Consider the following 563,090-nt stretch of genomic DNA (forward strand, 5'->3'; position numbering starts at 1 on the left):
CGTGATTACAGGCATACCTCATTTTATTGCTCTTTGCTTTATTGAGCTTTGCAGATATTGTGTTTTTACAAATTGAAGGTTTGTGGCAATACTACGTCTATCAGCACCATTTTTTTCCAACAGCATTTGCTCTCTTTTTGTCTCTATGTCACATTTTGGTAATTCTCACAGTATTTCAACCTTTCTCATTATTATTATATTTGTTATGATGATCTGTGATCAGTGATCTTTGATGTTACGATTGCAAAAAGGCTAGAACTTTGAAGGCTCAGATAATGGTTAGCATTTTTTAGCAATAAAGTATTTTTGAATTATGTATGTACATTGTTTTTTAGACATAATGCTTTGCACACTTAATAGACTACACTGTAGTATAAACATAACTTTTTATGTGCATTGGGAAAGCAATAAATTCGTGCTACTTGCTTTATTGCAGTATTTGCTTTATTGCAGTGATCCAGGACTACAGTGTCTCTGAGGTATGCTTGTATGCAGATTCACAGCAGAATTTATTACTTTGATTGGACTCAGGGAAAATGAAATAGAACCCCATATCTTTAAATACAGGCCACTTGAAAGTGAATATTCATCAAAGCTAGGAGATTTCTTTTTTTTTTTTCTTACCATCTTAGCTTTTTCTGGGCATATTCACTTGTCAATTTTTTTGTAACCCATATCATCTTCTTTCCTAAGGTCCCTTATTATTCTGCTTGAATAGATCTTTTCTTGCTTTACTTTTTCCTATAGGGTAAATAAGTGAAGAGTATTTTTTAGTCCTTGAATATAGACAAAAGGCCTTTATTTTGCATTAACCAATAATTGGCAGTTTGGTTGGAAATGTAAAAGCAGACTCTCAATAATTTTCCATCACAGTTTTGAAGACATCATTTCTTTGTCTTCTAGCAGAAAGGATTGCTGATGAGAAGTCCGATGTTAATTTAGTTCACATTGGCTTATTGGCTTCATTTCTCTGAAATATTTTATTATAGCATCTCTGCATCCTCTAACCTCCGTCCATCATCCCTCAGAGTTATGGATGGGGGACTGACTGAGAGCTGAACCTAGGGGCAGGACAGTAATAAAGATGCAGACGTGGAGAATAGACTTGAGGACCCGGGGAGGGGGAAGGGTAAGCTGGGACGAAGTGAGAGAGTAGCATTGACATATATACGCTACCAAATGTACAATAGATAACTAGTGGGAAGCAGCTGCATAGCACAGGGAGATCCGCTCAGTGCTTTGTGACCACCTAGAGGGGTGGGTTAGAGAGGGTGGGAGGCAGATGCAAGAGGGAAGAGATATGAGGTATATGTATATGTATAGCTGATTCACTTTGTTATACAGCAGAAACTAACACACCATTGTAAAGCAATTATACTCCAATAAAGATGTTAAAAAAAAGAGAGATGACATATGTCAAAAATCAAGACATGCTTAAGGATATGTGGGCAGGGAGGAGGCAGACTGGCTAGTTATCCCTACAGTATTCTATATAAGGAGGGCTTTATGTGGGCAGTGGAGGGTTTAATGTATTTTATGCCTGGGTTTCTTGGTGTATTTTTCTTCCCTTCTCCCTTGTATCTCTTGCAGCAGCTCTGAGATACCTTCAAGTTCCCCTTTGCATCTCTCTCAGATCCAAAGTCTGGGAGCTGTAATCCTACTTTATTTAGAGAGACGTTCTTGAAGTTTTAGCCTAAGCCAAAAGAAATCAGTGCCAGCTACGCTGAATACACAGGCAGTGGAAGAGGGTAAGGGACACAATTCCCCCAGGTGATCTGAAAGCAGCTGCTAAATTAATTTCTATGGTCTACTTCTCTTTGCATTTGTTGATTCTGGGATGGGAGCGCCTTCAGGGCTCCCAAGTGACTATTTGCTCTTGCTCCAAATGTTTGAACTGTTTTGTTTTTTTCTTTTCTGACATCTCTGTCCAGGAGACCTCATATGCTTTGCCTTTTCACATTTCTTTGTCAGTCTGCGGCCATTTGTCTTCTGCCTTTAGAATTCATCATCATTTCTGGGCTGCCAATGGGATTTTTTCTTGTCCTTTATACTCAACTTGAGAAATCTGAAGTCAGGTTAGTTCAGCTCTGCCTGCTATTGGACCAAAATGGACCAGTCCCATTTTATAAGAAACTCCTAAATTCTTAACAGTGGCCTCCAAGCCTCTCTCTAGTCTGGCTCCTGGACACCTCAGTGAGTGTCTGCCTTGGTTTTCCTGCTCTCTTACTCACTTATGTCACACTGGCCTTCCTGCTTGTTCCTGTTTCCGATACACTCCATACACTTGCCCAGATGTCCTTAGGCATCAGCCCTTTAATCCATCCAGCTCTATTGCATGTCGCCTCTCCAAAGGGACCTGCTCGGACCATCCTATCAAAAGTAGTTTCTCTATCCCCTCAGTCCTATTTTATCTTTCCTGATGGTTGTTACTTCCCGAGAGTACACTCTATATTTATTTATCTAAATATCATTCTATATCGGGCACATGGAACAGTCCTTGGCATTGGCAGGAAAGGGATAAACACCTGTTGAGTGAATGCATGAAACAGTAATGTCCATGACAAAAGCTGACATGTGAATATTAAATGTTTGTGTTAAGTCTCCTTTTGTCATCTATTTCAAGTGAGACAACAACAAAAGTAAAAAATAAAATTACTACTGCAGGCAGAGTTTATTTCTTTAGTCAAATAAATAGTACAGCTGTAGTTAATACAATAAATTCAATAATCTTAAAATCTGAAAGCACCTACTGATAAATGACGGTGAAATGGCTTCTGTCATTGTTTCTGTCTCCACAGGACGCACAGCTTAATCACTAAACACTAGGAGATGAAGAGACCATTGCTCTCCTCCCTTCTGTCTGGTTTATTTTCTGTTCCATTTATTATTTATATAGTGCTATCACCATAGCAATCTATGCTTCCTTAGTAAAAAGCAAGCAGGAAAGGGAGGGGTTGAAAAAGTATGTCCTCTGGACTACTTATTTGAAAGCATCCTGCTCAAGAGAAAGAACCTCAAACTGGCATGAGAACTAACATTTTAAGTGACCACAGACTGTCACTTGACCTGTCAGAGCCTCAGTTGCTCATTTGTAAAATGACGAATTTGAAAATGAGTGACATTTAAGGTCTTCTTTAGTTCTCTCTGCAATTTAGTAACTCTAACCATGGCTAGTTTTAAACACATTTCTGAAATATATTTCCATATTCATTTTCTATTATAGCAGTCACTGATAATGAAAAGACATTCTTTAATCAATGATAAACATGAATACAGCATAAATGTAAAACATATATAAGGAAACAGTACAGTTCCTATCCAGTGCTCTCAGCCTTAGCTATGTAACATGTAAGATAAAAATGGAAAGGCAGTAGTTATCAGCATGGAAACTAGAGCCACGCTGGCTAGGTCAAAATCCAGGTTCAACCACTCTGGATGAATGACTTTGAGCAAGTCATTTAACTTCTTGGTGCCTCCATTGCCTTATCTGTGAAATGGGGGTACTTTATAGGTTCTATAAGAATGAAATTAATGTTATTCGAGTGAAGTCCTGAGAATACTGCCTAGCATCTAGAAAGCATTACTTAAGTATTTTCTACTATAATTATCTATTTTTAAAAATTTATTTTTATTTTTGTTATTTTTTAAGTTATTTATTTATTTTTGGCTGCGTGGCTGCGTGTGGGCTTTCTCTAGTTGCGGCGAGCGGGGGCTACTCTTTGTTGCGGTGTGCAGGCTTCTCACTGCGGTGGCTTCTCTTGTTGCAGAGGCTCTAGGTGCACGGGCTTCAGTTGTTGTGGCATGCGGGCTTCAGTAGTTGTGGCTCGCAGGCTCTAGAGCGCAGGCTGAGTAGCTGTGGTGCACAGGCTTAGTTGCTCTGTGGCATGTGGGATCTTCCCGGACCAGGGCTTGAACCCGTGTCTCCTGGATTGGCAGGCGGATTCTTAACCACTGTGCCACTAGGGGAGCCCTTTATTTTATTCTTGGCTGCTTTGGGTCTTCGTTGCTGCATGCGGGCTTTCTCTAGGTGCAGCGAGCAGGGGCTGCTCTCCGTTGCGGTGCGCAGGCTTCTCATTGCAGTGGCTTGTTGCGGAGCAGGGGCTCTAGGCATGCAGGCTTCAGTAGTTGTGGCATAAGGGCTCAGTAGTTGTGGCTCGCAGGCTCTAGAGCACAGGCTGAGTAGCTGTGGCGCACGGGCTTAGTTGCTCCACGGCATATGGGATCTTCCCGGAGCAGGGCTTGAACCCGTGTCTCCTGCATTGGCAGGCGGATTCTTAACCACTGCACCACCAGGTAAGTCCTTAAAGGGTTAATACATGAATTAAATGTGAAAACACGTTAAAATAACACAATATCTAGCAGAAAGAAATTCATTTATCCAACAAATATCTATTGAGGGCTTCCTCTGTGCTGGTCACTGGTCAAGATACTGGGTACACAGTATTGAATGAAAGTCTCTGCTCTCCTGGGGTTTGCACGCTCCTGGAGAGAGACAGAAAATGTACAAATAAACAATTAAATATAATGATTAAGGTAGTGAAAATTGCTAATAAAAATAACTTTGGAAGAGAATGTTGCCATCTATTTTATTTAAGGTGGCCAAGAAAGTCTTGTCTGCCTAGATTCATTTTTTTTCCCAAGGTAATTCATCTGATAAACAGAACTTCATAAGTAGAGTGTCAATGCCATTATCATCATATTTCATTAAAATTTATTATGTTAAGAAGTAAGAGTTTGCTTTTGGTATGTCATTCTATTATGCTGATTAAAAATTAGAGTAGTGACATGTATTTTTGATAGTTCACTAATGCAGTTAGAAAACATGCTCTCATTTTAATCATTTTCAGCAAAAAAACATTAACATAAAGTCATCCAATGAAGAGTAATTAAAAATTACTGGTATACTTACTGTATGATATACATCGTACTAATTATCAGTGTTCATAATAATAATGCTAACTTTAAAATGCATATTTAAAGTGTGAAAAATACAAAAATGCCATAGGACATTGATTGGGAATTGAGGATTACAGAGGTGTGCAAAGTCACACGAGCAACACAGTAGCGTGCAAACCTAGGTCCTTGATTCTAAATTCAGAATTCTTAATAACAATATATTTAATTGGCTAGGCTCTGCAGTTGCTTAATTCTGAAATACATCTTACTAGCCTTTTCTTCTGTTCACTTTCATTCCTGAGGGCCAGGTTGCGCAAGATCATTTCATTTGCTGCATTAGTGGACTTTCATTACCTTTGCCTTCAGATGAGGAAAAGGTGGAATTCATTCTTTTTTGTATTCAGTATTTTGCATTCTTTTCTGTTGAATCATTGATAATTCAACCGTTTTTTCTACTATAGAGCTTCTCATTCCATGGTAAACAGTTTACCCAATATACCAGGTTAACTCCAATGAGTAGTTTATCAGGATAATGTGAAACTCAGCAATTCTAGAACACTATGTTCTCCTTAAGCACTGAAAGCTACTTATCCTATGGTATAGACTGAAAAACATAAAGAACTGCAAATGTGAACTGGTGAAATGATGAATATTCATGCTATGCAAAGATGCTGATTTTTGTAGAAGCACAACATCTGGAGTAGCTGCTTGTAATCGGGCTGCTCTCTGTCAACTGTGTATCAGTGAAAAGAGATTCGCACTTAGGAGAAATAAACAAAAGTAAGAGGTAGTAATTTAACATTTCTATTCAAATATTTTACCTATTGAATTGATGAAAAATTTTTAAATAACACATTTTCAATTCCTGAGACTGACTATAGAGGAAGACATTATTTTAGAAGCATTTAAACATACAGTCCCATTAAGTCATTTTTCTAAAAAAGAGTAATAGATGACACTTTGTTGATTTATTATCTTTTCCAGTATAATTTTCTTGGTCTAGAGAAAAGAAGAGAAAAAGGGGAAAAAAATCCTAGTCCCTTACTCTCCTAAATATAGTAAAAATAGAAAAGAGGATATAAATACTAATCCACACAATAATGTTGTACTTTACGCTTTCCCAAAAAATGTTTATACACATCATCTCATTTGAAGTTCACGATTACATGTAAAACACTAAGAAGAGAGCCCGGCACAGAGCTAGCAGTTAGTAATGCTGTTTGTTGTTATCTTCAGCAGGTCCGCTAGCTCAATATAGCTGAGCAATACTCCTTACTCACTCACTCACTCATGTCTTCAAGCTCCTTCTGCTTTCTCACCTGACTTAGTGAATGGCATCACCTAGATCCTCTAGTCTGAAACCTGGGAGACATCAGTGACTCTGTCTAACCTTTCACTTTAACAACCATCCTCTCCTCTAAGATCTCCATGGAAGTACATTGACTTGGGTGCTCATGATTTCTTTCGTCAAAACTGTTGCAATTACCTCTCTCTTGATCTAAAAGAATCTCCATCCCTGACCCCCTTACAATTCAGTTGCTACACAGCTGGGGGAAGTGATCCAGTTATGTTGGCTGCCTAATGAACCTTAAATATTCCCCCAGTGATTTTAGCCTAAGACTCAAACTCTTTCAGCCTCAGCATCTTCCTTGTCACTTCTCCCCAGTCCAACCACATCCTCCTACTATTTATCCCCTCCATACAAAATCACATGTAGTTCTCAGAATACACTCAAGCCTTCCCTCCCTTGCACAGCCTACATCATCTGAGAAGAACACTCTTTCTTCTTTCTTAGCTTGGGAACCCTCTCTTTATCTTTTAAGACTTGGGCCAAGCATAATTCTCTGGGATGATTAGCCTGGTGAGCTCCACTGGATAGCTGCTCCTCACATCTTCTGTACCCATCTTGCCCGGTTTATTTCCACCATGGCCTTCATCCATTTTCATCATGTTAAATTTAACAAATTAACATTTGTTGAATGTTTATTAAATGCTGAATTTCCAAGATAAAAGACACAAGCCATGCTCTTTATTTGCCTACCGTTCAATGGGGGGGGAAAACTAAACAATTACCATCCTGTTACATCAAATGTAGGCCTTTTTAATGAAGATTCAACGCTGTTCTCCCATCCTGCCCAACTTCCCCACACTGCCTTTTTTATCCCAATGCTTTCTTTCAAAAACTTATTTTCTCTTTTCCTTTGAGGCCCGCAAAATGCGTTATGAAGTCATCCCCACTCAGAACAGGATGACCCAGGCTCCACACAGGGAGTTAAATCAGTGGATGTTTGCCTTCTCAACCTTGCCTGCTGTGTAGCTGGCTTATGGCTCTAATCTTGGGAGGTATCCTGACTACTTTTGTCTCATTTTTAGTTTTCATGTGCGCCTATGCATCACTATTTCTTATCGGGGCCCAAACTAGTGACTGGACCTTCTTTTTTTTTCTTTCTTCCTTCTTCCCGCCCTTACTTCTTTCTTCCTTTCTTTCCATCTATCAATAAATACTGAGTACATAGGCACCATACATGCTATTAGTTGCTCTGGTGGAGTGATGAATAAGACAGATATTGTTCTGGTTTTTATGGGGCTTTAAGATCTACCAAGAGAAGAAATCAGAGTTGTGGTTACCAGAGGCAGGGTGTGAGAGAAGGGAAATTAGATGAAGGCAGTCAAAATGTACAAATTTCCAGTTATTAAGATAAATAAGTACTAGCAATACAACGTACAATATGATAAATATAAGTAACATTGCTATATGTTATATATGAAAGTTGTTAAGAGAATAAATCCTAAGAGTTCTCATCACAAGGAAAAATTTTTTTCTATGTATTTAACTTTGTGTCTCTATGAGATGATTGATGTTCACTGAACTTACTGTGGTCATCATTTCATGATATATGTAAGTCAAATCATTATGCTGTACACCTTAAACATATACAGTGTTATGTGTCAGTTACATCTCAATAAAACTGGGAGAGAAAAAATGAATCTACCAAAGGATAAATATGAAATTTAAAATATTTATTTATTTATTTAAATTATTAATTATATACTGGCAAAAGGAAAAAAGGAAGAAACGATTTTTGCTAATGAGGTTCTTAGGAATTTAAAACTTGTAGGCAGTGTTTGGTTGAGAAGCGGCTTACGGTCTTTTCTCTAAGAGTGCTGCTGCCCTCAGGTGCCTCCTGGTAAAGGGAAGTTTTCTCATCTTTACTACCCCCAAAATGCTTTACTCAACTTGTAGTGTTGGGGAAAAAAAAAGGCAATTTGATTAACTGATATTCAGGTATTGAAATCCTACCAAACCACCCCTGCACACACATGAATAAATGCAAAAGTGGCTTCAAGAGTCTTCACTTTTCATAGATTAATCCTCTATTTAAGCTGCAGAGAGTTGATTTAATACCATTAACATCTGATATGCTCTCTCAGTTACAAACAGACATCATCAGCCTTCTAAGGAGGGGTCTCACCTTAACTCCAGTAACTAGTTTAAATGTGGCCACATCTTAGTCGATACAGTTTAATGTATTGTATGCATACTTTTAATTTGCACATGAGAATCATGTAAATTGTTTGGTAATTTCTTGAGAGAGCTAGAAAAAAAGTTGGGGTTAGGAGGAGAAGCTCTGCAGTCATCCTGACCCTGTCACTTGCTAGATTTAAAATCTTGAACAAGTAACTGAACTTCTGTGTTACAATCTCTTCATGTGTACAGTGAGCTAAAATTAATAGTATAGGTTTGTTGTAAGGATTAAATATGTAGATACACTCAAAGCACTTGGCATATTACCTGGTAGATAAAATGTGTTCGATAACTGCTCGGGGAACATTCTTATAGACTAATTTTAATTCCAAAGGTGAGAATTAAATCACTCATTTTGTTTGTGCATTGAAAAGGAGAAGCAGAGTAACAAATCTGATACTAATATCCTAAAATGTGCTTCTAACACAGTGTTGTAGAGAAAATAATGTCCCCCCCCAACCAAAAAAAAAAAAAAGATGCCCAGGTCTTAATTCCCAGAACTGTTAATATAATATATTACCTTCCATGGCAAAAAGAACTTTGCAGATGTGATTAAGAACCTTGAAATGGGAAGATTACTCTGGATTATACAGGGGGACCCATTGTAATCACAGGGGTCACTATAAGAATGGCCAGAGTGAAGAGAAGGAGATGTGGTGATAGAAGAAGCTGAGGTTGGAGAGAAGTACTTGCTTGGAAGGAGGCCATGAGCCAAGAAATGCAGGCAGCCTTTAGCAGTTGGAAAAGGGTAGGAAAGGGATTCTCTCCTAGAGACTTCAGAGGGAACCAGCCCTGCTGACTTCTTGACTTTAGCCCAGTGCAAATGATTTTGGACTTCTGACCTCCGGAACTGTAAGATAATACGTTGGTGTTGCTTTATGCCACTGAATTTGTGGTAATTTGTTAGAGCAGCAATAGGTAACTAATATACACAGCTGGGCCTGAATTTTTTTTTTTTCTTTATCAGGCCAAGCAAATTTTTAAAATGGAAAATAGAAAAATTATAATTCAGCATACAAATATGTGTTGCAAACACTTTTTTTAAAATGTAGAGTTAATTTTTGTCTTCATCACATGAGCAGTGTAGAAAATTTTCTGCTTTAACTCTCTGGTTATAGGTAAACATACTATACCCTCTTCCTTGCTTATCTTTCAACTCAGCATAATTACAACTGATAAGAATTGGATATTCCGCTAAGAATTCCAAATTTTAAATTAGACATTCTTGAATGGAAGGATGGGTCAGTTAAAAAAAAAATGTATATATATATAGACATACACATATATTATATATAATATATATCTCCTTGGGTCAGTGAAGAAAAAATTTGTATTTCTTTGAATAAAGAGTAAAAATAATTACAACGTGCTAACATTATTACACCGTGCTAATATTATTGAGTGCAATTTTTCTTTAAAAAAAAATAGCTAAAACTTCTTTCTCTTTTCAAAGTCCTGTTTCTTAAATTTGATTTTGCCTCTCTCTACTGATTTAATACTTATTATATGCCAGGCACAGTACTTTCAAAAGAGATAATTTCTGGGCATGATTATTTGTGTTATAAAATGAATCAATACACCGTTTCTTGAACTAGAGCCCTCCCAGGGCATTTCTAAATGTTTCACTTTTATAAATGTGTGATTTATATACACAGCTTTTCTTGAGCACCGTCGCTGCAAAAAGTGAGGAGCATCTGTGTATATAGTGTCTGTAACTGGGCATGTTTCCATACATCAACCATAGTGCATGCATGGCATTTAAAAACATGCCATTTAAAAAGTAAAGCAATTCCCTAGGTTAATTTTGTTTCAAAAGGCTAAAACTGCTGTGTTGAGGCACCAAATACTTACTCATAATTATTAATATTTCTATCTCATGCACCTTGCTTTATAGTCATAGAAGAAGTTGAAAGTGATGTCTCCAGACCTTAATAAAAGAAGAAGAAGAAGAAAAGACAGGAGAAGAGAAACTTTAATCAGTTAGTAAAATGAGTTTTACCTTTATTTAAAATTCCATTTGTCTAAAAGGAAAATAAACAGGTAATCCTCTTTCAAAGAGGCTGCATAATGGTTCTGACATATTGCAATATGATAACAAAGATTTAGAGATGAACTTAACTATCCACCTGATTTTTAAAAACATGTATTATGTCATAGCTTCAGGAGTCAAATCAGAATGAGACACCTTGATTTTTAAGAATGTGTATATATGTATTTGTAAATTTTTAATCTTTTTTCTATTCTTTAATATTCCCTATGCACACAGCATACTTATTTGGCCTGTGGTAATATCTGCAGACAAACTGCACAACTTCTGCTGGTTTCCAACAGCAGGGACTCGTCAGTGCTGGATAAAGGTTGCATGGCACATGCCAGCTCAAACATGGACATTTCCTCTTTCTGTTTTCCTGCTCCCAAAGGCCAGCCAATCCAGGTTGAAAGCCCTCAAACCTGGCACATGTGATTCAGAATCTCAATACAAATGATTATGCTTTCATTCCAATGCCTCTGCAGGTGATAGAAAGTAAGCTGCCTTCTTTCCAGGAGAGGACTGCAGTCAATATGTTCACAAGTGCTTTTCTTTTAGAAAGAAAGGTATTTATCAGTGCAGGACAGTGTTTAGAAAAACTGGTAGTCAGCTACTTTTAAAAGCAGTGTTTATTAAGTTTTAAACCATGGCCAGAGAGAAAAGAAAAAATGTGGATTCTGGGTATGGCTCCCTTTGTGGATTCCATATACAGTACATCTAATAAAATTAGAGGTTCTTCCACTTTCAACTTATCTCTCAAATATGACCTTGTGTCTCCAAATCTTTGAAGCTTTCTGATAGAAAAAAATACCAATTTTAAGGGGAAAATCTGCAAGGCATGGATAGTTGTCTTTTTATACACTTAACAATACAAAAATACCAGTTTTAAGGGGAAAATCTGCAAGGCATGGATAGTTATCTTCTTTTTATACATTTAACAATATTATCGTTACTATTGTGGTTAGTATTTGTGAAACAGGCAAAGAGGATTCGTGTGTATATTAGTTTTCTTTGGCTACCTAATAAATTACCACACACTTAACAGCTTAATATAGCATTCATTTATTATCTCACAGTTCTGTAGATTAAGTCCAGCACGATGTGACTGGATTCTCTGCTTAGGGCTAAAATCACAAGGCTAAAATCAGTGTGCCAATTGGGCTGAGTATTCATCTGAAAGCTCTGGGGAAAAATTCTCTTCCAAGCTCATTCAGGTTGTTGGCAGAATATAGTTCCTTGCAGTTGCTTGGCTGAGGTTCCCATTTTCTTTCTGGCTATTGGCTGGAGATCACTTTCAGCAGCTAGAGGACACACTCAAATCATTTCCACATGGCCCCATCCATCTTCAAGTCAGCAATGGCATATCACATCCTTCTTATATGTCAAATCTCTGACTTCCCCTTCTGCTACCAGCTGGAGAAAAACTTCTCTTAAAGGGCTCATGTAATTAGTTAGGCCCATCTAGATAATCTTCCTATCTTAAAGTCAACTGATTAGTAACCTTAATTACATCAGCAAAAACCATATTGCCAGGTAACATAAGATAATCATAGGAATAACACCAGGGGGTAGCAATTATGAGGACCATCGTAGAATTCTGCCTACCACAGTGTGTGTCTATTTACCCTTCCTGGTTATTCCCACATTTCATTGTTTTTGAACTATTTCAGAACTCTGTACATTCTAGAACACTGATAACAGCACAAGTGATTCTTATCCATAGAAATACAAGTGAAATGTGCCTGGTAGAATGCAACTGATTGTTGCCCTATGGGTAGGCTACTTTTGCATCTATTTGTAACTTCATTTTAGCATTCCCTATTGCTGAACATATGGTTCTTTAAACTCTCCTTTGACTTTGTTGTAACATCTTCCTGGTTCCCTCATTAAATATTGAATTAAATAACATATTTGACCTGTATTCATTTTATATTTATATGAGTTATACTTTTACTTAAAAAAATGGCCCTTTAAGAATATTTGTTGTGTTAGTTCACAAGTGGTTCATTAATACACAGACACTTTCTTAGATAAGGCCATGAGAAGCTTATCTTCAGAAAATTGAAAAGTGTCCTAGAAATGAAGGGTATAGTTGAGTGGAAAAGGCATTACTTTTTCAAGTGAAGTTTTCTACTGATACCTTAGAGAAGTTATAAAAAAAATTGTCTCAATTTCAAGAACTTCATATGTACTTTTTTTTATAAGGGGAGAATATAGAGTACATATATTTAGTAACAGAAACACAAGAATGAGCTCCTTGAGCATTCCGTAAATGAAGGAAAGCCACAAACAAACAAACAAAAACTGAACTCATAGATACAGTGAACAGACTGGTGGTTATCAGAGGTAGGGTGTGAGGGGGTAGGCAGAATGGGTGAAGGTAGTCAAAAAAGTACAAACTTACGGTTATAAAATAAATAAGTCCTGGGGATATAACGTACAGCATGGTGACTATAGTTAATAATACTTTATTGTATATTTGAAAGTTGCTAAGAGAATAAACCTAAAAGTTCTCATCACAAGAAAAGGATTGTAACTCTGTGTGGTGATGGATGTTAGTTAAACTTAACTGTGGTGATCATTTCACAATATATACAAATATTAAATCGTTATGTTGTACACCTGAAATTAATGTTATATGTCAATTATATCTCAATTTAAAAAAAGAAATTTTACAAATAATGGGTCCATCAATTAGCTTGACTGGCATATTTTTATGTATCCCCAAAAGATATTCCTAAAAGACCTGTTGCACAATTGATTATACTTACCAAGGATGATAGGCCCAGCATCCTGAACTTAATAAGTTTTACACAAACATTTTGCTCCATTAGTTTTCGAATGTCAGATTACAATGAACTACAATGATAAAACATAGAAAAGATTTTATGTTTGAATGCTAATCAGTACCCAAAACCAGTATTTCAGCTTGCTAAAAATTATCTCTAACTAGGTAGATAATATTCTTAGAAATTCTCTTTGTACATAAGAGTGATGCTTTAACTGTGGAAGGACAAGAAAGAAAGACAGTTAAATTTGCTTTACCTTGTTTCTAACTTTATATTCTACCAGTAGATGCAGGCAGTAATATACCAGATGTTTTCTGGAAAGTATGTTTTAAAAAAAACAAATGTCTTAAATTAGAGTAAATGAAAAGTAACTTATTCAGCAAGAGGATCTTAGTTAAAAGCCTTGTAAACTTTAGAAAGAAAGCATAAGGCTATCCTTGGCCTTCCTTCTTACTGAGAAAAAAATAATTCTCATAGGAAGCATCCTTTCATGACTCATTTACAGTTTTGCATCCGTGAGAAAGAAGGAGGAGGCCGACGCTGAAATCAGCACTAAATGGGTAAAATAAACTTATACTATAGACTTGTGGGAGATTACCTTCAGCATGATGAATTAGTCATTTCTAGAATCAGTGAGTAGCAAGCTCACCTTTAACCCCTCTCACCATGCTGGGTTTTTTTTTCATCAAGGCATTGGACCGAGTAAAATCAGGCTGTTGTGTTAAAATCATGAAGTAGAAAGTACTACTTTTAGACTTTACAAGTAGAATACTTCTATTTAAGTAAATTGTATAAATTGTGCTTGTTTTATTGCACTACTATATAAAACAAACCCTTGAGATAGTCTCACTTTTAAAAGTGACCTAGTATGATGCAGAAAATATTTGTAAATAAGTTCAAGGAACAAATAAAATGAATGAGCACATTCTAAAAAATCAATGGCAAATGGCTGGGATTTTTTTTTTTTTCCAAATATGATCTAAAGCTGTGGGCAGATAGACTTGACATAGGAATATTACACCTTTCCAGGATCATTTTCCAGTGCCTTTGAACGGTGTTCTCTCACAGGCACACTGAGTTGCACTTTGAATTTCTCGCTTTGATGCATTCCTGGTTTTATTGGTGCTAAAAGGCAAAGTTTGGATTTTGTTTATTTTAAATGCATTAGAGAAATATTTGCAGAATGACTGGATTTATAATAAAGGCTTCTAACCAACAGATCAGTTAATAAACCAAGAAAACTGCACCCGTATGGATTCACTTAGAAAACTGATAGAGTTGCTTAGTTGATGATGCTTAAACATGAAATATTTTTTGAAACTTTTGAAGAGCTTTAGTGGTTTTTCACACAAGGACAATCATGTTTAAAATACAGACCACTGTCCTGTTAGATTTCAACAAACACAACCTTAGAAACTTCTAAAAATATACATCACCAGATGAAAGCCAAAAGATATAGGCTGGATTTTTACAGGGCCAAAATAAGGCATTTCAAGGAGAAGAATTTGGTGTATACACATGTGGCCTACATCATGACAAGCGATTGTGAGGCCAGGTGTTTTAACTAGATCGTTAGTAGTTCTCAGCTTACGTAGAGAATCCCGCCTTTGGCCAGTCCAGACTTCACATAAAGTCTCAAGTCCTCCCTGGCGCCCAAAGCACAATTCAAGTTTGGCTTTCTCCGTGAAGTCTTTCTGACTAATTAAAATTACCTTGATTTCTTCTCACCAATAAGCAGTCAGCATCATAATCTTGTAAGCTGTGTTATATTCGTTGCAAGGTGCGTGGACGTGTGTGTGTGTGTGTGTGTGTGTGTGCACTCACACGCATGTGTGTTTCTGTGTACGTACAAACCTTGTCTCCCATGCTGGAGTTTGCACTTCTCCACTCAGGAAGCATGACCTCCTGCCTTTGTTTTTCCCACGGTGCCTAGTGCAGAACATATTATTAAGCATGAAATGGTTCCACTGTGAAACTCCACGTTGCTGCGGCCAAAGGGGTTTTTAACGGGGTACACAGGAAGTATCCTAGAGGCCATGTTTTTGCCGAGTGGGAGGTTCATTTTCAACTTGGACTTAAGCCGGAATTTATTCTTCCAGCCAGAAGCAGTAGAATATACACCCCGTCCTTGCAACGGCTTCGGCGCTGGCAGAACACAGAGGCAGCAGACAAAGAGCACTCAGAGAAGACAGAAAGTTGCCGGGCTGCTCAAATAGAGACAGAAGCCAGTCCCTGTATAATAAATACTAGCAGTAGCCAGTTAGCTGACAGCAAGGAGCGAAACTGCTTTCATAATGAACTATATACAGTTTAGGAAGACTCTATATTAAAATCTGAAAAGCAATCAAAGATAGAAACAAAGAGTTTTCTGCTATAAATTATAAGGAATTTGATACAAAGAAGTGATTATCTCAGTATAGCAGAGCCAGGGGTGTAAAGAGGATATGGATGACAAATTGACAACAGTTGAAGAAAACTCCTCTCAGCGGGACCTGAATAGAGACACTTCACTAGTTTTACTGAGCTCATAATACAGAACTGGAGAAGAATTTCCAGACTCTACTCAATTTTATTGCTAGTTTGTTACATATACTTATCCTTAAGTGTAAGTAAACTCTAATGCCACTTTTATAATACTTTTCTTCGTAGAGCCTTGAGATAAAGACACCCTCTAGGTATCATTAATGATAGAATCTGAACCCAGTAACTTGCAGGCATGTTTCTGGCCCCTATGTTGGACATACCAGGGCAGCATTCTTTTTTTTTTAATTTATTATTTATTTATTTATTTTTGGCCGTGTTGGGTCTTCGTTTCTGTGCGAGGGCTTTCTCTAGTTGTGGCGAGCGGGGGCCACTCTTCATCGCCGTGCGCGGGCCTCTCACTATCGCGGCCTCTCCTGCTGCGGAGCACAGGCTCCAGACGTGCAGGCTCAGTAGTTGTGGCTCACGGGCCCAGCTGCTCCGCGGCATGTGGGATCTTCCCAGACCAGGGCTCGAACCCGTGTCCCCTGCATTGGCAGGCAGATTTTCAACCACTGCGCCACCAGGGAAGCCCCAGGGCAGCATTCTTTATTGAAAAGTTACACAATGCACTATCACCTGGCTGGGCAAATGTAGCTGTTCACTAAGAACCTGTTGGTTTAACCCCAAATATCATGAATATAAGAATTTCTTCCTTCGAGTTTATCTCTAAAATAAAGTAGGATAAAGCTACCCAATAATCTGTACACAGTGAAAAGAAAAAAAGCAAGATGAGATTGGATGTTTGATAACCTTGAAAGAGAAAAACAGTTGGCTGTCAGTAAGCCTTAGAAGTGACATTTACCTTGCTCACTTTACCTGGTCTCAGAGTTTGACATCCCAGCCAAAATAATCTTGTCAGTCACCCAGAGTGTGTGAATGTCAAGGAGGCTGACTTGCATTTTCCAAACTCATAAGAGGCTGAAAAATGCCAACTTTGTTAATATACTACGTTAGAACTCTTGAGCTTGAGTGACAAAACTCCCAATGTCAAGCTGGCTTGAGCACAAAGGGAATTTATCAGTTTGAATAACCAAAAAGGTCTGGAGGTTTGAGGTTTGGTTGGCTTGATGTTGAGGCTCAAACAATATCACAGTTACCTGGTTCTCTGTCTTGGATTGATTTCCCTCCACATGTTGGATTCATTTGCAGACATGATCACTATTCTTTATTAAAAACTTACCACTGCAGCTCCAGACTTCACATGCAGTGTGGAAGGGAGAGCCTCTCTTCCCCAGCTACCCTGGATCTTATTGTCATGGCCCCCACAGAGTCACATACCCATCCATGAACCAATCACCAGACCAGGAAGATAGGATGTACTGATTCATGTTAGCTGGTCCTGTGACTGAAGATGAGGTCAACCCCACCTTGATTGTGTGGCCTAAGGGGAAGGATTCATTACTTTTCAAAGGAAATGCTATGTATTATTGTTAGAAAGTAAGAAAGATGCTGGGCAAAAAGAGGCAATTCCATTATACAATGAAAAATACAACTGAACTAACTATTCACCTCAGCCTGACCAGCATATATTTCCCCTGAGCAAGCTAAAAATGGAGATAGAAATATCAGACATTTTTGGGGGGGGAGACAAGGAATTAGATCGAAGAAAGTTTGTTATATAATTCAAATATTTCCTGGCAGCAACCTGTTGTATTCAGCTTCACACTGATTGTACATCTATGAAGTGATCTGGGCATTGGTTGCTGGGGGCCTCACTGCAGACCTATGTATTGTCTTCCACATTTGTCATATAATGAAAATTCTAGCTGGTTTAGCAAACTCAGTTTTAAATTTGAGTCAACCAGTTTCCAACAGAAATTAATTTTAGAACTCTAATATAGAACTCTAATGTCTGTCTGTCAGACTTCACTGGACTCTACAGATGGGCCCATTGCCTCCACCCTGGCACTCACTTATTGTTATTTCTCTTCCTTTTTCTTGAAAATAATAGTGGTCCGTTTACTTAGGTGTGTAACCTTAGGCAAATCATTTGACGTCTCTAAATCTCAGATTTATCAATTTCAAATGAGACTACGTAAATTCCATCCATCCTTTCCGTATTCTCCATGACCACTTTCTCAGTAAAGGAGGTCATTTAAGTGTCTCTCTTATTTTACATGTTGTATGTGTTCATGTTGTACTTTTGCTGTTACATGTCCGGTCAAATAAACTCCAAATCTCAGTGGCTTGGAAAAATAGAGGTTTATTTCTCACTTGTGATACATGTCAGCTGGGGCTCTGCTCCACATTATTTTCATTCAAGAACAAGGCTGGAAGAACAGTCTCTACCCAGCAAATGTCAGTTTGATGGCAGAGGGAAGGATACTGGTAGAACACATGGCTTTGTACCACTTGTGTTCCATTGGCCAAAGCAAGTCACATGACCAAGGCAAGTATCAGTCTGGTAGAAAGTGAGTTGGTCTCACTGAGAAGGGCAAGCGCAAGGCAAAGGCCTGGAATATGTAATCCTCTTACAGGGAAGGGTAGGGCGGAGTTGGAAAAAACAATACAGTCTACCACGGTACTCACTGCCCAAGTACATCAAAAACTTATCTTATGTTGCCTCTTTCTTATGTGAAAAAATAAGACATTTAAAAAATACATTCTAGCATCTCTTAGTGCGACATTTATAGTAAACCCAATGGAATAGCTAAGAATATGAGACCACTCTGAGAAAAAAGAATGTCAACTAGAACCAAATCTTTCCAGTGCAGGCTAGTGATTTGTTGTGGTTCTTTGCAATTCAGTACATTTGGGAGTGGTAATAAAACCCGTAGGGAGAGAAAACAGTAAGTAGGAACTCTGGGTCTGTGATTTACTCTTTACTCTGACTTCTCCCAATTACCTTTCAAATTCTGAACTTGGGTGGCACACATGATTATCCATCAACAAACTGAATATCAGCTATTCACCAAGTAAGTGACTGCTACAAGATTTGAGTGGATTTAGCACAAGTAAACATGACATGAAGTTGCAGTATCGATGGGGCATTGAAGTTCCTTTTCCTTTGAAGGGTTGCTGTGATATCCCTGTCAGCCTAATGCAAGAGTTCTCAAAGTGTGGTCCAGGAGCTGGCAGAATCAGCAGGGCAAGGGAATTTGCTAGAAATAGAAATTTAGGGGCCCACCTTTTGACCAAATGAATCAGAAACTGTGGGACTAAGACCCAGCCAAGTCTTCCAGTTGATTCTGAAATGCACTGAAGTTTGGAAACCACTGGTCATAGTCTGTTCTTAAGTCTCTGGGACTTCAAGCCTGACAAGGTAGGAGCTGGGTTTCTGAGTGGCTCAGGGCACATCGGCACCTTTTCCTTCCATCCAACAGAATCTAGTGCAGTTTATAATCCCCACCTGAAACAACGTATCCTATACAGCCTAGTGTTTGAAACCTTCAACTAAGATCACTGACATGGATTAGTGTGAGAAATATTTCTATATCACCGCATATTTGCTTTAAAAATATGTTGTAGCTATTTGCCTCACTATGCCACTTTGACCAATGTTATGTGATCTTGAAATAAAAAACCTTGTCTTGTTTTAGGGTCTGCTTTGCCAGAAATATTTATGGCTTGCCCAGCTCTGCCAGGATAGGAGAGCTGCAGGGGTTTGGTTTATAGCAAGCTGACTTGTGTAGGTCAAGAAGGCCTGTGGAAAAATCTGAACTGTGCCTCTTTCCCAAACCAAATTCAGGCCCCGGTCCAAGAAGAGAGAAATAAACACTCAGGTAAAGAATTGTTCATTTCTTCTGGAATATTTAAAAGATCTTTCCTAAGAAGGCTTGATATGGGATCAGAGAAATAGGATGAAAAAGAAAGATTTGTGGGAATTGGTGAGTTCAATGTTGGGGATTGGATCATTGTATAATGCTTCCTTTTCAGCTGGTTTGAAAACTTCAGATCATTAAGGGAGTAATCCTCTTTAATAATCTATAGTTCTTTACTTTAGCACAGATATCTACTGACTGAATCTACTGTTGTTGTTCTTTTGATGAATGTTTCTTAATATATTTTGGGTATTTTTGTCGATTCTTAAGGGAAACATTTGTCTATTTTAAGCCATGTTATTTTTCCAAGTAAAAGGATGACTTCTGTAACTGAAAATTTTATGCTAAGTTTTATGCTTACTTCTTTGAAGCATTTTCAATTTATGAGTTTAGATGTTTGCCTGTGGCTTTTGTTTAGCCGCTGGAATATTATACACAATTTCTTTCTTTAGAAGAAGGTACTAACGGGGCAGTACGTAAAGATATGATGATCCATCGATAGTTAACATGAAAGTAAAAAAGGAACAAAGGATACCTTTTAAAATGTATATTTATCATCTAATTTTTCCAGGCTATATCAGTCTGGGGGCATAGATAGACAGGATGTTACAATGAAAGAATACGGGGCAAAATAATGATAAAAACAAAAATGTATTTCCTAGAAACTATCATAGCTGCTGCAGCATCTCTTGGCATTTCTTTCTGTCTCCCTCCGTTATCCCCTGTGCTCATCACGTGGCTCTCGGTTCACATCTCTAATGATGACATTCCCCTTGTGACACCACCCACATTATGACGTAGCCTCGATTTCACTTCCATTTCAATGGTATTTATGGTGAAATAGAGAAATACCTTCCACGATTAGATTAAGCTGTACAGACTTGTTCCTTCTCTTCCCACAGTAACACATTCTTTTCTTTCCTATTTGATTTATGGATTTAGTCTCTGACAGCCTCCTTTTCCCAAAGAATCTGGCATAAGTTTCCTAAGGGCTTTTCTAGAAGACAATTTGTGTGACATATTATTTTGCTTCTTTCTTCCCCTCTGATTCCCAATGTGTCCCAACCAAGTTCAAAAACAATTCTACCAAGTATGAATGTCTTTTAAAACTTCCATAGTGCCTGAGAGGAAAAGAGGCCACCATTTTTGCCTAAATGCTTTAAAAAATTGGGAACCCCGTGTATTCTGCTACTGCCATTCTCATGAGGATGATTATGACTTTCAAAAATATAATCCTAGCCAACCTTCTTAAAGGTAGCTAGAGATGGCCAAATTTGTAGTAAATCAAGGCCCTTCCACTGTGACTCTGAGAACATATAGAAATAAAGTTTTTTATTTAGAAGATCTCTTTTCAATAGTTATCTAGGTCAGCCTTTCTGGGATCTGGAAAAGTTGAGTTAGCTTTGGGAGTAAAAGAGTCCTAAGGCTGTGCCATGGTGACCTCTTACTTAATTATTGGGGTCTATTATGGACTAAATGTTTGTGTTCCCCCAAAATTCATATGTTGAAACCTAACTCCAAGGTGATAGTATCAGGAGGTGAGACCTAATTATTTAGGTCTTGAGGGTGGAACTCTCATGAATAAGACCACAGAGAGCTCTCTCCAGCCCGTGGCCATGTGAGGACACAGCAAGAAGTTGGTCATCTGCAACCAGAAAGTGGGCTCTCACCAGATAATGAATCAGCTGGTCCTTGATCTTAGACTTCAAGCCTCCAGAACTGTGAGAAATAAATGTTGTGTAAGCCATCCAGTCTATGATATTTTTGTTATAGCAGCCCAAAGTGACTAAGACGGCACCCAAAAATGCTGTGCCAGGGAGGAACAAAGTGACCAAAGGGCAGGACTTAAATAAAAAAGTCAGGATCCAAGATATTTTATTGAATGGAGCACTGCAGTGGGGAAGGAGCCAAAATATTGGTTGGAGAATGGGCTCAGTAGACATTAAAGAGTCCAATGGGTCAGAGGGAGGTTCAGAAGCAAACAGAGGACCACAGGCTCACAGCCTGTCTGCGACACTGGTCTTCTTATGCACAAGATGAGGAACACCGTCTTTACAGTAAAAGCTATTCCAGACCCACATAAGTAGCGTTTTGCTTTCTTTTCCATTATTTGGAGATTGGGAACTTCCTTAGACTTTACTTTGGGTGTTAGGTTTCTATGTCCATTGAATTCAGCTTTGATCAACATGAATGGTCCCTTCATTCCTTTATTTTAATCTTCTTTCTTTCACTTACCGGATGCTTCTCTCTGGGTTGCGTTTGATCTCAAACTTCACCCCCAATCTCCACGTTTCCTACGCTTGGTGGTTGATTCTGGTAAATCTTACTAAATGATTGTCTATCCTCAGCTAAAACACCCTTGGTGAAGGAACATCACCAACTCCCAAAGTTGCTGATCTTCTCATTTTCAAATGGCTTTCATTGTTAGCAAGTTCTTTCTTCTATGGCCAGATCACAAAAACATTTACAGTAGGGTTGTGCAAGCAAAATGCACCTCCTTTACTGGATCAACGACTGCATTAATCTTTTTATACCTGCCCACTCCACACACGAGCATACTGGGGAGTATGGACATCGAAAACTTACCAATGGACAATATTTGTCTCTTTCAATTCAAAGCAGAACATTTATTCTTTCCAAATTTCAACTCCCTTTGATGGCTAGTTTCAGTAAGACATTTGTGATGACTGTATTTCCTTAGGTAATTGCTCAGTCTTTCAGATTTTACCCCTGTCTTTGTTCCCCTAAGATGGTGACTAGGTGTATGAGACCTGCTTGCTATATTTTCTTGTCATTGGGGAAGAAGCTTCCTCAGATCCACACGGTGACCTTCAACTCATCTGTTCTCTCAGACCATTGGGAAGTGCCACCCAATCTGCCTCTTAGACTTGAGAATTCTGAGGGGTGAGTGGTTTCATGTACTATTTCAGGCAAATAAGAAAGCACTCAACACTGCAGCCCGGGGGCCTCGCAGTTTTACCCGCAGAATGGAAGAGCCCACTCTCAATTTGCTATCAAGTCTCGTCATCTACTGGTGTTCTCATCACATCTGTAGCCCTTCACTGGGGTATATGGAAACTCCTGGGGCCCCTAAACACCAGACACAGGCTAGGGGAAACCAAAAACGTGGCCTCAGCTTGATAGATAAACCCAACATCCACAAGCGCCTCTGAGACATCTGTCCTTAGCAATGTCGGGCATGGCTCTGACTGAAGCCTGTCACTCTCCTTGGGGCTTCAAGGCTTCCATTGCTACAAGGGGAGAAAACTGTCCCTGTTGCTAACTTCCACCTTCATTCTCAGTCGCTCCACTTAAAGCTCAGCAACAAATTGAGAAGAGAAACAGAACCTGGTGTCTTACCCACTCTCTCTATTTTGTCTCCCTTCTTCCCACGACCCCTGAGAATGAGATGTTTTTTCTCTGCCTAATATCTGTCCCCTACACCAGGTTAGCAAGCCTAATGGCCACTGCTGTGCTGATAAATGTTTAACAACTGGCACTTTGGGGGAGGAAGACTGATTTGTAGTGTTTGCAGATTTCTACAGGGTAAGTACTGCTAACACAGCTGATTTCAGGCTACCAACATGACGCCTTTCAAGGAGTTGAGGGGAGATGAGTGTAATTGTCCAGGACTGCCGTAGACTAGAAATCATTCTTTTTTTTTTCATTGTCAAGCATATTTAAAAAAATTTTTAATGGAGTATAGTTGATTTACAATGTTGTGTTAGTTTCACATGTACAGCAAAGTGAATCAGTTATACATATACATATCTCCACTGAGCAGTAGATTTGCTGTAGTGTTGTCTGTGATCTGAACCCTCTAGGTTTCCTTAATTTATATACTAAAGAGATTAAAATTTCCTTTCCAACGTTTTATTCCAGTTTAACATCAACTACAGTGCGTATTCAGTGAGGATCATATTTTGTTTTGTTTATTTACCAAATTGTCTGCCATTTTATGAAACCATTTCATGGATATTTAGGCAGCCAATAAATCACACCCATGTCAGTCTGCTTTTGTCTCTCTTGGGGTCATGTTAACTGATACTATAGGTAAAATTTCATTGTCTTCTTTAGTAATGCCTGACAATTTACATATTGAAGTGCATATTAATTTATCATAAATTTTTCTCCTTTATATTTTTTCACTTTATTGAGGTATAATTGACAAATAAACTTGCAATATATTTAAAGTGTACAACCTGATGATTTGCCATATGTGTATGTTGAGGATTCCCCCCGTGGAGTTAATTAACACATCCATCACCTCACATATTTATGACCCCCCTTTTTGGTGAGAACATTTAAGTTCCACCCCCTTAGCAAATTCCAAGTATACTATAACACAATACAGTGCTATCAACAATAGTCACTGTGTTATACATTAGATCCTCAGACATTATTCGTCTTATAACTGAAAGTTTGTACCCTTTGACCAGCCTCTCCCTCTTTCTACCACCCCTAGCCTCTGGCAACTACGATTCTACTCTCTGTTTCCATGAGTTCAACTTTTTTTTTTTTTTTTTTTTTTTTAATTCCACAGGTAAGTGATACCATGCAGTATTTATCTTTCTTTGTCTGGCTTATTTCATTTAGCATAATGTCCTCCAGGTTCATCCATATCGCAAATAATAGAATTAGCTTCTTTTCAAGGCTGAATAATATTCCATGGTATGTATTACCACATTTTCTTTATCCACTTCTCCATTGATAGACATTTAGGTTGTTTTCATACCTTGGTTACTGTGAATAATGTTGCAACAAGCATGGAAGTACGATAACTCTTTGAGATAATGGTTTCAAATCTTAGCTATATAACCAGAAGTGGAATTGCTGCATCATATGGTAGTTCTATTTTTAATTTCTTGAGGAACCTCCATGCTGTTTTCCATGGTGGCTGTACCAGTTTACATTCCCACCAAGAGTGCATAAGTGTCCCCTTTTCTCCACATCCTCACCACATTTGTTATCTCCTGTCTTTTTGATAATAACCATCATAACTGGTATGAGGTGTCTCCTTTATATTAAAACTGGGAGATTATATAGATTTTTGAAGTTATCTAGGTGGGTATCTGTGAATTTTATTTTAGTAAGGTAAAGATGATTGTTTTAGGTTAGGATCCCCAAGAAGCAGACCCTGAGACAAGGATGTGAATGCAAGTAGTTTGTTTGGGAAGTAATTCCCAGGACACACTGGTAGGGGAATGTGGAAATGAGACAAGAAAGGAAATCAGTTGCATTAAAAAGCAGGTAACCATCTCACTGAAAGCAACTGAAGCACAATCTCACTGGAAGCTGCTGAGAGACAGCATAGAGCACTATCCCTCAACTCTTTCACCTGAGGTGAAAGGAAGATTAGAGTGTAATTTATCAATTACAGGGACATTTACTCCTAAACACTTCTCACCTGTCTCACGTGTGGCTCAAGCATGAACCTATGGCTAAAGAAAGACCCCAGGCAGGGAGGCACAGTGCTTGCAAAAAGAGGCTGTAGGCATTTTCAAGGAAAGGGAGTGCTGATGAGTGGGACACTAAAAACATCTGTTACAGTCCACCCCTTGCACCACCCAGATCCACTCATGCCCTCCTTGAAATGAATCAGCTCTGCTACAGATTCTATAATGGGGTAGCCAGACTCTTTTTCTTTCTCTTTCACTCTCTGCACATACACACAAATACACACATACACACAATTTCTAAAACAAATCTCCCTTTTCTACCACCCTTTCTAGAGTCTTCTCACCCTCAGCCAGCTCTTCCACTGGCCTTAGTTTCCTGCCTGATGAATCATAGGCTACCTCTGGAGGGCTCTCAGCCCTAAATTGCCTTGATCTTGTCAGATTATTATCCCCTGCAATGGAAAGTACCAAGAGGCTCCTCAATAAATTCCTTGAGTTCCAATTGTATTCCTCTCTGCCCCCATTATGCAGTAGCAACCCTCTCTTCTCATGATAATCAGTAGAGTAACTCCTTTCTTTGCCTGCTGGTCTACTCGCCTGAGACACCCAATGTGTCTAGGCAGCAGCCCAAGTTTTAGGTGTAATGAAACCCCAGTTGTGCCCCAGCCACCCTCTGCTCCCCAGTTGTCTGCACCTTATGAGGTCATTCTATCAGGCTAGCATCTTCCGGCCTGCCACGTCGTCTATGAGACAGTGCTCTCTGCGACCAGAAAACTTCTCCAGTTAGAGATCAACAATAAGAAGTCACTGGTGTGTACAACCATGGGGTGTGGGAGGGGAACCGACAGCATCTGCTGCATTGATATTCCTGGAGGCTGTGATATTGTGATTTATAATAAGAAATATGTATTTGGATTTCATCCCTGTTTCGGGCACAGGGTTCCTAAAACTCTTGGAATTTCTTAAGTGATGAGATCTATAAAGGTGTCTTTTGTCAGGTTAATGGGTTGACTTTTGGACCTCACCTAAGGATGGGGGCAGGTTGCCAGGAGAATCAACCACGTGATTAGAAGATTGGCACTTTCAGTCCCACCCTTGACTTCCAGAAAAGGGATTGGGGTTGGAGGTTGAATCACTGAATGGATCACGTGTATGTAATGAAGCCTCCATTAAAAACCCCAAAGCAGAGGATTTGGAGAGCTTCCAGGTGGGTGAACACATGGCAATTTGGGGAGAGTGGTGGCTCGGTGAGAGCCTGGGACCTCTGAGACATTTCCCCATGCCTTGCATTATGCATCTATCCACCTGGCTGCTCCTTTTATAACAGTGGTAATCTAGTAAGTAAAATGTTTCTCTGAGTTCTCTGAGCTACTCTAGCAAATGAGCTGAACCTGTGGAGGAGGTCATTGGAGCCTCTGATCTACAGCAGGTTGGTCATAAGCACAGTGATGACCTGGGCTTTTGACTGGTTCTGAAGTGGTGGTGAGGTGGGCTGTGGGGCAGGGGACATGGGAGGGAGGGCAATCTTACAAGACTGAGCCATTAACCTTGGGATCTGATGCTATCACCGGGTAGTGTCAGAATTGAGTTGAACTGTAGGGCACCCAGTTGGTGTCCAAGAATTGCTTGCTGGAGAGTGTGGGGAAAACCCACACACTGGAGGGGCAATAGATATAAGGCAGAGAACCACTGTGCTGTACTATGAACTGTACATCATGTCACATGATTTTATCTTGATACTTGGACTTTATTGCTTTTATCACTCAAAGTATCCCTTCTTTTATTTTAGCCTTTATTTTACGCTATCGTTCGGACACACAAAAATATTGCGTGAGGTAAACCTAGGACAGAGGAAAGGAAATAAATCAGATCAAATATGACCCATGTCAGGACCTCGTCAATGAGGACAGAGAAGCACAGCTGTAACCGTGAGCAGGACTTGAAGTCCTCAGTCACTGAGCATAACGTGTGAGTTTTCCACAATCAAGTGGTAACGGAGAATTGTCTCTTCAGATCCCACTTAGTTCTACTGCTTGGGTGCAAGAGGAAACTGATTTTAGCCTTCAGCCCAAATATATTGGTTAAATGATTACCATTTTAATTTAGAGGCAGCTGAGAAATTATATGCCAATTACTCCCAGTGACCACTGGATTCAAGATGTCTTTTCATTCATTCATTATTGAGGATTGGGCTTTTGTAAGAGGAGGTGATGGTGACCCCTCTCTCTTTCTCTTTCTCATCTAACACCTCCTTCTTAGAGATGTTGTGAGGATTTCTGCCTGTGTGGTAATGAAGCTCAGTAGCTTGCTTTGAATTTCTCAGTGGAAAAAGGTGTTATAAAATTTTAAAGCAAAAAATATACTTCTACTAATAAGGATGTTGATCTTGAAATGCAATATGAAAACCAGAGACTGGAAATTTAAAACTTGTAATGAAATGCTCTAAAGCTGGGATCTCTTCTGACCTTGGGAGTTCGGCAGGGGTGGGCCCAGAGGAGACTTGGATGGAAGATGCTGCAGGATGTGGTGGCGGTGATTCAGTAGGTGGCCTTCTTCCATCCCAAGGTGGTCCAGAGCCAACTCCCGGCCCTGAGTTATAGAGCACTGCGCTGTAGGAGAACCATCTATTGGATGGGATGTAAGACTGAGGTTCTGACCACTTCTGCTCATTAAAAATTCCAGGGTATTTTTATAAGGTTAAGGATGTATCCTTGTGTTCTACAATCTGGTTCCAGTTGGGTAGCAATATTGGCTTCTTAGTAAGTTCTAGAAAAAAAAATATGCATGGAAATTTCAGGAGGATGATTAACATTTCTATGGGAGAATATTCAGATGGATTGATTCAAAATTGTATCCCGAACTCTTCTTTTAGGAAGTAGCAAAATAAAATACCTGAGTGACTTTCTTATTGAGGCATAAATGTATTTGTAGAGGAGAGATAAATCCCCTTTCTTAATAAGTTCTTATAATAAGGGTTAATTTAAGGACCCTCACCAGGATTTATATATGGTGATGAAATGACTTGTATTTTGAGGGTTTTTTTCTAGGCTTTTCTTCAGTCCCTAGAATAATTGATATTTAGGATAGGAAATGGAATAAGTTACATAGTGAATGATAATAATTGTTTAATTTAGAATAATCTGAAAGCTTTTCCTGACTCCATTTAGCTATGTGTCACCCATAATTTTACGTTATAATTACAAAAATCACAGCAAGACTGTACAATTTGTTCCTAATAGTAAGTGGACTAAGATCCTTAGAAAAGAAAAAAAGAAGAGAAAAAATAAAATCAATATAAAGATTAGGTCAAGGAGAGGAGAGTGATTATCAGAGAAAAGTTACACATTCCTAGATTTATCTAGAGTCACCCTTTTCTGGGATGGAAGAAGAATCACATTGCTTTCTTCCACTATCACTATTCTTACAGAGCTCAAAATGCCCCATATCTAGATTTTGGTTAAAGGAAATCATTGAGCCTAAGGTAAGGTCTGTAGGTAATTTGCAATTTCTGTGGAAATTTACCGTAGCTCTGTGGTTCCAGTAGGATGAAAAAAGTGCCTCACAGTTTCAGGCAGAGAATAACTCAGATTAATTAACATGGTACTTCCCTCTCAGTACCTGAATGTGAGATATTGATTATATCGAGAAGCCCAGATGATGCCTTCTTTTGTGAACCCCATATCAGTAGGAGAAATAATAGACTTGAGCATTTTCCTTTCTGTATTTGCATTTAAGTCTAAATTTAAGTCTATTATTTAAGAGTAAATAATAATTTGTAGACACTGATTACTTCTTTTCTACAGTTTCTACAGGTGATTGTTGTTTAAATGCTGCATTTTGACACTTTTGCTATATTCTTACAACATAGCTACTGTGTTCAAGGCACGCCACACCAGAGTCATAAATGAGATTGCCCTTTTGGAGCTAATGCTTTCGAGGAGGCAAGAATTTAAGAGGCAGTGTAACAAATAGCCCCAGATTCTGTAAGATCCAATACATCTACCAGTTAAAAGAACATTGTAAATGTAGGGAGTGTAGGATAAATGGTCAAGTTCCAGTGTTCTTTAGCTACATTGACTTCAAGATGAAAAATACATAATTGCTGGATCATGGCATCACCAGACCTGGAATCCAGAGTGAATTGTGGAGTGTCTTAAGTGAGGCATCTATGCTTGTTTCTATATTTATTTAATTAAGATGCTATTATCTGCTCCATCCATTTTGTGTATTTCATAGTGAACAATGTTAATCATCTTTGAAAGCAAAGAATAAAACTATACTTAAATACTTGTATTTCTTTTTAGGACAAACTGTTTCATAAAAATTAAAAGAGTAAACTACTGTATTTTCTATTTTTTAGTTATACTTTTACTTTATATGATATATAACAATTATTTCAAAACAAATTAACCAAACACCAAAAGAATTTCAGTGTCTGAACAGTACAGAGAAAACCAGTATGGTAAGTTTTTTTAAATGACATACCTAAGCACACAAAAGATAGTAGCGATTCCCTTTCAAGTAGTGTCAGAGAAAATGCAAAATACACATTTTTCTTTTTTAAAAATTTATTTTATTTATTTTTGGCTATGTTTGGTCTTTGTTGCTGTGCGTGGGCTTTCTCTGGTTGTGGTGATGAGCGGGGGCTACTCTTCATTGTGGTGCGCGGGCTTTTCGTTGCAGTGGCTTCTCTTATTCCGGAGCATGGGCTCTAGGCGTGCGTGCTTCAGTAGTTGTGGTTCGAGGGCTCTAGAGCGCAGGCTCAGTAGTTGTGGCTCATGGGCTTAGTTGCTCCGCGGCGTGTGGGATCTTCCTGGACCAGGGATCGAACCCGTGTCCCCTGCGTTGGCAGGTGGATTCTTAACCACCGCGCCACCAGGGAAGCCCACGTTTTTCTTGTTATATAGTAGATTCATATGCAGTTGTAAGAAATAATTTGGAGAGATTTATGTATTCTTTACCCAGTTTCCCCCAATGGTAATATCTTGAAAAACTGTAGGACAAATTCAGAAGCAGGATATTGGCATTGATATAGTTAAGATATAGAACAGATTCAGCACAAGGATCCCTCCAGCTGCCTTCTGTAGCCACACATATTTTTTCCTCTCAACCCCCTCCCTGACCTCTGCCAACCACTCATCTGTTCTCCATTTTGATAATTTCTTTTTCATCTCAAGAATGTTATGTAAGAGTGATCATATAATATGTGATTTGGGGGGATTTATTTTTTTCACTCAGCATAATTCCCTGGGGATTTATCCAAGTTATTGTGTGTATCAATAATTTGTTTTCATTGCTGAGTAACATTCCACAAAATATACTAAACACCCCTTACTGGGAATGCTGTTTTACCTAGGGGCCCCTTGTTTTTGACTAAAGTACACAATGAAAGAATCATTACACAGAATGAGAGAGCTGCCTCTTGTTGCAATCTATGTTTTTAAATTCTGGGGGTTTAAGGGACTGGTATCTAGAATATAAAAGAACACTTGCAACAGTATGTCCATCAATGGAATATTATTCAGCCATCAAAAAGAGCACTGATACCTGCTACAACATGGATTAACCTTGAAAACATGCTAAGTGAAAGAAGTCAGACACAAAAGGCCACAGATTATATAATTTCATTTATATGAAATGTTCAGAACAGGCAAATCCATAGAGATGGAAAGTAGATTAGCAGGTGTGGGGATTGTGGTGGGGAGTGGAGACTGAGGAGTGGCTACAAATGGGAATAGAGTTTCTTTTGGGGGTTCTGAAAATATTCTGGAATTAGATGGCATTGATGATTGCACAACTTTGTGAATGCACTGAAAACATCTGAACTGTGCACTTTAAAGAGGTAAATTTTATGATATGTGAATTATACTCCAATTAAAAAGTACTGGGACTTCCCATCTTTGGAAATTTTCAAGCTGTTAGAATTTTGATTAGGTGAGAGACAGATGGTGACCTCTAAATTTTCTTAGATTCAGATTATATTAGAGAATACGTTATGACAATTAATAACAAGCCCTGGAATCAAGAATCAGGAGATTTGGGTTCTGTTGTCATTGATGTTTCATTAGCTCGAGAAGATCTCAGCCTCTCTGGGTCTCGGTTCCCTTTTGTGTAAAATAGGGATAATAATATAAGCTTCACAAACAACACATACATTGTGAAGATTAATATGGATTACTTTAAAAGCTGCAGAGCACAATATAGATGTTGTATTAGGATATTTCCAGAATTACATAATTTAATCTTTTTATGAATGAGTTTTGGTTCCAATTTATAGTTTCATTCTATTTTTAAATATGCTTTCTGCTTAGGTTGGTTGTAAAGGAAAAGAGCAGTGGGTGATGCATTATTCAGTGAAGATTTTCAATTAGTAAATTATCTCTATTCTTTCTTTTTATCTCTTCTTCCATCAATTGCCTAATTCTAGACATTTGGCTGATTATAACTTTCCTCCGAAACAATAAGGAAGCTCAAAATGCTTTATTAACCTTTAAAAACACTGGTAGATTTCATGTAAAATAGGATTAATTTTATAGACCAAAGATGTTTCTGGGCTGTGTATAAATTTTGTCCTGGCATCCTACTATCACATGTACAAAAAGTAATAGTTTGGGTGCTATTATAACTTCTGAGGGTAAAGTAAAAACTAACTTTAAAATTCAGTGGTATTGGAATATCAAAAGAAATAGCCTATACTTACATTTTCCTTTCTATCAAGCAACCCTCAGATTTTTCTCTATAAATATTCTCTAACTGAAAACACAAATCATCCTGAAGTTCTAAATTTTAGAATAGTCTGCACATCAGTGGCAGCTGTAGAACTGAGGTATTTGCTCACGAAGTCAGAAAGAGCTCAGTCTTGGACCATTTATCAGTAATTGACTTGGCAGGCACTGTATTTTCTGCCTTCTAACTCTCCCCCCAAAAGAAGATTTTTTTTTTGTCATACTGTTACATATTCCTTTTACATTTTAGTAAAATTCATTCCTCTTCATAAAATAGGATTTGAGGTGTTCCTTTAACAGAAAAGCTCATTTTTGTAGATTATAGTAAATATGGGCTGTAATTCACTCGTGAAGATGATGTTACTGAAAATTCCTGCCACCTCTTCCCCTATTACATGCTCTCTGCCCACCCTTTGCCCCAACAAAAAAATTTTTAATTTCTTTGACTTTTTACACTGTTATTGTATGGCTCTATTCAGAGTCCAGTGGAAGAGAATTTTTATTTCGTTTTTAAATTAAAGTGAATGATCTTAAAGAATAAGACAAGAGTAAATCTTTATTACTCTCAGGCTTTTGCCAACATATTGCTTATATTTTGAGATTTGGATTATTATTATTATTATTAATTTATTTATTTTTGGCTGTGTTGGGTCTTAGTTGCTGCACGTGGGCTTTCTCTAGTTGCGGCGAGCGGGGGCCACCCCTTGCTGTGGCACGCGGGCTTCTCACTGCAGTGGCCTCTCTGCGGAGCATGGGCTGTAGGTGCGTGGGCTTCAGTAGCTGTGGCACGCAGGCTCAGTAGTTGTGGCTCGTGGGCTCCAGAGCGCAGGCTCAGTAGTTGTGGTGCACTGGCTTAGTTGCTCCGCGGCATGCGGGATCTTCCTGGACCAGGGCTCGAACCCGTGTTCCCTGCATTGGCAGGCGGATTCTTAACCACTGCACCACCAGGGAAGCCCGAGATTAGGATTATTTTAAAAGTAATTATTACTGAACAGAAAGCAGTTCACATTCAGTCCTTTCCTTCCTCCACCACTTACCTGCACAAATACAACTGAAAATTACTACTTACAAAGATAGCTCTGAGATATCACAAGATTTTGAATCACCACAGAAAGATTCAAGTAAATGTGTTTTGCTGACGGTGCTAAAGCAGAGAAGTGGAATAATCCATTTTAATAAAACTCTTTAAAATAATAATATAAGCAATCTTAAAGCTCTTATTACTCATAATATCCATAATATTTTGCTCTCTGTAAAAAAAACAGATATACAGTAAATGCATTCACACTCTTTTGTTTGACTCATGTGCTCTGTACCCTGTGAGTTCCTTCTTCCTTAGTAACCTTGTAATCCACTGGGATTGAGACTCGGAGGGTGCAAAGAATTCTGTAAAGCAAAGCATGTCTTCACTTTTGAATAGAACATCGCCTTTTGATATATACGTATATGAGACTATTAAGTGAAAAGTATGCTGATTTCACACACACACAATTTATCATTATTTGTAAGACTTTAACAGAATATATATTTGTATTTTTACAGAACAGTTCACTTTTCAAAGAGTAACAACACTTGCAAGTCCAGAGGAGAGAGTTACTGATGTTACTGATGTTATCAATCGGAGTAACGGATGTGGATGCGACGGAGAACACATCAATGTATGGTAGGAAATATTTGGATTCTAGGCCCGATCATGATCACATCTACTTTATAAATCAGACTTAGTGTGTATCATTTCCAAATTTTTAAACTAGACAAAGATCATGCATTTGTGTTGCAGACCAACTGAGGGAATTTATGGGGAAGTGATAAAGAACTGTGACTTGTAGTTGGCAAGCTACTAAGGTCTTGGGATTTACACTATGTTTATTTTAACAGCCTTCATAAAGAATACGGTTGAATTACACATTTTATTAGTGAGTCAAATACTAGATGTCTAAAAAATTCCCATTTAAAGTGCCAAAGGTTAGAGGTGTACCTGAGATTATAAGCTCTCAGGCTCCAGGCCTGAAGACTTTATCTGCAAAAAGCTTTGTCCCTTTAATCCAACGTGACAACAAAATGTTATCGTTTTCTGCATAACAAAATGTTCTTGTTTTCTGCATGTGCTACCAAGTGAACAGGTTTCGAATCCCTGTACCTAAAGCACTCTGATTTCCTTAACGATTTGTTTAGATAAGGTAGAGCCAGCCTTTAACACCCAAAATGTGATGTCAGGAAGGCCAACTCTCAGACAATGGGGAAGCAGAGGACACATAAGCCGAAGTGAAGCTTCCTGGTGGTTTACTGCTATAGACAATCTGACTCTGTGAATAACAGCTTTGTGGATGCAACCTGTTCTTGCATCTTGCTTTTACTCTTTAGGGTTTTTATACTAGTTCACAACTGTATATTCAAAGCTGTTACTTAAATTCTTTGGGAATTGAAAAGAGGGGCAGCATTCCACAGAGGGGGAGGGAGACAATGCATCCCCAAATGCAAGTTTTCTACATTTTTTCCCTGACTAGATGTGGAATAGTTAGTGTTAATAAGATCTATCTTACCAAAATGTGTAATGTTCTTTAACTTAAATTCAACCCCTCAAGTAGTGTTAATTGGAATAGTTAGAGGCTATCTCATAGATGATGATGTGAGCTATGACTTTTTGGCAGTAATTTATATTCAGACATCTCCTAATTCTGGATTTCTCAGCTGACTTGCTAACCAAATGCATATATTTAAATGGCTTTTCCCCTGTGCCTGCCAGAAAACTGTTGTAGATGATGCACATTTCATCTGAGAAGCAATACAAAGTTTTCAGAACATTGACTATTACCTATTTCTCTTATAAATGAGTAACTTATCTAGCAATTTTTTAAAAAGCAACTTTCTGTGAAAAGCGCTGCTTGCATGATTTTGCCTGTGGGTTCAATCTGGGCAACCACCTCTTCAATTGCAGATTTTGAGGCAACTGCCCACTTGAGCAATTATACGTAAAAATATACACAGATTGTCTTTAACAGTAACAATGAACAAGAAAACAAATAAATGAACAAGACCATTTTGTGTAGGGATAAGTGCTACAGATATAATGAGACAGGGCTGTGTGAGAGTGAATGAAAAACGTGTGCGTGCAAATGGAGTCCCAAGGCTTTTTGATAAGACTGTTGGGGAAAAGCCTCTGTAAACAGGTAATATTTGGGGCGAGAACTGATGGAGCAGAAAGACCCAGCTATGCGAAAATCTGTAGATTCTAAGGTCCTGATTTGACATGATAAAGAACAGAAAGATGGCTTGAGGGTAAGGGAGGCACTTTCCATCAGAAGCCACTAGCCACGTGAGGCTATTAAAATTTAAATTAAAATAAAATAAAATACCCAAACTCAGTTCCTCAGTGGCACTAGCCATTGTTTCAAGGGCTCAACAGCCACCCATGGCTAGAGGCTACCATATCTGAAGTGCAGAGTACGTTTCCATTGTAGAAGAACTTTCTAATAGACAGTGTTGCATAGTGAAGTAGAATTGGAATAGGACGAGAAGTCACAGAGAGTGGCTTGGAAAGATCCTTGCAGGCTGTTGGGGGACTTTAGGTCATGCAGGTGTGACGGGAAGCCTTTGGACAGTTTTAAGGAGGGAGCGACATCATAGGATTCACATTTGAAAACCATCACTCTGGCTGTCGTGTAGAAAATGAGTGGTAGGAGGGCAACACCCTCCTCCAGGAAAGTTATTGCAACTGTCCAGACCAGGGATGATGATGGGTCCTGGGTTGGTCATTATAAGAGGAATGGTGAAAAGTGGATAGATTCAGGTTGTATTTTAGAGAAAGAATCAAGTGGACTTGCTAATAGACTGGAGCTAGAGCAAGGCAAACAGAGGAAGGAATGGAGGGCAATACCCTCCTTGGGGGGCTGAGCAACTAGATAGGTGGTTATGTTTTCTTCCTGGGGTGGGAGAGGACCAAGGAGAAATAGGTTGAGTGTGTGGGGATTGGTGGTGGAAGGGCAGGGAGGGAGCTGGAAGTTAAGAATTGTGTATTGGATAAATTATATTTTAGATACCCATTGGATTACATGCACGGAGGCCAGGTGTGTAGTGGAGAATGAGTGAACCTATACTATGGGGTATAAACTTTTGAATTTAACAGAATTCCCTTAATGATAACTATATTTGGCCAAATGCAAGTGATATGCAATGGGGTTAATTTCTAGATCCTCTTCACAAAGTACTAATAAAACACAATCCCTGGCTTTGGCTAAGTGGAGGGCTTTAGCAAGTCAAATTTGAATTTTTCTTTCCATTTTCCCTATTCTCTTTTTCTGTGTGTACCACATTTTCCTGATCTTTTGGCTGTGTTGTCACTTTCTTGAATTAGAACTCATCAGTCACTGTCTGCAGAAAATGGGAAGTTTCTATTTCTATGTGGTTGCTCAATGTCCGCTTTACGAGTTGGGTCTGATTTCATTTAATATGCTGCGCACAACGCTAGACACTTCTTTCAGGTAGTAGAGCACTGAAGCTTTCTGCATCTACCTAAGACGAGTATTTTGTTGTTTTCATTTCTCTGCCTCCAGATTCTGGATGGTAATGCCGGTGAGGGGTGGAATCTACCTTCTTTCCTTTCGGTGGGGCAAATAACTTTCTGGTTGTGATGTTTGTTGAGAATTGGGAGAAATCAGGATATTGCCTCTCTAATACTATTGAACACCTCAAGAATGTCATTGTTTAACATACAGATCTAGTGTTTTTGTTTTGCGGCCATTAACAAATGCCATTCTTATGTTTTTTCCGTCGCAATGTTGCTCTAATATCTACATTCCATCTCCTACATGTTCAGTTTTTATGGTGATTTATTGATTTTTTCTAAAGAACTGAGATAACTGTGGGGGGTAGACTGCAGTGAAAATGGAAGTATTCTAAAATTCTCACTATTCCTTTCTTTCTAACCTTGATATATGCCCAGATTTTAAGTTTCTCATTTTAATATGGTATTTTTGATGCCAGTGGATATTAGCATGATATTCCAATCAAGGCTTTTCACTCTGAAATGTTTCAGGTAGGCGCTGGCATATGAATCATACGTCTAAAAAGGAAACTCAAAAAAGTATGTGTGCAGGCTAGGGGGCTCATTTGTCTTTGGCAAAGACATCGCTGCTCCTGTTTCTTTAATTATTAAACAGATGGTGCCCACTGCCATTGACTAGCTGCCCAACTTGTTTTGCATGTGGAAACACGGTTCTGGACATCTGATGGAGAAAATCTGTATCATCATAGCTCCTCATATCCATTTATGCCCTAATACTAATCCCTGTCCCAAACTAGAGCAGGCTGTTTCCCATGAAGCTAAGCTTAAGACTTAAGCCAACTTCTCCCCTATCCCATGATTTAATTTTATCTCAAGTATCTCCTTTGCCTTTTCTTTATATTGCTTCATCTCTACACATAAAATACAGTGGCATATTGAGCCAATTATCCAAATACTCCAGGCTCTAAACACACTTTAACCTGGAATGTCCAGATAATTAAGACACAATGGGATTATTATTATTATTGAGGGCAAATGGCATCTAAGGTAGCCATATTAAAAATGAACAAGAGTGGACCTATTCTTGTGTTAAGTGGAGAAAGAAACCAGCTCCCCACATTGATGGACTTTAAAAAAGTCCATTGAACAGATATTGAATTATTTCTCATAATCTGCCCAAAAAAGTTAGCTTTAAATTTTTTTCCTTCAGTTTCACAAATACTACATTCCTACAGTACATGAAATGTGTAGCCTGTAAACTTCAATAACTAGGGTCATGATTTTTTTCTCATAAGCTTTATTCATGGTAGACATAGTATTTCACAACCAGACGGTCTTCTAAGATCTTTTCTAGTGTTAACCTACCTGTTCTCACCACCCATCTCTTGAGATTTCTTTATATTACTTTCATGATTGACTGTTTGGGCTTCCTAACTTTGTACACCTTTTTGAGGCCAGGGTCACTTAATCTCAATGTAGTTTTACCATCCACCATCAACAACAACTGTTGACTATTATTCGCATGCATTTTTTTTTAAAGTAACAAGTTTTTAAAAATGCTCTGCCCTCCCCCTTCTTTTTAAATAATGCTATTACGGTCTAGGTAGCTTGTTGAGATTTTCCATTATTTGGCCCAACAGAAAAGCTTGGCTTTTCTGTTGAAAACAGACCTTCCAGCAGGAGCAGTCAAGGCCTTACAATGCCACCTGAAATTGGTTTGCTGTTGTACCTGATATAAGCATCTTTGAATCACTCAGACAGTAGATGTGGCTGTCATTTTTCACGACAGTGGGAAGTCTGTTGACTCCCATCGCCTGCTAAGTATCCAAGCACAGTCCTTTTTTCCCCCAACGTCCTGGCCAGCTTGGCGTGAGGGCCAGCCGCAGACCCCCGCGCCCCCCGGATGCAACGAGCTGGGCGGTGGACGGGTCTGAGCAACCCCTTCGCCAAGGTGCTGGCTGCGCGGCCCGGCTCCGGGGAAAGGAGCGCCGGAGCTGAGAGCAGCGCCTCCTCCGGGGGAGGGGCGGGAGCTGAGCTGGGAAAGCTTTCCTAGGGAGTTGCCTTAAAGAAAGCAAGCGGGATTGCAGATCACTCCAGCTGCCTGCTTTTTATACAATTGTAACTAGTCGTCTCCACTCGCTTCCCTTCTGCAACATTGCAAATCACCACCAACCTCGCACCAAAAAGAAGGAAAAAAAAAAAAAAAAAGAGAGAGCAAATCTCCTTCTCCCTTCTCACCCTCCCGTTCCTCTCACCCTCCCTTCCTCTCCAGCTCGCTCGCCCTCCCTCCTTTCCCTTGCGGCAGCCGCTCGTCTCTCGGACTGGGTCTCTCTCCGACGGGACTTAGCAACTTCTTGGTTATTTCTCAGCCCCTTTTCCATTTTCTCCACCCTTTGCCATGAACTGGACCTACGGACGCTGGGGAGGCTGTGCTTTCTGCCCCAGGCAATGGCGGTTCGCTTCCTGGGGCCGGGCCGGGGAGGACCGGCCGAGGAGAAAGAAAGAGTGATAGAGAAAGAGCTGCAGGAAGGAAGAGAAGGGGGACCTCCATCTGCCGCGGGCCCCGCGCGCAGCAGCGCCCGGGATGGCCCCGAGCTCGCCCTGCGCCCCCGGCTCCAGCAGCGGCCGCGGACCCCGCGCGCAGGACGCCTCGGGCAATCTTTAAAATCCTGAAGTCCGAAGAGACCCCGGAGGACAGAAGTCGGGGGGTGGGGGTGGAGCGGAGAATTTTGCAAAGCTTTCCCAAGAGAGAAAAAGAGGAAGTCTGATCGTTTCTGCCTGTGCTAGCTTTTCACTTGAAGGCTCCTCTCTCTGGAGCATCTAGCCTTCTCCAGGAGTTATTCGAAAGCTGAAACTTTCAGTGCTCGCGGGCCTGGGAGAAGAAGGAGGGATTCCGAGGGTGGGATTGGGAGGAGAGCAAGCGAGCGTGCGTGCGTGTCTGTGTGTGTGTGTGTGTGGCGGGGTGGGGGCGTCGGGGGGACCTCGGGGACTCCGCGAAGAGGGCGCACCATGGCCGTGCCGGGCGAGGCCGCCCGAGTCGGGGCCAAGCCCGGCCACGCAGAGGCGAGGCCGGCCACCGCCGCGGGCCCGGACTGCCACCGTCGCGCGGGCCCCTCATCGCCCCGGGACCCGGGCTGCCGCGGCTGCTGGGGCGCCCTGGTGCTGCGGCCGCTCCGGCGCTCGCAGAAACTTTCCTCGGCGCTGTGCGCGGGCTCCCTGTCCCTTCTGCTGGCGTTGCTGGTGAGGCTGGTCCGCGGGGAGATTGGCTGTGACCTGGAGCGGAGTGAGGAGGCGGCGGCGGCGGCGGAGGAGGAGGAGGAGGAAGCGGCCCCGGGAGCAGAAGGGGGCGTCTTCCCGGGGCCTCGGGGAGGTGCTCCCGGGGGCGGCGCGCCGCTCGGCCCCTGGCTGCAGCCCTCGGCGCTGCTCTTCAGTCTCCTGTGTGCCTTCTTCTGGATGGGCTTGTACCTCCAGCGCGCCGGGGTGCGCCTGCCTCTGGCCGTCGCGCTGCTGGCCGCCTGCTGCGGGGGGGAAGCGCTCGTCCAGATTGGGCTGGGCGTCGGGGAGGATCACTTACTCTCGCTCCCCGCCGCGGGGGTGGTGCTCAGCTGCTTGGCCGCCGCGACATGGCTGGTACTGAGGCTGAGGCTGGGCGTCCTCATGATCGCCTTGACTAGCGCGGTCAGGACCGTGGCCCTCATTTCCCTAGAGAGGTTCAAGGTCGCCTGGAGACCTTACCTGGCGTACTTGGCCGGAGTGCTGGGGATCCTCCTGGCCAGGTACGTGGAGCAACTCTTGCCACAGTCCACGGGGGCGGCTCCGAGGGAGCATTTCGGGTCCCAGCTGATTGCTGGGACCAAGGAAGAGATCCCGGTGTTTAAGAGGAGGAGGCGGTCCAGCTCCGTGGTGTCCGCCGAGATGTCGGGCTGCAGCAGCAAGTCCCATCGGAGGACCTCCCTGCCCTGCATCCCGAGGGAACAGGTAAGCGCTGGCAGCCCCTCTCACTCACCTCTCGGGAAAACTTGAAACCCTTGGGATCCGCCACAAAGTGGAGGGAATTCGAGCGCTGGGAACAGAAAGAAAGATAGCCCAGAAAACTGCTCTAACTTCAGACTTAGTTGGAAACTAGCGGGTTTTTCTCCCCCTCTCACACAGTATTTTATAACCTGAACAACAGGAACCCGAATAAGTAATAAAACTAGATGAGCTTTGCGGGGTCTTCCACAGCTGGGCCAACTTTTTAGATCTGCTACACCTGCGTATGGCTTGCCTCAGGCTTTCCTCCTTTAGCAGAAATGTTCGAATTAAGTTTAATTTTTTTTTTTTAAGCGATGGGTGATTTTTAAAACGAGGATTTTACTAGATTTCTTTCTGTTTCTTTTTATAAAATTTTTTTCTTCTAAAGGGACAGGTAAACTTTTATGGACGTCAGTAAAAATATTTTACAGTTAAAGCAAGGCATGCTTGAAGGTGAGGTGCTGATACGCTCTCTGGTCTTGCAGTACGTTTTACTTGAAGAGACTGCGTTTGGTGGTGCCCAGTTTGTTTTTAAGTGTGATTTGGGGACATACATTATTACATGCTCATGTGTTTTGTATTATCGTCATAAACTTCAATTTGGGGAACAATATGTCTGAACTTAAGAATTTGCCAGAATCATGGACTGCGCTGTTAGTATCAACTTAAGAAAACATATCTCTTGAGTATCTACATACTTAAGTGAATATTTAGAAATTCAAATGGATTTATACAGGAAACATTAATTCAGGAGAGTATTTCTAAATTGCTGGGAATATCAATCTTTCAGGGAGGAGGAGGAGGAATCTAGAATTATGAGTGAAGTTATCCCAAATAAAAGTTCAGTGAATTATGGGGACCAATTTCCTTATTATCATGAAGTGTTTTGAGACCATGGAGTATAGTTGCTATAAAGGGCATAAAAGAACAAATCCCAATTTTAAAAGCAGATTGTATCTGAGAAGGAGTACCTCAGCATTTGCCTCTCTACTCCAAGCTGATTTGACACTTGGGGGTAGGGGTGGTAGAGAGCTGCTTATGTACAGCAAGTGGAAATTTACACTTTTCCCATTTAAATTTATGCCTACCTGTGGTACTATTAGGACAACTTCAGGGAGTGAGAGAGTATCCTAAGACATACTAAGCTTTTTCTTTTTAGGTTATTCTGTGGATAATCATTTGGGTATTTCTAAGAAATAGCAGTCACCATATGGTGTGGTGGCCAGTTTGTTTCTGAAATGGAGTTGAACCCACAGAATGTGGTTGTTTGACATTATTTAGCAGAATGGATGACAGCATCATAGTCTCTGTGTTTATTTTAAAACAAATGTACTTATTTAGCTTTTCGTTTAGATAAAGCAAATATTTCTTGGGTTTAGCTTACTCTAAGAGTGAAGTTAAAAACAGGCCACTGACTGATACTCAGTTTTGGTAGAAATCTGGAAATCACCAGAATAAAGTAAGCTGTCTACTTAAGGGTAAACCAATGAGGGGGAAAAACATTTTAATTTCTTTTTAAAGTCACCTAGAGAATGTCTTTTAAATGAAAACACTGCTAGTTTAAATATTTTGTGAACACACTTTTCTTTAACTTATAAGGAAATGTGATCTGATCATTGCAAAATTTAACCTAAATTTCTAAGTCAAATCTGTGATTTAAGCATAAATAACTTGACTCCAAATTAATGTCGTTTAGCCTCTGAAATTAAAATTTCTGAAATTTCATATTAACATTTAGAAGGTAAGGAGTTAAGGGTGGATTTAAGATAAGAAGTTGTTTAGGGGAATTAACCAGCGGTGTTAATTAGCCTGTAGATTTTTATTGGTTTTCTCTGGTTTGAATTGATAAAAGGAGGATTTGAATAATCTGCAAACTTATAAGGAATTAACTGAGCTTTGCATTTTTACGTGTTTTGCTGATGACTTCTGTTGAAAATGTATATTTGTAATCTATTTTGGTCAGTTTTCTTGGCTGCTATTTTTTTAAAGGCTGTGTTTATGAAGACTCTTCTAAAGTGAGAGACTATCTCTTATGGTTGATGGAAAAACAAGGTTACATTTAGCAGAAATTTATTCACTGGAAGTTTTAATGAGGGCATGGGTGAGTGTGAACGTGTTACTTAAGGCTAGTTTTTATATATGACTCATTTAGGTTGTTGCTGAGCATAATTGTTGGGGGTGGGTGGGAACTAACACGCACTAGGATCTTATAAGACAGGGCAATATCTCATACGTTAGCCTGTGTGAAAAGTTCAGGAGCTATATAGTAAATGGCTTATCTGTTTTACCACAAGGAAACAAACTTCTCATTAAGGGTGCAAAGTGTACCACTGTCATCCGCATGCTTTATGAAGTCAAGAATCAAAATAATTATAAAACACATATATAACACTGGCCTGAATGCTACCTGATTAGGAGTTCTTTTCTGAAAGAACGTCTACTCTTAAGACAATCGCAGGCAACAAGTGAATTTTAAGTAGAGGTGTGAGTACATAAAACACAGAGAGGCTGGCAGAGTCCTCTTGAGAATTTATTTGGACCTTGCTCATTACGAGGTTTAAAGGTGAGAGAATTCCAGCCTTTTCTTTTCCAGATGAATGATAGTGGCCACTTTCTTGGGACCTCTCTCTCTGCAATGACTCAATTCTAAAAGGTCAAGGAGAGTAGATGATAAAATTTTCATAAGGCAAACCAAATGACAGATGGATTTCTGTCCCTCCCTTCCTCCCTCCCTCACTCCCTTTCTCCCTTCCCCAACCATACTGAAGACAGTAGATCAGCTATTACATATAGAATTGAGTTTTGCAGCATTGATCATAAAGATGGCTTCAACCAAAGAGAAGAGACATAGATCTAGTCTTCAGTCCCAGAATTAATGGGACGTGGGGTGTGTCTGTGAGATGCAAGTGAAGGTATCTGCTTCAGGAAAGAACAAAGTTGGTAACATTTGCATGGCTTTTAGTTCAATCCTACCAGCCCAGTATCCTCAAGATTTTGTAGATCAGTGAGTCAAACTGTACTTTTTTGGTTAAGAAGGCAGATGGTTCCATTAAGGTGTATGTATCTTTCCTGAGCAGATGTTCACGTCCCTGAGCAGGTATCACCGTGCCCTCTGAACTCTAAGGTCCTTAGAATTTCTTGGATTATTAGATATTATGCATGATTAATAAATATGTTAGTTTTAAACATAAAATTTTAATTTAACAATTTTTAACACTTGGAAATTGTATTTGAAGGGATGTCTCTCTATTCTCCTCATACATCAGAGAAGGCAATTGGCCAGACATTCCCCTCTAATTACTGGGACCACCATGCACATTGATTTAAGAAAGATTCCAAACCAATGCCATTTTATTATAGTTACATATTAAGAAGAATTTAATATCTTTGCCTATGGTTTCACATAAAATAAACACAAGCCGTATGCCTCTCACTGTTAATGCAGTTTTACCACTTCATGACAAAATTCTTTGTGATGGGTACAGTATCAGTCAGAAATGTACAGCTATATACTTCACATTGTGTAATTAAACATCAAAATAGTTTCCCAGACATAAGTCCTTACAGCTCTCAATTAAACATCTTTAGCAAAAAACATCTTTAGCAGATTTTTGTAGGAATGTAGTAGTTTTTGCAAGAGTCTAGTGGTTGGTTATCAAAAGTAGAATCACGTTTTTCATCAGTGATGTAAGAAAGGTATTTTCAAGCAAAAAAGCCAACAACAAAACAAAAATAGTGGAATATAGTAGTAGGTGTAGTTTTCAATGGTAGGCATATGGTAGGCGTTCTTACATGATTGGTAAAAAGTATAACTTACTTGCATTTACAGTATAGATTGCTTCTGAAAATACAGAATGTATTGTCCTTTAAACTCCTAAATACATTTCAGGATAATATAACACTTCTCAAATTGAATAAGTTTCTGAAACAACCATGGGTTTTTAATTCAATTGTAGCTTCTATCACATTTCAGTAGTATAACTCTGCTCATGGTTATACAAAGAACAATATTGATTATTTATGACCTGCTGACAGAATTAAAATTAATTAATGCCAACTTTTGAAAACCCTAAAAAGGAAAAAACAAGATTTTCTCATCCCTTGGGAAAGGTGAGGGAAAAGAATTTTTTGGTGTGTAGGGACAAAATTGTGATTTTACTTGGTGAATATAGACATTTAAAGCATACTGAAAAACTGTTTTGACAGAAAGAGTCAGTGAATCTATATAAATTTACAGAGGTTGGAAGGAGGCAAACAGTAATTTTACTCTTTCTGTATTGAGCCTAAAGTGTAAAAAAGTTAAAACTGTAGAACTGAAAGAAATGCTGTGTATGCTGGGCTGTCATGTTAATTAAATAAACAACCAGAACAGTGACTCTGTGTATGAAATACATTTTGAAAAGCCTGGAGGGGAGGGGCGCAGGCAGGCAAGGGTGAGTGACACTGGCATGAAAAAACATTCATTATATCTGTAGTGACATTTGTGTGAATTTGTTGTAGTCTGTTAGGAAATACAGCTCTGAGAAGAATCTCTTCAGGACTCTACGTGAATAAAGGCCTCACCAAATTTAATTTCACTTCCCTTTTCAATAAATTCTCATTTATTATGTTGAAGTAGGATGTTTATGAGCCTCAAAATTAGAAACATGCCTATATATTACATTTTAAGATTTTCAATTAATATGGTTTGTGCCAGTAACAGCCCAGTAGAGTCTATGTAGACTTCCTTGAAAACTTGGCATATTTAATCTAGCAAAAGAATGAGTTTATTTGGGGTTTAGGGGTGGGAATTGGATTTTTCAGAAAACCTGTTTTGCATAGGGCAAGTTTCTTGAGCTTTGCGAAATTAGACATAATCCTACGTGTTTCTGGTGAATTGTTTTCATTGGCCATGTGTCTCCTATTCCATGGAGTCTCCGCCTCCCTTTTCTCTTCTGAGTGTGATATTTATAATTGTGTCTTAAAAAAAAAACCTCAAATATATTAGATTGAAAACTCAATTTGCGTTTATTTTCTACATTCACGTTTTCAGCGAAGCTCTATCAAATAATTCAGAATGAGCCAGAAGAGTCAGACACCTCCATATTCTTGCACCTAAATCTGTGCTCTGTTAATATTCAAATGACCGTTAGATCCTTTACATAGAAATTTAAATCCTTGTAGGAATTAGCTATCAGTATATACTTTTACTATTGGTAGTATTTTTTAAAGGAGTATTTTTTGTTTGTTTTTGTTTTCCGTAAGGCTTTCCTGGGGAATGGTCTTTTAACTTTGCACTTGAGAATGTACGTTTGCACTGTTGTCAACGTAAGATACACAGGTTTGATCTCTGGGGGGAGAAATCTTAAAGATGTGCAGAAGTTATAGTTCAGAGAAAGATCTGTCAGATAGCAGTTGTTGAAAATATTAGTCGTACGTGTTCACCCAAAATGTACACTATTTTAAAAGATGCTATCCTTAGCTAATGTTATTCATAAAAGTTTTTGGTCGGTGAACCTATAAAAAGTCATATCAACATATTTTTGTCTATGTGTTAAGCCTTGTGCTAGAAAGCATACAGATTGCACACAGGTATGATGTAGCACCTTAGCTCTGCAGAGCTTAGAACCTAGTTAGGGTAATGAGACATCAACCTAAGAAAAGGGGAAATCACAGTAAAATATCTAAATGACCTCTTAGATAATTGTTGAAGGAATGCATACAATAGCTTAGAGCAGGTTTTAAATCTAGATCCAGATCTGTTCATCGCTTCTCTGAAATTTTATGTAAAACTTCATCTGTTCATTTTTCTGGGGAAAAAGTTGATATTTTCACAGATTTTCAGAAGGTCCTCTATACATAATGGTTAAATATAAATGTTTTATTTAGATTTTGAGCAGGTTTAGGTTTTGAAGACAAGGGAAAATTGTTTCTTTGAAGTGGAAATTATTTAGTATACACTAATAGGACTTCTGAAATACAGGTAAAACTGTTATAGGATTTAGGACATGTTATACCTCAAGGTACCACAACGATGGTTCTCCTATCCTGAGGTAGTCTATGGCTGTAAGGAACTTGTAATGCGATCTTAAAATGCTTAATTCTGTGCAGGCTGTAGTTAGGAGACTAGAATTAGTCTGATTTTAGAGAAAAGGAAACTGAGGGAGAGTCCGTTAAAAGTTGTAGCAGCCTGCAGCAAAATGTTGGCTTTTATCCAATTCTCTCTTGGACTTGAATCTGCCGCTGGGGGAACAGAGTAGGAAAGGAGTAAGGCAGATCATTTTAAGCCTACGTTTCATTTGTAATTTTCAACTCTAAATTCTCATTCAGAATTAGAAGATTGAGTAAAACCCATTGACAGGACACATATCACAAAACTCTTTGGAGCCCTTACAATGAATTTTCTGGTCACCTACCAGGCAGCCTTTAGAATGTATTATTCAGGACTTTGTCCCAGAAATGAATGCCAATTGCATTGCAAAGTCCTACTTTGTACACTCTTTATCTCATCAAAGAAGAGTGTGTGATGGTGGTGTAAATATTGATTTTGGTTTTCATTTTAGTTTTTCAATAAATTGATTTAAAAATGTTCAGGATTTCAGACTTCTGTTTGAAAAGTCATCTGCACATGGGTAAAGCATTTCTTTGTTAGCAAAAACAGCTGGTAGTTTTTGTTCACCTAAATTATTTTGCATGGTTTCTGTAGGAATCTGTTAAAATGTAAATAAATAGGATGTAATATTAGAGGAAGTCATGAAGAACATTACCATTTAGAAGATGGAAAGCTATTTGGGAAAAGTCACAAACGAAACAGCTTCTGTCTGTTTGATTTGATTAGAGCTGTCATTTATTATTGAGGAATCTGAATGATTATTACAGATTTTAAGTACTGCCAGTCCTGCTAAGATAGTGATGAAGTTACTTATATGTATTCATGTTTTTTCATCCTAAGAATATGAATAGTTATAAGGAGCACACGATGTCCGTTGGTGTGTGTGTACGTGTATGTGCAAGACTTTTTCCTCTGCCAGGAAATTGCTTTGGTTGCATCAATTTAGTGGAGAAACAGTGTCACCCAGTGGCTTTGATGAAAACAGTCCTGTAAACATTATAGATAAGCGCTGTCCAATAGAAATATAACAAAGTACTGAATTTTCTATTTTCTAGTAGCCTTATAAAAGAGTAAAAAAAAAAAAAAAAAAACCAAACAGGTGAAATCCATGATAATACTGTTTAATTTAATCCATTATACCCTGTCAACAGAAAATCAACATAAAAAAGCGAGGTATTTTGCTTTCTGCTTTTTGTGCTAAAGTCTAAATACGTGGTGTGTGTTTTCCACTTACAGCACATCTCAATCTTGTGCAGCCACATTTCAAGTACTTGGTAGACGCATGTGGCTAATGGCTACCTTTTGGGACATTTTTAAAGAGGTGAAGTACTTGAATACTAATGTCACCTCTTCTGTTATAATGGAAAATCCATGTAGATTTAATGATATCACTTAATATACAACTGTTCACATTTGTATGTAGTCTTGATAGCTCATTTTTGTACCACTTACCACTAATAGTTGGCACGTCAGTCTGTTTTCCCTCTTTTCTTCATTTCTCATTATTGCACATATTTTAAAATATGTTGATTTTAATTGGAGCGGGAGTTTAACAGAGCCCTTAAATAAGGAAGCTTTTTGTTAACTTGATTTGTAACACAGAATCAGGATTTCCAGCTAATTATGAATTTGCCTTTGGAAGTGTGGTTAGTTAACAGGGATGGCTTATATATACACGGTGTGAACACGTGATCAGCCGTGTTCATGGTGATTAGTCTGTAATTGGGTTATCTAATGTCTCTTTAGAAATGAAAGTGCTTATGTTTGTAATGCAGGTCGTTATCTTGGTAACTTAGGAAACTAAAGCCGCAAACCGGCTAGTAGCTTTAATGGATGAAAATTCTAACAGTGTCTGTAAAGCGCTGATGATTCTTCACTGTTGCTTATGTAAACACCACTCTCATGGATATACAAAAGGAAAATGCTTCCATTTTGTGTACAGAGAGGACTGGAGATTTTGATAGTGTGGAATTTCTAAACTAGGAATTGAGATTAGGTGGCTTTTGAAGCTCTGTGTGATTTCAAACTGCCGGGTAAACTCAAAAAAATGTACAGATGGAAAGGAAGAACTTTTAAATGTCACCTTCCTTCCATCTCCTTTCCCCAAGCTCTATGAACTCATAACTGTAGTCATAGTTCCAATATTGCATCGAGAAGTGATCAGAAAACAACTTTAAATATAGCATGTTACTTTATATACACAGATGTATAGAATTATTTTTTAAAGTATGCATTCATTTTGCGTATATTGGTTTATATCTGTGTGATGTTTATCATGACTTTTGATTTATAAATCAAAACTTATAAATGACTTTATGATGACTTTTGACTCATAAATTTCTCCCTTTTAAAGCAAGATCTATTATTTATCTTTGCACTAGAGAATAAAAATAGTGAGATACATAGGTTTTTACATATCACTTAGGAAATAATCTAGAAAGAGCAAAGGTAATAGAATCTAGATATACAAAGAAGCACATTTGTCTAAAATGAAATAATGTGGACTCAATCTCACTCCTGGTGAAGCTGGATTAATTTAGACTTCTTGAAGTAGCTAGCTGGAGAATAAAATGCCATAGTAATCATAACTGTTACTTGAAAGAGTTTGTATTTGAATGTAACTAGTCACTTGCCCTGGCTAATTTTGAAATTGCTTTAAATTAATGTAGAGGTTGGTCTTGTAATTTTTTTTGGGCCAGTCTTCTCTTCTGACAATGTACTGTATGTGTGTGTATGTATATATTTTTTTCCAAGAAATGCATTTTATTTCATGTTTTTTTTTTTAACATAATAGATTCTTCTCAGTCAGAGTGTGTTTAAGAATTTAAGGAATGCCTTCCTATCCCCTACACCCCGCAGTACCTTGTCAGAATATTGAAATAATTTTATGCAAGAAGCTTGTGGTTTTGATTTAATAGGATTTTTTAAAAAAATTATTTAATTTATTTTTTTATTTTTGACTGCGTTGGGTCTTCGTTGTGGTGAGCGGGCTTCTCATTGCAGTGGCTTCTCCTATTGCGGAGCACGGCGCGGGGGCTTCGGTAGTTGTGGCGCACGGGCCTAGTTGCTCCGCGGCATGCGGGACCTGCCCGGGCCAGGGCTCGAACCCGTGTCCCCTGCATTGGCAGGCGGATTCCTAACCACTGCGCCACCAGGGAAGCCCCTTAATTGGATTTTAATAGAAATTTTCCACCTTCTGAAGTAAGTTGAAATAACTGAATATTTATGCTATGTCTGTGGCAGGTGTTTCCTCCTCTTCAGGTGTAATCCACTTAAATAAACCTAATGGAAGTTGGAAGTCATAGCAGTATTATTTGGGGGGGAATGTTTTATTTTGTGGTGAGTCCTGTGAAGTCAGCCTCCTTTGGACGTTGTTAAACTCGCTTGAGCACAGAGAAAGGAAAGCGTTCTTATTTTTAAACCAAGTATTTCAGAGGATGGAATTAACAGGTCCACTTAGGAAATGGTCTTCAGGAGGCAGTGCTTGTCCTTGTGATATGAAACATCCCCTTGTTTGGGAGTTAGTATTTTGGGGTCCCGACTCAGCAACAGTCTCCCAGGAAGTTGGGAGAGGCACCCTGAGTTGCCTAGGCTTCCTTGAACATTTGCTTTCTAGGCTCAAGAACTGAAGAAGTCAGATTCACATCACAACGGTTCTCATTATAAAAGGAATCAACCTTTTTGGCCTCCTTGTGTCAGCCGTTAAGTATTTGCTTTAGAAAATTTCAGCCCAGTGCCTTGCTTGTGGTAGGCGCTAACTGGCGGAATAAATGGATAGAAAAGAAAGAAATGATTTTAATCTGAAATATTTATCCCCCTAATCTCCTGAGATTGAGCTAGTGATTAAACCCATTGAAATAAACTTCTATAGAGAGAAGAAAAGAAATAGCCTATTCACTTGTCTGTGAACTTACATTTTTAATGTTTGTACTTTTATTACTTTGAAAATATTCTCTGCCATGTGTCAGATAAGGGGCTGAATTTGCCTGTGCCTTTCATGGTAGGAAATCCCACGTTCAGCATGAGTCCTAGATATTTATTTTTAGCTCACTTCCAACTGAAAATAACCAAAGCCACCACCAAGATCACTGGGGTGTGAACTTTAGAAAGGTCTCTGAAATTAGGGCACATTTTTCAGAAAAATAAAAATTCAAGTCTTTTTCATGTGCAACTAATACATTAATTGAGAAAAAATCAACTTTGACGTTATTTGTTCCCGTCTGTCACTTTCTACAAAGTGTTGGCAGGTGTTCAGCTACATCTTTTTACCGTCAGTCTGTGTCCTTATTAGAGGTTCTTACTGAATTGCTGCGTTTTCTGAAAAGTCTAATGTAAAGTAAATACTATCTCTTTTTTTAATCTTTTAATTTGCTGTTACAAAATATAATTTGAGCCTGTTGCTTCCAGAGATGACTTTGTGAAATTAGCTTATTTCACATGTCATCCAACTGTAGCACTAGTCCAATTGTGCTGAATAATCTAGAAGTTTGGTAGCATAATTTCAGAGTCCAGAGGAATTTAAAAGTCAACAGTTCACAAGGTTTTATTGAAGTGACAGGTTTTAGTTTATACAGTCAATTTTTTTTTAGGGGGGTCCATCTAGTTTTTAATAGAACTTGACTTGTTAAAATAGAAAGTTTTAAGTCAAGTAAGAATATCTTGTTGCTGTAGTTATAATTCTTAATAGAGATATTGTCATCTCCTCTCACTGAAATCAGACATCTCTCTTCTGAGTATGTTAGGCAGATTATCATGCCTTTAAATAAACTAGGAGTACAGTTTAGAAATAAAAGTTATTTCCAACTTTGTTTTCTGGGAATAAGTTTCTTTTAGTTTGTGGATGTCAAATGATCTCATAGATAGATCTTTTAGAAAGGCTGCCATTACTGAATACTTTGAGAGTTTGAGATAGCTTTGAATATATTATTTTTTAAAAATCTGAATGTTGTTTCTCTTTGAAAACATAAATTACAAACTGAGAATTTAGTTATAAATTAATTCACCTTTTGAAATAAGCAAGGTATATTCTTTGGTAAAGGAGCCATTACTAAATTTATTTGATATTTTTGTCAAATGTAAAATTAAAAAATTTAGGAGCAAAACCTTCCACTCTATTCTCATTTTGAGACAGGAAGCTAACTGTATGTCTTTACCATTTGAAGAGTGTCTGTTTTTCCTCTTAATGACTTGTTTTGGCTACATTGAAATTGTTTTTGCTAGATAAACAGGACCTAAATTATAGCACAGTTATTAAGGCAGTAGCCTCATTTTGTCCACTTCTCATTCCTTTTTACTTGAATAATAATGGGATTAGCTCTTCTTCACCCCTTCAGAGAATGACAACGAGAGCTTTTAAATCTTTTCAGTGGAACTTCTGTAAGCCATTAACTAGTCCTCAATGAAAAGTGTGAGAATTCGGTTGGGAATGTTGGATCCAGATATAACTGAACACTGATAAAGTAAATTATCTAAAAAATAAAGTGGCATTCAGAAATGGAAACTGCCCACAATAAATAAGTGAAAGAAATGAATGCTAGTATTTTGCTTGTGCAGAAAGAAGACTAGATCAAAATCAAAAGAATTCTTCAGTTTAAAAAACATATACTTATTGTATGGTCTTTTGGGGACATAATGTTGGTGCCCTTAAAATCTAGAACTCCTTATGATTTGGAAAGAGGAGACCCTGCGGGCGTCACTCCTGGATGCCGGGCAGGAAGTCCAGCCATGCGTTGGCTTAGGATCTGTGCTTAGACCAAACACACTTCGATCATTTTTCAGAGGTCATAATGCTATTCCTGAACTTTCCTGACATTCATTACTTTCCAAGTCGTCGATTCTTACTTTTTAGTTCTTTAGTGCATTTATCACTTTGACTTATAAATGTACCATTAGGGCAGTCTTGTGTGAACTTTTACCTCTTATGTGACCTGGTTGATGAAAAATGCCAGCAAGTAAATATATCTTATTTAAGATCGACTCTCTCTATTTCACATTGATTCTTTGTTACCTTCTAAGTTTTTCAACATGCCTGGATTCTTATCTTCTTTTTCCCTGGGGCTAATTAATCTTATGTAATTATTATAATGCCATATTAATCAAACTCTTGTTTATGAATTCTAACAGTAAATGCCTCTGATTAGTAGATTAATAGACTTCCTTCAGATGCTTTCAGAATTTGTAGATGGCCTGACCTCACCTACTTATCATTACACATTATCTGGCACTTTCTAAATAGAGCTGCTATATGTCTTCAATGCTATAGTTCTCGAATTTTTGTGTGAACAAAAGTGATCTGGGAAGCCTATTAAAATGCAAATTCCTAGGTCCTAAGGTCAGATACTCTGATTTAGTTATGAGCAGGGTCCAGAAATCGAGTTTTAGAGCGTTTTGGTTGCCTCAGAGAAGAAACACAGGACTATAAACTTCTGTCTACTAAAACTAGACAGAAAGTTGGGACTTTTGCAATCTGATTAAGCAAATAGTTAAAAAGTACTTGGCTTGGTATCATGGTGAAAACTTGTTTATTTATGTAAACACACACGTATATGTACATACGTAGACACACAGATTATTGTTAATCAACCTATGACATTCATAAAATTTTCACTTTGATTTCCCCATTGAGGATACCTCAGAGAAGTTATTTGACACTCTGCAGATCAACTTCTTCTTCTGTGAGAAAGGAGTAACAATTTCTTCACTTATCTCATGCTGTTACAAAGCTTAAACAAAAATATATTGCCCTACAAATGTTAAGTAGAAAGCGTATGTGCAATGGACAGACAGGCTGAGGCTTTATAATGTAAAGTTCCTTCAACTTTCTGAACTTGAATAATCCTATCTGTAACATAGGAATACTACAGCCTATTTCTTAAAGTGTGAAGATTAAATTAATAGAAATAATGGACATTGGTTCTTGTCAAACATTCTGCCCACCCCCGCCCCGCCCCGCCCCGTGACTGAACAAGAATATTCCTACCCATTAGGGCCATGTCATTGAAGGCTGTTGGTAAATGTCAGAAAGTATAATGCAAAACAATGCAAACAATTTTGCATTTGACAAAAAAAATAGACTTGCAGGTCTACAAAAGATGCAGGTTTTCTTAAATGATATTAGACGGTTGCTTAAATTACAGTTAAATTACAGAAGAGCCTGGAGATTCGGACAAGCTAACAGTGGAAAAAGATTTGACAAAGATGGTGACAGGTGCTTCAGAAGAAAAAGATGTGAGTGACAAAGGATGAAGGGGGATATTTAGGAAAATTGATGGATTTGAACGTGTTTGTAAAAATAGCTGATGACTCCTTTGAGTCAGTTGTGCAATCATGTATCGTATAACCCCATTGGCAACTTGCTTTGTGCTCTTGCTGCCATTATACGCCATATTTTGTTTTGAGAAACAAAGTTATTTCTCAAAATGTTTAGCTTAAATTTTTGTGGTGACATTCTAGTCATACCCTTCTTTTTTGCTCGTTACTTGCCAATGAGACCATTATTCTCAAATAACAGGGACTTCCTGCTTATAATCTATGGAAAGCAGCTAGTTCAGTGCTATTTCAGCAGTGGCCCTCAGTGAGTGTTGATTTCACCACATTAGAATATTCCTGTAGCTACTCCCTCTTTTTACCAGCTTCCACAGGGCCTCAACACTCAGACCACTTTTCTTCCAGATTTTCCCACCCATTGAATGATTTTTGAGTCTTGAGTGAGGTGGTTGTTTTGGATTGACCTCCACAGGAGCAGGAATCCTGTATCATCTCACTCTACCACCATTGGTTTCAATTTAGAAATTCTGCTTGGGGTAATCATGGTATTCTCCAACTTGATCAAAGGAAGTTTTTTGGTTTTCACTTCTGTGATACAGGAGGAGATGTCAGAAAGGTGATGAGGAGGGCCAGTAGATCAATAGGCTGTGGGGGTAATTGCAAGACTGGTGCTCCAAGCAGAATGGGAAGCCATTCATTGAAGGGTTAAGTGAAGAAAGGATGTGATCAAACTTACATTCAGTAGGATCTCTCAAGCAATCTGTGCTGAGTGAAAATAGGTGGTAGGATGGAAGAAGGGAGATCAGTTAGAAGACTACTGCAGTAATCCAGGGAGGATTGGGAATGATACCAGGAGGAAGTGTTAGAGAGAAGATTGTAAATATCTATTGAAGGCAATGCCACCAAGATTGGTATTGACTGGCTGATCTCTTGGAAGGTAGGGAGAGAGTTCCTTTAATGTTTTCTCTTTTATTTAGGGGCCTAATATTAAGCATTTCTTGCTTTAAAAAAAATCTGATTGGGTTGACCTTTTTTTTTTTTCTTCTTCTTTTCAATTTTACCTTCTGTCTTTGCCTTTCAGGGGATGTTCAAATGGTGAGCGTTTCCAGAAAACCATCAGATCTCCTTATGTTGAAACTCTAATCAAGTATCTTAAACTCTTCATAAAGTATTAGTTTGCTAGGTTTTATAACATTCGGTCTGATAAAAGTTAGTTTTGAAATTTTATTCTCATATAAATATCTTTTAAATTTTAAAATAAATTTGTATAAAATATAATTTTAACACATTTAAGTGTCATCCTCACGCTCTCTCTTTTAAACAGATACCTTTATAACTCATGCTATAATATCCTAAGGTTTAATATGGCAAACAATTAGACCTTTCAAAGAAAATGCAAGGCTTTCTCTTTTTATTAGTCTTTCAACAGTCTGACAAATCCCATTTTTATCTAGCCATGTTGACAGTATTTCCCAGACCTTCCTATAGAGGAAATGCTTCTATTTTGTTTTCATATTAACTCAGACCATTTGTCAACCTACAGAGCACTTCAGTGATAGGTGCTATATAAATATTTAAATTACGATAGCTTGATTGCACCGTAACTTTTCAGACTTTGCTTAACTCTACACTGTGGCTAGTATCTGATTATGAAATATTTTCCATGCTGCTTGGAAGCCACAAAAGATAAGGAATTTTCAAGCCTGTGGAATGAAGAGTTTTTAATCACATGGGAAAATATTTTGATGAATTGAGAGGGAAATCGGGAAATAAAATGGAGTATATGGCATGCTTTCACTTCAACAATCAAATGCATAGCAGAAAGGAAAGCAGTCAAAATGTTTGTTGTTGTTTGGTTGAGGGTATCGTGGGTGAGTTTTGTTTATTTTTCTATTCTGTGGAGTCTACGTTTTCAACCCTGCATACTTCTTTTATAATCAGAAAAACAAAACTTTATAAAGAAATGTAGTCATTTGACATTGTTCCCCTGCGTATGTTCACAGAGTGCTTTGAGGGCCACTTACCCAGTACTAGTTGTTGGACTTGCAGACATGGAAATAGGAACTCCAGGTGGTTTTATGATTATGACTGGTAATGTGATGTTCAGTACTGGGTAAAACATGTTCAGAAGTATAGTCCATGTGCATTCCCAATTCTTCACCCAGGTGGCTGGAAAGGTGTAAGTTTCTTATAAGATTGGAGGTTCAATTGGTATGTGATCCTGCAAAATGGGTCCCTGTAATTATAGGTGGGCATACACACAATTTTTGCAACTTTACCTGAAAGTAAGGTTTTATGAAAAAATACACACACGTGTGTGCTGAAATATGTACACATGTACTGAAACATGCTTCTATTTTTACAAAGGATTTTGGGCCTATTTTTGTCTAAAAGGTGGAAACAAAACTAATCATGACTGTGATATGTTGAGATGAACATGAAAATGAATTGGGTTCTATAAGGAGGGAAAATTCTTTTTTTTTTTTTTTAATTAATTTATTTATTTATTTATTTTTGGCTGCCTTGGGTCTTTGTTGCTGTGCGCGGGCTTTTCTCTAGTTGCGGCGAGCGGGGGCTACACTTCGTTGCGGTGCGCAGGCTTCTCATTATGGTGGCTTCTCTTGTTGTCCCCTGCATTGGCAGGCGGATTCTTAACCACTGCGCCACCAGGGAAGCCCAAGGAGGGGAAATTCTTTATAAAACATATATAAGCAGAGTATTGAGCCTACCTTGCTGATTATTAGACCAGTAAAGTTGCAAATAAAAACCAACTTCATAATGATTGTTTTTCAAAGTAATAAATATTAAAAAGTTTTTTTTTTTTGGCTTGAAAGAAGTCTGTGTGCCAAAATACTTGTTAATATATAGTATGATTTTTCTAATAGTTTATGCATAGTCTATAAATAAAGTATAAGCATTTTAATTTTAGGATAGTTTAAAATTTTATCCATAACTCATATGCAGACATATAATGAGTTGCTTCTGTATTTTGCTTTTTCTGCATCTGAGCTACTCTGTGTATAATATTGATTAATTTCAGTCTTGCTTGTCAGGATTTGTTGATTATTCTTTGCATTTCCTGTCTAAGACTGAGGAACTTTGTGTGTTTCCATTTGTTTTTGCTTGTTTAAATAAATGAGTAGGAAAAGAAAGCAGTGTGTAACAAATCACAAATCACTTCCACATCTAGGATTATTAACATGTCTTCTCGTTTGAAGAACTATACATTTCTGTGGAAATAAATTTGAGAATATCAAACAGTTTCTATAATTACCTAAAAAAATAAAGAGACTGTGGGTCTCACTTAACCCCTCCAAAAAAAAAGTTTCCAGGAATAAATATGATAGAATCAGAGAAAGTAGTTAAACAGAACGAAATAACCTTTACTCAAGCATTGTACCCTGTCTTTACTGTTCAAAGAGAGTTGGCAGATTAGCACTAGCAGATTCTGTTTGAGATGGTTGAGTTAAGGCGACAGACTGGTACGCATTTCTCTGCTGAGTGTCTGTGGGTTGGTGGATGCTGGCGGGGCAGGGAGTGAGGTGGGACTGTGGAGAGGGCGTTTGGCACTGAAGTTTGCATTTGGCTGCAGTTCATCTCTCAGCCCTGCAGGTCAGAGATGCACTTTTTCCATAGAACCAGGGGTTATCCATTGCTGAGAAACACTAATAATAAAACTATAACTCATCAGTCAGAATGTCAGGTTATTAATTTACACTGGGGAACTTAGCTCTAAGGGAGACCAGCGTGCCAATAGTTACTGGTAAATGCTTCTTGTTCCTAGTGGGAAAGTCACCTTTAGCATGGTTATTTCCTAGGACGGGACTGTGGATCTCTGGTTTATGAGAATTCCCCTTGGAAACATTACACAGTTCATGTTTTTTATTCTAGAATGTTTGAAGAGTGCCCATAACATGCTGAAGAGGGTGGGGTTATTGGGGGAGGGTTCAAAAGGGACTGCACTTGCATCCCCTCCCTGAGCTTATAATAACGATACCACATTAACAAATGATTCCAGTGGCAAGTGATAAATGCTTTAAAATACAGAAGGTCCTGAGAACTTTGCCCTCCAGAAAGGTCATAGCTAAATTTATTGCTCAAATACCATCACCCTCTTCACATGGATTTCTGGTAATATTCTGTCTTCCTTTTCTTCCTGACTTCCCTTTTTGATTTATGTTTAACTTTTTTCGTGTGTTTATGTTGATAGTAAGCTAACTATAATGAACTTTAGTACAATATAAAAAATATATCTAGAAAAGAAAATAAGAACGGATCTTTAAAAGAATGTTTTGCTATCTTTCTCCTGTGGGCGTGACTTCCAGAGGGAAGGAGGGAGGGAGGGATAGGATAAAGCCTGTTTTGGAGCTGGATGCCAGGTGTGGAGCAATGTTGTGTTCTGGAAACAACACGTGGAACAGATAGCCTAGCCTTTGTGGTGGGAAGAGGGAAGGGGGTGGTGGGACGTTTTTAAGAGATAAGACAGACAAGGTTGGGCGTGGGGAATGAAAAACGGAAATGTCTTCAGAATTAGGCTGGGGAAGATGAACATTATTTGTCGGCACCGAAAGTTATTAAAAGGGTTTTAGCCAGAGACTACTGTGAACAGATTAAACATGATTTTGATAACAGTGGATCAGATGGGGGCAAACTGGACACAGGAGACATTTAAGAGGCTGTTGGAAAAGTCCTGGTTACAGACGTTGAAGATTTCTTAGGACAGTGGTGGTGGAAAGGAAAGGTGATTGAAGAGAAAATGAAGAGCTGTAATCGGCAGGGTTAGTCAGTGACTGGTGGTGGCAGGTGTGAACAAAGGGCATGAATAGTCCTTAATGTTATGAATCCGGGAAACTGGAGAGATTGTGAATGCTGTTCTTTTTTGTTTTTTTTTAAATTTTTTTGGAGTATAGTTGATTTACGGTGTTAGGTTAGTTTCAGGTGTACAGCAAAGTGAATCAGTTATATATATATATATATATATATGTCTCCACTCTTTTTCAGATTCTTTTCCCATATAGGTTATTAACAGAATATTGAGTAGAGTTCCCTGTGCTATACAGTAGGTCCTTATTATCTATTTTATATATAGTGTGTATATGTTAATCCCAATCTCCTAATTTATCACTTCCCCCCCCACGTTTCCCCTTTGGTAACCATAAATTTGATTTCGAGATATGTGAGTCTGTTTCTGTTTTGTAAATAAGTTCATTTGTATCATTCTTTTAATTAGATTCCACATATAAGTGATATCATATGATATTTGTCTTTCTCTGATTTACTTCACTTACTGTGATAATCTCTAGGTCCATCATGTTGCTGCAAATGGCATTATTTTGTTCTTTTTTTGTGGCTGAGTAATATTCCATTGTTTATGTGTACCACATCTTCTTTATCCATTCCTCTGTTGATGGACACTTAGGTTGCTTCCATGTCTTGGCTATTGTAAATAGTGCTGCAATGAACGTTGGGGTGCATGTATCTTTTTGAATTATGGTTTTCTCTGGATATATGCCCAGGGGTGGGATTGCTGGATCACATGGTCATTCTATATTTAGTTTTTTAAGGAACCTCCATACTGTTCTCCATAATGGCTGTACCAATTTACATTCCCACCAACAGTGTAGGAGGGTTCCCTTTTCTCCACACTCTCAATAGCATTTATGGTTTGTAGATTTTTTTGATGATGGCCATTCTGACCGGTGTGAGGTGATACCTCATGGTAGTTTTGATTTGCATTTCTCTAATAATTAGTGATGTTGAGCATCTTTTCATATGCTTTTTGGCCATCTATGTCTTCTTTGGAGAAATGTCTATTTAGATCTTCCGCCCGTTTTTTGATTAGGTTGTTTGTTTTTTTGATATTAAGCTGCATGAGTTGTTTGTATATTTTGGAGGTTAATCCCTTGTCGGTTCTTCGAGAGAAAAAGCATCAGAAGAGCAGTTTTTGTTTGTTTTAGGTTCTGAGTGAGGAAGGGAGGATGAAGTGTGGGTTTGATTTGGACACATTTATGTGTGTTACTTTCACAACCTCATGTGATTTTTGTTTGCTTGAAGGCACCCAATTTCATTCGTTCACAAAAATATTAGTATCAGAGTTAGATTTGCTCTCCATGTTCCCTTGCTCTGTATGTACGTGGCTTTTTAGAATCAGAAGCCTCCTGTGTTCAGTCTACAACTGCAAACACAGAAAGGTTGTAACCTTGGCCATTTTAATAAGCACAAAGGCTGTCACCCTATTTCAGATTAGACTTTAAATAGGGTCCTCAGTCTTACAGGGCAGACAACTGTGCACTCCTGGTGCTGATCTTACCAAGGAAATAGACCGGTTAGAGTCAGTACAGACCGCAGCTTCTGGGTGACCCTCTGAGAATCCCTGCCATGATAGACTGTCATCACCCCATCACATTTTAAAACTACAAGGGCAAGATTCTTTTCCTTGAAACAAGTGAACGCTGGATCATTATGACTAGTTAAAAATTATTTTATCAGTTGAGACAATCTAGATAGTCTAGAGCAGTTAATCTTGTGAAATTATCAGGTTGGGTTCCACTTTGATGTTTTTCTTGGGTTATTCCAGATGCTTATAATGATTTTATATATATATAAATGGTTTGTCTGTATATAATATATAACATATATAATTTATACATTATATTTATATAATATATAATTACATGTAATTTATATATATAAGCATATATTTCTATATAATATAATTTATAGATAATTACACATACATAAATTAGGCTACACACTCTAGGTCAAGTTTCTATAACTGCAATGTGATTTCTAGTCTTTGCCCACTTGGTGGAGATTCCCACCTGGTAAAATCTTCATCACTCTCAGTATTCTTCTAAACTTGTCCTTATATATCATAGTGGGTTTTTGGAGGAATTCTTTTGTTTCTGTATGTGTTCCTTTTCCTAGAAAGCATTGCTGCTGTTACGGGGTTGGAGAGAAATTGAAGGTAGAGCCAAATTTATGAAATCCCTAACAAATGGTCCTCATTATGCTTTTGCTTAGTCACTACCCTGATGGGGAGCTAAGTTCCCTTCCATGCCATTTCACCTCTCCCTCCCTCCCCTCTGCTCCTCTCTTTTTGGAGAAGTCCAGAACCTTGTACAGTAGTTTAGATGTGGTCTAACTGGAACAAAGCAGAGTGTGACTGTCACCTTTTTTGTACCAAAATAATTTATGCATCTTTTTTTTTTTTTTTGCAGCATATACTTGCCCAAACACCAGTCCTAAACCTAAACCTTATCAAAATGTGGGTGATCAGGAGGAAGCTGTGTGATTCTGTCACAGACCTACCTACACACCACTCATCTTGATAGGAAGAGCCTTAACACATACTAAGACTGAACTTGTTTTTCTTTGTCAGTAAAATAATCTATATATTTAATTTTTGGTCAGCTAAAACTTTGAAGACCATCACGTGAGTTAACATGAACCTCTATCTGTATTGTATGTTTGATACTTTGAACCCTCTCCTCTTGTTCGATTCAGATGAAAACAAGGAAAAAAGCCAACATTTTTGCTGTATTAAATATCTTCTGGTGACTTATGTATGGCTAGAATAGTGGAAAGTGGGAGGAAGAAACACTGTATATAAAACTTGGTCAGTTTTTAGGGAATTAAGTAGTTCCATTTACCTACATGGTCTTCATTCAAAATAGATCTTTAACACAATAGAAATCTGAAGCAAGTTTAATAATGCCGAAGGTTCTCCTTAGTACAAAACCATAGCTAGAATCACTTTTGTTGTATACCTGAAACTAACACAACATTGTAAATCAGTTATACTCCAATATAAAATAAAAATTAAAAAAAACTAACTTGTGTAGCTAAAAAAGGAAAAAAAACACATAGGTAGGAAAAGAACCAGTACGGCAATATGACATGATTTTGTACATAATACTTAATACAAATATTAAAACAATTTGACAGATTTATAACTATCACCCCATATAGGTCTAAAATATAGCTGGCAGAGGAAGGCTGGAGATTTGATGCACCAAATTATGGGTGCTTTTGGAAATATTATCCACATAAGATGGTCAATGGTGAAATGAGCTTTTCATCCTAAGGGGGCTCTTTGGGATGGCAGAAACAATGGCCCTTTGTCTTCTACATAGGTGATTATCACAGGGTAGGTTTTTTCAAACTCTAACCTGCCCTTGATTCTGATACGTTCTCTCTAGGGAGACCTCCCCACATCCTGAATCAATGCTGTAGTGAGCCACAGTTACTGATGTGTGTGTCACATCCATCAGGTATGTTGAAGTGAGAAAAAAAAAGGTTTGCAAATCACAGCTCTATAGACTTAATCCAAGAAGGGCATGAACCTAATTTGTGGACCAAGTGAGCATTTACTTTCCTGTACAAAGTTCCTGTTAGGAGAGATTTAATAAATACAGTTTAGAGGAAGGGCCTTTTTCAGGAGTTTCATTTGACATCAGTGAAATATTCTTGCAAGAGGCAATGTTTGCCTTGATTTTTACAGGTCATTTGGTTTTACTTTTGACTTTAATTACTGGTTTTCTAACCTTGAACGGCAGACTATTTTCATAATTTTTTTCCCATAAAGTTATGCTTCATTATTTATTTTCTATAGTTTACGAGTTCATGCTTGTAACTTACAGGGAAATCATAAAAAATGGGGCAGAGAGTAGCTAGAACATTGAATGTTCTAAAAGGATATCTCTTCATTAGAGATGGTATGAATTACTTTTTCATGAGTTGGAATAAATAATAAACCTCTTTGTGCCACTTTGGGCAATAAATGAAGGTTTACTTTATTTACCATTGGAATGAAATGGACCGCTAAAGAGTTGCACCTGAAATATTTTTACCTAATTTAGTTAAATATTGATTTGTGTAATATATGAGCTCTCAGAAAAGCACTTTGATTGTGTAGAACTCTACATATTCCTCCAGAAGTGCCGAATTCTATAATTATAATCTTCGTGGAAGAAATACTTTAAAATGTAAATGTATCAGAACTTGAGTCAGTTATTCTGCTTACTCTGGGTTTCCAAAGTTTTAAATAGAGTATTGCATTGGTTATCAAAGGGGGCTAATTTTGCCCCCAGGGGACATTTGGCCAAATCTGAAGGTATTTTTAGTTTTCAGGACTTTGAGAAGAGGGTGGTGCTACCAAGGTGCACGTAGTAGGCAGAGTCCAAGAATGTTGTTAAACATCCTGCAATACACAGGACAGTCCCCCAAACAAAGAATTATCTAACCCAAACTGTCAATAGTGCCCAGATTGAGAAAAACTTTAGAGTATTATGCATTTATTTTTATTAATACTCCATATGGACAGGTGGAAGAAATAAATGGAAGTTGAATTTTAATTTTTTTTATTCTAAGCGTGAAAATAGCCAGATAGCAAGATCTGTTGATGGAGGGATTCAAGTACAGTACAGTGATTAAGATGCAGGATTTGTGGTCATATTTGTGTTCCACTATTTACTTCAGCCACTTATTAGCTGTCTGACCTTAAATATTTATAAGCAATCATAAGATGATTAATCCCTCTGAGACTGAATATATTCATTTGTAAAATATGGATAATAAGATCTACCTTACAGGCTTGATCTGGTAAATGAAATGCTATTTGTAACCTGCAAGATATGACACATTTAATAAATGGTAGCCACTGTTATGTTTAGAAAGTAATTTGGGATTGGTAGTGTAGTATTTATATGGTTTTATAGGGAATGAGATAGTAGAGATATTATCAATAGAGATGATTTTTTGGGAATGAATCATAAGGATTTCTCTTCAATTTAATGAAGCAATGTAGTCTTTAAATATATGAATCCCTGTCTGTATATCTCTATCTCTGTGTTTCTGAAGAACTAGAAAAGAATATTTGACAACCTGAAAGATCTATAATAATGCAATCTTCAAGACAAGAAACAAACATTTAAAAATGCCAAATTAATAACACAAATTACCAGTGGGATTTATTAAAAAGAAAAAAGGATCTTTTCTCTTTTTTTAAAAAAATTTACATTCTTCTATTAAATAGTTTTTTCAAAAAACCTATACTCTTTTTGTAATTAAGAAAGCAAGCATTGCAAACATTACAACAGAACCCTCAGAGTTTCCCAATATAAACGTTGAAAAATATACTTGTTAAAACATACCTCTTCTAATTTACAGAGTTTCCCATTTTGCTAATTTATCTCTGTTAGTTGGTTTTCCCCTGTAGTCACCTTTCTAAAAGTGGTGAAGCTGTAGGACCCATTAAAATTTTACTGGCGTGATAAAGCTGGTCATATTGATGCCTTTATCTTCTGTTTTGGCATGTGGTGCTGTCAGTGAAGCCAGTGAAACTTGGTCTGGGTGGTGAGTAAAAAAGAGGACAGGAGAATTTATAACTTGAATCTCTAAAGCCAGGATGCTTTCCTTTCCTGATCTTCTTCAGCAGTTTATTAAGGTCTTGAATAAAAAACATAGGAAGCGTATTTATTAAATTTCTAGTTGTCCGAAACTGGAAGGTATAGATCATAGTTGGGGTGATTGGATATAAATTTCAAACTGTGCTAGATTTAGACAGTGGGAAAAAAAATAAGAATATTAAATTTAACAGGAGAAATTATAAGTTCCTATAAATTTGGTTTAGAAATAATTATGTAATTTTGTGATGAGGGAGTTTAGACCATTATCTAATTCCTGTTTAAATAAAGAATAAATACTAAGGGTTGAGTGGCTCTAAGTTCAGTGAGTTGTCTGCCTCTTATGAACTGTCTTGTGAGATGTGGTTTTGGTAGCATAATTTCCAGAATTCTCCTCCTGCATTTGTAGCATTTTGACCAGTTCTCCTTGCTGTAGTTTAAAAGGAATATTGACTACTATAAAGTGGTCAGAAAGCCTAGAATTATTCAAATCCCTGCTCTGCCATGTATTAACTGTCTGGCTTTGGGTAAATTATAATGCTTAATCTCTAAAATTTAGGTTTTGTTATATAAAAATAATGTAAAAAGAAACCACCCTGTAGAGGTGTTTTAGGAATTGACTGAGAGATAATTGCGTACTGGGTATTTATTTTAAAGATGGCCTGTAAACTGTACTCATTAATTCAAAATGATTAAAATAGGCAATTCACTGAAAAGGAGAATCAGCCCATCTTCTTAAATGCCAACAAAGCTAATTTTAATAGTTCTGGAAAAGGTGAGGTTTCAGATGAATGCCAGTGAAGGAATGTTGTTCACAAGCGTATTGATTAAATATGGGGAGGTCTAGAACAAGTAGAGGATTTGGTGAATACTTATTGAACTTTAATTAAATCTTTAATTCATTCTATAGAAACTTACTGATATCCATTTGTCTGTGAGAATGCCCATTTTTTCAGGAGTGCCGGCCATCTCTATCCAATTCTAACAACTTTTTTTTTTATTTTTTTTGACCAGAGCAGAAACTCTGACTTCTCTTTCTAAATGAGTAATTACTAAGGCTAAACCAACTTAGAAGGAAGTAGGAAAATACCTGGTAGCCTATGGGTAAAGAAGGAGGAGGGGGAACCTGGGAGGAGGAACTTACTATTATTCTGGAGGAGCCCACTTGCAAAACCTTTACTGTTATTTCAGTTTTTTTTTTTTTTTATCGTTAGTGATACTATGGTAATAAAAATACCTTATTTTATTTTCTTAATTTAGACATCTCAGGTGCCTGACTCTGTGTCATCAGTTGATTAGTTTATGTCTACCTCCAAAATTTTTATTCTGATAATCCTGCCAATACTGTTTTGAAAATCTGCACTGAGTCTCTGAGTTCTAAAAAGCCTAATGTTTTTGTAAAAGAAGAAAGAGGGCCATCTAAAGAACTGTACTTACTTTGTACTCTAGGTTTCTCTGCATTCCCTAAAATGATGTAGGCTGCTAAAAGCCTTTTCTTTTAGTGGTCTTCATTCCAAGTCTATGAGAGAACAATGATTCTTACATGCATACATTAAGGGAATGAAAGTAGACACGTGGACAAGTTTGTTTCACATCAATGATTGGACATACTATTCTGGAACCCAAACTTTTCTTTACTCATTCATTCCTAGAGCTCCAATATCTCTAAGAAGTTTCAGTGCTAGCTAGAGGAAGATTTTATTGTATTTTCAAAAATTTTGGTGACATAGACATCACATAAATTTACCATTTTAAACATATTTAATTGAACAGTCAGTGGCATTAAGTATATTCACGTTGTTGTGCAACCATCACCGCCATCCATCTCCAGACTTTTTTTATCTTCCCAAACTGAAACTCTCTATGCATTAAATAATAACTCTTCCCCATTCCCATCTCTCCCTAGCCCCCGTGGTAACCGCCATTTTTCTTTCTGTGTCTACGAATTTGACTACTCTAGGTACCTCATATAAGTGGAATCATAGAGTATTTATGTGTGTGTGTGTGTTTTTTGTTTTTTTTGGATTGGCCTATCCCACTGAGCCTATAGTCTTCAATATTCATGTAGTGTTGTAGCATGTGTCAGAATTTCATTCTTTTTTAAGGCTAAATAATATTTCATTTCATGTGTAGATAGCATTTTGTTTATCCATTGCTAGATAGGTGGACTGCTTCCACTTTTTGGCTATTATGAATAATGCTGCTATGAACATGGGGGTACAAATAAGAAGATTTTTATGTTACTTAAAAAATGGTAGTAACATAAACCTTTTATGTAAAACCATCAAGCTGACAAAGGAGCTACAGCAAATGTGGGTGACCTAACTGCATTTATTTAATGAGGACACTTTTCCCAAACTGATCCTAACCAGTCATCTCCTCATGGAAAGATGAAACATTACAGGAAGAGAATAAAATGCATACATGAGACAGTTTTAGCACAGTAATTAGAACCTGTAAACTTGGGGTTAAAATTGAAATTTTATTGCTTGGCTGGTCATTACATACAGGATTCAGACTATTTTAATAGTTGATTCAAAAAGCTGCAAAATACTATGATTTTAGTTGTTTTCTACTAGAGAAGCAAAGAAACCTCTCTGTTAATAAAGAAAACTATGGACAGAAATAGCACATTTGTTTCAAGAGCATTCAATGCTTCGCTTTTCTCTATTTTTTTTCCAACAGGAGGAGATAAATTAAATTTTTCATCTATAAAACCAGTATACCAGTATTCTGAGTTCATAACTGTTGTAAAGATGGCTTCACCATATTTGGCAGACCGTTTACAAATATTCTTTGAAGGCTGCTTTAAACACTCAATGGTGTATTCATCTTAATTTTCAGTCTTGTCATTCCAAATGAGGCACAATTTTTGTTTAAGAATGATTGAATTGGACAAAGGGAAGAGCACATTCATTGTCTAGTTTAAAAGCTTTGTCAGAATTCCACTTGCATTGTCTGCAGAGTTCTCCCTGAGTCCCATCATGTTCACTTCTGCTTTGAGACGTTCATCAGTAGATACTTTGAACACTGATCCTTTCTCTGTCCCAAACACAAGTGAAATCAAGAGCTGGCTTGTAGGTATCATTTTACCTTCTGGAGAACTGTTTCTGTGTTCTGTCGTGTGTCTGCCTGAACTCTGTTTTTAAAATAAGGAGTTGGTACCTGGAACCAGGGAGATACTGGAGAATGTCTCCTGCTATCTGAAGGAGAGGGACAGCCAGATGCTAATGAATGTAGAGGATGGTAGCTAAGTTCTGGTATGAAAGCTCATTGACTCCTTAAAATTGTTAATATCTTAATCCACATTTTTGTTTCTTTTACTGGTTTGCTGTCTTCCCTATTGTTAATTTTCCCCCAATATGCTAATCATTTTTCAGATATCACAACTCATTCTCATTACAGCATTAGAGATACGTATTATTGTTCCTGTCTGAAGCTCATGGAGGTTAAGTAACTTACCCAAGATTTTACCGTTTATCAGATGCAGAGCCTGGATTTGAGTCCAGTTCTGTCTGGCTCTGAAGGCTTCCTGTTTCCATTGCACTAGACAGCAAAGGCATCACCGGAATTTCCAGGGTATAACTTTCTTCAAAGTGATAATCAGTCTGTCAAGCCCTTCCCTTCCTTTTCTACTCTTGCTGTCCTAGTTTATGGGCACAACATACTTGAATGGACTATTGCGGGAGCTTCTGAACTGATCTTCCCGCCCCCTTGCTTTCTGAATATTAATTCATCCCTTGCACTGTTGCACTGTATCTTCCCCATGGTCAACTCTACTCACGACAGTAGTTTTGTCGCATGCTAGTGTAAAAATCACATCAATCCTTTGAGAAAAAGCAGTTTGTAATTCTTAGTTGCCTTTCAAATAAAGTGAACACCTCTAAATTTGGCATTCATGACCCTCCTTCATCTGCCCTTCCTACCCTTCAGCCTTTTCAAACTGCTTGCTTCCTTTGTCACATCAATTTTCTAGCTTATTTGAATTGCCTACAGTGTGATCTTGCATGCTCTCACTCCCTCTCCGGCCCTGCCACCTTCTCTCTCCCTCTCTCTCCTTCTCTTCCCATAGGTATATAGATCTCTATTCTTTCTTTTTTCTTTAGAGACATCAATGGTTCAATGGATAGGGGGAATCTCTATTTTTTGATTCTATTCCTGTTATCACATTATGCCCATCTCTCTAACCTGATCTTCAACCAATGTAAATAAAAAATTTACCCATCTTCTACCTGCTTCCTGATGCATTTTCTGATAATCCCAGTTGAAAGTTCTTTCTCCTTCCTGAGTCTCCATAGCACTGTACCAATTACTTCCTAATGGCACTTATATTTTCCACCTTGGATTGTAAATATTTTTATAAGTGAGATTGAGGTCCTTGGCATGGGGGGGATGTCGGTGTATAATTGAGCCCGCTTGTCCTGTGCGCCACAGTGTTTATTGTAGAGCCATGGAGAGGGTCAACAAATGAGGTAGTATCATATGTTACATGTAGGCAGTGCTTGGAAATTTAGAGAAGTGTACATTTTCCTTATTAAATTTGACAACAGTAGGGTGGAATTTGGTGGTTATCTGCATTTTATGGATGGCATTTGGAAGTTTACAGAGATAGGCTCAGGAAGTGTCTATGGAGCTTTGTGTCAGTTCTACTCTTGGGAGAGTGGCAAGATTGGATTCTGAGTTAAGCAGTTTGGAGCTAAAAGGACCTCCAGGGCAACTGAATTCAGGGTTTCTGGACCCTGTTTGTGCCTTGAACTTACCTTCAGGAAATTAAAGATAAGTCATTTACCAAGCAAGCCCCATCCCCAAAGATTCTGATCTGATGGTCTGAGTTGGTACCCAGACATTGGTATTTTTATTTTTAAATGTGATGATTTTGAAAAATATTTCATCATTCCAAATTTATGGAAGAAATTTATGATAGAGATTAATAATTTCTATTATAAACACATTAAAAATTTTTGACCCAATCATTCATAGTTGGCCTGTTTTTCTTTTTATAAAATGGACATTCCATTTTCCCTTTATTTCTACAGTATTATCAAAAATTAAGTATTTTCTTTTTTTATTGAAGTATAGTTGATTTACAATATTGTGTTAGTTTCAGGTGTACAGCAAAAAGTGATTCAGTTATGTATATGTATATATATTTTTTCTGATTATATTCTATTGTAGGTTATTATAAGATATAGAATATAGTTCCCTGTGCTATACGGTAAATCCTTGTTGCTTATCTGTTTTATGTATAGTAGTTTGTATCTGTTAATCCCACATTCCTAATTTGTCTCTCCCTTCCTTTCCCCTTTGATAACCGTAAGTTTGTTTTCTATGTCTGAGTCTATTTGTTTTGTATATAGATTCATTTGTATTATTTTTTAGATTCCACATGTAAATGGTATCATATAGTATTTGTCTTTGTCTGACTTACTTCACTAAGTATAATATTCTCTAGGTCCATCCATGTTGCTGCAAATGGCATTATTTCTTCTTTTTATGGTTGAGTAATATTCCACGGTATTTCTATAACACATCTTCTTAAACCAGTTGTCTGTCTGTGATGGGCCCTTGGGTTATTTCCATGTCTTGGCTATTGTAAATAGTGCTGCTGTGAACATTGGGGTGCATGTATCTTTTTGAATTAGAGATTTTGTTTTTTCTGCATATAAAAATTAAGTATTTTCTGATGCTGACTTGAAAAATAGGTCTATGTCCTAGTTGTAAGAATAACTCTTCAGAGGCACAGATTTACGTTGATATGATCCTAACTGAGCTATCAGAGTTAATTAAGCACTTTATAATGTGACACTCTGGGTCAGCACATTTTTGGGGAAATACAAGCTTTAAATATTATATTTAAAACTCCAAAAAGGAAAAAAGTTTTATATATTAATGCAAATTATTTGTTGAAAGAAAGTTATATAGGAATAGAGAGATAACATGTAACTCCTACTCATTGTAGAGTAATGGCTTATTTTTCTCTCTTCTTAAGGAATGCCGTCACATGGATTTTTATTGTTGTAAATTGGGAACCACATTTATTTATTTCATTTTCTTAGTGTGTGGTGTGTACATAGCACGCACTGACTTTAATTAAAATTTTTCTTGCAAGCTCAAGGTCTTCATTATCAACTTGAATTATTTTAAAATGCAGCAGTACAATAACATCCTCAGAGACCATTAAAATGTTTATAGAGATATTTTCTTGATGGTGAATGGCTTAACCTGCCATGCTTCCATATTGTTATGGGTGCCTCTTTAAACTTTTATTCCCTCCCTGATAGTTAGCTATCCTAAGTGTTTAGCAGATATCTTTGATTCTGCTGCAAGGAAGAATTGTAAGTTTGCAGGGAGAGCACTTAACCACGCTTGTTAATTGATGGCCTTATTTATTCACAATTGTAGTCAGTGAGCTCTAGATGGAGGCCTGAGGGTGACCATACATCTTTCCCATGTAGGACAGAGTTTAGGATCTGTGACCACAGTTGTACTTACCATTCAGAGGCCTTTTCTCCATTACAGCTGGATTTACAACTGTGTTATGAGTGGAAGAGTTTGTTGGAGTTGCTTCCTTAAGGAAATGAAGACACAACATCAGAATGCTCAAAATGATAATTCTGTGATAAGGAAGGAAATTAGAAGTATGACAACCTAAATTTTGTCTTTTTTTTATAAGACAGAAAAATATCACTTGTCATTTTTATTTCAGGGCTATTACAAATCTGAGCTTTAAATAACAAAAAAAGTGAGGACTATCAATTCTAATAATTTTTTATTTACATTTTTTGGGATAATCAGAAATTTAATCTCAATTATATAAATATATAAACTGTTTTTAGATATATCTATTTCAAGAGAGAGACCAGATACATGGTAGGCACTCTAATTTTTATTTTCATTTTCTAACTCTGAAATTTAATAATTTAGTCAAAGTTCAATATTTAGCTTTCTACTTGAACTCCCTAATGAATTATTTCCTTTCAAAGGCTTTTCCTGGAATTTCTCCCTTTTTGGCAGGTACGTTTGCATATCTAACATGACATCATTTGGCTGGATTCCTGCAAAAGAATAATTTAAGAGACAGAAAAATGTAAGGTGGCTGAGCGTTCTAGTGGTAGAATTTTGGGAGAAACTAAAATAGAGAAATCGTTTGCCATATTAATAGGAATACGTGTTATTTTCTTAAACTCCAGTGATAATTTATAACATTTTTTGTTTCTTTTAATAAGTTCATTAGGTTTATTACTTTGTTTCAGAGGGGAAGTATTTTCTCCCCCTCTTTTACTGAGTTAACTTTTGGCAAAAGTGACTTAATTATAATTTTGGAGCTTCATCCTGCTTAACACTAATTGGGTCCTGGACTTAATCAAATCACACTTATGTAGGAAGCCATATAATTGTACGTATAGAACAGGAATGAGACAACTTGGGTGATTTCCAAGTTAAAAATATAATACTGTAGGTTCCTTGAGGTAGGAACCACATCTCTTAATTTTTTCTTTATCCTGAATTGAACCTAATAAAGTACTACATACATGATAGACACTCATTACATAGTTTTTATTGATTTATTGGTTACAAGATAAATGTATTGAAATGTACTGTTTGCCTTATGGAGAAATACTAATTTGGCTTGACTAGTATTTCTTTAATGGAAATCGCCATGCTTAAAGGTTTAACTCTCTGACCTGTCAACCTCAGATCACCTTATTTGTGTATATCTAAATTATTTTCCTTAAGAGGCATGGTTCATATTCCTTGAGCTGTTGACTACCTGCCAAACACCATGGCTCATCCACATCCGTGCAGCCTATACATTTTTTTGCAGGGGAGGGTGGGTGTTGGGAACTAGCACATACATCCTTTCTGAAGAATATGTATTTGTCTACTGTCAGGTTAATGCCTGACAAAGAATTGCTAATGGTCTCCTACTGCTTGCTGATTCACAGACAAAGTTTGCTGCTGGCTTCCTTCATCTCTTTCCCCAACACTTCTTCTTATTCTGATAAACTTGTATTCAGAGGATGAATATACAATTAGGTTTTCAGTGTAAAGCTTTGAATTTGGAGCGAAGGAGAGAGAAGTGATAGAGGAAATGGGAGAGGAGAAATAAGAAGTATGATCCGGGCTCCTTAAACCACGACTTCTTATTAATCCTTCCTTGTTTCTGCAGGAATTTTCTCTCCATCTTTGTTACCTCATTTTTTTGTCGATTCTCTCACGGGAGGGTCTACTTCTGGGGCTGTTCAGGCGTCGCTCGTTCTCTTTGTGTGCACTGTGGTCTGTGTCCACGCCGTTTCCTGGGAGCCCGCCAGCTTCCTTCCCACCTTTATCCTCTGCCAGCCCTCAGGATGACCTAATTTCTAGCCTGCACTTCCTAAAAGGCTGTTCATCCTTCATGCCCTATTTCCAGACCCACCTCTTTCCCAAAACCTCCTGAACCTATGCAGCTCGTTCTCACTTACTGGAACTCGCCTTCCTAGCCCCTCACACTTTAGCATTTCCTTGCTCTGTTGTGTGGTCTTATTTCCCTGACCACGTCATAGACGTCCTGTCTTAAGCATCTTCTCTGCCTTACTGGTGTCAGGAGTTACGCTGTTATAACACAACGTTTGGGGTCAAGGCAGTTGCTGAACGCCGTCTTTGTGACTTAGGGGAAGTGGATTAGCAACTCTGAACCTTTTTCTTCATCTGTGGAGTGGGGATAGCAGGTCCTACTTCATAAGGTTATTATTTAGTTTTAAGATAATTTGCTTACAGTATCTACCAAAGTGCCAAGTGTCTAGCAGACACTTAATCTTGTTTCCTTTTTTTTTATTCATACATGGCTGGGCTCAGAATATGTATTCACTGACAGCTTTTTTTGGGCAACTAAGTAATTATACTCCAATTAAGTGGCTGAATTTTTAGAAAGGCAATAGAGGCAGGAGATAGGATTAGTTTGTATTCTTAATCTGCAAAGGTAGTAGGTATTCTTAGTCTATAAATGTAGTAGCTCTAAATCTAGCACGATGAGGTCTGTTGTTATGTCCTGTACCTGGTTACCAAGGTTCCCAGATAAAGAAAGGGGTTGGCAGTGTTATTGGGCCTAATTTGTTAGATTGGATACATGCAGGAAGATATTCCTGCACTCCCCCGTTCCTTACAACTCAAAGACTCTGTTGCTCGGAATTAAATTTTTAATTGCTTTTGGAGTACTTAAGTTTAGAGTTTTGGTTTTTGTAAAATTACAGTTGTTTAAAAATTGCTTCCACGTGATTTCCATGTGTCTAGCATTATATCTATATTCTTAGTAACTGTTCAATACATGAAGAAAAGCAAATAGTAAATATAAAAAATATTTTAATTTTTTGTGGAATTTCAGTATGTTTCTGACTCCTCTGGTACTGAAGTACAGTAAAATGTATTTTCTTATGAGTAAAACTTGATTAGAAAAATCACATGTATAACTTAATGCTTTAGAAATCTATAAAACAGTAGGGATGATATTTAAAAAATTAAACATGTGTATCTGTCTCCCTTTATAAAATACTGGTATAGCACCTATATACCTTAAGTGAAAACTGATATTATAGTTAAAAAATTGATATTCTTAATGATGTTGTATTACTGTGGTATTTACACTGTTGTTTGGCTTTATAGATGTGAGAAAACTCTCATTATTAATAATAATTATTAATTATTTCCACATTTTTCTTTGTGGAAAATTGGCTCAAGCTGATTTTAATTTGCAGATAGCTTTTGTTAAAGGGTTGCTTTTCATGAGGGTCATTTTTCTTATTTCAAAGATTAAATGGATTTATAAATAACTATTTTAAAGTAGCATCTGTTCTTATTTTTCCCCTATTTAGAATTTTCTTCTGAAATATGCCATGTTTTTATTCTGTAAGCTATACAAATAAGTTTAAAGGAAAATACATAATCCTGAATGACTATATAATTTATTAGCATTCTTTTTCTTATCACAGTATTAATTTCATTAAATACATTTCTCATTGTACATTTAGAAAAGAATTTTCTAAATGTCACAAAAAATTTAAAATCTGTGATAATGTTAATTATGTGTACATATCTAATTTCTGCTGCATAATTTCTCAAAGTGGAGTGATGAATCCATTGAGAGTGAGGACTCTGGAAAGTTCTAAAAATGTGACATATATTTTCCTTCTTCCTTTCTCCCTTCCCTCTCTCCCTTCTTCCTTGTCCCCTCTCCCTCCCCCACCCCCCGCTTCCTCCCTCCCTTTCTCCTTCTGGAAATGGAACATTTGTTTCCTATGAAATCCTATGTAAATCCAATGAGTGATAGATTAAAACAAACCAACCAGATCCAACCACTGAAGGATGCGGGGACCCAGAGCACCAGCCTTTTTCTCATCATTTGAAGTCTAAATGGTGGTTACGTTTATAAGTCAATTACCCAGCTTGAAGCCACAAGCAACATTCTACCTTGAATAATTTGTACTTTTTAAAAATTGATTTACAGTGTTGTGTTAAGTTCTGCTTAACAGCAAAGTGATTCAGTTATACATATAAATATATATACATTTAAAAAAATATTCTTTTCCATTATGGTTTATCGCAGGATACTGAATATAGTTCCCTGTAGGACCTTGTTGCTTATCCATTCTATATGTAATAGTTTGCATCTGCTAACTGCAAACTCCCAGTCCATCCCTGCCTCCGGCAATCACAAGTCTATGTCTGTGAGTCTGTTTCTATTTCGTAGATAGGTTCATTTGTGTCATATTTTAGATTCTACTTAAAAGTGATATCATGTGGTATTTGTCTTTCTCTTTCTGACTTACTTCACTTAATATTGATAATCTCTAGGTCCATCCATGTTGCTGCAAATGGCAATATTCTATATATACAATGGAATATTACTCAGTAATATTCCATTGTGTATATGTGCCATATCATCTTTATCCATTCATCTGTCATAGACATTTAGGTTGTTTCCATGTCTTGGCTATTGTGAATACTGCTGCAGTGAGCACTGGGGAGCATGTATCTTTTCGAATTATTGCTTTGTCCAGATATATGCCCAGGAGTGGGATTGCTGGATTATGTGGTAAATCTATTTTTAGTTTTTTGAGGAGCCTCCATACTGTTTTCCATAGTGGCTGTACCAATGTACATTCCCACCAACAGTGTAGGAGGGCTCCCTTTTCTCTACACCCGCTCCAGTATGTTATTTGTAGGCTTTTTGATGATGGCCATTCTGACTGGTGTGAGGTGGTACTTCATTGTAGTTTTGATTTTCATTTCTCTAATAATTAGTAATGTTAAGCATCTTTTCATGTGCCTATTGGCCATCTCTATGTTGTCTTTTCAGAAATGTCTATTTAGGTCTTCTGCCCATCTTTCCAATTGGGTTGTTTGTTTTTTATTGTTGAGTTGTATGAGCTGTTTGTATATTTGGGAAATTAAGCCCTCGTCAGTCACTTCGTTTGCAAATATTTTCTCCCATTCTGTAGGTTGTCTTTTCTTTTCTTTCTTTTTTTTTTTTTTTTTGTGATTTCCTTTACTGTGTAAAAGCTTGTAAGTTTGATTAGGTCCCATTTGTTTATTTTTAATTTTATTTCTATTGCCTTGAGAGACTGACCTAAGAAAACATTGGTACCATTTATGTCAGAGAATGTTTTGCCTATGATCTCTTCTAGGAGTTTTATGGTGTCATATCTTATATTTAAGTCTTTAAGCCACTTTGAGTTTATTTTTGTGTATGGTGTGAGGATGTCTTCTAACTTCATTGATTTACATGCGGCTGTCCAGTTTTCCCAGCACCACTTGCTGAAGACTGTCCTGTTTCCATTGTATTTTCTTACCTATTGTCAAAGGTTAATTGACCATAGGTGTGGGGGTTTATTTCTGGGCTCTCTATTCTGTTCCATTGATCCATATGTCTGTTTTTCTGCCAGTACAACACTGTTTTGATTACTGTAGCTTTGTATTATTGTCTGAAGTCTGGGAGGGTTATGCCTCCTGTTTTATTCTTTTTCCTCAGGATTGCTTTGGCAGTTTTGGGTCTTTTATGGTTCCATGTATATGTGAGGATTATTTGTTCTAGTTCTGTGAAAAATAGTTGATAATTTAAAAAAATTCTCTATTTCACCACCTGTGGTCACTTCTACAGCTCTTCCTAGAAAATGTTGTTTGTCAGATTTGAATATATTTACTATTACTAGCTTTCTTACTTAAAGATGAACCAGATCTCTTTTCCTTAAAAAATGCTTACCAACAGTTTTAATGCAATAGATGGAATATGTTTTCTTTTGGAAATTATCAAGATTGTAAAACCTTTAATAGATGGGAAAAGTGTTCATATTTGCTTATAATGAATGCTTTCAAAATGAGGTCACTGAATCCAAAATAGTAAACTTATGAATTATTATAGTTGGAAATCATCAGAGAGGCCAGATAAATTTCTTACCCAAAACAATGATTATTCCTATAGTAGTTTTGTGACAAATGTTTATTTAGCCACTACTTGAATACCTTGAATGAAAGAAAGCACACCACATTCAAATCAATACAAAGAGATGGGTGTAATAGAAAGAGAAGGGAAAAAAAATGGTAGGTGATAGATATTTAATTAGTTTGGTTATGGTAGTCATTTCACAATGTATATATATACCAAGACATCGTGTTGTGTACCTTAAATATATACAATTTATATTACTCAATCATACGTTCGTAAAGCTGGGGAAGAAAAAAAAGAAAGAGAAGGGCTTTGAATGCAAAGGAACATTGGTGCAAATTGTGGGCAAATTAGTGAATTTCTTAGTTTTGGTTTTCCATCTATTAAATGAACAATTAAATCCCAGCTCTGCAGGTTTGTTGAGTGATAATGTAAATTGATTATGTCTAATACAAAACATTTAATAAAACATTGCTATAGGATGGTTATTTTGAGTCAAAAACTGCCTTGTTGTAACTTTGACCCCTTTTTCTTAATATTTATTTACTATTTTATGTGATAAAGTTAAATAGTGAAAGACCATTGTCATTTGCCTCTTAGGACTCTCAAGTCTTCTCCCCTGACTAAAGATGTCCATATAATTCAATTGTCCTGTTACCATCTTTCCTCTTCCCTGAGATGCAGTGGTACTTGATGCCTTCTGGGGTATCAGGCTACACTTACAGTAGCCATCCTCTGGAAGCCACACTTGTTTGGCATGACCCTGTTATCTTGACTGTACTCGATTGGCCTCAAGCTGGGCAATGAAATTCTGATCCAGTAATTTGGTATTGGGACCAAGTGTAAGTTAAGTCAGTCTTTTCCAAAATGCAAAAGCCCCTTTCCAAAACCCCTATGGGCTAAGGAGCAGAGAAAAATCAGTTTGCGGAAAGAATGAAGCAGATACATAGAGTACGGGAAAGGGAGAGAGATCTGAATCTCCTCGGGTCTTTCTTGACTCTGATTCTCCTTCTTCCCTGAGGCTGCACTATGTTCCTGCCCCCCATTCTGTGAATAACCCTGCCCTAAGCTATATCGAGTTAGCTTCTGTTACTGCATCCATGGTTTCTCATCAAAAGACACTGTTCTCTATGTCTGAGTCTTTATTCCTGTCCTGCACCTAGGTTCTTCAGAACCATTTTTTTTTTTTAGATTCCATATATATGTGTTAGCATACGGTATTTGTTTTTCTCTTTCTGACTTACTTCACTCTGTATGACAGACTCTGGGTCCATCCACCTCATTATAAATAACTCAATTTCAAGAATAGACTGGAGGACACAGGGAGGGGGAAGGGTAAGCTGGGACGAAGTGAGAGAGTGGCATGGACGTATATACACTACCAAATGTAAAATAGATAGCTAGTGGGAAGCAGCCACATAGCACAGGGAGATCAGCTCGGTCCTTTGTGACCATGTAGATGGGTGGGATAAGGAGGGTGGGAGGGAGGGAGACGCAAGAGGGAGGAGATATGGGGATATATGTATATGTATAGCTGATTCACTTTGCTATAAAGCAGAAACTAACACACCACTGTAAAGCAATTATATTCCAATAAAGATGTTAAAAAAAGAAAAAGACACTGTTCATTGTAAGACCACCCTAATTCAAAGGTATCAAAATGTGAAAAAATATAATGTAACAGTATATTTTAAAAACATCTCTGTTAAATTCTAGGGCTCCGAATTGAACCTGATGATTGATTCCAAGCCCTTCCTCCCCTCTCCCAGCAACATGGTGACACGAAAATAAAAACCAGCATATTTCCTGTTCCATCCACAGAGCCTTATCTATTGTCTCCAGCTGCCTGTGTAGCATTTCCATTTAGATGGTCCTATCAAACATATTTGACAATTATGACTCTCTTCCCCTCTGTCAGCCTGGATCCCCTTATTTTATTTCAATTTTCCTCCTCTTCTAAGTTAGTGATCTAAGAGTAATTTGGAATTCTTTGCTCCTTCTTCCCTTAATCTCAATCTGACACAAAATTTTGGAATTTCTTTTTCTTTTAATTATTACTTTAAATTGTGGTATGATACACATAATATAAAATTTACCATCTTGACCATTTTTAAACGTGCAGTTTAATGACATTAAGTGTATTCACATTGTTGGGCAACCATCACCACTATCCAGTCTCCAGAACTGTTTTCATTTGAAAAACTGAAACAGTACCCATTAAACAATAACTCCTCGTTTTCTCCTCCACCAACCCTTGATAACCACCATCTACTAGCTGTGTCTATGAATCTGACTACTCTAGGTTACCTCATATAAATGGAACCATACAGTATTTGTATTTGCCTTTTTTGTGATTGGCTTATTTCATTTAGCATAATGTCCTCAATGTTCATCAATGTTGTAGCATGTGTCAGAAATTGGCATTTGTCATGCCGATGTTATTCTTTGACTTAACCTTTGTCTTCTTTCCTCTTTGACAAGCGGGGGTCTAAGCCTTTATCACTTTGCCCCTGAGTTCCTGAAACAATGTCTTAACAAGTCTCTGGTATCCTCCCCCTGCTGACAGCCATAAGCTATGATGTCTGAGTCATAGCTTTGAAAGCGTGGTTTTCATCTGGTCGTTGACCACAGGGTCACCATGAATGGAGCCCCATGGATGGGTTGGTGCGACACAGAGGCTCTGAATAGCCCCTTCTTGCTAAAAGCACTACAGTTTCTCTCCTGCTATTCCCCGTCTAGTGTAGCCCCTTCTACTTAATTTCTGAGTCCTTCATAATCTAGCCAGATTCTGTTCTTTTAATGATCTCTTTACCCTGTGTTTTAATTTATGTATCACTGTTATTCGCCAAGGATCTTCATTTCTGTCAGGTCGTCATTTAACTTCCTCTACAGAATTCAGTGCTTATACTTGTCTCTTCCTCTTTTTGCCTTTTATTCCTTTCATATGAAAATTTCAACTTACTTTCATGACCTATCCAAATACCATATACTCTGTGTAGCTCACATTCTTCATGAAAACTTCACAACTGCTACAGCCCTATTTATAGTTCACTTAGTTACATTCTTACCCTTAAATACATTACTATAGATTGTGCTGTACCGGTTAGTAGTTTCCTAAGTAGATTTCAGTTTCTTGAAGCCTGATGCTTGTTTTTCCTAGCTCCACTTTAGCAAGCAGAGTGCAAATATGCATTAAGTGGGCAATAAGTATTTGTTGTGTTAGTGGCATTTTCATGGTAATAGTACAATAATAGAATACATTATAGGTGTGCTATAAAAGCTTTCACTTTCTATTTCACTCTTGTTTCTAAACCACCCATGCATAATTTACTTGCAAGCGCTTTTAAGTTTGAAAACATTTAAGACAATTATTAGTGTTCCTTTTTTCCACAGGTGACTTATTTGATTTAATTGATGTTTAGCCCAGCATCGTTCCAAAATGAGAAGTATTTGATATATCTGTAGGTGATTATCATTGGATACATATCCAAGAGAGGGAAAGAACAAACAAAAACCCACCTGAACAATAATGTTGGCACTAGGAAATGGACTGCTATTAGAGCATTTAATGCTGGACCGCCTATGTAGGTGGAAAATGGGGTATTGTATAAAGAATCTTGTTTAGTCCTTTTGTGTTTTGTTTCTTTTGACTCTTCTGTCTTCCTTAACTCTCATATTCCTTTTCTGAAGCTTAAACTCAAGATCATTGTTGAGTGAGAAGGAGTATTACCCATCCTTTTCCTCCAACTCAGGTAAATGGGATTTATCATTTTGGCCTTGATTTCCCTTCTTTCTGTTAATATTAAACAACATCATAATAGCTGTAAAGATCAAATACTGTAATTTGAGGGAATACCTGTTTAAAGTCTATAAATATATTAACTCATACTACCTATGTGGCATCAAGCAGATATGACACAATTCAGTTCAGTAATAATGCATTGAATCACCAGTTGCATCTCACGCTAGGAATACAATGATGAGCAAAATAACACCATGTTGCCCTGGTGGATTTTATAGTTTAGTAGGAATATCGTAAGTAATTACAAGTATGTGAATGCGATTAAAGGTATGTAGAATACTGATTGCTGTGGGAGAGAATAGCAAGGGATTTATACCTTGTTTATGGGGTTGGTGCAGGCCTTTGAGAACGTGATTTTTATTTTATAAATATATATATTTATCTTTTACAAATATAGGGGTCCTTTATTTCATTTCAGTTTGGTTCACATTAAACACTTACTACAAGCTTTTTTAATGTCTTATCCATAAAATAATAATCAGGGAAATAATCAGAAAATAATACTAGGTCATCTGGGTTGCGTGGCCAAGTGTTACAGTGAGAGGAAGACACCATGGCTGTGTAGAGAATGTGGGTCTGAAAGTCACAAAGCAAACCAAGCTGAACCCTTGGGCAGTTTCTTAAATTCTCTTGACCTTGGTTTCCTGATCTGTCTAGTGGGGACAGTAATTCCTGCCTTGCCCAGCGTAGTATGTAAGATACTCTGCCGTGTGTAAAAATGACAATGGAACCAGAGCATTGAAAATCCACTTTATTCCAGATGAACATGCATTTCCTGTACCTCTTGCCCAAAGGGAATATATTTCAGAATTCATGGTCCAAGGCATTGGTCTCATTCCTGATGTGAAGAAAACAAGACATAAAATAAGGCCCAGAAGTGCAGTCCAGGAGTATGGAGTAGGTCAGAAATCGTAAGCCCAATATACTGCTTCTGTTTTGAATTTGGTTTCGTTTTCACACCTGCCCCAGGCTTCCTCATTTGTAGAAGCTTTATTAACAGGAAAGCAGGAGGAGTCAATGACAGCTGATTTGTTCCTCTTGTAGAACAAACTACAGTCCAACTCCAGCACGGTTGTTACGGTAACTGTATCTTGTGCAAGTAGCCTTCTGACCTGATGGAGCTACCAGTTTCAAAGTGATGGGTGGGGAAACCTGGGCTGATAGCAGAAATCCCAAAGTCAGAATAATGAGCGCTGCTTGAGCACCTGCTAAACTACTGAAAGTACTGAAGGTATATACAGTTGACCCTTGAACAACACGGGTTTGAACTGTGCAGGTCCACTTATACTTGGATTTAAAAAATAAATAAATACAGTACCTGTGTTTTTGGTTTACAGATCTCTAAGTTAATTAAGTGTGGGGAAAAGTTTGTGTTTTATTAGAGATCACACTATGTAGAATCAAAAGAAATAATGCTATCCAAACTGAGCTTCCTGCCTTTGGGTGGTGAGTCATTTATCAATTCCTTTGTTTTTCGAGGTAGGGATAGCCCATTTTCGACTGCATGGGGACAATACCCCTAGCCCCCCACATTGTTCAGTGGTCAACTATATACATGGAACTATATGCCTATCATACTGAGTAAGGGTTCAGAAAATAACTGGGATATGGGCTGTAGATGAGACATCAAACTGAAGCTAGAGTACAGATTTTGGAATCATCCTTCTACAGATGGCCATGGAGCTGGACACAATTTCCTGGGAATTTGTAGGAAAGAAGTACTCTTGAAAACACAAATATCTAGAAAGAGGGTAGAGGTATGTTTGGGGGGATAAGTATAGATTTAAAATCACATAACTGGAAATATCTTGTACATCTTCTGATCTGATGTAGTCAAAATAAAGATGAATTGGGACTTCCCTGGTGGTCCAGTGGTTAAGACCCTGTGCTTCCGCTGCAGGGGGCTTGGGTTCGATCCCTGGTCCAGGAACTAAGATCCTGCCTGCCACGCAACACGCCAAAATAAAATAAATAAATAAATAAAATAAATAAGTAAAGATGAGTCAAAGAGGTCGTGTTAGCCTCAGTGATACAGCTTCTGTAAGTCATGGCATAAAAGTCTCAAGTTTGCCTTTCTAGTGTAGGTTTTTAAAATCCACCTCAGCCTCATACTGGCATTTTGTCTGCGTTGAATTATAAATTGTGAGAGTGTATCAATTTCTTCCGTATGTTTATACTTGACACCCTTTAGTGGTAGCAGAATTTAAGATCTCTCTCAATCAAATTTAAATATATACATTGTCCCTGCTTATAAAAAAATTATCAAATAAAATAATTCCCTGGACATCTTTTCTAGATTGTTTTCCCTGGTTGCTCAGCCCGGTTCTTCTGTGAGCTTAGAAGTGTATCAGGTACTTGCATTCATAAGCCTTATTTGTTTGGACTCTAGGTGGACCTTCTCATTTATTCACTGAATACAGAGAAACACAGTGCCTGGCAAAATATAGGTAATATTTGCTGAATGAATGAGCCATGCAGATTTCAGAGACTATACATTTTTAAAAGATAGAGATTCACTTATTAATCATTTTTCTTTTGGATCAAGTATAGATGTTTGTAGGTAGTAGAGACACAATTAAGCTAATGTTCTTTTTTTCCAGTAGCTATCTTTTCTCATGGTTTGAATTGAGGGCAGCAGGTGTTCTTTTTAAGAGCAAAAGGTTGGCTTAAAAAAAAATGAGTCTCGTAAGCAAATATAAACCATATATAAAAGTATGTCAAACATAATAAAATTCTGATTATAAAATACTCATTACTCTTTAATCCTGAAGATCAAACATTACAGGATTGTCGATAAGGTTAATAGCATATTTTTTTAACCCTCCAAAATATCTTTTCTTTAAAGACCTTCTCTTTAAACCACAGAATGTAGAGATAGTTATGTTCTATTTATTGCTAATTTCCCTCTTGCTATTTTTCCCTTTTTTTTTTTGTATCATGCCCATAGCAGCTGTTTCCTTAACCCTTAACCCAACCCACAGGCCTTCCCACGCTCCTTTTTTGGCTCTTGTTTGGCATTGATCCTTAGTTTGACAAGTAAAAAACGTGTTTGAATAGTAGTTACGGCCAAGCTACAATCCATCAGGTTTCCCATAGGGGTGATTATGCTTATTTTACCCCCAAACCAAGTGATTCTTTTATGATAAAGTATTGAGTTCACTCTGAATAAGCCTTCAGCTTCCTCACTGAATTCCTCATTCCTTGGTGACATGGTGACAGATGACTCTGAGATTCTGTAAACTCAGTGTGAGTGAAGCTCGTGAGATGGGAAGAGAGTTGGGGACACAGAGAGGCAACATGGGCTTCAGCGTTAGACAAAGTGAGGTTTAGTTCAAACTCGGACACATACTAGCTTGTGGATATGATATTCAATATCTGTGGGTTTTAACCTCCTCATGGATTACTCCTCAAGGAACTAATAACTACCTGCCTTTGGAAACTCTGATCCAGAAGGAGTCATTTGGGTAGATTTCAAACCAATATGCAATGGGCCCCATCACTATTTCGTTTATAAATGTAAAATCACTGTTGCTCATCTAAGGTATACATCCATGGCTCAACCATACCCATAGCACAGTCTGAATTTTAGTTGCAGAAACATTTCCCAAGGTGACGTGTGAATGTATGTGAAATCGTGGGTGGACACAGAAGGAATGAGGGACTTAAAAAATGAGGGATTGAAAGTCTTGTGAACATCAGCCCCTTTGAATTTCAGGATCTGATAGTAAGTGGTCTAAATTATATTAAAAAAACAACAACAACCCTCTCATTAAGTTTGTTTTCCTTTGCAGAATAATTGATAACTAGATTGAATTGCTTTCTTGTGAGCTGTCTTTATTGTCCTTATTCCCAAGAGCTACTTAATACATTTTAAGTGTTCAGGGAAGAATCAACAGTGGTTCAATCAATAAATGAAATAATAAATGAATTTAAGACAAATTCAGAAATTTAAGAATAAATGCATACACCCCCTTTTGAGTGTGTTGAGCGTGTGGGTGTGTGTATGATTAAATGGTTATGATTTAAAATAAGGCCAGAATTAAACATTCAAAAAGCATTTATTAAGCAGCCATTATGTACCAGGAATAGTAGACTAAATAACATTTTCTAAAGTTACAGGTTTTCCTCCAAATTTAGGGGTATTCTTGTACATGCTGTTTAAAACAACTTAATTCTTTATCGGTGTGTGTTTCAGGTGCATCTGAAACTGAAAATTGATTCTAAAATGTTCATTACTATTTGATCCTAAAGATCAAGCCTTGCAGGATTGCTGATAAGGTTAATAGCGTATTTTTTTTAACCCTTCAAAATATCTCCTTCTGCACAGTGGGGTTGATAATAATGCCAATTAGAGAGGTACTGGGAGAATTAACTGAGATAATGCATGTAAATTGCTGAGCACAAAGCTTGTCACATAATAGGCACCCACTAAGGGTTAAGTGTTCTTGATGCTTTGAGGAGTGGGCATCGTGTAACTGATTGCATTGGCTGTTAGTGCTCAGCTGTGGTCTCCCTGGGTCCTGGGCACCAAACTTGAGCGGTACACTTTTGTGAACTAACTTCACCCCTGGCAGCACTTTGGCGTTCCTCTGCTTGTTTTCTGGTCATCCGCTTTCCTGATACATTTTGTCTACGTTTTATTTAATGCAGTTACATTTGAAAAAGATTCATTAGCTTAAATCCTTTCTGAAATAGACAACCACAAAATGAAAATGACCATCACTAATATTTATCAGTTCTGCCGATTCCTTTTTTCAGTGTTTTCGTAGTTTATATAATTAGGATTGTATGTTTTTTTTGGCTGCGTCGAGTCTTAGTTGGGGCACTTGGGTTCTTCGTTGAGGCATGTGGGATCTTTTGTTGTGGTGCACGGGCTCTTCGTTGTAGTACGCAGGCTTCTTTCTAGTTGCGGCACGTGGGCTCCAGGGCGCGTGGGCTCTGTAGTTTGTGGCATGCGGGCTGTCTCATTGAGGTGCGTGAGCTCAGTAGTTGTGGTGCGCTGGCTTAGTTGCCCCACAGGCATGTGGGATCTTAGTTCCCGGACCAGGGATTGAATCAGCATCCCCTGCAGTGGAAGGCAGATTCTTAACCACTGGACCACCAGGAAGTCCCTGTAATGTTTTTATTGATTGGTTTTCTATATGTTTAAATTAATGGTATTTTCTGACCATCTTCTACAACGTTAAAAGTATGAAAACTTTATCACTTTTATACTTGTATCAATTTGCATCACTTTTATCACTTGTTCACTTCTTAATAGTCACTGTGTGAATGTGTCATTTTATTTAAGGATTTCTCTCTTGTTGGACTGGTCGATTATCTCTAGATTTTGTCAGGGTAAATAATACTGAAGTAAATATTTTTATAAACCCTGGTTTGCTTTTCTGATTATTTCTTCCAGATACATTTCTGTATATGGGATTATGGATTAAAGAAACTAAGTATTCTGTATTTTAAAGTAATGGTTTACAGTATATAATTAAAATTGGAAGAAATTTTCTTTCAAAAATCCGAGATCAGTGGTTTTTAAAGTACTCTGTGACATCTCCTTTGTGGTTGCTATTGAGAGGGAAGAGCTATACCCTGAAGGTAACTTTTTTCATGTCTCTTTCTTTCTTTTTTTTTTTTTTAATTAATTAATTAATTAATTAATTAATTTGGCTGCGCCGGGTCTTAGTTGCATCACACGGGATCTTTTAGTTGCGGCATGCGGGATCTTTAGTTGTGGCATGTGGGATCTTAGTTGTGGCATGTGAGATCTAGTACCCTGACCAGGGATTGAACCCGGGCCCGCTGCATTGGGAGCGTGGAGTCTTAACCACTGGACCAGCAGGGAAATCCCTCATGTCTCTTTCTTATAACAAGTGAAGCGGATGCACTTTCAAATTGTCAGAGTTGACAAAAATTAAAGTCACGTGTTTTTCATTTTTATGATGAAATATGAAAGGTTTATTTATTTTGAACACTATTATATCCTAAATACCATATTTAATAAATAATTTCTTTGAAATTAAATTTCAGCCATCTGGTTAATATTAATGAAGAAAGATAGTGGCATGAGGGTAGTTTTAGGAACTTTTTAAAATCAGGTGAAGAATATTTTACCAACTTGACAACTGTCACCAAAATTTCTCTTACAAAAAAGTATGGAAAAATATTTAGATACTGTTGCAAGTATGGAGAAAATATCACTCTATTCTCATTCCACCCGTCGCCAAAGGGCTTGGATGTCAGAGGGAGCTAGGGCTTCAGAGAAGAGAGAAAAAACTGTGTGATAGAGAGAGAATATTTTGGAGTCTTCTTGGCAACTTGCAAAAGAGAAAGAGAAGGAGAAAGGACAGGATCAGAAGTTGGCAGTAAACTGCAATGTGTAAATCCCTCAGAGCTCCATTCTCTAAGCTCAATCAAGTCTCATAAATTCATGCATGCTTGCTTGCAAGTCTTACATTATTTTTAACACGCAAGCATGGTCTGAGCTTCATGCTGAGGTTGACATGATGTGGGATAGAGGCCACCCTGGAATAAACTAATGTCCAAGAAGATTGAAAACTCAACTGATAATTATAAGTAACTGGAATCTTAGTCAAGCGTAAAGGTCTGACTCGAATTTGGGGGCATCCCAGGCAATTTTTCTTGTATCCCAGGGCCCTGGGGGATGCCAGGTGAAGGCTCAGTTACAGGAGTTTTCATAAGCACTGCTGAGGTCAGAGCACAAGCTCTGCTTTTCACTGTTATGTGGAGCAGAGTCCCTGAAGATTGGCTGCCCTGGTGCTAAAGCAAATCCCCATGCTGGATGCGCTTCAGGTTTATCTTTAGGAATATAAGCTTCTGGATACTTCTGGGTTAAGGTTTAGTCATTCCACTTTGCTATCAGATTCCAGATATGTTATCAGGTAATAGAAGCATGACTGTCTCACCCTTCATTCATATGTCCTAAATCTGACAGGCATTTGGACTCTCCTTTAATAGGAACAGGGGAAGGGCAGGTATATGAGTGATAGACTTGTTTAATATTGTCGCAAGCTAGGGACAAAAATAAATGCTCTTCTGATCATGGGAGGTGTTTAAGCATAAGTGGAAACTGGGTTTGGTCAGGATAAAATAGAGGATGTTGAAATGGTAAAACCATAATAGTAATGATATGTTCAGTAGAATAGTTATATTAGATGAACTTATGTGCTCCACTGGTTGAGAAATTGTCAAAGTGTTAAATTACCCACCTTAAAATATTATGGTGTTGATTTTTAGACACATATATTCGTATTTTTTTTTTCAAAAGTTGACCTTTCCACCATTTATTTTGCCTTTGTGTAAATATAATTTTCATGTTTCGTTGTTCAGGAAACATTTTCTACTAACAGTAGCTCTAATGTTGGTGATCAAATTAGTTAATGTTTTTATACATGTCACTATCAGATGTAAATCTGTGTTCACACCAGGTATAACAACTGAAGACTGAGAATATTCTATTGGCTGTGAGGTTTGTTGCTTTAATTGCAGCCAGGTTACTCTGTAGAATTTAACAATTATACTGCCATCTGTCTTAAGGGTTTATAACTCTGGTAGAGAATAAGCAAATAGCATAAAACACTTGTACCTGTGTGCGCTGCTCAGTTTTATTGGTAATAAAAAAAAAAAAAAGACATGCTGACTTTTGTGCTTGGGAACAGAATCTGTTTCTAACCTTTGCTATTAACAGGAAGTGGGAGAGGTGAAATGAGGCTTGGTTTTGTGGCTGGGCCAGAGCACTCTGTGTTCCTAAGCGTGGCATCCAAGTTTCATGTCTGTCTAGCTTCTTGCTCCTTGGAATAGTTGGCCTTTGAAGTCCTAAAAACATAGATTGGTAATGAGCAACATAAAATCAAGAGTGGGCAAATATTTGGAAAATCCAAGCTCTGAGAATAGCCAGTCTAGGATAATTTGGCTCAGATTGTGTCATAGCTGGGTTTTCCTTTCCCACCTAAATTATAAAGTTTTACTAATATAATAGCATATGTTTCCCAAGTAACAATCATTGAAAACTCTCGACTTCACTTGTATTTTTAGATAGAGCTATTGCTGTATTTATTTTTAGATTTTAGGGCAGCAATAATTTTTTGGCCAGTGTATTAAAATGACAGTCCAGCCCCTGAGTGCCTTTTTTGGTAATTAGACATAGTATTAGAAGAAAGAATTCTAATGTACATTTTAGGTTAAATACTGAACTAATACATTTAATAAAGATAAACCTTTTGTCCTACTGCATATTATCGATGAGGGTACCCATTGTAATATGTACTATGTCCTGTTTTAGAAAATATTTTCTGTCAGGAAAAACCCCACATAATTTAATAAAGACTATTTTCACCAAGGTCATGTTGTAAAACATATATGTGTATAGAAGGACATGACAGTAGCTCCAGCTAGACTTTTGTGAATACTTAGAGAATATCCCATTTACCAATGCTATTATCTCCTCCTCCCTCTAAGAAAAACAGGCCCATTTTGCTAAGTTGTCCCAAAGGGAAGACATATATGAATATTTTTATATGTCTAGGAGTATATGAATTTTAAACGCCAGTCTGAGTTACTAGCATATTTATCTCCTGCCTTGGAGACAATTCTTAAAACTGTAAAGATGATTAAGTTTAAATTACTATAGACTTTTGAAATCTGATTTAATAGTCTAGTGTTTACCTTTTAAAAATTTCCTGTCTTTTACGGTTATGACTGTCAGAATATAACACACATTTTTTAGAGATCGTAATTTTGCAATACCGATACCTTTATCTAATTTGTTATATAATTAACAGTAATAGTTTAAAATTTTTGTTGCATGATAATTAGTCTTGGAATGCTAGAAATCACTGGAATATATAGCCAGTGAAGCCTGGGTTGATTTTAGTTATGTTTGGTTTCATACAGTACCAAATTATAATGCCACTCTCTATATTCAGGTTTCTAAAAAAAAAAAAGTGGCCTTTTTATTTACCAAAATGTATTTATACATATTTATCAAATTTTTAGTAAAGTATACATACATATGAAATATACACATATTTAAAATAGAGCCCTGAGACTCCCCTGCCCTTCCGGTTAGGGCTCGGAGCTTCCACTGCAGGGGGCAAGGGTTCGATCCCTGACTGGGGAACTCAGATTCTGCATGCTGCGTGGTGCAGACAGAAAAAAAGATAGAGCCCTATAAATTTTTGTATTATCATAGATATGAAAGTTACAGAAAATAATGATGATTAGATGTTACACCTCTGTCAGGAACTCCATTCCCCCCCACCCCAAATACCCCTCCTTCCCTCCCTCCCATAGACACAGTGTACACGCTCATATGCCCATATCTTCCTTGATTGACTTCTTTCTTGAGACTTTAATCCTGAAATGTTTCCTAGCACACAGACAGCTGAGATGAAAGTGTTCTTTTCAAGTGCACACTTTTCATAATGCCTTGAACTTGTTTTTCTGTGGCAGAGGGAAACAACCTCATGCACCTGGACAAACAAAGGTGTTCCTTCCAAAACAGACTTTCGGAATCATTAATTCTGGTTTAGAAATAATTATAAAGGTTAAGTGGACTCTCATGCGTAAGGTTTTAGTGCCGGTGAGTGGTTGATCTGTGTTTTGCCTCGCCCTTGCTTTCATATTCCCTGTGACACCTGCAGGCATGTGTCTTCTGTTACAAATCTGATTCCATTTGTAGCAAGTGGGCCAAAGACAGCCCTCCAGCTTTTCGTAACCTCCTGGAGATATGCTGGGCCCACTGGCTGAGATAATAAGCACTTCTGCCCGAACACAGGCTGAGGTAAGGCTAGTGCTGGTAAAGGTGGGGGAAGAAGGTGGGTTTTTGGTTCCTTTGGGTGCTAACCATGTAGAAAGAGCAGACAGTACCTAACATGATAACCTAGTAAGAAATAACTAAGATGTGAGTGGAGACATTGTGTTCGTTTTAAGGGTGAAGTGGCAGTGTCTTTCAGTGAGGGGGAAGCTGGTGAGAGATGAAACAAACTAGCAGTAGAAAATGTTGGATTCTTGCATTTTTTAGCGTAATTGTAAACACAGAATTCAGAGACAATAGGTATTACCAAAGTAAAACTTTGAAAGGATAATTTTTTTTTTCTTGAAGTTCTTTTTTTTTTAAGTTTTGAATTTTATTTTATTTTTTTATACAGCAGGTTCTTATTAGTTATCTATTTTATACATATTAGTGTATACATGTCAATCCCAATCTCCCAATTCATCCCACCACCACCCCCGCCGCTTTCCCCCCTTGGTGTCCATACGTTTGTTCTCTACAGCTGTGTCTCTATTTCTGCCCTGCAAACTGGTTCATCTGTACCACTTTTCTAGGTTCCACATACATGCGTTAATATGCGATGTTTGTTTTTCTCTTTCTGACTGACTTCACTCTGTACCCTTGAAATTCTTAAGAGTGTTACAGTAACCGTATTAGTTCTTGCTGTATTACAGAATGACTGTAAAACAAGGTGGTCCATTCTTAGTTATTAGGAAGGGCAAGGGCGGAGATGAGAAAGGAACAGGTAGGTAGTGATCAGTGGACAGGAGTGGAGCAAAGCATCTTGTCCCTTTTGTATTTGGGGGGATAATTTACATAAGTAGACCTCTCGCTTTTTCTGTCTCTTTTTCTCCCTCTTTTCCCCTTTTAATTGATTTGCCTGATCACAAGTTTCTATCTCCCTAGGAAAATAATTCGATAAGTACAAATAGATGTGGAGGAGCATATGTAAATTGCTGACTTTCTAAGCTAAGAATTTGAACATATGCTTAGGAGTTTGTTTTATTAAAAAATCCTACCGTTGTCAATTACTAACATAAACTCGCGGATGAATCAACAATGACGTTCTCCTACCTATGCCAAAATAAAAATTGCTTGTGGGGTGATGTGGAATAATGTTTACAGCTGCTTTATGGATGATTTACATTGAAACTGCTATGCATAGACTATCTATTAATTGGAAAATCATAGAAAAAATAAGCAGGCTTTCATCTACCAAACAGCCAGCAACAAACTTTGATAAATATTAACAATGATTATAACTAAAAAAAACCCCAGAATACCAACAGCAGAATAGCCGTATCAAGACAGTGGATAATGGTGTGATGACGGTAGAATTCCATCCTGAATCCTGTCCATCGTGGCCTGCATGTTCTGCTCCGACTCCTTACACAGTACAGCAACCACACTTCAAAGCCAAATGAGGACTAGTCTGCTCAGGAAATTCTAGTGATGAGATACTTCAAGTTTTACTGATATGTAGCCCTTAGTCCTAACCAAAAATGACAGTCTATAGGGGATCCTGTGTCCATCATTCGAAAGCACTAGCAAAAGATCATGTTTTAGGGACTTCCCTGGTGGCCCAGTGGTAAATGCCTTCCAATGCCTTCCAATGCAGGGGATGAGGGTTTGATCTCTGGTCCAGGAACTAGGATCCTGCATGCGTGCCACGGGGCAACTAGGCCTAAGTGCCACAGCTACTGAGCTCGCGTGCCTCAATGAGAGAGCCTATGTGCTGCAAACTACAGAGCCCACGCACCCTAGAGCCCGCAGGCCACAACTAGAGAGAAGCTGGCACACCGCAACAAAGGACCCACGCCACAACAAAAGATCCTGCATGCCTCAACGAAGATCCCGCATGCTGCAACTAAGACTCGATGCAGCCAAAAGAAAGAAAGAAAGAAAATAAATTTTTAAAAAACCACATGTTTTAGATAACCTTGGATTAGCAGGAACGTACATGAGTTGCCAAAAAATATCAATTTAGAATACTTAAAGAGGTAAGCTCCTAGATTGGTTTAGGTGACCCATAATGTCTGGTGGTAATGCATGTTTTTAGAGTAGTTTTATCTTTAAACCTCAAACAAGTTGGTGACATACATAATGCTAGTGGAGTTCTTTCCACCAGAGGATGGGTGCTAAAGAAATTGATTTTTTTTTTTTAATCAGTGTTTCTGATAGCCTGCCTGCTTTAATTTTCACCATACTTCTCTTCCTTATTTAAGAGAATATTTCACTTTTTAAAATAAAGTCTCATTATGATTTAATTAAAAATTTGTTTTTTCCTTGCCCTAAGGAAGTTTGTAATTTATAAATATGAGTTTATATATGTATATTTGTATTAAAATACATTTATAAAATTGACATTTATTAATAAAACAATATAAATATAATATAATTGCTAGCAATCAGGTTGGGCCAGATATTACTCTAAATGCTTTATAGATATTAATTTATGTAAACCTTTCAACAGCCCTAAAAGAGACCTTTATATTTTGGATTCATTGGAAAGTTATGCTCAGAATGTCTATGACCTATTTCTATGTTGCTTATTGTAGTTCTATCTGTCTATTTATCTATCTATTATCTATTTAATGGAGATAAAGACACACATAGAAATATGATGATATATTATTTTGTTTGCTTCCCAAGTGTCTGACGCAGTGCCTGCTTTTCTAAGCATGTATGGAGGGTCAAGAGGCAGCATAATATAATGATTATGAGCCCCAGTCTGGTTCTAGACTACCTGGTTTTGAATCCCAGCTCTGCTTCTTACTGGCTTTGTGATTTGGGGCAAGTTACTTCAATTGTCTGCCCTTCAGTTTCTTCCTTTGTTAAATGTGTATAATAATGGTACCAACTTGAGAGAGTTGTTATCCAGATGAAATGAGTTAAAATTTTTAAAGCACTTAGAACAGTGACCAGCACATATTAAATACGACATAAGTAATAATATACATAAATATGTATTTGAATACTCAAGACATTCCCAAAGGGAAGATACTTAATTCAGTTGATAAAAACTTAAGCAATGAGAATGGCAACTGGAAGAGGTTTTATAACAAAATATAGTGGATTATCCAGCTATTGATCCCTCTGTCAGACAGCTATACCTATGAATTCTCTGCTTGTTACTGGAGTAAGTGGTTGCTGGCTGCAAGTGAGAACTGAACATGAAAATTTCCAGCTTGTGAAAAACATCTGGAGCTTTTACTTGACTACAAATTTAATATGAGCCAACTGTATGATGCAGTTGTTTAAAAGAAAAAAAGAAGGAAAAGAAAAAAACCCTTAAGCCTTCCTTAGGCAGTATAAATAGAAGTGCCTACATCATGGGAAGTCATATCTTTGATGTACTTAACACTGGCCAGATCACAGTTGGAATACTGTTTTCTGTCCAAGACACCATAATTTTACGAAAGGCATTGACAAACTGGAGAGACAGAAGTCTGGAAATCATATAGAAAACAGAGGAAGTGGGACTGTGTAGCCTAGAAAAGAGAAGACTAAGGGAACTAAAACACCTGTCTTCAATTATTTACAAGGTTGCCATTAAAAAAAAGGACACATTTGTATATTGCTCTAGAATGCAAAAATGGAACCAATAGAATGAAAGTCGCATGCATATTTTAACTCTATGTTAAGGGAGAAAACTTTATAACAACTAGAGAGTCCAATAATGGGAGTACAGTTGACCCTTGAACAACACAGGTTTGAAGTGCTTGTGTCCACTTATACGCAGATTTTTAAAACAGTAAATACTGCAGTATCACATGATCAGCGGTTGGTTGAATCTGCAGAGGGCTGGCTCTAAGTTATACACAGACTTCCAGCTGTGCGGAGCGTCTGTACCCCTAACCCCTGTGTTCAAGGGTCTACGGTAGTTTGCTCCCCTTAATGATGGGTACTGGTGCTGGGTCTTGCAGGAGTGCTGTACGAAGAATTACTGTATGTGGTCAAAGATTAGATTCCATTACTCACATTCACTAAAATCAAATTTATGCATTCATATCCTCACAGGGATTGGGCAGTGACAATCCCTGGAAATTTCATTAAGATTTTTAAGGCTGTTATTTGACTGCATGGTGTAAAAAAAATCTATATAATTGGTTTACTTTTATTCAGGCTGGTTTCGAAATCTTATTTTAAGTAAGGGATCAAGGAACGCTGGGTGATATGGTATTTTCCCAAATTTGACAAATTCCTTTAACTTAGGTTTAGTAACTTATTAAGAATTCTTTATATGTAGGCCAACAAAAATAGTTGATAAAGACTGGTTGAGTATTGTATGGTTTTGGGATCTGATCAGAGAAAACCTATAGTTCTTTCTGATCAGAGAAAACCTATAGAAAACCTATAGAGAGAATCTGTAGAGTTCCCTGATCTCTAGATGGGTGGAAATATTAAGAAGGGTGGAAATGTTGTGTACCTTTGAATTTCATATACGAACAGTATTTGAGGTTCATATCAGTACACTAAAGGTTCTCTTTAAGGATGAGTGAAGTGAATATTACTGGAAAATATAATAGAAGATAGCTATGGTGTAGCCTTGGGAACTTACTTTATATTTTACAGGCATATTTCTCTTGTGATATCTCATTCTTGTGACTTCAGATATATGCTTTTCTTCTGGTTAGGTATGTCCTAGATGTTAGCCTTCCTTTCAACTCGTTTTGTCACAATGTTTGCCTTTGTTGTATTTATACTACCAAGTTTCAGACATTAGATTGTTCGGTTTCAGCAATTTTGTTATAATTTTTTTGAAAAAACAATAAAATAGTTGTAGTAATTTTACATTTTTCTCATAGAAGACAGGTATTTAAAAATTTCATTTAATAAATTTAACCATCTAATGTATATATTTCCACATTGGGTAGAATAACTAAAAAGTAAAGAAAGATTATCTAAATAGAAAATTAAAAGGTCCTGTTCTTATGTTTTTCTTTTGCCGTATTAGATAACATGAGTTTTTTATAATCTAGAATATTCTGTAATCCTCCCAAACTCTTCAGAGAAAGAATTTCTTCATCTTCTTGAAACAGAAATGGATACATCTGAGGAACTGTTTCCACATCCTATCAGTGGTCTCGGTCTCATCTACTTATATCCTTAACTCTGAATTACTAAGCACTTGGTGAGGGACTGTGTCCTCCCCATAGAATTTTGGCTTCTGGTTGTAATCTGTTCAATTGTGAAGAAACATCACAAATCAAACCATCTTGTTTGAATGTTTATTATTAAAATTTTGATGCATATTCTGCTTTTCAATACAGACGAGAAGATGAAAGGTGGATATAATTGATGTGTATATTAATTACAATCCGTACATTTTTGGAGGTTTTTTTTTTTTTTTTTAAATGTTCCAAAGCATGGGACCAGATATGTGCAAAAGGAGTGAGGTCATTGTGCATTTAAGAGTTCAGATTGCAAATTGATTCCTCTGTTCCTCTGCTTCAAAAGTAGTTGAATGAGCATCATCAAAAGGGGTTTAATTACTGGAATATTAAAAACAAAACTTTAAAAAAATGTAATCTCATCTATAAAATGAAAAGATTAATAGGCAAATGTTGTAACTGGGATTTGTGGTATTGGTTGACTCTAAATAACATTGATGCTAGAACCCTTTTCTTTCTTCTCCTCTGGTTATAATTCTGCCAGTTGAATCCTCCATTAGGACCTTTGAGAAAAATGACCTTGGTTGATAGTACAAATAAGCATTTCATGAAGTAATGGTTTTGAGTATAATTAAGTTCTATTTCTTAATATTGCCTTCGACGAATATAGGTCAGAAAAATAGCATACGGGAGTTTGACTTCCGATTTCTTTCTTTTTTCTTTAAATGGTTACTTTTTGGGCTGTTCTATCTTACTTTTAACCATTGTCTCAAATTATTCCTTGGCAGAGTGCCGCAACGTAACAGCCCTTTTTAAAAATCGGTTAAAAATTTGAGAGAATAGAAGTATGGGCCTTCTGAGATGAAGAGCATTTTGAGTGTAAGACGGTTTAGTTGTAAATATTGTATTGGTCATGTCTGTGTTTGAGAAGCGCTCTTCTAAGCCACCTAACTGTGTGGGGTGGGAAGACTATCCTGAGTAATGTAATAGGCTCACTTTAAATGAGAAAATAGAGAACACTTTGCTGAGCACCTACTATGTGCAAGATGCTTTGGTAGGGAGGGATTGTAAAAGAGGAAGTTGATATATTTGGCCAGTAGAGTTTGAGAAGGATCAGTGTGAGTTCTACTTTGTACATTTGGTAGGATTCCCCAGTGAAGCTATCGGGTCCTGAACTTTTCTCTGCAGGGAGTTTTTTAAATTACAGACTCTATTTCACTTCCAGCGATTGGTCTATTCATATTCTCATTTCTTCTTGATTCAGTTTTGGCAGGTTATATGTTTCTAAAAACATATAGGTTGTCCATTTTGTTGGCATATAACTGTTCATAATATTTTCTTATGGTATCTGTACTTCTATGGTATAGGTTGTTATTTCTCTTGTGTTTACTTTTTTTGTGAGTGTCATTGTTGATGTTTTGTTTTTTGATTTTTATCTCTATCACTTCAATTTCTCATTTTGTTTCAAATACTGAAGCATCCAATCCGTGTTCCATATTTCCTAGACGCTGATTCTCTTATGTTAGTCCGGCAACCACTCAGCATCCAAATGCCAGCTCTGCTGCATCTTGGCTTATGGTTATAGGCTTGAACTCCAAAATGCCCCCACATGTTTTAAAAATTTATTTGTGTACATTTTCAAAATAACCTTCCTTTGAGGTCTCAGTTTTATGTGAACTATAGTTAAACTCTTTTTTTCCATGACTTGTAGCATATGGTATTTAACTGTTTGCTAGGGTGGCTTTCCTCAAGTAAACATATTTGTACAAAAGCATTTCAAGAGGGCATTACAGTTAAAAAGAGGAACTCCTCTAAGGTGACTTGACTGCTTAAACATGGGTTTGAAAATCAGAATATTTATGGCTTAGCATGCTGTTTCATTGTCTTTCAAGATTCATTAAAATATCTGACCTTTGGGAAGGAATAAGCATTTACAATTTTTGCAACCAAAATAACCTTTCTGACATTTCATCCTGAAGTATTTGCCTCTAACAGAAGAGAAGCAAATCAGTTGACATTGCAGCCAACCAGTATTGACCCTGCACTTTAAAAAACATCTATTGCATGCAATTTGAAAATATAATCAAACATAAATCTAGGATTGGAATTTTCTGACCTAATAGGCTATGATTGCTTTCCATAAATTGTGCCCCTGGTGTCATTTTTCCTTGTTTTTAAATAACCCACTGAATTCTCACATCTTTTACCTGTCGCATTATCACAAAGAAAGGGCCTCTAGCATTTTTCTATACTGTTAGCCCTGCAACAACAAATCATACTAATATTGGAATGCATATTCGCTATTCTAAGTGCGGCTTCTAGGAGGGCTTTTGTGTGAAGTGTTAGGCTTGCTATCTGAATCATAAACACAGCTGCAAACATCTAGAGGGTGATTATGGATGTCACTTGTAAATCAGAGATACTCGTCACAGGGTAATTTGGAGACTTGCTCCAAAACATACACATAATCAATGGGCAGGTCATGATTATGGCCCGGCTTTTCTAGGACAGTGGTCTTAGTGCTTTTCCCAGGAAATCAGGTGATCGTACCCCATGTGCAATAATCAAACAGGTGGGCAAACTCTGATCTTTTCAGCCATAAAAAAATCTATACAACGAAAATTTCAAAACTTGATGAAGGATGTATCATTGTTAGTAGTATCTGTGACTCCAGTTTAGCGGTTAAAATGATCAAGGGTAATGTGCATGTTTGTGCTTATGTGACGAGTAGCAAAATGGTAGTATGGCTAGAGTGTGGGTTCTCATGTGGTCTTGGATTGAGACGGACTTAATCTTGGCTCTGCGAGTTACTAGAATTGTGGCCTTGGGACAAATCATTTAAACTCCCAAAGCCCTGATTTCTTCATCTATAAGATGCAAAATGGTTATAGTGTCTTTAATGTTTTGGGAAGAGTTTGAGATGCTGTATGTAAAGTATCTAGCACCGGGCTTGGTGCCGCATCAATTTTTTTAAAAAGTGTTATCAACCACAACTTCTCCTGAAAGGGGAAAGGAAGTGATGATTTAAATCATCTTAATATGTTAAGTCATTTGTTAAAATTCTGCTAGAATCATGAGGTAGTTTTAGCATATGCGATAATGACAACTCCATAGACAATTTATTAACCTTACAGTGACTTATCTTTAAATGGGGCAACTTTCACCATCAAGAAAATCAAAGAAACAGAAAACTAAAGCGTACTAAAACATTTGGAGAAGTGATAGTGTGATTCACTTTGAAATTTTTTTTTTTAACATCTTTATTGGAGTATAATTGCTTTACAATGGTGTGTTAGTTTCTGCTTCATAACAAAGTGAATCAGTTATACATATACATATGTTCCCATATCTCTTCCCTCTTGCATCTCCCTCCCTCCCACCCTCCCTATCCCACCCCTCTAGGTGGTCACAAAGCACCGAGCTGATCTCCCTGTGCTATGCGGCTGCTTCCCACTAGCTATCTATTTTACATTTGGTAGTGTATATATGTCCATGCCACTCTCTCACTTTGTCACAGCTTTGAAATTTTTAATACAATTCCTTGGCTATTATCAAGAATGGATTTTTTTTCCCCTAAATGGAAAAGTTTATGTAATGTTCAGGAAGATGTTATTTTGCTTCAACATCAGTTAACTGTCTTCAGTAAAAGGCAGAATCTGATTTCTCTGCAAGACGATGTGAGCATTTGTTTAATCTTTAACACAAGGTCTGATTTCAAGGTTTGGAAAGAGAACGTGATTAAACCATTTCAAATATGGAAACTAAAAAAAAAAAGCTACTAGTTTAAGAAATTGGTTTTCTAGATGTTTAAGCATTTCACACAGGATGAAGTACTTACTAATATAGGAGAAAATAACAATTCTTGTATGTCAAGATTTCGGTTAGTGATGCCACCCATTCCCACATCGTTCTGGATTTCTTCTGTGTACACTTGGTGGCATAGTTTGAAAGGCAGCAAAAGCTGTCAGGAAACTGTCAGGGAATATCCAGGTGTTCCAAATCCTGGTAAGCAATTTACATCGCTGCTTTCAGAAGAAGAGATGCCCCAATAGTCTCCCATGTTTAAGCTCTACCACAAATGGGCACAGATGAGCACAAATGGGTCTTGGCCATGCAGAGATATGGTGATCTATGGGTGTTTTGGAGTCAAGATCCCAGAGGCTTGAGGCTTTCCATACCCTATGTTAGTATTCTTGGGGCACTTGCATTTTCTGTTAATGGTTCATCTGAATACCAAGTCCTGAAACTAATGTTCCTTGTAGCTCCCTCTAATGGGCCTGGCTGATGTTACAGTCTTGGAAATTTCCATGTCTGACTCGGAGATAACAGTAACAGGGCCTGTTAATTGAATGTGTGGTTAACTGCCAAGCTACTCTTCATGCCTGCTTTTATTCCTTCTTTATGAAAAGAGCAAATTATCTGAAAAGGAACAGAAAACACGTATGTATTTTCGTTTAAGGGACTGTAAAAAATACAGTGAGGAGTTTTGGACCCCTTACTGTCCTGATGCTGGGGAAAAATGGGCTGAAGGTAAACCTTACACTGATACAATTTAGTTACTCGATTACCTTTGGGCAAAGGTTCTAACGAAAACCTTTTTTTTAAAAAAATTAATTGATTAATTACTTAATCTTTGGCTGTGTTGGGTCTTCGTTTCTGTGCGAGGGCTTTCTTTACTTGCGGCGAGCGGGGGCCACTCTTCATTGCGGTGCGCTGGCCTCTCACTATCGCGGCCTCTCTTGTTGCGGAGCACAGGCTCCAGACGCGCAGGCTCAGTAGTTGTGGCTCACGGGCCTAGTTGCTCCGCGGCACGTGGGATCCTCGCAGACCAGGGCTCGAACCCGTGTCCCCTGCATTGGCAGGCAGATTCTCAACCACTGTGCCACCAGGGAAGCCCCTGAAAACCTTCTTTAAAAGATAGAAGAGGGCGATCTTGCTGAAAATTTAGGAGATAGTATTCATACCAATGATGAGTGAATAAAGAGAATACAATTGGGAACTTTTACTGCTAACATTTAAATGTTATACTAGGAAGATCCTTTTATGGTTTGTGTTTTTACTGCCTCTCCTAATGCATCAGAGTTTATGCCCACATACACTGAGACACCAGCAAAGATGTCTTTATTCAAGAACACTTTGAATGTATCAAATGAATGCTCATCTTGTTCTCTTCTGTGCCATGGAGGTACCTTTTCTAGGAGGAAGGAAGCGCTCATGGTTCCTTTGTGTAGCAGATTCACAAACTAGATCATTTAGGCAGATATTTTTTGAATCAAGGGACTTTTTGGTAATAATCACTTGATGTAATCCCCTAGTTCTTGATACACACCATGCCTTAAATGAGTTTCTGCCTTTTTACAGGATTTTCTTTTGTTTGAAAGAAAATTGTCCATTTTGTTTTGGAGAAATATCACTCCAATGTTTCATCCTTTGTTTTGGGGTCAGGGTGTGTTACTTTACTACATGAGAGCAAAAGTCAAAAAGCACTGTGCTGCCAGACCATGGAAGTGAACACAGTTGAAATGGGCTACTCATAGAAACTCAACATTTTATTCTAAAATATGGTATTTTGAAAAAAAATAGGTCCCTGTTGTATATATATAAGCATTGGCTGCTGCTGAGCCCCTAGGCACCTCTGTTCCCCACTTTTAATATGTATATAAGCACAATTATTGAAAGAATTGTGTTGTAGCAGAGTTAATATTTATGGCTTTTTTCTATTGTTGCTCTGTGGGCGGGGATAATTATAGTGGGAAAACTACCTTATATCTGTGTTCTTGTCCAGGACTGAAGCAGATTTACTCCTTGAAGCTAGGCAAGTCATGCTTTCTGTGCTGTCCTTGTTGCCACAATACTTAAAATATTCTGGATTCATCGGAAGTTTTTATTTACCTCTCTATTCTATCCTTTTAATTCTCAGTGATAATATCTCCCTCAGATTGTCTCATTTGTGGAAGGAAACATCATCTACCCGTCCACATTACCACCCTAATATAAAAGTTGGCATAAGGGTTTGCTTGCCATTCTGTAATTCTGTCTAAACCGGGTAGATTGATTTTACGTTTTGAAAACAGAGGATACAGAAGGAAATGAGGCTGCACGGAGATTCTCTCTATAGCTAAGCCTGGCCCTTCACACATAATATAAGGCACTAGGCTCACAGAAGCAAAATCAGTGAACCAAAAAAAAAAAGTTTTGTTTACTTTATTTTCCGAAAATAGTTTCTCCATAAAAGTTTTTAAGATGATATTTTTGTGGTTGTTCACTGAAATCTTGTTCTGCCGGGTAGGTTCGTGTGGGGTTAGAAAAAAGTTCTTAGCATTTGAGAGGATGAGGATGCCCTATATAATGGTGGAGATGAAAGATTTTTCTATATCCATGACTGTAAAGTAATTTACTTAGTCTTTCTGAGACTATTTCTTTTTGTTTAAGATGGGGACACTTGAGTTGTGAGGATTAATTAATTAATTAATTAATTGTTTTTAAAGAGCATTCTACTAACTTTTTTAAAAAAGATTTTATTTACTTGTCTGTGCCAGGTCTTAGTTGCAGCAGGCGGGATCTTTTAGTTGCGGCATGAGGGATCTAGTTCCCAGACCAGGGATCGAACCCCGGGCCCCCTGCATTCGGAGCGTGGAGTCTTAACCACTGGACCACCAGGGAAGTCCCGAGGATTAATTTAAATCAGATAAACTCAGTGTTAGGACACTGTGCCTGTCAGATAGTGACTGGGCAGGGAAAAACAAAACAAAACACCACCACTATTTGGACATATAAGTAGCTATAATAGGTCTAAATTTTCCATGATATTAGATTATATTTTCAGGTCTTTGAAATTCACTTGAAGAGCATAAAGTAAACGAAGAGAAATCATGAAATCAAAGATCATCTATGTGCCTTACCTTTTCAGTTGTAGAGAAACCTTTTGAAAGAAAGTGTTTCCATTTTATACATTAGTTTAATAACACATTATGCGACTGCTATAAGGTTCATAAGTTGCTGTTTGCTGAGAAGTAAAGCAAACTTTTAAGACACATGAAATTATGTGGCCTGGTGATCTGACTTCAAGTATTAATCTGCAAGCACTTTTAACATGCAGTCACTTATGAGCTCAGTGTCTTTTTTCTTGGCAATTTTTTTCCCCCAAAAGCAGTGATAGTGTGCCAATGTTGATGAAACATGTGAACTTAGAAAAGATGTTTTTATTTACAGATGAACAAGCTAAGGCCTAGGTGGTTGAATGATTTGCCCAAAGTCACACAGAGGCGGATCTGTCCAATTTCCCAGCTCACCAGATACTTAGGTACTCTTTTCTGTGACAAAAATCTAAGAATTTACTCTCCAAACAGCTGTCGAAGTCTCACTATAGTTTTGGAATTATATGAGATGCTGGGAAATTTCTTAAAGAAAAGAAAAAGGAAGAGCTTCAATTATTTTTCTCTTCTTCCCCTTTTCCATGTTATCATAAAAATTCAGACGGCTAATTCCTTGGTTTATTTAACCTACTTTCTAAACCACACTTCTTATAAAAAAAAAAACAACCCACATTATATTCCAAAAGCCATATTCAATTTGGTACTCTGCCATTTGCTAGTTAAAATTGTTTTTGAAATTTAGTTGAATGGTTATTAAATAATTAAAATGTATCTTTTAGTATGCTTTTGTGTACAGGAAGTAGAAAACCCCAAAATGATACATGTGATAATAACAAAAGTATATTGTCTCACAAATGGAAGTCTAGAAGGTGTCAGGGTTGACTTCATCAACGAGTTCTGGTTCCATTTTCCCTGGGATTCTCTAACTTTGCCCACCTCTGGTGGGCAGCAATGGAGCTGATGTGTTTCTGGGGCCTCATATCCAAGCACAAGGAGGATGAGGTGTGGATGAGGCAGAACTTTCCCAGCTACCCCCGAAAAGCATCCTCTTAGCATATTAGTTGAAATAACCTCTTTTGAACCATTCCCTCCTGCAAAGGGCAATGGAATCACTCGCTGACCAACCTGACCTTTGGTGGGACAGAGCAGACTTGGGACACTTGGGTTACGTGAGAAAGTGGTAGATGCCTCAACCAATTGGGACTCTATGAAGGAGGAGGAAGTGGGTGGGGGCCGTGATGGACAGACAAGAAACCTTGCACCTTAGAAACATTGGAGATTTTGCATTCCTAATATTAAAAGAGGCAAGTGTGCAAGTCTGAGCATCCATTATAAAGCAGGAAAAAGAAGGTTGGAATATATAGGGTACATCAGTGGAATACAGTCTTAGAAACTATATCAGTTGTGGTGATATGTTATTACCTTCTGGTTCTACTTGAAGAGGGTCTCTATATGCAGGATGACTTTAGAAAAATAGTATTATGAAACCTTTGGTAAACAACACTGCTTTCTCAGGATAACTTTATTTCCAATGTATTTAGCCTGGAATTCGGTTTTTAATAAATCTAAAACCCAATTAAGTAAACTTTTAATAAATATTGTACCATATTTCAATGTCAGAATTCTAAGAACAGCATAAAAAGTTTTAAAAAATAAGTACACAAAATGTAATTTTAGTAAGGTTGAGGAAAGTATGGGCTACTGGAAAGACAGATTTAGGTGAATGGCTGCTGGAAAGAAAGATTTCTGTATCTACCTAGATAAAATATATGTCTTCTCTGTTACAGTTTTGCCTTCAAATTCATTGTTCATGAAAACAATGTTTTCTATTTAATGACTTAACAGATAATGGAATTTTTCATAGATGGGTTGTGTACAGATGAAATTCCTAGACAGTCACAGTGCTTTAAGTATGGTTGTCTCCTCCACTCTGACCTCCACTCTATAAGCAATTCTTGCATAAGAATTGCTTATAGAAAAATTGGGTGATCAATTATTTTTTTCACCCTGAGCTCTGTTCTCATTTAACTTGAATTTGATTTGTTCTTCCTTAAACTCAGTATGTCTCACGTAGGAAGTTCGAGATTCCTACATTGTTAAAAGAATGTAGAGCATTGATGTTCTTGTGAAATGTCAATAAAGTACCTAATCTCTGTTGATTTGTTAACTCAGCAAAGGAATATTGAATATTGACGTGACCTTTTCCTTTTCTGCATTTCAGCTGAGTTTCTGTCTCATACTCCAGCCTTCACTATCTGTTACCCATTCTTGTTCATGACTAGGGCATGTGCCCCAAATCGTCCATGGACCAGGTGGGGAACATGCATTTGTGATGTTGTAAGTTTATAATGTGTTTCCATCAAACTTCCCTAGAGGCTTTGAATTTGTGTGGTCCTATTGAAACTATTGAAGAAACCTCTATACTCATCTTTATGTGAGGGAAGGGCCAGAGAGGCTGTTGAGAATTGTTTATAGAGGATATTTGCTAGTTTTTAGTCTGGTAAGGCTCACGAGCAGGCAGAGGCGATGGATACAGTTGTGAGCAAAGCCAGACACAATCCCTGTCCTCAGGGAGAGGGTAGCCCAGTGGCAAACACAGGTAAAGTAAATACATGTAAAATGTGATGTTTAAGAAAGGGAGGTACATCATGCTCTGAAGAGCCTATGATAGATTTCTTTCATGAAATGCTGATTGAGCCAAGATCTAAAGGAAAATCAGAAATTAAATTCCCACCATAACCTGAAGAGTAGGCTTGAAATAAATATAAGTCATTTGCTATCTTTCTCTTACTTGATTAGATATAGTATTTATGTGGTGCGGGATATATTGCATTGAGATTACATCTTTTAGATATTAAAGAGTACTTTTTCATCAGGTGATGAAGAACAGAGTGTCTCTAGTTGTCCAAAGGCTTAAAATATTTAAAACAACTTTTAGTTCACATTAATATGAAAGAAAGAAACAAGTAGCATTTTGAAACACGTTTTAATATTTATTACATTGTGTATTGTTATCATAAGACTTCAGTTCTTCATTTGATTTAAAGAATGTTTATGGAGCATCTTCTATATACCAGGCGCTGTTCTGGGTGCTGGGGTCCAGCAGCTAACAAAGCAGAAACGGCCCGGGCTATTCAACTTACACTCCGGAGGGAACGTCCCTCTGAGAGTTGCCTGGGCCGGCAGGCGGTACTGTTCATTTCTCATTCTTTCAGAGCGAATCCCAGTTGCATTCTCTATTACTGGGGAGTCACTGTGAGATTCTTGATTGTGGAGCATTTACACTCAGTTACTAACACTGATGATCTGTGACTGGCATTTGTATTCAGCTTGATCAAAAATATCACTCTGCTGTTAAATCAAATCTTGAGAATCCTAATTCTTTTTGTCTCTTCAGCTGTATTGTCCAGCAGAATCCAGGCTTCTTTTCCAGATTAAAAAAAAAGTCATTTAGGCTGCAGATTGTTCTGAAATAGTGAACCCCAAACAACCCCATACAACACTGATACAAGTTTTTTGTTTGTTCTACAACTAGGGGAACAATAGTGTAATAAACATCAAAGAAAACTTGGCTGGGACGTAGGGAGGACTGGCGATGTGAAAGGCAATGTTAAATTGGTTAGACTCTAGACTTGGGGGAGGGTCACAAAATCTGAGTATGATTCCGGGATCTGACTCATACTAGTTATGAGTTGTCATGAGTCAGTTGCTCAACTTGACCAATCTATTTTCTCCTTTTCTGAAATAGTAATTACATATATCTTCTCTGCTCAGCTTGTAGCTGTTGAAAGGATCCCGTGAGAACTGCACGGATGCTTTTCTATTGTAGTGTAGGTGCAAAGCTAGAAAGGGTCAGATTTCAGGACACAAGTATGGTGTAACCACTTTTTTTTTTTGAACTTTTTATTTTATATCGGAGTATAGTTGGTTAACAATGTTGTGTTAGTTTCAGGTGTACAACAAAGTGATTCAGTTATGCATATACAGGTATCTATTCTTTTTCAAATTCTTTTGCCAATTAGGTTGTTACAGAATTTTGAGCAGAGTTCCCTGTGCTATACAGTAGGTCCTTGTTGGTTATTCGTTTTAAACATAGCCGTGTGTACATGTCAATCCCAAACTCCCTGTGACCACTCTTGATATAATGCGGTGTTGGATCTGGACCAATAACTTAAATAAGGGAAACTGGAATTTGTTTTCTCTCACCTTGTGTGTGTGTGTGTGTGTGTGTGTGTTTGTGTGTGTGTGTTTATTTCTGGTATTGGGCAAGATTGAGATTTTTTGGCACGGAGGGATTTTTGTGGTGTCCCTCAAATTCCATGATGTGGGTAAAGGTGGGATAGATCCTGGCTCCTCAAAGGTAGGTTCCTGGGTCAGCAGCATCAACGTTACCTGGGAGCTGCTAAAAATGCGGACTCCCAGTCCCTGCCCTCCATCACTGAATCAAACTCTGTATTTTAAACAAATCTCCAGGTGATTATATGCAAATTTTCTCAAGCACTGGGGTGGACAGATTTCTCTCTTAGTCTATCCTGATCATTCAAAAGACTCTTCAGGACGATGGAGCGACACTGACAGCCAGCAGCTGCTGGATGCTTAGCACCACCTGGGAGAATGGGGGGCACAGGGAGGGTTATTACAGAAAAAATATGCTGCTTTCTGTTCCCAAGAAACCATTTTAGGGGTGAAAGGTTCATATTCCATTATCAGTCCCTTGAGCCCACCAGTGTTCAAAAATGTTTTTTTCCCAAGACTTTTATGGTGCTTAAGTCAGATTTTTCATATTGGAATAACAGACCCAAAATGACTGGCAGTTATAGTGGCTGGGATTAAGGAGGGAAATATTTAGTCAGAGGAACTGGGCATTTATCAGCAGAGCCGTATGATTTCATCACTAGGATTTGGTTTCTAGTCACCTTTGCTCCCTGAGGACGGTGAGTAAGTGCTGCTTTACTCTGCCTGGTCTAAGTTCCATGAGGCACACATTCTCAGCGACTCGGCATTTTGCAGAAAAAAAATATATCTTATTCTATTATAAAGGGAAGAATGAAATTGATTGAGACCAAGAGTGGCTTAAATTCTCGATAAAGATCACATGCATGTTTGTAAACAGGAACTAGTTCTTCAGAGTCTATATGTAACATTCGGACTTTTTCTATATAATTGCAAATTAATCTTCACTTGCAGTCTTACCAAGGTTTAGGATTAAATAGAATTGAATAAGTTCTTCCCTTAGAACAGCACTTTTCTTTGCAGGATAGATGAAATAACTTTTAATCTTTCCCCTTCTGTAATTACAGTGTTGCAACTTTGCTCTTTTCTTCCCCTTTTTCTTTCTTTTCTGCCTGGGGCCCCGGGTGAAATTTATGACATTTTTTTGAGCTAGATGCTGTGTGATTCCTTTGTGTGTTGATTCCAGGTCTGGACTTTGAAAACAAAAATTGAGAGTGTTGGGTGAGGCGAGGTAAATCAGCTTTAATATTGGAGATGGATAGATGCCTGATGACAAAATTTCAGGCCTTATTTTTCCAATTTTGCTACACGTGAGTGAAATTTTGTCATGGCCAGCATTTGGGAACCAGTCCTGTACCTCACTCAGCCTTCACTCATTTATTCAGCATATACTGATTGTGTCCTTACTCTATGCTAGTAAGATTACAGGCGGTAGGCTTAGTGTAGAAACTGGAGATTTACACTCAGTCCCACAGCTTACATTTTATCATGGTGGATACCCTTTTGAAAGAGCCCACAACTCAAAAGTTTGAAGTGAACTAAATTAAGGGTTAGCACTGTGTTTCTTATATTAAAGCTTTTTGTTTCAGTTTTAGCTAACCCTCCTTTATATAAAGAAGAAGGATTGTTTTCCCCAATAAGACTACCAGTCAAATGGGTAATTATTTTACTATACTTGTCTTCCAAAGCAGACCCATGCAAGAGTATTGCTCCCGTGAAGACTTTTCTTAAGTTCTCCTATAGCTGATTCCACGTAGTAATGAAGGCGTCCTATTATTGGATGTAGAGAACGTTGCTAGAAAGAATTAGTTTCATTTTTTCCAGAGTTCACCAAGTTACTCCTGTTTCTCTTTTAAGGGAGCGCCTAACTCTCCACAGGTGTTGAGCCTTCCTAAAATTTCAGTTTATCTTTAGCACAACCTGGTCTTGAGTGTTTACTATAAAGGTTTTAACCATGTAATAATTCTCCCTTAAAGAAGTCTGCTGTATATATTGTTAAGGCGGAGTTGTCATGGCTGTTGTGCTGTGTTTGAAGCCAAATACATTTCTCAACATTCCAAGGTTATGTGAAGACACAGAAATAATTATCTTCAGATGTTGACATTGCACTTAGTGTGTTAGTAATAGAAGAAAATACGGTTCCAAAGTCATTCATCTCAAAGGCAATGCAGAATTCAGTACGGATAAATATGGTGTGCATTCAGACACGTACTATGGTGTAGAAATGGTAGAGTGATTTAGCTTTCTGTCATATCTTCTTAACATAGGATATGAACTGAGTTAGCATGTTTCCTGTTAACGCAACTACAGTCCAGACATGATGTGCTTTGCTTGCAGCTGAGTTACTGCTTTTAATCACTGAGCCAGATCCCGATTCTTGTATTCTCTCTTGTCACTTAATATGTTTTGCCTTTAAGTCAGCTTCAAAAGTTAAAAAATTAAAATCTCCCCTTAGTTTGAAAATGTAATTTTTCTATAATCGTCCATAAAATGACGATATGACTTTAAAAGCTTTATCCGTCTCGGGTAGTTTTGGAAGGAAAGGGTTAAGAGCAGTAAGATTTAATTGTTGGAGAGACTAAGATCAAATTGGAAAAATACTCGGAACTTATTTTTGTCCTAACATTCATATATGACATCCAATATGAATTTCATCTATTTATGTCAGCTTATCTTCTGGTCAATAGCAAGAGGTGAAGCATGAATGAACTTTTATTATACCCACAGTAGTGAGTCCTTACATTAATGAAAAGGCAAATTCTTTTCATCTCTTAATAATCATTAATTTCTTACAGTAACATTGGGAGAAAACCAAAGAAGAACTCTATTGGATGTATAAAGTATTACACTTAAAAAATATTCAGATCACTGAGTATTGTTGATTGCTTATCTTGCAAAGCAAAATATTTTGATATTACAGTATTGTAAATGCTGTGGGCAAAAAGGAGCATCTGCTGAGTTTTTACTTTCAAATGCATATTACTGTCTTTACCTTGTAGTCTTTTTTAAAATTTTTTGTTTTATACTGGAGTTTAGTTGATTAAAAATGTTGTGTTAGTTTCAGGTCTACAGCAAAGTGATTCAGTTATACATGTGTGTAGATGTATCTATTCTTTTTCAAATTCTTTTCCCATTTAGGTTATTACGGAATATTGAGCAGAGTTCCCTGTGCTATACAGTAGGACCTTGTTGGTTATCTATTTTAAATAACTGCAGTATGTATTGCAATGCATAATTTAAAGTGTTTGCAAAGTACAAGAAGTTTATTATATCGTTTAACTATCTGTTTCGAATTATAACTTTAAAAAGAAAATGGGACTCCCTTCCTCTCTGCCCCGCACCCCTGAGACAGATTTTCCATGACAGGATAGTTTTAAACATCAGGATGTTGCATAAGTCAGCCTGGAAAAAATCGGGACAGACAGCTAGCACTATCTAATAGAACTCTGCTTCGTGACAACATTTTTTTTGCTAAATTAACTATACATAAAATATAATTTTCCTAGTTATTTGGATATGCTTTCAAAATCAATTTTTTCTGGCTTAGTTGTTTTTGATTATTTTTATTTGGGCATTCTATAAAAATAACAAAAATTTACAAATCATAGTATAGTGTAAGACCCAAAGAAATCTAATTAAGCTTTGACTCTCATGAATATGAGAGTACCTACACAAGGGACATTTGAAAGAGTTAACATGTGTGGTGAGGTATGAAAAGTTAAAGTGATGTATGTGTCTATGATACTGCCCGGTTTTTATGTTTTACAAGGAGTATTTAGGACTTCATTTTTAAGCTTTACTTTCCAAAAGACTTAAATTCCAAAGTCATTTGTAATGGAAAAGAAATTGGTGAGATGGCTCTATAATCCCACAGGTTACTCGGCTGGCTCTAAAAAAAGTTCATGGGATGGAGATTAAAGGTCAAAGTCTATTTTAGAAAATTTGCAATCAGGATGGTAAGCAGGAACTGTTCCCTAAATCCCTTTGGATTTTATTTGATCACTTAACCAAAGAGGCCTGGGCCAGGCCGTATATTTTTCAGGATGCAATGATCAAACTATTGGACTGGTTGCTTTTCAAGTGCAAATCTATTTCTCAATAAGTCCCATCACTTACACAACACCTCTTGAATGCTTGTTTATCACAGCAGACACAAAGGGTATCAAGGGTTTATTTGTTGGTGGAATCTGGGGGAAAAACAAACTGTTTTTCAATGGCTAGCTGTTTATGAAGATCCCTCTCTGCCAGATGACATCTTGAGGGCTATGGGAGTGAAGAATGCTATTTGTACAGTTGTGGAAGATTAGCTTTCTTCCTTTTCTGCTCCTGGAATATAGGAATTAGGGGTTTTCCATCAGAGATTGTGAATTTTCCTTTAGGATTTATCATCAACATGGCACAGGATTTTAGAACAGTCACCCTATCTAATCTTTGATTATTTATAGATAAAAGGAAGGAGAAAATTACCAGTTTTGTGAAATAGTTGTTGTTTCTGAACTTTGTGAATAAAAATATTATATATTGTTCTATTAAACTTAATCGGGTTATGTTAGAATTGGATCTAATTCCTTAAATTATTCAACAGTGAAGATCAGTACATTCAAGGCATTACAACTAAGTACCTTTGGAAATATACCTGGATAGATAAAAAGTAATACTAGCTAAAGAAAAATATAATATACCTGAGAAAAATAAGTTTTATTTTATGTATCTTTTATCCAGCAGATAGGTTACAATTAAGTGCCATGAAGAAGTTAGAAAATATGTTCTAGTTCAGAATTGGAAACTTTTATTTCCTAGAGGTGGGGAGCATTCATTCAGAAAAATCTTTGTGGAGCAGATGGTATTTGAGTTGGATCCTGAAGGGTGAGTGGAATTTGGCAGGTGGAGACTGGGGAAAGACACAGTCAAAGGCAAGATCATTAGTAGAGGAAGAATGAAAAAATATGGTATCAGGCAATAATGGCTTACTTATGTTATGGTCATAAAACGGACTAGATTAACCTGTTAATCCTTACTAAGAACAAGGTACTTTGCTAAAATAAGTATTTACATATATTATTATTTTATTTAAATCTTCAAGATAAGCCCAAGAAGTAGAATTTTATGGGGAGAGAAACTACGACACCGTACAGCTGATATTTGGCAGAAGTTGAACTTGAAGCTGGAGACTGGGGCCTTGACCACTGCCCTCTGTTTCCTGATGTTGGAGGATGTTTGGTACCACATGAGGAGTGTGGTCACTCATGGGATATTTTTGAGCAGGTTGAATAATGTGTTCTTCTCAATTATTCTTTTTGCCTCTTCTCATCCTCCTATTGCCACCCACTCCTCTCTTCAAACCCTGCTTTCAAACTACAGAGAGAAACCTTTGAGAATTATAGATCTGATCATCTAGTGCATTTTCTTACAAGCTTACAGTGTTTGCAGGTCTACAGCATATGTTTTCCTGCTCCTTCCCGTGGTGTGCAAGGCCCTGCCAATCTGCATAGCTTCATTTGGAACTATTTTCCATTCTCTGAAATCTCCTTGTCTTCTCATTTCTTTACTTTTCCTAGGTTAGCACCTCCATCTGGATGCTCTTCTCACCTCTGGATCCTCCATCCCCTTCCACTCTTCTCATTTATTATTAAATATTGAACCACTTGTTAACTTTCTAGTTGATATAACATTTGAAAATTTCTAGACATGCATTTCTACATCAAAATGGAATTTAACTGTCGACACTCCATATTCCATATTAAAATGGCTTTTACAGTTGTTTAATGTAGATTGTTTTTCTTTTTAATTTTTTTTCGAACTTCCAGTGTGTGCGATATCATCACAACAAGGTATGTGTAGTAGTCAGGATAGGCTACGTTAGGTTGTGGTAACAACAATCACCAAAATTGTAATGACTTATAACAAAAGAGACTTTCCTCTTTATTTTCATGTGTCTTGGCAGGAAGACTGTGCTTATTACAGTTACTTCCAAAGGAGGCTCCCCCTGACATGTGCTTCCCCAATCACAGGGCAAGAGAACATGGTAAATCACATAATGGCTGTTAGCACTTCATCCTGGGAGTGATTCATGCCACTTGCGAATACATTTCCCTGACCTCACAGGGCCTCACTGAACACCAAGCAGATAGGGAAGTACAATCCTGCCATATGGTGGAAAAGTTGGAGGACAAATGGAAATATTTAGTCAACAGCACTGCAAAGTGTTAACAATTAGAAATTGTAGGCCAATTCTATGTTAATTAGCAGTTATGTTATGTTAATTAGCAGTTTGAAAACATGTAGTCAAACCTAGCACTTTGGAAATTAAAACTAAAAAATCCTAAGATGTGTGATTATGCATCTTTCGAAATCATTATTTCAGTTGGAAACATTGAATTTGACGTATATGCTTATACTTAATAAATGTAAGCACTTAATATCTGGGAAACAAAAACACATGCTAAAACCATCTTGGCCACTGATAATGTCAAAGAAAAAGGCAGTGTCACAACAAATAGGTTGAGTTATCCTCGGTTATATATCATGCTTGAAGGATCCTCTTTTCCGTGATCATCATTTAGAATTCATCAAAGACAATGAGCCGAGTTTGAATGAGTCAAAATTCCACATTGAAGTACTCCTGTAGAGATTTGTTGAATTTACAAAAACATAATGTTTTTCTTAATATTCATTCTCCTTTGGTTTGTTTTCAGTTGTCAGCACTAATTGACGACCAGCAATTGTCAACATTAATTGCTGTTTATTTCCTTTTGCAAGAAGAAGTTATATAGAAATTGATTTGAGGGGCGTTTAACATGGAGAGAAATCTTACTCTATCCTATGTACGGATATTGTTAAAGTATATCACTGAAGTCCTCACCCCTACCTTGACTATCTTCATATGTATGTGAGAGGACTTGGGTGAAAAGAGAAATTAAGAACATAGTTATACCAGAATTATTTGTGAATATTAGCTTCTTAGGAAATACCTCATTATTTTCTGGGATGAATAATGACTGTCAGTGTGATCAAGGATACAAACATAAAATGAGGAAATCCAAAAGCAGTATCTGTGTGATCCACAAAATTTGGCCAGTAATTGCTTTTTCCTGTGTTTTGTTTTTATTGTGCAACAAGAATATCTCCTTCCATTTCTTGTGTGTAAGTTAAATATGTCTGAGTAGATCCCTTAGCTTTCTTTTTCTCACAGTAATTGGTCACCATTATCAAGAGATACTTTAGCATAAATTAAGGATTCATGTGGAAATCATAAAATACACTATTCTGTGAAAACAAAATTTTTTTTTTTTAAAGGAGAAGTGGGCATTAATTGTTGGTCTGCTTTTCTCACCTAGCACATTTCCTTATGGAACATTCTTCTGCCTCACAGAAAATTTGCCAAATTATTCAGTGCTCCCCCGAAGGTCTGCATTTCCATAACCTCCCAAAAGAAGAACTGATCTTGGATGTACCATGTTCATCTCCATTTAAAGGCAGGATCTTGGTGGCAGTGTGAGAGAAGAAAAAGATGGAGGGGAGAACCTGGCAGTATTGGTTTATGCGGTGGAAAGTTAAAGGACAAGAAAACTTGAAAATTATTGAGTGCATGAAAATTAAGTTCTTATTCTTGGTAGTGGGATGCAAGTAGAGGAGATTTCAAAGATGATACATCCCGTAATTCCTTTCGTCTCTATTGTGTAATTGACCAGCAAATATTTATCAAGTACCTCTTTGTTTAAGGTCCCTATGGCTGGGTTTTCATTTCTGCCCAGCTTTCCCTGTTCTCTTCTCCCCCAGCAGCTCCCAACCTCTGCGTCATAAATATCAGTTTTCCATGTGCATTGAATATGTTTCTCTAATAGGCCTCACACCAGTCACTTTTCTGGCACCAGATACATGTGAACAATAAGTAAGCAATACCTCTTAAACTTGCAAGCTCATGCAAACAGCAAAAGAAACACACACAAAAAACAAAACCAGTTGGTTGTATTGGTTTTTATCAGCCCACTTACATTCTGAGGAATCTAGTCAGTCAGGGAAGTTTATTATTCTAGCTAAATTCACTGACTTTATCCATCAGTCGCTGCATTTCCCGTATGTAGCAGCGGGTGTAAGAATATCATTGACTCGGCAACAAATGATTGACATTTACCAGCTCAAAAGTCGCCTCGTGAGTTTTTGAAATTACAGAATGAAAGCATTAATTCTCTTTGATCTGAACAATTCAAGCCTCACCCCCTTTACTGGTCAGGCTGTGGAAGACATGATTGTAATGAAATGACAGCGTGCCCTCAGTGAATTAAAAACCAAACGTGATTTCAGCAAATGAAGGGAAAGGGTGAAGCCTGCCTTAAATTGTCTGCCTCAGAGATGGTGAGAAGACTTGGATAGTAAAAGAAACAGGAAGTGTTTTATTATGAACCTTGAGTGTATTCAAAGTAAATCAGTTCATGTTCTACGAAGCAATTTAGGCTCCAGGTTTGAGCCCATGTGGATCAATAAATTTCACACTAAGAAGTACCTAATCTCCAGCCTTAGAAAACATCTCATGCTCTCACCAGTTGTCAGCAAACCCATCACCACAGCTAGTAAAATAACTCCCAAAGCAAATCCAGGTGGCAGAAATTGCACGATTAAATGGGTGACAAAAGAGCAAAATGGGTAAGTTATACAACGTCGTTTCCATTGGACCCCACAGTACACTGCTTCCTTTAGAAACAACTAGAAATCTAGAGGTAAAGCCTGGCATTAAATTCTCCAGTTGTTGCAGGAGTAAAGTGTTAACAGCTGTGCCTGGGTGCTTTTCCCCTGCTTTGTCCTGGAAATACTTAACCATTTCAGAGGAACTGATGACATACCTTGGGAAAAAAATTTCTCTACCATATTGTGCAAATCCGTGTAAATCTTTCCATTTTTTCCCCCTTTTCACAGTTAAGTCACACAAGTATCTGTACGGCTTTTCCAAATACTTTGTTAAGCCTGAAAAACATTTCCCCCAAACTGACAGCATCTCCAAGTGGCTGCTGATTATAGCCAAATGTGAGCATGTATGCACATATGGAGTGAAGCCAGTTTTTAAAACGTGGGTGGTAGTGTCTTTCCCTAAGACTCAGGACGCTTTCCACAGTAGTGGGGAACGTCAGGGATCAACTTGAAATTCTTTAGACGCAACAAGTTTTGGAAAGACCAAGGAAGATGTGAATATGGCCACACCTTTTATTTCTCACTGACGGCATAAATGCCTTCCTTGCTGCGTTGTTTATTGTTTCTTCCAGATGATCTTTGCCTACTCAGTCCATGGAGTATAGAGTCATTGGCCTGTACTCATTTTTTCCTTCCTGGAGGTATAAATAGACTGATGACGCCCAATGCTCTCTGCAGTCTGTGCATCATTCATACCGTCCATCTCCTTTCTAGGTCACAAAGCTTTTAAAAAAAATCAGCAGCAGTAGCAGCATGTGAGAAGATGAGCATATGACCCCTTCCTCTCACTCAAAGCAGTGCCTCTGATAGCATCCAGACAGCGGTGCGTGGAAACATGCCATATGGGTGGCTCAAGAGTATCAGAGGGAAAAACAGCCATTCTTACCAAAGAGCTTAAAAATAGCACTTTCCTCTCCACCCCTTCTCCCCGACATGCCTGAAATGAAGCCCTTCCCATCCAAAGCATAACAAGGGATTTGTACTTTGTGAGAATTTGAAGAGCCTGCCCTTCCCCCTACTACAATACATATCTGCTTTCTGCCTTTGTCCAATCACATAAGCTCACATCATGAGAAAACGTCCCTTATTCCTCTTTCCTCTCCAGTAACATAAAAATGGTCATCCATCCAGACAGTCATTTATAATGGAGTGCCTCCCAAGTGGGGAATAGTGTATTGACTGTTTTAAGATGGGGCGTGGGAGGAACATTATTCTGTGCTCTCCTTCAACTTCTTTGCTTTGCTTATAAACTGTGATCTCGAATCCAGCCCTTCCCAGGAGGGTTAATTGCTGGAGATCATCTCATTTTTGGGGTAAGTCTGGGAACAGGATTGGCAAGTAGCTGGGGCAGTGCCCTTAAGTTTGTGTCCCAGACTCCAATTATTTATCCCTTGATTCTCGATCTGTCAAAACTTTTTAGTGACCATTAATTCTCTCTTTGAGTAAATATTTATTGAGTGCCTACTATGTGCCAGACTATTCTAAGCATTTCAAAAACCAGTTAACAAATAGGTAAATCCTCTGTTCACTTTCAGTTTCATTCTAGTAGATCATGTCTCGGGGAATCAGTGCTGTGAGGGAAAATCAAACAGGCTGAGTTGTTTTTTGCTAGGTAGGGATGGAGCACGTGTACTGTTTTTTATAGGATGTTCAAGAAAGATCGAACTGATATGGCGACCGCTGCTTCTCTCAGGGGGACAAGCCATGTGCACATCTGGGGGTGGGTAATGCGTTCCAGGCAGAGAAAATGGCAAGTGTAAATGTCACAGGTGAGGGTGCAGCCTAGGAGCAAAGGCAAGAATGGTGTGACAAGTGGTCATAGACGAAGCAGTGGGACATCCGTGGAGGCCCTTGAAGGCCATGTTGAGGCCTTTGGATTTTATTCTGATCTCAGAGGAGTGGCATGATCTGACTTGCTTTTCAGAAGAGTAACGTGAAACATAGACTGTAGCTGGGCAAGGGTGGGCATGTGCTCATAGTTTGGTGAATACATCAAATGTATTTCTATTTCAAAGGGAGATGCATGTCAAAATTTTGAGCTGATCAGGTCTTGCTAGGGGGTAAGAAGTATAGCATAACAGCAAAGTGGTGCCTAGAAAAAGATTGAATGTTTACTTGGGTACATGAGTATCCGCCTTGGACTTTGAGAACATGTTTAAGGCAGGATACAGTTTTTAATTCAAGCTGAGTCAGAGTATGAAGGTGGAGAGCCCAATTACCTGCAGAGAGGTGTGTCATTTTTACAAAGCTCGCCGTTTAAATCTAGAGTTTAAATCGAACCTTTTTATCCCTTCCAATATGTCAGCAAAAATTCTAGTATTAGGAAGTATGCCTTGATCACTTGAAAAAGGCTGTAGAGGGCAGAAGTAATTGTAAAATATCAGGTATTTAAGAACATGGTTCAAACTTCCAGTCTGCAGGAAGTTTGCAGACCTCAGTGTATTCACAGCTTTCCTAGGCATTCTTCAGGGGTCTATAATTCACCTATGGCTGGCTTTTAATTTCTTTTCTAGAAGAAAGGGCCAGTGACCTTTCTGAATGTCAGTAGTACCCAAAGCAAAAGGGGATTCATTTCTTTCTCTTTAATTTCACCACTTACATGGCCCCCTGGTGTCTAGAAGACTTTTCTCACATACAAAACTAGAGTGTTGAAGAATATATATATATAAATATACATACATATATATACATACATATATATATATATATATATATATATATATATATATATAAAACTGAATCACTTTGCCGTACATCTGAAACTAACACAGCATTTAAGTCAATTATACTTCGATAAAAAAAGAAAAAAAACCCTAGAGTGTTGGACTTCATTTGGAAATGTTCATATTTTATATTTTTTGGGAAAATTTGTGCCTATAATACATTAGGAGTTGAACATAATACAGAGACTACTTAATTCTGTGTTTCTTCCCTTCCTCTTGTGTGCTACACTCACGTGTATTCGATTTCTTGTTACCTTGCTCTGACCTGCCTGACAGGGCCCTTCCCCTGCTGAATCTGCCTTGTCCTTCCCTGTGTGTGAACAAACTTCTCTCTTATTACCTGTGAACAATGCTCCTTCAAGGCTCAGCTGAGATATTACTTCCTCTTGGAGTGCTTCCCACATTCCCAGCCTCAAGTTGAATGTTATTGCTCCTGAATCATGGGCGTCCTCCTTACTTATCAGATGAGTTCTCATATGGAGCTGGAATGGTTCACATGGCCTAAGTTGTGCAAAGGCAAGAACGGTCTCTATCTTGTTCATCATTCTTATTCTTGGTGCGTGCTTTCATGTATGGAACGCAGCAATCCATAAATGCCTGTGTATAATTGAATCAAAATAATTTTTTAAAATTTGGAAGTCAATTGTTTTACTATATACGTCCCTCCCTTACCTGGTCATCAATTTGATGGTATTAGAATTGAAGTCAACTTTGATATCTGCCTCTCCCGTCACCCATTCATTAAATCGTTCACCAAGTTTTGACAGTTTTCCTGTGCAGTATGTTTCTGAATGGCCATCCTCTTCTCACTGTCCTAATTAAGGTCCTTGTTTTCTTTGCCCATGGGTAAAATAAGTTGGGCAAATGCTGGTTAAGAAGTTCATGGTTTGATTACCATGGGACTTGACAATACCTTTAATGAAGGAGCATTGTGAATATCTACAGGAGGACTATGGGACAGAGCATTTCCTACATATATTTGATCAGAGAATCATTTTTAGTCTCAGAGCATCTGATGTGGTAATGATCTGCAGAGCTTACCTGGGGAAATGCTGGCAGAGATTGGGAAGAAGCAAACTACTCATCAAGGGCTCAGGGTCGTTTGGCTTTAACTTAATGACGGTCATCAGCTATCGACAGCAAACACGTGGAAAGGAAGCACGCCTGACCTCTGCCACTGATGACCTCTGACCTTACACTCCCTCGGTATCTCATACCAGTTTACCTTGTTTAGGTGATGAGCTCCAAACAGGGAACCACGCACCTTATTCACCAGCTAAAGACACTGTTGTTTCTTCTCACAGTGCTGTGGACTGCCTGCTTTCCTTGGTGCTGTCTTGGTAAGATTTTAAAGGGTTGACAGCCTCTGTCTTCAGGCGCCTTTAGATAAAATACTGTGGTCCTTTTATTCGGTGCCGGCCCGCATCATTGGTTTGAATCAGCAGATGAAAGGGATTTAAAAGCCAACCTGAAGAAAGTTGGGTGGAAGGCTTATGGACTTTTGTTTCCCAAATTTGTAACTATAGATAGATCTCTCTCTATGTCTGTCTGTCTGTCTGTCTATCTCTCCATCCCTCCATCCATCCATCCTTTCACTTAGAGTAAAGATATATAGGGAACAGAAGCTATGGAAAGAGGGAATCATGAATTGTCAGAGTATCTAAGAACTAAGTAAATTAGAAAATTCAACTTTTTTGGTTAAAGAGGCCAGAGAGGAAAGCCTGTAAAATGTTACTTTTTGCTCTTGTTTGGAATTTAAATCGGGATCATATTCAGGAAACGCTGTTGCTGATACGTTGATTATCCAGTTGCACTTGTCCAGTTGCTCCGGGTACCTGTTTTGGCATCATCCTTCCCACCTCTGTTACTCTTAACATCCCGCATGTGACCTATCTGCAAATCCTATTCCACCCAACTTCAAAGTAGAGCTAGAATCTCAGCACTTCTTACCACTTACACAGTTACCATCCTGGTCTCAATCACTATCATCTGTTACCTGTGTTATTGCAATAGCCTTCTGAAAGGTTTCTGCTTCCACCCTTGCCTCCTTATAGTTTATTCATCACACGGCACCAGAACTAATCCTTTGAAAGGTGAGTCAGATCATGTCATTTCTGTGCAATCTTGTGATTGCCTCACCTCTCATTCAGAATAAAATTCAGTGTTCTTCACGCAGCCAATGAGCTCAGCTGTGACCTGCCTACCTGCTGTGTGCTTGACCTCCTCTCCAGCACTTTCCTCATTTCTCCTCTCCTCACATCAGCTCTTTGCCCTTGTTGGAACTTGCTGAGCCTGTCCTTGCCTCAGGGTTTTTGCACTTAACCGTTTCTTCCACCTGGACTGTTCTTCCTTTCAGTATTCACATGGTTTATTCTTTTATTTCCTTGAGGTCTCTGCTCCAGTTTTCCTCATCAGTGGGGTCTGCCCCAGATTGTCTTATTTAAAGCCATTAATACACACCGACCCTCATTACTCTGTCTTTACCTGACTCTGTTTTCTGAATTGTTCATATTACCACTTGTCGTATGTTATTTTCTTATTGTCTGTCCGCTCCAACTCCTCCACCCTCAATAAGAGGAAGACTTGGTTTATCTTCTTCGTGCCTAAGAACAGTGCTTAACAGGGTTCCCAGCACATAGTAGGCAAGTGGCAGATGCTTGCCAGATAAATGAAGATGAAAGAATGCATGGGTGAGCCATCCTGCGTGTTCTGGCACTCAACATTCACTAAGAAGTGGTAAGCTGCTTTTAAATAAACCCCTGTCATTGCTGTATGTTTATGCTAAAACTGGTAAGCTTTCTAATTATAAACATAGGTAAACATCTTATGACTTGTTGCTCTCCTGTTTCTTCTGTGGCATAAGGGGTGAGCAAGTGTTTTAAAATGCTGAAAATGTTGGAAGAAAGAAATAGAAAGTAGAATAATCCATTCAGATGTTACCTCTTGAATCTGCCTGACCACATTTTAGAAACCCTTACTGTGTGATTTATCTAAAGCTTTCCTCAGTCAAAGCATCATAGATCCCTGTAACATTTCTATCAGTGTAACGTTTTCAATGATAAAGAAATTGGCAGTTGACCACAAAAGATGATTTTTGTTTTCCTGTGATGAAAAACACTTGGAGGAAAATATGAAAAATTATGGGTTAACTAAAATTTAACTGCCGCTTTAAACAGTATGTTCAGGACACCTTGACAAACTCTTTGTAGGTGATTATCTTCTCCAACAGGCAGAGAGAGAGAGTCTACACTTCTGAACAGACAGAAGTGGAGACATTTACTATGTTCCGCCCCATATAAATTTGCTAAGTGACAAGAGTAAGTCATGTAAGTAAAATACAGAAGCAGGTAGAATTTTAAAACACTGAATTTAGTAGTGTTTTTTCTAAATTTGGTAGTCTGTTCTCTGGGAGTTTGTTTGCTTATGTAATATATCACATCATCAAAGAAGAGATATTTTGCAAACAAATTTGGGGAGGATTTAATACAATATGCATATTTAACATTTGAACCATGATGTCTATACCTTAAAGTTAATTTCTTAGGAAATTATATTTCCAAATTTTTTTTGAAAACATGCATTTCTCTGTGCTGTAAGGTGAAACAAACCTTACATAACCTCAGTTGAAAGCTGTAAAGCTAAGCCAATTTATAAGTAACAGGTCAGAGTTGGAGCAATTAAAAACATGACAAGTTTAGGACCATACTGTTGATATATTGGTAATAAAGAATCCTTACCAAAAATTTAACTGGAAATTCAATTAGCCATATGTGTATCCATGGGTAGAGTTGGTAAGCATTGCATGGTAGTTGAACAACTAGTGTATTGGTTATTTCAGTTTATTAATATAAAATTTTAATGGTCCTTTATAATTCCCTTCTTTACGGAGTCACACTTAGTCACAGGTATGGATTTGCCAGCTAGAATCAAACAAAGGATTTATACTTTTGGATGAGATGTCCAGCTGAAGACCATTCTGGAAATGTTCTCCCTCCCTGACTGGGCATGGAGATGCTTTTGTCAATTAAACTTAGTTTTTGCTTTGTCCTCCCTTGGCCTGAGTTATGGATGCCATAGTCTGCTTCCCAGGACATCCTTTTAATCCCTTTTATAAAAGCTACTCAGTCACTTCATTCCTAGAGAGGCATCTACTTTCAACAAAAAAACAAACAACAAAAGAAAAGCAAAAAACAAACCAGAAATTCACATAGGGGTAAAATCTCAAGTAAATTCTGATAAAGGACTTGAGTGAAGAAGGAATCCTCCTCCTAATATGGAGAGCACTACAAGGAAAGGATTCTGTTTTCTAATTCTGAGGAGGGAATGTTTTTATATCTTTTCTTTTGTTTTTAATAATAATAATTCTATATTTAGACCTTAGATTTATATTGGCAGCCTAGATTTCTTTAGGACTCCCAATAGTATTATACTTACAGTATTTCACTTATGAATTGAAATAAAGTGTACATGAACTAAGGGAATGTATGTATATATGTATGAGTTTGTGTGTGTTTGTACATGCATACATATAACACACATGTTACATATATATATACACACCTTAATTCATATATGTTTTGTTTTATGCATTTAGGAGATACTATAATTTTCTATACATATGCTTTATATATAAATTATTATATAATTATATATAAGTTATAATATTGTCCTCTATAATACCTAAGTGCTAGGTCCAGAATGGAATACTGGTTTCATAAACTCTCAACACACCTGGAAGAAAAGGGTGTAATGTCTCTATTCCAAGGTATTCTAAGGGTTAATCTACTTTTGGCAGGTTAAAGGTGAGGACATTTTATTATCTGAGTTCTTATATCTGTTAAAAAATAACTTACAATGTCATTAAATTTGTCATAGTTGGTTTATGGCAATGCTGTAAAATTTTTTAAAAAAGAACTTCTAAACTATGCCCTGACTAAATGAGTAAACATGTCAGATAAATTACCATTTAGAAGAGCTATTCTCATTTTCCTAAAATTGCTGCTTCCTGACCCCATCTTCTCCACAAGTTTTCACAGTGTTCTTCATCTATACAGTTGGGTATTATGATTATTCTGGTGATTCCGTTGGAGATTAACTTTACTAACTCACAGATGTGATCTTTGACATCTTTTTCTTCAAAAATATTTCCAGATATTTTTTTCCTTCTGGATTTCAGGAACTTGGATATTTTAATCTGTTAGTGAATTTTCGTCTTCCTGTATGTGCTCATCTTCACATGGATGGATTTATGATTTATAAACCAGTTAGCTGTGCTGTTGCAGAATTCCGAAGGGCAATGCCTGCTGATTTTGTAGCTTTGTTTGAAGGTTGTTAATATTTCCTGAAGCCCTTCTGTGGGTGGCCTTTTATATAGAGATCCCACCTGGTATTTCCATTTCTGTTCAATGTAATACTGAATTTGTTGCCACTGTTTTAATTTTTTTCAAAAATAGTCCTTTGATTTATCTGGAATTTCATCAATTGTTATAAACATTAACTTCAAAGCATATTTGGGGATGAATATGTGATGTTGGGAAAATCTGTTTATATAGACATGAGTGAACTGAGTTATAGTTTAGAAATGGCATCTGGCCCGTATCTTTCTCCCACTTTCCTACTAATGCCCCCTGAGAAGCAAAGGAAAATATATACGCAGAAAACTGTGATTGACATTCAACCTATTGCCTGAATCTGGGAGGATTTTTCACTAGCTATAAGGAAGACAGAACTGGAATGAAACTCATAGTACTTCCCCCAATTTTGCTATACTTGTCTGAAAGTAAATAAGGAAACAATCTGTCTTTACTAAGATTCAGAAACATACAGCTCTTTTTTTTCCTTTAAATTTTTTTTGTATTATTTATTTTTAATTTAATTTTTATTTTATATTGGAGTATAGTTGATTTACAGTGAAGTTTTAGTTTCAGGTGTACAACAAAGTGATTCAATTATACATATATCTATTATATTTCAGATTCTTTTCCCATGTAGGTTATTACAGAGTATTGCATAGTTCCCTGTGCTCTACAGTAGGTCCTTGTTGATTATCTATTTTACATATAGTAGTGTGTATTTGTTAATCCCAAACTCCCAATCTATCCCTCCCCCACAACCTTTCCCCTTTAGTAACCATTAGTTTGTCTTCTGAGTCTATTTCTGTTTTGTAAATAAGTTCATTTCTATCATTTTTTTAGATTCCACATTTAAGTGAGATCATATGATACTTGTCTTTCTCTGACTTCACTTAGTGTGATAATTTCTAGGTCCATCCATGTTGCTGCAAATGGCATTATTTCATTCTTTTTTATGGCTGAGTAGTACTCTGTTGTGTATCTGTACCACATCTTCTTTATCCATTCCTCTGTGGATGGACACTTAGGTTGTTTCTATGTCCTGGCTATTGTAAATACTGCTGCTATGAACATTGGGGTACATGTATCTTTTCGAATTATAGTTTTGTCTGGATGTATGCCCAGGAGTGGGATTGCTGGATCATATAGCAATTCTCCCTTTAATGTTTTCTTATTAGTGAAATAATATATAAAGAAAAGATCATGTATCAATATAATTTGACCATAAATAGATTGTTTTACATTTTAGAGTTTGTTCTTCATATTTGTGTTAAATGTGGTTTGTGTGTATATTCATATATAAATATATACTGTTTCCAAGATTTGGTAGCATTAACCAAAATATATACATCACAACTTTCCAATTTAATGCCAGTCATGATAGGAAGAGAATATCTCTTTGAATTACATTGGTTTGATTGTGTATTAGTAGTGCCCACTCAGAAAGTCAGAACCCACTTTAATATAAGTAGCAAGAGACTGAATGAAAGGAATCAATTACCTTGATGCCAAAGGGAGAAAAGGGTTGCTGCCCCCAAATCAGAAAGCTGTTACCACTCAGGGCTAGAGGCCAGGAAAGTGCATTTGATACTGAGTTGCTGGAGGGAGGGGCCGCTGCTTTTGCTGCCACTGTTGGAACAGTACTAATGCCACCTAGTAGACTCTAAGGATCCAAAAATCTGCTAAAATTTCTGCCACAAGGAGGTTGGATGCCAATCACTTGCAGTGGTTCTCAGGAGCGCTCTGCCGCTGTTTCCTCACTTAGAAATAGAAAAAAAAAAAATAACTTTTCCTTCCTTCCACCTTCAAATTCCTAACCAGTGCCTCGTTTGGCAGAATCATTTATTAAAGCAGAATATTGCGAGGAAATGAATGGTTGGAGAAATAGGATGCTAGCAAGAAAGATAAATGTACTTCTCTGAAGCACCTCATGCATAGTTTATAAGAAGAATGCGATACAGAAAAATTTAAATCCTGGTAATGAGAGAGATCTTCAAGCTTTTGGAGGAACGCGAACATTTTTACTGTTAGGGTAGAAGTCACGTAACAATGCTATTTTCATATTTCGATATGGAAAATAATTTTAGTAGTTTTCTCAGGATTGTTACCGACACCCCTTTAAAATATCTGCTACTTGAAAAGATGACTTCGGCCGAATTAACTTCGAGACTGTATCATTCATCAGTTTAAGTAGGGTCGTGGGAGTTGACCTCAGAGGTGTTCTTTAGTTTCCATACCTTTTTTTGACTCACTGCTCCCATTCACATCTAGCACTGTCCTTTCTCAGACACTCAGATCGCAGATGAATGCCAGTGTGTTATTAGTTTAACCATCATCATTCTTGATAAACTATAACTTTAACTTTTATCTCAGTAATTCGTGTCTCGTGTAATATACTATGGTATTTCTTGAAATGTAGAGTCCATATCAGCGGTCATATAAAAGATTGTTTTAGATGCAACTAGAAATCCTTATAGATACTATGTGTTTAATAAGTTATTTGCTTTTCAGTTCTTTTCAAATACTTCTGATTAAAGAAGGGGAGCAGATCTCAATTTGGTGCTAGTATGCCTCAGTACCCCTCCAACACTTAGCTGATCTCCCTTTGTAAACAGGCCTTGAGAGTGTTTTTCAGGAAATAGCATCTTGCTGGAATGTAATGGCCTGGCATTGTTTCTCATTGAATTTAGTTTTATGGCACCTTTCTACTTACATAAAATGAGTCTCCATTTAAGTAGTGATATAAAGTTTTAAAAAATAAATTCAATTGAAGAAAATTCCAACTTAAGTGTATTATATTATGGGTGGTTGGTCCATAATATGGTAGAATCAGGAAGGTGATTACTATGTGAATAACTTAAATTTTGCAAACAGTGATACATAGTACATTTACTTCCATCTTTTCCTTCTTTCTAGTTACTTTTATGTAAAGATACAAAGCATAAGAGGGTAGACTTATCTTGAAAAGTAAGATTACTACAGCACACTAAAACCTTATAACTGGTAGGCTTCTCTTTTAGACATCCACATACTTTTTCAGTTCCCACTAGTTGAACTGTATATTTACCAAGCATTAAATGTATTTGTTCCCAAACTTGCTTTAAAAAAAAAGATTGCAGCTTTGAATGTTAAACCATCATTTTTACCTAATTTCTTCCATAAGTAATCTATTTAAAGGGTTTAACCCAGTAATTAAAAGGGATGACAATGATTATTGATTAATGATTTTTTAAAACCACAATTCCTATTCAGATAACCGTGTAGCAAATTTAAACTAACTTTGACCAGTTGGTCTACCAAATGAACAAAAGGCAGGTATGTGTCAAAATGTCAGTTTACAAGTTTTTAATACTCTGCCTTATTCCAAAAATGATTTATTATTATTTATCTACAGTATAATATATCAAAATACATATAGTATCAGAAGATTTTTAAAATAGCAATTAGAGTAGGAATAAAAGGAATTAAAGGCAGGAAAAGAGATGAAGTACTTTTGCCTTCTCACTGCTGCATTTCTCTGCTTTGGGTGGTATGTATATAATATAAGATATAGTCTGTATCACCACTAAACAAGAGTTATCACCAGTCCTGGATCTAACCTATGACTTGTAATTTTGGGTAGAAAATATATTAAAAGTATTACTTGACAAGTACTTAACTCCAGAATTTCCAAATCAATTTTGAACATCGGAAAGATTGAAAACTAAACTACTCTTTGGTTGGTTGTGAAGATTAGAGTTAGGATCAGTTCTCTTATCAGAAGTGTATCCTTCCCCTCAAGGTTGCCCTACACAACATTCTGCTTTCTTTGGTTTATTATTAATTTTAGTTTGGGTTAAAATTTTTTTAGTTTTCAAAAATTATTGGAAAAATTTTCAATATTCAACATTTCCTCTTATTCTCAATTTACATTAGTTAAACATTTATGTCAGGCTTTCTTACAATTCGGTATTCATTTAGTTAAAAAGCTCTGGTAAAATATCAGCACATTGTAGGAGAGTAAAATTTGTATTCTTATTATACTCAAGATAAATTTTCTCGGCTATAGTACATTATCTATGTCCATCTGAAAATAAGAATGAGAAGAGCTGCTGTTGCCTCCAATCAGACCTTTCAAGAAGAAATATGTAAGAAGTTTACAGGTAGTGTAAGTTCCAGGCATCAAAATTGTTATAGTATACAGAGCAATAGAATAGGAGTCAGAAGACTTTTAGCTTATTGATGGCAGAGCTGGAGAGGAATAATGTCATCTTTCTCAATCTCCATTCCTGCATCTGTGAAATGAAAAAAATTATCTTTTCCTTTTCTACCTCAGTGTGCTATTTGCAGTATTAAGTATGTTGGTAAGTAATTTATATATGTTTTTAAAACTCCACATAAATATTTTAAATTTTTATCTGTTGCTCAAATTTTGGCTCAAAGCTCTATGCCTTATATCTAAGCCTATTGTAATTTATTCCCAGATGAAGAATCAGCTACGCCTGTGATAAATAAATCAAGAGGTAGCAGTTCATGTATATCAGTGAACAATCTCTAGAGCTACAAATATGTAGAATTAGGAAATGGGAAACGTCAAATATTCTCAAAGATTAATGGCTTTACTCTTGTTTTTAATTTTTACATTTGTTTCAGTACTTGCCCAGAGTATTTTGAAATATTATATTTTCTAATTATAAAAGTAGTGTTTATTCACTGAGGAAAATGCAGAAAGGCATCAGGAAGGGGACAAAACATCACACTTATTCCCACTACCCCGGGCCTAGACACTGTTAATATCCTACCTTAATTCCTTCCATTGTGTGTGTGTCTGTGTGTATTGTTTGTGCGTGAACATGTGTATGTAGTTCTTGTTTTAGTCTCTTTAATTTTACAAATAAGGACCTTACTAAATAAAGAGTATATACAATTTTGTAGCTGGGTTTTTCACTTAATTTTCTTTTCTGAAAAGCAGAACGATTTTCTATTTATTTCTGCCTAGTTTAGGTTGTTACTGATAATATTTACTCATGCTTTTATGTTCATTGGTAATTTGATGGAATCATGGTTCTGCACTTGCCACTAGATGGCTCTGTTCTTGGAGTGACTGTTTCTAAAAGTGTGCCCTGTATTAATTACTTTGAAATGATGAGAACTTTCATTGGTCTTAGCATTATATTAGACATACACAAATTTAATTGCATTGATGTAGGCCTGTGTTATTTTAAATGGTATTTCAGTAGACCCACAAATTTAATATACCCCCTTCAAAATAGGAATTTATGTACTTAGAAAACAATGTATTCACCTAACAAAGTCCCCTGCCAGTTAGTAAACCGATACCTGAAATATTTTTTCAGGGCTCGCTTTTTAAATCTATAAGTGTAGTATTGAGTTTATTGAGTATAATGAAATATTTGTCCATTAATCAGCTAATTTTCATCATAATTTTCCCTTCTGTACTTCATTATAGTGACAGTGTAATTTGGTAGGCCCATGAGATACATATATGTAAGATTTTATTCTGGATGTTTATAATTGTAAGATGTTTACTATGGGTTAAATCATAATTACTTGCAAAACCTATTTGTTTTTGTATAGGCCCTAAGCTCATACCAGAATAGTGTGCAATGCAGAGTTTCTTTGTTCTTCAAGACTGGACTGTAGGACTATAAATGGCTGACCTGCCATTGAATGAAATGAAACATAAGGGCACAGACCTTAGTATCTCATGTGTGAATAAGTTCTGGTCTTTAAAATGGGTTATTCAAAAGTCTCCAGACATGCTTGACTAATTACCATCAAACCTTGTCTCATAGGGAGTAAATCAAATATTTTCAGACAAGTCCTCTCACCACATTATGAACCTATTAAGTATCATACTCCAATTTATACCATTAAGCAAATATCAGTATTATTAAGAAGCGGTTAATAACATATGATAATATAAAAGAACCTTAAAAGAAATTAAAAGCTTAGCCATGACATATAGGTTCTTTGTGTGTTACTGTTTACTTCTGTGTTTTTAGGTTCATGATGCCCTCTTTAATTTTTTTTAGAAATTTGAAACAACATATAGCTTATAAAAATTCTGGGTGTTTTTCTTAGTTCATCAAACCTTCCTTTATGGACATAGAAGTGAATAAAATTGGAGGCTGCTCTCCCGTTTCTTCTCTTCATTAATATTTCATTTTCCATTTCTACAGTGTATGTATTGATATTTCAAGCATAGAGGAGCCTTTACACTAGTTCATATTAAGTTGTAACATTACACATGCCTACAACTCTGATATGATTCCCTTTCTACTAACCCCCCAAACTAAGTCCTTACATGTTCTAGAATGTTAAATATCTTTACTACTTTTATTTATAATTTGAAAAATGGCCGCATGTCCTGAATAAAATAGTCAATAAAGTTGAAAGTCCTGGAGATGGATAAAATGAGAAAGCAGATAGGACAAGTGGTTCCTACTTCTTAGAACTTGAGAGACTATATTGAAAGGAATGTTCCAGAAGAAGAAAGCATGATAAATAATACAGATATTTGCCAAAAATATTACTCATCTGAGATCTCCCTTTTTGAGATTTTAAATCATTAAGAAACCATGATTAAATGGAAGTTGTATAGAGGCCATTGCTGTGTGTAAAGAGCCAATGAACTAAGTCAGCAGGTTAAAACCTGACCTTCTGGCCCATTTATTTTTCTCTCTTCTGCCTCTTGAAAGCATGTTCCCTAGAGATCCATCCAAATAGTCACTAGGAGTCCTGAGGCCCCACCCTCTGTCCAGGACACTGAACTGTGTTACGCAATAGGGAAATTGCTCCCAGTTCAATCTTTGACAGCCAAACTCTTGGAAGTCAAGCAAAGCAACAGGATGTTTCTGTGAAGCCCAAACACTTTACCCTGACAGTTATGATCTGTGAATGAAACTCCTTTTGTAAATGAACAAATAAGCGAGGTTTTAAATTTTTTTTATTTTATAAAGCGTACCAGCCAAAATAAAAAGCTCTGTAATTAAGAATTCTTGTTTAGTAGGAAGTAATAATTCTCACATGATCCAATAAGAGGAAGAGGTACTGTTTGGTGAACCATCTAATAAAGGGTGCTGAGTTGTGTTTAGGTGACTATAATGTGATATAATGATTGGCCATGATTAATGCTTTGAATCTGAATGCTTTTTTTTTTTACTTTAAGTGTCACTTTAAAGAAATTATTATAAGACTAAATTATGACTAGTACATTATTTTAAAATGTCTCATAGTAAGAGGCCGTTTTGTTTATTTTTGTATTTCTGGCTCCATTTTTGTGTAATAGATACTCTAGACAAATCCAATCTGAATATAGAAATCAGTCTATTAACGATTACCTGATTGTGGCTTTGTGTGTGAGAGATAAAGTTTGAATTTTAGGATAAAATGTTTCTTCCTCTTTCTCCTCCTTAATGGTCACCACCTGCTCTAGTTACTAACGGGATCTGTCTTTCTCCATCAGTCATTTTAGTTTGAATGGTGGAATGAGAACTTCAGTGTGTGCTTCTCATCCTGTGGTTATGAGGGTAAAAAAATAAATGGTCATTTGAACTCCAGAGTTGAGTTCAAAATTTGCTGAAATAGGCACACATTTCATTCGCTTTTTGGAGGCTTCTTTGTTGTTCTCGTTATTGAGTGGACAGCTTTTGTTAAATGTGCCTTCCAAAGTTTTTTCTTCATTGTTGAACTACTTGACCTGTGTGTTATTTTAATAAGTATACTCAATTTTTATCTAATTGGGAGTAAAAGAAGACAGCTGGTAAACATAAATTCTAAGTAGTTGGTTGTGTTCATCTTTCAGAAAATTCTGATTGGAGAAATAGCAGATAGACTTGGCTAAAATGATTATGTGAGATCTCTGGAAGAGATTCTTTAAGGAAGCAGATAAAAGAGATCGGTCGTCCTTTCACTCTTGTTTGTGTATCTAGGAATCTTTAATTCTGAAATGAATTATAAAGATAGTTTAGCCCAACCACTTTTTATTTTATTTTTTGAAGTATAGTTGATGTACAATATTATATAGCCCACCCACTCATTACCACAAAGCTTTGTATAATGATTTCCTATGCCTGGCACTTTTCCCGGTACCCTATAGTCCTAGATATTTCCACCGATATTTCCTAGATATTTTTTTTCTAAAAATGGATTATTACTCTTGATTATATAAAAGAGAATTTTTGAAAATCTCTTTTTCAATTTACTTTTTCTAAGTGTGTGATTGTCTCTTAAGAGCATTGAAAATATATCTTCTGACATCTTTTACTAGGTTTTAAACTTTTCTTATGCACTGTTGGGACATCCACTTTAATCTGAATATTTGAGCTAATTAAACAGTGGAATGTTGGTCAACAGATAAGAACTTTTCTTGAAACACTCATTTAACTTAATAGCAAGTCTGCCTTTTGTAGCCAGCTTTGTGATTTTGTCCTTTAAGCTCAAGCAAAGTAATTTGTGTTATTTAGGTTTTAAAATAGCAACATTGTTCTACTAGGATCTACTCATAAATTCATTATGGTACTTATTTTTCATTTACAACTGATTTCTGAGTATTCCCTTTTATACTCAGAGCTGTCTCAGAATCTTGTCTTCTTGAATTTTAATTACATTTTGCATTTACGTATATATTTTGCATTTGTATCTGTTGCTTATTCTCATTAGCCTTTTGTCTGGAAATTAAAAAGGCAGGTGATCAAGTTCAGTACTAGCATGTGGTCTGGGGCAAGTTATTTAATTTCTCTGGATCGTATTTTGTCATCTGTAAAATTGCCTCGATCATATGGATCTATAAGATTGATTGTAAAGATTAAATGAAGTGATAAAGATAAATTACCTGGCGTGGAATCAGAAACCTAGTAAGTTCCGGCTAATTGTTGTTAGGTAAAGATGTGAGAGGTAAGTCACCTGACACTGACATGAGGCAAAGGTCTGCCTAACATCTCAGGTTGCACTGATAGTCTTGCCCTGTACTTCCCGTTTCACTATTAGACAGCTTCCAGCATGCCAGATTTATGAGAATTATTTCACTGTTGTTGTTTTTATGACTTTTAACCTAGCTACTGTTGAGAGGAGTTAGAAACCAGTACTTAAGAAGTGTTTGTTCGCCGCATGTTAGTGGTGGATTGACAAGCACTGTAATTGGATTTTGTAGGATTTCTCTACACAAAGGATGGAAGGACCACTAAATACCCTTTCAAAGTTTCAAACATCTTTTCTGGCAGGAGTTATTTTGTTAAATGACCCTAGAGGAGAGGTTACTAAATAGCTTATTTTGCACACCTTGAGGCTGCCGCTTTGTCACTAAGTGTGTCATTAATGTGGTCTAATGATCTGAGCCCTCACTTCCACACTGAACTGGGAAGTCAGTCCAAACCCTTGGTGCTCAGGGGCTGTAAACCTCAGAACCCAGTGACGGTGTGCTTAAAAGCTGTTAATCATAAAGTATGAGACAGCAGCGATCACTCCACACCATTCTCATGGTTATTGTTCATTTTTATCTGTTGGGCAGATTTTGAGACATATGTCCGTGTTTAACCCTAAACGACTTCTAAGTCGTTCTTTAAGCCTGGGAGTGACTGAAGTGTTCAGATTTTCCTAGTAGCCAGGAGGTCAGTAATCTAACAGTTAGTGCCCTGCTACTTACCTGGGTGTGACGTCCAAGATCCATTTTTGCCTGTCCTCTGAACTACACTCCTCACTTTTCGTATGTTGTAACATCTTGTCCGTTTTATATCTGTCATCTCTGCTCTATTCCCTCAGCCTTAGCCCATCTTAGTCACCTCCCACCTAGCTGGTGGTCACGGGCTTCTGTTTGTAGCTTCTGACTCCCCCCCCCACCACCCCGTTCAGCCTTTGACATTGCCTCCATGGTCACCTGCCTAAAATACAAATCTGCAGGGTACTTATTCAGCATAGACACTGACTGACTCTTTCTGAACTTGATAAACTAATTCAAACACTGTGTTGTTGATAATAATGATTTAGGAACTATTAGAGTTTAAAAACAACTAAAATTCCTTTCCAATAAAAACAGGTGCTTTTATATATTTTTAAAAGACATTACATACTGGATAATGTCTAGAGAAGCATAATATTTTTCGGCACAGTATATATTTTTGATGACATCTGAAAGGAAATATTTTGTGGGAGAAGTAGGGAATTAGTAAGTTATTTAGGAAGTCAAAACAGAGGAAATTATTTAAAACCACTTAGCAGTGCTGTGATTGTAAATATTGCCCCAAATTTGAAGTTGAAGCTCAGTTTGAAGAATGAAGGCAGACAAAATAGATATTCCCATGGCAGAACTGTTCTTTTATGGGCTTTCAGGGAGCTCTAAATGACATTTCCTGCCAAAAATGACTCTGGAAAGTTGTGTCTTCTTCTTTTCTAAATATGCTTCCATCTCCACCTCTTCTTGGAAATCATATCTTAAATTTAATCTCTTGTCTTGGCAACGTTTTTTTTTGGATATGGTCCTAAAAGCACAAGCAACAAAAGCAAAAATAAAAAAGTGGGACTGCATTAAATTAAAAAGCTTCTGCACAGCAAAATAAACCATCAACAAAATGAAAAGGCATCCTATGAAATGGGAGAAAATATTTACAAGTCATATATCTGATAAAGGGTTATATCCAAAATACATGAACTCATACAGCTCAATAGCAAAGCAAACAAACAATACAATTAAAAAATGAACAGAGGGACTGAACAAACATTTTTTCCAAAGAAGACATGCAAATCGTGGACAGATAGATGAAAAGATGCTCCGCATCACTAATCGTGAGGGAAATGCAAATTAAAACCACAATGAGCTATCAACTCACACCTGTCAGAATGGCTGTCATCAAAAAGGAAAAGAGATAACAAATGTTAGCAAGGATGTGGAGAAAGGGGAATTCCCAGGCACTGTTGGTGGGAATGTAAATTGGTGTAGCCACTATGGAAAACAGTATTGGTGGTTCCTCAAGAAATTAAACATAGAACTACCATATGATCTAGCAATCTCATTTCTGGGTATATATCCAAAGGAGATAAAGTCAGGATCTTGAAGAGATATCTGCACTCTCATGTTTATTGCAGCATTATTCACAATATTCCAGATATGGAAACAACCTAAATGTCTGTGAATGAATATATAAAGAAGACGTGGTGTATATACAATGGAATATTATTCAGCCATGAGAAAGAAGGAAATTCTACCATTACCAACAACATGGATGGACCTTGAGGGCATTATGCGAAGTGAAATAAGTCAGGCAGAGAAAGACAAATACTGTATGATCTTACTTACATGTGGGATCTAAAAAAGTCAAACTCAGAGAGAGTAGAATGAATGGCGGTTGCCAAGTAGTAGTGGGGGAAGTAGGAGATGTTGGTCAAAGGGTACAAAGTTACAAGATGAATAGGTTCTGGAGATCTAATGTACAGCCTGATGATTCTAATTAATTATACTGTGTCATATACTTGAAAATTGCCAAGAGAGTAAATCTTAAATGTTCTCACTACAAAAAAGAATGGTAATTTTCTGAGGTGATGGAGGTGTTAACCAATGCTACTATGGTAGACAGTTCACAATATACAAATGTATCAAATCAACGTGTTGTACACCTTACACTTACACAATGTTATGTGTCAATTGTATCTCAATAAAGCTAGAAAAAATTAATCTCTTTCCTGGTTTATTCTATCCCCGCTGCATGTGTTAACAAAACTCAGGTTGTTTTTTCCGACTTGCATAACAGCAATCATTCAGTATCATCCATTATTTTTCTTAACTTTTAGGTAGTATTTAAAAAAAAAAAATATATATATATATATATATATACACCAAAGGATTATCTAATGAATGAAATAGATTTCTTGATGGACTTCATGGCATAAAACAGGAGTTTTTAGAGTAGGCATGGAAAATAGGTTTCATCTTGAGCGTTGTTTCTACTTGAGTTGGAATGCTGTGTTAAGAAGGGCTCTGAGGCTCAGTGGGAAAGACGGAGGTAAGAATCAAAATGATGTCTGAGCTGGCAGACATTAAGGAAGAGGATGGTGTCCCAGGGGCCTTCCTGCTTTCAAGTATGATCACTGTTATTAGGAGATGAACCTGGAACCATCTGATTACAAAGCTCAAATTATTAAATAGCTAATCTGTATTGTCTCATAACAATATATAAATGGGCAGGGAAGCATGTCATAGTTTACAATATTTTTTTTCACTTAAAAGCATTTTAGACAGTAGTGGGGGACAATTTAGGGATGTGAGTGTGGAAGTGGTAGAAAGGTTCTTCTTCTTTCTCCTTAAATCAAATGATAATCTCTGATTTCTGAATCTGCAAATTCAACCTAGGCTAGATATCACAGTAATTCTGATAACTAAGAATGCAGTGCTATAGACTGAATTGCGTCCCCCCTCCTCAATTAGTATGTTGAAGCCATAACCCCCAATGTGATGGTGTTTGGAGATGGGGACTTCAGGAGGTAATTAGAGTTAGATGAGGGTAGAGTCCTTATGATGGGATTAGTACCCTTATAAGAAGAGACACCAGAGAGCTCTCTCCCGACCAGCCATGTGAGGTCACAGCCATGTGGCCGTCTGCAGCCCAAGGAAAGAGCTCTTACCAGAAACTGACCATGCTAACACCTTGATCTTGGATTTCTAGTCTCCAGAACTGTGAAGCAATGAATATCTGTTGTTTTGGCCACCAGTGTATGGTATTTTGTTATGGCAGCCTGAGCAGACTAATATGTGCAGATTCCCAGGCTTTATCCTGGAGATTGAGTCAACAGGTCTGGAGAGCAGTGTAGCATTTGAACTCTTTAAAATCTCCGTAGAATTTTGTAGTGTGCATTTCGGGTAGAGAACAATCTATTTTTTAATTTGCCTACAAGTGGTTTTCAACCATTCAGCCTAAAGATTAAAATCTCCTTTGGAGCTTTTAAAATATGACTGATGCAAGCTTCCCTCCCAGATCAGTTAGCGCCAAGGTAGGGCCAGGGGTTGGTGCTTCTAAAGAGCTTCCCAGATGGGTCTACCATGCAGCCAGACAGAACCACTGGGTTAAATTAACCCCCTTTCCTCTGTGCTTCTGCTCTACAAATCCCAGTTTCTGGAGGTCATGTCCGATCATACCCCGTCTTCTCTCCGAGTACCCCTTTCTACATCTCAGAGCCAACATTGCTGTTATTTTCTGAGCAGCAAATCCACAGTTTCAGAAACCATCATTTTTTTATTGCCTCAAGTTCTTCGGTACTTAAAATCCCAGAGTCAGGACTAAAAGTAAAAACATGTGCATTTTCTACATTTTTGGATTCTATGTAAATTGGTATTATTTACTTAAAGCTGCACAGTTCAAAGAAGTAATGCACTTTAGATTTTATATTGAAATAATATTTAACATGTGATATGTGTCCTCTTAAGACTATTTTTCTTCTCTTCTCATTCAAAAAATATTTATTGAATATCTTTTATATGTCTCCTAGCTACTATGTTTGGCACTCAGTAAGTGAGAAGGTAACATTTAGAATGTATATATTTTTTACCAGTATGACACTGACATGGTTAGTCAGAAAGCACACAGACCATAAACAGCCCTTATGTTCCTCCTGGTGAATATTGGCCCCAAATTTAACACCAAAAGAGACAGAAACGTCTAACTCCCCCTTTTTTTTCCCAGAAAGATGTTAAAGTTTATTAATATCTTAAAAAAAAGAACAGTAAACAGTTACTGGATGTAGTATGGTTCCATATTTACCAGTTTTACTGCAGGAGGCATGTTTTAATCAGCATTTCAAATAATCAAAGGAGTATAATTTTTTTTTAAGAAAGATCGGTATCTCACTCTCTAGGTAGATTATTGAAAACATTAAGTGACTGCCTCAATTAGAAACAGATAAAGGAATACCTTGGAAACATACCAAAAAAGGGTAACTGCTGCTTAAACGTGAATTTTCACAAAATTATTCTTGTGCCTAATTGACACAAATGTGCTTAAAAGAGCTGGCATAAATAAATAAATAAGTAAGTAAATAGAAAAGCCACACATGAATACGTCTTCATTTAAATACATGTTCTCAAACTACTTTAAAAAGAAAAGACCCTTGCAGAGTCTTACCTTTTAATATGTGTCAGCATAATTTAGGCAATTCTTGGGGAAAACTTCAAAGATTCTGATTCAGGAGATCAGAATTGGGGTTTAGGAATCTGATTTTTTTAAAACATATTTCCTGGAAGAGTGGATGACAACTAGAAAGGAATTCCTTCCTAGTTGCATAAGGCAATTCAAAGTGTCTTTACCAAACTCTAGTCAATGTCATGTATTTTTCATCTATTTCAGGGTCTTTAGTGTAAAATCTTTGCTGCCTGATCGTTGGCATCTTTGATGTCAGTTTTATGGAGGGTTAGCTTTTGTACATTCCAGCAACTTCAGCTCGTCCCTTCACTCCTAATGCAAACCCTGATCAGTAGGAAATCTGGAAACTTGAAGAAAGATATCGCTTTTTTTCTTCTTTCTCCTAAAGGTAAAACTATTCAGTTACATATGAAATCCTCCTCTCTGCAGCTGTTAAATCTCTCTGAATCTAGTCATCCTTCAGGGGTTTTATTAATCTAAATGACCACGTTATCACAGCTGCAACTCATCTTAAGAACTATATCTCAGAAAAACAGTAAGTAGCTAGTGACTCTCTGTACCCTGAACAAAAAATAAAGAACGGTTTAAAGCCTAATTCTTATCAGGGCTTCCTCTGAAATTTTTAAGATGTTGGAATGTTAGCTTTTAATCTTGTTTGGGGGAATTGGCTTGGATTTCGGGGCAAAGTATTTGGGCACATAAGCTGCTTACTATTCAGAGATACTAAAGACTGTATACTTTCGGATTCACAGTTCACATTTTAAATAAATGATTATTTACCAACATGTGTTTGTTAACATAGTTTAAGTGATACTAAGTGCAAGCTTGTTGTATATGAGCTTACATGTAGTTGTAAAACCTATAGCTTTTTCAACAGTCTATAATGTACAATTCAAATAGGGAGGCAGATCTTAGAAATGGTATCTAATTGGCTGTTATAACAGTTCTGGTGAGTTGTATCCTTGACTTCTTGTAGATAAAAACTTTTAATACCACACACCTGAAAGAGTATACGTGTTCAGTTTGAAGACTAGCACTCGTATTCCACTGTTCAACTTAAGAAATTCAACGTTACCAGTGGTTTTATAGCTCCCTGGGGGTTCTACCCTGAGCCCTTCCTCCTCTCCCCCTTGCACAGTTAATCCATATCCTGAGCCTTGTAAAGATAGTTATCTTGCTTTTCTTTATGGTATAAATTCCTTAAAAACGTTTAGTTCTGCTTTTGAATATTATAATATTGAAATACTGTGTGTGTGTTCCTATGACTTTTTTTCTCCCAGTGTTGTTGCTGAGATTCAGGTACATTGATATCTATCACTATAATTCACTCATTTTCCCACTATATATTAATTCATTGTGTGAAGGTAATTAGCAGAGCATATTTATCCATTGTCGTATTGATGGGCTTTTCTTTTTTCTTTTTTCTTTTGGGCTGCACCTTGAGGCATGCGGGATCTTAGTTCCCCAACCAGGGATCGAACCCATGCCCCCTACAGTGGAAGCACGGAATCCTAACCACTGGACAGCCAGGGAATTCCCTTGATCGGCTTTTAGATTGTTCCCAATGTGCTTAGAATATTACTCTCTATCAATAAGAGTAAAATGTATGTGGCTTCTGGTGTGTATGTACAAGTATTTCTTCTAGGTGTACACCTTGGAGTGAATTGCCAGTTGTGTTGTATGTGCTTGCTCAACTTTCCATGATAGAACCAAACCACACTCCGAAGTGGGTGTAACGATGTACATTTTCCCTAGCAGATTGTATGAATTCTAGTTGTTCTGAATACCGACAAACATGATGGGTGTAAAATGAAATTTACTTTGGTTTTAATTATAATGTTATGGTCATGATTTTTAGTGAGTTTGAACCTCTTTTCATATATTTAGAGGTATTCCTGAAATGCCTCTGTTTTTTTTTTTTGCCTACTTTATTATGTGGTTTGTCTTATTATTTCATAAGATTTAAAAAATATATTTTAGATGCATATCTTGTGTTAATTATACATATTGAGAGCACTTTTTCTTAGTATTTTCTTGAATTTTCATTCTCTTTAAGTTGATTTTGATGACAAATATGATTTTTGTATTTTACTGTAGTTGTGTTAGTTTCCTATGGCTTCTAGAACAAATGATCACAAACCCAGTGGCTTAAAACAATACATACATTTATTCTCTTACAATTCTGGAGGTCAGAAGTATGACATTGGTTTCACTGGTGCAAAATCAAGGGTTCAGCAGGCCTTGCTCCCTCCGGAGATTCTAGGGGAAAATTGCTTTCTCTTCCTCTTCCAGCCTCTAGAGTTGCATTTCTTGGCTCCTGGCCTCTTCCTCCATGTGCAAAGCCGGCAGCTTAGCATCTTGTTTCTGCCCTCGCGTTGCCTTCTGCTTCTGTTCTTAGATTTCCCTCTGCCTCCCTCTTATAAGGAAACTTGTGATGACATTTAGGGCCACCCAGATAATCCAGGATAATCTCACCATCTGAAGATCCTTAATTTAATCACATCTGCAAAGTCCCTTTTGCCATATAAGATAACATTCACAGGTTCCAGGGATTAGGATGTAATATCTTTGGGGCCCTTATTCAGCTTACTACAGCAGATAAACTTATGTTTTGCTTTGTGTGTGTGTGTGTGTGTGTGTGTGTGTGTAGATGGGAGTGTGCTATGATGGTTGGATCTTCACAGGCCAGATTAGCTGAATGATTTGTTAATTAAGCTCTTTGGATCACTATTGATCAGAAATGAGTGACAAAACAGTTCTGTCCTTTAATGATGTGGGAAGGTTCCCCTTTTCCTATCATCTACTTTTGTGCTAAATGTAGGGAAATATATGTGTATATTATATATCTTTTACAATTTCTGGGCTCCTCTCCTTTCTCCTACATTGAAATCAGTGAAGTGTCCAAATTCTTGGGCTTAGTGTCCTCAGTGAGCTCACACTTAGTTTTCCATGTGAGTTTTGTTCTATGGCAAAATCTAAGTAAAGAGTGAGAAAAGTGATGCAAAGATGTTTTGCAACCCCTTTGCCTAATGATTCATTAATTTTAAACATGCTTGGTATATAGTGGACAAAAGAAATGCTTTTGGTTTTGTGTGTCTGAAGATAAATTAGGATTTAAATGAGCTAAAGCACAGGCTACACAGGCTCTACTGCTAATAAAGGAAGAAACTGAAAAGCAGACGTTCTTTGAACCATTGGTGGGGAATGCAAGAGACCGGTGCTAGATAAGCATGGAAATAGAAACAGGAGTGGAGTGAGTCGGAGACAAGAAACCATAAGCACAAGAATTGTTTAACTGCTTCAGTTTGCATTTTGGTTCAGGCTAGGAGTTATAGAGTTTCAAAAAATCAGGTGGTTTTCTTAACTTAAATCTCTTTGCTTTAATCACTTGCATTTTATATAACTTATTCTTTCTTTCGAGATATAAAAGAAAGATTTTGTTCTTCTGGCTTTTATTCTTATTTTGAAGATTGTGAGAATACTTAGAAAAATACCAGCACAGCATTGCTGTAATTGACAAGCAAAATATTAATGTCACAAACTTCTAATTGATCTCTAATGTCCTTAGATAGGGCAAAATCTGTGTCTTGATAATAGCTGTGCAAGGTGGTAAAGGGGACACAAGTACGATACGTACTCTGTGCTATTTAATATTTGATTTTATGATATTTGAGTTTTGTGGAATGAATTTTATGGGTGTTGTGATCCTAATAAGTGGAGATTGTCAACTCTTCTGTGATTGGAATATAAAAATAATACAAGGGTGGAAGGATGGTTCAACATCCACAAATCAGTCAGTGTGATACACCACATTAACAAAATGAAGGGTAAAAATCATCATCATATCAATAGATATGGAAAGAGCATTTGAAAAAATTCAACATCCATTTATGATAAAAACTCTCAAAGAGGGTATTGAGGGAACATATCTCAATGTAATAAAGGCCAAATATGACAAGCCCATGTCATATTCAGTGGTGGAAAGCTGAAAGTCTTTCCTCTAAGATCAGGAACAAGACAAGAATACCCACTCTCACAACTTTTATTGAACATGGTATTAAAAGTTCTAGCCAGATAAATTAAGCAAGAAAAATAAAAGGCATCCAGATTGAAAAGGAAGAAGTAAAACTGGCACTATTTGCAGATACCATGATATTTTACATAGAAAATCCTAAAGACCTCATCAAAAAACTGTTAGAACTAATACATGAGTTCAGTAAAGTTGCAGGACAGAAAATCAGTGTGAAGAAATCTGTTACATTTCTATACACTAATAATGAACTATCAGAAAGAGAAATAAAGAAAGCAATCCCATTTATAGGGGCATCAAAAAGAATAAAATACCTAGGAATAAATTTAACCAAGGAGGTAGAATACCTATATACTGAAAATTACAAGATAGTAATAAAAGAAATTGAGGACACAAAGAAATGGAAAGATGTTTTGTGCTCACAGATTGGACAAATCAATATTGTTAAAATGTCTGTACTACCCAGAGTGATATACAGATTCAATGCAATCCCTATCAAAATACCAAAGATATTTTTCAAAGAAATAGGACAAATAATCCTAAAACTTGTATGGAATCACAGAAGACTCCAAATAGCCAATGAAATCTTGAGAAAGAAGAGCAAAGCTTGAGGCATCACCCTCCCTGATTTCAAACTATATGACAAAGCTCTAGTAATCAAAACAGTATGGTATTAGCATACAAAAACAAAACAAAACAAAACCAGACACATAGATCAATAGAACAGAATACAGAGCTCAGAAATAAACCCATGCCACATATGATCAATTAATTTATGAAAAAATAGCCAAGAGTATACAATGATGAAAGGGCAGTCTCTTCAACAAATGGTGTTGGGGAAAACTAGGCAGCCAAGAATAAAATATGTAAATGAATGAAACTCGACTACTATCTTACACCATACACAAAAATTAGCTCAAAATGGATTAAAGATGTAAACATAAGACCTGAAATCATTGAACTCCTAAAAGAAAACATAGGTGGTAAGCTCCTTGACATAGGTCTTTGCAATGATTTTTTAAAATCTGACACCAAAAGAAAAAGCAACAAAAGTAAAAATAAACAAGTGGGGCTACATTAAACTATCAATAAAAAGCTTCTGCACAGCAAAAAAAAAAAAACCATCAACAATTGAAACACAACCTACTGAATGAGAGAAAATATTGGCAAATCATATATCTGATAAAGGGCTAATATCCAAAATATATAAAAAACTCATACAATTCAATAGACAAAAAACTTCTGATTAAAAAATGGGCAGATCTGAATAGACATTTTTTTCAAAGACATACAGATGGCCAACAGGTACATGAAAAGATTCTCAACATCATTAATCACCAGGGAAATACAAATCAAAACCACAATGAGATATCACCTCACACCTGTTAGAATGACTACTCTCAGAAAAGATAGGAAATAATAAGTGTTGGTGAGGATGTAGAGAAAAGGGAAACTCTGTGCACTATCGGTGGGAATATAAATCAGTTCAGACACAACAGAAAACAGTAGGGGGTTTCCTCAAAAAATTAAAAACAGAACTATGTAATTCAGCAATTCTACTTCTGGGTATATATCTTAAGGAAACAAAATCACTTTCTTGAAGAGATATCGGCACCCCTATGTTCATTTCAGCATTATTTGCAATAGCCAAGATATAGGTGCAACCTAAGTGTCCATCTATGGATGAATAGATAAAGAAGATGTGGCATATATATACACAGTGGAATATTACTCAGCCATGAAAAGGAAAGAAATCTTACCATTTATGACAACCTGGGTGGACCTTCAGGGCATTATACTAAGTGAAAGAACTCAGAGCAAGACAAATACTACATAATCTCTCTTACATACAGAATCTTAAAAAAAAACACAAAAAACAAAACATTCAAACATACAGAGAACAGACTGGTGATTATCAGAGGCAGGGGATGGGGCATGGGAGAAGTAAAAAAATTTTTAATCCAGCATATATATGTGTATATGTGTATCTATAACTATATAAATCCTGGATTCAGTCTTTTACTTATTCATTATAATTTTTGAAGATCTGCCTCAGAGTTTCCAACAGTGAGCTAAGTAAGTACCATACAGTACTGAAAGAGAATGAACATGGCTGTATCTTACAGTATTGAACTAGGGAAGATGCACGCTAATAAAAAATTAAATTTAAAAAGAAAAGGACAAATGCAACCGTAGGTGGCTAAGGATACAGAGGTTAGGAAAAAATTAACAAAACTATTCTCTGAGAATCAAGTGACTATATGAAATCTACAATAAAAAGTATGGTATACATATTATTACTTATAAAATATGTGCTATCACACATCCTTATATCAGTGTTATACTACACACACACACACCTTCCTTCTGGAGAATCCATTGTTAAAACATTTACAACTGGACTTTCTTGGTGGCACAGTGGTTAAGAATCCGCCTGCCAGTGCAGGGGACATGGGTTCGAGCCCTGGTCCGGGAAAATCCCACATGCCTCAGAGCAACTAAGCCCGTGCACCACAACTGCTGAGCCTGCACTCTAGAGCCCACGAGCCACAACTACTGAGCCCGCATGCCACAACTACTGAAGCCCGTGCGCCTAGAGCTCGTGCTCCACAACAAGAGAAGCCACCGCAATGAGAAGCCTGGGCACAGCAACGAAGAGTAGCCCCTGCTTGCCGCAATTAGAGGAAGCCAGCGTGCAGCATCGAAGACCCAACGCAGCCAAAAATAAAATAAATTAATTAAAAAAAGTTTCTTTAAAAAAAATTTACAACCATTTCATTGTTTATATGAACATATAAAATAAAACAAGGAAGTATATAAATTAAAAGTATGTGCTAAAGTAAAACAAAAGAACAGGCATAAAAATGGAGCCAGAAGTGAGATTTGTAACAAGAACAAGAACTTAAAAATTATCAGAGCCTACTTAGTTTCTGTGGGTAGCCTAAATTTGCTCTAAACTTCTTAGTAGCAACTGTGAAAAACACCCAATCAATTAGTAATTCATAATTGTTTATTAGATGAAAGCATGTCAGTTACTTAGTAGAAATTATTTTTGATCCTACCTGTGTTTGTCGGGGCTTGGGTAAAAATAATTAAAATTTCAAGAGGCATTCAAAGAAACTTGACTAAGTATAATGAGTAATTCAATGATATGTCTGCCCTAAAGATGGGAACTTAAAGGCAAGTTTCATATCACTAGTCTGTTTTGATCATTGCCTATCCTGTTCCATCTTGTGGCATCATATATCTTGTGAACCTAATGCAGGAGAATAAAGTTGACATGAAGGGGAATTCATTTCATATGATTATCTAAATTATCCAGGAAGGATAGACTATGAGTCTCTTGAACATATGCTTGCGTCCACCGGGATTCAAACCACTACCTTGGGGTTTGGATGAAAAGTTCTTCCCCAAAGAGCAAAAAGGTATGTCAACAAGATTATGACCCCTGGCAAATTCCATCAAATTGTTTTGAATCTGCGAGCTGAAAATGTTAGTACTTATTAAATTATACATTGAAATTTATTAAGAATATAATTGCTGAATGTCCTGTATTCTTTTCTGCCATTAGCAGTGGCGTGGCAGCTGAGCATTCCTTTCTTTGGTGTAACAGGGTCATTGTTGGCTATGAGGTAAACAAACAAACAAACAAACAAACAGAACATGGAGAAATTGCCGTGTCTCCTAGTACTACTGTCCAGGAGTTTAGTGCAGGTGGGTCAGCCCTTCAACCCTTCATTCCATCCATAGCCTCTCTGCTGAGTTACATTTTGAGAATATTCCTTTCTCCAGGAAACACTTAGCACTTCCTCATCAGTAGCGTACAAAAAAGGAAAAATATCTTCCTGACATTTGCAAGAATTTCAAACTCCATTGGATACTTTTTTGGAGCAAAAAAAGTACTATACATCTGATTAGGGATTGCCTGGGAAATTTGGAGCTGCCACAAGAAAAGCATGAGTTAAATATCTCACCATAAATATCTCTTTTCCATAATTTTAAAAATACCACAGCAAAAAAATACTATGTGCCAGCAGATTTATACCCCTAATTGTCATGATAATTATCATGCAGTTTGCAAGTGAGGGATTCCAGCCTTCCAATTTCTGATCAGAAATAACACACTCTTTGTTAAACACGTAATTTATTTTTACCAAGTCATAAAGAACAGCACTTCTAGCTGATAGGCGAACCATTAAGGCCACAAGTCAAAAGAAATAATCCAACATCTAGCTAGATATACAGAAGGTGAAAAAAAGGAACCCTGAGTTTCTGCTAGAATCTTCTCTTTGTTTTATCTTTATTTTTTTTTTTTTATTGAAGTGTAGTTTATTTACAGTGTTGTACCAATCTCTGCTGTACAGCAAAGTGACTCTCTTTTAAACATAAAACAAGTGATGGTGTCCACCTGCTGATCTGGGCTTAGAGGGAGGGAAGTGGGGCAGGAGGCAGTGGAGACATGATTTTGAGAGTTACAGACCCGTAACCTGGTTCCTAAAAGTTAATTTAGAAAATGCAAAGACTCACTTTTCTGCAACACATGCTCTCTAGTGCCATCAAGTATTTGTATGTTCTTCAACAGTATCAGTTTAAGATAGAGGAGATCTCATGACCAGCTGACATGATATTTTACATCATGAGAAAAAGGAAAATAATCATTGATTTCATGCATATGGTTCATACATCAGCCAGACAACTCAGGCTTCCTGTGTTTTGTGTAAAATTCTAAATATATTAATAACAACTTCTAAGTATTATTTATGACTTGAAAGAAGAAGGCAGTAAATTACTCCCCACCATTCCTTTACGTGGAATGGAACCTTGGAATTTCTCAAGATTCAAAGGTTTCAGTGAGATGCGATGGGTAATTATTTTTCCCCCCAACTTTGTGTATGGAAAATGTCTAACATACTGAAAAGCTGTAAGAACTTTATGTTGAACGCCTGTGTACATATCAGCTAGATTCTGCCATTAACATTTTATAATGTTTGCTTAATCACGTACCCATCCGTCTCTCTTTATCAGTACACTAATGCATCTGCATTTTTGGATGCATTTCAAAGTAAGTTGCAGATATGGGTACACTTCCATGAAATCTATCAGCATGCATATTATTAAGTAGAATTCAGTATGTATTTACAACTAGTTATGTTTTAAACAACCAGTCTAGAGGTGCTTGGCTGACTAAAGTACTCGTGGGGAGAAAAAGGTGCCAAAAATACGAGTGGTTGAGATTTGACCAGAAAAGAACAGTTTTATTGAATTAATAATAGCTTTCAATTATTCTTACCATGCAAAGAACTTTATGGATACTATTTGATTTGATCCTTACAACAACTCTATAAATTTGTCTTATTACCTTCACGTTCTTCATAAGAAAATGGAAGTTTATAGAGGTTAATCACTTGTCCATGGTATAGAGCAAGGCTGGAATTTAGTACATCCACATGTGTTGGCCTTTACTTGTGTTTCTTTTTTCTAAACCAGCATCTTGATAATGAAAAAAAAAATTGAGGTATTTCCCCTGTTTGTTTAAAAAATACTTAAAATAGATATCATACTTTCAAAATTACCCAAGGAGAACATCTATTTATTTCCAGTTGTGGATATGACACTTAGAAAAGGGTTTCTACAAGCTCCTCCTTCCTCTTGCAGTAGATAGAAATAATACCACTCTCAGTTAATTTGTGCATCCTATTTTTTCCTGTTGTTTATTGACTGATACCAAAGTATTTGATACTAAATATTTAAAAACTAGTTTCTTTTTTTTATTGGAGTATAGTTGATATTCAATGTTGTGTTAATTTCTGGTGTACAGCAAAGTGATTTGTTTATACATATATACATATTCTTTTCCATTATGGTTTATTACCGGATATTGAATATAGTTCCATGTGCTATACAGTAGGACCTTGTTGTTTTAAGAAAAGCTAGTTTCTACTATTAGTGTTGAAATCTGACAATTATATCTTAAAGGGGTTATTTCTAGTATAAACTTCATTGTTCAGAATTATGCTCATTTCTATCTTAATTTTTCCCTCTTGATTATACACAGACACACACACACACACACAGTAGTTACACCTGTTTATAAAAGCTGTTCAAAACCTGTTGTTAGGATTGATGAGTTAAATTATTATTAAAACATTAATATTCGTTTTTTAGCTGTAAGTATTCCTAAGAGAAACACTGCTTATATTAAATTGGGAAAAAATGCTTTTTATTTTAAGGTCATTAAATTTTGGTACTAGCATTTCCTTTACTTGACTCTGAGGTTCAAGACGAGGAGAAACAATGTCATTTCCACTGAGGGAATTCATTTCAGATGTAAGCTTCCATTCATTGAATTCTAGCAAAGAGGCTTCTAACACAGCTTGAAGCCTTTTTTTTTTTTTTTTTTTTTGCCAGGGGTTGGGGGCGGAGGATGGCTAGTTCTTAACACATTAATATATAATTATGGTTATTGAGCTAATGTCTTTGAACATGTTTTGAATTAAGGTGCCACGTAGAGTTATGTCACTGAATCCTACCTGAAGAGATGCCATATCCGATTGAGTAATCCAGGAACCTCACTTTTTAATATTTTGCCAAGAATAAATGAGCATGTGTTTTTGCTGCATATTTAGAGAATGCATATTCCTTCATTTTCAAGTCTGCCCTACCTTATAGCTTATACACACATGATTTACAATCCTGTGCAGATTTATGTATCATTCCATATGTAATTCAATATGCTAGGGAGTTTTTGTTTTTTTAAATTTATGTATTTATTATTTATTTGGCTGCATTGGGTCTTCGTTGCTGCGCACGGGCTTTCTCTAGCTGCGGCGAGCGGGGGCTACTCTTCGTTGCGGTGCACGAGCTTCTCATTGTGGTTGCTTCTCTTGTTGTGGAGCACGGGCTCTAGGTGTGCGGGCTCAGTAGTTGTGGCGTGCGGGCTTAGTTGCTCCGTGGCATGTGGGATCTTCCCGGACCAGGGATTGAACCCCTGTCCCTGCACTGGCAGGCGGATTCTTAACCACTGCGCCACCAGGGAAGTCCAATACGCTAGGGAGTTTTAAAGGGAGTGAGAGTTGTATAGTTTATTATTATTTTTTTGTATATTTTAAAGTAATTAAAACATTTTTGATTTAAAGAAACACTCTTAAGTCTAAGGGGACGAAACCTAGAAAGATTTCCTTTCCTCTGTCATTGAGTATGTTAGCCTTGGGAAGGAGACCATTAAACAGCAATCAAATCCTTTCTGAGAAACTTCTTAGTCCCCCCCTACCCCCGCCCTTCCTTTATAACAACCAAAAATGGAGCTTGAAAAGGCTTCTCATGATTCATCTCTCCAACAGCTTGCCTTTCTCCTTTGTCACCAGAGTAAGCAGTTCTTTCCAGATCTAATCTTCCACCAGAAGCCACAAAGTTGGCTTCTTGAAATCTCTCAAGTGCTTGTTTCTCAAATAATTAATTAAAAACAAATAAATAAAATGTGTAAGCCTTTAAGGTTCTGCAGATGACTCATATTCTTCCAAAACAGTCTGTCCACAGTTGCAATGTCCATAATGCTAATTGTGAGAGAGGGATAATTACCTTTAGGAATTATGCGTCATGTAAATTTTTATTTTAAAGTGCTCTTAGGAATAAGGATGGTTTATTGCTTTTGACAGCTTGGTCTGCGTGAATAAACAGGGGAGCTATGTTTAGAGGCAGCCTGCTAAGTTGGAAGGAGCAGTGATTCCGAAGAAGATACTAAGAAGATATAGTGATAGTTATAATCAGACCTAAACACCCTAGGTAGCTATTTGCATTTTATACACCTCCATCAGATCAAGCTTCTGGAAACACTTAGGTTATGTCACATAATTAATAAATATTGGGTCTAGAGCCCATACCTCTACCCACTACACATACTGCCTCCTGTGAGCCCGTGATGACTTTTTCCTCCCTTCCCTTCTTCCTTCCTTCCTTCCTTCCTTCCTTCTTTCCTTCCTTCCTTCCTTCTTTCCTTCCTTCCTTCCTTCCTTCCTTCCTTCCTTCCTTCCTTCCTTCCTTCCTTCCTTCCTCCCCTCCCTTCCCTTCCCTTCCCTTCCCTTCCTTTTCCTTCCTTTCCTTTTCCTTCCCTTTCTTTCTTTCTTGCTTTTTTTTTTGTATTTTTAGTACGTATCACAGTGCTTGACAGTCAAGAGCTCAGTAAATATTGGATGTAGTCCACAAAATTAAAAATTGCCTGTAAATGTATTACATAAGTGTTTATTGTAACTGTAAAAATTTACAGGAAAGAATACTTTTAATCTAAATATACTACCTATTTTGAAATATAATTTGAATGACATTTCTTCTTCTTGGTAATCAGAACAAAATTTAATGGAATAATTATATGTTACAATATCCTTATAAACACCAGGGAAATGCCAATATTTTATGGGGCTGTATTTCAATATTATTAATACTAGTGTAAAAAGTTTCTCTTTTTATGAATCTCAAATCATTTCCAGGTCAAAATTTTGGCAGATGCATTTTTGCCTAGGTTTTTGGTTAGTTGAAAAGTCAGCCTTCTGAGTTTCTCATGCATTTTTCCTCATTATCTTAAGAAAAGAGCTGAAAGTAATTACACTCATTTAAGAATGTTTACTTGTGAATTTTCAACATTTACTAACACTGTCAGTTTCTTACGGCCAGGTTTCTTACCTGTACTTTTGTTGTACAAATGGCATTAGCTGAGGTTGACCTATGACTTTTCAGGTGGTGATGCCATACTTCTTAGGAAAAACCGTTGAGGTATGGTTTCTCTTCCAAGTATTCTTCCCTCTTAAAAAGTTTTTAGTCATTCTCTTAAGATAGCTGACACAGTTAATAGAAGTTGAAAAACATTGAAGACACATTTTTCCTTTATGAGAAGTGTATCGAATGCAGTGTGCTCTAAAAGGTTCATTGCGAGGGATACTGATGGACTCCTCTCTTTTCCTGGATATAATGTGATCATACTGCCACCATCCTCCTCCTTGATCAGTGCCAAAGTTCATATATCTTTCTACTTAAATTCCTCTGTTTGTTCTCCTGAGATATACCATGACACAGCTCATGTCTCTGGTGTTGAGAGCCAGAATTGAAAAATTACCCTGGGTTGGGAGTTAAAAAGAAGTTAAGGAAAAGGAGTCTCATTGCAGAAAAATATTTTGGTTCCTCATCATATTATCCAAATCTTGGTCTTTTGATATGATCAAACATGAGCACATGTATAAAATGCTTTCCTGGGGCCAGCATGGCAAAAAACTGTGGTTGGAAAGTGATTCAAATTACACTGAGGACACTTGGATCAGTGATTTCTGCAGCTGGGATTGCTTAGAAGATTTTCGCCATTACTTGAAACCTTTTTCCGTGTTAATAGTTGGATCTTGTATAATAAGTCTTCAAATGATTTTAAGTTGACTAGTGTTAGTGCAGCAAAGAGGTTGGGAGTTTACAAGAGTGCAAAATCAAGAAGGTAGACTCTCTAAACCTGAAGTCCCTGGATGATTAAAGGGCTTGGTTTCTCAAGATTTCATCATCATTTTCTGAGTCCTTTTCATTAATGTTGACAAAAGCAAGTATCTGAGGAAAGTTTTACTTTTGGCAACAGGGCTGGCAATAGAGATGAGTTCATCTGTCCATGAAGTGCTTGCTCTTGCTTTCTGGCCTCATTTATTTTAATAGCTGTGGGGCCAAATCCCCTACTATCTTTGAAGACAACGTGCAGTTTGGGTCTTCTTGGAGATGTGTCAGTGGCCAAACAATAAGATGGATTTGACAATTAGTGTCACTGCTATAAAATGACACAGTTAGTTGTAGAAAACCACAGAGTAGAATGCCAAGTCAAAGTACTAGAACATCTCCTTGCTTGAATGATATTCATTAGCTATGTAACAGGGGCCCTCTGACTTCAAGTCTTTTATAATTATTTCCTTAACTTCTTTATCAGTCACATACCAGAGCATCCAGGATTGAAAAGTATTCTGCTTATAAATGAGCTGCTGTTTGTACTAGGCATTGTATAATTTAATACAATCAAGTATGTCTTCTAAAAGTGTTATTTCTCAAAGAAATAAAGCATTTGCAAATTTAACAGTTTATTAAAGAAATGCCTTGATTAATTGCAGGTCTATTAGGAATTAATTTCTGTAACTTGGTCTATTGACCATTTTTGTCTCATGGAAAGATGTTTTCCTCTAATATTCACTTTGGATTGCATAACTTCCTTTTTTTTTTTAAAGCAATGATTTGCCCAGAAGCTATTCCATTCAGCTTAAAAACCATAGGAGAACAGTAAAGAGAGGACTATTTGTGAATGACATTTCCCACCATCTTCTTACAAAGATAAATTCTGGGGGAAGAAGCTAACCAAGCAAAACTAGCACTGTCAGTGAAGACAGAATACAATTCGAGTTACTAAATGAAACCATAGGAGAAATTCTCTTCACTGACCTTCCCCCTGACCGGCTTACCTAACTAGCCTAACTAGCTAGCCTAACTAGCCTAACTAGCTAGCCTAACTAGCACTAGCCAGTGCTCTCCAGTCTCTGTTGAAAATAAAAACTGATGCCCATCAACTGTGTTTGTTCCCAAACTTAAACTTACTGCTCCAGCAACTGTGTTTGTTCCCACTTATACTTACTACTGTAATTACATAATTTAATTAAAATTATATTAACTATTGAAGTATAAGCAGAAGAAATATTGTTGCTGTTTTTATGAAAACTTGGTTAAATGGTTTCTTTGAAAGACTTGATGGAGGCCAAGTGGATATAACATACATGTTAAATTAGGTGTAGGTGATGTAATTGTGAAATATCTGGGGAGCTGTAAAGATCAAATAACCTTGTTGCATTACAGATGTTTAGGTTCTCTTCTTTTTAAAGGTGACATGCGATACCAAATAGGAAACCTATATCTTGTAGAGTCTTGTCCTTTATAAAAGATTGGTGAATGAATGTATGAATAATGAATATTTCAAGTTAAAACCGAATATTTATTATATGTACATTGAGTTTGGTTAAATGATTTTCTGCTCTACATGACTCAACTGCATGGCTGATTTTTCTTTGTTAACCAATTACCAGTCCTGGTCACCTGGATAAGAAGACTTTTGCCATATTAAATCTAAGCCTGACCAAATCTAACCCTGGGACCAGTCTTTGCAAGTTACATATAAAGTAACACAATGAAACAGCTTGAAAAAATAGATACATGAAGTATTTTAATCTTTATTTGTATCATTTTAAAACATTATATTAAGATGAATCCCATTTATTGCACACAGCATCTCTTCTCAAATCCCCCAAACTCTACCCAAATTCTTGGCTTAAACGATTGATTCAGAAACTCCAGGGAAGTGACCTGGTAAATATATATTTTTAACAAGCTCCCAAAAGGACTTCTTTTCTGGCAAGTGTGGAAAGCACTACATTACTTCTCCTTGTTGCTCTGACTCTTATGACTACATAATTGATCACTTAGCTGGAAACTGAAAAATATTTTGTTATTTTAATGACAAAAATCATGCATTGCACATGTGTTCTTTTTCCTGTGCTCTAAAAAACCTGATATAGAAGAATATTTCTAACCCATACAGAAACACAAATATTTTCGTTCCAAAATAACTGGCAAGACAGACATGGCATAGAGAAATTCCCTCTATTCCTATAGGTGTGTATTTCCCGAAATGAACAGATAATGCTTTATTTTGGAGAATGTGGGAAAGAAAAAAATCAAGTACAAGTTGAGGATGAGAAAACTGAGTTTTAGATGAAGAGAAGCAGATTCTGGCACACAGAGTTGAAAAATGGAAAACCTTAGAGCCCAGTTATACATACTCAAGCTGGCCTGGATAGAATACACATTAAAATAAAATAATTGTTTCTCAAAGGACAAAATTGGAGCTAAGTAGGTCTGTTTCAGAGGTAAGCAGTTCTCAACTTCCAATGTAAAAGGAGAAGCTGGTGTTTACGTAGAAGAAACTATGTAAAAGCCATATGGAGCTGTCTCTAATAAATATCCATTTAATCAAATGCCACTATTTTTTTTTTAAATGTTTTGTAGTTTGATGCAGAGAATGTACTTTTATTTTCTTCAACAGCTGCTCTTTTTAAATGGGTGCAGCTGTACTACAGATTTAATTGGCAACAATTGCTTAATTTTTAGTTGGTTGCTTCCAGTCTTTCAAAAGCAATGTTTCTGTGGAAGGCAAAGGCTTGATTTCTTTTTCCTAGAAAGTGCAAAGTATGATATGAAGTAGGAATTAGGCAAATAAAAGTTTCTGGCTGACTTTTTTAAAACGTGAAAGCGGTACTTCCTATGTTTCTGGCACTACTTTTCTTAGCCATCCTTTTCATATCACATTGATATAGAGGTTTGATGCCCGGATATCAGTCTTTATCTCAGAACTCCTAAAACACTGTAAGCTAGAGCAGATTCTGAAAAATGACCTGAAAATGAGAAAAAAATGATACCCATTAATTTTTAAATATTATCTGCTTGAGAATTAACCAGCATCATATATTTATTGCTTGAATTAGAACTTTGACTTTTCAGTACATAGAGATACTTGTATCTTGATGTGTTTGATTAAATTAAAATGTAAAAATATATGTCGTCCTCTTGTATCTCCCTATATTACTCTGTTTCTCCTATAACATTTAAAAATCTACTTTCTGGCTTAGTTGCTATGGAGAATTCATCCTTTTGCATGCCTTAAAATTCAGTCTCTTTTAAACTGAAAAAAAAAATTGGGGGAAAGGTAAGCATTAATGTTATAGTATGTAAAATTTATCTCAGTTTCAACATCTTTTATTTCTCATAGCCTTTCATCCTCCAAATAGAACTACGAGTGCAGATGTATAGAATAATCTTGATTTCTTAAACCTTGATTTAAAAAGTATGTAACACTCTTAATCTTTCATGTAAGTCTTGTCTAGAGAGCGCTGAATGTTTAGGTTTGCTGAATAAAACCTCCTAGACTATCTGTTTCTTTACTGTTCACATACCCACTTGACTCATGGTTTAGCTATGAGGGTTTTTTTGTTAAAGTTATGCCTTCCTTATGAAGTATTTTCAAAGATCTCCTTCTGTGTATTAGAGTCTTGTTAAATGTTACCTAGGGATTTCTTAATTTCTTTATTTAGTAGGTAATGCAGACAGAATTGTATAATGGATGTGAATTTGTATTTCCCCATTCCAAATCCTAGTCCCTTTTAGTTACCTAGTAGTTACCCAGATTTAAAACTAACAAGGAACTAGTTACTGTGATTACCTTGAAGCTTTCCACTTCTCAGAAGTATTTTATGCTTAATGGTAGTTGTGTAGTATATAACTCAGTAGCAAAGTCTGTTCTTATTTTTAAATGATATTTTACTTAACATTTTAATTTTTGCTTATTAAACAGTAAGCCATTCATAGGAAACTGAGGTAGATATAGCTCTATATATTCTCCCAAATCAATGACACTTTTATTTATAGTTTCCAGTCTTTGGGGGTAAGGGAAAATGTGATTTTTAGCTTACCTTTGATCTCTGCGAGAAAGGGGTTTCTCTATAGAACTCAGTGTGCTCGTTCTTTCTCAGTTTAATATTGGTATCTATTAATGAGCTCCATTAAGTTTAATAAACATTTCAGAAAACTTTTGATTTACTTTTAACTCTCTGCCTTGTCTTTAACCTTTTGTGCTTTATTCCACTGTCCCAATTGTATTTTTTATGATGTCTAAGCTAAAACATAAATTTTGAAATGTTCTTGATATTTAAAAGTATGGCAATAAAATGAGAAACAACTGGTGTTAATGGAACATCATTAATAATAATAATTGATGTTACAATGACCAGTGAGTTGTAAGTTGTGTTTAAAAAAGTACTGTTCTTTCAAAGATTTCTTTATTTTTGCTCTTTTTTCCTGGTCTGTGTGTGTGTGTGTGTGTGTGTGTGTGTGTGTTTGTTGATGGAGGGTGATTTGGGAAGAAGGAATGAGTCTTCAGAAAATCTATTGGTCAATCATTATTAATGTGCCTAAGCAATAGCAAAGATTCAGCACATTCTATTGAGATCATAAGTAGCAGGTGAAATTAGACAATGAAATGTCAATTCTTGTATTAGTTTCCTGGGGCTGTTGTAACAAAGCACCACAGACTGAATGGCTTAAACAACAGAAATATATTGTCTCACAGTTTTGGAGGATAGAATTTTGAGATCGAAGTGTCGGCAGGGTTGGTCCCTTCAGAGAGGGCAGGGTCTGTTCTGTGTCTGTCTCCTAGGTTTTGATGGTCTTAGGTGTTCCTTGGCTTGTAGGCAGTGTTCTCCCTGTGTCTTCACATTGTCTTCACTCTGTGTGTGTCTTTCCCTGAGTCCAATTTTTTTCTATTTATAAGGATGCAGTCATATTGGATGAGGGCCCACCCTAACGATCGCATCTTGACTAGATCATCTGCAAAGACCCTATTTCCAAAGAAGGCCCCATTCACAGGCACTGGGGTTAGGACTTCAATGTCGTATTTTTGTGACAGGGTGCAGGAGGGACACAACCTGTAACAGTACTTGAACCATCGCTTTGCTCCTTTGTGATTAATTTTTAATTAGTTTTCAGAATGCATTCTATTTTTATTCTGAGTGCTCAGAATAAGACAAAAAGTCCATTTGAGTATATTGATTTATTTAGTGGGAAAATGGGTTGAAGTTTCATAATGATACAAAATGAAGTTACCGATTTTCTGTCATCTCTGTGCTGATATTGGTATTTTATGAAAATTAATAAACTATAAGCATTTACCTATCTACCTTTGCTATGGAATCAGTGTCCTCAGAACCTGTGATATTTATTTTCCTTTGTACACTTACTTATTAACTTTACCTTTAAGTGTTATTACTATACTAATTTCAGTACATTTGTATTCTTTTATAATATGGCAGGCTATGGAGTGCAAAGATTCATTTTTTCTAGGTTAACAAAAAGTAAATAACCTGAGAAATTTCGATGAGTACTTTGAAACAACTGAGGGGACTGTGTCCTGAACACCTACATTAAGGACTTTATCCCACTAATGCCTGAATACTGCTGCTTCTGCTTCTATTGGTATTTCATTGTTTATCCAAATAAAATCCAAGGTATAGTTGTTCTTTTTTAAATACCACAGTCTAAATTCTTATTGTAGCCTATTTCTGACAGACCTTTAAAAATACAGTGCCTTGACATTTATATTGATATAGTGATACTCAGTCACTGCTATTAGCAGTTCTTAGTTCCTGGTACATATGTATCTCATGTTTTTAAAAATGAAAATGATCGGTTCAGTGTTTTAGAACCTGGCTGCTTTTGAGTGGGTCACCTAATCACAGATATTAAAAACATACGTTTGTTTGAGAGCTAGCTCTAAGTGTAGAAACTGTCAGAGGATTACTTTAGGTTTTTGGGGGTTTTTTCTAAACAATATTTTTTCTAATTATTGAAGTAATCCATGCTTATTAAACAAATTTTGGAAAATGCAGAAAGGTATACTGGGAAAAGTACTTGCAATTCACCCATAATGTAGATACTCCTAAATCTTACTGGTGTACATGTCTATGAATGTGAGCGCACATGCCTATGTGTAGAGCTAAAGGATAATTTTTTTTAAAAAGTGAATCATGACTAACACAAATATAAAATGAATACATGCCAAATATTTCACTTAACTGATTAATGAGGGAACAGATAAGATATGAGAGCTGATTCAGAGGAGAAGTCAAAGTATCCCACATTTATAGTCAGATAAAGAATGATGGAATCAATTTTTTTTAAATGCAAAACTGATCAGTATCTGTAGGGCAAGAATCAACTGTGTTCCAATGGGCAGAGCATGCATTTCTACTCGGATCAGTGTTTGGACAGTAATTTGCGTTGCTATCATTTCCTGTTACTTAGGAATTGTAAAATGGCTCAAAGACAGTGAAAGCCAGAGCTATCCAGATCACCAATTGGAATTATTGTTTTTACATTTTTTCCACCTAAAACTAATTGAAAATCAACCATGTGTATTTCTTCCCGCGGAAATCACGACTGTCCACATAGTTACCAATGAGCATTATGAAATGCACAGACTAACACAAAAACAAGGAAACAAAAGTAAAACAAAGACAGTCCTACCTTTCCCTCCCTTTCTTTACTCTGGGACAGGCAGTATCACACCCCTTCACTGTCCTGTCTCCCAGTCACCCTTGTGCTTTTTTATGCACTTTTCCCCCACTCCCCAAACACACAGCCAACCTGATCAGTCCAATCCTGATTCTGAAGTTTTGAGTTTTTCTTGCTTCAGTTGATGAAACCAGCCACAGCATCTGAGCCATATATGCAAGAGTGTTGTTTGTTGTCTGCGAATAAGAATTCTTAACATTTACCTTTAAAGCTTCTATTGCACTGCAGTTACAGAGCTTTGCCAAAGTAGCCTAATCTTTACTCATCTTTTCAAAAATTCATCTTTGTTGTTATTCCCATGAGGCAAATATCTCTTTTAAAGGAACAAGCTTTTAAGACAATTAGCTTCTTTAGCATTGAATGCAAGCAATGTCATTCTCAGTGTTTAATCACGTTATTTTGTCTGAAATATCCAGGGTCAAGGAGATATTTTATATTTTAGTAGCTATTTTTTAACTAATAATTCTTCAGGAGCTAATAAATTCTTTGGGAACTTCTTACAAATATAGTGTTCCAAATTCACTTATACAATCTGAATTTGAATATGGCTATCTAAAAATAAACTCATTTTTAGGAGGGAGAACTCATTTAGAAGAGGGAGAGGGATGAACTGGAAGTTTGGGGTTAGTAGATGCAAACTATTACATTTAGAATAGATAAGCCACAAGGTCCTACTCTATAGTGCAGTGAACTATATCCAGTCTCCTGAGATAAATGGAAGAGAATATATAAAAAGAATGTATATATGTGTATAACTGAGTCACTTTGCTGTACAGCAGAAATTAGCACAACCTTATAAATCAACTGTAGTTCAATTAAAAATGAACTTATTTTCTGTTTCCTTTCAAGTATAGATTTTTATTAACAATTATTTCTCTTGGTCATTTTTTTCCTTCATTAATGACTTGTGTATTTCATTTTCATTTTATTGCATGGGCAAGAGAAGAGAAAAATGCATTCATTTTTGTCTTTTCTAGCAATTAATACTAAATTATTAATAGGAAACTTCTACTGAAGATTTCATCTGGCTGTAATCTATAGTCAGAGTAACATAGCTAGCGAGCTTGGCAGTCAGCTCCTAACAATATGAGCAAACCTTGAGGTGGGCATGAAGAATGATGGCCATCCTTGTGCCAGGGCCTTATTACCATTTTAATTCAAAAATGTTGTTTTGGGTATAAGTAAACTACGGTAGCCATGAAAATAAGCGAGACTAACCATTTGTTTTAACTTATATGTTGATATATTCCATATAATTCAAAGAATGGAAAGTTAATGTGTAGCTTTCCACCAGTCTCTGTAGAGGAAGGGAAATAATTCATGCCTAAATATGTTAATGTTTAACTGAACTATTTTATGTACAGTTGTATTTGATCGCAAGATACAGTATTTACTTAAGATTTATCGTTTTAATTCTAAGTCTTGCCTCACCTATAACCTACATAGCTTTTATTCTAGTAAAAACAAGTCTGAAAGTAATGTTCACTGATTTAGATGTTGATGACAGATGCGTCTTATGGCAGGATAGCGTCTATGGCTTGGAGACATGGCCAACATTTACTCTCTAATAATGAATGACCTGGATTTTTCCCACATGTTTGAGGTCTTGACGTCACAGAGACTAAAGGATTTGGGGCTCTGGTATATTCCCTGCTGGCAGTCATTCATAAGTAAATTCCTGGTAGGAGAGTTGGACTTGAGTGACATCTGGAGGCTTTCTGTACCTAGATGTGGGGGAATTCTGGGTTTGCATTTTTTCTGGTAAGCTAGATTTGGCTTTTAGGAAATGTCACAAGTGCAATTGACGGATTTCACATTTCACATTGAGAGGGACTGAAAGATTGGAAGAATTGAAGGAGAAATATTGGTCTTTTATGATGTCTTCCATTGAATAGAATGTTAATTTGATGTTAGGTGCTCATATAAAGCATTGCTTGAGCTCCGTAGACGTCAGGAAGATATATCTGTTATTAATTATGATTTAAAAGTGAAGATTGAATTTTTTAACTTATCACAAAATTACAGCAGTTATCCTTGAATGTTCAGAAAGGAAGCATTCCGAAGTATCTAGCTATGGGGCAAAATTGTTAGTAATTGAATTCCATTTTCTCCCTAAAGCCCTCTGCACTGTGGGAAACTCTCCATGAGTGTTGAAGAAGTGGTGTGAGAGTGTTGTATTTGCAGCATGGAAGAGGGAAATAGAAGGCTCCTTTGCATTGTGTCTAAGCAGAGCAGTGCTTGCAGAATGAGCTTGGAATGTGACTTAGTCTCCAGTTCCCTATAAAATATTGCTTATATAGTCTGATCATGCAGATGTGATGAAATCTGAGGCAAACTCTATTGTACATTAATAATGCCCCACAGGAAGCTATAGGATTCCATCATTATTAAATTCTGGAGTATAATGTTAAAAGTATAATATTAAATGTTTCTCTCCTTTGGTTCTCATCTTATCAGAAGAGCCAGTATCCAGTGTCTCTTTGGCACATTATCAACAGGAGAAATAGCAAGGTACTATTTTCCTATTCACGGATTTTTTTGCAACCCAAGAGTATCAATATATAGCACATTGTCTAGATTTCTATGCTAGAGAATTATTTTCCATACTTTATTAAAAAAACCCTGTAGTCAAAATCGTAAAAAAAAAATTTAACTACAAAGTGGGTATCTGTCCTAAAAGGGCTACTGTACAAGTATACCAAATTTCTTTAAAGGAGAAGTCAGTAGTGGTAAGTGGTATCAAATCCCATTGTTGTAATTTCATTAATGGTTAGTATGTAACACTTTATTGCATTTTTATTGGAAAAATATAAAATCAAATTTAAATGTTGTAGAACTATAAAATATAGAAGTATATGTTCTCTTGTAATCCTGCTTCCCAGATGAAGTTCCTATCGATAATTTAATGTGTAGTCTTTTAATACTACAGAAGGCATAATGAGGAAGCAGTAGTGGGTAGAGATGGAGCACAGATTCTGGAACCACACTGCCTGAATTTGAATCCTGTCTCTGCTACTGTATGAGCCAGGGTGCTGGCAGGAAATCAAAGGGTCTGGAGACTTTGAGGAAGGGACAAGTTATGGAGATATTAAGGGAAACACCAAGGAATGGTGAGACAACCTGGGTTAGCGAGAGGGGAATGCTCTTCCCACCCCAATGAGAGTGGTAGCTGTAAGAAAGGGGTTACTGAGCAGAAGCTATGGTCAGGAGGAGAGGAAAACAGCCCCTGTTGGATGTGAGCAGGGGAGGGGAGGGCAGTGGGGATGGGTATAAAGCCCCCACTTCTACCACCTTGCCCTACCCTCACCTTTGAGGGTCACTCCCGTCGGCTAAATCCAAACAGAATCTGTGGACTCGGGAATCCCTGTGTTGTCATGCATAGAAATCAGCCTCTTTAGGGCAGAGGAGGAAGGTTAGATGTGGTGAGGGGCAAATGGAGAATTACAAGCAAAAATACTAGCTGTATGACTTAAGAAACAGTACTGACAGTTTACTCTGTGCTTCAGTTTCCTCATCAGTTTAATGGGTAGAATAATAGAACCAATAATACAGGGTTATTGTGAGGCTTAAATGAGTTACTATGTACAGAGTGTGTGAGTGCCACCTGGATAGACATGGGTCAGCAAGTATTATTAAGTTATTACTTTAATAACTTTATTAATTAATTATTACTTTATGAATTAATTTTACATGAAATTCAGAAAAATGTGTGATTTTTACTTTAACAATGTATCTTGATCATCTCTCTCTCTCGGTATATGTATATAAATATATATATATATATACACAAACACAATATATATACATTATACATACATATACATACATGAATATACACAAATATACACCCACTTCTTTCTCTCCACACACACACACACACACACACACACACACACACTCTTTCTCTCTCTCTCTCTCACTGTCTCACATCCTGAACTCTATCTACTTTTTATTGGCTTCAGAGTATTCCACTGTATGGCTGTACCATGATATGTTTAACCTTTGCTGTTTAGATGGATATTTGGACAATATCATTATTTCACTCTTATGCACAATGCTGTAGGAACATTTCACCTTTTAACTGCTCATTTCGGATTTGAGAGAAGCAAGTATGTTTTGTGCACTTGAGCCATCTAGATTAAATCATCTTCAGGCTACTCTCTGATGAGAAGGAATGTAAATGAGTGACATTAGTACAGCTGCTCTGGAAGTGGCTGAAGCCTTTTATTTTTCTCAGTCCTCACCCCATTCAAATTTATAGGGAAAGAAAAGCTTTATAGATTTTTGTCATGACCTTTAACTTTATTGAAGGACAACTTTTTAAATATTATTTTCTTGATACTATAATACTCTGTACACTCAAGTTGCATGTATTTTATGAAAATGTTGATAATCATGTAAACAGATTCACAGCCAAATTTTTGATCTAGTTGATTTCACTGTAATGAGGTCATAGAAGCACAATTATGGGTGATTGACTGAAATCTCATGCTGTGTATGTAAACTTTTTAATGTGATAATATATCTTATGACTGTGTCTATCTTATGACTGACTATATATACATATATATATATAGTTTGGGTCTAGAACTTTTTTATCCTTACACGACAAATAAACTTTCCCTTTACTGTGGAGTACATTTTCTAAAATACAGTTGACCAAGTATGAAAAAAAGTGACATTTATTTACTTCTCTCCTTCAGGTGTATAGCACTACATATCATTCTGCATTGAAATAGTTAAGAATATTTTGTCCTATTGTGGAGAATTTAGACTGAGAAAAAAAAACTGTCCACTTAGTGTTTATGAAGGATGAACTGAAGAGAATTGGAACAAATGAGATTTTAAACAATACTGCAGAAAAACTCTGTTTTGGTGGCACTGGTGACAAGCTGTCCTCAATACAGTGCCACTCAGTTTCATCACCTAAGTGATTTAGCACGCATGAGATTGTTGTAAAGAAACAAATTCCGCAATATTTATTTATTTAAATATACATTCTGTCTAAAATCATTCAATTTGAGAATTCTTTTAAATGGACAGCAGGAAAGAGACCGTTTCATGAATTTCCATGTGGTGTCTTTTGCCCTAACTTGGCCTGTCAAAAATGTGTTTACTCCGTGCCTGCTTGGGATTCTGCTGTCTTCTCCCTGCCTTTCCTCCCCATTTTGCTGCTCTTCTGTGGTCTTTAACACATGCTCTGATAATCTATATCTCTGGGCTCAGGCTTGAACCTTTATCCCTAGAACCTAGCATAACATGCAACCAAACTTGAAATGCTTTCAGATTTTGGATTTCTTTGTAACCACAGCTCAATGTTTAGAAAGTTAGGATAATAGAAAGAAGAAAAGGAAAAAAATCATTATAATCGTATGACTCTGAGATAAACAGTTAATGTTTTATGTATCTTCATCATTTTGTGTATTTTACATAGGTGCAACAATTCAGTATGTTTAATTTTGAGTATTCCTTTTAAACTTAAGTCTATTTCACAAGCATTTTTTTTCTGGTATTAAGTGTTCAGAAACATCTTTGATGGTTATGTGCCAATTTACTCTATGGCTATGATATAACTTACTCTCTTATTAGACATTTTGTGTTACCTAATTTTGTGTTACCTAATTTTCCCTATTACAAATAATAATGAGATTTTTAAAACTGTTAAAAAAATCTCAAGTTGTAGATCTTTTTACAAATATTCCTGGAAGTGGAATTACTAGGCCAAGTGGTAGGAATACTTTAAAACTTCCCGTACATATTGCCAAATTGCTTTCCAAGAAGGTTGTACCAATTTATACTCCCACCCGCAGTGTAGGAGAGTGCCTGTTAAATTTTTAATTGGACTTCTTTGCTAAGAAACCAAATGGTCAACATTTAACTGATCATTAAAACAAAGATGAGAGCATAACTCTTCAGGCATTTTGCTATCAAGATGAAAATTTGAGTCTGTTGGATTTCTGTAATGCACTGAAGAAATTCTGCATGTTAAAATAAATTATATCATTTTTAGCCTCATTAGATCATTGGACTACAAGAATACCTTGAATTTGATTCATACGTCTCCAGCAGAGGTTAAAAAATACTGTGCCAGGGTTCTGACCCCTTTCCTTCGGACTGGAGTCGGTGGTGAGAGGTGGAGACTGATTCTGAGTTAATGAAGACAGCTTTGCTGGGCTGGTCCACATGCCTGCCTTGTCTGAAGGAGGGAAGCAGGAGCTGAATGTCTGACACTGGCTACTCGATACACTTAATAGGTGGATGGATGCATAATGGAGGAATAAATGAAGTGATGAAGTGATAAACTCATACACCTGCTGAAGTTCAAAGCCCAAAGCCATCCTTTGTCATTTGTGGTATAGATGGGCAACCCTCTTTACCATGGATGAAGGCGTGTTTGACTAATCAGAATTCTGCTTATTAGAATGTCTTGGCCTTCCAGGTCACTATAATATATAATTTTTCTTTATCTTTTGGACTTAGAACCAATAGAACTAAACTTTGTATATTTGTATATCTGATATAGAATATCACGGTGGAAAACAATGTTTCTTTTCCTCTGTCTCTCCTTGTCTCTCTGTCTCTGTCTCTCCCTCTTTCTCTCTCCATTCCCTTTTCCCTCTCTTCCTTTTAAATATAGACACAAAAAAGCAACAGCAGTAAAACACAGGAATCTAAAGTAACTGGTTGCCCCCTTGTGCTGACACGCGCAAGAGATGGACCAAAGATCACACTTGTGTTAGATGTATAGGTAGAAAATTGGCACATGGTGTGTTTTTTGCACTTCCGGCCCTGTGGAAAGTAGTGATCAAAATCCCAGCCTGTGGAGTTGGACATAGGTTATAATCCATGCTCTGACACCAGAAGACCTGGGACATTCTACTTAGCCTAACTGTTCCACAGTTTCATATTTGTTGGTAGCTTGCAGAATCTACTTCTGTAGAGTTTTTGGTAAGATTATATGAGAAAATGCATGTCAAATGCCAGCACTGTGCTTGATGTGCAGTAGCTTCTCATTGGCTGCCATGCACTTGTTTGAGATTATTAATTCTTAGTGATCTTTGCTAATATATCATTCAACGGACCCTTACAAAATGGTTGGTGGTAAGCAATAAAGACAGAGACTTTGATAGGCAATTACCAATTGACTGTGGAATATTCCTGAAATTGTTCCTATGTCTGTTTCAGAATTTATAATGATGAAAAATGAGATTAACAAACTGATTGTTTTGTATATATAAAACAGATTTAAGACTCAATGCTAGTATTTGTATAACTAGATTAATAATGCAAAGACAAACATTTTCATACAAATCATTCTAGTTAGACTTGTTCAGTTTAATAGAATCAAAGTAGTCTATATCTTTTCTCTCTCCCTGTTTTCCTACCTTTATGTGTGTTCTTTTTTTCTTTAGTCATTTTACTGAGATACAATTTATGTGCAGTAAGATGTGCAGATCCTAATTGTACATTTCAGTGAGTGTGACAAATGCATACAGCCTGCATATATTCTTTCTGTTCATACCATCATTCCCTTTACCATCATTAATAACATGCAACACTTACTGAGTGATAACCATTGTCAAGTATCTATGCGACTTTTTATCCATGTGTTTATCAGTCCTCCCAATAATCCTCCCTATTTCAAACTACTGTTATTCCCATTTTACAGATGAGAACTGAGCTTGGAAAGATGAAGTGACTTGCCTAAGTCACTTGCTGTGCCTGTCACAGAGCCTGCCTTAGAACCTAAGCTAGTGGCCCTGACCACCATCTCTCCATCACTACTATGGAAGCCAGACCACAATTTCTTTTCACTCTAATGAAACTGACACACATTCTCATAATCAAACGATTCTTAGTCATTCTGTTTTGTGAATATATTTTAATCAAAATGGGATCCAATATATAGAGAGAAATTGAAAAGTTTTCCTGTAAGTGAAGGGACCTCTTTAAAACAGAAACCGTATTTTTTGTATATATATTATATAGCAGAATGCATCATGAGCAAAATATTCTAGTTAACATTTAGTTCAATTCACTTCATTTGGCATATGTGTTGTCTGTTATTTTTGACTGATGGCAAGCTACCATTGACTGGTGGCAATATGTTTTGATACTCAAATAATAAAAAGCAATCTTTAATACATTGTTTAAAAGAAGAAAATGATTAATCTTTATACTCTGAAGACAGTGCTTGCCTGTATAGCTAAAAAAAAAAAAAGGAAATGGTCCATAATCTAAACTTGGTCCCCTAACCATTTTTCATTCCGACCCTGAATATTTTTCTGTTTGGTATGGTCTAAAATTCTTTTTTCCTTTCTTCTTTCAGGATTTTCTTTTTCTATATTTGTTATTTGGACTGTTCTTCAGCCAGTTTGCTAAGCAGAAGAGTATAACAAGTTATTTGTTCATATGGGTTTCTTCAAAGTCTTTAAAAAACATGCATATTGTATCTTACTTGCAGGGCTATACTTCTCTAATTTTTTTTTTTTAAGTCCGATTAAAGTGAAAAAGGCTTTAATTCTTTCACTGTAGAGAATGTACAAGTGTTACAGGTACAAGAGAAAAATAATATTAGCATGGGATTATGATCAAGCTTAGGCATTTTCTCCTTAAATTCTCTGAGCACGGAGTTAACAATACTTTTCTCTGCCTTGGGGTATACGAACATCCTGAAACAGTAAGGTAGATTAATTAAATCAGAAATGAGAAAATATTCATTAAGCCAAAAGTAATATTTTCTTTATCTATTTCAAGATAAGTGTCTATAGTACTATACTACTGAACACTACTCAGTGCCAAGCCAGTGGTTTATTGCCTGAAAAGTGCTAAGTAAATATCTGTGAAATTAAATTAATGAAGGAAAAAGTGATTCAGTATTTTAACCAGCTGTGAACAGTATTACTGCTCTAAACAGATAAAAAAAAATTATTACCACAACCTTTTCATATCAACTTTGGGGTTTTAAAATGCAGTAAGATTTTCTGTTTAGTTCAGTGGAAGTGGTTTGAACTTATTCATAGAATGAAGTTGTTAAATTTTATTATTCTTATTTTCCTAGAAAAGTACAACAAAGGAGCACTTACAAAAATGAAACTATTTTGTAGTGATCTTAAGTATTCTAAATGATCATTCCAGACTATTTTACAATATCCACATTAGTTTGATGCCATGGTAATAGAATTGAAAAAGAATGTTAGATTTTTGAGAACATAATGGTAATGGAAATGACGGCATTGTTGCTTTTGACGTATCAAATTTAGCGCATTAAGCTGTCATCATTCCAGTCTTATGCTAAATAATTCGCCTAACTTTAAGCGGCTTATCCTCTTATAGTATTATAGCCTCTATTCTGACTTCAGTAACCTCTGTATTTGTTAAACTTTGCAATTGTATGGAATGGACTTTTAAAAATTAGGGAATATGAATAATTGTTCATCTATTTGTACATGAAACTTTACAAAACAATATTAATCTAAGATTATCCTCACGTAAGTATATACATATATATACATATCTCATATTTTTTGTAGGAATTATTATTAGGAGTTTGGTACTTTCTACTGAATCACATGACTTGCTCTATTCCCAAGTGTTTTCAGTTTATAGATGAAAGGGTCTAGGAAACAGTAAGGATCAGCTGAATTCTACTAATCGCTTTTATCTTTTTTTAAAAAATCATTTTAAATTTGTCACTTGAGGTGAAAGTCGAGCGATCATATAGAAAATATATCTAGTTGAAAGGATGCTCAACCTGGTCAGGCTTTGAAGGGGCCATTGGAATGAGTCCTCCTGCCTAGAAAGCCCCTTCCCTAGGATATGCCTAGGGCTTAATCTCTCATTTTATTCGGGTCTCTGTTCAAATATCCCTTACCAAAAGTATCTTCTCTGAGGCAACACACCCAAAAAGTGTTTGTCTGTTGTCTGCCTTCCTCAACTGAGTGAGATCAGTTAGGGCCTTTTTCTGCTGTGTTCACTGTGGTGTCCTTAATACCTAGAGGAGGTCTGGCCAACAGAAGGCATTTAGGATGTATCTATGGAATGAATTAATGAATTATAGAACTATAAAAGGAATTTTGACATCATCTTGTCTAATCTTTCTAATTTCTATAAAGAAAACTAAGCCTAAGATTGATTGGTTAATTGATTTTCTCCATATTGTTTAGCTAGGGATTCAGGAAATACCAGAATCCCAATCCAGTACTTCATTCTGTGACATTCCCTTCTGCCTATAAGAGGCAGTATAGGAAAGGGTTAAGAACTGATGTTTGCGAGGCAGCAGACCTGGCTTTCGTCAGAATTTGAGCCCTAGCTCTACCACTTACCAGCTGTGTGACTTTGTGAAAGATACTTAATCCTTCTAAGTCGTTTTCCTCAACTGGCTTGAAGCAAACTGCTATGGCTGTCCCCATCGACATCATCATCACCATCATTTAGTCATTATCATATACATCATATATGTGTTTAGTCTATTACTTCCTAGAATATTACTACCCCTGAATTTACTATGCTTAGGGCTCCTTAGTTCCTCAGAGATGATAGATGAAGTTTACTAGATTGATATATTGGTTTGGAATACTAAGTGATATTAATATAACCTTTAGTTACTATACTAGCTTACAGTACTAATTAATATTAAATAGTCATCAATCCAGTGTTTCTGATTCCTGGGGTTTCCACAGGCATTCCACAGAAAGATTGTTCTCTTAGTGCCAATGGATTTTAGAAATAAGCAGGATGTAAGTTCAGGTACAGAAGTTGAAACTGTGAAATGCTTTTATCTTCTCCGTATCAATTTCCTATCTAAATAGAAAAATTTCCATCAGTCAGGAACCAATTAAGAGAAGGCATGGGTAATGTTCTAGACATAGTTAAGTTATATAGATACATGTTGATCATTCTCTATCTTGAAGTATCATCTAGTTTGAATTTCTATTTTTTGAGCCTAGAGTCATGTGGAATAATTGATATTATTAAGAAACCAAGTTTTTCAGATGCATATTTTTAAAGTGTCATAATTTTTATATCAATACATTTCCATGTGTGGTAGCTTTGCTTATTTTGGATTCTAATTTTAAAATAGACAGAATTTTTTATGTTCATTAGAATTTATAGACCATTCTGAGGTCCATTATCTTTAAACTGCAGTTTTTTCAAATGTAATGGAATCTGTAATAATTTATAGTTACCATTAGAAAAAATAAAACAGTTCCTTAGCTTGAAAATGTTTGTTTAAGAGGAAAATGCTAAGACAGCTGATCATCTTCAGAAGGGTCTTTGGCTGATTGATTCACAATTGAAACTTAGAGACTGTTCATATCAGAATCTTAGGAGAAAGTCTTCAAGTTGCTTCTACATTATTAACTAAGCAAAAGAAGTGCTAGTTGGATCTGAGAAAGTAGATGCCACACTTTATGAATGCCCAACTGGACTACAGTTTCCTCTTTGGCTTATATAATTGGCTTAAGGTGATTTCTAAAATCTCTTCTTTTTCTTAGTTACTCTGTTGCCATACTACGTGCAGGCAAATGTTTGTGTGCCCACAGTAACATGTACATACCAGCCAATTCATGTATGTGGAAAAACTATTCACTTCCATCTGAAAAGAGTATGTCTTAGTCTTCCTTCAATCCCAGGTTCCTCAGCCTGACACATCATAGACTTTCAGTAAATACTCCTAGAATGAATTTTAAAATATCTCTTTACTTATAAAGAAAACAGATCCTTTAAGCTAAGTGTATAAATTTTCTATTGCTGCAAATTACTACAGACTCGACAGCATTAACACACATTTATTATGTTACAGTTCTGTAGGTCAAAAATCTGACACGGATCACACTGGGCTAAAACCATGGTGTTGGCAGGACTGCATTCCTTTCTCTCGGCTCTGGGTAGAATCCATTTCCTTGCTTTTCTAGCTTCTGGAATCTGCCCCGTTTCCTTGGCTTGTGACCCTCTTTCTCCACTTTCAAAACCAATGAAGATAAATAGAGTCCTTCTTCCATCACATTGCTCTGACCTCTTCCATCTTCATATCTCCTCTTATTAACTGATCCTTCTGTCTCCCTTTTATAAGGACACTTGTGATGACATTGGGTCTGCCAGATAATCTAGGATAATCTCCCTACCTCAAGGTCCTTCATCACATCTGCAAAGTTGCTTTTGTAAAAGGTAACACCTTCAGATCCTCTGGAGATTAGGGTGTGAACATCTTTGGGGGTCATTATTCTGTTCTGCCTAGTACACTGAGTGTATGCCAGTAGCGGAAGCACCAGAGTTCTTTTCCTTGTAACTACACAGGGAAATTGCTTCTTGGTTAACAAATGCAAGAGCTTTGGCCAAGTCTGTCTGAGGTTTTAGCTCAAAAGGAAGAGCTCCATTCTTCAGGTTTAGATTTCATTTCAAGTATATAATCACCAATTATGTTCTATAGCCCTATGTTTATGGACTATCACTTGAGTTCAAAATACAGTAAATTTGTAACACATTAATTAGTTCCTCATAGTGACAGGGTTCTATGTGGTATGTGGCCAGTTTTGTGGATCTGGACCTAGGAGGTGCTAGGAGATAGGAGACTCCTACTGCTAACTTTGCAATCCTTTGTGGATAATTTTTTGTCACTGAACTTCATTTGCTCATGTATAAACTACATATGATAACCAAATCTCTCTTACTCAGCTTCCAGAACCCATGAGATCTTAATGAAGAATGTCCTATAAACTACAGAGCTCTCTTTCTATATATAGTATTTCTCTAAGGCCTTATTAAAGGGCCCTTTTGTACTCAAGTGTTTTATTTATACTGATGTAAACAAACACAATGGTGAATCTTAGCACATTACTGAAAATAACTCAGCATTTTGTAAAATCAATACTTAGTACCGCTTCAAATGGTAAACTTTCTTGTCAAATTATACAAAGCAGGTTTATTTTGCCCTGTTCTTTTGGAAGAGTAATGTGAATCTGTTGATGGTCCCACTTTTCTTTCTGTAGTTCTGTTACATAAATATGAAACGTTAATGCCTCAATAGTTCTAAATATACTTTAATTAAGGCGTCTCTAGGACAGTGGTTTTCCAAGTTGTAAGTAACAGAAGCCTTTTTGCAACAAAATATTACATGGAGTGGCCATATGCAAAAGAAAGGTATGTGGAGCTGCTCTGGTTGAATGGGAACATGGGAGGCATCAAGTCCATGGGTTGGTGCCCTCACAAATACACATTCCAGTGTCTGCTAAGGCACCCCCAGTGGGTTTCAGTGACCCACGGTTGTTTATTTGTAAAGTGTTTAGTATGTTCTGAACTGTACAAGATAATATATAGTAGGTACAGGTCAAGAAGCTATGGGGACTATAAATGTGTGTGTGTGTGTGTGTGTGTATGGAGCAGGTTAAATAAATATGAGTTCTCCACAAGTTTATTTTGTAAATGCTAATGCTAAGTCAATGTTTGTTCTCCGAGTTCACCTCTCCTATAAAACCATAACCCATGTGAGTATTTATATTTAAAATTATTTTCTTGAAAGTTATATTGTAAGTTCATAAACTATGCATTTATATGTAGTTTATGTTATAGTATGCCTACTATGTATGCATATATATATATATATATATATATATATATAATTTTTTAAAATATCTGTATGTAAATTTGAAAATTCTGTTTGTGCATCTGGCCACCATGAACAGAAGGAATAGAGGTTATGATGTTACAGCCCTTGGTCTTGGATAGTTAATGTATACATGAGTACATGAAACATCTTTACTAATCATCTCATCAGTGGAAAATTTGGAAACAGTTTTTGTCAGAGTACCATATCTAGTTTGTAATAAAGAATCTCGTAGTTCCGTTTTTCTCAAATTTTGTTTTCTGTGGTCATAATTTTACAGTAGAATTTATAATTTGGCTCCTAATCATTTTCAGAAATGACATTTGATACTCTTACCTGGTTCATTGGTCTAAGAGGCTCTATAGCTTGGGTAACTGAATATACTTAAAAAGTACAAGAGAAATAACATACGAAAATTTTAAAGCCAAGTGATTTGGAAGAGAGAGAATTTTACAATTAAAAAAATATGGTATCAAATGAATAAGCCATTTTTATATTCTGTTTTGAAGAAATAGGTTGCTTATTGTTCCATATATGTGTACACAGTGTGGACTTACGTTGGCATATCAAAATAGAGTGACTTGTGAGAAACAGGTGATTTTTCAAGAAGACAGTTTACTTATTTAAGAAACAAAACTGTAAAATGTTTTAAACATTTTGATTCAAATCCTGAAAGACTTTGTGTATTTTTAGTCTTTCTTTATAAAGGATTTTTAAACTTAATTTTAAACTTAATTCACATTATTAAGGGCATTTATATTATGACACTAGGGTGTATCTGTACACAGTTCTGCATTTGCTTTTTGGATTCCTTTTTTCCTTTATCACAGCTAGAATGTAAGATATGTTTCTATTCGTATTGGGCCTTTAAGAGGTTATATAGCTAATGGAAACGCGTATATATGAGTCCAAGTTCTGCCTCTTCCAAGATTCATTGCCGTAAGGAAAGTTGGTTAGTCTCAGAGAGTTACTTAGACTTTCTCAATTTAACTTACTAGCCTGTAAAATGGTCTAGTCTGAAAACCAGGGGAGTTACAAGAATTCAATGACATAAGGAATGTGAAAGTTTATGGTGTAGTGCCTGGCATACGTTAAGTGACCAATGAGTACTTTGCTTTTCTTCTTCTGTTAACTAGAAATTAAGTTTCAGATTTACAACTTCTAAATTTATATCTCCAGCTTGGACGCCTCTCTTGAATTCCAGACTCATACATTCAGCAGCAATAAATGACCTCTTGCTTAGATATCTAAACACATCTCAAATTCCATGTATCCCAAATAAAACTTCCAATAGTCCCCTGTAGACCTGCTCCATCTGCAGCCTTCCTAATCTCAGTTGGTGGCAACTCCAGCCTTCCAGGTGCTCTGTTAAAGATCCGGGGGGCGGGGGGCCTCCTTGACTCGTCTTATTCTCTTACACATCAGTCCCAGTCTACTAGCAAGTCCAGTTCAGTTCTACTTGCCGAATAATCCAGAATCTGACTACATCTCACCACCTTTACTGCTACAATGATAGTCAAGCTAATATCATTCCTAGCCCTAATTACTACAGAAACCTCTCCGCACTGCTCTCTGCTTCCTTACTTATCATGGATTCACAGTAAAGTAGCCATCAGTCAATGTCACGCCTCTGCTTGAAGCCCTCTAATGACTCCTCATGTCCGAGTAAACGCTTAAGACCTTACAACCACCGGCAGAGTCCTATGCAGTTGGTCTTCTTTATCTTTGTCATTACCTCATCTCTTATTACCTTTCTCCCCACTTACTCTGCTTCAGCTACACTTGTTCGTACTATTGTTTATGCATCCCCACTGAGGGTATTTGCACAGGCTCTTCTGTCAGCCTGGAGCACTTGCTTTTTAGATATCCTCAAAGCTCATTTCCTCCATGCCTGTGTCTTCAAGTCTTTAATCCAGTGTTGCCTTTCCAGTATGGTTTAGCCTGGTCAGTCCCTCCCTTTCAGACTGAAGCCCCTACCACCTATACTACCAATCCTCTTTATCCTGCTCTCTCTTCCTCCAAGGGCACTTAATCACCTTCTAATTCATGGTAGAATTTCGTTATTACATTCATTCTCTACTTTTTGTCTCTTTCACTAGAAAGCACCATTGTGGAGTTACTTTTTTTTTTTTTTTTTGGTTTTGTTCACTATTTCCCAAGCATCTAGAACAGTGTCTGGCACATAATAGATGCTCAATAAATATTGGTGGAATGAATTGGGGAAACAATAATTAGATCAGAAAAAATGCATGCCTAGAGTTCTTTACATTTTATCCCATACTATTTATTTGAAAGGAACCCATTTAGACAGAACAGCAATGAGAGTAGCCAATTCGCAATTTGGAAAACACCTGGAAAGCAACATAGATTAAGTATTTAAGATGTGGTAGCTTTGGAATTGGACTACCTTGGATTGATTGCTGTTTCTGCCACATAAAAACTCATTGTGATCATTAGCTTTCTGATTCTTTCATCAACCTGAATACCTTAAAATAATTAGCCATGTAGTTGATACCCCCCCCCAAAATCTTGATTTTAAAAATATTTTTACCCTGTACTTGTTTTTTGTAAGCATCCAAAATCCATAAATGTGGACATTCATTTTATTCTTTGAAGATGCCATCCTCTCAAGATAAGGAAGTATTGATATAGCTCCAAATCAAAACATAAAATTCCATCATGATTTATCTACATATGTCTTTCTCACAGAGACCCAGCATTTTTTTTATTCATTTCATGTTAGTACACATGCATTCTGTCACCAGATCTTAAATTGCCATTCTTATGCTGGATTTGTGACATCGTGCGTCATCAAGAGCTGTTCTCAAAAACGCAGATTCAATTACGTCTTAACAAACGGGCCAAATATCTAATCTGCCACCATTAAAGCTATATTAACCTGCTTTTATCCAGTGGGGGCTTGAATAACAGAGTAAGACCACATCTGTGTCCACAGCTGCTTCCTTTTAGGCAAGAACCATAGCATAATATTCAGGACAAGGGCCTTTGAAAGAGTCTGTGCATAAAGCATAATTTTAGGTATTGGGCAAAGCCTGTGTTTAGTGTTCTGGGCCTCTAGTTAACCATCTGTTTCCCCCCCCCCCCCGCAACAGAGAGTCCACTTTATCTGTCATTTTTGGGTTCCTACTGCATTCCCTTCTGTTTCTGTCATTAAAAACCTCTTTTCCAGAGGTTTTCATTTATGTCTTAGTGTGAACTATTTATCCTGGAAGTATTTGCTTTTATAGCTCAATTTTCAAGTAAATAGTCTTTTTTCCGTTAAAAAGTTGGATATGAATAAGTTGGTAGGAGAACTATTTTGAGAGGGCTGTGTTGGCTCTATGACAATTCCAATAGGTATTTCAGCCCACTGCATTGTTTTATAATGTCTGATCCTGATGATTTTGTATCTTCTGGTTATTTTGTTACTAGATGGCATTTAATGTTTTCCTTTTGATTGTTAAATGTCCTTTCTTTCCTTTTTTTTTTAGTGCAGCTTCAACAATCTAGAAATGAATAGAGCAAGTAAAAATTATATATACTAATGGCTTTTCTAGAAGCCATTAGTATAATGCTGATCTTAAGCAACAGTTACCAGAATTGGGAGCTGTATTTGAATTACAACTTTGATAGGTGAAGAAAGAATAGTTCATTTGTTGAATTCATACTTATTATATAGCTGAACATTTTATGTTTATTAGCCATTTGTGTTTTCTTGTGAATTGTCTTCTCATTAACATTTTAAATATTGATATTTACTTATTCTATGGGATAATAGAGCGGTGCTTGCCTTATAATTTACTTAATATATTTTTGAAATGCAATTTTTTTACCATATATTTATTTATCTATATTTATTTATTTTTGGCTGCGTTGGGTCTCCGTTGCTGCGCGCACGGGCTTTCTCTAGTTGCGGTGAGCGGGGGCTACTCTTCGTTGCGGTGCCCGGGCTTTTCGTTGCGGTGGCTTCTCTTATTGCGGAGCACGGGCTCTAGGTGTGCATGCTTCAGGTGTTGTGGCTTGAGGGCTCTAGAGCGCAGGCTCAGTAGTTGTGGCGCACGGGCTTAGTTGCTCCGCAGCATGTGGGATCTTCCTGGATCAGGGCTCGAACCCGTGTCCCCTGCATTGGCAGGTGGATTCTTAAGCACTGTGCCACCAGGAAAGCCCTACCATATTCTATTTAGACATTATTCTTCTATTTTAAAAATTCTTAAAGAGCCCTCTGCATTCAGATAGGAAAAAATTTAATTATCATTTTTTTGTAAGTTTTGGGGTTTGATTTGACATGGAGTTTTTGAATACTTTTGGGATTCAGTTATATGAATGGTAATTTGCATGTAAATAAGCAAATTGCGGGATTTTGTAAGTTGCTACACAGAATTGTCAGCAAACTTAGCTGAATAATGGATATGCCTTTTCTGTTGGCTTACAAGATATTAGATCAATTAAAATGAATTATAAAGAAGAACTCACTGAAATTAGTAAATTAGGTAGAAATTATGTTGTATGAGTGATAGAAGCCAGGTAACAGTGAGTGGAGAAGTAGGTGGGAGGTGAGGACATGGAGAAATCTAATTTAGACTATTTTTTCAAGGTGCTGGGTAATGAAGAGAAATATAAAAAGAGAAAAATAGCTAAGGAAGTGGTTTGGAGATAAAAATCTATATTTGTAAAAAGAAGGGAGAGACTTGAGTGTGTTTACCGAGGGGAGAGAAAATGGACATGGAAAGATTTACAGCACGGGATGGTTCAGGCAAAGCACTGGTGGAATTAGATACCTGAAGAGGCAGGAGGAGGGAATCTAACCCCCAGACCGATCTGTTAACATGGGCTGAAGACAGGCACTGTTTCCACTGAGTTAGGAAGTAGACAACAGAGATGGATATGGTGCGTATATATTTGTAGGGGGAAAGGCCTGAAGTTGAGTCAGTGCCCATAACATGACTTTTATATCGTCCATGAAATAAGAAGGAAAGCATGCTCAGAGAGTGAAGAGGAAGGTGATAGATGTTATTTATGTCTGGATTTCTTCATACATTTATTCAACAAATGCTTATTGAATGTTGCCACATGTCAAGCCCTGTGCTAGGACCAGGAAATCCTCAATGAGTTTAATTACAGAATGCAATATCGGGGAGAATATAGCATATTTTAAGCCAAACAAAATGATTGTCCAGGAACTTCTGAGTATGTTAGGCCCACATCTACCATTATCAGTGCTTAGTAAATCGGAATATTACTTAATAAATTTCAATTCCAGCATGTTAGGTGGTGACCTGGCACCCTAAGAGTGAGTGATGGCAGATTCAGAAGTTCCAGGTTCCAAGGAAACGGTTTACTGAGAGAAAAAACTCAATGTAAAGCATATTATGTATCATTATTTTGAAAACATCTATCATGATATAAACATATCCATTCAATTATGTAGCATTATTCATAGTAAAAAGTCACCAGATTCTTAGTCTTTCAGGCTCTTTTTGAATAAATATGTTTTTTTTCCAGAATTAATTACATAGGGTCATTTCCACCTTACCAAAGGTTGTTGCTGAAGGCCTATTCCTCTCCTACTTATAATTTCTCTTTTAACATATATGCCCTTGAGCAGTGATTCTCAGTATTCCATGTTTTACATCTTACCTCTTAATTTATTGAAATATCTGGGTCCCACTATCATAAAATCAAACCGTGTTTATAGTCATCCAATGCATATATATTTATATTCATAACATAAATCTATGCAATTTTAGCAGTAAAATATGTTAACATAGTATGTTAGAAATACTTAAGGGAGGTAAAACCAGAGAAAATAGGGGATTTGGTGAAATATTTAATAATGTCTACCAACCAACATGAATAAAAATCACAGTTTAATATGTGATAGAAAGGATAGGCAAAAGAAAGTATAAAACATGTGAGGATTGAGAGAAAAATAACCTGAGTAATATTTATGACAATCCCTTGTATGTCACTTACACTACCTCTCTGCCCCTCCGATGGTGTGAATGTTACTGGGAAAGATTGTAGGATAACATCTCTTGTTTTGTATATCAATTTACTAGTTGTTTGGGGGACTTACTTGATAATGACAACAGAAGAGCCTTTACACTAAGAATATTTGGCATGGTAAGTGATAAATACTTATATAATTTTTCTTTCTGATTTTTGATGTAAAATGTCTAGGCAGGAATCTAAAAGAGATGTAACCTTATATAGTGTTTGCACTGTTTAAGTGTATTTTCTGTGCTTAAATATTTAGTTGAGCTGAACTCAAACATGTGTAACAGACTTAAAAAATTTGTAATAGGTTTTGAATTGTGTCCTCAAGAAGCTCACAGTTCCATAAGTAACTAGATACCTAAGCAGGTAATTACAATGGATTTTTTTAGTGCAATAATAAAAGTAAGTACATGGTGTTTGAATAGTTGTATCCTTGAAATAGGGGAGGGCCTGGAATACTGTTTATAGAAGTAGCAGTGATAATGCTTTGAATTGTGTTTTTAAAAAGATAGGGACTTCCCTGGTGGTGCAGTGGTTAAGAATCCGCCTGCCAATGCAGGGGACACGGGTTCAAGCCCTGGTCTGGGAAGATCCCACATGCCGTGGAGCCTGCACTATAGAGCCCTTGAGCCACAACTACTGAAGCCCACATGCCTAGAGCTCGTGCTCCACAACAAGAGAAGCCACTGCAATGAGAAGCCCACGTGCCGCAGTGAAGAGTAGCCCCCGCTCACTGCAACTAGAGAAAGCCCGTGTGCAGCAGCAAAGACCCAACACAGCCAAAAATAAATAAATAAATTTATTTATTTATTAAAAAAAAAAAAAACTTGTATAAAAAGATAGCCAAAAAGGTGGAGGTTAGGGATAGGAGGAAGACAGCAAAAAATATTCACGGCAGCAAGAGCCAAGAAGCAAGAAATAATGAAAATGCAGGGAAGCTGCACCCTACTGTTTGTTGCTGGGGCATTCGTTGTTAAGGCTCATGAGATGGGAAGTGAGGCTGCAGAAGGAAACAAGGCCAGTTGTTGGAGGATCTTCCTTTCATGTTTGGGATCCTTCATCCTGTCATGGACAGACAACACACATAGCCAAAGTCATAGTTGTATTTCTAATCTAATAAATCATTCTGTCTCAGTGATCCACGAGGACCACACATGTGAGATGGAAAGATTGGAGGTGGAGAAATCTTTTGGAACATTATTGACGTAAACTGTGGGACTGATGGTGAGTCGTCAACTACTGGAGTGGGACTGGGAGTAGAGTTATAACCCTAGATAAGGCGACTGGTAGTGGAGCTGCAGAAAGGACCCAGCTTGTATACTTAGAGATTGGATGGCTAGGAGGGAAGTACAAGAAATAATGCAGAAAAGAGACAAGTTCGACAGGAGTGATTAGGCGGTTTGAGGAGATGAATTCATTTGAATTTTAGCTTAAGGTTCTGAGGAACATTTGGATAGAGACATCCAACAAAAAGTATGAAGCTCGGAATAAAGCTTTTTCAGCTTTATAAAATCATTATAAATATGGAGGATAACATCAACATTCTCAAAAGAGTTTTGGATTTTTCTTTAACCCATCATTGTGTGATTTGTTCTAATAAATTACCAGGTGCTGCTATTAAGTTAACCAGTGAAGGTCTAACAGGGTTCTTCCTGTTCGCTCAAAAAAAAAAAAAAAAAAAAAAAAAGACTGAATCAGTAAAAATGTTTGAAGAGTTGGTGTTTGTAGTTTAATTTCTATCAACTTGAAACCCAGAAGGAAAATCTGAAATAATACTTGACATTTTTTTCTAGTAATCTTATAGCTAAAAGAAATGATCAAATATTCATGATATAATGCATTTTATTATTTATTCCGATTGAAACATAATTATGGACTCTAGAGACCATTTTTCCTATGTTAAAGTATAATTTTCACAACAGTGAAATCAAGGTTTATAGAAACATAAAATGAACATAAGTCAGAGATTTTATTTAGCTCATTGATTAATGAGGCAACCAGTAAGGTATTAAACCCAGTTCAAATGAGGATTTAAGTTGCAGGAATTTATATTCTCAACCAGACAAAATTAATTTGTGTTGTTATGAGCAGGAATCACTTACATTGCTGTGGACAGAAAACTTTTGCATTGCTATCAGTTTCCTCTAACTTAAGGTCTATCCCTAGAGGTGTAAAATAGTCTAGTCCAAAGCAGTCAGAGATACATATGCACATTCTTATAGTTAATCCCTAGAGGAATCACTAGAAACCCCCCAGAATTCCACTGAAAAAACACTCAGTAATCTCTTTTTGTCTATTTCCCCGACACTTGAAAAACTTGAGCAACCTTGAAAGACTTCTGAAATTTGCATATGATTTTGATCATGAGAAACCGTAGTCTTTTCTCTTTTTTTTTTTTTTTGCTGTTTCTCCACATGTTCAGTTTTATTTTTTATTTTTTAACATCTTTATTGGGGTATAATTGCTTTACAATGTTGTGTTAGTTTCTGCTGTATAACAAAGTGAATCAGCTGTATGCATACATATATCCCTGTATCCCTTCCCTCTTGCGTCTCCCTCCCACCCTCCCTATCCCACCCCTCTAGGTGGTCACAAAACATAGAGCTGATCTATCTGTGCTATGTGGCTGCTTCCCACTAGCTATCTATTTTACATTTGGTAGTGTATATATGTCAGTGCTACTCTCTCACTTCATCCCAGCTTACCCTTCCCCCTCCCCGTGTCCTCAAGTCCATTCTCTACATCTGTGTCTTTATTCCTGTCCAGCCCCTAGGTTCATCACAACCTTTTTTTTTTTTTGGATTCCATATCTATGTGTTAGCATACAGTATTTATTTTTCTCTTTCTGACTTACTTCACTCTGTATGACAGACTCTAGGTCCATCCATCTCACTACAGATAACTCAATTTCGTTTCTTTTTATGGCTGAGTAATATTCCATTGTATATATGTGCCACATCTTCTTTATCCATTCATCTGTTGATGGACACTTAGGTTGCTTGAGAAACCGTAGTCTTTGAATGGTAGTCACTCTCTCATCCTTTAAATATCAGTGTTGAAATTTTGCTAATGAGAACTTGTTTTTGAATGTCAGAAAATAAACTCTTTTATTGGTAACATCCTCTTAGAATTTTCTAATAGCTAAAAAGGTCATGAATGTCATTTACTTTCTCTGGGTAAAGGTTTCAGTTCCTGGAACGGTTGCAAAATGGGTTTTGTATTATTTTCCTTAATTTGTAAACCACCAGATGTAGTTCTCCTGATTATGATTAGTTTCTTAGTGAATTCTTAGTGAATTTGTGGAAATAGCCATTAAAAAATTACTTCAGAGTTTTTTTTTTTTTAACTTTTTAAAATTTAATTTAATTTATTTATTTATGGCTGTGTTGGGTCTTCGTTTCTGTGCGAGGGCTTTCCCTAATTGCGGCAAGTGGGGGCCACTCTTCATCGCGGTGCGCGGGCCTCTCACTATCGCGGCCTCTCTTGTTTCGGAGCACAGGCTCCAGACGCGCAGGCTCAGTAGTTGTGGCTCACGGGCCCAGTTGCTCCGCGGCATGTGGGATCTTCCCAGACCAGGGCTCGAACCCGTGTCCCCTGCATTGGCAGGCAGACTCTCAACCACTGTGCCACCAGGGAAGCCCCAGAGTTTTTATGACCAGATTTTGATGACCTTCTTCTATGTCTCCTGTATTAGAGACTGTATTAATGTATTTATTATATTAAACCTTCTTAGGACGACAGGGAGCAGTTTTGACACATCAGGTACAGATTCCACTGAGATTTTATCGGGGCGATTTTAAACAATTTAGACCAATTTTGATCCATTAATCAGTCAATAGGACTTGAATGAATACGACTAAATTAAAGTATTTCTGAATTATAATACCATCAATTTCAAAGTATTGTTACTTTGTTTTACTTGAAAGAAGAGGTAATCATACAGCACACAACTAGGTCTGAATAAATTAGTTTGTAAGTCCTGTCTCTGCCACTAACCAACTGTAGGTCTCTACACTTGCAGAGGCTCTCAACCTTGCTGCATTCTATTGTATTGACAGAATAACTTGGAGAGATGTAAAACTCCCAGTGCCCACACTGCACTGTAAACTAATTAAACCCTGAATGGTGGGACCCAGGTACTAGTATTTTTAATGCTCTCCATTTGATGCCAGTGTGTGGCTAAGGTTGAGAATTACTGTCTCCCAGTAAGTTCTTTCACCTCTCTGACCATCAGTTTTCTCATCTATAAAAAGTTTGAGTTAGGCTTTGTGCTTTCTAATCTTATTCTTTTATTTTCAGTACTCTCCTGAATATGGCGGTCAAGTTTTCTTTTTCATATGTTTATTTCTTATGTTTGAATTTTTCAAAGAGGAGATCAGAAATTTCAGGGCATAATCAAATAAGTCAATAATATACTTTAGTCTATACCAAATATTTTGATTGTGTTTTAATTTTCAAATCATCCCACGGTGCTGTCTTTGATTTCTGAACTAATTGATATGGTTTGGGAAATAGTGTACTTTGAAAGGAATAGTCTCCTTTTTATAAACCACATATGAATGTTCCAAATTGAATTTCCTAAAAAGTCATTGGTCACAAGAAATCCACATGCCACATGTGTGAATTAAATTTTGTGTTTAAAGTAGTTCATAACAGTAGATGTGATGATAGTGTACGCAACGGCATTAAGTTTACTGTTACTACAAGAACACACCCTTGAAGTTGGAAGACCTGGATCTCAGTCCTGTTTCTATCACCTTTACAGTTGTGTGAAAGTCATTTAAAGTTTCTGATCTTCAGTTTCCAGGACTAAAATTGTTATTTTAGCTTTTGCATTATAGATTTATCAAGTGTGAACTTCACTTGGATAAATTAGAAACTTATTGAGAGTTAAGAATCCTGGCAAAGCTGGAGAGGCAGTGAAGCATTGTATTAAGAATATGGATTTTGGAGGTAAATGTGGCTTCCAATGTTAGTTCAGTGTGTTACTGTAACAGAAAAGAGCCAAATCGGACTACATGTTGGATCTGTTTCTTTTACTTTAACCTTTGCTTCCCGCTGCTTTTGTTCATTAAGAGGATATTGTCTATATATAATGGCCTTCCTCGGGGAGCCCTTCCCCTCTGCCTGGATGTTAAACCAAAGTGCCTTTGTTCAGGGAAACATCCGGACCCTGTTCCACCTGTGGATGGCTGCAAGAAAGAAGAAATTAACACCTCCCCTCCCCGAGGCTGGCCATTCCAGGTGATATTTGCAAAACTTACGGCCTTTTTACTTTACTTCCTCATCTCCTCCCCCTCTCTGTGCTATAAAAGAAACTAGCATCCAAACCCCGATAAGGTTATTTTGAGACTTTAGTCTGCCATCTTCTGGTCTGCCAGCTTTCCGAATAAAGTCGTATTCCTTGCCTCAACACCTTGTCTCCAATTTATTGGCCTGTCGTGTGGCGAGCGGAGTGAGCTTGGACTCGGTAACATTACTAGCTGTGTGACTTTGGCAAGTGACTTAACTTGAGTTTCTATAAAATGGTTTCAATAATACCTATCTTAGTGACTCTTGTAAGGATTTAAAGAGATAATATGAAGGGCATGTACACTGTCTGGCACATAGTAGATGCACATGAAATGGTTGTTGATAATAACTATGATATACCTATACCACTAACATGTTAAATGTGCTTCTGAATGCGTGACCTCAGAATATGTGTCAAATATGTGATATTTTGATTCCTTTTTTATGAAGCCAAGTGGTGATGGATGTCTAAGACTCCACCTTTAAAAAAAAAAGAAACCTCTATAGGTGGTGATTTGAGACATTCTAGAGCTCAACCAGTATGCTGAGTTAGAGAACCACAGATGAGAAGTGCTAGCTCTCTGAACATCCCAGCTATAACTTTGGGAACTATTGGGCTACAGTGGAAATAATAAAATAAACTGACCTTCCATTGGATACTTGGAGTGTTCTAGCTAACTCAGGGCTCGAGACCAGAGTACCCAATACTCCCTGATGGAGTACAGTCCCACCATTTGCTTCAGAATACATCTTGCCTATTGTTCACTGGGCAAGAGGCCATAAGGAAAGTTTTTGACCTGTGCTCAGCTAAGGTAGTGGTAGAAGAAATAGTAATAATTACCATGGAAATATTAGAAAAGACATTTTTCTCATAGATTTTTATTCAAACCCGGGGAAAGAATGTATACTGAGTATTTTGTTTAACATCAGTATCCATTTCAGTATAGTCTCTGCTTTTATAGATAGTAATACCCCCAGGTCTTGCTTGATATGAAGTCAATTAGTGAGCTATTGATGAAATTCATTTGTTTCCTGTTTAATAGAGTAGCACTTAAAATAAGTGGAAATGTAAAGGTAAACTGTGATTCACCGGATTTGTATTTTTCAAAGTGCTAATGAAATAATCATGTAATGTACTGGCTAGTTCTACTTCTAATATATTTCAAATATACTATAATCAACATAGTTATTACCCAGAATATAGAATATCTATGTATGTACATATGTGAAAAATTAAACTTCAAATGTCTTTGGTTTATACTGAGTCAGTAATTTCAGCATATGGGATTTTCAAGTTATTTTTTAATGAGGTTTCTTCAAACTTTTCAAATTTTTTCCACTGTGATTAATTCAATAGTGAAGATGTTTACAGAATCAAGTGTTTTTATTTTCTAAGTTGTTGAGTTATATTTTGCTTTATGTAGTTAAGCTTGACTAGTTACAAAGGCCTAGTAGGAATTTTAATAAATCACCAAGACAAATTACATCAAGATAAATTTTATTTGAAAGGATTTACCTGAAAGGAAAATGTATTTTATTCTGCAAAGCTGAAAGCTGTAGCTAGGATGAGGAACTCTTTTCTCCCAATACAAATTATGGAATTTCAAAGCAAGAAGATCATCTTGTCTTGTCCCTCCCTTTACAGATGGGGAACAGACCCAGAGAGAATACAGGAGTTGCTCGGTGTCTCAGAGGCATTTAGTGAGTGGCAAGGTTGTGAGTTTGATTACATCAATGACAGGAGTTCTTTCTTCTATTTCATATGTTGTAATGCAGTACTAGGAATAACAAGTAATTTTGAAAGTTGTTTGATTTCTTTCAGAGCATCAGGTGCCATTTATTGTTCCTGTTTATCATTGATGTATCCATCCATCCATTCAACAGGTTTAATTTAATAACGAAAGTGATCCAGGAATAAAACAGAACTAACAAAATGAGACTTAGCCCCGGTTCTTGGCCATAGATACTATGAAGGAGGGGTTGGAGGCTGGAGGTTACAGTGACTCTTTGAATAGTGGGGCAGGAGGGTAAACTTGCACTCAGAGTGTGTTTGGATTGCTTGGTTTTACAAATGTGTGACTCCAAGAGCTCATATGTGCAATGCTTTTCTCAATTATTGTCTCATTATGATGACATAAATAAGCTTCTTTACTGATTTTCTGCTCTTTTTCTTATAGCTCCTCACTGCAGCAAACTAAATATTGATTATGCCCTAATTCTACTGGATATCCTTGGGGGGGAAAAATATATACATATATATATATGTAAAATACTTATTTACATATATATAGTCATTGGGGTGTGATCTGTGGGTCTGGTGTTGCAAACCTTTGCAATTGCCTTAAATATCAGGTTCTTCACTCTTCAAGCTCAGTAAGTTGGGAATACGTAGTGCAGGGTCCTTTTCTCTTCTCTCTATGACAATGGATGCCACACTGGAATGTGCACACAAGTCTCTTGCTGACTTGTCATATGCAGAATCCAGGCCCCAACCTAAGGATTATGACTTAATAAACCTGGATCCTAGGTAGTGGCCCACAGGTGTCTGTATTTAGTAACACCCTCCTGATAAAAGAACCCCTAACATGGGTGGTCCAAGACCACATTTTAAGAAACACCAACTCTCCTGTGTTCTTTTCTGAAGACAGACGAGAACTTCTCTGTCTCTCCTTGGCGTGGGCAATTCCTCTACATTACGTGAATATCTAAATATTTACATCTCCCTAAGAATTGAGAGATACAGTATATTTGCCTCACAAGGGTAAATTGCAGGCAAAATTCTCCAGTGTTTCAATTCTCAGAAAGGACTGGTTGCTCTTTCATCAAAAGACTGCTTACAAAGAGAGATCTGTCTTGTCACTATTCAGATATATTATAGGCACAGAAAATTTTATGGATAAAGACTAAGTTCATCTTTATAGGACACTTTTTGAAAGTTTTCTAATCCTTGTTATGACAATGACTGAACTTCTGGCGAGTTCAGACTTAAAGCTTCCAGGGATGTTTAACACTGAAAAAATTAGGATCCATTTGGGAGAAGATCTTGAAGTATAACCACCTTTAGCCTTTTTCTTATTCCTAAGAAAATACCTAACTTTAAAAGAAAAACAAAAGCAACAGAGATCATGAATAGAGGACTGCTTTTTAAGATTTTAGCAAACTGCTACCATCAAAAAAAACCTAATAGTGGATTGGAGTGTTTCTCTGTAAATAAAGATGAACAGATGTTTTAGACCTGAAAATATTCCCATATTTTTTCCTTTTCCATGTAAAGGATAATAGTGACCAATTGCTTTTTTGGTAACAGATAGTCAGTATCTGACTGACAATCCAATTAATAATGGATTAAGTGAACAGAAGGGCATAATCAGATTTTCAAGAAACATTTTCATTTTAATTCTCTAGATGCAGCACAGTTCTGCTGAACTTTCTGTGATGACGAAAATGTTGTATATCTATGTTGTTCAATCTGGAAACCACTGGTTACATGTGGCTATTGAAGACATGAAATGTAACTGAGAAGTTAAATTTTTTACTTTATTTCATTTTAATTAATTTAATATAAATTACCACATGTGGCAAGTACCTAATAAATTGGACTGTATTGCTCTAGAAGAAAGTGGAATAGGCACTTTTCATAACTCTAGGAGTGCTCACTGACTTCTTTATGAGAATAGAAAGCTCTATGTATGTTTAGCATAGGCATTTATAAAGTTAGCTTCTTAAGAGAGCAGTTCTTTGACTTTCTCATACTTAGAGAGACGGTTATTATTTCTCTCCCTGGTTTTATTTTGAAAGTCCCCCTCTTAAAGCAAGTAGATGTTATAGAGTGAGTCAGGAGATGAGTGTTAACACGCCACCTAAAGTGACCAGATTCTGGAATTGTGCACGCAGCGTCCCTAGCCACCCTACCTCATAAGCTGTGCCACAGCTCGAGGGAATGTCTCATTGACTTTGATATCTACAGTGCCTGGCATGCATTTGGTTCCTGGTAAATCTTTATTCAAGTAAAACAGGAATGCACATCCCAATTTTACATATGTACAATAATAAACAGACAGTGCTATACTATGGAAAACTCATCTTTTACTGTGTGCTAATAGAACCCATTGTATGAATTTTCCCTTTGATCTCTATAGTCATTGATCTGCACTGCGTTTATGGAGAACTTACTTTGTAGCAAGTATTAATTTTGAGTATTTGGAACACAAAGATAATTTCGGCACACGTGCGCCTTTATGAATCTACTACTGATTAATGAAGATGAGAAAGAAAGAAAGGTGCTGCGTTGTCAAAAAGAAACTGGAGTAACTGAGGTGTATGTACAGTGTAGCTTTGAAAAGCAGAGGAAGAAGAAGTGACTTTTTTCTGGCTGAGGGCAGGATGGAGGGGACACAGGCAGAGAAGGCTTTACCAGGGAAATGACTTTTGAGGCACACTTTGAAAGATGAGCAGAAGCAGGCCTGCTGTGGTCCAGAGACTTTACTAAGAACTGTAGAGACATTATCTCACTTCAGTTCTCCCAGTGTGCCCTGAGGTAGGTGTCCTTATCCTCATTTGAGTGACAATGAAACTGACACTCAGGGTTTTTTAAGAAACTTGCCCAAGATAATTTCATTATTCATTGAGGGAGCCAAGCTTTGAACCTAGGTCTGTTAAACACCAAATCCCATGCATTGCATCATACGTCATTGGTATCAGTAATGAACCACCCAGATCTTTGGAGAAATCAGGTAGTACAGGATCACTGAAGCACAGAATACAAGGAGAAGTGGCTGAAGAGGTAGAGTAGAGGCATAAGGTCATGAAAAATCACCAGTGACATTTTAAATACATTGGAGTTTTTTCTGTAAGTAATGCGGAGGCTTGGAAGGGTTAGTTTTCGACGAGGCAATGACATCATGGCTCCCCCCAAAATTCAGGTGCTAAAATCAACATCAGAGCTGGCTAATTGTTTGACTTGAATTTCTCTTCGAATTGGCTTTATTATTTCCCGACTGGACAGTTGTTAGGAAGTGGTTGACTTCTACTCTGGTGTGTGCTGGCTAACAGCTAACGTAGAAGCAAAAATTCACCTTGAACAGTCAACCAAGAGAGACACGTGGATACTTGAGAAATAATTTTAATTGCTTTTCATATGTCTACTGATGGAATGGAAAGCTTTTGCTATACAGTATTGTGTTTTTGACTGTTGGTTTGTTTTTATCTATGTTTGTGAAAACATAAGGTAATAGGACAACAGGTATCTGATCAAGTTGCCAAGTCATTTCTAGGATTTGGCCAAAGTTTTGATGACCCCTCTGCTTCTTCCTGGCTTCCTGAACCCAAAAGAACCCGACTGTCAGCTCACAGCCCTGTGGCAAAATGAACAATGTGATCAGAGTGAGGCAAGCAGAAACCAGAGCCCCGTGTTGTTCTGAGAAGTTCTAGTGTGTGTTTTGTGGGGTGAGGAGTTCTCTGACTTGTTCTGGGCCACCCATGTGAGACTCATGCTACAAAGGGGGCCAACGATCCGAGATTGAGGGAGAGGAACCAGGGAGGGCAGGGAGGGAGGGGGTCTTGACTCATGACGCATCCCCTTCCCCACCTCTCTGAAGGAAAATTCTTCACGTCCACCCACAGCTGGGACTCAAGCAAGGCCCTTGCTCCTCGTGCAAGTGAGGGCATACTTTGTTCCAAGTGTAGCTGCATGTTTTTCCTTTCCTTTTTTGTTTGGTATATTTCTTCTCCTTCTGCTTCAAATCCATTCCTTGACCAACTCCTGGCTGTCTCTCTAGGACCTTTCTTTTTATCTTGGGCTCATAAGCATCAGATTAACCTGCAGGTTTCTAGAAACAGATTGGCTGGACGGGAAGAAAACAGGCAACATGGTTTTTTAACTTTGTACATGTCTTTTGGAGCCAGGAGCTACTGTACAATCCAGCTGCTATGGGATGAGAATTTATGTTAGGAAAGAGGAATGATGACATGAGTAATAGGGAAATTATTTTAAAAAGTCTGGAAAACCATAGATGTTAGGAAGCAATCAGGCATCTTAGCTAATCATTTTGAGAAGGTAGTGAGTTTAAGTAAATTTGAGTACTCAGTTGGGAATTAGTGATTATTGTATGTGTGTCACTGTCTTGATTATCAGTGTGTTTAATAATGATTGGTAATACCCAGATTTCCAATTTGATGAATAGGTTATTTTAAAAAGATGCACATGGGTATTTATACTACATTTTGTTTTAGGAATGTTTTGGTATAAATTATTTAGGATCTGATGTCCATGGAAATGTCTGTTAACATTAAAACAGGTTTATTCTAGAATTAATCATTCATTTTTCAACCAATGCTATTGGGCATCACCCATATGTACAGGACAGATGCTTTCCCACGTGCTGGGGATACAGTGTTGATTCCTTTTACGAAATGTCATGGCGCCATTTTGAATTTTGTTTTGTTCTTCCAACTGGTGTACACAACTTTCAGAACTCTTATGTTTGGAAGGCTGGAAGGGCCCAGACTTTGAAAGTATCTTGTTTTCACTGTTTTTTTGTTTTGCTTTGTTTTCTTGTATTTTAATAAGCTATATAAAGTTTGTGAATTAAATAGAATAAATTTCTTAAAAAAATCCCAAAACATAATGGCCCTGCTCTCAAGGAGCTTATACTCTGTAAGGCAGTGTTTTTCAAAGTGTCATCTCTGGACCAGTAGTATCAGCATTTCCTGGGAATTGTTAGCAGTAGAGATTCTCAGGCCCCACCCAGACCTACTGAATCTGAAACTCTGTGCAGGGTGAGGCCGAGTCATTTGTCTTTTCATAAACCTTCCCGGTGCTTGTGAGAGTTTGAGAACTTCAGCAGAAGACAGATAGGAAACATGATTAAGTACACCAGGAAGTGCTGAGTAGGAAGAAAAGAAAGCAGGGAAAGACGATAGAGTATAAAAGTATAAAAGGGTGCAGTCTTACATGGTGTGGTCAGGGGAAGGGTTCTTTGAGTTGTTGTTGTCTGAGCACTGGAATGATGTGAGGAAGCAAACCGTGAGAGTATCTGGGTGCAGGCCTTGCAGTCATCTAGGTTAGAGTCTTTTTAGTGCTTTGAGGTGTGGCTGAAATTGTGATGTATGTTGAAGGTTGAGACTCTGGAATTTACTGTTGAGTTAGTTGGAAATGGGGCATGAGCCTGCAGGATGTTGCTAAGGCTGTTGGCCTAAGCAACTGATGATTGGCTGGCAGCACCTCATAGTAAGATGGGAGACAAGGAAATGGGGAGGGGCAGGGAAAAGCAGACTCTGGGGGAGGGATAACACATTTGATTTCCGAAATGTTGAGTTTCAAAGGCGCATTGGCGATCTTTGAAGCTATATATGACCTTACCATTCAGGGGGGAGATTGGGGCTAGAAATACTAACTGGAGAGTCATCACCGTATGAATGGTAGTTAAAGAAATGTGCTACCATGAGATCTGTAAGGGAATGAATGTACATGACGAAGGAGACTGTCTGAAGACCAAGTCCTGGGGTACAAGCAACACTGGGGAAGAGGGTTAGGCAAAAGATAGTGAACATTTAATGAATGAAAAATAATAATTTGCTGTACTTATTTTGAGACCAATACATTAAAGTGGCAGCATTCTTCCTCACTCCCGAGTTCAACATCTATCTTAAATTTGCCACTTTTCTGCCTGTGACTTTGGTGCCCACAGGATCCGTCTTGAGTATCACAAGCCACGGCTTCTTGTGCTACAGGCAGGTGGTCAACCATCTTCTAGGATCAGACCTGGTTCCCTCAGCTGTCTGCTGTAGGCTCCCCTTGAAACTAGGGGACCATGCATACAACATACAAAATTGTGCTTAGGAGAAGAGAATGCTCGTTTCCTCTTGTCTCAGTTGCCATCTTTAATCTTCTTTCTTTCTTTTTCACTTTCTTAGATGCTCATCAGGAAAATATTTTGGTCCACAGAGCTTAATGAAAAATTAAATTTTGTTCTTTTAAAGAACCTAGATCATTTTATCAATTGGCTTATTTAGTCCACCCTGATAGATGTCTTTCTTAACATTGCATTAAAATGTTGATTTTTGGTGTCTAGAACTTGATGGTTTTTGATGTGGTCATTTGAATGTCCTGAGCTATTGACCAAAGCAACAATGAAATTTATAAATTTCCAACTGGGCATATGATGCTTGGGATTTCCTTCAGAAAACAGTACCTCTGCGATGCAGGAGTATATCACTTAAAGTGAAAAATGTCTTTAAAACCTGAATTGTGAAAGAAAATAATCAGTGGATGATTCACTTCATAGAAAAGTTCTTTGCCTTAAAATGATTCACCAAATTCTCTTGGGCAGATTTAAAATGTTATTTGAATTGCATACCCCTCTTTAGGAAGACACACGGTATATATAGTAGGGTTATTACTTTCCGTGTATATGTCATTGATACAAGGTCTTTCATATATGTAATAAAACAAATTAGTAAAGAGAAGAGAGATTCAATGACTTATCTAAGGTCTCAAGCCTATTTAAGTGGGGAACCATGTCTTGAACCCAGGTCTCCTGGTGGCAGATTCACTTGTGGAACTACCCATTGCAGTCCCAGGGGATTGCCTTAGAAAGGATGGTGAGGCAGGGGGACCAAGAGAAAACATACTCAGTGGAATGAGGCTTCATCAGCACTCCTGATTTGACAAATTCTGGTGCTATTCACAGTGTTTAGATTTGAGTGGCAAGTTTTTTTTTTTAGCAGTTACAGCTTCGTTCAGATCTTCAGCGCCCTAGAATTCTAAAGCTGTAAGGTACTTTAATGATCATTTGTTTAACTTTCTTGTTTTTGAATGAGGAAAACATAGCCTAGAGAGGTCGTTACTTGCCAAAGTTTATTTCTTAGAAGAGCAGGAGATCTTCAGGTATCTTTCAGAATGTGACCAAAAAATTACTAAAATCATATATATTCACTAAAAGATGATAAAGTTCGTTTTCTACATCTCAAATTCAGTCAGGATGCCCTTATGCCAACTTCTAAAATTTGTATAATAGCTATTTTCTTACATTAAATTTTTAAATTTAAAATATATATTAAAAAGAGTACGTGTAACAAATGTAATACTATATATATACTGTATATAGTACTATATATACTTATTATTCTTAACAAGTTTTATTTTGACTATATATCAACCTATATACACTATTTAGTATATATAGGTTTATATATACTAAGCATATATATATATATATATATATAGTAAGTATATATATACTATTTAAAATAAGAAGAACAATAATTAAATATAAAACAGAGACACATATACCAACCACTGGACATAAAAAATAAACATTTCAGAATCTTAGAAGGCTCCTATGGAGTGCTAATTTTTCTTACCCCTTCCTTGTTCTCAGAACCTCTATGCAGTGTGCTCTGGTGGGTAGGAGGATGGAGCTACATAGCTGTTCCGGACCTTTTGGCAAGTTATTAACCTCTGTGTCTCAGCTTCCTCATCTGTATAAAGGGAATCGTACTATACTGACCTCACAGGGTTGTTGTGAGGACTAAATGAGTCACCTATATACGTGCTTAGAAAAGTATGTTGTGTAGCAACAATTATTTAAGAGTTTACTGTTTTTGTTATTACCATCATGTTGAATTTTTTTTTTAATTGAAGTACAGTTGATTTACAATGTTGTGTTAATTACTGCTGTGCAGCAAAGTGATTCAGCTATATATATATACACACACACATTCTATTTTCTTTTTTCCATTATGGTTTATCACAGGATATTGAATATAGTTCCCTGTGCCATACAGTAGGACCTTGCTGCTTATCCATTCCTTATATAAAAGCCCACATCTGCTAACCCCAAACTCCCAAACCTTCCCTCCCCCAACCCCCTCCCCCTTGGCAACCACCAGTCTGTTCTCTATGTTTGTGATTCTGTTTCTGATTGATAAATAGGTTCGTTTGTGTCATATTTCAGATTCTACATATAAGTGATATCATATGGTGTTTGTCTTTCTCTTTCTGACTTACTTCACTTAGCATGATAATCTCTAGTTGCATCCATGTTGCTGCAAGTGGCATTATTTTGTTCTTTTTTTTGGCTGAGTAGTATTCCATTGTATATACGTATCACATCTTTGTTCATTTCTCTGTCGATGGACATTTAAGTTGTTTCCACGTCTTGGCTATTGTGAATAGTGCTGCTGTGAACACAGGGGAGCATGTATCTTTTTGAATTACAGTTTTGTCCAGATATATGCCCAGGAGTGGGATTGCTGGATCATGTTTAATTTTATATTTAAGAGATTTTCATTTTTGCCAACCCGATGGAGTTTGCAGGACTAAAAGTTGATTTCTAGAGTAATCGTTTTATTATTCCTTTTTCAACTCATTCAGAGTGGAAACATCCTGATTTCTCTGGGGCCTTTTTGATATCATCCGTTTCACTTTGTCACTGAGGACTTTAAAAATACCTTTCTGAGATGCTTCCATTGAAGCATCATGGAACATTTTTTTTAGAGCAAAGACTCTTCAGTGTCACAGTCACTATTACAAAATGTAACACCGGTCACTGGCCATATAAGATTTAGTCTTAACAGGATGTTGCTATTCAGTTATGTAACATTAGTGCTGACGGGCTGCATTTGAGTACAGTGAAGAGTGATATTAAAACGTGACAGACTTTGCAAAATATTACTTTGATTTTTTTTGGGGGGGCGGGGAGATTGGGCCCTCTGCTGAGCTCACTAAAGAGTACTTCTCAGAGTCCGAGAGAATAAATGATTGGAAGAGAGACAAGAGGAGATTTGGCAACATAAAAAGACTGTAAAACAAGAAAATGAGTTACTAAAAATTGCTATCTTATCAGTACCAAGAGCCAAAGAACAGTTTCCCACTTGGAGATTTTTGCTTTTTCTCTGAGTATTTATAAATACTAAGGATGAAAAATAATAAGAAGAAATTTTCCAAGTAAAAGAAAATGGCCTTCTACTCTAGGATTTTATTTCGAAGTCGTTGAGGCTGTGAATGCTAATATCAAATTCACCAATATGATATTAGATACTCTTGATGCCACCTTTCCTTCTCCTCTCATTTCATGCAGTGATTATTGTCTGAGGTCTTTCTTGTGAAATGAACATCACACTTGATGATTGATACATACCTTCACTGCCATGACACATTGTTTAGGTACCTTGTAGAAATTTCTTATCTTCTATTTAGTTGATGCTATTTTTCTCCAATAAAATTACTCTTCTCCCTAATGATATTTATTATTCTCAAGTTGACTTCTAGTCAGCAATGCTGTAGGCACCTGTCTGTTTGCTTTCAGATGCTGTATTTTAATGAGCCAGCAGTATTTCCTTTTTATTGAGATTGCATTCTATCTTTTTTCAAAGATAGAATTTACTTGTGATTAAGTTTTAAAACTGTATCCAGGATCTAAGAGTTCAAAAAGATCTCGAAAAAGATCTCGAAAATTTGCTTTCGTATCAAACTTGCTAAGGAAAAAGGTATTACAATTAAAGCAAGTCAACATAAGAAAGTAATACGAGCGTGTGTCATGTGCCTTCTAAACCTCTCTCTGCATCTGGCAGAGGGATCTCTGTTTCATGAATGATCCCACAAATGTACTTAATGAGTTCACAACAAGGCGCTTGGTTCTTGGCGGGGGTGAACACTCAGGAAAAGCTATCGTCCATATACTTTCTGAAAACATTTAGTGCCAGTCTGAAACTGATTTTTTTCACTTGTTGCATCTCATTTCATATCAACATGAGTTTATTAGATAATGTAGTATTTTTAATTAATGATGTATCCCAGTCCCTCAGTGAAGTAAATTATGAACCTAATAAGATCTCCATGTTTTAGGGCTATTAAGAAACATCTTTTTCTTTGTATTTTTTAACATGGTAAATACAACAACAGGAGCATAATTAAATAGCCACCCAAGATCTGAAACGACTAATGCATCTCCCCTTTCTAAATTAGATAGTCAGGAGAGAGGTAGTTAGGCACTCCTAATCTTATATTTGATGATAATGTTTATCCAACCTAATAGTTGCCCCCTTTCCTCTCTTTTTCTTCCCTAATAATAAAAACACTGCTTCTGGCATTAAATGAGGGCAAGATAAATAGAAAGGCTGTGAGCTTGATGCGCTGTTTCCTTTCTTTTTTCTGGATCCTCCCCTCCTCCCAACCTACATTTCTTGGCATCTTTCCCCTCTCTGTTTGTTAGCGCTGCGACTCTGACGTAAAGAACTCACAGCGAGTGACCCCCGTGGCAAACCTGTAAAACATTATACAACATGAATGAGAACTTTCTTATTAGATCTGCAGCTGGCCATGTGCAGACATATGGCAGCAAGGATGTTTTGGAAGAAAGGCATTGCTTGACAAAGAAGCCAGTCTCTTGAATAAAGGTTTACACTGGCACTCCTTGCTGTTTATAATACCTGATGCCAGGGGCAAGACAGCCCTCCCCCCTTATATTGTTATTTTACTGTTTAAACCCCATCGTTTCATATGTTGAGGTGACTAAAATGTTGAAGCAGACAATTTATGTGTGTCTGTATAACTTTGAAAGAAAAAAAAAAGAGCCACCCCCAGAAAACTTTCTCAGGCTCTGCCTGTCCAGCAGGAAGTACTCTGTTCTCTGAGGCCCAGGCTCTGATGGAAAGTGGGGAGTTTGTGAGAATGGACCAAGTCCTTCTGAGCAGGAGGAAACCCAATGATCAAAGGGTCTGTAGGCTTTGGAATGCTCTGACAACTTCAGTAGTTTCCTTTGGTCAGAGTTGTTATTCTTTTTATTGGGAGTAGTAACTCTCAACTGCTAGAAATTGAGGTTGGGAATAGTTGGCAACCTAGGCGTTTGTCACATTGAGTTTCGTTTCATTTGCTCTATCTCGGTCTTTTCATTGCTGCCCTGCTTTCATTTCATTCCCTTTCTCAAACCCCAGCTACTAGCATGAAGAACACAGTCACGTTTTGTGATCTGCACGAGCACACTGGTGCTGAATAATATATTGTGAAATTTTCTCATGCTGGCTTCTGTGCAGTTGCCCCAGGAGGAGTGATGACACTTTGAATTACACGCATGGGAACAGGCAAGTTGTATCTAGTGGCTAGCCAAGGTAAATGAATGAAGCGGCTGCTGCTTCTGGGATGATCTATCTCCTTTTATTATCGAGTCTTTGTAACCTTAATGATATTTATCATGTTCAAAATCTTTGGTATGGCTATTATCTTCCTAGTCCTTATTGCATCTGTAATACCTTAGTAATAAGTTATTGCTAAGTAAGATATGCTCACTATACATACCTGATAGTGTTTTTGTTAACATCCCCATTTAACAGCTGGGAAAACTGAGGCAGGGAGAGGTCCATGACCTTCCCAGAGCACACATCACAGCAGAGGCAGGCTGAGCTGGGATCATAAAACCTGGCGAATAGGTGTTCGCTGACACTTCTGATTTACCGAAGTGTGTGTACCCTGAGAAGGGTATATTTATAGCAGAAACATAGTATATGCAGAGAATGAACTCAGGTTTTGAAAACTGAAGAACATTGGAAAAGGTGTTCATAAGAGTCATATGAAAAGTGTTCTGAGTTATGAGAATGATTTTTTTTCTGATTTTTTCAGTTTTCATGTTAAAATTTCTTGGGCAAGACAGATGTTTTTCTTTTTTTGTTCATTTCATCTGTGTAATAAGCATGCGAGTCTAAAAACTGTTCTAGAATTGTAAAAGTCATGGCTAGAAAGGACTTGGAGATCATCTAATCCAGGCATCCTCTATCTCTAAGTCCACTGGAGGAATTAGAGGGTCAATCACTGAACATAATTGGTCCTACTCAGGTTTTTCTAGAAAGCACAGAAGGCAGCACAGCTCTTATCAAGATCTTTCATTCAGCACATGCTGTCAGTACCATTCATCAAGTATATATTTTATTCTGAGGAAATAAAAATTGCTTCATCCACAAATGGTTGAGAACCCCGTTAGGTAATCTATCTTCCCAATTTTGTATTTGAGAAAACTAAGGTTCATATGTTATGAGTTGAACTGTGTCCCCCAACAAAGGTATGCTGACATCCTAACCCCCAGTACCTCAGAATGTGGCCTCATTTGGAAATTGTGTCTTTACAGAAGTGATCAAGTTAGTATGAGGTCGTTGGGAGGATCTAAGCCAGTACGACTGGTGTCCTTATAAAAAATAGGAATTTGGACACAGAGACAGACACACACAGAGGGAAGACAGCCATGTGAAGACAGAAGATTAGAATGATGCAGCTACAGGCCAAGGAACATAAGAGATTGCTAGTATACCAACAGAACTAGGAAGAGGCAAGGAAGGATTCTTGCCCTACGGATTTCAGAGGGTGGTGGCCCTCTGACAGGTAGATTTCAGACTTCTAGCTTTCAGAAGTCTGGAGCCCATTCTGTCTGTGACCCAGGTTCAGTGCTCAGTGCCTGCCTCTAGAAATAATCCGTTTCATTTCTTTGCCTGTAAAGGTAAATGCATCAAATTTAACAGATTGTTAGGAGGGACTGTCATTTTACTATTGCCCATTTTGAGTTACTTTTGTACATGAATTATTTCATTTATAACAAGTTCCTGAAATCTAATAATTTCGGGCTCAGATTTCATCTTTGAAAATTGAAAAATTCAACTTGAGGAGGTACAAGTTTTTTAGTCATTCATTTCTCACAGTTAATCTGTGAAATTTAGAGAACACTATTATTATTGTATCTTTTCCTTTACTAAGTGTGAATATTGAAATCATGCTTTATGAAATATGTCACAATCCATAGTAGTCAAGGAATTAGGGAGTCAGCTAAACTTGACTGACCATATCTCATGGGCACACCCTTCTCCAGAAAGTGGACTTAAGACTCAGAGTATACATTTCATGAGATAAATCTAATGTGAGTACCAAATAATAGATTCAAAAATAATTTTTCAAGGATTGAATGAGTCTACAATCAAAATATGAATGCCTATAAAAATACATTTTATTAAGAATTGGCATGATGGAAAATCCCATTTAAAAAATCCCCCCTTTCAAGTTAAAATTAATTAGTAAATTAAAAAGAGAAGTGCACATGCCTCACTAAGCTCAACAAATTAAAAAATGGAACGCGGATCAATCAAGTCCTCCCCCAGGCCTTTTCATCTTGTGTACATTAATTGGAATAATGCTCTGTTCATTTTGTAGAAAGTGACCACGTTTTTAAACACCTCCATTTGGTCTGACTGGGTTTAATTAAAACCTTATAGTATCAGAATCGGGATCCTGAGAATGAAGAGATTTATTATTGTCTGGTTCAGATTTCAGCCAAGAAAAGCACTCTCTCTTGTAATAATCCAAAGGTCTGATCCTTGGAAATGTCACCCAAACTAGGCCACTTGAAGTTCCCGAAGACTAACAGGGTTTTTCCTTATCAGGACATATTTCTGACCCCCTACACAATCTCCTCTTAGCTTCATCTGTTAGACCTGTTTCTATTTATTTTGACATTCCAAAACAGAAGTGCTCCAATATATTTGTTCTACTAATCTCAGCAAAATCAGTGCCCCTTGTGTTCAAAAACAGCATCTATGTGAACATATTTCCCATATTTGTTCCTGCAGGCTACTTTGTAACAAGTCATAAACAATTATCTTTGCATTCCCTTATTATAGGGCAAACTAATGTTGATTTGATGTAAAGAGGAGTAATCTTAAAGATCAACCTGTATTTCTGATGCATGACCACATATTAAACTTAAAAAAAACATGTAGTCAGCCGTTTTAGGAATTGCTTCACAATTTAGATGTTTTTGACTCACAATCATTATACTGTATGAGAAAGTGCTTTTGTGTTTCTTCTCTCATTTGCTCTGTCATAGAATCCCTATGAGATGGGTAAGTAGCAACCCCCCCTCCCCTGTTTACTTGGAAATTGAAGCTGAGAAAAATGGAATGAATTTCTGAAGGTCACTTATATCGTAAAGCTTAGAGTTAAAGGATAATGTGAAATTTGTCCTGTTGGAAAAAAAATCCACTATAACAGTTTATTTGAAATCTGAATGGTATAACTTCAGTAGGGAATTATCGTCAGTTATGATATTGGGCCATTATTAAGTAAATGATACCACTATTTTGACAGGAATAGGACTTTCTAAAACACCTAAGAAGTTAATTGAACACTCAGAGAGATTATTATCAGAAGATTTGTTTTACGTGGAAAATGTTGAGTGATCTTTAAATTGTTTAGTCTATGTCTTAGGTTTCTATTTTTATTCAGTTTTAGAAACTATGAAATAAGAGCTTACTTAAAAAATATTTTATGTCCCATGCCCAAGTCTGATAGATTTGTATCCTGTGATTGCTAAATGGTTAGATTTTTACCTTAAAGTTCCAGCCTCTGCCCTCATCATAGATACAGGTAGCAAACAACAAAATATCAATAGGAAGCAAATATATTGAAAACTTTAAGGAACTTTATTTTTAACTAGTTTATGTTTATTTGCTAATATATTCTCTGAATAACAATGTAATTATTCATCTAGGGTCATCAAGAGTTATATGAAGTGCTATAAATGAAAGTAATGATAGATGATTTGAACAAGAAGGCAAACTCTGGCAAAATCTGTGATAAGGACTTTGCAGATATGAATGTCAGGCATTTGTCACATTCTCAATGAACACTGAGTAGTTAGTAGATGTGCTGTATAGAGGTTTGAGAATTTTTGAATTTTACTTTGGAAGTTATTTTAAATGACCCTAATCAGCAGCATTTATTAAGAGCTAACAGTGCTTTTTTGTGTATAAAACTAGTTAGACAAAGTCTCTGATCTCTTGAGTTTACAAATTAAAATTGACGACACTGATGTGGTTAGAAATGACAGGCAAATGACTAGTATTCCATGTGAATATGAGCAGTACTGACATGAGAGACAAACATTGGGATTGAACAGGCACATTGATGTCAGGTTTCCGTGTATTAGTTTCTTCTTTATAGAAGCTTCCTCAGATCAACCTGTAAGACTGTATTAAGGGTCCCATGCTGTATTGAGGAAACTTCCAAACGTAACACAATTAGAGTATTCACTAGATATTAGAACTCAAACTGTACCACTGTTTTCACTAGATGATTACCCTTTTGTCCGTGTTCTATTATTACCTTGGTATTTCAACATTTAAGTAATGAATTAATTTATTAGTTTAGGAGCATCTCCTAGATGCCAGGCACAGTGTTAGGCTCAGTGGATGGCAGTTAGGCGTGCCATCAAGGAGTTTGCATTTTTTTTAAGACAGATGTTTTGAGTACGGTATGGAAAGTGAATAGATTGTAACATATTCCTTTTTCTAACTCTGCCCTTATTCGTGTTCTTTAAGTAAATCAAATTCTACCTCATGAAGCTCTCTCCCTCTTCCCCATCTCCTCCATTCCTGTTGGCTCAGTCCTCCTTAGCTCTTGCCCAGATTATAAAATTATTTCTTAACTGGTCTTTATGCAGGCTCCCACCTTCACCTGACCCCAATCTGTTATACACTTTCTTAGATGGGATCTTTCTCAAGAACAAATCTTTGTGTCCACCTAGAGGGGTGGGATAGGGAGGATGGGAGGGAGACACAAGAGGGAGGGGATATGGGGATATATGTATGCATATAGCTGATTCACTTTGTTATATAGCAGAAACTAACACAACATTGTAAAGCAATTATACTCCAATAAAGATATTATAAAAAAAAAAGAACAAATCTGAACAAAGCAGTGACTGTCTTAAACCCGTAGTATAAATATTCCAAGTTCTTAGCCTGCCATTTCAGGCCCTTCACAATTTGACTGCCTCCCCCCACCTTTTTTTAGTGCACCCTAAATACAGGCCATCAGTGGGCGAGTCTTCTTTTCCTGAACAAATAATCCATGTACTGTCACATTTTGAGCATTTGCCAGTGGTGTTCCGTCCACCTGGGATGATCCTTCAGACACCTTGATCTCCCTCCATTGCTTTCTATCAAGACCCTCTTACACCTTCCAAACACATATTAAATGGTTTATACAGTCTTTCTTTGAGGAACAGATATTTTAAGGGTTATAATATTATATTTTAATTCTTTTTTTTTCATAATGTTTTTATTATTTCTGGAAAATCAAGTCAGAGTTCACACAGCAAGGCGGCACTTTCACCCAGGACATATTTCACCCAGAACATATTTAAATTCTTTATTTACGTCTTTCTTTCCCTCTAGTGAATGAGATTTCCTTTGAGATGGACACTCATTTGGTTTTTGTTTCTCTTCTATAACCCAGCATCTGGTAGTTAGTTAGTGCTTAATAATTGTGGAATTAGTGAGTAATACATACGTCATATAGGTCTACTCATCAAAACATGTCTATCTTGAGCTTTAAAAGGCATTCATCCTTGGCTCTTCCCAGAGCTATCCAATTGATGGGCAGAGTATGATCCACCTCTAGTGGGTAATGCGTGTCATGAGGTTAATTTTTTTTATCGTCTCATCCATATTCACATTCACACTTTAAGTGCAGTGTTCTGAGTGGGAAGAGCCCTTATGCTAATCTGTGTAATTGAAAACATGCAAATCTGAATGCCTGTCAACCACTCTAGACCTTGGGCACAATTTATGGCTCAAGGATCCTTTAAAGGTGTTCAAGCTGCAGTTGAGCTTTAAATTAACTATTTAAGGGAAGAAAAGAGCAAGATTCCCCCTTTTCCTTTTGTTCTCTATTTCCTTTTGTTGGGTTTCTAATTTATTAGGCTTTGACTTTCTTTGGTTAATAATACCTGTTGATAATATTGCAACCTCAGGTGAAAACACTGATGAGGTATTTTATGGTCTTCATCATTGAATGTGAAAGGGTGAGATGCTGTATCCCAATTCAGATGTATCTTCAATTGAAACATTTCCTTGGGGGATGAGACAGAAATGGGAATGGACTTTAAGTTGAAAATGTTATTTTAATTCTGTGTTTAGTAGGGGTCTTCTAAGTGATCTTGCCATTAATCTCCTTCCCACAAATTGCCCCATCACACAAACAATCTGCAACTATGTTTATAGACTTGGCTTTTTCTAAAGCACACGTACGTTCATATAACTTCTACTTTAAAGTGTCTGATGTCTCCTCTTGCCTTTAAAATATATTCTGAACCCTTTTACTTCATTTACAAAGATCTGAGTATCTTGACCACAGCCTACCTAGAATCCTTGGTAATTTCCTGTACACACCAAAAAAACCCATCACAGCAATCGCATCCTGCCTTTAGTTCAGCTCTCACTATTGCCTCTACCTCTCAAGGAAGAATTCACTGCTTCCATATTTGTGATTCCATTAACAACTTATTCATTCATGATATGTGGGGAGTAAAATGTAGAGGATAAGAGCTAGTGTTTGACAGGCATACCTTGCTGTACGCATTCTTACTGTGGGACCTTTGGCAGATGCCACATAGTAAGGAGCTCTCTGTATGTCTCAGTTCCATCATTTATACAGGAGGGGAAATGATATTACTCCAGGAGGATTATTTCGAGGATTTTCAAAATAATGCATAGAAAATATTTAATGCATGCCAGGCACACAGTGAAGACTGAGCCACTAGTAGGAGAAACAAATGTGTGCTCATATATTATTTTAATTTGCTTATGTGTCTTTCTCCTCTACTAAAATGAGATGGCCCGAATTCCATCTCTGTCTTCATTGTACGTAAAGCATCCAACAGCTCTTGACATGCAATATTGGCTCATGTGGTTTTTGATGTTAATATATATGGAAGGTCACATACTGGTCCAAACATTAATTATTTGAAGAATTATTATTACAAGAAGATTATTAAAATAAGTTTTAAATACCCATATTAATGCTGTTATTGACCCTCAAGTATTTTGAAAGGCATTTTGCTCACAGAGAAAAGGAAATGAAAGGAACTGTGTGAAAGCAGTTTAAAATAACAAATCCCCAAATGTCAGATATTGTATCTCTTTACTGGAGAATTACCCCTGGAGCCAATTTAGAAATAAAAACAATGTCAGTACTTACGAAATCTCTCTTTGGTTCAGATTCTGCAGGTAGAACTAGTATAAGTGGAAAGTTTCCTAAATAATTCCAGAGTAGCTAGTAGTAGGAATAGCAATCACCAGGCACAGGCTTATCACTTGCTACTAGAAATGAGTCATGCTTAAATTTACTGTTTAATACAGTTAAAATATCTTACACCTAAAGAAGTAATTATAATTCTCTATTCCGCAATATTGTCAATAATACACCTCAAATTTAAAAAGAGATGAATCTAATGCTTATGATTTTTCCTTAAGGAGTTCCTTAGTGTGGAATGGGTGTGTACATAGAGGTGTGTGTGCTTATTTTTTAAAAACAGCTTTATTGAGATGTCATTCGCATACCATGAAAATTATCCAGTTGAAGTATACAATTCATTGGTTTTTTGCATTTCACTGAGTTGTGCAATCATTACCACTGTCTAATTCCAGAACATTTGCACCGTCTCCAGAAGAAACCTGCTCTCCATTAGCAGTCACTTCCCAGTCCTGATTGCCTCCCTACCACCTCCAGCCTCAGTTAACCAATAGCCTATTTTGTCTCTATCAACTTGCCTGTCCTGGACTTTTCTCATAAAAGGAATCAACTATTTGTGGCCCTTTGTGATTGATCTCCTTCACTTACCATAATGTTTTGAAGGTTCATCCATGTTGTAGCCTATATCAATACTTTATTCCTTTTTATTGCCAAATAAAATTGCATTGTATGAATAGACCACATTTTGTTTCTCCATTGATTAATTAATGGACATTTGAGTTGTTTCCACTTTTCAGCTATTATGAATAATGTTCCTGTGGACATTCTTGTTAAAATTTTTTGTGAACATAGATTTTCATTTCTCTCAGGTACATACCTAGGAGTGAAAAGGCTGGATCATATGGTAACTCCACGTTTAATATTTTGAGAAACTGCCAAATAGTTTTTCAAAGTGGCTGTACCACTTTACCATGAGGGTTCCCATTTTTCTCCACATCCTCACCAATACTTGTTTTCTGTGTGTATGTGTATTTTAAATATTATTATAACTATCCTAGTGGGTATGAAGTGGTATCTCATTGTGGTTTTGATTTGCTTTTCCCCAGTAGCTAATGATGTTGAGCATCTTTTCATGTACTTGTTGGGTATTTGTATATCTTCTTTGAAGAAATATCTATTCAACCTTTTGCGCACTTTTTAATTGGGTTAATTTCTTTGTATTATTTCAGGATTCTGTATTCTTTGTACAAGTATTCTACATACAAGCCCCCTATCAGATTTGTGATTTGCAAATATTTTCTGCAACCCTCTGGGTTGTCTTTTTACTTTCCTGATGCAATTATTGTGTGTGTCATGTTTATTTTTAAAACAAAAAGCAGACAAATTATTCTAAATGCTAGATTTTAAGGTCAATGTTCATTGTCTTGACTTATCTAGAAGTATAAATTTTTGTATTGTTCTTCTCTGAAATTCTGAGTTTTTGGAATTGAAACATTTTGAAAAACAAAATTCTTCATTATTTCCCAAACTGTGCTCTGTGGTACACAGGTGCTCTATGAGAAATGAGTTCAGTTTCTGAGATAAACTATATCTGAGAAACTGAGGCTACTGAGAAATTCATTTGCTATATTTCTCACTCTGAGGTCATAATATTAAAGGACATGTGAAGTTCTGTGTTAAAAATAACATGTGTCTAGCCCAATATTTCTAAAATCTTTTAAGATGATTTTCCCCCAAACAACTATTAACAACTAATGATTTTTTCCCTAAAACAACTAAACCAGGTTCTATAAAACATACTTCAGAAACATTGTTTTTTTTTTTTTTTCCCCAGAAACATTGTTTTAATCTGTTTTCCAAACTGGTTTTACCTGGTTCTCACCATTCTGGGCATTTGTCCCTTTTAAAAAAAATAAATAAATAAAATAGTGATGGTCACTTTTTATTCAAGAACCAGATGTATGGCAACAAAGGGAACTGAGATATCCACAAATTATTTCTACCATCTCTGTTGAGTTCACAAGGCTGAATTTGATATAAGTATCACATACATAATGGGAATCAAACTAATGACATAAATGATTCCTCTGTGTACCAAACATATGGTTAGAATGTTATAATTTTGCTTTGGAACGAATCCAAATTCGGTTAATGTGTGGATCTGTTTCTCTTCGAAGGCCTTTCCTGGTCTATACTGGTTGCCTGGCATTATTGCTCCTCTTCCATAAGAGTATGTGCGTGCATGCGCACGCGTGTGTGTGTGTGTTTGCATTTGTACATGTCTGCTCAAATTGATTTCAATGATGACATTTTCATGGCTTCAGGATGTTGGGGCAGAGGCGATTATCTCTTCCTCCTGGTTACTTTGGGTCAGATGATCATTGCTTCATCTCCAGAATCTTAAAGCACTTCCAGGCAGGAAGAATAGAAAGGGAGAAGGGCAAAAAGAGGCAAACTAGCCAAGTCTTTCCCCGTTTTAAAGTGCTTTCTTGGAAGTTTCCCATAGTGACTTCTGTTTACATCTGATGGGCCAACATTGTGTCCCATGGCTTCCTGATCTATAAGGGAGGGGAGGTCAGGAAATGTTTTTAAGCTAGGCACATTGCCATCTCTGCAAAAACTGGGTTTGTGTGAAGAGTAAGAGTAGACGTATATGGTATGGGAAACTAGCAGTCTTTGGCCACATAAGGCAAGGGATGAAAGAAAATTATAAGTTAGAGAGTGAAGGGACAAAGTGTCTTTACTAATTGTGTTCTCTTGTTTGCATCCTGATATACAGCAACTCAGAATGTCTTCATTTCCATCTAGGGGTACCACAGAATCTTAAAACTAAAATAGTAGGCATTTTATTCATTATAATTTGACAAACATATCACAAGATGCTTTTTTTTTTTTTTTAATAGCAAGAGAACTCTAGGGAGAATGAAATTGAAGACAAAGAAGTCTTTTCCCAGCTATAGAATTTTTGAATCAACTCCTCATTGTTCAAATTCCTAACTAGTGAACTTCTCTTACTTAATTTTCTTCTGGGCAAACTAATTAGTCATTCTGTAAACAAATGTTTATTGAGTCCCTTAACTGCTGCCAGGTACAGTGCATATAGAAAATAAGACCAAAAGATTTTTGGTCCTCAAACTCACTTTCTAGAATGGGAGATAGACAATAAGCAAGTAATGAAATAAATAGGCAAGATAATTTCAGATTGCCATTAAATACAGGAAACAGATGGTCATGCTGAAGAGAATTGGGGAAGATGAAGGTAAGGCTGGCCTCTTTTGTTTATTCCCTAACTCCAGTACCTAGTATCAAGCCTGGCTGAGGGTAGGTGCTCAGTATCTATTGGCTGATGCTGGATGGATGGAGGCATGGATGGATGGAAGGGTGGCTTATTCGTTAGTCTTGGAAAATATCTCTGAGGCAGTGCTATTCGAAATGATACCTGAAGGGTAAGGGTGAGCTAATAATGCTAAGAAATGGAAAAATTCATTCCGGGCACAGTAAACAGTATTCAAGCCTTGCAGGTCATAGCAGTGAGTTCAAATTTAATTCTAAATGAAATGAGAAGCCATTGAATGGTTTTACATTGATGATCTCATCTTATCTTCATAAAAATTATGTCAACTTGGTAATCTTACTATTATCTCCATTTTACAATGTGGAAACTGGACCTAGAAATGATAAAAATAACTTACTCAGATTCATGGAGCTAGTAAGAGTAAAATTAGGGTTTGATTTCAAGAATTGGACTCCAGAGTCTATCTTAACCACAAAGCAATGTTATAAGGACTCAATAAATATACTGTAATATGTACAGTAACTTGAATAACAGCACCTGTATTGTTAAATCAGGAAGAAGGAGAGAGGCTGAAAATTAGGTCTCTGCCAATATAATGGATTCAATTTTTAAGCATTTTTAAAAACATTTCTTAGCCTGACTTACGAATTGAACGCATAGTGTAGTCCTCTCAGAGCCTCCTCTGATTGACTTTATCTTTTGAAGTCAAAATTGTGTTTTTGTAATATATTATAAATTAGATTATTCTAAGTGGTCTAGTTTATGGTTCTAATGAGCTCTTTGAATATATGGAACTTGCAAAAAATTTTTTTTCTTTAAGTTTTGAATAATGGTAGCTTGAAAGAGGAAAAACATTACAGGCTAGAGGTTCAGTTTGGCTACACTTCTAAAGCTGTGACTGTACCTTGTGTAATTTATTGATTCTGAAAAATTGAATTTGTCATCTTCTAAGGATACTATCTTGGGCATTTTGTACATACCCTGCAGCCAGAAACCATATTAGAACAGTCATTCCCCCATGACCACTTCCAAAAAAGAAGAAATGTAGCCTAACAGGAAAATTGCCCTAATACTTCCAACAATGACAATAATTCTCAATTTTCAAATGTGACTTTGTGATCATTTTTGAATCCCACAATTCTAAGTCTTAAATTCCTCAACAAAAGATGAGAAACTAAAGTATTTTCTGTGGCAGTTTCATTAAAAACTTTGGCTGTGACACAGCAATAACTGTACAAATATCTTATTTGTCAAATTACATCCCTCCCTCTATTTCTAGATAACAATTTATGTTGAAACACGTGTCTTGGTGAAATATTTAATACTTCCGGTCATGGCTGGAAGCAAATAAAATGTGTTTAATAGAAAATAATGTTTTATTGTATACTTCCTTTAGGATACCCCCTTCCCACAAAAAACATTTCAGGGAGTTTTCAATTTAGATAAATAATCAAAACAGGAATACCATCCACTGTATATTATTGATTCAAATTGACAAAGACAGTGGTAAATTGATACATTAATCAACCTTCCTCTTCTGCAACCCAGAATCATGTTTTTGTTGTTGTTGTTGTTTTTAATTAATTAATTAATTAATTTTATTTTTGGCTGTGTTGGGTCTTCGTTGCTGCGCGCGGGCTTTCTCTAGGTGCGACGAGCGGGTATTGCTCTTTGTTGCGGTGCACGGGCTTCTCATTGCAGTGGCTTCTCTTGTTGCACAGCACGGGCTCTAGGCGTGTGGGCTGTGGCTCACGGGCTCTAGAGCGCAAGCTCAGTAGTTGTGGCGCACAGGCTTATTTGCTCCGGAGCATGTGGGATCTTCCTGGACCAGGACTCGAACCCGTGTCCCCTGCATTGGCAGGCGGATTCTTAAGCACTGCGCCACCAGGGAAGTCCCTGCTGTTTTTTTTGGCCATACCGCACAGCTTGTGGACTCTTAGTTCCCCGACCAGGCATGGAACCAGACCCCCGGCAGTGAGAGCACTGAGTCCTAACCACTGGACTGCCAAGGAATTACCCAGAATCATGTTTTTTAAAATAATTATCGTTAGGTAGCTATTTGTCTTTTTCCTCATGTTTTTTTTCTCACCAGATTCACTTTTCAAGTTCTTCTTCTTTCCTATGTTTTGCCTTTAATACAGGCTCTGGTACATAGTAGTTGCTTTAAAAAAAAAAAAAAAAAGAAAACGGTAAAAACAGAGTGAATTAGTCAGCTCTAGTACTTGAGGTAAGAACAAAGTAGAGAAGAACATATTAATCCTTTTTGAACTCGTAATTCTACCCACCCTCAGTTCATAAAGTACAAACAGTTTTACATCATGCTCTGATCTTCCTTTTTTTCTCCCCCCCCTTCCCTTTTCCTCACCACATCATCTTATATTCGAGTTTCTTTTCCTTCATCCCTAGGGACCTGCATAATATGTCCCAAAAGGGAATAAATTTCCAAGGAAACCTTTTCTTTCTGCAAAAGAACATTGGTTGTGGTATAAACAAACCCATGAAATTACTTTCAATGTATCAAATGAGTCTTGGAGCCGTGAAGAATTGAGGGGCTATATCAAATTTGGGGATGTGGATATACTCTGCCTTCAACTTGAGCTGAGAAACTGTCTTCAGGCTTTATCATAAATTATTTCCAGCCACATTTAGGGAGCTAAGGACAAGATGCACATGTTTTATTAAAACTTACATATCGTAGAAGTGGAACTAAAGTAGTTTTGGCAATATCAAGTTAAGTGGAAAAAGAAGAAACCCAAGGGACATATAATGGGGTTGGCATATACTGTTCGCTTAGCCAATCTATCCTTTTCTCCACAACCCCCCGAAGTGAGGCTGTTTGGGCAAGAGAAGTAGCATGGAAAATGTGTGGAATTTTGTCATTTTGCTGAAGTTTTTTTGGCACTGATGAAAAACGTAGCTAAGCATTGAATAAAATAAGGCTTTATATTTTTTACAAAAAAACATTTTTGGAAAAAAGTAACTTTTGCATTAAGAGGAAATCGTATGAAAATGAATTCAGTACTTTATGTCATTTATCAGACTTAAATTGAGTTTAATTTTTTAAGTCGTGTATTATTGAGATTTATTTTTAAAACTCACGCTATTGATTTTTAAGACCATTTCTAAGAAAGATGGTTTAAGTGGAAATTTTTCTCTGATTTAGTTAGTTTTGTTGCTATACGTAACAGCTTAAAAACTAAGTAGTAACATATCTATATTTTTATAGGTCCAGAAAAGTAAGTGTTTTGGAGATCAAAGTACTTTTCCCATTTTCCAGCACACATTATTAATTTTAATGCTACAATTTAAGAAATTGTATGTTGTTTATACCACATGCAATATATGAGAATGTTTGATTAAGAAAAAGAAAAAAAACCTTAAAGCTATCCAAATGTAAGACCTCATGAATCTTGTTAATGTTTTTGCCACAACTGAGGCTATATCTAAATTTCATTATTTTTCCCTAGGATTTCCAAATTTTTCTTCTAAAGAAAGATCAGTTTTATAGGTTAGTCTCATGAAGTTGCCCTCATGTCATGAGGTTTGACTGAGTCTTAATAACTTCCCGGGGAGAAGAGCCTTGAATAAGGCATTGTATAAATGGGATCTGAGTATATAGGGAAACTGAGAAATATTAGGAAGAGCCATTCTAAAGACCACAGGTGAAGAGCTAGAAATAATGAATGAAACTCTTTTTTGTATGTGTGCTTTCTGCTCAATTACCCAAATTAGCAGAAATAATACAAGCGGTAGTTTAACAAACTGTAAAATGCAGATTTATAGCTGTGTTCAATGCTGCTCAGAGATTTGGGTTTCACCTGAAGTAAGTTTGATAGAGTTAATAAAGTATAGCCACAATGCCTTGTTTAATATTTCCTAAGAAAACTGCATTTGTTTTGCTGCTCAGAACTTAAAAACGTTTTATTGTGGTTATTTTAGAAACATTTGCGTGAATTTGAGGGGTGTACTTGTTTAGTTTTGTTTGCTTGTTTTTTCAGGCCTGTTACTTGCATTGGAAATTCCGTTGTGTTTCCAATTAATAGATCCACCTGAAGGTGCAAGCCTTGTCCGTATTGAACAGACTCTCGAGTAGCTTTTTCCTCAGCTGATCTTTTCAAATGTTTATTTGCGACGCTCAGCCTTTTGCTATTCTATGTGCCTCATGAAAATTAAGCCACCCCAGATCTCATGTCTCCATGTCTCTTGTCACTAAGGGGACCTAGTGATGTTAAAATTTGGATTTTCCAATTATTACACAGAAAATAAATCTGAATCTGATTCACTAGACTCAGTAGACCTCATGGACACGTTACGTGTTACATACTACTCTGAGAAATGATGCATGAAGTTTGTTTTACTTATAAATTTGATCAAATTTTGTAAATTGGATGTTGCCATGGTCAGGGAATGGGTTTTTCCCACTCTAGCTTAATAAAAAGTAATCACATATATGTCATTTGAATTATACTTTTCTTAAAGAATTAGAATATATTAACACCTAAATAAAATTATGTAATTATTAAAAATGATAAAAATAATAGCTAAGATTTAATGTGTACTTACTGTGTACCAGATACTATACTAAGCCTTCTTTATGTAATAACTCATTTAGAGTTAGATGCCATTATTATCTAAATGCTAGAAATACAGAAACTGAGGCACAGAAACATTAAGTAAATTGTCCAAGATTATGTATCTAGTAAGATTGAATATCATGTCAGATGTGGGATTTGAACCAACAAATCCAGCCTCTAGAACCCACATGCTTGACTACTGTGCTAGAGTTTATTAATGATTCAGAAGGTACTTCAAGATCCTGTGGTGCCTCAGGGTTGGGAATAGCAACATTTGCTATGTTTACATAGAACACTGGGCTAGATATTGTGGGTACGCAATATATATTTGTTGAAAGGATGTATGAATGAAAGAGTGAGTGAGTGAATGCAGGAATGAATAATAGGTACTACTGAGATATGCTAATAGAGAATTTAGCATAACTTAAACTCTGACATATAATTTACTATACATTTTGAGGTAATTCCATAGCCAACATTGAAAAATATGATTAATTTATAGTATTTACATAGGATTTTCCAAGAAATTAAATTTTTCTCATATTCCTCAATTTTTAAAGGAGATGGAGACTAGGAGTGGAAAATGGATTTTGTAGAAATAAATCTGTCACATTAACTACCACCATGAGTTCCATGAAGACAAATCAAATCCCATGTCTTTTTCTTTTTCCTTACCAATATACTTAGTTGACCAAGACCTGATACTTGGTTTGAACTCAATAATTATTTATTGTTAAAGTTTGTACAGTAGAAAAAGTATATGATTTGTAGTCAGCAGAACCGAATTTTAATCCATGTTTAACCACTGGCTAGTGGCTATGTTTCAAGTTCACTTCTCTTTACTCATTTCCATATTTATAAAGTAAGAATTATATGCCTCTATGATAATGAAAAAAAAATGTATAAGAAAAACATTTAGAAAACTGTAAGAAAAAAGAATCCTCAGAATGTGTTCCATGGAAAGCTGTTAATCTCTTTCGAAACAAAAGTGTTCTGTTCAAATGTGTTGAAAATGTTAGTTAAATGGAGTTCCTTTGTTTAATACTTCACCAAACTTTAATAACGCTAATATGAATTGGGACTATCCAAGTACTAATTATATTATGCAGAATTTCAAAAGCATGTTTTACTGTATTGTCATTTCTTTATAAAATATCTAATAGGGGAACACTGCTTAAGCACAATACTGTTGTGATTGCATTATTCGTAGCATAGTACCCAAAATACAAATTAGCAATAAAAAGTACAAAAATTCCATGTAATCAAGATAGTCAAGATCTATTAAGTAAAAATAATGGAAGCTTTGTAGCCTCAATAGCCGCATATAGGTTTAGGGTAGTGATTGTTATTGTGATGACAGGGACAGAAATAGAATTATGGAAACATTCTAAACCAAAGTGTGGGAACATCATTATCGTCATTATCAGAAAAAGATACAGGACTTAACAGTAGAGAGGCTAGGATTTCGAAATCCAGAATATTTGAACTTCTTTCTATTTGAAGTTTTCTCATTCCCCCGTGTTTATGAAATTTACACTGGCTGCTGGGTTGGAACGCTGAGTTAGGATCAGGGATTTATTCTCTGCCAAGTGAATGGAATTTAGGTAGTTATCACCAACTGTGAAAGGAAAAAATATCCCTTGATTTCAGTCCTATGTAGTGCTTTACTGTTTTCAGGCTCTCAGTGCTTTCTAAGGAGGGTCAGTTCTAAAGAATCCTTTTTCTCCTGCTAATTTGTCTGAAGGTTCAAGATGGGGAGAATAGGAGAAAGCTAAATTATTTGGGGAATGATAAAAAACGAGATTTAGCTCTGGGGGAGGATCCTTGAGGCATGAAAGGTTGAGACCTTTAAGCTGAAAAAGACTCATTTCCCTCCCCGTGCCTCCCGCCCCCGCCAGGAGTAAAGGGCAAGGGGTAGTAACAGCTATAAAAAAATAAACAAAAATGCTCTGTGACACCATCTGAGATACCTGGTGGATATTTGAGTGGCTTTTTGCAGTATTCTGTGTGGTGTAATCATGTCCGGTCTCCCCTTGGCTCTTCAATAACGCCCCCATCACTTGATAATGCCTTGTAGAGTGGAATGGATTTAGCATGTGGGGGGATGTGATGAAGTGGTGGTAGTGAAGCTAGGCTCTGGGTGAGAACTGAGGCTGCTGATGGTGTCTGGGTTACGCGAAGGAGGCTGATGGAATCTCCCAGGAAGTCTGTGTTTGATTTGGACCGTAGGCCAAAGTTGTTAAGAAAATCCCTGAGGCTCTCACACATTGTCACCCAGCCCTCCAGGGTTCTTCGCTGGGGTTTGGGGCCTCAAAAGGCCCAATAGAGATGGTATTGAAAAAGATCTATCCTCCTTTATAATTAAATTTACAGATTTTTCAGTTCCCTTTTCGGCGGAGCACAATATAGCCTTGACCCCCATTGATAACAAGAGGCAAAGGAAAGAAACATCAGGGATTAAGAGCAGTTCCCCTAAAAGGACTAGGTGGGAGCTGCACTGGTCTACACTGTCCATCACAGATCGTCCCAGGCCAGGGGACTGCCGTCTAGTGGGCCCTGCGGGCAGGGGAGCGGGCAGTCCAGGCCCATCTTCCTACATAGAATCCTAGAGAACAAAAACATAAGTACTAAGGAGATTATGAAAAGAGTATGCCAAAGGAAGAATCCAAAGGGAACATGCCCAGGGTAAAGAAGAGCTTTAATTTGCTTATGAAATTGAAAGTCCCAGGCTTCTCATAGTAACTGCAATTAAAAGGCAGCCCCTGCCCTTATGCATTTTATGACTCTTGAAAAACAAAACCCATGTGTAAAGAGACAACAAAATTGTACTATGACTAATACAAGGGTACCTTTGTGGCATATCATATATGCTTCATAAATTCTTGTTGTATTGAATAAAACTGAGTAAGAGATTCGGGAAGGGAGAATCCCTGGTCCACGAGTATTTCTCTAGAGAATGTACTTTGTTATTTTTAATTAGTGGAGTTCATGACTAACTTTTTTGGACAATTTCATACCAGAGGAAGGGAGTAAATACCAAATATAGATTTAAAAGATCCAACTGTTTTAAAATTTTAGGTGAAGGATGCTCTGCTGCTCCTCAATTGTACCACTTGTACTCCCATCTCAGGACCTTTGCACCTCTGTGTCTTCTGTCTCGCGTGCCCATCCCCCAGATACCTGTGTGTCTGGCTCTCCCGCTTTATACAGGTCTCTGATAAATGTCACTTTTTCAGAAAGGACTTCCCTGATCTACTTAAATAAAATTAGCTCTGAAAAAAAAAAGAATTAGCTCTGTTCCCAGCCCTGACCCACCATTTGCCTCTCATTCTCTATCCTTTACGCTACTCTAGGCATCTTTATAGCTTTATCGTCACCTGGTATATGTTTATTTGTATATGTTCTATCTCCTTTCATTAGAATTTTAAGAGCCAGGAGAATAAAGATGCATCTTGGTCTGTTCACTAGTATATAGGTTATGTCTACAAGAGTTCCTTGCATATAATAGGCACACAATAAATATTTGTTTAATGAATAAATGATTACATAAAAAGAGGGTTTTATGTTATACTTCCATGTATGTACTATACAGAGTATATATTCATATATATATAATATATAAATTATAGTGTATATATGTTATTTTTATGTTTTTAAAAATATAGTAATTTTCTTTTTGTAATTTATTTTTTATTGAAGTATAGTTGATTTAAAAATCTATTAATTTCAGGTGTACAGCAAAGTGATTCATATATGTATTAATATATATATATGAGTATATATATTTTTTCTTTTTCAGATTCTTTTCCTGTATAGGTTATTACAAAATATGAGTATAGTTCCCTGTGCTATACAGTAGGTACTTGTTGTTTATCTATTTTCTATATAGTAGTGTGTGTCAGTTAACCCCCAACTCCTAATTTATCCCTCCCCCCACTTTTCCCTTTGGTAACCATAAGTTTGTTTTCTATGTCTGTGAGTCTATTTCTGTTTTGTAAATAAGTTCATTTGTATCATTTTTTTAGGTTCCACAAATAAGTGATGTATTTGTCTTTCTCTGTCTGACTTACTTCATCTAGTATGATGATCTCATCCATGTCGCTGGAAAGAGCATTATTTCATTCTTTTTAATGGCTGAATAGTATTCCACTGTATATATACACCACATCTTCTTTACCCATTCATCTGTCATGGACATTTAGGTTGCTTCCATGTCTTGGCTATTGTAAATAGTGCTGCAATGAACATTGGGGTGCATGTATCTTTTCACATTATGGTTTTATCTGGATATATGCCCAGGACTAGGATTGCTGGGTCATATATCCCAGGACTAGGATTGCTGGGTCATATGATAGCTCTATTTTAGTTTTTTAAGGAACCTCCATACTGTTCTCCACAGTGGCTGCACCAATTTACATTCCCACCAACAGTGTAGGAGGGTGCCCTTTTCTCCACATCCTCTCAAGCATTTATTATTTGTAGACTTTTTGATGATGGCCATTCTGACCGGTGTGAGGTGATACCTCATTGTAGTTTTAATTTTCATTTCTCTAATGGTTAGAGACGTTGAGCATCTTTTCATGTGCCTGTTGGCCATCTGTATGTCTTCTTTGGAGAAATGTCTATTTAGATCTTCTGCCCATTTTTTGATTAGGTTGTTTTCTTGATATTGAGCTGCATGATCTGTTTGTATATTTTAGAAATTAATCCCTTGTCAGTTGTATTGTTTGCAAATGTTTTCTCCCATTCTGTAGGTTTTCAACAAATGAAGTAGAAGAATAGTTTACTTGAGAATAACTTGAGGATAACAGTGTGACTGTTAACTCTCCATCATTACATTTTTTCATATCTAAAACCGCTCGCCTCTTTAAATACATGCAAAGTATTTTTTTTTTTTAATTTTGCATCTAGTTGTGGTTTCCTGCAGCTTGCATCCCTTCAGTAATAAGTCTGGTGAGGTTTGTTTTTTTTTTTTTTGCCCAAAAAGTCCCTAAAAAGGTATTCATGTTTATATTAACAAACAAACAAAAAATAATAGAACATAGCACAGGGAAAAATATAAACAAGAAAGGGAACTATTTTACCTACAGAAACACACTTTCAACTCTCTGCATTTCTCATGCTATTATCAAAAATATCTTTGCTTGGACAGAACCATTTTGTTTCCATGCTAACTTCTCATTTGTTTCTCCTGTGAACTTTTTAAATTCGGTGTTTGGCAGCAGTTTTGTTTTCCTTGGAACTAAGTACTGTGTAACATACTGTTAGCTGAAGGCTGTGATGTAGACATTTATTATTAAAAATAAAAGAGAGAAGAATTTATTCCATAAGGATGAAAATGACTTAGTGTCAAGGAAGTTAGGATTTTCAAAATGCTTTACATAGCAAATTGTGTTTCTCTGAAAGGAAGTATATTTTATTTCCTAGGAATAAATTTAAGCATCTTCATTTTGCCCATCCTGATTAATGGGAGCTGAGAAAGAAGGAAAGATAGACAGTTTTACGGAGAATTCCTTCTCTTTGCCGTGTGTAGGCGTAACCTTGGTGACCTATATATCCTCAAACCTTCTGGTGAGATGTTTATTAAAGTGTTATTACCCATAGCAGTAATCATAGTTAAATAGCCAAGAAGGTATTTTTCATAGAAGGCGAGAGACAAACATTTTTTTCTTCCTGAGTTAAGCCATGTACTCTTTATCAACCAGAACATATTTGAATTTCCTATTTATTATTCATTTTTTAGTTTCAATTTCTCTCTCTTTCTCTGTTTTACATTTCAATTGATCATAAAATCAGAAGCATTCCTCCTCCAAAAAGAGTATCATGTCATGTTAATAAACTTTTTGTCTCTTTTCCCAGAATGGCCTGGGTATCATGCTGCTGTTCACTTATCTTGAAAGTGTAGTCCATTGAAATGACTTCAGTTGCAAAAAGAAAAAAATGATTCCACAAATTCTACTTCTGTTCCTCATTGGACATCTGCAACTTAACACTAATCCTACCTGTGGACTCAAAGGATGTTTCAACTTCCTCACTGATATAACATCAATATCAGTTTGCACTTAATTCTGTAATTCATTGACTTATTATGCAAGCTCTCCTCTTTACTATTTATTATAACTGACCAATTTTTTTCATTTGTCCTAATCATTAGTTAAGAGAGTAGGGCTAGGGAGGTATCTCTGTACTTCTAAAACATTTAGCTCTGTGGTTCTGCTTTAATAGGAATACTTACCAGCAGCCAAATGCTTCATTTTAATTTAAATAATCTGTAATATTAAATAAGTCAGGCAGTTTATCATACTATGGATAGTTTTTTTTAAAAGGCTACTGAAAACATGATGCTTATTTTAGTCCTGCATCCATGATCTGAGGACAATGCTCTTATGACAGTAAAATAAATTCTGTGTAAATAGGGTAAAAATTCAAATGCTGTCATGTACTAATATGAAGCTGATACTCACTCCCCTTTCTGTGCCAGGTATGCAATAATCACCGGAACAAGTAGAGTCCTGACACCCTATCCAGCCCTCCCCACCTTTCTCTGCATTTAAAAAACAAATGCGAGAAGATACTGTAACAAACCCCGTATAGTCAACACTGAAGTAATGTTAAATTTTGGCTCAGATTTTTTAAATGAAAAGTATCAATAGATACTTTTTTAATGATAAAGCCCTTGTGTGATTTCCTCAAGTCCAAAGGGAATACAATCTTTGTTGATTTCCTTTGCCTTTCTTCTTATTGAATAGAGAACATTCCAGTATCTTATTCATCATGTCAGAGTTTTTTTTATTTTTTGGATATTTCACAGAGCATGTAGATTTATGTAACTTTTTATTACCTAGAAAAAAGTAGCAGCAGTATCATTTTAAAATACATTTTGAAATATTACCACATGCTTTGTCAACTCAGACTTTCAAATATATTATAATAATGGTATTAAATAGATAATATAAATATATAATGATACAGTGGAATAGAATTCCTTTAGCCTAAATCTCTCTCATTAGTCTATTGTATACTGCAAGGAAATAACTCTCTCTGATACGTAACACATTTGGCAAATTTACTATTTTAAAGTTTAAAATAAAAGGTTGGAGAGTGAAACTTTTGGAGGTTTGTAAGTTCTGGTTTGTACATTATCAAATTATCTTCTCTTCTGTAGTAAGTGATGACCCAAATGAGTCTGCATTTTGAATGTTTTTGTTCTTTGACTAAAAATTGTCTTTAAGATAGTTAATGGCAGAGGGCAGTGAATCCCGTGTTTTTTTCTTATCTTAGTTCTGATATTGGAGAAATGTTATGTTCTTGACTTAGTATCTGTCATCATCAGATATTCCCCCTTAAATTCATATAGGTGGATGACAATTCGTGTTTCTGATGTATTTACCTCTTTTAATTGTGATACTCATGCGTGGTAGAATTTACCAAGTTACCCTGTTCGTTTAAATTCACTAGCAAGAGGGTAATAGTCATAACAGCCTTTTATAACCTATTTTCTTGAGAAGATTTAGATAAAATAGTGAGAGAGAGGAGAAGGTAAGCCTTCTGCTTAAAAATCATTTTTATTTATCAGTCTAGTACTCAAGTTTATCATCTCTTTAGAGTTGCCAACGCAAGCATCTCACCTCCCTGTTATTAATGAAAGATATTCCCAAAGTCTCAATAGGACAATGGTTGAAATTGTCAAGAATTGTTTTGATAGTTCTAGTGAATAATTACTTAAATATCCTTAATTTATATGTTTCTGAATCAGACTATTTCATTGGTTGATTAGTATTTTATCTTATTATAATTAACTTTAAATTAGTATTAATGAATATTTACTAGCAGATGTATTGCCAATAAATCTACAAATTTAGGAAATTAAAGCATTAAAGAAATATCCACTAAGCATTCAATTTTATGTGATGATTATCTGGGCTAATTTACCCAAAATTACGTGCTAGCCAAACTATAATTAAATCATTGTAATACTTCTAAGGCTTGCAATAATCGACTATCTTATTAAAAATGAGTAATTTAAAATGACGTAGTTGTATTTTTCACTTATTATACCATGAGCATTTCTCATTTAATTTTTTAAAAGGCTCTGCAGGTCAGTTTTTTTTTTTTTAACATCTTTATTGGAGTATAATTGCTTTACAATGGTGTGTTAGTTTCTGCTGTATAACCCAGTGAATCAGCTATACTATACATATATCCCCATATCCCCTCCCTCTTGCATCTCCCTCCCACCCTCCCTATCCCACCCCTCTAGGTGGACACAATTTCTAATTGCTATATTATATTCTTTTCTATACTATAATTTATTGAATAGTTACCCTTTTGTTGGATAACACAGTGATTAGCACATTATAATTACTAGATTCTTACGATTTTATTTACTGGTCAAAGTGTATGAATTTTTAGTAGTATGTAATATGTATTAAAGTTGACATACATGGTACATGTCTATATTTATAAGTGTTTTATATATATATATGCATATATATCTCAATATATATATTTGCTATATGCTAGCAATATATGTGTATACTTATCTCCCTAAATCCTAACCTAATATTCTACATTATCAATTTGCTAAAAGATAGGCAACAGTAGTTTTTTGTTATTGTTTATACTGAATTTCTTTCACTTCCAACAAAGTCAGTTGTTTCCCATAAACCTCTTGACTTGATATTTATTGTGTAAATTGTCCTTATCCTTTCTTCCAGTTATCTATTAGAGTTGTGTTTATTTCACGTTTGTAGAGTTCTTAGTGTACTGAAGATATTATTCTTTACCTACCATTTACTGCAGATATTTTGCCAATTTGACATTTGTGCAGACATTTGAAGATTTCATGCAGCCTGATAAATTCGTCTGTGTTTTTTTTTTAATTTGGAAAATCTTTATATATTCCAAAGTAGTTTAAGTATTTGTCTTGATTTTATTCTACTTTATACTTACAGTTTGATCTTTTAAAAATTTAATTTTTTATCTATATAGAAGTTATATATATTGTAAGGTTCAGCTCCAATTTTTTCTTTCTTTTTTCATTTGTTGAATAATTCATCAAATACCCATTGATTTTTATATTTTATTTTTTACCTTTTGTTACTACATGTACTTGAATTTATTTCAGAACTGTCCACTCCATTTCATTTATTTGTATTTTGAGTCTTAAATCATTATCCTATAATTTGAGTTAAATTTTATAATACACTTCAATAACCACTAGGGCATTTTCATCTCTTCTGATATTTTGATTCTTAGAAGTTCATTCTCTCAGATAAAATTTAGGTGCTTGTGTTTTTCAATTTTTTTCTTAAAAAAAATACAAACAGCTTTTGATTGAAATTGAGTTAAACCTGTAAATTTATTTGGGTAAAAATGAACACAATAATTTTATTGAATTCACTCTTCTTAACCAGGAGCATTGTATGTTTATCAGTAAAGTTTTACCATTTTCTGTGTATGGTTATCAAACATTTCTTAATAATGTTCAAAAGTATATTGTTTTTTGTTGCTATTGTGATCAGTTTATTTGTTTTTTGTTATAGCTACTGAAGAGTCACTGCTGTTGTACAGAAAAGTTAATGTATAGAAGTATGTTCTATAGATGTCTTGTTAGCATGCTAGCTTCTTAATAGTAAGGAGTTCTTCCATTGGTACACATGACTAGTGAGTGTACTGGACAGAGAAATGGAATTTTATTCCTCTCAGTTGGTATCTTGCATTTTCTTAATGCTCTTCAAGATAAATGTTATTTTCAATAAATAAATATTGTGCTTTGAAGCAAAGTAGCTCAGGACTATTACAACTATGGGAATAACTTGATAATGTTTTATAGTCTCTGTTTTTATGAAAATTTACATTTCGTGACTTTGGGGGCATATTTCACAGTAAATAATTTTGCTCCTTTGAACTCTCATATTTTGTGATATTATCAAAACAGAATTTAAAATGATTGAAATATTTTGGACTTCTGGTTCTTGTCATTCTTGACAGTAGACTAAGCTACACTAGTAGATTTCTGTAGCATATTTTCTTAATAAACTAGAAGCTAAATGGTAAGAAAATAAAGCTTAACGTGGTTTAACATTGATCTAGAATGTTCCTGACAACCATAAAGCTGTACATTAGCAGACTCATTTTGTCACACTGTGATATTAAAATATCTTCACAACAACTAGTAGTTGAACTATTAGCTATCAAACCAGAAGTGTATTACTTCAGGTATGTTAATTTACTCATGAGGTCAATATAATACTCTACTATTAAAACATAGATTTCAAAAGCCTCATTATTCTTTAAAAGAAAGAGTAGAAATAGTTGCCATGTAAAATAAGTATCATTTAATTTACTGTCATTATTATATTATCTTACAGCTCATGGGGCATTCAGAATGGGACCACAAACGAGGGCCAAGAGGATCGCAGGTAGGTTTCTTTTCCTTTCCTTTTTTGCATTTTGTTTCTTAACACTTTGAGCCATGAGTTTTCTAAAACTCATGAAATAATAATAATGAGAGAGAGGAAGAGACAAAAGAATCATGCCATTTGTTTTTATTTAAGTTAGCTGTAATTAAAGTCAGGTTTCAAATCCCAAAGGCAGATGCCAGTATATTCCTCTGAAGAGCTTTCTGGTATCCCAGACTGGTTGTGTTTATATGAATGTAGATTTTATATTCATCTTGTCTCTGCAGAATACAGTTTGATCAGCAACCTACTCTCTTGATTTTATTTCCTTCCTTTGAAAATTTTTCTATGTATTTTCTTCTTCTCTCTACCTTCCTGGTTTTGGTTAAATATTTTGAAATATAATGAGAGTAAACCCTGAACTAATTACAGAGATTTGTCTCTAAATGAACTGTCTTCATCTTAGGGAAATAGAAAGATGAAAGGACCTATTATTTTGGAAAAGAAACAAATTATAAAACTTTCTATATTACCAGACTGTTCTCATTGTCTTATTTTATGTCTTAGGCAAGGAGAAAAGCTTCCATGACGCATTTATGCTTTTTAATGACCTAATTAGACAATGTGGATTTGTTTTGCTTCCATAATTACTTCGCCTGACAGAATAAAGGCTGAGTTTTACACTAAGAAAATTGTCTCTCCTCCTAGGGTATTTTGTGGAGAAATGTAAAAGTCATTTCTCTCTTAGCAGCCTGTGCTTACCTGACTGTAAACATGCTAAATAAAAAATTAAGTGGGTGGAACATTTTAATCTTTGCTGCTCACATGTTTTATTTGCCACTAAAAAATATGGTTAAGAGAGAGTTTACTGTGCGATACTGTATATGAAAGATCACTGTGAAATGTGAGCGTCTCCCAAGTGTTTTACCAAGCTGACGTGACCTGTGCTGTCATTAAGATTGCACGGACAACAGTTTCATTTTGGTCACTAGGAAAATACAACCAAGTCAGTCAGTTGTTTTTAGTGGAGAGTTTAATAGCTGTGGTTTTATTTTTGTCCATTATCAATTTGATTAGTAGATAATATAAACCAGTCCAATTAAATTAGGATTATCCAAAAGGATTTATGCCTCATTCTCCCTCACTGTCACTTCCTTGTCTCCATTTTCTCTGGCAACTCTCCCTCTGTACACATTTACTATTTTAACTCAGAATTTTCGGCAAGATTGGCAATGAAATGATGAAATTAATGCATGGTGGATGCTTTGTAATTCTAGACCAATCAAAAGTAAAGATGAGCACCAGTAAGAAACTCTGTGGTTTCTGATTATTGCCACCAAAGACATTTTGACTTAGAACACACCAAGCAACTTGATGTCCTTTCAAAGTAATGTAGTGTTAGTTTATAAAATTTGTTGAAAAAATATATAATATACTCGCCATATAACCTATTTGGATATAATTTATCTTCAAGTTTGGATTGGTCACTCTGTCATTAGAAATTGAAATATAATGTCATAAAGGCACAGCGTTGTTTATGTTAACTTTAAACATAAAAAAATCCCAGAATGAAAATTTTTAGAATTCCAGCTATTGCACATAGCTAGGAAACTTCAGAATTCTACATACACATGAAAAATATTTTCATAAATAAAGTTTGATTATATTTAGAAGCTTGAGATAATTCTGAAAAGCAAAGGCACTAGAAAGTTCTTGCATGAACTACCGTTATCAGCATCAAGGTCTTTCCTGAACCTCTCAACTAGCTAAATAAGCATTTGAAATGGAGTATACCTTTGTCTCACCCTTGACCCTCAACTCAGATAAAAAAAAAAATTGTCAATGTCAAAAGCAAAAACACACACCAAAAAATAAAAACGATAACAATTACAACAGAATACTTTATTCTTTGGAAATTCCAGATAAATCAATTAAGCACAAAAGTAGTAACCTCTTATCTAATTCTGATTCCCCACTGCAGGGGGGTGGGGGGATGGGGTGGGGAAGACAGTATATTTATGTTTTAGATGATTGATCCCTTCTTATCTTGCTACCATTTCCTTGGACAATATGTCTAAAGCCTTTCGGCCGTTTGAAAGGAATCTCAGACAAACTGCATTTGAACACAGATCTCTAAATATTTTACGACTACCACAAGGCCTTACTCAAATCCCATCTCAATTTTGTTTAATTGAAGACAGGTTTTTAAGCACTTACTATGTGGATAGCACTGTGGTAGGTCTCACTGAAGAAAAACTGAGTGACAAGTTTACTGCATTGCAAGAGCTTACAAGGTATGGTTGGAAATAGAGCAATACTTGAGTAGGTAATTTGCATATAAGGCAGAGTGGTAGATGTAAAATTAAGTATATAAACAAAGTGTGATAAGAGTTTAGGTGGGACAGAGTATTTATTTATGCCTAGTGGAACTGGGAAATTTGGTGGTATCTGAGGTGAGCCTTCAAGGTTGGGTAGTAAGGTTTCAGAAGTGCAAAGAGGGAAAGGGAAAAGCTTGAGGAAAAGTCTGAACTGGTAAAGTGTGGGATTGTTTGGATTTCTGTGAATTTTCTTTATAACTGCTTTATAAACACTTACTGCCTAGGGACTGTTGCAGGAACTACTGTGAAAGAATGATCCAGGGAATGTCATTCTTTATTGATCAGGTATGAGGAGGAAGTAAGGAGGGTTAAGAATTTGTAATCCAGTACTTCAATATTATGCTAATGAAACAAAGTCAGAGAAAGACAAATGCTGTATGTTTTCACTTATATGTTGAATTTAAAAGACAAAACAAATGAACATGTATAACAAAACAGAAACAAATTCAAAGATACAGAAAACAAATTAGTGGTCTCCAGAGGGGAGGGTAGAAGAGATATGGGAGAAACAGGTGAAGGGGACTAAGAGGTCCCTGCTACCAGTTATAAAAAAAATAAGTCATAGGGATGTAATGCACAGCAAAGGGAATATAGTCAATGATATTATAATAACTTCATATAGTGCATAATCTATAAAAATATCAAATCACTATGTTTTACACCTGAAATTAAGATATTTTAAGTCAAATATACATCAATTTTTTTGGGAAAAAAAAAGAAGAATGAGTCCCAGTAACACAGGCCAGTTCACAGGGAAGATGATGAGTTTAGTGTTAGAAGTGTTAAGAGAGAAGTGAAGATGACAATTCCAAAAGGGAATTTCAGACAAATACTTGAGGTGCCGTTCTGGGCTCTGTAGCCAGATGAAAGCAGAAGATGTCAGTTAGGGAATGCCAATCATTCGTGTGATAATCAAACTACATCAGGCAATGGATTCCAGAAGAAGGATATTAAAAGAGAAAAACAGAAGAAAGGCTCATTCTTGAGGGAGACTCAGTGTAAGGGCTGGGAGGAGCCTGGGGAGGGAGTTAAAGCATGTACATGGGCTCACTAGAGACCAGAGGAAGAAGTAATGCAGAACCCAAAGTAGTGAGTATACTGTCAAGTTACACTCCGAAGAAGGCTGAGACCACAACCAAAGTTTCAAGAAAACAAAAAAAGGAGGAAATGCTTTTGGATGTAGTGATGAGCAGGGCATTAGTGAACTCTGAGAATGCACTTTTGGTCAAGAAGAGGTGGAAAGCAGAATACAGAAATTAAGAAGAGAATTAGTGTGAGATAGTGGAAAGGTCTCTTGGAGGAGTTTTGTTTTAAAAGAAAAGTAGAATTAAGAAAGAGGTGACAAACAACAAGTTCCTACTGTATAGCTCAGGGAACTATATTCAGTATCCTATGATAAACCATAATAGAAAAGAATATAAAAAAGAATGTGTGCGTATACATATATATATATATATATATAAAACTGAATCACTTTGCTGTACAGCAGAAATTAACATTGTAAATCAACTATACTTCAATAAAACAAGAGAAAGAGGTGGCAACAGAAGTGAGGAAAATTTATTTTTATGCTAAGGTGGGATGTATGTCTTAATAACTATTAATGGCAAAGAAAGAGAATCAATAGAGAGAAGAAAACACTGAAAATTCTCAATAGTGACCTATTTAAGGACTGAGAAAATAGTGTAGTCCAGGGAAGGGAATGCAATTTCTCCCAGTGTCGTCCTTTGGGCTGGTCCCTTTGACACCTGTTTATGTGTTTCTCTCACACTCCACCAGTTCCCACCCTAGACTCCGCCATTCACCCTAGTTCAGAAAAACTGACCATGTTCTCAAATGAACTACTGGATAGATCCACCAAAAAGCACAAATGAAGAAGTTTTGGAAAGAAAGTAGGCACATCTATACCAGAAAAGGAGAGAAGAAATAGGGACAGATAGCACAAAAATGAAAGAAATACTTTGAGCCTAATGACTTCAGTTTTCTTGCTAGAGAAAGGGTACATAAACTTGGGGATATTATAGTGGAAAACCTTGAATGGTAGAAAATATATGGAGTACATTTGTTTTAGATTTCCAAAAACGGGACTGACTTGATGTGTGAACATACCTGGTAGAAAGCAGTGGGCTTTGACAGATGTGAGTGGGTATCCTGCAAGACAAATTTTAACGTATTTTACTTTAATGCAAAAAACACCAATATATGTCAGGAACTGTTTTTATCCTTCGAGGAGTCAAAAATGAACTAAATGACTTTGGCCTTCAGGAAGGAAGTATATAGTTTTACCTAAAGGCAGCCTTAACTCAGAGGATAAAAATGATCAGCTCATATTGAGGGCATTCATCATTACCAGGATAGAGTTAAACTTCTCCTGGCTTTCCTCCTACATGCTTGCTAAATAAAAGATTTTCTCAACTTTGATGTCATCTTCCAAAATTATATGTGCATTATCACAGATGATAAGGTGTACCTTTCATATCAAATATTTATATAGAAAAATACGTATCTTACTTCAAGTAAATTCCAACACTTAATTGCATGTAACTCTTCAAGCTCAGTAAGAATTTAATTAAAATTGATTTATTTACTCTTTACTCAATAATTCTGTGACATAATTTGTCAGCTCACAGCTTTCAGGCTGATATTTTCTTCTTTGTTTTTTTTTTTTTTAAAGTATGTGGTCTCAAATAGTAGATCATCCAAACTAGGGAAGATGCTAAATGATAAATAAACTTCCAGCAGCAGGCAGAACTCTTTTCTCTGGCAGCATTTCCAGTAATACCAAACGAAGTCAGGGGATAAAATTCTCAGAAGGCAATTATGTTTTTTACTTTTTCTTTCCTCTGAATTCTTGAAGAAAAGTTTTTCAGTGGGAAGTTAAGAGAAACAATAGAAAATTGCTCTCCTTTGAAAGCTTAAAAGTAGTTGAAGGGCATTGAAGGAGCCAATAATTTACTTATCACTTAGCTAAGGGTCTGTGGGAAAAGATTAATTTGTGAATTTGCGAACTTCCTAACACTTTAACGTGCTAGGAACCAGCAGGCCCATATTTATCAATAGTTAGAGACTAGCCAGTTCTTTAGTATTTAGTATATTATTGATATACTAAACTATTTATCACTAGAGACTAGCAGATTCTGTAGTCATTTAGTGTGTGTGTGTATATTAACATATATATTAATGTATATATACTACCAGCCAAGTTTTATCAATTACACTTAAGACCACTTATTGAAGAAACAGCTTACATGTGATCTATCTAGTCTTCAGATAATTTAGGTATTTTCTTAGACAATGAAATTCTGGATTGTATGTTTCTAAGTCATTAGAGTATTGTATTACAATACAAGAAATTAACTGAATATTCTGGTGGGAAAAAAGGTAATAGATGGCACTGGGCTATTGGTATGCTTAAAATGAAATGAAAATGAAAATATAACACGTTAAAATTTATGGGATGTAGCAAAAGCGGTTCTAAGAGGGAAGTTAATAGAGATAAATGCCTACCTCAAGAAACAGGAAAAGTCTCAATCTAACTTTACATGTCAAAGAACTAGGAAAGGAAGAAAAAATGAAGACCCAAGTTAGTAGAAGGAAAAGATGATAAAGAATAGACAGAAATAAATGAAATAGAGACTAAAAAAGCAATAGAAAAGATCAGTGAAACTAAGATCTGGTTCTTTGAAAAGATAAAATTGACAAACCTTTAGCTAGGCTCACCGAGAAAAAAAGAGAGAGGACTCAAATTGATAAAAATCAGAAATGAAAGAGGAGATGTTACGACCAATACCACAGAAACACAAAGGATCATAGGAGACTATCAATAGTTATATGCCAACAAATTGGGCAACTTAGAAGAAATGGATAAATTCCTAGAAACATACAATCTACCAAGACTGAATCATGAAGAAACAGAAAATCTGAACAGATCAATAATAAGTAAGGGGATTGAATATGTAATTAAAAACCTTCCAACAAAGAAAAGACCAGGACCAATAAAGAAAAGACCAGGACCAGAAGGTTTCACTGGTGAATTCTACTAAATATTAGCACTAATTACCACCAATCCTTCTCAGACTCTTCCAAAAAATGTAAAAGGTGGGAACACTTCTGAACTCATTTTATAAGGCCACCATTACCTTGATACCAAAACCAGACAAGGACACTACAAGAAAAGGAAGTTAAAAGTCAATATCCCTGATGAACATAGGTGCAACAATCCTCAACAGAATATTAGTAAACTGAATTCAACAATACATTAAAATGATCATACACCATGATCGAGTGGGATTTATTCCAGAAAAGCAACAATGGTTCAAATCTGCAAATCAGTCAGTGTGACACACCACATTAACAAAATAAAGGATAGGAATCTTATGGTCATCTCAATAAATGCAGAAAAGAACTTGACAAAATTCAACATCCATTTATGATGAAAACTCTCAACAATATGGGTATAGAGGGAACGTGTCTTAACATACTAAAGGCCGTATATGACAAGCTCACAGTGGACATTGTACTGTGTCAGCTTTTTCTCTAAGAACAGGAACATGACAAGGATGCCCACTCTCTCCACTTTTATTCAACATAGTACTGAAAGTTCTAGCCAGAACAATTAGGCAAAAAAAAAAAAAAAAAGAAACAGAAGGCATCCAAATTGGAAAGTAAGAAGTAAAACTATCACTATTTGCAGATGACATGATATCAGTTATAGAAAACCCTAAAGACCCCATCAAAAAACTGTTAGAACTAAGAAACAAACCCATTAAATTTGCAGAGTATAAAACCAGTACACAAAAAGCTGTTGTGTTTCTTTACACTAATAATGAAGTGTCAGAAAAAGAAATAAAGAAAACAATCCCATTTACAATTGCATCAAAAAGAATAAAATACCTAAGAATACATTTAACCAAGGAGGTGAAAGAACTGAATATTAAAAATAACAAGACATTAATGAAAGAAATTGAAGAGGACACAAAGAAATAGAAAGATATTCTGTGCCCATGGATTGGAAGAATTAATATTGTTAAAATGTCCATAATACCCAAAAGCAATCTACAGATTCAATGCAATCCCTATCAAAATTCCAATAGTATTTTTCAGAGGATAGAACAAACACTCCTAAAATTTGTATGGAACTATGAAAGACTCCAAATAGCCAAGCAATCTTGAGAAAGAAGAATAAAGCTTGAGACATCACACTCCCTGATTTCAAACTATATTACAAAGATAAAGTAATCAAAACACTATAGTATTATCATAAAAACAGACATATAGATCAATGGAACACAGTAGAGAGCCCAGAAATAAACCCACACATATATTTATGACAAAGGAGCCAGGAATATACAAAGAGAACAGGACAGTCTCCTCAATAAATGGTGTTGGGAAAAATTGGACCACAGCATGCAAACACATAAAACTGGACCACTATCTTACACAATATACAAACATTAACGCAAAGTGGATTAAAGACTTGAACGTAAGACCTGAAACCATAAAACTCTAGAGGAAAAGATAAGTGGTAACCTTCTCAACATAGGTTGTGGTAATGATTTTTTTTAATCTGTCACCAAAAGCAAAAGCAACAAAAGCAAAAATAAACAAGCAGAACTATCAAACGAAAAAGCTTCTCCACAGCAAAGGAAACCAAAAACAAAATGAAAAGTCAACCTACTGAATAGGGGAAGATATTTGCAAATCACATATCTAATAAGGGGCTAGCATCCAAAATATATAAAGAGCTTATACAGCTCAATAGCAAGACAAAAACAATTTGATTTAAAAATGGGTAGAAGATGTGAATAGACATTTTTCCAAAGAAGACAGACAGATGGCCAGCAGGTACATGAAAAGATGCTCAACATCATTAATCATCAGGGAAATGCAAATCAAGACCACAGAGTTATCTCCTCGTACCTGTTAGAATGACTTATCAAAAAGACAACAAATATCAAGTGTTGGTGAGGATGTGGAAAAAGGAAACCCTTGTGCACTGTTGGTGGGAATGTAAATTAGTACAACCACTGTGGAAGACAGTGGTTTTCCATAAATTAAAAATAGAACCACCATATGATCCAGCAATTTCCACTTCTGGGTATTTATTCAAAGAAAATGAAAACACTAACTGAAAAAGATACATGCACCCCCATGTTCATTGCAGCATTGTTTTCAATAGCTAAGATATGGAAACAACCTAAGTGTCCATCAGTGGATGAATGGATAAAGAAGATGTGGTATATATACACAATGGAATATTATTCAACCATAAAAAAGAATGAAATCTCGCCATGTGTGACAACTTAGATGGACCTTGAAGGCATTACACTAAGTGAAATAAGGCAGGCACAGAAAGACAAATACCATATGCTCTCTCTTATATGTGGAATCTAAAAAAAATAAATAAAAAGCTCATAGATACAGAGAACAGACTGATGGCTGCAAGGGGTGGGGAGTGTGAGAAATGGGTGAACTGTTTTAATTTTTTTTAGTTTAAATAAATTGAATACAATTTTTAAATCTATTTTTAAAAAATTTTATTTACTTATTTATTTTATTTTGGGCTGCGTTGGGTCTTCGTTGCTGTGCATGGGCTTTCTCTAGTTGCAGTGAGCAGGGGCTACTCTTGGTTGCGGTGCACGGGCTTCTCACTGCGGTGCCTTCTCTTGTTGCAGAGCATGGGCTCTAGGCGCACAGGCTTCAGTAGTTGTGGCACGCGGGCTCAGTGGTTGTGGCTCTCGGGCTCTAGAGTGCAGGCTCAGTCGTTGTGGCACACGGGCTTAGTTGCTCTGCGGCATGTGAGATCTTCCCAGACCAGTGCTCAAACCCGTGTCCCTGCTTTGGGAGGCGGATTCTTAACCACTGTGCCACCAGGAAAGTCCCGAATACAATTTTTAAAAAATAATTTTAAAAATTAAAAATGATCTGTGTCCTCTTTAGTAGCATGGCTTTAATTATCTACCACATGCTAGAAGCTCCAAACTATAAAACTTCTAGAATAAGCAGCATCTATCTACATCAGTTAGCTCTTGCGGGATTATAGTCAGTCTCAAGGATGAATTTCGATTGGAAGTTATTATCAGTCAGTATCTTGTCTACTTGGTTATTCAAGAGAATGGATCTGTTAATAATAGCTACTAAAGTTCATGAACCTAAACATTTGCCTCCTAGTGCTCTAATTTGGTAACAGATCAATTCTTTCTAGGTTAAATCATTTGTTTTTGATAAAAGAGAGTGTGAGAGTAATTTAAATGCCTTCCAGGCATACCTGGAATAATGCTATATAAATTTATTAAAGTTAACTCCATGTAATACATTTTAGAAAGACTGTCATCCAGATTTCTCCATAATTTATTCCAAGGGATTAATGTGAGCAGGTTGGGAGTTCATTATTACGTCACCCAAATGCCTAATGTGTTACCGAGGATAATTCATGCCCTAGATGAAGCTGGCTGCCCATGTTACTTTTTCTGCAAAGAGAGTGTTTTTTAATTTGCATTTCCTTCTCCTTTTTCACTTTTCCATATATTAATCTACTAACTGTTGCCACTGGTTTAGAAATTGTTCCAATAATAATTTCATTTTTTGTCAACCCTCCAAGGAAAGTTTTTTGTCTTTTGTTTTTATTGTCGTGTTGTGAAATTTGTTTGAATTTTGTTTATGTGGACAGGGCCCCACACCAAATATTTGCCTGGGCCCTATACATGTTAGGACTGGCCTTGTCCTCACGTACGTTAGTGGCAGGAAAGGACCTGCTTGTTTAGTACTTATTGAATGACCCTCTTATCTTGAAGACTGGACATCGTTCACATGACATGTGCACTGCGTTATGCTTGTTTCTGTTAAATCAGAAATTGCTGGTACATTATATGAAATAAAACAAAGATGAGTATTTCACACCCATCTTGTCCATTAAACCCTCCTCTAGATGTTTTAAATTTTACCCTTTAGCTACCGTCCCCTTCATTCTGTGAAATTGCTTTGGTCTAGTTAGAGTTTAGTGTTATGTCTTTAATTTGCATTGAGAAACTTTACAAGGCACAGTCTTAGAAAGTTTGTCCTGGTAGGGATAATTTTGGAAATGTCCACAACATCCATGGTGTCAAAAGGACGCAGAGACATTTTTCTTTGTTTTTGTTCAGAGAAAGGAAAATGGTGTTTCTCTTTAACAAGTCAACCCAGTAGTTTATTACTTCTCCAGCATCTCTGGTCTCTCCCCAGTAGATGCCAGTGGCAGACTCCCCGCCCTCTAGTTGTGATAAGGAAAAATGCTTCCAGACCTTGCCAAGTGTTCCTTGGGAGGCAAAATTGCTTCTGGTTGAGAACTAGTATTGAGATTATGGCATAATCTCTTCACCATGCATATCGAAGAGAATAAATAGATATTTACTGATTCGTTTCAACATGACATATAGGAAAATGGGAAGACGCTTCTTCAAGTATATATGCTTTCAAGCTTTCAGGTTCCTTTTTTAAAATTAAAGTATAGTTGATTTACAATGGGGTGTTAATTACTGCTGTACAGCAAAGTGATTCAGTTACATATATATATATATACATTCTTTTTTAAATATTCTTTTCCATTATGGTTTATCATAGGATATTGAATATAGTTCTCTGTGCTAGACAGTAGGACCTTGTTGTTTATCCATTCTGTATACAAAAGCTTACATCTGCTAACCCCAGCCTCCCCAGGTTCCATCTTTAAGTCTAACAAATAGCAATTTAAAAAATCATAGTCATTTCATTGTGAAGTATTACTCACAGTAGAATCATGTCCTAGAAAACTAGGAGGAAGAAAATGCACTCTTTCCACACTTAAGCATTCAAGTGTCAGGGGAGCAGCCTGAGAGGGTGTGGCTCTGTCCAGGCAGTGGTTGTGCAGAGCATATGTTTCTGGTGAACAGATGGATGACCTTGAGTAAGTCACTCTTTATTAAAGCCTTGGTCTCTCTAAAAGGACATCAGTGAACAGGAATCAAACAAGTCCACAGAAATAAAAGGGAAAATTGCCACTGGCATTTATGCTTTTTCCTCCCATGTTTATAGATTACTAGACATGTTGTTTAATACTTATTGAATGACCCTCTTATCTTGGGAACCGTGGACATCATTCATCCGACATGTGCACTGCCTTATGCTTGTTTTTGCCAAATCAGAACCTTCTGGTACATTATATGAAACAAAACAAAGAAATGAAGTAAGCAGCTGTAGACGACAGCTATTTATCTGCAGGAGCTGTAAACAGCTTAAGCAACAATCAAATTTACTGAATTATGAAATCATACTTTGAAGGAAGTAAGTATAATAATACCTGACACTTTAAGCTACGGATAGTTTCTGACCATTTTTGCATTTTCCGCTGTTATTATGTTCTGTATTTTTTTTTTAGATATCTTGGTGTAAACATTTAGAAAATTCATTAATTAATGCAAGTATTTTTGCTTGTGAGTTCCTATAAAGTAAATACAGACTTTTTGGAAACTGACTTGCAGCTCTAACGTTTTGCCTTCCACTTGGCTGGAATAACAGAAGAAAGATATGCGAGTTTGAGAACTGTCCATTTTATCTTTGAATTGAAGTACCTGACAGAGGGAAATAATTTTATTTCATGCTGGGGGATTTTATGCAATCTCTGACGTAGAGTTAGATCTTATTCTTTATTAATTGTGAAAACATACTTTAAAAGGGAAGTTTAGGGGGTGGAGTTTTAAAATTTTACTCTACTTCTTAGATAAAACTGATGAAAAAAGAGTGCTATACAGTGGAGAAAAGACAGCCTCTTCAATAAGTGGTGCTGGGAAAATTGGACAGATACATGTAAAAGTATGAAATTAGAACACTCCCTGACACCATGCACAAAAATAAACTCAAAATGGATTAAAGACCTAAGTGTAAGGCCAGACACTATCAAACTCTTAGAGGAAAACATAGGCAGAACACTCTATGACATACATCACAGCAAGATTCTTTTTGACCCAGCTCCCAGAGAAATGGAAATAAGAACACAAATAAACAAATGGGACCTAATGAAACTTAAAAGCTTTTGCACAGCAAAGGAAACCATAAACAAGACCAAAAGACAACCCTCAGAATGGGAGAAAATATTTGCAAATGAAGCAACTGACAAAGGATTAATCTCCAAGATTTACAAGCAGCTCATGCAGCTCAATAACAAAAAAACGAACAACCCAATCCAAAAATGGGCAGAAGACCTAAATAGACATTTCTCCAAAGAAGATATACAGATTGCCAACAGACACATGAAAGAATGCTCAACATCATTAATCATTAGAGAAATGCAAATCAAAACTACAATGAGATATCATCTCACGCTGATCAGAATGGCCATCATCAAAAAATCTAGAAACAATAAATGCTGGAGAGGGTGTGGAGGAAAGGGAACACTCTTGCACTGTTGGTGGGAATGTAAATTGATACAGCCACTATGGAGAACAGTATGGAGGTTCCTTAAAAAACTACAAATAGAACTACCAAACGACCCAGCAATCCCACTACTGGGCATATACCCTGAGAAAACCATAGTTCAAAAAGAGTCACGTACCAAAATGTTCATTGCAGCTCTATTTACAATAGCCAGGACATGGAAGCAACCTAAATGTCCATCGACAGATGAATGGATAAAGAAGATGTGGCACATATATACAATGGAATATTACTCAGCCATAAAAAGAAATGAAATGGAGGTATTTGTAATGAGGTGGATGGAGTTAGAGTCTGTCGTACAGAGTGAAGTAAGTCAGAAAGAGAAAAACAAATACAGTATGCTAACACATATATACGAAATCTAAGGAAAAAAAAAAAAAAAGCCATGAAGAACCTAGTGGCAAGACGGGAATAAAGACACAGACCTACTAGAGAACGGACTTGAGGATATGGGGAGGGGGTGGGTGAGATGTGACAGGGTAAGAGAGTGTCATGGACATATATACACTACCAAATGTAAAATAGATAGCTAGTGGGAAGCAGCCGCACAGCACAGGGAGATCAGCTCGGTGCTTTGTGACCACCTAGAGGCGTGGGATGGGGAGGGTGGGAGGGAGGGAGATGCAAGAGGGGAGAGATATGGGAACATATTGTATGTGTATAACTGATTCACTTTGTTATAAAGCAGAAGCTAACACACCATTGTAAGGCAATTATACTTCAATAAAGATGTTAAAAAAAAAAAAAAGATAGTGCTGAATATCATTAGATTTTCATAGGAGACAAAAACCTAAGACGAGGTTATATTTGACTAAAGCAAACCATCAGGTAGAGCAGGAAGTGAAGGTGAGGTGAGGAAGGTCATAAAAAAGAAGCTTCTTGTCATGTTTGATTTTCCAGATCATAGGGGGCGGTTTTGTTTGTTTTATTTTGTTTTTGCTTTTGTGGTGATGCCTTATGTAATGATCAATTCCTGGAAAACTCGAGTGTTACAAGTTCAAGTTTGTTCTTATTGGAAATCTGCAGGTTATCAAACTTGAATCAAAATAATTTCCTTGCTGAATTTTGTGGCATGATGGTTAAATACTTCTGGTGACAGGTCACACTTGGATTTCTACAACTATTTCCATTTTAGAATTTTGTAACAGTATTCTTTTCTTTTCAAGTCCTTTTAACCCCCAAACTACAGATAGTTGTTTACACTGTGTCTGTGATACACACTTAAAAGAGCAATTAGAAAAAAAGTTGAGGAGGGAAAAAAAAAGAGGAGATTGTAGGTGAGACAAATGGAGTAGAAATTTCAAAAGTAAACCAATGTGAAATAAATAAATAAAATTAAAAGAAAAAAAGTAAGCCAATGTGATCAGTCAGAAAGTTAAAGAAGTACAAACAGATGTAAAAGATCTAGTTCTCAAAGGATTGCGAGCAGAGAAATGGAAAGAAGTTGTCTATCAAAGATGATACAAAGAGACCCAAGGGAAACAGGGTTAGTAAATAGAGCAAAGACCATTTCATAAAGCAAGATAAGGACGTGACGTTGCAGCCGTGTTGAGAAGGTCAGAAACATACATGAAAGTCCTTCGATTTTGAACATCATGATTTGGGAGGTTGACAGTTCTCTGGTTCTTGAAAAACGTGACAGTATGATGCATGTTTATTGCATTTTTAGGCCTTTGTATGACTTTTTAAAATAAATATTCCAGTGTACCAAGTACGCTTGTGAAATCTAATCCTAGGACAATTTTGTTTTCTTCTTGATAAGTGCTTTATGGATATTATTAGCTACTTTAAAATGATAACTAGTTTTAGCTAGAGTGAATTTCTGCCAAATACTAATAAGGAAAAATAGGAATATGAGTAATATCTCTGACATTCCAGTGTTTAAAGGAAATTCTGTTTTCACCATTTTATGTGCTGGTGATCATGAAAATTTTAATTGGTAGATGCAGTATAGGAAGTGAACATTTTTCCCAGAATGAACAGTGTATTATACATACTATGTGCTTAGTTAGAACATATGAGATGCTGTGTTACATTAAATATCAAATAGTCGACGCCTTTCTCTCTTTTTGTATTATAAATTATTTCAAACATGCAGCAAAGTACAGTGAACAGTGTACAAAAACCACATTCTCATGCATTTAAATCTATAATGTAATTTAAAGACGATATTAATATTATTTCTTTTTTCAAGCTTGCACTGAATTAGTAACAGTCTGCATGGTAATAAGAAGAAAGAAAAAAAAGGAACAAATGCTTTTTAAGGAAATTTCAGTTTGGTATGATTATTTATCATGTGAAGTTAAAATGATGCATTTTACTCTCCTGTGTTTTTCCATAAACAAAAGCCACGGTGCCAAAACCAAAACATAAGAACTAGTAAAATTATATATTTTTCTTCTTTTTGAACAGAAGTAGCAATGCCAAGTTCAGTTTGTTCCATTGGTTTTAAGCCAAATAAATGGCAAAAAAATAGTGAAAAGCCTGGTCAGATCATGTGTCGTAAGTTTCTATTAAAGTCCTTATATAAATTTCAGATCTCTGTGCTGCCTGAGACATGATCACTCCTGCATTTAAAAAGTCTAGGGGGAGGGGAGAGAGGAGCCACACTGGCCTTGAACTCTATATTTGATTCAAAAATTCTAATTGATAGATGATTGCTTAGAAATATTTTTATAGGACTTTTTCATAATGTATACAGTTTTTTTCTCATTAACAGATACGTGTTTAGATAAATTCACTTCATAGTATTTGACCATGTGGGAATTTACAGAATATGGAAAAAATTAGTTTAGATATGGGAAAGAATTAGAGAATATGAAAAGAAATACGGGCAAGATTAGTTTTTCAAGGAGGCAAGCAAGATGCATTTTGTTTGTTTATCAGAGTACATTGATAAATATGTAATCAAGTAATATCTACTTTAATATCATTTGGAACAAGCTGGTATATGACCGCTATACTATTTAATATGTATCCAAAAATATGTTAGCATAAATCCCTAAGTGTAGTCATAAGCATGCCCTGTATTCAAAATAAAATCATTATCTCTTTGGAGAGATTAAGAAAAGAATACAAGAAATTTTATGAACATTAAATATTCTATTCCAAATAGATTTGCTTTCGTAACCAGACTTAACATTTTGTAAAATCATGTTTTAGAAAATCACCCCTGTAATGGGTCACCAGATCAACTTCTTAAAATTAACTTCATGTGTAAAAACTATAAAATTGGAAACTGATGTTATTTTCTACTGCTACAATGTCTTCTAACAGTGTTACTTTCTATAGATTTTATATAAAGATTTAATGGTTATTTTAGCAGCTTAAAAGGTAAAGATGTTGTCTATATTTTTATTTTAAAAGTTTAATCATTTATGTGGGAGTTAGGGTTACAGATGGTGTATTCATCTTTTCTTTTTTTCATATATGACAAAAAGGCTGTCATATTTCCATATACAGTAGAATAGTTTTTGCAGAGTAGAATCAAAGAATAAAATAAGAACATTAAAACCTCCTAAGGCAACACCTTATCTTCAGATTTTTTCAATGATTAATATAGGCAAAAGGATGCATTTACATTTTGGCGTTAAAAAATGGGATATGTAGTTAATGTGTGAATGACAAAATAAGGGTATAGAATGTATTCTCATTAAACTCCAGTTAGAATACTAAATTAATGAGATTAAGCTGAAGAGGAGGAAATGCAATTTTACACATAAAATTTTAATTAAATTCCAGTATGGAAAGTGCCTGCATATTTGTTTATAAACAAATGAAGAAAAAGGCTTAAAGATTTGGGTTGACTTCAAGCCCAACATTGTAAGGCTTTTCTAACAGCAAGTGCAACCTTGGGCTTCATTAGCAACGGTAGTTTTGGCAGACAGAGCAGGATTAATTCAACAAAATCTATACTGGCCAGATGACACCTGCGGTGTTGCTTTCAATTCTGAACGCCAGATTTCAAGAGGAGTATTGAAAGCTGATGCACTCACACAGAAGATCAGAAAATTCAGAAACAGTGTGGGAGAAAAGGTGTATTTTCTCAAATCACCAGAAGTGATGGATATAGAAGGAAGTGTGAGTTCTTTTTTTTCTTCTCTTTTTAGTCCTATAAGATACCATTTGAACAAATGGATAGAGCACAAGTGATTTTGTTTGAATCAAGATTTTGATTGAATACAACAAAGAAATACAAATTTCAGCCGATTCAAATTGATTTAGAAATAAGGTAATTGTTTTCCTGAATATGAAGTCGTTTAAATAATTGTTACATAGAACAGTTTCTATTAGAGTAGATGAACGAACTTCATATGGTGGGTTTCCTGTTTGTTTCTGAACAGTGATGAGTAGTCCAGAGATGCTGAAATCCCAGTCTCCTAAATTAGTGTGCCTCAGAAAAGAATCCTATAATTATGCTCTTCATTTGATGGAAATTTCCAAACCTAGGCATACCATAAGTTTTAAGCTCAGGTCTGGACTGTATTCTGTAGAGTCGAGTCGTCACTTCCACTTGGGGGAGCAATTTTAAAGCAGTTTCTCCCTTGGATTAGTAATATCCATTCAGTATCACCTAGAGAGTTTATGAGAGATTCTGTTTGACAAGTTTTAGATGAACCTAGGAAATCTTCCTCTTAGGAAGTTTCTCAGGTGATATGAAGAGTGCCCATATTATTATACCATTGACTTAAAGGAGTTGGAACGAATGGTGAGTGGATTTCAGTGCCTAAAATAATCTCCTTTGTCTCACGCCTGCCTGAAATTTGAGAATTAGAGCTAAATTTCTCTGCTACTCCTTGCTTGTTCATCTACAGATTGTGGGAGCTTACATTTTTTTTAAATTGATATTGGCCATTTATTGGTATGAATGAAGCATAATGAGAAGAATGTTTGATGAGATTGTAAGGGGAAAGAAATGATGGTACTGGAGTTGAAAGACAGGGGGTTAATACTGAGGATTGATACTGGTTTCTCTTCCGGCATCAGGGCAGTAAGTTACACAACCACAAGGAGAGTCATTCACAGTGCAGTCTACATGAGTGATGCCCCCTGGGGGTGTGCAGTGTACAACATGCACAGCTGCACACGTGACCCTATTTAGCCCTCTAAATCTACTTCTACACTCATCACAGAATGATTATTCTAAGACCTAAACTTGATTGTGTCACCCGATTAACTCTCAGGAAAAGGCCACAAAGTCTGTTATTTTTTGACTTCTAGCTCTCTCCTAACATCTTCCTTTTCTCTCCAAAATAGATCACATTTCCTGTGCCTTGGATGGCGTCATGTTATTCCACCTTTCTGTACTTTTACAAGCATGTTTTCTCTGCCTGTAATTTAAATACCTTTTCTTAATCTTGTTAAATCCCTCTTCAATACAGTTGAAACTTTGAGTACCAACCCTTATTTAAGCATTAACTATGCTCCCATAATACATTTTCATCCGTCATGTATTTATCATAGAACTTAGAAAACTATGCAGAATTTCCCTCCAGACTCAAACTTCTCATATTCAGGAACTATGCCTTGTTTGAATCTTCCACAGTGACTGCCACTCAGAAGTTGTTTAAGAAATGCTGAATCAATGAATGAGTGAATGAGGTGTACAGCGTAAAATCAGAGCACACAGAACTTTCATTTAACCTACTTCAAAGGTTGGCTGTGGTGTGGCCTTGCTTTAATCTGGGGATAACTGGAGTTCCAATCAGTATTCAGGAAAGCGTATTTTTGAAGAAATGAGAATTGTTCTAACAGAGGCTGAACTTTAAAAAGATATCTTATTACTGATTATACATGGTGATGAGATTTACCAAATTGTAGCGCTACTACTGTAACAAGGTCTGAATAACCTTTTTGTTCTATAAAGATTTTCAACAGGAGTTATATTAGAGAAGGAGAATTGAAATGCCTTTAAAAACAAGAAACCTAGAAAGTAATGGAAATCAAGTCTATGGTAAACTTGCTTAACTTACTTCTTAAGCATTTTCTTAGGTTAATTTTAATGTTAATTTTGAACAAAAATATGACCTGGGATGAAAAAAACTTTACAGACAAAGTTCTAGAATGATTTTTATGGAGTTACAAAATTATCTTAAAAAGTTAAACAGCATATTTTATTAGCTTAGAACATTTCACTAAACTCCCAAATAAAACCCAATCTTTCCACCCAAAAATAAATGATTCAAGTGTTGTGAAACTTTATCTTTATCTAGTACTAAATCTACATTTATCTAAAGATTAATAATGTCCTTCTTTCTGCATTTTCCCCTATTTTCCTTCTGCATCGATTGCATACTTGGAGTTCTTAAGGTTCTTTGTTAAAATTTATGGAGGAACATAGAAATATATAATACTCTATCACATAGCACGGAATAATAAATATCTTTTGAAAGAATAACTACTTGAGCAGACAAGTCATTTATATATAAGATATGCAAGTGATTTTAGTGTTTCAGACAAAACTATTTACTATCATGGCTGCTAAACTCCAGTTCTGTAGTTTAAGTGTGTATTCGTGCTTTACTTAGAAGTATCTTTGTAAAATGCATGAAATACAAAATTCAGAAATGTCAATATTTAATATCTCCCCCTCACCCCCGATGTTATATTGATTGGTACTAATCAGTCATTACCAGTCAAAATGTCGATCCTGCATCTCTTCCAAACTTGGGTTTTGGTTCATCTTAGGCTAATGTGCTGAGCTGGAGATTCCTTGTGCCTTTTCTTTTCATTGACTTTGTTGGTAATTTTTCCCTACGCGATAAGTAATTTCTCATTGCTTGCTGTTACAAAAGATAAAAGATTTGAAATAACATATTTAAAACATATCTTGAGTTAACCATGGCAAAAAGAATCTAACATTCATTGAATGTATCTTTTTGCCACATCTTGTGCTAGGTACTTTAGCCACATAATTTATTTTAATCTCCAAAACGATTCTAGAAGGCCAATAATAATTATTCAGCTCAGGTTTTGAGCACCTGCTCTGTGTGGCTACCATGTTAGTGGTGAAGCTGTTCCCTGGATGGATTTTGCCCCTCAGGAAGCTCGTATTCTAGAGTTCTGGATCACATTACACATTTCTAAATGACGAGATAGACAAAACAGTGTATATGATTTGCCAAATGTCAGAGCTAGAAAGAGGCAAGGTTGTATTTCATCCCACATCTGTGTGGCTCTAGAGGGCTACTTTTGACTCTACTGGGCTACAGTACCTCTCACCAAGATATATTTAAGATCTGATTTGTCATGAGGCCATCAAAACACTACCAGGTAAGGTAGAAAGTGAGTTCTTTTTATACCAATACTAGTTACCATCATTTAAAACAGATAAACTCATTTTTATTTAAGGAATTATGAAACCTGAATTTTCATTAGAACCATAAGCGCTGTATTGTGATGGAGGTTATAAATTTAGAGTCTCAGAAATATTTAAATAATGGAAAGGTCGACCTTTGAGTGGTGGGTTTTCCAAACAGCCTTATAAATGTGCAGGAAATAAACATTTCAGAATTGCTTTTCTGACAAAAAACTGTGGTTTCAGCCAACTGAAATATGCCACTGCATTTTCTGCTGCCAAGCCTGCCTTCCATAAATTAGATTTATTTTGTACAGTGCACGAAGTAATAATACTCCAAGCCTGTACAATGCTCTAACCTTTCCACTTTACCTTGTATGCAGCAGGATTGTTAAGGAGGTTAGTTTATTTATGATAGATTAGAAACTATTTCTGAATATGAACTCTGGAAGACCTCTATAAGGGCTACAACCTCTAATTTAACCAACAGCAGCCCACGGAGGTGTATACCTCATCTCTGAAAGCTGCACATCTGTCAAAGCAAAAGGTTATAATTCAATTTGCTTGGAATTTCATGGAACTACAAACTTCAGAGTGTAGTCCTGCAGAATTCCACCCTAACTGGCATGATGGAAAGGTTGGTGTGGTGGTTAATAGAGTGATCTTTGACATCATAAAGATCCCAATGCCACCATTAAACACATGACGCTGTAATGTGATATTTAACCACTAGCAGTCATGATTTTCTAATCTGGAAAATGAGATAATATCTAATTTGTAGGGTTGTTCTGTGGCTACAATACATTGTAAAGGCATTGAATCAAAAGAGTATCTGGAATAAATATGCTTATTTAAATGGTAGCTTGAAACACCATTATCATCATTTGCTACCATCACTACCTCCACCTCCACCTCCACCACCTGTTAATCACTCTACGTGGCATGAAGGACCCAGGCCTTCTCTCTCACCTGATCCCCTAGAATACAGACTACTCATTTTCCCTTGGGAAACAACTTACACAGTCACCTATGTCGAAATATTCCGATTACATTAATTGGTAGCATTGTCTTTCCTTGTCCTTTCCCAATGAGAGAAAGATATCTCTCAATCATCTTTTGGCAAAGAGAGATGATGCTACTTTATGAACTATTCCACTGAAGAGATGATTAGCTTGAGTTTACCATTACACAGATCTCTTTGATAGACGAGAAATGGCATAATAACCCAGCTCCAAAATGGAAATCTCCTCCTTCCAAGCTTCTGTAAATGTCATTTAATGTATTATTTATTGAGTCACCTCTGATTACATAGGGAAGATAAATTATTTGTCTCACTTGGAATGCCTACTTCTCAAATAGTTTATGAGAATGAATATAATATCATCCATAAAATATTTCTTGGGTATTGTCAATGAGAATACTACTCTCGCATGTCTTATATTTGCAAAACAAGTGAAGACTAAGTTGTCCTTGCTAAAATTGAATTTTGACTTCATAAATTGACATCCTTTTTACTTGGCATCAAACAAAAGTGAACTTACATTAAGTAAATTTCAGCTTCCTTAATAGTTATCTAACCATTTCATTAGGGCTAATGTATTAAAAATTAAGCTATAAAATTAATTAAGATTAAGCGGTAAAAAAAAAAGCTCCTATTAAAATCAAGAGAGGAAAGTAAAGCTCTGACTAAATAAACAATTACAAAAGTATAAACTTTAAATAAAGAAAGACAACTTCAAAAATCACCTGATGCTGTTTTCTGGTAATAATGTGGCCTCATAGATGGAGAGTGGGAATCCTTTTTATATATTTTATATATATAACCTATTATATAATTTAATATATAACATACTAACCTCTGAGGTTGTTTGGAGTGATTTACAGACTTCCATCCATGCGAAAAGCATTCTTTTTCTACTTTATTCTGAGTGACATCATGTCACAAATTTCTGTAAAAATGAGCAGTTTATACAATTTTCACTGAGAAGCTATTCCTTTCTTTCACCCTCCTATCTTTTTCAAGCCCAAAGTACTGGATTTGACCTGACAAATGATCTCTAATTACAAATTCTAATCTGACAATTTCATTTAGTTTCTTGCACACCTGATGATTGAAGAGAAGGGTTTTTTAATGTACAGCTAAACTCATATGCATTTAAAAATGATAGAAATTAGGTCAACACTTGTATATATTCACAAATCTAAGAATTCACACCTAGACACTAATGCCACATCTTAATTTGAGCTTTTTATTATACTAATCTATTAAATGAATGTTACTGAGAGAATTGCTTAAATTTCAGCATTACTGGTCTTTAAGTTTTTAAAATGTGGTTTGGAGTAAAATAGTGTCTATCACTTTGAAGCAAGGAATTTGAGAATAAAATTAGTCATATATATTAATTGAATTGTGAGTACTATTTCATGTATTATAACTTTTACGTTGCCTACTGAATGTTAGATTAGCAGGAAATTGCAAAACTGACTAAAATTAAAATGTAAACATCCTGAAATAAAGACAGTACTATATACAAACTGATTAAAAACAGAGGGATGAGCAGCTTGGCAGAAGCATTAAGATATCTGGAAAACAGGAAATAAAGATTGCCTTGGTCTTACATAATGTGGAAGGACTAAATCCTCTACTAGCAATAAACAGAAAAGAGGAACTGACTCTGGGTATTAAGAAGTCATTTACCAGTGGAAATGAGATTAGACAGATAGTCTTCATTTTAAGTAGGCTCAATTCATGAGAATTCACAAAAATATAATTTGTCTAGCAGAAAACAATTTCCTTGTCAGTTATCTAAAGACAGTGATAATGAAAATATTATATATTCTTTCTTAGCCATGTGTTATTATAGTCACAGGTGGACTTTCTCATTTTTCAAATGGAGTGCGTTCAGTTGTTAGAATACAAGATTCAGCAACCCAGAAAGAGTAACACAGAGTTATACAAAGGAATAAAAGAAAGGAGAAGTTGATAAAAATGGAATGAATGGATGCTTTCCAGTTTCTACTTTTAGATTTTTGAATTTCAGAGCCACACATGAGTTTACAATTAGTTATTGTAAGTTTTGTTAGGCTTATCTTTATGTTACCATTATGAATTTTAGAGCCACACATGAGTTTACAATTAGTTATTGTAATTTTTGTTAGGCTTATCTTTACGTTATCATTATAGCACACATCTATACAGTGTTCCTGTGAATGTTCATTCAGAATACAGTCTTTTGAGTGTTTTGTGTTAAGTGCTATAAATACAAGATTAAGCATGATTCTTGCACACCTGAAAATAAAAACAGATACACATCATCATTCATCATTTCGTTAAGTCATTCATTCAACATTGTGTCTCTTCTGCATGGCAGACACTGTGCAAGGCGTTAGGAATAGGAACACAAAAATGAAACTGCCCTGTTCTTAGTCTAATGGATGAAACATATAGAGTGAATTGTGATTGGGACTCTGCTGGTAGCACGCTCTGAGAATGATAGAAGCCTATAAGAAAGATGTAAATAGTCAGGGGATCCCTGGTAGAAAGGAGGTTACATTTGAGTTGGCTTGACAGTTGATTAGGGGCCAGATTAGGGAAGGGGTGTGGAGGACTTTGCAGGCAAAGGCCAGGTGTGTAATATTTAGCCGAATCATTGTTCAGTAAAACAGGGGAAAGACTTCCAGGCAGGAAGTGGCTTGAGACTGAGGGAGTTCACATCTTACAGGTCCCTGCATTTTTAGATGATACTTTTCTAAAGCTTTTTAAGGACCTTGGATTGGGAACTTATATAATTAGATCCAAATTTAGAAAGATTATTACAATAGCAACATAGGTAGAAGATCATTTGTTCAACACCTTTAAAAGTCACTCTTGTAGCACTCAGTTAATAGATGAGTTGAAAACAAGAGACTTGAGGCAGGAGACAAATTAAGACCCTATGACAGTAATACAGATAAAATACAGGCTGGACCAAGTGTAGAAATTCAGAGGAAGGTCATGTCATGCCCTCAGCAAGGCCTTCTTTCACAATCTCCTCTAAATTAAATTAGGTACTACTCCCCTCCCCATACCTCACCATTATGTACTACCACAGCGTTCTGTTTCCTTTATAATATTTACCACAATTTGTAATAATTTTTGATCTACCCATTTATCTCACTACTAGACTATAACCTGTAAATGGGCTGAACCCATATATACTTTGTTCACAGCTGTATTCCCAATGCCTAGCAAAATATTTGGCACATAGTCGGTGCTTGATAAATATTTATCCATATATTAAAGAACAGGCAAAGGATACCCTGTTTTTTTAATTGAGGCAACTAGGTGTATGGTGTAATTCAACCAATCATTGAGCTAGGAAATCCAGGAGGAGGAGCAAATTTTGGTGGGGATTGGGGATATGGATTCAATTTATCACCATTTAAGAGGCAGTTGCACATATGATTGTGAAATTCTTGAGAAAGGGTCAGACTAGAGATAGAGATTTGGAAATTTATGAACTAAACCAGATGAGTTTGCCCAAATAAAGTAGGGGAATAGGAGGTGGCACCCTGCAATAAAGCACAGCCTGCGGTAAATACATTAACATTATATCAGAAGTATTTTAGAGGAGGAAGGTATTAAACCTTCCCATGATATCAAGTAGAAACTGGAACAAGCTTTCCCCAGATTACCCAAGAACTACCCAAACAAGGAATCACAGAAAAAGAGCTTGTTAGAGCGAAGCTACATGAGTAGGCATGAACTGCGGTGCTTGGGAGCCCAGTGAAAGGTCAGAACAGAGGGTAGAGCAGCCCTTCAGAGCAAGTAATCCTTGGGCAAGAGTGTTGGAAAGTGATGAACCAGTGGGTTAGGTACGGACCACTGTGACACACCTTGTTTGTCCTGCTAAGGAGTTTGGAATTCAACCAGTAGGTAATAAAGGTCATTGGAGGATGCTAAGGAAGGAAGTTTTCCTACATTAAGTCCCTCCTCCTCCCACCCTATTACTGAACTCTGTATTTTTGGATCAGTGCACATTAGGGTTCATGTGTGTTTTTGTATTACTTCCACAAAACTGGGAATCAGGACCTGAACTTGGATACTGACTGGCTTAACTCCTAACTAACAGCATGATTTTGGACCAGTTAAATACCTTCCTTTTTTTTCCCTTTATTGATTTATTTTTTTTAATTGAAGTATAGTTGATTTACAGTGTTGTGTTAGTTTCACATATACAGCAAACTGATTCAGATATAGATATATATATATATATATATTCAAGTTTTATATATATATGTATAAATTCATTCTTTTTCAGACTCTTTTCCATTATACTTCATTATAAGATAGTGAATATAGTTCCCTGTGCTATACAGTAGGTCCTTGTTGTTTATCTATTTCATATATAGTAGTGTGTATATGTTAATCCTAAACTCTAATTTATCTGTCCCCCTCGTTTCCCCTTTGGTAACCATAAATTTGTGTTACACGTCTGTGACTCTATTTCTGTTTTGTAAAGAGAAAATTTGTATCATTTTTTTCAGATTCCATATATAAGCGATATCATATGATATTTGTCTTTCTCTGTCTGACTTACTTCATTGAAATGATAATCTCTAGTGGATGAGTTAAATAACTTCTTTATGTTCCAGCTTCATTAATTTAAAAAATAATGAATTTGGCTGGATTATCGCTAATGTCCCTTCTTGCTTTAAAGTTTTGTGGCTGTATAATATGCTATGGAAATGGGATTTGACATATAGTGGAAATGTGCCGTCATTTTATTTACCATAAACAAGGGGGGAAAGTCTTTGGTTCCATTTATAATTAAGAAGAATTTGGTGAACATATAAAGATATCAGAAGCAGCAGTTTTCAAAAGATGGGACAAAAGTAGGTATGTGAAATCGGAAACAAGCTAGTAACAAATGTGGGTTTGGAACATTTATCAGAGTGGGAGAGGAGTTGTTCTATGAGAATTCCACCCATTTCGTTGCTTGTTCCAGGGAGAAACTGGATAACTGAGGATTCGTGGGGTTAGAGGAATTCTTAAAGATTACCTGTGCACCAGATTTCACTTCCTCTGGGAGTTTTACACTACTCCAAAGTAGCACGAGGCAGATTATTCCTCTAAATGTGCTCCCCCAGGAAGCCTCCATAAATAAGCTGTTTCCCTTACCATTTTTATTTTTAATGCGTGGACAGGGTCGGTCAGGATAGACAAGCTGGTACTGCAGTGATAAACAGACCTCAGCTCTCAAAATCATGAGGGTCATTTCTCTCTCTGGCATGTGTTGCCCATCATGCTTTGGCTCGCGGGTCTGTTCTGTACTGTCCTCACTTCAGGATAGAGATGGTGGAGCAGCTGTGGTGTAAGATAGGGGTCCCCCGGGGCCGTGGACCGGTACCGGTCCGTGGCCTGTTAGGAACCGGGCCGCACAGCAGGAGGTGAGCCGCGGGAGAGTTAGCGGAGCTTCAGCTGCAGCTCGCTCCCCATCGCTCCCCATCGCTCGCGTTACCGCCTGAACCATTCCCCCCAACCCCGGTCCGTGGAAAAAGTGTCTTCCTCGAAGCCGGTACCTGGTGCCAAAAAGGTCGGGGACCGCTGGTCGGGCGTTGCCGGTCACAGTGGCAGAGGGAAGGAGGGTCTCACTTTGACAGTCAAGAGCCACACCCTGAGAGCAGTACACATCACTTCTCCTCGTAACTCATTGGCCATAACTAGCGGCCTGGCCTCACCTAACCACAGAGGGCCAGGCAGTCTGAATCCCTCCATGTATCCAGGAGAGAGGGGTTAGGAATAGTTGACACATACCACCTTAGTTTGCCTTACTAGTCATCACTGGGTAAGAAAAATATTCTCCCCAGGGTAAGAAAAATGCACTTATGTCCTTCTCAAGGGAGACAACCCGAAAGTTCCATCTAGCCAGTGTCCACATAGCGCGTAATAGTTTCCTCATTAGGGAATGTATTAATTTTCCAGCTGCCATGACAAAGTACCACAGACTGTGCGGCTTAAACAACAGAAATGTCTTGTCTCACAGTTCTGAAAGCTGTAACTCCACAATCTAGATATCCACAGGGTTGGTTCCATCTGAGCACTGTGAGAGAGAATTTATTCCATGCCTCTTACCTGGTTTCTGGTGGTTTGCTGGCAATCTTTGGTATTACTTGGCATGTATAAGCATCACCCCAATCTCTGCTTCAGCTTCACCTGGCATTCTCTCTGTGTGCCTGTGTCTGTCTCCAAATTCCCGTTTGTAAGGACAGCAGTCACGTTGGATTAGGACCACCCTAAAGACATCATCTCCAAATAATGTCATATTCTGGGGTACTGGGGGTTAGTACTTCAACATATGAGTTTTGGGGGGAGCGCAGTTTAACCCATAACAGGGAGTGTTGTGCAATCATTTCTAAATCAAATTTGGATGTGGTTCCTATTGATCCAGAGATCTCTGAGTGTAAAAGACAGGTTATCAGCCTTCCCACCCTCCCCCAACTAATACTCACACACTCACAGATGGAAAATGGACAGGATCGGCACAATAAACAAGATCATTTGGAAAGGGAAGAAAGGAAGTCACACGGCATTCTTGGTCTGAAGCTATTCCAAAATCTCATTGGGAAGCAATTTTGAGGTTCCATATATTCTGGGATGAGATACTTTTTTTTATTAGACCTTGGTTCTGCTTCCTGGCAGAAGTCTCCTGCCCATTGTTCTCTCCCCCGCCTCCCGACCCCGCTCCAGCATCATAAGTTCTCCTAATCTGATTATCCTCTGGGACCACCTGTAGACCAGGTGTTGGGAAGCATTGCCCTCTTTTGGGGCTGAGTGCCTCTATTTGATCACTTACTACCCATAGAGCATTAGGAATTAAAGGGTTGTGTTGGTAGTATAACCCTCTCAAAAACATAGCTCCTTTTAAAATAGATTCTATTTGGCTTCATATACCAATCACTACATCTATAGGGTTTTGGTTGTTTTTGGTTTTTTTTTTTTCTGGATACATGTCTTAGATTTTCTCTCTCTCTGTCCTTCTCACTCCCAACTTAGATGCTGACAGTGTGAGCCTATCAGGCTTTGTTGGGAGACCCTAGCAGCTTTTTCATGAGAAAAGCATCTTTAGTCTCTTTTCTCTGAGTTATTTTATCCCACTGAAAGGATAGATTGAGTACTACCACCTTAATTTGATTTTGCTCTCAGACATCTTCATTCAGAGGTTTGAACAATGGATGTGCTGACCATATTCTTGATTAATTCTTGCCAAAGCTGAGTCGTAACAGGCAATTTTAGTTCAGTGTCCTTCTCAGTTTGTTCTTTTGCCATCTGAGAATGGGAAGCAGTTGCCTCTTCTTTGTTCTTGGCCCTTTCTATTCCTTTTTCTTCTTCCTTGCAAATGATACCAGTTTTTTCTGAGGTCATCTGTGTCTTGTCCTACCTTGTCAAAATACAGCTCACAGCAATCAGCTAATGCTATCCATATCCTGTTTTGCAAACTCTCTGCTAGAGCTACAAGTTCATTAGGTTCAATGTCTACTTTCTGAGATACGGGAGGCTACAGTGTTACCACGTGATCCTTTTCGGCATCACAGGGACCACCTCCCTCCAGACTCTAATGGCAAGCTCCTCACCATCTGCTATCAGGTCACTAACCCTTTGCTTCATATACTCGTGACTTTTTACAGCAACATTCCACTTCCGTGTGCTAATTTCTGAATGGCTTTTATTCGGTAGTCAGTGTATATACAGTGATTCTGCATTGCACCTTAGGTAATGCTCTGTTAAAAATCAAAGTCAGGATTTTAGACTCAATCTGTAGTGCAGAGAAAGCAGTTGAAGAGCCAAGTAGAAATGAAGTGGGCAAAGGCATCTTTGACAGGAAGCAAAAGACATACTTAAAAGGTTGGCTTAGAGTTGATTCATTCATAAAGGAAATTGCAAGAGCTTTAAGAAACACCTCACTATTTGGGATGGAGAAATGAGACTGTGCGTATTAGATAAAAATATAGTAATATGAAAGTATGACCAATTAAAATTGGGTAGTTAGCACTAAAGAAGTATCTGTTCAATCAAATTAAAATCATTGCACTCATGTTATATTTATTGTGTAATAAGCCAGCTCTTGGAGGCTTCTGTGCCAGTTGTAAGGAGCCCATGACTTGGGGACGGGGAGTTGTGGGGAAGTAGCAAAGATATGAGGAACGCCTTTTTTCAAAACTTAAGATTTGGATTAGAAAAAAATGAGGCACACATAAGAGTTAAGAAAACAGAATATAATATTTTGATGGTCTAATGTTGACTACAGTAGGTGGAAGTTGAAGAGAAAAATCAGTTTAGGCTAAAGTCTTCAGGGCTAATTTCATAGAAGCTGATGGCTTTGAAGGATGAATAAAAGATGATGGGGGTGAGAGAGAAGAAAGGGTCATTTCAAAATTCAACTCCATCACCACCCTGGTAACATTCAAAATATTCTAAGGTCCAAAAGGATTTAGTCATTTTAACTCTATGATCATAGCAATCAAGGAACTAGTGTGCATTTTGACAGGCAAAGGCCTTCTGATTCTTTTCTGTTTCTATTTCTGTTGATCATGGAGCTAGAAAAATGACTGCAAATTATATTTTGCTATTTATTTTTTGTGACACCAAGAGCAATAGTGTGTGCTAAGTCAGAGGAATGAATGCACAGCCTGGTATTAAAGTAATGTTCCTCCACCCTTCTCCACACACTCAATACACGTGGCTGCCCTGACAAACATGCCAATGTGAAAGCATTTCCTAAAAGTGACAGCTAATGGTATAAATTAACCTCCTGAATCTGCTTTGGTCATTTTCAAAACTACGGTAGCACATAAAAGATAGTGGTGAATTATGACTAACAAATGGAAAGAAGAATGACATGCCCTCCTACAGCTTTCAGAAGCAAATGGAGGGTTCCACTGTCAAGAAAATTACAGCCTCTGGGTTTGTTTATTACAGAGATTTTCAAACAACCTTCCTTACAATGAACTAATTTGGGCTTGGGAAAAAAGAGGAGAAGACAGTTCTTTCTAAATTTCCTTTTAAAATTATGAAAGGCACTCAGAATATTGGACTTCATCACCAGCAAAATAAAGGCAAATTAGAAATAGTTTATCACCATGACAAACATATTAAATTTAACTGAGAATAGCAGGGAAAAATTTCATACCAAATGGAATGCTTATTATTGCCCAGTATTTTCAGACTCTTATTATTTTGAGGTAACATTCTAGTTTTTGTTTTGTTTTGCTGAAGGATCATCAAGGAACAAGTGACTCTTTAATATTGATACAGTTACAAGTAACTCAGGACAACGTACTTCATAGCTTGGAGCCAAATATGTCTCCTACCACCTCAACGCCTTTTCCCTCAGGTTAGAATTTGTTGCTAAACCAGTTAAATACACACAACTATAGACACTGCAGATAGAGCAGCATGATAGAGCTTGCAATTTTTTCTTCCTTTGGAATTGAGCATGTAGTATATACATTTGTACATGCATGTTTCTAAATGTAAAGTCCATAGAGAAATTGTGAAACACCAGAATTTTAAAACTGAGCACAGCTTCATTGACTAATAGGATAAAGAAGAGAAGCTCCTTTCAGAGATTTAATTCTGCATTCTACAGGTGTGTATTTGGATTATTTAGTTTGGGGGATTTTTAAATTTTTCATCCACTTACCAAGTCTCTATTCTCTGAGTCAGAGATGTCTGAAGGCACACTTTTGAAAAAAGACTTTGCCCTCCAAATTAAGATGTAATGGAACTATCCTTCTATGATCTGTTGCTTTAAAAATGGATATAGAAAAAAAAAATGGATATATAAGGAAATTATTTTCATAGAAAGAATTAGAGTCATTTTGTAAATAGCACATTCTAGGATATTATTATGATTGTTGTTAAATTATATTTTTAAATATTCCAGAATACTGAAGTAATAAAATTATAGTGAAACAAATATGTACACTTACATAGTAAATTATTTAACTGAGAATGGTTTGTCACCACTGTTCCTAGAACTTGAAACAATAGTCATTGCAGATGTACATATTGACATTTATAGCAATATTTGGGGGACTGTAGCTTTTTTCATTTTTGTGTTTGCTCTCATCTGTCTGTAAGTGGAAATATTTATTCTGCTGTGATCCTTGATTGCACTTGAAAACAAGTGCACTGTGGCAAAGTGAAGTTCATGGTGGAACATGGAGGTGAAAGAATAAAAGGAATTACATTTTAAAATAATATTCTCCCACAGTCTTAATATGCTGATGGGAACAAAGATAATTTTAGTAATCGCTAAAACTAAACTATTCTTGAGAAACTACCCCCTAAGGAACCCTTGAACTCTGCAGAAAAGTTTCAAAATTGCAGACTTATTCCTTGATCCTTCCCTTTTTCCCTCCCCCCTCATTGTCCGAAAACTGGTTTTTGCTTGTAACATATCCATATTCTACTGAGTCAAGCCCTGCCAGAAGGCTGGGATTACTCCCCGCCTTCCCACTGCACCTCCCAAAAGAACTCAAGATTCTGAAATACTCCCCTTACCCCTACCTTGCTTCATTCAGGGTGTAAATTCGTGATTATAGAAACTATATATATATTAATAGCCCATGTTTTTTATGGTTTCAATAAATGGTTGTAAATTAGGAGGTCATGAAGTATAGGTATATAATTTTTCCAGTGATTTCTAGACTATCCTCAAGGGGTTGCTTTATTTGCCCTACTTTAATTCCTACGGGTGATTTCATTAGGAATGAGAGGATTGATAAGAATCTCTCTAAGTTGGATTTCAGTAAGGAGACAGTATAGAGGATAATGGTTAACAGAGCGGAGACGGTGGAGTCAGAGACCACCTGGGATCACGTCATGGCCCCATCACTTACTACATATGTGACCTTGGGCAAGTTATTTAAACTATGAGCTCATCTGTAAAATATGTAGAATGTTAGTACCTTTTTTGCCAGAGTGACATGAGGACTAAATGGCATAATGTATATCAAGTACATAGACTAGTCCCTGGCCTAAGATAATTCCTCAATAAGTGCTAATTTTTATTCAGTTTCCTACCATTATTTCTGTTTGCCTTTTTAAATTGACGAGTGGAAATTATTTTAAGAAGCTGCTAATGTTCCTACAAAAAAATGAAAAAAACAGCTTTCATTTTTATAGTCTACAAAGAGTAGGAGAAAACAAATGGTGTGAGATATGTATTAATTCTAGTATAATATAGAACAGGAGAGCAGCTTAATTTCTGTGAAAAACTGTGAAGTACAAGAGAGGTTTGACTGATGAGGACAAAACGAGAACTGAAGGTTGGTCTCAGCTCAGGTTCAGAAAAGTCCTCGAAGGACCACAGCCTTCCAGTATGACAAGGGACTACTTTGTGAAGAGGTGAAGTCCTTGATACTCTCAAGGAGCATCAAGAAGAGAATCCAAAGAAAGACTGGTTACTCTTGTCTAGCCACGGCCACACAGATGGGCAGTTTTGTCAAAAGTATCACCCTCCATTTTGCAGTTCCAGAAATTTATTTTTGGGAGGTAGCCTAGAAATCAAACTCTGAAATACTCACTCATTAGAGACTACGAGTGGGATAAAATGTTATCAACTCAAAACTGCATGATAATTTTGTGAGGATATTTTAGACTTCTGGTCAGTTGCCCAGGAAATTTCACCAAGTAATGCATGACACGACTCAGAATCCCAGATTGTTCCTCGGAGGGAGTAGAACATAAGATGATTTCAGTGTGAACGTGCTATTCTTAAGTTTCTTATATCTCTAGGATGTTTCCATCTATGTAAGGTTTAGCAGCATTATTCCCCCAAATCAGAACCCCCTTCCGCACATTAACAGACTTTATACATATTGATTGTTTCTTGGTAGCATCCGGTCTTCCTAATTTGATGTAGAAAGCCAGACACTGGATTGAAATATCCTTTTCTTTAGACTGACTATTAGACTGCTGTATAAATTCTGTTGTCCTTTCTTACATTACAGCCCTAGGAATAACTCCCCAAACCATTACTATGAATATGCGCTGTTTTACATTGACTCAAACTCAAACTAGTTCTTAGACAAGATAAGACCTGTTCTGGCACTAAAATTCTGAATATCTTCTTTTTCTGGTGATTTTCATCTTTTGCGTCCTTGCTTTCCTTCCTCTAAAAACATGTTAACTGCTTTCTGGACAGTTTTAGAGTCTATTCTCTTGATTTTCCTGTTATAAGAAAAACGGTATTCCCTAAAAAGCAGTTATGGTTAGGTAAGGCACTCAGAACATTCTTTGCTTCTATGTTTCATTTAATACTCTCTAGAAAGTGTGTTAGACCTTTCTGCCCATTATTAAAAGCTTGCAAGTACAAGTCTCCTAATAGTTCCTTGATCTCATTCTTTCTCCATTTGCTAAATTGACATTTTCCGTTGGCTGATTCTTCCAGGGCCTTCTGGATTTCTTATTTTCCATCCTTAAACTGATACACACAGCTCATAAAAACAGGAGTTACCAAGTGACAGATGTTTTTGAAAAACTTGCTTAGTTTATATGTTCAGTGAAGATGTTGCCTCTAAATCAGCAGCTACTAATGACCTTTTGTTCTAGGGAGCTGTTAGAAATCCAGATGAAGTCTTGGAACTGAAATGCAGTTTAGGCTTAACCTCAAGTTGGTATTTTCCAAATGTACCTTGTTGAGTTTTTCTCTTATGGCCTAATGGATTTATTCTTAGACTGTTCAAGATTCACCTCAACTTCAACGATAGGTTATTCATTTCCTTCCTTTCTTTTCCCATTCTCCCTTCTGCCTTAAGCAAAAGAGCGTAAGATATTAAATATCTTGTAAAGTTACAGTGTCCACATACCTGTGTTCCATTCTGCCACCTCCGTTTGCCAGATGAGGGGCTTTTAGTAATTCACAAAATCTCTCTGAATCTGATTCCTCATATGTAAATGGTAATAACAATTCCCATGTCTCAGGTTTTTCTTGACTATTAAATGGGGTCATGTGTGAAAATGCTTAGCATGCTGCTAGGCAAGTAATCAATATTCAATAAGTCCTAGCTGTTTTCCTTCAGCCATAATAAATTATCTCTTGAATTTTTTTTTTCTTTTGCTTTCTCTAGTAATGGCATTTCAGTTTTCACTTGGGTTGATCCCTTTTCTTTTTTATTTCTTTTCTTATCTGACCGTTTCTTCTTTCTTTTATTCCTTCCATCATTGTCTGTTGAACACTTCATACCATGCCCACGCTAGGCACTGAGTATACACAGATGAAGAATTCTCTCTCTACCCCGATGGAGTTCACAGTTTTATGGGGAAATGGACATGCTCCATCACATGGAGGAATTAAAATGAGGGTCTGTGCACAGGGTATTTGCAAAGCAGAGGAGACATGGGTCAGCAAAAGCCTCCTGGAGGAGAGGAATTGCTGAGCAAAGTCTTAAAGGAGGAGGAGGAGGCAAGCCACAGCCTTTTGAGAGGAAGAAACCACAAAAATTTCATAAAAAAAAGAATGGCAGGAATCGAGGTGAAAATGGTGGGGAGAGGAGAATTAGTCATACAAGGCCTTGGTTTGGGGGGGGCCACTCTCCTCTTTAGAGTTAGTGGGAACAAATTATCAAATTATAAAGCCCTCCCATTATTTCTTCCCACTGAACCCCAAAGCCCAGGTGTCCATTACTAACTTTGCTCTTTCTGCTAATGGGACTGTATCATATTCCTCAAGTGAGCTGGAGCAGGATAGTTTAATGGATAAGAGGGAGCAATTGAACAGAACTGTAACCTAGAAGCCACATAGTCCTATCTGTACTTTATAATCACTTGCCTACCTTATGTGATGAATGGATTTTTATGAAAAATTATCACTTTTCAATATTAGAATGCTTAAGATTTTTTTAAAGTGAAAAAGCAAAACTTTTAGGAAAGACAGAAAATTAGGTCTATAGCAAGGTATCTAAGCGATACCAAGAGTGCTTCATCTTACCTAATAGACGTATCCTTAATTTACTATGTAAAATTGTTTTTCAAAAATCTTTTTCATCTGATAACGGTCTGACCATGTAAGTAATAGGTACCAGTGATGTGGATAAGATGATAGGATCTCATTCAAATGTGTATTCGTTTACCTTGAGAAGTAAAACAATTTGGAGGCTGAAAGGGGGCTGATTAATTGGCTTATTTAATGAGGCCATTTTACTCTTTACTGTTAATAGTACCTGCTCATTTCCAGGAACAGACTAGGTACTGTGAGTATTCAACTTCTCCCTTGTAAATTAAGAAAAAAAAGCTATAATAGGCAATAGTAACTTAAAATTTCTATGTCCTTCAATACTGTGTGCAAATACTAAGGTGGGGTTTCCTTTCTAATTAGGACTTCTGGAAAGGATTCGTGTTCGATGGAGTTCCTTCTATAATTCTATGTTTCTTTGACAGGGGGTACAAACATTCCATTGACCTATTTTCTTTTTGCTCAACAATTTAGAAAAGTCTATCTTTCATGGAGCGTGTCTAAGACAAAATAGCTTGATAACTATATCATATGATTTAAACATTGAAAAAAAAAAATCTGTCCATCTAAGCTTCTAGTGAACTGTTGAAAGATATATGTATGATGTGTGAGTTCTCAAGCAAGTGTCTGCACCCTACGGCTGCAAACTTGTTCTCAGTGTAACACTGGATGTTGATTTATAATGATCAAAGAGAACCTGTGTTGAATCAGAAGTCAGATTAATAGTTTTCTTTAACACCTCTAGTCTCGGAATAAAGGTTCTTCGAGTCCAAAAACACAAATAGAAAAGGCTTTAAAATTTCCTTTTAATGGAATGATCTATACACCCTCTAACTGGCATTTGGAGAGCTGGGAGCTAAATACCACTGCTCCTGTGCTGCTGAAGCTGTTTCTGAAAATGGAGTTGACCAAAACTAGAGAAAATCTGTTTAAAAGGCTACTCTGCTCCTGTCTGTCTCCGTAACTCAAAGTTGGAGCTTTTTGCCAGGGAGGAGGGGAGAGGAAGGTTGGGGGTGGAAGGCAATAATGAAGAAGGCAGTGGGGCAGTTGTTTTTCTGTGCCTGCTGACGTCAACGAAATTGCCAGATGGCATTTGAATGTTTTGCAAAAAGACAGGAGCCTTTTATTACAGCTGTCACATGGGGTTTCATTCATTTGCATTCCCAGAAGTGGTCTAAAGCTTTTCCTAACTGTAAGAGTAATGAGGTCTCTGTACCTTCAGAGACCCCCAGAGGGCCTTTTGTAGGATGTTGTTACCTTAAGTGGCTCTGATAAGGGACACATGCTCGGAGAATGGCATGTTTCACTGTCAGCTTCAGAGGACCCATGAACTACTCAGCTTCAATTAGGACTATAATGTGATCATTCAAAAAAATCTTCTCTGCAGAAGGTCTTTTGTGGATCCTGACAGCCTCAGAAACACACTCAGTAGCACCTGAAGGGTCTAAAATGGCAGCAATGGACTCTAGAACAAAAGCCTAGCTTCTGTGAATGGATCCCAGGACTGAAAAATACCTAACGTACAACAGTCCTATGTATATATACAAACCGCTTTGTCCTCACCATCTTGCCCCAGGCTGCCTTGTTATCCCCACACCATTTGGAGGGACAGACAAAAAGGAACTTGTAGAAAACCTGTGGGTCCATATATAGAAGAAAGAAAGGCGGTTTGAAATGCCAGGTTCTGCTCTCAGAAACTGACCCAGGGCCACTCTTTTGGGCCAGGCTGATCTGTCCTCTTCATCATCAGCCCTTCCCACTGCCAGAAGTTGTCATGTTTTACTTTGTTTTAAGGTCTGGCATTTCTCAAACTTTTCATTCACTGGGTCAGCAAGTATCTTCTTTTTATAATGTACCTATTTCTGTAACAGTTCATTGGATGAATTGATTTCTACAGCCAATTTGAGAATGAAAAAAAGGATAAAGTACTTATACCAGCGGAAGTTTTTGTGATTGTGGCTGTCACTCATATTACTCATGGTACATGACGTGGTATTTTAAGATTGTTCTGAGCTGTATTACCCAGGTCACTTTCTTCCTAACTCTTACCTGAAGTCAAGATATGATACATTTCAGAAGTAGAAGTTTTGATGGTGGTAGGTTTGTGTTGGGTTGAAAAGAGAAGCATCTAGTATACCAAGGGAATTGGAGGCTGGAAACTAGAAAGGCTTAAAAATTAACTATACATGTTACCTAGTCTCAGTCTTACACCCACACTGGCAGTGCTAATAGGGTACTTACGATGGGACTGATCATCTTAGTTTAGTGAAATATCTCTTGACATCTTGTCAGTGGCAACAGGGGGCATGGATGTTAAGACCACTGGCTCAAGTGGGGGACAAACCTAAAGCAGTTTTCCATGTGCCCTGTTATGTTGCAAATGAAACAAATACAGTTGCTCTTACCATTCCCTGCTCCAAACGCATGTACAGGCTCGGCCATGGAATATTTTCCAAATATAAACAGTACGAGCAGAGTTGCTGGGGAATGTGTTCATCTCATTTTAATTTCAGTTTCTGGTTCAGGGTTTAGGAAGATTTGGGAGGTGATGGTGAAGATTATGGAAGTTTAAGCAGCCCCTTTTCAGCTTCCTGTGATCCCCTTTCCCTCCCAACTGTAGGAGGTGGGGGCACATGGAGGAGCGTGATCAATATCTTGTATGTATCCATGAGCAGACCCAGCTCTGTGAGGTGACATGAGGTTAGAAGCAAAGAGTATGAAACCAACATCAAAGAGTAACTCTTAGAAAAAAAAGGAGGCGTCAAGAAACACAATCCAAATGGGAAGGCTGTTGGGAATTAAAAAGGGAGGGGTGTAAATATAAGTCACCAGCTTCCACCCTAGGCAGCACCAAGGTGTTTTTCAGATAGAATTTAGTTTAGAAATGTATTCACAAAACACATATTTCACACGGGGTATACTTGGGCCTAAATCTCAAGATTATGCAAGTCATGTTAGGTCTGTTATATGTCAGGTTCATGTTTCCCCAAGAATCAACCTTAGAAAACCTATAGTGTTAATAGCAGTGTCCTACTTTGCATGCCCTAGCTCCCCATCCACTCTGAAAGTACAGAGCACTTGTACCAGGCATAAGTATTGCCATTGTTGATAACACAGTGGTCATTATTCATCATCCCTTATCTAACATGTTAAGGTTTGCCCAAACATTGCCAGAATTAAAACAATATGTTCCTGAATGTAACTCTAGGTGATAGTCATTTTGACCATATTACACTTGTCCCCCCAAAGTCCTGAAACAGCAAGCCCACGATTCATTTATGTCTCCGCTATCAAAGAGTAATGTTCCGTTAATTTATCTCCCTTAATCATGAAATTAATTTTTGATTGTTCAGTAATATATTACATACATTGGGCAGTGCTACAGCTTAAAGACAGTAAAAAACGATATATCGATTTCACTCAATTTTTAATGCAGTGTCAGGACAAAGAACTGAATAATCAATTGTCAAGCTACCTTACAGTCAAACCACCATCCAATTTTTCTTTCGTGACACCAACACCATTTTTCAACGAGAAGCAGTTTAGTGTATAAGTTTTCAGTGCCTGGTGTCTCAGTGCTCATGCCGAGATCCAAAACACAATTACATTTTACAAGGGAGAAACCACAGGAGCGTCTTCATGCTGACACACAGACATAACCTTCCCACGCCTACAGCAAATGGCCAAGATGTGTGCCTCGTTAGAGATCGTTGGGGAGCCAGGATGTCAGGCTGTTCTGGGCTGAGTCCCATGAGTCTAGCTGAGGGGCTGGTAGAGGTGTTATTTCTTTTCCCCCTCCGACTCAAAAACTACACACTGACTTCACCCAGAGAGTTCAGGTTTCAAAGAACTTAAGCATTTTAACATGAGAGGCTGATGAATAAACCACAATGTTAGTGTACTCATTTTTCTTGAGAAATATCACAGCGAGACAGATTATAACGCTCACATTGGGTATTCATTATTTTGTTTTCTGAGTGGGAGAGTCTACCTGGGCAAACACATCAGTGAATAAATAATTGTGTTTATTAATTCAGTAAATGTTTTTACGCACCTAGTGGGTACCACACAATGTGATAAGCGCTGAAGAAAAAGAGTTAAATAAACTGCACAGTTTAGTAGTGAAGAAAGATATGCAAACAAATCATTTCAACTCAAATGCAACAATTGATATATAGTTAGGGTGTTATAGGAGTACAGGTGATGTATACCTACCCCAGCTAGGGGCAGAGTGGGGAATCAGAAAAAGTGTTTTTGGAAGAATTAAACAGTAATGTAGGGATAAACTAGATGAAGGTAGTGGTGAGGAGTGGAGGGCAGGGAAATAACAGAAGTAATTACATTTGTCAAGATATGTATGATTAAAACTTAGCATGTGGAAAACGTAAGTAACTAAGTACTCTTCGAGTAGTAGTGGTGAAAAAAGAGTGGGAAGCTATATAGGAGGTTAAAATGACAGGACTCTGATTAATGAAATGAAGGAAGTGAGGAAGGAGATAAGGTTTCTAGTGTGAGTGATTTGGTGGATGTTGGCGGCACTGACTGAGATTCTACAGTCAGATAAGCAGATTGGGAGAGTCAGGTAAAGCAAGGTTTGAAGATCCACAATGCACGTCTCCAAGTAGTCCATTAGCAGAATAAGGCTCTGGGCAGAGGTTTGGGGCCGGAGATGGTTTAGGAGTTATTATGTAGAAGAGGTGGTATGGCTGTCATGAAAGTGCATGAACACATTTAGAGAGAGTCTAGAGAGTTAGAAGAGAGATGGGCTGAGAGGTGAAACGTGGGGACTTGGCATTTAAAACATTGAGAGGGATGGGAAGTGAGAGAGAAATTCAAAAGACAGAAGAAGACTGTTCAGAAGATAGGAAAAGAGCTAGAAGGGCATGATGGCATGGGAGCTGAAGGAAGAGAGATTTTCAGAAAATGAGCATCACCAATCCCGAAAACGTCTATGAAGAAGTCCAGTAATGCGGAGACTGAAAAGTATCCTCTGAATTTGGCAATTAAAATCCACTGTAACAACAAGAGCGATTATAGTCTTTGTTCTAGAAGCCTGGCTCAGTGGATTGGCATATGAACAGAAGATGAGAAAATAAAGACACTGAGTACTACTTGTTCTTTCAAAAAATTTGGTAGAAAGATTGGGTGGTAGTTGACAGGGGAGTGGAGATTTGGGAAAGAATATGGGATTGAAGAAGAATGGGGGATGTCCTCACAAAGGAGAGATGGGAGTGTGTCTAAAAGATGGAACCTGGGCAGATTTATAGGCTGAGGAGAGAACACGGGTAACAGAAGATTGCAGCTGGGTAGTGTAATTTCAGAGGAAAGAGACACAAATGATGTTAATGGTTACGGTCATCTTGCCCTTAGCTTACTGTGTCCTTGTCAGTGTCAGGGCTTTATCTGCCAACTTCTTTTGAAAACTCAAGCTAGCCAGTTAGGAGCATTTGAGTTGCATTGAAACAAGCTCTTCCTTTCCAGCTGCTCCCTTGTAATATTCCTTATCATTACTAATATTTACAAAAAGATTTACTACAATAAATGCTTCACGACAAACATAATTCTCAATATAGCATCTTCAGGTTATGCCTAACATCCCGGATACCAACATGTCTCCCCAAAACAAAGGCAGTTATTCACAATCCTAGCTGGGTTATATAGTAGAAAGGTGGTGAATCTTATCTACTCAAAGATTTAAGAGGCTTTTTTAAAATTTAAAAAAATTTTTTCCCAAATCTGAAGGAAGAAACAATATTGTCTTCGAAGAGCATCTGGCATGCTTATGTGCTGACTATAGTGGAAAGCTGAAAAGATAATATTTTTTTTAAGGAAGCAGAAGGATTGACTCTAGACCTCCAGAATTACCTTTCCTTAGAGGTATAAATGATCAACCTGCACTAAATAAAAGGAATTTAATTATTGTATGCAATCATATGCTGTATACAGTATCAAAGTATTATTTTAGTAATGAGTCAAAATCTGTTCACTCTTATTTTTTTCCTTCTATCTTAGTATTTTCCCATGATGTAAATGTGCCGTTACTACAAAGCAAGCCATTTTGTGTCAAGGGTGCGTCTATGCTTCAGTACTAATCATAAAAGGAGCCCTGAAAATAAGCAGTGAGCCACGTAGTCAAGGCCTAATGGAAATCAGGGAGAACATGGGAAGGAAATTAGTCCAGGCTGCTTCTCTTTTCTTCAGCACTCCCTTTTTGTTCATTGCTCATGGGAGTCTGTGTTTGCCTGTCAATCGGGTGCGTTTATCGCAGGCAGGCAGTAGCCTCGAGTAACAGGATATTCAGTAGGAGGTGGTGAGGACTTGAAGGGGGTCTCGTCTGAGTCTAAGGGCCAGGCGGCAGCACACTCTTCAGAATGATTTGAATGATCCAGTCTCCAAACTTTTGAGAACCATTTGGAAGAACAGCATATTGTGTTAGAAGGCAGAACTCACTCATTTAATACTTCTGTTTTTTCAGCTCTTATAGTCTGCTGAGTACTAAGATTATATAAAAAATGAATAAAGAAATCATTCTTGCCTTCAAATTCACAATCTGGCAAGGAATTTGGTCGCAAACCATTAGCAATAGCAGTTGATGAAAATAGATGTTGGAACAAAGTACTCTGAAGGGTTTGAGGTGGAAATGATTAATGTGGTGTCAGTTTGAGAATGAAGGTAAAATGTTTTCGTGTTTTAAAGTTTGGATCTTGATCATTAATATCGATATACTGGAGAAATGGAGTTCCCGGCAGAAGTAACACCATAAGCAAAGGCATGGGGTGGCAGTAGCATATTTGAGATAACTCAGGATTACTGGGGAGGAAAGACATTAGTCGGGTATATGGAAATGTAACTGTAAAAAGGGGGTTAAAGGTTAAATTTGAAGACACTTAAAGCCATACCAAGAAGTTGAATCCTGTTCTATAACTTTGGAAAACCATCGCAGAAAATAAGAGAGCAGCGTATTCATGTCTTTGTATTGGGAAAAAAACGAGTTTGTGGTAGGAAAAAAGTGGAAGAAAAAACTGCAGACACCCTTATGTAAATAATGAGAAATGGATTAATGCAAGGATGAAGGGAGTTTCAAGAAAGAAGTAGTTGACAGAGACTCTTTAGTAGAAATTGCCAGATGCAGTGACCAGTTTGATGCTGGAGATGTGAAAGAAAAAAATCGGTTAAAAAAAAAAGTCAAGGCATCCAGTTTTGATGAGTGCTTTTGTTGATAGCCAAGATAGGAAATGAAGGAAAAGAAGAGTTTTGGAAGAAAGAGAGGAAGTCTTCTATTTGGAAAAGTTGAGTCTGAAATAATCAGGGGACATTTTGAGTGGGCCTGTCTAGATAGGAACCCAGGCCTGAGGTCCAGAAAAATGGTCGGCGTTGGAGGTCCAGATTGGTGGGTATTCGTTATAACACAGGGTGAGAGCTGGAAGGGAAGGGCTTAGATTAGGATGAGAAAAAACAATAAAAAGGAACAACCATTAGGGAGGGAAGAAGAGCCGGCAAAGCAGGCTGAGAGTCCCTTCTCAGAGGGCCTGTAGAAAGCCAGGCCAGGGCAGAGCCAAGGTGGGAGAAAGAGACTGCAGTGCCAGGCAAAGTAAGACAAAGCCAGGGATGTTGTCATGAGATATTGTAATTAAGATATTGTCTGTATTGGATAGAGAATTTCATTTTATCAGGAAGAGACAGAAATCAGATTGCCATGAGTAGAAGACTCAATACCTTTAAACAGGGTGTTAAGAGAGAAGAGAGCTCTTTTTCCAGGGGTTTAATAGATTTGAATTTAAAAGGAATGAATAGCACCTTAGATGGGGTCGAAGAACAATTTCATTAGCAGGGGAAATGCTAACCATTTCTTAGGTTGAAAGGAGGGAGAGGGGTAGGAAAAAGAGATCAAATGAAAAAATCACAAATTGAAAGAAGAAATGGGCTGTCCATGGTAGGAGGATGAGATTAAAAGTCCCCAGGGGTAGGGAACTGATATTAAAAAGAAAAAAGAATATTTCACTGAAACAACAGGGAGAAAAATCAAGAATGATGAAATCCTACTTATATTTAGAATTTTATTTAAAGCTAAATTAAAATTCCCAGTAAGGGATTGGATAAATGTTATGTTTTCTTACGTTTAAGTTAATGAGGCACCTTTTGGCTGAGTCTGGTTAAAGTCGCTGTGGGAGAAGAAAATAAATATGAAAGGATTCTTCTCTTCAAGAACCTCTGAGAGCCACACACGTGTAATAGAGTATGTTTGCGCTGGAGGATTTTATGAATGGCGCTTCAATTATTACAAGTCACATAAGGTCTGTGACATGGGGCAATTTGCAGTTAAGGCACAGATGTGGGTAGTGTGCTGGGTGCTGGTGTTAGAAGTGGGGCCCTGGTTATCCATTTTAAATATAGCAGTGTGTACATGTCAATCCCAAACTCCCTAACTATGTATAACTGAATCACTTTGCTGGACACCTGAAACTAATACAACATTGTTAATCAACTATACTCTAATATAAAATAAAAAGTTAAAAAAAAAAAGACAGAAGAAGTGAGGCCCTGGGCTAGAGTGAAAGTGTCCCTTGCTTCAATCTCACGGCTCTCAGTGGGTTACCAGGCTCTCCTGAACCCAGTATAATCATATTTTTTATTGTCTCATAACATTCTGAATATAATGAGATTATAAGTAAAACCAGTTTCTTAAACCAAAGTGATTAACTCTGACTTGTAGACAGATGCATTGTAAGATTTTATTTTCATTACCACCTACTTATCTAGTAGTCACATATACATGTGGTAAAATTTTACGCTGGGTTAATTATTTCCAACCATAGGTAAAAGAAATCTTTATTCAGACTAGCTGTAGTAATAAAGAAGTATTATTGTCTCTTGCAATAAGAAGGCCAGAGGAGAAAAGTCTTCAAGATTAGTGAATTCATGGCTCAATAATGTTGTGTGATGGACCTAGGTTTTCTAATTCTCTCCACTTTGTTACTATTACACTGTTGGCTCCATCCCCAAACTGGTTCCACTTATGACCCAAAGATGGCTGCTGGCAGCAACATCGCTTCCTTCTGGAGAGACAGGATTTCCTTTCCCAGAAGCGCTAAACAAATATCCTCTCATGTCTCATTGACTCACGTCGACTAAGGGCTACCCATCCTTGACCAAATTCCTGCCCCTGGGTGGTGGAATCACCATGGTATAGAGGGTCGAGAGTCGTCACAACATCCACTGCATGTGGTTTGAAGAGAGCTCAGAATTGAGGCATTTCTCAGTGTCTCTGGACATCTCCTCCTTGATGTCAAAGTGCTACAATAGTCCCTAGAGTTACCGTCAAGTCTGTTGATTGATTCAACAGCCACTAGACCTGCTTGATGGGCATCTGAGAAGCTCTTGTAATCTTCTCTAGAGTGTGGCTGTTGATAAAGACACTATAATACGTTAAAATTCTTCGTTAGAAATATGGAAACCAGAAGAAAGACAGTTTGAAGCTATTTTTAGTAAGACCTCACTCTGTATTAATAATTTTCGTCTTCAATTTGCCATCAGAATCAGCATGTGAAAGTGTTCATTGCTTCCGTTCTGTGTTCGCTTTAATAACACTTTGCTTATTTGTTTCTATGGGATATCCTAATTAGAGCTCCTGTACCATACTGCCATTCTCATCTGCTTGTTTTAAGATGACATAAAACTAAAATGAACTGAAATGATAGCCAAAGAGGAGGAATTCACTAGCAGTTTCTCCCTGGATCCTTCCTCTTGATCCCCAGAAAAAGAAATTAGCCCACATTTTTAATCAGCAGTTTTATTAGTCTCACAATATTAATCTTAAAAGATCATTCCTGCAGTCATTCTGTCTTCTTTGCATAGATCTGTCTTAAAGAATCTGCCCTGAATCGCGACAAATTTTTAGTCATTTGTACGTCGTAAGTATGCTGTTATTGCTATACTCATGGCATATGGGAGCATTGACTGAACTAGCAATTATGTCCACAAGGAAGAAAACAAATCTGTGACATAAATGCTGAGTGACTCAACTTATGACCAAATGCCTTATCTTCTTGCCTAATTTCCTCCTTGACTCAGCAACACATTGTTGCTAAACGTGAGGGAGAAGGTATCGTTTTGAAACGCTGCTCATAGAAAATCTTTATAATCCTGCCCACCCTCTGCCTATGAAATATCTTGGTGAGCTACCAGGGTCTGCTGACCCAAAGATAATCATATTTATTATCCGAATGTCTCATAACATTCTGAATATAATCAGATCATAACTAAAACCAGTTTCTTAAACTGAAGTAATTAACCCAGACTTGTAGACAGATACATTATAAAATTTTATTTTCATTACCACCTAAAAGGAAAATGAAGACAGATGCTTTTCTATTAGCAAGAGAAGTCTCCACAAAAGCCCACTAGTTTTTCCTTCCAGAAGCAAATATTATAAGAGATCTGGCTTAAGTGGGAGAAACAGGGAGAAGGAATAAATGGCATTTTTCTTGGTGGAAAACTATTAATAGTGGAGTCTTCCCTAAGACTTAGTTCTGGGAAGAGTCTCATTTGATTTTCAAAAAAGATGTGTAGGAAGGGAGTATACCAGGAATTCTTGGAGTTTACTGATGACGTTAATAAGTTCCCCTTGATAATGAGAACCTAAGTTGATAATTAATTGAAGGAAGAATTTGCGCAACTAGCAGTGTGTTGCAAATTGACAAAGATACTTTCATATCGTCAAAAGTAGATAACCATACGTAGGAACAGTTACCCAAAATACTGATGGGCAGCTTAGCGATGTGATTAATAGTATAGGTTCAGACTTCCTGGATTGGAATTCCACCTCTGCCACTTACTACCTGTGTAACTTTGGGCAAGTTACTTAACCTTTTGTGCACTAGTTTCAAACTTTTTGAAAGTCATTCCCTTTATAATGTAATTTTTAGAGTTGTGAGTTGCCTTCTAGAAAATCAAGAAATGATATTATAAGCTTTTAATAGTTTACACAAATCTTCTCTATATGCCAAATTATTCACCAATCAGCTCACCCCATCCCTTAAAACCAGTTAGCAGGAAGAGACCCTCAAGTCCTCTAAGAGGCAAGGGGGCTTCAGGTTTCCTACTGTTTACTGGGGGATGGGAAGCTGGTGAGGCCTGAAATCCATGTTTCCAAGTTGAGACTTGGGTACTGGAGCTATGAGAGTTCCAAGGGCTGAAGATTTTGAGGGAAATGCCCCGAAATCAGTGGTTTCTGTATTCGAGTGATGAGTATCTTTGTAACCAGTTCCTCTTCCCTCTCATGCTTGTCTTCTCTGGAGAATTGCTTTATTTTTTTTTAATCCTACTTGGGGGGGAGATATGGATGAGAATGGCGACTCAGTTCAAGGCAGCCATTTTCAAAGTTTGTATGGAAAAGAACCACACGGTCGGATGTTTTGAGACCTATTTTCATGTTGAGGAACAACTTCTTTCACTCTCCTAATAACCAGAGGCAGTGGTGATACATCCACGGGGTTCCCCCAGTTTCCTCTTTTATCCTCTGATCCCTTTCAGCCCCCTGAATGTCTTCCACTAGACGGGAAATTGCTTGAGGGTAGCAGCCCAGACCTATTCATCTCTGTAGCCCTAGGGTGTGGACAGTATCAGGTAGCCAGTAGATGTTCATTTAATATTTGTTGAATAAATGAGGCAGAAATGGCTGTATCCCAGTGCCTCCATATTCCTTTTTTAAAACAAATTTTATTGGAGTATAGTTGTTTTACAATGTTCTGTTACTTTCTACCGTACAGCAAAGTGAATCAGCTATTTGTATACATATATCCCCTCTTTTTTGAATTTCCTTCCCATTTAGGTCACCACAGAGCACTGAGTAGAGTTCCCTGTGCTATACAGTAGGTTCTCACTAGTTATCTATCTTACACATAGTATCAATAGTATATATATCCATAAAAAGAAATGAAATTGAGTTATTTGTAGTGAGGTGGATGGACCTCGAGTCTGTCATACAGAATGAAGTAAGTCAGAAAGAGAAAATCAAATACCATACGCTAACGCATATATGTGGAATCCAAAAAAAAAAAAAAAAGTTCTGAAGAACCTAGGGGCAGGACAGGAATAAAGATGCAGACGTAGAGAATGGACTTGAGGACATGGGGAGGGGAAGGGTAAACTGGGATGAAGTGAGAGAGTGGCATGGACATATATACACTACCAAATGTAAAATAGATAGCTAGTGGGAAGCAGCCGCGTAGCACACGGAGATCAGCTTGGTGCTTTGTGACCACCTAGAGGGGTGGGATAGGGAGGGTGGAAGGGAGACACAAGAGGGAGGACATATGGGGATATATGTATACGTATAGCTGATTCACTTTGTTATAAAGCAGAAACTAACACACCATTGTAAAGCAATTATACTCCAATAAAGATGTTTAAAAAAATAAAAGAATAAATAAGAATGTACATTTCCATGAAAAAAAAATAGTGTATATATGTCAATCCCAATCTCCCAATTCATCCCACCCTCCCCCTTCCCCCTTGGTATCCATAGGTTTGTTCTCTATGTCTGTGTCTCTATTTCTGCTTTGTAAATAAGGTCATCTATTACCAATTTTTTCAGATTCCACATATATGCATTAATATACGATATTTGTTTTTCTCTTTCTGACTTACTTCACTCTGTATGACGGTCTCTAGGTCCATCCACATCTCTACAAATGACCCAATTTCATTCCTTTTTATGGCTGAGTAGTATTCCATTGTATATATGGATGACATCTTCTTTACCCATTCCTCTGTTGATGGACGTGTAGGTTGTTTCCATGTCCTGGCTATTGTAAATAATGCTGCAGTGAACACTGGGGTGCATGTGTCTTTTTGAATTATGGTTTTCTCTGGGTATATGCCCAGTAGTGGGATTGCTGGGTCTCATGGTAGTTCTATTTCTAGTTTTTTAAGGAACCTCCATACTGTTCTCCATAGTGGCTGTATCAGTTTACATTCCCAGCAACAGTGCAAGAAGGATTCCTTTTCTGCACACCCTCTCCAGCATTTGTTTGTAGAATCACACCATTGATAAAATGTATTTTGTCTCTAAAAATATCGCAATGTGATTGAAAGAGAGTGCATTTGCAATGAACAATGAAAAAACGCTATCATATCTATTATTAAGTGGTTGTATAAACTTTTGTGAGCTAACCTAGGATTAGTCTATACAATGTATAGTATTATTTCTCTAGAAAAATGCATTCTAAGCTCCAAAAAAATTGATTTACAAGTGTTTTAACATTTGATCTATTTATAACTTTGTAAGCCTTATTACTTAAGTGATGGTATCTCTGATTAGTTGTAGAAACTGAAATGTACTGAGTTTTTAAAATACATTTATGAAGTGTTTAATGCCGTATTAAAATAATTTGGGGTCTTAAGAGTATCCACTCACCCCCTTGGTTGTTTAACGTTGTGAAGGGTTACTACCATAATAAATCCAAAAGCGAACTTTTTAAAAGATAATTGGTCAGACCCAATATGGACTTATACATTCACAAGTGAACTATCCACATTTTGTTTTGTGAGGGCAGGGGCACTTGAAGAAACTTCTGGAAGAAGGAACTGAGAGAATATTGTGGACAGAGTAAAGACAACTGTTACAGGAACAAATAGATTGCAATTTTTCAGGTCCCAATATCCAATCACATTACAAGGGCAATTGATTCTCCTTGATGCTACTCTTACTTACCCTTCCCTTATTGGTTATTCATGCTGCAAGTGTCCCAGTTTCTGCACAGTGGTTATTGTGGCAGCCTTGGTCAAATCTCCCTCCCTCTGTGCCACAACTTCACCTTCCTCAAGCCCTGTGCACTCTTAGATTACATCATTTTCCTTCTCAGACGTCTTTCATCACTGTTACCAACTGACAGAATTAGAAAACTTTGCCTTTCATTCATCGGCATCTGAAATCTAGCCTCATATTTCCTTTTCAACCTTATTTTCTGCTAATAGAAAGCAGAAACCTTCCATGCCTGAGAGACTAGTGCACTCATGGAATCCTTCATCCATCTTTCTCATGCAAACACTCCACCCCACATTCTGATGCCATGCTTCTTCAAGCTTTTCTGCTCTCTCACCTACCCTGCACCTGTTCTTCTACCTCACCAGGATCTCCAGTCCAATTGCCCAATCTTTCTTTCCCATCTGGCAGACTCTTCCTGTTTTCAGTTCATTGCCTTTTCATATAAAACTTCATGCCAAGCAACCCTGGAAAGTACACAGAAAACATATTGGGATCCATGGTCTCCAAACTCAGCTGGACCTTCAGGATCGCCAGAGAATCTAGCCAGCTCTTTCTCCTTCCTCTTTCAAACATTCTTCATTCTCTTTTGCACCTCTAACCTCAACATTGCCTGATTTACTTTCTCAACCAGGGACTCAGGACTAATTTACAGAGTAAATAAAAGCCAAAGGGTAAGAACTCCAACTTCTCACCTGCAAATCTACAAACATTCTTCTCTCTCACTGTCACCATGAGAAAGATGCCCTATTGTGAAATGTTAGTCGCCCCATCCTTTGCTTTCTTCTCTTGCACCTTGATCCATTTATCATCCCATTGTCTTTACTGCATTTTAAACCCCTCACACTAGTGGGACCCTCCCCGCTTCAACATTTTTGCCTGCTCACTTACTCACCAGCTCTTTAGAGCCTGTTTTCCCTCTAGATGCAGACAGATCTCTATCTTCCATTGTGCAGCTAGTTTTCACAGAAGAGTTGTCTACATTGTCTTCATTTTCATATCTTCCTTTCCTTGCTCAGTTGATTGCAGTGTGACTCGTAACCTCAGTACTTCACTGAGACTGTTCTCTCCAATGTTATGAGTGACTTTCCAGACACTAAACTAATGGATATTTTCCAAAATTTATTAATCTCTCAAATTCATCGGTCTCTGCTGACCACTCCTCGCCTCTTGACAAAAGCATTCCCTTGGTCCGTTTGACCCTACACTCTTAGTTTTCAGTTGTTCCTTCTCATTTTCCTTTGTGGGTTTCTCTCCCCCCTGGCCCTTAAAAGTTGATATTGATTATGGCTTTGCCCTCGGTCCACTTCTCTTTCTCCTTATACACTCCCACGGCAGTGTTATGGAAATGGCCGTGTCTATGGCGTCAATACCCAAATGCGTATTTCCAGTTCAGGTGTCCCTCCTGAAGTGCAAGTGGAGTCATCCTGTGAACACCACAGAGTTACTCAAAGATGCGTATCTCGGCATCCACACCAAAGCTTCTTTCTTCTCCAATAACTTAGGGAAAGATTATTAGCTGCCCATCTGCCCAAGCCCAAAGCCTGAAAATCAACCTGACTTCTTCCTTTATACATACCGATAACATCACTATGCTGCAGGGTTTCTCATGGCCTTTAGTAGGTCATCAAAGCTCTTGAATTTGGCTCATCTTCCTGTCTTGATATGTTCCCTCAAATCTCTCCAGACACATCCTTTTCTTCTTTTTCTTAAAAATAAATTTAGATATAATCGACACATAACATTGTATTAGTTTCAGGTGTATAACATAATGATTCAATATTTGTGTATGTTGCTAAATGTTCACCACAGCTAGTCTAGTGGTGACATCCATCACGATACGTAGTTAACAAATTTATTTTCCTGTGATGAAAACTTTTAAGATCTACTATCTTAGCAACTTTCAAATATACAATACAGTATTATTAACTATAGTCAGCATGCTGTTCACAGACAACATGCTTTTCAACCTGAAGCACTCTGACCTTCACTGAACTTTATCCCCAAAAGACCATTCTTTTTCTACCTCCAGTCCTTTTAAGATTTTTGTCTTTTCCAGAAAATATTAATCCATATACCTCAATCCTGTACTTACTCTTTTCATACATGTGGCAGATTATAGAAAAATGTAGAGTTGCTTTTTTTGATCAGTACTATTACTTCTCTTTGGCAGTTTCACTGTTTTCTGGATAGTAGTTATTCTAGAATCATTTGTTGAATAAAATTTTTATTCATGATTTCAGTATTACAGTCTAACAATTCTCGATATTTTATTTAACTTTAAGATTAGAACATGAAATTGTACTGGAAGGTTAAATGTTTTAGGATGGCTTCGAGAAAATTCAGTTATTTGTTTTAAGGAAATACCTCGGACAATATAATTTATTTGTCTCTATATTTCTTTAAGACATAGAACAGGAGAGAGGAAATTTACTTATCTTTAGAGGTTTAGAGAATGCTACTTACGACTTAACTCATTCCTGATGTCACTGAGTGCCTAAAAAGTACCAGATAGTAAGTGAGGCTCCGGGGTTAAACTGGTAAACAAAACTTAGCATTGCCTTTGTCCTCCTAAAACTTTCAGCCTAAAAGAGGAAGACCAATTTTCATCAAATGATCACATATCAAAAGTTGAATGGAAAACTGTCACAAATGCAGTGAGAGAGGTTCTCTGACTACATGTGAGAACTGCTCAGAGATGGAAGGTTTCTCAGAAGTTACAGCTCCCAGGGCTTTTCAGCTGTTTGTTTTTGGTTTTGGTGCTTCCAGTGGATGAAGTACAGGAGTGCCTCAGCAGGCATTCATATGGCAACCAGAGAGGACGCTAGTGCAAGAGTGCAGGGAAGATCTCCCAGTTCAACAGTAGTGGAAGCAAATCAGTAGCATTGAATAAGTGCCCATTGCACGCGAGGTGGCAAAGAATCTGGTGATAACACAGTGGGGATAAAGAAAATGCCAGTGAAGGCTCACAAAACCCTTGTGTTAAATGTGCATTTTGATGGTTTTGTTTTATGAATATTTTAATCACACTAGAGAATTACATGTGGAAAAATTTATATCAAATTGTGTATGAAAATGGGTCATGTTTACCTTGGGTAGCTTATAAAAATGGAGAAAGGTAACAGAGCCAAAATGTTTGTAACTGAGACAAAAATTAAGGATGTAGTTCCAGTTTCACTTTAACAATGATCCTGAGAGATATAACACAACTTAAGAGTTTTTATTACTTTCTACCAATAGTCTTATGTAAGGTTTTTGTGTTTTGTTTTGGTTTTAGTTTTTGTGTTTTCTTTTTTTCTATGAAAAAAGAAACTAAACTGTTAATGAGGAAGCAGCACTCATTCAAAAAGATGTTCAGACAACTGGAGTTCTTTTTTAAAGGCAGAATACTGCCATCTGTTGTTCACTGAAATTGTTTCTAGGCTAAGCAAACAGAAACCTCAAGTTCAAGTTTAACAGCAATTCTTAAAATTCAACAAACAAAAGACCATCAAAATTCATCACCTTTAGGAGTTCATACTTATTTCAGAGACTCTGATTTTTTTCTATAATATTTACAAGCTTGTGCTCAATCAGAGAATCCAGTTTCTTCCACTAACAGAAATAATCATGCTTTTTATTTACATAGCAACTTATACTTAACCAAGCCTTCCCAGTTCATTTGCGTGAGCAGTCCTGGGAACGGTCCATTACCTGAATTCCTCCTAGTTTTGCCAGCCACCTCATCTTTTTATAATTAGAAGAAACAGAACCAGCCTGGAAATCAAAGGCAGCTAGCTAAGGTTATCTTCTCAGAGATATGGGTGCTTACTCGTGTAAGCGATTTCATAAGTATGTTTTATTGCCTAAATAATAAAACAGTATTCTGTGATAGTTGTTATTTTTGAGGTTGTTGGGTGAATTTGCTAGTGTCTGGAAGATCTTAGAAAACATAAACAGAGGGACAATTTTAACACTTTGGGGCTTATTTGCAGACAGATCGTAAGGAAATATATAAGGACACAAGGCCATGTACTACATCCTATTTGGTGACATGGAATGTTCTCTGACCATCAAAAGAGAGGGAAGTTAAGAATTCTGGTAACTGCTGGAGTTTGCTGTGTCTCACATCTCAAATGGGCCCCGACCAACTGAGATGTTTTTAGAGAGCAGTTTGATGAAGGGCCCTGTATGTTTTCCTCCTACTGTACATACATATTATCTTAAGGAGAAAATCCAAAGGTCAACTCATATTCCCTGCCAGAAAATTAAAATAAGCAAACATCTGCTTCCTTAGGATGACATTTAGCCAAGGTTCAGCCTACAATGAGTTACTGCAAAATTTTCACATGATTTCATTTTTAAAAAATTTCCCAACCAACTTCAAGTCTAAAATTATAAATGGGTCCTATGAAAGTATAAACACATATGCAATTCTGCTGGCTCTGAGGTCAGAACCAGTAATGCACCAAAGATCATTTATTGAATCCAGCTCATCTTCTAAATGAATTTAGACTAAGAGACTGCTTCCTGGTATCAGAGAGAAAGATTTGGAGGGCAAGGGGTGGAAAACTGCTTTAGAGAAGTAGGATGAGACAGCTCCCCAAAGCCTATCAGGCATCTTTTCCCAGCATTAGGACCAAAGCTGGGTAAGAAAAGTCCCAGTGACTCCTTTTATGTGTCATCCCTTATACTGTTTATTCCTCCCTTATCCCAATTCCCTTTTCACCCTGAGAATGTTCTTCCCATGCCGTGTTTGCCTCCCAGGGTGTCTCCCAAGATGACTAAATAGAAAGAAAAAAAAAAATTCCAACAATGGAGCTAAGATGCCTACTTTTAGAATTCCTTTCACATAGTGTGTTATAAATCATACCAGTGCAGTCAACCATATTAACTGAAACCAGGACTAATGTACAATTACTTTCTAAGAGCCTAAAATTAATCTCAGAACTACTCTGAGTATATAGGAGTAGGGGATACAATCTTTATGAATATATTTACCTAGAATAAAAAGTGAAACTAAGTTTTTGCATTTGTTGTTTTGTTTCGTTTTGTCAGTAGCGAAATGATATCTCTATGCTGCCTTCATTTATAAAGAAACTACTGACCCAGTGTATGTAGTAGACAAACACACACATACATATGCATCCCTTTTTGCACATAATCTTTTTCAGTGCAATAATAATAATGATGGTGGTGCTATATAATATTTTTCAAACATGTACTGGAGGCCAAGCACTCTACTGAGGTCTTTATGTGCCTGATCTCTTTGAATCATCAATAATACTATACAGCAGGCATTATTATTGCCCTCTTTTTAGAGGTGAGAAAACAAGAGCTAAGGAGATAAGTGACTTTCCCCAGTTCTCACCAGATCTGAAATTTGAACACCGGCAGTCTGACTCTAGATCCTGTGTTCTTAAAGACCCCATGTACTACCTCATAAAATAAAAATTTGATATTGATGAATGAATAAAACTTCCTCTCTTATATCCCAATTTTTTATACCTTTGCTTCCAACTTCTCACATATACGACCTCCCAAATCACATACGTGATGAAAATATACACTTGTACCTTTTTGTGCATCACGTGTTAATTCATAAACCAAACTTCACTTTTTATCCCTTGTTCCAGGAGTGGTAGTGCATAGCTTTAATGTAGCTATTAAATTATGTCTCATTTCAAGTGAAAGAATGTGTTGGGTTTAAAGTAGTATGGAGCCCTCTTAATCAGTAGTTGATCTGTTAATTTTAAAAGTTTTAAAAGCAGAGAATCATAAAAATATAACATATTTTCCATATCTCTAGAAATATGTTGATATTTTAACTTGATACATATGAATATGTAGATTTCACACATTTGTGATGAAGAGACAAGAATGTTTCTCTTTGGGTATATTTTTACTGTATTGATTGGAGTTCCAAGTTATGTTACATGCAGCACACCCATACTTCATGATATATGACTACCATGTTCAGGGTTGTTTTTGTTTTGCTTTGTTTTTTGTTTTTTTTTTTTTTTACAGTAGAAATGACAGCCATTTGGAAGCATTCTGAGTTGAAAATCTTTCAGGCACATTATCATTTTCTTCTTGAATCTTTGCAGTTATATCACCCCTACTTAATTTAACAGAAATCATTGTCGGGGCCTCATCTTTATGAGTCTGTTCATGAAGTCTTTAAAATTATTCAACTTAGTTTTTAAAGAAACTATTCCATTGTTTACTCACATATCACTGGTTTATAGATATTTTATTGGCATATGTAAGTTACAGTGACAGTTGCCACTGGCCTAAACAGATTTAGGACCAAACAAAACTGACACTTGGTAAATGTGCAACTCAACTATTGGGAATGGAAGTTCTAGAAAATAGTCTATTCCCCATAAGTACTTGGTGTACGTTAGACATTTTACCATAGGAGGGAAACAGCCATCAGTGACTCAATAATAAGTTAGAAGGTGAAGCTTGAGTAAGATTAGCAATTGGTGGAACAAGGACTTTTTGAAGTCTATGTAATAATTTTAAAAGGTTTTTTATGTCTGTATAACACAGGGAACTGCATTCAATATCCTATTATAAACCATAATGGAAAAGAATATGAAAAAGAGTTTATTTATGTATATCTCTGAATCACTTTGCTGTACAGCAGAAATTAATGCAATATTATAAGTCAACTATACTTAAGTAAAATAAAATTTAAAAGTAAATCAAAATCTTTTTTTAAAAATTTAAAATTCTTGGGCTTCCCTGGTGGCGCAGTGGTTGAGAATCTGCCTGCCAATGCAGGGGACACGGGTTCGAGCCCTGGTCTGGGAAGATCCCACATGCCACGGAGCAACTAGGCCCGTGAGCCACAATTACTGAGCCTGCGCGTCTGGAGCCTGTGCTCCGCAACAAGAGAGGCCGCGACGGTGAGAGGCCCGCGCACCGCGATGAAGAGTGGTCCCCACTTGCTGCAACTAGAGAAAGCCCTCGCACAGAAACGAAGACTCAACACAGTCATAAATAAATAAATAAAAGAACGTGAATTTCTTTAAAAAAAAAAAAAATTTAAAATTCTTAATGAGCCAAGAAATAAGTTTTAAAATTATTTGATTCTTTCTTCTTTGATGTTTGTGTGTGTATGTATGTTATGTAAAGAAATGCTTTAGGCTTACAGAATTGGGAGGGATCTTAGAAAGATAAAGGCGAATTCTCTGATTTTGCAGGGGCAGAGCCCGAGGGCTCCAATGGATACAGTATCGCCTAGAGAAAAGCCATGGTTGATTTTGGAAACCATCATAAAACTTAAAATATTGAACCAAAAAAAAAGTGGCCTAATTTGAGGGATTAAGCATCTCAACTAGGTTATCGAGATAATTATCTCAGTTCTAGTGCTTTTGCGTTTATAACCTATCTTTGAGCTTCATGTAGAATTATGAAGAGAGGCTTTTGTGCTGCTTCCAATTCTTTTCCTCCAGTTAGAATAAATTAATGTCCAAAGCAAGTGACACATCAAATGATTCACTAAGTCGGAAGACTTGAGAATTATTACATCTTCTGCCTGTGGGCAGGGATGTATTTAACCTATTTCATTAAGTTATCAGTTTAATCTTTGCTTCAAAATGTATAGGGAGAAGAACTATAACGTGACTATACTGGTGCTGTCCCCCAAAAAAATTTGTCAAGAATTGGATGCCTTATCTTCACCCCACCCTCTATAGCAGATAATCTCCCTAATCATTTTGAATCAGTAATTACTGTTGACATCAACTTTCCCAAACCCTTTCTGATTTCCCGCTTGGGCACTTTCACTTTCTTGGAGTGAAATGATGTTTGTTTACTTCTTTTTTTTTGTTTACCTTGTTCCGGTAGTTATTTCATAAGACTTCTTAATGATATTTTTCTTTCAGAAATTCTCCATTTCTGAACAATATGTTGATAGAAACCCAAACACAGTGCCGCAGTAAATAATCTGTCATGTTCCTTAAAGATATATAATTTTGTTTTACATTCTGGTAGTCGTTTGACCACATAGATTTATTTGCTAAATTTTTCATAATTTGCAGCTTATGGTGGTTTAGAAATTTAGATGCCCTTTATAGAGTGCAAATTTTTTCTGACCCCTACACATTTTCAAAGCTTTCCCCTTTATCATACCAGAACTGTAATTTCAAAGTTTTACCACAGAAGTAGTGACAGTAAAAACAAAATTTCTATAATTGAATTGATTGATACATGCCTAGTCTAGGAGTTACATCTAATGTTATTTCTAAGTGTATTTGTTATTGTTTCCTTAACTTATCTCTGACTCCAGATTTTCTTGGCCCTTGGTTTATGTTGATTAAAGTAACTTGGAAGCAAGCTAGATTGTTACCATAGCAACCAGCATTGCATAGGACATCCTGGAGATGGTGAAGTAGACTGGAAGAAGATAAAGGGGGGAAGGAAGATGCTGAAAGAACGGGGTGCTTTGAAAAGTGGTGGATTTACCAAAAGAATCAGTTATTTTTGGTTTGATATATAAAACTGCACTTTACTCCACTGTTTATCAGACTTAAATTCCAGATTTTCTATTTAGAGGTGGCAATACAAATTTTGTTGTCATTTAAATAGTGCCCAGGGAATTATACTTGCATTTTCTTAAATGTTAAATATAAGTATTTCCATTATAAGGAGAGTCTGCAAAGTAAAATGTTTTTTATTGCTTGGTCACTCTTTTCAAGGAAAAGATTCGTTTGATCATATGCACCGTAAAAAGACTCAACTGTGGTTTTATGCTCAGTAGAGTTGGTTATTGCACTCAAAGATGATTTCAGGCTGTAAGCTTAAGACTTTCCTTTAAAGTAGCTTTAATATAAACTTAACCTTTAGTGTTTATTATCACTAGCTAAGATTTCACCAGTTAAATGAAATTTTTTCCGAGTGTTATTTGGTATACCTAGAAATCGAATTATATTATTTTGAAAGTTGAATAGGTGTGGAAATACCCTCTGTGTGAGTCACTCTGTGTTGTTTCATATTTTGGATCATATGATGAAAAAACACTACCAATCAGCCTAAGCCCCTCTCCCCTGAAATTCCTTTATAGTGACTCCCTGAACGTGCCTGGGTCTTTATAATTTGCCTGCTGTTTATTGAAACAGCAGCCCATCTATCTTTCAGCCTTTCATCATTTCGTGTGTGGTTAGCCTTGGCAAGTTTGTGGCAAACAAATCTGATTGTTGGTTTTAGATTTCATGCCTCATTGAAGCCTTTCATTATTTGAGCCAAAAACTGATGATAACTTCTTATGTGTGATACAACTTTGAATTGTTACACAATTTTAATTTTTAAATCATAAAACTAATAAAACAAAGACCTGACTTTATAACAGTAGGGAGACTTTTCCAGTAGTTGAAGTGTTTGGTTTCTTAGCCAATTCCAATATGGGTAATATGCTTTTTTTTTTTTTAATAGATCTTTAATTGGAGTGTAATTGCTTCACAATACGGTGTTAGTCTCTGTTGCACAACAAAGCAAATCAGCTTGGCCTGAGTATTGCTTTTGTTTTCACTTGAAGACCTTTGCTTTCACAAAAGCTACAGTATAAGTAACATTGAATTACATAATGTGCTTGTTTTCTAAGTTCTTATGTAACACTAACATTGGCTTACAAGGATGAGTTTTCAGTTCTGTTTCTATTTTAAAGTTAGTTTTAAATTTTTAGTTATTTGTTTTTTTCTGAGTATATAAGAAATACATCCATTACTTTAAAAAAAGACATAAAATTAGAGAATTATAAGATGCATTTGTTTTCTCACCAATAATTTATTTTAAAATGTAATTATGATTGTCAATAAGCACGTTCTAATTTTTCTTCAGATTTGTAAGTTTTATGTACTGAGACCATTTTGAGAAAATCTCTTTATTAACTATTAGAACATAAACTGTTAATTTTATTGTCAAAACATCTTAAAATTTTATGTCCTGGATACAAAGTTTGACTTAAAATTTAATTTTTTAGGGAAATAGTACAGTGATGTACTAGTTTAAGATTATTAGAACAACATGGGTAGGAATAAATAGTACTGTTTCATAAGATCACACTGGGTGAGTTTTTCAGAAGCATAATAATTAGAGATGCACTTGAAAATACGTTTCTACAAGGGAATGTTAACCTAATTGAGTGGCATTTCTCACAAACATTTTTTAAGTTAACAATGTAAATAAAAATGTGAAATACACATAATTATATATCCTAAAGCTATTAATATTACACTTAAATTTTCATGTTGGTTCATGGAAGATATTTAAACCTACAAAGAGAGAAAAACATGGCACAATGATTAAATAAAAGGTTAAATAATTACAGATATATTTAGTAACGTACAATGAAAACGTTCAGTATTTATTTCGGCCTGCTAGTTCAGCTCTTGAGCCGTGGAAATAGAGTATGTATTTGTGTTTGCAGCCTGACGTTTCCATGCTCTAGCTATCTGATTCTGAGTTATTTTTGACTCAGTTATTTGGCAAGTTATTTTTTTTAAATAGGTTTTTTTTTTTTTCAATTTATTTATTTTTTTTGGTTGCGTTAGGTCTTCGTTGCTGCACGCGGGCTTCCTCTAGTTGCGGCGAGCGGGGGCTGCTCTTCGTTGTGGTGCACAGGCTTCTCATTGTGGTGGCTTCTCTTGTTGCGGAGCACGGGCCCTAGGCACGTGGGCTTCAGTAGTTGTGGCTCGCGGGCTCAGTAGTTGTTGCTCGCGGGCTCTAGAGCACAGGCTCAGTAGTTGTGGCACACGGGCTTAGTTGCTAAGCGGCATGTGGGATCTTCCTGGACCAGGGCTCGAATCCGTGTCCCTTGCATTGGCAGGTGGATTCTTAACCACTGCGCCATCGGGAAGTCCTGACAAGTTTTTTTTTTTTTTTTTAAAGATTTATTTATTGATTGATTGATTGATTGCTATGTTGAGTCTTCGTTTCTGTGCTTGGGCTTTCTCTAGCTGCGGCAAGTGGGGGCCACTCTTCATCGCGGTGCGCGGGCCTCTCACTATCGCGGCCTCTCTTGTTGCGGAGCACAGGCTACAGACGCGCAGGCTCAGCAGTTGTGGTTCACGGGCCCAGTTGCTCCACAGCATGTGGGATCCTCCCAGACCAGGGCTCGAACCCGTATCCCCTGCATTAGCAGGCAGATTCTCAACCACTGCGCCACCAGGGAAGCCCCCTGGCAAGTTATTTTTGACTAATAAAAATGAATGTAATAAGAGTACCTACCTTGTAGACTGTGCTGAATAAATATCAGCTGTCACCATTATTATCCACCATTATTATTATTGCTACTCTTATTATTCTAGTACGAAAAGACATAATTTCTATGTGATAACTTTACAGAATAATTTATCCTTGCTTATAGTTATTATAAGACTAGATACCTTCACAGATGTTGCGTGTTTTCATAATTATCATATTTTTCTGATTGCAAAAAATATATGTTCACTTTTTCTGTGACATACTTTATAAAAATAAAACAATATTTTATGAATATTCTTCCAAATAAACATTTATAGACCTACCCAAATCTTTTAAATAAGTACATTATACTTTATAGTGTATTTGTAATATAACTTTTTAAAACAATTTCTCTGTTGATAATGCATTTATGGCCACATTCTTTGATTGTTATCAGAGCATTGCAGTATCCTTTGTGACCTTATCTTTATATTTTTGTACATATGTAGTTTTTTCTTTGGACTAGATGTCTACATTGTCTTGCTAGATATAGGATATATACATTTAAAACTATAAATGGATAGACTCAGCAAGAATTTCTTTGCAAAAATATTGGATTATTTTTTTACTCACTGCTCATTTCCCAAACCATTACTAATACTTGGTTGCTAGCAGTCTTTTTATTATTTTGCAATTTAATAAGTAAACATTGTTTTTATTACTTTAGTTTGTGTCTTAAATATTCGGGAGGGCAAGTAGCTTTTGTATATTTGATTATTAAATTTTGTTTGAATTGTATATTCATTTCCTTTTTCCAAGTTATCTTTTATTGATTTTTAAAAGACCCTTTTATTTGCCATATGTTTTATCTTCTCTGGGTGGCAGATATTTTCTCATGGACTATTTGTTTTTTACCTTTGCTTATGGCATATTTGCTTATGAGAAGTTTATGTCTTCATTTAGTCAGATCTGTTAGATATTTTCTTGACAGTTTATGCCATTTATATTATTTTTAATGGTCTTCCTAATCCCAAGATTATAAAATTTTTCATCTCTCTGGCGTTTATTTTTAAGTCTGTTGTGAAAGAATGATTAAACTTTTTTTTCTCCCAAATACATAGCCAAATGTCTAATAGCCTCTTATTGAAAAACTCCAGAATCATTATTACTATTATTTATATAATTATCATTATTGAACACTTATAATTGTTCGCTTACAGCACAACAGTAAGTGTTTTACCTATAATCTCCCTTTTACTTCTTATCATTACCTTCTGAGGTTGGTACTCTACTACAGCCATTTTACAGACAGAGAAGTCACAGCACCGAGAGCTTACTAACTTGCCAAATCATGCAGCTAGAAAGTGGTAGGGTCAGGAAGTCGTGATTGGGATGTAAGTAGCCAAGTTCCAGAACCTCACGCCAATCACTGTGTTATTCAGTTTACAGTTCCGTGGGTTCCTTGTGCCTCATACTGTGGTAGCATTCCAATATTAACAGTCATCTGCATGCCATCTTTAAGCTTCACCTACTTTCTTAACCTTGACCCTGCCCATGCTCTCCCTTATTCCCACATCTTCCTGCCTACGTTCCTGCCTGACCAGCAGGGTGAGGAACAGTCCTGTCCTTTGTTTCTAATGCTCTTCATTTCTTTAGCAAATATAGAGTAGTAGCTCTAAATCTGATAGGCAGTTTGGCAGACTAGGACAGATGTGCCACGGAATTCCAGAACTGAAATTTCTGTTCTTACCAACCACAAGAAGAGGGACAATTTGTGAATCTGAACAAGTTGAGTTGCTTTTTGTGCTTATCTCTAATATTAGTTGAATAATTATCACACACCCGGCTCAAATATCACACTAGAATATTACTAAAAGTAAAATTTTATACTATATTAGTGTTGCTTTTCAGAATGAAATTTCTTTTTTATGGCTGAGTAGTATTCCATTTTATATGTGTGTGTGTGTGTGTGTGTGTGTGTGTGTGTGTATAAAACATCTTTTTCCATTCATCTATCAATGGACACTTTCTAAATAATATACATTAAAATGTTGAGCTCTTCATAAGTAGTGATCAATATGAATTTTCTTTTTTGTTTCCTGAAACTTCCTATTTTTTAAAAACTGGTGTTTATCTTTGTATCTCTTCAAAGCACCTCCATAGGTTCTAACAGTAAAAATGTGCCCTGAACACAAAAATGGCAAAAGCCATGGCAAATTTTGGCAAAATTTGAAACAGAAATGTGATTTGAATGTTACTTTACTGCAACCCTAGTGTCACTTCAGTCTGCTTTTCAGAAAAAGCCCAGTTTCCCTCCCTGTGCCTCCAGCCTCAGGCCTTTCTCGCCTGACCTCCTGTGTTTGGTGTCTCAGTCTCCAGGAACCAGTATCACTGTGGACATTGCCGTGATGGGCGAGGCTCACGGCCTCATCACCGACCTCCTGGCAGACCCTTCTCTGCCCCCCAACGTGTGCACGTCCCTGAGGGCAGTGAGCAACCTTCTCAGCACGCAGCTCACCATCCAGGCCATTCACAAGCCCAGAGTGAACCCCATCGTTTCCTTCAGTGAAAACTATACCTGCTCTGATTCTGAGGAAAGCTCTGAAAAAGACAAGCTGGCTATTCCCAAGGTAGGTATTAATGACATGCTCCTGAAAGAGTGAAACCGTTTCTTTCCATTGTCTCCTGGGCCTCTTTCTTGTCACCCCAAACCCACATGGAGATTCATATCAGTGACTCCCCAAAGATGTGTCTGTCAGTCATGGTGACCAAAGTAATACTAATGTAAACATAAAGACTTCCATCCTTACACGTGATAGCTTTCTGTAATGAAAAAAATTTACCTTTTTGCATTACCTTTTTTTATTCAGACATTCAAGAAATTTTTTTCTTCTCTATACCAGGATTTGTTCTGTGGGATAAAGATATAGTGGTGATAAAAAATTAAAAAAAAAAAACAACAGGCAAAAATCCCTGCTCCCACTCTTGTGGATTCTGTTTAAAATTCATTGCCTTCTGAAACACAAGATTCCTTTGCTCTTTGATTTCTTAGTATGGTAACCTTCATAGTACCCTCATGTCTTTCCCAAACCCGACAAGTTTTGAACTTAGAAAAGTTCTAGTTGATTTTAGATTATTTAAAGCAAAAGACGGCCTTAGTGATTCATGTATTTTTCTTCTTTTTACATATAACATATAAGAGTTTTTATAAAAGTAAGCTCTGGGGAAATAGGGTTCTGCACCCAGTTTAGACCTCAGTACTAGTTAAAAACAAGTCATGCTAAGACTAAAAAAAGAATCAGAATTTCAGTGGTCTCAGGTACATCCAGCACACTTATTTATTGGTAAACAAGCAGCTGTCCTCTGGAGCTGGTGGTCAGTCAGTAACTCTGTGTTTCTTGCCATTGTGAGTCTCTTGATTTCAGGACAGTGTTCCTTCACACAACTTTGTCAGTTAAGTTGTTTAAGTTTCCTTTGAACATCTACTTCTCTGAGAAAGATACGGCTAAGCATGATAATATAACAATAAAGGAATGGGGAGAGAGTAACTGATTCCCTTGGGCCTCAAAATAGACATGAAGTCAGTGACAGATTTACAGACAATAATGCTGATATTTACAGTGCTTGACCTTTTCTCTTCCTATTGAATTACATTCTAAGATGCATATCAAGATCTTTAAGAGATTTTGGAAACTATTTAGTATCAGAGGTCTTCTTGAATCCCGAGGTGCCATATCCTCACTTCTCAGAGTTTTTACCATCTTCAGGAAGAGCAGTCTGAGTCTTTGTTAAACTCTGCCTACACAATTGTTCTCCTTGGAGTAACTGGCCACACATAAAAATGGATTGAGCTCCTACCTCTTATAACTATTGCTGTAGTTGTGTTAGATTACCTTCCCTTTCATTTTTAAGATTAAGACTCTCGTTAGAGGGCCCGTGCTCATGCTGGTGAGCTCAGAACCATGCCTGAGTGCTTGATGGTGCCACAGATCCCACTTAGGATATGGTAGGAAAAGAAATAACAAAGAGAGGGTCACAGGTCGACCAGCAGTCTTCTATTAAGAGGGGTTGGTCCTAATGACTTCACCCATTTGCCTGTCTTAAGTCATGTTAACCACAAGAGAGGTGGTACATCTTGTGAGTTATACTCTTACCCTTAGCTCCTGTCATTTGTGGATCAAGAAATTAAAAATAAATCAATAAACACTTCGATATAGCGCCTACCATTGTGCTAGATGATAAAAATTAATCCATGTCCCACACGAGTGTCTTTTGAGGAAAATCTACTGGTCATAATAACTAACTAACATGATGTGTGTATAAGTGTATAAGCCCTTTTGAACTAATATAACTATAAAATTATCACAAAGGTAATTGATTCTCATTTCCCATAATCCCATATTTGTGTGAACATTGAAATGAAGATCCCCAAAATGTTATTTTTATAATATTCATTGATTTGGGCCAGAGTTTCTTATTGAATTTCTGAGTGCCCAAATTTTAGATATAAATGATATTCAACCAATGTAGTTTAATAAATTCACTGCCAATTAAAAACCCATTTTGTTTCATTATGTAGAAGTTAGTGATAGAAAATATGCTTGGTAATAAAATCAACGCTCCTTCTTCCCAGCGCCTGAGGAGGAGTTTGCCCCCTGGTTTGCTGAGACGAGTTTCATCAACTTGGACAACCACCACATCAGCCACGGGTCTGCCCACTTTGGAGCCTGCCCCAGTACGGAGGGACCGTAGCGCCAGCATCAAACTGCATGAAGCACCTTCATCCAGGTTAGGCAGTGATCCTGATGGTTTCATATGTCTTGGAGAAGTCGTTTTTTTTTTTTTTTTTACCAAAAATGAATTATAAATTACAGTGGAAGGGAGGCCCAGCCAATTATAGTTGGCTGGAGGCCAGCTTTGAAAATGAAAAAGGTGGATGGTTTAAATCCAGAGCAGTATAGGGATTAACATCAGATAATTAGGCTTAAATTGTGATGTGTGGCCTTAAGTATAAATGGGGACGGTGACTTGAGGTGATGCCTGCCACTGTCACTTTGGGTGGAAAGGGTGAGCCCAGAATAAAGGTGGGCTATGTTTTACCTAGACTGTGATCTATATTGGATCTTTAAATCAAAGGTATCCAACCTGACATTTGCAAATGATGGTTAGATTTCCCCCAGCCCACCAGACCAGCTCTCCTAGCATTATTTCAAAGGCAGAAGATCAGATCAAAAAATAGATCATCATTCTAAGAGCACCTAAATATCTTCAAACAGCTGGTAATTTAAACTTTGTTTAGATAGTGAACAGATTGGTGGTTACCAGAGGTGGGGAGTCGGGGGTAGACAAAATGGGTCAAGGGGTTCAAAACGGTACAAACGCAATTATAAAATAAATGAGTCATGGGGATTTAATGTACAGCATGGTGACTGTGGTTAATGATATTGTATTGTATATTTGAAAGTTGCTAAGAGAGTAGAGCTTAAAAGTCCTCATCAGAAGAAAAGAAAATTTTGCAACTCTGCATGTCGTTGGATGTTCACTAGACTTACTGTGATGATCATTCACAGTATACATAAATATCAAACCATTATGTTATATACCTGAAGCAAATATAATGTTACATGTAAACTGTACCTCAATAAAAATAGAATAAACTTTATTTAGTATATTAGTGATAATTTTACAAAGTGACTGAAAAGTCAGAGTCACCAAAGCTAAAGGAAAGATAATACAAAGATCTAGAAAGAGTTTTGAAGAAAACATCATCATGAAAGAGGTGCTTTCAGAGGGAGCTACTGTGTTTGTCCTTTTCTATTTAGAAAAGAAATAGCATACCTTATGTGAATAATAGTTATGAGCACCTTTACCACATGATTTCAGGTTTGTGAAACATTTGCATCAATCTTATTAATGACCTAATGACTGAAAAATTACCACATCTTTGTTGAACGACATGATGGCAATATTAGAAGTGATTTTCTCTTGACCTTGGCTTTGAATATAAATAAAGCACCATTCTGAGATTGGCAAAGAGATGGAAACCTTTCAAATCTTAAGAATTTAATGACGGCTAACTTCTCTTGCTTTGTTGATTAAAACATAATTGGTTCTTCTTCCACATTAAACATATTATTGGTAGTCTAATAAACCTATAGAATCAGAAGCAATTTTGAATGATTCTTTCTTTCACATATCAGTATAATTCCACTTGTCTTATTACCCTGGACGTTTGTAAAACTTCTAAGCATCACCATAGGAGGATGTTACCCAATCTGTTTCATGAACATTTCCTGAAGTTTAAAATTACAAGTCATTGATGATATTTTCCTATGAAAATATCGACCACTGTCGACTTCTACTGCAGCAAATACTGATAAGTAGTAGGGAATTATAGTTAAATATTCATTGCTTAAGAAAATGAATTTGTGTTCTCAGTGTATATCTTTATTTTACCAACACACCTTGGCAAACATGCTCCTTTACTTAGTTTCCGTAGAATGACTCTACCAAAAATCCATTCAAGCATTCTTAAATGCCTCCTTTCTTTGTGTTATTGTTTGTTACTTCTCATCAAATTTCTTTTCTCCTACTTCTCTCTTCTTTTAGTTAAATGAGATTGGGGGCTAACATTGAAATCATCATGAGGAAGAAGCTTTCAAAAACTTCTATGAGCTTAACTGCTAAAGATTTTGTCATTCTGCTTTATGAAATAAATACTCATGCTCAAATATTTTCAAAATAGATAAGGAATAGCATACAATCCCATTCATTCTCTTTGTCCTAAAAATACTAATAGATGTCTTGCCTGGGTGTGCTTTTTTCCACTGTCTAACTTACTATTCCTTAATTTCACTATCCTATTAAAAGTCCTGATATAAAATCTGAGAATGATACAACTTTTTCACCATTATAAAGAAATAAAATTCATTCTGAAGAGAATTTGAGCCCTTTAAGGGAAAACCATGTGTAAGTAAGTAGCAATGGTACCACCATTAAATACAGCTAGTTTTGGTCAACTCATCCTTTGTCGTGCGTGAAAATAGTGAAAAGATAGCCTCAGATCATCTCCAGCCCTGATGATACACCAAATTTAAAACCTCTTCACTTAGGAGACCTATTCCTAAACCTGCTGACTCATTTCAAAACTGATTTGAGTTTTAGCCTTTGAAGTTTCTTCCCTGTCAACCCTTTTATTTCTTCCTTTCCATGTCTGTCTTTTTATTGAGGCTCCCTGAGGACTGCAGTGAGCAAAAGAAGAACAAGAGTGGGAAGTGAAAAGTAGAAACAGTCCTCAGCTTATATTCCTTTAGGTACAGAGCTGGATGATTTACTCCTGGGTAGTTTTAAATCCAGCTGAGTGAAAAGACACTGGATTGAGAAGCAGAATCTTGGCCCTGTCCCTCAGAGATGTGTATCCAGAGCCTTGGTACTCACCAGAAGGAATTCTTAGGAAGAAAGGGAACAGTGGTACAACTGGAGTAAAATTAGGTGGAAGAATGCCAGTAGGTGCGTTAAAAAAAATAGGCTTGAGAGAAATAAAAAAGTCTGAAATAAATCATACTCTAATCATTTCATGTTGGCCTTGGAACTGACTGACCCCTGCGCCCCTGTATATTAGGCAGAAAGAATGCTGTAAACTCAGTAAAAGAAACTGTTAGGACCTGGTAAGACTTTTAGGACCTAGGATGAAGTTTTTATAGATAGAACTAAGGTTATAAAATCCACTTTTGTGGAGGAGGGTTGAGATCTTCTACAACAGATGCACAGATAGTTTTCCCCTGCTGTGTTAGTGTGGGAAGACCAAGTAAAGGTTTCCCCAAGCTATTTTCCTCTCTGGAATTCAAATCATTCCATATTCATGAGATTTAAACAGGAATCAAGACAGTGAAGTTCAATAGGCAGCTGAAAACTATTGCAAGGATCACACAAAGCAATGCATTTGAAAGTGCCTGTAAATTACAGAGTGTGTATGCATGTGTGTGTGTGTGTATATACACACACACATATACACACACACCTATACATATATTGATTTGTTATTTTATTAGTAATATCTGTTTAATAAATTAATATTTATTATATTAAGAAAGGATATATAGGTGGAATTTTATTTATCTTGAAGTTCATTAACTTCCCATACATTAAAGATGCTCCATTATTGCACTTTATGAAACTTCTCAAAATGAGCATATTTTAAATGTTTTTATTAAAGAAATATAAAACAGTAGTAGGCAATTTTTGAGTTAGCTTTCATAATATAACTTTTTTAAGATATTAAAAAATAAATTCAGCTAATGTTAAGGTCTTTTAAAAGTCTACATAGAAAAGTCACAACCCATTTACTGTACAATGTGCTAAGAAAACATCTAGGCCACATATACATTACATAAAATTTCTTCACAGTCAGTCTTTTTCTTTTTTTTTAAGTCTTATAAGTCAATCAATCCAGCAAAAGGAGTTGAAAGAATAGTGGTAGAAGGAAATAATTGGTGTACTTATCTATCTCAGATTCAAAGTTTTCTTTGATTTTACTGTTTCAAAATTCCAGGCATTTGTGAAGCGCCTAGGATGAGATTTCTAAGAAGGATATGAAACAAATATTATTTTGTAGGCTTTCCTTAATTGTATTTGATAATTGCTGGAGTTCATTCCACATTTCAAATGCTATTTAAAATAAGGAGAAAAGATTAAGTTTTAAAATACCTGGGTCTACAGTTGAAGAAAAATCTCTCTGAAAAAAGAAAAAGAAAGAGAAGAAATGAGGTAACAAGTGGCAGAATGTCAAATCAGACTCAACACAAATTACAGATCTCTCCCATTGCTAAACTTACTAATAATAAAGGGATAGAGGAAATAGCCAACCAATGCTCAACATCCTTCCCTTTGAGAGGTCTCAAACTGGTAGTACAACAGCCTAAAAGTCCTTTTACTCCACGTTAGCATGTGTTCTGGTTTGGACTTAATATGCACGATTGTAAGCAATGCACACGTAATGATGCTTGCACAGAGGATGCCATTTTGGTTATAGAACACCTCCAAATTATACCTCATTAATTATACAGCTTACGTGACAATCTCCACCCATTCATGACCCTTTAATTCCATCCATTTCAGGTTTATTTACAAGTCACCCAGAGAGACCAGGTACATCCGCTTATAGTGCCAATCTAAGATTGGCCGAAGGTCAAATGGTCCAATTATCCTCATGCAAATGATGGATTTTACCCAGTACCAAATTTACTAATGCTTGAAAGCACACAGGTGTCAGCCAAACAAAAACCAAACACTTTTCCTTTGCAGCGGTCCAAGATTGCCCACCTGACTTCCCAAATTCTTTTGTCTCTCAAATTACAATGGATTCTGTTTCAGATTCAGCATGTAAGGTTTGGAGCAATGCCTGCAGATAAGTTTTGGTTTGGAACAGCTCCAAAATGTATATCCCATTAATTACATGGTGTTTTGTAATGTTCTCTATCCCAACCTTCCAGAGATTTATTGATTCCAGATTTATTTACAATAATAACCTAGACAGACCAAGGATATCCGGCTAAGAGCATTCCCTAGGTGAAGACTCACTGTCATTACCTTTCTCCTAGTAAATAGCATCAGTATGTTTAGTAGCAGGTCTGCCATTAGTGTCTACTAAGGGATTTGGCTCATCATCCCTTTCTTTCCAGGGTATCATCAGTAAAAGAAATGGTAGGTTAAAAGACCTCTTACTAACCTTTTCCTTCACGACACTGCAAAGAGTATTATCTTTGAATTATTTTATAATCACTTGATTTTTTAATTTAGTTACACCAAGAATAATAAATTAAAAAGGGTATAGAAGGAAGCATCATGCCATTCATATTTAATGTAAGTTCACCTGCATCTTAACTAGTTGACTTGCTGTGTTTTTAGAAAATCTGTGAGGAACATGATTGTAGAAGTAGAAAGAGAAGGTGATTGATACCTAGTAATTGGATAAACAGTAAAGCTATCTTTTGTCTTTTGTTAACCCAGAATCCTTAAAGAGTGTGTACTGTATTCCTGCAGCAGAGGTTGAACTTAGATAACCTTGTTTGTCATTTGGAAGTAAAGTGGTTCTGTCACTGAACCTGGACCACGACTCAGATTGGAAAGTCTACTGTGGAAATGATGGTTGGTTCTGGTAAGGTCCGCCCCAATAATTGATGAATAATTTCTTCATTTTTCTTTATACCCTGTCTTTATAGTGCTATTAATCCAGATTCTTGGAAAAACTCAGTGATGATGACTCTCACCAAAAGCAGATCCTTCACTTCATCCTACGCTGTTGCTGCCTCTAACCACGTAAAGGCTAAAAAGCAAAATCGACCAGGTAAGTAACTTATTGGAGAAAGAGCTCATACTCACTGAGTGTGCAGTCGTGGAATGAACGAAGCTTCAAGTGTTGAAACACTCAGGTGTGCTTGGTTTGACTCTTCTAAAAAGCAAAAGCCTCAATAACCAACTATAGTTACTTAAATTTCCACTTTATATGATGATACAGATTCTTTTAAGGTAGCTGTACCAAATATCCTATCTTGAACTTATTGAATGAGTAGGAAATCAGTGTCACTGTTGAGGATAATCTCTGGAAGCATCATCTTATAATATAAAAACTAATGAAGTACTTATCAAATTTCAATTTTATTTTTAGTGTCTGTTAAAAAAGAAAATTATTTTCCAGAAGTATGGTATGTATAAGTTCTAGGAAAGGCTTCATTTACTATACGTATTATAATTTTTCAAAGAAATTCTTACTCTGTGTCACTCACCTCCCCACCAAACATAGAAATACAGAAAAGGAGAGGTATTTAAATTTGGAGAAAATACAATTCAGGACCTTTGTGAGCCCTTTGAAAAAGCTCACACGTCAGCAACCAAAAGACCCAAGAGTACCGTGGGTAGGAGGTTTTCCTTCTCTTTCAAACAGGTACAGAACGAAATTTGATGTGATCTCTCCCATCTAGGATCTGCATGGGGTTTTCCACGATGGTGTCAGTGCACGCTTTGTGCTTCTAACCGTTAGTGTCTCCCTTCCCTCAAGCATCGCTTAATAAGTACGTGTGGAGTGTTCACTATCTCCGACACTGAACTAATTTGAGGAAAGTGGCAGTAACTAAACCAGACCCTGTTCCTCCTCTCACAGAATTCTCACTTACATTCTAGTGGAGACTATAAACAGCTGGGCAGCTATTACTATACACATAGTGTGTTAAAGGCTATGATAAGGAAGTGAGGGAAAACTTTCAAGTAACAAAAGAGATATAAAGACCCAACTTGGTGAGGGAAAGCCTCAGCAACTTAAGATTCTAAATGGCTGGCAAAGCTAACAAGAAGAAAGGGAGAGCCCTGAATGCAGAATGGGAGATGAAAGCAGATCTGTGGACAGAGGCCATACGGGACCCAGGAGCTGTGGTAAGGAGTTTAGGTATCAGTGAAGTTTCAGGTAGGAAAGTAAAATGATTTGGAGGGAAGATTACCTCATTTAATCAGAATCTCTGCTGACTCAAAACTGAAATACTGTTTTTGTCAGATTCCATCTCCAAATTGGCCCCCTCCTTGAATCCCAGTTGAGAGTCTGGGGTATCTACTCTGACCTCTCCTTCTTGGAATGTTCTAAGTCCAAGTTTTCACCTCTCGGTGTTGCAGAAAACTCGACTGAGATTTTCAGTAGCTCCCTGCTTAGCTTCTTAATCTTCAAGCAGCTCAAGAATTCACCAAATGGCTCAAGGGGGAAGCTGCCCTCTTCCCACTGGGCTGTTAGACATTCAAATTCTGGCTGCCATGGCAGCCCCAAACTCCAGTGTTTGTGTCATCAGCCTCATGACGTTAATAAAAGCTCTGTTGGCTTGCCTTCCTAACAACTGCATCCCTCTGCCTGGATTCTTAACCTTTTATTCCATGCCAATGGTCAGTAGATAACGCTCTGAATGGAAGAACAGTTTGCAGCGTTTTGGCTCACCCTTCTGAGGGTCTCTTCTATTTGGAAACCTAGTCTCTCAGAATTGGTTTGCCTTTCCTTGATCGCTTTTTAAATTTTTCACTCAACTTTTCTATTTGTTCTCAAAGAAACATGGATTTACTACAAACTACTGCATCATAGCCAGAAGCAGAAGTCCTGAAATGGCAGTGTTTCTGTGAGGGTTAGAGAACCAGTACTCACATTTCACTAATATGTCAAGAGACCACCTTGAAATATAAACTTAATTTTAAAAGGAAGGACTAACTTAAGGAAGGACTTCTGTTGTTGTTTCATACGTCTAGAAAAGAAAATTTAGTACTTTCTTTCCCCTTTGATCACCCACTTTATACTGGTAACTATTCCTTGAAACCATTTAAGCACTGACTTGTCTTAAATCTCTACTGTTGAGTGGAGGAAGACACTTCTTCCTCCACAAAGTACCATTTTATTGGCATTGCATTACTGAAAGAAACCAGGAAAGGTAATCTGATTTTCCAAAAATTAATCTGGTCCTCTCTGCTCTTTAGAAATGTTCATTACTTTTTTGGTAACTTACAAGTCATTCATGACCTGAGAATTAGAATTGAGCTTTCACTAGGGTCAGGAACAGGACAATGTGGGCAAATAGTTAAACTGGGATTGCACTGAGGGCAAATGCAGATGAGCTCAGGAATGCAGAAACTCATTTGGGACCCCAGCAAGGTGGAGGAACTGAATTTGAGCATTCCACATTAAACCTGAGACTTTTAAAGGGGCACTAAAGTGGTTCTAGTTCAGAAGAACCCCTTGGCTCCCTATAAAAATATGTACAGATAATTTTTGGAGGAAAACATCACCAGTTAAGGGCCATGCAACCCCAATGTATCAAGTTCAAACAAATTGGAGCTTACAACCAACATCACTGTAAACATGCAAGAAAGCACCACGAGTCAGAGAAAACAGAAAAAAAAAAAAAAAACCTGTACAGATCTCTAAAAGGGTTGAGATATTTAAGTGCTACAAAAATACTCAAATGTTTAAAGAAAAACATGAGGTCATAAAAAATAGCAATGAGAGAAGACATAATTGTAGGGCAGCTAAATGTCTTTCAGAAATGTAATCAGGGAAATATGATAGGTTAAATGACATAAAAGACTACTGAAGGGAGAATTAGTAAACTGGAAGGCAGAAAATGTGAAGAAATTCCATGGAATGAAACATAGATGAGAAACTGGAAAATGTAAAAGACTTTAAGAGATATAGGAGAAGGAATTAGAAAGTGTAAGATACATGATCATAGTTTTAGTAGAGGATAGGGAACATAAACTATTTGAGCAGAGGGAGAGGAAAGAGTAAAAAAAATTCACACATAGACACAAAACAGTGAAACTACAGAACACCAAAGATGAAAAAAAATCTTAAAGTTAGCCAGAGAAAAGATACATTACCTTTTAGTTAGTCTGAGAGCTGAACTGTCACAAATAAAGGGTATCAGAACACAGGAAGATATTTTCTTCAAAGTTCTGAGAGAATATAATAGTCAACCTAAAATTGTGTGTGGGAAAAATCTATCTCAGAAGACTAAGAATGAGTTAAAGATACCTTCAGGTAAGTCAAAACCTTACCACCTACCAGATCTTAACTAAAGGGATGTATGATGGATGTATTCTAGAAAAAAAAGTAATTGCCGAGAAAAAGTCTGAGATCTAATAAAAATGGTGAACACATAAATTTGAAAACCATGATTCCATCCAGACAAACATTATATGTGTAAATAATAGTATTTCCAGATCCGTGGGTATTTTTAAAAGATTCTTAATGGAAAGAATTAAAATATTAGACAATAATAATATGTAACCCGAGAGATGAAGTATGAATTTGTGTTCTACATTCTTGTATAGCTCAGAAGACAGGCTCAGATAAGGAAACTGAGGCACAGAAATATTGAGTAACTTGCCCAAGGCCACACAATTAGTCCAGGATTCTTTCTTTTGTCCTAAAGACTTACTAGAAAAAAAAATTGAGGATGACAAATTAAGATAATTTAAAATTAGGATTTTTTGGTCTTTTCCTTGTCTGAGGACAAGATAATGAAAGGATTTGGTTTTCTGTCTCTTAGTTTCTTCATGTAGGTAATAAAATTAAAATTCTTAAAATAACCAACATGGTAAAGTCAAGAAGATAGAAATTTATGGTTAGCATAGTCACTGGAAATAACAGAGAAAATGATGGGACAGATGTGAGGAACAGCTTCATATTCTGTGTCCTGCCCCCGACTTCATATGCCTGCACTCAAGAAGGGCAAAGTGTGAAAGGAAAAGAATGTCCACGGAAGATACCACCAAGGCAGATGGTAGAGATGAGAGCCTCGGGAATGGCAAGAGCCTTAAAGTACATAAAAAAATCTCCATCATTGATTACCTTGGAAGGGATTTTGCGTTGTGCCATCTTTAGACTGCTGTCACGGCAGAGCTAAATGTTTATAAAATAACCTATATCCTATGCGTGCTGAATTCAACTCAACAAAGCCCTGAAAGCCTGCCAAAAGGGAGAAAAATATCCAGCAAGAATCAGAGAGCTGAAATTCAATCATACTTCTCCCTGATCAGATGGGCCTTTCTGTTTGGAAACTCATTTCCCTGCATAGATGGCAAGTTGGGGTTGATTCCCTAAGTAGGTGTGATGTAAGTGACAGTGGTTCCCACCCAGTTTTCAAGAAAACTGTGGGAAGGGGCTGAGAAAAGCCCCTTTATGTGGCAGAATCTAATGAAATGGAATTAAATAAAGTGTGCAGAGAATCTAAGGAGGAAAATAAGAAGCAGGAGGCAAAAGAGGTAGGGGGATGCAAGCATAAACTGAAAGAACAGAACCACTGGAAGATAAATGAACTGTTTCCAGACGGGACTAATGAAATCTGTTCTTTGCGCAAATCAAGTAAACAGTGTGTCCTCTGGCTCCATCAGTCAGCATTCATTTAAACAGTTGAAACGCAACCAATTATTATGCAGTTACTAATATAAAATAAATGGATGAAATCACATAGGAGTCCTTTGATTAAAGCCTAAAAATGGGAGATTTAAATATAATTTGCATTTTCAATCTTGCTTTTCTATTATGAGTCACTGAATATGTCGAGATGCCTTTCTGTCATTCTGCTTTTATAATCTCCCTAATTTCATGCTTATCACATCTGCAGCGAGTAGTCCCTTTCCAGATTCCTATAATTTTTATGATTCTTATCATCCTATTACAACTATTTACAGATATCTCTACACCTACAAGTTAGACTGAGTTTTGGCTATGGAAAATTTGAAGTGAGAGAGAACTTTAATTATGGCATTGTGATTTTTTTTTTTTTTGAATCTCTATACTTTAGATACTTTTTTGTTTTGGAAAAATATTAGGGCTGTCTATTTTCCTGTGGGCGTGGAAAAGAGGCATGTATTTATCAGACATACTAGTCCCTTTTTCGTTCAACTAAAACTGAGTTTTACAACACAGACAGATGGATTCACTTAAATCATTTCCCTCCAGTATTATTTATCATCTCCTTTTGATTGCCCAACGTTCCTTGTGTCTTGATACACATTTTCTCCTGTTCTCAGGAGCAAGGAATTAAAGACGCAATTACTCAAAGGAGTTGGTACTTTAGAACTTTTTAAAGTCATATTTTTAATTTTTAAATGTTTTAATTTTAAGTATTTCACATTAGGGTGGTCTGAACCATCCAAAAGTTTGTATTTCATGTGCTGTGTCTTTTTCCTGGAGTCTCTTAAAATTATTCAAATAGAAAATGAAGATAAATATGTTTGAGAGCATGAGTATTCATCAGAGGTCCTTCACGTGTGTGTGTGTGTGTGTGTGTGTGTGTGTGTGTGTGTATGAATGTATAGATGTGTGTGTGTAACAGAAGGTTGGGTGAAACTTCAAAGGTCATAAACTTCATCTCTCTAACTTTAGACATGATTACACTTTAAAAAATCTTAGAGAATAATTGTTTTTGAAGACTTACAAGAATATGCTGTTCCTGTGAAATAATTTTATTTGCAGTCTCTCCTTTCTAGAAAGAGTATTTGGTTATTATCTGCACTTACACCTCTCCATCTATTTGAAGACTAATATATGTAAATATATGGCCATTTCCTACGGCATTCCTAACCCTTTCTGTTTTTTAAAACTTTAAGTAAACCATGATAAGGCACACTGTGAGAAATAGTTTGGCTTGAGAAAAAAGAAATTTATATGTTTATACCTTTATCTTCTCACCTACAGAATAAAAATACCCCCGCTCTTCATGGTGTTGCCAAGACCCCTGCTTGTTAGGAGCGTTCAAAATATGTAGCCTAACAGCACTGCAAAAGCAAAGCGCTTTTCCTCTGTTACAAGGTTTATTTTAAATTCATCCCAGGCAGTAAGTCTGGAGTCTGAAGTTCTGCTTATTTGTTTAAGTTTAGTTAATCCATGAGTTCCAAGAACTCTAATCATCAGTGGATTTTTAAATTTGTGTTTTAAGAGTGAATTGCACATCTCTGAGAGGATCAGCTGGCAGCTATTAAAAATTAGCAATGAAGAAAATCACTCCTCTCATAAATTACCTTCAGAAAATATATTGTGTCAAGACAGAAATGGATGGTGTTCCCACGTGCTTTCAACTACTCTTAAAAAGTGGTAGAAAACTATCCCCAAACTCACAATTAGTTATCAGAATAATTAAGGAATTGCCTAAAGCAATGCCTGTCAGGAGTCTCAGACGCAGCAATGAAAACCTAGCCTTGACCTGGGCGCCACACGCAGCCTTGCCAGCAACCTCTCTGACCACGTTCCCTGCCCCTCTACTTCCTCGTTGCTAAGCTGCAGTCACATTGACCTCCTGACTGATCCTCTGACACCCCCCAGGTAGGTCCCTCTTTCTGGAACATGCTTTCCCCGTTACTTGTCTAAATGTCTTCCTTATTTCATCAAGCGTTCAGATTTTACCCTTAGTGCATTCTGTCCTTCTCTGTCCTCTACCCTCTGCATTATTTTTTCTTTATATTGCTTGGAACTCCCCCACTTTTTCTTTCTCCTCCTCTCTTTTCCTTCTTCTTCCTCCTTCTCCTTTTCTTCTTTTTCTAGTTTCTGTCTCCCCTGAAAGCTCCATAAGAGCAGGGGATTTTATTTCATTCACTACCACATCCTTTATTCCCTGGAATCGGGCACACAATCAATATTTGTTAAATGAACAAATCATTGAGATACTCTGTGCAAATACCTTGATGTCCTTTAAACCACATTGTACCAGCATCCAGCTCCTTAATGGTTAAGCTGCTTGTCTAAGATTATCTGGAGACTCAGTCGGCCTTAATTTAATAAATAGTCTAAATTAAACTAGCCCTGGGAATTCCCTGGTGGTCCAATGGTTAGGACTCTGTGCTTCTACTGCACAGGGCACAGGTTCAATCCCTGGTCGCGGAACTAAGATCCCGCATGCCACTTGGTGCAGACATAGATACATACATAAATAAATAATTTTTAAAAAATAAATAAACTAGCCCTTTCCATCCTTTCTTACATGAGAGCACATATATATGTGGAATAATATGTGTGAATATGATAATGTTATATAGCAGTGGAGAAATGGAAAGGGATTTAGAGCTTGGTGAAAAAATGTATTTATTTTATAAAATTATAATAAAATCTAATTATAGAATGTTAGAGATAATATTAAAAATTAAATTTATTCTGGAGCATCCAAATAAGATCTTTCTTTTTTAAAAAATTTACAGCCATTAGTACTTCACAGCACACCTGTAACTTGTGTACTTGCTGCACACAATTATAGGTTGGGTGGGAAACTCTGAGTTAAAAATCCAATGAACTTAATATTCTTTTGGCTCAGGAAATTATGTAATGAGAAGGTTCATCGGTGTCTTTGGTAAAATAGCTAAATCTTTTCAATAGAAATAGAAATAAAAACAAAAACCATAAGGCATGTCATTGTAAAGAGCAAAACAAAGGCAGCCTTAGAGGTAATGAATTTTTGTCCCTCCTTGGGCAGTTTCTGATAGAATAATGGGCTCATAAAGCACAGTTTACCAAGAATAGCTGGGCTCACTCCATATTCTCCTATTTACTCTCACTGTGACCCTGGGAAGGTTAATCTTCCTGAGTCTAAGTGGTTTCATTTGTTAAGTATAAGGCAGGGGATTGATCTGTTGATCAGAAATCAATAGAAATATTGAGAAAAGGACTAGGAAGGGTAGTTGGCCTCCACATTTAATCAAAGGAAGAGTACAATTTCTCATCTTTTAAAGCAAACAAAACAAGAAATAACAGTGCCAACAAGAAACTTAAACATTACAAAAGTCCATCAACAAGCCTGGTCCATCAGTGGACCAGAAAACCTCTGGGTGTGACAAATAAAACTTTTTTTTTTAAATTTTTATTTATTTATTTATTTATTTTTATTTATGGCTGTGTTGGGTCTTCGTTTCTGTGTGAGGGCTTTTCTCTAGTTGCGGCAAGTGGGGGCCACTCTTCATCGCAGCGCGCGGGCCTCTCATTATCGCGGCCTCTCTTGTTGCAGAGCACAGGCTCCAGACGCGCAGGCTCAGTAATTGTGGCTCACGGGCCTAGTTGTTCCGCGGCATGTGGGATCTTCCCAGACCAGGGCTCGAACCCGTGTCCCCTGCATTGGCAGGCAGATTCTCAACCACTGCGCCACCAGGGAAGCCCCCCAAATAAAACTTTTGTGAGAACTGGGCACTGGAAGCAAAGTAGGCCAGCTGCCAGGTCATCACACATATTATTCAATGATGTGAATGTTTCTGGCTGTACATTTCCCTGGAGTGGTGAGCAACAGGAAAATGATTTTAATGATTTCATTTCATTTGCTTTACAGTAGATTGTTCAGCCAGGCAATCATGAAAATTAGTAAGCAGGTAGTTGTTCAGAAGTGTTTTCTCTCTTTTCTTCAGTTTTAGTGCAGGCTGCCTTCTCTGTGTTTGGAGAGAGTAACTTCAAAAGACAGCATCCCATCCTCAAACCTCGGCACTTGGAAATCAAAGCCAGCGTTTTGTAAAATTTTCACAATCAAGAGTAAACACAGTTTGGCAAAAATATCCACACTTATAATTTGAGCTTGAGGCCTCTTGTTTGATCTGAAATGGATCATATTCCATTTTTAAATGTTTCCTTCAGAAACGATGCTGATCAAAGTACTGTTTGACGCACAAAAAGTAGTTTCACTGAAAACGTGGATGGTTAATAAAGCCAGTTCCCTCTCAAAAATATATCCTCTTTCTTGACATATTTTAAGCAATCAATGCCTGCTAAAAAACTCTGCTCCAGATACATTAATGTTGAAAACAGTGGCAGATCCTATTGCTGCTAAAAACCTCACAACCCAAGAGAGGGCAAACACATGAGACATTGTTAACTATTGATATCATCAGGTCAGAATGCCAAGAAGAAACAAAAATGGGAGGAGAAAATAATATCCTTCTGCAGAAGACAAATATCATATCATATCACTTATATGTGGAATCTTAAATAAAAGGGTACAAATGAACTTATTTACAAAACAGAAGTAGAGTCACAGATGTAGAAAACAAATTTATGGTTACCAGGGGTGAGTGGGGGAGGGATAACTTGGTAGATTGGGACTGATATATACACACTACTATACATAAAGTAGATTAATAATAACCTGCTGTTTAGCACAGGGAACTCAATACTCTGTAATGGCCTATATGGGAAAAGAATCTAAAAAAAGAAAAAGAGTGGAGATATGTATAACTGATTCACTTTACTGTACACCTGAAATTAACACAGCATTGTAAATCAACTATATGCCAATAAATATTTATTTGTTTTTATTTTTGGCTATGTTGGGTCTTCGTTGATGCACGTGGGCTTCTCTAGTTGCAGCAAGTGGGGGCTACTCTTCGTTGTGGTGCACAGGCTTCTCACTGTCGTGGCTTCTTTTGTTGTGGAGCATGGGCTCTAGGCATGCAGGCTCAGTAGTTGTGGTTCTCGGGCTCTAGAGCTCAGGCTCAGTAGTTGTGGCGCACGGACTTAGTTGTTCCACGGCATGTGAGATCTTCCTGGGCCAGAGATCGAACCCATGTCCCCTGCATTGGCAGGCAGATTCTTAACCACTGCGTCACCAGGGAAGCCCTAAAAATTAAAAAAAATAATAATAATAATATCCTTCTGTCTTGAAGTTACTCCAGGACACCAAGGCTTTAACTGAACTTGCCAACATTGCCACTGATTTTTCATGATGATTCATTCCTCGTATTTCATGCTGTGGAGATGCCCCCACTGTGCATCCTGTCTGCAGATGGTGGCACACAGAGGAGGTTGGCCCAGTGGCCTGAGTACTCTCCTGGTCCTTACTGAGTTAAAAGGAGTCCAAGGTGAAGCTTAAGAGTTGCAATTTTGGGCATGCCTCAGGCTGTTGCAATGTCATGCTGGTGTCTGCCGCCGCAGGCTTGCCCTGCGTTCCATACCCCTCCCACTCCCCCGGCCTGAGTGAGCCAGAGCCCCCGAATCAGCTGCTTCTTTAACCCTGTCCTGTCTGAGCAAAGAACAGACGCCCTCAGGTGACCTACACACAGAGGCGGGGCCACCTACACACAGAGGCGGGGCCAAATCCAAAGCTGAACCCCAGGAGCTGTGCAAACAAAGAAGAGAAAGGGAAATCTCTCCCAGCAGCCTCAGGAGCAGCGGATTAAATCCCCACTAGCAACTTGAGGAACCCTGCATCTGTGGAATACCTGAATAGACAATTAATCCACCCAAAATTGAGGCAGTGGAGCAACTGTAGACTTGGGGCTTGCTTTCTGCATCTAATTTGTTTCTGGTTTTATGTTTATCTTAGTTTAGTATTTAGAGCTTATTATCAATGGTAGATTTGTTTATTGATTTGGTTGCTCTCTTCGTTTTTTTATTTTATATATATATATTTTTACATTTTCTCTTTTTATGAGTGTGTATGTGTATGCTTCTTGGTGTGAATTTGTCTGTATAGCTTTGCTTTTACCATTTGTCCTAGGGTTCTGTCTGTCTGTTCTTTTTTTTGTTTTTTCTTTTTTTTTTTTTTTTTTTTTTAGTATAGTTTTTAGCACTTGTTATCATTAGTGGTTTTTTTTTTTTGTTTGGTTTTTCTCTTTTTTTTTTTTTTTTTTTTTTTTTTTCTTTTTTTTTCTTTTTTATTATTTTTTAAATTTTTAAAAATAAATTTATTTTATTTTTTTCTTTCTTTCTTTTTTTCTACCTTTTCTTCTGAGACGGTGGCTGAAAGGGTCTTGGTGCTCCAGCTGGGTGTCAGACCTGTGCTTCTGAGGTGGGAGAGCCGAGTTCAGGACATTGGTCCACCAGAGACCTCCCAGCTCCACGTAATATCAAACAGCGAAAGCTCTCCCAGAGATCTCCACTTAACGACCAGCAAGCTACAGTGCTGGACACCCTATGCCAAACAGCTAGCAAGACTGGAATACAACCCCACTCATTAGCAGAGAGGCTGTCTAAAATCATAATCCGGTCACAGACACCCCAAAACACACCACCAGATGTAGTCCGGCACACCAGAAAGACAAGATCCAGCCTCATCCAACAGAACACAGGCACCAGTCCGCTCCGCTAGGAAGCCTGTACAACCCACTGAACCAACCTTAGCCACTGGGGGCAGACACCATAAACAATGGGAACTACGAACCTGCAGCCTGCTAAAAGGAGACCCCAAACACAGTAAGTTAAGCAAAATGAAAAGACAGCAAAACACACAGCAGATGGAGGAGCAAAGTAAAAACCTACCAGACCTAACAAATGAAGAGGAAGTACGCAGTCTACCTGAAAAAGGATTCAGAATAATGACAGTAAAGATGATCCAAAATTGTGGAAATAGAATGGAGAAAATACAGGAAACGTTTAACAAGGACCTAGAAGAACTAAAGAGCAAACAATGATGAACAACACAATAAATGAAATTAAAACTCCTCTAGAAGAAATCAACAGCAGAGTAACTGAGGCAGAAGAACAGATAAGTGACCTGGAAGATAAAATAGTGGAAATAACTACCGCAGAGCAGAATAAAGAAAAAGAATGAAAAGAATTGAGGACAGTCTCAGAGACCTCTGGGACAACATTAAATGCACCAACATTCGAATTATAGGGGTCCCAGAAGAAGAAGAGAAAAAGAAAGGGACTGATAAAATATCTGAAAAGATTATAGTTGAAAACTTCCCTAATATGGGAAAGGAAATAATCAAGTCCAGGAAGTGCAGAGTCCCATACAGGATAAATCCAAGGAGAAACATGCAAACACAAATATTAATCAAACTATCAAAAATTAAATACAAAGAAAAAATATTAAAAGCAGCAAGGGAAAAACAACAAATAACATACAAGGGAATCTCCACAAGGTTAACAGCTGATCTTTCAGCAGAAACTCTGCAAACCAGAAGGGAGTGACAGGACATATTTAAACTGATGAAAGGGAAAAACCTATAACCAAGATTACTCTACGCAGCAAGGATCTCATTCAGATTTGATGGAGAAATCAAAAGCTTTACAGACAAGCAAAAGCTAAGAGAATTCAGCACCACAAAACCAGCTTTACAACAAATGCTAAAGGAACTTCTCTAGGCAGAAAACACAAGAGAACGAAAAGACCTACAATAACAAACCCAAAACAATTAAGAAAATGGGAATAGGAACATACATATCGATAACTACCTTAAATGTAAATGGATTAAATGCTCCAACCAGAAGACATAGACCGGCTGAATAGATACAAAAACAAGACCCATATATATGCTGTCTACAAGAGACCCACTTCAGACCTAGGGACACATACAGACTGAAGGTGAGAGAATGGAAAAAGATATTCCATGCAAATGGAAATCAAAAGAAAGCTGGAGTAGCAATTCTCATATCAGACAAAATAGTCTTTAAAATAAAGACTATTACAAGAGACAAAGAAGGATACTACATAATGATCAAGGGATCAATCCAAGAAGAAGATGTAACAATTGTAAATATTTATGTACCCAGCATAGGAGCACCTCAACACATAAGGCAAATACTAACAGTCATAAAAGGGGAAATCGACAGTAACACAATCATAGTAGGGGACTTTAACACCCCACTTTCACCAATGGACAGATCATCCAGAATGAAAATAAATAAGGAAACATAAGCTTTAAATGATATATTAAACAAGATGGACTTAATTGATATTTATAAGACATTCCATCCAAAAACAATAGAATACACTTTCTTCTCAAGTGCTCATGGAACATTCTCCAGTATAGATCATATCTTGGGTCACAAATCAAGCCTTGGTAAATTTAAGAAAATTGAAATACTATCAAGTATCTTTTCCAACCACAACGCTATGAGACTAGATATCAATTACAGGAAAAAATCTGTACAAAATACAAACACATGGAGGCTAAACAATACACTACTAAATAACCAAGAGATCCCTGAAGAAATCAAAGGGGAAATCAAAATATACCTAGAAACAAATGACAATGAAAACACGGCAACCCAAAACCTATGGGATGCAGCAAAAGCAGTTCTAAGAGGGAAGTTTATAGCAATACACTCCTACCTCAAGAAACAAGAAACATCTCAAGTAAACAACCTAACCTTACACGTAAAGCAATTAGAGAAAGAAGAACAAAGAAACCCCAAAGGTAACAGAAAGAAAGAAATCATAAATATCAGATCAGAAATAAATGAAAAAGAAATGAAGGAAATGATAGCAAAGATCAATAAAACTAAAGGCTGGTTCTTTGAGAAGATAAAAAAATTGATAAACCATTAGCAAGACTCATCAAGTAAAAAAGGGAGAAGACTCAAATCAATAGAATTAGAAATGAAAAAGGAGAAGTAATTACTGACACTGCAGAAATACAAAGGATCATGAGAGATTGCTACAAGCAACTATATGCCAATAAAATGGACAACCTGGAAGTAATGGACAAATTCTTAGAAAAGCACAACCTTCCAAGACTAAACCAGGAAGAAATAGAAGATATAAACAGACCAATCACAAGTACTGAAATTGAGACTGTGATTAAAAATCTTCCAACAAACAAAAGCCCAGAACTAGATGGCTTCACAGGCGAATTCTATCAAACATTTAGAGAAGAGCTGACACCTATCCTTCTCAAACTCTTCCAAAATATAGCAGAGGGAGGAACACTTCCAAACTCATTCTACGAGGCCACCATCACCCTGATACCAAAACCAGACAAAGATGTCACAAAGAAAGAAAACTACAGGCCAATATCACTGATGAACATAGATGCAAAAATCCTCAACAAGAACGCTAGTAAACAAAATCCAACAGCAAATTAAAAGGATCATACACTATGATCAAGTGGGGTTTATCCCAGGAATGCAAGGATTCTTCAATATACACAAATCAATCAATGAGATAAAGGATGTTAACAAATTGAAGGAGAAAAACCATATGATCATCTCAATAGATGCAGAAAAAGCATTTGACAAAATTCAACACCCATTTATGATAAAAGCCCTCCAGAAAGTAGGCATAGAGGGAACTTTCCTCAACATAATAAAGGCCATATATGACAAACCCACAGCCAACATCATTCTCAATGGTGAAAATCTGAAACCATTTCCCCTAAGATCAGGAACAAGACAAGGTTGCCCACTCTCACCACTATTATTCAACATAGTTTTGGAAGTTTAGGCCACAGCAATCAGAGAAGAAAAAGAAATAAAAGGAATCCATATCAGAAAATAAAAAGTAAAGCTGTCACTGTTTGCAGATGACATGATACTATACATAGAGAATCCTAACGACACTACCAGAAAACTACTAGAGCTAATCAATGAATTTGGTAAAGTTGCAGGATACAAAATTAATGCACAGAAATCTCTTGCATTCCTATACACTAATGATGAAAAATCTGAAAGAGAAATTAAGGAAACACTCCCATTTACCATTGCAACAAAAAGAATAAAATACCTAGCAATAAACCTACCTAAGGAGACAAAAGACCTGTATGCAGAAAACTATAAGATACTGATGAAATAAATTAAAGATGATACAAACAGATGGAGAGATTTACTATGTTCTTGGATTGGAAGAATCAACATTGTGAAAATGACTATACTACCCAAAGCAATCTACAGATTCAATACAATCCCTATCAAACTACCAATGGCATTTTTCACAGAACTAGAACAAAAAATTTCACAATTTGCATGGAAACACAAAAGATCCCGAATAGCCAAAGCAATCTTGAGAAAGAAAAACGGAGCTGGAGGAATCAGGCTCCATGACTTCAGACTATAAAAAAAGCTACAGTAATCAAGACAATATGGTACTGGCACAAAAACAGAAGTATAGATCAATGGAACAGGATAGAAAGCCCAGAGATAAACCCACGCACATATGGTCACCTTATCTTTGATAAAGGAGGCAAGCATATACAGTGGAGAAAGACAGCCTCTTCAATAAGTGGTGCTGGGAAAACTGGATAGCTACATGGAAAAGAATGAAATTAGAACACTCCCTAACACCATACACAAAAATAAACTGAAAATGGATTAAAGACCTAAATGTAAGGCCACACACTATAAAATTCTTAGAGGAAAACATAGGCAGAACACTCTATCACATAAATCATAGCAAGATCCTTTTTGACCCACCTCCTAGAGAAATGGAAATAAAAACAAAAATAAACAAATGGGACCTACTGAAACTTAAAAGGTTTTGCACAGCAAGGGAAGCCATAAACAAGACAAAAAGACAACCCTCAGAATGGGAGAAAATATTTGCAAAGGAAGAAACTGATAAAGGATTAATTTCCAAAATTTACAAGCAGCTCATGCAGCTCAATATCAAAAATACAACCCAATCCAAAAATGGGCAGAAGACCTAAACAGACATTTCTCCAGAGATACAGATTGCCAACAAACACATGAAAGGATGCTCAACATCACTAATCTTTAGATAAATGCAAATCAAAACTACAATGAGGTATCACCTCTCACCAGTCAGAATGGCCATCATCAAAAAATCTACAAACAATAAATGCTGGAGAGGGTGTGGAGAAAAGGGAAGCCTCTTGCACTGTTGGTGGGAATGTACATTGATACAGCCACTATGGAGAACAGTATGGAGTTTCCTTAAAAAACTAAAAATAGAACTATCATATAACCCAGCAATCTCACTACTGGGCGTATACCCTGAGAAAACCATAATTCAGAAAGAGTCACGTACCACAGTGTTCATTGCAGCTCTGTTTATAGTAGCCAGGACATGGAAGCAACCTTAGTGTCCATCGACAGATGAATGGATAAAGAAGATGTGGCACATATATACAGTGGAATATTACTCAGCCATAAAAAGAAACGAAATTGAGTTATTTGTAGTGAGGTGGATGGACCTAGAGTCTGTCTTTCAGAGTGAAGTAAGTGAGAAAGAGAAAAACAAATACTGTATGCTAACGCATATATATGGAATCTAAAAAAAAAAAAAAAAAAAAAAAACTGGTGCTGAGGAACCTAGGGGCAGGACAGGAATAAAGACGCAGACGTAGAGAATGGACTTGAGGACATGGGGAGGGGGAAGGGTAAGCTGGGACAAAGTGAGACAGTGGCATGGACATATATACACTACCAAATGTAAAATAGATAGCTAGTGGGAAGCAGCCGCATAGCACAGGGAGATCAGCTCGGTGCTTTGTGATGACCTAGAGGGGTGGGAGGGAGGGAGACGCAAGAGGGAGGAGATATGGGGATATATGTATATGTATAGCTGATTCACTTTGTTATACAGCAGAAACTAATGCAACATTGTAAAGCAATTATACTCCAATAAAGATGTTAAAAAAAAAAAGAGTTGCAATTTTGCCTTTCAAAGACATTTATTTAGGACTTAATAATTCTCTTTCTTTCTTAGGTTCCCTAGTGAAAATTTCACCTCTTTCCTCACCCTCTTCCTCACCTCTCCATGGGACCCCTGCCAGCAGCCCAGTCAGCAAAATTTCTGCAGTGCAGTTTCCAGAATCTGCCGATGCAACTGCCAAACAAGGCCTAAGTTCTCACAGGGTCGTAACTTACACTCAGAGTGCCCCTGACCTTTCTCCTCAGATCCTGACTCCACCTGTTATATGTAGCAGGTAAGGAATTAATATCGTTAGCTGGAGTTTAACTAATAATAAAACTAATACTGGTTTTCCTCTTAGGAACACTCACCACCAGTCCATGCACCTTTGTGTAGGTTGCCCAAAGTAGTTGACAAGAAAGTACAAATAATGTGATTTGTGTTGAACAGGCTGGCATAGAAACTTAATTTTTCAGTGCTTTTCCATTAACAGAAATTTGAGAGTCCGTATAGTCCAAACAGCTAATCTTTGGAGAGGATACAAAATAATAAGTTGTGTATTTTGTCTGCTTGCTGATGGAGGATGCATAAAACATATAATTCAAAACTCATATCAAGTCATTTGGTATAATTTGATATTTTGTTGGGATATTTTTTACTTGTTCTCCAGGGAGGATTTTATATTGATTTTAAAGGTGCTTCTTTTTATCTTAAGTTTGCAATTCCCTTTTTAACACTTTAAGAATATGCAGATAACACATGGCACATTATGGCTGGACCCAAATGGATCTCTGAATACAGTGAAGCAATTGCTTGTGCTGCTCTGTCCTATTGAAACCGAATGACAGAGTGTTGTCTATTACAGGGGATAAGAAAAAAGGGCCTAGCGTGATAAGACTATTTTGCCCACATGGTCACTAAAAAAGAAATACCTCCTCTTACTGATTAACATATTATTGTTCTTCAGTAATAGCTTTATCTTGAATAAATGATCTTAAAGCATTACAATCTTTTTTTAAGTAGAAAAGAGTTGAGTGTTTTAAAACTAAGTTATAATCGTGAGAGTGCCTTGAATAAAATGGTATTTTTCCCCCTAAGGTCAATGAGGGTAACTGTTTGAATAAATTAGTTACATGTTAGTCTTCTAATATCAAATGTTGGGTCACAGACCCAGGCTTCATCAATGAATTCAGATTTAAGCCTCACAAATTTCATTCTCTGATCCTTTGTTCAGAAATTCTCTGTTAAACGATTATTTCTTTTTATAATCTTTATTTTTCCTTCCTTTCTCTTTACAAATAGTTTCAAAGGGATAATTGTTTGTGTTTTGTTTGTTTGGCCAGGACCAGAGTGAAAAGTTATTCCACCATCCAAAAGTTATTCTGCTGCCTTCTGTATAACAGCATTTTTAATAAAATAATTTCTGCAGGATGTTAATCCCATCTTTTATTCCCCACCAAAAGGTATGCTCTGTGGTAAAACAGGCCTATCATATTTTCCTCTTAGTGATTCACAACACACCTCACTTTATTTAAAGCTCTGAGAAGTCCTGCAAAAGGAAAACCTCTTGAGTTTTGTTTCACCTGGTGATTTCTGACTCTATTTGACCACAGAACCAATTTCTTTAGGTTAACACCCTCAAGGAACACTTTTTTTTTGTGGTGTGCATCCCGAGCCCAGATGAAGCCCAGGGGAGTCACCAGCATCAAGGACATCTGCTTCCAGCACTTTGTTTCTAGGGAGACGCTCCCGCTGTGAGCTCCAGACTTGTGAGAAATAAATCGCCTAAAAAAAGAACAGAGAGGTTCAGAAAAGATGTACCACTCACTTAGCTTTTCTCACCACAGTCTATTTTTTTTTTTTTTTTTGTATTCTTAGCAGAAAGAATGTAATGGGGTTTTTATAAAAGAGGTTTTGGAGAAAAACAAGGGAATTTCACTGTCTACTTGTTCAGTAATGTTTATAAATCCAGTAGTGTGTGTTTTGTTTGTTTGGGCTTTTATAAATCTATAATTCAAACCATGTTTTATTATTGCCAAGGCAGCCACCCATGTAGGCACAGAGAGCTCCAGAAACACATGACTAATTATTGTGGTTTCCCCCGCTGAACTTGAAGGATTTGGCGTTGAATCCCAGTCTCTTGGCCGCTGTAATGTCTATGCAACAAGCTGGTTTTTTGGCAAAAGAGGTAGTCTATTTGAACTACTCATTTAAACGTTCCTTTTAAGTATTATCTTGCAAAGAAAAATCTTCAAACTGATAAACTCTACTTTTACCAAGTTTCATCCGAACATGTAAGCCCATCATTTACAACTATGGGCTTTTTCCTTGGGTTCTGTCATTTTCTTTTGAGTCCCTAAATCAGGCTGATAGGATTTCATAATTAGAAATATTTTGTGTGTGATGCTTTCTGCTTACATTCAAGGCTTGAAAAATAAATTTGCTTTGGATGAAAATGCTCAAACCGGTTAATGCTTATCTCTACTACACATATAAACACAATTCAGGGGGAAAAGGTGATGAGATATTAAATATATTACATTATAATATATCACTCTTCTCTTTTCCTTTTACAGTGAGTAACCTGTAGCTGAATAACAAATAAACAAAAACTCTCTGAGACCCTTTCTAATATTAGGCAGAACGAAAGAACTCAGAAACGAAAAACAGAACTAAAATCTAATCATAAAGTCTCTAAATAAGATAAGTGAGAGAGGAAACTTGCCAGGCCATTCGTGGGGTTACTTCGTAATTTATTAAACAGTCAAAACTGTTGAGAAAGCAAAAGTATCCTACAACCTCCAGCCTCCTCTGTTAAAGAACCCTGCCCACTTCTCTAGTTCCTTCATTTTTCTCCATGACCCACAGGGCACTCCCTTGGCCTGTTTTTCTCAACTAGCAACCTTTGTGGTCAGTTTTACATCCACTCTTCATCAAAATGTACGTCTACTTTATTCACTTCCTTAGAGCCTTAACAGGGGAACTGATCAATCTGAAAAAAATAATTTTTATTTTGTGGCAAAAATAAAATTAATCTACCATTATTCTATTTTCATGTATGCAATCTATTCTTAAAGGGCTCTTTGGACATAAAATCTCATAACCCATAGAAATAAATCTAATAATGAGGCTTTTAAGCAGACACAAAGGGATTCCATTGGGAAAGATATATTTTGATCAAATACACATCGGCACCTCCAAAGTCACTACTGTAAATAGGTAGCAGACTATTCCAGGATTCTCTAAATAATGTAAAAAAGAAAAATTGCCAGTAGTTTCACCTCAGGTATGGTCTAGACCATGGAGAAGCATGAGAGTTGAACAGAGTTTTTGATCCTTTGTATTGACACAGCACTCTCTCCTCCCCCCCCACACACAAAAAAGCATCCTACATATCAACATCCATGTATAAAACAAAATGATTTCTTTCCATCAAATGAATAAGTAGAATGTAGAAATATTTGATTATCATTACATATCTAAACGTATGTGTACATGGTGTGTGTCTATGATTTTCTGAAAAGAAAGGACCTACTTACAGCTGTTCCATTATTTCTCAGCTGTGGCAGACCATATTCCCAAGGGACTCCTGCTGATGGGCCCCTGGAGAGAAGTGGGGCAGCCATTCGGACACCCAGCAGAACCGGTAATTCTTTATTGGATTCTGTTCCTCAAAGTGGAAATTGCTTTACTTGATTTTTTTTTCTGATCAAAAAGTTAACCTATGTTTTTGATTTTTTAGATTACAAATTTAAAAAGACAATGAAGGAAATCAAAATCGTCCATAATCCTACTACCTAGAGTTAATCATAGGTTAAATTTTGATGCAAAGCTGTCCAAAATGTTTCTATACATCTATACACAAATGAATATATTTTTGAAATGAGAGGCCATTTTATATAATGTATAGAACTCTACAGAAATGTTATTTTATCTTGGACATTGGAGAGTCATCTATTTTAGGGTACTCTGTGGAGATCTCCATTGCACACCCTGAGAAATGACCCTGCTTAGATCACTGTAAACTTAGGGAAGAAAACATACTTTTTCCTTGAGGCAGTATTACAGAGAGGTTCAGAAAAATAGGCATTGGAGCCTGGTTTATATCTTGATTCAACTTCTGACTCACCTGTAATCTCTGTGTCTCGGTTCCTTCATCTGTAGAATGGAGATAAAGACGGTACCTACCAAACAGGATTATTGTGAGAATTAAATTACTAAAGCACATAAAGCACTTATTATAGTATCTGGGTCACTGTAAGTAGTTAGTGTTTGCTGCCATAATTACTGTAATAATTATTATTTTGTTTTTATTGATGCAATCCTAGGGACTTGCGAACAAAACCAAGTTTGCTGAAAGTTTGCAAGGCAGAAAAAAATGGCTTTCATGAACTTTAGACTTTAGGATAATAGAGTGACCTAAGAATGTTTCTTAATTATCTGCTCCAGCATTTCTTGGCAGATTCTCAATAAATATTGATTATTTGCCCACGAGAATGGTGTGCTGTGGCAATGGACAAAGGTCCGGGGACATAGGCAAGGAAAAATCAAAAAGAGAGTTCTGTGTTCTGAGAGTTATCTGATATTGTAGAGTTATCTGATATTGTAGGCTCTCTGAAGTGAGAATATTCCCTTCTCTATGTCCCTCATCTCTCACTCCATTGAGGCTGATAGAATAAGGGGAGTATTTCCTTATCACCTTTGGTCTCCTGCAGAGCTATGGCCTTTGAGTGTGCTTCTTCATTTTTCTGCAAATTCTGGGATTGAAACTTGTCAGTTACACTTTCAGACTGTCTGATTCTAACCTAGAAAGCTGTTGTGTGAGAAAGATGGGAGAAAGATGGGTCCTTGGAAATGTCCTACAAAATACTCCTGATTGGAATAGGCTACATAACAAAAGCCATTATTCACCAGCAACATGAGGACATATGACAAACCTAGACTATCCAAAGCAATCTTGAAGAAGGAGAACAAAGTTAGAGGATATATGTCTCCTGACTTCAAGACTTAAACCACAGTAATGGAGAAAGTGTAGTGCTGGCATAAGGATTGGCAAATAGAATCAAATGGAATAGAGTAGAAAGCCCCACATTAGACCCACACCTATACAGTCATTGAACTTTCAACAAAGATCCAATTTTCCAATCTAGTAGGGCTGGAAAAAAATGAATCTCACTCCCTACTTCACACCATATGAAACATTATTCTGAGATAGAGCACAGACCTAACTGTAAAAGCTACAGCAATAAAGCTTCTGAAAAAAAACACAGGCAGATATCTTTGTGATTTAGGGAAAGGCAAAGATTTTGTAGTCCATGGAAAGCAATAAACAGGAGAGAAAAAAAAGCTAGGCTTCATCAGGAGTATAGGAACTCAAGTCAGACTTCATGAGTTCAATTCTGGCGACAGAATTTACCAGCTGTATGCTCCTGGGCAATTTACTTAGCCTTTCTGTGCCTCAGTTTCCTATCTGCAGAGTGAGGATAATAGTAACACAATAAAACCTGCCTCATAGGATTGTTAAGAGGATTCAATGTGTTAGTACAAATAAAGTGCTTTCCGTAGTATCTGGCACATAGCAAGCACTCCATAAACTTCATTCAGGCACTTTATTCAGTTAAGAGAAGCTTCCTGAGGTCTTTACCCCAGAAGCATGTTCTTCAGACACTTGATATTACCTGACTGATCCTTTGGTTAGCACAGTTTAGTGCTGACTGCAGTGGAAGATACGTGGAGAGGGGCAGAGACGGAAGAAAGCACAGATCCCTAGGAATTGAGATTGGATACATAGGACCTGCCATGCTCTTTAGCACATGCTATGGCTGGTATGTTCTACAGACCACTTTGTTCTTGGGTGTCAACTCAATTTCTCCCACCCATGTGCCCATTCTAGAGGTAAGGTTCTAGTCAGCTACTAGGTGGTTTAATGTGTTTGGGCATGGATAAAGGAAAAAGAAATATAAAGTCATAGGATTTTATATGATACACATGAAGTCATTTACAAAACAGAAGCAGACTCACAGATATAGAAAACAAACTTATGGTTACCAAAGGGAGAACCATAAGTTACCAAAGCGGGGAGGGATAAATTAGGAGTTTGGGATTAGCAGATATAAACTACTATATATAAGATGGATAAACAACAAGGTTCTACTGTATAGCACAGGGAACTATATTCAATATCCTGTAATAAACCATAATGGAAAAGAATTTGGAAAAGAATATGTCTACACGTCTAACCAAATCACTTTGCTGTACACCAGGAACGAACACAGCATTGTAAATCAACCATACTTCAATTAAAAAAAAGGTGTAACTTGAAAGTCATAGGATTTTTAAAAGGTCAGAACTACTGATCTGAGCATTCTTATTGAGGAATTATTGAATGTCCTATAAATCACAGATCATAACTCCATCTATTTTACTGCATTTAAAAAATGTGTGCTTTTTCCCACCCTATAATCCTACATTCCTGGTGTGTAAGCTCATGAAAGCAGTATTTCCATAAACACTGTATCTACCATGTGCATTTTAGGAATATTCGCTTAAATAGGACCGCTTTTTCCTTTGCAAGTTTCATAATAGGCTGTTCTCTTTTAATTGCAGATGACACCACTCAAGTTACCTCTGATTATGAAACCAATAACAACAGTGATAGTAGTGATATTGTACAGAACGAAGATGAGACTGAGTGCCCCAGCGAGCCTCTAAGGAAGACATCAGCTTGCAGCACCTACACTCCCGAGGCCATGATATTCCTGGTAGCCCCCCCCATCACTTAACTCATTCATTTACTTGAGAAATTGGTTTCTATGACAGGAATTGGCTTAGAAATAGATCCCTGAATCATTAGGTTTGAAGATCTGTGTCACTTGGGTTATACATGTATTATAGCCCTCCCTATATGTATCAACGTAATTTTTCTCTATCCAAGTCTTACTGGTATCTTAACGGTCCTATTATTTAGTGATTAAAAACAGAAGTATTCATCTCCACAACTGATTGCAGATATTTCCTAACCCAATCTAAAAAGGTAACTATGCATAGGAAAATGAATTATTTCAATCAGTGAAATAATATTTTATAAATATCGAGCAATCAAAATGAAATATATTAGTTATCGTAGGGCTTCTGTTGGTTCTTCTCTAGTACCTCCTTGATTTAGAAAGTGAGCCAATATTTATTTTCCTTGTTAAATTAAACCAGGTTTACATTGACACTTGCTACCCATTAAAACATCTTTTAATCATGACGTATTTTGTGTGTTTAAAAAGATCCACTTAAAGAGGATAAAAGCATACATTTGAGTCTGGCTAGTTTGGGGGAGGCAGCAATGGTAGAAATTAGTTGATTGTCATGTGATTATCAATTGCTGCTCTTATCATTTTTCTTTTACCTGATTTACCATTTACACTTTTAAATCAAAGAGATTGTCAGATAAAATAACTTATATATCTCCTTATCCTCATTATTTTTATTTTCTATTTTTTTGGTAAATAATCTCTTAAGAATGTCTTCATTTGGGACCAGTTATAAAAATGTTTTCTCATATATACGGTGTGTGTTTTTTGGAAACCATGGATCACGTGAATTAAATTAAAATCCCTGAAAATTGTAGTAATTGAAACTCTACAGGATTAATGCTGATTTTGAAGCAGTAATATAAATTGGACCAATTAGAGTAGGGGTGATTTACTCCCCCTCCCCACTCGTGTTTCTTTTGAGAGTTCAATATAAGCCAGGAATCCTCATCTCAGAAAAATTTACATAAAAATATAGAGCTAAGTTTGCATACAATTTCCATGTTCTGAAGTACTTGAATCTTTATTTAAGAACTCCACAGAAGACTAAAAAGCAGTTACGTTAATTTATGAAAGAAACATCTAATTTTTCTATAGCGTGTATGAACCAGGAATAGGCAGGCACTTAATAATGTTAAAATTTATGGTCTGAAACAGCATTAAGACCTTTTCTCCTTACCTTGGGGGTCGATGTTTTGTTCATTTTGATTTTTTGTTTTTGAAGATCACTCATTCACCCTAAAGTCATTTATTTCAGGTAACCTCCATTGTTGAACTGAATTTACCACAGAAAGAGCAAATTGCTTTGTAGAAAAACTGCACGCTGTTAAAATATTTTTATCTTCATTACAGGACAAACCAATTCTTGCTCCTGAACCTCTTGTCATGGATAACTTGGACTCAATTATGGAGCAGCTAAATACTTGGAATTTTCCAATTTTTGATTTGGTGGAGAAAATAGGAAGAAAAAGTGGCCGTATTCTTAGTCAGGTAAGAAATGCATTCATACATATGACTTTAAATGTAAAAAAAAATTCCTTGTTTGTTTAAATCTCTGTACATACTTAACATCAGTGGTGAATGTTAGGTGGAGAAAGGAAATTTCAGTACCCAACATTCTGTAGATTCCTTGCTGGTGGGATAACAAAAAAAATTAGAACTTCAAGTGAGTAGAATATCATATTCTGCAATTAAAATATTATGTATTTTCTAAGACAAAATGGAGGGGTCAGGGATACACAAGCAAGGTAGAGAAGTGATCTAAATTCATAGAATTCAGCAAAAGAAAAGCTGACCCAAGCCCTCACAAGAAGAAAGCTGCCAATTTATAAACACTAATTTATTGTCTGTGATTATTTCCAATGACTATTTTTTTTTAACTTTTGAATAGTATAGTGCTTACGCCTTATCAAAAATAAGATATTATGCAGTAGTATGTTTCCTCCAGTGCTGTGAGAAACACATTAGAGTTCTTTGTATTTTAATATGGAAAACACCTTTAGGTATCACAAGAAATACAGAATACGAACTATTACTGCATAACGAGCCTTTTCTTTCCTTAAGTATTTTTTCCTTAAGCTCAACTACTTTCAAGGTTTCCCAAATAAAGAAACGTTTTGTTTCTCTGAAGGAGAAAGAAAACATACAAAAATTAAGAATTTGAACATGTTTGTTCTCAATAAATAAAATGAAACAAAATGGATTTGCTCTATTATCGAGCCCCTATCAAAACTCTTAATTAATGGGGATGATGGAATAATATTTATCAGCTTATCTTAAAATATTTTAGGTGAGTTCTTACAGATTGAAGAAATATCACAGCAAAGATACTAAAGACTACCAGATTTGTTAATATCAGATTTAGGTGAGAATTCAGGACCCACATTTACTGGAGCCACTAACCCTTCCCTGCAAAACACTAGAAAAGAAATCACTTGTTGGACTGATTTCTACTCCATGCAATGAAGACAGGCTTTCTTCAGACCACGGAGCAATTATGAGTGTAGAACTTTGGGGTGAGGGTTCCTGATCCATGAAGGTTTGAAGGAAGAAGTTAGAGGGGCCTTTTCCCTTGCTCTTCAGTTCCTCAAACATGAAGTGCTAGGCTAGTCTCCAAGAAGAAAAATGTGTCCCTGCCTTAAAGGAACTCCCATTCCAATAGGGAAATTAGATACGTGTCAAAATAATGACTTGCTACCTACGGAAGAAGTATGCTTAAATGACGGATGGCTTGTGAAGCTCAAAATAATTACAGAGTTTCCATAACATGCAGTTGTTGCCTCTACTGGCCTCTGTTCTCACCATGAACACGTTGAGAACCAGAGTGGCAGCCTTTGCACTTTGACCAAGAGATACTACCCCTTTCTATTTTTTGTTAAAAAATTTTTTTTATTAATGTAACATTGGTTTATGATATTATACAAGTTTCACGTGCACATTGTATTTCTTCTTCGGTAGATCCTACCATGTGCTCACCACCAAAAATGTAGCTTCCATCTGTCACCGTAGTTGACCCCCTTTACCTTTTTGCCGTCTCCCATCACTACTCTGTTCTCTATGTCTACATGTTTGTTTTTTTGTGGTTTGTTCATTAATTTTGTTTGCCTGTGATATTCCACATATAAGTAAAATCATTTTGTGGTATTTGGCTTTCTCTTTCTGACTTAATTTCACTTGGCAAAATATCCTCAAGGTCCATGCATGTTTTTGAAAATTAATAGTCCCATTCTTCTTCTCTTTCTTTCTCCTCAATGCTGAGCAGCATCTTTTATGCTCGCTGATCTTGAGGGCATGTTTAAGGGTAGCTGTTTTATCCGGTCCACCTGTGCCTCACGCCTTGGGGCTTTTCCAGGGAGGTTTTGTATCCTACTCTCTGAAACTCATTGCATACCAGAACTCTGAGGGAGTGATTTTACCTGGAAATATGCCTGTAATGGTGCCACAAGAAGATGTGGCAGTGGGCCAGGAAGTCTTCTTTCTCTTCTACTGGAGAGTGTGTTCCCTGGGATGGAGAGAAAAATCTCACATTGTTTTGTATTTGATATATGTGTCACAGACTTCCCACAACTCTACAACTTAATCTTCAGAGTAACTTGGATGCAGGTATTTCTTTAAATCTCTAGTTGATAGAAGAAGAAACTAAGACTTAAAATATACTGTTCATCTAAAGTCAGATTGGACACAGGATTTGATATATCTGTATATCGGAAGCCCAGGCTTTTCACCTTCATTTCAAATCCTTTTCAGCCCCTCATAAAATTCATTTATTTATTATATTTTCAAACTCTCAGAATGGAGAGTCTGAGAAAGTAGAAAGTGGTTATTATAGCAGTTGGTTTTACAGCACAAGTGACTGTACCCAATAACATTGCAGGTACCTAACCCCCTTGGAGTTCTGTGAATGGGGGTGGTGGGGCAGGAGGGTGCAACTTAACCAGTTTTGCCACAAAATGTTTTCTAAAAGTTGTGAATACAAGTAGACAATAGAAAGATTAGATATAATTAACAATTAGATTTTTGTATCTTTTTTTCCAGTTATCTTTCAAAACTAAATACAAAACTGTATGATCCTTACTGTGTCACTGTTTATTTTTCCAAAATACAAAACACTGAACTTTGAGAAAAGACAACTTTATTTGCTTTGCTGTGGGTTTTTTTTTTCTTTGATTTGAGTTTATAAGCACAAAAAACATGAAATTTTCACTGTGTAAAGGCATATTTTTTTACACTTTAGTGAGACTTTAGGACAGCTGAAATGAATTAACTTGAACATTCCAAGAAATCACCTTTTGGCTGAGACTACACAGAAAAAGTCTCACTTCAAAAGACTTTTAAAGAGACATATGTGCAATGGAAATGATTTCTCAGCCTTAACATACTGCCTACCTTTTTGATGATTATCATGTTTATTTTAACAAATTTAAAAGGACATCATTCAGATTTTGGAAGAGTATTTACCTTTTTTGGTTACCAGTATTTACCCAGTTAACAGTGACTTTTCTTTATTCACGAGTTTGGATCATTGGCCGTTGATTTTTAACAGCTTCTTGGTGAAAATTCTCCTATTTTAAAATCATACTCTAAAATATCTTGTCTTAATTTTTCAATTCATCTTTCAAATGTTTTAAGAGAATAATAGGAAACTTTAGTCATTTGCAATCCTAACAGTATTGCTTTTCAAATAATGGTGGTAGGATTTGGAGCAGTTAAGAGCACACTGCTTGAATTCTGGTCTGATAATGTGTGAACTGTGTGATCTTCTACAAGTCATTCAACTTCTTTGTGCCTTAGTGTCTTCTGCTTTCAAATGTTAGTAATTAACTGTATCTATTTCATAAGATGCTATTTGGATTAATTAATAGAAATAATTAATATATGTAAACTACTTAGAGCAGGCATCACACATATTAAATGCCATATATATATATATATACACACACATATATATGTCAACAGTTGCAGCTGCTGTTATTGTTATAAATAATTTTTATTGAAGTAACATGCATAGTTAAATCCACTGGGTATTTATAAACAAGAACTCAAATATAGTTTAAAGCAATAGTATGGAGAAAATAACTAAAAGAAGAACTAGCTTGAAATATGACAGAAACCACAAACTTAACTTTCTGTTACATTTTTAAAGAGAGGAGGTGGAGATTTTATGTAACACAGAAAAAGGGGAAAAATTAAATATACTTGCCATTCAGAGTGAAAAAAGCGCGTATAATATACGCACTCTGTTCCCAATGCGCAGCCACAGTGCTCCTTTTAAAACGTAAGTTAAATGAAGACACTTCCCTGCTCCAATCTCTTCAAAGGCTCCATACTTCAGTGTAAAAGTCCTCATAATGATCAATCTGGCTGTCAAACAGCAAGATTGCAACCCACACAGTACCGCTCTACAGTTACTAACTTAAATTTTACTCCTGTCCTCGTTCACTCTGTTTTAGCCATGTTGGCGTTCTTGCTGTTTCTTGAGTATAGCAAACATACCTCGGGGCTTTTGCTCTGTCTTTTTCCTCTGCTTAGAAAACTCTTTCTTGGGACTTCCCTGCTGGCGCAGTGATTAAGAATCCGCCTGCCAATGCAGGGGACACGGGTTCAATCCCTGGTGCAGGAAGATCCCACATGCTGTGGAGCAACTAAGCCCGTGTGCCACAACTACTGAGCCAGTGCCCTAGAGCCCGTGAGCCACAACTACTGAACCTGTGTGCCACAACTACTGAGCCCGTGTGCCTAGTGTTCCACAAGAAGAGAAGCCACCGCAATGAGAAGCCCGCACACCACAACGAAGAGTAGCCCCCTCTCGCCACAACTAGAGAAAGCCCGCACGCAACAACGAAGACCCAATGCAGCCATAAATCAATAAATAAATTTATAAAAAAAAATAAAAACTCTTTCCTCAGATATCCCTGTACCTCACTCTGCATCTCCTTCAATTATTTGCTCAAAGTCACCTGAATGTGCCTCTTCTAACCACCATATTTAAAACAGCAATTGCCATGTCCTCCCTTGCACTCCGAACCTCCATCCCTGCTTCCCTTTTTCTCTTTTCATATAACATCACTTTCAGTCATAGTATATACCTTACTAATTACGTCTATGGTTTACTGCCCTACCCTGCTAGACCATAAGCTCTTTTAAGGAAAGCTTCTTTGTTTTGTTCATCTATATATATGCCTTGTAGATGGAAAATTGTCTTAAACAGAGTAGGCACTTAATAGACATATGCTGAATGAATAAATCACTTTTTTAGTTATATATACCTGTGTATATATGTACACAAATACATACATAATATATGTAACTGATGAACATTAAATATCTAATTTAAAAATATTAGTGAATTTGAACAGATTTAAAGTCAATAACAAAAAATAGAAAATAACCGTGAAGTATTATATCAAAGATTAAGAAGAAATATTTCAAGAGAATTTTAAGAAGGAATGCAAATAACAAAAAGGATGAATAATTCTTTCTTAGAGTCTCCTGAATTATAACGAGTACTGTGCCTTTGTGACATAAAGTGAGGCCACTTTAAATGGTGCTGTACTCCATTCTGCCATGTGAATAACCATTTCTCTCCCCATTACATTCTTCTGTGCCTTTTTCATGTTTTTCCTTTTCCCTCATTTGCATATCAAATATGCCAGTTACATCCAGAGCTATTTACTTGATTTGAGTCTCCAGAGCTATGAAAGTAATTGGAAGGAGAATAGGTATTCAAAGGAGAAAGAAGACAATTGAGGAAAAATAGTTTAAACATTTTTATTCATACTGGATTAGAACAAATCTTTCTTCTCTATGTATTTCAACCAAGGCAACCTTTTCTCTCTCATAATTCTGTCCTCTTATTCTTCACTAAGGCACAACTCTGAATCCTTTATCCTCTAGAAAGCTTTTTCTTTTTTAATTTATAAGATTAGTCTGAATTAAAGCTTTCTCTCATTCTTTGTTTAGCACTTATATATTATACAATTAGCAGTTTACTAAGTATTATTCTCTTATTACTGATATCACATGCAATTTAGTACCTTGATATGTTTCTATAGTGTATACTGGATTTTTTGGTTGGCTGTTTCTTGGGTTTTATGTCTCTACCTTTAAAAATAGATTATCTACCCCTTATCAGGGACTACAAGGGCTAGGACATGGAGGTCTTCAATATCTATTTATTGTTGCCAGTAAGTGTCTGTACAGGCAGTACATTAATATGGTTGATGGAATGTAAACTTTTTTCCCCATTTTTCTCTTTATGTCTAATGCACGTTGAGGGATGTTTTGTAAGGCTTTGTCTTTTTCTTTCACAGGTATCATACAGACTTTTTGAAGACATGGGCCTCTTTGAAGCTTTTAAAATTCCAGTTAGGGAATTTATGAATTATTTTCATGCTTTGGAGATTGGCTACAGGGAAATTCCTTGTAAGTATAAGAATTCATACTTTTAAAATCCATTGAATTTGTTATGGGTAATGGGGTATTGAATTATTAGCTACTAGCACAGAATTACGAATTGAAAATACCCTGGATGGCCACATGGTATAGTGATTAGGAGATAATAGTTTATGTTAGAATTCTGGTCCCTTTACATATCAGCTGTTGGAGACCCTGGGTCTTACTTAATCTCAATGTGCCTCATTTCTTAATCTGTAAAATGGGGATCATAATGGCTGCTTCATAGGATTGCTATGAGGATAAAATGATGTAATAATTCTAAAGGGGTTATAATAGTACCTTGCCCATAGTAACTCCAATTTAATTGTGTGCTAAATAAATAATTAACTGTTAAATTTATTGCTCATTTTATAATATACCTCCCTCACTGGGTGAATTCTCAACCTTTATTCTGGCATCCACAGAGTTAAATCACTAACTATTAAAGTTTTTCAGTATAAGATAAACCTGGCTGGGAGTAGAGGGGCAGGAGGATGATGGTCTAATTAATAAAATAGGAGAGACATCTGGAAGTGGTTGTAGAGAAATTACTAGGAACATTTTAAAAATCAAGATAAATGTGAAGACTGAAGGAAAGGACACAACTAAGGGTTCAAACTTCTGAACTTTGAATATTGTGAGAATAAGTTTGTCATTTGTTATCATGAGGAATTGGAACACAGAAGAGATATTAAATTTTCAATATGTAGCATTTCAGATTATCATCAGAACATGTAAGTAGCATTGTCCTACATGCTACAAAATAAATGAACTGGAGAAAATGTCTGTAAATCCAATAAAAAATGTACCGAAATCATGTAGCTCTTTTAGGAAATAAATGCACAGAAAGAAAACTAGTCAAAATAGTATCAATATATTGGCTGGAGTGTGTGTTACTTAAATTGTGTTTTAACCTTTAAGTTTAAAATTTGCTTTTATATACCTTGGACTTTAGAATCCCATGTCTGTTTGTAGTTGCAAGGAGCTGAAGTTAAATAAAAATTATACGGAGACTAGAACACAAGTGTTTTCAGAAAGGGGTAGGGTAGTGCATTAACCAAGTGATCCATTATTAAGATGTTGGTTTTCAAAATGCCATCCACGTGGTACGTTAAGATGAAAATGCACAGTTGATGTTGTGTGATAGGAATGAGTTATGAATGAGGAGTTAGAAATGAGGAATGAGTTACTGAATCTACAAATTGTGTGATAGAAAAGGAGAATGAAGAATTAAATCTACAAGTGAGATTTGTTGGAGAATATGGAACCAAATGCAGACAAAATAGGACAGCGGGAGTAGAGAGAGGAACTTAAGAGCGCTGGGTGCCGTGGGAAAGTCTGGCCGATGGGGCCATGGAAGTGGGGAAAGAAATATGAAAAAGGGGTAGTTTGAAAGGATTTCAAGATAAGCCTTGCTTTCTTAATACCACATTCCCAGGGCCCACCCTGGTTGGATGCCAGGGATTGACCTAAGTGTTAGTGATTTCTCAAAGGTTAAGGAATTGCATAAATAAGCTTTTACAAGAAAGGAAGCCACTGCAAACACTAAAGAACAGCTAGTATCAGAATAAATTTACAAATTAATATTATATTTCCAAATATATTTTAGTGATATAATCAGCTATCGCCAAGTTCCATTGAGTTCAAATTGATATAACTACTAACTTTTCTCTAGATAGTATACCATTAACTCAGAGAGAAAGTTGACCAGTATTTATTTAAGTGTAAAAAGAAGTTTTCAGGTTCCAAGTTTTATTATTCATTTTTATATTGTCTTATTACATATTATATGTTACAAGTAAACAGATATTTTTCCTGAAATATCAGGTTCTTCATTCCAGGTGAAAAGAATTGTTATAATAACTTTACTTGTTCTGTTAGAAGTCCCAGACACCTCCCATAAAGAGAATTTATTTATATCTTCTCAGAGAAAAGTTTTAACTTAATTGATGATCACTTTTAAATAATAATACCTTGCATGTTGTAGGGTTGTAAAATTAGACTAGTATGGACATTTATTAAGAGCTTTGTTTATCATTATTTGAAATTAGCATGTGCAAAAATTTGTTGTATGTCTACTAATTTAACATCTACTCCTAGAGAACTATATTTCTAATATCTCTGTATAAACCCACACAACTAAATGAAAAAAGCCAAAGGGTAACCAAAATGGGGTTAGATTAGCTTTACTATGATAGTGAGCTAAAATATTAGAAACTAAATTTTTATTACAGTTCCAAGTACACCTTTAACAGTTTCCAAGAGAAGAGGGAAGGTATGAAAGCTTTTAAGTTTGTACCCAGAACGCTTACTAAAATTTGAAAAATCTATTAATAGATTTAAAAATGAGATAGATTAGATAGATAGATAAATAGATAGATAATTTCATGGAGCAGCAGTGGGTAAAATTATAAATAGAGACAACTCACTGATAGAAATGTGATACCAAAAATATATTTGTTCAAAAAAGATTAGGATAAATTATAGTTTATATTCAATCACACAGAGAGAAAATAATGTTTGATATCATTCGTAATCCCTTTCAGTTGGGCATTTTTGGCTAGTAAAGGTGATAAATTGTTAGGTCATATTCATTCATGGATTCAAAGTTACTCTTAAGAGAGCACTTTCTATTTACAAAGACTTTCATCTCTAAAATATATTCTGCCTAGCACCTCCCATTCTCATTAGTCAAGTTTGAGAAGTGGAGATAATGCTTCAGAAATACCTACAATCATGTACTATTTATTTATTTTTTTTGAATTTTTACATTTTATTTTTTTTATACAGCAGGTTCTTATTAGTTATCCATTTTATACATATTAGTGTATATATGTCAATCCCAATCTCCCAATTCATCCCACTACCATGTACTATTTAATGGCAGCCATGAGAATAGTCTCACTCAACTTAGTTTAGTTCAGTTCGATTAAGCTATATGTGATGTGCCCACCAGTTTTAAAGCTAGATACTGAGTTGACGTGGAACAAGCTAGAAGGGCAGAACTATCACAGTGTTAGCTACGTTCCAAAGAAAAAAAAAAATTCAAGTCTCATTTCTGTTCTTTAGTATTAATACATTCCCTCACCCTTTGGTGAATAGGAGCATAGAGAATTTTCAATGGAAAATCTATAAATTTAGGTCTAAAAAATCTATAAGTTTTACATACAACCCCAGCCTTCCATACCAGCTCGCTTCAACCCGCTGCTTGAGGCATAAGGAAAAACTGAGAAAACAAGTGTATCAAGACAGCAGAGGGAGGTGGGCAGGCTCTGGGAAAGCATAGGGCGGGTGATGTGTTCGTGCATGCACGTATGTTTATGTGTTGTCAAAAAGGCAGGGGAGGTTGCCTGGTGGTTGAGAGAATTATTAAGGGATTTGTCCAAAATGCAGAGATGAAGGAAGAGGATGAGAATAATAATGATAAAATAAGAAGAGCTCTGATATCATTCCTTAGCCCTGTCAGTTGCCTTCCAGGGCCAGAAAAAGAAGAGCATTCTGAGCATATTCTTATGTCCTACAGAAACTTGTCAATCCCCTGTGTTGACCTAGCTAGCATCTTTCCTGGGTGTCTTTGCTCCCGAGCTGGTCCCCAGAGAATTAATGGCAAGAGCAACAGTGATACCAGCACTTGACACAGTATTTGCCCATAGTATGTGCGAAGTAAATATTTGTTTAACAAACATGTTAATGACTACTTAAAGGCAGATGGTTTTTCCATCCTGCTTAAGTGATAGTGACAACATAATTCTTTTAGAGGTATACCTGCCAAACTATATCTCTATCTATCTACCTATAAATATACGTATGTATTTAAATGGAGTTAGGCTTCGTTAGCTATTGTTTTATTTAGTACTTTTGAGCCTATACTCAAAAGTAAAAGGAGGAATTTTTCTTTTCTGTATACTGTCTTTACCTAGTTTTTTAATCAAGATTATACTAATCTCTAAAAAACAAAAAATGTATAAAGAAAAAAAGTTTTTTAAGATGATACTAGACTTATAAAATGCGTTTGGCCGCTTTCTTCTTTGTACATTTTCAGCACTAAATCATTTCGATTGTTCATTGAAAGTTTATAAAACTTACCTATCAAACCTTCTGGACCTGGACCTTGGGGTGAGGAACAGGGCAGGAAGCAGGATAACTCAAGAGCAACAAGTTCACCTGTACGTGACGTTGTCTATTTCTCACCCCAAAGAGGCTCGGCCAGCACCCTGATACTGACACCCACCCACTCTTGTAATACTGGGCACAAGCGCAGGTTTCCCTGACTTGCAATGGTAATGGTAATTACATCCACACAGTAATCTTCCCAGCTTGCCACAAGGGAAAAGAACTTAACCCAGAAGCTCCCTCCCAACATAGCCCCAGACACTCTCTGACCAGGCTGCATATTCTTCCTCTACTACCAGGTCATCACTGCCTTCTCCCTCCCCCAGGGCTTAGCACAGTTTTTATTTTAGCTCTTCAATTCTATTCTTACAAACCCAGCATTGATTTTGAAAGAAAACAGGTCATCTGTGCTAATCTGTCATCTTGTTTTAAGAGCAATCATGTATTTTATGTGAATGATACTTACATCAATCGCAAGCTTACTATATACCAGCCACTTTAAAATAGGTTCCCTTCTGTAATTCTCACAACTGGACTATGAAATAGGCACTACTATTGTCTCCCTGTTTTTAAGATAAGGAAATGAGACTTAAAGTTTTAAGTCACTCCCTCAGTAACACAGGTAATAAATGTCAGAGCAAGATCTGTCGTAGATCGAGAAACTTCTACCGTGATCAACTTCGTACATGGCACAGGTATAGACATAAAATGTAATCGTCTTAAATCACTTGAGATAGTCCATATACAGAAATAGAGACTCCAATTTGAATAAAATTGTTCTTTGGAAACTAGGTAATATCCGTATTCACCTCTGGCAATGACTGTGAACAGGTTTTGCTGTTGACCCCTTGGGAGCCTAGGAGGTCTGCTTCTCAAAGCTCTTCTGAAGACATCCTCTAAAGACCTCATAGCCCCTCAATGAGTTCCTGGAGTGTTCACCCAAGATTTAGCTTAAAGACTGACTCCTAATAGTTGCCACAAATGTAGGAACATAGGCATCATATTCCTACGTTCTCCTGTGTGCCACCAACACCACAGATGTCATAGTTTCTTCATTCTTCCCCGACCAGGGAACAGGTGTTTCTCTCAAATTCCCACCATCGTTCTGCTTGTTCTCTTCTGTTTTTGCTTCTCATCTGTTGAGTATTATTCAGAGATGTAATCTATTACATTAGAGAAGGAAATTGTATCATGGTTGGTCATTAGGAATAAAATGTGTAAAGATAGCATATTTAGGATAAAGCATACCAATCAATGAAGTATTTTGAAAGGCCAGAGAAACAAGAGAAAAACATGGGAAAATTGCACAGAGAAAGAAGGTGAGCCAAGAGCACAGTGGGCCTTTGGTCATGGTTCCCTAGAAGCTGGACTGCACATGTAGAAACAGGAACCCCTTCCCATGGTAATGACATTATAACTAGGAGATTTGGTTCCCCCTTAGCTTTTACTCTTCGGAATGGCTCAACTCCCTACGCTATTATACGAAGAGGTTTTAATTTTTTCTCTTTAGGTATTTCCTAGAACTTTATTCCCAAGTTAGAATTTCTAGATCAGAGAACATTATTGGTTTTGATTTTGCTTTTGCTTTGTGGATTTAGTATACATATAAAAGATGTGTTATTCATTTTATTACAGTGTTTTACATTTGATACAGAAGAAAAATACTATGTTCAGTTCACAAATTATATTTGGATGCTATTTATCAGAGATGAAATACTGGGTGGTATAGACCATTGGTCTGATCTAGGTTAAGTATATCATGGGTCTTTTATTCCAGTCCTCTGTGTAGTTTTACACAGGAACATGGGAATAAGAACAAGGGTAAACATCACAGTGGATTCAGAGAGTGAGTTTCCTACATACGTTAGGTTTCTGGTGGACTCTAGACAGATTTTTTTCATTTCAGACATCTGCATGTGTAATGAATGTTATTTCTGGATGTTTTTCTTGTTACTCTGGATGTTACCGAGGAATGGAAGAGTAATCACAGAGTATTTGTCCTAGAATATTTGGCTGTCTTTCACTGGGGTATTAAAATGAGAGGACTAAACTCTTTATCCAGTAGGTGGCACTCTTGGTCCTCGGACCCCAGCGTTCACAGATGAATGACTGTTCCTTTGCATTGGTTACAGACCATAACAGAATCCATGCCACCGATGTCTTACACGCTGTTTGGTATCTTACGACACAACCTATTCCCGGCCTCTCAACTGTGATTAATGATCACGGATCAGCAAGCGATTCAGGTACGTATGAAGTCCCTCTGTGCTCCCTTGTAAATTATGGGAACAGAAGAGTGGTTTTTTAAAAAGGAAATCAAGACAAATGATATCAGTTTAATACTTTCTTAAAAGCTCTATTATCTTCATTGTCTCTTCGCAGATTCTGACAGTGGGTTTACACATGGACATATGGGATATGTATTCTCAAAAATGTGTAGTGTGCCAGATGATAAATACGGATGTTTGTCTGGCAATATCCCTGCCTTGGAGTTGATGGCCTTGTATGTGGCTGCAGCCATGCATGATTTTGATCACCCGGGAAGGACAAATGCTTTCCTGGTTGCAACTAGTGCCCCTCAGGTAAATCTTTCAATTTTGATCAGGGGAAATAATTCAATTTTGAGATTTCTCTGAAGAAAATTAATTTTATAAATTTGACTTTCACTTTAGCTCATATTCACTTGGTGCCTGTTTATATTTAGCCCTGAGATAAAATCCTTAGAGACCATGCTCATTTTGAAAAGATATCATGGTTTGTTCTAAGTCATCAATGGTGCATATGCAACTTTATCACCCATGGGGATCCCTTCTCAATTTTCTTAGGAAGAAAAACCGCTTGAATTCATGTTAATGAACTTCCCCAACAAAGAAAATTTGACCTATACAAAAGTTTCTTTCTGAAAAGATTAGAGAACCAAATCTTTCTTGGTTCTCTAATTTAAGAATTAAAGGTTTCTTTGGATATAAATTTAAGACTATTAAGAATGTAAGGCTCCTTTGGATATAAATCCAATTTCTTTGAGATATATTCATTATAACAATTACTATTCTTATGGCATTTTTATTGGTTAGGAAGAATTAAAAATCAATTTATTTCATTCACTTAAGGGAAATTTTTTACCTGAACATAGTACTCCAAAAACAGTAACTTTAAAGAAGTTCATCTTGGCATGTACTTAAATTTAAGTCCAATATTAATCACTAAGTATTTAGGCATCTCCATCTACATAATTAAACTTAATAAGCTTCTCCTTGATTTAATCAGCTGGACCCATGTTACTAAAGATCCCAAGATCTTGTTTTTCTTTCTAGAGGATCTAGAGGCCAATCTGGTCCAGTACTCTTTTTTTTTTGTCACGTTTGCTTTTTGTCTTTTTCCCCATTCTCATCCATTTCCACACCCTCTCTTATAGACTAGTCTAGAATTTTCTTCCAATCTGTATACAATACAAATATCCTGATTTTTTTTCTGACTGCTTACTTTAATTTCTTTCACTGTGCCGTTCATACACCAGAGTATATTTTCCCTAAAGATAAGCAAATCCTTTTGCCAACACCATATACCATTCAATTTTCCTACACATGCATGCATATTCACTTGCCTCACTTGGTATCTCACGACACAACCTATTCCCAGCCTCTCAACTGTGATTAATGATTACGGATCAGCAAGCAATGATAAATTAATATTTATTAATATTCATAAAATATCAATTTCCATGTCCTTGGTCTTTCTTTTTTGTCCTTATACCCTTTTTCCCCCCTCCATCGTCAATCTACCACACTAGTCTCCAAGCATTTTTTAGGCAACTTCCTTTTCCTTTGCAGCTTCCCTCAGCATTATTAGAGAATTTCAAACAAGTAGATATTTACTATATACTTTCAATTAGTAGACAGGGGGTGATATTTCCTATGGCTGATTGTGGGGTAAGAATCTCTTGAATTATGGGCTTCTCAGGGATTCCATTCCTCTGTATTAGTTATACGTATTTAACTAAAAGGAAGTCACTCTTATTCTAGATGTGGGAAGTAACTGAGTTACTTCTTAGGAATATTAGTATATTTGCATATTTTAATGGTTAAATTCCTGTGCCCTGCAAAATAATAATAATAATCTGATAAAAGCTAACTCTAAGCCCTTCAATTGCAAGAATTTGAAATAAAGTTTCAAGGAAATGAAATAACGTTTCAAGGAAATGAACTTTATCATCTTACAAAAAAGGAAATTTAACCAAGAAAAGTAAACAGTCAATGTACAGCAATAAGTGATTCTTAATAACTAGCTGTCACAAGATTACATTCCTGTGTTCCATGATAAAAGTGGATTCCAAAAGCTTTGCATATTCTCATTTATTTTTGGTTTTGTTTTTTAATTTAAAAAGTTGAACTCTTCACTCTCGTCTTTGCCTAGGCGGTGCTCTATAATGATCGTTCAGTTTTGGAGAATCATCATGCAGCTGCTGCGTGGAATCTTTTCATGTCCCGGCCGGAATATAACTTCTTAGTTAACCTTGACCATGTGGAATTTAAGCATTTCCGTTTCCTTGTCATTGAAGCAATTTTGGCCACTGACCTGAAGAAACACTTTGACTTCGTAGCCAAATTTAATGCCAAGGTAACTAGATTTGTACCAGTCTTCATTTTCTGACCACATTGAAAGAAGTCATGGATTCAAAGTGTTGAACAAAACTCATTGCTGTCACCTCATATATGTCAAATGTGAAAATGAGAGGCAATGAAATGTTTAACCAGAAGTGGATATTTAGGCGTTGGTCCCAACCTGGAAACCTGATACGTTGAGGTGCTGTCTGTATAGATTATACTGTGCACTGCAGAGAAATAATAGAATTCTAACTATCATTGTGTTTTTGTTTGATTTAATTTGCTCTCATCTCTGTGGAATGCTAACAGAAATTACCTGGCAGTAGTAAAGGTCAAAAACCTGAAGCAGAATTTCATACATCAAACATAAATGCCCAAATGTTAACTCAAAATTTCTTATTATTTGTAGCCACATTATTTTAATAGTAATTTAAAACCTATGTTAATATTAAATAGCATTTCTTTCCATAATTAATAATTATCCATCATTTGTTATTTTACTTTTTTTGGTGAGCTATTTTACTGTTAATTTATGCAAGCCAATAACATTATTTGAAACAGCTGAGATGTTTGTTTCTCATTACTTGGCATTCTAATCTCCACATGGTAGGAAGACAATCAATATTCTGTTGTTTATTCTCCTGTTCAACTTTTGCTTTCATTGAGTGAGTCAGAACCCATTTTAACTTTGTCCCTCAAACAGGTGAATGATGAAGCTGGAATAGATTGGACCAATGAAAATGATCGTCTACTGGTTTGTCAAATGTGTATAAAGTTGGCTGATATCAATGGGCCAGCTAAGTTTAAAGAGCTCCATCTTCAGTGGACAGAGGGTATTGTCAATGAATTTTATGAACAGGTAACTAACTTAACTATTTCCCTTAATCCATATTGAGGCTGCTCATAAATTCCCTAAAGCTTCCAAAAGCTGTAAAAGCGTGATCAGTCTATTTCATATTCATGCTACCATCAGAAAAGGCACTGGCCAATTTTAATCAGAGGATTAAAAAAATGACAAAAATTGGACTAAACTGTAAAGCATAAAAACTCTAAGATAAAGTTATTTGCAAGTATTAAGTAATAAATCGCCTTTCCCTGGACATTTTTAAAGAAAGATTAGAAAGAACTTTTTTGAGCATTATAGATAGGACTTATATATACAATAAATGTTTGTGCTTTCTAGAAAATAATGTATTGCCTTTCCTCGGAATAAATTCATAATCAATCCTGAAATATTGAATAAAAAAAAATGTAAAGGAAAGAGAAAATCCAGTTATAATAATTCCACTACATAGGCATAACCATTGTTGATATTTTGGTATAATTCCTTCATTAATGTTGCTAGGTAACTTCTGGTTTACAATCTGATATTTTTTTTCCAGAAATGAATCAGTTCAAAGTAAACACTTATACAGTAGTACTGTTAAACATAGATAAATAAGAATATCAGAAACTATATAATCACAGAAGACATAATTCAACCCAAAGCCGAGTTAAGGTAGCAACTTTAATTGAGGAATAAATTACTTTAAAATTTCTGGCAGCCAAGGCAAAAAAAAAGGAAAACATGATAGATTATCTATTTGTTGGATATTTATATCCAGCATTGCCTTTTAAGATGCATTTATATTCTAACTTATACTCTAATATAAGGAACAATGACTAGTGATAAGAAAGGTCATCCACTTAGACATTAAACCATTTCTTGTATTTCCCCTTGATCAAAAACCAAACCCTCAAGATTACCGCAGTGGTAAATGGCAACAAAGCAGTCCGATAGGGATCTTAGTAATGTGGGGGAAATCTCTTAGCAGTCCAGGAAAGAAAGAGTTCACACATATGCCTGGGTTCTTGCATATTTGCAAATTTTAGATGCCAAGGGAATGGTGACTTTATTTGTATTTTACACTTTCCTTGTCGTTTGCCTTTCTAGTTAACTGTTCCTGCTACATTCCTATTTCTAGGGTGATGAAGAGGCCAGCCTCGGGTTACCAATAAGCCCTTTCATGGACCGTTCTGCTCCTCAGTTGGCCAACCTTCAGGAATCCTTCATCTCGCACATCGTGGGTCCTCTCTGCAACTCCTATGATTCAGCAGGACTGATGCCAGGGAAATGGGTGGAAGACAGTGATGAGTCAGGAGACACCGATGACCCAGAGGAGGAGGAGGAAGCACCAAACGAAGAGGAAACCTGTAAAAATAGTGAATCTCCAAGTAAGTTATAGAATCTCTCTCGAATGTGCTTCTCCTAGGATTGTTTTCTTACTTAAGTAAGTTCACAATAAATTTGATGCTTCTCGTGAATTTCATAGCTGAGTCCAAATATCACCTGCTGCAGTGATTATGGATACTCCCCCGTCCCCAATATCATGATAATGGGAATTACAGACTGTGGAATCTATTATAATACCATGTTCATAAAGAGGTATGTTCTCTGTTATGAAATAAGACAATTAGGTAATCAAAGCCTATTTTTCAGAGTATCTGAATGATTTAGGAATCTCAGGTACTATCTAGACCAGCCATAGGCTTTTCCTGGCTTGCTTCGGGGGAGGTGCTAAAGTGGTAAGAGGTAGTAGTCACTCATTCATTCATCAAATATTTATTAAGCACCTACTCTGTGCCAGGCATTCTTCTAGGTTCTAAAGACAGAGCCATGAACAAATCAATCAGACAAAAAAAAAAACAAAAAAAAACCAATCAATCCTTGCCCTTTTAGACATATTCCAGTGGGGTCAGCAGACAAATCAGTAAATCTGTAATATGTTAGGTACTGATAAATGCTAGAGTTTAAAAATAAAAATGAAAAATAAGAAGGATATGAAATATTGTGCAGAAAGATTAAAATCTTAGATAAGATAGCCACGGATGGTCTAAATAAGAGATTTTTTTTTTTTTTAAACCTGAAAGAAGCAAGGGAAGGAGGGATCCAGGGAAATAGATGTGGACAAAGCATTTCAAGGAGAGGGGAAAGCAAACCGTGTAAAGGTCCTGACGTGGACACTGGCTGCGTGTTCAAGGAGCATCAGGAGAGCTGGGAGGCTGAAGCAGAGGAAGGGGGGTGGGGAGCGGGGACCGAGATGATGGAGGGTTAGAAGGTAGGGCTCTGCAGGCCACAGTATGGAGTCTGGCTTTTACTCTGAGTAAGATGGGAAGCCATCATCAGAGGTTTTGAGCAGAAGACTTAGTTGATTCAATTTATGTTTTAACTGGATTGCTTCAGCTGCTGCATTGAGAATATTCTCGAGTTTGGGGTAAGAGCAAGGGTGTAAGCAGGGCAGTGTGTTAAGAGGCTGCTGAAATTATCCAAGTGAGAGATGACTGTGGCTTTGGACCAGGGTAGTGGCAATAGTGACAGTGAGAAGTGGTCACATCTCGTCATTGATTTGGAGTGCATCATGTAGCCGTTCTAATCTGTTCAACTTAATTGTCTATAAAATCAAGATTATTTTTCTTCACGTCTTGAGATATTCTCCACTGTTTCTCCTGCCATAGGGAGGAGGCCCTAATAGCATAATTAGGAAAACCAATAACCCTTACAGTGATATTGCACAAATACTATTCCTATGTTCATGGGAGTATAGTATGTGGTTTCTATCTACCTTCATAAAGGAAGTTCAGTCTTAATATTGATATTTTTCAAGGCCCTTACCAAAAATATTAGCCATGAAAGACATTATGATCATTTTTTCCTTTTTTTTTTTTTTTTTTTTTTTAAGCACAGTCAGGGAAATGACTTAGTTCATTTAGTTCATTTGGCCATCTAGGTAAAGAGATATTCTACCTTGTGTATTAACCTATTTTGCCCTCATATAAGTGCCCTGTCGTAAGCTCACATAAGCAGAGATAAAGAACTCATTATTAACCATAGACTGGTGAGACGGGGCAAGTTTGGCTTTAGGTCAGACTTTTGCTTAAGGTCTAACCCATATATTAACTTTTATACAGAATGGGAGGAAAATCAAAAGTTGTTTTCCTTCAATATTCTATTATCAAAGTAATTTTATTTTATTCCTCTGATGCTTATCAAAAGATGTCTATTAAAAATTTTGTGCTGATCTTGGCATTCAGAGGTAGGAGCCAAGACAGGATTCATGGATTATTTATTCATTTTCTCATTTAATAAACATGCATGCATTTTATATTTTTACTTTTTCTTCATTCAAAGAGCCAGGTAATTTGCTGTCTGACTAAGGACTGGACAGTTCTTCCACTGAATGTTATTGGAAAAGTGTGGTCAGCTTAGCCTCTGGAAAAGCTTTGTTCCTGTGGGCCCTACTTGATTGCTATTTGAACTCAAATACATTGAAGCAACACATACATAATCTAGGCATCAAGAATTAAAGAACCTAAGTTAGGAGATTTAACAGGCTCAACTCGTCAGCATTGGCTTTAGCAGCAAATACAACAAACAACCAAATATTCGATTTGTCTCTGTTCTGTAGGGTTGGGTGGCCATACTGACTCTGAGATTCTGATGTGTTACTCTACTGACCTTCCCATTTTTAATCAAGCTCACTAAAGCAGGAATGAGAATTCTGTGGATTCTGTTTACTAATGGCTTCTAAAAGTCAACTGGTCACCTTTATGTTAAAATTTAAAACATCATCAACAATGATTTGATAACCATAGCTTTTGAAAAATTATATTTGAACTATCCCTTTATAGCCAAGAAAATGATAAATATTGGGCAGTGTTAGTATCTAGTAAAACTTGGCCACATGGAATAATAGAATTCTAGAAATGGAAGGGGAATCAGTGATCATCCAGTTCAGCTGCCTCATTTTACAAAAGTCGAAACTGAGGCTCAGAAGTTTGACAACCCAAGGTATAGATGGATTCTGCAGAACCAGAAAGGAAACCCAGGTCTCCTCGTTTTAACTCCATTGTTATTGACTCTTAGTAATTTTAATTTCAGGATTCATATTGACTGAGATGGTTAACTTGATTTAACCAGAAACTTAGATTTCAGAAAAAATGTAAATTAAATATGCACTGATAATTTCAGCAATTTGCAAAACTTGGAGATCTCTCAGGAAACACAGAATAAATATTTCAATATGGTATCCTGGGTAAAGAAGGCTTTTTTCCCCACCTCATAATTAAATTTGAAAGATTCCTACAGCAAACTAAGAGGTTTCTAATGAAGTACTAAGCTGCATTTAGAGTTTGAGCAATGAAAGGATCTTTGTTCTCATTTCAAAAGGTTCCAGTGCTGAACAATTTGGCTCTCAATACAGGCATGTTTTAGACCACCTGCAGACTAATCTACGCAAATTTATTTGGTACAAACTTTCTTCTACGTCACCTTATTCAGTTTAATTCCAGAGAGGTTTATTGCTAATGTTTAGCAGCATTAATAAGAGAACAGCTGCTCTCATGGGGGCTGCCCTGAAAGGAAAAAGAGAAAAGTTGAGCTTTTGTTAGCTTCTTCCCTGTGAATGCACTACCGTGAATGTGTATAACTTTTGGATGGAATAATCACTTTGAGCAGTAGAGCATGTGCTATGACTGAGTCCATCCTTCACCCAGTGATCATCTGTAACTCTCCTGACTCAAAGGATTAGGTTAAAAAGTATATTAACATGTGAAGATTTCTCAATTGAACTTAACTACAATAAAAACAATGTAGAAATAGACAAGGAGATAGCTTTGATAGAAAAGTCATTTTAAAGGTTTGCTCTTAAAAATTGAATGGATTAATATATTTTATTGATTTCTATAGAAAGATTTCAGATTTTTTTTCAATTTTATTTTATGTATATATTGCCCTTGTTAAGAATCTTATAATTGAAGAAATTGGTGTTATGCTCCAGGGCCCCATGGCTTCTGCCTGTACACATGCCCCTCACATACCTAGAATGCTGCCAGCCCCTTCTTCACCCAGTATATTTAATTCTCATAATTTACATCTCAGCTCAAGTGTCATGTCCTTTGGGAAAAGTCTTATCTACTCCCTCACAGGTTGAATACCCGATGTTGCCATACTTTGATGTGTCAGAGAGAAATTGCACTGCATACTTGTTAAAAATGGTAAGGAAGACTTTCTTCAAGACTATTGCAATAGGAGAGAGACAGACATTGGACTCAACTCCATTGAAAACAAAGGCAGGAGAGTTTTTACACATTGGGATGAGCTAAGGAAAAAGTACTGAGGACCTTAAAGGGGAGTTGGTCAATGTGATTAGGCCATTTTTGTTTGCTAATTGGTGCTTATTGAAGTTAGGCTCCTTCCTACCCACGGAGATCGGTGATAGGGACCCTATCTATCTTTCTTAATAATTGCATTTCAAAGGGCTGGCTCCCAGGTCCTTGAGAAGGATGATGTTTCCTGGGTTGTCAAACTGGCTAGAGGCTGAGAGAAGATTTATCTACATTACCAAGGGGCAGAGAAAGAATTTGCAATTACAAGTTTTAGATCAGGGTCATAGAGTCTGGAAGAAACCTATCTAAAGTTTAGTGACGATGAGGGGAACATCATGTTCAACATACGCCTCAAGTCTGCTCATCTAATGTGCCCTTTCTCAGTACATCTTGCCACTCAGCTGTTCACATCAGAAAGCTCAGGGTTGTCTTTGATTCCTCCCTTCTTTTTTCCTTACATGTAATCAGTTGCCAAGTCCTGTTGATGATACCTCACAAATGTATCTCACATTTATCTACTCATCTTCGTCTCCATTGTCCCATCCTAGTCCAAAGCACCATCATCATGCCGCATCCTCGCAGCTAAGTCATTTCCCTCTCTTTCTGCCACCTTTTAAAGACTTTGTACAACTCAGTGTAATTGTCCTTACTTGTTCACTCTCTATTTTCCCACTAGAGTCAAAGCTCCCTGCTAGAGGAGTTTGAAATTAATTTTTTAGTCCACAGGAAACAGAACAGTACTATCAAAACTGTCTTTTTTAAAAAAATCAATATTGTAGACTTTTGTGAGTTGAATTGGTTGACAAAGCAGAGGAACACGTAACAAGGAATTATTCCAATAATCTAGGTGGAAAATCTTGAGAGTCTGAATGGACTGAGAGTAATAACTCCAAGACACAAACAAAAACCTTGTATTGGAAGTTACGTTACCAGATATTACATACCGTTCACAGTACGTCTCAATGATATGTTAATGGTTCATGCCATCTTCCTCTTATTTCCCCATTCTCAAAAATGATTATTACAATATACACATCAAGTGATTGATAGATATATGTATCCATTTGGTACTTGACCCTTATGAATAAGGGGAAAAAACTGTCATGTACTCAACACACAAATAAGTAGTCTAATTTGGTGTTTTCTCAGGAAAGAAAACTTTCAAAAGGAGAAAAGTCTACTGCCAAATAACTCAGCACCTTCTGCAGAACCACAAGATGTGGAAGAACGTCATTGAGGAGGAACAGCGGTTGGTGGGCACAGGGGATCAGTCCCTGGACCAGTCCCCCCAGCAGCGTCCCTCAGAACAGATCCAGGCCATCAAGGAAGAAGATGAAGAAAAGGGGAAGCCGAGAGGAGAGGAGACCCCAACCCCAAAGCCAAACCAGTGACAATGGATAGAATGAGCTATGTTTCCAAACAGAGTGACTTGTCACAGACTCTTTTCAAGCCAGCACAACACTTAGACACAACACTGTAGAAATATGAGAAGATGGGCAAACGGCTATGGCATTTTGGGATTCTTTGCATTTTATGTGTTTATTTTTACAGTGAGGTACATGGTTTAAAAAACTCTCACTCAGAGAAGCTTTCACAGTATAACAACAACACCAGCTTCTAAGGATTTTCTTAAAGGAAGAAGTATATATGTGTGTGTGTATATAAGCTCTCACATAGATCCATGTAAAACATATTCACAGACACACACGCAGACACACCGAAAAGCCAGGATTCCTGGCTCCACGATTTAGTAACATTCATGTTAAGATATATAGTGGTCACTGTGATATAATAAATCATAAAGGAAAAACTAAAGGAAAACAAATCCCAAAGGAGATGGTGCAGCTTTAGCCGGGAAGCAGTGTAGCAAATGTAGGTTACGACTAAGAAGCTTTTGCTCTTAGTACTGAGGGATGAAAGTTCCAGAGCATTGTTTGAATTCTTATACATCCTGCCAACATTGTGTGTGTGTGTGTGTGTGTGTGTGTGTGTGTGTTTGTGTATGAGAGACAGAGAGAGAGATGGAAAGGATGCTCATGTGTATGTACATTTGTGTGTATGTAAAGAGAGACTTTTGTGGTTTTAGTTGGTCATAGCATTGCTGCAGCAGACGACTCAGCACATGTGAACAAACAGGATGAAGTTCGCTCTGGAGAGTCTTTAAGAGGCAGCCATCCCAAACGCCTGCCTCTACTTGGCTTCAGTAAAAGTCCCTCTGCAGAAGGAGGGGATTGGCAGGCTGGGGGACAGGGCCACGGGCCTGTGCATCCCTTCAAGGCTCTCTGTCACCAGCCTTAAACCGGGAAGACTGAGGCATTTTCCAGTCTAGTCGCTGAATGAATGTATAGGAGCTGTTTGTCTGTATGTCTGTCTGTCACTCACCTAAAATCAAATCACCATGGAAGGGGATGGCATTCTTTAAACAGAAACACCTCAGAAGGAGCTGAAGTCAGGTCTTTTCATCAGGTTACAGTTCTAAAAGGTTGCCAGAGAAGGCCTGGGAAATGGCTTTTAACGGGGATCGCCCATGTCTTAATTTGCTGCAAAATGTGCAGTAAAAAAAGAAAAAAAAAGAAAGGAAGGTAAACAGAAACCCACTCTGGGATAGACAGTGAGAGGTGAAGGGGAACATTTCAACCTAGGGTTTGGTGTCTATTGACATAGTGAAAGCCTGATTCTTGGCAACTGGTGAAGATTGGCTTTTGGGTGGCAAAGGTCGCACGGACAACCCTGTTGTACTGTTGCATGCACGGTGTGATGGAGCGGCTTCTAGCTGTAATCTGGCCCGTTGTCATGTTTCTTTTGGCAGGGAAGACTCGAGGGATTTGGGGAGACTGGGCCTATCATTGACAGTCTTTTTTTTTTTTTTTTGGTTTGTTTGTTTATCTACACTTTTGTTTATGCTGTGAGCCAAACCTCTATTTAAAAAGTTGATACTCACTTTCAATATTTTATTTCATATTATTATATTTGTCATGAATAGTTATCTTGATGTAAATATAAAGATTTGTTTTTGTTTCTGTAGATAGTCAACTCTTTTTTTTTTTTTTTAAAGGGAAAAGGGAAACATTTTTATAAAGTTCTATTTTAATCACCATTTTTATACATTGTAGCTCTCTCTCCAAGCCCAGTAAGAGAAGGATGGTCATCTGCATGGAGGTCTGTGAACACCCACTCATCTACCTGTTCTAATTTAAATGATAATCTGATACAGTTATTTTATGCCAATTAAATGAGGATGGTGCAAAGAATGTTTTTTCACTAGCAACTCTGGCTCACTTTTGGGTAACTTCTGGATCCACATCTACCAAGCGAAAGACTTTCTTAAACAATGAGGAATGTTTATAATTGGTGTCCCTTTCTTCCCAACACTTTTTGCTTCTAACATTTCCTTTGATACTTTGATATCCTGGCCCATCATCTAAACAACCTTAGCTTCAAGTAAATCTTGCTCCTGATTTCTACTTTTTATTTCCTCGCAAATCATAGAAAAGAGTGTTTACATTAAAAATGCCTTCATTTCTCATAAATGGATATTCTTCCCTTCCAAAGCAATGATTATACAATAATCCATGGCATTTTTAAAATAAGGCAAAGATAATACAATCCAAAATAAACATAGTTTCAAGGCAAATTTCCCAAAAAGTAGGAAAATATGAAAAGGATCAAATAGATGCAGATTCTACCTAAATAATGAGAATAATTTTTTTTTTTTGAGTTAACATCAGGTCTTCATTATTTAGGACTTACTGAGTTGTTTTCCATTTTTTTTTAGTATTGCCTGTGTGTCTCTATGTTTGCAAAACTTACCGTGAGTCAAATACATTTCCCCAGTGAATTTATTTTCCTTCCATGGCAAATAACAGAAGGGGGGAAAAAAAAGCATTTATACTCACATACCACTTGTATCTAATTACTTAACAGAACTAATCTTTCCCCCTGCTCCAAATGCCATATGTCTCTAAAATAAATATAAGTCCAGAAAAAATCTAGGTATGGAGCAAGTTAAATGGCGACAGAGTAGTTATACATTCATAACCGTATATTGGTGGCTTCCTCAACGCTCCATGACCCCAAGTAGGGGCCCGCCTGGCTGCCAGAGTAGAGGTCTAAGCACACTACCTGGTTTTTGTTTTGTTCTGTTTTCAAGTACATGAAATAATCATGGCCAAAGCAGTAAGAACCTCTTCATTCCAGAATTGTGCTCACCAGTCTAGGCAGATTAATCATTTTTTTTCTTCAAAGAAAGATAAATTGCCTGTGTATTAAAGCTAAAGTCAGTTCAAGAAAAGGAATGGCGATTCTTCAAGTGCTTGACTTTCATACACACCCAGTACATCCCACAGGATGCCGAGGGACATGAAAAGATATTTTCTGCTAGTGATGGGCTCCCCCGTCCTTGGTGACAGCAATATTACTGTGTTCACTTCCAACTCCGGAGCTTGCTTCCTGTGGTGCCAGTGTATTTGTTGCAATTTACTACATTTTTTTATGAGCCTAATTATAGGTGCCATTAGATAAACTCAGGTCTTTCAAATGAAGGAATGTCTAGCCCATTTAGGGAAAAGAATTGTATGGACAGCCATGAAACTAATGGTAGGAAAAGTTGGAATTTGTTGGCCTTGATGCTAGTGGTTGCTTTCTGTTAAGGAAAAGACCAGGTATACTAAGAATGTCATCGATGTCATTTCCAGCATGCTGATAGAATGTCTTTCTGGTTATCGATCTAAGCCAACCTTGAGAATATTGTTTCCTTGGTGAAAACACCACTTTAGCATATTTTTAAACTATAAGTTATTTTTGTCATTTATATAAGACCTGGTTTTGCTCTTAGTCAAAGATGAAGACAGTAGCTCTGTACAAGGATTTATCTACATCGGTCTTCATCTGAGAAGTGAAGGAATTTCCTCATATTATGTTTGAGAAAATATCCACTTTCTAAACACAGAACATGAAATTATGTCTGTTCCATTTTGATGGAATTCCAGAACAAATCCTAACCATTGCAATCTCAGTAAAACTAAAGACAATGGATGGTATATCAAGCGGACTTCATATTACAGGTATAATACGTATTGCAATTTCCTCACACCCCTGCCTCTCTTGATTTGCAATGTCCTGATGTCCCCTGTCACTTTCCCAGAGGACTTTCTTTGAAGGTAAAAGCTGTGCAAAAGGCATGAGACTCAGGCCTATTTTTTGTTTAAATGATGGAAAAACATAAATTATTTTCTAAGTAATAAAGATATGAAAATTATCATTGTAAATAAAGTCTAAAGTTTGAAACGACTGCTTTACAAAAGTGAACTATTTGTGTGATGAACAACTCCTAACTAATGAGAAGTAAAGAATCAAAATATCATTTCTATTCTGCTTTAGGAGGTATTTTTGGTGCTTCCATATCAGCATGGGGATCTCCACTGTCCCTGTCATTTAGTTTTTCTAAAATAATAGTGAAGACCACAGTAAGGGTCTTACTGTCCTTCTCTTCCATCCTAAGTCTGATTCCCACTTAATACTTTTCCTGGTTTATATGCAATTTTGGAAATAAACTGCCTTTTCAAACGGGCAGAGGCTCCAGTAAAACAGAGTTCTGTAAACTTTCATAATCTACAGTAAATCAAATTCTCCATATAATTATCAGCTAATGGGTGTGGAAAAAATCAACAAATTTTCAATTGCTAATAGCTCAACTCCAGGTATTCGAGCACTAAAATATCTATATACTCTGGAACCAAACTGAGTTCCTTTCATTTGCCCTCTCTCCTATCAAGCAGCAAAATACTTTTTAACCAGCTCTAAGTCATTCATTTCTCTTGTGATTTCTCTATGAAGTAAAACTATGACCTTGCTGATACTGTCTGTCAGTCCATTTTTCTAATCTGTCCAACAAAATGGAACTTTAAGATTAGGAGACCAATTCACCATTTTAGGTGAAGAGCGTCCCAGAATTAAATTATGCTTAGCAATTCTAATCAGAGGGAAATGTACCAGTTTTAGGTACTATGATCTTTACGTTCACACTACAAAATCATTCTAATAGGTTAACAAGAGTGACAAAAAATAATTGATCATTTTGTTGCTAAATATGTTTGAAGATACAAAACTGAAGATTAAGCCATTATTTAGTTGGTGGAACCCAATATCCGGATTCAAAAATACTGATCTGGTATAGATTGTTTTAGTACAGGTAAGACTATAAACTATATGGAATTGTGTATAGATGGAAAACAAAACTGGCTTTTGACATGTGCTTAAGGCTCTTATGAATCCAAATTCCCCATCTAAAGGCAGCTAGTTTTTCTCCATATCATACTTTTAAGGTTGATTACATTGACAGGCATTGGTATCATGGATTTCTGCTTCCTTGAGGAGTTGTGGAGCAAAGAAGAAAAGGCAAGCCTGCTTCTTATTGATAAGAAATACTGAACATGTTCATGTTCAGACAGATTTCCTCATTGTTTTACATCAAGAAGTGATTATTTAATCATGCAAAAAATTCAAACAAAAATGCTTCAAAAAGAATAATATTAAATCATCATATGTAAGTACTACCAAGAATATTAAATTTGATTATTTGAAGCAAAGCTGTTAAATTTTTTTAATCAATTGAAACCCACAAAATGATGTTTCGTGGTATAGAGATGCTAAACATTTTGATATAATCAGAACTATTATGTAACAGAAAACTGGAAAAAGTTATATTTAATTATTTATCTAATTCTCTGCATGCCTCAGGGAGGAAAATATTTTATGAAGAGTCCAATAGTACATGAAATAAGAATAAATTTAGTCCCCATAATTTAATTAGATTTAGGGTATAAATTATAGTCTGAATTATCCCAAGAAAGAGGAATGACAAATCCAGCGATTTGTCATGGTTTAGGTGGTTTTAAGATAAATGGTTTACTAATGAAGATTATATTTTACTAAATTCTAACACAGTTAGGAACCCAAATACTTACCTTCATTACTAAGAAAAATTAAATCTTATTAATCTTGACTTTCACAAAGGAAGCACTGACCGATCAATAAACCCCATGCACTACATTCGTCTGCCAAGACTGATCAAATGGTAGGTTGGAATTTGAAATTCACAAATAGAAAAGTAATTTAAAAAATGTTTTTAAAGCTTAAATGCTTTAAATTTTCTGTGTCAGTAGAAATACCTATCTCAAGTGAAACAGACTAGAGCAGGGAATTCTTTCCTCTTTAAAACAAAACAAAAAGAAAACAAAGTCAAACTTACAGGAGAAAAGTATGACTTATCTCCAATTTTCCTTCTCTAACTCAAAATTAGTAAAGGAAAAATCATCACAAATTCTCTTCTGCTATAATAAGGAGAAAGATGCCTTTCACCTCAAGTTTTAACTCACCACACCTAGTTTCATTGTGCAGCCCATGGTACTAAAAAGCAAAAAAAAAAAAAAAAGAAAAGAAAAAAAGCAGAGCTGTGGATTGGGAGTGAACACTACATAAAACTTAAAGGATCATCCCAGGACACCTCTTCATCTTTTCTGTGGCAAACCAATTTAGTTCTCAGTTACTCTGGAGTAAAGGGACTTAATGGATCCATATTCAATCTTGACTTCCTTTATTACAATCAGCACTTACACATTTTGGAATGTGAATTATCCCCTAGCGCTTGGAAACTGCTGCTTGAATACTTTTTGTAGGGAAGGATTTTTTTTTTTATTCTAGTAATTTTACTTTCTATATACTAGCAAATTATTCAGGTGGTTTAATGTGAAATTAAACATAATTGTTTAAAGATGTTTTCTTTGTGTATATCAGCTGTTGGTTGATAGAATTTCCCTCACTTTTCTTTTAAAAATTAACTGATTATTTTTATGACTCAAAAACCCATATTATACCAGATATTTCATTTTAGCTATGTATAAGCATAATCCAGTACTATAGTATTGCTATCTTTAAATAACAACCCTGACATATCTATATATCACCTGTCAGTGTGTTTCAATGGCTTGACTTTAAGTATAAATTTGTTCATTAGTTTTTAAAAAAAAATCACTATTTAATACTCTGTAAAACATGTGCATAGGATTTTTGCCATATTATATTTGCTTAAATGGTGGGGTTTTTTTCCATTTGTGAATATCAGTTCATTTCCTAATACATTCTCACAGAAGAACGCATACCATTTTTGTTTCAACAAGAACAGTTTGTTAGTTGACAGGCACTGGAAATAAATATCACTGAACCCAACTACCCCTTGATTTTCTTCCTACAGATTTTTTATCATACGAATCACAAAATGAAAATTGGTGCTTTTATAGATATTCTGAAACTCTCAATGCAAAATAATGAAAACGAGACTCTCCCTGGCTTTCTATAATAATATTAGGATATGCAACTGAAAGAACTTTAATTTGAATTCAGAGTGTTTGAGGTTTTGGCTGGTTTGGTTAATTTGATTTGGTTTTTGGTGTTAAAATGTGTTCTGATTCCTGATGGGGCAGTTGTTCTGATCAGTCATTACCTCCTCCTGACAAAAACTTTCATTGGAAAGTTCAAATTAGCATGTCCCAAATATTTGTCTCTGTATTATTTGTAAACCAGAGAGTATTGCATTAATTTAGTATTCCTATAAAGCAATATTTTCAAATAACTGCCAACCAAAGTAACAGCGTAAGGGATGTCATTTGTACATGGTAATTTTTAACAATGTAATTCTCATCACTCTCAACAAACCTGAATATGTTTGTTAATAACTTTCCGAATTTATCAACTTTTAGAAACAAAAGAGTGAGGCGTTGGACTTAAGTGATCATTTCGCAGTTGAAATAAATCTTGTCCTCTCACCTGTATCTTGCACTTAATATATGTAGCAATACTTTGTATCATCCTATCACAAGTATTTGTTGTGACTCAGTTAGTGGCTGATAAATGTTTTGTATAAAGTAGAATCTGTACAGAAAAAGTATTAGATAAATTGTATTTATTTTTATTATTTTTTAGCTTAGACAATATAATGATGCTCCTTTTTGGCCAGAATTACTGGAAGTGCCTCTTGGTTTTATATACATACATATATATATATATATATATATATATATATATATATATATACACATATATATATATAAATGTTATAGTAAATATATACTCAAAGTTATTAGAATTGTGTCACAGATGATCAACATGGACGTTACAATGTGAAGACAATGTATAATATAAATATAATTCTGTGGTATCATGTTTGATGTAGTCATTTGTACAACCCAAGTCCTCCATCCACTTTTGAAGGCATCCTTTCTTCTCATATCCAAATGCAGTAGCCTGTACCCAGCCTACACTGTAATGACACATCCATTGGCCCTCCTACAATTTCCAAGGACTCCTGGATACTTCTATTCCCATGGTCACATCCCTCTCCCTATCTCTGATGAATTCTTAGCTGCATTAATCTTCATCTAACTTTCTGCAGCTAAGCTGTGCCCTTTCTCTAATAGAATAGTTAGCACCAAAACCAAGATAACCAGATTTCTAATAGTCAGCTTCAGGGTCCTGTGAAATACACAGTGCTGCCATTTATACTATGAATGCTACAATTTATCCTATCAAGATTGTCTATGAATGCCCAATATACAGGATATTTGGTTGTACAGACTCAGAATTGTTTTTGGTCTGCATATATAAAAAGCTTTACAAAATTTTGAATGGTTTGAAAACACTCAAATACAGTTCTCTGAAACAAACAAAAGCAAAATGCAATTTCTACCCAAAGTTCCCAAGGAGTCAATTCTTCAATCTACACACATTGATTTCCCGATTACCTATGAAACAAAATTCTAATGTCTAAGCCTGTTATATTCAAAGTTCCCTTCACTCTGGCTTCAAACCATGTCCCCATCAAAGGAACCAGCCATTAATCATTTATATTTCTATATCTTAGGCAAATCAAATTAGTAGGGGATTTTCACACTCTGTATAAATACATTTTCTTTCTCCCTTTTTGCGTACACAAATTCTTCCAACTACACGCAGCACAACAGGGCAAGATTGACTATGTCTTTTTGAGTTCTGGATTCTATCCCTCTCCCAGGGCTTTCCTCTTATGGTGATGCTCTGGTCCTCAGTGGAAGGGAGACCATAACTAGGTCCAGTCTGAACTTTCATCTCCTTCCTGTGTTTAGGTACTGTCAAACTGGCCTTAGGTAAGGAAAAGTTAATTTACATGATGGGGTAAGAGAGGTGATGATTGGTAAGTTCTAATGGAGCCTGAGATCCAGGCCAGAGGAAAGGGATGGCCAAGTCCATTGTCTGAAATAGCCTCAGAGATCAGATTAGTGTGTCCTTGGTCACACTAATCCATACTTGGTCCAACTCTACAGATCACCCCTTCACCCACTGAACCACATGAGGTGGAGCTTAGGAAATGAGTACCACACCCTGACCAATGAAAAGAAAAAATGTAATCAGTTCTTAAATGATTAGAAAACTTCCTGCCTGTTTGGATAGTTTTAAGCAACAGTCTTGCTTCTTTTAGTCCTGGAACCACTCCATGTCCAGATCATTCTTTCTTACATCATTGCTGGCTTAAGAGAGGAAACCCAGGTCCACTTCTGCGGAAGTCTGACAGATGTGAAGAGTTGTTGAGTGGCCCGTGCTGTCTGGGATCCTCTGGGATACTGGGACCAGACAGAACTGGATGGGGGAGGGGCGTATTGCTTCATACTTTGTAGTTATACTCAGGAAATGGGATTGCTCCTTCCTCCACAGTCAAATTGACTGGCTTTTCCCCACCAGGTGCCAAAGGTGAATTCATGGAAGGCTTGGGCTCTGGTCTTCAGGAACTTCAAAGCAGATAAAGATTATGCATTAGTTTTCTATTTCTGCCAGAATAAGTTACCACAAACTTGGTAACTTAAAACAAGACAAATTTATTAGCTTGCAACTCTTGTCAGTCAGAAGTCCAGATGGGCTTGGCTGGACTCTGCTTTGGGTCTCTCACAAGACTGAAATCAAGTGTTTGCCAGCCTGGCCTCTTTTCTGAAGTCTCTAGAATCATTCAGCTTGTTGGCAGAATACAGTTCCTTCCAATTACAGAGCTAACGTCCCATTCCTTTGCTGGCTGTCCTCTGGGAACCTCTCTCAGCTTCCTAAGGTCACCTCAGTCCTCCAGGCATTTCTCCTCTCACCAAGCCCCCACCCCATCTTCAAACCAGCAATGGCATGTGATTCATTCTTACACCCTGAGACTTTCTAACTTCAGCTGCTGCTGCATCCTTTCTGTCTCCAGCTTTTGAAAGTTCTCTGCTTTTAAGGACTTATGTGATTATACTGGACCCAAATGATCCAAGATTCTCTCCCTATATTAAGGTCTTTAACATGAATTACATCTGAAAAGTCTCTTTTGCCATGTAATTTAACATATTTACAGTTTCTTGGGGATTAGGGGGTAGACAACTTTGGTGGCTATAATTTAATCTTCCACAAATCATGAAACGAATGAGGAACATAGTAAAGATAATGAAGGCATATGGACTACACAGCTGTTCCACATCAAGAAAGCTCATGTCCATAATGAAACAGGCAGGTCAGTTTTAAAAGTCAGCAGTGGCAATGGGGAAAGCAGGAAAGGCCCAGTCTTGAGAATGTTGGAACAGCCTATTGAAAATAAGCTGTTGGGCGCTCCAATCAAGATGGTGGGATAGAAGGGCCTGGAGCTGACCTCCTCCCACAAATACATCAAAAATACATCTACATGTGGGACAATTCTCACAGAATACCTACTGAAGGCTGGCAGAAGATCTCAGATGCCTAAAAGTGCAAGAAAGATCTCCACGTAACTGGGTAGGATGAAAGGGGAAAAAAAAGGAAGCAGGACCTGCACCCCTGGGAGGGAGCTGTGAAAGAGGAAAGGTTCCTGCACTCTTAGAAGCCCCCTCACAGGTGTGGAGATCAGCTGGGAAAGAAAGGGAGCTTCACAGGCTAGGAGGAGAGCACATCAACTGGTTTGTGGCAGGCAGAACAGAGAGAGACCTGCACAGACAGTCCGTGTCACCACCTTGCACTCCCAAGCCAGTGCATCCACTGGTATGGGCAGGGGCTGGATGCTGAAACTCAGGCCTTAGAGGACAGACCCAGGGACAGGACTGGGGTTGGCTGTGCAGAGACAGCCTGAAGGGGCTAGAGTGTAGCACCACCGCAACCAGGGGGTGTACACAGAAGAAGCCTGAGCCTGCCATAGAAGCTAAGCGCCATTGTTAAGGAGTGTGCAAAGGGAGGGGTAGGGCCCAGCATTGCAGTCTAACTCTTTGCATCCTCATAGTGGGCATGGTGCCGCCACTGAAACCCCATTATTAATGCACACGCATGCAAAAGGAAGGGCAGGGCCCGCCGCAGCAGCCTCTTTTGCCAAGCACTCTCATCTGGCTCAGCACCACTTCTACGAGTTCTGAGAGTGCACAAGCGCCAGTGGGTTGACCACATGCAGAGGCAGGGCTGAAATCAGAGCTGATCACCAGGGGCCAAGCAACTGAGGAAGCAGGGCTGAAATCTGAGCCCTCTCCCTGTGGCTGTGAGATATGTGGATTTATGCCACCATCAATGGCTTTGTAAACTCAGCACCTGCAGGACATCCAAGTGAACAATGGGTGCTCCCTGGCTGGGATGGGTCTGACCTTAGAAGCTGTGGGCTTTGTGGGTATGTGCACATGGAGGCTGGGCTGGGCCAGGGTCTAGGCTGCCTCCATTGCTCCCACAGCAGGTCCAGGTGCATGACTACTGTGGTCCTGGTAGCTGACTTCAGTGGATCTGAGCCTATGAATGTATGCTGGTGGCTGTGTGGAAAAAATGATGCAGGGATATTAGGGCCGATTGTCAGCCTTCCCATGGTTGAGGCGGGGCTGAAGGTGGTGCCCAAAACAGTAAACTTTGTGAGCCCACACAACGGGTGAAAGCGAGACACCACAGAGCTCATATCCTGCTGGACAGCTCTGGTGGAGGGATACTCAGTGGCTCCTCTCCCAGTGGGAGTGTTCCAATATCCCGCCTACCTCACACCACAGTTCAGAAATGGATCTGGAGACTTCTACTCCAGCAACTAAGGAGGAGACCTGCCCCCAAAAGGGCTGTGACAACTACAGAGCAAAGAGACGTTCTTGCGCAACAGCCAGTGCAGGCTCTGATCACAACACAAGTCACACCCCCTATCAGGAGGATAATGGCCAGCACACATGGAGGAGAGAGGTGGAAGGCATCCGCACTAAAAACAGCCCTTGCACCAAAAATATTAAACACACACAGTCTACACAGGGATGCTTCCACATAAAAATAGCCCTCCAAGAACACAGTAGATAATTTTTTTTCTCCTAAATATATAGAGTAAGAGAAATATAAGTAAAATGAAGAAGCAGAGAAACCACTCCAAATTTAAAGATTAAGTGAATTCCCCTGAAAGAACAAACAATAAAATAGAACACTTCAGTCTAATAGACACCAGGTTCAAAAAAGAGATAATGAAAATACTGAAGGAATTAAGAAAGGATATCGATTAAAATGCAGATTACTGTAAATAGGAACTAGAAACTATAAAGAGAGGCCAAGAAAAATTAGAAAATTCATTTACTGAGATGAAAGCTCAGCTAAAGGTAATAAAAAGCAGACTGAATAAGGCAGAAAAATGAATAAGTGATCTGGAAGACAGAATAATGGAAATCACCCAAGCAGAACAGCAGACAGAAAGCCAAATGAAAAAAATGAAAGCAATATAAGAGACCTATGGGATAATATAAAGCATGCCAATCTGAGCATAATAGGGGTTCCCAAAGGACAAGAAAGAGAAAAGGGGATCAAAAATGTATTTAAAGAAATTATTGCTGAAACAAAATCTAAAGAAGGAAAGAGATATCCAGGTACAGGAAGCACAGAGGGTCCCAAACAAGATGAACCCAAACAGACCTACACCAAGACATATTATAATTAAAATGGCAAAAGTTAAAGACAAAGTGAGGATTCAAAGGCAGCAAGAGAAAAACAAAGAGTTAATTACGAGTGAACCGCTATAAGGCTATCAGCTGATTCCTCTACAGAAACATTGCAGGCTAGAAGGGAGTAGCAAGATATATTCAAAGTTCTGAACGGGAAAAATTTGCAACCCAGGATATTCTACCCAACAATATTATCACTTAGATAGAAAGAGAGATAAAGAGTTACTCAGACAAGCAAAAACTAAAAGAATACAGCAATACTAAACTTATCCTAAAAGAAATATTGAAAGGACTTTTCTAAATAGAAAAGAAGCAAAAATCTATAGGAATGAGTAATGACAATTGGGAAGTAAATCATCTAAATAAGCGAGTATACAGGGCCCTGAACCAAGATGGCGGAGTAGAAGGACGTGCTCTCACTCCCTCTTGTGAGAACACCAGAATCACAACTAGCTGCTGGACATTCATTGACAGGAAGACACTGCAACTCACCAAAAAAGATACCCCACATCCAAAGACAAAGGAGAAGCCACAATGAGATGGTAGGAGGGGCGAAATCACAGTAAAAATCAAATCCCATAACTGCTGGGTGGGTGACTCACAGACTGGAGAACACTTGTACCACAGAAGTCCACCAACTGGAGTGAAGGTTCTGAGCCCCACGTCAGGCCTCCCAACCTGGGGGTCTGGCAACGGGAGGAGCAATTCTTAGAGAATCAGACTTTGAAGGCTAGTGGGATTTGATTGCAGGACTTTGACAGGACTGGGGGAAACAGAGACTCCACTCTTGGAGGGCACACACAAAGTAGTGTGTGCATTGGGACCCAAGGGAAGGAGCAGTGACCCCAGGGGAGACTGAACCAGACCTACCTGCTAGTGTTGGAGGGTCTCCTGCAGAGGTGGGGGGTGGCTGTGGCTCACCATGGGGACAGGGATGCTGGCAGCGGAGGTTCTGGGAAGTACTCCTTGGCATGAGCCATCCCAGAGTCTGCAATTAGCGCCACCAAAGAGCCTAGGTAGGCTCCAGTGTTGGGTTACCTCAGGCCAAACAACCAACAGGGAGGGAACCCAGCCCCACCCATCAGCAGTCAAGCAGAATAAAGTTTTACTGAGCTCTGCCCAGCAGAGAAACAGTCAGCTCTACCCTCCACCAGTCCCTCCCATCAGGAAACTTGCACAAGCCTCTTAGATAGCCTCATCCACCAGAGGGCAGACAGCAGAAGCAAGAAGAACTACAATCCTGCAGCCTGTGGAACAAAAACCACATTCACAGAAAGATAGACAAGATGAAAAGGCAGAGGGCTATGTACCAGATGAAGGAACAAGATAAAACCCCAGAAAAACAACTAAATGAAGTGGAGATAGGCAACCTTCCAGAAAAAGAATTCAGAATAATGACAGTGAAGATGATCCAGGACCACGGAATAAGAATGGAGGCAAAGATTGAGAAGATGCAAGAAATGATTAACAAAGACCTAGAAGAATTAAAGAACAAACAAGCAGAAATGAACAATACAATAACTGAAATGAAAACCACACTAGAAGGAATCTAGGAATAGCAGAATAACTGAGGCAGAAGAACGGATAAGTGACCTGGAAGACAGAATGGTGGAATTCACTGCTGCGGAACAGAATAAAGAAAAAAGAATGAAAAGAAATGAAGACAGCCTAAGAGACCTCTGGGACAACATTAAACGCAACAACATTCGCATTATAGGGGTCCCAGAAGGAGAAGAGAGAGAGAAAGGACCAGAGAAAATATTTGAAGAGATTATAGTCAAAAACTTCCCTAACATGGGAAAGGAAATAGCCATCCAAGTCCAGGAAGTGCAGAGAGTCCCATACAGGATAAACCCAAGGAGAAACACACCGAGACACATGGTAATCAAATTGGCAAAAATTAAAGACAAAGAAATATTATTGAAAGCAGCAAGGGAAAAATGACAAATAATATACAAGGAAACTCCCATAAGGGTAACAGCTGATTTCTCAGTAGAAACTCTACAAGCCAGAAGGGAGTGGCATGATATACTTAAAGTGATGGAAGGGAAGAACCTACAATCAAGATTACTCTACCTGGCAAGGATCTCATTCAGATTCGATGGAGAAATCAAAATCTTTACAGACAAGCAAAAGCTAAAAGAATTCAGCACCACAAAACCAGCTCTACAACAAATGCTAAAGGAATTTCTCTAAGTGGGAAACACAAGAGAAGAAAAGGACCTACAAAAACAAACCCAAAACAATTAAGAAAATGGTCATAGGAACGTACATATCGATATTAACCTTAAACGTGAATGGATTAAATGCTCCAACCAAAAGACACAGGCTTGGTGAATGGATACAAAAACAAGACGCATATATACGCTGTCTACAACACAGCCACTTCAGACCTAGGGACACACACAGACTGAAAGACAGGTGATGGAAAAAGATATTCCATGCAAATGGAAATCAAAAGAAAGCTGGAGTAGCAATACTCATATCAGATAAAATAGACTTTAAAATAAACAATGTTACAAGAGACAAGGAAGGACACTACATAATGATCAAGGGATCAATCCAAGAAGAAGATATAACAATTATAAATATATACGCATCCAACATAGGAGCAGCTCAATACATAAGGCAACTGCTAAAAGCTATAAAAGAGGAAATCGACAGTAACACAATAATAGTGGGGGACTTCAACACCTCAAACCAATGGACAGATCATCCAAAATGAAAATAAATAAGGAAACAAGCTTTAAATGACACAATAGACCAGATAGATTTAATTGATATTTATAGGACATTCCATCCAAAAAGAGCAGATTACACTTTCTTCTCAAGTGCACACGGAATATTCTCCAGGATACAGATCACATATTGGGTCACAAATCAAGCCTCAGTAAATTTAAGAAAATTGAAATCATATCAAGCATCTTTTGTGACTACAACGCTATGAGATTAGAAAAGAATTACAGGGAAAAAAACGTAAAAAACACAAACACATGGAGGCTAAACAATACGTTACTAAATAACCCAGAGATCACTAAAGAAATCAAAGAGGAAATCAAAAAATACCTAGAGACAAATGACAACAAAAACAAGACGATCCAAAACCTTTGGGATGCAGCAAAAGCAGTTCTAAGAGGGAAGTTTATAGCAATACAATCGTACCTCAAGAAACAAGAAAAATCTCAAATAAACAATCTAACCTTACACCTAAAGGAACTAGAGAAAGAAGAACAAACAAAACGCAAAGTTAGCAGAAGGAAAGAAATCATAAAGATAAGAGCAGATATAAATGAAATAGAAACAAAGAAAACAATAGCAGAGATCAATAAAACTAAAAGCTGGTTCTTTGAGAACATAAACAAAATTGATAAACCATTATTCAGACTTATCAAGAAAAAGAGGGAGAGGACTCAAATCAATAAAATTAGAAATGAAAAAGGAGAAGTTACAACAGACACCACAGAAATACAAAGCACCCTAAGAGACTACTACAAGCAACTCTATGCCAATAAAATGGACAACCTGGAAGAAATGGACAAATTCTTAGAAAGGTATAACCTTCCAAGACTGAATCAGGAAGAAACAGAAAACATGAACAGACCAATCACAAGTAATGAAATTGAAACTGTGATTAAAAATCTTCCAACAAACAAAAGTCCAGGACCAGATGGCTTCACAGGTGAATTCTATCAAACATTTAGAGAAGAGCTAACACACATCCTTCTCAAACTCTTCCAAAATACTGCAGAGGAAGGAACACTCCCAAACCCATTCTATAAGGCCACCATCACCCTGATACCAAAACCAGACAGAGATACTACAAGAAAAGAAAATTACAGACCAATATCACTGATGAATATAGATGCAAAAATCCTCAAAAAGTACTAGCGAACAGAATCCAACAACACATTAAAAGGATCATACACCATGATCAAGTGGGATTTATCCCAGGGATGCAAGGATTCTTCAATATACGCAAATCGATCAATGTGATACACCGTATTAACAAATTGAAGAAGAAAAACCATATGATCATCTCAATAGATGCAGAAAAAGCTTTTGACAAAATTCAACACCCATTTATGATAAAAACTCTCCAGAAAGTGGACATAGAGGGAACCTACCTCAACATAATAAAGGCCATATACGACAAACCAACAGCAAACATCATTCTCAATGGAGAAAAACTGAAAGCATTTCCTCTAAGATCAGGTACAAGACAAAGATGTCCACTCTCACCACTATTATTCAACATAGTTTTCGAAGTTTTAGCCATAGCAATCAGAGAAGAAAAAGAAACAAAAGGAATACAAATTGGAAAAGAAGAAGTAAAACTGTCACTGTTTGCGGATGACATGATACTATACATAGAGAATACTAAAGATGCCACCAGAAAACTACTAGAGCTAATCAATGAATTTGGTAAAGTGGCAGGATACAAAATTAATGCACAGAAATCTCTTGCATTCCTATACACTAATGATGAAAAATCTGAAAGAGAAATTAAGGAAACACTCCCATTTACCATTGCAACAAAAAGAATAAAATACCTAGGAATAAACCTATCTACGGAGACAAAAGACCTGTATGCAGAAAACTATAAGACACTGTTGAAAGAAATTAAAGATGATACCAACAGATGGAGAGATATACCATGTTCTTGGATTGGAAGAGTCAATATTGTGAAAATGACTATACTACCCAAAGCAATCTACAGATTCAATGCAATCCCTATCAAATTACCAATGGCATTTTTTACAGAACTAGAACAAAAATTCTTAAAATTTGTATGGAGACACAAAAGACCCCGAATAGCCAAAGCAGTCTTGAGGGAAGAAAACGGAGCTGGAGGAATCAGACTCCCTGACTTCAGACTATACTACAAAGCTACAGTAATCAAGACAATATGGTACTGGCACAAAAACAGAAACATAGATCAATGGAACAAGATAGAAAGCCCAGAGATAAACCCACACACCTATGGTCAACTAATCTATGACAAAGGAGGCAAAGATATACAATGGAGAAAAGACAGTCTCTTCAATAAGTGGTGCTGGGAAAACTGGACAGCTACATGTAAAAGAATGAAATTAGAACACTCCCTAACACCATACACAAAAATAAACTCAAAATGGATTAGAGACCTAAATGTAAGACCAGACACTATAAAACTCTTAGAGGAAAGCACAGGAAGAACACTCTTTGACATAAATCACAGCAAGATCTTTTTTGATCCACCTCCTAGAGTAATGGAAGTAAAAACAAAAATAAATGAAAGGGACCTAATGAAACTTCAAAGCTTTTGCACAGCAAAGGAAACCATAAACAAGACGAAAAGACAACCCTCAGAATGGGAGAAAATATTTGCAAATGAAGCAACTGTCAAAGGATTAATCTCCAAAATATATAAACAGCTCATTCAGCTCAATATTAAAAAAACAAACAACCCAATCCAAAAATGGGCAGAAGACCTAAATAGACATTTCTCCAAAGAAGACATACAGACAGCCACGAAGCACATGAAAAGCTGCTCAACATCACTAATTATTAGAGAAATGCAAATCAAAACTACAATGAGGTATCACCTCACACCAGTTAGAATGGGCATCATCAGAAAATCTACAAACAACAAATGATGGAGAGGGTGTGGAGATAACGGAACCCTCTTTCACTATTGGTGGGGATGTTAACTGATACAGCCACTATGGAGAACAGTATGGAGGTCCCTTAAAAACCTCAAATACAATTACCATATGACCCAGCAATCCCACTACTGGGCATATACCCAGAGAAAACCATAATTCAAAAAGACACATGCACCCCAATGTTCATTGCAGCACTATTTACAATAGCCAGGTCATGGAAGCAACCTAAATGCCCATCGACAGACGAATGGATAAAGAGGATGTTGTACATATATACAATGGAATATTACTCAGCCATAAAAAGGAACAAAATTGGGTCATTTGTAGAGACGTGGATGGACATTGAGACTGTCATACAGAGTGAAGTAAGTCAGAAAAAGAAAAAGAAATATTGTATATTAACGCATATATGTGGAATCTAGAAAAATGGTACAGATGAACCGGTTTGCAGGGCAAAAATAGAGACACAGGTGTAGAGAACAAATGAATGGACAGCACGGCGGGAAAGCAGCAGGGGGTGGTGGGATGAATTGGGAGACTGGGATTGCCATATATACACTAATATGTTTAAAATAGGTAACTAATAAGAACCTGCTGTATATAAAATTAAATAAAGACAGAGTGCCAGATTGGATAAAAAAACAAGAGCCTACAATATGTTGCCTACAAGAGACCAACTTTAGGGCAAAGGACACATATAGATCGAAAGTAATGGTATGAAAAATGATATTTCATGCAAACGGAAATGACAAGAAAGTGGCTCACAATATTCATATCAGACAAAGTAGACTTTAAAACAAAGGCCATAAAGAAAGATAAAGGACACTATACAATGATAAAAGGATCAATACAAGAAGAGGATATTACACCCATCAACATATATGCACCCAATATAGGAGCACCCAAATACATAAAACAACAGATATAAAGGGAGAAATTGAAGGGAATACAATAATAGTAGGAGACTTTAACATCCTACTCACATTAATGGACAGATCTCCTAGACAGAATATCAATATGGCAACAGAGATCCTAAATGATACAATAGGACAGTTAGACTTAACTGACATTTTCAGGACATTACATCCAAAAAACCAGAATAAACATTCTTTTCAAGTGCACATGGAACACTCTCCAGGACTGACCACACACTGGGGCAAAAAATAAGCCTTAACAAATTTAAGAGTATAGGAATTATTTCAAGCACCTTTTCTGACCACAATGGCATGAAACTAGAAGGCAGCCACAGAAAAAGGAACGAGAAAAACATGAATACATGGAGAGTAAACAATATGCTACTAAAAAAAACAGTGGGTCAATGATGAAATCAAAGAGGAAATTAAAACATACCTTGAGACAAATGAAATGAGAATACAACCATACAAAATCTATGGGATGCATCAAAAGCAGTTCTTAGAGGGAAGTTCATAACAATACAGGCCTTCCTCAAAAAAAAAAAAAAGAAAAAGAAAAACCTCAAATAAACAACCTAATCTACTACCTAAAAGAATTAGAAAAAGAAGAACAAGCAAAACCTAAAGTCAGCAGAAGGAAGGAAATAATAAAGATCAGAGAGGAAATAAATAGTATAGAGATAAACAATAGAAAAAAGTCAATAAAACCAAGAACTGGTTCTTTGAAAGTGTAAACAAAACTGAAAAACCTCTGGCCAGGTTCACCAAGAAGAAAAGAGAGAGGACCCAAATAAACAAAATAAGAAATGAAAAAGGAGAAACAATAGTGTGGAAATACAAAAAACCTTAAGAGAATACTATGAACAATTATATGCCAACAAATTCAACAACTTAGAAGAAATGGACAAGTTTCTAGAAACATACGGTCCACCAAAACTGAATCAAGAAGAAATAGAAAATTTGAACAAACTGATCACTAGAAACGAAATAGAATCTGGAATGAAAACACTCCCTACAAAAAAAGTCCAGGACTTTTGGTTTCACAGGTGAATTCTACAAAACATACAAAGAAGAACTTATACCGATTCTTCTCAAACTCTTCCAAAAGACTGAAGCAGAGGGAGCACTCCAAAAGACATTCTATGAAGCCACCATCACCCTGATACTAAAACCAGATAAAGATACCACAAAAAAAAAAGAAAATTACAGGCCAATATCTTTGATGAATATAGATGCAAATATTCTCAACAAAATATTAGCAAACCAAATCCAACAACACATGAAAAAGATCATACACGATGACCAAGCTGGATTCATCCCAGGGTCAGAAAGATGGTTCAACATACACAAATCAATCAATGTGATACACCAAAACAACAAAAGAAAAAACCACATGATCATCTCAGTAGATGCAGAAAAAGGATTTGATACAATTCAACCTCGCTTCATGATAAAAACTCTTCCCAAAGTGGGTATTGAGGGAACATATCTCAATATAATAAAAGCTATTTATGACAAACCCACAGCCAATGTAGTACTCAACAGTGAAAGGCTGAAAGCCTTCTTACTAAAATCAGGAACAAGGCAATGATTTCCACTCTCACCACTTCTATTCAACATAGAATTGACAGTCCTAGCCAGACCAATCAGACTAGAAGAAATAAAAATTATCCAAATTGGAAGAGAAAAGGTAAAATTGTCATTATATGAAGATGACATGATATTATATATAGAAAACCCTAAAGACTCCACACAAATACTGCTAGAACTGATAAATGAATTCAGCAAGGTAGCAGGATACAAGATTAACATACAGAAATAGCTTGCATTTCTTTATACTAACAATGAAACATCAGAAAGGGAGTATAAAAAAATTCCTTTTAAGATCACATCAAAAACAATAAAATAGTTAGGAATACACCTGACCAAGGAGATGAAAGACTTATATGCTGAGAACTATAAAACATTAATAAAGGAAACTGATGTTGATTCAAAGAAATGGAAAGATATCCCATGCTCTTGGACTGGAAGAATTAATATTGTTAAAATGGCCATTCTACCCAAAGCAATGTACAGATTTAATGTGATCCCTATCAAATTTTTCACAGCACTAGAACAAATAATCCAAAAATTTACATGGAACCATAAAAGATCCAGAATTGCCAAAGCAATTCTAAGGAAAAAGAACAAGGCAGGAGCCATAACCCTCCCAAACTTTAGACAATACTACAAAGCTAAAGTAATCAAAACAGTGTGGTACTGGCATAAAAACAGGCATACAGATCAATGGGTCAGAAAAGAGACTCCAGAAATAAACCCACACACCTACAGTCAATTAATCTTCAACAAAGCAGGCAAGAATATACAATGGAGAAAAGACAGTCTCTTCAGCAAGTGGTGCTGGGAAAGCTGGACAGCTTCATGTAAATCAATAAAGTTAGAACACACCCTCACACCATACACAAAAATACACTCAAAATGGCTTAAAGACTTAAATAATAAGGCATGACACCATAAAACTCCTAGAAGAGAAGAACATAGGCAAAACATTCTCTGACATAAACCATACCAATGTTTTCTTAGGTCAGTCTCCCAAGGCAAGAGAAATAAAAACAAAAATAAAGAAATGGGACCGAATTAAACTCAAAAGTTTTGCCCAGCAAAGGAGACCATAAGCAAAATGAAAAGACAACCAGAATGGGAGAAAATATTTGCAAATGATGTGACCGACAAGGGCTGAATCTCCAAAATACAAACAGCACATACAACTCAACAACAATAAAACAAACAACCCAATCGAAAACTAGTCAGAAGAACTTAATAGACATTTCTCCAAAGAAGACATACAGATGGGCAGTAAGCACATGAAAAGATGCTCAACATCACTAATTATCAGAGAAATGCAAATCAAAACTACAATGAGGTACCACCTCACAGGGGTCCAAATGGCCATCATTAAAATGTCTACAAATAACAAATGCTGGAGAGGGTGTGGAGAAACAGGAACCCTCCTACACTGTTGGTGGGAATGTAAATTGGTGCAGCCACTATGGAACGATATGGAGGTTCCTCAAAAAACTATAAACAGAGTTGCCTATGATCTGGCAATCCCACTCCTGTGCATATATCCAGACAAAGCTATAATTTAAAAATAAACATGCACCCCTATGTTCACAGCAGCACTATTCACAGTAGCCAAGACATGGAAACAACCTAAATGCCCATCGACAGAGGAATGGATAAAGAAGATGTGGTACATATATACAATGGAATATTACTCAGCCATAAGAAAATAATGAAATAATGCCATTTGCAGCAACATGGTTGGACCTAGAGATTATTATACCAAGTGAAGTAAGTCAGAAAGAAAAAAGACAAATACCATATATCATCACTTATATGTGGAATCTAAAATATGATACAAATGAAGTGATCTACGAAACAGAAACAGACTCACAGACATAAAGAAGAAACTTGTCATTGCCAAGGGGATGGGCATAGGGGGAGGGATGGATTGGGGGTTTGGGATTAGCAGATGCAAACTATTATATATAGAATTGATAAACAATAAGGTCCTACTATATAGTACAGGGAACTATATTCAATATCCTATGAGAAACCATAACGGAAAAGAATGTGAAAAAGAATGTATACATATATGTATAACTGAATCATTTTGCTGTACAGCAGAAATTAATACAACATTGTAAATCAATTTTACTTCAAGAAAATAAATTTTAAAAAAGAAAGAAAGTAAGCTGTTGGGATGTGGTATGATATAATGCAGTATATGCTCTTGACCGTCTAACAGTATATGTTGCTGTTTAGCCTATAGCCAGAATACATAGGTATTTGAATTAAAGGGTGGAAGCAGGAATTATCTCATTATTATACCTAATAACCAACTTATTTTTCTCCCCATGTCTTAAAATTTTGGTTTTTCTTGTTGAGAGGAAGTAGTTTCCAAATGTGGGATACTCTGACCAGAGGACATGATATTTCCATTACCTGGAACTGATGCTACCACATGGCCATTTTGTTCTTTCACTGAGTCAACAGGAGAGGAACTGATTGATCCCAATTTATTAAGTTGAAATAAGATTTCTGCTACAAAGTAGTGGCAAGGTTGTATTTGGAGCCCAGAGGATTCTCCATGGAGCCTTTTAGTACTTCTGTGTCAAACAGTAAATGTAGTAGAAAACTAGAGCAACCCAATAAAGGCAGGACCATGAAGAACACTGACCCTTCAGGACTGAAGTTTGGGGTCATATCATTAGCAAAAATCCTCACATAGCTGTCTGATTATATGATATATGACATGTATCCATCATTATGGTATCAGATAGAGCATTTTCACTATCTTAAAAATAATCTGTGCTCTGCCTATTCATCCTTCCCCTCCACCCCTAACCCTTAGCAACCACTAATCTTTTTACTGTCATCATATTTTGGACTTATCCAGAATGGCATATAGTGAGAATCATATAGTATGCAGCCTTTTTGAATTGGTTTCTTTCACTTAGTAATATGCATTTAAAATTCATCTATGTCTTTTTAACACTAAATAATATTTCACTGTCTGGATGGACAACAGTTTACCCATTTTCCTACTGAAGAACATCATGATTGCTTCCAAGTTTTGGCAATTATGAATAAAGCTACTATAAACATCTGTGTGCAGGTTTTGAGTGGACATAAGTTTTTCAACTCCTTTGGGTAAATACCAAGAAGTGTGATTGCTGGGTCATATGGGATGAGTATCTTTAGTTTTATAAGAAATCATCAAACTCTCTTCCAAAGTGTCTGTACCATTTTGCATTCCTACCAGCAATGAATGTGAGTCCCTGTGCCTCCGCATCCTTGTCAACATTTGCTGTTGTCAGTGTTCTGGATTTGGGCCATTCTAATAAGTGTGTAGTGGTATATTATTGTCATTTTAACTTGCATTTCCCTGATGATAAATGATGTGGAGCATCTTTTCATATGCTTATTTGCCATCCATATATCTTCTTTGGTGAGGTGTCTGTTAAGGTCTTTGGCACATTTTAAAATCAGGCCCATCTCCTTTTTCCCTTGCACCTTTTGGATGGGAAAAAAATGAGTTGTTTGTCCTACTGAGATTCTCCATTTTGGATTTTGCTGATTGTATTTTCATAGTATAATTTAACATGTTATTCTCTGTCCTGTATTTCTTATGAAGTGGTATTTAGATCTAAACTGACACTTGATAAGATTAGTTTTGCTTGGAATTAGGGAGGAGGGCTCTTTCAAAGGTGATATTTCAAGTTTCTAACTTTCGTAAAGATGTTCAAAATAGCTGCTTCTTTTTTGCAATATTATTCATCATTTATGAGCATTCATGAATTCCTTAGGGTTTGAAAATTATCATTCTCTCATCCCCCTTTTTTGTTTATTATTTGGAATGCTTCTATAGAGAGATTTGTCTTTATACTTTAATAATTCTAATAAATATATTGAATAGGAAAGGCAGGATCAAGGCAATTTTCCCCCTAAGTACCAGTTTTAAATGTATTAAAGTGGTGCCTTACAAGCATCCAAAGTTGACCATGTGACTTTTTTGTAGTGTTGTTATGAATTCGTTAATTTAAACATCCTATATAATTCAACTCTTACAGTTATTATCTTACTGATACTCAAATTTTCCTATATTTGACTAGCAGGAGCTTGTTCACATTGGCTCCTGAGTCCTTTGGGCACAATCTAGTCTCCAAGGTCGCCTTGCTTTTCAGTATGACAAGCTATTCTGGGCCCATCTTATGTCCCCAGACTTAGTAACAGTCACATATCAAAAAGCCATGGTTCCTTTTTTTGGTGGTATTTATAGACACCAATTCAGTGCTAGTTGTACTTATTGCTACTTGGTTGATCATTGCTTAAAGATATTTTCTGTCCAGAGCTATGATATATATATAATTCAGACTGAAAACTCCTAACTGAAATTTAGGGCTGTAAAGTTTTTCTTAACTTCATTTATCTTATATTATACATGGTACTTTAAGCCATGAGGCTGCATGAGGTTACTAAGGGGGTAAATGTAGATAGAGCAGAGAAGATATTTCAAGGACTGAACTGTGGGGTACCCCAGCAGTAAAGACTAAGAGGAAAGGACCACTGAGGCAGGAGGAAAACTAAGGGAGTGTGGTGTTCTGAAAACCGTGTGAAGAAAATGGATCAAAGAGAAGGGCACGGGCTTCCCTGGTGGCACAGTGGTTGAGAATCTGCCTGCCAATGCAGGGGACACGGGTTCGAGCCCCGGTCTGGGAAGATCCCACATGCCGTGGAGTGACTAGGCCCGTGAGCCACAATTGCTGAGCCTGCGTGTCTGGAGCCTGTGCCCCGCAACAAGAGAGACCGCGATGGTGAGAGGCCTGCGCATGGCGATGAAGAGTGGCCCCCACTTGCCGCAACTAGAGAAAGCCCTCGCACAGAAACGAAGACCCAACACAGCCAAAAATAAATAAATAAATAAAAATTAAAAAAAAAAAGAGAAGGGCACAATCAATGGTATACAATTCTGCTAATTGATCAATTAAAATGAGGTCTGGAACTTGATCACTGGATTTATTCATGTGAAGCATTTGATGTTATTGATGAAAATAGTTGTGGTGGAATGGTGGAAGTAAAAAAACTAATTTGAGTTGGTGGGAAAAGAATTAGAGAAGAGGAATTAAATGAGGAGTATAGATGAGGGTTTGGTCTTAGAAACATGGACCATCCATAGGAACAGAAGGGAAGAAAGATAATATGAATACAAATATAGGTGGAGAGTAAATGTGGTGAGGCAGGTTGCAATATTTCTCTCCTGATTTTTTTCTGTTTCATCAGTGACTTCCCTAGTCAAGGTCAGCTGACAATGAAAGTTGGGAAAGAGATATTGAAAGTTTGAGAAGAGAAGTCATTCAGGAAAGAAAGTGATTGGGTTATTAAAAGGTATTATGTTTGGAGGTGGGATCAAGGTGGTAGCATAAGAGGATATGGAACTCAGCTCCCCCCCATGAACACATTAAAAATACATCTACATGTGGAACAATTCTCACTGAAAACTAACTGGAAACTGGCAGAAGGACTCCTGTACCACCAAGATTGTAAGAAAGATACACTCGTAATTGGATAAGAAGGGAAGAAAAGCAATCAGGTCAGGACCTGTGCCCCTGGGAGGGAACTCAGATAAAATAGGAGACTACATAGGGAGACACCCACCCTGGGGAGTGAGTAGATAGAGCCACAGATTGGGCACCACAGTCCTGGGATTCTGCACGAGGGAGATAAGTCCCCTTGGCTGGTTGGAGGACCACTGAGACAAGCAGAAGGGTTGTGTAATGCCTGGACTATGTTCATGAAGAGCACGTGCATGCTGGCTAGCCCACATGGCAGAGACAGTTCTGCTCTAGTGGCGGCTGGGTTTCCCACAATCACCTTGCCTCGTGCCCCAACCTGAGCCAAGTAAACGTTCTGGCTCTGCTCACTTTACATCGCAGGGTTGCATTGTATCTGGGGTCATCAAGCCCAAGGAAAAGATGTCACAGGGTGGCACTGGATCTGGGGTGGTCAGGCCCAGGGAAAAGAGTTGACTGTGGGACAGAGCACCTACCCAGGGTGGAACCCGGGGGAATTGGGTGGTGGCTATTGTTGGTGCTTACTCTGCATCACCCCAGAAGCAGTCCAGATCTCTGGCTGCAGCTGCTCCACCACACTGACCATTTTAACAGGGAACTAGAAAATATAAAAAAGATGCAATAAGAAATGAAGAATTCAATAGATGAAACATAAAACACACTAGAAGGGTGATTGGATCAAGATGGCAGAGGAATAGGATATGGAGCTCACCTTCTCCCACAAATACATCAAAAATACTTCTACATGTGTAATGATTCTCACAGAACATCTAATGAATGCTGGCAGAAGATCTCAGACTTCCAAAAGGACAAGAAAATCTCCACGTAACTGGGTAGGACAAGAGGAAAAAAAAAAAAAGAGAAAAAGAGAGAGAGAGAAAGAAATCAGGATGGGACCTGTGCCCCTGGGAGGAAGCTGTGAAAGAGGAAAGGTTTCCACACACTGGGAAGTCCCCTCACTGGTGGGGAGATCAGCTAGGCAGAGGGGGAGTTTCAGAGCCTCAGAGGAGAGCACAAAAAGCAGATGTGGAGGGCAAATCATAGAGAAACTTGCACAGATGGTTGGTGCCACTCCCAGCACTCCCCAGCCTGAGATGCTCATCTGCTGGAGTGGGCAGGGGCTGGGTGCTGAGGCTCAGGCTTCAGAGGTCAGATGCTGGGGAGAGGACTGGGGTTGGCTGTGTGGAGACAGCCTGAGGGGGCTAGGCTGTGGTGCACCACAACTGAGGGAGTATGGGAAGAAGCCTGGGCCTGCCAGGGAGGCAAGGTGCCATTGTTGGGAGCAAGCAAGGAGAGGGGCGGGATCATCATAGGAGCTTCTTTCTCCATGTGTGCTCTCAGGTGGCAGGGCACTTCCTACATGAACTCCAGGGGTGAACACAAGCTGCCACTGCCTTCTCAGACTCCAGAGGCAGGCAGGGACAGCTGCCACTGCCAAAGGTCCCACAACCAGGCGCAGTCACTGCTGCCAACTTCCTAGGAGCGTGCATGGTCTGCTGCCCCCATTGCCACAGGTCCCACAACTGGGCACCAACCACTGCCCCCAGCTCTATGAAAGCACACAGGGTCTAATGCTGCCGCCACAGCCGAGGGTCCCATGACCAGGAGCCAACTGCTCCCCCCGCCTTCCTGGGAACATGCATGGGCCACGCACTTACGCTGAGGAAAGAGACTGCAAGCATCCAAGCCAAAAACAGCTCTCACGCCAAAAAAAAATTAAACCCACACAAGCTATGCAGGAACAATCCTGTGTATAAATAGCCCTCTAAGACTACAGCAGATAATCATTTCTCCTAAACTCACAGAGTAAGAGAAATATAAGCAAAATGATGAAGCAGAGGATCATTCTCAGTTAAAAAACCAAGAGTATTCCCATGAAGGAATAAACGATGAAACAGACCTCTTCAGTCTAGTAGACACCAAGTTCTAAAAGGAGGTAATGAAAATACAGAAGGAATTAAGAAAGGCTATGGACAGAAATGCAGATTACTGGAAAAAGAAAACAGAAATTATAAGGAGGAGCCAAGAAAAATTAGAAAGTTCATTTGCCAAGTTGAAAGCTGAGCTAAAGGCAATGAACAGCAGAATGAATAATGCAGAAGTAGGAATAAGTTATCTGGAAGACAGAATAATGGAAATCACCCAATCAAAACAGCAGACAGAAAGCCAAATGAAAAAAATGAAAACAATATGAGACCTATGGGATTATATAAAGCATGTCAATCTGAGCATAATAGGAATTCCAGAAGAACAAGAAAGAGAAAAGGGGATCAAAAATGTATTTGACGAAATTATTGCTGAAAACTTCCCAAACCTAAAGAAGGAAACAGATAACCAGGTACAGGAAGCACAATGGGTTCCAAACAAGATGAACCCAAACAGACTTATGTATTATAATTAAAATTGCAAAAGTTAAGGACAAAGGGAGGATTCAAAGGCAGCAAGAGAAAACAAATAGTTAATTACTGCTGAACCCCTATAAGGCTATCAGCTGATTCCTCTACAGAAACGTTGCAGGCCAGAGGGAGTAGCATGATATATTCAAAATTCTGAAAGGGAAAAATTTGCAACCTACGATATTCTACCCAGCAAGATTATCATTTAGAATAGAAAGAGAGAGAAAGAATTTCTCAGACAAGCAAAAACTAAAAGAATACTAAACCCATCCTAAAAGAAGTATTGAAAGGACTTCTCTAAATAGAAAAGAAGCACAAATCTATAGGAAAGAGTAAATGACAATTGGAAAATAAATCACATAAATAAGCCAGGATACAGATCAAAAAGAAGAAAACAAAACTATTTGTGAAAGCGATAATAAACAAAAGGATAAATATGAGGATGTAAAAAAGGATACCAGATACCACAGAAGTCCACCCACAGGAGTGAAGGTTCTGAGCCCCACGTCAGGCTTCCCAACCTGGGGGTCCGGCAACGGGAGGAGGAATTCCTAGAGAATCAGACTTTGAAGCCTATTGGGAATTGATTGCAGGACTTTGACAGGACTGGGGGAAACAGAGACCCCACTCTTGGAGGGCACACACAAAGTAATGTGTGCATCGGGACCCAGGGGAAGGAGCAGTGACCCTGGGGGAGACTGAACCAGACCTACCTGCTGGTGTTGGGGGGTCTCCTGCAGAGGCGAGTGGTGGCTCTGTTTCACCGTGGGGATAAGGACACTGGTAGCAGGGGTTCTGGGAAGTTCTCCTTGGCGTGAGCCCTCCCAGAGTCTGCCATTAACCCCACCAAAGAGCACGGGTAGGCTCCAGTGTTGGGTTGCCTCAGGCAAAACAACCAACAGGGAGGGAACCCAGCCCCACCCATCAACAGTCAAGTGGATTAAGGTTTTACTGAGCTCTGACCGCCACAGCAACAGGGAGGGAACCCAGCCCCACCCATCAACAGTCAAGTGGATTAAGGTTTTACTGAGCTCTGACCCCCACAGCAACAGTCAGCTCTACCCACCACCAGAGCCTCCCATCAAGCCTCTTAGATAGCCTCAACCACCAGAGGGCAGACAACAGAAGCAAGAAAAACTACAATCCTGCAGCCTGTGGACCAAAAACCACAGTTACAGAAAGAGAAGATGAAAAGGCAGAGGGCTATGTACCAGATGAAGGAACAAGAAAAACCCCAGAAAAACAACTAAATGAAGTGGAGATAGGCAACCTTCCAGAAAAAGAATTCAGAATAATGATAGTGAAGATGATCCAGGACCACGGAATAAGAATGGAGGCAAAGATTGAGAAGATGCAAGAAATGATTAACAAAGACCTAGAAGAATTAAAGAACAAACAAACAGAGATGACCAATACAATAACTGAAATGAAAACTACACTAGAAGGAATCAATAGCAGAATAACTGAGGCAGAAGAACGGATAAGTGACCTGGAAGACAGAATGGTGGAATTCACTGCTGCGGAACAGACTAAAGAAAAAAGAATGAAAAGAAATGAAGACAGCCTAAGAGACCTCTGGGACAACATTAAACGCAACAACATTCGCATTATAGGGGTACCAGAAGGAGAAGAGAGAGAGAAAGGACCAGAGAAAATAGTTGAAGAGATTATAGTCGAAAACTTCCCTAACATGGGAAAGGAAATAGCCACCCAAGTCCAGGAAGCGCAGAGAGTCCCATACAGAATAAACCCAAGGAGAAACACGCCGAGACACATAGTAATCAAAGTGGCAAAAATTAAAGACAAAGAAAAATTATTGAAAGCAGCAAGGGAAAAATGACAAATAACATACAAGGGAACTCCCATAAGGTTAACAGCTGATTTCTCAGCAGAAACTCTGCAAGCCAGAAGGGAGTGGCATGATATACTTAAAGTGATGAAAGGGAAGAACCTACAACCAAGATTACTCTACCCGGCAAGGATCTCATTTAGATTTGATGGAGAAATCAAAAGCTTTACAGACAAGCAAAAGCTAAGAGAATTCAGCACCACCAAACCAGCTCTACAACAAATGCTAAAGGAACTTCTCTAAGTGGGAAACACAAGAGAAGAAAAGGACCTACAAAAACAAACCCAAAACAATTAAGAAAATGGTCATAGGAACATACATATCGATAATTACCTTAAACGTGAATGGATTAAATGCCCCAACCAAAAGACATAGACTGGCTGAATGGATACAAAAACAAGACCCATATATATGCTGTCTACAAGAGACCCACTTTAGACCTAGGGACACATACAGACTGAAAGTGAGGGGATGGAAAAAGATATTCCATGCAAATGGAAATCAAAAGAAAGCTGGAGTAGCTATACTCATATCAGATAAAATAGACTTTAAAATAAAGAATGTTACAAGAGACAAGGAAGGACACTACATAATGATCCAGGGATCAATCCAAGAAGAAGATATAACAATTATAAATATATATGCACCCAACATAGGAGCACCTCAATACATAAGGCAACTGCTAACAGCTATAAAAGAGGAAATCGACAGTAACACAATAATAGTGGGGGACTTTAACACCTCACTTACACCAATGGACAGATCATCCAAAATGAAAATAAATAAGGAAACAGAAGCTTTAAATGACACAATAGACCAGATAGATTTAATTGATATATATAGGACATTCCATCCAAAAACAGCAGATTACACGTTCTTCTCAAGTGCGCACGGAACATTCTCTAGGATAGATCACATCTTGGGTCACAAATCAAGCCTCAGTAAATTTAAGAAAATTGAAATCATATCAAGCATCTTTTCTGACCACAACGCTATGAGATTAGAAATGAATTACAGGGAAGAAAACGTAAAAAAGACAAACACATGGAGGCTAAACAATACGTTACTAAATAACCAAGAGATCACTGAAGAAATCAAAGAGGAAATAAAAAAATACTTAGAGACAAATGACAATGAAAACACGACGACCCAAAACCTATGGGATGCAGCAAAAGCGGTTCTAAGAGGGAAGTTTATAGCTATACAAGCCTACCTAAAGAAACAAGAAAATTCTCAAGTAAACAATCTAACCTTACACCTAAAGAAACTAGAGAAAGAAGAACAAACAAAACCCAAAGTCAGCAGAAGGAAAGAAATCATAAAGATCAGAGCAGAAATAAATGAAATAGAAACAAAGAAAACAATAGCAAAGATCAATAAAACTAAAAGTTGGTTCTTTGAGAAGATAAACAAAATTGATAAGCCATTAGCCAGACTCATCAAGAAAAAGAGGGAGAGGACTCAAATCAATAAAATCAGAAATGAAAAAGGAGACGTTACAACAGACACCGCAGAAATACAAAGCATCCTAAGAGACTACTACAAGCAACTTTATGCCAATAAAATGGACAACCTGGAAGAAATGGACAAATTCTTAGAAAGGTATAACCTTCCAAGACTGAATCAGGAAGAAACAGAAAATATGAACAGACCAATCACAAGTAATGAAACTGAAACTGTGATTAAAAATCTTCCAACAAACAAAAGTCCAGGACCAGAAGGCTTCACAGGTGAATTCTATCAAACATTTAGAGAAGAGCTAACACCCATCCTTCTCAAACTCTTCCAAAAAATTGCAGAGGAAGGAACACTCCCAAACTCATTCTATGAGGCCACCATCACCCTGATACCAAAACCAGACAAAGACACTACAAAAAAAGAAAATTACAGACCAATATCACTGATGAACATAGATGCAAAAATCCTCAACAAAATACTAGCAAACAGAATCCAACAACACATTAAAAGGATCATACACCACGATCAAGTGGGATTTATCCCAGGGATGCAAGGATTCTTCAATATACGCAAATCAATCAATGTGATACACCATATTAACAAATTGAAGAATAAAAACCATATGATCATCTCAATAGATGCAGAAAAAGCTTTCGACAAAATTCAGCACCCATTTCTGATAAAAACTCTCCAGAAAGTGGACATAGAGGGAACCTACCTCCACATAATAAAGGCCATATATGACAAACCCACAGCAAACATCATTCTCAATGGTGAAAAACTGAAAGCATTTCCTCTAAGATCAGGAACGAGACAAGGATGTCCACTCTCACCACTATTATTCAACATAGTTCTGGAAGTCCTAGCCACGGCAATCAGAGAAGAAAAAGAAATAAAAGGAATACAAATCGGAAAAGAAGTAAAACTGTCACTGTTTGCGGATGACATGATACTATACATAGAGAATCCTAAAACTGCCACCAGAAAACTGCTAGAGCTAATTAATGAATATGGTAAAGTTGCAGGATACAAAATTAATGCACAGAAATCTCTTGCATTCCTATACACTAATGATGAAAAATCTGAAAGAGAAATTAAGGAAACACTCCCATTTACCATTGCAACAAAAAGAATAAAATACCTAGGAATAAACCTACCTAGGGAGACAAAAGACCTGTATGCAGAAAACTATAAGACACTGTTGAAAGAAATTAAAGATGATACCAACAGATCAAGAGATATACCATGTTCTTGGATTGGAAGAATCAACATTGTGAAAATGAGTATACTACCCAAAGCAATCTACAGATTCAATGCAATCCCTATCAAATTACCAATGGCATTTTTTACGGAGCTAGAACAAATCATCTTAAAATTTGTATGGAGACACAAAAGACCCCGAATAGCCAAAGCAGTCTTGAGGCAAAAAAATGGAGCTGGAGGAATCAGACTCCCTGACTTCAGACTGTACTACAAAGCTACAGTAATCAAGACAATATGGTACTGGCACAAAAACAGAAACATAGATCAATGGAACAAGATAGAAAGCCCAGAGATTAACCCACGCACCTATGGTCAACTAATCTATGACAAAGGAGGCAAAGATATACAATGGAGAAAAGACAGTCTCTTCAATAAGTGGTGCTGGGAAAACTGGACAGCTACATGTAAAAGAATGAAAGTAGAATACTCCCTAACACCATACACAAAAATAAACTCAAAATGGATTAGAGACCTAAATATAAGACTGGACACTATAAAACTCTTAGAGGAAAACATAGGAAGAACACTCTTTGACATAAATCACAGCAAGATCTTTTTTGATCCACCTCCTAGAGTAATGGAAATAAAAACAAAAATAAACAAGTGGGACCTAATGAAACTTCAAAGCTTTTGCACAGCAAAGGAAACCATAAACAAGACGAAAAGACAACCCTCAGAATGGGAGAAAATATTTGCAAATGAATCAACGGACAAAGGATTAATCTCCAAAATATATAAACAGCTCATTCAGCTCAATATCAAAGAAACAAACACCCCAATCCAAAAATGGGCAGAAGACCTAAATAGACATTTCTCCAAAGAAGACATACAGACAGCCACGAAGCACATGAAAAGATGCTCAACATCACTAATTATTAGAGAAATGCAAATCAAAACTACAATGAGGTATCACCTCACTCCTGTTAGAATGGGCATCATCAGAAAATCTACAAACAACAAATGCTGGAGAGGGTGTGGAGAAAAGGGAGACCTCTTGCACTGTTGGTGGGAATGTAAATTGATACAGCCACTATGGAGAACAATATGGAGGTTCCTTAAAAAACTAAAAATAGAATTACCATATGACCCAGCAATCCCACTACTGGGCATATACCCAGAGAAAACCGTAATTCAAAAAGACACATGCACCCGAATGTTCATTGCAGCACTATTTACAATAGCCAGGTCATGGAAGCAACCTAAATGCCCATCAACAGACGAATGGATAAAGAAGTTGTGGTACATATATACAATGGAATATTACTCAGCCATAAAAAGGAGCGAAATTGAGTCATTTGTTGAGACGTGGATGGATCTAGAGACTGTCATACAGAGTGAAGTAAGTCAGAAAGAGAAAAACAAATATCTTATATTAATGCATGTATGTGGAACCTAGAAAAATGGTACAGATGAGCCAGTTTGCAGGGCAGAAGTTGAGACACAGATGTAGAGAATGGGCATATGGACACCAAGGGGGGAAAACTGCAGTGAGGTGGGGATGGTGGTGTGCTGAATTGGGCGATTGGGATTGACATGTATACACTGATGTGTATAAAATTGATGCCTAATAAGAACCTGCAGTATAAAAAAACAAACAAAACAACTAATACTAAACTTTCATTGGGTTATTTGTATGGAAATATGTTAATATAAATGTTTCAGACATTACATGAAATTTCTAAAAATCTTATATTTGTATTTGTATGGAAATATGTATGGAAATATGTTAATATAAATGTTTCAGACATTACATGAATTTTCTAAAAATCTTATATGTTCTGGTATAATGTTATATGTAATAATCCTAGTTATTACTTTAAAAAATAATAATAAAAAATAAAAAATAAATAAAAAAATAAAAAAGGATACCAAAACCATAAAATGTGGGGAAGGAGAGTAAGAAAAGGTAGAGTCTTTTTTTTTTTTTTAAGAATGTGTTTGCGCCTATATGATTATCAGTCTAAAGCAAGCAGATATAAGAAGGAGTTAATGTACTTGAAAAACAGTGCAACCACAAATTAAAAACATACAATAGATTCACAAAAACCAAAAAGAGAAAACACAAGCATAAAATAAAAGGAAATCATCAAACCACAAAAAGAAAAAGGAAAAAAAAAAACAAAGAAGAAACATAGAATCAACTGGAAAATAAGGTTTAAAATGGCAATAAATAGATATGTATCAATAATTACCTTAAATGTCAATGGACTGAATGCTCCAATCAAAAGATACAGACTGGCAGGCTGGATAAAAAAAGCAAGAGCCTACAATATGCTGCCTACAAGAAACCCACCTTAGGGCAAATGACACACATAGATTGAAAGTGAGGGGACAGAAAAAGATATTTCATGCAAACAGAAATGACAAGAAAGTGGGAGTTGTAATACTCGTATCAGACAAAATAGACTTTGAAACAAAGGCCATAAGGAAAGATAAAGAAGGATACTGTATAATGATAAAAGGATCAATACAAGAAGAGGATATTATACCTATCAACATATATGCACCCAATATAGGAGCACCCAAATACATAAAACAAATACTAAAAGATATAAAGGAATAAAATGACAGTAGGAGACTTTAACACCCCACTCGCATCAATGGACAGATCTTCTAGACAGAAAATCAATGAGGTAACAGAGATCCTAAATCATACAATAGAACAGTTAGACTTAACTTATATTTTCAGGACATTACATGTAAAAAACAAAACAAAACAAAAAAACAGAATACATATTCTTTTCTGGTACACATGGAACATTCTCTAGGACTGACCACATACTAGACCACAAAACTAACCTCAACAAATTTAAGAGTATAGAAATTATTTCAAGCACCTTCTCTGACCGTAATGTCATGAAACTAGAAATCAACCACAGGAAAAGAGATGAGAAAAAAATGATTACATGGAGACTAAACAACATGCTACTAACAAAACCAACAAGGGAATCAAAGATCAAATTAAAACATACCTTGAGACAAACAACACTGAAAACACAACCATACAAAATCTATGGTATGCAGCAAAAGCAGTTCTTAGAGGGAAGTTCATAACAATACAGGCCTTCCTCAAAAAAAAAAAAAAACAAGAAAAATCTCAAATAAACAACCTAACCTACCACCTAAAAGAATTAGAACAAATGGTACCTAAAATCAACAGAAGGTAGGAACTAATAAAGATCAGGGAGGAAATAAATAAAATAGAGATTTAAAAAAAGAAAAAAATCAATAAAACCAAGAGCTGGTTTTTTGAAAGGGTAAACAAAATTGACAAACTTCTGGCCAGGCTTACCAAGAAGAAAAGAAAGAGGGCCCAAATAAACAAAATAAGAAATGAAAAAGGAGAAATCTCAACAGATACTATAGAAATAAAAAACCATAAGAGAATACTATGAACAATTACATGCCAACAAATTTGACAACCTAGAAGAAATGGACAATTTTCTAGAAACATACCACGCACCAAAATTGAATCAAGGAGAAATAGATTATTTGAACAGACTGATCACTAGAAGTGAAATAGAATCTGGGAAAAAAACCCACCAAACAACAACAAAAATAAAACCCCAAAAACTCCCTACAAACAAAATCTAAGACTAGATGTCTTCACAAGTGAATTCTACCAAACATAAAAAGAAGAACTTATACTGATTCTTCTCAAACTCTTCCAAAAGACTGAAGAGAAGGGAGCACTCCAAAGGACAGTCTATGAAGCCACCATCAACCTGATACCAAAACCAAACAAAGATACCACCAAAAAAGAAAATTACAGGCCAATATCTTTGATAAATATAGATGCAAAAATTCTCAACAAAATATTAGCAAACCGAATCCAACAACACATAAAAAAGATCACACATGACGATCAAGTGGGATTCATCCCAAGTTCACAAGGGTGGTTCAACATATGCAAATCAATCAATGTAATACACTACATTAACAAAAGAAAGGTAAAAAACCACATGATCATCTCAATAGATTTAGCATCTGACAAGATTCAACATCTCTTCATGAAAGAAACTCTTACCAAAGTGGGTATAGAGGGAACATATCTCAACATAATAAAAGCCATTTACAATAAACCCACAGTCATAATACTTAACAGTGAAAAGCTGAAAGCCTTCCTGCTACAATGTGGAAAAAGACAAGGATGCCCACTCTCATCACTTCTATCCAACATAGTACTAGCCACAGCAACCAGACAAGAAAAAGAAATAAAGTGTATCCAAATTGGAAGGGAAAAGTTAAAATTGTCACTATATGTAGATAACCATAATACTATATAAAGGAAACCCTAAGGACTCCACACAAAATCTACTAGATCTAATAAATGAATTCAGCAAAGAAGCAGGATACAAGATTAACATTCAGAAATCAATTGCATTTCTTTAAACGTACAATGAAATATCAGAAAGGGAATGTAAAAAAAAAATACATTTTAAAATTGCACCAAAAAAAAAAAGCAAAAAACAACCTAGGAATAAACCTGACAAAGAAGGTGAAGCATTAATAAAACTATAAAACATTAATAAAGGAAATATTAGAACTATAAAACATTAATAAGGAAATTAAAGAGGTTTCAAAGAAATGGAAAGATATCCCATGTTCTTGGATTGAAAGAATTAATACTGTTAAAATGGCAATACTACCCAAAGCAGTCTACAGATTTAATGTGATCCCTATCAAATTACCCATGATATTTTTCAAAGAACTAGAACAAATAATCCAAAAATTTATAAGGAACCAAAAAATCCAGAATTGCCAAGGCAATCTGAGGAAAAAAACAAAGCAGGAGGCATGACTCTCCCAAGACCTCAGAAAATACTACAAAGTTACAGTAATCAAAACAGTATGGAATTGGTACAAAAGCAGACATATGGATTAATGGAACAGAATAGAAAGCCCAGAAATAAACCCACACACTTACAGTCAATTAATCTTCGACAATGGAGGCAAGAATATAAAATGGGAATAAGACAGTCTGTTCAGCAAGTGGTGCTGGGAAAGTTGGACAGCTGCATATAAATCAATGAAGTTAGAACACACCCTGACACAATGCACAAAAAATAAAATTAAAATTGCTTAAAGACTTAAACATAAGACATGATACTGTAAAACTTACAAGAGAGCATAGGCAAAACATTTTCTGACATAAATCATACCAATGTTTTCTTAGGTCAGTCTCCCAAGGCAGAAGAAATAAAAGCAGAAATAAACAAATGGAACCTAATCAAACTTACAAGCTTTTGCACAGCAAAGGAAACCATAAACAAAATGAAAAGGCAAAGTACAGACTGGGAGAAAACATTTGCAAATGATGTGACCAACAAGGGCTTAATCTCTAAAACATACAGCAGCACATACAACTCAACAACAAAAAACCAAAAACACCAATAAAAAAATGGGCTGAAGAACTTAATAGACATTTCTCGAAAGAAGACATACAGATGGCCAGCAGGCACATGAAAACCTGCTCAACATCACTAATTATTAGAGAAATGCAAATCAAAACTACAATGAGGTACCACCTCACATGGGTCTGAATGGCCATCATTAAAAAGTCTACAAATAACAAATGCTGGAGAGGGTGTGGAGAAATGGGAACCTTCCTACACTCTTGGTGGGAATGTAAGTTGATTCAGCCACTATGGAAAACAGTATTGAGGTTTGTCAGAAAACTAAAAGTAGAACTACCATATGATCCAGCGATCCCATTCCTGGCGTATACATGGACAAAACTCTAATTCAAAAAGATACATGCACCCCCATGTTCATAGTAGCACTATTCACAATAGCCAAGATATGGAAACAATCTAAATGCCCATTGACAGATGAATGGATAAAGAAGATGTGGTACATATATACAATGGGATACTACTCACTCACAAAAAAGAATAAAACAATGCCATTTGCAGCAACATAAATGGACCTAGAGATTATCATACTAAGTGAAGTAAGTCAGAAAGAGAAAGACAAATAGCATATGATATCACTTGTATGTGGAATCTAACTAAAACATGGCACAAATGAACCTATCTACAAAACAGAAACAGACTCACAGGTATAGGGAACAGACTTGTGGTTGCCAAGGGGGAGGAGAGGAGGGAGAGGGATGTACTGGGAATTTGGGGTTAGTAGATAGAAATTATTGCATTTAGAATGGGTAAACAACAAGGTCCTACTATACAGCACAGGCAAATATATCCAATCTCCTGGGATAAACCATAATAGAAAAGATTATAAGAAAAGAATGTACCAATATATATGTGTAAAGCTGAGTCACTTTGCTGTATGGCAGAAATTAGCGCAACATTGTAAATCAACTATACTTCAATAAAAAAGAAAGAAAGAAAGAAAGAAAGAAATGGGCAGAGGCCCCAAATAGGCATTTTTCAAAGAAGACATACAGATGGGGAACAGGCATAGGAAAAAACGCTCAACATCATTAACCATCAGAGAAATGCAAATCAAAACCACAATGAGATATCACCTCACACCTGTCTGAATGGCCATGATCAAAAGGAGAAGAAATAACAAGTGTTGGCAAGGATGTGAAGAAAAGGGAGCTCTCATGCACTGTTCATGAGAATGTAAACTGGTGCAGCCACTATGGAAAACAATATGGAGGTTACTCAAAAAATTAACAATTGAACTACCATATAGTCCTGAAATTCCACCCCCTGGGTATTTATCTGAAGAAAATGAAAAGACATATGGACACTGATATTCATAGCAGCTTTATTTACAATAGCCAAGATATGGAAGCAACCTAAGTGCCCATCAAGAGATGAATGGATACGAATAAACACACACACACACACACACACTGGAATATTAGTCAGTCATAGAAAAAGAATGAAATCTTGCCATTTGCGACAACATGGATGGACCTGGATGATATTATGCTAAGCGAAGTTAAGTCAGACAGAGAAAGACAAATACTGTATGTTCTCACTTATATGTGAAACCTATAAAACAAAACAAATGAAAAAATGTAACAAAACAGAAATAGACTCACAGGTAAAGAGAACAAAGTAGTGGTTGCCAGAGGGAGAAGGGTGAAGGGAATTAAGAGGTACAAACTAGCAGTTATAAAATAAATAAGTCCCAGGGATGTAATGTACATCATAGGGAATACAGTCAATGTTTTATAATAACTTTGTGTGTAATGTACAAAAATATCAAATCACTATGTTGTACACCTGAAACTAATACTGCAAGTATTAGTTTCTATACTTCAATAAAGTATAGAACTATACTTCAATAAAAATTTTACTTACTTCAATAAAAATTTTTTTCATTAAAGTAAAAAAAACACACTAGAAGGAATGAATAGCAGACTAAGTGATGCAAAAGAACACATAAGTGATCTGGAAGATAGAATAATGGAAATCATCCAAACAGAACAGCAAAAAAAATTCTTTTAATGGAAGAAAGTTAAGAGATCTATGGGATAATATTAAGTTTACAAATATCGGCATTGTTGAGGTCCCAGAAGGAGAAGGGGGGAGGGATCAAAAATGTATTTGAAAAACAAATATCTGGGTATAGGAAGCACAGAGGGTCCAAAACATTATGTCCCCCAAACAGACCCACATCAAGACATATCATAATTAAAATGCCAAAAGTTAAAGATAAAAAGAGTATTCTAAAGGTGACAAGAGAAAAACAGAGTCGTATACAAGGGAATTCCCATAAGCTATCAGCCCATTTCTCTGTAGAAACATTACAGGCCAGAAGGGAGTAACATGATATATTCAAAGTGCTAAAAGGGAAAAACCTGAAACATAGGATACCTTACACAGCAAGATTATCATTTAGAATAGAAGGAGAGATAAAGGACTTCTCAGACAAGCAAAGATTAAAAGGGTTCATCAATACTAAACCTACCCTAAAAGACATATTAAGGGGTCTTCTCTAAGTGAAAAAGAAGAAAGAATCTACAGAAAAGGGAAAATCCCACTAGGAGAGCAAATATATAGTAAGGACTGAGGATCAACCACTTAAATAAGCCAGTATGAAGAGTAAGACAAAAAATTGTAAAACAATTGTAATTACAATAAACAATTAATGGATAAACATGAAGATGTAAAATATAACATCAAAAGCACATTATGAGGTGGTGGGGACTAAAAACTGTAGATCTTTAGAATGTACTTGAACTTGACTACCAGTTTAAAACAAACAGATATAGTTATAGGTCAAAATATTTGAACCCCATGGTAACCACAAATCAAAAACCTACAACAAATACACAAAAACTGGAAAGAAAGGAACAGAAGCATACAACTAAAGAAAATCATCAAACCACAAGAGAAGAAACAAAAAGAAGAAAAAATGAACAGAGAAGAACTACAAAAACAACTGGAAAACAAGTAATAACATGACAAAAAGTACATAACTATCAATAATTACCTTAAATATCAATGGACTAAAAGCTACAATCAAAAGACATAGAGTGGCTGATTGGATAAAACAAAACAAAATGAAAAACAAACAAACAAAAAAACAAGAACTATATATACACTGCCTACAAGAGATTCACTTCAGAGCTGAAGATACACACTGAAAGTGAGGGTATGGAAAAGATATTCCATGCAAATGGAAATGACAAGAACGTGGGAATAGCAATACTCATGTCAGACAAAATAGTCATTAAAAGAAAAGCTATAACAAAAGACAAAGAAGGGTATTATATAATGATAAAGAGATCAATACAAAAGAGGATATTACACTTGTTAACACACATTCACCCAACACAGGAACACCTAAATATATGATGAAAATACTAACTTGGAGGGCCTTATGCTAAGTGAAATACGTCAGATAAAGAAAGACAAATGCTGTATGATATCACCTATATGTGGAATCTAAAAAGTAGAACAAACTAGTGAATATAACAAAAAAGAAGCAGATTCATACATGTAGAGAACAAACTAGTAGTTACCAGTGTGAAGGCAGGGGTGGCAATATAGGAATGTGGGAGTGGGAGGTACAAATTATTGGGTGTAAGATAGGCTCAAGGATGTACTGTACAAAACAAGGACTATAACAAATATTTTTTGATAACTGTAAATGAAAAGTAACATTTAAAATTTCTATAAGAAAAAAGTTTTTAATTATAAAATTTAAAAATCACATGATCATCTCAACAGACGAAGAAACAGCATTTGACAAAATTCAGCACCCATTTATGATAAAAGCTCCCATCAAAGTGGGTATGGAGGGAACATATCTCAATAGACTAAAGGCCATTTATGACAAACCAACAGCTAACATCATACTGAACAGTGAAAAACTGAAAGTCTTTCCTCTAAAATTAGGAACCAGACAAGAATGCCCAGTCTTGCCATGTCTATTTAACATAGATCTGTTTACCATAGTATTGGAAGTCTTACCACAACAATCAGACAAGAAAAAGAAATGTCATCCAAAATAGAATGGAAGTAGTAAAACTGTCACTTTTGGCATATGACATTTTATATAGAAAACACTTAAGTCTCCACCCCAAAACTATTAGAACTAAGAAATGAATTCAGTAAAGTTGCAGGATACAAGATGAATATACAGAAATCTGTTGCTTTTCTATACACTAATAATGAACTATCAGAAAGAGAAAGTGAAAAAAAAAATCCCATTTAAAACTGCATCAAAATGAATAAAATATCTAGAAATAAACTTAACCAAGGAGGTGAAAGACCTCTACCCTGAAAACTATAAAATACTGGTGAAGGAAATTGAAGATGATACAAAGAAATGGAAAGATATCCTGTGCTCTTGGCTTGGAAGAATTCATATTGTTAAAATTTCCATACTATCCAAAGCAACCTACAGATTTAATGCAATTCTATTTTAAAAAACAATGACATTTTTCACAAAACTAGAACAAATCATCCTAAAATTCATATGGAACCATAAAAGATCCCGATTTGCCAAAGCAATCTTGAGAAAAAAGAATAAAACTGGAGATATCACCCTCCCAGACATCAACATATACTACAAAGTTACAATCAAATTAGCATGGTACTACCACAAAAAAAGACACATAGATCAATGGAACAGAATAGAGAGCACAAAATAAACCCACATGCCAATGATTAATTAATCTATGACAAAGGAGGCAAGAATATACAACGGAGGGAAAACAGTCTCTTCAAAACCTCGTGCTGGGAAAACTGGACAGCTACATGTGAAAAAGTGAGATTAGAACATTTCCCCACACCATACAAAAAAATAAACTCAAGATGAATTAAAGACTTAACGATAAGAACAGAAACCATAATACTCCTAGAAGAGAACATAGGCAGAACACGCTTTGACATAAATTGTAGCAATCTTTTTTTGGATCTGTCTCCTTAGGCAATGGAAACAAAAGAAAAGAAAAAAAAGAAAAAGCAAGTGGGACTTAAACTTAAAAACGTTTGTACAGCAAAGGAAACCATCAACAAAATGAAAAGACAACACCTACAGAATGAGAGAAACTATTTACAAGTGATATGGCTGACAAGGGGTTAATATCTGAAATGTATAAACAGCTCATAAAACTCAATATCAAAAAAAAACGCCAAACAACTCAAAAAATGGGCAGAAGACCTGAATAGACATTTTCCCAAAGAAGACATACAGATGGCTAATAAGCACATGAAAAGATGCTCAATATCACTATTTATTAGAGAAATGCAAAACAACAATGTGATATCACCTCACACTGATCAGAATGGCTATCATCAAAAAGTTTACAAATAGAGATCGGAGACTAGATGGTGAAGTAGAAGGACCTTGAGCTCACTTCCTTTTACAAGCACACCAAAATCACAACTAACTGCTGAACAGTCATTGATAAAAAAAAAAAAAAGGAACTTACCAAAAAAGATATTCTACATCCAAAGGCATAAAGAAGAAACCACAATGAGACCGTGGTGGGGGGGAGCACACTCATGATATAATCAAATCCATCCCCCCTCCCCAGGTGGGCGACCCACAAACTGGAGAATTATTATTGGGTGGGCCAAAAAGTGCCTTTGGTTTTTTTAAGTAAAAATAAAAGACACATTTTTTATTTTCACCAAGACCTTTATTGAACAATGTATTCACCCTTTTGTTCCACTACCTTCTGCCATTTTTCAGGCAGCTTCATAATTCCATCATCCCAAAACTTTTTATCTTTTTGAGAAAAGAACTGTTCCAGGTGCCTTTTACAGTCTTCCAGGGAATTGAAATTTTTTCCATTAAGAGAATTTTGTGAAGACTGAAATAAATGGAAATCCAAGGATGCAATGTCTGGTGAACACAGTGGATGAATCAGCACTTCCCAGCCAAGCTGGAACAGTTTTTGCCTGGTCATCAAAGAAACATGCTGTCTTGCATTATCCTGATGGAAGATTGTGCGTTTCCTGTTGACTATTTCTGGACGTTTTTTGTTAAGTACCACTTTCAGTTGGTCTAATTGAGAGCAGTACTTGTTGGAATTAATTGTTTGGTTTTCCGGAAGTAGCTCATAATAGAGGACTCCCTTCCAATCCCACCATATACACAACATCAACTTCTTTGGATGAAGACTGGCCTTTGGTGTGGTTGGTCATGGTTCATTTTGCTTGTCTCATGATCTCTTCCATTCCCATTGTCGTACAGTATCCATTCTTCATAGTCCTTCACAATTTGGTTTAAAAACGGAGCATTTCATTACGTTTCAGTAGAGAATTGCATGCAGAAATATGGTCAAGAAGGTTTTTTTGGCTTAACTTATGTGGAACCCAAACATCAAAGCAATTCATATAACCACGCTGGTGTAAATGATTTTCAACACTTGATTTGGATATTTTGAGTATATTGGCTATCTCCCACGTGGTATAACGTTGATCGTTCTCAATTATTGTTTTGATTTGATCACTATCAACTTCAATTGGTCTACCAGATCATGGAGCAACATCCAGCAAGAAATCCCTGGCACGAAACTTCGCAAACCACTTTTGACAAGTTCGATCTTCTCCATACACTGCACATATCTTTTCGTGTGTTTCAGTTACGTTTTACCTTTCTTAAAATAATAAAGCAGAGTATGCCAAAAATGTTGCTTTTTTTCTTCTATCTTCAATATTAAAATGGCTACACAAAAATTCACCAATTTTGATGTCTTTTTTTAAATGCATGCTGGTATGACAGCTGTCACATACAATCTAAAAAAATTGTTTCGAATGAAGTTAAAGACAACTAAGTGCTACTAAATCCATCTTATGGAAAAGATCAAATGAACCTTTTGGCCTACCCGATACATCCCAGAAGTTCTTCCACAGAGGTGAGAGTTCTGAGCCTTACATCAGGCTCCATAGTCTGGGGGTCTGGCATCGGGAGGAGGTACTCCCAGAGCATTTGGCTCTGAAGGCCAGTGGGGCTTGATTGCAGGGACTCCACAGGACTGGGGGAAACAGAGACTCCACTCTTGGAGGGTGCACACAAGGTCTCACACACACTGAGACCTAGAGCAAAAGCAGTGACTTTATAGGAGTTGGGCCAGACCTACATGCTGGTCTTGGACAGTCTCTTGGGAAGGAGCGGGGCAGCTGTGACTCATCCTGGGGACATGGACACTGGTGGCAGAGGTATAGGGGAATGTTCATCTGCATGGACTCTCACTGGGGGCTGATATCTTGCTTGGGTCATTAGCACCAAGACTTGGCCCCACCCAACAGCCTGTAGGCTCCAGTGTTGAGAGGCCAAACAACCATCAGTGTGGGAACATAGTACAACCCATCAGCACACAAGCTGCCTAAAGACTTCTTGAACCCACGGCTGCCTCTAGACATGCCTCTTGACCCGGCCCTGCCCACCAGAGGGTCAAGACCCAGTTCCACACAATAGTGGGCAAACACAGGCCCCTCCCACCAGGAAGCTTGCACATGGCTCTAGAACAGCCTTACCCACTAGGGTGGCAGAAACAGAAGCAAGAAAACTATCATCAAGCAGCCTGCAGAACTGAGTCTGCAAACACAGGTCAGAACCTCCCCTGGGACCAGCTGGTCCCTGGCCCTTGAGTGATGAGAGGGGAGTGTAATTCTGCAGTATATAGGACATCCCCTACAGAGGACCATTTCTCCTAGGTCGAGAAAATGACTAACCTACCATATACATAAAAATACAAACAGAAATTTAGACAAAATGAAATGGCAGAGGGATAAGTTCCAGAAAAGGAACAAGATAAAACCCCAGAAGAACAACTAAATGAAGTGGAGATAGGCAGTATTCCCAAGAAAGAGTTCAGAGAGTAATGAACATAAAGAGGATTCAAGAACTCTGGAAAACAATGGATGCACAGAGCAAGAAATTACAAGAAATCTTTAACAAAGAGTTAGAAAATATAAAGAACAACCAAACAGAGTTGAACAATACAATAACTGAAATGAAAAATACACTAGAAGGAATAAATAGCAGAATAAATGAGGCAAAAGAATGTATCAGTGAGCTGGAAGATGGATTGGTGGAAATCACTACTGCAGAACAGAAGAAAGAAAAAAGAATGAAAAGAAATGTGGACAGTTTAAGAGACCTCTGGGACAACATCAAACATACTAACATTTGCATAATAGGGGCCCAGAAGGAGAAGAGAGAGAAAAGGGCCTGAGAAAATATTTGAAGAGATAATAGCCCCAAATCTCCCTAACATGGGAAAGGGAAGAGTCACCCATATCAAGGAAGTGCAGAGTCCCATATAGGATTAACCCAAAGAGGAACATGTCAAGACAGAGAGTAATCAAGTTGACAAAAATTAAAGGTAAAGAGAAAATATTAAAAACAACAAGGGAAGAGCAACAAATAACATACAAGGGATACATACAAGGGAACTCCCATAAGGCTATCTGCTGATTTTTCAGCAGAAACTCTGCAGGCCAGGAGGGAGTGGCACAATATATTTAAAGTGATGAAAAGGAAAAACCTACAACCAAGAATGCTCTGCCCAGCAAGGCATGCATTCAGATTTGATGGAGAAATCAAAAGCTTTACAGATAAGCAAAAGCTTAAAGATTTCAACCACCAAACCAGCTTTACAAAAAATGCTAAAGGAACTTCTCTAGGAGGAAAAGAAAAGGCCACAACTAGAAACAAGAATATTACAAAATAGGAAAGCTCACCAGTAAAGGCAAACATACAGTAAAGGTAGGAAATCATCCACACAAAACTAATAGGAAGATTAAAAGACAAAAATAATGAAATCATCTGTATGCTCAATAAGCAGTTAAGGGATATGCAAAACAATTAGATGTAAAATATGATAGCAAAATCAGTTATTGTGAGAAGAGGAGAGTACTAATGCAAGATATTTAAAATGCATTTGAAATTAAAAGATCAGCAACTTCAAACAATAATGTGTGTGTAAACATATACATATACATATATATATGGACTGCTATACAAAAACCTCATGGTAACAGCAAACCAAAAATCTAAAATAGATATACACACAAAAAAGAAAAAGGAATACAAACACAACACGAAAGACAGTCATCAAATCACAAGAAATGAGAACAAAAGAGGAAAGGAAATAAAAGACCTACAGAAACAAATCCAAAACAATTTAAAAAATGGGAATAAAAACATACATATCGATAATAACCTTAAACAGATTAAATGCTCCAACCAAAAGACATAGATTGAATGGATAAACAAAAAAGTTCCTACTGTATAGGGAACTATAGTCAATATCCTGTGATAAAACATAATGGAAAAGAATATAAAAAATAATATATATATGTAACTGAATCACTTTGCTGTACAGCCAAAATTAACATAACACTGTAAATCAACTATACTTCAATTTTAAATTTTTTCTTAAATAAAATAAAATAAAAACCCCCCAAGGGAGAAAAAAAGACAGACTGGCTGAATGGATACAAAAACAAGATCCATATATATGCTGTGGACAAGGACTCACTTCATATCTAGGGACATGTACAGACTGAAAGTGAGGGGATGGAAAAAGGTATTCCATGCAAATGGAAATCAAAAGAAAACTGGAGTAGCAATACTCATAGGACACACAATATAGACTTTAAAATAAAGACTGTGACAAGAGACAAAGAAGGACACTATATAATGATCAAGAGCTCAATCCAAGAAGAAGATATAACAATTGTAAATATATACGTACCCAACACAGGAGCACTTCAATATATAAGGCAAACGTTAATAGACATAAAAGGAGAAATTGACAGTAACACAATAATATTGGGGAACTTTAACACCTCACTTTTGTCAATGGACAGATCATTCAGACAGAAAATCAATAAGGAAACACAGGCCTTAAATGACCATTAGACCAGATGTACTTAATTGATATTTATAGAGCATTCAATCTGAAAGCAGCAGAATACACATTCTTTTCATGTGCATGTGGAACATTCTCTAGGATAGATTACAAAGTAATCTTTGTGGGCTGCAGGGTAAGCCCTGGCAAATTTAAGAAAACTGAAGTTCTATCAAGCATCTTTTCCTTCCAGAATGCTATGAGGCTAGAAATCAACTGCAAGAAAAAAAACTGCAAAAAAAAAACGAACACGTGGAGGCTAAACAATATATGCTACTAAACAAAGGATCACTGAAGAAACCAAACAGGAAATAAAAAAAATACCTAGAGACAAATGAAAATGAAAACACAATGATCCAAAACCTATGGGATGCAGCAAAAGCAGTTCTAAGAGGGAAGTTTATAGCAATACAAGATTGCCACAGGAAACAAAAAATCCAAATAAGCAACCTAATCTTACACCTAAAGCAACTAGAGAAAGAAGAACAAACCAAACCCAAAGTCAGCAGAAGGAAATAAATCATAAAGATAAGAGTAGAAATAAATGAAATAGAGACTAATAAAATAATAGAAGAGATCAATGAAACTAAAAGCTTGTTCTTTGAAAAGATAAATGAAATTGATAAACTTTTAGCCAGATTCACCAAGAAAAAAACGGAGAGGGCCCAAAACACTAAATTCAGAAATGAAAAATGAGAATTTAAAACCAACACCAAAGAAATACAAAGGACCATAATACATAGACCATAAGACTACTACAAGCAAATATACACCAATAAAATGGACAACCTAGAAGAAATGGAAAATTCTTAGAAAGGTATAATCTCCCAAGACTGAACCAGGAAGAAACACAAAATGTAAACAGACCAATTACAAGCACTGAAATTGAATCTGTGATTTAAAAACTCCCAAAAAACAAAAGTTTAGGATCAGAAGGTTTATAGGTAAATTCTACCAAACATGTATAGAAGAGTAACACTTATTATTCTGAAACTACTCCAAAAAACTGCAAAGGAAGGAAAACTTCTGAACTCATTCTATGAGGCCACCATCACCCTGATACCAAAACCATACAAAAAATACCACAAAAAAAGAAAATTACAGGCCAATATCACTGATGAAGTAGATGCAAAATTCCTCAAAAAAATACTAGCAAACCAAATCCAACAATACATTAAACAGATCATATGCCATGATCAAGTGGGATCATATGCCATGATAATATGCAAGGATTCTTCAATATCTGCAGATCAATCAATGTGATACACCACATTAACAAACTGAAGAATAAAAACCATATGATCATCTCAATGGATGAAGAAAAAGCGTTTCAAAAAATCAATATCCATTTATGATAAAACTCTTCAGAAAGTTGGCATAGAGGGAACATACCTCAAAAGGCCATAAATGACAAAAACACAGCCAACATCATACTCAACAGAGTAAAGCTGAAAGCATTTACTCTAAGATCAGGAACAAGACAGGGATGTCCACTCTCACCACTTTTATTCAACACTGTTTTGCAAGTCCTAGCCATAGCAATCGTAGAAGAAGAAAGAAAAGGAATAGACATTGGAAAAGAACAAGTAAAACAGTCACCATTTGCAGATGACATAATACTCTACATAGAAAATCCTAAAGTCACCACAAGAAAACTACTAAAGCTCATCAATGAATTTGGTAAATTTGCAGGATACAAAATTAATGCCCAGAAATCTCTTGCATTCCTATACACTAACAACAAAAGATCAGAAAGAGAAATTAAGGAAACAATCCCATTTACCATCAAAATAAAAAGAATAAAATAACTAGGAATAAGCCTACCTAAGGAGGCAAAAGACCTGTACTCTGTAAACTGTAAGACACTGATGAAAGAAATTGAAGATGAAAAACAAATGCTTGAGAGGGTTTGGAGAAAAGGGAACCTTCCTACACTGTTGGTGGGAGTGTAAATTGGGGAAGCCACTATGGAAAACAGTATGTATGTCTCAAAAAACTAAAAATAGAGTTAGCATATGATACAGCAATCCCACTCCTGGGCATATATCCAGACAAAATTATAATTTGAAAAGATACATGCACCCTTATGTTCATAGCAACACTATTTACAATAGCCAAGACATGGAAACAACCTAAATGTCCATCGACATGAATGGATAAAAATGTGGTACATATATACAGTGGAATACTACTCAGCCATAAAAAAGAACAAAATAATGCCATTTGCAGCAGCATGGATGGACCCAGAGATTATCATACTAAGTGAAGTAAGTCAGAAAGAGAAAGACAAATACTGTATAATATCACTTACATGTGGAATCTAAAATATGACACAAATGCACTTATCTATGAAACAGACTCACAGACATAGAGAACAGACGTGTGGTTGCCAAAGGGAGGGGGGGACATGGGGGAGGGATGGAATGGAAGTTTGGGATTTGCAGATATAATCTATTATGCATAGAATGGATAAACAACAAAATCCTATATAGATCCTGTGTGTATAGCACAGGAAACTATATTCAATATCCTGTGATAAACCATAATGGAAAAGAATGTGAAAAAGAATATATATATATAAAACTGAATCATTTTGCTGTACAGCAGAAATTTTTTTGTTGTTAGAATTAATATAATGATTGTTTATATGCCCATACAGTACCTGATACCTAGGTAAGCACTTGATGAATTTTAAATCTCTTCTCTCTTAGGGTTTCCAAAGGGGAAGGGAGCAGGGAGGGATAAATTCAGAGTTTGGGATTAACAGATACACACTACTACATATTAATATAAAATAGATAAACAACAGGATTTACTGTATAACACAGGGAACTATATTCAATATCTTATAATAACCTATAATGGAAAAGAATCTGAAAAAGAATATATATGTGTATACAAATAACTGACTCACTCTGCTGTACACCTGAAACCAATACAACACTGTAAGTCAACTGTACCCCAATGAAAAATGTCTTCTCTTTTTAAGTGGCAGTATGTGGTAATTACAGAAAGTGCTTAAGAAGGGAAAGGTTTGTGTGTAATGAAGTAGTGAGAAAAGATTTTGCAAAGATATGGGACTTTAAGAAGGGAAAGATGAGCTCAATATCAATGCACTTTTAAAATAGATCTTTAAAATAAGTGAGGACCCCAGTTGCTAGACATTGACACTCTCTCAATGTGTCAATGTAGCTTTGTGAAGGAAAAAGGCAGGTCTGGAGAGTGTAGTGTAGAGCCTAAAAGCCTGTGCTTTGAATCTACAGATTCATTTCAATCCCTACCAAATTACCAATGGTATCTTTTACAAAACTAGAACAAAAAATTTTAAATTTGTATGGAAACACAAAAGACCCCGAAGAGCCAAAGCAATCTTGATAAAAAGAAAAATGGAGCTGGAGGAATCAGGCACCCTGACTTCAGACTATACTACAAAGCTACAGTCATCAGAACAGTATAGTACTGGCACAAAAACAGACATACAGATCAATGGAACAGGATAGGAAGTCCAGAAGTAAACTCATGCACCTATGGTCAATTAATCTATGATGAAGGAAACAAGAATATACAATGGAGAAAAGATAGTCTCTTCAACAGGTGGTGCTGGAAAACTGGACAGCTACATATAAAAGAATAAAGTTAGAACATTCTCTAAGACAATACACAAAAATAAACTCAAAATAGAATAAAGACTTAAGTGTAAGACCAGATACTATAAAACTCCTAGAGGAAAACAGGCAGAACACTCTTTGACATAAATCACAGCAATATCTTTTTGGATCCATCTTCTAGAGTAATGTCAATAAAAACAAAAATAAACAAATGGCACCTAATTAAACTTAAAATCTTTTGCACAGCAAAGGAAACCATAAACAAAATGAAAAGGCAACCCATAGAATGGGAGAAAATATTTGCAAACAATGAGACCAACGAGAGATTAATTTCCAAAATGTACAAAGAGCTCATACAGCTCAATATCAAAAAAACCAAACAACCCAATCAAAAAATGTGTAGAAGATGTAAACAGTCTCCAAAGAACACATAAAGATGGACAACAGACACATGAAAGAATGCTCAACATCACTAATTATTAGAGAAATGCAATCAAGACTACAATGAGGTATCACCTCATACCAGTCAGAATGGTCATCTCCAAAAAGTCTACAAATAACAAATGCTGGAGAGGGTGTGGAGAAAAAGGAACCCTCCTACATCCTTGGTGGGAATGTAAATTCGTATAGCCACTGTGGAGAACAGTATGCGGGTTCCTTAAAAAACTAAAAATGGAGTTACCATATGATCCAGTGATCCCACTCCTGGGCATATATCCAGACAAAACTATAATTAGAGAAGATACGTGCACCCCTATGTTCATAGCAGCACTATTTACAATAGCCAAGACATGGAAACAACCTAAATGTCCATCAACAGATGAATGGATAAAGATGTGGTACATATGTACAATGGAATACTATTCAGCCATAAAAAAAAGAACAAAATAATGTCATTTGCAGCAACATGGGGGGACCTAGAGATTATACTAAGTGAAGTAAGTCAGACAGAGAAAGACAAATATTATATGATATCACTTATATGTGGAATCTAAAAAATAGTCCAAGTAAACTTACTTACAAAATGAAACAGACACACAGGCATAGGAAACAAACTTATGGTTACCAAAGGGGGAAGGGGGGAGGGATAAACTGGGAATATGGGATTAATAGATACACACTACCATATATAAAATAGATAAACAATAAGGATTTACCGTACAGCACAGGGAACTATATTCAATATATTTTAATAAACTATAATGGAAAGAATCCAGAAAGTATGTGTCTGTGTATATGTATATATATATATCTATATATCTATATATATATAGATATATATATATACACACACACACATATAGTTATAGTTATTTGGTTATATATATAACCAAATAACTATACGTATAACCAAATAACTATGCTTCAATAAAAATAAATAAATAAATAAAGTGATTGTGTGATCCTTACCTCAGATAAGGAAGCAAATGAGAATGAGTGCTATGGATTGAATTGTATCCCCCCAAAAGCATATACTGAAATCCTAGGCCCCTGTATCAATGGATGTGCCCTAATTTGGAACCAAAGACTTTGCAGTTGTAATCAAGTTAAGATGAGGTTCTTACAGTAGACCCTAATTCAATATGACTGGTTTCCTTTTAAAAACAGGAGAAGACAGAGACACACAAGGAGAAGATGACCATGTGGCAATGGAGGCAGAGACTGAAGTGATGAACCTATAAGCCAAGGAATGCCAACAATTGGCAGCAAACGCCAGAAGACAGAATAGCCAAGGAAGGATTCTCTGCAGGTTTCAGAGAGAGCACGGCTCTGCCCACACTTTGATTTTGGACTTCTCCCCTCCAGAACTGAGATAATAAAGTTCTGTTGTTTTAAGCCAGCCAGTTTGTGGTACTTTGTTACACAACCCTAGAAAACTCATTCATTCATGGTTAACTCATTTACGGTTGATTTTACACCACAGTGGCAGAGTTGAGTGACTGTGACAGATATTGGCCTTCAAAACCTAAGCTATTTATTATTTGACCTTTTACGGGAAGTTTGCTGAACCCTGGTCTATAGTATGAAATTAGGATATAATCCACTGCAAGGTTGTTTATGAGAAACTCTGAATATCATGTATAAAATAAGTATGATGTGCATTCAAAATAGAAACATGAGCCGTGGACTGAAGAGGTCAGAAAAGGAATCATGATAGAGAGTGAATTTGAGCAAGTTAGGAATAGACCAAATTACACTCTCGGGGTAAAATTGCATTTCGTGTTGAGAAAAAGTAGGCCTTTTGTGCTTTTTGGCTGGTAAACAGTGTCTCCCCTTCAATGCACCAATGGCCACCTGTCAGACACATTGAAAAGTCTAGACCTGTTATGATGTTTGCTCACTATTTCTGATGGCAAAGGTTGGCTGTTGGCTAAAATAAAGTATTTGGTCTTTTAGACTCCAGATACACAGTTGCTTCACTAAAAGATTTCTTATTTCTTTATTTTCCTTGTATCTTTCTTTTTTCTTTTATAGTAAAATGTCTTATAATAATATTTGACTATTAATTAATGATCCTGACCATTATGTGAACTGAAATTATATGTGTAATGATGATAACTTTGTCATTTAGTACTTTGTTATTTGAAATGTATGTTTGAGTACATAATATAATTCTTAAACCACCTTGTGAATGTGTTTGTTTTTTTTTTTAATAAAAATTCTGCTCACCAAGGAAGAAGTTGAGATTGTAAAGTGACCAGGCCATAGTCACAGCCATGTAAGAAAATGGTGGACCTTGGATGATTCTGGAAGCAAATTCATTTATTAGTATAAACCACATGCAAGCTAGTACTGCTCAAAATCCTCTCAAATGGTAGTCTCGAAAAAATAATTTAATTGAATTGTAGAATGTCTTAGTGCAAGGAGTTCTCTTTTCTTAGAATTTATGTAGAATGAACAACTGAAAGCCAAAATTTCAATGTTTTTCTTTCTTTTTCTACTTTTAAGATTCACAGAAATTGTGGGTGTGAGCAACTGATCATGTCTCTTTGAGAATTAACCATTTCTGGAAAGAACTCTGCAGAGCCTTGGTCCTCACCAGATCTGTGGTCCCAGCAGATTCTAGAAAGAATCCCAACGGGAAAAGAAACCATACAGAGATTTCAGTCCATGAGCTTTTTTTTTTTTTTTTTTTTTTTTAAAGAATTCCAGTGATGTCCTCAAGGAGCGGCTGGCTTAAAAACTTCTTGGAAGGAGAAGGAGAGATCTTTGTTACAAACTTCCGTCCCTCCTCCTGCTTCTGTTCCCTTACCCTCTGCCCCCTGCAGAGTTGTGTTTTCTGGGAATCAGCAAGTAAGATCACAAGTGGTCTTTTCTTTCTTCACTCTCTCCCATAAAGAAAGCTTTATCACGTGCGGCCTTAAACTTGCAGCAAATTGCAAAGAAATGGCTCAAAGGCATCAGCTCTTTCTGTGCCCTGGGAGCTGAGATGCACGTCAGTGGCTTTGCCAGCGTGGCCTGTTCCCTGCAGACTGCCAGAGAAAAGAGGCCAGGAGGAAAGAGAAAACAGAAGAGATTGGCCACGGGTGAGACCATGCCCTACATCTTTTCTTTCCGCTGATCTACTCTGTGTCCAACCAGGCTCTCCCCACCTGACAAAACTGCTCAAAGCTGCTGTAGGATCCACCTGCTTCCTCTTTCAGTCTGTGGAGTGTAGTCCAGCCTCTTGCTGGGCACACTGAGAGGAACTGGCTGCGTGATCTCCACCTCCAGGTAAGATCTGGTTCTCTGCTTTCGTATTTTGTGATGATCACATCAGAGTCTCACAGGAGAGAAGTCAAAGAACCCTTATGTTCTGCACTGCACGTGTCTTATCCATAACACTTCTCATGAAACTTGTAGGGGCCCTTGTAAGGATGGTGGAAATGGGAGAGGATACTGGTTAAAGAAGTCAGATAAACTCAGATCTGGGTTCAAATTGTGATTCTGATGCTTGTTTGATGGGTTGTTTTGGACGAGTCACTTAACTGCTCTGAGTCATATGATTGTCTATAAAATGAGAATTATAATGCCAACCTTGTTGAGTTGTTTTAAGGATTAGCACAAAGTATATAAATCACCTGGTACATAAACAGTACTTACTAAATCTGCATCTGACACAATTACTTGCAGTGAGGCGATCAACTTCCTACCAACACATACTCCTTAGAAAGGACCATGAGGTTATTTTCCCTCCTGAAGGGAGAGATCCTGGGGTCCACAAGACAAGCTAGTGCAGAGGTTTTCCTCATGTGAGATGACCAAGACAAGACGGTGATGGGAGTGGCTGCCTTTCTGACTTTCTCTTTGGGGTCCGTGGAGGCTGAGTGCTGGATGGAGTCTGTTACAGGATCAGGGCATGGAGGTCATGCTATTTGCACGATCCAACTACAACCTTCCTAGTGCACCTGTACTCTTTAAAGACTGGAGGACTGCCTTCCAAACCCCTGTGAACAGAGAATTCCATTTTTTGGAACTGAAGTGAAGAGAAACTGGCTGGTTTTTCTCTGGCCTCCAGAGTAAGTAAAACTCCAACCCAGGGTGTTGGAGGAAAACTTTGTGGAAATCTGTTCAAGTGGTGGGAGAACAAGTAAGGATTTGACAAATGCAAATCCTGCTAAATAACTGCGTTCACTCTACTTCTGCAATTGTTAATGGGGGGGGAGAGAGAGAGAGCACCCGCAAGCCCGGAGACTCTCTCCATTCATGTCACTGAGCGTCGCCTTTCCCCTTCTTTTCACAGATGGATGAATAGCTCAGTGCTCAAAAACGTAGCCTAGCCTCCTTGAAACATACTGTACTTGAGAGGATATGCAAATTAGCCATCAAGATGAAACTGTATTTTCAGTAAAACAATGTAGTGTCAGTATTTTAATCTGGATGTTATTTTGCCCTAACACAACATCAGCTAGGTGTTCTCTTGTTTTTATTATCACTTCTGGATTCGAGTTAGAGTGATTTTTGTGACAATACCTGTAAATATAAGAAGACATTGTGTTTTGATGTCCCAAGCTTTTAATATTATTTTCAACATTTTTTTCCCTCTTTAGCATTAGTATTCTAGATATGACCCTTTGAATTTTTAAAGATATTTTTAGTATAACTGATAGTGTATTTTTTTTAATAGTGTTGCATTTATTAAAGAACACTCATCAATATACACATATTTTTATTTTCTTTTTCAATTCAGAGAGGGTCCTTAAGGAACTCTGGATTATCTTAATCCACTCTTCCTACTGCAGCCAAAGAGAGATTTTTTTTAAAAAACCTATTTATTTTACTTAATTTTTTAAAACATCTTTATTGGAGTATAATTGCTTTACAATGGTGTGTTAGTTTCTGCTGTATAACAAAGTGAATCAGCTATATGTATATATATATATATATCTCCATATCCACTTCCTCTTGCGTCTCCCTCCCACCCTCCCTATCCCACCCCTCTAGGTGGTCACAAAGCCCTGAGCTGACCTCCCTGTACTATGTGGCTGCTTCCCACTAGCTATCTATTTTACGTTTGGTAGTGTATATATGTCCATGCCACTCTCTCACTTCGTCCCAGCTTACCTAACCCCCTCCCCCTGTCCTCAAGTCCATTCTCTACATCTGCGAATTTGTTCCTGCCCTGCTCCTAGGTTCTTCAGAACAATTTTTTTTTTTTTTTTAGATTCCATATATATGTGTTAGCATACGGTATTTGTTTTTCTTTTTCTGACTTACTTCACTCTGTATGACAGTCTCCAGGTCCATCCTCCTTGCTACAAATGACTCAATTTCATTTCTTTTTATGGCTGAGTAATATTCCAATGTATATATGTGCCACATCTTCTTTACCCATTCATCTGTTGATGGACACTTAGGCTGCTTCCATGTCCTGGCTACTGTAAATAGAGCTGCAGTGAACACTGTGGTACATGACTCTTTTGGAATTACGGTTTTCTCAGGGTATATGCCCAGTAGTGGGATTACTGGGTCATATGGTAGTTCTATTTTTAGTTTTTTAAGGAACCTCCATACTGTTCTCCATAGTGGCTGTATCAATTTACATTCCCACCAACAGTGCAAGAGGGTTCTCTTTTCTCCACACCCTCTCCAACATTTATGGTTTGTAGATTTTTGGATGATGGCCATTCTGACTGGTGTGAGGTGATACCTCATTGTAGTTTTGATTTGCATTTCTCTAATGATTAGTGATGTTGAGCAACCTTTCATGTGTTTGTTGGCAATCCGTATATCTTCTTTGGAGAAATGTCTGTTTAGGTCTTCTGCCCAGCTTTGGATTGGGTTTTTTGTTTTTTTGATATTGAGCTGCAGGAGCTGCTTGTATATTTTGGAGATTAATCCTTTGTCAGTTGCTTCATTTGTAAATATTTTCTCCCATTCTGAGGGTTGTCTTTTCATCTTGTTTATGGTTTCCTTTGCTGTGCGGAAGCTTTTAAGTTTCATTAGGTCCCATTTGCTTATTTTTGTTTTTATTTCCATTTTTCAAGGAGGTGGGTCAAAAAGGATCTTGCTGTGATTTATGTCATAGAGTGTTCTGCCTACGTTTTCCTCTAAGAGTTTTATAGTGTCTGGCCTTACATTTAGGTGTTTAATCCATTTTGAGTTTTTGTGTATGGTGTTAGGGAGTGTTCTAATTTCATTCTTTTACATGTAGTTGCCCACTTTTCATAGCACCACTTATTGAAGAGGCTGTCTTTTCTCCATTGTATGTTCTTGCCTCCTTTATCAAAGATAAGATGGCCATATGTGCATGGTTTATCTCTGAGCTTTCTATCCTGTTCCATTGATTTATATTTCTGTTTCTGTGCCAGTACCATACTGTCTTGATTACAGTAACTTTGTAGTATAGTCTGAAGTCAGGGAGCCTGATTCCACCAGCTCCGTTTTTCTTCCTCAAGATTGCTTTGGCTATTCGGGGTCTTTTGTGTTTCCATAAAAATTGTGAAATCTTTTGTTCTAGTTCTGTGAAAAATGCCATTGGTAGTTTGATAGGGATTGCATTGAATCTGTAGATTGCTTTGGGTAGTACAATCATTTTCACAATGTTGATTCTTCCACTCCACGAACATGGTATATCTCTCCATTTGTTTGTATCATCTTTAATTTCTTTCATCAGTGTCTTATAGTTTTCTGCATACAGGTATTTTCTCTCCTTAGGTGGGTTTATCCCTAGGTATTTTATTCTTTTTGTTGCAATGGTAAATGGGAGTGTTTCCTTAATTTCTCTTTCAGATTGTTCATCATTAGTATACAGGAATGCAAGAGATTTCTGTGCATTAATTTTGTATCCTGCTACTTTACCAAATTCATTGATTAGTCCTAGTAGTTTTCTGGTAGCATCCTTAGGATTCTCTATGTATAGCATCATGTCATCTGCAAACAGTGACAGCTTTACTTCTTCTTTTCCAGTGTGGACTCCTTTTATTTCTTTTTCTTCTTTGATTGCTGTGGCTAAAACTTCCAAAACTATGTTGAATAATAGTGGTGAGAGTGAGCAACCTTGTCTTATTCCTGAACTTAGTGGAAATGGTTTCAGTTTTTCACCATTGAGAATGATGTTGGCTGTGGGTTTGTCATATATGGCCTTTATTATGTTGAGGAAAGTTCCCTCTATGCCTACTTTCTGGAGGGTTTTTATCATAAATGGATGTTGAATTTTGTCAAAAGCTTTTTCTGCATCTATTGAGATTATCATATGGTTTTTATCCTTCAATTTGTTAATATGGTGTATCACATTGATTGATTTGCATATATTGAAGAGTCCTTGCATTCCTGGGATAAACCCCACTTGATCATGGTGTATGATCCTTTTAATGTGCTGTTGGATTCTATTTGCTAGTATTTTTTGAGGATTTTTGCATCTATGTTCATCAGTGATATTGGCCTATAGTTTTCTTTCTTTGTGACATCTTTGTCTGCTTTTGGTCTCAGGGTGATGGTAGCCTCTTAGAATGAGTTTGGGAGTGTTCCTCCCTCTGCTATATTTTGGAAGAGTTTGAGAAGGCTGAGAATGTCCTCAATTCTTTTCATTCTTTTTTCTTTATTCTGCTCTGCAGTAGTTACTTCCACTATTTTATCTTCCAGGTCACTTACCTGTTCTTCTGCCTCAGTTATTCTACTATTGATTCCTTCTAGAGAAGTTTTAATTTCATTTATTATGTTGTTCATCATTGTTTGCTCTTTAGTTCTTCTAGGTCCTTGTTAAATGTTTCTTGTATTTTCTCCATTCTATTTCCAAGATTTTGGCTATCTTTACTATCATTACTCTGAATTCTTTTTCAGGTAGACTGCCTATTTCCTCTTCATTTGTTTGGTCTGGTGGGTTTCTACCTTGCTCCTTCATCTGCTGTGTGTTTCTCTGTCTTCTCATTTTGCTTAACTTACTGTGTTTGGGGTCTCCTTTTCGCAGGCTGCAGGTTCATATTTCCCATTGTTTTTGGTGTCTGCCCCCAGTGGCTAAGGTTGGTTCAGTGGGTTGTGTCGGCTTCCTGGTGGAGGGAACTGGTGCCTGTGTTCTGGTGGATGAGGCTGGATCTAGTCTTTCTAGTGGGCAGGACCACGTCCGGTGGTGTGTTTTGGGTTGTTTGTGAACTTATTATGATTTTAGGCAGCCTCTCTGCTAATGGGTGGGGTTGTGTTCCTGTCTTGCTAGTTTTTGGCATGGGGTGTCCAGCACTGGAGTTTGCTGGTTGTTGAGTGGATCTGGGTCTTAGCATTGAGACGGAGATCTCTAGGAGAGATCTTGCTGATTGATATTACATGGGGCCAGGAGGTCTCTGGTGGACCAATGTCCTGAACTCAGCTCTCCCACCTCAGAGGCTCAGGCCTGACACCTGGCCAGAGCACCAAGACCCTGTCAGCCACACGGCTCAGAAGAAAAGGGAGAAAAAAGAAAGAAAGAAAAAAAATAATAAAATAAAATATATAAAGTTATTAGAATAAAAAAGTAAAAAAGTAATTAAAAAGAGGAATAGAGCAACCAAATCAACAAACAAATCTACCAATGATAATAAGCTCTAAATACTAAACTAAGATAAACATAAAACCAGAAACAAATTAGATGCAGAAAGCAAATCCCAAGTCTACAGTTGCTCCCAAAGTCCACCGTCAATTTTGGGATAATTTGTTGTCTATTCAGATATTCCACAGATGCAGGGTACATCAAGTTGTTTGTGGAGCTTTAATCCGCTGCTTCTGAGGCTGCTGGGAGAGATTTCCCTTTCTCTTCTTTGTTCGCACAGCTCCTGGGGTTCAGCTTTGGATTTGGCCCCGCCTCCGCATGTAAGTCACCTGAGGGCGTGTGTTCTCCACCCAGACAGGACGGGGTTAAAGGAGCAGCTGCTTAGGGGCCTCTGGCTCACTCAGGCCGGGGTGGGGAGAGTGGGGAGGGGTACTGAATACGGGATGAGTCTGCGGCGGCAGAGGCCGGCGTGACATTGCAACAGCATAAGGCGTGCCATGTGTTCTCCTGGGGAAGTTGTCCCTGGATCACGGGACCCTGGCAGTGGTGGGCTGCACAGGCTCCCGGGAGGGGAGGTGTGGAGAGTGACCTGTGCTCGCACACAGGCTTCTTGGTGGCTGCAGCAGCAGCCTTAGCCTCTCATGCCCGTCTCTGTGGTCCGTGCTGATAGCCGCAGCTCGTGCCCATCTCTGGAGCTCGTTTAGGCCGTGCTCTGAATCCCCTCTCCTCACGCACCCCGAAACAATGGTCTCTTGCCTCTTTGGCAGGTCCAGACATTTTCCCAGACTCCCTCCCGGCTAGCTGTGGCACACCTGCCCCCTTCAGGCTGTGTTCACGCAGCCAACCCCAGTCCTCTCCCTGGTGTCTGACCTCCGAAGCCCGAGCCTCAGCTCCCAGCCCCCACCAGCCTTCGTGGGTGAGCAGACAAGCCTCTCGGGCTGGTGAGCGCTGGTTGGCACTGATCCTCCATGTGGGAATCTCTCCGCTTTGCCCTCTGCACCCATTGCTGCATTCTCCTTGGTGGCTCCAAAGCTTCCCCCCTCCCCCACCCCATCTCCACCAGTAAAGGGCCTTCCTAGTGTGTGGAAGCTTTTCCTCCTTCACAGCTCCCTCCCACTGGTGCAGGTCCCGTCCCTATTCTTTTGTCTCTGCTTTTTCTTTTTTCTCCTTGTCCTACCCAGGTATGTGGGGAGTTTCTTGCCTTTTGGGAAGTCTGAGGTCTTCTGCAAGCATTCAGTAGGTGTTCTGTAGGAGTTGTTCCACATGTAGATGTACTTTTGATGTATTTGTAGGGAGGAAGGTGATCTCCACGTCTTACTCCTCTGCCATCTTGAAGGTCCCCTCCCCGATAGTGTATTTTATTATTAAACAATTTATTTGCATTTTCTGTTCACTGGGTTTAATATTATGACTGAACAGAAATAATATATCTGAATTCCTAAAACAGTAGGCCAGCTTGTATTACATAGTTTAATTTGTGGAAGAGAATTGCATTTTAAACTATAAATTTGATGTTATTTATTTTGTATTTTAAAAATCTTTCTGGTATGTATTTCTTGCTTTCTGATATTTCTATATCTTTTATATTTAAAATATTTTTTCGTATAAGAAATGTACATTCATTATAGAAAAATTAGAAAATATGGATACACAAAACATTTAAAAAAAATCGTCTGCAGTGTCACCAGCCAGAAATAATGTGTTAACCTATTCTTTATAAACTTTCTGAAGCTTTGCTTCTATGTATACACACCTGTGAATGTATGTGTGTTTCTATTATAAAATAGAGTGTTATATATATATTGCTTTGAAGTCTTGTATTTTTAAAATCAACTCTGTAATAAAAATAGTTCTATATGACTATATTTACTTCTTTACACTAATTTCTAATGGTTTCAAAGATTTCATTGTGTGAGTATACCATAATTTGTTGGACATTTAGGTCTTTTTGTTGTTTTGATTTTTTTAAAATTTTTTATAAGCAATGAGTCTCTACAGGATTTTAATTAAAGGTACTCAGTATTTTTGTAGTAAAGAGACCTATTCAATCCATTGCTTCCCAAATACCCTTTCACTGTTCTGGCAAAATGTTTTTCTGAAAACCTAGTTTTAGTGATTCAGTGGATATAGGAAGTTGGCTGTTGTTATCAATATCTATATACTGAATTTCTTAGTTTTTTTTTTTTTTGAGTCATGAATGGCTGTTGACTTTTATCACCTGATGTATTGCATCTACTGAAATTTTATTATTTTTCATTTTGAATTTCTTCTAGCTTTATTGAAATGGGACTGACAATAAAAATTGTATATATTTAAGGTATACAATGTGATGTTTTGATATACATATGTAACATTTTGAATTTTTTTTGAATTTATTTATTTTATTTATTTATTTTTGGCTGCATTGGGTCCTCACTGCTGTGCACCGGCTCTCTCCAGTTGCAGCAAGCGGGGGCCACTCCTCGCCACAGTGCACGGGTCTCTCACCGCAGTGGCCTCTCCCGTTGCAGAGCATGGGCTCCAGAGCGCAGGCTCAGGAGCTGCAGCACATGGGCCCAGCCGCTCTGTGGCATGTGGGATCCTCCCGGACCAGGGCCTGAACCCACGTCCCCTGCATTGGCAGGCGGATTCCCAACCACTGCACCACCAGGGAAGCCCCAACATTTTGAATTTTTAATGTGATGATTTAGGTGAACAAACTTCCTAATTAATCAATTGTTATATTTTTTAAAAATCTTAATTATAGAATTTTAATTAATTTGTATTTGCTAGTATTTTATTTAGGATTTTAGCATCTTTAGGTTGGCTCTGCAGTTTTCCTTTTTGTGTTGTCTTAATGAGATTTTGTTATCAAGATAATTCTGGCTTGGTCAAATGAATGGAGACTATTAGCATCTGTTTCCATTATCTGCTATTTTTCCTTGAAGGGTATTCCTTGATAAAGCACTCCAGTTACATCATCTATCCTTACTATTTTTATTTAGGGAATAGTTTTAGAGTATTTTTGTTAATGTCTTCCCTAGCTATGTTTCTCTCCTGGTTTGTATCAATACAGGTAATTTATATTTGCTAGAAAGTTATCCATTTTGTCAAGACTTTATAGTTATTTCTATATATTTTGCATAATTTTTATTTTGTATTCTCCTAAACATCTGTGTTTAGATCTTACTAATACTGTATTCCTGTATCTTTGTCTTTTGCTCTTGTTTAGAATTCTCTGCTCTTTGTTTAGCTTTTTGGCTTTAAAATTTTTTCTGTTTTCCTCACTTTCCTTTGTCCATTTTTAAACAGTAAATTTATGCATGTTTATGAAATTGAATAATCTAAAAGTCTAATAACAAGTTTAAAAACAAAGAACAAAACAGGTCCTTGCCCTATGCTTCTCAACCCATTTCTCACTCCCTCCACTTTTAAATCTTTCAGGTCTTTCTTCTGATATTTAGCTCCATATTTCAAAATAAATTGTGTATACTGCTATTTCTTGATTTTTCAGTTTGAGACATTATCTATGAATTCAAACTATGAAAGACGAGGTTGAGTAAACACAGAACATGCATTATATAAAGTCAAGATAATAAACACACAGACAGAATAACTCTAAACTTCTACCACAGTACATTAAGTTTTACCCTGATGTTATTCTTTCAGTTAGTGTGATGGGAATACAGAAGATCTCTATAAATGTACAAATGCATCATCTGGTAAACAATAGGGTGATCCAGAAGTTATTTTACTTTTAAATCCCTTCACTTAAGATTACTTTATCAGGCAGGCACTGAGCTATATGGAATCCTAAAGAAGTGGGTGCATAGGATATGTAAATATTGATATGAACAAAAAGAAAATAGGTTCAGATTATGTGAACTTGTCCAGGGCTTGGTAAGGACAAGGGAAGGTGGGAAATTAAACATAGGAAGGAAGGCATCTTTCTTACTTTAAGGCAGGCCAAAGACTACTTTTGGCTGAATGAAATCTAAGCCTGAGGCATAAATCATGCTGCTTCCCTACTTGTCAAGCTAAAATGATACACAGATTGGTCTTTTTTTTTTTTTTTTTTTTGCCTTATTTTAAGCCTTACTTTGGATGCTACAAACGTATAAGAATCACAGTGTGATATAGGCATCTACCAGGGGCATCAATCTTTTCTATTCATTCTGCTAAGATAATAGATTTAAAGGCTTTAAAGACTTAATTCTAATGAATCAATATTCAAATGGCTGAATTCCTCTTCTTCCTTTCCTGCTTGCTTCTAGTTTAAGCTGGCAAGACCACAAAGTTAGCAAAATTCTTCCTCGTTATTTATTCCAAAGGCAACATTTAAATTTATTCTTTGCTATAATGAGGCTTAAACTGGAGGGATTGAGAAAGAATGCTGGCTACAGAGTCCCAAGAGCAGGATTGCTTAATCAGATATCCTGGTCGATTTTAATTGAAAAACTTTGCCAACTTACTGTGGTAAAATGAGGGAACTTCACATCAAGTTATGTCTACAGAATTGTGATCTATTGTGAAATAAAAACATTATCTAATCAACTGCATGGGTTTGAATTAATTTTTTTTTTTTTTTTTTTACTTTAAAAATCAACTTTGACAGATCAGAGTCAAGGAATGTTTTCATAATGGACACTTCATCCAAAGAAAATATCCAGTTATTCAGCAAAAATTCAATGCAACCTGTTGGGAGGCCTTCCTTTAAAACAGAATATCCCTCCTCAGAGGAGAAACAACCCTGCTGTGGTGAACTAAAGGTAACAAACAATTAAATGATAAACAACCATAAATGCTTAACTAAAGAGGTCAGAGAATTTGCTGGAGTCCATGCTCTCAGTTCTTGATCCAGTTATTTTCTACACACTATAGCTAGAAGGGAGAAATTTTTTCCACTTTAAAAAGTGATCTTAGATGCAATTTATGAAAACCACACTTTGCTGGGCAGTGAAAGCAATCTTTGCCTGACTATGTAGGTTAAATTACTAAATATTACTTTCCTGGCTCACTTGAATGCCCCTCCGAAACAGAAAGGAGAGAGGTAATGATATTTATTAAATATCTACCATGTACCAGATGTTATGCTATGCACAGTTGTAACATTTAATCTATGAAACATCCATATTATTCCCATCCTATAAATGAAAAATTTGACTTTCCTGGCCACACAGTAAGGGACAGGGTTCCCTTTTAAATGGTGCTCAACGTGACTCCAAGCTCCTATACTTTCCTTGCATCAAATATTCACTCAACAAATACATATGTGCTTTTTTTTTCTCATATAATCTGCCTTATGGATACTCCATCACAGACCCAGGTCTAGCAAAACACACAAGCCAGATATCAAAAAAAAATTTTTTTTCATTGAATAAGAATTTGAGTATGAATTTAACTTGAATATGAACTTAAACACAAAGAACAGTAGTTCTACTTTTTCAGTCTGTTATGTTCCCTGCTAGGACATTAACCATTGCTGTGAAATACACAATAATGAGTATTAGACTTGTGATAAGATGTTAAGTATTTGGTTTATGGTTTTTGTTTTATTTTCTTACCTTTCAATGGCTCCTTCCTCTCTCTGCTTCCCCATGCAATGAATCTTCTTTTCAAAGCCAAGACACCTTTGAATGTCCTTTGGGGGAGAGGGGGAGAAAAGGGGAAAAAAAGGAGTTTAACATACATTATGAATGAAAATCTATTTGAATTTTGAGAACTCTACATGAGCTTGAGGTGGGAAGAAGCCTATTACTTTGCTTGAATGAAATCTTCAATGGTAACAGGCTTGTTACCTGGTTCGTGGTTTGTGTTTTTGTCTCTCTGTTTAGTAAATTTCCAGTCATGCGTCAGGCTGGAGTTAGACTAAGTGTGACCTGTCATATTTTTCAGGTGTTCTTGGGTGCCCTGTCTTTTGTTTACTTTGCCAAAGCACTGGCAGAAGGCTACCTGAAGAGTACCATCACTCAGATAGAGAGAAGGTTTGATATCCCTTCTTCACTGGTGGGAGTTATTGATGGTAGTTTTGAAATTGGTAGGTATTGCAGATGCCTGACTTTACTTTTAAGTACAAGGTGTCTAGGCATGACTAAATGACATCCTCACTGCATTCTGTTGTCTGCTAAGATCAGACTCTATCTGTAAAATCTTATTCGGACAGAATTTGCCATGGCCTTGTGCTACAGTACAGGCAATTTGTTCTCGCCCAGCAAACAGCAATTAACTGCCTGCCCCAGGTGTTCACTATTATATGACTCACACAAGTTTTCAATCAGAGTGAGACTTTTCTAGGAGAGAGCATGAGATGCCGCTGGTATTTTGAGTTAAAAGTATGTAGGAAATGTCCTTACAAAAGAGTTATACATCCTGGAAGCCCTGCGATTCAAAATTTGGAAGAATCCAAAGAAACTCTAGAAAAATATCCTGTAATGATTTAAGAAGAAGTTAAACTATAAAATGGGTTTTTCTGCCCAGTGGCCTAGAAAGAAGATAAAGGGATTCTATTAACAAGAACACTAGAGCAAAGCAGGCAATAAAAATTCTACTCTCCGAGGTCTTTGGTTAGCCATTGACTGTACACTTTGAACTTGAAAAGACCAAGTGATTTTCGTCACTGTTTTGGAAGTACTTTAAAGAGTGTAATCCCACTTAGCTTCCTGAGTTGATAAACTAAGGGGCTTTGATTCCTTCTTGAAGTAAACAAAATTAATAGTCTCTGTGGTCCTTTCTGCCTGTTGAGACTCAAATATATGCTATAGTAAAATCTCTAATGGCTCCAGGTTCACCTTCACTTAAACCTTCAGAAGAGTGAAGGAATATATCTCAGCTCTTCAACAATTACTTTTTTAGCTCTGTTGGGCTGCACCCGCAGGCCAGCAAGCCCTGTGCTTGTCCAGCTTCAAGACCGAAGAAAGAACTCAGAGTTAGCGACAGAAACATCAATGGTTTAACGGATAGGAGGAACTTACACGTCTGAAGCAAGGTCCTGGAGCAACACGCCACCGTGTACGGCTGAGGGCAGGCAGGACATGGCGTCAGTCTTCGCTCCCAGGAAGGAGGGGGAGATTACCAGTTATAGGGGGAATTGACTTCAGGTTGGCTCATTGGTTACCAGGGCAACCAGTAGGTGGCACGCCCCCTCACTGCCGCTTTGACAAGCTATCCTAGTGGAGATGTTCTGATCTAAATTTAGAACAATCACTAGCTGAAGGGGCAAGTATACAGGAAGGTCGGTAGTGTGAGTAGGGTGTAGATGAAGCAGGCACTGATTGAGCAGGGAATGTACAGAGAGCAAAAGAAGAGCCATCTTGGGTGGCCTGATGATACAAGTTCATACTGTATGTATCAGTTCTTACCCTAAATATCAGAGAAAGAATTAAAAGAGTGAATAGGTAACCTTTTACCTTCAGGCTTTTGCTTCCCAAATCCATCTTTCATCACCCTACCAGAAAAAGATTTCTTGGTTCAGTGTTAGTCAAACATTAATGTTCATGCAAATGACTGGACAATTGTGTTAAAATGCACAGACTGATTCTGTAGGAAGGGAAGTAAGATCCTGCGTATCTAACAAGCTCCCATGCGATGTTGATGCTATTCATCAATGGGCTGCACTTTGTGTAACAAGTTTCTAAAACACCTGATCATATCACTACCTTGTGTAAAGTAATTAGAGAGGCCTGGATAGTTGATTTATTCCTTGATGACTGCCCTGCCTACAACCCTAAATGGAATGAAAGTCCATGGAGAGTCAAGGTAAGGGTAACACTGCATCAGGAGAAGAAACAAGTATGAAGAGGAAGCTGGGTGCAGATCAAAAGAATAAATCAGACTTACAGAAAGAAGAAGAAATGAGCAGATAGAAAATTACATATGAAGTGATTCATTGATTATTGCTCGCTCTAGATTATAGTATAAAAACATTTTGTAGCTGAAGAGACTTGGGAAGAATCTGGTCCAAATTTTTCTTAGATTCCCAGACCCCAATGCAAAACTTGAGAGGATCTATATTTAATAGAGAGTACTAATGTTGCACAGGAAGTAAAAAAGGGCCCTGAGTCTAAATTCATATTAATTCTTCCAGACCATTCTAAGGATAGAAATTGTTTATTGGATTAGATGCAATAAAAGTCCTCTGACTTCCATTGCAAAACTTTACCCCAAACATCACAGGTTTGCTCTAGTTATTTGCAATCCCTAGTTTTCCAGAAAAGCGGGTTTCCTGACGATAATTTTAATTTACTCCTTTTGCCTCTCTTCACATTCCTTCCTTCCAGAGTTCTGGACCCATTCCCACACTCTGTCTCTAGCTTTAAATTCTTCTATTTTTTTGCAGAACAATTTCATTTATCCTTTGACATCAATTGGCATCATCATCTAACATCTGCCTACTGGACACTCAATTTCTTCCCAAGTAAAGTATTTTCTTGTAACAAGGACTCTTTCTCCAAAAATGACAGAGAGTTTCCAAGAAAATAAAATGTTTTCTTATCAAGACCTACTAATATTTGCAGATATTCATTCTTTGTTTCAAATATTTTTCCATGTATTTTCTTCTAAATATTTAGAACTTTTGCTTTTTACATTTTAGTATTTAGTCAACTTGACATAGATGTTTTCAGATACACTTTGCTTTTTAAGGCAGTTTGGGGTTCACAGCAAAAGTGAGTAGAAGGTACAAAGATTTCCCATAAACCCCCTGTCCCCACACATGCACGGTCTCCCCCATTATCAACATCCCCCACCAGAGTGGTACATTCATTACAGTTGATGACCTACAGTGATACCTCATTATCATCCACAGTCCAGAGTTGACGTTAAGGCTCACTCTTGGTGTTGTATACTCTGTGGGATTGAACAAATGTATAATGACATGTATCCACTATTATAGTATCATACAGAGCACTTTTAATGCCCTAAAAATCCTCTGTGCTCTGCCTATTTATCCATCCCTACCCCCTACCCCTTGGCAACCACTGATCTTTTTACTGTCTCCATAGTTTTGCCTGCTTCAGAATGTTATATAGTTGGAATCATACAGTATGTAGCCTTTTCAGATTGGCTTCTTTCACATGGCAATAAGAATTTAAGGTTCTTCCATGTCTTTTCATGACTGGATAACTCATTTCTTTTTAGCACTGAATAATAATCTATTTCTGAATGGACCTTAGTTTATTTATCTATTCATCGAGTGAAGAACTTCTTGATTACTTCCAAGTTTTGGCAATTATAAAGAAAGCTACTGTAAACATCTGTGTGTGCAGATTTTTGTGGGGACATAAATTTTCAAGTCTTTTGGGTAAATACCAAGGAGCATAGTTGCTGGGTCTTATGGGAAGAACATGTTTAGTTTTGTAAGGTACCACCAAATTGTCTTCCAAAGTGGCTGTACCATTTGGAATGAGAGTTCAACAATAAATGAGAGTTCTTGTTTCTCCACACCCTCAGCAGCATTTAATGTTTTGGATTTTGACCATTCTAATAGATATGTAGTGGTGTTTCATTGTTTGCAGTTTCCTGATGACATACGATGCTGAACATCTTTTTGTGTGTTTATTTGCCATCTGTGTATCTTCTTTGGTGATCTGTCCATCGAGGTATTTGGTCCATGTTTTAAACAGGTTGTTTGTATTCTTATTGTTGGGTTTTAAGAGTTCTTTGTGTATTTTGGATAACAGTCCTTTATCTGATATGGTTTTTGCAAATATTTTCTCTTGGTATGTGGTTTGTCTTTTAAGTCTCTTAACATCATCTTTCATAGAGCAGAAATTTTTAATTTTAATAAAGTCCAGCTTATCAATTTTTTCTTTCATGGATTCGGCTTTTGGTGTTGCATCTAAAACGTCATCACCAAACCCACGGTCTTCTAGGTTTTCTCTTATGTTATCTTCTGGAAGTTTTATAGTTTTGCATTTTACATTTAGGTCTGTGATCCCTTTTGAGTTTATTTTTGTGAAGACTGTAAAGTCTGTGTCTAGATTCAGTTTTTTTGTTTTTTTTTTGCATGTGGATGTCAAGTTCTTCCAGCACCATTTATTGAAAAGACTATCTTTGCTCTATTGTATTGCCTTTATTCCTTTCTCAAAGACCAGTTAACTGTATTTATGTAGTCTGTTTCTGGGCTATCTATTCTGTTCCATGTATCTATTTATCTATTCTTTCACCAGTGTCACACTGTCTTGATTACTGTGGCTTTAGAGTATGTCTTGAAATTGGGTAGTGTCAGTCTTCCAACTTTGTTTTTCTGCAATATCTTATTGGTTATTCTGGGTATTTTATTTGTCCACAAAAACTTTAAAATCAGTTTGTCACTATCCACAAATAACTTGCTGTGATTTTGATTAAGATTGTATTGAATGCATAGATCAAGTAGGAAAGAAATGACATCTTGACAATACTGAGTCTCCCCATCCATGAACATAGGATATCTCTCCATTTATTGAGTTATTTGATTTCTTTAGTCAGAGTTTTACAGTTCTCTTCATATAGATCTTGCACATATTTTGTTAAATTTGTACTTATTTCATTTTAGGGGGTGCTAATGTAAATGGTATCATGTTTTTAAATTCCTGTTTTTCACTGCTGACATATAGGAAAGTGATTGACTTCTGTGTATTAACCCTGTATCTTGCAACCCTGCTATAATCATGTATTAGTTCCAGGAGTTCTTTTGTTAATTCTTTCAGATTTTCTACAAAGATGATCATGTCTTATGGGAACAAAGCTAGTTTTATTTCTTCCTTCCCAGTCTGTATACCTTTATTTCCTTTTCTTGTCCTATTGCATTAAGTAGGACTCCCTGTACAATATTGAAAAGCAATGGTGAGAGGAGATAGCCTTGCCATGTGCCTGATCTTAGTGGAAAAGCTTTGAATTTCTTACCATTAAGTATGATATTAGCTGTATTTTTTGGTAGTTTTTTTTTTTTTTTTTATCAAGTTGAGGACATTCCTCCCTCTTCCAAGTTTATGGAGGTTTTTTTTTTTTTTTTTTTTTTAATCATGATTGGTTGTAGAGTTTTGTCAAATGCTTTTTCTGCATATATTGATATGATCATGTGATTTTTCTTCTTTAGCCTGTTGATATGATGGATTACATTAATTGAGTTTCTAATGCTGAACCAGCCCTGCATACCTGGGATAAATCCCGCTTGGTCTTAATGTACAATTATTTCTACATATTGTTGGATTTGATTTGCTAATATGTTGTTGAGGATTTTTGCACCTATGTTCAGGAGAGATATTAGTTTGTTGTTTTCTTTTCTTGTAATGCCTTTTCTGGTTTTTGTATTAGGGTGATGTTGCACTTGTAGAATTAGGAAGTGTTCCCTCTCTATCTTCTGAAAGAGACTGTAGAGAATTACTATAATTTCTTCATTAACTGTTTGGAAAAATTCACCAGTGAATCTACATGGACCTGGTACTTTCTGTTTTGGAAGGATATTAATTATTGGTTCAATTTCTTTAACAGATATAGGTACAGATTATCTATATCTCCCTATGTGAGTGTTGGCAGATTGTGTCTTTCAATTTGAATTCCTTCCTCCCATCCTTTGTATCACTGTTATTATTCATTTTATTTCACTAATACATAAGCAAACATGCATACATAAGAATACATCATTGAACACATTTTTGATATTATTATTTTGAACAAACTGTTATCTGCTAGATCAATTAAGAATAAGAAAAATAAGTTTTAAATTTACCATCACTTATTTCTTCTCTGATGCTCATCTTTTCTTTATGTGGATCTGAGTTTCTGAATTTTATTATTATTTTTTTCTCTGAAGCGCTTCTTTTAACATTTCATGAAAGGCAGGTCTACTGGAAACACATTTCCTCAATATTTGTCTGTCTGAGAAAGTATTTCTTCCTTGCTTTTGAAGGATAACTTCACAGGGTACAGAACTTTAGGTTGGTGGGGTTTTTTTCTCTCAACATTTCAAAAATTTTTTCTACACTCTTTTCTTGTTTGCATGGTTTCTGAAGAGAAATAAGATGTAATTCTTATTTTCCTCCTCTATAAGTAAGGTGAGATTTTTTATAGAAATTATCTCTTATATTTGATTTTCTGTAGTTTGAAAATGATATGTCTAGTTTAGATTTTTTGGCATTTATCCTGCTCATTGTTCTCTTAGGTTCCTGGATCTGTGGTTTGGTGTGTGATATTAATTTGGTAGAAATTCTCAGTCGTTATTATTTTAAATATTTCTTCTATTCCTTTGACTCTTGCTTCTTTTTCTGGAATTCCCATTACCTGTATGTTACACCTTTTATAGTTCCACGTCCTTGGATATTCTGTTCTTTTTTTTTTTTTCAGTCTTTTTTCTCTTTGCTTTTAAGTTTTGGTGTTTTCTGTTGATATATCCTCAAGCTCAGAGATTCTTTCCTCAACTGTGTCCAGTCTACCAACAAGCCTATCAAAGGCATTCTTTATTTCTGTTACCATGTTTTTGTTCTCTAGCATTTTTTGGGGGGGGATCTTTCTCAGAATTTCCATCTCTTTGATTTACATTACCCATTTGTTCTTGCATGCTCTTTAGTTTTTCCATTAGAGCTCTTGGCATCTTAATCATAGTTGTCTTAAATTTCTAGTCAGACAACTCCAAAATCTCTGCCATGTCTGGTGCTGATTCTTGCTGTCTCTTCAAAAAGTTTTTCTTTTTACTTTCAGTATGTCTTATAATTTTTTCCTGCATAGCCAGAAATGATGTACTGGGTAAAAGGAACTGCTATAAATAGGCCTTTAGTAATATGATGGTATTGTGTGAGGGAGAGGAAGTATTCTATAGTCCTATGGGTCTCAGGCTCTTAGTGAGCCTATGCCTCTGGACTGTGAACTTCAGATGTGCTTCTCAGTCCCCCTATCCCTCATTGATGGGACAGGATAGCTAGAACAGCTGAAGTTGGGTATTTCCCTTCCCCCAGGTCAGTTGGGCTCTGATAATGCCCCAACAGGTTAGACTCTGGTTACTAGTTTCCCCTAAAAGCAGACTTTCTTAAGAAAAACAGAGGGCTCTGGTGTATTTCAAAATGGTTCCCTTTTCCCTCCCCATGCTGCAAGCACAAGTTTTATTCTCCAATATTCACTGTGAGAACCTAATTGAGCTCCTGAAGTAAAACTCACAAGAGAGTGTGTGCCCTCAATCACTGGGTCCCTCTGGAGTTTTTATCTCTCAGAATTGCTGATGCTGAGCCTCCTGTCACTTATAGTTCAGGTTTTTCTTACCGTAACACTTGTTCCCAAGGAGATTTATTGCTGTGGATTTCTATTCCAGCTGGCCACAATTCTCTGCATTTGCCTATTGGTCTCTCCAATTTTGGGGACAGAAGTCTGCCCTATGACCCCATCTTTCTGACAGATCTAAGAAGAGTTGTTGATTTTTCAACTTCTTACTTGGTGTTAGGATGAAGTGGATACTTCTAGCTTCTTACATGCTGGACCAGAAAAGGCATATCCTTAAAATACAATTTTTTAAAATACAAGGTCAGGTAGCAATCTCTTTATATTATTATAATGAATTGTCCAGTCAGCACTAATTCAATATATACTTAACCCAGTTATTTGCAATACTCTCTTTATCATATATTAACTTATCACTTAGGTGTAAATCTTTCCATAAGTCTGTTGATCCCTGACTCAATACAAGACTGTCTTCTTGATTATAGTTTTATAATTAGCTCTGTCACTAGGTAGGAAAATTTCCACCTTTTCCATCAAATTTTTTCTTGGCTCTACTTGGAATAGTTTCCTGAAACATCCAATTTTGGTTTGACTGAAATTGCATAGAATTTATATATCAAATCAGATAACTGAAATTTTGATAGTGAGTCTTTCCATCCAAGAACATGGTATATATCTCAATTTAGTTAGGCCTCTTTTATATAGCTTTCAGTATTATATTTATAATCTATACATATACTACTTATCTTTTGTTAGACTTATTCCTACATATTTAAAGTATTTGTTGCTATTGTGAAAAGAATTTTTGTTACATTTCTTATTTAGTAATTCCTGGAATACTGGAAGAGTATTAACATCTAATGTTATACATATACAGCAGTCTTGCTGAATTTATGTTAATTTTAATGGATTGTCTATAGATGCTGTAGAGTTTCCTGAATAATCATATTGTCTGAAACAGAAGACAACTGTATATCATTCTTTCCAATTATTAGATTTGTTATTTCTTGTTCTTGCCTTATTGCATTGGGCTCAGCACTATGTCCAATAGAAGTAGTGACAGGGGGCATCCTTCTCTTGTATCTTAACTTAATGAAAATACTTTTAAAATTTCACCATTAAACAATATCTGTGCTGTGCAGTTTTGATAGATACAGTTTAAAAGTTAATTTGCTCAGATTTTTTATTATAAATGGTTAATTATATTAATGTTTTACATCTCTCAAGATAACCATGGAATTTTTCCTCTTCCATTATTTAATATAGAGCTTTAATTAACAGATTTGTTTCTTATTTGGTGGTACCCTTGCACTCCTAGAATAAACTGCATTTGGTCTCTTCTTTCATTGTCCTTGTCTAGTTTGAATTGCAAGGGTATATTGGTCTTATAGCATGAGTTGGGTAGCTTTCTTTTCTGTTATCTGAAGTACTGTGTGTGGGTGTGGGGAGAGAAAGAGAGAGAAAAAGAGGAAGAGAGAAAGAGAGAAAATCTAGTACTTGAAAATTTGATAAAATGTATTTGTAAACCTCTCTGGACCTGTTGTCTTTTTCAGAAGTTAGTGGTAGTAGATGTGAAAGAATATTGATATCCAACTTGATTTTTTAAAGATTATACATCACTATTTATTTTCTAAGTATATCTTCTGAGAACTCAGAAAAGATACTAAATAAAGGAAGCAAAAACTTCTATAGACATCACAGAAGCTCAAATGGTATTATGTAGTGTTTGGCATACCCACTAATGTAACATAGAAACAGCCTGTAAACATGAGTCCTTTATTGTGACATGTTGGTGGTATGGGAGCTGGGGAGGGAGATAATGGTGGTGGTGGTGGGGACACATTACCTATAAACTGAAAGTCAACTTTCACTTTAGTTTGGTTTATTTACTGTGACACATTAGCAAAACTATAGACATAATTATCAATATGGTACAAAATTTCTTCTACTAAATACTTAAATGTCAAACGAGAAATTTCATACTCAAGTTTTTTTGATATGAAAATTCAAAAGAGCTTAATTCTTCCTGGAGCCATAAAGCCTGGAGCCACTGTAGACTAGAGCAAGCTTTTTTCACTATTGTTATTGCCCTCAAGGCTATAAAAATTGCTGCTCTTTTTGCACTTGACTAAAGCTGGCAATGTGAATAAACAGTAGTACATTAGATGATTGCTTACAGATGTAAGGAAACTACTCTTTCTGGAAAATTGAAAACATTGAGAACATCAAAGCAAGGCCACCCAACAGCCATCACAATCAATCGCTGGAGAATTGCTAAGTTTTACTTTATCTAACACCACAGTCCTTAAAAACTAAATATTCCAAATGCAAATAGCTAAAACTTTAAAGCCCCTTGAAATCTAAGACCCTAAGCAATGTTTATCAAAGCGTGTTCCAGGAACCATCTCCATCAACACATTTGAACTAGTATTAAAAATGCAGATTTCTTGGCCTGCATCCCCCTCCCCCATCCATGAAATCAGAAACTGTTTAGAGCTGTCAAGATTCTGCATTTTTAACGTTTCTACTTCCCTCACCACTCCTTTCCAGTAATTTTTGTGCACAGCAAGGCATTAGAAAATCTTTCTTAAAGGATGTTTAATCAGTTAACACCATCATCAACTAAAAGTAATTTATCACATCCTTCACTAGAGATATTTTAGAAAGGCTTAAGTCCCACCTTCAAAAAATGTATTCTTTAATTATATTTTTAAAAAAGAGATGGGCATAATTTATGGAGACTTTCTATTTTATAAAATTTGTATTATGAGCATACATTGAGTTTATCTAATTGATGTATTTCTGAAGTTATGTGGAGTAATTTTTATTTGTATTTTGAATCTTATATTTTTATAAAAAGTATATAAATATGCATTTCATAATTTGATTTCATTTAAAGTGAGGTACAGTTGTGTTTGTTTTTTCTTTCGGGAATATCAGCTCAAGCAATACTATATGATGTATGTTTCAAGAGTGAATGGGAAACCAATAGAAGTTTTAATAGAAAATGTGAACAAATTGAAGAAAGAGTAATAAAGTTTACTTCAAAATCACCAAGGAAAATTTAAGAGAACAACTAAAGGAAGCCTTCTACAATTTGATTTATTGATAAAACACTTTAAATGGACAAATAATTAAGATGGATGAAAACAGGGTAGAAGGGTTGTTTATAAAAATATCAATATTTTGATAAAAGGATGAGATGACTGAAATAATGAATCTGAAGATAGTTCAACAGTCATCTCAGATTAAAGGAAAGAAAGACAAATGATGGGGAAGATAGTGGGAGATGGTTTAGTCAAAACAAAACATTGCCAAACCTGCTATAGACATTCATTCATTTAGTTATAGTCATTTAGTTATGCTGATGACTTTTTCTAAGTTGTCTAACTTATGAACATTTTATTCTTTTCCCCAAAGGAAATCTCTTAGTTATAACATTTGTTAGCTACTTTGGAGCCAAACTTCACAGGCCAAAAATAATTGGAGCAGGGTGCCTAATCATGGGCGTTGGAACATTGCTCATTGCAATGCCTCAGTTCTTCATGGAGCAGTAAGTCTAAAGCAAACATCTTTTTCTTGCCTTAACAAACAACTGTATGATGATTACAATTAATTATTTAAATTTAAGAAAATAACTCCTGTCTTAAACCATGATAATTTATATCTTATTTTTATTACACCCACTTTGGGCAAAATTTCAAAATACTTACAATTTTACTTATGATTTAATAATCTGTAAAAAATTTTTTCAATATACTACTATGTATTTATGTCAACAAAATTTAAAGGGAAATTTTCACGATTATGCCTTCTTTCAAATGCTTTAACTTAGGTGTGGAGGCAAAATATATAAGTAAAGAGAAGGTAATAAATTATGTGGTAAATGTCAAATGAGTGTCAAAGGGGTAATAAATGAATGCTACAGACAGTATGCTGGATCATGGTACAATTGACTGGCAGATCATTGACTTAGGGATACATGACCAACTGAAATAACTATACGATGTTCAAATATTATCTCATAGAACTTTCTCAGTAGAAGTGGGGTGCTTGTATTCTTTAACCCTGAAGTTTACTGTTGATACTTTTGTTAGTAATTTGTTAGTTCTTGCATACAACTTTAGTATTTCCAAAGATTTTGTCGTATCATTTCACCTTTACAACAACCTGTGAGGCAGGAGAGCATATTTTATCTTTTTTTAATTTTAGAGCTAAGGACCATGACCTAGAGAGTCTGGTGACCTTCTCTGGGTTAGGTGTCTTCTAATTATAGAACTGGATTCTTAAAACCAGCATTATATATATCAAGTAATTCTTTGATGACTGTCCACTCTAGACCATCATACCATGACATTTTAGATCTGGAGAAACTTAGAAATGATCTGGTCCAAACTTTTTCTTGGATTCCCAGGTCACTTATATAAATATAATTTGATTTTGACTTCTGTGTCCAATCTGTAAAGATAGTTCACAGAATCCTCTGTGTGGGATCTTTCCTATCTATTTGGGTGGTTTCTCTGGCCCCTTTGTCTTTACATGAAGAGGGATCTGTGGCTTCAAGACTTCTGCCTACTCTTTGGACACCTATCTGGCCTCCTTTCCACAGGGCAGAAGTTTCCTTAGATCACTGAGGTTATGCAAAGGTGTTATATGTGGCCAGTGGGTAAGGAGGAGACAAAGGAGAAGGCTGAGGAAAAGGGTCTCCAATCCACCTAATTCCTGATTGATCCATAGCTGTGTTATCTGTTCTAGTCATTGAACTTCCATGCAACAGTTCGCTCAGAGTGGGGGAATAGAGTTCCACTACTAAAAATATTAAAATTTGAAGTAGGTTCAGAGGCTAGATAAAACCTTGACCCTTGACCTAACTCATTCTGCAGTGCATCAGTAGCTCTTCTACATGACCTTGGCCATGTCATCTAACCTTCCTAGGCCTCAGTTTATAATACCTTAAAATAGGTATTATAGGTATTAAAAATAATACTTAGCTTGTCATGTTATTGCAAATATTAAATGGAATGACACAGGTAAAATGCTTACCAAGTTTCCTGACATAACTAGGAGCTGTGTCATTCTTGTTGTGTATTGTTTTCAACCCTCCTCAGATAATTAAGCCAGCTGGTTTTAACCAGAGATAGCAATGATTTGTCTCAAAGGTGTTGCATTGAGATTAATAATAGTGTTACTTCAAGTTGATGACAAATATAACATACTAATACAAGAAAACCAGAAAAAGAAGTATAGCTAAGAGAAGCCAGACAGGCTAGTGCTGACAAAGGGTGCCAAACAAACACAGATTCTTATCAACCACCTTTTATATGTTGAAAGATATATTTGTTCATTTATTATTTAGTGTCTGCCATTTGCCTGGTACTGTGCCAGGTAATGGGGAGAAAACAAAATGAAATAAAACAAAAATACCCCCATACACCGTTCTTTCCTTCATGAAGTTTGCTGTCTACTGAGGATTACTACAATAACTTCTTTCCAACCTTTCACAGCATTAGTCACTAATTGGGTACTTGTCCAAAATGTAACTTTTGTTCTGTCAACGAGGAGTGTACTCTGTCTGCCTAGCAGACATACACTCAATGCACAACTAAACATAATATTAATTATAGATATCAATTATTCAGGGACTACCCCCAACAGACTGTGTTCAACCTTATGTGTGTTAGTTCATCTCACTCATGAATTTTTTTTTAACATCTTTATTGGAGCATAATTGCTTTACAACGGTGTGTTAGTTTCTGCTTTATAACAAAGTGGATCAGTTATACATACACATATGTCCCCATATCTCTTCCCTCTTGCATCTCCCTCCCTCCCACCCTCCCTATCCCACCCCTCTAGGTGGTCACAAAGCACTGAGCTGATCGCCCTGTGCTATGCGGCTGCTTCCCACTAGCTATCTATTTTTACACATCTAACTCATGAATTTAATAAATATGTATTGATCATCGTTCTAGGTAACGGGGATAGAATAGTGACAAAAATCTCTGCTCTCACGGATCTTACTAGGAAGAGATAGATAATAAATAAACAGACAAATAATGAGATATGCCAGAAATGTTAAGTGCTACAGAGAAAAATAACCCAGGGAGACACATAAGTGTGTGCAGAGTGTTGCAGTTTAAAGTAGGGTTTTCAGGGGATGGCTCACCGAGATGGTGACCTTTGTGAAGGGCTGAAAGAGATGAGGAGAGAGCCATACAGACATCTGGAGAAGAAGATTCCAGGCTAAATGAACAGTGAATGAGACATTCCTGCAGGAGGAGGGAGTCAGGCATGTGGTCTACTGCAGGGATGAGCAAGGGGAAAGTGAGAGGGGATACAGAGGAGATGTCAAGGTTGTTTCTCAAACTCTGATGGACATTGGAATCACCGGAGGCTCTTGGTAAAATGTAGATTCTGATTCAGTAGCTCTGGGGTTGGGGTTGAGATTCAGCTGATGCTGCTGGTCTGCAGACCACACCTCGGGTAGTGAGGACACAGATCATTGCAAAGACTTCATCTCCTCAGAATGGGATGGGAAGACAGACGAGAGTTTTGAGCAGAATGGCACAATCTGACATATTTTTAAAGGGACACAGTGACTACAGATTGGGAAAATAACTCAGGAAGGGCAAATGTGAAAGCAGAGAGACTATATAGGAGGCTACTGTAGAACTTCACACGTCAAGATTGTGTCAGTCGGGGTTGGAAGCTAGGTCAGAACTAATATCCCTGATTTAAAATCATTTATAACATTGGTCCCCTGTTCAATCATTTGTCTCATCCAATAGAGCCTAAATAGGCACAGACCGTACCTATAGTCCCCATTTTACAACTAAGAAAACCGAAATTTGGAAAGGTTAATTGATTTTTCTCAGTGTCATATATAGTAATTAGTGACAAAGGCGGCACTTACATAAAATTCTATTTATTCAAAATCTAAATAATTATGTGTGCAGTGGCTGCCTTTTGATAGATTAAACTGAAAGCTCAAGTAATTAAAAATTTTCAAAATACTACATAATTGCTATTGACAGTCATCTTAAAGAGTCTTTAGGCATTATAATAGTCTCTGGTATCTCTGGAATTATATTAAAGAAAGAAAATTATATTTACCATGATTTTAATACTAAATGCTCTCCTCTGTAGCTAGAAATTTAAAAAGTTATCCTCATTAAGTGGTTCTTAACCAATTTTGGTCAAGGACCCATTTTGATAAAAGTGACAAAAACTATGAACCTCTTCCCTTAAATACTCACATACATACAAAATGTTCTTACTTTTCCAGTGGGGTTCATAGACCCATTGAGGTGTATGTTATGCAACACTGATAATAAGGTAACCGATTTATCAATCTGAATATGTTAATAACTCAATACATCTTGTCCCTGTCATGCTGAATAGGTTTTTACTATTGATATTTCAAACATCACTATGATTATTAGCCTTTAGTCACATAGTGCCTGAACAAAATGAGAATCAAGGTGATGTGATGTCCTTTTATCAGGTACCTCTACTCTGAAGGGTGCATGTAGAGCAAAGAAATTGGCCCCTAAAGGATAATTTGAGGGGGAGTATGGCACTGTGGGGCCGTAGATAGAATGATCGCAGCCCTACCATTCGGCACTGGCTCTTCAATCCAGCTGCTATGGTAACCTTATAACAGAGGAAAGGGTGAAATTACAAATAACTTAGAGCCAGATTAATAAACTGAAGAGGAAAAGGATACTGTCTGGAAAAATGGTTCAAAAAGCCCATGTATCATTATCAGTCCTCTAGAAACCACATTTCAGGTGTTCTACTAGATTTACAACTCTAAGTACAGTGTGCCAATGGCCATGGTTGTTAAATTATTGCTTTTAGAGATAATCATGATTTTACGGAGTGTTGGATATTTTTTCACCAATCGAGTAGGTGATTACAGTCATTATTTTATATTAAAATGAGCCTCTCTAAATAATTCTTTTATTTTCTTTCATGACACTGGGTAATTGGTTCAGATATGGTGTAATATCTGTGAACTAAATGCTGGTTTGGTTTAGTGATTCAGATTCTGCGAGAGCTGTAAACTCAACCAGGTCCCCTAATGGGTCAAGTAGTACACATATAATATTTTTAGCATGATGTTAAATGAGCTCGTAGTAAAGAAAATGCTTTTTTTATACAGGTACAGATATGAAAGGTATTCTCCTTTCTCCAATTCCACTTTCAGCATCTCTCCATGTTTCCTGGGGTCAAACAGCCCATTACCAATCTCAGTTATGGAAAAATCACAATCCAAAATAAATAATGGTAAGATGATTATTTTTTACTTGACTAAACAAGCTCTTTTTAAAGATGTTATAGGTGCTTTAATATGAACAAAAAGTATCTATGTGATTTTTTGCTGTCAGAAGCTTTACTACTTAAGTTGAGATATTATAGTGCCATAAAAATTCCTAGAATATAAAGCAGAGATGAGATCCTAAGAAAATATGCAGACAATCAAATATTATGGAAAGATGGGGCATTAATTGCTGGTGACTGAGCAAAGCTTCCAGTGGTTCCAAACAAGGCAAGCTGTGAAACAGGGTAAAACTAGTTTAGCATGTACAAATCTCGGCCCATTGCTCAGATATAAAAGAAATATATTTTTCCCCCAAACTCAACTTGATTTCTGTGTTCAGCCCCTTTTCATCAGAACGGCAAAAACGTAATCTCAGTCAATTTGTCCCTAACCTCTATCTATGTTCCCAGGGGTTGCTTACATTCCAGGGAGCTTTACATTATAGTAAAGGAGAAAATTATGGGAGGGGATGTCTTGGTGTTATCAGTAGTCCTCTGTCAGCCTAAATATCTAAAATCCCTCTGGCCACAGTGTTTGTTCATACATGTCATCTTGGGGTCATCTTATGTCCATGTTCGTGTCCTTTTTAGCACAGTGGCTCTCTCGGTTGCAAAAGTGACCATCATGGAAACATGGAAATAATTCTACTTTCCACACAAGAGAGGATTTGGGGAATTTCGTTAGCATATCCAGAGTTCCACATGGCTGACCCATACTGCAAAGCAAGGCTATGTGCGGGCCCCCCTTGGGAGCATGGGAACCATCTCTTCTGTGTTACTCTAGGCATTGGAAACCCTGTGAAGAGGCAGGGGCAGGGATGCCTAGCTATACTGTGCAGCCATCTCATCTTCGGGATCTTGCTACCTCCCTGAGTTCTTCCTGGCCACAGTGGCACAGGTTCTCTTCACTCATGGAGTCCATGAATCTACCCACAGGTGTCTGCCATGTCTCTGGGATGCTGCACTGGCAGGTGGTCAAATCCTCTCTCCACAGCCTTTTAGCATAAATATGCTCAATACCTCTTCCCCGCCACCCTCATCTTACTCACTACCCCTAGGCTGGGGAATCCATTTCTACAGAGGCAGTGTGGAAGTCCTTCTTTATATACCTGCTATTCATCTAAATCTTTTATCTACACCATAAAACCTTTTCACTCCCCTAACAGCCTCATTAATGCTTTCTTCTGAGATGTCCTTTTCCTGGTCAATGAACCTGAGAAGTCTGGCTGTTTGAATGAAGGGAAGGGCCAAAAGATTAAAAGAAATATTGAAATACGAGGGGTGAAAATGGGATGACCATAAACATGTAAACAAATTTACCCTGTCATGCTATATGAAAAAGAAAGCATTCCAGAAGAAAAAGCAAATGTGAAAGAAGGTAATAGATAAATTCAGGAGGGCATATAAAAATCAATGGATGAGAACAGAGGGCTTGTTTATATAAGAACATAATGGATAGTAAGTTTAATTCAGGTCCATATAAAGAGGCAAGGAGATGAGCTAAAGAATTTGGACTTTCACCTGTACACAATGTACAGTCATTGAAGATATTTTATTTTGTTCTTGGTTTTGACAGTCAGGGGAGAGACATGGTATCAATGACAATACAACTAATTAGGAAATATTTAAGCCTTTAATGTTAAAAAGAGGGATATAGGGTTTAGGGTGGAGAATGGAAAATTTTTAATGTAAAGAGACCAGTTATTAGGCAGGTACAGAGTATAAGACTCACAACTTGATCCTTTTCTTTCCTTTAGATGAGATCCTGCTCCCTTAAAGTCATAGATTTATGCAGATGTTAGACATAGTGGACACAAGGCTTATCCTAAAGGGGTTAGTGGAGTAAATAGAGGACTCTTCTCAAAAATGCTTTGTGCACAAACCCCATTTCACCCAAATACTCTAGAGCAGAGCTCTCCACAGGAACTTCTGTGATGATGGAAATGTTCTGTATCTATACTGTCCAGTACAATAGCTATTAGTTGCACAAGACCATTGAGTACTTGAAATATAGCCAGTGTGACTGAGAAATGGAATTTTAATTTCATGTAATTTTTATTAATTTAAATTTCAATAGCCACATGTGGCTTGTTGCCGCTGTACTGAGAAGCACAAAGCTAAGGTGTCTACACTTATCTACAAGACTTCTCTACCAACAAGCATAGAACCCCACAAATGTCAGGGCTGGAACTGACATTGGAATCAATTTCTAAAAAGGAGTCCCCATTATATTTTGGGAAGTAGAATAGAAATCCAGAGAAGATAAGTGAAAAATCCCTGGTCACTTGGCTACATTTCTAGAAGAGGTAGAATCAGAACTAAAAGCAACACGACTACATAGTAATCTTTTCTGTCACAGAGTCTGACTCATCTATACAAAAGCGTTCACCCCAGTTCTTCATAACCCATACTTTACCTTCAAAAATTACTTTCAAGGTTACTAGAGGAGAAGATATCTCCTGCCTCATAGGATTATTAGGATAATTCAATTTGAAAATGTCAGCAAACCACTTAGCCCAGTGCCTTGCAGAAAGGGAGCATCCAGAAGGGGTGATTTTTAGAGACGGTTAATATTATTGCTTTTATTAAAGTCACCAAACTCTTCAAAGTATATTTAATTTATTATATGGGAGTAATTATTCTACTTCACATGTTCATATTAAGACATGACTTTTATGAAAGCATTTTAAAATTGTTAGCTTTGAATTTCCCTCTAAAAATACTGTCAAAAGGTTCTTTTTGTTGGAATAGTTATACAACTAAGGCATATAAGGTTTTAAATTTTTATATGAATTTGTTTCTGAAACGTGAGCCCTTAACATGGCCATTCACTATCAAACAGTTATAACTGTAGGCAATGCTGTTCAAATTTGAAGTATCACCCATATAAAATTTTGAATTTCAGATAAAACTTGTTCAGCAATAAAATTACAAGTGACTTCTGTTGCAAAATAGAAAAGTTTGAAGATTAAGGTGAGAAAAGCCTTCTTCAAATTTTTGTATTTTGTCCCAGACAGGATATTGAATGTTATTGGAGTGTAGGAATTCAAAGAATTCATTCTAAATATGAAATAAAAAGAAAGAAAATAAGAAATAAGGGGACAGGAACAAGAAACAATAGATTTCCTTGGTCTCTGGGGGATTTACACTGCCTAAAATATCTTGCTCAAACTCCTATCAACTTAGGTTTATGGCAAATTTCACTTCTGCATTCTAATGCAACTTTAGGACAACTTGTAGACATGCAGAATAAATGTTTAACTTCGATAGTGATCGAATTTCAACCTCATTTGCTTTCCTTCCAAGAATGTGAAATTGATGCCAGCTCCTCCATGTGGGCTTATGTCTTCCTGGGGAACCTTCTTCGTGGCATTGGAGAAACTCCCATTCAGCCTCTGGGCATCGCCTACCTTGATGATTTTGCTAATGAGGACAATGCGGCTTTCTATATTGGTAATGCCCACCTCATTCATCTTCTTGGGATACAGGGTACCTGGTTTTCTCAGCTTCATTCTCAACTAAATAGGGTGTGGAAGGTTTTATACTTCATATCCAACTCCTTTATTCAGTTCACATTTTTCTGAAGTCCACACTGAGGATTTGGATAGCGAAGAAACTTCAGTTAGAAGGACCTATTGCATTAGGGAAAGAATATCAGATTAAAAGAAAATATCTGTGAGCTCAACTGCTGTGATATATGACTTGTGCAAGTATCTTCATGGATACAGAAGAAGGACAAGAGCAAGGCCTGAGCCAACCGTATGTCTGGACAGACCCCAGCAGATAAACCAGCAGCTAAAATCACAAAACCCAAAAGATGGCAAACTCCAAAGGTAAACGAATGGAAGCAGCATGTATTGAGTGCCTCTTATGTCTCGGAAGCTAAATTTGTTCTGTTTCATACATTAGTCTTGATTTTGAGGGTTCTGACCTTTTGAGAGTCTCACCCTCAGAGACAGAAGGACAAGATTTAAATTCATTGAGGGGGCTGTAGGTAGGTCCATGGAATAGTGCTGCCCTGGCTCCTCACACAGAACTCCAGAGGTCTCTGATGATATCCAAGCATGCTGTAGTTAAAAACAGGGCACCAGTTCTAATGGAAAACTGCAGCATAGATTAGGACCTAGATTTGGAACAGAAGCTCCATGGCACATGCTAGGCAATTACTCTGGGGACCAGAGGAAAGATTGCGGCCAAGAGATGCACACAGGTGTCAGGTTGTCCCCATCCGGTCCAGGAGCTCAGAGCTTGCTCACTCTCCTTTGCCCTCTCTTTTATTCTGAAAAGGATCTGGTAACTGCTATTTACTCCTCCAGTTAATTTAAATCACTCTCCCAGGGATATGTGCGTAAGCTCAGCGATGAAATGAAAGGCAGATGGGAGATATTTTGCAAGGAAGAGCAATCTTTCTGGTTACTAGAAATGGTGTCATTTGGGAGATCTGCTCCCCCTACCTGTGAAAGCTGCCCAGGTGCATCGTGAGCGTTCCAGAGGACACCTCTCCCCTCTCCCAAGTCTAGCTCCTTTGCTGGCTGCATAGTTACTGCACTTGCAGATGGTCCCACCAGAAGCTCTGAATGCAAGCACATTTCATTAACGTGGAAGAAATCAATTTTAATGTCAAAACAAGTTTTATGCTTAACTGACCATAAAAGGTTTTTGAAAGACTGTCAAAATAGTATAATTCTGATTTTTATCACTAGGGGGAATCTAATCCTAGGGAGTAAAGTTTGCTCCATTTGGGGAAATTAACTTCTTCAGAGTCTTAGTGTTATTTTCTTACTAAGACATAATTAATGCCTTAAAAATGTTCATTCTTCTTCCAACACCGAGGAGGACTTATTTCCGATTCAATGAGGTTGAAAAATTGACAAATCAAGCACACTTAAGGGAAGAGCTGAGGAAACATTTTCAGTGACTAACTGGATCTTATGCACATTTCTTATTTAAAAATTAATTTACAAGAGCAAAGAAATTGCATTTTTTTTTTTTTTTGGTGCAGGGTGTGTGCAGACGGTTGCAATTATAGGACCAATCTTTGGCTTCCTGTTAGGCTCATTATGTGCCAAACTGTATGTTGACGTTGGCTTTGTAAATCTAGGTAAGGGAGTTTATTTCTATTTATTCATTTACTTTGTTTAGTTACTGTAATTTTTTAATAGGAATAGTACAGAAAATACCAAATTGCCTTTTTATAAAATGACAGGATGGTAGTCTTTCATAAAATGGAAATAATCCATGGAAAACTTATTCCTGATACAATCATCACACATGATTGTATGTGTATGGAATATGAAAAATAGGTGGTGATGAGAACCGGATGACCCATAGTTTGTTATTCGGATGTATCAGTTTCCACTTCTGGTTTCCCAGTTCAAAGGCATTCCAGCTTAGTTAAGACTAACAGCTGTGGCTACTTGTTGGCTCTTGTTGGTTTCAGGTGAATCAACATTTACTGCAGTCACATCAATTGATAACGTATTTCTGGACTTGTCAGAAAGGCCAAAGATTGAAAGTCTTCTGGCAACTAAAATTTCCTAATTTAATGTACAAGTCTTTTTTAGTAGAAGGCATATTCTGGTGAGACTAACTTGCCTTCTGGGCGAGTGCTCGTGGGGGGAGTAAATGGAGACCTCATCTCTCCATAGTTATTAATTTGTTTCTTTCCTTATATAAGATGTAGTCCCTTGACATAGATAAAATTCATCTGGTTTTTTAAAAGACACCCTAGAAGGCAATTAAAAAACAAGAAAACAAGTTTCATTTTTATAAATTCTGGAATTGCACTGTCATTAGCGTGTATTATAAATGATTATTGTGTGTTAAAGAAGAATGCAAAACTCTTGGGCTAGTTGTCCTTTTTTAATCAAATAAACTGGAATATACGTTCCCCAAATTTTATTTATTCGTTATTACTACCAAATTTATTTCACATCTACTCTATCTCAAGTGATATTCTACCACAGTGAACAAAATATTGGGCTGGCCAAAAAGTTCGCTCGGCTTTTTCTATAAGATGTTATGGAAAAACCAGAGCGAACTTTTTGGCCAACCCAATAGTTGCGTTCCTTTACTTCATGAAGTTTAAAATCTGGTCGTGGAGACTGATATAGATAAGAAAGTGTTGGTGTGATGAGTGGTACAGAGAAATATTGTGAGAGGGAAGAAATGCACATGCAGTGGTAAACTAGTTAAAACACTGTAGTGAGTATAACATAGTACCAATTGAGCCTAGTTGTCAAAGGATTCTCATAGAATATTGTAGAGGTAGAGTATAATAATATGTTTCATAGGTTCTTATATAGAAAAAAAAACTTGATTTGGTTAAAAAACTTTGTCAATGCTTACTTTTTAGTTAAATAAGAAATAGTATCAAAAATTTTATGATGATTAGATATTGATGTTTTAATTACATATACAAATCTTGCTTTGGACCTAGAATAGCTCTGAAGTATTCTCAGTCATCATTTAATAAATAACATTCTGAGTGGCTCAGACTAGATTTGGGCCAGAGGGCATAGGGCATAACTTTTTCTTCCAGTAAAGTCTTAGACAAACATTCAATATGTAAATTAGATGAAAGTGGTACTCATGTGGGGTAGCTGGCAGAAGGTTTTAAGCCCTCATAATTCTTTCTCACATGTTGATTTTTTCCTGTCATGGGTCCAGACAGAAGCCCAGAGCAGAGTGAGACCCCTTCCAGTATGTAGACTCTATACTTTTAATCAAAGAAACAAAAGGAGAAATATTCATGCTCTGAAAACACCCTCTTTCCTTCAAAAAGCAAGATAACAATAATGTTCAGATTAGAAAAGGTTATCATGTATGAATTATTAGGTATTTTTATGATGTGATAGAGGTAACGTTTGGATTTTTTTTTTAAAAAAGAGGACTCTTCAACACACTAGCTTTGCTGTATATGCTCTTTGGCCACCCTCCCTCTTTTTCAGATCATATAACCATCACCCCAAAGGATCCACAGTGGGTGGGTGCCTGGTGGCTTGGTTATCTAATAGCAGGAAGCATAAGTCTTCTGGCAGCTGTGCCTTTCTGGTATTTACCAAAGAGTCTACCAAGACCCCGGCGCAGAGAGGATTCCAATTCCTCCTCTGAGAAATCTAAGTTTATTATGGATGATCACACGGACTACCAAACACCTCTTGGAGAAAAAGCAAAAATCATGGAAATGGCAAGAGGTGAGCCAGATTCTCCTTGATTTTGAAACACTTTCCATTTTCCTGTTGAAACTTTATAGGCGATCTATAAATAATACCCCTCTCTCCACTTCATGTGTTCAGAAAAAACAGAAACTGTACAGGAAGCAGAAATGAAGATTATTAAAAAGTCAGCTTTATTACTGGAAAACTGATTGAAGAACTTGACCCAAAGTCTTGGTAACCTTCTTTGCTGCTGTCCCCACCTTTACACCTCCTCAGTGTAGACGTTGCAACTGCCCCTCCCTGGGAGGGCTGTTTCACATTCACCTGGGTGGACGGAAAAGAGTGAATCTTCAGGGCTTGTGGCCTTTTAACAGATGACATCCACCCACTTGAAAATGTGCACCAGTGCATGTGTCCCACTAGTGATCAAAGGAGTGAGTGTAGCATGGGGCCAAAGGTCAGACGTGTTCTAGTGAATTCCCTCCACGTGGAAATGGGTGGCCATGAGAAAGATTGGTCCCCCTCAACTGGCCCAGCAATATTGACATTTATAGAAAATCTTCACATTTCTGTTTGGCTGCATAAAAGAAGAAGGGAGAATGCCAAAGCTCATTTCTAACAATAATTAACTGGAGATAACTTTCATATTCCCTTCTCTGCACCCATGACCCAAGTTGGAAGGAGAGAGACCAGAAAACTCAAGTTCTTAATGTCCTGTCCATGACTCCCAGCTCAGTGGTGAGGGACTATTCTTATCCCTCGTGTCTTCTACCCACATCAGAGGAATCTGTTCCTGTCTGACACTCTAATTTATAATCTAGATTTAATGCCTGTAGAAGTGAGTGCCTATGTCTGGATCTGAGCCTGGCCGGAACTCAGCCTTGACTTGTGCCAATGGCTTAATATCTAGAGTGCGTGTGTGTACCATGCTATAAATGCTCCTCAGAACCATGACAGTGACACTCAGCCTCTAAGCCCTGATGCCATGGCTGTATCTTCTGCCAAGTGTGACACTGTCTTTAATTACTCCATGCTATTTTTGTCTCACAGATTTTCTGCCATCACTGAAGAGTCTTTTTGGAAATCCAGTGTACTTCTTATATTTGTGTGCAAGCACCGTTCAGTTCAATTCCTTATTTGGCATGGTCACTTATAAACCGAAGTACATTGAGCAACAGTATGGGCAGTCATCCTCTAAGGCCAACTTTGTTATCGGTATGCTTCTCTGTCCTTCCTGCTTTCCAATAGGCAGTATCAGCTGTGTCTTGTTAATCCTTAGTAACTTTAGAGAAATTGTTCCAATATTTAGACTGAAGGTAATTTATGGCATTTCAAAAAGTAAGCGAAAAAATCTAGCAGAGTAAAATATTTAGTCTGTGGTACGACTTTGTAGCAAAAATTGTTCAGAACTATGTGTGAATGACCACGAGAATACCACATAGACCAAATATGCATCTTATTAGGAGATTGTTAGTACTGGATATTTGTCTTTCAAGTGTAGCTGAAACCTCATAACAGTGGCCATTTTACCTGAACAGTTTCTAGGATTACAAAAGGTAAGTATTCAGACGGGTTAAAAGGTGTGCATTGCAAAACAAAGTTTGTGTTTGCTCAGAGTTGAAAGACTTCTCTGATTCCTGGCATTTGGGTTATTTAAAAGGACTGTGTTTCTAGCACAGCAGGACAGCCAATAAGAGACATATTCAAGGGCAAAAAAAAAAAAAAAAAAAAAAATGAGAAGATGAATGAAGAAGAACCAGAATCTCCAAATATAAAACCACCATCCTATAAGCAATTGGATACTTTAAAACCTGGATTAGTTCCTTTAGTCCACAAAGGTGTTATTTAATGCTACTGTTTCAAAGTACAAAACATATTCTATTCCTTTGGACATGTTCCTTTATGATAGGAGACTCCAATGGCTTAAAATCATTTCTTCTTCATAAAATATTTTAAAACTTGCTCTATTCATCTATCTCTGAAAGAGATCAGGGTGGGGGTGTGTGTGAGGAAACAGCTGAGCATATTTTGGGATGTATAAATTTCTTATAATAATCCTGGATAATGGGCACTTAGCAGATGCAATTCTAATTGACTCTGAACTGCTGTCCTTCCCCTAAATTCTAAATGTGAAGGCTATAATCATTGTTGAATTTTACTTTCAACATTAATTGGTTCAAATTAATTTAATTTTATTATTTAATGGTTGACCTGAAGAAATATTGATATTTTAGGGCTTTTTTTTTAACCCCACACCTCATCCATGCCAATAAAAGCTTTACACTGACATTAAGAAGACTAGGGCTTCCCTGGTGGTGCAGTGGTTGAGAATCTGCCTGCCAATGCAGGGAACACGGGTTCGAGCCCTGGTCTGGGAGGATCCCACATGCCACGGAGCAACTAGGCCCGTGAGCCACAATTACTGAGCCTGCGCGTCTGGAGCCTGTGCTCTGCAACAAGAGAGGCTGCGATAATAAGAGGCCCGCGCACCGCGATGAAGAGTGGCCCCCACTTGCCGCAACTAGAAAAAAAAGCCCTCGCACAGAAACAAAGACCCAACACAGCCATAAATAAATAAATAAATAAATTAATTAATTAAAAAAAAAAAAAGAAGACTAGAAGAGGAATGAAATTTTCACATTCTTTTTATTTTAACATTTCTTTTGTGTTTACAGACATAACTTATAAGCAACAGTTAGGTCTACAGACCTTAAATGTATAGCTCAGCTGGATAAATGTTTACATGTATATATCTGTGTGGTGATCATTATCCAGAACACGTAGCACAATTCAGTTCCCCAGAAGGCTCCCTCAAAACTTCTTCTACCCAATGTTCTTCTCCAAGTTAATAACTATTCTGAACTCCATCATTATCGATCAGTCTTGCCTGTTTTTGAACTTTATATAAATGGAATAAGTTATGTACTCTTTTGTATCTAGCTTTTTTCAATGGAAGTGAAATCTACAAGATTCATTCATGTTATTGCGTGTAGTGGTGGTTTGTTCTTCTCATTGCTGTGTAATATCCCATTACATAAATATACCACAGTTTGTTTGTTTTCTTTTTTTTTTTTTTCTTTTTGTTTGTTTTCTTGTTGATGGACATTCGGGTTGTTTACTGCTTTGGGCTATCATAAGTAACACTGCGTGAACATTCCACACGTATTTTGGTAGGCAGATTCACTCATTTGTCTTGGCTATATCCTGGAGTAGAACTGCTGGATCATAGGGAATATGTTTTGATCTGGCAGATACTGCCAAAACATTTCATAAAAGAGTCGTGCAAATGTTTACTCCCATTAGAAGTGTAAGAATGCTCCAATTGCTCCATATCCTTCTAATGTTTGGTATTGTCAGTCTTTTTCATTGTAACCATTCTTATGGGGTGTGATGGTATCTTGTTGTGGCTTAATTTGCATTTATCTGCTGACTAACTATGTTGAGCATTTTTTCCCAGGCTTTTCGGTCATTTCATTATCTTTTGCTAATTCTGTTTGAGTCATTTGCCCATTTTAATTGGATTGTCAATCTTTTTCTTATTAGTTTGTAGGCATACTGTATTTTATTTTTTCTTGATACAAGTTCTTTATTGAATATATGTTTTGCAAACATTTTCTCAGACTTCAATTTGCCTTTTCACTCTTCTTAATTTTAATCATGTCCAATTTTAATCTTTTCCTCTTTCATCAGTGCTATTTTGAGCCTGTTTTAAGAAATCTTTGTCAAACCCCAAGGTTATGAAAATGTTTTCTTAATATTGCTCCTAGTAGATTGTTTTAACTTTCACATTTAGGTTATAATCCATTTCAAAGTATTTTTTTCAAAGTATTTTCACATAATACAAAGTATTTTTGTGTTATGTGAAGGAGGTCAAGATTCATTTATCAAAATGAAGAGACCATCTTCTCCCCATGAATTGTAGTGAAGAACATACCTTTAAGTATATGTTTATTTCTTATTATTCAACATGTACATAACACTTAGAGATTTGGGGGCCTTTGATTTTGCTCCCACTAGAATGATCAATAAGTTCTTTAAAATTTTCCAGTTGAAAAGTTCATTTCATAAAGGAAAATTAAGGGCCTTTTGGGGGAAAGTTACTTAGAAATGAAATTACATGTAATCTCATTCCTTTATTAAGTAGATAATAAATGAAATATGTTTTGCCTGTAAAATTATCTTTAAGAGTAATTAGCACAGATGAAAGAATGTGAGATTCTGAGAGATTCAATGGCCTGCCCAATATCATGCATATGTATCTTACATATATACATACATACATGATATAGCCAGGAATAAAATTATTTCCCCTGAGCTTCTGAATTGTATTTCCTCACTGGGCATAATTATTTTTGGAAAACTGTCAGGAAGAATCTGATTAATAATTATCTTTTGAATTGTGGCTGATTGATTTCTTTTAATCCATGACCCTACTCTGTATACTGAAATGGACTCTGAGATCCAAACAAACTCATCATCAGAATTTTTTGAGCCATCTATCAAAGGTTGCCTGGAACTCTAATTCCTCATAGTTTCTGGCATATCTATAGATAATTCAAGTACTTTTGTGAGAGCTAAGTAAAAATGTTTAGTAATTCCACATCATTATAACTAGGATACTTTCCTGAGTGCATTGTAATTTTACATTATTAAGTATGGGATACAGCAGAGTAAGGGAAGTGAGTAAATTATTCAACATCCCTAACACTTGTTTTGATTTTCTGTAGATGGTGAAAAGAAATGCATCACTGGGTTAAAATAAAGATGAAAAAGATATATAAAATGGATTGTAAATGCACATAGCTCTCATTCAACAAATATGTTTTCTCCCTTTTTTCACTTTTTCTTTCCTACCCCTCTCTCTTTTCTCCTTCAGCTTTTTTCTTTGGATTATGGGAGAATGACCCTTTCTGTAATAAAATATGGGAAAGGCACAGAAAAGACACATTTCCCTTCTACTCTCAGAGAAAGCATTTGATATGACATGGAGGAAAGAATAAACAGAAATTTCCCTAAAGTGTTCAAGGGCCGACCGATCCAATGAAAATTTATTTTACTGTACATGTTTTTATATGTTGGTCACATTCTTTCTAAAGTTTAGAAATAGCATTTTCTTGTGTTAATTAATTTTGCAAATAAAACGAAAGAAAAATAAACAACAAAAATTTTTCAAAGTCAGGGACTAGAAAGTATGAGATGAAATGGTTTTTTCTTTTTTTTTTTTTTAAGGGTATGGGCTTTTAAGAAATTTCCATTCCAATTTCTACTGAAAGAAATTTGATTAGACAGCTGAACCTTTCATTTAGGCTTTTCCTATCACTATGAAGTTACATGGACATTTAGGCTTTTCCTATCACTATGAAGTTACATGAACTTCTCTCATGAAGTTACATGGACATCTTTCCTTTTCCTTCTTAATACACAGATTGCAATTATTTATTTTTGCTTAATTTCTTGAAATTTTTTGATTAAATAAGATAGGAAGTAGTTGACAAGATACATCAACACTGACTATCATTGACAATGATTATCATTCTCAATTTTTGGAGATGTTACACAGACAAATAAGGAAAAATTAAGAGAACTGTTTGAGAAAATATGATCATAAGAGAAAGTATTATTATTTTTGTGGCTAAGCTAGCATAGTAAATTTAGATTTGTATTATGATGCGTTCTAGAAACAAGTAAAGTTACATTAAAAATCTGTGAGGTGATGGAAAACTATCTTAATTTGTGAGGGGAAAAAAAACCTCTTATTATGCCCAAGAAGGATGGCTAATTTTACTTCTTTGTCTGCACCCAACTGGTTATATGAATATGTAAATTTTTCTTGCATTTCTTTCTCTCTGTAAAATAAAAATCTTAATACTTATTTCTTCTAACATTAGAGTAATATTGTTAGGGTCCATGATATAACCAGGACTTTTACTTTACTGGGAAAAAAGCTTTAAAAACATCCTAAAGTACTATTATTACTATAACTCATTACTGTTTCATCCTAATGGCTAAGGCTTTCACGCACCTGTATGGGAATCAAAGTTTCCAGTTTATATCGTAATTCTGCTGAGCATCTCAAAACAGTTTACACATTCCTCATAACTCTTGTTTGGGATAGTAACAAAGAATAGGGTCTTTAACTTGAACAAGTGTGCTGAAATAGTAATAGTAATTAATAATACTAAAATATATAATAATAAACTAGCTTGTAGCTTTCCTGATATTTGGATAAACATAAATATTAAATTCAAGAGAAATCATATAAAATAAACTGAAACAAATTGTAGGTGCTAGGATAAATTACAGCTAATGTTTCCAGTTGGAATATTTAGATTGTAAACATTTTATTGGGTTGGCCAAAAAGTTTGCTCGGTTACTGAATACGTTGTTCAATAAAGTTCTTGGTGAAAATGAAAAATGTCTTATTTTTACTTTAAACTGAATGAACTTTTTGACCAACACAGTAAGAGCAACACATTTTATGGTGTGAGTGGAAAAAGTGTGCAATGAAGAAATCAATGTGATATTTCTACCTCATTAAATGACTCAAAAATACCTAAGATGAAAGAAAAGAAGCTTTGGGAGGCAAGAAGCACATCTCATATGCTGTTCAGGAACTTCGCCGTCACGCTGGCCCTTCATGGACAGCTTATAGATCCTAGGGAACTTGAAAGGGAGAATCACGTTGACAGTATATTTGAAATGTGCTACTAATCTTTTTTGAAATCATGTTATAATTTAGTCATCTTGAAATAGGAGAGTAACTATTAACTAATTATTAAATATTTCTATATTTCTATAACTTAAATTAACCAAGTAGTTAATAATAAGTCAGAAACTATTGTATAATTTTGTATAATCCCTTAGAAAGTTTGTGTGAGTGTACTCATATTTCTTTTAGAGATTCACAAAATTTTCTTTTTCCTCAGGGCTCATCAATATACCTGCAGTGGCCTTTGGAATATTCTCCGGGGGGATAGTCATGAAAAAATTCAGAATCAGTGTGTGTGGAGCCGCAAAGCTCTACTTGGGATCATCTGTCCTTGGGTACCTCCTATTCCTTTCCCTTTTTGCGTTGGGCTGTGAAAATTCTGATGTGGCAGGACTAACAGTCTCCTACCAAGGGTATGTTCACTCATTAAGTAATCTGAGGAGATTGCCTTGTTTAATCAAATTATTGATAGAGTTTCAAAATAAGATAATTTAATTTTTAAGCATTGTAACTAAGAAAAGAAGTTAATGTTTTATTATGGGATACTGGATATTATGGAATAGTGGACAATGCTTATGACATGTAAGCTGTTATTGTCAACAAAATCTGTCATTTCCTTTGAATTTGAATGTGTTAGAGAAATATAAGAATGCTAAATCCACATCTTACTTTAGGGCAGCAACCTGATAGTGGAAAATACAAACCTTGAATTTTGCCTCTGCCCATTCTTAGTGAAGTGACATTGTATGAGTTATTTAACGTAGCCTCAATTTTTGCATTTTAAAAATAGAAATAATAACTGCCTTTTAAGGTTTTGTAAGGCGAGATGATATACATGAAAGTGATTAGTACTTACCTGGCACAAGATAGATGTGCCACTCATGGAAACAATTGTATTTTTTTTCTTTGAACACCTAGATAACTGGAATGGTCTCTGTGCCACGCTTTATAGTCTCAGTTACTCAAATCAAGGGAAATTTCAGGAGAAAATGGCTATCCCTCAAGCCAGTGACCCACATTCCAGCTCTCTTTAGCTCTTTGCAGCTGATCACAAGAATATTTATTGATGTTTTCAGACTTATGCCATCCTGCCTGGGGTGGGTGATTAGTTTCCAGAGTCTAAAGGCTGGGTTTTAAAACTACTTCACCCTTCCCCTTCAAGAGTCCTTGCTATCACTCTACCCTGAACCTGAGTTCCCAGAGGCAGTTCTCTTCATCCTTCCACCTATCTATACATTATTTGTTTAAAAAAAAATTATTGAGCTGCTACTAGTTGCCAGGCCAGCCTCCCTGATTGTATCTGCCTGACTGCCTAAAATTCCGCCTGTGGTTCAAAGGCCAACACTCCTGACATTATGTTCTGTTTTCTGATGGTTCATTTGCTTCTTGCTCACTGCTTGCTCTACAGCTTCCTTCCACATTTATCTATCTGTCTTGTGTTCATGTTCCATCCTCTTCATTATCTTGGTTTCCCCTGCTGTTAAGTGAACATCAATTATACTTTTGCCATCTAAAATGTTCAGGAAAATTAATGAATGCAAAGTTCATATATCGTTGCTTCTAGGAGTTATCACAGCAACAGTTAGACTTAATGGAGTATAGTGTTGCCTTGGTAACAGTGAGCAATGTAGATTAAGAATGTCAGTTGTATCTGCAAGAAGATTCTGGAGCGAGTAGAAGCCCTGTGCCATCTTTTACTATCCCTAAGATCTTCATGGTGGATGGACAGTGGTAAAGTACTTTATATTTTGCAGTTTAGAAAACACCTTAGTTTTATTTTCTCACTTCTACCTTCAGATGCCCTTATGAAGTTTTTTTACCCTCGTTTAAAGGGAACTGAGATTAGAAAGGTCAAGTAACTTCCTCAAAGTATAATGTTCTTTCTATGACATTATGCTATCTTTAAGCCAAAGCAAATATGTAAGTAGACAACAACAGAAAAATTTTGAGATTTACATTAAAAGGATACTCAGATGATAATAAAAGATTAAATATTTTTAAACAAAACAAAATAATTATTCATTGAGTACTAGCCACTGAAAGCAATTCACCTCAAAAGACTATAACTATACTGCAATAATGCTATCATTGTTTAAAACTCCTCTTTTGAAATTGCTTTCCATGTCTTTTTAGAATATTCTCAACAGTGGCAAAGATTTAACCTTTAAGAGCAGCTTTGTTATTGGAAGGAGCCAAAGAAAAGGCAACATCACTGGGGAAATATCTCCCCTCCCAACATGGCTATTTTGAAAGAAAAATCTCATTTGAGCATAAACATTCTGGCATATTTGATAAAACTCATAACTAAAAATTTAAATAACTCTACTGTCAACACATCTTACATAAAACATATATGCAATTAATTTCTGCTTCAAGATTGCCCTAAGTGATAAATTTAATGTACCTTCAGTAATATAAAAGAATTGGCTTTATAAAATAAACGTGCTCTCCAGGGGTTATCCAGAGTTTCTTTGTTCCACAAGGCTGCTTTGATTCTGGACATTACAGGAACACTATAGATAAGCTTTAGATATGATAGTGGAAGAAATTTTTCTTCTGCAATGATGAGAATAAGTCTGATGCAAGACAAAAATGTAGAATCCAGAGGCCTGGAACGGTTCTAATTCTGGGTTTGTCACTAACAAACGTGAATTTGAGCAAATTATCTGCCTACTTTGGACCTGACTTTCCTGATTTGCCCAATGAGAAGTTGGCCTAGATCACACCCGCAGTTCTTTCAGCTCTAACCTTCTAAAATCTCAGCCCTACAGTGTCCATAGTGGCCTGATTCTAGGCTTTCAAAGACACATTTATACTTTCAGATACTACAACACAGTCTCAGTTAAAACTTAATGCCTTAGAGAAGAGAATAAGATGACATATTCCTGGATGACTTCTTAGGAAGCCTAGTTAAATACCCTTTCATTCTGCTAGAAGACATCTCAAAGGTCTTTTGCTTTTACATTTGAGGTGACAAAATCCATAGTAGTTCTATGAGATGGAATATTATATAAGTTTGTTATTATATTGATACACAATAAGAGCAATGTCATAAATTGCTCTTAAGGTTTACTTTACTTTTCTATCTTGTTAGTCATTTTCATACATCACTGCATAGAAAAATAGTAGAAGATTCTAGAGTCAGTAGGTGTTAGTAAAAGCCATCAGCCAAGAACTGGATATCATGTGAAGTTGTAAACCTAGAAAGATAACTTTCAAGAGAAAGCTATTTAATAGTGGATTCACATTTAATGATCAGAAGCTGGCATTTCTGATGACAATTGTGTTCCCCCAAAGCAAACGTTGTTGGCAGTGCCATTTATATCACCCAAGAACATTGATTTTTGAAAGTATTAGGGTGCTGCCTACTAAGAGGTAATATTTTATACCATTACATTTCTTTTCAGAACCAAACCTGTCTCTTATCATGAACGAGCTCTCTTTTCAGATTGCAACTCAAGATGCAAATGTTCAGAGACAAAATGGGAACCCATGTGTGGTGCAAACGGAATTACATATGCATCGGCTTGTCTTGCTGGTTGTCAAACCTCCACCGGGAGTGGAAAGACTACTGTAAGACATCTTCTCTAAAGTGTGTGCCCACAGGCCTGCGACAATGCTTAACTATACAATCCTATGGGGGCTCAGGGACCAACCTAGGAGCAGACCACACCGGTCGAATCCCTGGCTTTCACTCTGTCCTTGTTCTTCTGTGTGGAGACAGGAAATATAAGCATCGCTAGTAGAACTAGAGTTGTTGGAAGAATTAGCGTCAGAATTAGAATAATGAAATAGGCTGGAGGAACTCTGTAATTATATAATCTACTTCTCTCATTTTGCTTATAAAGAATGTTAGCTTCAAATGAGAAAGTCTCAGTCACAAAATCATATAATAACATCTGCATTGGGATCCATCTCTCCTGACCCTTGGTCCTTGCAGGATTTAGAGGACAGGGCAAATAGAGGCCAGTATTAGGAAGTCTAGTCCAAAAGGTCTAGACCCAGTGGTCAGGGATCCAATTGTGAGGAGGTTGATGGTTTTGGGACAGCTCTGCCCGAGATATCAAGCCAATGTGCGTAATGATTAAAAGAGTAGGTGGCTGGAGTGGAGGGTTCCTGTAGGGTGTAAGAGGAAGATGAGGTTGGAACTATAGGTAGGAAACCAGTTGTGAAGAGTATTATGTACTTCAATCATTAATAGACTCCTTTACATCCCTGTCCCAAACAGAGACTCTTCCTTACACTCGTTGTGTATATGGCACAGTGATTGGATGGCTTTATACTTGTGGCTGATGAAATCTGCTTGTTTTGGACAGCCCTAGAGGGCTGAAAATTAAACCACACATATATTTACGTATTTTTATCAACTAGATAAGAATGCTTAGGCAAACACTTCTGTAGACAAATTCATCCTTGTTGATTTTCTCTCTGTTTATTGTTACTTTTGACATTTTATTCAGAGCAGAAAGGATTGGTCTCTAGCAACAGTGATATAAGACCACCCACCCATCTGAAATCTGAGTTTTCACCTTCCCTTCCTTTTCTTCCTTCTTTCCTTTCCTCCCCCTAAGCCCGATCTTTGGCCACTACTCTTTGGTCCAAACTGCTTGAAGGTTTTTCTTTCCTTTTTCTCTTTTCCTTTGGATTTACTTTTTTTTTTAAATTGAAGTACAGTTATTTACAATGTTGTGTTCATTATTGCTGTATAGCAAGGTGATTCAGTTATACATATATATATTCTTTTTTTAAAAAATATTCTTTTCCTTTATTGTTTATCATAGAATATTGAATATAGTTCTCTGTGCTATACAGTAGGACCTTGTTGTTTATCCATTCTGTATTATAATAGCTTATATATGCTAACCCCAACCTCCCACTCCATCCCTCCCCTAAACCCTTCCCCCTTGGCAACCACCAGTCTGTTCTCTATGTCCGTGATTCTGTTTCTGCTTCATAGATAGGTTCATTTGTGTCATATTTTGGTTCCACATATAAGTGATATCATATGGCATTTCTCTTTCTCTTTCTGACTTACTTCACTTAATATGATAATCTCTAGTTGCACTGGAAGATTTTTCTTAACCAGAGTTTCCATTTATTGAAAACACTGCATACCAGAGACCTGAAGTGTGTGTGCTGGCCATGTAACTCCCTAGAAGAATTGCCCAGCAGAGAAAATAGGAAGGCCATGAGGCCTGGGTAGACTCACCATGTTTGAGGGTTGGCCAAGGCCCCATAGGCACCCATGTGTGTGGCTGAAGTAGAGGGAGAGGAGGAAGATCATTGGGTGATGAGATCAGAGTGGGATTCAGGAGCTGCATCATAGATAGTGTGGAAGCCACTATGAGGATTTGGGATTTTATCCAAGTACAATGAGAAGTCATTGGAAGGTTGAGAATAGTGATGCAATCTGACCGCTATTTTTAAAGGCTCACTTGGGTTATTGTGGAAAAGAGCGTAGAAACATGTTGAGCATTGAGAGACCACTGCGATAATCAAAGCAAGAAAAATGGTGGCTTAGACTTAGAAGTGGTAGAGAAGAACATAAGGTACTGTTGGATTTGGTGGGATTTGCTTGGAGATGGTTCTATAAGTTCAATAGTTTGTAGACCATCTGCTCTTTGGATAATGAAATGTTGTCTCTCTAGATTTTGCTTTGCTTGATATATTCTAACGCAGAAAAATAAAAATTTCCCCATTGTTTATGTAATAAATGTATACAATAAATTCTTTTAAAATAAATACTTGTCTTTAATTTTATATACAAGTTACCTCAATAATTGGATTTTTCCCTATTGTGTTACAGATATTTAATAACTGCACCTGTGTGGGAATTGCCGCCTCAAAATCAGGAAATTCCTCAGGCATGGTGGGCAGATGTCAAAAAGATAACGGATGTCCCAAAATGTTTCTGTATTTCCTTGTAATTTCAGTCATCACATCCTATACTTTGTCTCTAGGCGGGATACCTGGATACATATTGCTTCTGAGGTGAACACTGATTCTCCCTGCCCCAATTTTAATATGACATACTGTGATCATCTACAGCAGTGATTTCAAACTCTGCTCTGTGGAATCATTATGATTCCTTACAGCTCTCTTAGGAAATTTGTTCTACTTTTATGCTTTTCCCACTTTAGGTTTTTATATAGATAATGTGGTTGAATAGAAGTTTTTCTATTATAATTTTTGCTTGAACATTTTTTATTGGCTCTCCCATCCTAGATCTCGATAAAATATATAAGTAAATTCAAATTTTAAAATATTAGTTTTGTAACAAGTATTTTCAGTGATAAAATTTTCCTCCTCATTGAATGAGTGTTGCAAGTATTACTGTTAAACAACTGATCGAAATCACCTAAAGATATTACAAATTTCGATAAAATTGTTAAATATGAAAAGTCAAATTTTATTGTAAATCAATCTTTTATGAGATGGATTAGGTGATTTTGAAATTAATTCATATATCAAAGGATGAATATTAAGTTTTTCTAAAATGAAACTAATCAAAATATTGTTTATAGCTTTAATTTCCCACAACTTATAGAAATTGATTAGGAAAGATCTACAGAAGATAGGATCTAACATCCACAAATGTTTTTGTAAAAGGGTTTAAGGAGAACATGAGATATTGATGCTTTCAAATGGAAACATGGGTTTGATGGGAAAGCACTGCCCCAGAATTCTCAGACCAGGATCATTCTTCATGGGTACCTATTTCTCCAACATTTGCTTACCTTGTGCCAAGTAGTCACCTGGGCCAAGTGAATAAACAGGCCAATAGAGGAAGAATTTTCCTCACCACCAGTCCCTCAAATGAACCATACTTTATTTTGATGTCAGAAGGAAATGTCATTTGCTTCAAGGAGAAGAGTTGTAATTTTTGACTCTTTTAAAGCAGAGACTAAATATTATACATATGAAGAACTTACTACCATGGTTAACACTCAGTAGTTATTATATATCCTCATGATTATTACATTTAAAATCTATACGCCAATCCATCAGTTAAAGTTATACAGTCATATTAAGGATGGTCTTGTTATTTTAGGTACTCTTGTACTTGACTGGTAAATTCAGGCCCCCACTATTTAGCAAAAACACTAAGCATGTCACAATGATTCTGATTCAACTTGAGTCAATAGGGTCCTGTGCTTTTAGACCAAAACCCACAAAAACTAGTTATAGGTTATTAATCCTTTACTGTGCCTCAAATTCTTATAATTTCTTAGAATTTTTTTCCCTGTGAGTCCTTGTTATTTTACTGATTAAATTTGATTTTACTTTACCCAACGCCATTTGAATATGTCATGTAAGAGTGATTTACCTTTTAGAAATATTAACTATAAATTCCTCGATACACTGCATATAATGGAACAAGGTTTTTACATAATTTGCTTTCCCTATGCTAGAATACTAGTGGGTTCTCCATAAATGCTACTTGAATCTTAACATCATTTCATGTGTGTTCAGTAGATTATCACTGACATTACTATTTGCTTTAATGTACTATTATATTTTTTGTCATAATGCTTTTGTTGATTTTTTAGGTGCATTAAGCCACAACTTAAGTCTTTTGCCCTGGGTATCTACACCTTAGCAGTAAGAGTTCTTGGTAAGTATAATCTATGCTTTAATTATGGTAGCCATTACAAGTGTATTTTGAATAATTTTCTAAATATTTTACAGAATTATGACACATAACTAAATGATGTCGGTAGTAGATTCCTGTTCTTTTAATCTTCTTCCTTCCTTCATATCTTTCTTCCCTTCCTCTTTTCATTGACTATTCTCTTCCTTTTTTTCAGAAATATTGAGAACCAATGCTATACCCATGATAAAGTGATCTTATAAGAGTAATGACATTTTTAAACGATCTTATCTCTTCTAGCATGGGTCTAGTGTCAAAAAATCCATTGCTGTTATAAAAGAGCCCTCTGAGAGGAAAGCAAAAATTGAATCAGTAAGAAAAACTGAAGTCTAAATATAATTTTTTAAGTTATTAGATGGAAGGAATTCTTTTGAGCTACTCTCAATGCTAGGATATATCATTGGTAGAAAGATCATTCAAACAATCAAAGCAGTGTGGATTTGAATTCACAATTTGTTAAATGTAATAGGAATGGTTTCTTCTGACTACCAGATTTTTCAATATTCATTAGTTAAAACCCATAAAAAACAGAGTGATTAAGTTAGATAGGTTTTTGTCCTTAAAGAGTTTATATTCTAAAGAAGATAGTAAAAACCATTGTAAATGTTCCTCTGTAACTTGACAGAGAGGAACTACCTGGAAGAAAAACAAATTCAGAGCTTTAAATAAATGTGGTTTACATAAATCTTGACATAAAAATGGATATATGTGAAGATAGAATATAATCCTGATAAAATTGGGAAAACAACAAAAATGGAGGTTTATGCCATCATGGCTGGCTCTAATTCTACAATATAAAAACAGAGATTATCTAGAAAAAAGGCTATTGAGCCTGAAGTACATCCCTGGCTGTAATAAGTCTATCTACCTCCCTTTGAGAACATAGATATAACCTACAGTGTGAAAAAGATCTCAAGTAAAAGAAATAATTCATAAAGTTGATTCCATAAAAATGAAAATATAATCAACACTGTATGATACCATTTATATGTGGAATCTAAAAAATACAGCAACCTAGTGAATATAACCCAAAAAAAGCAGACTCACATATATAGAGAACAAACTAGTGGTTACCAGTGGTCGTGGGGCAATATAGGGGTGAGGGAGTGGTAGATACAAACTACCGGGTATAAGATAGGCTCAAGGATATATTATACAACATGGGGAACATAGCCAATATTTTATAAATGGAAAGTAACCTTCAAAATTGTATAAAAAATAAAAAATATATATACTTGAAAATGACAAAAATATCATAAAGCAAACGACAAACTACATACAATTTTTTTCAATTTATATAACAGACAGGTGGCTAATATTCCTATTATAAGGAGAACACCTAAGTCCTGAGAACAAAAAGATCAACACTCTAAGAGAAAATGGGGTAAAAGATATAAACAACCATTTCATGGAAAAATAAGTATAAATACCTCTTAATATATAAAAAGATAGTCAAGGACCCTCATAATAAGAAGAGTACAAATTAAAACTACACTGATACTAATTCTTACTTATCAGATAGGCAAATTACCAAATGTTGTTTGTCATGTATTACAGTACAAATAGAAAATCGATACATTTATACACTGCTGGTGTGAAAATTATACTATTTCTGGAGAGGGATATTTGGCAATAACTAACAAAATTACATATAGACTTATCTTTTGACCTAGCAATCCCACTTCTAGGAATTGATGTCAAAAATGTGCTCGCAAAAGTATGAAGTAAGTCTAATCTTATGGATGTTCAATCACTGTGGCATTAGTTATAATAGTAAAAGACTACAAGCAGTGTAAATGTACATCAGTATGAGACTGGTTAAATAAACTATAGTAAACCCACATAATGGAATACTATGCAGCTGTATGGACAAATGGGGAAAATCTCTCTCTAATGTTACCAAGTATATTAGTCAGTACTGGCTGTCATAACAAAACATCCTGGACTGAGGGGCTTAAACAACAGGAATTTATTTTCTCATAGTTCTGAAAGCTGTAAAGTCCAAGATCAATGTGCCAATAGGGTTGGTGTCTGGTGAGACCTCTCTTCCTGATTTGCAGATGGCCATTTTCCCACAGTTCATTCCCTGGATCTTTTCTCAGTGCACAGAGAGAGAGAGAGAGACTTTTGGTGTCTCTTCCTCTTCTTATAAGGACACCATTCCTATCAGATTGGGGCCCCACCCTTATGACCTCATTTAACCTTAATTATCTTCTTAATTACTTTTTCCACATACAATCACATTGTGGGTTAGGGCTACAACATATGAATTTTGTAGGGACACAATTCATATCAAGTGATCTCCAGGATATGCTTTTAAGCGAAAGAAAGCAAAATGTGGAACAACGTATATAGTATGATGCATTTGGTGTAAGTATAGAAAGGTGGAAATATTATACACACACACAGAGGTATTTGCTCTTGTTAACAAAAAGAAACAATGGAAGCATAAACTAAAAACTAATACTAATTTTTAAAAAACTTTACCTGTTAGGGAAGAAAGGAAAAAGGGGAGAGAGAACAGGATGGAAATGAGACTTTGTAAATGTAACTGTTGTATAATTTGAAAGCATGCAAAAATTTTATATAATTTAAAATAATTAAATTAACAGAACCAAAGAAATTCTTAAAACAAACCAAAACTAACTCTATATTATATGGGTGACATAACCATACAGAAAAAAACTTTAAACTACATGGAAAGTAGAATTATTACCAAATCCCCATTGCTTCAGTACATTTTATGGTCTTGTCAGTAATACTAACTTTGGCATTGTTATGTTAAAACTATTGTATATTTTAAGATTAAAGTAAATAAGATATTATGTTAATATCATTAGGAATCAATATTTTCAGCATAATAGAAAAGCGATAAAAGCATAAAATAAAAAATTTAAGTAAAACTCATTCTTAATTTAAACTTAAAATGTTAATATGAACTCATATAGCTTTATTTTAAGATAATGTGTATCTTATAACTCTGTCTCCTGAAAAATCTAGAATCTATTTAACCCAGGAGAAATGAGCACCCATAGCAATGAATCTGTGCTATCTAAATATCATTCCTCAATAAAGAAACCACAGCACCTTGGAGAACTGACCAAGGTCTAGGGTAGAAAATGCACAAGATGATTGTGGGACAACTTTTGTGCCAGAAAGTGAGAAAGCTATCAAAGGGATATGTCAAAAGGACACAGGACCAATTTGAGGAGCTTGGCCTAAGGTGAGATAATTTGAAAATAAAATATGTAATATAAACAATATTATTATATTAATTAATATATAACATAACTAATCATTATAATATCTGCCGTGTCTTGAAATACATTGAATATATAAAAAGACGTAAATCTGTAATGATACCTAAATAATTTTGGAGAATACTAGGGCACCAATTCATTATTTTTGAAACTGATAAATGGAAAGAATTGAGCATTTATCCTGCCTTCCTTCTATGAACTATATTTAGAAGTAATCAAATAAACAGTCATGAAGGAAAATTCTCTTTTATAGAAAAATCCTAAATAATTTTACACAAGGAATAATATAATTTTTAACAATCTGTTTTGCAACCTCCTCAATATTTGCTGAAAGCTATAGGTGAAAATGGATGAAAAACTTCATAATGGAGGGCATAGCCTGAGTCTCAGATCCACTTTAACATTACAAAGAGTGGCAAGTAGACAGCATGTGACTTCTGCCAGAACACACAGAACCACCTGTGCCTTGTTCCTGCCTGAGTCTATGCAGGAGCTAACTACCAGGTTATTGGAAAAATGAAGGATAGGAGAACAAAGTAAATGACGCTGTGAAGAAGCAATCAGTCAAATCTGGACTGTGGCATATTCTATAGGACAAATGTCTTTCTTCAAAAATCATTAGTATGAAAAAAAAAAAGTTGGGGAAAAAGCTGATATAAAGAGCCATCAACTAAATTTTTTAAAAAAGGTCTTTACTGGAGTATAATTGCTTCACAATACTGTGTCAGTTTCTGTTGCACAACAAAGCGAATCAGCCATATGCATACGCATGTCCCCATATCCCCTCCATCTTGAGCCTCCCTCCCATCCTCCCTATCCCACCCCTCTAGGTCATCTCAAAGCACAGAGCTGATCTCCCTGTGCTATGCTGCTGCTTCCCACCAGCCAACTATTTTACATTCGGTAGTGTACATATGTCCATGCTACTCTCACTTCGCCCCAGCTTTTCCCTCCCACCCCATGTCAAGTCCATTCTTTATGTCTACCTCTTTATTCCTGCTTACCTGGTTTGAATCCTGATTAGAATGAGCCAACTCTAAAACACTGCTTTGAAGACATTCAGAAAAGTTTGAATATGGGTTTTTGATAGGATTAAAGAAATTATAAAATGTGTCATGTGTTAAATGGCAGAGTGATATATTTTAAAAAAATGTCAGAGATGTGTTCTGAAATACATATAAGGAGAATGATGTGATATCTGAGGTATCTCTTAAAATATTAAAAAAAAATAGTTTCTGGATGCACATTGGGTTGTGGGACTGGAGAGAGATAACACAGGAGTGGCAAAATATTGATATTAATAATTGTTAAAGTTAGTGACGGTACATGAGGTTGTATTACATCATCCTCTCTAATTCTGTGAATGTTTGAATTTGCCATTATGAAAATTTTAAAACATACAGAAGATGGCAAGCATTTGAATCTTGAGGAACATCTTCACGTTATTAAGAGCAATGTAAAGTTAGTTATCACCTAAATGTTTTTCAGTGGCAAATAATCTATTTAGATGGACAATGTATATAAAGAGAATTTTTATTTAAGATACCAAATAATCTAAACTGACTGTTAGATATCTTTATCTATGTGATCTTCTTGCTTACAGGATTTTATGCAAAATAGGGTCAGTTAGCTCTTTTTTGAATCTGGAATTCTTCTCATCCTGGTACAGAAAGGGAAAGACCCTTGCAAATATTTTCCTTTGTAAATGTACATTTTCCTTACAAAAAGGAAACTTATGCTGTGTCTTCGGAGCTTCTCCTATGACTTCTGTTTCTCAAAATTGTCAGCTCAAAATAATCTTTATACCAGAGGCATATTTTGGGGTGACACATTCTGGTTTTCTACAGATGCCCTGTCATCTCCAAAGCAGTGAATTTTGGACTGACTGTGGTTTCTGAGAATCATTAATTATAGGCTAACCAAAAAGATATGCATATATTTTTAGCAGCAATTATTTGTTTTTCTCACAGCAGGAATCCCAGCTCCCGTATATTTTGGAGTTTTGATTGATACTTCATGCCTCAAATGGGGATTTAAAAGATGTGGAAGTAGAGGATCCTGCAGATTATATGATTCAAATGCTTTTAGGTACCGTATCAAACTCATTCCCACATCTCACGGCTACCACATCCCAGGTTTGCACAATGCAATTGGCACTAATAATCCTCATGTAGTTTCATTGCTTGTAAGGAAAAGGAGAGTCTAATCAAGAAGTTTGTTCTGTTTTATAGAATAATTCTATTATTATCTGATTATTTGGCTAGATCTTTCATTTTCCCCCCATTCTTAATCTTGACTCCCATTTTAAATGAGTAATCATTTTAAAAAAATATGACATAAGATTTCAGAATAGAGTAGAATTTTCAAAGTTTGTGCACACAAGTGAGTTAATTCCCTGAAACTCAGAAGCATTTAAATCTAGGTCACATTTGGGGTTTAATTCTATTCTTTTTCAAACTGAGCCAAACTGTCCCATTTACGTCAGATATAATCCCTCTGGGCAAGAGTTGGATTTGGCTGTAAATCTGTCCGGCTTTTATTGCCAAACTGATGTTCAATTATTCCAGTACTTGAAATGCATAAAAGTAAAAGGTTTTCTCTGTGTGTGTGAGTGTGTATGGGGTTGAGGGCATGGTTTTTTTCACTATGGTATCATTCAGTTCAATTCATCAAACATTTAGTTTCCTTATTGCTTAAAGCAATACTTCAATGGCTTAAAAGCAAGAAGGATTTTTTTTTTTTCAATTTACAAGCTGAGTATTCTCTAGAGAAATAAACTTGGTGCTGAACTGTGTAAGTTGGAAGCTGGATGTGAATTTAGCCGACCATCTCAAATAAATTTGCTTGACTTAATAGGCTTTGATGTTATGTGAGAAATTTATTTTGGTCTTTGAAAGGGACCTGATCTGTGAGGAGAATTGGCACTTTATTCACATTTACTAAGGCTGTATTTTAGTGCAAAGACAATGTAATTCAATCAGAGACTATGAGTGTACATACAAGGTAACCAGCATGAATCATTTAACCTGTCCTTTCAAACCTTTGTGTCCTATAATCTAATGTAGAACTAAAGGCTACTCATGGAAGAAATGGATTGAAACCTCTGGTTTGTTCTTAAGTCAGTCTACTCTACTGAGAGCTCTGATTTCCCCTTAATGTTCCTTCTTGCAGTTTTTCCGTAGAAGTGAATTTGGGCAAGCTTCGAGGGAAGGGTAACCACATAATTTATCATGCAAACCTGGGTACTTTTGAGAGTGAAAGGGGGCACTATTAAAAACTACACTGGGACAACACTAGCATAATCTGGGACTGTTCTGGGCAAACAGGGATATAGTTACCTGGTCTAAGGAAATAATTTACAGAGAGGATGGGACAGATTATATAATTATCAGTGACTGAAAATGATGGTACTACTAAAATTGCTTTATATTAGCTTACTGCCTTCAATAGTCTGTCAAATGTTCATAGAAAGGTCTTTTATAGCCACTGAATCTGCATTCTTAAAACCATCCTCATGATAGTTTTATTGATATTGATATTTTTGGATGATATTATTACATTTTATTTAAAGTTGGATAGTTGCAATAATTAAGATGGACATTCTCTCTTCTTCTAGACACATGTATCTGGGACTAACCATGATCCTTGGCACCATGTCCATTTTCCTAAGTACTGCAGTACTTTTCACTTTAAAGAAAAAGTATGTTTCAAAACACAGAAGCTTCAGAACCAAGAGAGAAAGAACAATGGTGTCTACAAGAATCAGGAAGGAAAACTGTACGACGAGTGATCATTTGCTACAACCCAGCTATTGGCCAGGCAAAGAAACACAGCTTTAGACAAATGATGACTTGAAGCCATGTTTTCCAATATCTGGAAATTCTGCAAACAAATTTTAATCGAAAGGGTTTTAAATGTGTAAATTCTTTCTCCTTTCAAAAAGATGTCTACTTTGTTTTTGATCCTAAGTATTAGATAATGTACCTGATAATATAATTAATCATGTTACAGAAGGTGTAGATGGTAAAGTTAATCTTAAATATTTTAATTTATAAACAAATTCCTTATATTATTTACTCATTCTGCTTAATTTTGCCTGTGCCCATTGATATATTAGCTGTACTCCTAACAGAACAATTGTCGCTGTAGTTTAATGGCTATGTGTAAAGTAATTTCTAAACTGAGATACTTGCCTAGGATAAGAGAATACTTTAAAAAAATTAAACGACATCTTGGTTTCCTTCAAATACACCTTAATGATGATGTTAGGATGGAGTCAGAACACGTAGAGGAAGATTTCGTTTTAAGCTCCTTCTTTCTTTTGAAATACAATAATTGATATAGAAATGTATATTTGCAAATGATCTTGGAGGATTCGAATTTTGAATTACTAACTCTTCTACCATTACTAACTCTTCTGCATGTATTTTATGTGTGAGATTTTTAAGTGACCATAGTTGTAAAGTAATAAAATTAATATTAATATGCTTTCCTGTCTTTCTATGAATTCAATGGAGTAAAAAATATTGTTAAATACTGCCCATATTTTAATGTATATAAGCAGCTCCAGACTTATGATTGTGATGTGGTCCTAAAATATATTTGAAAGTGAATTTCTGAAAGTCAACAATAAACTTAGATGTTATAACAGGAACACAGAGTGATGGGGTGAGTGATGGTGTGGTCCCTTTTGGTGCTCTCCCTGGCATCTGTCACAAGGCTTCTGGGCAGGGTGGTGCCACTGGTACAGTCTGCCAGATAGCTCTCTGTTTCTCTGTAACTGAAAAAGCCATGCCAGGCATTTCCTGTTCACTGGCTTCCTGGTCCTGCTCTCACTGGAACTAGTAGATTCAGCAGTCCACCATCTTTAATCTTCAGCTCTACTGTGTGTTATGTCTTTCTTCCTCTACCACTGCTGCACCCTAGAAGGGGCCTGACCTTCCCAAGAAAAGCAAACTTAGGTAGATCCACCCCTCCCCTGCAGTGGAATCTTGGAATCATGCCACAATTCTTAGCAGCCTTTAGAACACACAAACAGGGCACTCCCAACAAGGAGTCTCTTTGAGGTATTTCTTGGGAGCCTGAGTCCAACAAAAAAGTCCAGTTCAGAAATGCAGTCACGGTACTTCCCTGGTGGTGCAGTGGTTGAGAATCCGCCTGCCAATGCAGGGGACACGGGTTCGAGCCCCTGAGGGAGGATCCCACATGCCGCAGAGCAACTAAGCCCGTGTGTCACAACTACTGAGCCTGCGCTCTTAGCCCATGAGCCACAACTACTGAGCCTGCGTGCCACAACTACTGAAGCCTGTGTGCTGCAACTGCTGAAGCCTGTGCGCCTGGAGCCCGTGCTCCACAACAGGAGAGGCCACCACAATGAGTAACCTGTGCACCACAGTGAAGAGTGGCCCCCACTTGCCGCAACTGGAGAAAGCCCGCGCACAGCAACGAAGACCCAATGCAGCCAAAAATGAATAAATAAATAAGAAATGCAGTCGCCTTACTCACACAGTGGAAGGATCAAATAAATTTTCCCCTTACGTACCAGTCCTGAGAATATGATGAATGGAAAAAACTAGAGATGAAAATTGTGGGGATGGAGAGCAGGGAAAATTTCCTTTAAATACATATTAATTTTGCCATTTTATTTGAATTGGTGGTGCCAGATTATTTCATATTTTACTATTTTTAAAAATGAAAATAGACTTGGTTTGTTTCCAGCAGGCCTACTTCAGACCTGCTGCTGCTGTACTAACTTGTGAGCAGGAATCCTTTTTGTCATCTCAGTATCAGTCTTACCCATAGCGGATATTTACTGAACGGGTGAGTGGGTACACTTGTCAAGAGTTTTCTTTGTAGAGATATAATTGAAATTCAAGTTCCTCATCCTGTCTCCCACATCCTCTTTATTTTTCAAAGCTTTTGTAGCAACATCCTGAAAAGTAACTTCTTTGCAAGTAAATTTCTAAACAGGATCCTATCCAATGTACTCTCGAATGACTTGAAAAGTAAAAATTAGCATAAAGCATATTTAAAATGATTTTTTTCATAAAAGCACCAACTGTTAATGAAAAGCATATTTTTATGCATAACTGTTAATTCAACAGTGGAATTATACATACTAAACTCATTTGTATGGCATATGAGGGTATCATCTAGTGGCAAAGTGAATTTACTAAAAGGAACCTTGACGTTTTAAATGAGTAAATTCAGCTGACAGCAGTAAGCAGGCTTTTCATGCCTCAGAAAGCACATGAGGTTTTTTTTTTTTTTGAGAAACCAAACCCCATTTCAGAGGTCAAAACATTCCCTCAGCCCCAAACATTAGAGGTAAGGCCTTGATGGACATGTGGGATCCCACAGTTGCACCACTTTATTCATTTATTATACAGTCATGACCCCTGGAGGTGACCAGCACCTCAAATGAACATATGATTCACTCTAACCTTCAGACAGGAAACACTCCAGCAATATCATTTTATAAGTGGAGTGACTTCAATTGGATTAAAAGACTTGCCCAAGGTGGAGGCAGTCAAACTAATGCTGGGTTCTTCCATTATATCATGATGCCTCTAAAGCAGGTAATAAAAACAAACAATCTGAAACCTCTAAAAACAGCTGGAAGAATTTTTGTGACCATGAGCAGTTAAGAAAGCTCCACTTATTATAAATTCATAGACTCAGACATAAAAGATTGAAAGAATAAGTTGACTGTAACATGTACAGTTATAATTGTTATAATAACTATTAAATATAACAAATATTAAGCACTCTCTTTATGTGTGCTGAGTGCTTTAGACACATTATCTCAATTTCAAAGGTCAAAATAACCTTATGTATTAGGTATAAGTACTGGTATGTTCAGAGGAAGCTTACAGAGTTTTAGTTACTTGTGCAAAGCCAATATTTTCTCGCAGCTGGTAAAGCCAAGATTTAAACTGAGGTTTATCAAATTCAAACAGCAACGTTATCCCCATACTGATCTAGATCCTGAATTGTTGTCTTCCACTAACTTCGCTGAAAGTCAAATTTTGTACATAGACATTAGAGAAGTTTTAGCATGCTAAACCACGCACATGGTTAAAAAAAAAATCAAATGGTACAAAATGATTTAAAATGAGAAGTAACAGTCCTTCACACCACCTTCACTTCTATTCCTCAAAGGGAATTACTTCTAACCAGTTTGGTTTGTTGGTTTTTCTGATGGTCACTTCCAGTATCTTTAAATAATATGCACATACCACTTTTCTTGATTCATTAACGTGGGCAATGTTTACTGACTCTCTATTCTGATAGATTAGAACTAATGTCACTTACTCATGCCCTGTTGTTCTTCCCCCTGTAATCTGTACATGCTGGGGTCACTATTCTGAGTTCCTCAAATGTCACACCAAAACCTCCATTTCTTGTTCAATAAACATCGAGTATCATATGTTTCCCCATTTCGCAAAATGAAGACCTTAGAGGTTCCCTCCCTTCCCTCCATGTCTCCAAACTCTGGCCCATCTCCCTCTTTCTGTTAGCTGTACCTTTACTTTTACATTGTTAAGAATGATGACAATTATAGTCAACTCTGCAACCATTAAATCTAGGAAAGACCTGAGTGGTTATTATGATCATGACCAATGCCATCTACTGTTGAAGTCATGAAACCTACCATTAGAGAAAAATGAAAAAGACGGAAAAACATATTTAATGAGGCATTAGGGGCACATTAGCATATTTAAATATTAATAAGTGTGATGTTTAAAAGTGTTTTATGTTTGAATAATTTGGGAATATAATGAGTTAATGATAGCTCTCATATGATTGCCGAATCTCTCAGATTCTTTAATGTGATGCGGTACATTGCCAGTCTACTAAAGGGGATGTGTATCTCAAACTTATTTGGCATTGAATCCACTGTTTTATTAACAAGTCTTGGTCCTAACTAATTTTCAGTACAATATATTTGGAAAACACAAGTTTATCCTTCTCTTTGTAAAATCTTTTGCTATCTTTATCAGCTTCTGTCAAGATTATGCAGTTTTATAAAGTTAACTAGAAAACTATTTTGTTTTTAAATGTCTGGAAAAGATTTTACAACATAGGAATTTTCTGTTCCTTTTACATTTGAAAAAATGTTTTTAGTCTTTTTGAGAAATAATCCTTGAAAAGTTGTTGACTGGTTATTCTAGCTTTAAAAAAAAAAAGCTGCTTACTGATTCAACTTTCAACATTTGTATTTTTTCTATAAAAATCTTCCAGATTTTTAAAAGACATTTTTAATACTATAAACTTAGAGCAATTAAGATAATTATTATACCCTTTTCCCATTCTTAATTTTGTGTATTTGGGTTTGTCTTTTTTGCATATTGTGCTTGCCAGGAACTTATTCCATTGGACTTTTCAGAGAAATGGCATTTGTGATTTGCTATTTAATTGTTTAACTTTTGTATTTTACTTTACTTTTTTCCTTCTGCTTTCTTTAGGCATGCTTTTCAAAAAACTCTTTACCTAAATACTTAATTCGTAGTCTTACAACTGTATGCTCTAACTTTGTAATAAAAATTTTAATATGTCAATGTTCAGCTTTGTTCGTAACACAAAGGTTTGCCATGCTGTAGTACCAATGATGTTTTCCTGTTTACAAATGCATTCTTGATTTTCTATTTGATTCAAAATTCCTATTTGCTCTAAAAGGAGAATGATTTAAAATTTCCCTGTGTTCAGATATTTCTGTATAAACTTTTAATTTTTAGATTAATTACATTTATAATTAGGGAATGTAGCCTATTCAATTTATTATTTTGGAAATTTGAGGGTTTAAGCCAAATCATCATCAATTTGTGAAAATGTTCAGATTTTAAAAATAAAGTATGTTCATTGATTATAGATGATAATACTAGGTATATATTTACCAAACCAAACCAATTAAATTTTATACCATTCACATCTTTTGATAGTTATTTTCTTTCCTGTTTTCTCTTCAAGGCTTGAGGGTCAAGATCTTCCGATTACAATTGAATGATTTTTTGTGAATTGCTTCCACTTTTAAAAAAAGATTTATTTGTAGAATTGAATGCTGTGTTTCATAAATATTGTATCCTTATAATGCATATATTTGATTTTTAAAACTTTGCCATAGTTAATAATTTTTCTTTGAATTGTATTTTAAATAAATTAATTCTCTTATTAATTAACATTGCCATTTCTGCTTTCTTTATTGATTGTGTGTACTTGATATATCTTTGGTCCTAGCTTTATTTTAAAAAATTTCCTGTGTTTTGTTTAAGGTTCGATATTTGTTAACAGTACAGAATTGAATTTTATTTTTACTTTATCAAAAATTTTGTCTATTAATAAGATACTTAATTATCACGTGTAATGTTTGGCTTTATTTTTGCTATATTGTTCATTAAATTTTTTCCCTTATGTTTTCCTTTCATTCTTCCATATGCTATATGTACTATCTTTTTGCTTTTATTTCTCAGAATTATAGAAGTCATAGCCTCTTCTTCCGCACTCTGAAAAATATTCTGCCATCGGTTATCCCAAAATTATAAAAATATACTTTGATATTCTCTTTTAAAAATTCCAAGAATAAGGTAGTAAATACTGTCTGTTGACTCTCTTTATGTAAGATTAGGCATTTAAAACGTTAAATTTAAAAGACTTAAATGTAAGACCTGAAACCATAAAGCTCCTAGAAGAAAACATTGGGATAAGCTCCTTGACATTAGTCATGGCATGGTTTTTTAGATTTGCACCCAAAGCAAGCACAACAATAGCAAAAATAAATAAGTGGGACTACATCAAACTAAAAAGCTTCTGCACAGGAAAGGAAACCCTCAACAAAATGAAAAGGCAACCTATGGCATGGAAGAAAATCATATAAGTGGTGAATATCCAAAATATATAAAGAACTCATACAACTCAATAGTAGAACACAAACAATATGATTAAAAAATGGGCACAGGATCTGAACAGACATTTTCCAAAGAAGATATACAAATAGCTAACAGATACATGAAAAGGTGCTCAACATTACTAACCATCAGGGAAACCATCAAATCAAAACCACAATGAGATACCACTTCACACCTGTTAAAATGGCTATCATCAAAAAAAGGCAAGACCTAACAAGTGTTGGTAAAGATGTGGAGAAAAGAGAACCCTTGTACACTGCTGGTAGGAATGTACAAATTTTTCAGCCACTATGGAAAACAGTATGGAGATTCCTCAAAAAATTAAAAATAGAACTACCATATGATCCAGGAATTTCATTTCTGGGAATATATCCAAAGGAAATGAAAACAGTATCTCAAAGAGATATCTACCCTCCCACGTTCATTGCAGGATTATTCACAATAGACAAGATATGAAAACAACTACGTGTCTGTCACACATGAATGGATATACATCAATTACAGATCGATAAAGCTAAACTTTTAAAAAAATTTTAACTAAAAAGAAGTTTTTACTTCCTATCTCATCTCTTACCCACAAGTCCAAGATTTTTTTTACTAATGTAATTAAGGATTTAAGACTTAAGTTATTAATAAATTATTTTTACTTTCTAAATCTTTTTGCTATATAGACAAATTTACAAGGAAAATTTCATGCATGCATCTTTTCCTTATCTTTATTTATTTATTTAAAATAGACTCCTAGGGATAGAACGTTTCAAACATATTAACCAACAGCATTCCAAAAGGCAAAGACAGTAGAGCCTTACACAAACAGCATTTGAAAGATTAGCTCTCCTCAAACTTCACTAATCTATCAATTTTATAAATTAAAAATGGCATCTCAGTGTTTTGATTTTCATGTCTTTGCCAGTGAGTTAAAACTTTTATATGTGTACTGGTCATATCTCTTCTTTTAGAGATTGTGTTCACAGCCTTGCTTATATGTTTGTTTTGGTAGTTATCTTATTAATGATAAGATAACACATTACTGTGTCCCATGTAAAATAATTATTTTTCTAATTTGGGAGCTGTATTAGTTTGCTATAGCTGCCATAACAAAATACCATACTGGGTGGCTCAAACAACAGAAATTTATTTTCTCACAGTCTGGAGGCTAGAAGCCCAAGGTCAAGGTTTGGCAGGGTTTGTTTCTTTTGAGGGCTCTGGGCTTGCAGACAGCTGCCTTCTCACTGTGCTCACAAGGTCTTTTCTCTGTGCATATGCATCCCTGATGTCTCTTTTTCTGTCCTAACCTCCTCTTGTTATAAGAACCAGACAAATTGTGTTCAGGCCTATTCTAATGGCCTCATTTTAACTTAACCACACCTTTAAAGACCCTATCACCAAATACACTCATGTTCTAAGGTACTGTTTCTGTCTAGGGTCACTCTATATAAGAATTATATCTGTAAAATGTAAAAATACATTTGAATTTCTGACAACTCATGTCTTCCTTCGTATGATTCTTTTCTAAAATTTCTTAAATATGTTCATTCTTTTTTTCTGAATAAGTTTACGATTATTTTGTCAGGTTCCAAAAATATCCAATTGAGACTATTAATCTAAAAGAGAGAAAAAAACTACTTGTTTCTTCTCTGTACTATATACAACATTTAAACTAAAAGAAAAACCTCATTTTTCTCAAGCAGGGTTTTTTTTTTTTTTTCCTGCACACCGACCAATTCTCCAGCACCAGCTGGATGTCCTACAATTTAACTCAATTTTATCTACCTGGAGTAATTGTCAGATCCCACAGATTAAGAGCTCATCCGACAAGACTGGGCCCCCCCCTTCAGAGGACAATCACCTGTGCTTCTGACCATCTGGCTATAAATCAAAGCTGACCACAACCACCGCTTCAGGTTCAATACAGGCAAACCTCGGAGATATTGCGTGTTCGGTTCCACACCACAGCCGTAAAGTGAATATAGTCTACTAAGTGTGCCATCGCAGTAGGTCTAAAAAAACAATGTACATACTTTAATTTAAAAATATTTTATATTGCTAGAAAAATGCTAACCAGCACCCTTCAGCAAGTCATGCATAGTAGTAACATCGAAGATCATTGATCACAGCTGACCAAAACAAATAATGAAAACATTTGAAATATTTTAAGAATTACCAAAATGTGACACAGAGACATATGTGAGCAAATGCTGTTGGAAAAACAGAGCCAATAGACTTGACACAGGGTTGCCACAAACCCTCAATTTGTAAAAGACGCAATTATCTGTGAAGCATAAGTTGGGCTGCACCCCCGCAGGCCTCCAAGACCTATACTTGCCCAGCTTCAAGACTGAAGAAAGAGCCCGAAGTCAGGGGCAGAGACATCAATGGTTTAACGGATGTGGGGGAGCTTACCTCTCTGAAGCAAGGTCCTGACACAACACCCCAACCAGTGAAACAGACGGAGGGCATGACATGGCGGCAGTCTTATTTCCAGGGCGGGGAGGGGGAGGTCGCCAGTTATAGGGGGAATTGATGTCAGGTTGGCTCGTCAGTTACCAGGGGAACTAGCAGAGGGGCACGCCCCTTACTGCCCCTTTGATAAGAGCAATCACTGGCTGAAACCTGCGGCAAGTATATAGGAAAGTCAGTCAAGTGAGTAGGGTGTAGGTGAAGCAGGCGCTTACTGGTCGAGCCCGGGATGTACAGAGAGCAAGAGAACAGCCACCGTGAGTGGCCTGACCATACACACAACAAAATGAGGTATGCCCTAGACAGCTCACAGAACTCAGGAAGACTTACTAGATTACTGATTTATTACGAGAGGATACCACTCAAGAACAGCCAAATGGAAGAAATGCATGGGGCAAGGTATGTGGGAAGGAGTATATCGCTTTCATGTTCTTTCCAGGTACACCATCCTCCCAGCTCTTCCAAGGGTTTACCAACCTGGAAGTTCTCTGAAACCGCGCATCGTTTTGGGGTTTTTTTATGGAAGTTTCATAAGTAAGCAAGATTGATTAAGTCATTGACCATTAGTGATTAACTCAACCCCCTGCCTCTCTCCCATCCCTGGTGGTGGTGGGGAGGCAGGGCTGAAAGTTGCAGTGGTTCAAGTATTTGGTTCCCCTGGCAACCAGCCTCACTTCCTTAGGGACTTTCCTAAAATTATCTCATTAACATAAACTCAGGTGGTTGAAAGGGGCTTGTTATGAAGAACAAAAATGCCCCTTTCAACTTTATCACTTTTATCACTTAGGAAATTCCAATGGTTTTAGGAGCTCTGTTCTTATTATAAATCACAGTGTCACATAATCTCGTAGCACCAACCCTAGAAACCGATATTTTTATAACATTGAGTCTGCCCATTAGCAACATAATTTATGTTTCTCAATAAAATTTTATACTTTAAAAAAATATATACACACCAAATATTTCTTACTAAGTTTACTTATAGTCTTCAATATTTATGTTGTTATATAATTTGGCATGTTTTATTCTCTTCTATTTTCTTTTTTTTTATTTAACATCTTTATTACAGCATAATTGCTTTACAGTGTTGCCTATTTTATTTTCTAAAAGATTATTTAGGATCTTTTATTCTACTTTCTGTGTAACAGATTTAGCAAAGCTATTAGGAGCTTCACGTTAATATTTTAACTGGCCTTCTTTACCAAAGTCCATTATTTGTTTAGTTTGCTCAATTGATTCTCTAGGTGTTTCTTGGGAGGTGATCAGAGTATCTATGAAAGAGTGTTATTTTGACTCCTTTTCAAAGTTGATACTTCTTATGTCATTTTTTTCTTGTCTGATAGAAAAGCCAGTGATATATATGTCATACACCTAAAATTTAAATCTGCTTATGATTTAAATCTGCTATTCAAAATCATCTGGTAAGGACTTCCCTGGTGGCGCAGTGGTTAAGAATCCGCCTGCCAATGCTGGGGACATGGGTTCCAGCCCTGGTCTGGGAAGATCCCACATGCTGCAGAGCAACAAAGCCCGTGCGCCACAACTACTGAGCCCGCGTGCCACAACTACTGAAGCCTGTGTGCCTAGAGTCCGTGCTCTGCAACAAGAGAAGCCACCGCCATGAGAAGCCCACGCACTGCAACGAAGATTAGTCACCGCTCGCCGCAACTAGAGAAAGCCCGCGCACAGCAACGAAGACCCAATGCAGCCAAAAATAAAATACATTAATTAATTAATTTTAAAAAATCAGCTGGTAGCCTTCCAACATTTTCAGGAAACCTCAGACATCCTTGGTAAAATGTGGCCTTTCAGGATCTGGTCCCTGACAACCTCTTCACTCCATCTCCCACAAAAACCCTCACTCAAATTCTTCACTAGATCCCATGGCCCATTGTATTATACTACGTGTAGTTTCCTAAATGTGCTGTTCAGACCTGCTATTTTTTTTTTGCCTAGAAAACACTTTCTCCTTTTTTTCACCTTTTCACCCAGCTCAGGGCTTCTCAAACTTTATTATGTCTATGAATCACCTGGAGATCTTGTTTGAAAAACAGATGTGATTCAGTGTTCTGGGGTGAGGCCTGAGATTCTGCACTTCTAACTAGCCCCACAGACCAGCAGCATCACATCCTGAGCAAGGACCTTGTTCATTCCTCCTCCTCCATGACGATTTAGTTCAATCACCTCTAGTCAGCTTTCCCTGGCCCTCAGCCTCACTGCACCCCCAAAGTACCAGGTAGTGGCCCAGTACAGACTGATGGTAGAGATTCTTTTATTAATCTATACCATCTTGTATATTACTGGACACATGTTACAAACTCAGTGTTGAATAAATGAATGAACTAATGATATAGGAAAAATAAACTTCCTTTAGGAATTGTGAACAAGATTAATAAAATCACACCTTACATAATTCTTCCTGAAATTTCTATATTCTTTATTGAATTCACTGCAGGAAGAATTTGGCAAGAATAGACTAGAATGAAATAGAATATGGAAATCGAAATAGGTTAAGTGCTCTAAAGTTTTTCTGGATCTTTGAAATTTTGACCACATTGAAAAAACATAACAAATAGGAAACACTATTTTCTATTACCTAAGCAGGTAGATATTTGATGAACTCTACAAATCACTTTTCCAAAAAAACCTCAATTTTAATTTAGATATGTATTTTATCTTGCAGCATTTCTATCATTTCTATATAATTCTTTTATTTTTTATTTTTTGGCTGCGCAGCGTGCGGGATCTTAGTTCCCCGACCAGGGAATGAACCTGTGCCCCCTGCAGTGGAAGCGCAGTGTCTTAACCACTGAACCGTCAGGAAGTCCCTCTATATAATTCTTTTTTTTTGCCCATTTCTTTAAAGTCTATAAAGCATTTTACCATATATTTTTTCTCTTAGTTTCACATAAAGATTGATAATATTTTTTCCCATTATACATGAAAAGCCTGACTATAAGAGGATTACACAAGTTAACCTTACTTGCAAAGGTCGTAGAGTCAGGTATTGGTAGAGCAAGAGCCAAACCCTGCATCTTCTGATGCCTAGTCCAGTGTTCTAGACACTTACCAAACCTGACTGAAACTTTTTTAAAGTCCCAAACCAGCAGAGACCATGATATGATGCCATATTCATGATATTCAATTTTGATTGTGATAAAATCAAATTTTACCTCCATTCCACAATTTTTTTCCTGTACTTAAATAACAAAATTAGTTTTCCTCTCCTGTTGTTTTCTTTTCTCCTTTTTCTTTCTAGCTGAGATTTCTGGGCTGGCTAAAACAGTTGATTTGTGGGTAAAGAAGAATGTTTGGTAGCTCACACCCTGCAAAAGTCCCTGTAACAGCAGTAGGGCTGGCTAATGAACACAGAGCACCTATCACCATGGTAATTAGAGTATCAGCAATGGAGGGCATCTCAGAAATTGTTAGTGAACAGATAGGAGGATGAAGGCCCTGGAAGTGAAAGGCCTCATAGTCCGAAAACATCCAGTTACTTACTGACTGTGCTGAGCTTGCTGGCTGGGCACCTGACATCCTGTAATCGCTCACCCAGGCCCGCCATTGATCAACCTGAGTTGAAAATCAAAGACTTTGAAATTCAAGGTGGACGAGGCTGGGATAAAAACTGAGAAACTCTGATAGCTTTGTAAATAGAGCACTCACACTAATATAGCATATAATTGTTGATTCTATATATTTAATGTTTTCATGGGCCTTCCATCAACTAAGCACAGCTGCCTCTCAAATCTCATTTCCTCTCATTCTACCCATACTCTGTTCCACTTGGGCCCCCTCTCTGTTCCCTCAACACATCAAGCGGCCCCTAAGTCATGGGTCTTTGCACCGCCTGAGTCTTCTGCCTGCAATATTTTTTCCCTCTAGGACTTGATCCCTCACTCCTTCTTTGTTCCAACATCAGCTTTTTGGCGGCCTTCCCATACCACCTTCTCTAAAATAGTATGCACTGGCCTTCTTTATCCCCTTAACCTTACTCATTTCTCTTTATAGCAGTTATCACTCCTCAATATAGATCTTTTTGTTAATTTATTTATTGTCTGCAAGCTCCACAAAGTGTCAAGGAATAGTTGTTATTCTCCACTGTAATGAACTTGGAACAGAGTAAGTACCCAAAGATTGCATGAATAAAACATCCCAGACTTGAAAAAGGTAGGAAGGACAATGGAGAAAAATCTAGAGATGTAGAAGACTTCTTCTCCATTAAAAAAGAATCAATTTGTCCCTGAAAAATATGTAAATAGATGTCACATACTGGAAGCTAACAAACATTTTACCCAAAGTTTTACATGAGTTACTCTTTACAAAAAGGCTTTATTAAGGTATTATTTACAATTAATTGGACTTTACAAGTGAGGTTACTCAGGTGCAGCTACACATAAGACCCTTGAATAGATTGCATTTTCTAGCATTCAGCCTCCAACATCAGTACAACTAAATCTTAGGTTATACAGTGCTTTAGGCCAGGTCTGGCTTGGGTTAAATCCACATTTTAAAAATCCAGGCATTGATTTATTTCATGCCTAAGGCCACTGTGATTGGAACATACTCCATGCTTCATAAGCAAAATCCAAAGTAGTGAAAGATTCCAATTCCAAGACAGAAAAGTATTCAGGAGGTGAACAAGTGCATCTGTTTTTACCTTATTCAGAAACACATATTAAAAAAAAAAACAACAACACCCTGCCAGAACCCTGGCCGTTTTGAAAGTATATAGTTTACTGCAATTCTGAAATGGAGTCTTTGCCATTCTAAATCTGGGCCATGATCACCTAGGAGTTGGGCGAGTGCTGTATCGGTACTTAGACATCACCTACCCTCCTCCCCACTTTGCTGTACCTCAGGGAATCCAGTCACCCTCACTACGGGGCACTCATTCTTTGCCTTCATCCAAAACATTCTACAGTCCTCAGGAATTTCCCAAATAGCCAGGGACATCCATTGCTGTTAATGAGTCCCTGGACCTGCATTCTTCCTTTTTCCTGCTATTTCCATGCTTCCTGCTCCTCCAACTTGTAGACTGCTCAAGAAATTGACACAGGAAATTTATAAAAGCTCTGGGTGTGAAATAAAATACTGCTCCAGCTTTCAGCTTTTCTCCTACATTATATTCCCACTAGATGGTAAGTTCCTTTCTCTCCAGCTATTAAATATTAAAAAAAAAAAAAAGACAAGAGAAAGTAAACCAAGTCTCTAGTTCCGACAGCTCCCTCTAGTTTCTGTTTCATCCCTCTTCTTATTCTGTAGCTAGGTTTCCAAAAATATTTCTGTAGAATATTAATAAGTATTTATTAATCACTATGCATAGGCATTGTGCTAACTGATGTAAATATAGCACCTCATTTACTGATCAGGACAGTCCAGATGTGTGTACAACTCTTATCCCTGTGTTCGAAATGAGGAGGACACTGAGGCCTAGTGAGGTTAACAGATTTAGACAAAGTTGCACACAGAGTACACAGCAGACCTGGGATTCAAATCTACACTCTTGCTACAGTGCTGCCATGTTCTAAGATGGCCAAGATATGCTCAAGCTCAATACGTAATCATCCTACCATACACTATAACCCAATTTCCAGATAACAAAGTTTCCAACTCAATATATGAATTTTAGCCATTTTTTCTTTCTTTTTTTTTTTAAGATTTATTTTTTATTTATTTTATTTATTTTATTTATTGTTGGTTGCATCGGATCTTAGTTGTGGCACGTGGGATCTTCGTTGAGGCAGGCAGAATCTTTCATTGTGGCACACAGACTCCTCTCTAGTTGTGGCATGTGGGTTTTCTCTTCTCCAGTTGTGGTGCATGGGCTCCAGAGCACGTGGGCTCTGTAGCTTGCGGCACGCAGGCTCTCTCGTTAAGGCATGCGAACTCAGTAGTTGTGGCGTGTGGGCTTAGCTGCCCCACGGCATGTGGGATCTTAGTTCCCTGACCAGGGATCAAACCTATGGCCCCTGCATTGTAAGGCAGATTCTTTACTACTGGACCATGAGGGAAGTCCCTTAGCCATTTTTTCAATCTTTCTTCAGCACTCAATACCTTTAACTCTTTTTACTTGATGACGTCAGCTCTCTAGGCTTCCCTGACTACATTCTCTTTTGGACCCTCTCCTACTTCTCTGACTGCTTGCTCTCAGCTTCTCCTTCATTTCTATCTCTTCTGAATTTACGTTTTTTATACTCATACTTGCACCCTCCCCTAAGTGATTTCTTTTGTATTCAAATATTTTTTTCTACCATGTCTCCTAAAAGTGACATCTCTAATCTAGAGCTGTCTGTTGGACACATTTCTATTTAACCATAGATGTCTCAAACTTAATTTGCCTGTGAGGAAATTACCCCGACATTACTATGTGTATGTGTCTTTTGCAAGTGGGAAGACCTATAAGGAAAATACTTCCATGCTTGTTATTATATTGGGTCATGGAAGGATAAGGTAGGTTTTAATGTCATTAACCTGGGAAAGACGGAGTCCTTAGACAGAAAATTTGACTAAGAGAGTGGAATGTAGGTCAGTCTCAGGCTCCACTCTGAGTTTAGTCACCAAATAATTGATGTTATAGGTTTTTACTCAATATAGGTTTTGATATAGAGCCCAACATAGAGAGTAACACCAATAGCTAGAAAGGGATAAAATTCACAAAGGCGGGGGTTAGCAAACTTTTTCTAAAAAGAGGGCAGACAGTATACATTTGAGGTAGGCCACATGATCTCTGTTACAACCACTTAACTCTGCCATCGTAGCATGAAAGCAGCCAAAGACAATACATAAATGAATGAGCATGGCTGTGTTCCAATGAAACATTTTTTGGAGAAAACCATCAAGGGGTTATTTTGGTCCTCAGTATGTAATTTGCTGACTACTGATCTAGAGGAACAGAAAGTAATGATCAATAAGCTATTACTATAAGACCACCCACAGCCCCTGCTATTCTTAATCCTCTAGCATTTAGTTTGAACGTTTTACTGACTCTTGAACTGCATTAAATGAAATTTAAGGATTTGATAGTTTGTCCATGCATGATCAAGAGTATTACTTAGGGAGCAGCACACCCCAAGGTCATTCATTTTATCTACCATCAGTCTGTGAGCTTCTTGAGGATGTGAACATAACTTATTTGTTTGTGTAGATGCCCAGCTCTGCGTACATTGGTTAACATATTAGTACTACTCAATAAACTTGTGTCAGTTGAATGAGTTGAGTCTTCAGCACTAGTAGGTTGTATTCAGTCTCCAGTATTCAGCTACTTTCCATAATCCCAAGACTGATGTAAAAGTTCCTAATGTATAAAGGTGATACAAGTAATCAGAGATCAGCTCAAGCCTATATTTCTCAACATATGGAAATAAAGTTGACTTTCCCCAGCCTTTAAGTTACTAATGTATTTGTAATTGTGTTCCAAAATTTAGTTATGTGTTAAAGGACTCTACTCCTTTACCCTGAGGCTGACCTGGCTGGGACTCCAATAGCAGAGTTTTTTCTCTGACATTGTCTATCCCACTGGCTGTGTCTTTCCTTCTAGGACAGATGATGTTGACTAGATGTCCTTGACTTCATATTCCATTGGTTATATCCAACCTTGGAGGCCAGCGGAGGAAGAGAGATGAGGGATGAAGATGACAGTTACCACCTGTATTATTTTCCTATTACTGCAATACAAAGTATCACAAACTTAGTGGTTTAACACAACACAAATGTATTTTCTTACAGCTCTGAAGTCACAAGTCTGAAATTAGTTTCACTGGGCTGATGTCAAGGTGTCAGCAGGGCTGGTTTCTTCTGGAATCTCAGAAGAGAGAGAATCTGTTTCCTTGCTTTTTCAGGTCCTAGTGACCTCTTGTATTCCTTGACTCGTGACCTTTTTCCTCCATGTTCAAATCTCCCTCTACCTGCCTCTTAAATGACACTTTTGATTACATTTAGGACCCATCCAGATTATCCAGGATACTCTTCTCACATTAAGATCCTTAATTATATTTGTAAAGTGACTTTTGCCATATAAGTTAACATTCACAGGGTCCAGGGATTAAGATGTGGATATCTTTTGGGATCATTCTTCAGCCTCCCACATCATCGTTCTCCATTGCCCTTCAACTTCTTATTACCTACATTTTACAAGGGATACTGCTGAGCTATCAAATCCTGAGAAGAGACACCATTCAAACTTCTATTTAATTATTCACAATTTTATTAACAAATATTTAACGGGTATCCACTAGGTATCTGGAACTGTATCTTAGCCTTTGAAGCAAACATTGTAGATATATCCCTGCCCTCATGGAGCTCATAGGTCACACTGAGACAGGCTGGGACCTGGGACCTGGGACCCTTTGCTGCAGTGCTTCCACCTGGACAAAAGTCTCCTCAAACAACAGAATACAAAGAAACTATAAGGGACTAAAAACTGTGTGAATTCACAGTTGGGGTAAATTATGGACAGCAAGATACAAAAAGACCAAAAACAACCAACTGCCACTTCTGAAGAGCCAGGAGCAAAAGCAGGGTACTGCCCATGGCCCCTGCACAGAACACCACCTAAGGGGTGGGCAAACCACCTAAGCAACCCCTTCAACCTGACCCCTAGACACACCCCTACCCTCACCCCATGTAATGAACCAGCTCTCCCCTCTAGGGGAGCGAGCAAGGGAAACTGTTACTTGTTTTTTACTCACCCCTGCCACTGCAGGAGCCCCAATAAAGCCTTGCCTGAATTTCTTGTCTGGCCTCTTATCAATATCTATTGCTTGGGGAAGGCCAAGAACCCTGATAGGTATCAACATCATCCCCATTACTAAATCACATTTGCCCTCCCACTTACCTCCTTCTCTGTGGATTTGCCCTTCCTAGTCCAATCCTGCCTTCCAGACCCTAAGTCAAATAGCACTGTCTTTTTAGGAGAATGAAGTAAGGATAGAATTCATTTACCAGGTAAATGATTAACTTATTAGCATTAAAAACCTACTCAGATGATGTTTTAGTCTTTTGTTATGTTTACTTCACCTAACCTGAAGTTGCATAGAAAATACTGTAATATCCTAGGCATGGGTTAAACTTGTGAAGGCTCCTAATCTCCTTTGAATAGGGATTAGTGGCTGCATAAATATTGCCCAAGAAAGAGCAGATTCCTGGAGAATGAAAGCTGCTTTTACTGCAAAGTGCTAAATAACTACTCAGATATGTGAGCTGTTTATAGTTTCCCTCTTTACAGACAGGAGTCTGCTTCCACCTACTGGCTGAAGAATTTCACAATCATCAGTACTATACAGGTAATTTCCACTTGGGTCTTGGGATGTGCTTCTGATTTGTAGCCATAAAGTCAGCTCCCATCTACTTAGGACTTCTTTACTCCCAAACCTACCACCTCTTCTCGTCCTCACTTCTGGAATGATTGATTAAACTAGCCAGTGTGTTGTGTTATGAAAATTGTTAGGCAGCTACAGATATCCAAGAGAACATCTGAAGCCATGAAGTCCATGGGACACGACACACTTAGAGAAGCCTGAGGAAAATGGACAAGATGATTCAAGGAAGTCAGGTCATAACTGGAATTTCAGGGGTTTCTTGATTAGCAGTAGTTGAGAACAGGAGAATTCTGTAATTCTGTTGCTCCAAAAACAATGTTGGGGATTGTGACTGGTCTTTGTTATATCACGTGACAGCAAATAACTTGAGAATTATCCAGTAAAGTTAGAATTTCCAGAAAAACAATGTTTGTTGTGTGGCCTGTAGTATTAAGAATATACCAGAAAATAGGGCTAATCAGGATTCCTATTACAGAAAACCAAATGCTATACTGGTGCTGTTCAAGAGGACACACATTTTTGCCATTTGAGGATGAAAAAACATTATTCTGAGTTTGAGCCAAAGATAACTAGAAAGAGATGAAGGAAATAATACCTGGGTCACATGAAATATATTAGAGGACTTTATCATAAGGTCTTATGGAATTAGCATAAATATGTTCTATAATCAAATAAGTGAAAAATGAAACAACAGTGAGTTTCCATTTTGCAACTAACAATCTAAGATTGAAAAAAGATATGACAGATATAAATTGAGAAGTGCAATATATGTGGAGGGACTGTTACTGATAGAACCCTTCTGGAAAGCTATTTGAAAAGTGAGTTTTTAAAAGCTTACACTCTTTGAATCAGTAATTTTGGTGCTAGAATAGTACACCATAGAAGTAATCATAGATGTTTTCAAATATTTACATTAAAACATGTTCATTATGGTGTTGTTTATAATTAGAAAAGTCTATTATAATAGCTACCACATATTGAGTGATTATAATATCTGACATTGTGCTTGATCCTTGATCCTGAGAGACAGCAGGAAATTGAAGGGAGAAAATAGAGGAGAAAGAAGGAAATCATATATGAAAATAGAAGTAATAGAGCATTTCCTATCTCCTCTGTGTCTTAACAGCCTAATGATTTGGTATTTTGGTCCTTGGAAAGAGTTAGGTTCAAGGTAAAAGGCTTAAGAATAGTTTAAGTGAGATTTTGTGACAGTCTTCGGAAAAGGCCATTCTTCTTCGCTCCACCAGGGTACAGATTGACACCCTGAAGTTATGCCATCCAATAAGGTAGCCACTAGATACATGTGGTGACTTAAATCTGAATTAAATAAAGTTAAAAATTCAGTTTCTAATAGCCATGTGTAGCTACTTGCTACTGCATTTGAGAATGCACTTATAGAACATTTTCATCATCACAGAAGGTGTATTTGTACAACACTGCCCTGAAGGCTCAACACAGACAGCCTCGAGTATAATTTCTATGCCTCTTTGAGCAGTGGGAAAATGCACACCTCTATTCAACTAGAGTCACCCCATCCTGTAGCCATATTCTGGTATTTGTCATCACCTGGAACTGCTCCAAAATAATGTATTTAAATTTCCACTTTTTTCCTTCATCTCATTCCCTCAATTTCTCTCAAATACCCTTTCTCCTAACTCATTGGACTGCCAATTTATTGGACCCTCTATTTTCTCCCTATCCATCAATACCTTGATGTCCAATAAAAATATAATGAAGTATGATAATTATATAGGTATTCTGGTAGAAACTCTGTATTACCTTAAGGAAGTTTTAGTCATAGTTTGCTAAGTGTTTTTATCATAAGTGAATGAAGAATTTCATCAAATGCTTTTTCTTCATCTTTTGAGATGATATAAGTTTAAGGATTTTTTTCTCTTTATCCTACTGATGGAGTGAATTACCTTGATTGACTCTTGAATGTTAAGTCATTTGTTAATGATTTAAAAAAACTCAGAAAAAATAGAAATAGCAGGCAAGATTTTTAACCTACATCTACAAAAACGTACAGGTAGCATCATGCTTAATTGTGAAATACTGAAAATTCTATCCCCTAACATTGGGAACAAAGCAAGGATGCCTGCTCTCACCACTTTTATTTTGTGATATGAGAGCCCAGAGAGGGCATTGGAAGTCCTAGTCAGTACACTAAGGCAGGGGTTGAAAACATCCAAATTGGAAAGGAAGAAAGAAGTACAAGTGTCTTTATTTGCACAGAACATGGTAACATATATTAAAAATCCTAAGAAACATATTTTTAAAAATCCACTAGAACTACAAACTGAGTTTAGCAGGATTGCAGGATATAAGTCCAATATACAGAAATCAATTTTATTTCTATATACTGGCACTGAACAGTCAGAAATTGAAATTAAAATAAAACAATAATAGTATAAAAATATGAAATACTTAACAAATTTGACAAAAGATATGACAGACTTGTACACTGAAAACTACAAACTGTGCTGAGAGAAATTAAACAAGACTTAAACAAAAGAGAGATATACCATGTTCATGAATTATATGTTTCGATATTGCTAAGATGCCAATTATACCAAAACTGATCTATACAGTGACTGCAATCCTGAGCAAAATTCCAGCAGAGGTTTTTTTCAGAAATTGACAAGCACATCAAAAAATTTACATGGAAGTGCCAAGGACCTAAAATAGCCACAACATCCTTGAAAAAGAAGAACAAATTAGGAAGACTTAACACTATCTCATTTCAAGACTTTTTTTGAAGCTATAATAATCAAAATACTATGGTATTGATGTATAGATAGACATATTGATCAATGGAATAGAATAAAGAGTCTGGAAATAGACCAACACATTTATGTTTCACTGATATTTTACAAAGATTCTAAGTCAAGTTAATAGGGAAAGAATAATCTTTTTAACAAACGATGCTAAATAAATTAGATAACAATGGACAAATTAATGACCCTTGACTTTGCCTCACACCTTATACTAAAATTAATTCAAAATAGAATATAGACCTAAATGTAATAGCTAAAAATATAAAATCTCTAGAACAAAATGTGAAAATCTCATTGACCTTGATTTTGGTAAAGATTTCTCACATAGAACACAAAAAGCACAAACTGTAAAGAAAAAATAAATTAGACTCTATCAAAATTTTAAACTTTTGCTCTTGAAAATGTTTGCAAACATTTATCCAAGAAAGGCCTTGTTTGAAGACATCTAAAGAACTCTTACTATTCAATAATGAGGACAAACATTCCAGTAAAAACTGGGCAAAGGATTTGAGCAGACATTTCACAAGGAAAAACAACTCAAAATGAAAATTATATTTAGGGAGATGGACAACAAATAAACACATGACAAGATGCTCAACATCATTTGTTATTAGGGAAATGCAAATTAAAACCACAATTAGATACCACTACACATCTACTAAAAGGACTAAAATTAAAAAGACTATTTATACCAATTGTTGGTGAGGATGTGGAGGAACTGAAACTCATACACTATTGATGGGAATGAAAAATGATACAACTGTGTTAGAAAACAGTTTAGCAATTTCTTAAAAACTTAAACACACACCTCCTGTGTAAGCCAGGCATTCCACTACCAGGTATTTTTTAAGGGAAATGAAAGTATATGTACACAAAAATACTTATAAACCAATGTTCACAAGACTTTTATTTGTAGTAGCCCAGAACTGAAAACAACTTAAATTTCTATAAACAGGTAAATAGATAGTGACATATTCATATTTGGAATACTAATCAGCATAGAAAGAAATGAAACTATCGATATACACAACATGATTGAATTTCAAAATAATTACTTTGAATTAAAGAAGTCAGACAAAAAGCAGTATGTACAATTTGATTACATTGGTATAAAATTCTATAAAATGTAAATTAATCCATAGTGCTGGAAGCAGATCAATGGCTTGGTCTAGGATGGGGAATAGTAGAGAAGGCAGGAGAAAACTTCTGGGAGTGACTTTTATTTCACTATTTTGGTCTCATCGGTGAATACATATGTCAAAACATTAAATTGTGTTTGCATTAAATTGTATTGTAGTAAGTTAAGAGGAAAACCACAGAAGATGGTATCCTGAGGAGAAAGTAATCAGCTCTGAAAAAATGCTGCTAATAGGTCAAGTCAGCTGAAGACCATTACATGTAACGTTTAGGTAATTTATGACTTAGGCAAGAGTAGTTTGAGTGAGGAGTTGGGGGCAAAACTTGATTGAAGTGTCCGCAAGGGAGAATATGAGGAAAGGAATGGAAAACATTAATTATACATAAGCATTTTGAGAAGATTTTTTTTTAATGTAAAAAACACAGAAATAAAGTTAATACCAGGAAAGGGAATGAGATCAAAAGGGATTTTTGAAGATGGGAAAGTGATGGCATGATGATATGCTGAGGGGAACATTTCTCTAGAAAGGAAAAACTGCTATCCTTGGGAATGCCAGAGGAAGTAATCTGGTGCACAAGTGGAGGCTGGCCTTAGCTAGAGCATAGACAGTTCATCAAGGCAGAGTATGTGGTACTGATGCTATAGGTAGACAGATGTGGTGAAAGAAGATTTGGGAAATTTTGATCTTCATTTTTGTTACTGAAATCATCATCAGCTGAAGGTGGAGATAGGAAAAGATGTGTTAGAATTTTGAGGAGAGAGATGAAGGCAAAAGATAGTCACTGAGAAAGCAAGACGACATGGATTGGGAAAATGCAACACGATACCTAAGCCCAAGAAAGACCCATTTGAACTTCATGATCCTAAATTTAAAGTCAACACGGCTGAGGGTTTTTCTTCAATCACGTTCAGCAGCATGGATGAATGGACAGAGTAGTCTGAGAGTTGTATTTAATCCAGGTTGTGTTTTGTCAAGCAATTAAAATGATGCCAGGGTCACAAATGACTTGAAGATATATGGAAGAAAATGATTACCATGACCATTAAATTTAACCCAAATATGGAGGGAAATGACAACATGAAATAAGGCACAGTGAAACCTCTGATAAAATCAATCAGTGGTCAGATAGATCTTGGTCAGTGGAAGCATCCGGGGTACTACAGTGTGTGAGCTGGCAAGATAGATAGTGGCACTCCAATTCTTGAAACTTGTATTATGGAGAAGTTGCAGTTTTGATGTGACAAAGTCTAGGATATGTCCATTGGAGTGAGTAGAAGCAAGACTACTGAAGAAGAGAAAGTTGAAAAGCTAAGAAGTCAGGGAATTAGAAGGATTCTCTTCACGGTCATTAAAATTACCGATAATTACGACAGCAGGAATATTTTGAAAGATTGGCTTTGAACCAAGAGCTAAAACTCATGGAAGAAGTGCGAGTGACTCAAGGACTGGTAGATGATTCCACCAAGAAGTGATAGAGTCTTTAGATATGAGATTCATAACGATGGATTCTGAGAGAAGAGGGTGTGAAAACAGAAAGGAAGTAGCACAGTAAGGGAAACTGGAGACCAAGGCATCTGGTATGGAGCAAAATGGAGAACAATGTAGCCCTCATTGATCACAGCAGCTTTGAAAGGCAATGTCATCAGGGAAGGGCCAGGTTTAAGTTAAAGCAAGAAGGTGAAGCAACACGTGTCAGGGAAGAGGCTGAAGGTAGAGGGAATTCTACTTGTGATTAACCATGAGTTCCAAACATCTCAAGAGAAGTATCTCAGTTCAGGATTGGGAGAGGGATAGGAGATGAGGGCAAATACGGGAGGGCACAGAGCCATATGGGGATTAGACAGGAGCTGAAGAGAGTGATCAGGGAATCCCTCCCTTCTCATTGTGGTGACCAACACAAGAGAAATGATGGCCACAATAAGATCAGTCATGACAATGCCAGGGCTCTAGTGGGTAGAAAGATGTGAGGTTCTTTCCAGGAGTTGTCTGCAGCCTCCCAGAGCTGCCTCTTTTTTTAAAGTTAATTTTATCAGAGTATAGTTGATTTACAATGTTGTGTTACGGGGCTGCCTCTTGACCATTACTAAGAGAAGTATGGCAGGAGGCAGCTGCCGGTTGTCCTTGAGCCTGAAGTCTCCCCCTTCAAGAATGCCTGCGGACCCCTCTGAGTACTCTGGAAATAAAAACTGCTGGGTACATGTCATGGAGATTTTATTTTTACTCATTTCATATGAATTAATTGCTTTGAGTATTTATAATACACTAATGTCGTACAATGAATCTTATTAGGTATCAAATCTGTAACTTGTCAGGTACTATGCAAAGCACTTTGCATACATTATTTAATCCTTACCCCAAGTATTGTCTTCCTACTTTACAGATACGGATATTCATGTTCAGAAAAGTTTAGATAACCTACTTAGGTTCATACTGCTAGCAAGTAGCAGAGACAAATTGGCATCAAAATCTATCAGATTTCAAAGACCATGATATATCATCAGAACTGGTATGATTATGTCTGAAGTAAATACCAATAAGATTATTTTTAGCAAATTTTGCAATTCTATTGACTCATGGATGTTAGCATATTATTGATCTTGAAAGAGCTGTTGCAACGTCTTTCCTGACCACTTTTATTCTTCCACAAGTCACACAAGAAGAACAGTTCAAGTACTTAAAACAGTCACGTAAGAAAAAGAGCAAATGCTCTTTGACCTCTGGAAACACTCCAGAGTTTCAACAGAAAACTTTAGTTTAGGGATTAAAAAAGGCATACTAATTTGTACTGTTTTACCTTCATTCTTTCAACACAGCTGTCTCAAAACAAAGTGATGTGACTTGGGTAGAACAGAAATTTAAAGAGAAAATCAATAGCATGGGAACCCCTAGACTATATCCCTACTCTGAATGAAAAGGAAGTTCACAAAATTAACTGAAAATGTTCTCTAGCTCTGCTACAGTGGTTCACAAAATCTGGCATAACATAAAAGTTCACTGAAGTGCTTATTAAAACATCATAATCTTTGGTCAACTGAATCAGAATCTCCTGAGTGTGGGCCCCAGTCTGCTATAGATGACTGGATCCTAATCTTCCCAGGCCCAGGTCTTCATTCCTCAGTTCCCTTTAATTGAGAAATTAACTATTTCCTAAACTTTCCCCTCCACAGTCTCTGATTCTTCCCATGATTCCAACATTTCCAAGGATCGAACCAATTTATCAAATAAATGAGATATAGGACTTAAATAAACATTGTTGGCAGCTGTATCAAGGATTGTCCTGCAGGAGTGATAAGGGGTAACTGTGTTTTCATATGCATCTTCACATTGCTATATATGTATGTATGTATATATATTCATATGTGTATGTGCATATCTATGTACATGTATATACATTCACATTGCTATCTATATATAATAGCCGTATATATATATACACACACATCTCTCTCTACATACATATATATTATATATACTATATATAACTATAATGAATAAATAACATATATGTATAAAACATATATAATATACATTATTCATGTGAGAGAAGAAGAGTATGAATTTTATTTGCATTAGTACACCTCCAGAACAGAGCCCAATATCTGAAGTAGAGAGTTATAGCAGGGATTCAAAAACGTTTGAGTTACTGAATGAACAAATGAGGGCATGAAACTTCAAGAACCCCAAGAAAATGTTCAATTGTGTCAAGCTCTCCCCATCTCTAAAAACCAAGTGAATAGAAAGAAATAATGTGACCTACTTTCTGTACACCTTGATATAAGACATCTATTATGTAAAGTAGTCTTGACTTTCATCATCTTTAAAAGTGTTGTCACTTAGAAGACCTGTCTTGTAATGAATTGGCACTTTACTATTCCATATGGGACATCTGGTATCCAGACACATCATATTAGAATTGCACCCAAATATCAAACAAAAGAGTATATTTGATTTTTTGGATGCTAAAGACATTCAAAAAAGATTGAAAGATTAAAGATTTTAATCTTTAAAAGATTTTTTGAATGCTAAAAACCTGTAGACAGATTTTTATTTTTAAAATTTTTTCCCCATTTTTATTTTTTATTTTATCTATATATTTTTAAACTTTTTATGTTATATTGGAGTATATCAATTAACCACGTTGTAACCGTTTCAGGAGCATAGCAAAGCCACTCAGCCACACATATACATGTATCCATTCTCCCCCAGACTCCCCTCCCAACCAGGCTGCCACATAACACTGAGCAGAGTTCCCTGTACTATACAGTAGGTCCTTGTGTAGACAAATTTTAAAAATTGCCTTGCAGTCTTTTCTACGTGGAATAGTTTTATCACTTTGGATAATCTGTTGTATTTGTATTTTTAAAGAAAAATATGCAAACAACTTAATTGAGTAAGCAAATGTAAATTATTCTCAGAAGTAAAGCTTAATTTTTGAACTTTTACATACAAGTAATTTGTAAATTCTGAGAAATTATTAACATAATCTTTAAACTACAGGCATGCAGAGGAGATTCTTAGGATAAGTAGTTAATTTTCTTCTATTTGCCTGGGACAATGACCTAAGAAGGTAGTTAATCATCATTGGACTGTAAAAAAAAAAAACCAGCTAACTATTTAACAAGAGACTATAACAACAGATAAAGGGATGGACCTGTGGCCATTGCTGTAGGATCCTAAGTCCAGGTAAGGACCTTTGAGATTCTCGAATTTCAATGTTTCCTATATGTGAGAAACTTCCAGAAATGTCAAGGGAAAAAATTGTTTTGATGGACATGATAAATATTACATATTTTATGTTATGTGTCTTCTACACCCTTATGTTCTAAACCTTTAAAACTTATTAACTATCCCTTCTAGAGGTAGCTCTAGAAGCTCTAGAGCCTCAGGTTGATGTTTTTAAAAATAAAATACAGAAAATCAGACATTTATAATTTAAAAATAAAGACTGAAATCCCGTTCCTATTACTTTCTATTCAAGTGAAACTTCAAGTCTGAAAAAATAATGTGGGTTGGAGAGTTAGTTGGCAAACATCAAGAAATGGGATGCGCCTCATAGCCACTTTTCCTTGTTTCAACTCAAGGGGAGGTCAAAAGAAGAGGTTTTCTAGATGATTTTATCTCTGATTAAATGAGAAAAAAATTCTGCTCAGCACAGTTTCTTGCACAAACTAAGGACTCAAAAATATTAGTTCCCTTCTCCAACTCAGGAAGGTGGCTACCCTTATAATTATTATTAATATTATTTAATTAAAAATTATTAAATTATTTACAGACCCATAAAAGGTTTAAGAAGTTGGTAAATGCTGTTTTCCCTTTTTCCCTCCTTAGTACCACAGGTATTGTACATGGTAGAACCTGGGTCACTTGGATTGCACTGCTTTTCTATGATCACGCAAATAGAAAAAGCTTGCACAGATAAGCAGAGGCTGGTGAGATTCTTCCCTCTGCTCCACGCCAATCAAAAGGGAGCAGAACTGGACTGTACTATTATTCAAGGAAGAGTTGCAATACTACATCTGAATGCCTGTCTTACAGAGCATCGTGGTTTATGTTATAAACTTATTGCATCCCCAAAATTCATTTACATATTAGCTGTTTAGAACTCTGAGAAAAAAAATATGTCCAGAGAAAAAATTGTTAAATGTCTTCAAGTCAGGCTTAAAATGCCATGGTGATGTGGAAAATATGGTGTTTAGAGTCAACCCGGAAATGATATTTCAACCTTTTAATTACTATGTAGTGATTTGTTATAATTTAATCTTTTTTCAGAAATAAGGTAAAAGTGCCTACATTTCCAACTTTTTATCTGGATACTTTTCCCCAATATGTAGGAGAGAGGTGTAGTCTAGCAGTCTGTTTGGGAAAGTAGTAGAAATACAGGGGAAAGGAATGACTACATTACAAGGGATATTGTCCAATGCAGCAGCAGTGTGGGAAAGGTTATTTCAACTGGGAGTAAAAACAGGAAAATATCTAAGAGGGGTGAGTTGGGGCAGAATTACAAACAAGAGATGAAGAAGAACATTACAGGTTAAGAAGAAACATACAGGTGGGCAGAGACCTTTCTTCTGGGGACAGTGGTTCCATAGGGTGGAAAATGTTTATGGGTGTATTGAGACTAAAAACAAAGGCTGGTTTTAGTTTGGGAAGAATATCAAATACTATATGTGAGTTTTATTTTGTGTGGTACAAGAGACCTCTGAAAGATTCTAAGGATGGATGTGATATGCATAGGAAAGGGAGAAGGCTGGGAGACAGGACAATAATTTCATCAGTTGCAATCAACAAGGATAGGAGTGGTGAGATCATAGCATTCAGGAATGTTTGTTGAGTAGCCAAACCAACCAAACAAACAAAAAACTAAAGCTAAAGGGTGAAAGGTATCCACCTTTCAAATAATTCAGAGGATTAAGTGGTAAAAATGATTTCCTAACATTTAAGTCCTGAACAAAGATACAGAAAGAGGTGTTCATGTAAAAATGACATAAAATTTATCAAAAGGCTGCCTGTGACTTTGGGACCAAACTACTGATTCCCTCCTCACTCCACTTCACTCAGTAACTGAACAGGTCCAGGTATATATGGACCACATGCCAGAAGTATAGAATAACTAGGATTCACTTACATGTACATGGGTGTGGGTTTCTGCATTCATGTGTATGTTTATATACATTCATATACACACAAGTTGATAATATCTTCAGATATTTATCATTTCTGTATTTGTACATTAGCCATTTAATATGCATTATGTATATTGATGGACTTTATATATAAATTCTTGTTGCATGAATTAATGAATAGAATATACAGTTGATCCCCATCATTTGTGGATTCTGTATTTGTGAATTTTCCTACTCACTAAAATGGATTTGTAACCCTCAAATCAATACTGCTGCTCTTTCATGGTCATTCACATACCTGCAGAGTGGTAAAAAATTTGAGTTCTCCCACATGAATGTTCCCAGCTGAGGTTGGACAAGATATAAGATATGGCTCTGCTTTCTTGTTTTTGCTCTCCTAATATAAACAAGTGACCTTTTCACAGTCTACTTAGAGCCATTTTTTGCATTTGTGTGCTTTTGCTATTAAAATGACTCTCAAGCATAATGCTGAAGTGCTGTCTAGTGTTCTTAAGTTCAAGAAAGCTGTGATGTGCCTGATGGAAAAGATACATGAATTACATAAGCTTCCTTCAGGCTTGAGCTGCAAAGTGCTATTGTCCACAGATTCAATGTTTGTGATCAATAATACAAATTAAATAAGGTGTCTAACAGGAAGGAGACATAAAACAAGGTTATGTATTGATTGGTTGACAAAAATGTTGTGACCACAGATAAACAGGAACCAAACCCTGTATTTCCCCTAGGAGAAATGTTTAGTAATTGCTAATTCACCATTTGCAAGAACGTTATAGAACACAACTACTGCAAATAATGAGAATCAACTGTATATAGAACATGTATTAAATATACTGTATAATTAGTGCCCTATTAGTAATCATATATCTATGCTTATGCTTGTTTCTATACATAAATAGGTATTTTTGCTACATAAATATGTATTATGCACATATGAATAAATAAGAATACATTTTCTAAACCTCAGTGAAGAACACACTATTCTACAAAAAAGAGCAAATCTAAGAAATAAGTTGATTCATTTTACTAGTGTTTAAGACAGGGGCTTAATAACTCTCAAAATTTTAATCCCTCTTACATTTGACCTCAAAACTCCACTTGTAGGAATTTTATCCTACAGAAATGATCACACATAAATCAAAAGACATACTAAGAAATTTTTCTAATATGAAATAATTAGATGCAACCTAATCTAAATTAGATCCTACCTAACCATAAAACTAGGTAGATAAACTATAGACAATGGAATAACCTACAACCATAAGAAAACTGAGTAAGCCATATTAATATAAAGTTAAGTATATAAAGCAGAGCAAAAAGGCAGATAACTGTAGTAATGGTACGCTGCTATTTGTGTTAAAAAAGGAAAATATTGTGTATTTAATTAAAAATGCATATCATAATTCTGGAGAAGATTCATTGAAAGCTAATAATACTCTTCCTCAGAAAGAGAAACTGGATGAGGGTTAGAGGAAGAAGTTTTCCTATATGTCATTTTTGATGTTTTGTGCTTTCAACTTCAAATACACTCTCTCTTCAAAAATAAATAAACAAAATTAAAATAAAGTGGAATCATGGTGATGGTAAGTTCAAGCACGGCCACAGTCCCTCTACCAGTTACTTAGAGTACACTAAGCTCTTTTTAACAAATCCAAACTTTCTCTGCTTTTTGAGCCTGGTTCCAGAGGTATTAATATTTTCTCTCTGAAACCTTTTTAGGCCACTCTAATTATAATTAATTACATTATTTTTCTATTCATTTTGACTATCTACTATATGCAAGGTACTGTTTGGCATTTTGTAAAACCAGAAAGATGAATTAAACACTTATTTGCCTTCCTAAATCTTATAATGTAGATATACAGAAAATATAACAAAATTTTATTTCTAATAGGTAATTGTTAATAATTTATTTAATCTAATCTAGTGTGTGATTCTATATTACCTTATTTATTTGTTGTTTCAAGTTCCCCTCCATAAATTTATCTTCCTAAATTACAATCTCGCTAAAGCTAGAAATTTGTATATGTGTGAGTGTGTGTGTGTGTCTGTGAGTGTGTGTGTGAGTGTGTGTTTCCTTTTGTGTCCCAGTGCTCAGGACATGGTAGGTCCTGAATGAATATTAGTGGAATTATTGATTGATTGATGTTGACCTTGAGGCTTTTCTCATTTCTGAATTGTTAAATTGAAATAAATTATACCTTTCCTCCCCAAAAAGGTGATCATTTTGAACGAAACATCGACAAAAATTGAAAACATTCACATGATATCTGCAGTTCAATGATGGACCAAAATCAACATTTGAGTAAGACAGCAGAGGCACAACATTCTGAGAAAAGGAAAACTAGAAACTACTGCAATGGATTCAAGGTGGAATGCGTTTCATGTTTTCAAACTAAAATAAGTAAAGGGAGAATTTTGATTTAAAGAAAAAGCAGCCAGTTTTTTAAAAGAACATTATATTTCAAATTAGAGTTTTCAACTGAAGCATACATTAAAATATTAACACAATGATATACATCTTAATATAAATCAATCTTTAAATCTGAAAAAAAGGTCTTTGGTGACATTTCTAGTTAAGAATTTATTAATGTTGAAAATTTAGAAAGATTTTGATATCTTCTCTTTGATTCTTGATGGACAAAAAGATACTTATAAATGTGACTAAAATAAAAGCAGTCTCTGTGTAATGGATAGTATGTAAAAAAAAAAATATTCTTACATTTGACCTATAAACAGAGAAGATTTATCAGTCTTGTGAATCACTTTGTGGTCTTGACCTATTTAATTTTTTTTTTTTTTTTAAAGAACAGCATTTGTTATTCTATTAACTTCAATAAATAGTCTGAAGGGAACTAAAAGACCTGGCCCAAAGACCTAGTTGATGACTTAGGAAAGTCATTTAATTTTTCCATATGCAAGTGGGTAAAAGTGATAATCCTGTCTCTTGCTTTTGTCACAAAATGGTGAGACACTGAATGATATAGACTGTATTGCGATTTTCACAGACAGGAGAAAGCAATCCTTGAGCACAGAGTCAAGGAAACCAAGACTCAAGGAAGTTGAGAAGTTTGCGTGAAGTCATCTAGGTTGTAAATGGAAAACTCTTAAAACTAAATCAAAGCCTTTAAACCCCCATAGAGAAGACTAGAGGAAATTAAAAAATCAATCAGGGCTGACTTTGATCAATATTTAAAATGTTTTCCTCAAAGTTATAGTCTTATCTAGCTGAATAAAGACCAGAGATCAGATTCAATTGCAATCATGTTATATAAAGTCTGTTTTAACTTTGTCCAGGGAACATGAAGTCTGTTTGTTTTTCAGAGATTATTGGTAAAATCAGTTCTGATGAAATATTTAAGTAATATTTAAACAGAAAAGCAGTCACCAGGAGAAAGAACTGGCTAATGCAACTGGACCACATGCGATTGCCTAGGGGTAGTAGGTTGTGCTGGCTTATTTCGCTTTTAAACATGGAGGGTTACAGTGATTCATTTGCACATGCATTCAAGGTGACAACAAACTAGCTGAAGCAAATAAAATTGCCTGGGTAGTCACTTGCAGCATATTTGGAGAAAATCTTCGAGTTAGCAAGTTGTCAGTGTGTATAAAGTATGTTAATTGCAGCCCAATAATAAAGAACAGAGAAGCAATAACAGTAATAGTATATTGAGCACTTAACTAAATGCAAGACACTGCTCTAGTATTTTAATTCTACTAATGGATTTATTCCTTACCACAATTCAGTCAGCCATATGCTATTACCTCCCTTTTACACATGAAAAAAAACTTAGAGGGTGAATGACTTTCTCTAGGTCCCTAGGCTGGAAAGTGGTAGAGCCAAGGTCTGAAATTAGGCAGTCTGATTGCAAGTCCCATGAGCTCAATTGTACTCCATGTCGCTAAGGTACCTGTGGGTTTCCATAATATTAGTACCCTCAAGATGTTCTGGTAAGCACAGATTTGTAAGTGGGCTATTTAATAATCTTCCTCATTCTGTACTTCTAAAAATTCCCCTTTATACTGAATAATTGAGTTTCAAGCAAGCATATTTGCCTGCACACACACAAATACACGTTGTTACTGATGTGGGTATACAGACTCAGCAGGTAAAAATGTGTAAAAGTGCAAATAGATAATAATTTAGAATAACAACAGCGTAGTTTGATTATTTCTTACCCCTTTCCCTCAATTTTTGAACTGAACCAAGTAGGTTATATAAACCCTGCCAGTACATTGTTCATCTTTACACTTGTCATTTCTGTGCTTCAGATTTCTTGTACCGCTGCATTGTAATGAAAATTCTTTAAAAACACAAAAGTAGTGCATCATTATCAAAAAACATAAATAATAGGGCAAAAGTGAAAGGTCTCCCATTCTACCTTCATTCCCACTCCCCTTCTGGAAATCATTAGGATAACCATCCCATTTGTAACCACCAACAGTATCCCTACCCCACAGTTTTCCTCTGGCTAACCTTCTTCTGGCCTATTAGACTTTTTGCTGTTTCTCAAGATGTGAAGTGCACTTCTGACTTGGAGAAGCTTGCACTTGCTTTTTCCTCATCTGAAATGTTTGACTCCCAGATATTTTGCTCTTTCATCTCATTCAAATCTCTATTTAAACATTACCTCATCCCTGACCACCCCATATAAAATAGCATTTCCTATCCATAACTCTTGAACCAAATTTTATTTTTCTTCATAGCATTTATCACCTCCTGACACTGACATTCAAATGCACACATATGTATAGGTGTGTATGTGTTTGTATGTCTTTAATAAAATAAAACAAAACAAATTTATCACAGTTCTGTAATAATCATACAATTCTGAAGTTGAGAAGTCTGAAATAGGTCTCAGTGAGCTAAAATCAAGACGTTGGCTGAGCTGTGTCCTTTCTGGAGACTCTAAAAGACAATTCATTTCCTTGCCTTTTCCAACTTCTGGAAATTGCCCAAAGTTCTTGACTAATAATTCTCTTCCATATTCAAAGCTAGTGATGGTCAGTGATGGTCATTGACATTGACTTTTCTGCTCCTTTTTCCACATTTAAAGGACCCTTAGGATTACATTGAGTTAACCAGGATAATATAGGATAACCTCTTCAAGGTCATCTGATTAGCAGCCTTAACTCCATTTGCAACCTTAAGACCCCCTTGCCGTGCTACCTAATATATTCATAGATAGGCAGAGTAATGGCATGCAAAGATGTCCAGGTCCTAATCTCCAAAACCTGTAAATATATATATTTTTCCTAGAGGAAGTCATTTGCCCTCTTTGTATCTAAGTTTTTTCATCTGTGAAAGGGAAATAATAGCATCTGGCTGACAGAATTATGGTAAGGAATAAATCCACTAACAGAAGTAAAACACGAGAACAATGTCTGGTATATAGTAAGTGCTCAATAAATGCTATCTACTACTATTTTTATTGCTTCTCTGGTCTTTATTATTGGGCAGCAATTAACATACTTTATACACACTGCCAGCTTGCTAACTCGAAACTTCTCCACATACGCTGCAAGGGACCATGCAGGCAATCTTACTTGTTTTGGCCAGATTGTTGTCATCTTGCTGTACATGTGAGAATGAAATCACTGTCCAGCACGTTGAGATGTAAAGTTGGGTGGCTGATTTGAGATCGTTCTTCTTTTTTTATGTAGCTGTTTATCACTATAAAATTCCTTCTTAATACTGTATTTGTACATCCCATATGTTTTGGTATTTTGTGATTTCATTTTTGTTTGTCTTGAGATATTTTCTAAATTCCTTTTTGAGTTCTTGGACCTATTGTTGTTCAAGAGGGTGTTGCCTAATTTTTACATATTTGTGAATTCTCCAGTTTTTCTTCTGCTATTGATTTCTAGTTTCATTCCATTGTGGGTAGAAAAGATACTTGGGATGATATCAATCTTCTTAGATTTGTTAAAACTTATTTTGTGGCCTAACACATGATATATCTTGGAGAAAGGTATGTGTACATTTAAAAAGAATGTGTATTTCACTATCATTGGGTGGAACGTTTTTTGCATGTCTTTTAGGCCAATTTGGTCTATAGTGGTGTTTGAGTTATCCATTTCCTTATTATTTCTATCCACTATTTAAAATAAGGTATTAAAATCTTCCACTATTATGGTATTGCTCTTTATTTCTCCCTCTGTTGTGTCAATGTTTGCTTTATATATTTAGGTACTCTAATGTTGGGAATAGAAAGATAGGTAGATAGATAGATAGACAGATAGGGATAGAGATACTTATTAAATCTTCCTGGTCAATGGACCCTTTTATCATTATATAATGTCCTTTTTGTTTCTTGTGACATTTTTTACTTAAAGTCTATTTTGTTTGATATAAATACAACCACCCCTGCTCTCTTTTGGTTACCAATTGAGTGGAATATCTTTTCCCATCACTTCACTTTCAGTCTTTGTGTGTCTTTAGATCTAAAGTGAGTTTCTTATACATAAGTCATAGTTGAGTCTTGTTTCTTTTCAATTTTTATTTTTTTAATTGAAGTATAGTTGACTTACAATACTATATTAGTTTTAGGTATATAGTCTCTATATACCTGAGACACAGTAGTTTTACAGATTATACTATACTAGAACTTATTACAAGATAATAGCTGTAATTCTCTGCGCTATACCTTATATCTTTGGTGCTTATCTATTTTATACATAGCAGTTAGTATCTCTTAATCCCATACCCCTAATGTGCCTCTCCTCCTTTCCCCCTCCCTACTGGTAACCACTAATTTGTTTTCTGTATCTGTAAGTCTGTTTCTGTTTTGCTATATACATTTGTTTGTATTATTTTTTAGATTCCACATATAAGTGATATCATATGGTATTTGTCTTTCTCTGTCTGACTTATTTCACTAAGCGTATTTTCTAGGTCCATCCACATTGCTCTAAATGGCAGATTTGCACTCTGTTTTATGGCTGAGTAATATTCGTATGTGTGTGTGTGTGTGTGTGTATACCCACTACATCTTCTTTATCTGTTCATCTGTTGATGGACTCTTGGGTGGCTTCAATATCTTGGCTATTGTAAATAGCACTACTATGAACATTGGGTGTATATATCTTTTCGAATTAGTGTTTTTGAGGTTTCCAGATATGTACTCAGGAGTGGAATTGCTGGATCATATGTTAGTTCTATTTTTAGTTTTTTGAGGAACCTCCATACTGTTTAGTTTTTGAGGAACCTCCATACTGCAAGTGGCTGCACCAATTTACATTCCCACTGACAGTGTACAGTGTTCCCTTTTCTCCACATCTTCATCGACATTTATTACTTGTAGACCTTTTGATGATGGCCATTCTGACAGGTGTGAGGTGATATCTCATTGTTGTTTGGATTTGCATTTATCTAATAGTTAGTGATGTTAAGTATCTTTTCATGTGTCTGTTGGCCATCTGTATGTCTTCTTTAGAAGAATGTTTATTCAGGTCTTCTGCCAATTATTTAATTATTTTTTATATTGAGTTGCATGGGCTGTTTATATATTTTGGATATTAACCCCTTGCCAGTCATATTATTTGCAAATATTAACTCCAACTACAAAGGTTGTTTTTTTCTTTTAATCCATAGTTTCCTTTATGTACAGAAACATTTAAGTTTAATTAGGGCTCATTTGTTTATTTTTGCTTTAATTTTTTTGCCTTAGGAGACAGAACCAAAAAAAAAAAAAAAACGTTGCTACAATTTATAATTGTCAAACAGTGTTCTGCCTATGTTCTCTTCTGGGTGTTTTATGGTTTCAAGTCTTACACTCAGCTCTTTAATCCATTTTAGTTTTTTTTGTGTATGGTGTGAGGAAGTGTTCTCATCTCATTGTTTTGCATGTAACTGTACATTTTCCCCAGCACCACTTGTTAAAGAGACTGTCTTTCCTCTATTGTATATTCTTACCTCTTTTGTTGAAGATTAATTGACCATAGATGTGTGGGTTTATTTCTGGACTCTCTATTCTGTTTCATTGATGTATATGTCTGTTTTTGTGCCAGAACCAGGTTGTTTTGCTTACTGTAGCTTTGTAGTATTGTCTAAAATCTGGGAGAGTGAAATCTTCAGCTTTGTTCTTTTTTCTCTAGATTGCTTTGGCAAATCAGGGTCTTTTGTGGTTCCATATGAATTATAGGATTACCTGTTCTAGTTCTATAAAAGTGTCATGGGTATTTTGATAAAGATTACATTAAATCTGCAGATTCTTTGGGTAGTATGGAAATTTTAAGAATATCAATTCTTCTAATCCAAGAGCACAAGATATCTTTTCATTTCTTTGTATCATCTTCAATTTTATCAGTGTTTTAAAGTTTTCAAAGTATAGTTGTTTCACCTCCTTGGTTAAGTTTATTCTTGGGTATTTTATTCTTTTTGATGGAATTTTTTAAACTTCCTCTTTCTGATAGTTCGTTATCAGATATAGAAAAACAACAGATTTCTGTATGTTAATCTTGTATCCTGACACTTTGCTGAATTCATTTATTAGTTCTAACAGGTTTTGGGTGAAGGCTTTAGGGTTTTCTATATAAAGAATCATGCAAATAGTGACAGTTTTAATTTTCCCTTCCAATTTGGATGGCTTTGGTTTCTTTTTCTTGTCTGATTGCTGTGGCTAGGACTTCCAATACTATGTTAAATAGAAGTGGCAAGAGTAGGCATCCTTGTCCTTCTCCTGAATTTAGAGGAAAAGCTTTCACCTTTTCACCATTAAGTATGATGTTAACTGTGGGTTTGTCATAGATGGGCTTTATTATGTTGAGATATGGTCCCTTTATACCTATTTTAATGAGAGTTTTTATCATGAATGGATTTCAAATTAAACTGCAAGGGAAGAAACAAAAAGAAGAAAAAATGTATAGAGAAGAACTACAAAAACAACTGGAAAACAAGTAATAAAACGGCAATAAGTACATACCTATCAATAATTACTTTAAATGTTCATGAACTAAATGTTCCAATCAAAAGACATAGGGTGGCTTACTGGATGAAAAAAAAAAAGACCCTTCTATATGTTGCTTACAAGCAACTCACTTCAAAGCTAAAGACACACACAGACTGAAAAGTGAGGGGAAGGAAAAAGATATTTCATGCAAACAAAGAAAACAAGAAAGCAGGGGTAGCAATACAAAATAGACTTTAAAAGAAAGACTATAACAAAAGCAAACAAGGGCATTATGTAATGATAAAGGGATCAATACAAGAAGAGGATTTTATACTCATTAACATATATGCACTCAATTCAGGAACATCTAAATATATAAAGCAAATATTAACAGACATAAAGGGAGAAATTGGCAATAATACAATAGTAACAGGAGATTTTAACACCCCACTTACATCAATGAACAGATCATTCAGACATAAAATCAATAAGGCAACAGTGGTCTTAAATGACACTATAGACCAGTTAGACTTTATAGATATTTATAGGACATTACATCTCAGAACAACAGGATTCACATTCTTTTCAAGTGCACATAGAATGTTCTCCAGGATAGATCACATGCTAGGACACAAAATAATTCTGAACAAATTTAAGAGGATAGAAATTATATCAAGCCTTTTTTCTGACCACAATGGTATGAAACTAGAAATCAATTACAGAAAGAAAAGTGGGAAAGGAACAAACATGTGGAAACTAAATAACATGCTACTATAAAACCAATGGATCAATGAAGAAATCAAAGAGGAAATCAGAAAATACCTCAAGACAAATGAAAATGGAAACACAACACTCCCAAATCTATGGAATGTATTGAGAGCAAAAGCAGTTCCAAGAGGGAAGTTCACAGCATACAGGCTTTCCTTAAGAAACAAGGAAGATCTCAAATAAGCAACCTAACCTATCATCTAAAAAAATTAGAAAAAGAAAATCAAATAAATCCCAAAGTCAGCAGAAGGAAGGAAATAATAAAAATCAAGGAGGAAAAATGGGGATCAAAAAACAATAGAAAAGATCAATGAAACCAAGAGCTGTTTTTGTAGAAAAGATAAAATTGATAAACCTTTAGCCAGGATCATCAAGAAGAAGAGAGGGAGTACCCAAATAAACAAAACCAGAAATAAAAGAGGAGAAATAACAATCAATACAACAAAGATACAAGAAATCATAAGAGAATACTATGAATAGTTACATGCCAATGAATTGGATAACTTAGAAAAAATGGACAAATTTCTAGAAACATACAACCTGCCAAGACTGAATCAAGAAGAAATAGACAATTTGAACAGACCAATCAGTAGTAGTGAAATTGAGTTTGTAATAATAATAATAATAATAAACTCCCAGCAAACAAAAGTCCAGAACCGAATGGCTTCATCAGGGAATTTTACCAAACATACAAACAAGATTTAGTAACTATCCTTCTCAGACTATTCCAAAAAACTGAAGGAATGGAACACTCTCAAATTCATTCTATGAGGCCCCTATTACTCTGATACCAAAACCAAAGACACTACAAAAAAAGAAAATTACTGGTCAATATCTTTGATGATTATAGGTGCAAAAATCCTAAACAAAATATAAGCAAACTGAATCCAACAGTATATAAAAAGGGTCATAACACCATGATCCAGTTGTATTTATTCCAGGGATGCAAGGATGATTCAATATTTGCAAATCGATCAATGTGATACATCATATTAACAAAGGAAGAAAAAAAATCACATGTTGATCTCAATAAACACAGAAAAAACATTTTTTTTTTAAAAACATACATTCAGCCCCTTTATAGTTTTTGATTGGGGGGGGTTGGACCATTTATATTTGAAGTAATTATTGATAAGAAAGGATTTAGTATTGCCACACTGTTAATTGTTTTCTGAGAGCCTTGTAGTTCTTTTGTCTTTTCCTCTCTTATTTCCTTCCCTTGTGTTTTGTTGATTTTTTTGTGCTGATACGTTTTGATTCCTTTTTTATTTTTCTTTTGTGTATATTTTGTAAATTTTTTGTGTGTAGTTACCTTGGGGCATATATAAAATATTTATAGTTATAACAGTCTTTTAAAGCTGATAACAACTTAAATTCAATAGCACATAAAAACTCTACATTTTAACTTCTCCCCCTCCACATATTTTACATTATTGCTGTCATAGCTTACATCTACTTATCTATCTTTTAAAATATTTTCTTGTAGTTATTTAAAAAATTTTTTGTCTTTTAGTTTTATGCTAGAATTATAAGTGATTTACCCACTACTATTATAGTAATACAGTATTTTGTATTTGTCTCTATATATACCTTGCCAACAAGTTTTATGCTTTCTTATGGTATCATGTTGCTGTCTAGTATTCTTTTATTTCAACTTGGAGAACTCCCTTTAGCGTTTCTTGTAAGGGAGGTCTAGTGTTGAGGAGTTGAGGATCTCCCTCAGCTTTTGTTTGTCTGGGAAAGTCTTTATCTCTCTTTCACTTTCGAAGGTTTCTTTTGCTCAATGTAGTATTCTTGGCTGGTAGGGTTTTTTTTTTTTTTTTTTTTCAAATACTTTGAATATATCATCCTATTTCCTCTGGTCTGCAAGGTTTCTGCTGAAAAACTTGCTGATAGTCTTCTGGGGGTTCGTTTCTATGAGAAAAGTTGCTTTCCTCTTGATTCTTAAAAAATTCTCTATTTGTCTTTGACTTTTAATAATTTAATTATAATATGCATTGATGTGACACATTCATATAGATATTCTTAAACTATCTATTTATCATTTTTCTCCCAGAATTCATATATATTTAAATGATTAAGGAAATATTTTATGCCAAAAGAAGTTAGTTTTTTATAAAGCACTTTAAAATTTGTAAGCACTAAAGCTAATCACATAGGCAACTACCAGGATATCACCAAAAGCTAGGGATTATGTCAGTGAATACATAGAATTTGGCTGAAATGAATCAAATAAAAATGCATGGAAATAAACAGAAAATAAAAATGATAAACTCTGTAAAAATGCAAAAGGAATTAACCATAAGATGTTTATTTGTCCACAGTGAATTTTAAGGGAATATAATTGCCTGTAATTAGTAAATAATAGAAAAGAGAAGAAAGATATCAAATATCAAAAATTTTTTAAATGTGGTTGTCTCAATGTATTAAAAGTATATAAAGCAAAATTAAATAAAAATGATGTAGATTTACAAAGACAAGGAAATATTTTTAAGGTATAAGGTTAATATTTAATAAAAATTAAATCTTTGGGCTGGGTATTAGACAAGGGCTTTATAATTTTTTCACTCTATAATATACTTGCTTCTAACTCATTTATGATATGTCTTATAGAGGTGGTAGGAAGGGCTTTGGCACTCAACACTCTTCCTGTTCTTCCACTAGTGCAAAGAACAATATAGTAATTGAAGAGTGTGAATGGAGCAAAGTTTCAGAAACAAGTCTTATATTAATAAGAAGAAAAAGAGAGGATAAATCTATAGTAGCCTTCCAAATTCCAAACATGTTTGGTACATTGACAGACATTCAAAACCATATCCATGAACTCATGAACATGATTTCCTTTGAACTTTACAGTGACCCTATTAAATAAATAAGGTAAATATTTATATATTATCTTGTAATGGATTAGGAACCTGAAGTTCAGTGAATTGTGTAACTTTTTCATCTTTGTTAGGTTAGTAAGTTAAGAAAAAGACAACTGGATCTAGACCTTCTGATTGCAAAATACATTATTTTTTCTTGCATCACATGCACTCCAGATAATCCATGAATAATTTTCTACTTTTGCTAAGAAGAAAACAGTGCAGTGGGTGGGGGGTATCAGAAGAAAGAAGGGGAAAAATATGAGATATGAAATCCAGGTATGAAATAAAGCCAGGTTTAAAAAAAAGAGGTACAATGTATCTAGAACCTAGTTTTTCTGAAACATACAATAAATTGTATTCCAATCTTGTTTGGAAGTAGTATAGTAACTCTATAATACTTACCTTCATTTCAGAATTAAACTAAACCTTTATGGAAGTTGAGATCTAATAGTAATGACATTCACAAAGCATTCTAGCTAGGAATTCTTCTAAGCAATTTTACAATTTAAAGATGAGAAGAAAACAATCAATTTATCTCAGGAATGCAAATAGCACAGTAATTTTAGATTACAAATATTCTGAAATTAAGACTAATTAGTGGGTGACATCAGAATCATGGTAAAGTGAGATTCTCCCTTTTTCTGTCCCCTTCAATCTACAACCAGTAAAACATCCACAGCCTAACAAAGGTGACTCTGCCCAACACACCAGGACTCCAGAGAATTCCACACATCTGTACATCCAAAGTTGAGTGGACTGGAATACACAGAGGAGGTGGAATTGGGGCACAGCAGAGGCGGTTCCTATGATCCCAGATCCCCATTCATGGCTGCCCAGCCTGCTGTCTCAGAGAACCTAACAGCATCAGGGGAGGCAGTACATACAGCTCCAGCCTCCCAGGCATAGCCATGCCCACAGCCATAGGAAATAGGACAGCAGTGGCAACAGAACCTGCGATGCTTTCCTCTAGTCTGGGAGGTGCCCATAACTCTGGGACACACCTCCCAACCACAGCAGGTGCACCCATGAATCTGACAAATCTGCATACAGCAGAGGCAACCTGGCTTCCAAGCCACCCTTTCCCTCCCTCTGTGGTGGAGGAGCCTGTGACCCATGAGATCTTGGAACGTGGAGGCAACGCCATTCCAGTGACCCAGGTGGTGACACTGGCAGCAGCAAGGCACCAACAACCCCAGAGTCACAAGCAGTGACAGTGAAAGTACCAGGCTACACCTCTGATAGAGGTGTTGGAGGGTGGAAAATGCTCATTCTCAAATATACCAGAGGCAGCTCAGGTAAGAGTAACCAAAACTTGTGCTATACCGTCACCTACTGAAAAACAAAAGAAAGTCCTCTAATTTCTAACCTGTTAAATCATTAGAATCAAGTTTTTTATTTAAAAAAAAAAAAAGGTTTACCTAAAGAAGAAAGGTGTTCTCTGTTTCAAATGTGATCACAGAGGAAAACTCATTAAGCACCATGAAGAACCACAGTTACACTGAACCACAAAAAGGTAACAATTCTCCAGAAACCAAACTTAAAGTCATGGAGTATTGTGATCTGACTGATAGTGAATTCAAAATAGGTGTCATGAAGAAACTCAGTGAGCTACAAGAAAACTCAGAAAGGCAGTTCAATAGGCTCAGGAATAAAATTAATGAATGGAAGGAATACTTTACCAAAAATATTGAAACTCTAAAAAAAAAGAGAGAGAAATTCTGGAGGTGAAAAACTCAATAAACCAGATAAAGAATGCATTAGTAAGCATTGAAAATAGAACAGACTATATGGAAGAGAGAATTAGTAAGCTCAAAGGTAAAAATCTAGAAATGATACAGGTAAAAGAGGAGAAAGAATTAAGATCTAAAATGAGGAAATTCTTTGAGAACTATCTGACTCTTTTATGAAGGGAAATATTAAGATAATGGATATCCCAGAAGAAGAAGAGAGGAAGAAGGGAACAGAGTTTATTTAAAGAAATAATACCTGAGAACTCCACAAACCTGGGCAGAAATAGGAAATGCAAGTCCATGAAGCTAAGAGAATACTTAATTACTTCAACACAAAAAGACCTTCTCCAAGACACATTATATTAAAACTATCAAAAGTCAGTGACAAAAAAAGGCTTTTAAAGGCAGCCAGGGGAAAGTGGATGGTAACCTATAAAGGAACAAATATTTTCAGCAGAAACTCTACAGGCCAGGACAGAGTGGAATGACATTTTAAAAATACTGAAAGAAAAAACCTGTCTGCCTAAAATACCCTATCCAACAAAGTTATTCAGATATGAAGGAGAAATTAAGACTTTTCCAGACAAACAAAACTTGAGGGAGTTCATCAGTACTAGACCTGCTTTATGAGAAATGTTGAAAGGAGGTATTTTACCAGAAACAAAAAGGCAAAAATACACAAAACTTTGAGTAAGGTGATAAATAGAATCAGAAAATTGCAACTACATATCAGAATAGGTTTTATAGCATAAAGGTTAAAGAAAAAAAGTAATAAAAATAACTATAGCTACTTCAAGTTGGTAACAAACTTACAATATAAAAAGTGGTAATTTGAGACAACAAAAACATAAAAATTGAAGAGGAAAAGGACAGACTCTTACAGGCAAATGAAGATAAGGTGGTATCAGCAGAGAAAGGATTATTTTATCTATGAGATATGTTCAACGAACCTCATGGTAACCATGAAACATAAATCTAAAGCAGAGATGCAAAACATAAAAAAGACGAAACAAAAAATGAATTCTCCCCAAAATTCAAAAAAGATATAATACCTATCCTCAAATTCTTCCAAAAATATGAAGAGGAGAGAACACTTCTTGACTAATTTTATGAGGCCAATATTACCCTGATACCAAAACCAGACAAGGATGACACAAAAAGGAACACAGACCAATATCCCATATGGTCACAGATGCAAAAACCCTCAACAAAATATTAGCAAACTGAATATAACAATACACTAAAAGGATCCTATACTCTGATCAAGTGGTTTTTATTCCACGGATGCAAGGATGGTTCAACCTCTGCAAATCAATCAATGTGATACACCACATTAAGAAAATGAAGGATAAAAATTATATGACTATCTCAATAGATGCAGAAAAAGCATTTGACAGGATTCAACACCCATTTATGATAAAAAATAATCCTCAATAAAATGGGTAATGAAGGAATGTACTTCATCATAATAAAGGCCATAAATGACAAACCCACAACTAACATCATAATCATCAGTAAAAAACTGAGAGTTATCCTTCTAAGGTCAGGAACAATACAAGAATGACCACTTTTACCACTCTTATTCAACATAGTATTGAAAGTCCTAGCCAGAACAATTAGGCAAGAAAAAAGGGGTATCCAAACTGAAAAGGAAAAAGTGAAACTGCCACTATTTGTGGATGACATAATTTTTTATAGAGAAAACCCTAAAGACTCCTCCAAAATGCTATTATAAATAATAAATAAATACAGTAAAGTTGTAGGATACAAATCAATACACAAAAATCTGTAGTGTTTCGGGCTGCCCTGGTGGCACAGTGGTTGAGAATCTGCCTGCCAATGCAGGGGACATGGGTTCGAGCCCTGGTCTGGGAGGATCCCACATGCCGTGGAGCAACTAGGCCTGTGAGCCACAACTACTGAGCCTGCACGTCTGGAGCCTGTGCTCCACAACAAGAGAGGCCGCGATAGTGAGAGGCCCGCGCACCGCAATGAAGAGTGGCCCCCGCTTGCCGCAACTAGAGAAAGCCCTCACACAGAAACAAAGACCCAACACAGCCAAAAATAAATAAATAAGTAAATAAATAAATAAAGGAGTTCCTTTAAAAAAAAAAAATCTGTTGTGTTTCTATATGCTAACAAATGAGCTAGCTGAAAGAGAAACAAGAAAACAATCCCATTTACAATTTCAACAAAAAGAAGAAAATACCTAGGAATAAATTTAAGCAAGGAGGCTAAAGACCTGTACCTTGAAAACTCTAAAACATTGATGAATGGAATTGAAGACAACACACAAAAAAATGGAAAAATATTTTGTGCTGATGAATTGGAAGAATTAACATTGTTAAAATGTCCATATTACCTAAAACAATCTATAGATTCAATGCAATCCCTATCAAACTCCCAATGATATCTTTCACAGAAATAGAAACAAAAAAATCCTAAAGTTTGTATGGAACCACAAAAAACCCCAAATAGCTAAAGCAATCCTGAGAAAAAAGAACAAAGCTTGAGGTATCACACTACCTGGTTTCAAAGTATATTACAAAACTATAGTATGTAAAACAGTATGGTATTTTTAAAAAAACACATAGATCAATGTAACAGAATTGAGAGCCCAGAAATAAACCCACATATATACAAACAATTGACTTATAACAAAGGAGCAAAGAACATACTGAAGAAAGGATAGTTTCTTAAGTAAATGGTTTTGGAAAAACTGGAAAGACACATGTAATGACACTAGACCACTACCTCACACTATACCCAAAAATCAACTCAAAATGGATCAGAATTAAATGTAAGAATGGAAATCATAAAACTCCTAGAAGAAAAGATAAGCAATACACTCTTTGGCATTGGCCTTAGCAATAACTTTCTGGATATGTCTCCTCAGGCAAGGGAAACAAAAGCAAAAATAAACAAATAGGACTATATCAAACTAAAGATCGCACAACAAAGCGCACCTTCAACAAAATGAAAAGGCAACCTACTGAATGGGAGAAGATATTTGCAACTCATATGTCTGATAAGGGGCTAATATCCAAAATATATAAAGAACTCATAGAACTTAACAACAACAACAACAACAAACCTGATTAAAAAATGGGCAGAGGAGCTGAATACACATTTATCCAAAGAAGACATACAGATGGCCAACAGGCACACTGAAAGATGGTCAACACCACTAATTATTTGGGAAATGCAAATCAAAAGCACAATGAGATATCACCTTACACCTGTCAGAATGTCTATTGTTAAAAAATAAAATAAAATAAAAAATGTTGGCAAAGATGTGGAGAAGAAGGAACCCTTGGGCACTGTTGGTGAGAATGTAATACTTGGAAAACAGGATGGAGCTTCTTGAAAAAGTTAAATATAGAACTATCGTATGATCCAGCAATTCCACTCCTGGGTATTTATCCAAAGAAAACAAAAAACACTGATTCAAAAAGATATATCACCCCTATGTTCATTGCAGCATTATTTATGATTGCCAAGATATGGAGCAACCTAAGTGCTCATGGATAGAGGAGTAGATAAAGAAGGTGTTGTATGAATATAGAATGGAATACTACTCAGCCATTAAAAAGATGAAATCTTGCCCTTTGCAACAACATAGATGGACCTTGAGGGTATTATACTAAGTGAAATAAGTCAGATGGAGAAAGACAAATACCATATAATTTCACTCATATGCTGACTATGAAATACAAATAAACTAAACACAAAATAAATGAACAAACCAAACAAAACAAAAGCAAACACTATGGATACAGAGAACAAAGTAGTGGTTACCAAAGGAAAATGGGTGCAAGGTGGTGCAAAATGGGTTAAAGGGGACACTAAATTTTTAGTGGTTGGCATGCTGTAGTATATAGTAGAAATATAATGTTGTACACATGAAACTTATATAATGTTATAAAATATAATATTATAAACCAGTTACCTCTAAAAGAAGATTAATTAAAAGACGGTAAAACTTATACTTGAAAGGCAGAAAAGATGTTAGAGGTAGTTTTCAACAGGTTGTTGAAAACAAAGGTCAAATGTAATTTATAGTATTCAGTCAAAAAATAATTTTGCATCCCAGTTAAACAAGCTAAAAGAATGTCCTTATAACACCAAATTGACATGAAAAATAAACACGTTTTAAAAAGTAAGAGCTCTGAGAATAGTAATGTGAAAATAACGAAGGATTAAATAAATTTCCACACATTAATTAGTGTATACACTCATCCTATGTTTGCCTGACTTCTTACCATTCCTAAGAATACTAACTTATTAACGATGTTTCAAATAGAAAATCAATTAATCAATAATAGTTTGATTTTGTTTTTAACTCAATTCATAGAATCAAAGTAAAGTTTTTGAAAGGTCTTCCTTCAAAGCTGAAATTTCTAATATTATTGTAAGCACTATTATATATTTAATTTAAAAATTCAACATTAATAATAAAATATGTTTTCTTGTGGTGCGCATACAAATACAAATTTTACTGGACGATGAGAGTAACAATAAAAAACAATTTACTAAAACAAAAAAATAATGGAGCAGAATGTTTTTAGAACTGATTAAAATGAATTTATAATCCATAATTGTGTCCGGCCTGAGATATTCTACCAGTTGAATTGAAGCTGTCATCAACAGTTACATACATATGTGAATAATTGAATATAAAAGTTTTGGGAAGAAACTGATCTTTGTTATAAAAATAAGTATCCTTCAATGACATTGGACATATTCATAAATGAATTCTGTAAATTATCATTGCACTTGCCTCAAAATAGATTTGAATTCTTTGATAAAAATATTTAATGAAGAGTCAAAAACTTCCATTTAAAAAATTTTTTGTATATTGCTATTATTGAAATCACAATTTTTGCAAACAGAATGTTAAGAGCTGAACAAATTAATTGGTTAGAGATCATATAATGTACAAAATGTAATTTTGTAATTCTAAAATTGTATTTTAGAATATCTTGACATGTGGAAAAATTATTTTAATACATGTACTATTTGAATTGGATAAACGTATATTCTTTATCTGAATAAAAAGTAGCTGAATATACCTATAATTTTCCAGTGACAAAAATTGGCAAATGTTAAAAAAAACATAAATTTTTCTTATTAAAATATTTTTCAAGAAAGATACACTAAAGAGAGGCAAAAATGATAGCACCTGTGATATTTAGAATAAAAAATGTACATAGGTAAATATTTTAAAAAAGGAATTGAGAATATTTCCACTTAGCACAATTTGCTGTGGGCTTATTAAGGGAATATTTTCTTCATTAAAAATATTATGATCTACAGAGAAGAGTCAATTGAAATGTTGACAATTTCAAATTCAGTAATCATAAATAGCAATTTTGATGAAGATTTCAGATAATTTTTTAATAAACTAAAATGTCTAATTTGAAAATTATCCTTCAGAAAAATAATAGTGACATAGTAATGGAGATACTCATAAGAAACTGAATAAAATACATGGATATACATGGATACATATTGGCATACATAAAAATATACTAATATATCCACCAAGAATAATTATACTGTGTATTATTTTTAAATATTAAAGTAAGCAATGAAAGGAAAAAAAATTTAATGTTTCCTTCAATTTACTTGGATATGTGTTTTTTATTTGAAAAAATTAGAACAATAGTAACAAGCAATTTATTCATCAATAAAATTTCAAAAACTGTTCTAAGCTTATTTATTTTTTACCACTCATTTTGCTCTAAAAATTATTCCAGTTTATATGATAAATTATATATTTACACTAGATATAAGAGAGATAAAAACCAAATTCCTATTAGTCAATATATAGCTTCACTAAAGAGGTGTCACTGAGGTGGGTATTAAAAAGTTGAATTCATGGAAACAGCATAGAATGGTGGTTGCTAGAACCAGAGGGTGTGGGAAATTGGGTGATGTTGGTCAAAGGGTATGAACTTTCTGTTATAAGATACATAAGTTCTGGGGATCTAGTGTACAGCATGATGACTCTAGTTAACAATATTGTATTATATACTTGAAATTTCCTAAGAGAGTATATCTAAATGTTCTCACTACAAAAATAAAACATAGGTAACTATGTGAGGTGATGAATGTGCTAACTAATTTTATTGTTCTAATCGTTTCACAATTTATGCATATGTCAATTGCAATGTTATACACATTAAATTTATACAATTTTATTTGTCAATCATACTTCAATAAAGTTGGAAAAATAAAATTACATGCAGTATTCCCATTGCTGCAAATGAAGGAAAGCAAAAGAATACTACAAATAAACCAAGTGAGACGTAACAAGGATCTGATTTAGGAAAATAAAGAGATGAAGGAAAAGTGGGTTAGTATATTAGATCCAAGAACTGTTTTGCTTTTCGTGTGTGAAATACTTGTGTTCAAATCACAGTTCTGCTACAGTTTTAGCCTTATCCCCCTAGTTAAATAACTTTGCATCTCTAAACTTCATTATTCTTACTTGTAAAATGAAAAGAATAATGCATACCATGCAAGGATTTTGTGAGCATTAGAAATAATACTTCTAGAATACCTGGAACAGTCCTAGCAAATATTAGCTTCCACATAACATAATTCACATTCATATCCTTCCTGTGTTAATTGGAAAGAGAAATATCCAGTGGATGGGGAGACATTAAGTTTTCTGTAGGATGTCTGATGCAAACCTTCATCTTTATCTCTGCTATCAAATATTTTTGAAATCTATATTGACTATTGATAGTTTCTGTTTAGGAAAGTTTGGAGACTTACTAAGATCTACATCATAGGAAAGCATAGGTTACAAAGAGAGAACACACACAACACCTATCCAGGAGATGTGGCATAAATTAACATCTTGATTATGCATATTATTTCAGATACTGTATCTTTTCTCATTCTTATAACTTCTTTTGACAGTTTTTTTGCGTGTGAAATTTTCTATTTTCATTCATTGTGAGATAACTTTCCTTTACATCAAAGAGCTCAGTTAGATTAGTTGCTTTAAAATTCTTGTCCAGTAACACTAACATATGTGTAATCTAAGGGTTAGTCTTGGTTGACTGTTATCTTTCTTGAGAAATGGTCACATTTTCTTGGCTCTTCATATGTTGGTAATTTTGAACATTGTTACATTCTTCCAAAGGGTGTTGATATTTTTTGTTTGTTTTACAAGGCAATTAAATTTGTTGACCTGAAACTGCAAACTCTCTCTTAGGAAATAGTTCAAATCTCAATTAAATTACTTTATCTATAGGGCTAACTTGAGTTGCCCTGTTCATGAAGAGTTCAGAGGTCAAAAATTTGGACAGTTTATATGCAGAATTTGAGGCTCCCCATTCTCTGGATCTCTCCTTTATGAGATTCTCCCCTATATTTTAACCTAAACTCTTCTTTCTCATTCTTCAGGCCACAAGGACTGTGATTTTTCTAAAAGAATTTTAGCTTTTGTGAATAATGCTAACTGTGACCTTACCTTAAAGCCATAAGAATGAGAAATTAACCTTAGGCATTTCCTTCTTTTAAGGGTCAACCCCTGTCCAGAATCTGACTGCTTTTGTTTGCTCTCCCATGCCTTTGAGTGTTTTTTGTTTTCCCCTCAGACTTTGCAATGGTTATTTGCTGCAGGATCAGTCCAGTGGGAACTTATTCAGCTACATTGGAAGTGGAAATAGTTATAAGTATTTAAAAATCATGCTGGGTGTGGTGTGAAAAAGATTTGACAGTGAGGAAAGAGACACCAGTTAGAAATAGTAGTATTCTGGGTGAAAGATGATGGTCATTTGAGGTAGGAATATAAAGTGAAGCATATTAAAAAGAGAGATGTTTATAAGAGTAAATATTTAGCTTTGGGGGACTGATTGGATGTGATATATAAGAGAGTAGATTCTAAGTGGTGACACAGGAAAGGAGGTGAAAGGGGAGGAGGAAAAGGATGCAATCTGGACATTAAAACCAAAATGGAGCTCTAATGCAGGCATTTTGGAACAGCAGCTTAAACCTCAGCAAAAGCAAGCTTGGCTTAAAATATAGATTTGGCATCAGCAGCATTTAGGTGGCAATAAAAACAATGACAATTTATGAGTTTTTCCAGAAAGAGTATGTAGAATAAAAAGAGAAAAGAGTTTGAAACAAAACCCTGAAATAAAGTTTGGAATAGCCAAAGTATCCTAGGCCTGCTGAGGATAGTTTAAAAAATGATGCAAAAAATAAGATCTGATTCATGCAATCATAAACAACTCTCAGTTTTGACTGGAAAAAATGAGAGAGAGATGGAAAAGCGAGGATGCAGTGGGGCAGGAGGAGTTTTTTTAATGGAATAAGCCTGAATATGGATTAATTGTACAGTTATCCCCTGGTAAATCTCAAAACTACTTCCAGACAAAACTCTCTTGAACACAAACCTTGCCTTAGTTGTGTCTATTTGGTAGATGTTTATTTTTAGACATCTCAAATTTGAGTATTGAAAAGATGATTTCATTGTCTTTAACCCTAAGATTTCTCTTTTTCTCATCCCAAATAATAATATTACTACATACAATTATACAAACTATAAAACAAAATCAGAATACTTACTTTCCATTATTCCCACGTCTTATTGGTTCTCCTCTTAAACTTCTTCCAAGTGTGTCTGTAACCTTTTAGTCCCCTCTTCCCATCTCTGCTCATCTTTTTTTCTGAAATCAGCTTTCTAATTAATTTATTTGCCATAAATTCATTTTCCTCATGGCTACCAGAATTAGCCCTCTAAAATTTAATCTTACATCACATTTAAAAATGCAGATTGATCTCCCAATGGTTGGCATACTTCTATCCTTATATTCCACCCACAGATATTCTTTCTGTTTTTCAAATGATCTGTGTTCTTTCACTACTCTGGGGCTTTTCATGTGTTTCCTATTTTGTTTTAAATGTTTATTTCTTCTTCGGTTTCTAAGCTTCTATTAACCCCTAAAGACTTAGTTTAAATGTTAGCACATCTATAGAAACTTTGACCTGTGTAGACAGAATTAATCACTTTTTTCTGTGTACTCATAAATTTAAAACTGTATAGCAATTACAGTACTCATTACATTATTATACTGGCATTAATTGTTTATTGGCCCAGGGAAATATTAGTTCTTTGGGGGCATTTATTATATCTTAATTGTTTTTACTTCCCTCCTTACTCTGTGCCTGTCTCAACTCCAAGGTTTAGTGGAGGAACTGCCATATTGTAGTTGCTCAATAAATGTTCGCTGAGTAAATTTGTTTGAGGTTCCTATGAGTTAACTGAGTTAATCGTGGTTGTACATACGGCAATGCAGAAACTTGGAACTGTCTTCTGACCTTAATTCTAAGACTCTTGCCATCATAAACAAAGGACTGACCTGCCACGATTGCAGGTAAATATAGACTTTACCTCTTATCTCAATGCTAGCTGTGTCTTTCTGCCTGTGATATTTTAAAATCTATTTGATTGTGAACATTCGTATCTCTGTTTTGAAATCTCTCAATCTTAAATTTGCTATCCTTATGCTTTGGTCTTTTAATATTTTTCATTGCAGATTTCAGTTTTATTATTATTTAATTTTTTATGTTCTGAGAAAATCATCATATCACTCTTTCTCTGAACTTCAGCCTCACATTAGGAACATGGTTAAAAATGCCCATCTCTCAGGGTTATAGTTAGAGAAAAAGAAAGCACATTTATAAATCTGTCTATATTAACTCATTTCATATCCTTCTAAAATCCTAACTTATTGGAGGAATCCTACTGTAGCCATTGTGTTTGCATCTGTTACCCTTTTCTTCTTTGAAAAACCAATTTAGGATTATACTGTACGAATTTTGACTTTATTGAGTCTCTCTTTTGTCTTGAGCTAATCTTCCTTTTAAGATTGAAGACATGGACATTACAAAATCTTTCTCTGAACTTTTAGAAAGCTGCTCTTATATAGGACAGGTTTTACATCTGGTTATGCTTGTATCTGCTTACTGAGATGTTCTGTTACTTTATGAAACTCCCTCCTCTTTGATTTTACCAATTAGTGTTTTGATGATAAGGATTTAGATAAAAGTTTGCCTCAGTATTTCTTTAATAATCAATAAATCATTTTGCCAGTATGCTCATTACTGATTCTGCAGCACCTGAAATAGTGCCTGACAAAAAATGTGTTTGGCTAAATGATCAGAGTCCTATTTTTATTTGACCGAACTTACAGCCAAAAGCTGAATGATGATAGCTCAGAGTGGTAATAAAAACAGACATTTCTCAATACTATGTGCCAAAAATTTTATGTATATTATTTTAATTAATCTTCATAACAATTTTACTGTAATTATCTCCATCTAAAAGCCGAGGAAACTAGGAAATGAGAGGTTTCACTACATGTAAGTTCTGTACCAGATTTATAACCTAAATTTGGGGAACAACAATTTATTCAACAACCAAAAAACATTTATTGAATGCTTACTCATCACGTGTCAGGCATCTGAGTTTGATAGGGAGCCTGATAACATTTTTTTTCTATTTATTAGAGAAGGAAAGGCAGAACTTGACTTCTAGTTCAATACAGCAGACAGAATAATAAGGTTGAAGCCATCTCCTCCCCCCTCCAATTTTAATAAATAATGTAAAAGGTATCAAAGGCAACTTGTAGACGTGCTAGAAAACAAGAAGAGATACATTCTGTAAATCAGAAACTATGAGAGTTTTCTAAAAAGTAAGAAGTAGAAAGAATTAGGCTAAAGAAAGAAATCACAGCCCAAGACAAGTGCAGGAAAAGAAACCTGAAAAAAAATGGACATGGCTCCAAGCGTGTTTCAAAGGCAAAAGCCACTGATAATGGGATCAAGAGAGGTCCCAGGGACCACCGACAGGTTGTTGTATAGGGTATTCCACTCAATCAGAGAAAACATGCTTCTTTCCTTGTTTAACATCTCCCTTGATCATCAAATTACCCTCCCCCACTTAGTCCAAGCAGCAAACTGCAGAGACATCTACCCTGGGCAGGAGGTAGTGAGCGTGCGCAGATGCCCTCCCGGGCATATGGTGCAGAACCGTGTCTCAAGTGGCTGGCAACACTCATGAAGAAGTGAGGTGCACATATGCAGATTAACTATTAACTACCCTACTGCTAAAGATTGCTGCCTCTCCATCCCAGATAGGCTTCACAAAGACTGAACATTCAGAGACAAGGAAACGGGAGCTTCCAGATGTAAAACAAAGCAGACAGGCAAGAATCACCAGAAATTTTCATTCACCACTCTTGAAAGGAGGCAACAAACTCAATAAATTAAAAAATTCTCCCATGGCTGTACACACACACACACACACACACACACACACACACATATATATATAATATATATGTTTATATATATATGATTTATTTATATATATATATTTATATAAAAGAACAGAACTTTAAAATAAGTAAAGGGTGGGGAGAGGAATGGAGGAGGGAAGGTTTACCAAGAAGTTCTACATCTGTATAAAACTTCACAGATCAGCGGACAACAACACAGTGAAGTTATGAGAAAAAAATGAAATTATGTAGTAATGTACCATTATCCTTCAGCCAGTAACACTTTGAACATATCCAGTGGGACATGTTACTTCTCTCAGCAAAAGACCACCCACATTTTTTTCAATGGGAAAATGCATTTTTTATTGTGGTAAAACATATAATATTAAATTTACCATCTTAACCAATTTTTGAAGGTACAGTTCAGTGGTATTAGGTATATTCATATTGTCGTACAACAGATCTCTAGACTTTTTCATCCTGCAACACTGAAATTCTATACTTACTAAATACTAATACTCTCTCTTGTCTTCTTCCAGTTTTGGGGAACTGAATTTTTATTTTCTGCTTCTATGATTTTGACTCCTTTAAATGCTTCATATGGGTGGAATCATACAATATTTGTCCTTTTGTGACTGGTTTATTTCACTAAGCATAATGTTTTTGAGGCTCAGCCATGTTGTAGCATGTGATAAGATTTCCTTCCTTTTAAGGCTGCATAATATTCCATTATATGTATATACCATATTTTCCTCATCCATTCATCTGTTGATGGACATTTGGATTGCTTCTACCTCCTGGATATTTTGAATAATGCTGTGATAAACATGGATGTGCAAACATCTCTTTGAGATCCTTTTTTAAAGTCTTTTGGATATATACCCAGAAGTGGGATTGCTAAATCTTACGATGATCCTGTGACTCTGGGTAAAAGCTTTACATGCAGAAAGAAAAGCAAAAACAAAGGAACAATATAATAAGCATGGAATGCTTGAGGTATAGCAAGAAGACTAGGGTTGCTGTAGGGGAATGACCTAGGACTAGAGTCACAGAAAATGAGATTCAAAGGTAAAATGGAGCAGGGGAGAGGAAAGACCATTTTGTGCCTTGGAGGACTTTGGGAAGACTAGATAGATGAGTGAGATGAAGAACAGGGAATGCTGTCATGATCTACTTTTCACTTTGAAAGACCTTTCCTACCTAATGTGTTGAGAAGAGACTGTAGGGGACCAAGAGCGGAAGCAGAAAGGTCTATTAGGAAACTAATGCAATGACCCATTCTAAACATGATGGTGCCTAACACTTTGTAGAGTAGGAGGTAATGAGACGGGCCTGTCTTAACCAGCTTGGGCTGCTATAACAAAATACCACAGACTAGGTGGTTTAAAAAACAGAAATTTATTTCTCACAGTTCTGGGGGCTGGACATCTGAGATCAGGGTACCAGCATGGTTGGGGGTTCTGGCGAGAATCCTCTTCCTTGTTTTCAGATGGCTATCTTCTTGCTATGTTCGCACGGCGGCAGAGGGAGAGACAATAATCCTACCATGAGGACGCCACCCTCATGGCCTAATTATAGGTGTACCCTGCTTTCCAAAAGTTCGCTTTACATCATTCACATTTACTAAAGACCTACATTAGTACCTGTTTTTGCTAACTGAAAGAATTCCAAAGAGAAGTTTTGCTTTTACAAAAAAATGGTGAAAAGCAAAAGTAGCATTTAGCCTTTGTTTTGCAGCGGGCCATTAAAGAGGCAGTGGGCACCTCGAGCAATGACAGCAGCACCTCTAATCTCCTTCCCTGGGAACTGCATTCAGGATCTCAGCATCAAGCTGCCATAGATTTGAACTGTGTCTGTGAGCATCTCTGCTTTATCTCAGTTTATCTTGTGCATTTGTTAGCAAGGTGTGTCCTAAGGTAATTGCTTCTTCGCCATTTTGGCTTATGAAAATTTCAAAGGAACGCTCTACTTTTGGATAGTGGGGGAAACCTATACACCCAAAGGACCCATCTCCAAATATCATGACTTTGGGGATTAGAGTGTCAACATATGAATTTGGTGGAGACACTAATATGCAGTTCATAACAGGATGATATATATTTTTAAACTTTTTATCAATATTTTATATTGGAGTATTGGTGATTAACAATGTTGTGTTAGTTTCTGGTGTACAGCAAAGTGATTCATTTATGCGTATACATGTATCTATTCTTTTTCAAATTCTTTTCCCATTTAGGTTGTTACATAACATTGAGCAGATTTCCCTGTGCTATACAGTAGGTCCCTGTTGGTCATCCATTTCAAATATAGCAGTGTGTTTAATACTGGATGTAAAAGGAAATTACTTATGGATATAAATGTGGGCTGTAAGAAAGATGAATAAATAAATTTTGTTAAAATTAAATTGAAAATAAAACATCTATAACCAGTGGGCTTGAAAGTCTTCTATTTTTTTTAGAACACTGACTATATTGTTTTGTTGTCTTCATTTTAATTTGGTTTTCTCCAATATTAACGAGGTTTTATAAATGAAAATTTTTTCAGCTGACTTCCTGGAAATACTACCTTTGAGAATGTCTAGCTACTCCCCTCACAGTTCTCCTTTGCTATTCATTTGGGACTAAAGAATAGCTTGTTACCATGGCCATCTCACATCATTATCTAGCTTCTTAGAAATCAGCTAATGACATTAATTAAAAAATAACAACTTTGACTGTCCTGCTCTAATAATCTGATGTTGTAACCAAGTTAGAAAATGAGGGACTTCCCTGGCAGTCCAGTGGTTAAGGCTCCGTGCTCCCAATGCAGAGGGTGCAGGTTCCATCCCTGGTTGAGGACTAAGATCCCACATACCGTGCAGCACAGTCGGAATAACTAACTAAATTGGCTTTAAAAAGAAAGGAAGAAAGAAAATGGTGCTTTATTGGTACAGTGATGTTAATGTTAAAAGGACTAAGAAGTACCAACTGGAATAGAAGAAAGGTGGGTATGCTTTTTACGATAAAAATATTACTAAGTAAAGAAGAAAAGCTATTTTAATTCTATGCAGATATAAACATTATGTGATCTTATGATTAATTATTTTTCCCTTTCCTTCTGCTTTCTCTTAGATGTTCTTGGCAGCCCTCTCACTCAGCTTTATTTCTAAGGCACTAAGTGCAATCATTATGAAAAGTTCCATCACTCAAATAGAAAGGAGATTTGACATATCATCTTCTACTGTTGGCTTAATTGATGGAAGCTTTGAAATGGGTAATTTTTGTTTCTGTTTTGATTATTACTTAGTAACGAGATTTGCAGAGGTAAAAAAAGTGTTCACATATGCTCTACACCACTGATCCTTAACCAGGGGTAAATTGCCCCCATCCCCACCCCCTGCCCAGGGGCAATTTGGCAATATCTGGAGATATTTTTGGTTGTCATCACTGAGGATTAGGGAATGCCACCGGCATCTAGTGGTAGAGGCCAGGGATGCCTTGAAACATCCCACAATGCACAAGACAGCCTCCAAAACAAAGAATTACCTAGTCCAGAATGTCAAAAGTATAGAGGTTAAAAAACCCTGATTTACACAAACTCATTGCCTGCAAACTAATATTTTGCAGGGCTAAAACTTCTCTTTCTCAAGATGCCCTAGTGCAAAAAAAAGTTGGAGAGAGGATTATGATTCTGATGATTTGAGGAGAGGAGAACAATTTTGAAGCAATCTTTGTTAGGGTCTACTGTTGAACTGGGTATAAAATTTGGGGTTAAAAGTCTTTTTTTTTTTAGAACATTGAGTATATTGTTTTGTTGTCTTCATTTTAATTTGGATTTCTCTAATAATAGTGAGGTTTTATATAATTATTTAACATTCTTTTCTCTTATTTTATGAAGTGGTCGCTGATTACCTCCACCCATTTTCCTTTTCCCCCCACTTTTTAATGATTTGAAGGGATTCAAAAATTATGTCTGTTGTATAGATTACACATATTTTTTACAAGTTTGCTCTTTATCTTTTAACCTTTTAAAAATATACTTGTTTATTGAATATTTAAAAACTAATTGTATAAAGGAAGACCCATCTATCTTTTTGTCATGAATTCTGCCTTTTCATGATTCAGAGACTATTACACCATATATATCCTTCACTTTTCCACCTTCTAGGTTTAATGAAACCATCTAGAACTTTAGTATTAGACTGTGATTAGCTTTAAATTCTAATTCATTGTATATCTCTTTATATTGAGGAATTGATTCTTATTATCTTTGTTAAACTTTGTAGTTATTTAAAAGCAATTATTTGGACATGGTTATACTTTTTATTCGTTTCCTTCTTAACACTATTTCTTGAACCTTATGACTTCAAGTCTCATCTTTAGTTTTTCTGGAGTATATCTTCAAGTAGTTTTTTTTTCCCAGAAATAATTGAACATAAGACATACTTTCTGAGCTCTTGCATGTTGGAAAATGTATTTATTTTACTATCATAGTCAACTGATAATTTGAGTATGAAATTAAAACTTCAGAATCTTTCTTTCTCAGAACGTTTAAAACATTTATCTACTGTGTTATAACACAATATTATACATAAGAAATCATTACCAGTATCATTGTCATGCACTGATAGGACCTCTTCTTTATGCCTGAATTTCAGAAATTTTACCAACATATACCTAGGACAGTCTCTTTTACATTATTTATGCTGTAGAAATGTAGAAATTTTTATCTAATGCCTTAAGCCTTCCTTTAGCTCAGGAAATTTATTTTCTATATTTAAATTTGTTCCTTCCCTTCTATTTTCTTCTGAAACATATATGAATATTAAATTTTCTGGCTATTTTTTCACTTTAAGTTTTTCTTTCTAAAATTCGACCTTTTTTTTTTCTTGAAACTCCATCAGTCTTTGCTGATGCCATCTTTCATCTTATTGTATCAGGTCCCAATATGTACATTTCTGTATAGTATTTTAAATTTGCAACAATACTTTATTGTTCTCATTATTTTTAGTCTGCCAGTTCTTATTTTATGGATGCAACATACCTTTGTACCTCTAGAGATACTAACTGGATTTTTTCAAAATGTCTTCTCTTCTTAGTTTCCTCATTTAACTGTTTTCTTCATGGGTTACTTTATCTGCTGGTTCAGTTTGGTGCTTTTATTTCATGTTATTTTTTTCCATCAAATGTTCAGTAATTCTTGGTTGTTGTCTGATCGTTATTATACCTGTAGCTCCAGATGGACTGGAATTGGTCATGACCCCCTCCTCTTAGATTGCTCTTCTTCCTCTTTTTAATCTAAATAACTTATAGCTAACATTAAATCTCAAGTGACCTATCCTCCAGGAAACTTTCCTGAAACCTCTAATTAATTTAAGCTTCCCCTTTCTGTGGTCTAAGAGTACTTCTGTCCATTTATCTATTTTTGTCACTGGTAGGTAAGTTCTTTTAGAGCAGATACCATGCACTGTTTATTCTTTTCCTCTATTTCTGGCTTCTAACCCCATGACAGGTACTTAATAAGAATTTAAAGATTTCTAGGAGTGAATGAAAAATGCATGAATAAATACCTTCCCTCAGGTATTTTTGTCCATTTTTCTCCATTCCAGTACAACCCACTCAACTCCAAATTCTTCATAAAATTTTGCTTCACTAATATCGCCAAGTAATTCAAGTACTTTAGTTCTTATCTAAAGTCCATTCTGCTTATTATTAACACAATACAACTTTATAGTGAGTGGCTTAAGGTAAGTGAGTTTCATCTTAATTAAATTACCCAGGGACTTCCCTGGTGGTGCAGTGGTTAAGAATCCACCTGTCAATGCAGGGGACACGGGTTCAATCCCTGGTCTGGGAAGATCCCACATGCCACAGAGCAACTAAGCCCATGAGCCAAAACTACTGAGCCCACGTGCCACAAGTACTGATCCCACGTGCCACACTACAGAGCTCGTGTGCTGCAACTACTGAAGCCCGCGTGCCTAGAGACCGTGCTCCACAACAAGAGAAGCCACCACAACGAGAGGCCTGCGCATCACAACAGAGTAGCCCCAGCTCGCCGCAACTAGAGAAAGCCCGTGCACAGCAACAAAGACCCAACACAGCCAAAATAAATAAATAATAAATGAATGAATGAATAAATAAATAAATAAAAGGCAGAGTCTATTTAAAAAAAAAAATTACCCGATCTTTGAGGCATGGTACCATGTCTTATGCTCTATTTGTATCCATTCTGTGGCCTTCCATTCTACTGAACACAAAATTGGACTCAGTCACTGTTTGCTATAATCAATTATATCAAAATAATTTTGTTTTCTTTCTAGGAAATTTGCTTGTGATTGTATTTGTGAGTTACTTTGGAGCCAAATTACACAGACCAAAACTAATCGGAATTGGTTGCTTCACTATGGGAATTGGAAGTATTTTGACTGCTTTACCTCATTTCTTCATGGGATAGTAAGTGGCTCTATGCCATCAATGATCATTTCCTTGTAAATTAAAGGTAGAATTTCATTTTTTTCCTTTTAAATAAGCAGTCCCCTTTTGAGAAGAATATCCACTAAGTGTGTGTAGAAATGGAGTATATTTTCTATGTAATAATTAAATTGTTTTATCTACCATGACTCTCATTCATATTAAAATATGAATAGCAATAAATGAGTAGTTTCACAGAAAATAAATAAGCTTTTTGTGACTTTTTAATATGATATGTATTTCATGTCTTTGCCTACAAGATTTTGATAATATTTAATAAGTCTTTGTTACCAAACTCAGGTCCAGCTGCTCACCGCTCGAAAATCAATACCTGAGAGGCACTTGTTGGTAGAAAGGCAAGTTGCTTCTAATCAGAATGCCAACAATCTGGGGAGAAGGTGCACTCATGTCCCCCCAACCAACTCCCATGATTCTGTTTGGCTATAAAAGTTTTTAAAGGGAAAAGGGAAGTAATGCCAGTTAATCATTGAGATAGAGGGTCAAAGTTGTCACCATCCCCCACTGTGTGCAGGCTTGTTGACTTCCTGTGATGTTTCTTTAGATGTTATCTTGTTCACATAGTTTGTTCATGAGATTACTGAAGGGAAAGCTAGGGAAGAGATCTGGTCATCTGTTAATTACTCATTCTTCATTTCTACTTCTTTGATCTACAGAAAGGACCAACAGGTTAGGCAAGGTATTGTGTGATCAAAAGATTTGAAAGGTGTGCTTGGGTTGGTGATGAGTAGAGTATGGGGCGCCTGATTTAAATGTTAGTTACAATGTAGTTTTGCTAAAGTGACAAGACAAAGGGGCCTCCTGCAGAAACCTCTTTCCTGCCAAAAGCTGCTTACAACTTCACCACTCAACTCACTGCAGTATGGGTTTTCCCACTACCATCTCCACTGAGACTTCTTTCTAAGTCACTGTGTAGTTTTAATTAGAGTCAGATACTAATGACAGAAAACCAAAAATAGTGATGGCTTAAATAAGATAAGAGCTTGTTTTTTACACAAAAAAATGTAGCCAACCCAGCTTTGACTGGCCTTGACTTCACGGTCTAAATTGTGGCAATGTTGTTCCTTGCAACAGGATAGAAGGGAAGAAGAATAAGAAGAAACAGAATGCACACAGGCCGAGACTTAAGAAATATTTTCAGAAGCATTAACACTTCTACCGACTTCACATTAGCCAGAACTTTGTTACACCTCACATTCAGATAGAAAGTCATTGGGAAAAATAGACTTTACTTCAGGCGTCCCCTTCCCAGCTAAAGATCCCAGGTTCTGTTACCATAGAAGGAAAGAAGAATGGATATTGAGAGCCAATGAGCAGTTTCTGCTAAAGATATCAATTACTTACTCATTATCAATGCCAACAGCCATGCCTTTTGGTTACTATATTAATTACTCTATTTGACCCTCATAAGTTCTTTCTTCTTCCTGGTGCTGTTCCTTCTTATTTTCATCATCTTACTCTCTCTTGATTTATTTTCTCCTTTTGGCTTCTCCATCATGCCCATCTTTTCCTTCTGCTACTGACACCATAAGGTCAGTATTGCCTAAGCTCCCTCTTCAATCTTCTTCACTTTTCATTCTACATGATTTGTGTGGAGTACATGCATTAAATGTAACTATCACTGTACACAGTGAGTTTATCTTATACTCAAGATCTATATAACCAACCACCTCGTGGGTATCTCCAACCTAACATCCTACAAACATTTTGCATCCATATATTCAGAACAGAATTCATCCCTGTGCCAAAACCAGCTCAGATTTTTCACATTCACTCTTTCAGCAATGATTCATTTAGCCACAGAGGAACTCAAACTAAAGTCAAGGGTCTCATCCTAGACTTATTTTTTACTTCAATACACATGACCAGTGCTCACCAAATCTTGCTTATTCTGCCTGCTATCTGTCATAGTTGTTGCCCTTAACCTGATAGAGGATTCTATCATCTCTGGCCTGGACTTTTTGCCTCCCAACTCAACTTCATTCTAACTCATATTCTATACTACAGTATTGATTTAAAAAATAAGAATCTAATTATTTTACTCCCACTTAAAACTCCCAATATCCTAGAGCAGTATTTTTCTTTATTTTTTGGTATTTATTTATTTATTTTGGCTGCACCGGGTCTTACTTGTGGCATGTGGACTTCTTAGCTGCAGCATGCAGGATCTAGTTCCCCAACCAGGGATCAAACCCGGGCTGTCTGCACTGGGAGCTCGGACTCTTACCCACTGGACCACCAGGGAAGTCCCGTATCCTAGAGCAGGATTTTTCAAACTTCAGATCCTGAACCACTCATGGACCAATAAATCAATTATGATTATTAAGACCAACAATTTTTTAATAGGACAGGATAGGATAGAATAGAATAGAATAGAAGAAAACGCAATGAGAGCAGGGATAAATATTATTCTGTGAAACTTTTGTTTTGGTTGTACATAAATTTGTGAGTGTGTGTGTGGATATCCATGTATTGTGATTGTGATGCAAAATGTATTTCTCATTGTTAGTAACAGTCAAAGTATTGAAAGCCTTTTGCCTATGAATTACTATCTAGGCCCATTTGCATATCTAAGCTCATTTGCATATACAGGTCACTCACTGATTTGGTCCTTGACTATCTTCCTAGCTTCATTTTACACTGCTTCCCATGACTGAGGACCACACTCTAGGCCTACAGTTTGCCAAATGTGCCATAATATGTCATAGCTTTGTTCATAGTGTTTCTACAGCTTTGAATGATTTTCCTTCTTTGTCTATTAAACCCCTATCCATCTTCAAGACACATCTCATATGGAATCCTCACTGTGAAGTCTTCTCTAATCCACACCTTTCCCAACCTGCAAGCCAAGCTGATAATCCCTTTTTCCTTTACGACAACTCAGGGTTTATCTCTGGGCTTTCTATCCTGTTCCTTTGATCTATATTTCTGATTTTGTGCCAGTACCATACTGTCTTGATTACTGTAGTTTGTAGTATAGTCTGAAGTATGGGAGCCTGATTCCTCCAGCTCCGTTTTTCTTTCTCAAGATTGCTTTGGCTATTCAGGGTCTTTTGTGTTTCCATACAAAGTGTGAAATTTTTTGTTCTAGTTCTGTGAAAAATGCCATTGGTAGTTTGATAGGGATTGCATTGTATCTGTAGATTGCTTTGTGTAGTATACTCATTTTCACAATGTTGATTCTTCCAATCCAACAACAAGGTATATCTCTCCATCTGTATCATCTTTAATTTCTTTCCTCAGTGTCTTATAGTTTTCTGCATGCACATCTTTTGTCTCCTTAGGTAGGTTTATTGCTAGGTATTTTATTCTTTTTGTTGCAATGGTAAATGGGAGTGTTTCCTTAATTTCTCTTTCTGATTTTTCATCATTAATGTATAGGAATGCAAGAGATTTCTGTGCATTAATTTTGTATCCTGCTACTTTACCAAATTCATTGATTAGCTCTAGTAGTTTTCTGGTAGCATCTTTAGAATTCTCTATGTATAGTATCATGCATCTGCAAACAGTGACAGCTTTACTTCTTCTTTTCTGATTTGGATTCCTTTTATTTGTTTTTCTTCTCTGATTGCCGTGGCTAAAACTTCCAAAATTATGCTGAATAATAGTGGTGAGGGTGGACAACCTTGTCTTGTTCCTGATCTTAGTGGAAATGGTTTCAATTTTTCACCATTGAGAACGATGTTGGCTGTGTGTTTGTCATACATGGCCTTTATTATGTTGAGGTAAGTTCCCTCTATGCCTACTTTCTGGAGTGTTTTTATCATAAATGAGTGTTGAATTTTGTCAAAAGTTTTCTCTGCATCTATTGAGATGACCATATGGTTTTCCTCCTTCAATTTGTTAATATGGTGTATCACATTGATTGATTTGCATATATTGAAGAGTCCTTGCATTCCTGGGATAAATCCCACTTGATCATGGTGTATGATCCTTTTAATGTGCTATTGAATTCTGTTTGCTAGTATTTTTGCATCTATGTTCATCAGTGATATTGGCCTGTAGTTTTCTTTCTTTGTGACATCTTTGTCTGGTTTTGGTATCATGGTGATGGTGGCCTCGTAGAATGAGTTTGGGAGTATTCCTCTCTCTGCTATATTTTAGAAGAGTTTGAGAAGGATAGGTGTTAGCTCTTTGCTAAATATTTGATAGAATTCGCATGTGAAGCCATCTGCACCTGGGCTTTTGTTTGTTGGAAGATTTTTAATCACAGTTTCAATTTCAGTGTTTGTGATTGGTCTGTTTATATTTTCTATTTCTTCCTGGTTCAGTCTCGGAAGGTTGTGCTTTCCTAAGAATTTGTCCATTTCTTCCAGGTTGTCCATTTTATTGGCATGTAGTTGCTTGTAGTAATCTCTCATGATCCTTTGTATTTCTGCAGTGTCAGTTGTTACTTCTCCTTTTTCATTTCTAATTCTATTGATTTGAGTCTTCTCCCTGTTTTACTTGATGAGTCTTGCTAATGGTTTATCAATTTTGTTTATCTTCTCAAAGAACCAGCTTTTAGTTTTATTGATCTTTGCTATCGTTTCCTTCATTTCTTTTTCATTTATTTCTGATCTGATCTTTATGATTTCTTTCCTTCTGCTATCTTTGGGGTTTTTTTGTTCTTCTTTCTCTAATTGCTTTAGGTGTAGGGTTAGGTTGTTTATTTGAGATGTTTCTTGTTTCTTAAGGTAGGATTGTATTGCTATAAACTTCCCTCTTAGAACTGCTTTTGCTGCATCCCATGGGTTTTGGGTCGTTTTGTTTTCATTGTCATTTGTTTCTATGTATTTTTTGACTTCCACTTTGATTTCTTCAGTGATCTCTTGGTTATTAAGTAGTGTATTGTTTAGCCTCCATGTGTTTGTATTTTTTACAGATTTTTTCCTGTAATTGATATCTAGTCTCATTGCATTGTGGTCGGAAAAGATACTTGATACGATTTCAATTTTCTTAAATTTACCAAGGCTTGATTTGTGACGCAAGATATGATCTATCCTGGAGAATGTTCCATGAGCACTTGAAAAGAAAGTGTATTCTGTTGGTTTTGGATCGAATGTCCTATAAATATCAATTAAGTCCATCTTGTTTAATGTATCATGTAAAGCTGTGTTTCCTTATTTGTTTTCATTTTGGATGATCTGTCCATTGGTGAAAGTGGGGTGTTAAAGTCCCCTGCTATGTTTGTGTTACTTTGATTTCCCCTTTTATGACTGTTAGCATTTGCCTTATGTATTGAGGTGCTCCTATGTTGGGTGCATAAATATTTACAATTGTTACATCTTCTTCTTGTATTGATCCCTTGATCATTATGTAGTGTCGTTCTTTGTCTCTTGTAATAGTCTTTATTTTAAAGTCTATTTTGTCTGATATGAGAATTGCTACTCCAGCTTTCTTTTGATTTCCATTTGCATGGAATATCTTTTAACATCCCCTCACTTTCAGTCTGTATGTGTCCCTAGGTCTGAAGTGGGTGTCTTTTAGACAGCATATATACAGGTCTTGTTTTTGTATCCATTCAGCCAGTCTGTGTCTTTTGGTTGGAGCATTTAATCCATTTACATTTAAGGTAATTATCGATATGTATGTTTCTATTACCATTTTCTTAATTGTTTTGGGTTTGTTATTGTAGGTCTTTTCATTCTCTTGTGTTTCCTACTTAGAGAAATTCCTTTAGCATTTGTTGTAAGCTGGTTTGGTGGTGCTGAATTCTCTTAGCTTTTCCTTCTCTGTAAATGTTTTAATTTCTCCATCAAATCTGAATGAAATCTTTGCTGTGTAGAGTAATCTTGGTTGTAGGTTTTTCTCTTTCATCAGTTTAAAAATGTCTTGCCACTCCCTTCTGGCTTGCAGAGTTTCTGCTGAAAGATTGGCTGTTAACCTTATGGGGATTCCCTTGTATGTTATTTGTTGTTTTTCCCTCGCTTCTTTTAATATTTTTTCTTTGTATTTAATTTTTGATAGTTTGATTAATATGTGTCTTGGCATGTTTCTCCTTGGATTTATCCTGTATGGAACTCTGCACTTCCTGGACTTGATTGAGTATTTCCTTTCCCATATTAAGGAAGTTTTCAACTATAATCTCTTCAAATATTTTCTGAGCCACTTTCTTTTTCTCTTCTTCTTCCGGGACCCCTATTATTCAAATGCTGCTGCGTTTAATGTTGTCCCAGAAGTCTCTAAGACTGTCCTCAATTTTTTTTCATTCTTTTTTCTTTATTCTGCTCTGCAGAAGTTATTTCCACTTTTTTATCTTCCAGGTCACTTATCCATTCTTCTGCCTCAGTTATTCTGCTATTGATCCCTTCTAGAGAATTTTTAATTCCATTTATTGTGTTGTTCATCTCTGTTTGTTTGCTCTTTAGTTATTCTAGGTCCTTGTTAAACGTTTCTTGTATTTTCTCTATTCTATTTCTAAGATTTTGGATCAACTTTACTATCATTATTATGAATTCTTTTTCAGGTAGACTGCCTATTTCCTCTTCATTTCTTAGGTCTGGTGGGTTTTTGCCTTGCTCCTTCATCTGCTGTGTGTTTTTCTGTCTTCTCATTTTGCTTAACTTACTGTGTCTGGGGTCTCCTTTTCACAGGCTGCAGGTTCATAGTTCCCGTTGTTTTTGGTGTCTGTCCCCAGTGGCTAAGGTTGGTTCAGTGGGTTGTGTATGCTTCCTGACGAAGGGGACTAGTGCCTGTTTTCTGGTGGTGAGGCTGGATCTTGTCTTTCTGATGGGCAGGTCCACGTCTGGTGGTGTGTTTTGGGGTGTCTGTGACCTAATTATGATTTTAGGCAGCCTCTCTGCTAATGGGTGGGGTTTTGTTCCTGTCTTGCTAGTTGTTTGGCATAAGGTGTCCAGCACTGTAGCTTGCTCGTCGTTGAGTGGAGCTGGGTCTTAGCGTTGAGTTGGAGATCTCTGAGAGAGCCTTTGCCATTTGATATTATGTGCAGCCAGGAGGTCTCTGTGGACAAATTTCCTGAACTTGGCTCTCCCACCTCAGAAGCACAGGCCTGACACCCGGCTGGAGCACCAAACCCTGTCAGCCACACAGCCCAGAAGAAAAGAGAGCGAGAAAGAAAGAACGAACAAAAGAAAGAACGAAAGAAAGAAAGAAAGAAAGAAAGAAAGAAAGAAAGAAAGAAAGAAGTTAAAATAAACTTATTAAAATAAAAAATAATTATTAAAAATTAAAAAATTTAAAAGTAATTTTAAAATGAGAAAAAAAAAAAGAAAGAGAAAGAAGAGAGCAACCAAACCAAAAAACAAATCCACCAGTTATAGCAAGCGCTAAAAACTATACTAAAAAAAAAAAAAACACAAAATAAACAGACAGACAGAACTCAGGACAAATGGTAAAAGCAAAGCTATACAGACAAAATCATACAAAGCATACACATACACACTCACAAAAAGAGAAAAAGGAAAAAAAAATATATATCTGTATATAAAAAAAAAAGGAGGAAGAGAGCAACCAGATCAATAAACAAAGCTACCAATGATAATAAACTCTAAATACTAAACTAAGATAAACATAAAACCAGGAACAAATTCGATGCAGAAAGCAACCCCAAGTCTACAGTTGATCCCAAAGTCCACCACCTTAATTTTGGGATGATTCATTGTCTATTCCAGTATTCGACAGATGCAGGTACATCAAGTTGATTGTGGAGATTTAATCCGTTGCTCCTGAGGCTGCTGGGAGAGATTTCCCTTTCTCTTCTTTGTTCGCACAGCTCCTGGGGTTCAGCTTTGGATTTGGCCTCGCCTCTGTGTGTAGGTCGTCTGAGGGCTTTTGTTCCTCGCCCAGATAGGAGGGGGTTAAAGGAGAAGCTGATTCGCAGGCTCTGGCTACTCAGGCTGGGGGAGGAGGGGTACGGAATGTAGGGCAAGCCTGCAGCGGCAGAGGCTAACGTAAAGTTGCAATAGCGTGAGGCACCATGTGTTCTCCCGGGGAAGTTGTCCCTGGATCATAGGACCCTGGCAGTGGTGGGCTGCACAGGCTCCAGGAGGGAAGGTGTGGATAGTGACCTGTGCTTGCACACAGGCTTCTTGGTGGCTGCAGCAGCCTCAGTGCTTCATGCCCATCTCTGGTGTCTGCGCAGATAGCCGCAGCTCGTGCCCATCTCTGGAGCTCGTTTAGGCTGTGCTCTGAATCCCCTCTCCTCACGCACCCAGAAACAATGGTCTCTTGCCTCTTAGGCAGGTCCAGACTTTTTCCCGGTCTCCCTCCCGGCTAGCCGTGGGGCACTAGCCCCCTTCAGGCTGTGTTCACACAGCCAAACCCAGGCCTCTCCCTGGGATCTGACCTCCAAAATCCGAGTCTCAGCTCCCAGCCCCCGCCCGCCCCAGCGGGTGAGCAGACAAGCCTCTCGGGCTGGTGAGCGCTGGTCGGCACTGATCCTCTGTGCGGGAATCTCTCAGCTTTCCCTTCTGCACCCTTGTTGCTGCGCTCTCTTCCGTGGCTCCGAAGCCCCCTCCGTCTCTGCCAGTGAAGGGGCTTGCTAGCGTGTGGAAACTTTTCCTCCCTCGCAGCTCTTTCCCAGAGGTGCATGTCCTGTCCCTATTCTTTTGTCTCTGTTTTTTCTTTTTTCTTTTGCCCTACTCAGGTACTTGGGGAGTTTCTTGCCTTTTGGGAAGTCTGAGGTCTTCTGCCAGTGTTCAGTAGGTGTTCTGTAGGAGTTGTTCCACGTGTAGTTATATTTCTGATGTATCTGTGGGGAGGAAGTTGATCTCCACATCTTACTCCTCCGCCATCTTGAAGGTCTCCTTCTTTATTTTATACCTAGTAGTTTGTACCTCTTAACTGCCCTTACCCTATATTCCCCCCTTCCCCCACTCCTCTTCCCACTGGTAACCACTAGTTTGTTCTCTGTACCTGTGAGTCTGTTTTTGTTTTGTTATATTTGTTTGTTTTTTTTTTTTTTAGATTCCACATGTAAGTGAAAATATACAGTATTTGTGTTTCTCTGCCTGACTTATTTTATTAAGCATAATACCTTTCGGTCCATTCACGTATTTTTAAATATCAGCATTTGTCCCTATTCTAGGTCCATTCTATTGTTCCTATTAAGTGCTTCCTTATCAAATTGAGATGGATTAGAACTTTTTAAACTAAGTTTTGAAGAGTCAGGCATATGACTGTGTGTGATTATAAATTGATTTTGAAATTTTAGATTGTAACCATCTTTGAAGATAATTCAAAAGATTGATAAATACAGTTAGCAGTTTTTTAAAAGCATGAAACCAAGATATTTCATATGTTGACCAGAATATAAGCACTTCTAGGATGAGAGCAACATGGTACTCCACCTTGCCTGGGGAGTATTGCATATTTCTTAGTGAACACTCCCATTTCACTGTTACCCATCACCACTCCTAGAATATAAGCTGAGAAACTGACAGAGTATCCTGATAATTTGGAGAAGAGAATGGTGCAAATAAAGGGGAAAATTACTCTGTATTTCTGGGAAAAGTGAAAATGCTCAGTAAATATAGTGATGTTCTTACAGTTACAGGTATTCTAAAGACACCCCTATTAATCCATCAGAGAATTCAACATCAAGCTTCTCAACTTGTTTGATTAATCAAAATTTGTCACTCAATAGAACATCACTGGAGATAGTGGGAAAAGGTAAGAATTGAACTGGCACTAGTGAATATTAGTGTCACTAATAAATATTATAAAATTTAACAATTTAATTACATCGTTAAAAAACGATTGTGATATCCATTAGCAAAATTGATTTAAAAGACAAATAGGAAAAACATTTGCATCTTATGTATGTAAGACAAAAATCATAGTGTTAATATATATTATATATAAAGACCTTCTAGAAGTAATAAGAAAAGAGGAATATTTTGATACAAAATTGGCAAAGAATATATGCAATTAATATAAAGAGGAGGAAGTGGTATAAATATGTTAAAACAACTTTACTCTTTAAGAAAAATTCAAATTATTACACCAATTAAAAATTTTTTACCTATTATAACACAAATCATGAGTTTTAATTATAAATTATAGTACTAGTTAAAGATTTTCCTACCTACTAGATAGGAAAGATTAAAAATAAAAAGAAATGAGGTAGAGGATAAAGACACATTTTATGTATTATGGGGAGTGTATAAATTTCTCTTTTGGAGGTTAATTTTCAATATGGTAAAGAACAAAAATATGCACATCTGCTTAAATCAGCAATTCTACTTTTATTGCTTTATCTTAAGGAAATAATCAGGAATGTGCAGAAGGATTTATTTACCGTTATAGCCATGGCATCCCTGTTTAACAGAATGAAAAATTAGAAATATTGTGTGAGTACATAGAAAAAATTGATTAAATAAATGATGAAACTTATTCAGCACACTATTATGCAGTCATTAAAATTCTGATATGAGAACATAAAGAATATTATGCATATTTTTATGTTCACTAAAAATGTGAAAGATATAAACAAACATTAGAAGTGGTACTCTGTGTGTGGAGGGATGGCAGATAATTTTTACTTGTTTTCTTTGTGATTTTCTGTATTGTCAAATTTTGTAACGTGACTATAAATCATTTTATAATTAGAAAAAAAGCAAAAAAAATCTTAAATGAAATAATTAAAGGGTTAAGTTAGTTGACTTTTCAACAGGAATGCTAAAATTAATGTTTAAGATAAAACACTCTCTTGTCTATGTAGGTTGGGAAAAGGAATCTGGGTCACATATGTGGATATATATTCTATTGGGTAATATGCTTCGTGGAATTGGGGAAACGCCCATAACACCCTTGGGGATTTCTTACATCGATGATTTTGCTAAAGAAGGACATTCTTCTTTTTATTTAGGTAATGTACAGAAAATATTAGATTTTATGGTTAATTTTCCTGGGTGTACCTTGAAATAACAGTGCTCCTAAACTCATTCTTTTACTTAAAAATTTATTTAGAGAAATATGTTGTACTGTATTACTGTAAAAAATTGAATAAGAACCATGTATTATTGTCATTTGATAAAAATGTTTTGTGATATTTTTAGGTAATTTGTTTGCAGTAACAATGATTGGTCCAATCGTTGGCTTTTTACTGGTATCTCTGTTTTCTAAAATGTATGTGGATATTGGATACGTAGATCTGAGTAAGTACAATCAGAACAAGGTAACATGATAATGCTTTTCAAGTACATGACACCGTTCTTTCAAATAACTGAATTCACTCTTTCAGTGGCCCTTTGCTGACTAATTGTCAAAAGTTACAAATAGGTAATGTGTTAATAACTAGAATAAAAATAAAATTCAGCTCCTATCTGCATCAGGCTTTTACAACTAAGCACAAAATAAGAAAATTTAACAAACTTAAGATTACTTCACCCAAAATAATTGCAAACTAATTGCAGGTATCTCAATGTGCCTACTAATGTCACTTCCCCACATTTACCCTTTCTCCCATCTCTATTTTCATAGTTCTTAAAGTCTTTTCCAATATGTGGCTCCTCTTCAGAGACGTCTTACTTCACCACCTCCTACTGGCCCCAAGTTAAGTGTCCCTATTAATCACCAAGAGCATGCCTTTATTGTAGCCCTTGTCACAATGAGCCATAAATATTTGTGCCACTTATCTTCCATCTCTTTTAGAACATAACTGTATGATGTCTGACTTAACGTATGATAAGTAATTAGTGTTTAGAAATAAACAAATCTGATTTTCTATTTCACCAGGACTACATAGAGTAGACATCACAGCAGACCAACAATAACCACAATCTGAAAGTATTTTAATATAAAGCTAAAACGTGGACCTGATGGAATGTGTTATGTCTTCTATTTTGGATGTGTGAATTAGAGTAGGTTCACATTCCAAGTGTTTCTACTCGTTCATTTCCAGGTTCATCCTTGTTTTTATCACTAAGCACCCAGAAATAAATGGTTAAAGTCTTTAGAATGATAGATTTGTAACCTCTTTTCTATAGTCAGAAATCACTATTCACAGTATTTAGGTCCATGGTGATCCCATTTCTAGCACTGAACGTCTAGACCTTATTATATCTTCTCTTATTCAGTTATGGGTATGATGTAAACATATTGTGAAGTACATTTTGGCAAACTCCAATGCCAAAGGAGCCAACGAGATAACATAAGTGAATAAAGAGTGTTCGGTGTGGTGGTTAAACTTGGAAGAACTGGTGGTGGTGAACTGCCCTCTGCACACACCTGAAAGTGCATATACTGCTCAGCCTCAACCTATTCTTTTCATGAAGAAATTTGGATCCAGCATTGACAAAATCTTCTGATTGGTTTTCAAGAAAATCCTGGAATCCAGGTTTTCATGTGGAAGTTTTCAATTTTTAAAACAATGTGTGAACAAAAGAAAACACTTTGGCGGGCTGTGTCTAGCCAGGTTATGACCTCTAGTTCCTATGTGTACACCAGGGATAGAACACAAAAAAATGTTATCAAAATGACATTTCTGACGGATGATGAATAAGTACTTAGCATGTAGATGGAGTCACTGATTTTATCAATCATTTCTGCAGTCTGTCAGAGTTGCTGATTACGGAATAATATGAACATGTAAATCAATTTTAAACTCAGAGTTGTGCATATTTGAAAACCACTTCAGTACATATAATTAATAATTTATTTCTATATATCAAGTCAATGTTTTCTCACGTTAAAGAGTTTTCTTATAGATCAAAGAGTAACAACACCATTATTCTGCTTCAAACATCTATGGGGTGTGTGTGTGTGCGTGTGTGTGTGTGTGTGTGTGTGTGGTGCTTTCTTATTAGAATGTTTATATTTATAAATTTAAATATATACTGAAACTTTATATTTACTAAAACAGCTCATTTATACTTGTTTAGATATAGCACATACATGGCACTCACACAGCTTTAAAGGGAAATATTATTGAAATAAAATGGTTAAATTATCCCTAAAATTTAGAGTCTAAATTTTAAACTCAGATTTTCATTATACGTATATCTTCACCATTATCATCCTCTGTGCTGCCAAGGAGTTGGAAATGCAGGTTCTAGGGAGAAAAAACCCCACTATTGGCTCTGAGAATTTCTTGCGAAGTGTTGTAAATTTCATTGCTAGTGCTTTCTTGACCTCAGGAGATGGTGCCAATAGAAGTTTTCAGACAATGAGTATCATGCTTTCCATAAATGGCCCTTAAATAGTTTGCAGGCTTCAATTGTTCAATGGTGGCCTCTGTTGTCATGTCACCAGAAAAGCCACCAAGTTCACACAGGCTCAGGCAATGACAACAATGTCATGACTGACTCCTGGACAAGAGCAATTGTAGGATGTCATTAAATGTTAGACTTACCCTTATTTCAAAGATAAATGTGTGAGAAAAAGAAAAGAGTGTCTCAGAATTGATGAAACATCATGTACTTTCTTCATCTATGGAGGACAGCAATTATTACAATTATTACCAGAAATTCTTGCATTTCAAAATGATTTTTGACTGGCTTCTTCTAATTCTTTATTCTAGGCACTATCAGAATAACTCCTAAGGACTCTCGTTGGGTTGGTGCATGGTGGCTTGGTTTCCTTGTGGCTGGACTAATATCCATTATTTCTTCTATACCATTTTTTTTCTTGCCCAAAAATTTGGATAAACCAAAGAAAGAAAAAAAAGCTTCAGTATCTTTGCCTGTGCAAAATGAGGAAAAGAGTCAAATGGCTCATTTGACCAAGCAGGGGCAAAATGTTAGTGGAACTGTAGCTGGTAAGTATTTCACATTTACAGTCAATTTGGAATTGTTAATCCCAGTGAAAGGGAGGGGTGAATATTCCAAAATAATAAGTCATACTCAAGTCATCTAAATAAAGTTCGCTTTCTTCTTTACTAAATTTGGCTAAATTATTCTTCTAAGATTCCTACTAAAATTTGTAAATATTTTCTGAACACATATCAACTCTGAAGAGAAGAGGATTAGGCTTGTGGCAGGGAGAAACCAATCAAAGGCTAAAAATATCTGTTATTTGTAAACCAAAGAGTATATATTCATTTCCAAATTACATAGTACAAACTATGGGGATTAAAAGGTCTTTCTTTCTTTCTTTCTTTTTCTTTCTTTCTTTCTTCTCTTTCCTTTCACAAATAGTACCAGGAAGCATCCTATGCCCTGGTAATAGAATATTGCCTCTGTTTTCCAAGTATTTACAATATAATGGGGTTGTACTGAAAAATATATAGACAATTGCCATATAGTGCCTATATAAACAATTATGACTGCCTATAAATTGGGCAACTTAACTATTCTTAGGTGGAGACATGGAGTATGGAGAAGGAAATCAGAGGAAGTTTCTCTCTAGATAGAGTAAGATTATTTTCTTTGTAATTATATAGAAAAAAATTGCTTACCTAAATATTAAAAAATGAAGTACAAGCAACAGTAGTAGTTAAGGTTATTGTAATCAGTCATGTGAATAAGAGCCCTCCACCATTTGATAGTGCCCTTCCTTTCAAACATAAGCCCCGAGGGCTAATGGAGAACAATTTAGGAGCAGTAATTTGGGGAACGATCCAGCAGCAGTCAGAGCAAGATAGTTGAAACAATGTTAATAGTGCAGTTTTCAGATTGCACAGAGATGGTGGGATAGTAAGAGTCAAAGCAAAGCAATGGCTGAACCTTGACAACCTTTTCAAGTTGAAGTGACATTAGAGCTTGTCAGGTGGAGCCCAATTTCTCCCTCTCATCAGTTCTTCCCCTCACTCCTTTTATTGTTACTTTCTCCTCTCCATCACTCTAATCCGAACGCAATGGTGTGACTTGTGTTGACTCATGAGAGAAGACTTAAATTTTCAGTCACATTGGTAGCTTGAAATTGGCCATGATGGGAGAAGTTACCACCATTTATTACCGAACTTGGGAAATACTCAAATCAACGTTGTTTTCCCAAGAATCAGTTGTTAAACATTTACCAGCACACCACTGATTTAGGAGTCTTTGAAATTTAACATGCACACTAAAAATACCATTCCAATAAATTTTCATTTGGTCTATGCTATTTTCACACTGCAGCAAATTAAATCCATAAAAAGTAGCGGATTATCTAAAAATAAGGAACGTGGGTGACTGTGAGCCCCCCAAAATGGAGAGGATAATGAAGATGCAAAAATAGGGCGATTGTAAACATCATCTGTGTTATCAACTGTGTTTGTAAGATAGTGACCAAAATAAGATAGTAAAGAGGTTCTTAATTATGTGCTATTAGGAATGGATGAAATAACTAAGAACATTTCGTGAGAAAATAAAATATCTAATTTGAGTAGAAACAAGACTAGTTGGTTAGAAAGAAATAAAGATATCAGTTCATTACAAAACAATTTGTAAACAAGGAGAATTGTCCAAAAATGAGCAATTTCTTTCTGAGATAGTCAACTTAATGAGTTGTTTATTGATCCGATTATTGAAGATATATAGTGGATCATGATTGTGTAGAAGTTCAGATGACATCCAAGTTCTCACTCACCTCAAAAATTCAATGATTTGGTGAGCCCATATACCCTATTTCTTTCGATCAAACATCACAACTCACTTAGAATGCCTCACAAGTCAATCGTCCTTCCTGACTGGGGAGTCCCATGGAGAGAAGTTTAGCATTTTGACCTAACAATTTAAAATGTTATTTATTCCTGCTATACATTTCCCTACATCTTCTTTTTTCTTCTTCTATGCCCTTTGCTCTAATCTTTTTTCTTGTTATTATAAGCAGATGAAACTAGTTCTTAGTTACCACTGGATAGAAGGTTTGGCTCTGATCATATCTAATGGAAACCTTTAGAGATCTACAGCACAAGATCTTTCAAAGTCCACACCATCCATATCTCAGTAACCATATCTGGTTCTGTCTTGCTAGACTCTGATACTTCCCACTGTTTTTCTAAGTGGTTTCTACCACTTTGAACTCTCATTACAGCTAGTTAACCTGGTGATCATAGACCCAGATCACATAATTCTTGCTAGGTACAGAAGTTATGGATTTGTTACACACTTGTTTGTAGGCATGGGTTTTTTGCCCTACTGTTGTCATAATGTCACTTGAGACACAATATGTCTTTAAGAAAGCTGATGGATAATACTGCCAGATTTACTGAGGCAGGATTTTATGGTAGAAAAGCTATATACCAGGAAACAAGAGATCTGAATCCTGGTACTAAATTGAACTTTATGATTTTTGAACCTTAGTCTTCTTATTTCTGTGAGCTTTGGATTATACTATCTCTAAGATAAATTTCCAGTTAATAATTATATTATTAATATAATGATTATATTATTAAGTGCTAATAAAAAAGAGACATGGCATTTCATTCACTTTTGTTTCTTGAGTGCCTAGCATATTGCCTAGTACCCAATTAAAAACCAAACGTTTGCTAAATGAATGAATAAATGAACTAATGATGTATGCAGTTGTATGGTAGAATGCTAAGAATAACCAAATACGAGGTGAACAAAGCACTTACTAAAACAGCATGTATGTTTGATCCCATTTTGGAGTAAAATGAACTAACTAAATAAATATTAATGCACATATGGAAAAAATTGGAAGAATATTTTTTAAAAAAACTGTTAGTAGGATTGCAGGGTATTCTGACTTTCTGTGCTATATATTTATGGAATTTTAAATCTTATATAAATTATATTTACAAGTAAGATATTAATATATATGTATGCTGCATTATAATATTTTCTTTCTTTTTATGTTTTTATAGGTTTTTTCCAGTCCTTGAAAAACATCCTTACCAATCCCCTGTATGTTATAACATTATTTTTGACACTGTTACAAGCCAGCAGCCATATTGGAATTATTACTTATGTCTTCAAATATGTAGAACAGCAGTATGGCCAGTCAGCATCTGAGACTAGCATTTTGTTTGGTAAGACCTGTTTATGTTTGCTTGATAAATGCTATGCTACTAAGTCACTGAGCTCCAAGTGACATTTTGTTGTGAAGGCAATTTCACATTTTATTAAATATAATTTTCATTTATTTTTTCAAATTTTATCAAATCGATGGGTCTTGTGATATCATCATTGCTCTGCATTTGAAGTTACAGCTCATGTTATTTTTGAAGAGATGAATTCCTGAAGGAAAAGTGACATGTGAATGGAACATGTAGATATGATATCTGCATAACTGGATCTTACAATCTAGTGCTGAGATTCTGAGGCAAATCCTTTTGTAATGTAATTATTATACTTCTATCCTTCATGGACTTTGAATCAGGACCCAGATACTTACAAAAAATAGGACATTGATGTTTCCAGGAGAAAAATCAATTTAAACACATCATTGGTATCTATATAATTCAATACAAATCTCGTATTTTAGAGAGGTTTTTTGCTGCAATATCTGTTTCCAATGACACATGGAGACTTCTTTATGAAGGAAAGGTTTTCTCATATTATTCTTTCCCTAACCCCTGTATAATATAAGATTCCTAAGAGCAGTAGAATACCCAGTACAGGGCCCAGCACATTGTAGAAACCCAATATTTGATAAGTTAAGCTGAATTTATCAAGTAATATATGAATAGGTCATAAGTAAACAAGAAAAAAATAATTCTGTAGGATGTGCTTGTTGAACTTAAGATAAAAGTTAAAACTGTAAATTTAACTCCTAATAAAGTTCTCAGCCTAATTTTTTTGTTAGAGGGATCTTCATCTTTAATCAATCTTGGAAGACAATGAAATGGAAAAGTTATAACTATTTTTAACATCACGTATAGACCTGTTTATCATCTTAGGGTATGTGTGTGTTTAGATGAATAAAGAAGAGATATTAATTTAAGTGTTCAATTCTAAACTACTGGGCAAATTTGTAGTAAGTTTTTAAGGATGGGAACTCTTCATTTCAAGGAAATGTAAAGGATTTTAGATGGTGGGATAAAAGTCTCAGAGTCAGGAAGATGATATTTTGTTGTTGTTTTCCGGGAGGGGGCAAAAAGCACCTTATAAAAACCATATGTTCAGACATAAAGATATTCTCAGTCACTGACTTTTGCTACTGAGGAAACTAAACCTTCAGCATTGGCAGGAAGAAATTATTTTTATCTCCCCCACATGGTGCACTGACCCTCTACCTCCATCCTGGACTGCCAGCCTTCTATTTAAGAAATAATAAGATAGGATGATTTTGGTTGATATACAGCGTTTCATGTGTAAAGACATTCAGAATAACCATATTTATATAATTACATTTTTTCTCTTCTAGGATTCATAACCATACCAACTTTTGCATCTGGAATGTTTACAGGAGGATATATCATTAAAAAATTCAAATTTACCTTGGTTGGAATTGCGAAATTTTCATTTTGTAGCCATATGTTGTCCTTCCTATTTCACCTATTAAATTTTGCGCTAATCTGTGAAAACAAATCAGTTGCTGGACTAACCTTGACCTATGATGGGTTTGTATATATATCAATATACCAATTGCACAATATATAAACCATCCAATGTAAAAGAAAGTAAGGCAAACAAGGCAGTGGCAATTTAACTAAACTTTTAACTGAGAGAAATTTCAATTTATAAATTCTTAAAACGTTCATTTCTTAAGATCTCAAAAAGTTCTTTTTTTTCCTTCCTTAAAGAAAAGCCATATAGTTTGTAATAGTAATAGTTATTATTTATGGGGTGCTTACAATGAGTGATGGGTACTTTTATCCCCATTTTATAGATAAGGAAAGCAAGGCTTAGAAAGATACACAGATTACATGGCTAACAATGTTAAGATTCTGACTCAGATTTGAAGGTTCTGACTCCAAAACTCTTAATCCTAACCACTATGATCTTGGATGAATCATGAGAGAAATACAAATGACATTTCCAAGAGTGACTGAACAATCTTTATCTGCAGTTAATTTTGATGTTTAACAATTATCTTTATAAGAAAACCAGTAAATTCTACTGAATTCTCCTTTTTTGCAAGCTAATTCTGTTTTTTCTGGTATTGTCTTCATTAGCAGTAGAATTGATAAATACTCTATACATAATGGTGTATTAGACCTAGAAAACTGTTACTTTTCATTATTATCACGCATTGTGCAGTATACCTAGTACTACAGTCTCTACCCCAAATCAAGGGCAAGATCCCTGTGCAGATTTCTCATCATCTCCTGAATGTAGCCAACAATTTAAGTTTAGGAAGGTTCACGTTCAAGCAACAAGCAAAGATCCTTGGATCACAGTTTAGTAACCATGCTCCTTAGCACTGCTTATTGTTGGCTTTGAGCTTTTAAACTCTGGGTCTTATGAGGTGTCAACTTGAACCTGTCTAATCTTCTCACATTTGCTTACCTAAACATCATCCTATTCTTGGAGGCTTGCCAACTTAATCTTGAATTATCTCCCCACTCCCTCCTAATCCTGTTTGTTGTTGAATATTCCTATTGACCACACTCACTCTGGTATATCAAAATACAGAGTACCTAGAACATTGAACTTTAGAGGGAAGAGAATCCTGGAGATTATGCAGCCCGACCCTCCTTTATCCTCTTCCTTTGTTAGTTGAGACCTGGAGAAACTGTGACTTGTTTGAAGTCATACAGTGAACGATGCTACTTCACAGCACAAGCATACAGGCTTTAACCTAAAGCCAGTTCCCTGAAACAAGCACAGTAACTGTGCTATCTATTCAAAAGAAAGCAGCTAGAGTTCTATGGGCTTTTTTCATTCAATAAAATTTCACTGAGTGCCTCCTTAAAGGTCAAAAAATTTATAGGATACCTCAGTGCCCTCATGGAACTCATAGTCTAAGTGATGGCTATTAACAGAATCAATATATTTAGCATTTATGAAATGCTAGTCACTGGGGTAAGTTTGTAGAGTATGAACTACTGTAGAGGTTGTCAGAATGTGGTCTGAGAATCTACAGGGGTCCCTGAGACTTTTGCAGATGGTCAACAAATTCTAAACTATTTTTATATTAATACCAAGATAGAATTTTTCTTTTTCATTCTCATTTTCTAATGAGTATATAGTGATATTTTCTTTTTTTTTTTCATTTTTATTTTATATTGGAGCATAGTTGAGTAACAATGTCATGTTAGTTTCAGGTGTACAGCAAAGTGATTTAGTTATACATATACATGTATTTATTCTTTTTCAAATTCTTTTCCCATTTAGGTTATTACAGAGTATTGAACAGACTTCCCTGTGCTTGTATAGAGATATTTTCTAAGGCTACAAGATATGTGATGATAATATCAGTCTGTTGGCTAAAGATATGTGTGCTTGTGCATTCTCATGTACTAAATTTTTCTTATTATTAATCTCTAGTAGAGTATGTATATCAATAAGTAGAACCCACTTGAACAAAAAACCTTTAGGGTCCTCAGTACTTTTCAAGAATGGACAGGCTGCTGGGAACAGAAAGTTTGAGAACAACTAAATTAACTTTTTTCCAAAAAAATTCTATGAGGATTTATGACTTACAAATGGCAAATCTAATTTTAGAAAGAGTAGTCACATTGCTGTGAAGTGGCAGACCTAATGTGAACACAGGACTGTCTGACTGCAATGTCTGGACTGAGTCATTAATCATTATGCTAAATCACTCCCTGTCCATCGTTGTGTCCCCAAGCAGGATTAGGTATTAGATGCTTTAGTAAAATCATTGATTACAGAATTTCTGAATCTACCTTCTTCTTTCTTCATGAAATTACCTTCTCATTCAAAGATAATTTATCAAGATTTTACCCCAAAAACAAAGAATAATTTTTAAAAATCTATAAGCAGAAAATTAATTACATGAATAATCCATTTAATAATTTTAGCCATATTATAAGATTATATTTTATAAATACAACGATGTGTTACAGTAAATCATTATAAAATTGTTATGGTTTCATTTTAAAAGCATATGAAGTTTTTCTAGTCTTTCTCAACTGATTCTATTATTCTTGATTTTTAAAAACTGATCCTTAAGGACTGTGCTTTGACCACGTTGAATTCTTTCCTTGTGTAGTTAAAATATAGATTTAAAAATTCAAACTAGTTAATTAACATTCACAGATTCATGAGACTTTACAGTGAGCTGGGAAGACCCTTAGTCTAACGTCATTACCCTACTGAACAGAAACCGATTCTCAGAAAAATGAAGTGATTTTTGAGTAATTTTTTGATAGAATCACAAAGACCTGTTGTCTATGTCTTACCTATCCTCTTTGGTTTCTTTTATATGTTTTACTTTTTCTACATCATAAATCTTGTCTGGGTAAAGATAAAGGGTGAAAAAGTTAATAAGCACTAAAAATAAACTTTGCTATTTTGGACAAGCAAATATCTCTATTTAATTAAAGACAACCCTTTCCCTTATTTCTCATCTCCTTTTCGTCTCTCCTCCTTCTTTTCCTTTCCATTCCCTTCTCTTTGCTTCCTCCTCCTTCCTCCCCTTCCCCTTCCCCCTCCCTCCCCTCCTCTTCCTCCTCCTCTTCTTCTCCTTCTTCTCCTTCTCCTTCTTCTCCTTCTTCTTCTTCTTCTTTTTCTTCTTCTTTTCTCTCTCTTTCTGATATATGTCTATCATATATTTCCAGAAATAATCCAGTGGCATCTCATATAAATGTACCACTTTCTTACTGCAACTCTGACTGCAATTGTGATCAAAGTCAATGGGAACCACTCTGTGGGGACAATGGAATAACTTACATATCACCTTGTTTAGCAGGATGCAAATCTTCAAGTGGCAGTAAAAAGTCTGTTGTGAGTATTACTTTTTACTTTCTTCTCCTTAATCAAAACTGCAGATTTGATTTAACTTACTTAAACTTTGATAATTACTTACCAAATGTTTCTACAACTAAGGTCACCAGTAAAAAGATAGAAAAATATTCCTATTATTGCCTGTCATTGTGATGGCTGTGGTGTGTAAACAAAGCCTCACATAAAATCCTGCTTGAGACACAAACAGGTTTTTCTGTTGCTTGAATTCTCATGAGATTACTTCCCACCTTTTCTTCTTGCATTTATAATACCATGACCTTTTGAAATTTAAAAACATTTATGATTTCTAGGAAGCACCTCATTTGACTAAAGGATATGATTTCCATTAGGTTGGAAGTACTTTACCCTTCAGATGCTAGGGGAAAATCCTGAGCCAACCCTTTGTTAATCTAGGTGCCTTTCCAGGACAACCATCTATATGCAATCTTGCATATAGATTCTGGAGAGTTTATCTTGAGGCTCAATACCCTTTGACTTTCAAGAAATTAATCAAGGCTTCATGCTCACTTGACTGTCCAATTTTTGGCTTCCAATTTTGATTTTTTTCAAGGTTGGCACTTCTCCTACACAGGATAACTTAATATTCTGCTTACCTATTGCTAAAATCTCCCATAGAAGTGCCACTGTCTTCTTCACTCAAAATATCCCCTTCCATGCAAATTATGAGTTCTCCCCAATCCCCCAAGTAACTTCCAATAGCTGGGCATCAGATATGGTGTTCTCTATTCTACTTCCAATCCACTGAATATCTCACAAAGTTGGGGACCCATTTCCTGGGCTCTTTTCCTATCACCAATATTAGCAATATTATCAGCTATGATCATTGCTCTCTACCACAACCTCCTGTCTTTGATTTTCAAACTTTACCACTATTTTCTTGCCCATAGTCCTACTAACTGCATTAATGAAGGTCACTGAGAACTTTGAAGAACCTAGATTCTTTGAAGCTGCGTCATAAATTTGCACAAAAATGGCCCAAAGACTATACTTAAAAACCCATATCTCATATGCATGGCTATAGTGCCTTTCATTGAGAGTGCCCCATTCAACCTATGGTCCCACCTTGTCCACGAGTGAAGGGCTGGAAGAGACATGACGTTAGAATCCTAAAGAGAGCTCTGTCTACTATGGAGACATCATCTTCTTAATACTTTACCATTTAGGGACCACTGCGGAGTTCTTTTACCAAATTCTTAGTAATAAGTCATCCCTTCTTAATCACTCAAAATAATGCCCTTTGTACTTAAGTTTGGTTTTATTGGCTGATAGGGTTGCTACATAAAGAATTTCTCCATACAATTCTTAGTAAAAAAAAAAGTAAAGCTTGGTCATCAGATAAGTATGAATTCAAATTCTTCCCCAGTTCCTCCTTCAGTAATTGGTCTTTAGCATTAATGGGTTCAAACTTCCCTTAAACCTTAGTTTAGCCTAGACTCAGAACAGAATTTATTAAAGCCATCTAGCTACATAAATTTCCTGCCAAATTAAATTTCTAAAATCATTTGTTCCTAAATTTTCTCTAGCTGTGTTCTAACCTTTAGGGTATTCTGTTGTGTTGAACCTCTCTGGTAATGGCATCATCTATCCTATAATCTGTCATTATGCAATCGGATGTTGTATTTGCTGGCCAAAGTGGAATTCTAGCATCCGTGCCTGGCCCATTTTGCCCTGGACTTTGCCCCATTCGAATGGGTGGCTCTAGACCCGGTTTGACCCCTCCAATCGACTATATTTTCTGGATTCCCTAGGCAATCCTACCCAGGGAGTGTCACTAACACTCTGTAGAGATTGTTAAAGAGAGTAAGTAGATGTGCTATAGAAAATAAAAGTGAGTGGTAGAGAAATATTTAAACATTTTATATTGATGAGAAAATAATTTACAGAGTTTCAGACATTACTTTTTTCTATTCTTTCCTAATTTTTAATTTAGGGATGTATGAAAAGTTAATAGTAAATTACATTTTCTTGTCTAGAAAGGAATCCAGGAAACTATTTTGCCTTTCAATTCTTAAACAGCTGTATTGTTAGAATGTTTTCTTTAAAAACTGTAAATATTTTAGCTTAGATGAGTGAGATGTCTTTAAATATAATAGAATATATTTATAGCCCAGTCATATTTTGTAAATATATTCTGTCATATTTCAAAAACTATTTTTCAGATGTTTCATAACTGTAGTTGTGTGGAAGTAAATGGTTTCCAGAGCAGAAATAACTCAATGAAGTTGGGTGAATGCCCCAAAAATGATCAATGTACAAGAAAATTTTACGTTTATATAGTAGTGCAAATATTTATCTTTTTTTCTTCTGCATTGGGAAGCACCTCAAATATCATGCTGGTTTTTAAGTGAGTATGACTTTTTAAAAGCAGTTTTACATATATTAGACTATAAACACACCTAATAATGTGCATATTTTTCCATAATATATTTGGAACCCAAATTCATATTTTGTTACATTTAAATTTTCTAAGAGTGCATTTTCTTAGGATTACTGTGATACTTCATGATACTTCACTGCCATAATTAATAATAATTTTGCCTTGACCTTTGCCACTACAAAATCTAGATTCTGTACTTTCTCCTCTTAATGAGAATTTTAAGACAGAGACTGATCGACAACTGCCTCAATGTGAAAGAATCCCCGTTGTGATTCTAAAAGAACTTCTCATTTCGAGATGCCTTATACCCTGTTGGGCCTGTCAGAGTGAATCACCTATTGATTCCATTGAAGAAAAAAAATTGGGGAACCAGATCACATAATATAAACAGTCTGTGATATTCCAAACTTTTTAATCCTAGCTAAAAGAATGGCTTTTGACCTAGTCTCTCAAATACCCTCGTAGAGAAAAGAAAAATGCATGAGCAATATTCGTTCTTTTCTTCACTGATTAGACAAATATTTAGACCACACTTGGTGAAGAATACTCCATGGTGAATAAAACAGATAAAGTACCTGTTCTCATACAGTTTAGAGTATAACAGGAAAGACCTATGTAAGACAAATAAGCTTAAAAATAAACACGTAATTACAAACTGTCGTTAGTACTACTAAGAAAAAAAGAGTGCTATTAAAGGGAATAAAAAGGAAAAACAAATTTAGGATTGAGGTGAGGAGCTGTGAGGAAGAGGACTCAGAAAATACTTCTCAAAAAAAGTGACACAATCTAAAGGTCTAGAGGGTATGTTAAAGTTAGTAGTGAAGAACTTTACCGGGAGAGGGGCTATATGCCAATGTCTCAAGGCAGGAAAGAACTGATGTGTTTGAGGAGTGAACAGAAGCCAGTTGGTTGGAACATACTGAGTGAAACAGATGGTACAAGGTAAGACTGCAGGGTTAGGAAGGGAGTGGGTAATACAAGGCCTGTTGGTGAAGTTAATCATTCAATCACCTAAAAGTGAAAGCATATAAAGACTTGCATTTAGGTATTAAAATATATATGTGTAAATATGGTGATCTGGCTTAACCTCTAGTTATACTTTTAAGACATAAGTAGTTAGCAACAGGTTCACGGTCAGCCAACAGCATGACATAGAAGGGAAAGAAAACAAATGTATTAATGTTTTTTAAAATAAGTATAAAGCTATAAACTGAGACTACAGTTGTTTAAATTCCACAGTGACCCTTAAAACTTGTCAAATTATTTATACTAATTTATTCCACAGATAAAGCTCCACCTTAACATAAAATACTGTCTACTCAAAAGGAGAAGCTTTCCATATTTGCCAAATTACAGATTAATTAAATTACAGGAAGTTGTCTCAAAACTCCAAATTAGCTTGCATCTCAACAAGTCTTGGCTTCTTAATTTAAATTTTTTTATGAGGAGAACGAGAATTTTAGAGATAACTGTTACAACATTGATGATAATTTTATCTTAAGAAAGTGATAAGATCAACATTACCATTTATCAAAAACATTTATTGATTTCTCACCAACCTCTGATTTTATTGAAAGAGAACTTTTGTGAGGTAGACTGTGGAATAAAAATATAAACTTCAGTCTATTAATGATTTCCCGATGCTTACATCATAAGGCTATTATTAAAACTAGACTAAGCAGGAGTGTTGATATTTACACATTCAGTATATATGTTAGGCATGGTTCTAGGGGCCAAGGATGGAACTGTGAACAAAAGTGTTAAGGGCCCTCCTTCCATTAGCTTTCAGTGGGGGTGAGGGATGGGAAAGTGGATGGGTGTAGCAGAAGAAACAATAAATAAATAAGCATGTAAATACGTAAAAAAAAAAAGAAGTGTTAAGCATTAGGAAGAAAAAATCAGAGTAAAAATATAGAAAAGGTAATAAAATTTTAATGCTTGGAAATACAGGTGACAGGAATGAGGAAGGAATTCTTTGTACTATTCTTACAACTTTTCTGCAAGAATAATTAATTTCAAAAACTTTTTTCAAAATAATTTCAAAAACATTTTTTTACAACACTGTTTTAAAGAGATGGTAGTTTCAGACTGTTCCCTCCCAAGAATTTGAAAGCTCAACCAACCCTGTGAATCTTTAAAAATTGGACAGGAGTTATAGAAGACGACTCATAATAAGAGCCCGTTTCCTCTTAGTAAAAGCTACCCTCCCTGCAAGAATAGTTAAGTTGTGAAGAAATCCACATATTATAGAATAATTGAGGCTAAAGCTTGTCAAAGCTTGTCGGATGTGCATGATAAACATCCTACTTCACTTCTACAAAGTGTGGTTAGTCTACCAAGTGCTTTTCTGGGGCTTTTATTCAATCACCTGTCTGAGCCTTTGAAAGAGATGGATCACCAAACTAGACCACAACATTCCATGAGCATCTGAACCTCCAGCCTCACCAGGTCAAGGGCCTGCATCTCCAGTAAAATGCAATTAGTTAATCACCATGCATCCAAAAAAATTAAACATTAAGAAGCCTAACAGCCAAGTCTTTAGTACATTGCTCAGGCCCTCGACAGAGCCCTCCATCACTAACTTCTGGTGAGGAAGGAGGCGCACTTCATCTTCACTAACTAGGGTTTTAATTACCCTCTGTCTCTGTAAATTGCGATGGCAGGGTCTGCTTTAGGATCCCCATTCCACTGTCACAACCTGACTTGATGTGCTCCTAGTGTGGGAAAGGGGAGACCATAGATGAGAATAACCTGATGAGGAAAAAAAAAAAAGGAAAAAAGAAAAGCAAAGAAAGAAGAGGGGTTGGAGAAGCAGTACTAATTCAGATACCTTCCATTGGAAGTCATTTGATGAGACCTGAATAAAGATTGAGGGTACAAATCATGCAGATATGAACAGGTGAAGAGCAATCCAGGGAAGGTAGCAGTGGAGGTAAAAGTCCTGAGGTGGAACATACTTGACATGTACAAGATCAGGAGGACTGTATGAAGAAGAAAGAGGTAAGAAGTACAATGAGAGAGCAAGCATGGTCCAGATAACACAGACCCTGTGGATCACAATAAAGACTTTGGAGTTTACTCTCATTGTATTAAGAAGCCAGCAGAGAGATTTGAGCAGTAGAATTATACAACTATCTTATCCAATTAGAAGATCACTCTGGCTGTTGTGTGGAAAATATGTCTTTGGGAGGCAAGAACAGAATCAGGGAAAACAGAAGGCTATGATAGGAGGTGCTTTTTGTGGAGAATCCATCCTGAGAAATGTTGATCAAAATACAGAGCTGATCAATATCAGATTGAGGTAGGACTCATGCTGCAGTGACCAATATTTTACATGATAAAAATGTGTGTGTGTGTGTGTGTGTGTGTGTGTGTGTGTTGAGAGTGTGCATGTAAGTATGAGCGTGAGGGTCTGTAAGTGTACATGCATGTGAATGTAGGAGTGTGTGTGATTGTCATTGTATATGTGTGTATGTGTGTTGTGTGTCATTATATCACATAAGTCTATCATTTCCACTGAGTTGTCTAAGATTTCAAGTTCCCTTTCAGGAAGATATTATCACTATCCCCAAGTCCACTCAATTCTCCTACACACTAGCCCTCTCCCTGGGTAAAAATACAAGTTGATAACAAACATCTCAATTTTGCCTCTATTGCATCTGGCTTGTAAGCCAAATGCATCCTTTAAAAAATCAACTGCAATGAAAAGTGACACTTCAGGCACTTGTCACAGAGAATTCAACCAGGAACAAACTGCATTCTCTCTCTTCCCAAAAGCCCTTGTGAGAGATCTGATATTTGAGAGAGACAGCTAACTGGACTAGTTAACTGTCATGGCTGATTCCCTCATGACAATTTCCTCAGGGAAGAAACCACCTCTTTGAATAACATGACCTCATCTACTTACTGGCATGGCTTCACTGCCCTCAAGGATAGTGTTTTGTGTCCTCAGCTCGGCTAGTGCAAGTGTCCCTGTCTTTTGCAAAAGCAGAGAAAAAACCCTTTCCATTCATTTTCTCTCTTAATACATAACTCTGCTGTGTTTAATTTTTATTATGCTATGTTTAATTTAATTTTTTATCCTGTTTACTTTTATAAGCTTTCTTGAATACTTTTGAGAATCTCACTCAAGGGTAGCTCTCCTACAAGGGTTAAGGGGCAATTTTGTGTAAAGAAAATTGAGGTTTAGCAGGCTAGCTTATTACATTGTACCCTCACAACACACAAGATAAGACTACTTAGCAGATAAGGAAACTGAGGCTAAGAGAGGTTGAATGACTTATCTAAGGCATTTAGTTCCTATGAAACATGACTTATCTCTTTATATCAATAACAAAGACTAGCATAGAGTCTCCTAGGAGGCACATGGCAAATGTTTGTTGAATGACTAAATTTATTTATCTCTGAACACATACAGTCATTCAAGAAAAAAAATAAACCTTTGTAACAGTTAATTCAATATTTCAGTAAAAACAGAACTTCTGAGCCTCAGTCACCCTCCCCCATCTTGCCACTGCAGTCAGGTAATTTATTTTGCTTGATATGTGTTAGGTTATTACAGAGTTGGTTGTATCATCAGCTCATTGAACATAGAAATATGGAATTGTGGAAATAACTTTCTAAATGCAAAAGTGAGTTAAATTTTAAGAGAGGATACAAGTGTATTTGCTACCTTTAAAATGACATTTAAATACACTAGACAGTAGAATACAGATACCTTTTTTGACCTTCCTGGTTATATTATGTAGTTTTTGAATCATATTAGTCAACTTTTCTGTTAACAGCAATGATAGAAATAAAGTAGTAAAAAGAGTTCTGCTCAGACCAAGACCTAAATAAAAGTATTTGCTCTCTCATATGGCAGGTGTCAACTAAACAGATCACACGAAATCACTGTCTTCATAGATATCATAAAGTCTATTCCAACCACTATCTCAGGATTTCCTAAGGATCAAATGGGGAAATGTTTGTAAAACTGTCTTGAAATTGTAACACATTGAATAAGTAAAGAAATAAGAACTGTTAATATCATTCAGATGTTTGCCTTCTAAAACAACTGAAAATATAACTTTAAATAATATCTGCTCTTCACTTGAGGATTTTCATTAGATCATGAAGAGCAACACTGAGAAATGCTTTAATATTTAGCTCAATCTGGTATTTTAGAGATGCTTAATGTTGCTTTGCCTTTATCTTATTTCAGAAATGTTGAACCTGAACTGAAATCACTTGCCATGGGTTTCCATTCACTAACTATTCGAACACTAGGTATGATAAATACGTAGATGATAAATTCCAGGTATAAATTTTCATGTCAAAGCTCAAAGACTGAATGTAATTGATTTCCAATTATCAGAAAGTTTCTTTAAATAGGTATAAGTAAAATATCATTTTTATGTTTGTGGTAAATGAAAAATAATGAGATAAAGGAGAACTAAATGACCTAAAAGAGAATTTCGTTGTCAGTTCTATTTAGAATCAATCTGTAAGAACAAGGCGTCATCATATTTGTATTATATCCTTTCTAAAACAAAGATCAGTGGTCTCCAAGAATTTAATTTAAGACTTAGGAATATTTCTTCCCATATGCAGAGTGCGGGACCTTCCTTCTATGCTGAGGGGGGTAATGCCCAAAACAGCTCAGGAGGCCTGGGAGATTGTGTAAAACAACAGATGAGGACTTTCACAGTCCCTCAGACTAGTTCTCTAAGGCTGGGGCAGATAACCTTTAATAGAAATTTAAAATGCAAAAGGGAATGGGTGTTACTGAACTCAGGTTTGGCTGTTCCCTGTTCAAAAGCCAAGATTTGAGAGGCAAGTGTTGGTAGAAAGGAAAGTTGCTTTAATCAGAAAAGCCAGCAATCTAGGGAGAAGGCAGACTCATCCCAAAACCATCTCTGAAGATTCTGCTCAGCCATGATAGTTTTTAAAGGGAAAAAGGGGAAATAATCTCAGTTAATTATTAAGGTAGGAGGTCAGATTCATCATTTTTTCACTTCATGCAGACCTGCTGACTACTCCTGATCTTCCTTTGGATGCTATCTTGCCCATGTGGTCTGCTTGCAAGTTTGCTAAGGGGGCACTGGGGATAGAGAGTCAATCATTTTTTAATTACTTAATTCTTCATTCCTACTTCTTTTAATCTAGGAAAAGAATCAACAGGTTAGGCAAGGCATGGTGTGCATTAAGTAGAGCACAAGTCAGGAGTTAGGTTAAATGTTACCTAGTGATCTGATTTTTATAATTAAGGTTTAAGGGGAACAGAAATAGACAAACAGAAAAGGAGCAAAAGAGCTGCTTGTCAGACATCATTCCATTCCATGGGGTTAGGGATGAAAGTCCATCTTCTGTAATTTCATGCCGACATAGGGCACTGTATTCTTAAAGTGGAAGATGTCGACATGGATCTGAAGTATCTTTTTGCTGATAATTTTAGTTGCCTACTTACATATACAGGCAGAGTAAACTACAATTATTTTGATGCCCACAAAATATAGATTATCATGAGCAATAATGTTAATCCCATTATCTGAAGCCAGTTCTTAGAATTGTGCTAGCCATAGATGGAGCAGCTTGTGGCATGGCTATAGTCTGGTCATTAGGCGGTTAGCTTTTTTTCTTTGGTGGCAGTTATAGTATCTGTAAAACAAATCAGGGATGTACATCAGACACTGGAAAGATTCTGTGACTCTGTTGTCCTAATCATTTACTGCTTGAGCTTGCTCTTTTGTGACTCAGGAAGGCCTGGGAGATTTCATCTTTTCTACAAACAAGAGGCAGGGGACATGGAGGGACCTTTGTACTTGCGGAGGCCCACAGGGTTCTGCTTGGTTTCATGGGAACTAAAATTCTAGAACTGAGCATCTTGGAATGGGGAGTGCTCTGAATGAAAGAAAGCTCAGGAAGTTGTGTTTTTTTGTTGTTGCTGTCAAATAGTAATACTATAGAATCTAGAGGCTAAAGGCCTATTTCTGAATATTCAGATGAGGTGATTAGTACAAGATGTAGAAAATTATCCTTTTCCCCTTGTTGCCATTTGCCATTCATACCATACAGTTTCCTGTTGTTAGCTTAACAACTTCTAACCTAACCCCTGTGCTACCTCTTTTTAAGACCTGTTAACATTATATGCTTATTCCTGGGAAGTAGGAAAAGGACATGATTGCTCTAGGAACTGGGGTAGGCAACTGATCATGGCATGGAGGCAACCACTGATGGCTGAAAGAAAAGGAAATGGGAGGGCGTCAACCCTTGGGACTCTTGCAAGCAAAAGAAAGAAGCATAACTATGGCCAAATTACAATGGAGCAGTTGTCCAAGAAGTATATTTGGGAGAAAATCACAGATCCTCAAAGGTAAAAGGAGAAAATATAAAAGGTATGGGAGAGAAGGAGAAGATGGAGGTACTGCAGGATGACAAGGGCTGTGAGTGAGCTACAAAGTGCTAAGAGTTCTAAAGAGGATAGTTATTTCCAGCTGGCAGGAATAGTGCAGACTTTATGGAAGAGGATCATATAGTTGCAATCATACAGTAAGTAGTTTTTCAGACTGCCTTCTTTCAGTTAGCTATGGGCATTAAAGTTTCTACCTTGTCTTTTGTAGTTCTCTGTCCAATCCTGGCAGTTCCTCTAGATCCAATGGAGATGCCTCACTCCTAGAATCTAAGCCATAGAAGTTAGCAGATAGAAAGAGAATTTGGGGAGCCAGTACTCCTTCTGATATGCTGAAATGAGATTGAGAATAGAAGAAGGTCCTCTAGAGACGTAAAACAGAAAAAAAGGAATTTTGCTATTCTGAGTGTGAGCATCCTATTTTGATACGTCCAGTATGTGGCCCAATGGAATCTAACTCTTCTAGGGGAAAAATACACACTGAGGAGCAAATGTCCAGTCACAAACAACTGTCTGAATACAATGTAAATTGTAGAAGGTATATTAAACTGAAATAGGTATTTGGAAAACAAGTTATCTGAAGTTTTAAAATTTCAATAATATAAGACCAAGTTTGTTACCTGAAACATTTAATTCATTAAGTTTGATCAAACCAGTGCTATTTTTATATAAGAAAAATAAATTGTTGGCACATATTTTTCATTTTTCAAAGGAATGGCTTAGATTTGTAAAAACCTGTGAATTCCTAATCCAGTTTCTCTGTACCAGTTTTCCTCAGATATATTCATCTCAGACACCAGTTCCTTGACATTCTAAGATTTCTCACTCTCAGAAAATTGAGACTGATTAAAAGTAAATGGAATTGGCAAAACTGTAAACTATGAACCATTATCATTTTTATGTAACAAAATAAAACTTGAAAATTAGCATATCTCTAAAATTTGATCAAGTTACCAATGCTTAGAACTAGGAGTCAATGTCAGAGTTTATTAAAATAGCAGTAAAAGCAGATGGGCACTTCTGCTCTAAGACAACATGTGTGTTCCTGAAAATCCTCAAATTCTACAAAATCATACACTACAAATAAACACTGGGTTAGGTACAGGCCACTGGAGAGACCTAGGCATCATTATGATCAGAACATCAACAGAAGCAAAATTCAGCACCACAGGCCCTTGGACAGCCCAGGCTGCTTCAGGAGGTATTAATAATGAACACAATCAATGGAGAGAAAATGCTTCAAGACTCCAAGAAGGTGGGAGTGGAGCCCTGAGGCAAAAAAAAAAAAAAAAAAAAGCACAGCCTACCAGGAGCCTAGCACTCAGTGAAGCTGGGCCTGTGCTTCTCTGGGGGGGAGGTCCTAGTGTTGGCATTCACCTTTTAATTTACTTAAAAATCGAGTTGAAATATCTCTTGCCTTTGCAGCAATTGAGCTGAGAGATTTTCCCTTTCCCTGTGAAGTTATAACTCTACTCCTGCTATTCTAGCTGTCCTTGCCTAAGAAAAATTACATATGAACCAATATAACTTCTATGTTTTACTGACAACATTCTCCTTTTTACCAACCAGGCTTAAGTTAATTGGCATTATACAAAGAACAATGTACAGGCATATAATCTTCCTTCTTCCCTATGTGTGTTGGCATGGTGAGGGTAGATAAAAGATGTCTATGCTGTTGTATGTGATTTGAGCTTCGGAGATTCCTCATAATCTTGATTCTTGAGTAGAGTTAGACCAAATCAATGGACAAGTCCTCCAAAATTTTTAATTTCTACATAATCCAAAATGTATCAGTGTGGAATATCACTGTTTCCTTTGAAACATGTTCCTTGGGTTGATATCTTCTCATCTCATGTTTCAGGAGGAATTCCAGCTCCTATATATTTTGGGGCTCTGATTGATAGAGCTTGTATGAAGTGGTCTGTCAACAACTATGGGAAGCAAGGGTCTTGTCGGATATACAATTCCACATTATATGGGTAAGTTGTCATAAATACATTTCATTAATTGATTTTTTCCTTTGACTATGTTAATTACTAAAGAATGAGATATTTTCAGTGTAATAATAATATTAGGAATTATAGCTACCATTTAAAAAACTTTGTAAACAACTCAAATTATAGAATTAATTCCATTCAGTTAAACCTAATAATTGTTCAAAGTATCTTTTGCATAAAGCTTCTCAACATTTAGTTAATAATGTTATGAGGTGAGTGCTTCCCAACCTACCAGGTCAGTGGTCATCAATCTTTCCTGCTCATTATAATCACCTGAGGAGCTTTAAAAAATATTAATTTCTTTTTTCTTTCTTTTTTTTTTTTTTTGGCTGTGCCATGCAGCTTGCAGGATCTTAGTTCCCCAACCAGGGATTGAACCCTAACCCTTAGCAGTAAAAGCATGGAGTCCTAACCACTGGACCACCAGGGAATTCCCAAAACTTGCTAATTTCTATTTTGAAGTACTTATTTCAATTTTGATGTAATTGGTCAGGGGATGTGGCCTGGGGAATGGGAGTTTTAAGATCTCGTTAGGTGATTCTAATGTTCAATCAAAGTTGAGAATCCCTGGAATAGACCACGTGTACTAGGTAATTGTATGTGACTTTGTGAAAAATTTTCAGTAGACCACAGGGCAGGGCTTCGTAGACAGCAAGCCTATAAGGTAAACATTGGCTCCTGGTTCAATATAAATGGATTCAATCTGATTATCTCACAGGCAGTTCATTTCCTTTATAATCTGTTCTCATTACACATGAACTAACCTGTCTCTGAGAAAGTTGAACATTCCAAATATACCTTATTTTACGGATAGCACTTGCGCAGATCATGAACCATCCTTAGTTTCTGTGGGTTAATAGTCCTTTAAAAATAATCACAAACTTCTTATGCTCCAATCAAAAGAATCACTGAAATTGCTACTTCAATATTTTTATGTAAGATTTCAAACATCATTTTTTTAAAGCCTTCTGCATACTGAAGAACAACACTGTAAAGTGTTTTACCCAATTCCAAGTAAAAACTGACTTTTTTTCTCTTTTCACAGAAATACTTTCTTTGGCTTGACTACAAGCTTAAAACTCCCAGCCCTTGTTTTATATGTTGTATTAATTTCTGTTATGAAGAAAAAATATCAAGGAAAAGATATCAAGGCATCAGAAAATGAAAGAAAATCCGTGAACGAAGCGAACTTAGAACCGTTAAGTAGTGATGCCGGAGTGGACCGTGAAACACATATTTAAGGGGAGAAAAAAATTCTTCTGCCGCTGTGTTTTCAACTAACATTGTATTAATTGAGTAGGATATTATTTTTGAGCAGTTCCTGGTCCTTTCACTGACAATTTTCACATTCTATACTAATGATGGAACAATGAATCACCTATGAATTTATGACAATGGAACAAACTATAAATGGGAAAAAAATGGGAGTACTCACTCACTGTTAAGGTGTGGCTATGCATTTGTGGTTAAGATTAGAATATATGATCCATACAAATTTAAAGTGAAAGGTATGGTTAATATGTAATAGAAGAAAAAGTATTTGCTCAGGTAATTGTAATGCAATAAAACCAGTGACTAGAAAATAGGTAGAGGTGAAAAAGGAAGAGAGAAATTAATAGTCTAAATAAGAAGAAAAGCTTAATACCTTTCTTTTTAAAACAAGAACCAAAACCAATTCGGACCATGTTACTCAAGCCTAAAGTCTAGTATGATGGAGAGCTTATGCTGTCATGACATCTGTCATTCATGTATTGTCATATATTTCCCAGACCTTATTAATTTCTAATTTGACTATCAGCACTTGATACATCTTCTTCCAACCTCTCATTAAAATACTGCTGAAGAAATAGAACTAATCGAAAATTTCCAAGCTGCAATTGTCAGACAACATATTACAGAATGTGTTAAGTTTCTTTCAAGCCCATGGAAATGGATTAAGAAACGCTGACATTAACTTGAGAAAGCAAAGCCCATTTAAAAGATGTCTTCGTTTTGTTTGCCTGCTCTCTGGCAGAAATGGAGTCTGCACCAAATTTACCAACTGTCTCTCAATTGCATGGCTTTTTGTGTGTTTGTGTTTGGTGCACAGAGATCTTTCACACCCTCACAAGTAGGACAAGAAGTAGAGTGAATGAGAACAAATATTTGAATACTGCATTCGCTAGTGATGGCAGCTTTATTACAGTGAATGCTAGAAGTTGTAGTTTTTATTCTGAATAGCAAAAAAAAAAAAAAAAAAAATGCGGGTCATCAGAATCACCTGTGAAACATTCTTTAAAAAGAAACCACAATCATACAACCACATGAGATTCTGATTCAAAACATTTGTGATACAGCCAGGACATCGCCTTTAAAAAAAAAATTCACATAGAGCCCTTGATAAAGAGATACAAAAAACAAGCCACGTGACAGGAGAAGATGTTCCTGAGTATACCAAAGTCACACAACATGAATGCTTGCTAGAATCTCGGAATTACACGGAATATATATTAACCTATTCTCAAACAGTAAACCTGAGAAAAGATTCATTAATCACAAAAGCAGAAATTTGAAAAATCACCCACAGCTGGTTACTATGTGACAGGTCTGATGGGATCTTGTATCATTAAAAAAAGAGACAGAAAATTACAGAGTTGTGTTTTAAAACATTGCAAAGAAAATAAAGGCACTATCTTGAATATTTATTTCTTTACCAATTATCGAATGTCAAAAATCTGACAGGTAAAATGAAATATAACAGTAAACAAAAACAAAGAATTACACTATTTCATGGAGCTTACACTTTTTTTTTTAAACATCTTTATTGCAGTATGATTGCTTTACAATGGTGTGTTAGTTTCTGTTTTATAACAAAGGGAATCAATTATACATATACGTATGTCCCCATATCTCTTCCCTCTTGCATCTCCCTCCCTCCCACCCTCCTTATCCCACCCCTCTAGGCGGTCACAAAGCACTGAGCTATCTCCCTGTGCTATGCGGCTGCTTCCCACTAGCTATCTATTTTCCGTTTGGTAGTGTATATATGTCCAGGCCACTCTCTCACTTTGTCCCAGCTTACCCTTCCCCCTCCCCCTGTCCTCAAGTCCATTCTCTAGTAGGTCTGTGTCTTTATTCCCGTCTTACCCCTAGGTTCTTCAGGACCATTTTTTTTTTTTTTTTTTTTTTTAGATTCCATATATATGTGTTAGCATACAGCATTTGTTTTTCTCTTTCTGACTTACTTCACTCTGTATGACAGACTCTAGGTCCATCCACCTCACTACAAATAACTCAATTTCATTTCTTTTTATGGCTGAGTAATATTCCATTGTACATATGTGCCACATCTTCTTTATCCATTCATCTGTTGATGGACACTTAGGTTGCTTCCATGTCCTGGTTGTAAATAGAGCTGCAATGAACATTGTGGTACATGACTCTTTTTGAATTATGGTTTTCTCAGGGTATATGCCCAGTAGTGGGATTGCTGGGTCATATGGTAGTTCTATTTTTAGTTTTTTGAGGAACCTCCATACTGTTCTCCATAGTGGCTGTCTCAATTTACATTCCCACCAACAGTGCAAGAGGGTTTCCTTTCCTCCACCCTCTCCAGCATATATACGGGTCTTGTTTTTGTATCCATTCAGCCAGTCTATGTCTTTTGGTTGGAGCATTTAATCCATTTACATTTAAGGTAATTATCGATATGTATGTTCCTACTCCCAGTTTCTTAATTGTTTTGGCTTTGTTATTGCAGGTCTTTTCCTTCTCTTGTGTTTCCTGCCTAGAGAAGTTCCTTTAGCATTTGTTGTAAAGCTGGTTTGGTGGTGCTGAATTCTCTTAGCCTTTGCTTGTCTGTAAAGGTTTTAATTTCTCCATGAAATCTGAATGAGATCCTTGCTGTGTAGAGTAATCTTGGTTGTAGGTTTTTCTCCTTCATCACTTTAAATATGTCCTGCCACTCCCTTCTGGCTTGCAGAGTGTCTGCTGAAAGATCAGATGTTAACCTTATGGGGATTCCCTTGTGTGTTATTTGTTGTTTTTCCCTTGTTGCTTTTAATATTTTTTCTTTGTATTTAATTTTTGATAGTTTGATTAATATGTGTCGTGGCATGTTTCTCCTTGGATTTATCCTATATGGGACTCTCTGTGACTCCTGGACTTGTTTGACTATTTCCTTTCCCATATTAGGGAAGTTTTCAACTATAATCTCTTCAAATATTTTCTCATCCCCTTTCTTTTTCTCTTCTTCTTCTGGGACCCCTATAATTCGAATGTTGGTGCGTTTAATGTTGTCCCAGAGGTTTCTGAGACTGTCCTCAATTCTTTTCACTCTTTTTTCTTTATTCTGCTCTGCAGTAGTTATTTCCACTATTTTATCTTCCAGGTCACTTATCCGTTCTTCTGCCTCAGTTATTCTCCTATTGATCCCTTCTAGAGAATTTTAAACTTCATTTATTGTGTTGTTCATCATTGTTTGTTTGCTCTTTAGTTCTAGATCCTTGTTAAACGTTTCTTATATTTTATCTATTCTATTTCCAAGATTTTGGATCATCTTTACTATCATTACTCTGAACTCTTTTTCAGGTAGACTGCCTATTTCCTCTTCATTTGTTAAGTCTGCTGGGTTTTTACCTTGCTCCTTCATCTGCTGTGTGTTTCACTGTCTTCTCATTTTGCTTAACTTACTGTGTTTGGGGTCTCCTTTTCGCAGGCTGCAGGTTCGTAGTTCCCATTGTTTTTTGTGTCTGTCCCCAGCAGCTAAGGTTTGTTCAGTGGGTTGTGTAGGGTTCCTGGTGGAGGGGAATAGTGCCTGTGTTCTGGTGGATGAGGCTGGATCTTGTCTTTCTGATGGGCAGGACCACGTCTGGTGGTGTGTTTTGGGGTGTCTGTGGCCTTAGTATGATTTTAGGCAGCCTCTCTGCTAATGGATGGGGTTGTGTTCCTGTCTTGCTAGTTGTTTGGCATAGGGTGTCCAGCACTGTAGCTTGCTGGTTGTTGAGTGAAGCTGGGTCTTGGCATTGAGACGGAGATCTCTGGGAGATTTTCGCCATTTGATATTACGTGGAGCTGGGAGGTCTCTTGTGGACCAGTGTCCTGAAGTTGGCTCTCCCACCTCAGAGGCACAGCCCTGATGCCTGGCTGGAGCACCAAGAGCTTGTCATCCACACGGCTCAGAATAAAAGGGAGAAAAAATAGAAAGAAAGAAAGAGGATAAAATAAAATAAAGTGAAATAAAATAAAATAAAGTTATTAAAATAAATATTAAGAAAAAATTTTTTAAAGTAAAAAAAAAACAAAAAAATAACAGATGGACAGAATCCTAGGACAAATGATAAAAGCAAAGCTATATAGACAGAAGCATACACATACACACTCACAAAAAGAGGAAAAGGGGAAAAAATAATATATCTTGCTCCCAAAGTCCACCTCCTCAATTTGGGATGATTCGTTGTCTATTCAGGTATTCCACAGATGCAGGTACATAAAGTTGTTTGTGGAGCTTTAATCCGCTGCTTCTGAGGCTGCTGGGAGAAATTTCCCTTTCTCTTCTTTGTTCGCACAGCTCCTGGGGATCAGCTTTGGATTTGGACCCGCCTCTGCGTGTAGATAGCCTGAGGGCGTCTATTCCCCGCCCAGACAGGACAGGGTTAAAGGAGCAGCTGCTTCGGGGGCTCTGGCTCACTCAGGCGGGGGGAGGGAGGGGTACGGAGGAGGCGGGGCGAGCCTGCGGCGGCAGAGGCCAACGTGACGTTGCACCAGCCTGAGGCGCGCCGTGCGTTCTCCCGGGGAAGTTGTCCCTGGCTCACGGGAGCCTGGCCGTGGCGGGCTGCACCGGCTCCCGGGAGGGGAGGTGTGGAGAGTGACCTGTGCTCGCACACAGGCTTCTTGGTGGCGGCAGCAGCAGCCTTAGCGTCTCATGCCCGTCTCTGGTGTCCGCGCTGTTAGCCGCGTGGCTCGCGCCCGTCTCTGGAGCTCGTTTAGGCGGCGCTCTGAATCCCCTCTCCTCGCGCACCAGGAAACAAAGAGGCAAGAGAAAGTCTCTTGTCTCTTCAGCAGCTCCAGACCTTTTCCCGGACTCCCTCCCGGCTAGCTGTGGTGCGCTAACCCCTTCAGGCTGTGTTCATGCCGCCAACCCCAGTCCTCTCCCTGCGATCCGACCGAAGCCCGAGCCTTAGCTCCCAGCCCCTGCCCGTCCCGGCGGGTGAGCAGACGAGCCTCTCGGGCTGGTGAGTGCTGCTCGGCGCCGAGCCTCCGTGTGGGAATCTCTCCGCTTTGCCCTCCGCACCCCTGTGGCTGTGCTCTCCTCCGTGGCTCTGAAGCTTCCCCCCTCTGCCACCCGCAGTCTCCGCCCGCGAAGGGGCTTCGTAGTGTGTGGAAACCTTTCCTCTTTCACAGCTCCCTCCCACTGGTGCAGGTCCCGTCCCTATTCTTTGGTCTCTGTTTTTTCTTTTTTCTTTTGCCCTACCCAGGTATGTGGGGAGTTTCTTACCTTTTGGGAGGTCTGAGGTCTTCTGCCAGCGTTCAGTAGGTGTTCTGTAGGAGCTGTTCCACATGTAGATGTATTTCTAATGTATTTGTGGAGAGGAAGGTGATCTCAGCGTCTTACTCTTCCGCCATCTTGAAGCTCCTCCCCGTTTGTAGATGTTTTGATGATGGCCATTCTGACAGGTGTGAGATGATATCTCATTGTAGTTTTGATTTACATTTCTCTAATGATTAATGATGTTAAGCATTCTTTCATGTGTTTGTTGACAATCTGTATATCTTCTTTGGAGAAATGTCTGTTTAGGTCTTCTGCCCATTTTTGATTTGGGTTGTTTGTTTCTTTGATATTGAGCTGCATGAGCTGCTTGTAAATTTTGGAGATTAATCCTTTGTCAGTTGCTTCATTTGCAAATATTTTCTCCCATTCTGAGGGTTGTCTTTTGTCTTGTTTATGGTTTCCTTTGCTGTGCTAAAGGTTTTAAATTTCATTAGGTCCCATTTGTTTATTTTGTTTTTATTTCCATTTCTGTAGGAGGTGGGTCAAAAAGGATCTTCCTGTGATTTATGTCATAGAGTGTTCTGCCTATGTTTTCCTCTAAGAGTTTTATAGTGTCTGGCCTTACATTTAGGTCTTTAATCCATTTTGAGTTTATTTTTGTGTATGGTGTTAGGGAGTGTTCTAATTTCATTCTTTTATATGTGGCTGTCCAGTTATCCCAGCACCACTTATTGAAGAGGCTGTTTTTCTCCATTGTATATTCTTGCCTCCTTTATCAAAGATAAGGTGACCATATGTGTGTGGGTTTATCTCTGGGCTTTCTATCCTGTTCCACTGATCTATATTTCTGTTTTTGTGCCAGTTCCATACTGTCTTGACTACTTTCGCTTTGTAGTATAGATTCCTCCAGCTCCCTTTTTCTTTCTCAAGATTGTTTTGGCTATTGGGGTCTTTTGTGTTTCCATACAAATTGTGAAATTTTTTGTTCTAGTTCTGTGAAAAATGCCATTGGTAGTTTGATAGGGATTGCATTGTATCTGTAGATTGCTTTGTGTAGTATAGTCATTTTCACAATGTAGATTCTTCCAATCCAAGAACATGGTATATCTCTCCATCTATTTGTATCATCTTTAATTTCTTTCTTCAGTGTCTTTTAATTTTCTGCATACAGGTCTTTTGTCTCCTTAGGTAGGTTTATTCCTAGATATTTTATTCTTTTTGTTGCAATGGTAAATGGGAGTATTTTCTTAATTTCACTTTCAGATTTTTTGTCATTAGTGTATAGGAATGCAAGAGATTTCTGTGCATTAATTTTGTATCCTGCTACTGTACCAAATTCATTGATTAGCTCTAGTAGTTTCCTGGTAGCATCTTTAGGATTCTCTATGTATAGTATCATGTCACCTGCAAACAGTGACAGATTTACTTCCTCTTTTCCGATTTGGATTCCTTTTATTTCTTTTTCTTCTCTGATTACTGTGGCTAAAACTTCCAAAACTATGTTGAATAATAGTGGTGAGAGTGGCAACCTTGTCTTGTTCTTGGTCTTAGTGGAAATGATTTCAGTTTTTCACCATTGAGGATGATGTTGGCTGTGGGTTTGTCATATATGGCCTTTATTATGTTGAGGAAAGTTCCCTCTATGCCTACTTTCTGGAGTGTTTTTATCATAAATGAGTGTTGAATTTTGTCAAAAGTTTTCTCTGCATCTATTGAGATGACCATATGGTTTTTCTCCTTCAATTTGTTAATATGGTGTATCACATTGATTGATTTGCATATATTGAAGAGTCCTTGCATTCCTGGGATAAACCCCACTTGATCATGGTGTATGATCCTTTTAATGTGCTGTTGGATTCTGTTTGCTAGTATTTTGTTGAGGATTTTTGCATCTGTGTTCATCAGTGATATTGGCCTATAGTTTTCTTTCTTTGTGACATCTTTGTCTGGTTTTGGTATCAGGGTGACGGTGGCCTCATAGAATGAGTTTGGGAGTGTTCCTCCCTCTGCTATATTTTGGAAGAGTTTGAGAAGGATAGGTGTTAGCTTTTCTCTAAATGTGTGATAGAATTTGCCTGTGAAGCCATCTGGTCCTGGGCTTTTGTTTGTTGGAAGAATTTTAATCACAGTTTCAATTTCAGTGCTTGTGATTGGTCTGTTCATATTTCCAATTCTTCCTGGTTCAGTCTCAGAAGGTTGTGCATTTCTAAGAATTTGTCCATTTCTTCCAGATTGTCCATTTTATTGGCATAGAGTTGCTTGTAGTAATCTCTCATAATCCTTTGTATTTCTGCAGTGTCAGTTGTTACTTCTCCTTTTTCATTTCTAATTCTATTGATTTGAGTCTTCTCCCTTTTTTTTCTTGATGAGCTTACACTTTAAAGGGGAAGAAGAACATTAACAAGATTAAAGTATAAAATGTTATAAAGTTATATAAATTAAAAGAATAAATTTATATTTATATTTGATATGTACAGTGAAGGAAAGGAACATTAACACATATACAGTAGATTATTTGATCTACTTCAGAACCAGCAATCCAGAATAAATATTAATATTTAATTCAATGGCATTTATTAAACATGAATACAGATCCTAGGGGAAAAAATTCAACAGAGATAAGAATATGATAAGTAAGATTTTCAAGGAAGCAAAATAATGCAAGAGTGTAGTTAAAATATGCATTGGATAAAATTGAAAGAAAACAATGGTCAAAAACCCAAATCCATGTTAAAGAAGATACTTTTGAAAAATCTATGAAAATGTGGAAGAAAAAGGTAAAGAAGCAATTTGTGAAAGAAAGGTAGGTGACTTAGAGGACAAACTAAAACACCAACCTAAGAAATCTATTTTTGAGGAAGAAATCAAAGTTGGAAGCATTAATCAGAGATTAATGCTTAATTAATCAGAGTTGGAAGCATTAATCAGAGATTTAGTGGAAGAATGCCTTCCTGCTCTGAAGAAAGACTTGAGTATTCAGACTGAGGTCTCCTTATTTACACCATGTCTTCACACTCCCTTCCATTTTCATGAAATGAGGTCTTTGATCATGATGTTTCTCTCTCCTGAAATACTCTTTTTTTCCATGTAACTGCTTCTCAGCATTCAGATCTAAGCTTAATCACCATTCCTTCAATGTTTCAGACTTCTTCATTGGTGAGAATTTTTCCAATATATTTGTAGTAATGCAGCACTTATCAAAATGGTAATTTTACATTTATTATGATTATTTAATAACTGTCTGTCTCCCCCGCTAGTCATAAGCTCTAGGAAGGTAGGAAGTGAACTCATTTTACCTACTTATTTTATTCCCAGGATCTAGCTTGGTGCCAGACAAATAGGTGCTTTATCAATTATTTTTGAAAGAATGAATGAATGAATGAATAAATGAACTCCAAAAATGCCAGTCACATGAATGTTATAAATAAGAACTAAAAACAATGTGCAAAAATAAAAATAGCTGTATTAAGTCATTGGATAGGGAGTGATGATTTCTGATGTTTTGAAGATTTTCTTTAATATCTTTCAACAAAAAAAAAATTTTTGTAATGTCAAAAAAGTGGTTTTTGACTGCCATCTACATGCTAAGCACAGAGATAAAAACATTTATGAAATAGAATCTTGGCCCTTTGGGAGCCCACAACTGAGGGGGAGAATAGGCATATAAATGTAGGATAATATACACTGTAATCAATACTATAATAGAATAAAAAATGTTCATGTGTCTCATTCATAGGGACCATGCTAGTCTCTCTGTTTCAATTTCAACATATATATTTCTGGAGATTTTACCCCCTCCAAAAAAAAGTATTGAGAATTTATCACAACAAATTTGGCAGTGGCCATTGTCACTTTCCTCTTGTGTGCCTTCTACCCTTCCTAAGTAGACTTGCTCACCACCTGGAAACCAAGAACTAACCTGATGAGAAGATGATTAGACAAGCAGTGTGATTTCCCCAACACCAACTCCAAACCTGACTGCCATAGTTTATAAGACTAAAATGTTTTGTAAAAGGAGTGTCGGTAGAAGTAGTTGAAAGGTAGAAATTTAAAAACTATCACTAAAAAACAACAACAACAAAACCCCACAGACATACCTCTGACTCCCAACCAGTCTCCATTGTTAAGCTCGAGGCTGTTTCAAGTTCTATCCTTAGAAGCTTATACCTTTGAATTGAGACTTTGTTTAAATTGGAAGAGATCATATATTTATCAGGTGCTTCACAGTAGAAGTGAGATTCCAATCATTTTAAAGCAATAGGTTTTTGAAAGGAGTGGAAATGGAAAACAATGAAGATATTCAGAAAGCAAGAGCAAAGGTAACAGAAAAGTGAGATGATTAGCACCAAAAATCTTTTGTCTATTCCCCATTTTGTTTAAGACTGATCTTACCAATAATGATTCTATACATTTAAACCCTCTGTAAAAATGTTCCTTTGAGTCACATTCATCTTTAAAAAGCCTTCATTTGTTTAATAATTCTAATAATATGTCTATACTCTGTTTTATATCTGAGTTTGGTTCAGATGATTGCTTTGCCTATTCAGATTGTGTTTTTTATTACCTTTTTATGTCATAATTTTTTGTTGAAGGTCATAAATGTAGTATAGGACAGGTGATACGGAGGTAAATATTTTTCCTACTTGGAGATGAGCACATCTTTCCTTCTACTAGGCCTGTAGCATGGGGTTTCTATCAGGAGTGGGGCTGGGTTTGAAGTTTGTTGTTGCTATGGTTACCCTCAGTGCATCAAGGGCTTCAAATTCCTCTAGGGAAACCTTGTATTTAGGGTCTACTCCCCATGTGGATTTGGTTCTCCCTTTGCCCTGTTACCCACAAACAATGTCTCTTGCCACTCTCCCCAATATATACAACTTTTATTTTTACTGTATGCTTGGTTTTTTTTAATATATATATATATTTAATTTATTTATTTAGTTTTGGCTGTGTTGGGTCTTCATTGCTGCTCGCGGGCTTTCTCTAGTTGTGGCGAGCAGGGGCTACTCTTCATTGCGGTGCACCGGCTTCTCATTGCGGTGGCTTCTCATTGCAGAGCACGGGCTCCAGGTGCGTGGGCTTCAGTAGTTGCTGTATGTGGGCTAAGTAGTTGTGGCGCACGGGCTTAGTTGCTCTGCGGCATGTGGGATCTTCCCGGACCAGGGCTCAAACCCGTGTCCCCTGCCTTGGCAGGCGGATTCTTAACCACTGTGCCACCAGGGAAATCCCTGTATGCTTGTTACCATGGGTGGACGTGGGTATGGAGGAGGGAGACAGGCAGACTGGGTAAACCAGGGTTTGGGGGTGACGTGCCCCTCTCCCAGGAGTGGAGCTTTTCTTCCTGCTTCCCTTCCCAGCTGTAGGAGTTTTCACCAGCACCCTCAAGCTACAGTTTTTGTTGACCATCCCCACTGAAGAGAAAAGCTTCCATTCCTTAGAGGAGAAAGAGGAGACTGGTCTGAGCAGAATGGGAAAAGGAGCTGCTGTTCTGCCCCAGCTGGCACCCCTGGTGTCCTCTCTAACCTCCCCCGAATGGCTGGTTGAGGTTCTGGAGGAATCAGCTGCAAGAGGTGTGACCCACCTTCTGTTGGCCACCTTCAGGGGCTTCACTTTCTCATGCCAACCTACACTTGGTCTTTAGCAACTCATTAAAAATTTCTATCTGAATCTTGTACTGACTTATTTGGTATTAAGTGGTTTCTGCCCCAAGTCAGTAAATGTTCAAATCCTGCTTCTCCCTGCGGGATCCTGACTCTAGCTATCCAGTTAGCTGTTTATCCACTGACCTCAGCTCACTGATGGGTTCAAGAAAAGTTGTAATTTACATTTTTTCCAGCTTTCTCTTATTATAGGAGTATGGAGGCAATACTGCTTCCTGCTCTCTGAATGTCTGAGCTGAAACCAGAAGTCTCACTTTCATTCCCTTGATGTAAAGGAAAGTGTGTTTCAGTTAACTTTAGGAATTTTCAAGACCTATTTGAATTATATGAGAGTACCTCTCTTCCTTTCTCTCACCTGATGCTAGTCAATAGATTCTCCAATAACTAGGAAATTATCTATTTGGTAAACAATTCTAAGTACAGCTATCATTCTGAAATAGACCTTTCCTAAACTCACTCATTCCACAGGGCCAAGTCATCAGGCAAGACGGCTTTTATTTTGTTTCTATTGAGTTCCTTCTATCTTCTCAGTTGAATTTTTTTAAGACTGACTGGAAATTTTTTTAAAATAGTGAGTCTGGTTTTGTTACGCTGGATTTTTTACCCAAAGATTTATCCCTAGCACCTGTGCATAAAGAGTTCTAGCGATGTTCACCCAGCAATATCTCCCATATTCTTATGATCTGTCCATTAATATAAAGTCTCTAGACAACTGATAAGAAAATAACAAATAATGCCATTAAGAATAAAGGTGGAAGAAAAGGTATAATCTTGCAAATACATCTGGTATTTGGCATGACTACAAGAATATTTCCAATGTGGCGAATTTGCTAGACGTTATTAGGTGTATACTATGCTGGGTCTGCAAGGGATTTTTCTCCCAGGTCATAAGGAAACATGCAGAGTTATGAAAAGAATGAGGTTTTCCACACATATTAAAGCCACTTAAATATGTCTTCCCCCATACTAACCATTCTAAGAAACTCAGCACAGTATATCTTTACTGATGGGAAGAATCTCTCTCTCTTCCCCTCCTTTCATAATTTCTATTGCTGTCATTTCGTTTAGTTATCAGAAATGATATTGGTGAAGGATGTATTTTTTTATTGAAGTATAGTTGACTTACAATATTATATTACTTTCAGGTGTACAACATAGTGATTTGATATTTTTATAGATTACACACCATACAAAGTTATTATAAAATATTTATTATATTCCCTGTACTCTACATCCTCGTGACTTATTTATTTTATAACTGGCAGTTTGTACCTCTTAATCCCCTTCCCCTATTTTGCTCCTCCCCCCACCTCTCTCTCCTGTGGTAACCACCAGTTTGTTCTCTGTATCTGTGAGCTTGTTTCTGTTTTGTTATATTCATTCACTTGTTTTATTTTTAGATTCCTCACATAAGGAAAAACATACAATATTTATCTCTCTCTATCTGAGTTATTTCACTAAGCATAATATACCTTCCAGACCCATCCATGTTGTCACAAATGGCAAGATTTCATTCTTTTTTTATGGTCGAAAAATATTCCATTGTGTATATGTGTGTGTGTGTATATATATATATATATACCACCTCTTCTTTATTCATTCATAAACACTTAGGTTGTTTCCATATTCTGGCTATTGTGAATAATGCTGCTCTGGATGTTGGGGTGCATGTATCTTTCTGAATGCGTGAAGGATGTCTTTTGAATCTACCAAGCTTGATATATCATTAGGATATGTTAAGTTATTATTTTATTTAGAAATTGACTTCAACAGTGTTGGAGGATGGAAGGAATGAAAAATGCCCACTGAACTGAGAAGGCATCTTGAAACTGAAAAACAAGGCAGGCAGCTCCATATAATCAATGGATCAGTTTATTATAGGGTGACATTCACACGATGGGATTGGGCAGACAATGATCCAGAAGCATTCACAGCTGCACTCACACTGCCAAGGGGCCACTGGGACGATTTTAGTTAATTAGGGAATGGGGTAGTTGCTTGGAAGAGGACGGGCGTTCCTAAGTCAAGATTTATGAATGGGTAACTAGTCTTGTGGATGCTGAGAATATGTCAGGGAAGGTTTTCATCACTGGGGACTAACAGAGCATACAGGCTACCTGTTCCTAATGATTATTAAACAGTATCTATTCACCGTGAATCCCCTCATGACAGAGAAGTGAATTACTGTACCGTCCAGTCCTGGGTAGAGTCAGCAGAAGGACAGGAGAAACTATTAGTGCTCAAGATGGTATCAGTTATGCTAACAGCCATACAGATAGGAGTTACAGACATCTGAGGGCTTGAAGAGGCTTGTGATTTCCTTTTTATTTTATTCCATTTTATTTTAAAGTAACATTTGCTTGAATTTTTCTTAGGGCTGATTGCAAGAAAAGTTTCATATTTTGTTTTGCCAGGCTTTACTTCAATAGCTTTGTTTATAATAAAGCTCTGAGTACTGCTTGGGCCACTTCTATAATTTGTGTCCTGTATGAGTCACATATATAAGTCATATACATATATATCAGGCTATAAATTTGAGAACAGTTAAAAGGAAAGTAAGTGCTTTGTTTAAAAACATAAAAATAATCTACTCAGGCAGTTGTTTGTTGGATCCACAAATCTGTTGAGTAATAAATTTAAAAATTAGATACATCGTTCATAAATTTTAAAATCACTTCCAAGATTTCTTATGCCTGCTATGTGGTTGAACAAATGCAAAAGCATTTTAAATATACAATCAATAAAAGAAGCTCTTTGTTTCTATTCATCCTAGAGCAGGAGGTAATAGGAAATCAACATAAATTTCAAGGCTACAATGCTGTGTAATAGCACTTATTAATCTCGACCTAGACATAGGTGAGCTTAGTGTAAAATACACTTGGCAATATGCATCTACTCTCTGGATACATAACATCCAACATAATACTCACTTTCTAAAATTTATCAAATATTCAATTGTTTTCTTCCCCTTCATCCTTTCCTGGTCTTCTCTTTTCTTTCCCTTCCTTTCTCTTGTCCTTTTCCTTCCAGAATAATTCAATCCTGAGCCATTAGATGGGGCCAAGAAAGTAGGTATGTAGGTAGGTGCGGGTGGAGGAAAGCTGTTTAAGGGGAACTACAGGGACCTGAGTGGGTGTAAGAGCCCAAGAGTCCAAACAGCGTTAGGAGAGTGTCCATAAGAGGGATAGTCCAGCATAGGTGTCAGAATCCAAGGAAGGGTCTATTAGTCGGGTTTTCCAGAGAAACAAAACCAAGAGGAGATAGATGATAGATAGATAGATAGATAGGTAGTAGGGGGTAGCCTAGAGACCCAGGGAAGGGTTGATGTTGCAGTTTGAGTCCAGAGGCAGTCTGCTGGGAGAATTTCTTCTTCCTCAGGGGAAGTCAGTCTTTTTTTATTAAGGCTTTCGACTGATTGGGTGAGGCCCACCCACACTATGGAAGGTAATCTGCTTTACTCAAAGTCTACTGATTTAAATGTTAATTTCATCTAAAAAAGACCTTCACAGAAACATCTAGAATAATGTTTGACCAAATATCTGGATACTGTGTCCCAGCCAAGTTGACACATAGCACCAACCATCACAGGAGTATAAGGGGGACATCACACATGGGGCACCCTGCCATGGGTGTCAGACCTGAATAGGGTGAAGAAGACATCACTGTTGGGGAGAGCAGAATGAAGGCCGGATGTGAGGTGTTGGAACCTGAATAGGGTGAGAAGGGTTTCCAGGTAGGAAAAAAGCAACCCAGCACCGCATGGTGTTGGACTCTGCGTGGGGTGAAGAAGGTCTCTGCAAGGAAGAGAGTGGCACCAGGGATGGGAGACTGGCGTCAATATCACACTGGCTTAATTCTTTTAGCTTTACAGGTCTTAGTATCTGATGCTGGGCTTCTCCAACTTTAGCCTTCAAGATTGCTTTGATTTCTCCTTGGCCCTTTACATTTCCATGTAAAGGCCAAATTAATCTTGTCAATATCCACATTTCAGAAAGTACTGGGATTTTGTTTGAGATTTCACTGAACTTATAGATAAAATTTGGGAGAACCGACATCCTTAAAATATTAAATCTTTCAATAAATGAACATGATGTAGGTCTTAGTTTCTCTGAATACTGCTTTGTAGTATTGGGGATAGAGGTCTTAGACACCTGTTATAAGATTTATTGCTAGGATTTCAATGTGGTTTTATTTTTTGTTTTTTGTGTTTTTTTTGATGCTACACTAAATAATACGCTTTACTAATATCATTTCCTAATTGCTATTGATATATGAACAACTGCATTTGATTTTGTGGATTACCCTTGTAACCAGTGAACTTTGTTAAAATTCACTTAATCACGTTCATAGCTCATCTATAGTAACTTGTGGATTTTCTGCAATACAAACATGTCAATGATAGTTTTATTTTTTGTTTCTTTTCTTATCCTTACAAATTTTCTTTTTCTTCCCATTTCCATGGCTAGGACATAATGTTGAATAGAAATGGCAATAGTAGCCATTTCCTTCTCACTCCCAACATCAGCAGGAAAGCTTTATGAAAATTAAATTTCCCATTAAACTCTAATGTTTGCAGTAGGGCTTTTTTTAAAAAAAAATCATGATCATGTCTGGAAGCATATCACATGGAACCTGTTGTGATTTTTTGTTCTCATTCTAAGTAAATTATCACTTTTAATTTTATTTTGTATTCATCATTTTGAAATTTTTTATAGGCCTTCCTCTCAAATTTGGTAAACTTAAAAGCCCGCAAAACTCAGCCCTGCCCCTGCTGGTAGCCGGGCTCTCCCTGTCTTCCTGCAACACCATGTTTCATCATCTTTCATCCCTATGCTTTTGCCTCTTGGTGGCAAGATGGCTTCTTGCTCCTCCTTGAGGCCTAATATCTTCAGTTCCAGAAGGAAGAAGGAAAAAGGGCAAAATGTCTTCCTAGAAAGATTTGTCTTCTTCTTTTGGAAAGAAATCCCTTACCAATTAACATGCTTCTGCAGTGTTTCCCAAAAACAGAATGGGAAGTTTTTACAAAAAACTCTGATTACTTAGTGACTCACCATATGTCCATAGGGTTTGAAATTACCTTGTGCTGTTATTTGTCGTTCTGTCATTGTTTTCTGTGTATATTTATTCACCCTAATAAAATGACACCCACTTGAATTTTACAGCCTACAACTTAGCTCATCACCACCTTCCTTACATACACACACCAAGACACATATCCTCTAGAACCAAGGACAGAAACGAGAAAAAAATTGTTCAATAAACATCCATTGGACAAAGTGAGAGAGTGGCATGGACATATATACACTACCAAACATAAAATAGATAGCTAGTGAGAAGCAGCCGCATAGCACAGGGAGATCAGCTCGGTGCTTTGTGACCACCTAGAGGGGTGGGATAGGGAGGGTGGGAGGGAGACTCAAGAGGGAGGAGATATGGGGATATATGTATACATATAGCTGATTCACTTTGTGATACAGCAGCAACTAACACAACATTGTAAAGCAATTATACTCCCATAAAGATGTTTAAAAATAATAAACTAAAAAAATAAGTAAATAAATAAACACCCATTGGAGAACCTTTGAAAATCTCACAATTGGAGGACTCAGTTCTTCCCTTTCTGTAAAATGCCCTATATTGTTTCTTTTATTATTATTGTTTTTGCTGATGTGTATTCTTTATGAAATTTTTTTCATTGTATTTTACATGCACAAGAGAAAAGAAATCAGAGTACAAAAGGGACAAAAATGAAAGGCAAATGCATTGTTCTTTGCTTCTCTTCCTGCTTCCAATGCTACAGAGATAACCACTTCTCAGCAGTTCTGATAAGATGTGTTTGCCAATTTTATCTGAATTTATTAAGCTTAAAATATATTTTAACTCCATGCTATAAAATATGAAGAATTCCTCTCCTTCCCTTTATGCTTTTTCCCAATTTCTGTGGTTTTTCTATGTACTTATTTTTAAAGTTCCCATAAATATCGGTTATATTTAGAATTATAAATAACATATTAAACCATTTCTAATTCCATAAACTTAGACTCCTCACAATATTAAATATGACAATGAACGATCCTAGACTTCCCACTACCGGTTTTCCTGCTGTTTCTCTCCTCTACTTCCGTCTGCTATGCCTTTACTTCTACCCTATCCTGAGGGAGGACAAATGCTCAGAAAAATAACTGACTTCCCCAGGCCTCATGGACTTGAACAACAGAGGTCAGGAGAGGTCACAGAGCACTTCAATACTCACTTTCTCTGATTTTCTTTCCTCCACCAAGAAGTGTCAAAAGAGAACCCTAGAGTAAAATGCCATCATTCCCAGCAGGGGATAAGAGTGAGCCCAAGACACTGGGTCCAAAATCATGTCTCTCTGGGCCTACCCTGCTCCACTGAGGGTATTCAAGTGGTTGAACTGTGCACAGAGTTAAGACTCAGCTTTCTCTGATCAACTTAAACCCATCAATAGAAGTCAAGAAAGAGCCACAGGTACTCAGGTAAGATTTTGATTCTCCAGTTTGCCTCCATGACAAGGGGTCATGAGTCATGACACCTCCTAATTTTGACACTCACAGTGTCACCAACACTATCTGCCTTGAAATCTATCAGGACTAACCTCATTATGTCAGTTACCTAAAAAGTCCCAGAATTCCAGATGATCTCTCGTTCCCCTTCTTCTAATTTTCATTCTCTAATTTCCATATACCTCTAATTATCAACTTTTTCTCTCAGACTCCAATTTTGAAATCTGCCCCCTTTCAGTTTGTCCCCTGGAACTCCAAAACTGTCCATATTCTCAAACTCATAAACCAGCATTCTCTTCACGGCTGCAGCCTCACCAAAATCTGGGTTTCTCCTGAGGACAATGCTTCCCCCAAAAGCATCTTATGTGGTAGCTGTTGACTTTTTCTCACAACTCTCTGGATATAGGGTGAGTCCTTCCTCCTCTTTTAGCTTCCATAGCATTCTCCGCATTTCCTCCCTTCCCAAATAAAGCAGCTCTGAGTTTCATGTCATCTGATCCTAACACGCAACTGTCCCTCATCTGCCACACTTCCCCTGAGTTGGAACTCCTCACTTCCAATGGTTTTAGCTCCTCTCTCCAGTGTCAACACTGTTCCTGTCTTGAATCACGGTCTTGATGAAGTCTCAGACTTTGCGAGCAGAGAACTTAACTATTAAATCTTCCCCCTGAACCTGTTCTACCCAGTCCTCTCTGTTGCTTTCTCCTTAAATGATGCATCCAATTCTCAGGAAATCATATTGGTCTGCAAAGTATACGTAGACAGTCCTTCAATTAACTGGACTATTTCCTGTCTAGCTTGTGGTCTATTTTCTGTCTGACTTGTATTCTTTGAACTTTCAACTCAGAGGTTCCTACCTACATCCCAGGCTCCTTCTAAGTGCATCCTGAATGACAGCCCCTGCCACCCTGTTCTATCCCTGGAGACACTCCCATTCCCTTTATATGACACATAAATCATCAGAGTAGACTGACACCCACTTCTCCAATCCTCCCTCTCCACATCCTCCTCACCCTTAAGGGAGTTCTATCATTACATCTATACTGACTGTCCTTTCAGTGGGAGGGAGAATAAGAAGTAGATAAACACGGCTGTTCATTCTATTCTCTTGAACCAGAAACTCCATATCATCCATAAGGCCTCTTGTGTCTCTAAAATCCTTTCATACTTTTACTGTATCCCTAAGCTACAAAATAATAATAAGGGTAGATTTAGTTTTAAATGTACATCTTGAATTTTATTAACCTCAGTTCCATAACAGAAGCTACTTTGTAAACACTTCATTCTCTAAGAGGATGTAAAGAAAATTCGTGTTTGTGTTCTAACTTAGGACACCTTGGGTGACATAAACATTAGACTAAGGAGGCCTCCTGAATCTGGGAAACTGATTTTTTGGATAATATCTGGCAATACAAACAGCCTTTAAGGACTAGTGTTTTTCGGGACTTCCCTGGTGGCACAGTGGTTAAGAATCCGCCTGCCAATGCAAGGGATACGGGTTCGAGCCCTGGTCCCGGAAGATCCCACATGCCGCGGAGCAACTAAGCCCATGCACCACAACTACTGAGCCTGCGCTTTAGAGCCCGCCAGCCATA

At 36.6% G+C, this 563,090-nt stretch overlaps 3 protein-coding genes across 8 annotated transcripts; all 3 read left to right on the plus strand.

Annotated features, from left to right (window-relative positions):
• The first annotated feature begins 37,457 nt into the window (after positions 1 to 37,457).
• On the plus strand, positions 37,458 to 343,815 carry PDE3A (phosphodiesterase 3A). Its single transcript, XM_036865657.1, has 16 exons — positions 37,458 to 40,130; positions 220,398 to 220,448; positions 282,854 to 283,111; positions 285,115 to 285,269; positions 290,702 to 290,826; positions 307,364 to 307,583; positions 310,849 to 310,934; positions 313,895 to 314,049; positions 315,442 to 315,579; positions 321,399 to 321,510; positions 327,768 to 327,881; positions 328,018 to 328,217; positions 330,049 to 330,252; positions 330,943 to 331,098; positions 332,204 to 332,453; positions 337,533 to 343,815. The coding sequence occupies exons 1-16, from the start codon at positions 39,162 to 39,164 to the stop codon at positions 337,772 to 337,774; spliced, it is 3,435 nt and encodes a 1,144-aa protein (XP_036721552.1). The 5' UTR covers positions 37,458 to 39,161; the 3' UTR covers positions 337,775 to 343,815.
• A 49,569-nt stretch (positions 343,816 to 393,384) lies between these two features.
• SLCO1C1 (solute carrier organic anion transporter family member 1C1) lies at positions 393,385 to 449,718 on the plus strand. 5 transcript variants are annotated; one of them, XM_036866345.1, is made up of 15 exons: positions 393,385 to 393,619; positions 403,446 to 403,594; positions 404,721 to 404,862; positions 415,431 to 415,563; positions 420,175 to 420,299; positions 423,639 to 423,785; positions 425,335 to 425,433; positions 427,283 to 427,528; positions 428,543 to 428,707; positions 434,419 to 434,614; positions 437,609 to 437,774; positions 440,008 to 440,192; positions 441,752 to 441,816; positions 447,083 to 447,200; positions 448,729 to 449,718. In XM_036866345.1, the coding sequence occupies exons 2-15, from the start codon at positions 403,466 to 403,468 to the stop codon at positions 448,949 to 448,951; spliced, it is 2,139 nt and encodes a 712-aa protein (XP_036722240.1). In that variant the 5' UTR covers positions 393,385 to 393,619; positions 403,446 to 403,465; the 3' UTR covers positions 448,952 to 449,718. The 5 variants fall into 5 exon arrangements, with proteins under 5 accessions (XP_036722240.1, XP_036722241.1, XP_036722242.1 ...); XM_036866346.1 differs by having other exon boundaries at positions 447,086 to 447,200; XM_036866347.1 differs by lacking the exon at positions 447,083 to 447,200 and having other exon boundaries at positions 448,729 to 448,844.
• Positions 449,719 to 475,336: 25,618 nt separating this feature from the next.
• Positions 475,337 to 545,223, plus strand: LOC118901904 (solute carrier organic anion transporter family member 1B3-like). Of its 2 annotated transcripts, XM_036865693.1 has the most exons (15): positions 475,337 to 475,396; positions 479,573 to 479,724; positions 506,021 to 506,162; positions 509,212 to 509,344; positions 518,871 to 518,992; positions 520,044 to 520,190; positions 520,381 to 520,479; positions 522,843 to 523,079; positions 526,071 to 526,235; positions 527,573 to 527,768; positions 530,895 to 531,060; positions 533,241 to 533,425; positions 538,662 to 538,726; positions 542,710 to 542,827; positions 543,891 to 545,223. In XM_036865693.1, the coding sequence occupies exons 2-15, from the start codon at positions 479,635 to 479,637 to the stop codon at positions 544,084 to 544,086; spliced, it is 2,061 nt and encodes a 686-aa protein (XP_036721588.1). In that variant the 5' UTR covers positions 475,337 to 475,396; positions 479,573 to 479,634; the 3' UTR covers positions 544,087 to 545,223. The 2 variants fall into 2 exon arrangements, with proteins under 2 accessions (XP_036721588.1, XP_036721589.1); XM_036865694.1 differs by lacking the exons at positions 475,337 to 475,396; positions 479,573 to 479,724 and adding an exon at positions 505,869 to 505,892.
• Positions 545,224 to 563,090: the final 17,867 nt, after the last annotated feature.

Source organism: Balaenoptera musculus, chromosome 10 (assembly GCF_009873245.2).
Source record: "Balaenoptera musculus isolate JJ_BM4_2016_0621 chromosome 10, mBalMus1.pri.v3, whole genome shotgun sequence".
Lineage (NCBI taxonomy): Eukaryota > Metazoa > Chordata > Mammalia > Artiodactyla > Balaenopteridae > Balaenoptera > Balaenoptera musculus.

What these genes read in the sequence shown, in the direction of transcription:
- PDE3A (XM_036865657.1), top strand. Translation starts at nt 39,162, where the DNA reads ATGGCCGTGCCGGGCGAGGCCGCCCGAGTCGGGGCCAAGCCCGGCCAC. An exon ending in CCGAGGCCATGATATTCCTG is followed by an intron (nt 314,050 to 315,441) that starts GTAGCCCCCCCC and finishes TCTTCATTACAG; the next exon opens with GACAAACCAATTCTTGCTCC. An exon ending in GTGGCCGTATTCTTAGTCAG is followed by an intron (nt 315,580 to 321,398) that starts GTAAGAAATGCA and finishes TTTCTTTCACAG; the next exon opens with GTATCATACAGACTTTTTGA.
- SLCO1C1 (XM_036866345.1), top strand. Translation starts at nt 403,466, where the DNA reads ATGGACACTTCATCCAAAGAAAATATCCAGTTATTCAGCAAAAATTCA. An exon ending in CAATGCGGCTTTCTATATTG is followed by an intron (nt 423,786 to 425,334) that starts GTAATGCCCACC and finishes TTTTTGGTGCAG; the next exon opens with GGTGTGTGCAGACGGTTGCA. An exon ending in GGATACATATTGCTTCTGAG is followed by an intron (nt 440,193 to 441,751) that starts GTGAACACTGAT and finishes TTGATTTTTTAG; the next exon opens with GTGCATTAAGCCACAACTTA.
- LOC118901904 (XM_036865693.1), top strand. Translation starts at nt 479,635, where the DNA reads ATGATGGACCAAAATCAACATTTGAGTAAGACAGCAGAGGCACAACAT. An exon ending in TGAGACTAGCATTTTGTTTG is followed by an intron (nt 526,236 to 527,572) that starts GTAAGACCTGTT and finishes TTTCTCTTCTAG; the next exon opens with GATTCATAACCATACCAACT. An exon ending in ACTAACTATTCGAACACTAG is followed by an intron (nt 538,727 to 542,709) that starts GTATGATAAATA and finishes CTCATGTTTCAG; the next exon opens with GAGGAATTCCAGCTCCTATA.